The following is a 576716-nucleotide window of genomic DNA, read 5'->3' as shown; positions in this document are numbered from 1 at the left end:
TGTAGGAGCACCAATTACAACTTCAATTAAATAATCATTATTATCACTAATAGTCACTATTTCTTGGGTGCCTATTATGTGCTATAGGCACTATATTTAAGGCTTTAAAAACATTTCTTCATTAATTCATTACAATCCTCCTCCATGATCAGAAATAATACTTGCACTTTAAAGATGATAAAACTAAAATGCAAAAAGATTACTGTCCTTAGAAACAAGACCCTAAATATTCTTGGAAACTTTAAACAATGACTTCTACTACTTGAGGAAAACTTAAGCATGAAACTAGATTTTCCTGCTTACATTTATCCAATTAGAAAATTTCCACTGCAGAATGAGACAAAAATCTCAAAGCCAAGCCTTTATTAATTTGCCCATAACATTCTTTTATTGCTCACCTCCCTAAAGAGAGGTTTCATCTTGAAAGGATGTTCTTAATATTAGATTCAAGTTTGGAGCTATAATAGATATGGTCTTTTATCTTAACAGTCACCATTACAAAAGCTGTAATTAGCTTTAATAACCAAGTTAACCAAATTGAGTAAGTCATTCTCCAAATTTTATTAATTCAGAGTCCCACTTTGGGTATTTATCTTCTTCCCCTCCAACATGCTCCTGAAACATTTGTAGCTTTAAAAATAAAGCTCTTTGATGATTAAACATGTCATTCTGTTATCCTTCAGAAATATTAACCCTTTTTAAAGGACTCAAGCAAAAATACGAGAGAATACACCTAGCAGAGGACCTAGCATCTAGAAAGGTGTTACTGGTTCTTTCACTTAATTATTTGCTATGAATTACAATGAAAACAAATTCAATACTTTTAAATTGCTTTCCTAGCTTCAATGCCTCAAATATATAAAGGCAATTATCAAATCACTGGTGTGTGCATCATTCAGTTTCTGAATTATCCATGGCACATTTCAGCTCTAGTCTAGTTTTTTCTCCACCTCAACACACTTTTACTCTTTCTTCCACTGCTCCACCTCATCTGCACTCAGTGATTTCAGCAAGAATATGCACTATAACATACAAGCCAAAGCAAAGCAAAACTAGGAGGGCAACTCCCCTGGGATGAAGAGGGAAAAACAAACAACACATTTTTTTTTGCACAAGATGGAATGGTTCCAATCCACTCAGTGGTTGTAAATCTATTCACATCCTATACATGACCAAACAGGCAAAGAAACATGGGCAGAATCACACAGAGGCAGAAGGTAAATCATCACAAAGGCCCTTTTCGTGGCTTCTGCATTCTACCAGTCACACTGCCAATGAACAAGCACCCACACTCCCAGGAACTGTAGGAAACAAGAATTAATGATTTTTATATGTCCTGAAGGCCAGGCTTTTCCATTAAACATTTTGATGTACAAATTAGCACCATTTCGCCCTACATACCCAATGTTTTACATTTCCAACTAGAAGAAAGATTTGATCAACAAGCGCTGATCTAGGAAGGACAAGATATGGATTACCAGGCACAAGACCTCAGGCAAGGCCACTTAATCTGTGGTGGCAGTTTCTGATTTAAGCAATAGGGATAATAATTCTTGCCTAACTCACTGGGCTGTTTACATTTCAGTAAGGTAATACGTGCAGAGATGTTTTGAAAACGTAGTTTCGCGCAGCAAGAAAAAGTGCACTCCAGCAAACTCAGGTGTAGAAGACCTTGATGTTGAGGAAACTGAGACTCAAAAGGTAAAAACAGGATTGGAGGACTCAACTTGTAAATGATTATCTGAATACCCTTATAAATATTTTTACATTTAATAAAATAATACAATTAAAAGCATAGTAAACAAAATATCAGTGACATTAAACACTTAGGCTAGTAATAATAAAAAGTCTAATAATAATAAAAAAGGTTCTTGTACAATCGATTTCCAGTTGCTATATGTTTTTAGCTAGAAACATCTTTAAGTCTCTCCTTTTACCTTGGTTTCAGTGATAGGCTTTTAAATGTGTTTTGTCTTTCCGTAGGCTTCCCAGGCCCACAAACGCTTAGAGGTCTGAGATGCTTTGGGTAATTCTATCCTTACCTACTTGCATAGAAGAGGCATTTCTCAAACTCATCCCAACCCTCAGGATTATATAACATTTTCCCTGCCCACAGTAACTTCACACCAAAGGATGGGCACGACTGCAGTGCTGAAGCCTGTGCACACTCTTCCTTCAGCCTCCCATCTCCTCCTCTCCCACCTTAGCATCTCCACCAAAGCTTCTAGTCTACTGTTCACTCTGCCTCCCTTTTTAATATCAATGCCCAGGAGTCTACAGTCTTCTAAAGGAACTCAAGAGTTAATAGAACCCAAATTCTTATTTTTGGAGGGGCAAAATCCAGCAGTCAAACCAGGTGAAATCTGGAATAAGGAGAATATGAAGGTGAGGAAAAAAATACCCTAAAATATTAAAAATGGGGATGTAGAATACTCTCCATCTCTAGATGTTTCACACTACTCTGGGGCTGTTTCACACTACTCTAGGGCTGTTTCACACTACTCTAGGGCTGTTTCACACCATTTCCTAATAATTCATAATCAGTTCCAACAAACATCTGACTTAGTCCCACATAACAGATAAAGTTATCTGAAATAACAGAACTTAATTTTTACACATTAATCTATTCTAAACTAATAGAAACATTTGGTATTTAGAAAATAACCATTAGAAGAAGTATGAAGTATTGTCAGATACATAACCACTGCTCTGGTTATCTATTACTACGTAAAACAAAAACAAAAACTATCCTAAACCTACTGCCTTCATATAACAATGTACCCCTGTATCTCATGATTCTGTAGTTGGGAAATTCTCTCCTCATTACTGTCCACTGCCCTGATAAATGGCCTCTCCATGTGGAGGGTGTGGGCTTTCTCATAGTATAGAAGCTTTAGAATAGCCAGACTTTTTACATGAAAAATCAGGACCCCAGGGGTAAAACCTTCTAAGAGACAATAGATACTGCCAGTCACTTAAGGCTTGGCCCCAGAAACTGACCCATCATTTACTTTGTCATATTCTGTTGCTCAAACTTCTATAAAAATGAGAACAGAGACCCCACATCTTAATGAAAGAGCAGCAAAGTCTCTGTGGCCATTGTAATCTATTACAATTACCAGGAAATAATATAAATCTGCTAGATTACAAAACAGAAAACTAAGGTATTTTACCACTGGGTGTGAGAACCAAACAAGCCACTCAACAAATGAGAAGAACTCTAAGTCGAACACAAAACAGAAAAGTCATTATGAAAACTTAACAGCATAAAAGTTATCCCAACACATTCTGTAATATTAAGGGCTGATATGTATGTTAATTTCTATCCCTTCAAGGAAAATCCTAACAATATCATGTTATTTATACACGTTAGGTTTCTTTTTAAACTTTTTAAATGTCTGTCTTTAGGGTACAAAGATCACTTCATCTAGTTCAGCTAACATATTTCTAAAAGTGAATGGCATCTGTATTTATCCACTTGACAACAAACGATACCATTTATTGAATATACTTCACACTAACCCCATGTGAAGTGTTTTATATACATCATCACATTTCACACCCACTGAAGGACTCACTTTACAGATAGGGAATCTAAGGTTCAGGGACAAGTAGAAATGCTGTGCTATAGGGAGCCAGAGAGTCCTCTTGTGGCATAGGAGGTTATGCATCTGGCACTGTCACCACAATGGCTTGGGTCGCTGCTGTGGCACGGGTTTGATACCTGGTCTGGGTACTTGGCATGCTGTGGGTGTGGCCAAAAATAAAATAAAGATGGTAGCTAGGATCTGTTACCTGGGCCCATGTTCCCCTCAAACCAATATTCTTAAACACTCTGGAGTTTATTAGCCTTCTGCCTAGATACCTGGTCAAAAAGTAGCTCTGTAAGTTAGGATTCATATGTGAAATTAACCTACAGGAACTCCACAATTAATTATTTTAGTCTTTTGACAGAATCATTGTTCCATTCCTTATATTTTAGCAGTGTAAGACCAATGGTATATTATTGTTGAAAATTATGAGGTAGTCTTAAATGTACAACAAATAAACCTTGTACTTTATTTAACCATCTATTCATATGTACTTAAAACATGCCATATTCATGTGTGCATATGCATATATATATATATATATAATATATATATAATATATAATATATATATAATATAATATATAATATATAATTATATATATATAATATATAATATATAATATATATATAATATATATATGCATATCCAACAAAAACCTATACAGGTCCATCTAAAAAGATCTAATTAAACAAATGAAAATTCTGCATTTTTCAGGATGACAGGCAGAGCAAATAAGTAACTTCAGTGCAGATTAAAACAGCAGACAGGAGTTCCCATTGTGGCTCAGTGATAATGAACCCCACTAATATTCACAATATTGACCCCGCTCAGTGGGTTAAAGATCTGGTGTTGCCATGGGCTGAGTGATCTCGTGTCACTGTGGCTGTGGCATAGGTCAGCATCCATAGCTCTGATTTGACCCCTGGCCTGGTAACTTTGACCTTTCATGAGTGCAGCCCTAAAAAGAAAAAAAAAGAAAAAAAAAAAAAAAACAGCAAAAAAAAACAGCAAACAAATGCTCAACCCGCAATTCATGATTGATTATTCAAGTCAGAAGAAATCTGCTTTCTCTAAAAATATGATGATGTACTACTATGAGGTCTGTTAGAGTGGAGTCACATCAGCATTTCTGGGATAATACACTTGTGTGTAGACTGAGTGTGCTCTTTGCTTGCTGGGTGTTTTTCTGGGTGGAGCATTATGATTTGTGACTGAATAAATCAGCTGGCCATTCTCTATCTATTCCTGTTTCCCAGAGTCAATAAAATTTGTTTTCAAAGTTCTTTCCACTTCATGTGTTTTTGTTAATATGCAAATCAATTCAGTAATTAATATAAAAGCTAGGCATTTTCTATAAAAGACACTCTGGAATTTTTGATAAAGGTTGATGTTCTCCCTATTTTCCAGAGATACTGTAAGGCTATTGGTGAGAGTACAGGCGCAGTGGGAAGTGGGAGACAGATGGGTAGGGCAACCAACACTACATTCTATAAAGGTGAGACTAAGAAAAGCCAGTGATTCCCTTTTCTTTTGTCTCAAAGGTGGAAAATGAAGGCTGTTATATGGAAAATTTAATTTCTACTTTTTAATATTATGTTTATTTTTATGAAATAATAGCAGGCAAAGTAAAACAATCACTTTTAGTACTTCCCAGGGTTCCACAGTTATAAAACAATTCATAATATTTATTATATTTATTTTTGTTCTCAGAGGCTATTATAAGAGGCTAGAATTTCATGCATGATCCAATTAACTAATTATACTTATTTAGAGGCCATGAAATGCATAATTGCAGTCACAAATAGGACATCACTGGCATAATTAGTTGTGCTAGCTAAACTACAGTCACAAAATTTCTTGGGTCACACCACACAAAAAATTGTGGCCCTGATTATAGTATTGTTCTCAGTGCAATTCAGTCTTACTATGTTCGTAACCCATGTTTTGAAAGTAAGTGTAACTGGTGAAAACATTCTCTTCACTTCAAATTTTGATGCTAGTTCCTCATTCACTAAAATCCTTCTGAGGAAATTTTAAAATAAAGCCTTAGGGATACTGTGAAGAGAGTTTTTGAGATCACTTAGATTAAGCAGGGCTAACTCTCAGCAAAGGGGCACACCATCAGTTATCATTTAACCAGGCTCTGAGAAAAGACTGAAGTAGAATAACCATCTTTTGTGGTCAAGAAGGAAAATAAACCACAGATGTTCTAAAACAGCTAACTGGTATCTTGGATGTTTCTTTCAAACAAACCTGTGGCCCCCATCTAATTAACATGCAGCCTTTCCACCCAATCTGACTTGTCAGTGCTGTTGGGCCAACATGCACAACTCATTGAAAACAACCTGACTTCCTTAGGAACCAGGTTCTACAGGAAATGACCAGACGCAGCTCCTCCACCACTCACCACCTTTCTTTTTAAGGGAAGGAGGAAATGCAAGACAGAACACATAAAAAGGAGAAAAAAAGACACAATGACAATGTCTTAGTCTGAGACACAAAAAGGGCAGTCAACAGCAAGAAGGCATGTGAACCGTGGTAACCTGCAAGAGCACTTCCCACGTGCTTTGCACTGGCTGCTTATCTTAACTGTCTTCATAAATAGTTCCATGATTTGGGAGTTCCCATCATGGTGCAGTGGTTAATGAATCCGACTAGGAACCATGAGGTTGTGGGTTCAATCCCTGGCCTTGCTCAGTGGGCTAAGGATCCGGCATTGCCGTAAGCTGTGGTGTAGGTCACAGATACGGCTTGGATCCCGAGTTGCTGTGGCTCTGGCAAAGGCTGGCAGCTACAGTTCTGATTCGACCCCTAGCCTGGGAACCTCCATATGCTGCGGGAGCAGCCCTAGAAAAGGCAAAAAGACCAAAAAAAAAAGTTCCATGATTTGTCTAATAGTCATGACTTCAAGTCTCCATAAATCTAGTTCTGAAAATACTCTTTAGGTCTTCAGGATGCCTCTCGCCTACAAACTTCCCATTGGGCCCACTTTCCCAACATAAATAAAAGACTTGGAATGAAAAAGAGTTGTAAATTATCTGAATTATTTTAGACCTCATGAATCCACATTAGGCCATTTTACAGATAAGGAAACTGGGCTTCTACCTAGGATAAGGAACTTGTCCAGGGCTACACAGTAAAGATGAGGATCAGAATCCATACTTACAGCGCATCTGGCTCCAATAACCCTGTTTTTTATGAGATAATTATAGGCTCTAAAAACTAAAATAATCCTGTTTATAGATAGAGCTTATCTCCATTTGGCTCTCTGAAAAAACATGTCCAGTTAAAGCAGGATATTTACTTTTGAATAGATATCATAAACTGATATAAAATAGTAACATAAAATGTAGGATTTATCCTTAACCTCACTTCTTCAGTTGTCTTACTTGGGCTAATTTTTATTTTTCACTCACTCATTCTGCTTTCTAAGTAAATCATAAGCTTCCCAATGGCAGTGCCTATCACAGGGCACTGTGAACAGCAGGCTCCTCTTAATTTACCTCCTGTTCTGGTAAGACATTCTACTGTCCATCATTACAGACAGGTGCTTCCCTGAGCCACTGGAACAACCTTTCTTTCACTTACCATGGAGAACCAATTTAGAATAAAAGATAATCAGCAGTCCTACCAAACAAAAATAACTGAACTTACCAATGGTTATGATTATAGAATATTGAAAATAGGTAAATACTTCAGTACTATTGTTGTGTAAGAACCCCAAGGAAAAGCATTTACAGTATTCTGTCTTATTGGAACTGCAATCTTATTCATAAAAACAATTTCCTTTTTTTTTCTTTTTAGGGCCGCACCTGTGGCATATGGAAGTTCCCAGGCTAGGGGTCAAATTGGTGTTACAGCTGCAGGCCTACGCCACAGCCACAACCACAATGGATACAAGCAAGCCACGACTGCGACCTATACCACAGCTCATGGCATCACTAGATCCCAACCCTCTGAGCAAGGCCAGGGATAGAACCCCACGTCTTCATGGATACTAGTTGGCTTTGTTATTGCTGAGCCACAAGGGGCAAATGCTTTTTTTCCCCCCCATAAAAAAAAATTTCTTAATATTCTGACTTTTCTACAGAGTTCAGAAGGAATCTGTAATGGATACTGAGTTTCCTGGAGAACAGAATGTTTCATTGTGCTCTAATTCATTCTATTACTGAATTAAACTTTGATGTATTAGTCTTGACAAGTGCTTCATGCTGATTGTATTGTGTATGATAGTATAATCACTCCCCATGCATTTCCCACTGGCTGGCTGATTAATGCAATAGATTACCTGCAGCACTGATGGCAAGGGGGAATCATTGGCCTTCTGTACCCTAAACTGTTTATATTTCAGTGTGCGTGTGTGTGTGTGTGTGTACATGCTTGTGTTCCTGAGTACACAGGCATCCATGAAGATTCACCTGTTCATAGGCAGAGAAGGCAGGAAAAGCCAGAAGGGTAGGAAAAGAAAACTGAGTACACAGTCAAGATCAATGTCTTTCAATCATCATATTCAGTGCACTAAAATTGTTCCCTTTTCAATGCTCCCAAACGGATGTCTAGCATTACATTTCAATTATTCAATCACTTTCATTCACAAATATTTACTAAGCACCAACTCTATGCCAGACATGTTTTTCTTCTCTATTAGAAAACTAACTTTAAAAAATAGATCACTTTCGGTGTTCTAAATAGTGGAAAAGAAGGAAAAATGTGGGGCGAGATTATCAAAGGGACAATAATACAAGGATGAACAAGGATGGCCATGAAATTAGCTTAAATGCCCCCAGAAGACAGGAACTAACAAGAAGACTAATAATATTAAATACAGTGAGTGGTTTAACAGTTTCAAAGCAAAAACAAAAACAAAAACAAAAACCCAAAAAAAACAAAAAAACCTCTCAGATTACTTGGTCTACACAGCATTTTAATGTTTAGCAAAGAGCATTTTTTGTGTATGATCAATATGTATAGTGAAGAGGTTGCTGAATATACTAATCTCATCGGTGTGTGTATGTGTGTGTGTGTGTATGGATGGAGGGGGAGGGGTGAAATCACACTTCTGTGCTCTTGATAGCATTTTGAAAGCGTTCCTCCTCACAGAATTTTCTCTCAGTTCTAAGCTTGTATTTGACTCATGAGGCCTGTTTAAGCTCCGCCCATCTAACCCCCTCATCCCTTCCTCATCCACAAAGGAAGACTAAGGCTTCCAACCCAAGCCATTTCAAGGTTGTTAATCTCTTAAGTCTGAATCCTAATTTATGAATGATTTCCACTCTCTCCTCCAGGTTTGCTGAAGCTAACTCTGAAATTTACTAAAGTACCCCAGAATGAAAGGGGCTGGGAAGCACGATCTGAGGTCAACAAGGTTTAGCTGGTCATAGTTCAAAATTACAGATTTAGATTTCTATTTCAAAAGTTATCTTTGCAACAGAAGGCACAGAGTTGAGCGAGTTAGCCACATTTTGTACCAACACTGCTATCATTACTCCTGGCTAGTCATCTCTAGATCAGAGCCTGAGAAAATAGCCCTAAGACCAGTTACTAATTCATCCAAGCAATTGAATGTCAGAAGGCACCTGTATTTTACAGAGTCATATTTCTATTTCAACTTGGAATTTTAAAATTGAATACTAAAAACATTAATGCAATCATAAGACAAGCTTACAACAGCCTCACAAAAATTCACATGCTGCAAGTCATTTACCAGCCTACCCTCCCCCTCAAATATCTAAGAAGTTATTCATATAAATAAAGTCATTCTTAGGTATATCTCTAAGACGAGTAGCTATTTAAAAGCCTAGTGAAGAGAGTCATTATCAAGCATGTATTTTTAATCTCAAAATCCTTTGTTCTAAAGAAATCTTAGAAAACCTAGTGTGTAAAGTGGTAAAAGTCACTCTACTGGGAATGAGAAGGACCTGCCTCCTCCCACCACCCTCTTCCTCCTCACCCCACCACTGGGGCTCTGTTAGGCGGTGTCTGAACCCCTGTCTAAGGGACAACCATTATTCCTTTCTTTGGGGTTTCCCCTCACTTCATCAGCTCATGTAAGTTTAAATGAACTATGACAACATCTGCCAAGCACCTTGCTAGGTGCCGGCACACGTAGAGAACAGCCCAAGTGGCTGCTTCAGTCTTCCCTTGGCTTCCACTTCTTTCATTCTAGCTCCTGGCATCCTTGATTTCCTGTGACGCTCTTGGGAATCGCAGATGGCTTAAGAGGCTTCTCAAACCTCGTTAGTTTTTGTATGTTGCTACTTCAGGATAAAAAATGGTGAAAGGAAATGATCTCTGGCCTTTCTTCATTTTCACCCCCTCACTCCTCCTACTCTCTACCATGACGGCAGTCTCTAGAGATCCACATTCTACCAAGGAGACTCCCCCAGCCAGATTTTCCTTTGGTGGCAGTTTCTTGAGGGCAAGTATAATACCAACTCTTAGGAAGTGGGATAAGTAAGGAGAGAACATTTTTGAAATTGCTGTGAGGAAGAAAAAGGACAAATTATGCCAACGCTATGACATTCCTATTAGCCACGAATGTGAAAACAGAATCTGCTACTAATAGACTCAGAAATAGAAACGAAACATAAAAGAAGTAACTGAAATGTATTATTGGTACAAATGATGCTACCAGAACACTACATATATAATACGTAGAACACTAATGTGTACTACATCTTAACTTGTAGTAGTATCTTCATGGTCTGTATTTAGAAGAGTTTTTAAAAAACACACAAGGGGATTATCTCCAAGTATTGTCACAAATTATCCAATTGTATACCTAAATAATTTAGACAAGAAATATCATTAAGAGTCTCCAATTGGTTAATAAAGTCAAATCATCTGTAAAGATCTCTCTTTTTAAGATCTCTTTTAATCCAAAAATCTACTGTTTTCTATGAACATGTATTTTTAAATGTTTTTCTTTATTTCTACTCTTTCCCACACAGGGTATTGAGTGGATAATTAAACCCTAGCATTTGCAGTCAAGAGAAGGATGGTTGATAGTATTACACAGCAAGTATTTATCATAGATTTGCCCACTGTATAGAAATATGCATTCTCTCTTTCGGTTAACTTCTGACCCAAACTGGAAATTACTCCGCCATCTTAAAGCAGCAGAGAATAAACTCCTCTTCCCATTCCCACAGTGGAGCAGAACTTAGAGGCCTCTAACCCCAAGAACACAGAGGTCTCAGTTTTAAGAGACAGAAGGCAGTAGGCCCACACAACAGAGAAAGAAACCAGGCCCCTGGCAATGAGAACCCAGCAGCAGATAGACATTCTGAGAACAGTGCTGGAGGGAAGCAAAGCCTCCTGAGCAACACAATTGACAAAGCCTCTGTATTTAGAGGGAGCTCTGAATAAAGAAGGGAAAAGCAGAGGCTGAGCATACACTCTCATTCCAGAGCAGGACCACCCAGTCCATATGCAGGAGGGGTCTGCAGAGCCTATAGACCACACGAGGTAAACACAGGCCAGGACAAAAACAGTGACCTAAGGGTTTTCACTGGCTCCGTAACAAAAGGGACTGGAAAATGAGACCAAAATCTCCATGTATCCCATCTGCAGTATGTGGTATCTTTATTTTATGATATGCTTATTATATAATACATTTATATAATACAATTCTCAATCAATAGCATGTATTTAATTCTTCTACATAACCGTGTTTTTTTCAGAGTCTGAAGTTAGAGAGTCCTCGTGAACACAGATGGGCAACTAGACAAGGTAAGCTCTGCTGACAACTGCAGGACTGTGGGATCATGGGCAGGCATACCAGGCTAGGTAGCACTTACAGGGTTTATTGTCATTCAGGTGAGCTTCACTTTACCCCTGCTTCCCTCTGAGTAGAGAGACTGCCAGGCAGAGAGGCATATTACAGTCTTTTAAAATAAACAAGGATGGTGTCTAGTTTGGTGGTCACTAGAATCAGATTCCTGCTCTGCTGGGAACTTAGGTAAGTTATTTGATTTCCCTGTGTCTTGGTTTTCTTGGCTGTAAAATTGGGGCTAATGACTGTACCTATCCCACTAAGCTGTTTTAAGAATTAAGGAAAATAAAGCATGAATTAATTTGCTTAACATAGTGCCTGTAAATAAGCGTTAGCATCTGTGTTATGTGTAGTAGCTGGACAAAAATGGGAAATAAAACAAAGCAAAAATCCAGACCTGTGATGTCTACTATCTCTCTCTCTCTCCTTTTTAAGTAAAAACCAAGAGTAACAAGTTTGGATGAAAATTGTAAAGACAACATTTTGAATAATGAGTTTAAACCCTTTTATCCTCCCCCTTCGCCCCACTGAGCTCCCTGTCTTTGTTCGTGTTATTCCGTCTTTCTGGAGTAGTCTCACTACTTCTTCCCTACAACTCATCTCCATAAATATCCGTAAAACCATGTTAAGTTCAGTCCATACAAATATTTGTACTAACACGTGACTATATTACTCTATTAAAGTGCTCCTCAGTTCATTCACACCTATTCTAATTTCTCATGTCTCCTGATGTTGCATTTCTCTACTTACTCCATACTCCTAGTACCTTTATCCATCAATGATAAATTTTAATACATCTATTCATCCTGACATAGCAAGTGCTAAATACGCAGTGATAGAGAAACCATAAGACTTCCAGAAAAAAAGGGTTATCAGGAAGGCATCAAAATGCTGTAAGTGATAAAGGTGTATTCTCCTTGTGTCCAGGGAAGACAAACTGGTAGGTGACAGGTGATCCCTGATATGTGGTTCATTAGAATTACATACTACACTTAGAGCTTTTTGCAAGTCTGTACTGACATCTTTTTGGTGCAAGAGGGCTTTGGAAATTGCAGTTTCCTCCGTGGCACTACTAAAGAGGTATATAGGGTAAACTACGTTGCCACCATCAACTTCAAAATGTTGCAGGGCTGGGTTTGTGTTTACCACATAAATTAAGTAAGAGCTTAAAATAGTGGAGGAATTACTAAGCCTACTGCTTTTGGAGATGTAAGATGGCATTTCCCAGAAATTTCTCCACAATTACCTCCAAAGCAGAACCTTTACAATCTTGTTTCTGGCTGTGCACAAAGGCCCTCCTAAGTTACTTAGAGCACAATTTTGAATGTGTGACATAAGCATGTTTCTTCCTTATTCAAGAATAATGTGAGTGGGTGCAAAAGAGGCCACGAGATGACTACCTGTATCTGGAATGTTAGCTGGAATAGGGTTCTAGGTCCACAGAGAGGTAATTTTTAGTACTTTGCAATAGATGTGGTCCCAGTGGATGCGCCAAGTTCTCTACTGCTAAATTGTAGATTTATCCTATTTCAAACTCCCTGAATTGTTATAGTGATTCAATTTATCCAGTACCCTATCCAGGAATACTATAGATGTTACTTAATAACAGTATACAAGGAATGCAAACTAGAAAGAAACATCTAACTATGGCTATTTCTGCTCATACACAATTAGGTATCTAGATCAAAAGCTTTGAAAAGAACTCAGAGATACACCACTTGTTACTCTGAACTGAGTGAACACAGCTCAGAGCAGCAAGGCTCTTGCGGGACAGCCCAGCTTCTTGCTGAGAAACAAAGTTAACATGCTAGAAGGCAAAACACATGACTCAGTTCAAAGGAAAAGTATTTAAAATTTGGGGGAAAAACATATTATGTTATACATGCTATGAAAATAAAATTTTAAGAATTTTTCTCTGTGCTAAAACTTTAATTCTTATTTAACTGTTTCCTCTAATGACATTCATTTTAATTAGGTTTTAATAGACTGGCAGCCACAACCTATAGTTTTATGAAGCAAAGTAAAATTACGGTCTAGGAAGACATTTAAGGAAAAAGACCCATCCACAGAGATGAGAGGTTACAATATATCCCCTCATCCCTAAAGACCTCCACAGTAATTAAGTTGCTGAACAGACAGCCATTATGGCTAACAGTAGGTGTGCTTGCCACCAATCAGCACTGGGTGTTCCTTGAAATCCAAGGGTTATTTCTGGGATCTGCTTTCCAGAAAATTTGCATGGATATTTTTTCCCCCACACAACTGAAGAAGTGTGTACTCTAGAGCTCTACTAAAGATGTGTAGCCTCTACCAAATATGCAGTCTCTATCAGTGTAATGGGCTTTCTGTCTTAAGATACTAATATGTACATGTTCTTATAGCTGATCATGATTCAACAACATTCATCTTGAGAAGACTGCCATATGTTTGGGGAAATGAACATCATGTAGAGAAAGTAAAATTGATATATGAAACACTGAACATATGAAAAACTGATTCACATACAAGGTAAGTGTATCTGCAAATGAGATGCACTAAATAGGATCTTAATAGTATGCATCTATTTCTATTTCATACTACATTATGAAAATCAAGGAGTAAATCACAAAAATTAACACAGACCAAATGAATATCATAGGCATTTATTTTAGCAAAGAACTGAGCATAACCATCCCTTTGTTAGTCAGAGGATGGGGAAATGAAAACTGGGCCTGTTGCTACCTCAAATAAGTTTGTATATATTTATTGGAAAGAAATAGTTAAATGAATCTATGTTATTTTTAAGACTAATTTTGAAACATCAGCACTTAAATTTTAATAAATCATATATACTCAGAAAATTGTAAATCTTGGGGAGGGGGATAGCTGATCCTTTGAAAAAAATAAAATTTTGTAATCTGGCTGACAATCTGATGCCTCCAAATCCCTCTGCCAAGAAACAGTTACTTGGCTAAGACACTTACTTGTACACTTTCATCAGATTAAGGCTTTCATGCCAGGAATTTTTTTTCTCTTGGTGTATTGGCCATTGCCAGAAACGTACCCATCGAATCCACCGGTGCTAAGGAGTTAAGCATCTGAGATTTAATTTAACAGTTTCAGCTTTATTAAGCTGTCACAGAGCGGCCCTACTTTGATAACAGTAGCTACTCCAATTATGGCTTGGTTTAGGGTTGACAAGTATAATGATTCATTCGTGGCACATGAGAAGCAATAAAAGGTTGTTTTGCATTACAGCTTTAAAAATGTGGGCACTTTTTTCATTTAATTTGTCACTTAGCTTTTGCTAAGAGGACATTTAAATTGCAGTAAAAGGCAAATGGGGCTTTTAGTTTAAATGTAATCCCCATATTTAAATGATCTGTAATGGCACAGTGTTGGAGTGGGAACACTATTGTCTCACAGTGGGTCCTGATGGTGACATGTGACATTTGTATTCAGGTCCTGTATTATCCATGTGGCTAAAGGGCTTCCAATTTCATTTCACAGCCAGAAGCCTGCAGAAAACACCAATTAACTTGCAGATCCCATTTGCCGACAAAACTCAGCCTCTTCTCAATGTCTGGCATCTGGCAGTGCTCAGCATTTAATTCCAAAGCAGAGCCTTGAAGCAATGTGAGCCCTGTGCAGGGGCACAAAGTCAAATTCCCCCATTTTCTTAAGAAGCAAAATTCTTTCCTTTTGTAGTCCAGAAGCAACTTTCAGTTAATTTTTTTGGCGAATGAATACTATAGCTTTTGTTACTCATACATGAGATTCTTCACAGAACTTAGATCTTATTAAAATGAGAAGTGACCTCTGTGCATCATCAGAGTATGTAGGAGAATTTAGAGCAGTCTAGTAATGACTGGATGGGGGGCAGGGAGGGTAACTTGTGAAAAAGGAAAATACATATGTATTCTTCATTCCAGACTGAAATAAAAAAATTTGTATAAGGCCTGGCCCATAACTAGAAAGGTAGTCCATCAGAGGGTATAACTGAAATCAGCTAGCTGGTGGAAACTTTCACCTAATGAAAGTTAATACTTTGGAATGAGGGTTAAGGTACATAATTTTCAAAGCCAACATGCAAAAGTGAAATATGACTAATGAATTAAATGCAAACATTGAAAATTTTATTTAACTATAGCATTTGTACTTTTTATTGGTAACCCAAAAATTAAGTCAGTATTTTCTTCCTAATTAGCTATTTGTCCTTCTAAGCCTCTTTAAGTACAAAAGCTCTGTAAACTTTATTATTTTAATATTAATCCAACAATTTTTCCTTAAATGATTCTCTTCATTACAGTATCTTAATGCTAGTCCTTTTTATTTTTCACTGCCATAAACCAATTAGTCAAGTCAATACTGTAGAGTTACAAAATTGAGGAGGCTTTACTTATAAAAGTAAATCACTCAGTATTATATAAAAATTTTTCTTTCGATATACTGAAAAGATCCACTCGGGTACAGAATGATTTAAATTCTGATTGAGGAAAACAGCCGCTAACCATTATTTCAGGTGACCCAAGGAAAGTACTAAGATGAAGTTATTACAAGATACTTAATAAAAATACTAGGGCAAGAGGTCAACAAATATCTAACAATTGGCAAATAGCAGACACACATGTTAAAAACAAACAAAAAACAAACAAGAGCTGTCATCCATAGCCCAGTTCCTGAATATACATCTTATTAATGAAAAGGAAACTCTGATGCCCAATTCTTTTATCAGCTTGCTGTACAATCCTAGGTTACACTATATCATTTTGTGGGCATTTCCTAACCTCCTCGGACTTCAGTTTCCTTATCTGTAAACAGTTCATCTCAAAGTTTCCTTCCAAGTATTATAATCACGTAGTATCTTCACATACAACAGTCTCCTCTAAACTAGACCTGACATGGAATCAATACGTGATGTAGTCCCTGGCTAGCCAAGAGGAAGACAGAAGGTGAAAGTACAAAGGGTTCTACTATTCAATTTCACTGAAACTAGGATCTTCTCATAAATACATCCAGAACATAAAATAAATATAGGCACGACAAAGTATTTGCCAAAAATTCCATTTGTCACATCCAGATTTCTTAACAGTCAAGATAACAAATACATTATTAATTCCCTAGCAATGAGCATTCAGTAAGAAGAGCATCCCCCCAAATATCCTGGGTAAACATATTTACTGTACCTCTCATTTTTTCAACCACTTCCTATATTTATATCTTTACCACCAGGGATTTGGGAGGCGATAAAAATTGGAGTTTGCAGAGTTCCCGTCATAGCTCAGTGGCAACGAATCCAACTAGGAACCATGAGGTTGCCTCATTCAGAGGGTTAAGGATCTGGCATTGCTGTGAGCTGGGGTGTAGGTTGCAGATGTGGCTAAGATTCTGCGTTGCTGTGGCTGTGGTGTAGGCCAGCAGTTGTAGCTCCAAATTGACCCCTAGCCTGGGAGCCTCCATATGCCACAGGTGTGGCCCTAAAAAGCAAAAATAAATTAAGTAAAAATAAATAAAATTTAAAAAAAAATTAGAGTTTGCTTCTTGAGAAAGAAAAATAGAGCTGGAGGAATGAGGCTCCTTGACTTCAGACCATACTACAAAGCTATGGTCCTCAAAACTGTATGGTACTGACCCCCCAAAAAACCAGACATAATGATCAAATGAAACAGATCAATGAAACAGGATACAAAACCCAGAGATAAACCCACATACTTATAGCCAATTACTCTATGACAAAGGAGGCAAGAATATAAAACGGAGAAAAGACAGCCTCTTCAGTAAGTGGTGCTGGGAAAACTGGACAGCTACATGTAAAAGAATGAAATTAGAACACTCTCTAATACCATACACAAAAACAAACTCAAAATGGGTTAAAGACCTAAACATAAGGCTGGATACTATAAAACCACTAGAGGAAAACATAGGCAGAACACCCTTTGACATAAATTGCAGCAATATCTTTTTTGGATCCACCTCCTAGAGTAACAAAAATAAAAATAATAATAAACAAATGAGAACTAATTAAATACAAAAGCTTTTGCACAGCAAAGGAAACCATTAAAAAAAAAAAAAAAAAAAAGAAAAGACAACCCACAGAATGGGAACAAATCTTTGTAAACAAAGCAACTGACAAGGGATTAATCTCCAAAATATATGAACATCTCATCAGCTTTACATCAAAAAAATCAAACAACCCAATTAAAAAATGGTCAGAATTTCTGAACAGACATTTCTCCAAAGAAGAAAGACGGATGACCAAAAAGCACATGAACAGATGCTCAACATCACTGATTATTAGAGAAATGCAAATCAAAACTACAGTGACGGGAGTTCCCGTCGTGGCGCAGTGGTTAACGAATCCGACTAGGAACCATGAGGTTGCGGGTTCGGTCCCTGCCCTTGCTCAGTGGGTTAAGGATCCGGCGTTGCCGTGAGCTGTGGTGTAGGCTGCAGACGCGGCTCGGATCCCGCGTTGCTGTGGCTCTGGTGTAGGCCGGTGGCTACAGCTCCAATTAGACCCCTAGCCTGGGAACCTCCATATGCCGCGGGAGCGGCCCAAGAAATAGCAACAACAACAACAACAACAACAAAAAGACAAAATACAAAAAAAAAAAAAAAAAAAAAAAAAAAAAAAAAAAACTACAGTGACGTATCACCTCACACCAGTCAGAATGGCCATCATCAAAAAGTCTACATACAAATGCTAGAGAGGGTGTGGAGAAAAGGGAACCCTCCTATACTGTTGGTAGGAAAGTAAACCGGTAAAAACCCTAAGAGGTGCCTTTAAAAAACTAAATATAGAACTACCACATAATCTAGCAATCCCACTCCTGGGCATATTTCTGGGGGGGGGGGGAACACGATTTGAAAAAATACGAGTTCACTGCAGTACTATTTATAATATCCAAGACATGGAAGCAACCTAAATGTTCCATCAATAGAGGAATGGATAATGATGTTGTACATATATATAATGGACCACTGGCCATAGAAAAGAGTGAAATGCCATTTGCAGTAACTGGGACGGACCTACAGATTATCGCATAAGTGAAGTAAGTCAGACAGAGAAAGACAGGTATCACATGTGGAATCTAATAAAAATGATACAAAATAACTTATTTACAAAACAGAAATGGACTCAAAGATTCTGACACTATATTCATGGTTACCAATGGGGAAACAGTGGGAGGAGGGATAAATTAGGAGGTTGGGATTGACATATACACACAACTATATATAAAATAGATAATCAGTAAGGACCTACTGTATAGCACAGGGAAATCTGTATTCTGTAATAACCTACATGGGAAAAGAATGTGAAAAAGAATGGATATATGTATAACTGACTAACTTTGCTGTACACCTAAAACCAACACAACATTGTAAGTCAACTATATTTCAATAAAATTATCTTTTCCATTATGACAATCAACAGTGCATCTAAGACTGTAACAGCCAAAAAAATAAAATGAATATTCAAGCTACTTTTAACGTAAGCAAAAGGGAAAAACAGCCAAATTTTAGCTGTACTGAGTACAGTATTATTCTAGAAATAAGTAATCAGTTCTATTACACCAAATACCTATTTTAAAATAGAGCTTTTCCCCCCAAATATTTAAAGGCAAATCCTCCGCTTCCTTTCCTCAAGATCAGATGATTCCTCCAAAACACTGCCAAGACTGTTTCCTGAAAATGCCGGCCCAAGTCCTCATTCTTCCCAGTCCTCTAACCAGAGTATAATGGCAACAAGTTCACCTAAGAGCTGCAGCTCTCTCTTTAGCAATACTCTGACCATGTTCTTTAAAGCATTCAATCATGGTCTTTATCCATACACAACTCAATGGCAATCCATCGGGAAATTTATACTTACCCAGCTCATCCCAGAGCTGCCTATATTTGTCAGTCATTGCAGTGCCTTGTTGCCTCCAAAGTGACAGACGAGGGTCAGCCATGAATTGCTCTGTTATCAAAGTCAACATCCGGGCCCCATTTGAGTCCCTCATCTTCAACATCTCCCGCACCTAGTGGGGAAAAAAAAGAGACCTTCAGAAAAACATTTAAAAAATAAATAAATAAACAGCAATACTTAGACAGACCACTTTGTTTCTCTGGGTAAGCAAAGAGGGGTGGTGGTGGTGGTGGTGAAGTCTTGACACCATCTGTCTTAAATAAAAAAGCTGTTAAAAAGAATTCTCGGTTCTAAATGGCAATTTAATCAGAGACTCGATTGTTAATTTTTTTAAGTTATGTTTTAGAATCCACATGAGGTCAAGAAATTTGCAAACCTTGCCAAATCTTCCCCAAAAAATGTTTTTCCAGCCTACAGAAAAATAATACCAAAACAAACAAAACAAATCAATGGGCACCTTCCTGACTCCCCAACTGACTGCACTTACCACCAGAGTGGCAGAGTTCAAAGCAGTATACTAAGAACTCTTCAGGGATCTTCTAAATTGATCTGACAATGTTTATAATACTAGCATCCATCCTTCAGGTTTTTAAAAAAGCTTTATTGAGACATAATTCACATAACATACAATTCCCCAACTTAAACTGTACAATTCAGTGGTTTTTACTGTATTCAAGTACAAGTTGTACAAGTCCTTCACTATTTTCAGTAAATTTGTAATTTCAATGGATTCTGTCTCACTGAAGGTTTCATCATAAAGAGTAGCAGCATACTTCTATTCATTCAGATGGGATTACTTCTGCAATGGTTAACAGGAAATAGGGCTTTAGGTTCAAGAACTCTCTTGCTCCAAATGAACAATTCTTGAAGCACAATCACAACCACCAGCCTAGTAAGTTAACCCAGCCTCTCTGCTGGAACCTTAAGCTCTGTCCATTATTCTTCTGTTACATTTCCCAAATAAGTGACAAAGCCAGAAAACAAACACAAGGCTAAGCTGTTCTACAGGAAATCCTAAACAAATCCTAAAGTGTCTACTGCTATGTGTTCAACAAATAAGAATGCCAGCTGAACACCATCCTCCAATTTGAATACATTACCTATAATGTAATGTAGTATATTTAATATTACTTAAAAAGCATTTATCGAGTATTTAGAAATGTGTGCTACTTAAAAGTTGTGAATAAAGCAAAAGACACAGCTTCTGATGACACTGGACTTATAACAAAGATAACTTTTTTCCTTAGGCCATCAAACTTAGGTGATGAAAATTAACATCTACCAAGGTCCAAGTACTGTTAGACACCATTATCTTTAAATACCATAATCACAACTTGAAGGGATATGTTATTCTCAGCTAATTTTATAGATGAGGAAGCTGATTTAAGTAACTTGCCAAGATTCCTACACTCAGTAAGATTTAGAACTGAGATTTAAACCCAGGTCCATATGACACCAAAGTTTATGTGCTTGAAACTAATTTAAAGATAGTAACATTATTAAGCTAAATATATAAAGCACATCTTTAGGAATGTATTCGAAGTTACATTTTTACTTGGGAAAAGTAACTAGAAAAAGAAAAACTTGAAAAGATGGCATTTAAGTAACACAGAGCTATTTTGTTTCTAATATTAAGCAGTTTTTCAAATCGTATAAAATGCCACCATTTTATTAATAAGAATTGAGAAAGAAAAAAATGGTCCATATCTTCTCTAAGGACACCTATGTAAATTAACGCTTGCATTGCAACACAGAAGTCTCTATTGGCTGATTATAACTTAAGTCTATTCTTAAAAAATAAATAAGAATTTAAAAAGAAGCCTTTATCCTACTATAAACATGATTATATACAGATACTTTCTATATATGTATATATGTTAAATATTTCTTTAAAAATAAAACAATCATACCTTTGCAAAGAGCAAATTAAGCTGCTTCCCTGATCCGTGGTACCCGCCCTGGGAAAGGAATAGTTTAACCTGTTCTTGAACCTGCTCTTCATCTAAGTGCCAGCAGTTTTCATCATCTATACTAGCACCTGCTGTTGGATCAGGAGCACCTAGAAATAGAAAGAAAAAATAACACATATGCTACATAAAAACTCTGTGCTAAGAGGGCTCTCCTAAGAGACTTGAATAGAATTAAGATGCTTACTTTTTGCCTAAAAATTTTTTAATCAAATCTCAATATACATACAATGTATGACCAAAACTAAATGTAAAAATTATTCTTTTACTTCCAAGACTTTGCTGATTTGTACTAATCCAAAAGATGATGACTTTGGAGCTATTTCCTTTTTTTAAGATCAGAGACTATACCTTTGGAGAAGAGTTTACAGGTTCTCTAAAGAATAAAAAATTCACAAAAATGACTCATTGTAAATACATGATGTTTATAAAGCTCTACTGTGTAGGACATATTAGGAAAATGTTTTCCAAAGACGTTAGAAAAAATATGAAACCAAGTAAACTGAGCAGAGTATTTCCCTTTACTATGTTAATTCAAGAAGCTTTCACCATTATCTGCTGCTGTATAAACTACATGCTGACATAAGTCTTCAGCTGCAGAAAACCTAAGATTAAAAAGGGAAATTAAGCCACATGGGAACAGGCAGTGCAGCTGTTGTACTAAACCAGGTTGTAGTATCACCTTGCCAAACTGCATAAATATTTTATTGCTGAAGTACACACAAATGATAACAGCTATGTAACAAACTCTGTGTGTGTGTAGACTACCTTAGATATTAAAAAATTGCCCAGATATTTAGGCAGGTGAAAATTAAGTTTCATTACTGATTAAGAAAATAAAATAAATAGTATTTTAAGGACTAAGATTCATAAGTAATACAAAAACTAAATCTAAAACCTCTTATCAATAGTGTTTCATCTCCTTATCAACTCTCAAAAAATAATTTGTGGGTGTGATTCTACACTTCTTTTCTTTCAATGATCCAATGCAGACTCAGCTGGCCAAGGAAATAATCACTAACATCTGTAGAACCAGGGTGCATTAGTCCCTAAGAGGAAGGCAATGGGTCTGTGAAACTCACTAGAAAAGTGCACATTCATTCATTCAGCCAGCATGTTTACTAAGTGCCCTGTGCCAGACTTGGTGATGGAATGAGGTCAAAACAGAATTCCTGTCTTTACAGAATATATCATCTAGTTCAATGACTTTCAAACTTTTTTGACTAATACCCACAATAAGAAATATAGTTTACATCGTGCCCAATATACCCGTGTATCTGGACACTTATATGATCACATCTCTCCATTAAACTGAAGCAAAAGTATGATGAAAAAATTCCCTTACTGTAAGTGAAGAGGTCTGATATTTTCTATACTATTTTATTTTTTAAAAAAAAGAATTGTCATAATTTTTAAACTGCTTTCATAAGGCATAATGGGTTACAATCCACTATGTGAAATGTTGTTTTAAGTCTGTGAGATAAATGTCAATGTAATAATCACACATACAAACACACCATGATAAATGAATTAATTATTCATTGAAATAGACAAAGTGCCAGGAGACTGTATCAGAGAGTCCTGACTTGGCCCTGAATTGGCAGAGTAAGCATACCTTGAGGAAATGGAATTTGAGCTGAGATCTGCCATAAGTAGATTAGAAATTAATTAAAGGCAAGAAAAGAAAGCACTGGGTCTGTATGTGAGACAACAAGCTTGGGCTGAGGTCTCAGGGAGAAACGAACATGGTACACGGATGAAACAAAAGACAGTCTATGTCCATGAAACTCAAAAGTAGGGGATGAGGGAGAAGAGCAATACAAGACAACCCCGGAGAAGAGAAGAAAGGCCTGAGAGCCCTGACAAGAGAGAATCCTAGCTTCTCTCCCTAAAAGTAATGAATGGGAATTCATGGCAATGTTACCCAAAGTGGAAGAATGGAATACTCTAGATAGTAAAAGATGTTCTGGCCTTCTGTACATCAATTTCAACGTTCCTCCCATGGAATATGATGCAGCCATAAAAATGAATATGAAAATTCTTTAGGTACCACAATAGAAAGAAATCCAGGATATACTGTTGAGTGAAGAAAAGCATACACATTATGTCACATTTTGTGTAAAAAATGAAGATTTCAAAAGCGCTTATGTAGTAAATAAAACCATAAAAATGTAAAAAGCAAAGAAAAGAATTTATGTTAGTATTTCCTTACATATGCATAAAATACCTTAGAAGAGTATTTAAACTGAGTAACCTATTTACATGAGGGAAGAAGGTTCTTCACTGAATACCATTTTCATACTTTCAAAATTTTGGAACCACATGAATATATTCACGTATCTAAAAATAAAGTGTGGAGGATGGATTGGGGAGAAAAAATGTTTAAGAGTAGAACAATGAGGGTGATATTTTGATGGTCTGTACAAAGGATGATAATGGTAGCTTAAAAACAGCAGTGAAGAAAGAAACAATACAAACAAACAAACAAAAAAAGCAGTGCGGGAGTTCCCGTCGTGGCGCAGTGGTTGACGAATCCGACTAGGAACCATGAGGTTGCGGGTTCGGTCCCTGCCCTTGCTCAGTGGGTTAACGATCCGGTGTTGCCGTGAGCTGTGGTGTAGGTTGCAGGTGCGGCTCGGATCTGGCGTTGCTGTGGCTCTGGCGTAGGCCGGGGGCTACAGCTCTGATTGGACCCCTAGCCTGGGAACCTCCATATGCCGAGGGAGCGGCCCAAAAAGAAATAGCAAAAAAGACCAAAAAAAAAAAAAAAAAAAAAAAAAGGCAGTGCAAACAGAAATGGAGAACCTGACAGAAGTTTAGGATATAAAAAAAAAGCAACAGAACTTAGTGAAGTAGATATATGCAGTATTTGAGATAATATGGCCAAGAGAAACGTGGATTTCTGGATTAAACAACTGGATGAAATCATGGACAGCTCAGTGACTGATACACAGACTGCCAGAGTGGGACCATGTTTAGGGGTGGGAGGAGCAGTGTTAAGATCTTGAGTTCAGGAGTTCCCGTTGTGGCGCAGTGGTTAACGAATCCGACTAGGAACCATGACGTTGCGGGTTCGGTCCCTGCCCTTGCTCAGTGGGTTACCGATCCGGCGTCGCCGTGAGCTGTGGTGTAGGTTGCAGATGCGGCTCGGATCCCGCGTTGCTGTGGCTCTGGTGTAGGCCGGTGGCTACGGCTCCGATTCAACCCCTAGCCTGGGAATCTCCATATGCCGCGGGAGCGGCCCAAGAAATAGCAACAACAACAACAACAACAAAGACAAAAGACAAAAAAAAAATAAAAAGATCTTGAGTTCAGCTTTGGATGTGGCGAATCTGAAGTGCCTTTGAGATAGCCAGGCAACAAGAGGGAAAAGGATTTCAAGTAGGGAGCTACATATGTTATGGGAAGCAGTACAGGGTAAAAAGAGCATTGAAGATTGAGCCCTAAGGAAGATCAACATTTAAAGGCAGGGCAAGAGAATGAGGAAGAATGGCAATGGGAATGAGAGGACTCTTAGGAAGGGCTGGGGAGACTGGCTTTTCCAGAAGGCAGAGAATGCTGTTACAAGTAGGCACTAGGCAAGGAGGTAGATATTTAAGTTCCCAAAGAGCAAGGATTGTATTTGCCTTGTTCACCACTGCTTCCTAACATCAAGCCAGTGTTTGCCTCTATCAGGCAATCAAGTACTGGGGGGAAGGGGGGGAAGAGAGGAGAAAGGCACATATACATCCTCCCTTCACCCCTACTGAGAAAAGGAATCCTATCAAAAAGGAACCATTCTTAAAGCATCCTCATGTACGTTATTTCATTTTCTTCTCACAATGTCCCCTGGAGGTAAGAACAGCTCATGATCCCCTTTCTATAGGAGAAAACAGGTTCAGGGTGGTTATGACTTATATACTACAGCCACACTGACAAATCCAATCTCCCAATTCTCTCCTCTGCTGAAGAATATATCCCAGAACCTTGGAACTAAAGTTGAACCTGGACCGCATCAAGGCACTAGTTATCAACTCTAAATCAAAGATAAATTTAAGGAAGGATGCTAGGATCTGTTAGCATGTTTTTTTCTTTCACAGGACAATGTGAGGACACAATGTTGTGAAGAGTTATTTAACTACTGCAGTTACTTCTGTATTCCACAAGGATAGAGAGATCCTAGTCCAGCTCATCCCCTTGATTTTAGGGCAAGACAGACACAGATACACAGACACAGACAAATATGCAACTGCACAAAGCCAGCTAAAGATTCGTTATCTAAATGCATTCTCTTTGTAGGGCAAAATTCTGACAAGCTATAGATTATCTTCTCTCATTGTTCCTTCCGATGAACTGAACTCAATAAATCTGCTATGAATCTTCACAGTGGTTATTTCTCCCAATTTTTATGATTTTTTAGTTGCTCTCTGTTGGGCACTAAGGGTCAAGGTCTAAAAGGAGTCCTGCCCCAAAAAGACCCTGATAGGCATTCACTGTCTCTGTCCTGTGGCATCAGGGATGCCATGCTACCCTTCTAGGCTTGTGTCAGAGCCCTGTGAGACTTGGAGTTTGTTTGCCACATAAATATCCAAATACTTTAAATAGGTTTGAGTTTGGTTTGGAGACTGGGAGAAAATCCTAGTGTTCTCCTTGGCCTGAAGTTGCAAAGGGGATTGACAGACACTCTCAAAAACTTCAGAATACATTCTCTCTCTTTTTTGGTCATATTAAGAGGCCAAAGTACAAGAAAGAATAATCCAGGAGCCACTTTTATTTCACTTAAATTATACAATGGGTTTTTTCTTAAAATATAATAGGCTTTAAAACACTGTATTTTTAAAATTCCTTTAATGGATCATTTAATTCACAAATACATACATTTTTTGTTCTTACCCAACTGGTGAGACATCTAACAGCAAAACAAAACAAATAAAACAAGCAAAAAAAAATAATAATAATAGCAAAAAAGATATCTAATAGCAAAAAAAGAGGGAGAGTTCCCACTGTGCCACAGTGGGTTAAGAATCTGACTATTCAGCAGCTTGGGTCGCTGCGGAGGTGCAGGTTCACTCCCCAACCCAGCAGTGGGTAATGGACCCAGCATTGCTGCAGTAAGCAGCACAGGTCACAGCTGCGGCTTAGATTCAAGCCCTGGCCTGAGAACTTCCATATGCTGTGGGTGTGGCCATTAAAAAAAGTATAAATATATGAATCATATTTCTTGAGTTTTTAAGAAACTTATGTTTTTTGTTTTTTGTTTTTTTTGTCTTTTTAGGGCCGCACCTGCAGAATATGGAGATTCCCAGGCTAGGGGTCTAATTAGAGCTGTAGCCACCGGCCTACACCAGAGCTACAGTAACTCCAGATCCAAGCTGCGTCTGCAACCTACACCACAGTTCACAGCAACGCCAGATCCTTAACCCACTGAGCGAGGCCAGGGATAGAACCCACAACCTCATGGTCCCTAGTCAGATTTGTTTCCACTGTGCCACGACGGGAACTCCAGAAACTTACGTTTTTTGTTGTAAATTAGATATCAGAATTAACTCATTTTCTGAGAGTATAGGGAAAGACGAGGCAATGCAGAGGGTAAATGGCCCACAGACAATATTTTACTGCAAATAATCTAAAAAAGTCTACACAGGAGTTGAGAAGATGTACGGAATTCCCTAATCCTCGATCAGAAGACTTCAGGTCTAAGTACAGTCTGTGTCCTTCAGCAAATCACTCAAGCCTCCATTTCTTCAACCCTTAAACTTCTATAATGTAGGAATAAAAAACTAAACAAGTAATAAAAATTAGAAATCTTTTCATGTGACTATATAGAAAACATCCTTAGTCATAAGAATGTAAGCAAAGATAATTAGTTGATAAGTAAAACAAATTGACTCTAAACACAACATTTTAGGAATAAAGACACATACACTATACATTATAGACTGGAAACTAATGTCTACAACAACAACCCCCTCAAAAGAGTAAATTCATTTATTAAACTTTAGTGCTAAAATTTAAACACTTTACTACTACCATGACTTGATTACGAGCATTTAAGTGCTGTCTAAACCTTTTATAAAATGCAAATTTGCAAAATGTCTTTCTACTTGCTAATGGCTGTCTATAGTCAAAGACAAACCCCTAAGCATTTAGCTTGGAGAAAGGTAAGCAAAGAGAAACATAATTCATGTATTTATATATTTGCTGTTAGACATTCCCCCGGTTGGGTAGGAACCAGAATCTGTGTATGTAAATTAAATGGTCCATTAAAGTATTTTAAAACCTATAATATTTTTTATCCTTATTTATATTTATAATTTTAAATGCTATAATTTTTACAACCGTACAATTAATCTTTGTGAGCATTTTATTACTAAAACTTAATTTTTCAAAGTTTCAAGCCTTCAGGGAAAGTGAAATTATCTGCTGAAAAAGTGAAACAGTTTAATTTTCCCAGGTAGGGATGTGTGAATTTGATTTACCCTCCTACCTTGGCTACATAATGCCATAGGAGGAGATCAGACAAGTATTTACGAACATAAAAGACCACTGCCCAAGTCTTTAGCTTTCCCTGTCTGCTACTTGATTTGGTTTTGATTTATTTTTTTTTTTACCCCAATACGAAAACTCTTACCTCAGCAGTTCTCAAAATTAGGAGTATATCAAAACTTCTGAGGCACACGGTGAAAAACAGATGTTTAGATAACACTTTAGACCTACTCAATCAGAATCTCTGCCGCAAAAAAATGGTAGGGGGAGTGGGGGTGGGAAATGACACGAATTTGGAGAGAATCTCAAATATGGTGGCACATTCTAGATCTTCATATTGAAAAGTATGAAGACTCCTAAGGCATCAAACAGATGCCTCTCCAGTAGCTTACTGAAGCAATTTAAGACATACTGACTGAGATATCTTATCACAGAAAGTCACTTCTAAGCATTAGGAAACATCAAATCTTGATGTTTTTAAACTGAGATATTAAGACATGTTCATAACTGGCTTATCCTATGTTTGGTATATGGAATTATTCACTTTTGGGTTCCAATGGGGAACTTAATGCTTTCTCTTCTCTTAATCTGCTGGAAAACAAATTCAAACAAGAAGTGAAAGGCTTTAGTTAACATCTTCCTCATTAACTGTGACCCAACTACTTTAGTAATTGTCCAAATAATGCTTTAACAACACTTGTATTTATGTAGCAGTGGGGTTTTTGTGTGTGTTGTTGTTAAAATTAAATTGTCAAATTCAGTCTATTATGGCAGAATGCAGGCAGCAGATGTCTACACTGCAGAGGTGATTAATTCAGCCTCTCTTGCAGGATGTATAGAAGAATGCCATCTCCTACAGTTTTAGAGCCTGCTGTTGGAGTGGAAACATGAAGTCTGTGGCTTACAAAGACACCAGTACACCTGTCTTACAAGCTGAAGGCAAAATCCTGACATCAACCATTGGCACCAAGAGCAAAAGGGCAAGACAGCAAACTTCAGTGATTCAGACTCAGGAAAAAAAAAATCTTTCTCTGGTAAGGACAAGAATTAGAAGACCATTGAAAAATAATATGCATGGAATAAACATACAATTGAGAAAAGTAAATTTTATTCTTACTTAAATCCCCATTTCAAGGCAATATTAATACCTTCATTTCAATGTACAATTTTGTGGTAGTTGAAACAGCTAGATTCTCAATCCCCTATTCTCAAAGAGCAGTCCATGTAATTCTACTGCCATGATACAATGTGGCATCCTCTCCAAGAGCTGTTAAGAGGACAACTTGTTTTTCTCATCCTGGAGGCTATTCTTCGATTGACAGAGAGAGTCCTTGCATGCAGCATGCCCTGCTCCTGTAACAAGCCACCTTCCCGTTAGCTAAATCTCAAGGAAATAAATAAGTAGCACTGTAATCAGGACGTGTCTCAGGGAATTCAAATAGCCTTGTCAGGGTTTATAGCCCCTCCTCTATTATCTTCCTCTCACCTGACTTTATTACTCTTTTCTTATTATCATTTAATTTACTTCAGAAGTTCAAAAATATACTTACTCATGTACAAAGATAATCACATATTTATATGGATAAAACGCAATAAATTATTTGTACATTCACCAATTGCTCATGTAAAAAATGAAGAGTATAATAAGCACAGACCACCTAACAAGCTATTTTCCATTACTTAGCTAACAAGTATATTAATGTATTAGCAATCACTTGGTACAAAAATATAAATATTTAAATGCAAAGTCCTCAGAAGGTCTCATTTTTACATAATCTGACTCTTTAGATTTATTAAGAGATCTATTATGTTTGCAAGGTTGAAGAATAGTTTGCTCAGATTATTTTTTTTTTTTTGTCTTTTTGCTATTTCTTGGGCCGCTCCTGCGGCATATGGAGGTTCCCATGCTAGGGGTCGAATCAGAGCTGTAGCCTCCGGCCTACGCCAGAGCCACAGCAACTCGGGATCCGAGCCGCATCTGCAACCTACACCACAGCTCAAGGCAACGCCGGATCGTTAACCCACTGAGCAAGGGCAGGGACCGAACCCGCAACCTCATGGATCCTAGTCAGATTCGTTAACCACTGTGCCATGACGGGAACTCCTGCTCAGATTATTTTTAAAAATTTTCTTAAAAAAGAAACAGTTCACAAATATTTTCCTCAACTATCTACCACTGCATGCTGAAGACTCACGTCAACTGCCACATCACAATGATGGAGATAAAAGTAACCCAAATTTACCCCCTTTTAACTCCTGACTTTATGAAATATGCACTTTTTATTGACTATGTTTTACAAATAACAAAACTGAGCCCTGAAGACCCTGAAGAGATTCAGGTCCTTGCCTGTAGTAAAAGAGCTAGAAAGCAAAGAGACCAGTATTCTAACGTAGGCTGTCTAACTTCTAAGCTCTTAAACACTCTGAACACTCTTAACAGTGGAAGGTATGAGAACCACAGTCAGGGAGATGGGAATAGTAAGCCCATCTAGCTGACATGGAGAGACTTAGGGTCAGTAAAGGAGAGAGGGATGGTGAAGAAACTGATCACATTTGGTAACAATTCTTCCAAAATTAGGATAGTTGAGGTAGTGTCAGAGATGACTATAGGGTATAAGGGAAGGCTTTGGAGATGAAAGGATAAAGGGCTGCTTCTACATCACCTTATCAAATACCTGATGGGCCAGAGACGTGACTCCTCCCAATTAAGAGACATAAGTAGGAGTTCCCCTCGTGGCTAGTGGTTAACGAATCCGACTAGGAACCATGAGGTTGCGGGTTCGATCACTGGCTTCACTCAGTGGGTTAAGGATCCGGTGTTGCCGTGAGCTGTGGTGTAAGTCGCAGACATGGCTTGGATCCCGCGTTGCTGTGGCTCTGGCGTAGGCTGGCAGCTACAGCTCCAATTAGACCCCTAGCCTGGGAACCTCCATATGTCATGGGTGTGGCCCTAAAAACACACAAAAAAATTTAAAAACTTAAAAAAATGAGACATAAGTACTAAGAATACTTCTCTTTTTGCTAAAATGAAATGTTTTTTTTTTCATGAGAAGATGATAGTGTGTACATGACAATTTTTAGAAGAAATTTAAATCATATTATGGAAAAATTCTCCAAAGAAGACATATGGATGGCCAGCAGGCACATAAAAACCTGCTCAACATCACTAATTATCAGAGAAAAGCAAATCAAAAACTACAATGAGGTACCACTTCACACCAGTAAGAATAGCCATCATTAATAAGTCTACAAATAACAAATGCCAGAGAGGGTGTGGAGAAAAGGGAATCCTCCTACACTGCTGATGGGAATATAAACTGGTACAACCACTGTGGAAAACAATATGGAGGTACCTCAGAAAACTAAAGACAGAACATATGATCCAGCAATCCCACTCTGGAGTAGGTATCCAGACACAACTACGATTTAAAAAGATACATGCACCTGTATCTTCATATCAGCATTATTCACAAAAGCCAAGACATGGAAACAACCTAGATGTCCAATGATAGATGAATGGATTAAGAAGATATGATACATATATACAATGAGATACTACTCAGCCATTACAAAGAACAAGATAATGCCATGTGCAGCAACGTGGATGCAATGAGAGACTCTTCATACTAAGTGAAGTAAGTCAGAAAGAGAAAGACAAATACTATATAATATCACTTATATGTGGAATCTAAAATGTGGCACAGGAGTTCCTGTTGTGGCGCAGTGGTTAACGAATCCGACTAGGAACCATGAGGTTGTGGGTTCGGTCCCTGCCCTTGCTCAGTGGGTTAACGATCCGGCGTTGCCGTGAGCTGTAGTGTAGGTTGCAGACTCGGCTCGGATCCCGAGTTGCTGTGGCTCTGGTGTAGGCCAGTGGCTACAGCTCCGATTGGACCCCTAGCCTGGGAACCTCCATATGCTGCAGGAGCGGCCCAAGAAATAGCAAAAAAAGACAAAAAAATAAAATAAAATAAAATGTGGCACAAATGAACCGATCTGCAGAACAGAAACAGACTCATAGACATGGAGAACAGACTTGTAGTTGCCAAGGTGGAGGGCAAGGGAGTAGAATGGACTGGGAGGTCAGGGTTAGCAGATGCAAACTCTTACATTTAGAATGGATAAGCAATGAGGTCCTACTGTATTCAATCTCTTGTAATAGCACATGATGGAAGACAATATGAGAAAAGCAATGTGTATATATATATGCATGACTGGCTCACTTTGCTGTACTGCAGAAATGGACGCAACACTGTAAATCAACTATACTTTTAAACTTTTTAAATAAATTTAAAAAATAAAATAAAACTTGAGTAAAACTTGTAATTTTGGAGGGAAATTTGGCAGTAATTACCAAACCCAAAAAGCTAAAACCAGTTATTTTACCACTTATACTACTAAGAACCTGTTACAAAGTCACTTGCACAAAGTCACACATACACAAAGAATGGTCACAGAAGTACTGCATAAAGTAGGAAAAAAATGAAAATGCCACGATATTCAGTAGGTTAATGGTTAAATATATTCATACTATGGAATACTACACAATATTTAAAACAGTTAACAGACCTATTTGCACTAATATGAGAAGAGATTCAGGATATATTGAGAAAAAAGAAAACTGCAAAAAAAAAAATGTTTCCCAAAGAGTTTTTTAAAATTACATACACATGTGTGCACACAAAAAAATCAACAACAAAAAGCTGTCTCAAAGACTACAAACCACACTGTTAGCAGTAGTTGCCTTGGTGGAATAAGGGAGCTATTGGAGACTAAGGGGAGAGCTAAGGGAGAAGCCAAGGAGGCTTGTCTTTTTATCTTCACGTATTTCTATACAACTATACGATTTATTTTTATTTTTATTTATTTTTTTGGTCTTTTTGCCTTTTCTAGGGCCACTTCCCGTGGCATATGGAGGTTCCCAGGCTAGGGGTCCAGTCAGAGCTGTAGCCACTGGCCTATGCCAGAGCCACAGCAATGCAGGATCAGAGCTTCGTCTGCAACCTACACCACAGCTCATGGCAACGCTGGATCCTTAACCCACTGAAAGAGGCCAGGGATTGAACCTGCAACCTCATGGCTCCTAGTCAGATTCATTAACCATTGAGCCACGACGGGAACTCCCTATACATTTTTTTTCAACATGCAATCTCCTTTTTTTTTTACTTTGAAGTTTCACACGACTGTACACTGAGATACATATTTAAAGCAACTTCTATTCTCTACTATAGGTTTGCTAATTATATTGATCACCAGTAGGCCATACTTTTGTTTTACCAAAAGTCAATGCCAGAATGTTCTACAATAGAAAGGATAATGTTTATAACCAAATCATCTCCCTAGGATAACTGCAAAAACTGGTTGCTAATGCAAGCCTGATTACAATGAACATGATCATCACAGGGAAATAAAATGAAGGGAGATATGACATGAGGCCTCTATCAATGACTCCAACTGTCACTCACTGCTAGATCTGGAGCATGTATGTGTACAGGAATAAATCTCCAAGTTCCTACTAAGAACAAAGTGGAATTAAAAAAAATGATACTGCTACTTTTTTTGTAGTTGATTTACACTGTAACAGCTTTAGGTGTACAGCATAGTGGTTCAGTATTTTTACAGATTATACTCCATTAAAAGTTATTACATGATAATGGCTATAATTCACTGTGCCATATAATATATCCTTATTGTTTATCTGTTTCATGCATAGTAGTTTATACCACTTACTCCCATATTCTAAACTTGCCCCTCTCCTCTTCCCTCTCCCCTCTGGTAACACTAGTTTGTTTTCTGTATCTGTAAGCCTGTTTCTGTTTGCTACATACATTTGTTCGTATTATTTTTTTAAGGTCCACATATAAGTGATATCACAGAGTATTTGTCTTTCTTGTCAAATTATTTCAGTAAGCATAACAGGCTCTAGGTTCATCCACGTTGCTGCAAATGCAAAATTTCATTCTTTTCTATGGCTGAGTACTATACCATTGTATATATAAATACCACTTCTTTAATCATTCATCTGTTGATGACAACTGGGTTGCTGCCACATCATGACTATTCTAAATAAACAGTACTGCTATGAACACTGGGGTGCACCTGTGTTTTCAAATTAGTGTTTTTTTCATTTTTTCTGGATATACAGCCAGGAGTGGATCATATGATACCTCTATTTTCAGTTTTTTGCAGAACCTCCACATTGTTTTCCACAGCATCTGCACCAATTTACATTACCACCAACAATACATGAGAGGGTTCCCTTTTCTCCACATCTCTCCAACATTTGTTCTCTCTAGACTTTTTGATAATAGCTTTTTTTTTTTTTTTCAAATGGCCAAACCCTCAGCATATGGAAGTTCCTGGCCAGGGACTGAATCCAAGCTGCAGCTGTGACTTACATCACAGCTCTGGCAACACAAAATCCTTTCACCTACTACATCAGGCCAGGGAACAACCCACACCTCCACAGCAACCCAAGCTGCTATAGTCAGATTCTTAACTCACTGTGCCACAGAGGGAAATTCAATGATAGCCATTCTGACAGATGTGAGGTGATATCTCATTGTTGTTTTAATTTGCATTTCTCTTTTTGTATGCCATCTGTATGTCTTCTTTGGAAAAATGCCTATTCAGGTCCTTGCATTTTTTGACTGGGTTGTTTATATATTTTTTGATACTGAGTTGTATGAGCTGTTCATAGATTTTGTATATTAACCTTTTGTCAGTTACATCATTTACAAATATTTTCTCCTATTCCATAGGAAGAATTATCGTTTTGTTGATAGTTTCTTTTGCTATGCAAAAGTTTTTAAGTTTAATTAGGGCATTTGTTTATTTTTGCTTTTATTCCTTTTGTCATAGAAGACAGATCCAAAAAAAAATTGCTACAATTTATATCAAAGAGTGTTCTGCCTATGTTTTCCTCTAACAATTTTACAGTATCCAGCCTTACATTTAGATCTTTAATCCATTTTGAGTTTATTTTTGCATGTAGTATAATGTTCTGATTTCATTCTTTTACATGTAGTTGTCCAGTTTTTCCAGCACCACTAATTGAAGAGGCTGTCTTTTCTCCATTTTATATTCTTGCCTCTCTGTTATAGATTAATTGACCATAGGTGTGTAGGTTTATCTCTGGGTTTTCTATCCTGTTCCATTGATCTTTTTGTTTGTTTTTGTGCCAGTACTACACAGTTTTGATGACTGTAACTTTGTAGTATGGTCTGAAGTCAGGGAGCCTCATTTCTCCAAGCTCTGTTCTTTCTCAAGATTGCTTTGGCTATTCTGGGTATTTTGTATTTCCATACAAATTAAAAATTTTTCTTTGTTCTAGTTCTGTAAAGTGCCATTGGTAATTTAATAGGCATTGTACTGAGAAGATGATACAGTATCTTGCTTAGAAAAGAAAAAGTCAGTTGGCTCACAGAATAACTATTTGTACTTGGCATACACTTCAAAGATTTGACTCTAGGTAATAAGAGTGTGTTTGTTTGGATACCCCAATATAAGATAAAACTCTATCTTGTCTTTAATATTTTACATACATACATATTATATCATTTAAATTTTTCCAACACTGTTAGTGAGGGTTATGAGCATTTTAAATGAGAAAAAAATGAGTCTTAACCAGGGTCAAACAGGTAATACACAGCAGAGACAATACTGGACTCTAAGGCCTCCAGATTTCAAATTCAATGTCCTGTCCCTATACCACAATTTATAAATTTATAATACAGCTCCTTTAATAAGAAGTGTAAAGAATCAAAAAAGGCTGAGTTGAATTAACCAAGAGAGTAGGTTAGCAATTAGAAATCAACACATTTCTAGATAAATATTTAGCAAGGACAAAAGCCTCTTTTCTAAGAATATGGAAGCTAGAAAGTTTTATTATAAAACAAGACAAACAATTTTTCTTATGAAAGCAAAACTACAACTGGCAATCTCCTTGGGCCAGGCCATTAACATTAATTAACTATCTTTGATCCACTATTTAGCATACAATGATTGATTTTATTCTAATAATAATTACATGGGAAGTTTTATGAAAACAAAATGAAATGTAAAAACTGACAAGGACTGAACTATTATGATGACTAAGTCTATATTCCAACTACTTTCACTCAATCTGTGACTCTGTTTAAGTCACTAACCCATTCTTAGTTTCTCCGTCTAGCAACTATTAGAGTTACATATAAGTTTGCAATATCTAGTTAACAAAGAAATTGTAAGAAACAAGATGCCTGAAACAGATCTGAAAAAACTTTTAATTCCTCAGCATAAAATTCTTTTAAAAATAATATTTTTCAAAATAGTAAGTAAAGCAACTAATAGAATTTTAAGAAGCATTATGATAAGTTCATGAGGCAAAAGAAAAACTTACAGTTTCATATAGTTTGTATTTACTTAAAAACTTTATTATGACTTTCTTTTAAAAAGGATTTAGATAAACTAAATCTCATTCTCTTTAAGATACCTATGAAGAAAATCTAAATCCTATTCATCTAGCAAGGTAAAAGTGATGCTTTTCCTTACAGAGAAATAAATTCTTTCCAATATTCATGTTCAAGACATTTTTCTCAAAGAAAAAAAATGCATCCACAAAACCATAGAAGAAAATACCGCTTTAAAAATGAGTTATAAGGAAAAAAATCAGCTAGAGAATGCTTAATGCTAGAGAGGTCTGAAGGCAGGTGGGACAACACAGTCAAATAACTGCAAAACATTTTTAATCCCACCCCCTACCAAGTCATCGATCTAACAGTTAAAATAAGACCCTCCAGGGAGCAGATTTCCCATTTCATCACTTAAGGTCATGGCCTGCTTTCTACCTCTCTTCTTTTTCACCATTTGTCACACTAGAATGGAAGGCAGTAAGGCAGCTTGTGTAATTGGCCCATTTCCAAGCTAGGAACAAATCTGATGATAAATTAAGTGGAGAAAAAGCTGGCAGGGTAAAACTGCTCAAGTTCACTGCTCTTGTGAAGCTGTTCTCATACAAAAGGTATCTGAAAATCATGGTAAGTCTAAAGCTAACTTGTATTGTCCTTGATATCTCCTTAGACATCTTTTTCTTCTAATTTTAGAAAATCTGAAAGACATATGTCATGTGAACACCTTGTCACATCCAACTTTAGATTATTTAGTTAGTCCTACTATTTAAATACAGAAATGGGTTTAAAAAGCTTTTAGATAAGAAACTTTGGGGGCTTCAAAAGGAAGACAAATGCAAAACAAACAACTGATTGTTGATGTAGACCTCTGGTTAAACTTAAAACCAAAAGAAAAAAGTGACCTTAATGAATTACAAGAATTTTTTAGAAAGGAAAAAGAGAGAGTGCATAGAAGTTTGAAGAAATGGGGAGTTCCTATTGTGGCACAGTAGGTTAAGAATCCAACTGCATCAGCTTGGGTCGCTGCAGAGGTGTGGGTTTAATCCCTGGCCTAGCACAGTGGGTTAAGCATCCAACATTACCGCACAGATCACAGCTTTGAGGAGTTCCTGCCGTGGCTCAGTGGTTAACAAATCCAACTAGGAACCATGAGGCTGTGGGTTTGAACTCTGGCCTCTCTCAGTGGGTTAAGGATCTGGCGTTGCCGTGAGCTGTCGTGTAGGTCGCAGATGCAGCAGCTCTGATCCTGCATTGCTGTGGCTCTGGCATAGGCTGGTGGTCACAGCTCCAAAATTAAACCCCTAGCCTGAGAATCTCCATATGCCGTGGGTGCAGCCCCAGAGAAAGACAAAAAAAAAAAGAAAAATCACACCTTTGACTCAGATTCAATCCCTGGCCTGGGAACTGGCATATGCCACAGGTACAGCCATTAAAAAAAAATTTTTTTTTTTTTTGAGGAGATGGTATATCCTATTTTCTTCCTTCACTGAACAATTTAATAAAAAGTCACAAGTAGGCTTCTGAGAAATCTCTGAATGACAGCTGGTCTGAATTTTCACAAGGCAACATCATTGGGGCAGATGATATGACAGAGCAGAAGCCTACTTAAGAAGTCCTTGAGTGCATGTGCTTTTGGTGGGTCTAATGTACTGCTGTGGCAGAGCTGTTTATGATCCTGTTATTTAACCCTGGCTAACTCTTATCAAGTAAAATGCTATACATTCCTTATAACAGCTACTTTTAATAAGGCTGAGCCCCAATATGCGGAGCCTAGAAGAAATATGGTTATGTGGATTTTCCCATGACATAAAAGACATGTTAAAAGTATCATCCGGCACCAGGAGACTTGTAAAAGAATGTTCACAGCAACTCTATTGAAAACAAGGTTCATCAACAGTGTTATGGACAAATAAACCATGAATACTCTACAGAGCTGTGCCATTCAATATGGTAGTCATTAGCCATGCAGCTACTGAACACTTAGGTGTGGCTAGAGTTTGATTTGAGATGTGCTGTAAGTATAAAACAGATACCAGATTTTCAAAGACTTAATATGAAAAAGAAGTAAAATATGTTACTATTTTTGTTGAATTGATATTTATGAATTTTGCACCATTTAATGAATATTGTTGAACTGATTTTTAGACACATTGAGATACATAAAATATTATTTTTACTTCTTTTTAAATGAAGCCAACAGGATATTTTAAATTATTCATATAGCTCACACTGCATTTCTTTTTTTTTTTTTTTTTTTGCTTTTTAATACACTATTTCTATTGAACAGTGCTTTAGAGCAATGAAAATAAATGAACCAAGGGTATATGAAATGATGTGTAAATCTTATAAACATGATTTTGAGTGAAGAAAGTCAGATAAATAATTTTTAAAATTCGGTAAGACTAAACCAGTGATTAATGATGTCTACATCAAAATACAAACCACCAAGGCAGTGATTACCATGGGGTAATCAGGCCGTCATTACCATGGGGAACAGGAATGAGCTTGTGATGGACTAGGAGGGGGCATGTGGAACCCAGCGCTAAGAATGCTCTATTTCTTGGCCTGAGTGTTGGTTTACTTTGCTAATCTGAACATTCGTATTTTACGCACTTTAATTTGTTACAATCTCACAATTTTAAAAGTTTTTAAGAAATGATCTTAAACTGTGAACATTTATATTTACCATATGAAGGACTCTGAAGAAAGCCTAAAAGGATACAGCTGAGTATCTAGTCCTATATGTTAAATCATTATAACTAAAGAAATGTAAGAATATTACATACAGCTGCTTAGTCAAAACCGTGTTACATTCTTCAACTTCTTAAAAAAAAATTTTTTTTTTTAATTTTCCCACTGTACAGCAAGGGGGTCAGGTTATCCTTACATGTATACATTACAATTACAGTTTTTCCCCCACCCTTTCTTCTGTTGCAACATGAGTTAAAAATATTTTAAAAATTATGTCTAAATGTCTTAAAAGCACAGGAGCCTATAATTTAACAATACTATTAATTCTATATTAATGTACTATCTGAAATCAGTGTGGATATATTTCTGAAAATTTTCACATATATTCTTGTGAGTTAACATATTTGCAATTCACAAAATAAATAGGTGATACATGCATTTACACAAGAGATAACATGTTCAGCATATAAAAGATTTGAAAGAAACCCTTTGAAATGTCTTATATACAGTAACAGTCATATCCTAAACTCTCTCTAAACAAATTGTAATATTTTTCCAAGAATAAGATATTTTCTTTCTTTCCTCCCTTCCTTTTCTTTTTTTTGTCTTTAGGGCGGTACCCACAGCATACAGAGGTTTCCAGGCTAAGGTTGAATCAGAACTGTAGCTGCTGGCCTACACCACAGCCACAGCAACGTGGGACCTGAGCTGTGTCTGTGACCTACACCACAGCTCACAGCAATGCCAGATCCTTAACCCACTGATCAAGGTCAGTGATCTAACCTACGTCCTCAAGGTTACCAGTCAGATTGATTTCCACTGAGCCAGGACAGGAACTCATATTAAGATATTTTCTCTTTTTTTGTCGTTTTAGGGCCGAACCTGCATATGGAAGTTTCCAGGCTAGGGGTCTAATTGGAGCTGTAGCTGCCAGCCACAGCCACAACCACGCCAGATCCAAGCCCCGTCTGCGACCTACTCCGCAGCTCATGGCAATGCCAGATCCTTAACCCACTGAGCGAAGCCAGGGATCGAACCCGCAATCTCATGGTTCCTAGTTGGATTTGCCTCCGCTGTGCCACGAGGGGAACTCCGATATTTTCTTAATATAACACATCATATCAGAAACCTCCTTCCTTGGAACATACATCTTTAAAAAAAATGAAAAAAAATTCTGAATATGCACAAGCCAGTTTACTGACAACAGAGGGTAAAAGTGAATTAAATGACTAAGTGTTTACAATTAACTAACATTGAGTATTTGATGAAATTTTACAAAGTATCAAAGTATAAGAGCCAAGCATTAAAAAAATGAGATTTTCATTTGAGCACAAAAGGTTTGATATCTAGTAAATGCACAAAACATGTCAAAAGAAATGTTTTAGGATGTGAAACTAAACTTAAACTCTCAGCTACCTAAGAGCAACACTGATGACTTAATTCATATTTATCTCATTTTTATGCAGAAAAATCAAATTTATAAAAGAAAAACAACCCAGAGACACAATCTAAAGAATGAATGTCTATACTCACCATGAACTTGGTTGATTTCTGAATTCTGGGAAAGAATTTCATCTGCTAATTTTTGAGCAGTTGGCAAAACTTCTGTGTGGTGCACTGTGATCAAATACTGTACAAACTTTTGAAGCTGGTCTCTATTCATTTGAAAGAGAGTCTCTGAAATGGGAAGATGCAATTTGACCTGATCTGGCTTGCGGATGCGGTATAAAGACAATGCCACAACATGGGCACAATAAAATATGTCCTTATTTCCACAGCTGCAGGTCACTGAGGTAATCTTGCAACGATCAAAGCTGATGGCCACGTTGCAAACAGTTTCTGGCTCCGATTGTATTGCAGGTTCTGTTACTGTGCCACTCAAGTGGAAACCTATGTGAAAGAAAGGGAAGAGAGAGTTCAGCTTCTGTATTTAGATGCTAGAAAATATTTTAATTCTTTGAAACATTCAGTACTTGACAGCAGCAAGAAAAAATATGACAGCTTTTATTTTCAAATAAAAACATTCAGTCCATTCAAAGCTTCCTCTCCTTGTACCTTGAAAGTAAAAAATAAATGGTATTCAACAGACATGCTGAAATATTTTACACAGCCATACAGAAATACTTGTTGAAGTATTTTACACAACCATACAGAAATACTTTTGCAATACCATCACACACACACACACATCATACCTATACCTAGATAACAATGCTGATAAACCATCAATAGTCTATGGCATATCTGACCAAAATCCCCTAGGATCAATAGTTTTCTTTTCCATCTCCCAATCCTATCCCTTTTCAAAAAAATATTTTAAAAGAGTAGGCCTGCTTGGCTTTCTTTTCCACAAACTTCTCCCCTCCTTCCACTTTTATTCCAGGCAGTCCCAGTATAGCAATGTCTCTGAACAGTGTGTGCTGGTGGAACTGCAAAGCCCACCAAATCTCATGCATACCACAGCAGAAGTAGCTCACAATGAGTAAAGCTTCACAGATGTAAGGCTGTTAATGTTAAACAAGCTCGCATGCACACATGATCACCAAACCACCAAGTGGCAAGAGGCACTGGAAACCTTGTAGCTTAAACTTAGGACCACCCAAGAATCTTCCCCAACCTCCCTGACCAATAGAATTCAACCACAGCTTATACGGATCCAGAAATGAAACACTCAACCCCCAAAGGTAGCAATTCTCTCTTTGATAGCTCTGGCTCTAGCTCATAGCCAACTGAAAACTGCTTCCCATGCCACTGCCACCAGTCAGTCCTGTCCTGTCTGGCCAGGGCATAAGTCCTTCTCACTCCTTCTCCCTAACCTTCTCACAAATTTTGGGGGGCATACCCATTTATTTCTGCCTACTCTCTCTGAAAGCCACATGTAGAAGCCAGTGATAAACATTAAGAGGAAGCTCTTTGGAAACTTCTGGGCCACAAATTTACCTCAGGATTTAAAGTACCTGACAGAAACTTGAATGTTACAAATGTAATGAAGTCTCTGACCCTCACCCCCGCCTTCTACTATCTATGCTACTGAATGAAATTGACCTAGCAGGCCACTATTTCTCCAGATTCTCCTTCATTCACAAAGAGAAGGATTTTTACCATGTGGAAACTCTGGACAGTGTGCTGCATTTAAGAGCTGCAGAGATGTGACATGAGAATGACAACCAGATGATGCCTAGAGTTCACATACAGGGCATCTGAACCCCACTTACAGTCTCCTTCAATGGGGGAGTTCCTTCAGGCCAGGGAATTGGAAGAAACATTATTCAACTTATAATAAATCTTTCAGAATAATATGACTTCATCTTGGTAATTTATATTTCAGTAACATAGTAGAAAGAGAAAAGAGCTATAGTATTTTTTTACCAAATTAATCAATTTTAAATGTGCATTCCCAAAAATCAAGTTACCATTATTGCTTCACAATAAAAAATTCTGAGAACTGTAATATAATAACCTTTGGTGTTCTTCAGGATTATCCCTGTTCCCAAATGGATATTCTAGTCTCTCCCATCTCTTTTGGTCAAGAAGTTTTGTGTTTTGTTTTTTGGGGTTTTTTTTGAAAACTACAATTAAAGACACATAGGAAATGTAATCACATTAAAAAAATTTTAAGTATTTTCTCATGAGGAAAAAGTAATATAATAAGTAAATACCCAAGAGAATTTCAGAAATGAAAAATAAGAGCAGTTTTGCCTTATATACACGAGTGCACTAAAAGCTTACAATAATTAAAAACCCATGGGACAGGCACACATTAAGGACCCCCCCCCCAAAAAATAGCCCTTAAAGTTTTCCAAGTATATTCTGCACATTTAGTGCAAAGGATCTATTTTCCACTTGTCACATATACACGTGTACAAAGAAACTAGTTGTCACTATAGGAAGATAGTTATCATAAACTAACCATTTATAAAATTGATCCCTCACAGCTTAACACTATTTTATTTCTCCTTACCAACTAAGTCAATATCTTTGTCTCTCACCAAAGGGATACTGGAGAACTTCCCCAATCACAGGCAAAGGAGTATCAGAAAGATCAGACTTGGTAGTTATTTAGTCTACAAAGCTATAGTGCAAACAGGTATTTCAAAAGAGACTGATTTAACTATTAAAGAGGACCTCAGCAAAACCTCAAACAGTTTTCCAAAACTGACTTTCTTCACTCATGTGAGGTATACAAGTCAGGACTAAAGTACAATGCATCCTGCTTTCATACAGTTATGCCTGGGGAAAACCCCACATAATAGCCAATTTCGTTACACTGAATATTTACTACTCTCATAAAATTTTTTTTAAAGTAAACTATATTGTGAGCTCCAAAGAAATTTAATTCAAAAGATATGTGAAGGCACCAATAAACACATTCATGTCTTATAATGTATACTTCATTAGTATGATACCATCAAAGATGAAGGCATTTCATTAATGTTCATTTTCCAAGTAATTCTACGTTTTAAGTACCCAAACTCCCTTATATTCCATTTCTGTGGGAGTTATTTCCAAATGCTTCAAGTTCTACCCTGCCTTCCTAATCAGCTGACAATTTAGGGTGTTACCAAGTGAGTGAAACAGTACTCCCTGTAACAGACAACTGCAGGTGGCAGTATCTTTTAAAGGGACTCTTTTGGCTACTTCCCCCCCCACCCGCCCACTATCAGCTATCACAATGATACCTCTCCTCTACTGCTACCCTTTTTCATAGAAAATTATTTACCCTCAGGTCAGCTGCATCTCTAATTTGACTAGCTTTGTGGCAGCTACTGAATAATCAGAGGCCTCCTTGGGGAATTTACCCCTTATTTTTAGATTGGTATAGTTGAAGCTGCTAGAGGTAAAAAGGCTTTCCTTTGGACAAGAAAACTACATACACACTTAAGAGGACAGAAGGTATATTACTTTTTAAGACAACACAATATTGAGTCAATATGTAAGAGGTCCATCAAGCCTCATGTCAGGATTGTGTGGTCAAGAATTTCTGCCTCTCTGATTTGAGAAAACTTCTTGGAAATTCCCACAACCACTCTCTCTGGGTTCAAAATCATACAGAGCACCCACAGAAGAAACAAGGAGAATATTCTTCCTTCGAAGATCCCTAGAGGATTATAACATTCTCCCCCTCCCCAACTCTCTCCTCACCACCCCACAATGTTCTTATCCCTTAGGTATGGGTGACTTGAAACAAAATAATGTTCCTGTGAATGGACTGTCAAAGAGTTCTAACAATCCCGGACGACCACCTCTTCTGGGGCTGTAAATGCAAAATCCTCTGAGATAGTCAGCTATTCTATATGACAGACCTGAGGACACAAAAAGGGCTGCACTCTGTGGTAAAACATGAATAATGGGAGTTCCTATCATGGTACAGTGGCAATGAATCTGACTAGGAACCATGAGGTAGTTTGCTCAGGGGGTTAAGGAGCTGTGGTGTAAGTCACAGACGCGGCTCGGAACTGGCGTTGCTGTGGCTGTGGTGTAGGTCAGTGGCTGTAGCTCTGATTAGACCCCTAGCCTGGGAACCTCCATATGCTGCCAGTAGGGCCCTAAAAAGACAAAAAAAAAAAGACAAAAAAAAAAAGAAAAGAAAAAAAGAAAAGAGAATTAACTTCTATTTTCATACAACTAAAACTGAAGTACATAAATCTTTTCTTATAAATGTACTTTATTTGACTTTACAAAATATAAGCTGGCAAAGATAGTTAATCCCTAAAAGCAAACCTCACAGGGCAATTATACTGTTTTGTCATCAGGCCACCACAGAGCCCAATATGACGCTAGTATTCACATTCTCAATCTGCAGGAACTAAAGGAAAACAAAGCAAAAACCAAGGCACAGTATTGTATAAGCCTTCGTAACAGACTTTGATTTGGATCAGGTTTTGTTTGTCCACTTAAATGCTGTGTGATCTTGGTATGCTATTTAACCTCTCTGAGACTTGCTCTATTCTTGTGCAAAAATGTGGCTACAAATACCTCCTAAGGTTGTTTTGGGGATTAAAATGAAACAACATATGTAAAGCACCTGGCACATAGTAAAAGTGCTCATTAAATTTTATTTCCCTCTCCTTCCCTTCCCAGCTGAAGAAACAGGGGAGGGGTGCTGGATACATTCCCTTCATCCATAGCACTGCCACTGGAATCTTGGGGCAAGTGGGTCTCGCTCTTGAAGTGACATGGAAAACAAGCATAAAAGAGTGTTACCTTCACATACAGAGAACCAGAAAATTTTAGGGGAAAGATATTTCTAGCAACCGTAGATATTTCTAAAATATTATAATGCAATGAGTCTCAAAGCACGGTCCAGGGATACCCAGAGGTCCCCAAGAGCCTTTCAGGGGAGTCCACAAGACCAAAACTCTTTCCTGTTTGCACCTGGACCTTGGTCAGTAGTTTATAAGACTCAGCAGAGAAACATTGAACAGGCAATTTTCTCACGTATGAAAACACAACTAAATCGTCTACATTAATTTCACATTAATGAGGATTAATTAAGATTTCCTTTTTTTTAAGATTTCTAGAAAGCAAATACAAAATTCTTCACTGGTGTTCTAAAATAAGCTTTCCTTGAAAGCAGATTTTCTGCATTTAAGATTAGATTTCAGCTGCATTTTAAAGATAACAAGGAGACCCATGATATCAGACTGGAGAAACAAGTGTTTTAAAATACACAAAGAATTTCTAAAGGTTGCCCGTTTTGTGCATACATGCATATGTACTCAGTTAACTGAAAAATGGTTACAAACTGAAAGCATTAGAAAATGTCTAGCTAAAATAAACTGGTAGACATGAAATAAATACACACTAAAAACTACTTCTTTCGGGGCACATTCTTTTCAGAAAAATATGTACCCTGTGCATGAGGTGCTCAAGTAACATATTCTTTGTTGAAAAAGAATTTAACAGAAGCACTGGTGTAGCACTTACACAAATACATCTTTCACCCTTTTCCTAAATAAAAAGACCCCCCGAGGAAATTAAAGGCAGAAACCAAAGCAATGTAATGTTATGGCTGAAAGAATGGCAAGGGTTGTAAGAGGTTTCTTGTAAGTTTTTAAAGCTAAATCTAAAGATGCAAAAGTGTTAACATTTAACACTCTCGTAACAAAGAATTCATTGGTTAACTAAACTCAATGCACTGGTTAAACACATAGTAACTAATACCTGATTATATGCCCTGATATAAAATATATGAGTTCATCACTGCCCCCCAAAACTCAACTTTCACCTTTCCTAACTGAGAACCACTGCATACGATCCGACATACCATGTTGCAGTTACAGATTTTAAAAACTAAAAGTTTTAATTCAAACCCAGCGTAATTTCCAGATCAGCAGTATAGACATGTTAATGGCCCAAGATACAGGCAGTAAACTCAGCTCAAAACCACCTTGTCTAAAATATGATATTCTTTCTTCAACTACATAATTTTCTCAAAGGGAAATTCTAAATTAAAGAAACTGAATCCTGTGAGCTGACTAATTAAATCCTCTAGCCCTAATTTCTAATACTAAGCTTAAACAGCTTAGAGAAAGACATTAGGAGATTTCGCCAGCGATCATTAATGAAGCAGTTTCCACCTTTCAGAAAAATTATTTTTTAAAGGAAAACCTTTATTTTGAAGTCCACCTTAAAAATACCTATTTGGAACAGCTTCACTCCTACACTTCATTAATATTTGAGAGAAAGACAATGGCAAATTAATGCAAAGATCAGACTGTAAACCTCAGCACACCATATAAACAACATAAAAATTTACGGAGCATGCACTGGATAGGCCCAACCAAGAGTTCCCAGAGGCATTCTGTTCAGTATTGGTTTTGTTTTCTTGTTAATGTAGATTCTCATACTACTTCATACAAGGATCCATATGGTCTAGGAATAACTGTGTTAGGTATGAATGGCATTAGACAGTTATTTAAAATTATTTCTGGGGAAAAAAAGACATTTATCCACTAATTTAGCCACCTGTAATTGGCACCTATAAAGAAAATGTGTTAGAATAAGAAGAAAAAAAAAAAGATAAACCAGAAACAGGAGTTGCTGTTGTAGCTCAAAGGCGACTAGAATCCACAAGTACACGAGTTCCATTCGTGGCCCCAGTGGGTTAAAGATCCAACATTGCTGTGAGCTGCAGTGTAGGTCGCAGATGAGGCTTGGATCCTCGTTGTGGTGGCTGTGGCGTAGGCCGGCAGCTGTGGCTCTAACTTGACCCCTAACCTGGGAACTTCCATATGCCAAGGGTGCAGCCCTAAAAAGACAAAAAACAACAAAAACATCACTTCGTTTCATCCCTTGAAGTACGTAAGGGCTCCACCACCATCCCCACCATCATTACCATCAAGTAATTTTCCAGAATTTATTTCTGTATTTTAACATGCATATTTGAGGGAAACAACCATTGCCCAGCCCCGGATTCTGGGTGGGCTGAGGTGGGGGCGGGGGGGGGGTGATAAACAAATTAGGTAGAATTTGAGTTATGTGTACAACTATAAAGCCACAAAGTGCTTAGGAATTTAAATTATTTGCCCCAATTTTTAAATTCCACTTTCTCTAATGCCAACCTTCTCTAACGTAAGCAAAGCAGTTCCAGATTTCCACCCTTCTTAAAGATCAGATCAGCTAGGCTCCCTTGCCCCATCTATAGAGACCCCAATGCTGCCCTACAATTCAGAGCTCCCTCCTCTACCCCTCCCTCATTTGGCCTCTACCCTGGGTCCCCAACTTCTGAAGTGCAGATTAAGTTTATTTCAGCCCTTTGGTGTCCAAACACCAACCCCTAGCACCTCTACACACCTTTGTCTTACTTCCCCTAAAGGGGAAGGGGACGGAAGATCCTTTTACCTGTTTATTTCCTGTGAGGCTTTCAGAAAAACAACCTTCAGAAATGCTTGGCTATTTGCTTTAGGAGCTGAAGTAAAGGAACTCTGGAAACTAATTCTTTTTACCAGAGTCAAGGAGTAAGGAGAAAAGTGTGCTCAGACCCCAGAAGGGACAATGCAGGCCTCAGTCAAATTCCCCCACTCACACCCTGGAGCCCCAGCTTGACCCTTCAACTTTAAAAACTAAAGACTATTTCTAAGAGTCACCTCTCTCTTATACTAAGTTAAGGAAGCAGAGGTCTGTGACATCATCTGGGCAGCAGAGTTCTTCTGTAGCACTCTTGTCACAGAGGACTGTCCTGGAGGAAACACTCAAGAAGCATTTGTTAGATGCAAGAACGCACAAGCCTCTGACACTCATGGTGTGTGGAACACACAGCTCTGTGTTTCTCAGACTGGAAGGTGCATCAGAATCACATGGAGGGCTTGTTATACTACAGATTGCAGGGCCCCACCCCAACATCCCAGGTGATGCTGCTACTTGTTCAGGGATCACTGACCTCAGATGATTAGAATTCTGCCTAAACAAGGCTTTTCCGTAAAAAAAAAAAAAAAAAAAAAAAAATATATATATATATATATATATACACACACACTTAACTAAACTTAGTAAATAGAATAGTAAAGAATATCTAACTTTAACTGTGATGTAAAAAATGTATATATTCCTAGCTTACCATTATAATCTAAATGCTCCCTATAACCAAGAGGTCAGAGATGAGATATTAAACTGGTCCGAGCATTAAGAAAAATAAATGAAAAAAATTATAATAAAATGTATTACTCTCATAATTGTTAATACTTATAGCTATTTAAAAGTAAACATCCTGATCATTATACAACCACAGATGTGATAAATTCATTTGAGTAATTAAAAAAATTTTAAAAAGTAAACCAACCTATTTAAAGTAAACCTTCATTAAAATTTAAATTAAAATATCAAAAATTTTAAATGGTCTGAGAGTATTCACTTTTACAAAGAGACTGTTTTACAATGTCCCATGGGATCCCTCATAACTGAAACTTCCCTGTGTATTCAAAACAATCCAATTAATGAGGGAAAAATATTGGCAACTATTTTAGTAACACATTATTTGCCTAAGGCAAAACGTACCCTATATAAGAAAGTCAGAGGCAACCGAATATGCAGTATAACACGATGTGAGGCAGAATTTAGAGACTTAGAACCTTCCAAAATAAGATTTTTTTTTAAATTCCAATACATCTCAGTTAAATAACTTTAGGCAAGCAACAGCCTTGATTTTCTCATCTATAAAAAGGGATTACTAATATCTTGCAGGACTGCTAAGAACTGACAATGTATATAAACTACCACAAGGATTCCTTTTATGGAATGCCTGCTATCATCACTGTAACAGAAATGTCGGAGTTCCCGTCATAGTGCAGTGGTTAACGAATCCGACTAGGAACCATGACGTTGCGGGTTCGATCCCTGGCCTCGCTCAGTGGGTTGAGGATCTGGCGTTGCTGTGAGCTGTGGTGTAGGTCGCAAATGCAGCTCGGATCCCACATTGCTGTGGCCCTGGTGTAGGCCAGTGGCTACAGCTCTGATTAGACCCTTAGCTTGGGAACCTCCACATGCCCCGAGAGCAGCCCTAGAAATGGCAAAAAGACCAAAAAAAAAGAAATGCCACATGCTCTTGGAAGCATGGCATTTCCAACATGTGCAGTAAAACCCTAGTCCGTTAGGGTAAGTGCACATGTTGTTGTAAATGCCAAGCTCCAGGAACACACTAGCATTTCTGTTAAATTAATGGACAGGGTTGGATGTTGTTGCAGTAACTTTATTCTAACATATTCACACTTCCAAATTAATGGAATTGCTATGATTTCAAAAATTTGTTCCCATTTTACATAGCACATTCTTAAAATGTGATTTGATTCCAAACAGAAGTAAAAAGCAAGGAACTCAGACAACTTAACATTGTCTCAAATAATTTTGTTTCCCTAATGTTTCACTCCTAACTTTGATGATCTCTCTACTAAAATATAAAACATCTTTTTATCCCGTAAGTTTACCTTCCACATCAAGATATGTAAAATTATTTTTACAGCTCAACATTATCTTGTCACTGAGCTGGAGATTAATTGAAAGTCGGATGCAACAGTAAGCAACTTGCAGTTCTTGTTGTGGAAGAAAAAGTGACCAATGCTTTTTGTTTAGGCAATTTATGTTCTAACAAGCCAAGTGAAGTCAGAGCTCTTGCTCGCCCACAAAGACTCTCAAGGAAGACTAGACCTGTCAGAGCTGTAAGTATTGTTATTTCCCTGCCTGTGGAGATCCAGCTGAGAAGAAAATCCTCTGTTCTAAGAGCGTATCTTCAAGAACAACAAGGTAGACATACTGATACTTTGCCTAAGAGGTATGTTTTTTTCTTAAATACACAGTGATAAAAGAGAAGCAAAGGGACAGGTCATCTGTTCAAAATGTGGGTGAAACTTACTAAGACATTCTCACCCATATCTTGGAGCAATGCAATTACAGATGATTCTTTATTTTCTTTGTTTTGGTTAATGTAGGGGAAGTATATTTTCTAATATTTCTACAATGAACAGAAATTACTCATAAGAAAAAAAAGTGCTTTGGCTAAAATGGGAAAAGTGTTCCAAGTCTTCCTGAGTAAAGAATTTGCCACATAACTGACGTCCAGCACACATTCTGCAAGCCTGGCAATGACCACACACCAAGTTCAAACACTGATGGTCATCAATGCCATCTATGCAGCTCTGTCCAACTTACTGGCCCAGCCTACTTTGCCAACAGGACACTCCCAGAATCTCTTTAGGTCACGGATGCTCAGCCCTCCTTTGGCTCAGCCACACTCCAGAGAAGAAGATGGACTATAGCACTCAAATAAGACCAGGCAGGGAGAGACTAGGCAGCTGGTTCTAACTTCAGCCATTATTAAATGTTAGTCCCATGAGCAAGTTACTTATTACTATCTATTTCTAGTTCCCTCTTTTTCCCTCATGTATTAAATAAAGGAAAGAGATTATATAAGATGATTTCTTAAAAAGGACATATATAGGCAGCAATAATGGACAACATGAAGGGTGGTAGTTACCACACCCATTCACACAAGACCTTTGACCTGCTCGGGCTGCTACAGAATTGAAGCAATGGTCATCTCAAAGGGCTTGGAAGCTATGGTTCAGAGAAGGGGAGAAAGGATAGATACCACTATAGCTCCAGTCACGTATACGTTACTGGCATGTGGGGAGAATTTTTTAAAGCTCTGAAATTTAATATAAAAGCAAGGAAATGTTTAATTTTTATCCACATAGTTTCTAGCCATGTATCTCTTACTATGATTCTTAAGGAATATCTTTATGTTGCATTTCATATCTAAAATCTAAATCTAATTTTAGGAGTTCCCATTATGGCTCAGCAGTAATGACCCAACTAGTATCCATGAGGACTCAGGTTTGATCCTTGGCCTCACTCAGTGGGTTAAAGGATCCAGCATTGCCGTAAAAAGTGGTGTAGGTCGCAGACGAAGCTTGGATCTGGCGTTACTATGGCTGTGATGCAGGAGAGCAGCTACAGCTCTGATTCCACCCCTAGCGTAGGAGCTTCCATATGCCTCGGGTGTGCCCTTAAAAAGACCAAAAAAAAAAGGAAAGGAAAAAAAATCTAACTTTAAAATCTCTTATTGCAAAACTCTAGGTGGTTTATGTATGTAAAACATATAAAATACAGAGTAATATAAACACAAAAGAAATCCCAGTAAAAATGAAATGAAGCGAATGGATGAGATCACACTGTCTACCCTGCCTTCACCACCTAAATGGCTGTATTCTTTCCTTTATGATCCATTAAATATTATGAACATGAGTGGCTAACCACTCAATAACCACTTTGCTAATCCCTTAACTTCATAACAGGTAATATACAAGCATCCATGAATAACACAAGGGTTCCATTTCTCAGAAGTCACTGGATTCCTGAGCAACTGACAGCTAAGAAGTCAGATCAGAGGTGGATTCCAGAAATAAAAAAGAGAAACAGTACAAATCTCCATTTCCCAAATTGAGTTCTACGTATGTTAACAGGTATTTATCAAAAGTGGGGAGGGGATGTGGTTCCTAGAGTCATGTAAGTTTGGATTAAGTTGCATCCAGCACCACCCTTCTGGAGGTTCAGAATCCACATCAGAATGGTATTAGCTCTAATAACTGATACAGTAAAGGGACTCCTGTCTGAACTTTGCTTACTAGAACTTTAGTAAAAGAGATGAAAAAAACCTAAACGTTCAAGATGAACAGTAGGGTTGGTAAACAACGAAAGGTTTAAGAGTTTAGAAATCATAAATCAGGGAATTCCCATCATGGCTCAGTGATTAATGAATCCGACTAGGAACTGTGAGGTTGCAGATTCAATCCCTGGCCTTGCTCAGTGGGTTGAGGATCAGGCATTGCCATGAGCTGTGGTGTAGGTCACAGACATAGCTCAGATCCCGCATTGCTGTGGCTCTGGCGTAGACAGGCGGCTGCAGCTCTGATTAGACCCCTAGCCTGGGAACCTCCCCCTCTAGGAACCCCCTCTAGGGATCCCAGCAGCCCTAGAAAAGGCAAAAAGGCCAATAAAAAAAAAAAAAAAAGAAATCATAAATCAGCATGGGCCAACTGACTAGCTTTTTATGACTTTTCTCTAGGAGTTTAAGCCCACATGGACATGTGTGGCTTAAAAGCTGGAGCTGCCTTGTCATCAATATCTCCTATCTACCAATAAATAACCAATATTTATTAGGAAAAATAAGCCTATTATTGTAAATTGATCTTCTTATAATGCAGTGCAAAAGAAAATACACCAGTGTTGTTATCTGTACCATAATTATAGTTAAAAGTTCATCTGGCATTATCTCAACTGGAAATATCTGTTGATATTTGATTATCCAGATTGCCATATACTCTTTACTCACAATAGCCAAGAAAAGTGTTTATAAGGAGTTCTCTGATGGCTTAGCAGTTAAAGACTTGGCATTGACGCTGCTGTGGCTCAGATTTGATTTGAGGCCCAGGAGCTTCTGCACGCTGCAGTAAGGTCAAAAAGAAGAAGAAGAAGAAGAAGAAGAAGAAGAAGAAGAGTGTTTACAATATTTTACCTCCAAATCCTCAAAACCTAAGTGGCAAGGCTCAAATATCTTTTTAAAAGAGAACCTGAGAGAGTGTAACATGCAGATCTTGCATTAGAGCTTATTTAATAACACAAAGAAAGAGAAACAGTACATGATGTCCTATGAACCAAGGACTGATGAGATCCTGGTGGCAGTATTTATAAGTACCTAGAATATTGCCTTGCATAACACATGCTCAGTATTTATTGACTGAGAGAATGAATGAAAAAAGTAAAAATTTTAATTTAGCAGAGGTTAAATAAAATCTGAATATTCTACCAAATTCTAGCATGAATTTGAAGCTACAAGATAGAAAAATCTGAAAATAAATGATCTATGTACCTTAGCCAGCAAGTATATGTGAAGGAGTAACGAGAATTTAACTTTTATTGTAGATAATAACCCTGTTTAAGTGTGACTTTTTCAAAATCTCACAAAAATGCCACTAATAATAAATACACACTACTTTAAAAAGCAATTTGGTTTTATTTATTTCTTTTGAAAGTAAAGTATTTATAATGTAAACGAACAGATATATTCCATTTTAGCCCAGCAGAGTACTGGCCTCTCTTCAAAATTTTCCTTTCAATATCAAGTAATTATTAAATAAAGCTATTCAAGAATAATGATGATCTGGGAGTCCCCATTGTGGTGCAGCAGAAACAAATCCAACGAGAATCTATGAGGATGCAGGTTTGATAACCCTGCCTCACCCAGTGGGTTGGGGAATCTGATGTTGCCATGAGCTGTGGTGTAGGTTGCAGATGCAGCTCAGATCCATTGCTGTAGCTCTGGTGTAGGCTGGCAGCTGTAGCTCCAATTTGACCCCTAGCCTGGGAACTTTCATATACTTCGGGTGAGGCCCTGGGGAAAAAAAAAGAATAATGATGACCTGATGTTATACCAAACTTCAGGATATAAACAAATACAGTTCAAATAATTAAAAATAGATAAGAGAACTCCAAATCCAAATTTGGGACTACTGTTCATTTTAAACAAGAAATATAAACCCAAATGACTTCAAATATGAAAGAGTGCTAATCAAGTTGCAATTTATGTATATAGTGGCTTAGCATGTGTTGCAGAATCAAAATAATGTGCCTGAGGATTGTCAATATAATGGAATAAGAACTGACCTGGCAAAGAGAAGTAAGCTTTAATCCCAGCTCTGTTACTAATTAGCTGTTTGACCTTGAATCTTCAGTTTCATTTTCTTATCTGTAAAAGGAGGCTAAAGGGACTAGATCAGTAGTCCCTAACCTTTTTTTGGGGAGGTGGGGATGGGCTAAATCCATTGACAACCCTGAAAAGGGGCAATAAATGCTTCCCCCCAAACTTGCATAAAATTATGCAGAATATTTCATAGTTTAGCATTTGTTATCTACCTATTTATTTATTTAGGTTAAAGGCATCCTTGTAGATCTCCCAATTCTCTAAACACTTTAGATTCTAAACGAAGAAAAAGCAACCAAAATATATATACTCATATTCAAAATATATTAAAAAAAAAACCTAGACTCTGCCTCAAAGTATTTTTTTCTTTGGTTTAAAATGGACTTTCAATTTTAGAGCATTTATGCTCTAAAATTGGGTTGTGATGATAATTGTACAACTATAAATGTAATAAAATTCATTGAGTTATAAAAAAATGTCAAATCAGAAAAAAAAGTGAACTTTCAAGTGCTTTTTAAACAGAATTTAATGTTTTTAAAAGGTATATTCATTTTATTTCTAAGATGTTTAAATGCCTATCCAAGTATTCACCTATTTGGAGACACCATATTTATCTAATAAGTCCAAGAGACTATGTTATCCATTCTTGAGAAAAGGGGACTAACAGCCCACATCATTAACACTGGGCATCAAATGACGAAACAAGAATAATTCTTTTTTTTTTTTTTTGTCATTTTACCTTTTCTTGAGCTGCTCCCGTGGCATATGGAGGTTCCCTGGCTAGGGGTCTAATCGGAGCTGTAGCCACCAGCCTACGCCACAGCCACAGCAATGCAAGATCCAAGCCCCGTCTTCGACCCACACCGGAGCTCACAGCTTTGCAGCTCACGGCCATGCCAGATAGTTAACTCACTGAGCAAGGCCAGGGATCGAACACCCGCAACCTCGTGGTTCCTAGTCAGATTCATTAACCACTGTGCCACGACAGGAACTCCGAATCAAGAATAATTCTAGAACAGGTTTTTAACGGCAATTAAAGGAGACTACATGATGAGAAATAACTGGCAGTACACACATGACCAAATGACTGATTACTACTCTGTTTCATCATAAAGATAACATACATATTAAATGCAGATAAAAATATACTAATTCAACAACATAAGGGACTAGTAAAAAGATATGTGGTCTACTTCTTTAATTAATGAGAATTATTTTTATAAAAAGCTACTTCAATTCCCTAAAATACAGGAGAAAATTGACAGAACAGTGTGAACCTGCTACAATGGGGGAAAAAAATCATTAAATAAAAAAAAGAAAGAAAAAATAAATAAATTGAGTATATAGAGTCAAGGTAAACTCCACATTTTAAAGCAAAAATAAAAACCCTGAGAAAAAGGAACTGTGTGGCTAGTTTTCAGGCTTTTGAATTTTGAGGGAAAAAGCATATGGCCATATATTATAAACCAAGCACATTAGCTTAACAAATGTTTTGTATCATTCAACCTAATTTTTCTAGCTGAATGTGAACCCTGCTACTTGAGACAAATAAATTTGCCTCTTTTCTCTTACTTAGAAAGGTAGTCAGAAACTGGAAGAGGTCTCATCTCCAACAGAAATTTATTTCCCTGCTTCAGAAAACCTATAAATGTTAGGATTATAAAATATGGCAGAGACAGAGGACTAAGACAAGATGCATGACAGCTACCACAATCTCTTTAACTGCTCTATCTGGTCCTTCGTTTTCATTTTTCTCTCTCCTAGCATTTGATCTTTCAAATTCTTTCCACACTTTCCACCTTTACCAAACACATTTATACCTTGCCTCATTCCCTTATCCTTCACTCCACTCTCAATATTACCTTTCTATGCATATACACAGCAGGAGGAAATTCATTAGAAAAAGCTATGTGGCACCTATATTCTCTAGCAACTCCAAACTCTACCCAGACCATTTATAAACTAACTCTAGAGACATGTGCAATTATGCTGGGCTAAGAATAAACTTTTTTTCTTTTGTGGACAGCTCTACAGGTCTACCAGAAACACAAGTCTAAGTTCACACTTTTTTTTTTTTTTTTGGTCTTTTTGTCTTTTAGGGGCACACCCGTGGCAGATGGAGGTTCCCAGGCTAGGGGTCCGTTCAGAGCTATGGCCACCAACCTACTTCAGAGCCACAGCTCGTCTGCAACTCACACCACAGCTCACAGCAATGCCAGATCCTTAACACACTGAGAGAGGCCAATGATCGAACCCATGTCCTCATGGATGCTAGTCGGATTCGTCAACCGCTGAGCCATGACAAGAACTCCTAAGTTTACGTATTTTTTAAAAAAAAAATCAAAATTCAGCATTTTATTAAAGAAGCTAAAAAATCTAGGCAAGCCAAGAATATTAGCCTTAAAATAATTTCTAAAAACCTAAGGAATTCCACTTCATTCTGATGGTTCTTTCTCAGACATATTTTTGTCTTTTCCTAAATAAATATATGAAAATTACAGTTACACTTTCTTTTTGAGGTCCCTGATATATCAAATCTTTCTGTGAAACTGAATTCTCCTGATATAACAATGACAGTCATACTAATGATATAATTTTTAGGGAAGAAAATCAGAAGTGAAAGGTTGATACCTTAAGGGAATACTAAGCTGGTATAATCAGATTAAAGGAGGATCTAATTTCAGGATCCTGACTTCACTTAAAACAGTAGTACTGCATACTCAAAAAATTTGGCTCTTAGTAATTCCTTTTATTTTATTTTAAATTTTGGTTCTTAGTAATTCTTAAGAACAAAAGGTTCAGCCTGAAAACTGAGGGAAGATTTATTTCTGATACCAGCATGTTCATTTTAATAGGTTGATGAAAATCTTTGAAAAATGCATCAACACTTCCCCAGCTTTATAAACATTATCAAAAAAATCTAATTTAAACACTTACTTGATGACTCAAGGTTATCATGATAAACATTCACTATATTATGTCCTCCCAGCAATGCCCTCAACAGACTGGCTTAGCTAGATTATTGGCCTTTTAGTTAAAGAACTCCTGCACTGTTCTGATGGCCGAGAACCAGTCTGCTCTTTTTCTCTCTCCTTCCTTGCAGAAGTCAAAACCCTCTTCTCATGCTGACATTTTGCTTAATAGTGACATCCCCTCCTAGTTCTAAGATGCTGGTTTACATCTTCTAGGACTTTGGAAACTAGCTAGCCATCATTTTTAGAGCTGTATAAAAATGAGGTCTGAGCAGAGGCTTAAGGTTTTCTACTCTAAACCTTAAGCCTTACTTTCTACTCATAGTAGAAACTCATAGTAGAGTTTTAAGTGCTTACATAGTAAAACTTACATAGTAAAACTCATAGTAGAGTTTTAAGGGCTTACATTTGAGTCAGGGGATATTTGGTGTATTTAGCTTTGGTAGCTTCAAGGGCTCTTCTTTTGTCCTTAATTCATTGTTCTCAATTATATCCCAGATAGGAAGTAAAAATTTAGAGAAAAATGAATAAATTACTTTCCAAATTTTCCACAAAAGTGGCATGAGCTTGACAAGATAAATTTACTTCTCATTACTAGAAATAAGTGACATGGTAACACATCTGATTACTTTAATCACTACTGCCAACATAAACAAGAAAATTACCTGTTACCATATGAATCTTAACTTTCAGACATTAAAAAAAAGGCTTTTAAGATAAATATATTTTAGTCTAATAGGAGAAGGCTGTAGATTTTTTCAAGAAAAACACTATTTAAAAAACACAAGGCATACCCAAGTCTAGGATTCTAAATACCATTCTCCAATAAAAGAAACCCAAGCTTTTTGGATAAACAGCTGATTCTAGGTCTGGAATGAAGAAAATACTGATGCCAGAAAGGAGGTGCTTAGGGGAGGGAGTTGGGATGGACAGGGAATTTTGGATTAGTAGATGCAATCTATTGCATTTTGAGTGGATCGGCAATGAGATCCTGCTGTATAGCACAGGGAACTGTATCTAATCACTTGTGATGGAATATGATAGAGGATAATGTGAGAAAACATAAATCAACTACAATAAAAAAATAAAAATAAAAAAATAAGGGAACTGTCCCCTTCGGCCAAGATGTAACTATCTGAGCACCAAAATAAATTAGTATTTAGTACATTAGTACTGGATTATAAATCAAGAAATAAAATATCTGTGAGCCCATACTGACACAAATAAATTACTGAATGAATGAATAAATAAATGCAGAAGGGACACATCTTCCCTACAGAAGAATTTCAATTAATAATGTAGAGGGATAAGAGAAATAAATTATCACTATTAAAACACCAAAATAATATTTGCTGCAGGCTAAGACATACTGATGAATGATAAAATTCATAAGTAAAGCTTTAAAGAGAAACAGAATATCTGCGGAGGCTCAGAGAGTCTCACCTCCAGATATCTAACTTAATTTTCTGATGCTCCTCCTTCTGGGAGGTGAAGCTTAATTCTCCCTTGAGTGTGTACTGGTCTTTAGCAATTCCCTTCTCCCGAAAAGTAAAAAACAGTGGCCTTATAGTGGAGAAACCTGTTAGATAACCACCTTAAGCAAGTGATCATGGTTAGCATAACCAAGAGTAAGTCAAGGTGGTATCATGTTGCCCATGAAACAATGCAATGAGAAGCGCACATTACTACTTCTGTAATATTTCTGCAAAAAATGCATGGCCTCAATCTAATCACAAGAAAAGCATCACACAACTCAAATTAAGGGACATTCTGCAAAAATACTTGCCCAGTTTTCTCCCAAAGTGTCAAGGTCATGAAAGATAAAGACAGACCAATGAACTGTCACAAATTAGAAGACTAAGGAAACATAACTAAATCAAACATGGTATCCCAGACTGGGTGCTCAAAAAGGAAATTAGCAGAAATGCTGGGGAAATCTGAATAAAGACTATAGTTTAGTTAATATTATTGGACCAATGTTAATTTTTTTTAGTTCTGATAAAAGTACCATGGTTGTACAAGATGTTAACACCAGGAGAGGCTAGGCCTGTGAAAGCTCTCTCTGTTATCTTTTCATTTTTCTGTAAATCCGAAATTACTTCAAAATAAAATTTTTTTAAAAAAAGAATCTGATATGGTTACTTAATTACTTAGTATGGTTACTTAGCCCTTAGCAAACAGGTAAAAAATTAAGCTACAAAGATCATTTTAGCTGCTTTAAGGTGAATTTCTAATGCTTCATTTTAAAGATAAAGAGGATCTGTCAAAGCAAGAGAAAGGGTAGGAGGATGCTAGACAAATACCAGCACATATGTACCAGGAGACATACACAATAATTCAGCAGCTTTGTAATATAAAACTGGAAATTCAAATATCCAGCGGCAGCAGACTGAATAAGCTGTGACATACTTATATAGTAGAACACTTTACAGTTATGAAAATGAATGGACCTTAATCATTTCTGGTTTTTCTTTCTTTTAATTGAGGTGTAACTGATATATAATACTGCATTAGTCTCATGTATATAACACATTTATTCCATATTTGTTTACACTGAGAAATGATCACAATAAGTCTGTTATTTAACACCCATAAACATTCATACTTATAAAAATTTTTTATTGTGATGTGCCCTCTTAACATCCACTCTTCTAACAACTCTCAAATATGCAATACAGGATTAATAACTACAGTTACTGGGCTGTACATTACATCCACATCATCCATTTATTTTTGGAAGTTCATACCTTTTTGCCACAATTTTACCAACCTTCTTTCTTTTGTCTTTTGAGGCCACACCTAAAAAGTGGAAGTTCCCAGGCTATGGGTCAAATCAGAGCTATAGCTGGTGGCCTACGCCACAGCCATAGCAACGCCAGATCTAAGCTGCATCTATGACCTACACCACAGCTCTCAGTAACGCTGGGTCCTTTACCCACTAAGCGGGGCCAGGGATCAAACTCAAGTTCCCATGGATACTAGATGGGTTTGTTACGGCTGAGACACAACAGGAACTCCCAATTTTACCAACATTTGACCAGATGTCTGTATCTATGAGCTTGGGTTTTACTTTGTTTCATATTCTACATACAGACGAGATCATATGGTATTTCTCTTTCTCTGTCTGACTTTTTTAACTTAGCGTACACGCCCTGAAGTTGTCGCAAATGGTTAGGATTTCATTCTATTTTATGGCCAAACAATATTCCATTGCATATTTTCTTAATCTGTATATCCATTGATGGACACTTACTTAGGTTATTTCCATATCTTGCCTGTTACACATAATTCTATATAATGAACACAGGATTGCAGATGTCTCTGTGAGATAGTGATTTCATATTCTTTGCATATATAGCCAGGAAAGAGATAGCTGGGTCATATGGTGATTCCATTTTTTATTTTTACTTTTTGTCTTTTTAGGGCTGCACTCACTCACTGCATTTGGAAGTTCCCAGGCTAGGGGTCAAACTGGAGATGTAGGTGCCAGCCTACACCATAGCCACAGCAATGTAGGATCCAAGCTGCATCTGTGACCTGCACCACAGCTCATGGCAATGCTGGATACTTAACCCATTAAGCAAGGCCAGGAATTAAACCCATGTTCTCATGGATACTAGCCAGGTTCATTACTGCTGAGCCACAGTGGGAACTCCCTATTTTTAAATTTTGATGAACCTTCTTCATAGCAGCTGCACCAATTCCCACTCACAGTGCATAAGGGTTCCCTTTTCTCCATATCCTTGTCAACATTTGTTATTTCCTGTCTTTTTGATAAAAACCATTATATTATATGTAAGGTGATATCTCACTGTGGCTTTGATTTGCATTTTCCTGGTGATTAATGATGTTGAACATTTTTCACATGCCCGTTGGCCATGCGTATGTCTTCTTTGAAAAAAATGTCTATTCAGGAAGCAGGATCAAGACAGCAGAGGATTAAGACCTGGCACTCACCTTCTCCCACAAACACATGAAAAAAAAACCCATCTACATGTAGAACAATTCATATAGAACATCTATTGAATGCTGGCAGAAAATCTTAAACCTCCAAAAAAGGGCAAAAAACCCAACACATAACTGGGTAGAACAAAAGGGGGGGAAAAAGAGAGAGAAAACAATCAGGACAGGACTAGCACTCCTGACAGGGAGCTGTGAAAGAAGAAAGGAACCCACACCCTGGGAAGCCACCTAATTGACAGAAAGATCAGTCAAGATGGAAGGACCTCAAAGCCTTGGATAAAAGCACAGCAGTGGGACTGAGGAGGGCAAAGCAGAGAGACAGCCTCACAGAGCACTGGTACTACCAACGACTGAAATGCTCAGAAGGATGCTGGCCAATGAGACTCAAGCTCTGGAGGTAAGTTCAGGGAGAATACTAGGGTTGGCTGTGGAGAGACAGCCTGAGGGGCTAGTGAGTGGTGAGCCAAGGGCTAGGGAGCAAAGCGCCACAGTGAGGCAATCTGGGAGGAGGCCTGGGCTGGCAGGAGAAACAAGGCACCACTGTTGGGGAGGGCAAGAGGAGAAGGGGCAGACCACCAGAGGAATACCTTTCTCTGCCCACTCCCAGATGCTTGGAAGGCAGGGCCATGAGCAGTGAAGTGCCTCCTGTGTGGGCTAAGCATGATGGGGCAACTCTTGCATGATCTAAAGGTGGTGGAGGCAAACCAGCCAGAGATGGGCATGGACCACCACCACCACTAGGGGTCTGTGAACTGACACCACCTGCAACCCCAGTCACCTCAGAGGTTGGCATAGAGGAGGGCACTGCAACCAAGCATCACCCTTTGTTGCTTTTACTCCCCTGGAACACGCATGCTCTGCCATTGCCAGGGCACTGACTGGGCACTGCCTATACCTGCCTGAGAGTCACTGCCACTTTCCAGGGTCCTGCAAATATGAGCAGCCTGCACCACCTTCCAATGGGTCTTTGCCACTGTCAAAGTCCCAGCAATCAGGCACTGGCTATTAGCCCTACCCATTGCCTCCATACCCCTGGAAGTACACACAGCACGCTATCAAGGGGATAACAGCCTGCAGACAGTAAGGAAAGGGCGAGCAAGCATCCAAACCAAAAGCAGCCCTCATGTCAAAAGTAAATATAAGCCCTCAGAAAGTATCCAGGGCCACTCTCGCATATACACAGACCTCCAAGGCTATGGAAGTTGTTTTCCTAAACTCACAGAATAAGAAAAATATACATAAGCAAAGTGAAGACGCTCAGGAACCATTCCCACGTAAAAAGAACAGGAGAATTCTGCTGAAGGAGCAAACAATGAAACAGATCTCTGCAATCCAACAGACACTGAGTTCAAAAAACAGATAGTGAAAATACTGAAGAAATTAAGAGTGAAGAGTGGATATGAACAGTAGTGCAAATTACTTTAGAGAGGAACTAGAAAATGTAAGGAGGAGCCAAGAAAAATTAGAAAATTCATTTGTAGAGATGCAAGCTGAGTTAAAGGCAATGAAGAACAGAATGAATAATGCACAGGAACAAATTAGTGACTTGGAAGAGAGTAATGGAAATCACCCAATCAGGACAGTAGACAGAAAACCAAATGAAGAAAACATGGAAGCAATATAAGAGATCCATGGGATAATATAAAGCGTGCCAATCTACATCTAATAGAGGGTCCAGAAGGATAAAAAAAGAAAAAGGGATTGAAAATATATTTGAATAAATTATGGCTGAAAACTTTCCAAATCTAAAGAAACAGATATCAAGACACAGAAAGCACAGAGGGCCCCAAACAAGTTGAACCCAAACACCAACACCCATAATAAAAATGGCAAAAGTTAAAGAGAGAATTCCAAAGGCAGAAAGAGAAAAACAAAGAATTAATTACAAGGGAACCCCATAGGGCTATCAGCTAATTTCTCCACAGAAACACTAGAGGCCAGAAAAGAGTGGCAAGATATATTCAAAGTTTTAAAAGGGAAAAATCTGCAGCCTAGAATACTCTACCCAGCAAGAATATCACTTAAAATAGAAGGAGAAATAAAACAATGTAATACTCAAAGGAGAAAAGCTGAAAGCATTCCTGCTAAAATCTGGAACAAGACAAGGATGCCTACTCTCACCATTTTTATTCGGCATATTACTGGAAGTTCTAGGCACATCAATCTCACAAACAAAAGAAATAAAAGGTAACCAAACTGGAAGAGTAGAGATAAAACTGTCACTGTATGCAGATGACATGATACTATATATAGAAAAGCCTAGGAGTCAACCCAAAAAATTGATCAAGGAATTCAGCAAAGTAGCAGGATACAAGATTTAACATTCAGGTATCAGTTGCATTTCTGTATACCAACAATGAAATATTAGAAAAGGAATACAAAAATACCTTTTAAAATTGCACACCCCATATTAAATACCTAGGAATAAACCTAACCAAGGAGGTCAAAGACTTATATGCTGACAACTATAAAACATTAATCAAGGAAATTAAAGAGGATTCAAAGAAATGGAAAGATATTCCATGCTCCTGGATTGGAAGAATTAATATTGTTAAAATGGCCATACTACCCAAAGCAATCTACAGATTCAATGCAATCCCTATCAAATTACCCATGACATTTTTCACAGAACTAGAACAAACAATCCAAAAACTTACGTGGAACCACAAAAGACCCAGAATTGCCAAAGCAATCCTGAGGAACAAAAACCAAGTGGGAAGCATAATTCTCCCAGACTTCAGGCAATATTACAAAGCTACAGTAATCAACACAGTGTGGTACTGGTACAAAACAGACATACAGACCAATGAAACAGAATAGAGAAACCAGAAATAAACCCAGACACCTGTGGACAATTAATCTTCAACAAAGGTGGCAAGAATATAAAATGGGAAAAAGTCTCTTCAGCAAGTGGTAACAGGAAAACTAGGCAGCTGCATGTAAATCAATGAAACTAGAACACACTCTCACACCATGCACAAAAATAAACTCAAAATGGCTTACAGCCTTAAAAATAAGACAAGACATCATCAAACTCCTAGAAGAGAACGTAGGTAAAACATCCTCTGGCATCAATCGCACAAATGTTTTCTTAGGTTGGTCTCCCAAAGCAATAGAAATAAAAACAAAAAACAAAAAACCACTGGGACCTCGTCAATCTTACAAGTTTTGCACAGCAAAGGAAACCCTTAAAACAAAACAGCAACAACAAAAACTCCAAAAAGACAACCTATGGAATGGGAGAAAATAATTTCAAACAATGTAACCAACAAGGGCTTAATCTCCAAAACATACAAACAACTCACACAACACAAAAGCAAAAAATCAAACTACCCAATTGAAAAATGGGCAGAAGACCTGAACAGGCATTTCGCCAAAGAAGATATACAGATGGTCAACAGGCACATGAAAAAAAAAAAAAAAAGCTCACATCGCTAATTATTAGAGAAATGCCAATCAAAACTACAATGAGGTAGCACCTCACACTGGCCAGAATGGCCATCATTAGTAAGTCCACAAATAACAAATGCTGGAGTGGGTGTGGAGAAAAGGGAACCCTCCTACACTGTTAGTGGGAATGTAAATTAGTACAACCACTATGGATAACAATAGGAGGTACCTCAGGAAACTAAATATAGAACTACCATGTGATCCAGCAATCCCACTCCTGGCATATACCTTGACAAAACTTTCACTGAAAAAGATACATACACCCCTGTGTTCACTGCAGTACTATTCACAACAGCCAAGACATGGAAACAACCTAAACGTCCAATGACAAATGAATGGATTAAGAAGATGTGGTATGCATACACAATGGAATACTACTCAACCCTAAAGGAGAACAAAATAATGCCATCTGCAGCAACATGGATGGGATTAAAGACCCTCATACTAAGTGAAATAAGATAGAAAGAGAAAGACAAATACCACATTATATCATTTATATTTGCAATCGAATACACAGCACAAATGAACCTATTCTATAGAAAAGAAACAAACTCATGGACATGGAGAACAGACCTGTGGTTCTGGGATGGGAGTGGAGTGTGACTGACTTAAGAGTTTGGGGTAGGTGGATGCAAACTATTGTATTTGGAGTGGAAAAGCAATGAGATCCTGCTGTATAGCCCAGAAAATGATATGTAATCACTTGTGATGGAACATAATGGAGGATAATGTCACAAAAAGAATATATATATATGTATAACTGGGTCATTCTGCTGTCCAGCAGAAATTGACAGAACGTTTTAAGTCAACTATAATAAAAAAAATTTTTTTTAAGGTCTATTTAGACTTTCTGCCCATTTTTAAATCAGATTTTTTTTTTTTTTTTTGCTATTGGGATATGAGTTCTTTCTATATTTTCTATATTAACCCCTTATCAGATAGATATGTGATTTATTAACATTCTCTCCCATTCAGTAGGTTTCCCTTTCATTTTGTTGATTTCCTTTGGTATGCAGAAGCTTTTCAGTTGATGTTGGTCCTACTTGTTTATTTTTGCTTTTGTTGCCATTGCTTTTGGAGTCAGATTCAATAATCATCACAAAGACTGAGGTCAAGGAACAAACGTATGTTTTCTTCTGAGAGTTCTATGGTTCAGGCCTAACATATAAGACTTTGATCCATTTTGAGTTAATTTTTGTTTATCATGTAAGATATTGGTCCAGTTTATTCAAGAGACTGTCCTTTTCCCTGTATATATTCTTGGCTCCTTTGTTATAAATTAATTGACCATATGTGTGGGTTCCCTATGCTGTTTCATTAATCTGTTTGTCTATTTTTATGCTAATATCATACTGTTTTGATTACTACAGCTTTGCAATATAGTTTAAAACCAGGTAATGTGACACCTCCAACTTTTTCTCTCAGGATTGCTCTGGCTATTTGGTCTCTTGTGGTTCCACACCTATCTAGAGGTTTGTTTTTTTTTTTTTTAACCTCTATTTCAGTAAAAAAAAATGTAATCACATCTGTTTTAATGAATCTCAAATACAATACTTCAGAGAGGAAAAACTAAAAAAAGGCAAGTTACAGTATATAAAGAAGTAGGTAGAACATTAAATGGGAAAATTTTTAAGGCAAGGAAATGGTTAATACAAAACTCAGGGTGCTTGATAATTTCTGCTGGCGGTAGGAAGTAGGAAATGAAATAAAGGTGTCTGGGAAGAGCACACAAAGTGTTCCAAAAGCCCCAGTAATGATATATTTTTAAGGTGAATAGTAGGCAGACAAATGTTCCTTGTACTGTTTTGCTTTGTAACTCACAAACGTATATATCTACTACACATTTTAATTACAAAAGGTGTGAGGAGGAAGTTTATCTTTTAACAGATACCATATCCTGCCCACTAAACATAATTCATTAGGCACTGAAACCTTTTTAATTTCTACTAAATTCCAAACTTAAAAGGTTACATTCAACTTTTTTTGGATTTAAAAACAGCAATTTCTTAAAAACTACTGAGAAAGTATGTCACCTATTTGCATCCTACAATGTAAAGCAAATTTAGTCAATGAAGTCCATTATTAACTGGGATGTCTATCTTCTTTCATTTAAAAGGAAAGAACCAAACCTTTCCATTATCTCTGTTGCCCTCCTGAGATAAAGTATTTTCCTTTCACAAAAACAAGAAGTTTATGTATGCTCAGAAAGATAATAAGGAGAAACTCACTTGAGTTACCACCACATAATTCTGAACACCCAGCCAGACCAAAGTTAACTCAGTACTCTAATTTAAATGTCTTTAGATTTTGAAGTATTTTCTGCATCTCGTTTTTCAAACGCTCCAAGTTAGTAATAAAATGTCCTCAAAATAAATTTGGGGTTAAGTATTAAATTAAGGAAAATATACTCCTAGAGTAATTGCCATAGGTTAGTTATCACACCTGGGTATAAAATACAATATAAAAAGTCAAGTATACAAAAGTCAATATAAATTAAAAATTTAACTTTTTAATTATGTCCGTGATCAGTAATAATAAAAGTAGGTTTGTTCTAAATACAAAACACAAAAGTGTCCCTAAGCCCAATAGCCAGACCTAAATATAGTGCTCCTAAGAGAAGCAATTGGCCAAAATCCATCATTATGACAAGACTGAGCTATAAGACATTAAAAGGCTGCCTATAAAGACCTAGTTTTAGTCAGCATTACTCTATTTTCTTAATATAAAGTTAACTCTAAGTTTACTATATCCATACTCAGTGAGAAATATTTGATTCCACGTGAAAATAACCATTTACTTATGCTGCTTTCTACTCAAGTTCTGATTTCAAGAAGAGAAAAACAAAAATCCCCAAACACCAAGAGAGTACAAAGATAACCAAGGTAGGTAAAGCTTAAAAAAACACATTTCCTTTCATGGGAGGATTTTATTGCAATGTGAAATTTTGTTTTTGAAAAACTATAAAGTTGAAAAATTAAGGTCACTGGAGGCATTAAAATAATAAAAACAACTTATAGGAAGTTTTATTACTTCCTACAAGTCTCTTGCTATTGGAATAACAATCTTCAAATAATGTATTTAAAATAGGATTATCATTTAAAATACAAGTTGGATTTAAAAAAATAATAACCTAGTTACTCTGTCAATCTAAATTACTCTGACATTTGTACCTTGATTTCCTGAATCTAACTAAAACATTCCTGCCATTATGCCAACTTCCTAGTCAGGCTCTTTGAAAGGACTAAGGAAGCTCAAGTTCCCCCAGCTGAACAAGAGCCAAAACTCAAACCATTGCCTCTTCTGTGCAGTTGTAAGCAGTTAACACTCAGGATAAATCACTCCTAAATCAAAGCAGCCTTTATGGATCACAATGACAACAACCACACTAGCCAGACGGTCAGTCTTCAGGAATCAGGACATACTTTTTGAGGTAACAGGAGCTTCAAACTACAGTCTCTGGAAACAGACTTCTTGGAACCACATTATCCTTAAATAAATAAACCTCAATTGAATGAAGTAAAACTACAGATAAAGTATAAAAAATACACTTGACTACTTAAGTGTTCCAAAAATGACCAATGGCAAATGTTCCTGAGGCTCATTCTCCTATTCTCATTTATTTCTCCCTTGAATGCAGGATTTTCTTTGCCCCAAGCTTTACCTTCATGAATCATTTGCTCAGTTCATGGGTATTTTCTTTGTATACTATTTACTACTTTGGATTCTTGTAAATATTTAGTAACAACAATAATAATCAACTGATTATGCAGGTCAAGCACAGATAGTTCAGAGAGAGTGCACGGCACCAGGAAGTGATAAAATCTACAACAGACCTGTAACTGTCAGAGGGCTTTATTAACCCACTTACGTGAAATATGTCATGATGGTAATTTAGTAGAGTGCACAGCAAAACTTAAGCAGCCTTTATTTGGCATATCAGTTACTTATTTTTTAAAATAAAGTATACAAATGAGAAATCACTTAAAGAAAGAGTACACTGAGTCTCTGGGATGCATTTCCATTTTGTCCCACTCCTTCCCCTTCCCAGTAGAATGGGAAGGCTAATGGGTCAAAAATCAAACTACCTATAGTCATCCATTTTTACCACCTTCAGTGACAACCCACCTCACACTTAGGGAAAAGAAGAATTTGAAGAAATCACTATTTCCCCCTTCACCTTTCTACTGCTACCAGATTGTTGGAGGGGAAAGGTGAGTGGAAAGATAATCCAGGAAGGAGGGAGAAAAATAAGGGACTGAGGATGTTAGAAGCTAGGAGGCTTCTGGATTGCTACTAGGTTCAGAGTTTCTTCGTAGAATAGGGGTATTATTAATTTGGAACACATAATATTTCTAAAAATAAGCTGTTCTTTCATTCTATTGACATATTTAGCAGAATCTGTCCAAAACGCTTAGCACCCTAGCCCAACTCTGTGTGCCTTTCTGGTTAAGCTGGCAGTGAGGTAACCAATTTATATTTCCACTCAACCTTCCTTTTACTGCCCGAATCACACCTGGAGATCGATCAGGGGACAGGTGTTTCACTCAGACTGCCTTCCCATCTGCTTCACACCTGTTACTCCTCTAAAACATTCACATTTATAAAGAGGAAAAGAGTATGAAAGGAATGGAGTGGATTCCCCACAAGCTTTGTACAGTTAGCATCATAATCCATCCCAACTATGCTAGGAACATGAATCTTGGAACTATGACAACAAAATCTCATATGAACTGAGACTGCTACTTCTACAAACCAAATTAGTAAACATCTTTTGAGATGCAGACTGTATTCATTCATTCATTCGCTTTTTTAAGGCCACCATGTTTGGTATATGTAAGTTCCTGGGCTAGGGGTGGAATCAGAGCTGCAGCTGCCCATTTACACCACAGCCACAATAATGAGGATCCAAGTCACATCTGCGACCTACACTGCAGCTCATAACAACATTGGATCCTTAACCCACTGAGCAGGGCTAGAGATCGAACCCTCATCCTCATGGATACCCATTGGGTTTTGTAACCTGCTGAGCCACAATGGGAACTCCCCAGATTGGCATAATTTAACCAGAGGAGAGTTATGACATGGTATAAATGGCCTTATTCAAACCCAGGCTATTAAAAACAATCAAATAAGAAAGCATTAAAACTCAAGAAATTTAAGAAAGTTAATTAAAATTCAGCTTGGGTGAACCAGAATGAGAAACCAATGCGACTGAAAAGAAAGTGAGTATATCCTATGGGTACTGGTGCTATTTTCTGATCTGTTGTTCTACTCAATTATTGGGATTGACCTAAAACTTTACAAAACAACAGGAACCAACCTTCTTAGATGTAAACGCCAAAAAGAAATCTTACAGGATGACCAATGGGATGCAAAGGGGAAAAGAAGATGATGCTCTGATTACAAAGACTACCAGTGTGACACTGCTGCCATTTTATGAGGTTTCCCAACACACTCCCCTAGAAGGTGGGATTCCAGGTAAATAATGTCTAACTATCCTGTATATATCTATTACTCTCTATTCTAATCTCTAATTTTCTCAGACTACTTCACTATTTCTAGTCAAGGCTAGTCTCACTCAACTTCACTCCCAACTATGTAATTTAGCCTTACCAGTTTTGACTTCCACATAACAAACCTTGCCACCATAGACACATACAAGTATATACTGCTTGGTTCAATGCTTGCTGCTTTTACTATCTCCAACTGCATCAGAGCAAAGCCAGTATATGCCCCTCTGAAATTACAGATTTCTCAAACAATTTTTTCAGAATGCCTACCAACACCTCTATCACCTCTCCTTCTCTAAATAGAAACTTTTTTTGTTCACATACACTATCTCATTTACTAGAGAATCATGGGATTTAGTAAAATAAACATAAAGTTTCATAACCAGTTTAATGAAGTAATACTGCCATTCAACAAACTATGGAGAATCAGTGAATGCGAAGAAAACTATTTTTTAACCTTTTACTGAAGAATAGTTAATTTGCAATGTTGTGTTAGTTTCAGATGTATGGCAAAGTGATTCAGTTTTACACATATATATATATTAAATACATAGTTTGTTCCTATTAATTCCCTACCCCTATCTTGCTCCTCCCCCTTCAGAACATGACACTCTGAAAATTAATTTCTAATCTGTGATCTCATTTGATCCACATATCCACATATACAAAGAAAAAACACTGGTAGCAATCAATAGCCAAGAACTGTTAGGAGCTTTTATGTTTAAAAATTTTACGACTCAATAAAACATATACTACTTCCCTCCCAGTTACAGATACGGAGCTATGGTGCTGATGTGCTAAATGCTAGGTTCATCTGACTCTGCCGCACCATGTTGCCTTCAATCTTGCTTCATCAGATAAATTTTTTAAACCATAGTTACAATAAATATGAGAAGACTGAGCTGTGGCATATTCAAACCTTGGCATATAGAAACTATGAAAAAGTCTGGACCTGAGCATGATCCTAACAGGATTATCCCATCTCCTCATCCAGCCCCAGCCTACAGATGAGCTCTGCTGTGTGGCCCTGAATGAGTTTACCCAATCAGGCCTGAGGTTCCCATATGTAAAGAATGGGAGGAAAACTAGATGATCTTTAAGGTTATGTTCACTCCCTGAATGGAATATTCACAACTGTACAGATTAATTTTTTAACAAATATGTGAAACATATAGGGGAGGGCTGGAAATCACCACCCTATAAAGCAAGGACTAAGTTTATTAAGTCTTATATGCCCTTTGACACAGATAATTGCACTTCAGCATTTAATAAGTGGCTATGAATGATGAAAAGTGAAATGACTAGTTCATGAAACTGTTTACATCCAGGAGGGGTCTTTGAGGTGAGTCTACCTAATACCAAACTGACTGAAAGAAAAAAAGTCATAGGTAGTTATAGGTATGGGTATTTTAGTGATTAAAAAAAAAAAAAAGACAGGAAAGGCTAAGAATTTTAAATTTGGAATCACAGCATAAATGGCAACACAATTTTAACTTTCACACATAATATAATCTCATGTAGATTATCCATAATCTAACATAACATAAACCCTTCAGCTCATGCAATTTCCTCTGCTAAATATGCCCCTTCTCTCTTTAGAAGTCCTAGTCATCTGTATGACTTATTTCAATCCATTCGTCCCAGTGAAAGACCACCACTACCTAGAACATCACCACTCATCAAATACACAAAAAAACTAATTGTTCTCTCTTTTGTGCACCAAAGTACTTTCTGCAAATTGTTATTACAGCCTCTTATCACACAACACTATGGTGAATTGTTTATATGCCTATCTGTCCCAGTGGGCAGTAAGCTGTTTTATTCATCTTTGTGTCCCCAGTAACCTACCAGGACCAGGCACATGGCTGGCCCGCATTAAATGTTAACTGAATTGAAGAGAAAATTTCCTATTCACTCAACAAACATAGCTTTGGCCCTGAACATCCCAAACATTCACAGTCCTGTTTTGCTAACACTAGATGTAAAAGCAAGCTCCAAGCACCCTATAAATTCAGTTCCTAGAGGCCTGTGAGGAAAAAGTATTTTAAAAAGTAGGTTTTAAAAAGCCTTCGTACTTCTTATGGATTTGTGTGCTAAGAAAAGGTAGGTTGTATGTCCCAGTATCTTTTCTTTTTTCTTTTTTTTTTTTTGCTTTTTTAGGCCCGCGCCCATGGCATATGGAGGTTCCCAGGCTAGGGGAGCTGTAGCTGCCAGCCTACACCACAGCCATAGCAATGCCAGATCCGAGCCATGTCTGTGACCTACACCACAGCTCACGGCAACACCAGATCCTTAACCTACTGGGCGAAGCCAGGAATCGAACCCACAACGTCATGGTTCCTAGTCGGATTTGTTTCTGCTACGCCACAAAAGGAACTCCCCCAGCATTTCTCTGCTAATTGTTCTAATATTCAGTAATACAGTAATATTCTAATATATATAAGTAAATATTCTAATATTCAATAATATAGTAAGTAATATAGTAATGCTCTGCTTACTGTTCTAATATTCATGACATTCTTTCTCCTACCTAGGAAGATAAGGGGGATTGATAATGTGAAATATCCACAACCTCCCCATTACCTCATCTCCTACTATACAGAGTCAGTACTTCCTTCCTACATACATCCTCTACCCCCATAATGAAAAGCACCTAAGAGACTGACATTTTCCTATTTCACACAAAATCTGAAAAGATATCTGGGCCTCATGCCACATAATTGTGAATTTTTCAAACAAAATTACCCTACCAAATCAGTCATCTTTCTTCTTCCATTAGGAAAGAGATTAAAATAGAATTACACTTAGAATGTAAACTCAACATTTTAAAACCACTAAACTTTTTGTATCCTTAATATACTCTAGCTCTCCCCCACCACCTTGTCTTTATAGCATTAAACAAAACTATGGCATGCTTTCTACTCTCAAAGATCTTTTCCATGTTCTCCAATTTATTAAAGATTTTTCCAATTACCAGAGTAAAACACTAAGTCACTATTTGGCATTTCACGCATATTCCTGAAATCCAAATGAGACTGAAAGGACAACAGAACTATATGTTAGCTACACATAACTAACCCCACCGTATTCTCATGAGAAAATCAAATCCTAGAATATCTGACTTTTTAAAAATCAGCAATGCTCAAAGTCCTTCAAAAGTCTTTTTACATTGGGACAAATCACTTAGAAATAATAGTTTGTCCTTATCTAGTAAAGGTGAAGCTATGGGCACTCTATGACAATTCATTAGTAGGCATACGTATACTAAAGAAATGTGTGTACATATATACCAAGATACGTATGAAGGAACTCTTAGCATCATTGTTAATGATATCCACAAACTGGAAGTAATCACAAATGTCCACCAACGGTAGAATGAATACATCAAGTATGGCAGAGGCATGAAATACATTATTATACAGCAATGAGAATGCTATAAGCAACCACACAGATGAATCACATAATGTTGAATAAAAGCAGCACAAATGCATAAAGTATAATTCCATAACTATCTATTCAACTGTAGCCATATGTTTTATGGTATTGGTCCATGTGTATTTCATACTTCACAATAAAAAAGCAGACATTTAGCTTAAAAACTCTAGTCTCCACACACACACACAAAATCCTTATTTTCATTTTAGTTGAAGGATTTTTAAGTCTATCTTTCCACTAGACCATAAACTGCTTAAGGGTGAAGACTGACTTCATTCATTTGGGGGATTCTAGAACATTACGGTATACAGCAAATGCTCAACAAATATTGACTGGAAAGATGGATGGAAGAATTATGGACACAGGGAAATCTCAAATGACAAGGAAATCTCTATGAGGCAGAAGAATCAAAGTCATCTTCCTTTCCTGTATATAGTCAAAGGCTAGTTTTAAAAGTCAGCTCCAAATTTCAACTAGTTAAAATACATTCTCAAATGCTTATTTCCAATAAATGGCTCCATTGGACATAAGATAGTTTTAGCACATATATTATCAAAAGTGCAAGCTATTTTTGAGTTTAGTTTAGTAGCCAAATTCTGATTTTTTCCTTCTGCAATACAACTGCCAGATTCCCAGTTGTCTAACCATATTAATAATTCCTTAATTTAAACACAAAAACACATGCACAACTCTCTTTATGAATTTACCCCCAAGAGTTCTAAAATGTTTCTCCATTAAAAAGCATATCTCAGCACATCCTGCTGTTCTCAGAGCTGGAATGCCTTCCTCCTCCTAGTTTCCCAGTCAGTCTCCTATGAACCATAGGACTGAAATTAGCTATTCATTACATGTGAAGGAGCGCTGGCTAGAGCAGAACCCTGCAGAGAAAGACTGCTATTTTACACGTCAATTTCAGAACCAAAGCATCTGCTACCTTACTAATATGTATATTTAATGTCTCTGCATAATGTGCAGAATTATATGCTGTTCATTGCCTGTTTGTTCTGATATTAGGTGCTCTTAAGTAGCATTATTTTAAATTATTCTCTTTGAAAAATGTGGGACTTTTTATTAGGTCTCTTCCCAGGTGTTGTCTGTAACACGGCCCAAATGAACAGCATACTGAATAATGAAGACCAAAAAATCATTAATCAGAGTAAGATAACTAAATATGACAAGTTTCTGGCCTGCAATTACTAGTAATTTACTTCATATCATGGGCTCCCGACTCCTTGATATAGTTTTACATTAGGATACAGGGTAGGGTTGAGGGGGTGTTAAATTATTAACAGCTGTTGGTAAACCTAGACTATTAGAATTGCTTTTATGGAAAATCTGTACACTCATGTTAAAAACCATATTTCTAGCATTCCTCTCTCTCTCATCAGCAATTAATTACACACTAAAGATACAAGGTTTTTTGGGTAAATTATGGTGATACATGTCATTGAATAAGACACTGAATGGGGTGGGTGTGGGGAAGAGCTTTACGCTATAAGGTCCTCATACCATAAATTACAATTGCTTTTATTCATTAACTTTCATACTCAGCAAGAAGTTGAGAATGTTCAATATTTAAGAACCACAATAGATAGTAATCAAGCCTAAGTGACACTAGATGTACAATAATGAACTAATGCATGTGTCAACAGAGTTAGAAGTAACACGCTGGTATAATAATCTGGATTGCTTTATCACAGTTAGTATTGCTGTGACTAATGATGTGCTCAGATTAATAAAGTTCTACTTTTATAAGTCATCCACATTGGTTAGTGAATACTCCTTTTAGTCACAGAAGGCAACTAGTGTACTTTGTTTTTTTTTATGTAGTTGGATGCTAGATAGAGGCTTGTTGATGTGATGTAGAACAGTGACCATGTGAGGTGCACACAGTAAATGATGGGCACTGTACCATTTGACTTTTACTCACAAGTCTAAAACATGAGGCCTAAAAACTTTAAAATAATAATATATTTCTCAGATGCGTAAGTTTAGATTCTAATACTCCAAGAAAATAAATTTACAAGTGCATGTCCATGACCACCCACTCCACACTATCTTTTACAAGCTCCCAAGGGTGCTCCAGAGAAAGAGGGTTATCTATGTGTTCTATCACAATGCCTAATACCTAATAATGATGATTCAATACATACTTACTGTGAATGCATGCACATGAATGCTAGAAATAAGTAATATGAGAAATAGTAGGAACTATCAAACAAACCCACTGAAGGAGACAGAACCTATAATCACATCAGCAAAGAGGTGGTAGTGACCAGGGCTTCCATGAATAAGTTAGCTCACAGTCCGACTAATATCAGGATCTGAAACCATAGAAAGTTCATGTATTTGGTGAATAGTATAGCACCTACCTAGCAAAGGTCTTAACAAATAAACCATAACGACAATACAAATGTAGGAGGAAAAAAATACAACTGGAGGAAATATTCTCCACTACTACCAACCTGTAAAATTTAAGATTACTACTACTACTGTATCGCTTAGTTAAAACACAGGTCAGCTGATGTCCAAACTGCCACGAACATCTCATTTGCTGAAAGCGGTGACTAAAATTTTTTAATATAATTAGTTGCTCATCTTAGATATACATACTGAACTGCAGACCAGAAAAAAACTTTAACTGATGATATCCCATGTTTAATCAGCATTTCAAAACACAAAATTAAGTTCTCTGTCATCAAAATCACTACAAACCAACAATCTGAGAAAATATGTCAGCTTATTTAATCAACAATTATTTAAAAATATAATCCTAACAGTTATTTAAAATGTGCATAACTACATTTGCAATAGTTATCCTAATTTAAAGCAAAAGCACATCTGTTTATGAGTAAGTAAATATAATCTGACAGCAATTTGGAACATCTTATCAGAAGGAATCAACTGCAAGCTTAATAAGCATTATTTGTATTCCACATAATACTCTATTTGTTCTTTCTAGCCACTGCAGTAATAAAACACACTCAAACTCATTTACTGTGCACTAAATCCAATATACCTAGGCAAAACACTGAAAATTCCATTTGGATGGTTCCCAGCCCATATAGCCCAACTTTTTAAAGTATTACCACCATCTGGTTACTAGTCTGTATTTACCAAAACAGTAGCTGTGCACACATTTCTGTAGCAGCTGTGGTCAAAATTTTTAAATCAATCCATTTGGCTAAATGAAAACTTTTCAAGGGAAAAACAAATACAGTATTTTGAATATATATATATATATTTAAAATAAATTCCATTTCTGGTTTTAATAACATTTCCCAAGGACAAAAACAGTAAAAATGTAAGTGGTATTTGAGACATTAACTTAATTATTTATATTTTCAATCATTTATCAAACGATAGAAGGTCCATGGAAGTTAAATGAATCATTCGGCCAGTTAGTAACTGGATTCTGTACAGAATACAGGTATCCCCTGGTGTCCAAAACAAGGATCTTTTCACTAAATTGTTCCAACCAAATCCTGGGTCCTTAGGAATAGAATTTTGTCAAAGGAATATACCATTTAATAAATTCAAGTTAAAATTATTTTAAGCATTTTCATAAAATAGCTCATCACAAACTATGAAACCTGACATTTGTTTCAGAACTGTGGTAAGAACTTAAAATGATCTGTGAAATTTATCAGAATTTTAATTTTACAAACTTTTCCCTTTCTTTTTCGCATCCTCCTTCAACCCCTACCATAAAAATTAAGTCTACATACCAATCACATTACTCTGGTCAAGAAGTTAAGCTATTACTTTAGCTCTAAAGGTAACTTCTTAGTTTCTACATATACCCTAATGTTTACCTTTCTATTATAACAATATGCCACACTGCATGCTTCTTTGTAAATAGAAACCCTTTTCATAATTAGAACTATCAAACTTCCAAATGACCCCCTTCTCCCTAAGAAACAAACCTAATCTCCAAATATAAATTAATATAGAAATTTTCTCTGCATTGCTTAGGGGGAATAAAAGGCAATAAGCCAAATGTACTCTATATAAATCTTTTGTTGTTACAGTACTAGCAATTTCTCTAATTACACTTAAGAAAAACAAATTTTCAGGACATAATAGAAACTGTTTTAAACTTATATGGGTTAATGAGCCACTAGCTTTGCTTTGACAAAAATGAACTGTTTCCTTCTTTCTTCCTTTTTCATCATATCTAAGATGAAAAAGTAAACTAACAAACAACCCACAAAAAACAAAAAATGTGTTCTACACTTCAACATGGAATATTACACTTTCAAGGGAAGTAACTGGACATTAAATTATTTGGGGGTAAGGGTACAAAGGGGTGGCTTATATTTACAGGTGGACTCTTTTTCATGTTGTTGGCTTCCTGATTTCCTGGTCATTTATTTTAGAACATGACAACCCAGTGAAAAACCACCGAAATTAAAACTTTGACCTACTTATTTACATCATGTCCAGGAAAAGAAGAGTTTAGTATCACTGGACAACAACTAAAATAAGCTGGTGGTAAGCTAACATAATTACTGAGACAAATGTGCAACAGGGTTTTACACATCCATCATTCAACAGGTGCCTCTCAACAAATATCCTCGTACAGAGTTGGTAATAGAGCAGGACAAGTAGTATTATTCCCATTTGACAGATAAACTCATGAAGGTTATATGACACACCAGAGGCCAAGATTAGTAAGCCAGCTGTGAAGGTATGATGAAAACACCCCCTCTGGTGCCAAGACCAGCAACCAATCCAAAATACTCCCTCAGTTCATTTCTCTAGTTTCAGTTAATCTGCAACAAGAATAATAAAAAGCAATGTGCAAGAGCTCACTCTGCTCACCTACTATTTTCGATCTTCCTTTCTCTTTCTCTGCTCCAACACTCTAGGAACTCTTTGGCTTTGTTTGAGCCCAATATCAGCCTGAGAAGCCAGGCGTGCACTATACACATTTGTAGATTCTACAAGCTGAAGCCTATGGTTCATTTTGCACAGGTGGTCAGGATTCCACTTAACCACTGTGTGTATACAATTCTTCCTAAATTCAAACCTAGCAGACTGAAGTTGAATTTAATGTTTTGGAGAAGAAGGGAAGCAAAATTGTTTTGAAATTCTCTGTGAAAAACAGCCTGTTGTATTAGAACAAACAGCAGCTTGTTTCTATCATTCCTTTGTTTGACAAGTCTGGGCTGGCTAGAAAGGTCATTTATGCCTCAAAGCATCAAATTAACATTTGAAGACATGAATTTTAAAAATGGCTATTTGCTTCTGTTCTATGAATGGCTAATGTAGTTCAGAAAAACAGAAAGGATAAAAAACCCTCTACAGCCTTAGCCAAGTCCCAAAAAAGACTTCAAAACAATAACAAAAACAGAAAAGGGAAACCAAAACTTTCCTACAGCAAACTAAGCACAGATTTTATGTCCACATCAACATATGCTGACTATATCTTAATTAAGCCTTGTTCTTTAACAGAAGAATTAAGAAGGTAGATGAAATCATCAAACTTACAAGCAATAAATACAGAGGAAAAAAATCACTATTACCCTAAGACGGCTTTTGAAAAATCATAAAGTTTTTCCCTCTCCTCCATAACCCTTCTGTCCAAACATGAGCAATGGCTGCACAGAATAAACTCTTAATTTACTTAGCAATATCTTGGTTCAAGCACATCTTTTTTTCTTAGGTTCCTGTATTATTTTCCCAATACAAGTCTATGTCACTCTATATTTGAAAACCATCATTACCAACTACATACTCAACTAGATAAATTCTTATTCAACATGAGAAAAATATCTTGGTTCCACTGGAAAGATCGAGTGATGTGAAGTCTGAAATTCACTGTACAACCTTACAAAAGTGATTCATTTTCATTAGAGCTTGTTTTCCACAGATGTATATATACTAGGAATACCACAAACCAGTTTCTATAATATTATAATATTTAAAATTAGTATGTAATTTAATAATATAGACATAATGGGAAACAAAATTGAGAAATAATATTTCCTGAAATATTATAGAAAATTTTGACAAAATTTTTAAAATGAGGAAAATTATAAAACATCAATGTAACAATTCAAAATAATCTTTAAAATGCAAATTTCTTTTAAAATAACTACCTTATCTAGAAATATTCTATTATAATATAAAGTTAGTTCATAAAATCATGTCTCAATGATGCTGCTTCCTTAAGCCACTTCCCATCACTCCTTTTCTCACTGCTTAACTCCTTGCAATCTGGCTTCCATTCCAAGGATGCTCTCGGGAGTAATTAATTAATGATCTCATAAATGCAGAACACAGAGGCCTCTTCTCGGGCCTCATTCTCCTTGACCTTTCTGCATCATCTGCCACTACTCTATAAAATCCTTTCACTAGGATTCTACAATACTGCATTGGCATGATTCTCCATGAACCTCTCAAATATCTCTTCTCAGTATAATTCATTTATCATTCATGGATCTAACTGATCCTAAATCTGAGTGCCCTTCCTGTAGACTGGTCCCAAGTTTCAAATCCAAGGGGTGCCATTCACACAAATGACAATGTGATTGGTACCCAATGGAGTATAGCAACGGAGTGGCCCTGTCTTTGGCTGTCCTTAGGCCTTTCCACAGATGACATCCATTCATTCCCACACCTTCCTTCCAAACACACACATAGACACACATCCCAAGTCTGTACCTTCATCTCTGTTTTCTTTTGAAGACCAGTATCTCTCTGCCCAAGTGTCTGCTAGCTCTCTCCCTGTGGACAACACATACTTACGTTCAGGAGAACCTTATGCAACTTATTTCCTGTCAAAACCAGCACCACTTACAGGCCATGTCAGACTCCTTCATTTTCTTCATCTTGGCCACAGCAGATCTTTCCAAGGCCTTCCTCTACATTTTCTGTTGTATCTACTGCCTCACCTTAATTCCCAATCCCCTTTTTCTAAAACAGGCTTCTCCTCTCACCTTAACAGATGAGGCCCCCACCTCCACCATCCTGCCACTCCAACTCCAGACTGCCACTAAAACACAAGTAGGAGCACTACATTCATACCCTGTTAAGACTAAAAATATATGCTACCCTGAGTCTATATTCTGTACTGTGACTATATTCTGTACGAAAATTGAGGGCCTAGCGACTACAGATCCATTTCTTTCACTCTCCTTCCTAAGTTCTCCACTCTAAGTTTTACTCCCATTTTATAAATGTTGTCTATAATAAATCCAGAAAACTCATAAATTTCTCCATTAAATCCCACAGAAAGAATTACTATAACAAGATAATACGAAACAAGTTGACTTTAATGTATACTGTTAATTAACCACGTCAGTGTACACATTTCCAATTAAAAGCAGATGATTAGTTCAACTATTTTTAAGTTTGCTTTTTTTACAATAAATTTCAATTTAAAAAAAAAAGCAAGATAGTCATTCCACTTGATCAAGGCAAGAAGCACATCATTAATTTCTCTGTGACAAACTCTACCCCCTTGCATGAGCAGTACTTCATTCAACAGATCAGAAGATTAAAAGGAGGCATCAATAAAGGTCTCAAAATCTGCACTTCAAATGAGTGGTAACACTTGACTGTCCCACCTCAGTCACTAACAAGGGTTGTTTTTAACTGATGTGTCCCAGCCCTCTCAAAACATAAAATAATAAAGGTGAAACCTCAAAAATGAAGTATCTTTTTCTTTAATAGTATACTGAGAATTAGTTTTAACACAGTAGCAAGGGGCCTGTAGTAAGTCATGCACAATATTTCCTCTCCCTCTCCTCATGACTAAGAGTAACACAATCAGCCAAAATGAGAGGTATAGGTCACAGTCTTTAAAAAGCACAAAACTACCCAGAAAACAAACAAGCAAAGACCATCACTGAGATCCAATCAGAAAAAAATTATTTTAAAGCAGAAAACCTAAGAAGCAGAGCAAAAGACTTTACAACAATTATATATGGACATCTAATGAAACTGGACCGTGTTCTCCACCCTTTCAAATATTTCTGGCATCTCTGTAATTTGGAAGATGAAACAGCTTAAGAGAACCACCAAAATGGCTTTTAAAACTCAGGAAAATGAGTTCCCGTTGTGGTGCAGTGAAAACGAATCCGAACAGGAACCATGAGGTTGCAGGTCTGATCCCTGGCCTCGCTCAGTGGGTTAAGGATCTGGCGTTGCTGTGAGCTGTGCTGTAGGTCGCAGATTCGGCTAGGATCCCAAGTTGCTATGGCTATGGTGTAGGTCGGCAGCTGTAGCTCCAATTAGACCCCTAGCCTGGGAACCTACATATGCCACAGGTGTGGCCGTAAAATGACACAAGACCAAAACAAAACAAAACCTCAGGAAAACAACTAGAGAACTAATTTCAGTTATAAGATTCAAACCAGGCCAAATGCTTAGTCTTAACCATGCCTGTGTCTTACTCCTAACAAATGTCTTATAAGTTCCTTGCCAGAAACTTAGAGATTAAGAAAGTTCTATGTAAATTAGAGCTCTCTTATACACTGCCCATTGCAGATGTAAAGTCTTCTGCGGTGCCCCTTCCACTGATAATGTTAAAATCTAACGGGATCATACCTCAGCCATCCAAGAGCCATCGTCAACGTGCAGAGAAACTACGGAAACCATCTTCAGTAGCTAGAAAAGGAACTCTCAATATGGCAAGGTGGTATGGACAATAACATTCCATTTTTATGAAAAGAGTCAGAAAGAATCATTGCAAATACAAGAAGTTTAACGATTTAAGAATTTTATTAAAATAAAATTGATTACTATTAGAAAAGAAACATATACACCAGAATGCATACAAACACCAAACTTAAAAAAATATAAACAATCGTATAAACATTTTTGTAATCACTGCAGAAAGATTAGCTCCATTATGAATCATCAACAGATATTAGGTCTAGGGAGAGGTTTTGATGAAGAGCAGGGTATTTTCATGGTCTTGAAGCATCTCCCCAGAGATCACTTACTAGTTCCAAGGGAAAAAAAATAGTAATAAATATAGAAGAAATTAGAAAACACTTTGACCAAGGGATGATCACAATTAATATTACCAATGAGGGGCAGATGGGTTTCATATGCCTCCAAATGTACCCTGAGAAGGACACATTACTTATGCAGCATTCTGGTAGGGAATACATAACCTGAATCTTATCATAAGAGAATATCAGAAAAATACTAAAATAAGAAATGTTCCATTAGAAAAAGGAGAAGACTCTAACTCTTTAAAAATGCCAATTATCATAAAAGATAAAGTCTTTGAAAATATTCCAGTTTAAAGAAGGTTAGAAACAATTGTAATACCTGATCTAGACTGAATCCCATTACTGAAGGAGGTAAAAAAAAATAATAATATAAAGAATATTACTGAATCAAGTGATAAAATTGGAATATAGACAGAAAATTAGTTAAAAGTTCTCATCAAAATTAAATTTACATAAGATGACATCTGTACTGTCTCTACTGAGGTTTTTTAAGAGACTATCCTCATGAAACTCTCATGTGGTTCGTAAAAAACACTGGGGGTGAGGGGGAGACAGAGATAGAGATAAAGCAAACTGACTAAAATGTTAAGTGAATACAGGCAAAAAAATTACAGGTATTATTATTAATGCACAATTTTTCCATAAGTTTGAAATTATCACATTTTTAAAAATTAATAGTAGAAAGTTTACATTCATCACTCCAGTATTCTGCCACTTAATCTGGTAAATATAGTGTTTGAATTTAAAAAGCATCGTGAAAACAAGACTTTATCATATCATAATCTTAATAGCCTTACATATTACATAATGACCTGAATAGCCTTACTATGTCAGAGAAGGGGTACCTGTGTCAAAGGTTTTAAAAGCAGCCTCCACATTTCCTTCTTTATTATTATTTTTTTCTTTCTCAGCCACACCTACAATATATGGAAGTTCCCCGGCCAAGGATCAAATCCAGCCCACAGCTGTGGCAATTCCAGCTGGATCCTTAACCCATTGCACCACAGTGGAAACTCCCAGCCTCCACATTTCTACAGCTAAAAGTAAAAGAGCAGATCTATGAGTCATAAATATATAGTAACAAAATAAAAAGAAAGAGCTATTGTGTTCACATCACCCCACTGTTTAAAACCTCCAAGTATCTGCCTATTTCTTACTAGGCAGAAGGCCCTAGCTCAGCATACAAAGCCCCTTAAAATCTGGGGAAGCTTTATCTCTTCAGATTTACCATCTGCTACCACAAGCCCCCAATACACACATCTTCAACATTCTAGCCATGCTTATTATAAGCCCTGTGCCTTTGCACATGCTGTTTCCTCTGCCTAGAATGATCTTCTCTGATGACCTCTTTTTGATGTACTCTTCCTCATGCTTTCTGATTAAAGCTTAAATGCCACTGCCTCTATCAACCTTTTCCTGACTTTCCCAACAAGAGTAAGTCTTACTCTGCTCCCTCAAAATTGTGTCCCCATTCCTGGGTGTATGAGGATTTCTCTTTCCCTGAATTTCCCCATAACTAGAACATCAGGTCTCTCAGAGCAGGAACCTTGGTCTAGAAATGCAGTGTCTTCCAAGCACAGTGCTCCATAAATGCAGACTAGATGACTAAATTAACCTCTCTGACTAGGACAGGTTCAACATTAAACAAGAGCTAACACTTGGAATGCTTATTTTATATCAGATACTACAAGAAAAAGTACTCTGCAAATATCAACTTACTCATCACAACAATTCTAAGAGGACGGCTTTCATTTGTTTTAACCTCCCTGAAATTGGGATATATCAATGATATAATGTATTACAGCATTTTTTCTTTCTTTCACATTAAGAAAAAAAAGATGCATTTTATAATCAATGGTCTTAATTTTGATAAAATATGGTATTATTCCTAGATATTCCGTCATATTTATAGATGAAGAGAATGAGGCACCAACGAAAAATTAATTAACTTGCTGAAAGTTGCAGAGAGCAGTCAAGATTCAATCTGAAACAAAATGACTCTAGAATCCACTCTTGACTCCACTTCTCCCTAATAAGAGTGATCCCATAGCATGAATGGACTACTGGCACCAGAGCTGGGACAAATCCAAAAGTAAGGCTTGATATTTGAAGTTACCAGGATCCTGGGAAATGGCCAGGAGGAAGCTCAAGATTAGAGGCAGTGAATTAAAATGGATCTTGAAATGCCTGAGAGAGGCATTTGAGTTCTTGTCAGCATCTATTCTCTCTGGGGAAGGTCTGGGTCTGAGTCCTGGTTCCTCCTCTATTGCAACCTTAGGAGATATTCTCCTCATCTTTATTTTCTACCTTAGCTTTGTCCTGAAGTTCCCAATGACTATAATCATAATTCTCTCAGAGCTAGTAATTACCAAAAGATGACCTAATTAAGCCCTCTGCCTTATATCTTAATCCCTGTAATATCATCTCTGGTAAGTAGTTATCTAGCCTCAGCTCAAACACTTAAGCAGTTCCTTTTATTTTTAGAAAGATGGAAAAAGATACTCCTTATAATAAAGTTCACCTCCTTCTAACTTCAAGCCCTAGTCCTACATCTGCCCTCAGAATCTGCATAGCAAGTTTTTAACTCTTCTTCTTCACGACAACCCCTGTCTTTCTTTGAAAACTATAGTCCTAAGGTAACAACACATCCACACCCTGCCTGCTTCAAAAATTTGCCATCACTGGAAGTAATAGGCAGTAACAGCAAGTGGTAGTGAAAACAAGCAAAGTGCTAAGAAAATAGAGAAAGGGAAGCTCCTTTGTGGGGGACAGAGGGTGAGGGCCAGGGAAGGAGTAAAAGTTCACAGAGCAGGTGGCCTTGAGGGGTAAAATGTTGTCAGCCAATTTCAAAATTCAGTATCACACTGAGGGAAAAATTTCATAAAAACAAAAAGCTGAACTTTAAAACATACTGAAATGTTTTTGGTTTCCAACATTTTTGCTTTTTTGTTTTACGATTCTAGGCAGAAGGCTCACTGGTTTGTACAATTTGTGCAGTGCTAAATGCATAGATAACCATCCTACTGACAGTGGAATTTAGAGTTGGAATAAACAAAGTGAAACTTACCATCTATGTGGTACCACCTGATTCGTGGCAATATCACTTGCTAAAGATTTTGCTAAGGTACTTCGTTTCTATCCATCTAAGGTAAGAAACTAGCACACATGCAGTCTTTGTAACTGCTTCTTAATAATCAGTGGCCAAGTCATTCTAGTCTAATATATACCTCCCTACGCACTACCCACTGCACTCCCCATCAGCCTTTGTTTCACTGGAACTTATTTGACCCACTATTATAACATGGATAAGTGCCTAATGCTACTAATCGGAGACCAGAAAAAAAATACATATACCAAAAGCTGCCATACTGAGAACATTTAAAAACCTTGTAAGTGATCCTTTCTTTCATCTCATGTTAAATGAGTCACTTACTGGTCCAAGAGCAAGTGAAATGTCTATAATATTGCTGTATTGTCAGAACTTTTAGATATACATTCTATAAAAGGCTGGGACATTTATGATTTTGTAAATATTTTATTTCATTTCATTTCATTTTCTGTCTTTTTAGGGCTGCACCCGCAGCATATCGAAGTTCCCAGGCTAAGGAGTAGAATCAGAGCTGCAGCTGCCAGCCTATACCGCAGCCACCCCAACATGAGATCCGAGCAGTGTCTGTGACCTATACCACAGCTCATGGCAACGCTGGATTCTTAACCCACTAAGCAAGACCAGGGAGCAAACTCACATCCTTATGGATACTAATTGGGTTCGTTACCACTGAGCCACAACAGGAACTCCAATTTTGTAAGTCTTTAACATGCTCCCTAATTTAGACAATTTGGTGATCTCTCCTAAAGCTCATGTTGACTCCTGTATACGATCTAGTTTTCTATCAATCACTTCAGTATGCCTTCTAAGCAAGAATAACAAAATTTAAAGATTACCATTGCAAATTAACACCACTGGTGCTTACAGTTCCTACAGACCATAAAAATACTGGTATAGACTTCACAATTACACAGTAATTTCCAATTCACTTGACACAACAATCTTGTGAGATACAATCTTTACTTTCAAGTGAAGAAACTTAAATTCAAAGATATCAAATGAGTAGCCCAAGTCCCCAGAGCCAGTAAGGAGTAAAGCTGGATCTCAACTTCTGATTGCAATTTACAGGATCTTTCTATTAATAAAACTATGGCTAGCTGCACACCTAAGTCTATCCCACATCATCCTATTACCTCTTGCATGTTCTCTTCTATAATGAATCCAACCAGATGGCAGTGGGTATATACTATCATTTTCCTGAGGAGCTTTCAGAGAGGCTTGGAGTAAGTGGATGCAGAATGATACCCCAGGTCCATGCTATCTGATAGAACCTTCTACAATGATGCTTTACACATGAGCTATTTAACACAGTGGCCAACCACATGTGGTTACAGAGCACATATTAAAGGCATAACTGAGAAACTGAACTTTTAATGTTATTTTTTTTCCCTTTTTATGGCCACACCTGCAGCATATGGAAGTGCCTGGGCTACAGGTCGAATTGGCAATACAGCTGCCAGCCCTACACCACAGCTGCAGCAACACTGGATCAAACCTGCATCTGTGACCTACACCAAAGCTTACAGCAACAAGGCCAGGGATAGAATCCACATCCTCATGGATACTAGTTGTGTTCGTTATCACTCAGCCACAATGGGAACTCCTAGTTTAGTAATCTAAATCTGTGCAAAGTAGATAATCATGCTTACTAAGCAGGACCCTGTAGCAGAGATAGGCAGTGAGCTCCTGGTGAACTGAATCCTTTTCATTTCTACAACTGTGTTCCAAGTTTATTTCACCTAATCCATAGGCCAATGTTAAAAAAGGTAAGCACTCTCTTTGACTCCTTCTGTCCATTCTTGTCATTCATTCTCTTCACACCTGTTCACTTCCCTCAGCTTCTGTTCTTTCATGGACTTTGGGCTTTGTGTTCTTCTAGTCTTAGTAACTTATATTTGATAATCCATCATTTCACTTAATTCTGTTTTGTAATCCAAGGGTGGCAGCAGACAAGTGCTAGTGGGCTATGTGAGGTCAAAGGAGGCAGAAGAGCTAAACACTCATAGAGATGGACCTACAGGGATCAAACCCTTAGTCTCACTGGCATGAGGTTCCTAATCACCTGGCTAAAAGGCCTACCTACCTACTGGTCACTCATCACTTGTGAAAGAATCAAGAAACAGGATGGCGATCAAAGGTATATATAAGCTCTGACAGGTATATAATCAGCCAAGAGGAAGATCAAAAGCAGCATGATAATCAGAGGCTGAGGCTGCTGGAAATTGCTGCTGGAGTATCTAAAATTCTTATTAACATTTTCAAGGAGTTTTATAGTTTCTGGAGGGAAAAGAAACCTCTCTATATGAAGAGAGGTTTCACTAGTAGGGAAATCTCAAAGGTAACCAGAATTGGCTCATCTTAAGAAAGGCTCCATGATGTGTCAGCAGGTAGAACAGCAAGCACTGTGAGAACCAAGTCTTTCCACTTCCTTTCTATTCTATTCCTTCTCAGCATTTGGACTCACTGTTCTATAAGCTTCTGTGCAGCACTTACTTCCATCTCCCTTTTTGCCCCCAGTGATTCCTAGGATGTGCATTCTTCTCTACCCAACCTACATGTAAGAAGGTTAGACACAGATTATGACCTATGCTTTTGATTTTACAATAAAATCAGACTGCTAGTATTTTATGCCCTGATAAGCTTATCTTGAATAACTTAAGCTCCCATTACCCTTCATTGGTAAATTTTTTATGAGGGCTTTTACCCTTAAAGTTCCTACTTAGTTAAAACACAAAGCAAAAAAAGAAAAAAAGAAAGAAAAAAGCAAAAGAAAAGAAAGAAAAGAAAAAGAAAGAAACAAAAATTCTAAAGACACAACTATTCCTTCTGAGGTAGAGTACAGCATATATTTCAACTGACTTGAGCTCGTCTAGCAACACAAACTGAAAGATGGCTTTCAGGTGACTAGTGATACTATCTTCTAACTGTGATCTTTGTGAGTTGTCGAGGAATAGGGCTCAGATCCTTTACGTGGCCAATCCCAGTTCTCACTTAATATCCATCCCAACACACAAACATACTCTTAAATAGGAATCAGTAAGTCCTTCTACCTTAAATAGTCCTGTGCCCTGCATTAAAATAACACTCGCTTCCTAACACAAAAGACCTCTAAACTAACTTATATACTCCATACATTTCAACTTCTAAAGTAACAAGCAAAAGCCTATTTGAGCTCTACCACATTAACTTCTCTGTTTACCATATTACTCCAGAAAAGCCTGCAGAAACGCAGAACAGTTAGTGCTGTGTTCCAGCCATAGAGAACAGTGAATGAGAGCATTGGAGCCAGTGAAACCTGGGTTCAAGTTCCAACTTTGGAATTTGTTAGCAGCTGTGTATCTTTGAGCAAGTAAAAACCTCCCAGCAACCTACTTTCCTCATTTATAAAAGTACCTCATATGTTCAAATACCATCTATTTCACAACCTTTCTTTAAGGATTAAGGTTTGAATAAAATAACACAGAGATAGGGATTAGCACAGTGCATGGCACTAGGGTTCAAGCTCTATTATCCTATGACCCTATTTGCTGTATTCCCAGCTTCAAGCAAGTCTTATTTTGGACTAAACTCAGCATTTTCAATCCAGTTATACAGAATGAGGTATCTCAGCTCCTTAAGAGAAAAGTGCCAAATGAAGCATTATTTGTTCTGCTCCATGGCCACAAATATATTAAGTAGCTCTATCATAAATGTACAACTAGTTTTAAGGAGGATCATAAGAAAATGTCTGGACACAGCAGTGCCAGAAAAGCAAGTCAAGGGCAGGTTCTACTATGTGTAAGTTAGTGGCATCATTTACAGAAATGAAAAATAATTTAAAAAACTACCAACTTTCCAGCCTTCTAATAAAGAAACGTACTTAGATTGAAACAAGGTCCTGATTTTAACACTATTCCAAAAACAAACCTGTACACTATTTTCATTTTCATAAACAAGTCAGCTGGAAAGTCTCTATATTTTTAATTTTCTATATTTTATTATTTTATTGTATGATGCACTTTTCTTTAAGCTATGCAAAATCCCTAAAGAAAAAAGAATATAAAAATAAGCAAAGAAATACTTAAAAATCGATTACTCATAAGAGGTATTGAGTGCTCCCTCTTCTGAAACATACACAGCCTTATTTACCTTCCAATCATATTTAATGAGCATAGTAAGTTCCTTCATGCTGAGCCCTTCAGTTCAAGGATTGTTTGTTGTTTGTAACTACTACAAAACATTTCCTCTTCCACAGAGGAAACAGAAGTCTCCTCCTCTAATGTATTTCAGTCTCAGTTAAAAAGACGCCCCAACAAGTACAGTTAAAATGCTGTATCTTCACATTTTAAAAGCATAACTAATTCTATAGTGCAAAAGAGAAAAGAATTTCAGTCACTCTACCTATCTGACCTCTTTGTTGAATAGCTCAAACTTAGGTGCAAATCCAAATCCAATATTTTTCTCCTCTTCACCCACCCCATCCAATCCCAACATTAAATGCTACTAATCTGTTCACTTTCTCCACTTCCACTGACCCACACTACTCCAAGCTAAGTCTTGCTTCCACTCCTGCCCTTTCGAATCTATTCTCCACACTGCAACTGGGGGTGATCTGCCACTAAGAATAAAAGCCAACTCCGTAACATGCCCTAGAAACACCTCACAGGATCTTGCCCTGCCTATTTCTCTTAACAATCAGGCACTGGTTTCCTTTCATCTCTAGTTCACCATCCACACAGGGTTCCTTTCAATTCCTTGCATACATCAGTCCTTCCCCCTTCAGGAACTTTCTTTAGACATACTTAATTATCTCTAATTTCTAACAGACTACCAAGATAATGCTAATTTCCTTTAGATTGCAAGAGAATTGCTTTTATTCAGCCATATGTACCCAGCAACTGACATACAGTTTGGCACACATAAGGTGTTTAAAAAAAAAAATCTGGGGAGTTCCCATCGTGGCACAGTGGTTAACGAATCCGACTGGGAACCATGACGTGGCGGGTTCGGTCCCTGCCCTTGCTCAGTGGGTTAACGATCCAGCGTTGCCGTGAGCTGTGGTGTAGGTTGCAGACGCGGCTCGGATCCTGCGTTGCTGTGGCTCTGGCGTAGGTCGGTGGCTACAGCTCCGATTCAACCCCTGGCCTGGGAACCCCCATATGCCGCGGGAGCGGCCCAAGAAATAGCAACAACAACAACAACAAAAAGACAAAAGACAAAAAAAAAAAAAAAAAAATCTGCAAAGAGTTCCCTGGTGGCTCAGAGGGTTTAAGAATCTGGCATTGTTGCTGCTGTGGTGTGGGTTCAACCCCTGACCCCAGAACTGCTGCACGCTGCAGGAGCAGCCAAAAAAAAAAAATTGAGAAAAGGATGAGTGAATGGAAACACAAAATGTTTTCTTTCTTTTTTAAGGCCACACCTGTGGAACATGGAAGCTCCTGGGCTAGGGGTTGAATTGGAGCTGCAGTTGAGCGCTATGCCGCAGCAACACTGAGGCCTATATCACAGCCACAGCAACATGGGATCTGAGCCACATCCGCAATTTATGCCGCAGCTTGTAGCAACACTGGATCCTTAATCCACTGAGCAAGGCCAGGGATGGAATCCACATCCTCACAGACACTGTGTCAGGGTCTTAACCTGCTGAGCCACAGTGGAAACTCCAGAAGATAAATTTTAATGTCAAACCCATTCAACGGTAAAATGGGAAGCCATACAAGAAACCAGCGTCAATGAGAGGAAATCACAATAAACCATTTTAAATTTAATATTCAAGATGGACACTCATAGAAAACAGATTCTTCAGCAATGCTTTTAGAAACAAAAATAGAGCTTAACAGAAGACTTTTGAAAACCGAGCACGATGTGCCTCTTTTCTGGTTTTGACAATCTGTTTTCACTGCTGAACTTTCTTCAATTCTATCTTAAAAGAAGCCAAGAAGTAGCCAAAAAAAGGAATATGCAATTAGTTAAAACACTAACCAGAACTAAGACACAAATGTGCTGCCAGCTGCTCCAAATAACAAATAATAAACACTTTCACATCACTAATTCCTGATATGCAAGGAAACAGGAGGGAAAAATTCTAAATTCAAGCTCTGAAACATACTGAAACTATAATACTATGCCTGAGCCATCAGCCTTCATAGGATCAAATCAAAGCTATTGCTTTCCCTAACCCCATTCCAAATAAACAAGATGCTAGATCTAATATATGGTAGTTGAAATTCCCAGCTACCCAATACAGTCCTATTCCTGCATGTAAAGTAGCTCAACATTCTCTCTCCAGTGAGGTTTTTCTATTTTAATCATGAGGTTTCATGTGTGGGTGCCCCAGCCTCAATCCCCTAAAGTTCATTGAAAACAGTAATAAAGTATCTACATGTTTTGCCCAAATTTTCAAACCATCTAATAGAAATAAAAGTTGACTAAGGGTAAGCTACAAGGTTAATAAACATTCTTTGGGCAGGAGAAGGGCTGGAACTGAGTCAACTCTGTGTGATCTGTTGTTTATCACAGAATATAGGTCCAAATATGTGGAAAAGCATTTCTTTTCATTTGGAGTGTTGATTTGAAGGTTAATGTTATTTGCTTCTTTCCCTATTTTTCCACTATTTATTTTTGATATAATTGATGAAAAATTTTAAAACTGGGAAATATCAACAGAGAGGAACATTTAATGCAAGTCACCCACTCCGGAAAAATGGCAAGGGTATATATAAGTGCAGTTTCCTTAATAGTATGGATAATTATAAAAATTATAAATTAAAAAAACTGTCCTTCCTGCCATGAAAAAAAAAAAAATCAACTCTGTGGTTATATTAGTTATTTGCAGTTGTTCAATAGTCCCTGCTATAATGTTTAATTGAATAACATAATAATTACAAATGTATTTGCAGATAGTATCTTTTAAAACATAGGTTAACTAAACAAAAGAAAAATATTCTCACTAAAGACAAGGTTGAAACTTCCTGAAATACAGTATTTGGGCAGCAAAAACACACTGTAGTTTTGGGTAAAAGCTTCCAATTAAGTTCCTTCTTTACTAACACAAGACTTCTGGCAGCAGTTTTTGCCATGGTCCAATCCTTTATAACCCCAAATGTGCTCACCTTAGTTGATATTAAAAAGAGCTTAAAAAGCAGACTATTAATAACTAAGTTATACTTTTCTTCTACAGGGTCCAAATATAGACTCAATAACAAGACAGAAGCATTTACTCTGTATTTTGAAAAGGTTTTATCTTATTAGAAATGACAACTACTTCTGCAAAAACAAAGAAAGGAAACTCTAATTCAAAATCCATATTCAAATCACTCATGTCCTCACTCCCAGAGCACAGGGCAGAGCCAGTGAGGACTTCACATCAATGGTGCTAGGTTGCTTTACATGAGCAGGGAGCATTCATGTTAGGTCTTAATTTCTTCAGCTGTCTTATTCCTAGGGAACCCAATCATACTTGATCACTATGCAGAATTTTTTTTTTTTTTTAATGCTTTGACAGTAGGCTTTTTCACCTTGCGTCCCCTTATGGGAGAACTAATTAAAAGCATTTCTCCCTGGAGAAATCAAGATACAGTGAGGTCAAAACTGAGTGAACAACGGCATATGATTGGTGACTAATAATTCACAACCTCTGCCCTAAATCAATGTTCAATACACCAAATATTCCTGTTGGAAATTCCATGTTAAATGAAATAACCTTAATGTCTGGACCCAATATAAAAGGATAGTTTATAGTTCTTCATAATTTTATTATTATTCTGCACTAAGTATATTATTGCCAAAGTTATCTAAGTAAAAAACACAAGTAAAAAAACACAAGTTCTTAAGTCTAGCCTGATGCTTTAAAGAAAATAAATCAATTATAATACTATTCACAAACTCAGAACACTCTTGAATTCTATGAAATTGTCAATTCAGGGCTGAACATGTTGTCTTTTGCCAAAAAAGGTCCAGGTTTTTTGTTGTTTTGTTTCTTCCTGGTCTACAGGCTGACTTAATCTTAGCCAGGCTGCTACACATATGTGCAATTATAGTGACCAACTCCAGAAGGTAAGTGCAATCAATGCCTAAAGAAATGATCAAGATCATGCATAAGTGGCTTAACAAGGACAAACAAGCATAAGGCTCATGGACTAAAACCTCCATCCCTGAAACACACAAATCCAGTCTATTAAATTATCTATACCAGATAACTTCAGTAGTCACTCAAGTCTTCCTTTATTGGACTGATCAAGCAACAAAGTTTTCCATGAAATGTAATGGCTCTGTTTTAGACCCTTGTTTATAAACTTGTATTGTACTCCATGTTCACCCCCCACACCACTCACCTCCCCACGTACAAAAGGCTAATAAACTTGCTTTCCTGACTATAACTCACATTAACTGTGAACCAGAAGATTGACAAAAACCCTTGGAAATGACCAAGCAAAGTGATCTAATTAATAAATAGTCGAGGAAAACGCATGTTTTTAAAAATAAAATTAACCGTATGAAAACAGGAAACAAGAAGGGAAATGCAGCTTTAAATGTGACCTTTGTAAGTTGTCCCCAGAAAAAAGCCCACATTTTTCTCTGGGGGCTGAAGAATCAGCAGCAGTAACTCAAACCTACTGTGCCCATAGGTGGTTTTAATAGAGCTGTACTCGATATTGGCAGTTATTGACAACATTTCTTCTTGACGTTCTTTTTAGAGAATTGCGTTCGACAGTTTTTACAATTTTTTCTCATACCAATTCTGAAATGAAATGGACTTTCGGCAAGAAAAATCCAGAACCTCTTACCCAGCAAAAATCATCTCTCTAGCCCCGCCTCCATTAAGCATCACCATAGTTTATACTCTCTCCCTCCCTGAAATAAAAACAGCCCGCGAAATTTGACAATCTGATATATGTTATAAATATTTAACTTTATGCTTATACTTACTATTCAAACTGAAGAAATAGAGAGCCTTGGCTTTCAAAAACGATAGAAAAGAAAGTGTTCCACCTTTTTTACAAGGAAAATATATAATCATAATTTAATATTCATTAAGGAACCTCAAACCAGCGCGCCGCCCCGCCCCCGCTGTATCACTAACACACATGCGTTCCGCCCCGCGCCGTCAGTCACATACAAGCCCCGCCCTCCCGCGTGCCGTCAGTCCTGGCTCTGGCCTGAGGCTGAACCGGCGGCGCTGACGTCAGCTGGCGACCGAGGCCGCATTCCTAAACAGTTCAGACAAACCCACTGGTGGGAAGCTTAGAAAGCCCTCAGCTGTAGTGAAGAAAGCAAAGGCTTGGCCGACAGCCAGACTCCTGAGCTCAGCATTTTGTAATGCACTTCCTTTTTACTTAACAGCTTGCATAATGCTTTTAACCCTTCCTTTACCTGCATCACACCTTTAACCCCTTCGCTTCCCAGTTGAAGTTCAAAGCAAACTTCCAAACTCTATCATCCACAGGATTTTAATGTATTCTGCCCAAATCACAAATGACTGATTTTTAATATTGCTGAAGAGGCAATTTAATTAAACATATGTTCCCCTCAAACCGCGCACTTTTTTCCCGGTAGAGCAATGCTACTTTTCAAGTAAGGAAACTAAACTATTTCATTAAAACAATATATTTTATTGTTCAATTTTTTTTCAAGACTCTTCCTTCATAAGTTCTCTCTCAGAACTTACTTTTTCAAAAGATAATTACCTTCAAAAATACAAACAGAAAAGTACAAAAAGTACATGCTGTGACAAAACTCTCCCTCCAACTCTTCCCAAGTCATCCAGTTCTCACTCCATGAAAACTAATGTGACTTATTTCCCTTGTATTCACTCAGGAGTAGTTTAGTTATATATAAGAAAATACACATATACTCTATTTTCTCCTTTTTTGCACAAATGGTAAACATGTGCTTCTTTCTCCGTTGTCTTTCTTTTTCAAAACTGCAAGGAATCCCACAATTTACAGTAATTACCAGACCCCCATACATGAGCATTTAGGCCATTTCTAATTTTTCTGCTAAAGCCACAGTGAAAATCGTGTATGTCCATTTTCCTAGAATATATTCCTAAATTAAGATTTGCTAGGTCAAAGCAAATACGTATTTGCAATTTTGAGCAGTGCCTACATACAAACCGCCACTCCACTGGAAGTGTATCTCTTACCCGCCTACCAGCAGTGCATGAGGATTCTATATCCCTAACACTGTCTCCTGAATGAAGAGCCTCTCCTTTATTTCATAGCAGTTCCAGATCCCAGATCTTTTGCCAGGCCATTGTTACTAAGCTTCTTTATTTTTTGAAAACAGATCTGTGGGGAAAAAATGGTATCTCAGTGTAGTTTTAATTTACATTTCTCATGTGAATGAAGTTGAGCATCTTTAAATATAATAAAAAGTCATTTGTATTTCCCTGTGAACTACTAAAATCATCACTTTTGCCCATTTTTTTGTTAGACTGTTGTCATTTTCTTACTATTTTGTAGGTAGCCTTTCTCAATGTTTAGGAAAGTAGCCTCTTGTCTGTGATGAGAGTTTGAAGGAACATTTTTATACATGAAGGAAATTTAGCCTTTTGTCTGTGGTATGAGCTGCAAAAAATATTTTCCAGTTAAGTGAATTTGGTAGTTTCTGTCATACAAAAATTTAGGGATTTTTATGTCGATGAACTGCTATCAATCTAGTCTTAAGGCTTCTGATTATTATTATATTATGAAAGACATGACTTTCATTCCCCATGCAGTTTATAAAAGAATACTCCTGAGGTTTCTTCTAACTTACTATGTTTTCAGTTTTACATTTTAGTATTTGGAGTTTGTACTTTGTTTTTTCCTAGATGGATATTCACTAGTCCCAGCACTGTCTATTGAATAATCGCTTTCCTCACTGATTTGAAATGCTGCCTTTATTATATTTACTAGATAATTTTATGCGAGTTGGGTTCACAGGATTTTTCTGCTGCATTTATCATCACTGATATTTATTTATTTATTTATTTATTTATTTTTATCTTTTTAGGGCCACACTTGCAGCATATGGAAGTTCCAGGGCTAGGTTTCCAATCAGAGCTGTAGTTGCTGGCCACAGCCACAGCCAAAGCAACACCAGATCCAAGCTGTGTCTGGGAACTAGACCATAGCTCACAGTTACGCTGGATCCTTAGTCCAGTGAGCGAGACCAGGGATTGAACCTGTGTTCTCATGGATTCTAGTCAGATTTCATTTCCACTGAGCCACGAAGGGAACTCCCATTTTTAAATATGGAAAAAGTAAAATATGTTTTGTATAGACAACAAGATCCAGTTTCAATAAATACATCTCAAGATTTGAGTTTTGCCTATTTTTAAACCAAACTAATCCTTTTCAGAAATTCTGGGTTAAATTAAAGCATAACATCATATTGCTACATTTCAAAACTTATACTACAATAGTATCTAATGTGATTTCAAAGTAATTGGCTCTTTGACAAATGAGCACAAGGGACATTTTTAGGAGTGATTTAAAAGTTCTAGAACTGGGAGTTCCCACTGTGGCTCAGCAGGTTAAGAACCCAAAATAGTCTCAGTGAGGATGCGGGTTCAATCCTCTGGCCTCACTTGGTGGGTTAAGGATCCTATGTTGCTGCAAGCTGCGGCATAGGTCACAGATACAGCTCAAATCCCAGTCTTGCTGTGATTGTGGTGTACACCAGCAGCTGCAGCTCCAACTCGACCCCCTAGCCCAGGGAACTTTCATATGCCGGGAAAAAAAAAAGCTAGAACTGTAATGTAATGTATTTATGGTTGCAAAGTCAAATAAGCTTACTAAAAATTATTAAATTATACATACACAATGAGTGATTTTTTGTAAGTTAATTGTACCTCAAAAAAGCAATTAAAATATAATTAAGGGCAAAACAAAAAAAAAAAAGTAATTGGCTTTTTGAAAATAAATATCCATTCAGAAACACTCCTCTTGACCAATTACGGCAAGTACTTTTAGTCTTCATAAACACTTCAGATAATAACCATAAAGATTTTGTGTTGAAAACATTGTTAAAGCAAAATTCTGATACTGACTTTGACATTTAATATACCCTTTAAATAACATTTTTTAAAGAAAAGTGAATGATGAATGAGGATGAACTAGTCCTTTCAACTAGTTTTTGTCCTCCTTTCCATATCTGTTAGAGAATATTATGCTAGTTGTCTATGAAATTCTTAGGTTTTACATTTACGTAAGCTATCATACTGATAAACAATTATTCTATTAAGGATACAAGTTATTAAGCATACGCATGATTTGAACTTTAAGGAAATGTTAAAAGACAGTTATATGCTGGAGTTTCCTTGTGGCTCAGTGGGTAAGGATCTGGCATTGTCACTGCTGTGGCACGGGTTCAGTCCCTGACCTGGAAACTTCCACATGCTGCAAGCATGGCCAAAAAAAAAAGAGATAGTAATATGCAACAATTATCAGTCGCTGAAAACAAAGTAGAATCTACTGTTTTGAAAACAGAACCTCGGAGTCCCCATCATGGCTCAGTGGTTAATGAATCTGACTAGGAACCATGAGGTTGCGTGTTCGATCCCTGGCCTCGCTCAGTGGGTTAAGGATCCAACGCTACCATGAGCTGTAGTGTAGGTTGCAGACGGGGTTCGGATGCTGTGTTGCTGTGGCTCTGGCGTAGGCTGGTGGCTACAGCTCCAATCCGACCCCTAGCCTGGGAACCTCCATATGCCACAGGAGCGGCCCAAGAAATGGCAAAAAGACCAAAAACAAAAACAAAACAAAACAAAAAAAAACCTCATCAGGTGAGGCACCCTAAAGGGACAGGAAGATGACAGAGACCTTCAGATCTAAGGTTAAAAAAAAAACCAGTATGTCTCTGGTGGAGGGGAGGGCAGGAAGCAAGGAAGAAGAGGAGAATATAGATCTGCCAAAGCAAGGAGTAGCCCCAAGCCTTGAGAGGCAGAAGGTACTAAGGCAGTTCAGGCTGTCCTTGGGATGATGAGGCTATCGTTTATTTCACAGTCATCCCAGGTCCCAGTCCTCTCAGTAAAGACCTACCACAGAGTCACAGGACCACAAACTACATGTCAAGATAAAGCCTTTAAAGGTATTTTCTTTGTGTGATATACCTGCATGTAGTATACAGTTTTTAAAATTCTTAAATATTAACTCAAAAGCTTTACCCTTCTAAGATATGGTGCTACAATTATATTTACAAAGTTATTATTGTAAACTCTGAACCCATTTCCCTATTAAAAACTATGATACTCAGGATAAAGTACAAACAGAAATTAGTTTACAGCTCCTGACACTCTGCCCCTAATCTACTCTTCTACTCTTTTCTTTCAAGGAGCTTATACTTTGGCCCCAAGGGAGCAAGGCCTGCTACTTCTCAAACATGCCTGTTGACTTTGCTCATATTTTCCTGTATCTGGAATACCCTTCCAACAACAGAGAATACCAATCTCTAAACTCATTTCTTCTCCTGTATTTTAAAGGCTCAGCTCAAATGCCACCTTCTCTGTAATTCCTTCCCCCTCGGAGGAGTCAGCCCCTCATAAATTCTATAACCTCTCCAATATGATGACAATGATGGTAATGAAGAATGTTAAAGAGAAATGTCATCAAAATACAGGCTTGCCCTTTTTTAACATAAAAATGTGATACATACAGAAAAGTCATTAAAATATAAATATCCTCATTAATAAATGATGATAAAGGAAAAATACATGTTTAGAATTCTCATATTAATATGAATATGAAAGAAACTAAGGAAACCTCATACACCACTAAAAAGATGGACCATTATAAAGAAAAACAATGTAGATCCTCTTTTCTAAAAAATACATTTAGACACACCTTTTATGTGAACAATATGTATTTTTTCTTAGTCTCATACTGGGAGAGGGGTGAGGATGTCAGCTTACCTATGACATCTTCAAGTGCAGCTTTCCATTCACTTACAAGTTAAAAGGAGTATAAAAGAAGACAAAGTGAATATCCTTTAAATATGGCACTATAAAAACCAACCCCACAACAGGATGATTTCAAGTTAAGCTGAAGTGCTCTCTCTCACTCCTTGAAGCTTTGGCTGTCAGTTCATGAATCCCTGTACCTGTGTCCCTATCTGCCATGTTGTAAGCCCCACTGTTAAACTCCTTATGTTATTGACTCCTCCTATGACTTAGAACTCAGAACTCCTAGGTACCTAAGGTATACGCATATCTAACAGTTCTCAAATCAAACTGGGCATCAAAAACACCTGCATAACTCAAGAAACATATGAACTCTAAGGACTCAAGCCCCAGACTTCCTGAAGCACAATAACTGATAGCAGAATCTATTGTTTTTAAAAAAAAAAAAAACCAAAAAACTCCTAGATCTGATGTATAAAGAAGCAGTTTGGAAAAAAAAGAGAAGATGGGGCAGGGCCATGAAGGAGGATAAAAGAGATGGTGAAAATCCCTCTCCTCTCTTGGATTTAATGTCTCTCTCCTGTGTTTCCCCTGAAAAAAGAAGAGATTGCTACTGCAAGAAAAGAACAACAAAAACAAGAGTTGCAGGAATGGTGACTTTCTCTTGAAAACAGTTTAAATAGCAACTTTCTCTTAAAAGCCCATCTGCCCTTGTCTACCTTAAAGTCTGCTACCTTTGGTTCAACAAATATGAACCAAAAAGAACAAAACAGGAGGGGGAGTTTCCCCGCAAGGGGTATAGCCAGAGAGGAGGTGGACACATTATAAGCTTTCAGAGAGTGTGGGGGTGGGGGGAAGCCCTTTGAGGTTTTCCATCTGCCCAAATTTATGCCGTTATTTGCCTAAAGACTAGAAAATACATAAAATTCAGTCAAAGGGAGCAAGAAAAAATGTAATCATTTAAATAATTCAACTGACAAATAAGAAAATAAAGAGGTAGGGGTCCTGCAGCATTAAAAATACTTTTCAAAAATCTCCCAAAGTGGCTATAAAAGACACTTTATGAGACCATCTAATTCATCTCTTAGTAGACAAGACTACAGTCAATAGTATCCAGGAAAGATACTGGAAAATATACTTTAGAGGCTAAATTTCCACATAATTTAATTGTCCTCACTGTCAAAAAGATTATTTAAATACCAGGAAGCTCACAAGATTGGAAACTAAGAACTAAGCATTAAAACCTGCTTCCTCTTATGACAAACACATCTTACACTTGCCAAAAAAGTATCAACTCTTATGCAAAGAAGTCTGAGTATGTATTGTTTCGTAGGATTCCGGAATCTTGTCTGCATGCATATTTTTCCCTTCTGATTTTATTCAAAAGATTCTCTTTTCTTTTCCAAGTGTACTTTCTAAGTCTGAAGACAAAGTGTTCCTTTTCCATGGCTCCTCCTCCCCGGCCTCCATGTGATGAAGCACCCATGCGAAAACTAAAGGAGGTATAAGGCTCAAAGTGATCTTACTTGTTAACTTGTGAAAGACTGAAGCTGCCAGCTGCATATGGATTAGAATGGTCCTGTTTACAATGGCTCCCTGCTCTATATCAAGAAAAATGGGACTGACTACATGGCACATGGTTTAGAAATCCCAGGCCATTTTTCACATTCTAGTTTTTTATTTTTATGGACAACACCATAGCTTTAATAGCTTCAAAGAAGGTCTGAACCTTAAAAACTCTAGATTTTTGGTAAAATAAAAACCATGCCCCACTGAATAATCACTAAATCGTAAATTACTGCCTCAACTGGAGGCTTTTAAAATTAAGTCCTGCTGATGGTTTCATGACTTTAAGAACTAGAAAGATTTACTGCAAGAAAGATACCAAAGACATGTGTCCTCAATTAAGCCTGAAATCTTTGTTTCCTCTAAATCAGATGTGCAAACTTGGCAAGCAACAGCATTTATAAACAGTACATTATTCCTGGTGCAATGCACAATTATCCCCTTAATTTTATCATGGGATCACAGAGTTAAATTCCTGCATTTCCCCCTATTATCTAAGTATACAACATAAGAGCAGGGATTTTTGTTTATCTCATTTCTATATCCCTAGGGCCTATCACACATTATATGTTCAAATCACTACTGATTAATGAATATTGCCTAATTAAAATATACACAAAAGTGAAGTTAGAGAATTTCTCTCATTTGTTAAATATAAGACTCAATTATATATACAGTGAAGTATAAATCAGAAATTACACCCAACAATGCAAATTCTAAATCTGCCCATAGAAACCAAGTGACTATTACTGCCAAAATTATAACTCTAAATTTCCTAAGTTGGATGCAATTGGATATTTAACCTTTAAGGTGAAAAACTTTATGTTTTAATAAAACTGAATCCTATTAGAGTTCCAATTTCCATGTGTACCCCCTAGAGCACTGTAATCTAGAGGCCATACTGTACAGTATCTTGTTCTATACAGAAAGTTAATCATTAAAAGCACCTTCATTTGGAGAGCTTCTGGACACAGCATTTCCTACATTAAAAAATGGAATCACTGGAGATTCCGCTATATACTGCTCCTAAAATCTATGCTGCAAAAGTTTAAGTTTATACTTCAAATGATAAAATAAAGCTTTATATAAATTAAGAGCCAAATATAACTAAGGCAAAATTCCAATGATAACTGATATAATGGCAAAACTCAACTTTATTTTTAAAAGTTCTATTTTAACTAATAATTAAAATTTCAAGTATTTATATATACATCTTCAAAATCATTCTCACAAGTCCTTCATTTCCCCAAATGTACTTATAATTGATATAGTCATCTTTTCTAACTTCACAAATAAGATTCTGTAACTCAAGAGTATGTGTTCTATTATTGCTTAATATTTGACACAAAAGAGTATCTCAAACACAAGAAATATCTACTAATTGCTATCATAACTCGAGATGTACATGTTCCATTAAAGGATATTTTAAGAATGACAGAATAATAGGATAGTCCTTGAATTTTGTCCCATCTTTATAAGACCTCTGAGATGCTTTTCCAATCTCTTCTTTTACCCTTGGAGCTGGGGTGACAACAAGGATAGTGGGTATCACTGTGGTAGTATATACTTAAGCATACAGGTATGTGCTTACTTGGGGGAGGAAGAAAAGGAGAAGGACCAAAAAATTGATAGAAGGGAGAGATGAGACTGGTCTTGGGGATTCATAATATGCGTGGCTTAATAGGACATTTAGGCAGTGATATTATTTTGTAAATACAATGCTAGAGCTTCTTTTGTAATATATTAAACTAAGGTCAAATACATTGATGTAACTAAGGAAATTATATTACAAAGTACAGTATAAGCTACAAAGTAAAAAATATGCAGATGTGGCCTATTCTATGTAACTATCTCCATGTCAAACTCTAGTACTTCTATTCAGGCAGATCAATAGAGAATTTATGTGGTATTTTCGATGTAGTAACATCCTATTACATACTCATAACTTATGTTTTTTACCAGCTATTCTTCTGGTAAATTTTATTCTGATTTTTAACCTACCTCATTATACATCCTTTATTTTCCAAAAAAAAAAAAAAAAAAGTTGTTTGCAAGATACTGCATTGCTCAAACTACCTAGAATAAGATTTCAGTATATTCTTCTTGTAAATTGTGTTTTAAACCTTACCTCCCCATGGAATATACTTAAACTGTCTAAAGCTAGTCTTTGGAAAAACTGTAATGTGTATTTATAATGGTACTTCTGGGAGAACACTGGAAACCTTAACATAAGAGATTTTCTCCTTCTGCTGTTCTACCAGCTCCCCTTGTTTAGCACTCAGTGCTGGGCACTCCATTCCAGAGGTCAGGAAACTATGGGGAGACTGAATGAAAAGAAAGGATGGGGGCTAGGGAGCAATTATTAGAGATCACCAAAGTAAAAGCTAACTAAAACACAGTAACTGTGAAAAAAGCTAGCACTGGGAGTCCAAATGTATGCAAAAGTAAGAACTTATAAATATAGAAGGGTCAAGATAAAAGACAAATTAATGAGAAATTCAAGGCTTCAAACCAAGACAATTATATCTAACCATGTTTAACACATTGTCAGCTGGAGTCTGGAACCACTCTTAAGGTTCTCTACAAGTCAAACATAAAGAGTAGAAAGACCCTTGCAGGAGTTCCCGTCGTGGCGCAGTGGTTAACGAATCCGACTAGGAACCATGAGGTGGTGGGTTCGGTCCCTGCCCTTGCTCAGTGGGTTAACGATCCGGCGTTGCCATGAGCTGTGGTGTAGGTTGCAGACGCGGCTCGGATCCCGTGTTGCTGTGGCTCTGGCGTAGGCCGGTGGCTACAGCTCCGATTCAACCCCTAGTCTGGGAACCTCCATATGCCGTGGGAGCGGCCCAAGAAATAGCAATAGCAACAACAACAACAACAAAAAAAAAAAAAGACCAAAAAAACAAAAAAAAAAAAAAAAAAAGAAAGACCCTTGCAGGAAGCCATAAGAGGCTATATTTGACTTCACCTAGTCAACGTTTTCATCAACAGATAGATTTGGGTTGGACTCAAAGGCAGGATCAGTGAGAGCAAGGAGACAACAACCTGTGGGGCTCTCTAATACCCAGGGAAGACAGAAAATTCAAAAGGATTTAGCAGTCCAGAGCAAGGGACAGATATAAAATAACTTTCTTTTTTTTTTTTTTTTTTTTTTTTTTTTTCTTTTTTTTGCTATTTCTTGGGCCGCTGCCACGGCATATGGAGGTTCCCAGGCTAGGGGTCCAATCGGAGCTGTAGCTGCCAGCCTACGCCAGAGCCACAGCAACGCGGGATCCGAGCCGCGTCTGCAACCTACACCACAGCTCACAGCAACGCCGGATCGTCAACCCACTGAGCAAGGGCAGGGACCGAACCCGCAACCTCATGGTTCCTAGTCGGATTCGTCAACCACTGCGCCACAACGGGAACTCCAAAATAACTTTCAAAAAGAAAGATAAACATAAAGTACAGCCCTGGAACTAAAAATGTAAGCTGTTCATCTGTAACATAAAGCCTTACTTATGAGCAATTCATAAGAAAAACAATAACAAAGGCGACAGTTACACAGATGCTCAAATCAGGACATGACTATCTATAAACCAACCAAAACATCAACTGGGGCTTTATTAATGAAACCACAATTTTTAAAACTTAGCATGCCCTATGCTGGTCATATCCTATTTCAAGTACTATATGCTCTTCTGAGGACCAGATTTTAAAACTGGCAGTGAAAAACTGGAACATTTCAGGCAAACTAACATGATTATAGAGGGCATGAAACTACATCAAAGAAGGACAGCAGACAAAGCTTTCGCAGCATAACCTGGAAAAGAATCAACATAACTCTTATTCAGTATGTGAAGATTTGTCATGTAAAAGATGGAAAATATAGAATTAGGACTACTGGAGGACTAGGAATTCACATAATCCACTTAACATTAAGTTGTTCAAACATGCCCTGAAAATCAGTAATTCTGCATCTCTAGAAGAGAAGGCAAGTCAATGAATGAATCAGCCAAACAGATTTGCATGACAAGCTGCCAAGGATGCTTCAAGGATGTCTACCTATGCTCTTAAGGAAGGGTGCACAAACTATTTCCAACCCATAACCCTGGAAATCATCTAAAGCCACTGACTATATAGACGGAAAAAGTGAAACCAGACAAGGGAACTGCCTTGCTCCAGTATCATAATCATAAAACAGCAAAGCCAGCAGCCAATTTTCTGGACTCCCCTGATGCATGTTCTTCATTCTGTTCCATCTTCTCACTTTAAGTATCAGGCCATTTTAACCTTCATCCACAGAGAAAACATTCTCTTCTTAAAAGTTCATTCAGACTTGGGAAGTAGGGGGTTTGAAGAACCAATTACCTTGTTCAGGACAAATGATTTTACTTGTTTTTCACTTCTTTCTGTAATCTATTAAGTTACTCAAATAGTCCAGAAAGCACCAATCCTTAGTGTACATGGATCTTGTACATGTTTTCCCACTAAGAATTCAGCTCTGACGGCTTTGCAACAAGAGGATTCAGGTCATTCAGGCTCCAAAGAGAAAGGCTTCAGTGCTTTAACTTTTCACCCAATTCAGTAAGTGATGATAGATTCTAGAAAAAGCAAAAGAGGATTTTATTTTTCCCCTCAGTGAAAAAGACAGAGCGGAATGTGCACTTGCAGAGAAAGAGTAGGTCTCAGTGTGTAAGAGAAAATGGAACGCCAATATCAGTAATTTCCTCAATCCAGTAGCATATAATAAAGATTTAATCCGCAATCAGGCAAACTCAATGGTTTCAATCAAAACACATTTTCAAATAATAGTTGCTGACTGTTTTTCCAAAAAACCATACAACTTACTCTCTTTCAGCCTCTTAAACTGCCATTCAGCCACAGAAGCCAAGTCATCCTTCCTTTTCTCACAACCAGCACCCTAATGACACTAGTCCACAAATTCAGCTTGTTCTCTAACTCAAAAAATTATTCTCAAGATTAAAATCCCACATGAGTTCCCATCATGACTCAGCAGTTAACGAATCTGACCAGCATCCATTATGATGTGGGTTCGATTCCTGGTCGCTCAGTGGGTTGGGGAATCTGGCGTTGCCATGAGCTATGGTGCAAGCTGCAGATGCGGCTCGCATCCTGCATTGCTGTGGCGGTGGTGTAGGCCAGCAGCTACAGCTCCAATTTGACCCCTAGCCTGGAAACCTCCATATGCCCCCACCCCAAAAAAAGATGAAAATCACACAATACTTGGTTTCATCATAAAAGTCACAATCTTAAAAAAACCTCTACCAAGACTGACCATGTGCCAGATGCTGTACAGCGCATCAAACGGAACCATGGAAAAGGGGTGGGACCCATGTCCATTCAGGAGTTTCACAGGTACCAGATGGCACCTGTGAAATACTATAAATACTGCTGAGATGCTATTTTATAATCAGAGGCTAAAACTGCAGCAAGAGGGACTAAGTGTAAACATGAAAATGAACTTCCTCTGTTGTGAAGGTAAACTAGAAGGCCTCTAACAGTTATAGTAACAATGGCTAAATCTTTACTGCTTTCTATACTAGGCACTGGAATCAAACTCCTTCTCTTTTCCTTCTCAGTATATTAAGTGGATTTGGACTGCAGAACACATTCTCCACACCTGAAGTTAGTGAGATAAACAAGCAGCAAGGACTCTGTCCCCTTCAGATGTAACCTCAAAACAGCTTGGCTGTCACTGATGGACTACTAGTGCCACAGTGCCATAGTCCATAGTCCCTGGAGGACTCCTGCTGCCAAGTTCAAGACGCACAGCGTATGAACAACAAAACAAACTGCCATTATCCTCCTGAAATGTGGATTTAGTCACAACTGCCACCTTCCAGAGGACTTCACTGATTCCCCAATATAACACTCAAGGCAAATCTGATTAAGATCAAATTTGTCAATAGTAAATCCAACGTACCTAAATTTTTCTAAGTTAAGAAAAATTGTGATTACTGGTCTATACAAACACATTTTTGTAGGATAATTTAAAATATATATTACATACAATTGAGGTAATAGTTCATGGGGGAGGGTACATTCTAAACTACTTTAATGTTTTTTAGATTAAGTCTAAATCAATGTCCAAAACTGAATAACCTTATTATTTTGGTTTTGGGGTTTTTTTATTTGTTTTGTTTTGGCCAGGCCAGGGATCAAACCCAAGCCACTGCAGTGACCTGAGCCACAGCAGTGACAACGCTGAATCCTTAACCTGCTGAGCCACGAGGGAACTCCTAACCTGGTTATTTGGCACCACAAACAAACTCAGATATTGACAATAAGGCAACAAATCAAAAGACTCAGGTTTTATTTAATTCCAGATATCCTCATATACTTACTATTAAGTAAATCATGAGTAAGTCATTAACCTCTCTGAGAAACCCTTCCCTAACCTGTAAACAATATTTTTTAAATACCCTAAAGGGCAAATTTATGGATATTTATACTGTTCCCAAGAAGTTAATTATCTGCGTTCAAAAATTTAATAAGGAATATTTGGAAAACATGAGATAATTTATTTAAAGCTTTCCCTCTCTCCCTCACAAAAATCCCTGTTTTCAAATTTTTATTCAACAGCAATTTTCAGTAAAAATTTTATTCAGCAATCTTCAGTAAAAATTTTAACCAAAACCTAGAATTTGTAAATATCTAATTAGTTTGTGAATGTAGACTTTTTCTTTTCCTTACAACTATTTAAACTATGCTAATGTGAAGTTAAAGTATGCTATTTTGCTAAAACAAACTAAAAAAATCTGACACCTAACACTGCCTTCTTACATTTGTACAGCATTCTGCAAGCTAAATAAAAATGTTCATTCACATTTGAATTAAAACATTCAATTCTCTCTCTCACACACACACACACACACAAAAACCATAAAAGGTCAGGAGGGTTAAGAGTTATCAGAATAATTTTGCAAAAGAAGATGAAGTGACAGAGGTAAATAAGACATCCAGGGCAGACACCTCAAAGTGATGAAGACACAAGTGGAAGGCTAGGCCTTCCGGTCCGCATTGCCCAAGATCAAGTCTGCCTCCCAATACCAGACTGTACCTTTTGACCTCAGTGTTATGTGGCAGACTTGCAAAGAAGCACAAACTTGCCCAAATTTTTTGTTACCAAGCAATACACTGATTTAGAACGCCTAAACCATCACCTACGCCCTCAAAAAACATATATAAAGCTTAATAAGATATTCAAGTTGACAGCCCACTGACACCCCCCCAAGTAAAGCCATTTTCTTTACTTCACTGAATAATTTATAAAGAAGTAAATTCTCTGAGAACACTTTAATATCAGATTACTAATGTAGTCCATGACCTATTGAGTCTTACTTGCAAAACTTTGCTTAAAAAGGTCAAGTGAATAGAATATTTTAACTTACAAATTAGAAGTTCTGAATCTTAATCTCTCCAGATAGATTTTTTTAAAAAGATTTTTAACCAAGTGTTTTTCAATTTTTGAAATTCACTTTGTTTTAAAGTAAGGTTTTTTGAAATATCGATTAAGTTTTTACTGAGTTATAACCATGTGTCTAGTCCTATGCTCATTTAATCAATTGAAAACATTGATTTTTATTTTAACTCTGATATTGCTTAACTCAGTATTCAAAGATGACATTCTGGCAGGTCTGTATCTGTGTGCAGGTATATAGAGAGGGGGAGAGAATCAATGCACAGCAAATGGTCTTACTGCACTGCAGAGCCTGCCATCTGTCCTGCACCGTGCTGTCAGGCAAGGCCGTGCAAGGACACACCCTGTGCCAACTCCACCAGACAGGACTACCTGCAGAGAAGGTTTTTCAGCACTAAGCAGTTATACCACCTCTCTGAAATGTTGTCCCCTTTATTAAAGAAGTTCTCCTGGTCATCTTATAGGCCATGATGGCCTTGCTGAAATGTTGAGTGACATTATAAACATACTCCCTCTGGTATTAATGTTTAGAACATCCTTAACTCATAAATGGGATTTTATGACTCCATGAAAACAGCACAATAGGCTTTCATTTGCTCTTCATTACTGTGCCCATGAATCAAGGCCAATTAAACCTCATGATGGCATTCCACCATCACTAGAAGAGCAAGTCCAACTCCTCATCCTGGCACACAAGGTCCACCGTAGTCTGGCCTGCCTCTACCATCTCTCTTCCCCATCACTCCCAGCCTGCCTTTCTCTAACACTTGATGCTAGTCATGGCAACAGTGCAGAATCTGAATCACAAAAGGGAGATGACTGTTTCATACCCCCACACTTCTGCATGAGCTTTATCTACTGCCTAAAATGTATTTCCACAACCCCTCCTCTAACTAACCCCCTCTTCCCCACTCTCCTAACAGTATTTGCCTGTCCAGTTCCTCTGATTTCCTACCATTAGTTCCAAGCTTCCTCTTCTCTTCTAGAAGCCTTCACAGATCCTCCTCATACATACAACTTAGAGGGCATTTAATACATTGTCAATAAAGTTACATGCCTTAAGGCTGTCTTACTCTTCTTCCCAGTGAGCTTCAAGCAGACAGGGAAGAGGCCTAAGCTCTGCATTCCTAGTACTCAACTAGTGCAGGCACAAATCAAATGTCAGAACGGAGAGCGGACCAGTACTGCTCAGTAGCTCAAGGCTTGGCTATCCCAGGGAACTCTTCCAAAGCAGAAGTGCTAGGGCCCAAGCAATCAGTTCCTGGCTGACTCCCTCACCACCAGCCCTGGAGAAGACACTGAGGGAGCAGGCCCAGAGATGAGGACACACTTCCCCAAGGAAGAGCACTACATGTGGGCTATGCCAGGCAGAGACAAGTGAGGGGGCAGTCACTCCACCCACACTTCCATCAACTGAAGGAGTGCAATTTTCTAATCTTAGAAGTTTGCTTTTATTTCACTTTATATGTGCCCTTGTCTTCTACACTGAGCAGTAAATTGCTGCTTTGTCACAGAAATTAATCTAATCCAGTGGAACACGGACATAAAATAATAGCCTCAAACTAAAAAGAGTCCTTACCTATCCTAATGCCAATTAGTCAACAACTTCTCTATCCTACCCCTGTAACTGGAACATTCCATAAACTGTGACAATGCTTGCTTTTTTTTTTTTGTCTTTTTGCCTTTTCTAGGGCCGCTCCCACAGCATAGGGAGGTTCCCAGGCTAGAGGTCTAATCAGAGCTATAGCCCTGGCCTACACCAGAGCCAGAGCAACACAGGATCCGAGCCGCATCCGTGACCTACACCACAGCTTACGGCAACGCCGGATCCTTAACCCACTGAGCAAGGCCAGGAATCAGACCTGCAACCTCATGGTTCCTAGTCAGATTCGTTAACCACTGCACCACGACAGGAATTCCAATGCTTGCTTTTATTTTATACATCATAAAGTAAGATTGGTTATCTTGTTTGAGAGCTCCCTACAGATTAAAAACACTTGAAAAATAAATAAATAAATAAATAAATAAAAGTATCACATTTGAGAAAAGATTTGTATAAGGAAGAAGACCAAAAAAACTATTAAAAAAAATAGGCCCACCAACCCCAAAGTCCAGCAGTCAGACTATTTGGCCCTATATGTCGGGATGCTCAGTACATTCAACCTGAGCACAGTTCAGATTCTTAAAGGCAAAAATTGTCAGCTTTCTGGGAATGCTGTGCACAAAATTATACATTTCTTGATACTCTGCCATAGCCAAAGTATAATTATATTAAAATGAAATACTGGCAATTTCAGTTACACAAGTTTGCCCCTAGAATACAAGAGTGTAAGATGAACAGGGCAATATGCTTAGTGCAGCACTGTTCACAATAGTGAAAAACTGAACACTAACTACCTATTAAAATGGTACTGAGAAACAGATTATAATCCATACATAAAAGGGAACACAATTCAGCTATTTTAAAAGATCATATTCAGAGGTCCCTGGTGATTCAGTGAGTTAAGGATCTGGTGTTGCCACTGTTGTAGTACAAGTTCAATCCCTGCCCCAGGAAGTTCTGCATGCCACAGATGTGGTCAAAAACTAAACAAAACAAAAAATAAATAAAAAAATAAAAGCTCATATTCATTAACCTGGGAAAATACCACAACAAAGTATTAAGTGAAAAATAAAGGTTGGTAAATAGCATGTGTGATACAACTTCGCTCATATTACACTCAAGTGCACGTCTACGCTTGCATATATGCACATGGGCATGCTTGCAAGCCAATTTCCAAACTGTTCCCAGTGATCATTCCTATATAATCAAACTGTTAATCGTGATTCTGGCTTTGTCACAATTTTCTATACCGTCTGAATTCTCTACAGAAACACAGATCTTGTATATGAGAAAAAAATTACTTTTGAAAAATACATTCCCGCATGTGCATATACATCTTAAACACTGTTTTTGCTTTGTTTTTTATGGCCACACCTGCGGCATATGGAAGTTCCCAGGCCAGGGACTGAATCCAAGCCATAGTTGGGACCTATGCCGCAGCTGTGGCAATGCTAGATGTGGCAACCCACAATGCAGCTGTGGCAACCCACTGTGCCTGGTTGGGGATTGAACCCATGCTTCCACAGCGACGCAAGCTGCTGCAGTCGGATTCTTAACCCACAGTGGGAACTCCTATCAAACACTGCTACAGAGGATAAAAGAAAAGGGAGAAAAAGGCAAGTAGGTGCATGTATGTAGCTAGTAGCTAGCCTGGATGCAATCACCATGCTTTCCATCTACCTGCTGCAATAGAGAAATCAGCAAATGGCTATATACTCCTCACTACAAATTCATCAATACTACTGAGTAGAAAATTAAAGCTCAACTACTTCTACACACAAGGATATCTTGCATATAGTTCCAAATCATCCAAACAATTTCAAACAGTTTCTTAGTTCCATCTGGAAGAAGTACTTCATCAAATTTTCAGTGATAAAAAACACAGTGGCGTAATTTGCAACAACCAGGGATGGACCTAGAGATTATAATACTGAGTGAAGTAAGTCAGAGAAAGAAAAATATCATATGATATATCACTTATATGTGGATCTAATAAAAAATGATACAAAAGAACTTGTTTAAAAAACGGAAACAAACTCACAGACCTCAAAACCAATCTTATGGTTACCATAGGTGAAACCACTGCAGGGAGGAAAGAATTAGGAGGGTGGGAATAACATATACACACTACTGAATAAAACAGATTAACGAGGAGTTCCCGTCGTGGCTCAGTGGTTGACGAGCCTGACTGGCATCCATGGGGATACAGGTTGGATTCCTGGACTTGATCTGGAGTTGCCGTGAGCTGTGGTGTAGGTCAAGGATGTGATCTGGATTTGGCACTGCTGTGGCTGTGGCATAGGCCAGCGGCTACAACTCTGATTCAAACCTTAGCCTGGGAACCTCCATATGTTGTAGGTGTGGCCCTAAAAAGCAAAAAAAAAAAAAAAAAAAAAAAAAAAGACAAAAATAAAAAATAAAACAGATTATTGAGATCCTACTGTATAACAGAAGAAAATCTAGTTACTAGTTTGTAATAATCTATATGGGAAAAAAGAATGGATATATTTACATGTATGACTGATTCACTTTGCTGTATACCTGAAACTAATACAACACTGTAAGTCGACTAGACTCTAATAAAATTAAATTTTAAAAAACCCCACAGCGGCATAAATCAACTATATGTCAATAAAAAATTAAAAATAAAAAAACACAATGTATCTCAATCACCGAGGGAAGTAACAATATCGCAGGAAAATATATGCAAAATGTAAGTGGCCCTAGTTGAACAGCCAAAGAGCCTTGGCCTAAGAAGTTTTGAAAATACAGTTTCTAAGATTGCCCCAACTGACAATGCTCATTCACAAAATTTTATCACGTGTGGGCTCTCCAAAGCATGAGGCAAAGACAAGGGGAGGAAAAGAAACACTGGGCATAAGAATTTACATTTTCACTCAGAAAAAAATTTTGAAAAACATAAAAGACACAAAAAACTTTGTTATAAGCTCAGGTTGGTTGGTTGGTTGGTTTGTTTGTCTTTCTGTCTTTTTAGGGCTGCACCAGAGGCATATGGAAGTTCCCAGGCTAGGGGTCCAACTGGAGCTATAGCAGCCGGCCTATGCCACAGCCACATCAACTTGGGATTCGAGCCACATCTGCAACCTACACCCCAGCTCATGGCAACACAGGATCCTTAACCCACTGAGCAAGGCCAGGGTCGAACCCACATCCTCATGGATGCTAGTCAGGTTCGTTAACCACTGAGCCACGATGGGAACTCCAAGCTCAGGTTTAATAAGGAGGGAGGAATAAGGTATCTGAAAATATTTAAGCTAAAAAAAAAAAAAACCTGTGGTTTAGGCACAATGCTAGTCACATTATTTCTGAATTCTAATAATTTTCCTCCTTATAAAAGCCATAAAGATAGAGAAATGTTTGTGAGAGTAACCTTCTTAGTCAAAATGAATAGCCCTAGATTGGGGGGGGGGGCTAAAATATGGTTAAAAAAAAAATTTCTAAACTATCATACCCTCTTCATTACAGCAGACTAGATGCCCTAGAATTCTTTGAGGAAGGCCAGACACACCTTCCAGTAGATTGATAGGCTGGCAGGCAGGCTGGCTAGCAGAGTCAAGGAAAGGAGATAGGAAATGAAGATGAAGAAAGGGAGCTCTGTAGAAAATGATAGACGAAAAAGAAAGAAAGAAAAATTCAACTCTGCCTCATTCTGCCAGTGCCCTTAAGAAAGGTCATTAATGACATATTCTCATTATAGAAACCCCTCAGATTGGCCCAACACGTGCTTTTTTTGGTTTCTAGATCAAAAACTACATACACTATTATCAAAGTTAGTGTGGTAAAGAAATTATTTTTGGAGTTCCCATCATGGCTTAGCGGAAACAAATCTGACTAGTATTCATGAGGACACAGGTTCGATGCCTGGTCTCGCTCAGTGGGTTAAGGATCTGGCATTGCCGTGAGCTGTGGTCACAGATGCAGCTCGGATCTGGCGTTACTATGGCTGTGGCACAGGCTGGCAGCTCTAGCTCCAATTTGACCCCTAGCCTGTGAACCTCCATATGCAGTGGGTGTGGCCCTATAAAGACAACAACAACAACAAAAAAAAAAAAAAAAGAAAGAAATTATTCTTAGCCTACTATGTCTGCATCAATATACATCTGTGGCGGGGAGTTCCCATTGTGGCTCAGTGGTTAACGAATCCGACTAGGAACCATGAGGTTGCGGGTTCGATCCCTGGCCTTGCTCAGTGGGTTAAGGATCCGGCACTGCCGTGAGTGTGGTGTAGGTTGCAGAATTGGCTCGGATCCCGCGTTGTTGTGACTCTGGCATCGTCCGGCAGCTACAGCTCTGACTCGACCCCTAGCCTGGGAACCTCCATATGCCATGGGAGCAGCCCAAGAAATGGCAAAAAGACAAAAAAAAAAAAAGATAAGTCTGTGTCCCTATAACCTCTAATGACAACACTGACTTGCTGCACAAAAGACTAATACAGATGCAGAACAGACAGATATAGAATGGAATTAAATGTCAAAACTATATTCTGAGACTCTTCAACTGGGTTATTTTCCTCCACAAGATAGTTTCCAAATGCATTTAGTCTTTGAATCAATGCAGACTTTATTTCCCTAACTTCTCCAAAGAGTTGCAGCATTCTTAAAGTTTTAAGAAAAGTACACTTCCACTTCAGTACACAAGTGTGGTACCACGACAAATCTCACGTGAGGAGGGCCTTCCTCAAAGGAGTAGCCTGATTAGGTGGGAGGAGTTCCCCAGAGCAGGAGCCTCAAGGACCGGAGAACAGACCATGGTTTCACTGACAGATGGTGACTTTCATCATCTTTTGTCTGTTCTCTCATTTCTTCTCCCCAAATGAGTGTCCCATTATGCCATGATGCAGATCTTCAAGTGACAAAGAATAAACACTGACCTAGAATGATTCAAAAGATAAGTTAAAGGCAGTCTTTTTTGCTGACTTCAGACCAAATTCAGAATTTCCCCAACTTCAATTGTGAAATTGCTAATTTCACAAATATTCCTACTTCTATGTAAAACAATATTGATTTCCATTTTAAGGTTTCCTGGTACCAAAAATAGCCAAAGTCACAATTCTAACACAAGAAAACTTAAAGCCTCTCAGTTACTACACAGCAAAGTGGTTAAGGCCATAAATGTTTTAGGCCACAGAGTGGGCTCAAATTCCAACTCTTTCATTTACCAGATGTGTGACAGTGGGCAAGTTACCAAATGTCTGTACCTGAGCTTTCTTAGGTATCTCTTAATTTAAATAAATTAATATAGGGAGTTCCTGTGGTGGCTCATTGGAAATTAATCTGACTAGGAACCATGAGGTTGCGGGGTTCGATCCCTGGCCTCATCCACTGGGTTAAGGATCTGGCATTGTCGTAAGCTATGGTATAGGTCGCAGACGCGGCTCGGATCCCACGTTGCTGTGGCTATGGTGCAGGCCGGCAGCTATAGCTCCAATTAGACCCCTAGCCTGGGAACCTCCATATGCCACAGGAGCAGTCCTAAAAAGCAAAAAAAAATTAATCAATTAATATATGTAAAGTTCTTAGCCCACAATATGCAGCACTTAATAATAATGACTCTTACTATTATTACTATCATCATCATCATCCAGAAGGTTTGCCATGAGTACTTCAACAGACCCTTTCCCAGAACAAGACTGTCACCTCTAAAGCATTCCAAATATTTCCCAATTTGAAGAGATAGCATATATCCAAAATGTTTCTTACATCTGAAAAAAACATTCTGGTACGTAACTTTTTAGCTCAGAGTGGTCTTTCAAGGAGTTACACCCATTAAGTAAAGAAGTAAAATGTGAACTGTTTCGTCTTCCATCTTTCAAGAAGAAAAAAGATAGTTCAGAAGTAAAGTTTTGAAATGAACTGTTCCCTTTTGCATCCTTCAAAGAGGAAAAGGAAAAGGAAGAGATAGTTTGGGAGACAGTTTTGTTTTGTTTTGCAAAGGGTAACTCTGACAGGCCATTAATTCAAACTAATCTTAATGAAGTTCTTCTCCTTTACAGTTCTAGGGTATAGACTGTTACAAGTACCAAATTACCTAAAAAGCACTTTCCTACTACGTAACTTTTATAGCTGAATCTCACAAGTGCAGTTTTATCCTTTTTCTCTATCTCCCACATTTAAAATATTTCATTACTTTTAATACTGCAGGAATGGTAATTAAAATAATATTAAATTTCTCCAGTGTGAGGTATGGAAGAGAACAGGGAATAAACATGATCTTGGTTTTCAGGCAACTTATGTAAATATGCTGTCTTGAGGGATAACAGATTCACTATACTTATTATTGATATTACCCATTTGCTGATTTGGGGAAAGTATAGTTTCTCCCAAAAGCAGATGACCTCTCTATTGCAGAAAGTTGTTTTGGATACAAACAGCTACCACCAGAGAAGTACAATCTCAATAATCAGAACAAGCCTCTTTGAACTCTACATAGTTGGCACTATCAATATAATAAATAGAACAATAAAAGCAAATGCTTTCTTAATAAGTCTTAGCAACTAGAGATAAAGGGATCTGCTGTAACTGAATCAAATAGAGAGCATTTGGCAAGAGTCAATGGGTAAAGAGCCTCAAGAACAAATCGTAATTTTGTTGTGATACAAAATACAAGAAAATGAGAGCTAGCAATATTCTTTGAGAGACTAAGATATTCAAAGACATGAAAAATATTTTTCAAATCCACACAAAGGGGTTCTAAAACAAGAAAATCTATTAACCCACAAGTTGTTGGATTATTTTTCCTTCAGAATAACAAAATATATTCCTGATTAGCCACACTCCAATTTCCAGCTGCCTTTACATTTGTGCACTTTGTCAAAGCCCTAATTCTATAACAAAGTCCTTTGTCTTACTCAAACTCCAGCTCAGCTCACCTTACTGGAAAGGCTCTTGTGGCTTTGTCAGCTGTGCCCATGATAAGCAGCTGGGAAGTATGGAAACAACATTAACCATAGACTGAAAGAGTGTGAACATGGAGTTTTTTACCATTTGTGGCAGGAAAGGTTATAAAAAATGTAAATCCAAAAGAAAATGAAATTTAAAAGACTATTCATTGCTCCACACTTGCTCAGAAAAAGCTTTACAATCACCAATCTGAGTAAATTAGCCCCAGCTCAACTAAAGGAAATATTAATCCTTGTTTAAACAGAAGGGGGGAGAAAACCTACCAAGGCACAAAGGCAAAGACAAAATCACTCAGAAGCAGGAAGAGAAATGTCCACTGATGTACTGGGGATAAACCAAAGGTCTCTCAGAGGTCTGTGTTTCCCTGATGTAGTAACTTAAACAAACGGCAAAACTCAAGGCAGATAAACATCAATCTGGAATGTAAGCAGGAGAGCTTTTCACAACTTCAAAGCCTAAGAATGTGTTCTCAATTAGTATGGAGTAAATGAAAGCCAAATGCAGATTAGGCCTCAAATATTTCCCATCTTAGCTTGAGATTTTCCCATCTTAGCTTGAGATTTTTCCCATCTTTAGCTGGCCACAATTCCACTGTTCCCATGATCTCCTATGCCTAACTTGTGCCCACCACTCCAAGTGTTATAGCTATCAGGAGGGTTCTCTCCTGAGTGTGAGTGCAAACTCCATATCTGGAGCCATCAGTAAATTATATCCAAGCAGGAATCAATAGTCTGTGATATCTGCTTCTATTTGAAAGACAAGGAAAAGAATGTATATATACATATGTATGACTGGGTCACTCTGCTGTACAACAGAAACTGACAGAACATTGTAAATCAACTATACTTTAATGAAAGAAAGGAAAGAAAGGAAAGGAAAGGAAGGAAGGAAGGAAGGAAGGAAGGAAACGAAGGAAAGGAAGAAAAGGAAAGAAGGAAGAAAAGAAAAGAAAGGAAAGAAAGAAAAGAAAAGAAAAGAAAAGAAAAGAAAGAAAGAAAGAAAGAAAGAAAGAAAGAAAGAAAAAGAAAGAAAGAGGGCCCAGCTGGTGTCTGCTCCATAAAACCCTGGAGAAGTGGGCATGATTCCCAAAACTAGCAGGGTTACGCAGAGCCCTCTGCCCCTGGGGCACAGGGGCTGAGAGCAGGTTCCCAAAACACCAAGATCCTAGTGGACTGTCAATGGTGGAGAAAGTACACTGCTGGGCCTGGTTTATGTGAGAGAGTAAATGCTGTACAGAACATGTCCACTCACCATGAAACAATGAAGGAGGAAAAGAGCATTAACCCTAATAAAGCCCCAATGCTCTGGCTTAAATATGAGACATGTATTACCTCAATTAATGCAACTAAGGCCAAGAGAAGTTTAAAAAACTTGCCTAGGTCACAAAGGCCATCAGGGTTACAACTAGAATCCAAACTCAGATCTACCTAACTACAAAGCAAGTGTTCTATCAAATAATAATGCCTTCTACTGTTTTTTCATCATCATGTTTCCCCCAAATAGTTAGGCTTCTACTGCAGGTATCTATAAAGGTGGTTTAAAACTCAAAAGAGGAGTTCCTTGTGGCACAGAGGGTTAAGGAAGGATTCAGCACTGGCACTGCAGCCACTTGGGTCGCTGCTGTGGCATAGGTTCAGTCTCTGGCCTGGAAAATTCACATGCCATGGAAGTGGCAAAAAAAAAAACCTCAAAAGAAAACTGAGCATTTCCACAACGGCTTGAGAGAACTCCTTTAAACATTAAAATATTTCTATTTTTACGACTTTCAAGGAAAATCTTTCTCAAAATATGTAACAGTTTACTTAAACAGAATATACGGAGTTCCCGTTGTGGCGCAGTGGTTAACGAATCCGACCAGGAACCATGAGGTTGCGGGTTCGGTCCCTGCCCTTGCTCAGTGGGTTAACCATCCGGCGTTGCCGTGAGCTGTGGTGTAGGTTGCAGACGCGGCTCGGATCCCGCGTTGCTGTGCCTCTGGCGTAGGCCGGTGGCTACAGCTCCGATTCAACCCCTAGCCTGGGAACCTCCATATGCTGCGGGAGCGGCCCAAGAAATAGCAACAACAACAACAGCAGCAAAAAGACAAAAGACAAAAGACAAAAAAAAAAAAAAAAAGAATATACCAGAGTTCCCACTGGGGCTCAGCAGAAACAAATCTGACTAGTATCCATGAGGATGCAGGTTCAATCCTTGGCCTTGCTCAGTGGGTTAAGGATCTGGCACTGACGTGAGCTCCAACAAGATCACAGACATGACTTGAATCCAGCGCTGCTGTGGCTATGGTGCAGGCCAGCGGCTACAGCTCCGATTCCAGTAAAATGTGTTACACTGTGTCCATAGTGTTCTATCAATTGGGAGGAGAGACTGCACTCATCTTAGAGGGGGCCACACAGAGACCACCTAGTCAAATTCCAAGACTGCAGGATCCTCCTCATAAGGTATGACCAAGGCTAAAATGTTAATGATATGAAAAGAAAGCTATCTGCATATAGCTCACTGGATCTAAAATTTATTTAAGATCCACTAACATTTGAGTTTCATTCCAGCAGATTAAACCATAGCCAAATTGCTCACCTATCAATCTTAACGTTTCCTAAATCCAATAATCTTGTAAATTCAGATTCAACTATACAATATTAAAGGAACTGTTCATAAAGTTTTGTAGGGTGATAGTATTCTTTCACACTATTTGAATCTTCTTTCCTCCCTGTCCCAACTCACAGAGCTATGTATACTTTTCACTGCGATACCTATTCTAAAAACCTGTCAGTTTGGAAGACTTTTTAATCAATAAAAATCAGATATTCTCTGTTTTAACAAAGAAAGCAACATTTTGACACTGAAATTCTGATCCTGAACTGAAAGAAAAAATTTTTTTGCATTTTAGGGCCACACCGCCAGCATATGGAAGTTTTCAGGCCAGGGGTCGAATACAAGTTGTTGCAGCTGCTGGCCTACACCACAGCCACAGCAAAGCAGGATCTGAGCTGTGTCTGTGACCTACACCACAGCTCAGGGCAATGCCGCATCCTTAACCCACTGAGCAAGGCCAGGGATAGAACCCATATCCTCATGAATACTAGTTGGGTTCGTAACCCACTGAGCCACAATGGGAACTCCCCGGAAAAAAATTTTAAGTGGCACTGAAGTAGTAGTTTTCCTCAGAAACATTAGTGACTTTTGTATCATGTTTTTATTTTTCTAAATGAGGTAGTACTTACCAATCCCAAAGGCATTAGCATGTATAAGGAAAAGGGGTTTTTATTTTATTGAAGTACAGTTGGTTTACATTGTTGTGTTAATTTCTCCTGCAGAGCAAAGAGATTCAATTATACATATATATTTTTTCATATTCTTTCCATTATGGATTATTACAAGGAAACTGAATATAGTTTCCTGTGCTTGTATAGTAGGACCTTGTTGTTAAGAAAAAGTTCTTATACGTCAATTGGCACCAGATTAAAATAAGAAATGTTAAAATAATATTACGTGCTAGAGTTATTAACCTTTCCAGGACTTCATGTGGTCAAAACAAGATTAAGATTTCAATTATGACTCTATCCAGTTGGTACAGTGAAAAGAAAGCCAGCCACAGCACCCTCCACTCCCATCATCTGCCCCTCTTTATTCTCCCACCATCCTAAATTTAAGGTGCAGCTCCAAGCTGCCTAGAAGACCTTGACCCTAATGAGAGGGGACTGCTTTTTAGCTGCCTGGTCTCTGTGTTTACTGGACAGTTGTTTTAGTACTATGCCTGAAACACGAAAGGAAAAGAAATCATAAACAGAAAGAAAACATATAGTGTGTGAAACAAAAATACATACATACATAAGATAAACTTTTTTAAAATAGTGAGTTATGTTTTCAAATAATATGCTCAATTGATGAACACACCATCTTCCCTGTGTGTTCAAACTTTTTGGAAACACTATATTTACTCAACTTCTTTCAGATTAAGAACTTGATTCATTCCTCTGAATTTAGAGAAACTTCAACTGGAAAGGTTTTTGAAGATTAAAGAAAATTATACCAAACATGTTATTTGAAAGTTAAACATGCTGTTTAAAAATAAGTCTAGCTTACATTTCCTGACTTTTTGGACACTTTGTATTTCAATTCACTGAACTGAATTAACTCCCTTCATTTCCCCACTCCCCCCAAGCACCAAATTAAATTTCTCTCTCTACTGAAGGCATCATAATTTCACTGCTTATGGTGTAACACTTTTAGGAAACTGAAAAAAAAGTTGTTAAAGAGAGGCTTATTGACTCCATTAGAGCCCAGTTAATTTTGCCATGGATTTCTAACTAAAGACAAGTACTTAACCATAGATGAAACTATCTATGTTGAGATTATGGATGCTGAATGGGAGTGCCCAAACCGAGGCAGTAGGGTACTCACATAATTTTTTTACAAAAATAACAGAAAAGTTTAGATGAATGAAAAGGATTATCCTTCTCTGCTCCCAAATATAAAAGACATGTATTCTGGCTATTTTATCACCAAATTACTGAAAGCTATGAGTAGAAAGAGGGAGAATGTGCCTAAGAAAGTATGCAGGACCAACCTCCACCAGCCACACTTGTCTGTCAGATGAACACGATGCTACTTAGTCTTGGTTGCATTCATTTGGAATAGACCAGCTTTTGGCCTGCATTCCAGTTCTCATTTTCCTAGCATATCTATATTACTCTATTTTCTATTCCTCAACAAAGAACAAAAAGTCAAACAGGTGAACCTTTGCTAGTGTAACACATGTTAACTATAACCAACTTCATCTGTTATATCAAGAAAGATTGTCTACATTCCACTTCTACATGAAAAGCCCTAATGAATTTTACATTTGTCTTGAACAGACTACATTACATGTATCCACAGAGTAAACTATATAATGCACTGAGATGGAGGGATCTATTAACTCCATACTGCAAGAATACTTCAATTACTGAAGAAGAAAAAAAGTCCTTCTCCTGGCATTCAAAAAGTTACCTACGCAGAGTTCCAGCTGAAAAGGGGGGGGCGGTAATCACTCCAATGACCAAACAGTAATATATTGTACTTTAGTTTTCCACAGCCAAGAGGCCACATGTCACAAACTAAAACAAAATAAACTACAGACAACTGCTCACCAATGAGACATGTGTGTGCGTGCCTTCCCTTACATTTTGAGATTAAGCCATGACATGCATCACAATTTAGTTACTTTGAGCTCTTCAGAACAGATATAAAGTAAATTCAGTACCATCATATACAAAATAAAAATTTAGAAATGATTTACACTTTAAAAAAAATTTTTCAGGGGAGTTCCCGTCGTGGCGCAGTGGTTAACGAATCCGACTAGGAACCATGAGGTTGCGGGTTCGATCCCTGCCCTTGCTCAGTGGGTTAAGGATCCGGCGTTGCCGTGAGCTGTGGTGTAGGTTGCAGACGCGGCTCGGATCCCGTGTTGCTGTGGCTCTGGCGTAGGCCGGTGGCTATAGCTCCGATTCAACCCCTAGTCTGGGAACCTCCATATGCCGTGGGAGCGGCCCAAGAAATAGCAACAACAACAACAACAAAAAAGACAAAAGACAAAAAAAAAAAAAAAAAAAAAAAAAAAATTTTCAGGAGTTCCCATTGTGGCTCAGATGGATAGGAATCTGACTAGTATCCACAAGGATGCAGATCTGATCCCTGGCCTCGTTCAGTGGGTTAAGGATCCAGCATTGATGCAAGCTGCAGTGTAGGTCACAAATGTGGCTCAGATTCAGGGTTGCCATGGCTGTGGTGTAGGCCTGCAGCCGCAGTTTCAATTTGACCCCTGGCCCAGAAACTTCCATATGCTGCAGGTGTGGCCATAAAAAGAAACAAACAAACAAAAGAATACATGAAGGAGTTTATGATTGCAATTAACAATTCCAAACTAGGTATTAGTAATCACTGAGACAAAAACCAAAGAGAGCAAAAGTCATTACCAAAGAAGACTCAATGGTCAAGGCACAGGAGTATAATCTCCCTACCTGGCTTACATTTTCCACATTCCCACCTCCTTACCTGACTCCTAGAAAAGACTCTCAGACTATATACATGATGTTGACCTTAATGCAATACACTCAATATTCTCAGTTTTGTCAAGATGTAAGTTCTTAGAATTGTGAACTAGTACTAGTTTTCAACACCTAGATTTAAATATGGTGAAAAAACCATTCTAAAGATCTGTTAGCAACATTTTCTGAAGCTGTACTACTGGAAAAGAGTACATGACTACAGCTGATGGTCCAAATCCTGAGAATAATTCAAAGCTTATATCAAATCTAGTGTGAGAATAGTGATAAACAGAACAGAACAGTTCCAAGGCTATTCGGAGCCACAAAGAATAGGCAAAAAAGCCTTTTTCTCATCTTAAATATCATACAAAGAGATTTAAATTTTGTTTACTATCAGATGTAGCTTGGCGTTTGCAATGCTAATAGTCATTTTTCAAAGTAAGCTCACACTTTTAGTTCCTTCTAAATAGTAATAACTGATCTCCTACCTACTCTAAGACTCAAACATGCAAATAATGTCAAGCTGCACATAAGCATACTTTCACATTCAGAGTACTACCAAAATAGAAAACTTTTGAGGGGAGTGTTTATTTTCTTTGGAAGGTACTGTATATAGGAAGATTCATTCTGCTTTGTTCTGGTTTTCACTTGATGCTCTATAAAGAGTAGATCCAAAATATAATTTATTCCTTGTTAAAGACATCCCTCAGAAGGCAAAAACCAGAGAGAGTCATTTTTCTGAAATGCACTAGAAGAAAAGGGGGGCTTCAATTATTTGTTGTATCAAATTCTTTGTCTCCATACAGTTATCAACTCAGAACTAGTCAAAGGACCCTATGGAAAAATGAAACTGTAAAAGGAAATGGATTGCTAGACCACAAGTAAATCCCTACAATTTTAAGGTGAAAGTCTACTTCTGGGCAGTCATTTAGACAATAAAGATTTAAAAGAAAAAAGAAGTAATAAAACATACTTCACAAATCCAAAAGATTGTTCCCAGGATAGAAAAGGAATTCCCTTTACAAGGTCTAGCTCAAGAAATTGCAGTAAGAAATAGAAACATTTCTGAATTTATAAATGAGATACAGACCTAATGTTAACTTCCAAATAGTTCTTTATTTACCTTTCTAATTTTTATGATTATTTAAAAATGAAAAAATTTGAAAGCGTATGTTTGCCCTTGCCTCTCCCAAGCCAATTTAAGATTATAATTTTCTTGTGAATCTGTCCAAAGATGTTACATGCATATATAAGCAAGGCAGAAATGTTTGCATATTTATTCTCAAATGGAAGAATGACACACATTATTATACATCTTTTGTTTAACAAATATCTACACCATTCCTTACTAGTATAGCTTCCTCATTCTTTTTACAACGACACAGTAGTCCATTATATGAACAGACCATAATTTATTTAACCAGTCTTCTATAATGAATATTTAGGTTGTTTCCAGTGTTTTGCTACTATAAACAGTGCTTCAATAAACTACTGCATTTCAATTTAGCATAAGACATATTCCCGGATGTGGAACTGGGTCAAAGTGGTCTGGGGATTTATTCTTCTTATGGATACTGTTAAATTATCCTCCATAAAAACTGTTTCAATTTATATTTCCACCAGCAATGTATGAAGGAGCGTCCATCTTCACACCCAGGCTAATAATGTGTTAAATTTTTATTTTATTTTTATCAGTGTGATAGTTTTTTTTTAATGGCATATGATGCAATTTTAATATGCATTTCTCCTACAAATAGAGCACTTAATTTTTTTAATTTTGTTTTTGAAGTATAGTTGATGTACAATACTATATAAGTAACTGAGCACTTCTAGATTTAGATTTAGAGCCACCGGTATCTCATTTCTATGAAATCTTTATATATATATCCTTTGCCCATTTTTCTACTGAATTGTTGGTCTTTTTATTATTTTGTAGAAATTTTTTACACATGAAGGAAATTAGTCCATTATCTTTGATGAGTTGCAAATGTGTTTCAACTTGTCTTTTTCTTGCCTTAGTTTTTGATATGCAGAAACTTTTATTTTTTAAGTCTAATTTATGAATCTTTTTCTTTCATTGCTTCAGAATTTTATGTCAAAGTTAGAAAAACTTTCTCCATTCTAAATTATAAAAATTTTCTCCCCTTAATTTAGTTCTATTTCTTGTTTTTAAACTTAAAATTTGATCCAGTTAAAATCCATTCTGGTAGAGGTATGAATTATAGATCCAATTTATTTTTTTTCCAGATGGTTCCCAGTTATCCCAACACCATTTACTGAATGCATTTCATTACTCATTTAAAAATGTCAATCTCATCATGTCCCTTTCCAGGCTTAATATTTTATTCCACTGATCTATAGATCTATGTGTGTGCCTTCACTACAGTTTTAATTAATGTAGCTTAATAATATCTTTCAAAATCTTATAGGGTTGTTCCTACCTCGCATTACTTTTCTTTTTCAGAGTGTTCCTATTATTGTATGAATGTTTCTATACTAATTTTAGCATTGTTTTATGAAGCCAAAAAAACTGTTAGTATTTTTTTCAACTGGGGTCATTTTCAATTTACATACAAGCTTCGGGAGCTTACTTACCTTTAAGTAACAACCCTAATATCTAGCAATTTTGTTCCACTGAGTACAAATGGTGTGATTCATGACTTAGCTAAAGCAAGCCTATTTCATATTATTATGTCTCCAATCACATGACAATGGTTTTCCTGAGAGGTAATAATCGTGTTTGGCATTAACCTTCCTCCTGCAGCCAGAAGGATTATATGAAAAATATATGAATGTGATAAGTACTATTAAAAGAGACTGAGTTTATCCATAAATTAAATATAAATAAAAATAACTTCATGGTCACCATGTTTTCTTAAAATGAAAGCTAAAGACACAGGAGTCCTCTCTCTACAAATGACGCAGACTAGATTCTAAGCAATCTTTTCCTCTGGGCCCATCACTCCTATCTTAACGGTTTATTTTATGGGCTATTTATTTTTTATTTTTTTTCTTTTTCAGCCCCACCAGCAGCATATGGAAGTTCTCAGGCCAAGGATCATATTTGAGCTGCAGATGCAGCAACACTGGATCCTTAATCCACTGTGCTGGGCCAGGGTTTGAAACCAGGCCACCACAGAGACAACTCCAGATCCTTACCTCACTGTGCCACAACAGGAATTCCTGGACTATTTCCTAATTTTTAATTCAAAGGACATTCTAAATTGAAAAATCATGTCCATTCTACCCCCAACATTCCTATAGAACTGTTACCACATGTACAGTAACTTTTATCATCACATAGATGGAAGCACACAGAATGGGAGCAAAAAGTTGAAAAAAAATATTTTAATCAATATTACAATTTAAAAACAGCTTATCATACACTGATATCAAGTTCCTGTTGATATACATAAAAGTATAAGTTCAAAGAAGACTGGACTTACCAGAGAGGTAAGAGAAAAACCAGGAGAGCTTGGGTTTATGAAACTCAAATCTGTGACTGAGTGGTCAGATGAGCTGAGTGTTGTTAAGCTTTCAAATTAGATGAAGAATGAGAAGAGCCCACTGCAGTAGTAACACTGGTATCCTTAATAGGGACAGCTTCAGAGTGCAGGAGGTTGAAGAGTGAAGTGGGAGGGAAGAAACAGTGTGAACACTCTTTCAAGAAACTTGAATATGGGGGTGCTGGGGGGGTGGCGACAGTCACCGAAGAAAAGAATTGAAGGGGAAAGCCCAGTGTGTCAAAGGAGGATTTTTAAGGTGGAAAAGATTTCCTAATGTTTAAATGGTATTTATGGACACTAAGAGTAAGACAAATAATTCCTTCCTTCCCATAATGGCCCAAAATTAATTTAGGAAACAAACTGGAATAATGCTCATTTCTGAGGATGGTCTTATGGAAGTGAGAAATCTCAGCCATCCATAAATGGAATTCATTTGCTCCTAAATATAATCTCTAGTAAATCAACAACAAAAAAAATTTAACGTCTTTCTAAAAAATCAGCCAGAAACTTCTTTCATACAGACACAAGAAATTTCTTAAGTGTGATCTGCTTACATTTAAATCATAACAGAACTTTAGTATGCTCACATCAAAATACAAAATGGAATTCAAAGTTCATATGCCTAATGTTCAACTATTAATTTATAAATTCTGAATTAATCTCAAAATAATCAGGTGAGGGAGAATAATCTGTGAATCCAATAGGTCAACTTGCTGATTCTTCTGCAAATTAAAGGTTTTACAGATGTCTTGAAATGAAAAGAAACGATTACATGAATAGTTTGGTTATTTACACCCCCTGAGGCTCATACACAGCACACCTAATGGTTTTGCCTTGAGGCAAAGATTTAACAGATTGCCCTCCTAATTGCTCCCTGGACACACTGTACACAAGGCCAGGCGATTCTGAGGTGCAGGTTCCTATATAAAACTCATCTTAAAAAAAAAAATCAAAGGTATATATCTTACCAACTATCTCTGAACAAATAAAATTGTTTATAATACCCAAAACCTAATAAATCACTATGCCAAACACTAGCCAGTATACCTAATACATTCTGTCCTGGTTCTCTCTAAAATAAAAGTAATTTAACTAAAGCCATGAACCTATTATTTAGCAACAATATTATTCCAACAAACTGCTGAACATTTAGCTGTATTAGCTGTACTACAAATACAACGATAATTACAATTCCAAACATGAGAAATTTCACTCCTGAACACTGTCTGTTATGTGTTAAGCACAGACACTTGGGAAAGTCATCAGTTTTAAAAGAGCTTTAAATATAAAATAAAATCTAGGTAGAATAAGGAGATAAAAGAATTTTTTAAACTAGAAAAAAACAGAACTGAGTATTAAATCTCTGGAAAGGTGAGGAAAATCCTTTAAATTTAGAAAAGAAATTCCAGTGGGGAAAAAAGTTCAAATTCCTAAAAAAAATTTTTAACTTTTCCAAATGCCCCCAAATGGCAATTAAAATCTCAGCTAGGTGCCAGCACCTGCCCACATTCCCATTCCTGGGGCAGATGCAAGGTATGGACTGGGCCCTCTTCTATCTAGAATACATGTTCTCCACCACTATGCCCCTTATCTGACCTTCACCAACAGGTGAAGAAGACAGGAATAAAATTCATAAAATAGGAAACGTGACAAATAGGAAAACATATGTGAAAATATTTAATTTCCTAAGTAACCCAAATTTTTCACATTAAAACAGGTAACCTGTTTTTGGCAAATTTTTAGTAAATTGACAAAAATATTTAAACTATGGTAATATTTAGAATTGGTAAGAGGCATGTGAAATTGATAGGCAAATTGACATTGTGTATACAGAGCCATAAAAACATCCCCATGCCCTTTGGCCAACAGTTCCTTCTTCTGGAAGTTCTACACTAAGGAAAAAAAAATATATATATGGGCAGAGTAGAGAGGGGGTGCTCACTGAACATGTGCAAAGATCCTCATCTGACAATTATTTACAAAATGAAAACTTAGAAACAATCTATTTCTCCAAAATAAGAGCAAAGTCATGTAAAATATGATAAATCCATTGGTTTATTACATATGATTACTATAAATAATTATAAAATGTTTATAACATGAAAAATGCTTTTCATTAAATGTCAAATCAAAAAGAGCTGTATATAAAGACATGATTTTGGAAACCCCTTTTTTTTTCCCTTTCTTTTTAGGTCTGCATCTGTGGTATGTGGAACTTCCAGGGCTAGTGGTTAAATCAGAGCTGCAGCTGCTGGCCTATGCCAGAGCCACAGACAACACCAGATCCGAGCAGTGACCTACAATGCAGCTTGCAGCAACACTGGATCCTTAACCTACTGAGCGAGGCCAGGGATCAAACTCGTATCCTCATGGATACTTAGTCAGGCTCTTAACCCACTGACCCACAACAGGAACTCCTAGAAACCTTTGTGTGTGTGTGTGTGTGTGTCTTTTTGTCTTTTTCCAGGGCCACACCCACAGCACATGCAGGTTCCCTGGCTAGGGGTCTGATCAGAGATGTAGCTGCCGTCCTACACCACAGCCATGCAACATGGGATCCAAGCCACCTCTGTGACCTACACCACAGCTCATGGCAACACCAGATCCTTAGCCCACTGAGCAAGGCCAGGGATCGAACCCGCAATCTTATGGTTCCAAGTCGGATTCGTTAACCACTGAGCCACAACGGGAACTTCAGAAACCCTTTTTTAAAGCAAAGAAAAATTACAAAAAGGAAAAACACTAAAACTGTGACTGTGGTTCGTTATGACAATGATTTTTCCATTTTTAAATATTTTCATAATGTGATTTAATTACTTGCATTATTTTAATAAAGCTTTGAAAAATGGATGGTTCATGGAGCACCTGCAAATTTAAAATATAAGAAGAGGAATTTGAATTTTTTTGACATTTTTTTCCAAAAGTGAAAAATAACTGTCGAATAATATATCCCAAATAATTTGTTCTACATGATCCAAATTTTAATGTATAGAAACTGCAAAAAAAAAAAATTCATTGTGAACTTACTTAGGGCCTTAGAAGTTATTTCATTAGTTATTTTATTTTAAATGCAACTGGAAAGCCATTACGCTGTTTTATCACCTGATTTATGCTACAGCCTCCATTTTCTAGTCTTTTAGTAAAATCTGGCATCCTAAATGCTTAACAAAATCTTTGATGGAAAAGGAAGAACCATTTACACCATCTGACTTTTGCTTAATCTAAAAAATAACTTCATAAAAAGGGGAAAAACTAATATCCCCTAAGTCAGGAAAATCAAAAGCCACCAGTCAGGTAAGCAGACATACATAAGGCTATCCAAGTCCAAAGATACCTATTTTTGTAAGATACTAAAATGCTTATGAAAGAATTGGGTGGGCTACCCAAAGGACCAAAGCAAAAAAGTTCAGCCAAACCTGTAAGTCACCTAGGCCTAGTGCCAGGAAGACTCAATTCCAGCCAACCATAAAGCCCATACTTACTACAAAAGATGGTGAGGATTTTTTTTTTTTTTTTTTTTTTGGTCTTTTTGCTATTTCTTGGGCCGCTTCTGCGGCATATGGAGGTTCCCAGGCTAGGGGTCAAATCGGAGCTGTAGCCACCGGCCTACGCCAGAGCCACAGCAACGCGGGATCCGAGCCGCATCTGCAACCTACACCACAGCTCACGGCAACGCCAGATCCTTAACCCACTGAGCAAGGGCAGGGACCGAACCCACAACCTCATGGTTCCTAGTCGGATTCGTTAACCACTGCGCCACGACGGGAACTCCTGTGAGAATTTTTTCACTTAGCTATTATATACTACAGTGGTTAACACAGAATGCTCATTTACTACCATGTTAAAAGATGTACTTGAGTTTAATCCAATGATGAAATTATTTCATCCTGAAATAGTAACTTGGATTTCATTTACCTATGATCCAAAACCTATTTGGTTGTTAACATGAGATACATTTTACAATAGCGAGTAAGAGATTTAGCTCACCAGGTCTGCCACGTTTACTACTAAAACCACTGGGTCTTTAGGTCTTAGAACAATACAGGAATCTATATCCAGGACCCAAGGAAGTAATCATACATCATTAAAACCACCAACAAACATTTGTATACCACTTATGGTTTAAAAAAGGCATCATACAAATTACTACATTTAGAATGTGTAAGCAATAAGGTCCTACTGTACAGCACAGGGAACTATATCCAATCTCTTGAGATAGAACATGATGGAAGACAGTATGAGAAAAAGAATGTATGCATATATATGAATGACTGGGTCACTATGTTGTACAGCAGAAACTGACACAACACTGTAAATCAACTATACATACTATAAAAAGGGGGGCATCATATATAAAATATTATTTGATAACTAAAATGTATCTAGACCTTTCTTCATAGCTTTCTTTATACCACGTTGCTTCCTTCACACATTATATGCCACCTCACACTCAAACCAGTGTTTTAAATTAAGCAAAGCAGGTATTATTACACCACCATAGATGATGAGACTAAGACTCAGAAAGCTTATGTGATTTTCCAAATACACACACATGTTAAATGGAAAAGCAGAAACTATACTTTGGGCAAAGTACATTCTCACCTCCCGCTCTTCCGCATGCCAGATCTCCATCAGAGTACTGACCAGCTTGCACCTTGTGCAGACAATGTGATCAAAGGAAAATGATATGGTGACATCCCAAACATACATCCTTTTCTGGGTAGTCAGCCAGCAGTAAGTATTGTTTCATCTACTGACACACATAATAGAAAACCCACAGTTCTTTACCCAAAGGGCAAACTGATAATTCAAAAGGTAAGCTTCAGGAGTTCCTGTTGTAGCGCAGCGGAAACAAATCTGACTAGGAACCATGAGTTTGCGGGTCTGATCCCTGGCCTTGCTCAGTGGGTTAAGGATCCAGCATTGCCATGAGCTGTGGTGTAGGTCGAAGACACGGCTTAGATCTGGCATTGCTGTGGCTGGCAGCTGTAGCTCCGATTAGACACCCTAGCCAGGGAATCTCCATATGCCAGTGTGGCCCTAAAAGGACAAAAGACCAAAAAAAAAAAAAAGGTAAGCTTCCCACTGAGCCAAAGCCCAAACTTTTATTTTTTTAGGAATTTATTTAAAAGTTCAGGGGCAAACACCATAAAGGAATATCAAAGGCAGACTTTTCAAGGGTTTTGTTTCTACTTCTTTTCTGCTATTTACATCAAACAAAACAATAATTCAGTATCTAAAATGATAATGCCAATTATCTTACTTTAAATGATGACCGTTTTAAGCATTAACAATTCTAAAATATTTTAACTGAGTAAAATGTTTCTAGAATTTATTAAACATCTATCTTCTTAAATATATATGGGAGTTCCTATCATGGCTCAGTAGTTAACGAATCTGACTAGGAACAAGGCAGGTTTGGTCCCAGGCCTTGTTCAGTGAGTTAAAGGATCTGGCAAGCTATGAGCTGTGGTGTAGGTTGAAGACTTGGCTCAGACCTGGCATTGCTGTAGCTCTGGCATAGGCCGGCGGCTACAGCTCTGATTCAACCCCTAGCCTGGGAACCTCCATATGCCACAGGTGCGGCCCTCAAAAGACAAAATAATTAGTTAAAAAAAAAAAAAAAAAAAAATATATATATATATATGTGTGTATATATAGAATTACTGGTGTATCTACTATAAATCATTATTGTATTTTATACAAAATATAGTAGCTAATATTTTTGAGCTCTTAAGCAGATGCTGTGCACTGGGCTAGCTTCATAGTCTCACTGGATCCTCACAATAACCCTATGAAATTACAAACAACTTTAAAATCTACTTTATAAATGTGGAAATGAGGGCATTGAACATCAGTTAACAAATCAGGGAGTGAACATTAGTTAACAAATCAGGGAGTTCCTGTTGTGGCTCAATAGCTTAAGAATCTGACCAGTATCCACAGGTTCTATCCCTGGCCTAACTCAGTGGTTTAAAGGATCCAGTATTACATGAGCTATGGTGTAGGTCACAGACATGGCTCGGATCCTACGTGGCTGTGGCAATTGTGTAGGCCGGCAGCTGCAGCTCCAGTTGGACCCTTATCCTGGGAACTTCTATTTGCCTTGGGTGCAGTCCAAAAAAAGACAAAAAAATTTAAAAAGTGACAGAAGTTGGATCTGAAGCTAGAAAGTATAACCACTACCTTGCCGCCCAATTCTCTTGTAGGGGTTGGCGCTAATGGGAAAGGCACGGACTCTGGAATTTAATTCTCTGGGTTAAAAAACTAGCTCCTGCACTTACTGATGAATCTTGGAAAAACCAGAGAAAATCTGTTTCACTTTTCTCAGACACAAAAGGAATGTAAGTGATATAGTAGTTCTTGCATCACAGAACTGTTATGAGGAAAATATGTAATGGCTAGTAAACAGCAACTGGCTCAAAATGAGGACTCAAAAAAAGTTAGTAAGCAATAACACAGTGTTCCTCCAAGGAACAGTGAGGTGTTTGGGGCTTTGGTCCCACACCATATGGCCTCAAACTGCTCTTGCTGGGTTCTCAGATCTTTTTTTCTTTTTTAAGGTTTTATTTTCTCAAGCTATAACTTTCTTAAGCTGGCACTCCTGGATGCTGATGTACCTGTATGGGGCATCCCCTTTCCTTCCCCTACTTCTACACCTCTTTCAAATATGCTATACCTAGAAGACTAAATAGTTAAGACTTTCTAAAATGATTTCTAAGTAAGAATATCCAGATTGTGAAGAAGGATCCAGGCTCTCTCTAGTTAGTTAAGAGGAAAACTTTAGTGAATGGACTTTGCAACATCTGGTTTGGGGTTTTCAGGGTTCTTTTTGCCTATTCAGTTCTTTGTCAGTTTTCAAGAGTGTTAAGGATACCATACATTTTAGACCTACAGATAAATGTGATCTTGCTGGAACATACTAGAATACAGCACTACTACTATTCTGTCAAATCAGATATACAAAGAAAGGGGCTGCAAGCGAATACATCAAATTGCTCAAAAAGCCTTTATAAGCAAAAACAATCTTTTTCCTCGGGCTAACTACTTAAGGGCTAGTAGAGGTTAAGAAGTGACAGCTAATACAAGATAGGGTTTGAGATGTGAGGCACTTTGTGGGACAGGATTTAAGGCAGCACACAGACACCCTCACTTTAGATACTTTTGCCAACTTAACTGCTAAATGTGGTGGTTCAATAACAATTTTTCTCCAAACTCTGCCAATTCAATGCTATGCGCGCATGCTCTCCTGCTCTCTAGCCAAGCAGTAAAGACAACTGACTTCAACTTTCCATGATGAGCCTATTAGTCAAACAAGTACCAAAAACCCCTGTTAGAAGAGAACACAATCACACTATTCACTGTAAATCACATCTTCACTAGACGAAAACAAAGGCACACAAGGAAAAGTGAAATGGAGGTATCAAAATGTATTTGAGATGCCTCAAAAAATAGAAGAAAAGCTGTCAAATCTGAAACAAAGTTTAGAAATATTCTCTTCTTACCAAAGCAACTCCATCAAGCACTGCTGCATTTCTGCCATTTCCAAACATGTCTCAAATTTCAGCAAGTCATTCATTCCCTACCCAAGAAGCTGGTTTACAAACTACATATATATATAGGAACAAATTTATATTTTAACCTCCAAAGCCTTCTTATTCCAATGTTTATGAACATGATATTCCACACTGGAACTTCTTAAATAATCAAGTTCACTGACATAATTGATGAAATATGTTACAAAGCCAAAAGGCGACAAAACATATGGGTTGGGGTGGGCAAACTTTTCTGTGAAGGGGATTTTTCCGCTGAAGGCTTTGCAGTCCATAAAGTGTCTCCCACATTACTCAACTCTGCCTTTGTACCACAAGAGCAGCCATAGACAATAGGTAAACTAATGAGGATGGAAATACTCCACTAAAATTTTATTTTTGGACTCTGAAATCTGAATTTCATACCATTTTCACATATCAACACATTATTCTTTTGACTTCTTTCCAACTATTAAAATAATGTAAAAGTCATCCTGGGAGTTCCCGTCGTGGCGCAGCGGAAATGAATCCAACTAGGAACCATGAGGTTGCAGGTTCCATCTGTGGCTTCGCTTAGTGGGTTAAGGATCTGGCATTGCCGTGAGCTGTGGTGTAGGTGGCAGACATGGCTCGGATCCTGCGTTGCTGTGGCTGTGGCGTGGGCTGACAGCTGTAGCTCCGACTGGACCCCTAGCCTGGGAACCTCCATATGCCGAGGGTGCAGCCCTGAAAGGCAAAAAAAAAAGTCATTTTTAGTTTACAGGCTCCACAAAAACGGGTGGCAGGCCAGGTTTGCCTGAAGAGTCATAATTTTCTGAGCCCTGATATGATTTACTCTAAAATTTTAAAATGGAAATACAAAAAAACTCCACCTCAAAACTGTAATTTTGAGATTAGGTTCCCTTCCCTTTGAACCTGGAGGGGGTTGTGGGATAGTCTATAGGTTAAACAATGTGCTACTATGCTTCTGAAACAGAAAACATACAGACCATTTAAAAATCCAAATTTCTAAAGTTAATACCAAAATGTTAAATAAGAGAGTGTATCTTTTTAATAAGCTTTAAACATATTTTAGTTTCCCTCAGAAATAATTCAAACCTCTGCAGTGTTCATATTATTAGTGAAGTATTTTTAGGTCCATCCTAGCATAGCTAGGGTCTGCCCCACCACCTACAAGTCAAATAATGATTAAGTCACAGTGCCAAATGTGAATTTCCACAGCATCATAAAAGCTATTTCCTGAAGCTTCACTGGAATACATGTTGTATTGGGTCTAAAATACGAAAATACTCTTAAGATCAGAGATGAGGCTTTGAGAACATTGGATTAGTCAACCTTCTGTGAGCTTAGCAGAAGCGTGCAAGGTTAAGTACCTATAAGATCTTATTACAGGGGAGCCTTCTTAGCGATGCTATACAAATTTGGTACTATATAATCCAACAATTTCCACATGTCAATAGATGACTGACAGTATCCTCACCAATTCTAAATAATAAATAATTCAGAATAACAAAAAGCTTGCTCTGATTCCATAGTGACTCTTAGGTAGGACAGTCCATACAACTGGTATTGTTGCCTGAAATTAACGTTTTCCATTTGGTTGGCCTCAAAGAGCTCCGATCAACTGCATTCCCTGTTTGCAGTGTCTCCTGTGGTGTGGAGAGAGGAGGATGTAGTCAAAAATAGAGAAAATTCCTCATTTTAGCAACTTCGCTCAAACAGGTGTCAGAAATCTGCTAACCAGATAATTAATGGGGGAAAAAAAAAAAAAAGAACTTTCTATCTTGAACCTCAGAGGAAAAAGAGGCAAACTGAAACCAGACTGACTTCCTTCAGTTTTTGAAAATAAGTGATTCACTGGAAACATACATATTTTGTTTGAGGATACCAAAATATCTTAAGTCAGCATTTGGGAGAAAAAATATATATGGGCCAGACATTTGTTTCAGACCTGGGAATTCTGATTGGTTTCATTTCAAAAAATGTTTAAGTCATTAGTATTTCCATTTATCCACATCTTGCTTAGAAAGAAAAAGGGCAAAAATGTCATTTCTTAGGAGGGTCATCCAGCTAGTAGTTGGATTATCAGTGACCTAGATAAGAGTAGAAACAGTCCAAGAAATTTTGGCTTCCTGATACAGAGGAAAGCAAGGAATCTGTTCATCCTTTCATCCTATAATTATTTATTGTACTCTAAATATTTATGGGCTCCAAATATGTGGGCAGGCTCCCCACAACATGAAACATCTTAAACATCTACAGTGACTCAAGAACAGTGCTTATCAAAGAGTGGTTCACAACCCCACTAACAGAGACCAATGTTGTGGGTCACAAACAACATATTTTAATGAAATGAAATGATACTTTTGAAAAAACCAGCAAGTATGACATGTTTTAAGAGTAACTGCTGTCTTGTAAAACTTTTTAGTCTCTTTTATAGTAACGTATTTGTGTACTGGGTTGTGGCATAAAGTTTCTTACTTTAAGGAGGAAGGGTGGGGGGGCTGTAGTCTAAAAATAGCTTGAAATACCTGCCAGACATAAGTAGACATATGAGGCAAATAAGGAAGTAATCAGGATGACAGACTTGGAAATAAAAACTGGGAAGCCATCATCATTTGGTAGCTTAGAAAGTTTTAGGGTAGTTGACATCCTCTATGAAAAAGGCACGAGGTAGAAGAAAAGAGTCCAGCCTCAAACCCTGGAGGCATCAACATTTAGAGCTTGGATAGAGGAAGAATCAATCTAAACCAAATGAAACCATGGCCAGAGAGGCAAGAAGAAAACCAGGGAGCGGAGGTTCCCCCTGTAGGCTACTTCTGATGCAGGGAAAGCCAGTAAAATTAAAAGTTAAAAAAGAGGACTCTCTCTTTCAATTTCCCAATATTCAAAAGTAAGATGTGAAAGAGGGGTTCGCCTTGTGGGTCAGTGGGTTAAGAACCTGACATAATGTTGAGGATAGTGTGAGGATGCGGGTTCGATGCCTGGCCTTGCTCAGTCCATGAAGGATCCAGTGTTGCCACAAGCTACGGTGAAGGTAGCAAATGCAGCTCAGATCCCACGTTGCTATGGCTGTGGCATAGGCCAGCAGCTACAGATACGATTCAACTCCTGGCCTGGGAACTTCCTTATGCCACAGATGCAGTTGTAAAAATAAAAAAAAATTTTAAATGATATGAATGAGGAAAAGCTGTAGGATGATTATGAGTAAAGAAGGTAAAACAAATAGATGCTACCAAGCCTGGAAAGGTACTTATTCCGCTGATACATACATACCCAGGAATACTTGCTCAGTATTTTACGGTGGGTACTGTATACCAAGAGAGGATAATGGTTTGCATTTAAACCTCCTAGCTGAATGTTTGAAGACAACTTGTGGGTGAATCACATGACAGTTAATCATTTTAGGGTTGTCCATTGGCTTTCTAAGTTGTCAAATCACACTGCAATAATTCTTATCTTCAAAATATATTTTTACTATCTTCTTGCAAATCTCACATTAAATCCCCTTTAAGGAAAGAAGGGATTCTTAATAATTTGGAAACAAATGTTCTCAACAGGAAGTATAAGGGAATAATAAGGTTGCCCTTTGTTTAGACTGGAGTTGTTCCAAAGCTATTATCCTGAGCCCCTGTCAATAAAAGCCCCAGCCTCTAATGTTCTGGCAGCAGCCTCATTTGGAGGTAATGGGGCTTTTTTGAAACTCACAGGAAGATCTATCACAGTGACTACTTTAACTTTCTTTGCCTTACTTCATAACTTCTACAAATCGCATGTTAGTACTCCTGGTCTTTATAAAACAGAACATTTCCTAGAATGAGATGGCAACTTCCTTTTTCTATATTAAAAGCAACTACTGCTAGGGATAACTAGTTTGAGATAGAATCAGACTGATGGTAGTGAAATGGACCTTAAAAATTATCTTGCCCAGTTCCTTTATTTAATAGATAAGAAAGTGGGTACTTGTCCAGGCTGTCTTGAGGAAAGAACCTGGCTATCAGAGCAAACCAGATGGTTTCAACCCTAGTTCTATTACTGGTTCATCACAGAAGTCAGGATCTTCATTGTAAAATAAGAGTGATAACAACAATCAATCTCACACAGGAGAATTTAAATGAAACAATACATTTAAGGCACTCAGCATAGTGTGGACAACATAGTATGTACTCAAAATGAGTACTTCTCAGCGTTCCTTGGTGGCCTAGAAGTTAAAGACATGATGATGTGAGCCACTGCTGTGGCAAGGGTTCGATCCCTGGCCTGGGAACTTCTGCATGCCTTGGGTGCAGTCAAAAAAAAAAAAAAAATGAGTCTCCCTCCCTTAGTTCCCATTCACTTTTCCTCTCTGCATAAGAGAGAGCACAAATTGGGACACTACTCTTATTCCTCTGTGACTTCAAGCACACAAAAGAAAAAGGCCACAGAATTGCATCCTTGATGCTTTTGTTCTGATTTAAACATGAAATTAACATTAAGTAGCTTCTTATAATATATTGAAACCCAAATTCAAGCCAAGAGATGGCAACAGTTTAAGGAATGGGAAGATCAAGAAGAAGGAGCCTTAGTGAGGTAAGAGGAAAATGGAGCAAGTCAGTGTCACAGAGGTCAAAGTTGGAATTCTATACAAATGAATGTCAGTACCAAAAGCCAGAAATAGATTAAGGAGAAACAGACACTGAAATAACTCATTGCACTGGCTACAAAACCAGTAGTGATCATGAAAAGAGAGGTTCCAGAAGTATAGGTGAAAAACTAAAGATAATAAGAGGTACCAAAAGAAAAGTAAGTGCAGGAGAAATGAAATCAATGGAAACAGCTGCTCATACAAAGTAACTGGCAATAAGAAGAAAAATCAAACAATAACTGTGTGAAGTAAAGATCAAAGTACAGAAGCTAAGAACACAGACTCTGAAGCCAGTCTATCTAGAGTCACATCCCAAGTCTGCCAGTTGTTGCTGCGTGACCTTAGAAGAATGAGTTACCGGCTCCATGCCTCAGTTTTCATACCAAGGATAGTAAGGATAAAAACAGTACCCACTGTGCTGGTTTTTCTGTCTGGGCTCATCTGGTGTCTATATTAAAAGGGACTAGAACTCTATAAACTGTATTTTCCAAACTCTGTTGCCAACTAGCTTCCCACTGGGTATTGCCCATGGGAAACAATGAAAGGAGATTACAAGGTGAGAGAAAGAAAAAGGTCTTCTGTTTCCTGTTTCCGGTGGTAACTCCAAAAGTAGCAGACAACCACAGGCTCCAGCAGCTTCTGTGGGGCTCCAAAGCAGTAGAACCAGAGAAGATCTCCAGAAAATCTGCAGAGTAGGCAATTTATGCAGCAGCTCTCTGACATCTGAGCACAATCTCCTCCCCTTTTTTGCTCTTTCAACATTCACCTACGCACTCACACACATTCTAAACACACACGCATTCTCCTTTTTTGTTCCAACATCCACCCCCACCAAAAGTCTTTCCAATTAACACTGCGACCAATTCCCTGCATTAAATCCTTCTGTGCTTAAAACATGAAGTGCTTTTTATTTTCCTGATTGCGCACTAACTGATAACACCTACTTCTTATTGCTGTTGTGAAAATGTTTTTCTAAAAAGTAAAAGCTTGGAGCAAGTACCTGGCCACTAGAAGGCATTTTATAAATGTTACTAATTGTTACACTCTGCAAGGATCTTAAAATCCATGTCTGAAATCAAGCTCCTTACCCTGCATAGAGACTTTATTTCTGAAAATGGTTCCATCATCCTTTCCTTCATTCAGGCTCCAAATCTGAGTCACCTTTCAGCTCACCAATAAGCACAATCTTGTCAGTTCTCACTGCAGGGAGCCCTCCAAATCTCCGTTCCCCAGCTGCAAGCCTTTATTATTCCTTATTGAGCCTGGATCAATGTTTTTCCCTCCTCAAGGATTTATCTGCTTGCAGGCTCCTGTTCATTCTACACTGCCCCAGGAGGATTATTACAGAGGGAAGAGGGGAAGTGTTAGATCTTGTCACTACCAGTGGTGCCCAAAGTTGCTAGCCCATTCAGTGCCATAAAGGCCTTCTTGAAGTTAGCCCCTGGATATTTTCTTAACAGTAGCTCCTGAAATACTTCTTCCTATTTGCATCCCCAAATCCTATACCCCAACCACATCAGAAATCCTTGGCATTCCCCCAAACTCTCTCTGCCCTTTGGTTCCTCCATACCTTTCTTTGCACAAGATAATTCCTCTGGAGAGAATGCCTTCCATGCCCCAGAGTCCTTGTTAGATCCCTTCCACCTCAAGCAGAACTAATCTAATGATTCCCTAGCATTTAACCAGCCCAATACTATTACTTAGCACTACATGCTTGTGTTGTAAGTTGTAAGTATTGAGTTCCTCAAGAAATTAGGATTCATTACCCCTTTCATGTGCTCCATACAGTAAAGCTTCCCAGTAGGAGAGTTGAAAGTTGTGAGATATTGATACCTCAGCTCAAGAACAAGCAAGTAGGGCTACTGGCCCTCAAAACAGTGGTCATCACCCACTAGCCCACTGACAGTTCTTCTACAGTTACAAATCTCCTACCCCAGTCTACTGTACAGAGTATTATTTTCTGTGTGGTATGAAGTGAAAGAGGTTGGAATCACTGCTCCATAGCATCCAGTTCAGCACTCTGCACACCAAACAATAGCTCTGGTCCTCCACTAGACCTCATGAAACAGAACTCTTGCTCCATTTCCAAGCTTTTACTGGCAGCATTCCCTACTTATAAAAACTTACAAGTAAAATGAAAACTATACCAGTTCCCCACTTACCTACACTTTTTTCTTAATTTGGGGGATGGGAATACAAGAAAGTTAGAAAATGAAAGTACAGATCGTTCAAATGCTAGAAAAAGATATATTCTAGACACATTTGCATTCATAAATATTAAATTTTATTTTGGATCATAAAAACACATAATTGGATTCCAAGACAGTCTGTCAATTGGAATTCAGAAGAGAGTTCCCCTCAAGGGGGAAAACTGTGGGTAGCTTCAGAGCATCCGTTTGATATAAATAGTATAAAACAATACCGTTTCAAATAACAGCAGTTAAATACTGATGTCTGAGAAGAAATTAATTCAGAAGGACTAGGAAATGCATAACTTGGAAAAATTCTGAGAGATCTTCAGGATCCTTTCAAGAGCCTAAAAGGTTCAAGACACTATTTCTAACTTTACTTAGAAACTCTACAACTTATATTCTCCTTGTCAGAGACCTGTCATTATAATTACCCTTCTCCCATCAGCCATGCATTAATTATAATTCAACAACAAAAAAGAAAGAGAACACTGGACAATTTAGAGGGAAAAATACATAAACACCGGAGCAAAGAGGACATACAAAAAAGGAGAATTAAGCTTTAGGCAACGAATGAAAGGGAACATATGAAAAGAAAAACATTCAAGGTGTTCCTGGAAAAGTCCGCAGAGAAACTAATGAAACAAACCGCACAGCTGCCACAAGGTGGCACTAACAACCAAGGACAGCTTGGTAACTCCTCAAATAGGAAGAGTAAGGTTAAAATCGGTCCTGGAGTAAACAGATAATAAAAAGTTTTACAAATGTTTAAGGTAACAGTCCCCAAACTCACAGATGCTGGCTCATGAAAAGACTAGCCAACAGTGAAATAATAAAAGGACAGTTTCATTTTTATAAAGCTATGATCTTTTTATAAAGATTGTCCTATGGAGGAGTTCCAGTCATGGCTCAGCAGTTAACAAACCCGACTAGTATCCATGAGGACACGGGTTCAACCCCAGGCCTCACTCAGTGGGTTAAGGATCCAGCATTGCCGTGAGCTGTGGTGTAGGTTGCAGAGGCAACTCAGATCTGGCACTGCTGTGGTTGTGGCATAGGCCGGGGCTGTAGCTCTGATTGGACCCCTAGCCCGGGAACCTCCATATGCCTCTGGTGCAGCCATAAAAAAGAGAGAAAAAAAATTGTCCTATGGAGTTCCCGTTATGGCTCAATAGGTTAAGAACCCAACATAGTGTCCATGAGAATGCAGGTTTGATCCCTGGCCTCACTCAGTGGGTTGAGGATCTGGTATTGCTGCAAGCTGCAGTATAGGTGGCAGATGCAGCTCAGATCTGGCATTGTTACGGCTGTGGCATACGCCTGAAGCTGCTGCTCAGATGCAACTCCTAGCCCTGGAACTTCTATATGCTGCAGGTACAGCCCTAAAAAGAGAGAGAGGGAAAAATAAAAAGGAGATTGTCCTATGAAACTAGAACACACCCTCACACCATACACAAAAATAAACTGAAAATGGTTTAAAGATTTAAACATTAAGACATGACACCATAAAACGCCTAGAAAATAACACAGGCAAAATATTTCCTGACATAAACCATACAAACATTTTCTTAGTTCAGTCTCTCAAGCCAAAAGAAACAAAAGCAAAAATAAACCAATGGGACCTAATCAAACTTTCAAGCTTTTGCACAGCAGAGGGAATCATAAACAAAAAGACAACCTACAGAATGGAAGAAAATAGTTGCAAACAATGGAACCAACCAAAGTTTTATCTCCAAAATATACTAGCAACTCCTAAAACTCAACAACAACAACAAAAACAAACAACCCAATTGAAAAATGAGCACAAGATTAAATAGACATTTTCCCAAAGAAGATAGACGGCCAGAAGGCACATGAAAAAAATGCTCAACATCAGTAATTATTGGAGAAATGCAAATCAAACTACAATGAGGCACCACCTTACACCAGTCAGAACGGCCATCAATAATAAGTCTACAAATAACAAATGCTGGAGAGGGTGTGGAGAAAAGGGAACCCTTCTATACTGTTGGTGGGAATGTAAACTGGTGTAACCACTCTGGAAAACAGTATGGAGGTTGCTCAGAAAACTAAACATAGAACTATCGGCAATGCCACTTCTGGGCAAAAATCCTGGCAAAACTATAATTCAAAAAGATTCATGCATCCGTATAGTCATAGTAGCACTATTCAAAATAGCAAGACCTGGGAGCAGCCTAAATGTCCATCAACAGATGAATGGATTAAGAAGATGTGGGGAGTTCGTGTTGTGGTGCAGCAGAAACAAATTCTACTAGTATCCATGAGGATGCAGGTTTGATCCCTGGCATTGCTCAGAAGGTAGGGATCTAGCATTGCCATGAGCTGAGGTTAGGTCCAGACGCAGCTTGGATCCTTAGGTGCTGTGGCTGTAATGTAGGTCAGCAGCTATAGCTCTGGTTCAACCCCTAGCCTGGGAATTTCCATATGCCATGCGTGGTGCCCTAAAAAGCAAAAAAAAAAAAAAAAAAAAAAAAAAAAAAAAAAAAAAAAAAAAAAAAGAAGAAGAAGAAGAAAGAAAGAAAGGAAGGAAGAAAGATGTAGTACATATCTACAATGGAATACTACTCAGCCATAAAAAAGAACAAAATAATGCCATATGCAGCAACATGGATGCAACTAGAGAGCATACTAAGTTAAGCGGGGTAAATCAAAAAGAGAAAGACAGGGAGTTCCAATTTTGGCGCAGTGGAAACAAATCCAGCTAGTATCCTTGAGGATGCAGGTTTGATCCCTGGCCTTGCTCAGCAGGTCCAGGATCTAGCATTGCTATGAGCTGTGGTGTTGTTTGCAGACAAAGCTCAGAACTGGCACTGCTGTGGTTGTGGGGTAGGCCAGCAGCTGTAGCCTGGATTTGACCCTTAGCCTGGGAACTTCCATATGCCGTGGGTGGGGTCCTAAAAAGCAAAAAAAAAAAAAAAAAGGCCAGGCTTAGGAGTTTTTTTAAAAAAGAGAGAGAGAGAGAGAAAAGATAAATACCATATGATATCACTTATATGTGGAATATAAAATGTGGCACAAATGAACCTATCCACAAAACAGAAATAGACTCAAAGAATAACTCTTTCTCCTGAGCTTCATGAGTGGGTACTATTCTTTTCCTACCTCACCATCCTATCCTGCTGTCTCAGTTCCCCCGCTACCTGTGTTAATAACCAAACCCCCTGAACTGAATTCCTATTTTTAAAACTTAGGAGTGGTTTCCCTCTTCCTGGATGGGCCCTACTTAGTACATTAAGCCAGGAGTTTTGCATGTATCAGAATCATTTGAGGGGCTTATTAAACCCCAGATGCTAGGCCCCATCTCTAGAGTTTCCCGGTCAGTGTACCTGGAGTGAAGCCCAAGAATGTGCATTTTTAAGAAATTCCCAGGTAATGCTGATGCTACTGAACCAGGGACCACATTTCTAGAAAACAGACAAAACATAGAATTGGCCATCTTATGTTTGTCTACTTTTCCATTTGACAATAAAATCCAAAAGACACTGTAAAAATAAAGGAAATTCCACCCTTCTGTCTTCATATGAAAAAAAAAAAAAATCAAACCTTTGAGATAGTTTACTTACATTATTTCAGAGCCCCATAGGTTTCTAAGGAATACTTTGCAAAGGTAAATATAAATTTAGCATTTACTGTATACCTTACCTGTAAATTAAAATCTCAATCTTAAATATCAGAACCAATCTACTGAACTTTTCTATAAAGATAAAACTGATTTAGACTCAGATCATTGGCCAATGAAGTCTCAAACCTAGAAAACAATCAGCTGGCAGATAGTTCTTCTACCTTAGAAATTAAATAACAGTCCTAAATAATTGAAGGGGAATTAAAGCACAATGTCTTGGAATCAAGGTTTAGGAATCACTATTTGATGTTTAGATTTATATCAGCAAGAAGTTAAAATCAAGTATGTAAGCAAATCATAGCTGAAATGTGTACACACACACCAAAAAAAAAAACAAAAAAATACCAGAAGAAAACTTATAAGACCAAAAAGTCTACAGACCAGCATTAATAGAAAAAAGTGAGCCACACATGTAATTTTAAATTTTCTAGTAAAAAAATATTTTTTAAAAAAGGTGAAACTGATTTTAATACATTCCATTTAACCCAAAATACCCAAAATATCATTTCAACAAATTTTTAATGATATATTTTACGTTCTTTTCATTGCATTGTCTTCAAATTCGGTTACATGTGTTGCATTTCCAGCACATGGCAATCAGGCTAGCCACATTTCAAATGCTGTCACATCAGACAACACAAATATAGATGAATAGAAATTCACCAGTCTCTTTATGGTATATACTGATACTTAAGTAGTAGTATCCTAAAATATTGATCCTTAACATAGTGGCAGTGTTCTAGTATGCTGTTTTCACAAATTACCTGTGAATTATATTTTTTAAAAATGTAAAGCTTTAAAGGTTTGTACTGATGTCAGACACTTAGTTACAAAAGTATGTTAAGATTTGGCTTCTGCAGCCTACTATGCATTTTAAAAAAAAAAAAAAAAAAAAAAAAAAGCCTCTCAAGGGAGTAACATTGTAAACAGGTAAGCTACCATCACCACTATTTTACTTAGAGTCCCAAAGCTGGCAGACTCTCAACTCACCTTTCTCTAGCCCAAGGGAAACCCAAGCAGCCACTACAGGCCTCCAGTGGTCCCGAAGCTAAGGAATTCTCATCTCCTGGGTTTGTGAACAGGGAGCTAAGTTATAACTAACAACCAAATCCCCAACCTGAAGTGTATATGGTCCTTTGATGGGAAAAACTGATGTAACTTCATCATTTTACTCTATTCAACGGCAGCAGAGTTAACACAATGGGGCTAGCAGAATTGTGATAAACAAAAAATGTCAGTCACTTTTTTCAATGTGATTAAAACATTATTTTAACACTGAAATAAAAATAGAATAGACAAATCAGCTTGAGATACTACCTTTAATTCTTCATGATCCACAGAATGAGACCAGGCAGATAACTTGTACACAAAATCGAAAGTTTAAATAGACTACAAAAAGTTTTTATTTTTAGGAGGAAGCCAGAGTGCAACATTTATTGCCTTTAATTAATATAACTGATGATCAAAATAAGAGCCTAAGAATGGAGCATGTAACAAGTCTCTGAGTACAGAGGTAGACCATAAATCATAAACATGGTACTTTGAGAAACTCCCTAAATTTTCCTTAATATTTGAAATTCATAGTTTGACACCAATTTACTATAGGAATCTAGTAAAGTATGAATTTAAATTATACCCTAAAGAAATGCAAGGAGATTGAAATGGTGCCTCTAATATCAAACAATCTCTGAGCCCCTAAAAATAATGGACTGTTCCTTCACTTATCAAAAAATATTTTCTTTTATACATAAAACTCTTGCAGTAAGCATAAGTGCACTTGTGCGTATGTGCAAGAGTAGTGAGATAATTACATATCTTTAGGGGTTAAGTACACCTGATGTCACATCACACTTTAGGCATACAGTTATTTCATTTTGAACCATTCACTCTAGAGAGTAATTACTCATCCTATAACTTGGCGATAAAAAGCAGAGCTATTCAGCATTTCAGCAATTACACAGCACTGGTGGACTTTCATATGAAAGTGCTAAAATTAGGACCAGCTATATATAAATTTGCTAAACTTTTTAACTTGTGACCAGCCCACATAGTAAGCTACAACTGCTGCAGACACAGCTAAACATAGAATAAAAGTTGAACCCACAAGCCATTCACTAACTCAAGAAGAGAATATGGTGCCAGCAGGAATGAAGTCAGAAGGCAAATCTAATAATCCATGTCTTTCTATCTTCTATTAGACAGTCAGGTTGCACACCCTTACAATGCCTATTCCCAACTGAAAAAATTAAGGTCTTTGTATCTCAGACTAGTGGATTAAATAGCCTCTAGAAATGTTCCTTTACACAGTTTTCATAGTTACACACAGGAGGGAATAGAAGAGAAAGACCTTGGATGTTGTCTGGAAAGATGTATCTCATCTTACCTCGCATGCAAATGGATAAGTTTCCTAAAACGAAAGGCAAGAAATATTTTAAGGCTTGCTCTAAGAGTTAGACATGTACTCAGGCTATAACTTAGTAAGTAAGATGAGAATGTCCCCAGTACTTTAGCAAACTACTAAATCTCTCCATCAACAGAGCTAACACAACCCACTAGCACCTGGAACTGCCTTCCAGTAATGGTGCTGTGTGCACTTCAGCAGCCCCACACAGCTAAAGCACCTCCTACATAAACTGCCCCCAAATCTCCCACTAAAATGAAGGAACTGATAAAAGAGAAAATGGTAATTGTTTCAAGCCAAAATATTAATGTTATCAAATAAGGAGATTAAAACTTTTTTTAAAAAGCTCAGCAAAGAAGAAAAGTCAAGTGAGTACTGTATCAACTCCAAGAAGCAAGAAGGTACTATGGATCATACATCCATTACTACTATCATAGAGGGAAAAATAAAACAGTACATTCCAGAAATCATGGAATACTTTTCAAAGGTTGGAGCTGATTTTGAATGGTGTTACAGACCAAGGAGGTCTCTGAATGGTTTCCTTTGTGCACATGCAGGCAAAGAACTGCCTGGCAATACCGAGAAAGAAGATGGGACAATGAAAAAAATCGCACTTGAGAGGCCGTCTAGCACAGACCCACTGGGTGTTCCTCGACAAATAACTTAGCATTTCAAGTCTATTTCTTCAGCCACAGAATGAAAAGAATACCTTCTTCCCAAAGTTGTTATGAGGGCTGGAAACAATGCTTGTAAAGCACAGAGCTGGTAGTCAAAAGTGGTAGATATTACAAGCTGCAACTATATAAAACAGCAAATGAACACATATTTCAAAGAGAGTTTAGCCCCCATCCCAACCCAAATGAGATAACTGAAAAAAGTTCAAGTTTGTCCAAGATCACTTTAATGGGATAGAAATAAATTTATATGACACTTGATTGATATTTCCTACATGCATCATTCTAGCCGGCTCCTTTTGAGTTCGATTAACATGCATAATCAAAGATTAACATGACAAAAAAAATGAAAGAGAAAAATTCAAGCATAGTCAAGAATACACAGAGTAACAAATAGAAAAAGATACTGAAGGCAGACCCACTGTATGGCCCAAGCGACCCTGCATAGGAGCTATGTTCAAGGCCAGTGCCCTGCCCATCATGATGATCAGCTGTTCCTATGCAAGAGAACTGACCTACACATGTGGGTGAGAGTCTCCTGCTCTAATTACACACCCTACCATCCTCTCAAAAGCTTTGGCTGTTCGGTTTTTTCCCAGATTATCAAATGACAAATTCATGAATTTCTCAATTCATGTTATATAAACCTACATACCAATACAACTGATCTTGATAAGAGAGCTTCTCAAACTCTTCTAAGGAAGTCCCTCTAACAGCATAAACAAATGAAAAAGTACCTTTGGATAGTCTGGGAGTGGCCCAAAGAGGCCACAAACACAAACTTAGACTGTTTTTCAAACTGACATACTTTGTAGGATAAGTATGAGGTAGATGGTAGAGAGAACCATTGAGTAAAAGCACTAAATCTTCCTGGAGAGTCAGAAAAATATTTCCCAAGTAAAACACCACTGCCTTCACACATTTATTCAACAAATTTTTTCTGAGAGTCAACTATGTGCAAAGGGTTGTATTATTAGGAGGGGTGAATATAAAAATACATACATAAAGGCATACACAATTTAATGGGGAATACAATCCAAAACCACAAAGGAATCTATGATTAGTGTTACAAAGGAGAGAACCCTTTGCCAGGAACTTTCTCTACGCTAAGTTGAAAATTAGGCATGAATCAGGCAAAGAAGAGTACTCTAAGCAGAAAAAAGAATACAGGCAAGGGCAGCTGAAAGGCAAGAGAGAACAGTGTGCAAAAGGTAGCTGAGGGTCCAGACTAGATCGTGCTAGACCTTGCACATCCATGAATGACTTTAGTCTTCTAAGTAAAGGGAAGTCACTGAAGGTTCTGCACAGGGAGAATACCGACAACACCATCCTGTATCACAATCTTGTATCATAAGAGCTGGTCCCTGCTTGCTAAGTTTACAAGCTGATAGTAACACTCTTAAAAAAAGCCCATCTTACTCATGCATGTGTATATACACATAGAAAGAGCATACATTATAAAAATAGGGAATTCTCATTGTGGCTCAGCAGTTAACAGACCTGACTAAGATCCGGGAGGATGTGGGTTTGATCCTGGGCCTTGCTCAGTGGGTTAAGGATCTGGCAGAGCCGTGAGCTGTGGTGTAGGTCACAGATGCGGCTCAGATCTGGCATTGCTGCAGCTGTGGTGTAGGCCGCAGCTGTAGCTCCAATTTGACCCCTAGCCTGGGAACTTCCATGTACCACAGGTGTGGCCCTAAAAATGAAAAGAAAAAAAAATTTTCTTTCTCTGATTACAAAATCAATATACAATAATTGCAGAGTTTGGGGGAAATAGAAAAAGCTAGAAGAAAATTACAATAAATGGAGAAAATTAGGTAAAAACCAGAGCATAAGAGAATTTATTTTCCTCTTGTGTAACTATTTAGAGTTCAAGGACTTTCATGTATTGCCATATAGGTCTCTTACAGCCTCATGATAGAGGTGACAGAGGTGTAATTATTTCCATCTTATAAGGACTCAAGGAAATCCCGAGCCAGGAAGAGATCTGCCTAAGGGTAAACGGTAGTAAAGATAAGACCCAGGGAAAAGGATTCTAGTCTCCTGATGGGTCAGGCATCTACTTCAGCTCATGGCCATGTGATCAGTAAATGGTACACACACTCACAGAAGTGTCTAACTGCAAATACCTAAAATGAGCAGTACCCATAAACATCAATCAAAAGAAATGTGTAAAACAGATTTGTATCATTAATACAAACATATGCTCAAGCACTAAATATCAAATAATGAAAGGAAAATTTACATATCTTTAAGTTAACAAAAAGTAGGGGGGGAATCAAACCCATGGAGATCAAGAATCTTTTCATTAATTGCTTCCTTTTGGTATGAATTAGAACACAGAGCAAAATCATCTATTTCCTATCTGAAAGAGTGGAGCCCACTCATGAAGACGAAAGGTAAGCCAAAGGTCTACTTTCAGTCCCCAACAACTCTTCTTTCCCTTCCTTCCTATCTCCCTACACACATGCTGTAGCAATGTGTGCATGCAGAGTATAATTTTAAACTGATTTATCTTTCTGGAAAACAAGATATACAACTAGGGTAACCATGTATTTTATCATCTAGCATGGAACATTCATAAGAGTAAAACAGGTTAACTGTTCCTGATTATGCCAGAAAAAAGAGGTATAAGCCAAACCGACAGGGCAAATGGGAACACGAGGTCTTCAAGTATCTGGATCCGTCCCGTTTCATGAGTCAAGTTGGGAGTAACACTCTATTGCTCAATTATTGTTCAAAAAACTGCTTGGTATGTCCCATTTCATGCAAAACTAAGTCTTAAGGATGACTCTCTCCACTTAGCTGTTCTTCTAGGGTTTTGTCTTGTTCCTTCGTCTGGAACATATTTCTCTGCCGTCTCATTTTGTCTAACTTTCTGTTTGTGGTTTCCTTTCTGCAAGCTGCAGGGTTGTAGTCCCTCGTGCTTCTGATGTCTCCCCCTGGTGGGTGAAGTTGATCTAGGGGCTTGCACAGGCTTCCTGATGGGAGGAAATGGTGCCTGCCCACTGGTGGGTGGAGCTGGGTCTTGTCCCTCCGGTGGGCAAGGCCACATCCAGGGGTGTGTTTAGAGCTAACTTTGTGCCCAAGACAACTTTGGACATCTGCTGATGGGTGGAGCTGTGTTCTCACCCTGTTGGTTGTTTGGCCTGAGGCTTTCCAACACTGGAGCCTACAGGATGTTGTGTGGGGCCAGGTCTCATTTCCAAAATGGTGACCTCCAGGAGAGCTCATGTCAAAAATGATGATTATTTTCTGGGGCCTCTGCCTCCAGTGTCCTTGCTCCTGCAATGAGCCACAGCAGACTCTTGCCTTCCCAGGAGACCCTCTAAGATGCACAGGTAGGTCTGGCCCACAATCCTATGAAGTCACTGTTTTGCCCTGGGTCCCAGTGCACGTGAAACCCTGTGTGCATCCTTTAAGAATGGAGTCTCCATTTTCCCCAGTCCTGCGGAGCTCTTGTCTTGAAACCCTGCTGGCCTTCCAAACCAAATGCTTTGAGAGCTCCTCCTCTGAATGCCAGACTCCCAGGCTGGGGAACCTGACATGTAGTTCAGAACTCTCACTTCTACGGGAGAACCTCTGAAATATAGTTATTTTCCAGTCTGTAGCCACCAGTGGGATGGGATTTTCTCACATCACTAAAGCACCCCTCCTACCATCTCGTTGTGCTTCTTCTTTGTCTTTGGGTACAGAATATCTTTTTGGTAGTTTCCAGTCTTTTTTGTCAATGGTTGTTCAGCAGTTAGTTGTGATTTGGTGTCTTTGTGAGAGGAGATGAGCTCAAGTTCTTCTACTCTGCTGTCTTCGAAAAGATTACTGGCTTATCACACAAGGATATAAGTCAGGAACAGCCAGATGGAAGAGCATAGAGAAATGTAGGATGGGACACAAAGCTTCCACGCTGTTCTAGGCACTCCCCTCTCCCCAAATCACCACACATTCACCAACCCAAAAGCTCCTAGAAGATTTTCTTATCAAAATTGAGTCTTAAAAAAATTCTACCTCAAGAGAAAGTCATCAGTATTTTGTAGGCCAGTTTAATAAACATTCCTATCAATTAGAGAATGTCTTCCCACAATGTGTAAGATCTTGTGGGGTGTTTAAGTTACATGTGCTTTGCAAGTCATCTGGAAAAAAGCTTTTAAAAAACCAGTTTATATAAAAAGTGAAATATCAAATAAAAGGAAAAGTAATTTCTTAATCCCTCAAAGGTATTTAATACTCAAAGTTATTTTCTTTGGTAACCCTAAAGTACTCTTCTGAACAAGAATGACCAAATTATTTCTTTAGAAGCTGGAATCATCTAACAAATAAACTGCCTTCAGAACAGTTTTTCAGCTGATGCTGTTAACAGGTTAAATAGCTAAAAGGAAAAAAGTCCCCTCAAATAAGAAAAGGAAGAAAGCAATCTTACATGGTATCCGTAAAAGCATACTGGTAATAATAAACCAAGTCTTAAAAACCAACCTTCCCATCTTAAGATCATATTCCTTTCGAAATATCTCCTTAAAGACTAAGTTACAGCAATGCAGATACAGAAAATCAAATATAAATTAAAATTTGGAGCTACTTTTTTCAACTAAGAGAAGTTCACACAGGTACACACACGGAGACATATAAGCTAAGCTTATCATCCTTTCAAAGGACATTTCAATGTCTACTATATACACACTGCAAGAGCACTATTAATAGGTGACTGTCCTGAATTTAAAATTCGCCAGGATTTCTTTTCAATCTAGCAAATTTGTCTCTCAACTCCAAAAAGGGACTTTGTATTTAAATACTCGTGAGTCTCACCCCAAAAACCAAGCTCAGAAATATCTACTCAACAACAGGAAACTTAAAATGAACCCATAACAGTACATGGAAGAATATTTTTCTTTGTTAGCATTTCATATTTGGAGTTTTTTGATAGCTTATTGTTCCCTCTATTAAAGATACATAGAAACCTACAATTCTACACACTTCAATTTCTCCTAAAAACACTTATTTCCTCCAACGTGTACATCAAAGATGAGCGCCACAGCTGTGTTCTCAAGTTTGGAAGAGGCCATGAATCTGACAGGCCAATGTCAATCCCCACAACAACCCCTTGTAAAATGTTAGAAGGTCTACCTACTTGCACTGAAAGAAACTGAGAGTATATGTGAACTTGACATACTACTTTATCTTTTCTTAAAATAGTATGACAGTTCTATATTTCTTAAGTAAGGTTTATTGAAAGAGTCAAGACAAAGAATTTTTTGGATTTATTAACAAATAAGGTTTCTTGAAAGATCTGGGTTCAAAGCTCAATTCTAAATGATTAAAAGGGCAAACCAAAACGAAACAGAAAAGCAGCTGCTCCACAACTATAAAGGATCAAAGAGAGAAACTGCACCTCAAGGAGTAAATTTTTAAAACTAGCTCTTTGGACATGCAGTAGCCAATCCACGCACAGAACCACCAACTGTCACAAATTACATTCTGATTTGAATGTGTTAGGGGGAGAGGAAGGATAAGTAAAAAACACATTATGAGCTACTAAGGCAAAACAGACCTAAAACATACACTGAATTTTGAATAAACTCAGTCACTGGCTCTTACATCACCAATTTGTTTAACACACCTAAAATTATAAATTATGAAAGGAAATTATGATAAATGAGCATGAAAAAGCATGGATGAAATTTAAATCACTGTTGAAACAATTTTTTTTTAAATCTTAAAATTTTAAAAGTATTTTCCACAAATTATTAAAATAAAAAGTTTCCAAAACAATTTCCCAATTGCAACAGTACTTATTAAAAGCAAAAATGCAATACTATCCAGTACTTTGGAATTTCCTGCTTTTTAATGAAACAGTTTAGACAAAAAACCTTTTTAATAAGTTGCTAAGAGAGATGTACAAAAACTTCAAAGAAACTGCTCTGACAAGTTTCAGTAAGGAACATCATTTGAGCACTTTGCTTATAAGACTTTAAACAGCACTAGTCAAACTACCTTCTGGTCTTTAGTTTTAGTTAGCTTGTTAAACTGGAGATGACGTCATTCACATGACTCATGCAAATAAAATCTAAATTACATTAAGGATCCATAGGATAGTCACTTACCTACTACCATTAGGTAGATTACAACGTTCCAAGCATCATAATAAATTGTGTGTGTGTGTGTGTGTGTGTGTGTGTGTGTGTGTGAAAACAACACAGTTTTGAGTGCAACTGATAATCAAGTAAATTCTTAAATTCACATGTGCTTTCAAAAGTTTAAAACTCAGTTTGCAAATACAACCCACATAATACTGTCTCTAGGATGTACAGAATCTAGACCTAGATATTGGTATTTCAACCAAAACTCACCTACTCCCTACTAAATAGTAAGCCTTTTTTCTTTCTTTTTTTAAAGAAGAGTGGGGTTTTTTGTTTGTTGGTTGGTTTTGTTTTTGCTTTTTAGGGCGGCACTCACAGCATATGCTGGTTCCCAGGAACGGGTTGAACTGGAGCTGTAGTCACTGGCCTACTCCACAGCCAAAGCAATGTCAGATCCAAGCCATGTCTGTGACCAACACCACAGCTCGTAGCAATGCCAGATCCTTAACCCACTAAGCGAGGCCAGGGATCAAACCTGCGTCCTCATGGATGCTAGTCAGATTCGTTTCCACTGAGACACGATAGGAACTCCAATAGTAAGCCTTTCTCAAAAAAAAAAAATCTTTTGTGTTTTTTTTAGGGCCACACCCACAGCATATGGAGGTTCCCAGGCTATGGGTCTGGCAACACCAATCCTTAACTCACTAAGCAAGACCTGGGATCAAACCTGCATCATCATGTATACTAGTCAGATTTGTTTTGGCTGAGCCACAACAGGAGCTCCTAATAAGCCTTTTTATTTGCTAAACATGTTCTTCTAGCATTACCCAAACCTAAACACACACAACTGTGTCAGCAAGAATACTGACAATTGTAGAAAAAACAGTACATGTGTTTTTTTAATGTACAATAATACCTATAATTATATAAACCAATTCAGACTCAACAACTTCAACAAGAATGGTAATTTTAAAGACGCCCAAGGCATTTTAAATCAATCTGGCAAATTTCACACCTCTTGGTGCTGCTACAAAACCAAAATTATTGAGCTACATATAAGTCTGATCTAGTGAGGCAATTCTTAAATCTTTCTTCTTTAAGTCTGATCTAGTGAGGCAATTCTTAAATCTTTCTTCTAAAATAGTTATACTACGATGACTATTAAAAAAAAATCAATGGTTTCTTTGATTGAAACACAATCAAAAAGCACATCCCATTTCAAAAAAGCAGAGGTAAGTGGAATATCATGGCACAGAATATATATGAAAATTAGTTCAGTTCGATAACTGGAAAGTTAAGTTTTTGACATTTACCAAGCAGTCCCCTAACATGCTGGCCCTATGCCATCATGGCCTGGTGCCAACTTGATGTAGGGCCAGGCTAAAAATAGTAGCCCAACAGCAGCTGGAACACCATAGGTCCTTGTGATCTCAGCTTTATGTTCCTAAATCAAGGAAGGTTGAAGGGGAGAGGATAACGGTTGGGAAAGAAAGGAACAGAATACACTCTCTTGGCTAGTATTTCCTACCACTTCACATTCCTTGTCTTTTTCCCTGCCCCTCCCTCCTACTCCTCAGCCCCCACCCCCACGGCCCACCACTCCCCCATGCCCATGAAAGGAAGGGACAGAGAATGGGCAGCAATACAAGGAAGGAAAGAAAGAAAGAAACTGGAGCTCTGAGGTAGGTTAGATTCAGAGACTCTCCCATCTCCTACCCTCAAGTCTCACTTGATTCTACCATCATCGCAAAGCAGTCATTGGTCATTTCAGTCCTCAGCTTTACCACGGTCTAGAGAAAATATAAGACAAAAATTACACAGATGATAATTCTAGGAGAAAAAGAAAAGAGAACTAGAAGATGGTGTCAAGAGATCAAAATCATAAATGCTAAGGAAGCTTGAAGAAAAGCTTTAAAAAAAAAAAAAGTCCTAAAGAAATAAGGTAGGAGTTCCCACTGTGCCTCAGCAATAATGAACCCGACTAGTATCCATGAGGTTGTGGGTTCGATCGCTGGCCTCACTCAGTAGGTTAAGGATCCAGCATTGCTATGAACTGTGGTGTAGGTCGAAGATGTGGCTCAGATCCTGCGTTGCCATGGCTGTGGTGTAGGCCAGCAGCTGTAGCTCTAATTTGACCCCTAGCCTGAGAACTTCCACATGCCACACGTGCAGCCCTAAGAAGTGGAAAAAAAAAAGGAAAGAAGGTAAACAAAGCACTCTGTCCCATATATCTGATTACAAACTTCTGGTATTTGAGTTTTAGAGGTTTATTTTATGACAAATATTTACAAAAATCATGACCATTTTCTTTACAGAAATGAGTTAACATAAAGCAGTAGCAGAAGCAATGGTTCGACATAACCAAATTCTACTGAACTGCCGCCAACTTCTGCTTGCCTTTACCAAAAAGACCAACAGCAACAAGAGAAGAGGCTCTAGGCTCTGCCCTGTAATTACAATGAAATGATAAAATACCTATACTTCATTTATGAATATGCTGATCACTGTCAGCAAACACTAACAGTTACAAGGTAACACATATAGCGTTCTAAATTGTATTAATGTAATTAAGAGAATTTAAATCTTGCTTCTGTGTACTCATTCTATGTACTATCCACTTATGCATATTTTCCGCATAGTATCTTCTAATATTAGAAATCTGACAGCAATTAACAATTAAAAATGCTTTAAGTAAACAGACTGTTAAATAAGGTAAGACCAGGCAGTGAGTCATCTGAATTTTAAGCACACTGGTTTACTAATTGAGCTTCTGATTTATCTTATCAGCTTATTTAGTTAGTAAGGGTTTAAATGTACTGACAGGTTCTACATCCTTCCAACTACCTATCTCTTCTAAGAAAAATCTTTTTATCAGCACAAGAAATAGTGTAATTTTTAGTCATAACATTTGAAAATTACACAAGATATATATACTACATATATACAATTAAATCTAACATTTAAGTTATCCTCTTTCAAAAGTTAAAGATGTCTAATGGATGATGATCGAAATCAACCCAAACAACAATCTTCCAAAGCCGAAATTCATTCACAAAAGGCATTTTTAGAATCAAATTTTAAAAATACATGTTAAAAATCATAGCTCTGATCACAATTTAAAATTCTGGCCACTGTGAAAAATCACTCTAGAAAATAGCAAGAGACTATAAACATAAAGATGAAACTTCCAGAATAGTTAATGAGGATGCATCACATATTACTTAAAGGATAAGAATACCAACCCAAAAGGCTGGGTCTAGCTCCATAATTTGCCAGTCTATGTGACCTTGGACAAAAGTTACTTGCACTTTTCCCCTAGCTTCAGTTTTCTCATCTATAAAATAAGAATAATAAAAAAAAGTCTAACTCAGAGGGGCTGTTAAGAAATATAAAATGCTTGGAGCAGTATCTGGCACATGGTTAAGCACTATGAAAGTGCTGACTGTCATTATTATCACTATTAGTAAATGTTGTTGCAGTAGTATTAAGAGGCTCACCATAAATCATACTCAGCTCAATAAACAAAAACCTCAAATCATACAACGTCTTAAAAAAGTTAGAGATGTTAATAAAGTTTTGAGGTCACATCAATTCCATAAAAAAAAGTGTATCCAGATGTTTCATACATAGTACTATTTGCCAGCAATGAGGGTGGGAGGACACTGACAAAACACTAAAAAACGTACAAAAACTGTCAAACACAGACACTACTGAATAAGTATTCATAAACATAATAAGTTCAGAGCAGATAAATTTCTTACTGGGTACTAACCTCTATTATTCTTCATGAGTATTTTCAATTTTCCATGAATTCTTTATTACAAGGGGGCATGCAAACTATTGTGTATATTCACACCAGTTGTAATAGTTTCATACATACAGCAACCATAACTAACTTTTCCTGAACTTGAATCTCATCAAAGAACATCTCTACCATTTCCAAATGTCTAAACCTGTTACACTTGCACGTACTTAGCAAGCTAGAATCGCTGCTTAACTGAAGCCATTAGAATCCGGCCTGTAACTAAAATGCTACCTAGAAATACTTTTATAACACTCAATGAAATGTTCTCCAAATAATGTCTCCAATAGTACAGCCAATTAACATTCAAAACATGTTTATTCTAATTTCTGAGATTTTATGAAACTTACCAAACATTCCCAGCAAATTAAGAGGCAGCCTGAGATTCCATGTTTAACTTTGCAATTTACTATGTCTCTCTGGATAAATTAGTCAACATGTCTGGGCCTCAGTTTTCTCAACAGCAAAATGCGAGAAGCTGGCATTGATCTCTAGAAATTTCCAGGGTGCAATAATTAGGTAACAGCTATCATGAAAGAGTATTTTGTAAAAATAGCACCTCATCTGTCAGCATGTTTAAGAAGAAATAGAACAGGAGTTCCCGTCGTGGCGCAGTGGTTAACAAATCCGACTAGGAACCATGAGATTGCGGGTTGGGTCCCTGAGCTTGCTCAGTGGGTTAAGGATCCGGCGTTGCCGTGAGCTGTGGTGTAGGTTGCAGACACAGCTCGGATCCCGCGTTGCTGCGGCTCTGGTGTAGGCCGGTGGCTACAGCTCCGATTGGACCCCTAGCCTGGGAACCTCCATATGCCGCGGGAGCGGCCCAAGAAATGGCAAAAGACAAAAAAAAAAGGAAATAGAACAGTGTACCTGAATACAAGGGTCACTGAAACATGCTTGCAGTAATAATACTCAAATGACACATAGGTTCCATTTATCCCCTTTTTGCTCATCTGTGAACATAAAATTAGTTTCAAATACATAAATAAACATATGAATATATGTAACATATGGGGACAGAAAACTAGTAATCACTTAAGAATTACACAAATATAAAACTCTTAGCATACGCTTTGCAATAGAATTCACTTTCTATCAGCTACAAGTCAATTTTTAAGTTCAAAATGAAAAGGAGATTTTGCCCTGCATTCTCTTCAAAGCTTGTCTTGGCTACTACCTTTTCTTTTTTTTTTCTTTTTTGTCTTTTTGTCTTTTTGCCATTTCCTGGGCCGCTCCCTCGGCATGTGGAGGTTCCCAGGCTAGGGGTCCAATCGGAGCTGTAACCGCCAGCCTACGCCAGAGCCACAGCAACACGGGATCCAAGCCTTGTGTGCAACCTACACCACAGCTCACGGCAACGCCGGATCGTTAACCCACTGAGCAAGGGCAGGGACCGAACCCACATCCTCATGGTTCCTAGTGGGATTCGTTAACCACCGAGCCACAATGGGAACTCCTACCTTTTCTAGATTAAAAAATAATAATAAAGGAAGCATCCTATTTTTTAAAGAACTGAAAACCATGTACAAAGCATATTCTTAACAGAACACAAGGCACTGAAAGCAAAAAGTGGAAAGATACTCAGGTTTTTTAAACAAATCTAACCAACATACTTTATTTTTGAGACTCTGGCTAGGATTGAGTAACAAGTCTCTGCATGGGACAAGGCAATGCAAAATATTTCTCCAAATTATCATTTGGTATTGATTTCTCAGAAGGACATGAGTCTTTTCACCTATTTAAAGGAGGAAACAGCTCATGTTTTCTAATTTACAGTAGTCCCCAAACATTTACATTTACATATGTTAAAAATTTAATAAACCAAGAAAATTAAATTAGTTTTTTTGTTGGGAGAAAGTAAGGTTCTTCAAATTAGATGACAGTAATTTGAAAGGTAACTAAAAATGGTTTTGTGGGTTCTATGTAGTTTATTACTATTTTAAAAATAGCTGCCTATAATCTGCTTTGCTTCTAAGATGTTTATACTTACCTAAAATCTGCTTTTCTTTTCTAGGGTATTTGTCCTCTTAAATACGGCAACTGAAAGTTAGCAGCAGTTTAGTGGTTTAATGGTTGCCCCTATAAAAATCTCTAACACAACTTGAGTTTGTTCTACCATATGTATATATGTAAGCTTCTTAATATAAAGGTACCAAATTCATTTTGCATTATCGAAGAAAACTGATTTTCTAACACAAAAACATAAAGCCCATAAGCATTTAGAATTAGTACAGACCCATTTGTAAAATTTTCAAAAGGGACAGCTTTCTTAAAAGCAAACATGTCCTTCTTTCACTGCCATTCTATTTACTGAACATATTACTAGCTGAAATCACACACTCTTTTTTTTTTTTTTTTTTTTTTTGGTCTTTTTGTCTTTTTGCCATTTCTCGGGCCGCTCCTGTGGCATATGGAGGTTCCCAGGCTAGGGGTCGAATCGCAGCTATAGCCGCTGGCCTACACCAGAGCCACAGCAACGCGGGATCCGAGCCGCATCTGCAACCTACACCACAGCTCACGGCAACGCCGGATCGTTAACCTACTGAGCAAGGGCAGGGACCGAACCCGCAACCTCATGGTTCCTAGTCGGATTCGTTAACCACTGCGCCACGACGGGAACTCCCTGAAATCACACATTCTTAAGAAAACTTAATACGAGTCTAAGTAGAGAAGACATGCTAAAAAAAAATACAAGACAAGACATGTTGACCTGCATCTTTCCAAGTGAAGCATTCAGAGTTGGAATCGATAGCAAATGATTACCCATTGTGAAAAGAAAAGAAGTCAGGGATAAACATCTTTAAAATTGTCCAGGACATACTTAAAACAATACTGACCTCAAGATGCAATAATCTGTCTATTAAAGGACACATTCCAGAGCATTGTGCTTTTTTTTTTTTTTTTTGGTCTTTTTAGGGCCACACTGCAACATATGGAGGTTCCCAGGCTAGGGGTGGAATTGGAGCTGCAGTTGCCAGCCTACACCACAGCCACAGCAACTCCAGATCCAAGCCATGTCTACGACCTACACCACAGCTCATGGCAATGCCAGATCCTTAACCCACTAAGCAAGACCAGGGATTGAACCTGCATCTTCATGGATACTAGTCAGATTTGTTTCTGTTCAGCCATGATGGGAACTCCCTGATTATTATGAAAAGGAAAGGTATCTGAGTCTTGGATCTGCAGAAAGGCTGAAATTTAATGCACAGTTGAAATAAAATAATGGGGGTAAGCCTTTTTATCCTCAATCCCAGGATGTACTCAAAATACAGGTGTGAGGCAAGAAGTTAAAGACTAAAGCAAGAATATAAATGTTTGCTTAATTCAAATCTGTCATTCCACCTTCCAGTATTGCTAAAATCTTTTGGCTATGGAAAGTATTATCTCCTGAACACTTTAGATTTCTTCACTGGACCAACACTAACCATCAGAGAACTAAGCTATTATCATAACAAATTCCAAGATTTCTTCACCTAAAATTGAAAATTTAAACTCCCTCACAACAATGCTGAGCATATCTGAGATACTCAAATACTTTCAAAAATCAATTATAAGCAACTCAAATATCTCAACTCACAGAAAAATAAAAAATATACATGCAACTAGTTTCAAAATTTCTTTTGTGTAATTTTTCATTAACCGAAAGGCAGAAAAAGTATAGGATCTATTTCAAATTTATTTTAGATCATTACTTTAATATGAAAATACATTCAATGAACTGTACTATCATCAATAAACAAAACACCCAACTCTAAAAGTGCTCTTAGAATCACATCTTTCTATAATAATCTCTGCTCTGTAAAGAAAATCAAAATAATCAAAGGCCAGCAAGTTAGCCCAAAGTAAATTAGCTGATTAAAATTTTAACCATCTTAGGAGTTCCCGTCATGGCGCAGTGGTTAACGAATCCGACTAGGAACCATGAGGTTGCGGGTTTGGTCCCTGCCCTTGCTCAGTGGGTTAACCATCCGGCGTTGCCGTGAGCTGTGGTGTAGGTTGCAGACGCGGCTCGGATCCCGCGTTGCTGCGGCTCTGGCGTAGGCCGGTGGCTACAGCTCCGATTGGACCCCTAGCCTGGGAACCTCCATATGCCACGGGAGCGGCCCAAGAAATAGCAACAACAACAACAACAACAAAAAAGACAAAAAAAAAAAAAAAAAATTTTAACCATCTTAAATCTAATAATGATCACCTTTTATTGCCTTGCTAATTCTAAATCATGAATTTTAGGTTATGAATCTTAAAAGACCAAGGGAATGTTTATCAAAGTATTAACAGAACCTCTCTCCCAAAAGTAATCAGCTCCCCCCCACAAAAAGCAGCTCCTTTTAAAACTTAGTTCCCACATTCTCCTACAAAAGACCCTAGTTTCTAATTTTTGTTTAGACATTTCTTTAAATGATTATTTAGTCACAAATAAGGAAACGGTGTTTCAAAACAAAAAAATGTGAGGGCATGCCAGATCTTCACAAAGGGGGAACAGAGACACACAAAGCCGAAAACAAAAAATATGCATTACTTAAAAACAAAAGGATTGAGTTCCTGCTGTGGCACAGCTGGTTAATGATCCAGCTTGTCTCTGTGGCACTGCCAGTTTGATCCCCGGTCTAACGCAGTGGGTTAAAGATCCCATGTCGCTGCAGCTGTGCCATAGGTCACAGATGTGGCTTGGATTCTATCCCTAGCCTGGGAACTTCCATATGCCCCAGGGTCGGCCCTAAAAAAAAAAAAGACCAAAAAATAATAATAATAATTTTAAAAATAAAACACATTTAAAATAAAAATAGGGAGTTCCAGCTGTGGCTCAGTGGGTTAAGAACCCAAGATAGTGTTGTCGAAGAGGTAGGTTCAATCCCTGGCCCCATTCAGTGGGTTGAGAACCCAAGATAGTGCCAGTGAGGATGTAGGTTCAATCCCTGGCCTTACTCAGTGGGTTAAGGATCTGGCATTGCCAAAAGCTGCAGGGTAGTTTGCAGACGCAGCTCAGACCCTGTGAGGCTGTGGCTGAGGCATAAGCAGGAGGTGTAGCTCCAATCTGGCCCCTAGTGCAGGAACCTCAATATGCATAGGTTCAGCTGTAAAAATAAAAAATAAATAAATGTTAAAAACACATTTTTGTAAAAAAAAAAAAAGGATATTTTCTAATATTTTTATTACAAAAATATATGCTTCTAGTTTTAAGAAAAATTCAACCATTAAGACAATAAAGTGAAATGTAAAATTTCCCCCAAAACCTTCCCCATCATCTGAATGCCCTTCTCCAGCAATAGTCACTTTTCAATGACTTTGGGTAGCCTTTCAAGGTATGTTTATACACATATATGCAAGACTATCTTTTTTTTTGTTTTAAACAGAAATTGCAGTATACTATATAAACAGTTGACTTGTTTTTAAATGAAATATGCTGGTCACCTCTTCTTGCCAGTATATAAAAACCCATTTCCATTTTTTCATGATTGCCTAGTATTCCACTGAGTATTCATAACCAGCCCCCTTCCAATGGAAATTTAGATCGATTCCAGCTTTTCAGTATTGCAAACCATACTTAAATGAGCACTGCTCACTGTACTGAACATCTTTGTACACTAATATCCATGTATCTATAGGATAAATTCCTAGAATTGACCCAAAAATACTGCACCAAGCATCAGGGAATGCAGCATCTCATCTTCCCACTTCCTCAACCAATTCTGGGTACTGTCTACCCTTAAGTATGCACCAATGTGGCAGATGAAAATGGCATGTCATTTTTATTTGGGTCTCTTTTAGTAAAGATGAACACATTTAATGATTTGCATTTCTTTGTGATGTCTGTTGCCCATTTTTTGCCAGGTTATTCATCTTTTTCCACAATTTTTAGGAGTTCTCTGCCACACTTGGGTCAAACAAGTTGCAAATATTTGCCCCAGTTCATTGCTTAACTAGCTTCATCATGTTTTCAGTCTTACAGAAATTTTGTTTTTAATCAAGTAATTTACATACATTTTTTCCTTTATAATTCAATTTTCAAATTCCTTTAGGAAAGCTCTTTCCCAGGCAAAATTTTTGGGAAAATTTTTTATATGGCTTCTAAATCATTACTTAAATGCTGTCAATAACATTTACATGTTCTTCAGTGATACTCCCTTACAATATATCCTTATTTAACAAAAATAAGCCAACTATGCTTTCTCTAAAACTTCCCATAATCAAGTGATGAACAGTTCTGCACCAATTAAATATTACTTACAACCACTACACCAAAGGTTTAATTATTTTCCTTTAAATTTCTTCTTAAACTCTAGGAGTTGAAAAATAAGCAAGTATGTTTAATTTCTGGGAGGTCCCAATGCTCTGTCCCTTGATCCTTAAATAATCTTCAACAGTACAACTGTAAAATAAAGTCCAACAACTAGACTGTCTGTAGCTGCAATTGAGTAATCTCTACAAAAGTCAATGAATACTTTCTGTACAAACTTGTACTTTTGCAATACTAGAAAACTACTTATGATGCTATCAACACAGTATTCTGACCTTTTCCATTTCAGGTTATGAAGTGAAATGGAGTTCTACCTCAAATCACAAAATTATAAAATAAGCCTCACATTAGTTCCAATTCAAACCACCACTTGGAGCTAAATTAGATGGTTAATCTAGCCACTCTCTCCCTTCTTCATCAAGAAAAGTCCTGGTCATAAATTTTCTATCTCACAGTGCCAGCTGCTAGGCATTCAACAGCCTTCCATCTCTAAGCTGACTGGCACAACAAGTAATACAACTTGGAAGTTAAGGAAACTGCCAGAATTCAGAGGAGGAAAAAAGAACATTTTCCACAATATGTACAGCACTTGTTTAGCTGTAAGTGTTTCTGAACGGGCGGTAAACCTTCAAGCTATATGAGAAGCATCATACTACTTCATATCAACCACTGCCAACTCCATTCAGTGGCCTTCTTCCCCTCTGGGGACTATTCAAAAAGTTACTATTTTCTTTTACAACTCACCCAGGCCTCTTCACCAATGAAAGCAGGCAAAGCCCACGCTGTGTGTCTGTCTCCTAGAGAAGATTGCATCTTTTATTTATCGTCCCTTGGCTTTATTTTCACAGTGAATTCCTGGCTTAAATGCAATCAGCCAAGAAACCCTCCCTATGTGCTCTTCTGTCATTCCTCATTGCTTGCAAGCAGAGTCAAGCACAGAGAGGGAGGGAGAAAAAAAAAAAAAAAAACTCAACACTGCCAGCCAAGCCATAAAAACTCACAAACTCTAGTTTGTTATACTGAGAAACTATGGATGTGTTTCAATCCATTTCAACCAGGCAGAAAACGAAAGGGGGGGGGGCGGTGATGCGCTGTGTAACATGAAAGAATGTTAATTAGATTTTTTTAAAAAATGGATGGATGGATAACCTCAGAAGTTAAATCCTCCTCTAGATTTAGGAAAGGGTATCTCACCTAGAAAAGGCAACACTGGGGGCTGCCTTAGAAATAAATGACCATGCAGAAAATCACATTTGCAGATTGCATTAGAATTCAAATTAACCAGACAGGATTAAAACAAATCTTAATTCTCTCTTGGGGCCCCTACCCAGACCCCCACCCGACTCCCAAAAAGAAAGATAAAAGGAACTGACTAAGGAAAGAAGATTAAATTAAAAATCAGAGACAGTGACGCTTGCAAATCTCGCCCCATTCATTAGGAAAAATGTTCACCACCACAATCTAAATAGACAGCAATATGAGAGGGAGTAGAAAATACACTGCTTGCAATTAGAACAAAAATATGGGGAAAGGGGAGCTTCACTACAGCATTGTTCTTTTCAGTCCAGCTCAAACACCCATGACTATAGCTTTAAAAAAAAAAAAAAATTGACCAGAAAAACACACTGGAAGGTGGGGGGAGGGGGGAGAACAGAGAAAGCTCTTAAAACTCGGTATTTGAGAAAACTCTCATGGTCTGTCAGAGAAAGGAGGGCTGTGCAGCTTTAAATCACAAGTCCTTCTCTCGCCTTTGTCAAATATCTTCTACTTTACAAGCCCTGAAAAGAAATAGAGACTCTTTTGTTTGGTTTCCCCTTTTCGGAGGTGACAGAAAACTGAAAGGAACACAAATAAACCTGAAAATGAGAACAAAGTGCGAGGTCGTGCCCGGCTGCCAGGCGGTCGCTCCGGGCGGGACGCGGGAGCAGCCTCGGAGCCCCTCCGCCTCGCGCTCCTGCAGCCGCCGGCCGCGAGCCCCGGGCCGTCACTGCTCCCCGCGGCTCGCACGGAGCGCGACCCCCGGCCCCTCGCGCAAAGAGAACTCTGGCGGGAGGAAACCCGGGCATGCCTCGGAAAGGGGAAGAGCCAGCCGCTCCCGGCCCGGCTCGCGCCCTTTAATTCGGGGGGCGTCTTCGGCGGGAGAGATCCCTCAGGAGAGGCGTCCAGCCCGCCGCCCGCGCAGCTCCCACAGGGCAAGGCGCGGAGCGAAGGACATTTAAATCCCGGGGCGACCGGCGGAGCTCGTCCGGGCCAGCCCAGACGCCGCAGCGACCCCTGGAGCGCCACGGCCGCCAGCCCGTCGAAGCCCTGAGAGGAGCGGCCGCCGAGTGGCATTAAAATGTATTTTCCTCCCCTCAAATCGAGGGGGCGGGGAGGGAGGGGGAGAGGAGAAAGAAAGACGCTCAGCGAGCCACAGACAAGGAAAGAGAGGAGAGAGAGCATAGAGCTCGGCCCGGCCGCCCGCTCGGCACCGGCCGGCATTGTCTGTGCGGCCCGCGCCCCCTCCCCCGCCCCGCACGGCCCCGCCACACACACCCTCCGCCGGAGCCCGGCCGTCCGCCGGTGCCTTTGTCCACATTCACCCCCCAAAACAGGCGAGCAGGGCTCCAGGACGTGCTCCGGGGGAGGAGGGGGAGGAATGGAGGGGACCGGGAGCACCCGACACCCACCCCGCCGACCCCGCGGCGGGGCGCGTCCTGCTGATTCATTTCCCACTCGCGCTGGCCCGTCCGGGGAGACAGGGGGCGGGGAGGGGCGGGGAGGAAATGGGCGCTCCACTCAGGAGGACTGTCCGGGCCGGTGAGGGCACCGGGCGGGGTGCGGGCGCGCGCTGCGCTGAGGGGCTGCCCAGAGGGGAGGGGGCGGGCGCCCCCCTGAGGGACTGACCGACGGACAGACGGCCCCCAGACTGCCCCGTGACTCACCGACTTGCAGGACGTTGTCGACGCAGCCGCTTTCCAGCAGCGCGATGCCCCGGCGGAAGGGCAGCCGTGTCTCATCGCCGCCGTCCGCCGACCCGGCGGCCCCCACCGACGGGGCCCCGGCCCCGGCGGCGGCGGCAGCGGCGGCGGCGGCGGCGGCCGAGGTGGCGGCCGGCGAGGACGAGGAGCCGCCGCCGCCCGCGCCGCCCGCGCCGCCGCCGGGGCCGCCGCTGTCGTCGCCGGGGCCGCCCGCGGCGCCGCCGCCGGTGTTGAAGGACGAGTACATGCAGATCTCCCGCTCGCTGCGGGGGAAGGACCAGTAGACGATGCGGCGCTGCACCGGCTCCGGGATGCGCTCAAAGCGCTCCTCCACGCGCTGGAACGGCCACTTCTCAGCCACCTTGCGCGCAGCGATGTCCAGCAGCGACTCGGGGCTCTGGGTCTTGCCCGGTGGCAGCAGCCCCAACGCTGCGCCGCCCCCGCACACCGCTGCCGCCGCACCGCCCGCCCGCGGGCCCGGCCGACAGGCAGAGCTGTAACCGCCACCCGCTCCTCCGCCGCCGCTGCTGGCCCCGCCGCCGCTGCCGCCGCCGCCGCCGCCGCCCGGCCGGCAGCAGAGCCGTTTCGCGGGAGGAGGCTGCTGTCCGCGCTCCGCCATGACCGCGCCGCTTCTAACCCGACAGCGGAAGTGCCGAGACCCTATAAACGGCACAAGGAAGCGCGACACGCACACGCCGCCGCGACGCCACGCTGCCATCTAGGGCCCGCCGCTCCTTGTATGGGCACAAGAGGCGAGGCCTTCTCCATGACGTCCTGGCTGAGGCGGGGCACCGATAGGGGGACCTAGGGCCAGGGGCGGGCCCTATGCAAATCGCTGGGCTGAAACATAAATAGAGCACTCCGCGGACACCAGGGTAGCGGGGGCGGTGGGGTTGGGTGCCGGTGGGGTTGTGAGAATGTCAGGCTGCTGTGACGCGGAGGGGCGGGGCTCTGGCAGGGTTCCCGCGGGAGGGGGCGGGCCGCCAGGCCTGGCCTAAGGTGGGTGGGTCTTTGCGCCCCTAGCCTACTCAACTTACCCCTCCAATTCCCTGCCATCCTTTGATGTCCTGCAAGTGAGGACGCGCCTCGTGGGTCGCAGCGGGGAGGGAAGGGGAGATAGGAGGTGAGTAAGGAGGAGGTGTCCGAGCTAAATGGAGGGCGGGGCCGGCGGGTCGATGCCCCACCCCCCCATCAGAGCCTGCCCGCCGGGGGAAAAGCCTCTGGGCGGAGGAGGCGCTTTCAAAACAAAGAAATGCGGCGTGGAACCCCGGGGACCGGGGTGGAGAGGAAGGCGGAGGAGGTGCGGCTGAAGCTGCCCGGCCGCCCGCTTCCCCTCCAGTCAGACCGGAGGAACTCCCCCCACCCCCAGCCCAGGCTGCGGCGCCGGAGAAAAGGGAGGAGGCTGCGTTCCGCGGCTGTTTTCCAGTTCACTTTTGCAAACCTAGGCGGAGGAGGAGAGCACCAGCCCCGCTGCCCCTCGTGGCTGCAGTGCACCCAGCCCCGAGCTCCAAGTCCGCTCTGTCTCGGCTCCTGAGCCTGCCAAAGTGTCCGATAAAGCGCAGAGCGCTCCGAACCTGCCCAGTAGCAGTGCGACTTGCGTCCGGAGCCAGCCACAGCCGCCCCGCCCTCGCGCTTCCTCAGCCCCGCGGGCGAGGAAGCCGGCCCGCTCGCCGGCGCGGAGCTGGGGAACTTGAACCGGCCCTTGTCGCCCCCGCGGCCGCGCTGCGGATACACCAGTCCATGCCTGAGAGTGATCGGGCTCGTAGTGGAGGGCACCCGGGGGCAGTGGGTTTAGCAAACACACCTTTGTGAGTACAGACACCACGGGCGGGCGCGCGCGCGCGCGCACACACACACACACACACCCTACGGGCCCGAGCGCACAGCCCAGCAACTGCAGACGGCGCGCCCCGGCTGCTCCGCAGCGGACGGCGGCTGCGAGCGCGCTTGGTGCGCACTTGAATCTGGCACGCCTCGGCCCCAGGCGTCGGGCTGAGGGGAGCCCTGGCGCTCGGGATGTGCGCCGCGCTCTCTGCCGCCCCGAGCGGCCCATCCTCCAGGGTAAAGGCAGCGTGCAGGGCGGGCGAACAGAGGACACAGCTTGCTGGGGCCAGGGCCAGGGTAGAAGCGGAGAGTCCCAGGCTGAACCAGGAACGCTACGGACGTTGTTTTTCGCACTCAGCAGAGCTCCGTCGAACCTGGGTCCAAGACACAGACTTAATTATCACGTTAGAGACACCCTTACTCTTTGCCCTGCCTTCTGTTTTTGCTGTAAACCATGTCACTGATACTGTCGCTGTTGTAGAAGATAAACCCTATCTTCTTTGACACTCGCATCTTTTAAGGTTATTGGAGGAGAGCCACCTGCCTCCTCGTTGCTTGGATTTAAAGGGGTAAGAGCGCTCCTGAGTTTTAAAAAATCGTCCACTCAGGGCCGGGCCCCGGAGACCTAGAGCTCCACGTCTTGGTTCTTTCCCTCTTCAGGCCTCACCAAGCCCCAGACTGCAGGTTCCCAGGGGACCTGATGCTGGCCGACTTTCCATAGCTGCCTTACTTGTTAGGAAAATTTTGGTGACATTATGTTTTTGTATATCCATCTGGTATTTTTCTGGGCACCTCCTCAATGCTTAGGAAAAGGCCTGGGCAGAAAACTGGAAGAATATCTTTATGGGCAAAAGGGAGGGGGAAGGTTTTTCCTCCAGTTGTTCCATTTCTGGGTTTCTTGAAAAATAAAAAGATTTTAATTTTTAAAAATATAGGTGATAAAAGAAGAAAGTCGAAAAGTAAAATGTGGCTTCTGTTCTATCCTCAAACAGTAATGACAGGATTTAGGTTTGTGTAATACTGTGTAGATTACCAAGCATATTCATACACATACAGGCAGAACCGCTGAACTGGAAAGTTAAAGATGACAAAATTCATACCTCTAGACAGGATAAGTGACTCATTCAAGATCCTGTGAAGTGTCAGTGGAAGAAATTAATTCATATTGCACAGGAAAGTAGACCTCTTTGGCAGTGCCTAATGTTTAGAGATCTTGATTTTGTATTGAACCAAAGAGACTGTATTTAAGGCATCATCCTACACTGGAGGGATTTCATTCAACTCTCTGTTCAAAGATGAATCCAGAGCCACCAACTCAGCCTAACCCAATTTTCCCTCTCTACTAGTCTCTCTCTCTCTCTTTTTTATTTATTTATTTATTTATTTATTTATGTCTTTTCTGTCTTTTTAGGGCCACACCCACAGCATATGGATTTTCCCAGGCTAGGGGTCTAATTGGAGCTGTTGCGACCAGCCTACACCAGAGCCACAGCAACGCCAGTTCCGAGCCATGTCTGCGACCTACACCACAATGCCAGATCCTTAACCCACTGAGCAAGGCCAGGGATTGAATCCAAAACCTCATGGTTCCTAGTCAGATTCGTTTGTGCTGTACCACGAGGGGAACTCCTCTACTAGTCTTTTATAATGAGACTACTCGCTCTGTCTTGAGCTGTCCTCCTCTCTCTGGTTTTCCTGACACTCTTCTGTCCCTTCAGTGTCTCCATCTCATCTTTCTCTGCCTTATTTTTAGGTTTCTTTTCTGCCAAACTGTTTAATGGACACCCTGCCCTGAAGCTTATAGAGGGGTCCTCTTCTCCATTTTTAGTGGCCTGCCCCTTGGAGAGTTTCCACCCAACCCAACTCACAACCGTGGTCTCTGCTTCAGTTCACTTATTTCTTCCTAGTGGCCAGCACCTTTTACCATTGTCACCTGAAACCCAAAATACCATATTTCCCAGAAACCAGGTTCTCTTACTTCCCCTAGATTGTTATTACTCTTGTCACCTGATCACAGGCCCCCGAGATTTATTCCTCTTCACCTTTGCCTGCAACTCCCATATAGGTTTACTTCCCACATTATCTATCCCAGCCCCTCTCACTCAGTCAGTTATTCTTCCTCTTCACTCTGCACAGCCTCCTCACTGAAATGTCTGTATAACCTTTCCTCCTGCAAATCCTCCTCCACCCAGCTGCTGTGCTTCCTAAAGTGTAATTCTCGTTGTGTCACCCTTCTGCTCATGTCCCTCTAAATGACTCTCTACCACCTACTAGGAAAAGTCCAAATTCAGATATGATCTTGACCAAACCCAAATTTCCAGCCTCATCTTTACTTAAAATCTCACAGAACTTCCAGTTCCTCAACAGGAATTCTATTATGTCCCATCAGGACTTCTCCGTGTTCCTCAGACATCATCCCAACCTTCCCACTCTGCACATTTGTTCAAAACGTTCCTGCTACCTATAACCTCTCTCTCTCTTCCCTTGTGACTTGTCAAATTCCTACCCTTTAAGGACTGGCTCAAATGCCACTTCCTCTGGGAAAATCTACCTGGATATGTGATCTCTCACTCCCCAAGCCCCTCTAACATTTTGGATCTTTCTTGTGACATTTATACCATTTTGCCTAGCATCACAGCTATGTTTACACTTGCTTGAGACATTCATCTTCTCTCTCTTCCCTGGTTAGAAATTCTCAAGGGTTGGGATTACGCCTTAGCCATCTCTGCAGTCCCAAGTGCCTAACACTGCACTGCAAGGCTTCTGTCTCCCCAGAGGTCAGCTGTGCTCACGAGCAAGGGAGAAGTAAGTGACATTATGTGATCTTTGGCTGATACTTTTGCCACATCTCATTTTTGAGATATTTACAATGGGTTTTTTTTTTTCTAGTGTGTAAAGAAATTATTACTAAATTATAATTGCCCTTTTCAAAGAGGCCCCTACCCTAGGGACCACATCAGGGCTAGAGGCCTCTGGTTATGCTCCAATGTTTACCATTAGGCAATGGTAGGAAATCAAAGTACAGAGAGTCTGCAACTTCCCAAATGCAGTGACTCATCATATCGTATCACACCACACCACATCGGCCAGTGTGGTCAGGAGCTAGGCTCTTAGGCAGACTTCATAAACAGGACTCCCAGATGCTAAACTCATAGCCACAAAGAAGAGAGATGACCCTCTCCCCCAGTACCACACCAAGCACCTTGCCCTTTGCAGTTGAATGCATCAATAGTTGGATAGGTAAGGAATTTATTCAAAAGCAACAGTGGAGTCCCAGCCAGACATCTGTCATGGCTCCTTTACCTGTCTTTAATCTAACCATAAAACTTTGAATTAAATTCAGTAGGGATGTATCAAATTCCTAGAGCAGTGGTTTTCTAAGATACCTCCTTAGAATGCCCCAGAGCATAACACACAATTTTGGAGCTGGGAACCAGAAATTAACACTCACTCCCCACATGAGTCTTCTTCACGCTCAAGGTTGAAAACTACCCGTTGGTGACAAGAACTTCACACAGTCCCAGCACTTAAGAGGAGGCCAGCAGAAAGAAAGTGGCTTGGCCTCATCACTATTGCTAGTCACCTCAGCTAATTAAGAGAATGATTTGCCATTAATGGGAAGATTCCAAGGCAGGAGAATCAGGTTAGTTCTAAGGAACCTCAGGTCATTCGAAGATGGACACAAAGTTATTTCCATTTCCATGCTTTTCCTCACACTAAGATATACTTTTATATTATAACCAAAGCCAATTAAGGTTCCTGGGATAAAATTAAGTTGTTTAGAGAGGAAGAAAAACCTAAAATAGAGTAGTTAGCCTATGAATTAGGCATTAGTCTCCCCTTCAGTGGAATGACAGAATTCTATGTGGCTAAAAAAGAGTGAAGAATGAGGTATCGGAGATGACACTTCATCAGGGCAAAGTGTCCAATAACAGGGAAGAGTGCCGAAAGAATCTCCCTGGTCAATCATTTCCACCAAATAGATTACTGGGCAAAATAAAAAGTGGGCAGGTAATGATCAATGCAGAATTCATCAATTTAAAACAATTGGTCCATCTTTGAGGAAGGGGAAAATCTGATCCATTTTAACTTTGTTAAGTTCCAGAAAAATCAAACCACTAATATTTCACTATTATTGTTAAGGGACTGGGTGCAGACACAGTGCTAGGTCCTTTATAAGCAATAACTCATTTGGAGTCTCCCCTCCCCCTAAATAAGAAACAAATAAAGAAGCGGAGGCTCAGGGAAATTCACCAAAGTTTATTTAGCTCTAATCTGGCCAAGCAGGGATTCAAGTTCATCTGTCTAATGATAAAGTGAGAACTTTTCCCATTATCCAGTATTTCCCCAACTTGCTAGATCATAAGAACAGCCCTGTGTACTTGTTTCAAATACAGATTTCCTTTACCTTTCTCCTGGAGAAGGCTACGGTGAGACTTGGAATCTGTTTTTAATGTATGCCCCGGATAATTCTTCAGAATAAGCAAATTGGGAAACATCATAATTTCATGGCCATATTATCACTTAACTATTCCACAGTTTCATTCCTTAAAATTTACCCTTATCGAGTTTTCTATAATTGTAGGAAAGTGTATTCAACCACAGGTCAACCAACCAACCAATCTTTTCCATCTTAGAAATATCTAAGAACAGTGTATTCTCTTAAGACAAAAGCATTCAAAGTTGCAATCCGGAATTTTGAAAAATAAATCATTACATCTTCAACGTATACAAAAAATCAGGTTGGCAATTGCTTATAAATTAATTTGCTTCAAATTTTATAATTTGGACAATAATTCCTCCCTCCAGAGGTAAATGGTGTTAGCTTTTGTTAAATATTAGGTAATCTACTCTTGTTAATTTTTTCACAAAAATATTTTAGTGTAAATATAGTCTGTGTACAATTTCAGTATGTGAAAACTGACCAGAGTATTATTCTGCTATTCATTCCAATCCAAAGTGCAATGGAGAACGTCTCATCAAATGAAACCACCTCAGAACTAAAATGTCTAACAGGCTTCCAACATGGCTTAGAACCTAGTGATAGCCAAAAGAAATAGAAAGTGCTACAATTAATTGTAACTTGTAATCTTTTCCCTTTTTAATAACTGTAACTTTTTCCGTATTTTGTTAAGCTTATCACAAGATAGACACAAGAATACTATTTAATTGAATAACATAAAAATATTTACTTCCATATTTATTTACCTGTGTCAACAATTTTTAACAATTAAAACAATTTTAAACAATTTTAAACAACTAAAAAGCAGCACTATGGAAAAATCATAACAGGAAATGAATGATTTCCTCAAAATTGCATCAGTCTGTCAGTTCACTCTTTACAAATATCTCTGGTAGGTGGCGTGGCAGGACGAAAACACATTTATGATATTAAATGCTACAGTATGAACATATTCTCTAGGGAGACAAAAGATGCTCTGGCATGTACGAATGATGCAGTTCCAGAAAAGAATGTCATCTCCCAAATCATGTGATAAACATAGAGCGTGAGCACTTTCCAAAGTGGTCAAACAGTATTTCATTCATTCTTATTCCCATCAGGAGGAAGTAAAGACATACAATTCAGACAACTAAGTAACTTTAGGGGGCACCTTATGCCTAGATGAAGATTTATTTGCATTTAAGAGACAAGCATGAAAATTAAAGTTAAAAATGTGAAAGCCAAACTTATAATGTATTTATTAAGGGCATTTTATCACCTATGATATTTTTAAATAGTCAAGAACTCATTCCTTATCAAGAATAGCATCATGACAATAAAGATATGAAAAGTGTCACTTCCAAAGACTTCGTTCAAACCCAGAATTAAATAACTTGTGAAATGAAGCAGTCTCAGCCAAAGCTGATATGTCAGATATTTTTTCAACCTGAACTCTATATTAACTAACACCTCTACAGACCTAAACTGCAATGAAACCATGGTAATGCAGAACCTTTATAAGAACCATCTTGAGGAGTTCCCATCGTGGCTCAGTGGTTAATAAACCCAGCTAGCATCCATGAGGATGTGGGTTCAATCCCTGGCCTTGCTCAGTGGGTTAAGGATCTGGCATTGCCATGAGCTGTGGTGTGAGTCGAAGACACGGTTCAGATCTGGTATTGCTGTGGCTCTGTAGGCCAGCGGCTACAGCTCCAATTCAACCCCTAGCCTGGGAACCTCCATAAGCTGCGGGTGCAGCCCTAAAAAGACAAAAACACACACACACAAAAAGAACCATCTTGAATTCATGAATAGACAATTTTCCCAAATAACTGTAAATTTGCTGTTGATTACCAAAACTTTTTTTTTTTTTTTTTTGCTTTTTAGGGCTGTATTTACAGAACATGGAAGTTCATTCCCAGGCTAAGAGTTGAACTGGAGATGCAGCTGATGGCCTATGCCATAGTCACAGCAATGCCAGACCAGAGCCACATTTGCAACCTACACTGCAGCTTGTGGCAATGCCGGATCCTTAACTGAGCAAGGCCAGGGATCAAATCTGCACCCACATGGATGGCAGTGGTGTGGATATGATGGATACCAGTACCACTGAACCACAACAGGAACTCCCTCAAAACTCTTTTAAAAACCTTAACTCTGTAGTCTAAAATATGACTTCCTTGACTCCTTAAGCATAAGGTCTCACTATAACCATGATGATGTTGTCATGATCCACTAAAGCATGCGAGATGGTTTGTCCATAACTAAAAGCTCCAGATTGCTTTCATTCTTTCTTTCCTTCTTTCTTCTTTCTTTCTTATTTCCATTTTGTTTTTACTTTTTATGTCTTTTTTTCTGCTAATTTTTTTGGGTCTCCTCCTCCACAGCTGTGCTGTTCCCTGTTACTTTTAATTATTGTCATATAACCCCATCCCTCCTCCCATTCTGAATTATTGCATCCCATTTGCTGTGGCTTTGGAACCAAAAAACCCACTTGTTAGAATTACATGTAAAATAAGAATCAACTAAGTTCTTAATTAGAACATACCCTCTGGTTAAAATATATAATCTTTGTCACATTTTTTTGGCTTCTAGCAGACCTCCTGGGTCCCAGGTAAGTCCCAGATAAAGGGGAGATTAGATGATCAAACTCTGGCTTCTGAGGGGCAAATATATGATGATCATTGAAATTCATAATGATGGCTCTGAGATGCTTATTGAATGATCATACATAAAACATCTCAAGTACAATTTAGGTTTGAAGTCTTTATAAAATTACAATCCTTCGAAGCTTGGTGGCTCACATTTGGAATTTATGACAATATCCTGATGGATTTCGGATGAACCAGAAGCTGCCATTCTGAGACCACATATAAGAGGGGCCTGTCATGCATTACTGTTTCAGCTTGAGTTCACCCTGGAGTGAGGCGGGTTAGAGAACAAAATCCTCAACAAGCCTACTCTGTAAGACTCAAGGCTGTACACTGGAATGAGCTGAGTCTTATTCACCTCTCCAGCTGGCCTTGCCCCAAGTTCATTCTGCTCACTCTCTGGGGCTCAGCCAGCACAGGCTGCTCAGGCCTGCTTTCACTTCCTTGAACACTTGAGGCTCACTTCCCCCAGAGCGCCTTTGCCCAAGAGTTCCCACTGCCTGGAATGCTCTCCCTCCCCAGGCCCAGCAATCACTTTCCTCCTACTCAGCTTAATCATACTTCCTTAGGAAGGCCTGGCTGCTCTGACAGGTCAGCTATGCCTATTACACACTCTTGTAGTTAATGTACTTCCTCTAGGAATCCTTCCAGAGTTGTAATTTTTCGTTTAGTTGTGTATAGGACAGACTACCTAGACAATAGTAGGTGCTCAATAAATATTTGTTCATTCCATGGAAGGGAGGGAGCAAGGGCACTTCAGCCAGACTGGCCTCCTCCTTGTTGTTAATATCATGGCCCTCCAAGAGAGCAGTTGCCAACATCTCACTTTCACATGACCACTGCCAAGGCCCATGGGTCTCTCCTTCTCTTTCAAGAATAGAATAAAATTTATTCAACAAACATGTGGCTGCATGCTCTGAAGCTATTACCACTACATTCTGGACATTGTGGCATTATTCCAAGCAAAGAAATAAGAAAATCTTCTCAGACAAATTTCAAAAACCTCGCCATACTGCCATACATGCTCCCTATAATATTTGTCCTTTGTTAATTCTATTTTTCTGGGGTTTGTCTCAAGTTCTGGTAATTTCCATTTTTCTGGTTGCCATGGAGATAATGATCTCTCAGAGATTAAGAGGGGGAAAATATCCACTCTTTGGGGTTTTAGAGTTTCTCCCTTTTTATCAGGTTTGTGAAATGAGAGAATATTTTTTTGGAGGCAATGCTTCTGTGACATCAATAAATATTTTTGTGTCTGTAATGTGCCAATCATTGCTTTCTGCCAGGAATGACCCCACCTCCAAACTGTTGCATCGAAGACATATGTGCCCCTTCCCAGATGTAGCCTCTTGGATTTATCCTTAAGACAAATTCAAATTGCTGAGCATGAACGATTAGCTCTAAGAACCTTTACCTTCTTTCCTCTAAGCACCTTCATAACATTTCTGATATTTTATTAGTTCTTCCTGACACACGGGAAAATTAAGTTACGAAGAACCATAGTATAAACATGGTCAATTTCATTTTTTCTTTCACTATTTCATAGGTAGATAAAAATTTCTTAACTGCCAGAGCAAGAAATAAACATTAGATGTTGCCTTTTTGTTGTTGTTGTTCTATAGTCTTTTTTTTTTTTTTTTTTTTGTCTTTTTGCTATTTCTTTGGGCCGCTCCCGCGGCATATGGAGGTTCCCAGGCTAGGGGTCCAATCGGAGCTGCAGCCACCGGCCTACACCAGAGCCACAGCAACGCAGGATCCGAGCCGCGTCTGCAACCTACACCACAGCTCACGGCAACGCCGGATGGTCAACCCACCGAGCAAGCGCAGGGACCGAACCCTCAACCTCATGGTTCCTAGTCGGATTCGTTAACCACTGCGCCACGACGGGAACTCCCTGTTGGTCTATAGTCTTAATGGCTGTAGTCTGAATAGTTGTTAGGCCTAATAATTAAGTTTTTCATAGAAAACTTGCTCAGTAGTAACTGAAAATTTTGAAAAATCTGGAAAAGGAAGAAAATCATTTACTTGTTTCCTGAAGAGGCAAATATCCTCACACTTTTGTATCTTCTCAGAATGGCTTTATTTCTTTTGGACTTTGAACTTAGAACCTATGTGTGTGTATCTGGCTATATAAGACTTGATTTTTAACACACAGAATATCCTGTGTTGTAATTTTCCATATCTCATGTCACTAGAAAGTTTCTAAGTTCCCTGAAGGACAGATATGGGTGATTCTCTAACACTAACTCCTGCTTTGTTTCTATGTGGTTGCCTGGTCTGCTGCCTCTTCTGAACTATCCAAGGCATCATCCTCCCAGAGAGCATCCATTGGACAGAATGCTCCCCATTACACTTCCCCACCCCATTCTCACTACTTTTCCTTGCCTGAAATTCTGGCGTTAGGAATATCCAGAGGAAGCTTCTACCTTAAAAGTGCATTTGAACAAGGTCAAGTCTCCAGACTGAAGATATCCCTCTCAATTTTCAATTCAACCATTAGAGATTTAGTTCTTTTGGATTTTCATAAGCCCCCTTTAAAAAACATCAATATCTGGAGTTCCTGTTGTGGTACATCGGAAACAAATCCAACTAAGAACTATGAGGTTGCCAGTTCGATCCCTGGCCTCCCTCAGTGGGTTAAGGATCTGGCGTTGCCATGAGCTATGGTGTAGGTCACAGATGTGGCTCGGATCTCGCATTGCTGTGTCTGTAGCTAGGCCGGCAGCTACAGCTCCAATTCAACCCCTAGCCTGGGAACCTCCATATGCGGTGGGTGTAGCCCTAAAAAAGAAAAAAAAGAAAAACGTCAATATCCCCTGAAGGGCAAAGACTTGGTCATTATCAGTGTACAATCCCAAGGGATTAGTTAAATGGACTCAGTGTCAACCCCTCTGCCAATTCCCATAGAAAATTAAATTGAGGACAGGCCCTACAGGGTGGTGCTAATAGGGAGAGGATTGCTAGGGTGCAGGTGGAGGGTGTTGAATGAACTTCACTAATTTCACAATGTTACCTCGGCTTTCACGCTCTTCACCTCATTGCTCTCCTTGAAGTTTCTTTTTTCTTTTTTTTTTCCTTTCCCCCACATTGTTCCACCTTTGTTCCTCTTGCCTAAGTTTATCTGTGTGTGCAAATATCTCTATATATGCCCAGGTCTGTCTTTGTCATGACACCAAATTTTCTAGCAATGTAACCATAAAAAATTAATTCAGACTCCTTGTTGGATGATTTAGGTATTTTCAGCTTCATTAACAGCTAATCACCACACAATGGATTACTCAACCAGGGTTTGCAATATGCCTCCAAGGTGGCTAGACTAACTGGAATGATCATGTAAGGGGACTTCAGGAGGGTATCATATACACACAGCTATTATGTCTTTGTGGGAACATGCATTTGCCTATGAATTGTCTGTGCATGTTCTTGGCAGTTCCTCTTTTTATCCTCTGTACCCCACCCCCACCCCACCCCAGCCTCTGCCAGATCTGCCTTCAGATCCCTCAGTTTCAAAGCCTCCCAGAAAGAGGTGAGAGCTTATTCAGGTCCAACTGCGTCCTGAGAGGAGTGTCCCAATGTGCCCGCAGGTGAAGCAGACAACTGCACCTCAGCAGGGTTCAGAGTCAAGCTGGGAGGTAAAGATGCATAGCTGGAAGGCTTGGAAAGGTGCCACTGGGGACACAGCCAGGTATTTTGCCACCCTCAGAAAATTCTCCTCTTGCCCTGCCCTAAAGGACAAATTAGCCTCACAGAAGCATGACTCTGGAGCTACAGTTTTATGTGGGCTCTTTCTCCAAGCACTGAAAAGACTCTGGTAGGTATGGGGGTTGGTTGGTGTGTAGGTTATGTTGGTATGGGAGACAACAGGACCCTCCCCTGCCTCATAGATCCCCTGCTCCAACACTGGCTTTGACCAACTGACATCAGCTTGGCGGGAGTGACAGCAAATAGGGGTAGGGCACTCGGTGCAAGCCTCTGCCTCCACATGTAGGTTCTGTCTTTGCAGGTCTAGTACAAACCACTAACTCTTGGGACCACATAAAGTGCTCTGTGGGTGAGAACAGCCCTGTTTGCCCTCCATGGGGATCATTGTCAATGGCTGGTATTTGTCAGGTTTGCTAGCAACTTGTCAATAACCATTGTCAGGAGTTGCTAGGGTTGCAGGAGAAAGGTTTCACTTGATTGGCTGAGCAACTGTATTCCATAACCAATCCAAAAGCTGTGCTTGGGGGAGGGGAACTCAATGTGATAGAGCACTATCAAGCACAGGCAGACACATTCTGGGTACTAATAAGGTGTCTGGAAAAATGGAATTATAGTGTGCAGAAGTCCCATGCCCCTTGACAGCTCCAGCCCTGGCATGGTTGCTCTTCAAAAATGTTACAGCCCAAGTTAAAGTCATTCCCACTGATTGGAGGATATCAAGATTTCAAAACAGGGAGTAGCAATTGTAAGGAGGAAGTAAAACTCCTTGCTCATTGTGTTTTACAGCCTTCCTTAGTAAAACTGCTGAATTGTAATTTAAAATATTCCACCCTTTCAAATAAATTAAGTGCAGCCCTTAAAAACAGGAAACGAGAGAGGCGCGCACGTAATGTCAACTAAACACTCACAGACCTAGTACCACAATTCGAAGTCAAAAATCACAACAGTCCTATGAATTCACTTTAGAAGGATGACAACAGGGGTCACCGCTGAGGGAGACGTTATGCTTTTGGCAGTGTATTCTTGAGCTGAAAGCAGAATGCTAATTAGAAAGCAAATGAAAGACAAACATCAGCTAGAAGGGAATTTTGGATCTTGCATGATCATAGATATTCTGAGGTTCAGATAAATCTTATGGTACTAAGGGAAGTTAGAACATACTTGATGGTAGCAGTGGCTGAACTCTCCACTTAGAAAACATAACTGCCAGACAGCCAGATGTTCCTGCAGAACTCTAGTAATATATCAAAAGCAAACAGAATTATCTTGTCTGAAAAGTAAATTAAGTTTCTATACAGGACTGATTTCCCATTCAATTATCGATATAATCACCAAACTTTAGCATTTTTACTGTCAGTTTTTATTCAGTCACAAGGAAAATTTTTTAGTCTTTTTCCATTTCATGTCATGTCTCCCTCTTTGCTCTCAGACCTGTTCCTTTGAAAGATGGAGCAGCTATGCAAGAATACTAGTGGAAGAAAGGAAGGAAGGAAGAGAGGCAAGGAGGGAGGAAGGAAGGGAGGAAAGAAGGAAGCAAGAGGAGGAAGGAAGATACATTAATGTATGTTTCTCATGGGTCCTATCCTCTATTACTCATTTCCCCTTTCCAAGCCAGACTCTTCTGCTCATGAAAGACCCTACATTCAAGCTGAGGAGCTTGAGCTCAGTTTCAGACTGAAACAGTGCTTTGGGATTCTGCACTTTACTTTATATACATTTTGAAGTAGAACAAAATGAGAAAAAATAAGATTCCAAGACTGAGTTTTGGACAGTTTCGCCTTCCACTTCATTGGTATAAAGACGAACATGTATAAGGAGAAAATGATTGTGAAGAAGCCTGGCAACAGGACCACCTTACAGAAAGTATGGCTTCACAACCCTCCCCATCCAACTCCCCCAACTTAACCCACACAGGCCAGTGGGACCTACTAGCTCATTTTGCCAAGATCCTCTGTGTCTTAATGGAGACACTATACTAGCAGGAATCACTATTCTAAAGGGAAGGAAACTGAGTATTTGGGGTTCATTTTGTTTTTGTTATTGTATATGGGATGTTAAATGCAGATATTTGTGCTGTCGGCAACACCTTAGGAAGTGATTTAACCCACTTGCATAGCCAGGTATCATGTGGGTCTGTGACTTTAATTCTATTCATTTCTCCTTTCTGATTATTTCAGTCATGTTTATGTATTAATCACTTAGGGCCTAGCTTTACTTCAGAGGCTCTGAAGTCCTACTTGATTTTTCAAACTCAGAACCTAGCTTTCTCTTATCCTGACCTTATCTGTTCTCTTCAGGAACAGATCCAGAAGGCCAGAAAAAATAACCACCCACATCTACTCTCCACAATCAAGCAACTGGAGGAGGACAGGTGGGCTAGGAAAGTCATTGTTATCTTAGATCCTAGCCTTGCTTGGCAGGTATACCCACATAGTCATCGGTGAGTATTCTCCAGGGTTAGAACTGCCCAGAGCTTTGGAAATTGGTGTTCTCTCTCCACAGTTTATATTTCAAGATAAATTCCAATGAGAATCATATAGTCAGAAGCCAAAATGGTAGGTTATACAGGCCTACTAGATCAATGAAAAACAAAAATCTGACTGCTAATTTCAGCCTACAATTAAACGATAAAGGTCATCCATTTAAGTTTCATCCCTTTCCTTTCTGAATGACAGTCTCCAATAAAGGGAACACAATTTTTAAATAATAAAAAGTAGGAGCAAAAGGCGGGGGATAACCTACAACTAAATAAACAGTTGCAGAACATTAATGATCATGAGAAGAAGGTGAAATCAGAGAGGGAGAGACACTCAAGGGAGTCAACATGGTGTTTGAAAGACCACATTCAGCCAGCACCCTCAAGAAAATGTCTTAGAGAAAGTAGGCCAGAACAACAATGAAGGTAGGGTGAAAAAAATGTGACTTCAGTTTTCAAAATGTTATGTCTGTACTGAGTGTCACTTTGGTCGAAATGAGAAATAAAGGGAGAAACCAAATGGCTTCTCTGACAAGCAGAGGAGTTGGCAAAGAGTCTGGGGTAAAATCTTGGGCAAAGTTTTAGTGTGCAGCCTAAGAACAGGTGGGAAGTATCCCTTCGGCTGGTCTATTTCTCTAATCCTGCTTTTCTCATTTTTCTTGTTGCCTACTAGGCATCTTCAACCTGCTCTTAATTTTACCGCATGCCATTGCTGACACATGGCTCTCTCTGTGAATTTTTTTTTTTTTTTTTTTTTTTTTGTCTTTTCAGGACTGCACCTGAGGCATATGGAGCTTCCCAGGCTAGAAGCTGAATCAGAGCAGCAGCTGCTGGCCTACACCACACAGCCACAGCTATATGGGATCTGAGCCATGTCTGTGACCTACACCACAGCTCGCAGTAATGCTGGATCCTTAACCCACTGAGAGAGGCCAGGGATCAAACCCATGTTCTCATGGATACCAGTTGGGTTGGTTAACTGCTGAGCCATGACAGGAACTCCTGGACTTTTTTTTTAGGCCTTTCTGGGTAAGATTTCATTCATTCATGCTATACATTCAAACAATTTAAAATGGACTTTTTAAATAACATATGATTAATTTATAATAAAAAGCCATTTACTTATATTATTATTTGTAAAAAGCCATTTGTGGTTCTCGTAAGCAGAAGGGCTGACTTGATTCCACAACAAGGCTGTGACCAGGTGGTTTCATTGGTGGTGACTCTTTCTAGCCATCAAAATGAAAGGTTTGTTATTATCAAGCATAGCGAAAAGGGAGGTCTAGTCTTCGCTTCATTCTCTGGGATGCCCTTGAAAGTGAGTATTGACAGATCATTGGCTTTTCCTTAGTTGTTCACAGTATGTATATAAGTGGACATTTTTTAGGTAAACACAGATATCACAATGAACCAGTGAAGCTTTGAATTTCCACGGGCCTAAATAGATTTTTGGGAACAGCTTTTATTAAGATCAATGTGCTTTGTTTAGGTCAGTGAAAGCCACAACCATAAAAGAAAAATGATACATTGGACTTTGTTGAAATTAAAAACTTCTCATCAAAAGAGGCCATTAAGAAAATGAAAAGACAAGCCATGGACTGGAAGAAAATACTTGTGAAAAAATTTGACAGAAGATTGATATCCACAATGTATAGAGAACTCCTACTCAGTAACGAAGACCAAGAAATTGTTTGAATGGATAGAGGACTTGAATAGATATTTCACTAAATATGTACGAATGGCAAATAATCACATGATGATGATGTGTTGCATGTTCTTAGCCATCAAGAAAGTGGAAATTAAAACCGCAACAAGATATTACCACCCATTCACCAGATGACAATGCTAAATGCAAGCAAAGATGTGGAGAGACTGGAACTCTCCTATATCATTGGTGGGAATATGATATATCTGTTTTGGAAAAGGAATAGCAGTTTCTTTAAAAACTAAACATACATTTACTCTGTGATTTAGCAACTATACAAGTAGGTTTTTCCCAAGGGAAGTGAAAACATATGTCCATAAAAAGCCTTGTGTAAGAATCTTCCCAACAGCTTTATTCACAACAGCCAAAAGCTGCATACATCCCAGGTGTCTAAGAACTGGTGAGTGACCATATACACTGTGGTAGAGTCATGCAGTAGAATACTACTCAGCAATGTGAAGGAATGAACTACTGTCACACAGAACAACGACTCTATCTCAAAAAGAGTATGCTAAGTAAAAAAAAAGTCTTACATGGAACAGTTTATTCTATTTGATTCCATTTTTATATGAAATGCTGGAATAGGTAGAATGAATCTGTGGTGAAAAAATCAAAACAGTAGTTGCCTCTGGAAAGGGAAACAGGGGTGAGGATTGATGGGAAAGTGGGAGGGAAATTTCTGGGGCAACAGTAATGTTCTGTGTCTTGATAGGGCTTTGGGTACACAGGTATACGTTTGTCAAGACTCAGAAAACATACACTTCAGGTTTTATATTTCATGGTATATTAAGTTTACTTTGAAAGAAAAAAAGTAAATATTGAACTGAAGTTTTTAGGTAGAAGTTGGTTCATGCCTGCCATTTACTTTTAAATTAGGCATGAAAAAGGCAACATGGATTAATGGAGGAGGTATGTATAAATATATGATAAAGCAAGAGTAGCAAAATATTAATGGTAGACTCTACAATTAAATGGTGGGTATATTTTCACTGTAGAATTCTTTCAACTTTGTGAATATTTGGAAATAAATCCATTGCTGGGGGAAAATCAATGTGCCGGTCTTACCCGTGGACCCTCTTCAGTTGTTTGTTAGATCTAAATGTTCCATCTTTTAACATTCATATCAGACTATAAATGCAAAAGGTAAAGGCTTGGGTTTATAAGAATCTCATATCTGACTTCTTTTCTTTTCAAGTCTAGTCTTCATACCTTTTATTTTAGCAGACAAAAGAGGCCAGGAAGTGGTTATTATGAGAGGAAGGGAGGGGGAGAGACCTGTGACCCAAAAAAAAAAAAAAAAAACCCAAAAACTCCTATTGTAAAATATTGAGTATCAAGAGGAGGCAACCACTTCAGACTTGTAGAATCAAGAAATTAATGAAAGCACCAAGACTGCATCCTTAGAACCACTAGGGAGTGATAATTACAGACAGTATTTCTGGAGCAGACACATAACCTTGATTCCCAGGATACCCCCTAAAGCACTCTAATAGTGTGCTATTTGTGGAAGGTTTTTCCACCTTTAATAACAGAGAAATAATGTTAGAAGGAAAGAAATCCCTTATTTAGCCACTAGGGTGTCATTATTGAGCCCCAGCTGAAGGCCCCTTTAAAAGCGTCCATATGGTAAAAGAACATGTTTCCCCACAAAATCAAAACTGAGTACATCTGAGACTTCTGAACATCCTTTTTTTCTGGGATCTTAAAATGGATTTGTGCATATTTGTGAAAAAAAATTTATGATGTGCTATCTTCCAAAGTGAATGGTTATTTATAATTCATAAAAGACCTGAGCACAGGAAAATTCTTCCCTTTTATTAGCCCTATAAAGTTAGACCAGCTGATCTTTTAGTACATATTAAAGACATCAAGTTCTCCGTATGGTTGAAGTTTCTCTCCTCAAACTGAATGCATAGAGGCAGTGCTACTGAAGCTGTTTTTCAAAAGCTGGTGGGGTCCACGTCTCTTTTGATTAAATGTTAAATAAACAAAAAAATCATTCTCAGAGCTAGTCTCTAAAGACACAGAAGGAAAAATACTTGGAATGCTAAACATGCTTTTTAAATCTTGCACAGCCTTTGTAAAATACGACGGCATATTTTTAAATAAATTTTCTGTTTCCAACGTTTTAACCATCGTCTTCGGACACAGTTGCCACATCACTTCCTTTCAGCTGCCACTGGCTGCCTGTGAGTCATAGCACAGGTTCATGAGCAGAAGTGACTTGGGTCAAGGAGGATGGTCACCAGGGATTTGGACCCATTACAAGGAGTCCTAGTGCCAGGGGTTCCCACCCAGCTGCACCTGCACATCCCTGTCATGATATCACAGAAAGTTATCTCCTTCAAAGAATCCAGCGTTCTAGCTCACCCTACCAGAGTCATGTCCACCTCAATTAGTGGCGTGCCTCAGACCCACATTAGAGAGTTTCACAAAATTTTTAGAGATCTAAGTTCAATCTGAAAATACCCCATGGTTTTGTTTCCTTTGAATTCCCTGCCCTCTAGTATTCCAGATGAGCATTTTAAGCTCTGTTATAGAACTATCAGGAGATAGAAACTCTTTCTGTATCCTGACTTTTAAATACCTTAACTTAAGATATAGATCGCTAACTCCTAAACACAAAAAGCCAACTATAGGATAGGATCCTTCCTTGGTCAGAAAGAATTGTCTCACCTTGCAGGGACAAGGGATGAAGGATTCAAATGCTTTTTGAGCAAATTTTCCACCAACTTATGCTGCCTGACTCAGAAGATAAGAATGAGATCTCAGCCTCTTGACAATATGCCAGCTGCACTGTGTGGTACCAGCAGTGGGAATGGAAAAGGCAATATTTATTCTGAGGGCCCTGACAACATCATCATGAAGTCATTCGTCCAGTCCTAAGTGGTTTGCATTTCCAAGATCCAGAGAGAGAGAGAGAGAGAGAGAGGCCCATGAGCTGTAATTCTAGGCATTTTTTTGCCCTTTCTACCCATACTCTTATACAACATATCTAAGCATTCTTCGGAAAAGCTAGATAGTTGACAAAACCAAATATGCGATATGCTGTCATATGTTTTAGTTTAATACTTTCAGAATTTATTTTCCTGTCACATAAATGAAATCTTTCAAGTTCTTCTTCCTCATCATCTACCGCCCCAAATGCTAAATCATTACATGACAGAAATGTTAATTATCTACTGTGTCATATCCTGCCCTCCCTCCATCCATCCATGCTACAAATATTCCTTGAGTATTTATCATGTGCCAGTCCCTATGGTGAAGATATAGACAATAATTCATAATCTTGTCCTTCAGGAGCTTACAGTCATACCTAAGATGCTCTCCTCTGTGTCTCCTGTGCCTTCATTGAACACAGTTAACTTTCTGCTGTTACAGAACAAGAAAACAGGAGGTCTTACTCTGCCCAGACAATACTCTTAGGTTCATGGACTTTGTCTACCCCACATTCTCTGATCGCTACACACTCTGTCCACTAAAACCCAATGCCCGGTCAGTCGTGAGAGAAATTGATGTTAACTGCAGTGGGAGCAAATTTTAGGACATAGCTTGGATAAGACACAAAATAGTGTCAAACACTCACTTTGCAATTTTAAAATTTAAACAGCCACTGCCAAGTGCAGAGTATTTAATTTTCTCTCCCCTTTCTAGGGTACTGACTGCCCCCCGACCCCCTACCGCCACTTCAAAACTAGACCTTTGGGGTTAAAATACCTCCAGCTGATTCACCCCACCCTACCCTTCAGTACAAGCATCTCTCTGGTCTCCAGAGATAAGCTATTGGGATCCTTCCTTTTAGGAGACCCTAAGTGGGCCTTCCCTACCATCATTCACCAAGCTGTGTCCTTTGAAATACTGTGGTGCTTTTTTTAGAAGGGGAGGGGTACTGAATTGGAAAGAAACCTGGTTTGGGGAGAGGATGCCAAGAAGGCAACCAGAGCTTCCCTTTATGTTGCATCCAGCCAAGCCTCCAACCAACTCTAGGGTTTGTTTATGGCATTTCATAAGCAGACCAGAAAAGCTCCTCTGGCAATATTTCATGACAAAGTTTCTATCCCCCAGGACCAGGCCAGAGCTTCCCAGTCTGCCTGCTGTAGCTCAGCAAGGCTAGGTTCCAAGTACGCAAATGTATTATAGGTGGGTCAAGGTGTGGACCCTGGGTCAGGGGAAGCTGGGGCAGCCAGTTGTGTGAGGCAGGGCTGGGCTGATAAGAGTTCTTGTAGAGAGGTGACCAAATGTGATGCCCCCTCTTTGCCGAAGGGCCAGAAATTCTACTTTGCCCTCAGTCCCGTGTTGACATGAGGTGCAGACACCTGCCCCAATCCTGGAGTTTCATCCTTATCCTCAAAACCACCCAACCATCCAGGCCAGGTTCTCCTCAGCCCTCACTCCTCCTTGCCCTCCACCAAATCTGACCACTTCTGGCTGCTTTTCTGCCCAATGCTTATGACCTTCATTTTGGGTACAACTAGCCCTGGGTGGTCTTCACCCTCAATCCCCTCAGCCGAACAGATTCAACAGAATATAATGACAGCCACTTACATAATTTAAAATTTTCCAGTAGCTACATTTTTAAAGTTTAAATAGGTAAAAAAAAAAATTGCATTCAAATGTTTATTTTAAACAGCTTTATTTAGATATAATTCACATACCATACATTTCATCCATTTGAAGTGTATTTACAGAGTTGTACAACAAGTACCACAATCAATTTTAGAACATTTTCATCACCCCTTAAAGAAACTCCATACCCACTGGCACTCACTTCCCATTGCCCTCCAAAACCCCAGCCCTAAGCAACCAACCATCTACCTTCTATACGTATGGATTTGCCTCTTGGCCATTTCACATAAGTGGAACCTTACAATGGTGGGCTTCTGTGTGTGGCTTCTTTTGCTTAGCATTGTGTTTTCAAGGTCCACTTGTGTTGTGGTATTCACTTTAATCATATATTTTATCTAGTCCAATCTATCCAGAATATCATTTCAACATGTAGTTGATCTTAAATATGATAAATGATGTATTTTGCATTCTTTCTTTTCCCCATAGTAATTCTTTGGGCTCTGGTGCGTATTTTACACTTAGAGCACATCTCAGTCAGAGCAGTAGCCACATGTGGCTAGTGGCCTCTGTGTTGGAAAGCACAGGCCTAGCCAGAGTCCTTTCCACCACTCTCTAAAAACAACAGCTTCCTCTGTTCACCATCACATACCCTCTCCGCCCCACCAGCATGGTCACAGGTGGATTTAGGATTTTAAGGCCAGCCCCACACTTTTCTTCCCTAGTGGAGAGCCTTGAGCTCATGCTTCCATGTGGGCAGTGGCCCCTCAGACCAGAGCCCGCATGCAAATAAGTGGAGCTCACTCTGCCAGTTCACCTTCCTTGACTAGGTGTACGGCTGAATGATGTAACCTGCTAGAATGAAACTTTCTGCTTTCAAAAACTTAACAAAAGAAGCTTTTCTCTTACTTTTTAAAAACAGGTCTGTCATTTCTTCGTTTTCTCCCTGGTACATTTTCCAGCCATTGTTTCGCTAATAATAGCTCTAAGCACACAAATAAAGCTCACTGGTAGTGGTGGGTTTGGGAAATTGCTACAAGCTTCCTCACAGCTTTATCCTGCTCCTGTCAGCCATTTCCCCAAGAAAATGGACATTTAATCAGTGTGAGGCTGCATCTTATTAGTCTTGCTCATCACCTCCTTCCAGGCTCGAGAGAAAAGACAGAAACCTACGGCGCTGCCACCAACTACCCAGGATGCAGGGATTTCACAGGAAGCGAGCTCTTTATGAAAGAAGCACATTATTTATCTCAGTGTGGCTATGTCTACATGGTCATATGCTATTTTCTAAATATCTGTGATTCTTAAGATGGGCACATGGGAATGTTTGTGTAATTGTTTTTTATAAGGAAAAGCTTACAAAATAGGGGTTATTTACTCCACAATATGGAAGATTGAGGGCAGGTTTCATATGCACAAATTTAACAGAGACGTAAGAACAGCAATATCAGTATCTTCCCTGTTTTTCCTCAGAGCAAGAAGGGAGAAAAAGAGCTAAAGTTGCTAGAGAAGGACTTGAGGTTGACTTCAAGAAGGACTTCCTGTCAATATCATCCAAGCTCTGGAGAATCTCAAGAAAGGAGCTTCAGGGTTTTGGTCAACATTCATTCCACCCACATCCACGAAGCACCTTCTGGGCATTTTCTGGTTTGTGTCTAATCAGTCACAGAACTAAAATGAGAAGATTTCACCCAAATGTTTCTCTGGAGACTTTTCCTAACTTGAAGAATTGCTATCTCTCTCTCTCTTTTTTTTTTTTTTTTTTTTCTGGCCTACATTTTATCTTATTCTCTGCCATCTGTGAAGGTTCACAGAACCCAGTCCTGGACCCTGCCCCCCTCAAAAAAAAAAAAAAAATCCTTAAAATTCAAGAATTGTTCTAAAAGAAGATCTGTCCCACTCCACTAGTTGAGATTCCACCTCTTGGTCAAACAGCCACTACCTATAAGGCAGTGGCATATGCTGAGAAAATCAGGCAGCAGTGGTAGCCAGCTCAGAGGTGTGGGGACTTGCTAAGAACTGGTTTATTCTACCTAACTTCTTTTGCTCAAATGAAACTTTCTTCTCTACAGAAAATGACAGCACCACTGCCATTCTAGGATTCCCTGTGTTAGGCCTCACCCAACAATTGCTGGGCTGTCTATTCAGAACAGTTAAAACAGCCAGTGCCCCAGGGGATGTCATAAAACTTCACTATATTCAGTGACGCCCTGTTCAGTGAAATGTAGAGAACCAAGTCTTCTTTTGCACACCTGGCTATGAATCACTGACTTAGTGTCCTCCACTTGGAATCTGCTTTCCTGATGTAATTAATTTATCCTTCCAGAGATGGAGGTACCTAACCTTTCTTAGGGGATGCAGGTCTAATTTCACATAACTCTGAAATTACTTCAGTTTACACGGCAGTCTTGTGGAATCCAAGCAACTCTATTGCTGTCATTTTAAAATTGTTTGAAACATCTTAATAACCCCCTTTTTTCCTCCTTTTCCTCTTGCTCATTTCCAAATGGAAGGAATTCTTATGAGGTAATAGGGTGGTGGGGAGACAGACAGTTTGCTTTAGCTCCTGCTAGTTATTCCATGTTATGCTTGAGCAGATTATTTGCATCTGGTCCCTATTTGTTAACATCAATGGGCTATGTTTGCATAACTAGATTGAATTAGAAAAAGACTTCCATTTTGAATGGTTAACTTTCTCACACACACACACACACACACACACACACACACACACACACACAAAGAAAGAAAGAAAGATGGAAAGAAGAAAACATGCCCTAAACTAGAGATATCGGCTTTGGGAACCCTGTACTGGGGGAAAAAAAAAAAATCTCTTAAAGTTAATCACAAAGCATTTCTGGTTTCAATTTCCCCTCTTCTTTTGAAATAAGATCCAGTCCTCCACCTAAAGTAGCTGGGACTTGGCAGGAAGCGGCGTGGCAGACCACCCAAGAATGAGGGGTGTCTGATGTGGAAGGGAAAAGTTAAATGAAAATCTGAAGATGATGTCAAATAGATGAGAATGAGTCATCAATACTCAGCTCCCATTTCCCTCCAGTGAAGATCCCTGTGCTGGTTAATCATCCAGCTAGAAAGGGTTGGGCTAAGTCACTTCCAGTCCATACCTCAGGCTCCAGGGAGTGTACAATTAACCCTTTTGGAAGACCTTCAACACTCTCAGGTTCTTGAGAATCGTTCCTGTCCTATAAACTCCTCAGGCTCTCTTCCATCAACACACCTCCTTTCCTTTTACTCACACACATTTCCTTGTCACTATCTGATGTGTTTTGCCCATTCCAATAAATGATGAAGTTCTTAAAGCCAAACAACATCTCTTGCTCCTCCTGTGTCCCCCCACCCCCAAGCCAAGACCTGGGACAGGGGGTAACTCAGTCCACATCACTGAGCTTGACTGAGCTACTTGATTTATTATCACTCTGGATCCAAGTGCTCTTTTTTAGATTCCAAGATTCAGGAGAGTGGGGACCTTAATTAGTGAAAAGTGCAAGTGATTTCCTGCCAGAGTCAGCCTCACTGGTAGACAAATGAAGCAACCACACTGTGGGGGGCGGGGATTGTGATTGGAGTGGTCTTAGAAATATCCTTCCACCCTCACCTTCCGAAATTCCACCAAGTGACATCTTTTCACTTAAGGTTTTGATCTTTGTTAAAATACAGATTCCCCTGAGGGAGCAGTAACATGATAAGTTATCGGTGGGGTAGTTTAGAATAGATAAAGGAACAAACTGAGCCTGGGGAAAAGAGAAGAGATATCAGTGGAGGGGAAGTTTGGGTGTCAATTAGCCCCATTCACACTAAAATCTTTTCAATAATATGTGATGGTGGTGTTGATATGAAGAATCATTCTCCTGCCAAAGGCCCAGCCCAACACCTCAGGTGTTGAGTATAAATAAAGATGGGGGACATTTAGAGAATGCTTACGATGTGCCAGACTACCTCTAAACACTTAACAAATAGTAACTTATTACAACTCCCTGAGGTTAGCTCTGTTATAATCTCAGTTTTACAGATGAGGAAACTGAGGCACAATGGGTCCCAAAGTCACACAGACAGAAAGTGGCAGACCCAGGAAAAGAGTAAGAAGGATTGACACTTTTAAATACTCAAGCTTGCTGTTCTCATGTTGCTTCCCTGATTTTCATCCTCCTCTCAGCCTTGTCAATGGACTTACCTTAGATAAACCTAATGAATCCTAAATATGGAAAACAAAACAAAACAGGCAGCTAAGAGAATAGAAACAGTGGTCTGAGCACGGATGTCTTTCCACAAAGAAGTGTTTTCAAAAAATGGCAACCAAGACTTGTGTTTATGAGGGGGGAGTAGGGGAGGGAGAGGGAGGGGGACAGATTGGGACTCTGGGGTTAGTAGATGAAAACTTGCATTTGAAGTGGATGGGCAATAGGATCCCACTGTATAGCACGGGGAACTATATCCAATCACTTATGATGGCTCAGGATGGAGGATAATGTGAGAAAAAGAATGCATATATGTGTATAACTGGGTCACTTTGCTGAACAGCAGAAATTGGCAGAACATTGTAAATCAACTATAATAAATTTTTTTTTAATGGCAACCAATATGCTGCCATTGAAAACACTTTAAAAAAATGTGATTGTGATCTAATGCTTTAAAAGTACCCAGGGATTTTTCTAAATTGCAATTTGCTCATCTGGGGTGCTTTCCCCACCCTCCTCCACACTATCAATGAAAGAGAGATGATAACTGGCCACATTTAAATCACTTGACAGGGCCCGGCATCTGTGTATACACACGCTGTTTACAAGACATGTATAAACTTATATACAGGACTCATCCAACAACTTCTTTTCCTTGAGGAGAATGAGTTGAGAAAGTACATCTTGTGTGTCAGAGTAGAGAAGATAGACCCCTTATTCATCTTTAGACTAGAAAAAGAAAATAAGTACTGGCTCCCTGGAATTGGAGGTGGTTGCCCAGTAATTAGAAGGAGACCAAGTAAAAGGAAAAAAGCAGATAAATAGCAGAGTGGGAGGGAGTTGGCACATGCTTTGCTCCCAGTGGGCGCTCGGGTCTGCAGGATTTCATTCGGTGGAAGGGTATGGGATTGGAAAGTGGACTGCTCTGAGGATGCTCTCACAGTAATGCTCTGTGGGTAACATGACTGGGACACCTACGCCCCCACCAATCTCCAGAGAAGGAATTCCAAGGACAACCTTGCTGCCAAGGGAAGCCAATCTTTAGGGGCAGAGGCTACTAACATTCACCTTTGAGGCAGCTCTTCTCCAAGGTTCTGCTGGGTCCTTCCTGGGAACGGCTCCTTCCCGGCCAGCATAAGAAATCAGCAGCAGAGGCCAACCATCTGGCCTTTCATGCTAAGATCTACAAAATTCCTAAGGAGCCTGAGGTGTTCTTATATGCTGTGTGACTTTAAGATTTTTTAATGATATTCACAAAGCTCACATTAACAAAACAGCTCTTTGAAACATACCTCTTAAACCTTCAAAAATTGTCTTTATAATTTGCAGGCTTTGGACTGATGAATTTCTATGACAAACTATGCAGAGAATTTCCAAAATTTATTCTTTCCTTTCATTATTATCATTAAAGGCCACATTATATGTTCCTATAGATATGTAGTATAGGTTCAAATTGTTGAGATTTTTAGAGGCTTATACCTACCAATAAAGCACTGATACTTACTGTGCTTTACTCTTGCACTAGTAAAACACAAATAGTATATTTTCACTTCGAAAGAAATTTTACTTTCATAATGACCTTGGCCCGCAGTATATCCAGTGCTACAAAAAGCACTGATAGCTGCCTATAGTGGGTATTTTTTGCTTTCTGCCATTCATGCTTAAGAGTAGTGACACCGTAAGGACTCTACAAGCCCCAGTATGTCTGTAGTTAACAGAAGTTAGAAGAGTTCTCCTTCATTCTGAAAGGAAAGCGATTTTTCACTTTGAGAATGACAACCCACATTTGGTGATAAGCCCATTATATAAAGGGTTCAGAGATCAACCTTCAGCTTTTCCTTATGGAGAAATGGGGGTGGGGATAAACCTTCATTGATGGGGCAAGGGAAATCCAACTGTTCACACCTACTCTGGAGAACTTTTGAAATTCCCATGAGGTCTTATTATTAGGTCTGTGTCGAAATGTCAGCTTCTTTCTTGAGGATCTTTAATTATGGATTCATTTCTTTTTTAAAGTACTTTTTTAGGTATTCAGTCCTTATCAGCCTAGTCCTAGGGAAGGCTTTGTGTCTCTAATATAGCTGTTGCTGAGTGACACAGCAGCTCTTCCTGTCTCTAACCTGGGCACTCCTGTCACAACCACAGACTCCTGATGAGGTCAGAGATCTCAAAGAGCCCGGTGGCATGAGCAGGGGAGATTTAAAGGTTTATTTCATGGGAATAATTTTTTCTTGCTTGGAGTTTGAAGGGGTTCCTTCTTTGGGAGAATTATAAAGATCACTGACCAGCCTTTGTCTCTCATTCAAGGTATTGCTGTTTGAATACTCATGTTCAATATCACCTTGATACACAACTCCCAAGGCCTTGAGAAAACTCTGACATATATTGAGGCAGTGCTGATAAAGTGGGTGGGCCAGCCCAGTCATTTGGCTCTGGTCTCTAGCTCAAGAGGATCCCAGATTGTGGCTGCCATTCTGTAGCAAATTCGTGCAGAAAAGCAGAGAGTGTATCACCATCACGTGGATACTAAATTCATCATACTCCTAGCTCTCATGATATCTTCAGGAGCAAGGCCAGATCCAGGAGTGAGGGGCGTAAAACCTGTAAGCTTTTTGGTTCTTTCAGAGGCTCTTGGACAGCCTAAATACATGTTGATGCAGTAGCACTTTGCCAATTCCTACAGCCACAACTGGGTAGAATGTTGTGATATCAGCAGCTGTCAGTTAACAAACCTCTCTCATTGGTAAGGTGCATCGAAGGCCATGACAAGACCAGCAATGACTATTAAGTGTCTAAACAGCAAAATGAGGCATTGTCACCCACGTTGCTGGCCAACTGGTAAGAACCAGGGCTTATGGAGAAACACTGCAGAAGAGATGAGAGACAGCTGATCTCTGGCAGGGCTCTGCATTACCTCGAGGGGAGAGCCAAGCTCTGGCTCTTGGAAGAACTGCTCTCTGCACTTGCAAGCAAAGGCCAGGCACACAGGAAGGGCCCTGGGACTGTGCTCGGGCAAACGTGAAACTCAAGCTCTGAAAGCTAAGCCTCAAATCCAAATATGCTGTTATGCAAAGCGTTCGCAGCTTGGCTCACATTTGATTATCATATGAGGTTACTTGTTGGCATCTGCTGAGTAATTCCCTGGCAAGCCCGTGGCTTGTCAGTGGCATTCCTTCCTAAGTCACAACTGGACCAACGGCCTGGCTCAGGGAGCAGAGGCCAACACTGTGCAAGAGGCCATATTCTCCATGAAACCTACAGCCCACAGTCCTGATTTGCTGATGTCACCATGCCTGCTTTTCCATATTCAAAGATGAGCTGGTAAGCAGTTCCAGTGAGTGTCTGACAGACTCAGGGAAATCTTTTGGGGGTTGCACGTAACTGTTGAAGTGAGGAATATTTGTCTGTCATCAGTTGGATGAGAAAAGTTAAAACTCCTGCCAGAACTTCGGAGGCCTAGGGAGATGGCATCTCTCGCGGGAGCAACATTAGGCCAATTACAACGCTCAGCATTTTCCCAACACTCTGAGTTCAGAGCTCTTTGCGATCCGTTTGTTTCTTTAGCTGAGTTTCTTAAACACACACCGCCCCTTGTAGAGCTCTCTGGGCCTTCACCCAAAAGCTGAAGGATACAAAGAGGAGGAAGAAAAGACAGAGCAGCCGCCTCTACCCAAAGAGAGAAACCAAGCCAAATATTTCAGCGATTCATTATTCTCCAAAAGCTTGTCAATACTTACAATGGGGAGAAACGGAGAACAGCCAATATGTGTGGCAATAGAAGACTGGCCGCATACAATATGGAAAAAATAAGCAGTCATTAAAATCATGCTGTAGACTGTAGAAGAAACATTAATGACATGCAAACCTAGAAAGAATATATGATTAAGTAAAGCCAATTATAAGACATTTTGGGCAATATGATTACATTTTGTAAATACATATGTACATTTCTAGATGATATATACATATAGAAAAAAGACTGAAAGAATAAAAGTTAAACTGTTAATAGTGATATTTCTAGGTTGGGGTGGATTATAAGAGATTTTTCTTTCTTTTTTCCTCCAAATTGTCTACACTGAAGATGTTTTTAAATTTTGTTAACATCTTTTTTTTTTTTTTTGCCACAGCTTTAGTGGCTGGATGTGGGATCTCAGTTCCCAGACCAAGGATCAAACATGGGCCGCAGCAGTGAAAGAACCGAGACTGAACCACTAGGCCACCAGGGAACTCCCTAATTTTGTTTACATCTTTGTTATTATTATCATTTTATCAAAGAAAATATGCTCACAGCATAAGTTCAAACAATACAGACATGTTTAAAATCCAAAGTAAGATTTCTCTTAATCATGCATATACTACCCTGTATTTTAAATTTTTCCTAGAGTATTTATGCAAAGAATTACATATAGGTCTTCAATTTGCCTTTTTTTCACCTAAAGTATCTGGAACATCTTTCTGGGTATGTGTGAGCACTTTTCTTAGTTTCTTGTAAGGTGATCACCAGGGGCCCTGGCAGGCCAGCAAAGAGTGGGAGCTATAGCCGCAAGCCCACCAGAGTGAGGGTCTCCCCCTTCCTGCCGTAGATAGGCAGGGCAATGAATGGGCACTGAAGTCCCAAGATGTTAGAGCTGAAAAAAAGACTTGAAAGAAGACTTAATTAAACCCATTCCTTAAGTGATGAAGAGATGAATGTCCACAGACCAGAATCCAAGTCTTCTAACTCTGTGTCTAATATTGTTTCTACCATGACACACTGCATAGTATAAAATAGATAATATTAAGTACTTTAAAAAGAGCTCTTGGAGTTACTGTTGTGGCTCAGTGGGTTAAGAACCCAACTAGGCTCCATAAGGATGTGAGTTCAATCCCTGGCCTCGCTTGGTTAAGGATCCAGCGTTGCTGCAAGCTGTGATGTAGTTCACAAGATGTGGCATAGCAGCTCCAATTGGACCCCTAGCTTGGGAACTTCCATTTGCCACAAGTACGGCCTAAAAAGAAAAAAATAAAAATAAAGAGCTCTTATCTTGCTAACCTTTTGTTTCAGCCCTTAAGGGAACTGGGGAGGTTCTCCCTTGCATTGTACAAATGATGACACACCAGCTAACCCTTGCTAAGCACTATGTGCCAGGTTCTAAGCTAAGCTATTTGCCTGCGTTACCTCATAGAATTCTCACAAGAGATCTTAGGAGTTTGTCCTCTTATTATATCCATTTTACAGATGAAAAAATTAAGTCTCAGAGAGACTGAGTAATGTCAAATGTTCCACAGCCAAGACATGATGGAGACAAGACTTGAAACCATGGCTAGCCCTAGATCTCTACTTTTAAACGTTACACTCTACTTCCTGCAGGCTTAGCACATAAAGTTGTCACGAAACACACTTTAATTACTCTTTCCCTTTCCCCTTTGTTATTATCCAGTCCTTCTCAAACAAAGCAAAACAGGAATGACATTAGAGAATGCAATTTGGTGTCAGGCAGGGTTCAGGGGCCCCACTCAGTGTTCAGGACTCTGTGCCAAACACTGGGGTAAAAACAAAACAAAACAAAACACCCAGTCCAACCACAGCTATTCTCACAGTTGGCAAGAGTTGCCTGGCACTTTTCCTCTAAGGATCCTGAATGTCCCATACAAGGTGGTAAACTGCTTGCTCCCCAGGTATTTTCATTTCTTATGTAATAGTGCACTCGTTTCAACTTGGCCAGCATGTTAGCACTTGTAGGCAAAGCTGATCTTTTTTTCAATCAGACACACAATGCACACTGAATCATGTGTAGAAGTCCTGTACAATGTTTTTATTGTGAGCAGAGCCCCAAGGGCCTCGTCTTATAATCGTCACATGTGTGTCACCCCCTCAGAGAAAGAGCCTGCCTGATGTTGCTGCATGTGGTCGTCGTGGCACAAGCTGCCAGAGGCTGGGGTGTGCCGTGGGCTGTCACTTCATCCCACCTACCCTGCCCCCCGCATAAGATGGTGGTCAGGACTTTCCCAGACATTTATACTACGGTTTTTTTTTATAACTTGTTCACCTTTCTCTCTTTTCTTTTTTCCTTTCTTTCTTTCTTTCTTGGTCTTTTTAGGGCCTCACCCATACATGGAAGTTCCCGGGCTAGGGGTCCAATCAGAGGGGCAGTCACCGACCTATGCTACAGCCACAGCGACGTGGGATCCGAGCCATGTCCGTGACCTACACCACAGCTCACGGTACACCCCAACCAGGATCGTTAAACCTGCATCCTCATGGATCTAGTCAGGTTTGTTACCGCTGAGCCAAGAGGGGAACTCCCACCTTTTTCTCTTTCTTTCCACTCTGAGTTCTCTTCCATCTCTCCCCTCCATGCTTCTGTACACTCCCTGCCTTTTCTATTTTCTGATTTGTTTCCTCTTCTTGTGTCCTAGAAAGCTGCACTACCTCCACTACTTACTGTTCCTTAAAGCACAGAGCTGGTCCCCTTTCTCTTTCTTCCATATTCCCTAGATCCTCATTTGTATTCTCTTCTCACCCAAGTGTCATTTCACCTCCATTCTCTGCTCACCAGCCTCTTGGTCACTGTTATAGCCATTATCAACAGACAGGCTGGAAGAGCTGTCCTGAACATGGGGAGTGCATGGAAAAGATTCAGTGCATGGGCTCAGGGGCCATGGCTGCTTGTGTAAACTTCTCAGCACTGCTATTTACTAACTAGGTGAGCTCGAAGACATCACCAAGCCTCTATAAATCTCATGTTCTCTGTAAGTCAGATGGGGATAATGAAAGCCCTACTTTTTATAATTGCTGGAAGCCCATCATTAGGCTCTATAGCTCTAGGGTTTGGGTTCTAGACCAATTTGCCTTACTAGTTGGGTGATCTTGGCCAAGATACTGAGTTTCTCTCTGCCTCAGTGTCCTGCTTATAAGATGAGAATAATAATAATAGGACCTACTCGATTGGTGGATTGGTTAATAGATGTAAAAACACCTGGCATAGTGCCTGGTATACAGAAGCCTTCCTCCAAAGTTGTCCATTGTGACATTTATTCATGGATGTAGGATGCCTGGATTAGTTGGAGACACTCAAGAGATGGTAGTTATCCACTTGCTGGAGATCTTTGTTCTTCTTGTTCTCTGCTCTTTGGCTGCCCCTCTCCCAGGAAGCCTGATCATGACAATTTTATCTAGAGTCTGTTTTCATAAGAACTCTCCCAGCCTTCTGCACCAAGTGAAATGGACATACAACTAAAGAACTGAAACAGGAAGGGAGTAAATAGCAAGTTTTTTATGGCAGCTTTGCTTTTGTGCTGATTTTATAGGTGGAACAATGACATCTTCCTCTATAGTTCTGCAAAATGACTTTTGCAAATCATATCATATTTAATTTCTCTCTTTAAATGAGAAACTGTTTATAAAGAGCTTAGAGCAGGGCTTGGAGCCCCATAAATTGTAACTCTTGTTTGTTTTATTCTTGTAAGACTGACCTAGTCACATTATAGGAAGTTTAGAAGAGAAAGAAAAGGAGAGGTTCCCGTCATGGCACAGTGGTTAATGAATCTGACTAAGAACAATGAGGTTGCGGGTTTGATCCCTGGCCTTGCTCAGTGGGTTAAGGATCTGGTGTTTCCGTGAACTGTGGTGTAGATTGCAGACGCGGCTTGGATCCCGAGTTGCTGTGTCTCTGGCGTAAGCCGATGGCTATAGCTCCGATTTGACCCCTAGCCTGGGAACTTCCATATGCTGCGGGAGAGGCCCCAGAAAAGGCAAAAAGACAAAAAACAAACAAACAAACAAAAACACTTATTAAATTTATTTTGTACTCATATTTTAAAGCACTACAAGAACCCATACTTTTTTTAATGGCTAAATCTGCAGTTTATGGAAGTCCCCAGACCAGGTACTGAATCTAAGATATAGATGCAACCTACACCACAGCTATGATCACACCATTACGCTGAGCCAGGGATCAAACCCACACCTATGCAGCGACCCAAACTGCTGCAGTTGGATTCTTAACCCACTGCACTGCATCAGGAACTCCCAAGAACTCATACTTTAAAAGAATCCTATTGAGATAATTTCAGAAAATGAAGATTCTTATATTATTAATACTTATGTTAATAATATAAGGAGTACTTCTTGTATTATTAATTTCTTTAAGATTACAAAAAAAGGATGTACATAGATTTTCTTTGGTAATGTGAGGAAGCCTAGAGTATCATCTCCTGAAGTGACCTCCAGGCCAGAACATTCTCAGCATCCCTTGGCAGATATTCTGAGCATCAGTGACCTTAGTGTCTATATTTCCCAAATAGGATTCATTTGTCATCAACCAACTCAGGGCACAGAATATAGCATCAGATGGCTTCAGAAACACTTGAGTTCACTTTTCTCAGAGGTGAGCCATGGGTGTGGGGTGTTGGTTAAGGCTCATGGATCCCTTTTATGGAAACAGAAGTCACCTCAGTTTACCATCTGTGGGACTTCAGCTTTCCATGCTGTGGGTTCACTTCAAGTGTGGTGAACTCGGGTAGCTCTTCCGATTAGTGGGGCCTTATGTTCTGTGCATTCACTGCCCACCTCCACCCACATTAAAATATTTTTTATTATGGAGCTCCCATTGTGGCTCAGCAGTAATGAACCCCATTAGTATCCATAGGACGCAAGTTCAACCCCTGGCTTCGCTCAGTGGGTTAAGGATCCGGTGGTGCCGTGAGCTGTGGTGTAGGTTGCAGACGTGGCTTCGATCTGGTGTGGCTGTGGCTGTGGCTGTGGCCAGCAGCTATAGCTCCAATTCATCCCCTAGCCTGGGAACTTCCATATGCTGAGGGTGAGGCCCTAAAAAGACAAAAAAAAAAAAAAAAAAAAAAAAAGTATTCTTTATTAAAAGCCACTTAAAGAATTTATTTCATAGGAGGAGAATATGATGACTAAAAAAAACTTTCAATTTGGAAAAATAATTGAAACTCCTTAGAGTATAATGTCCTAAAGGACAGGAGAACACTGTAACAGCAATAAAATTGTCAGCTCTTAATAATAAGCTGCATTTTCATAGCACTTTGTCATTGGCAAAGCTTTTTTAACAGTCATTAAGTATTTACTCTCATTTACTTATTCTTTCAACACCAGGATCACATTATGACTTTTGTGGTCCCTAGGTACTTTTGTCTTCTTGGGCCCCCTCCTCCATTAAAAAAAAAATTAAAATAGTTTGATAGATTTTGTGGGTCCTAAAAATTTATTTATTTTTGTCAATATGAGGAAAAATTAAAAATACCTTTTCTACTCTGACAGCTTTTTTTTTTTTTTTTGCTTCTCAGGGCCACTACCTGTGGCATATGGAAGTTCCCAGGCTAGGGGTCAAATAGGAGCTGCAGCTGCCGGCCTACACCACAGCCAGAGTAATGTAGGAATCGAGCCATGTCTGCAACCAATACTGCAGCTCACAGCAATACTGGATCCGTAGTCCACTGAGCAAGGTCAGGGATTGAACCCGCATCCTCATGGATACTAGTTGGGTTTGTAACCCGCTGAGCCACAATGGGAACTCCTTGACAGCTCATTTTTTCCCCCTGATTTTAAGAAAAATTAAAACATTTGCATGGGTCCCTAAAAAACACTGTGTGCCCTGGGCATGGTGGATAGTCAGCCTGCACCACGAGTGGGCTGGGTGTTAGAAATACAAAGATGAACACATGTGGCTCCTGCCTGCCCAAAGGAGCTCAATAGCCTCAGGGAAACTGACCATCAAACAAGCCATTATGATAAATGCTCTTAAACCAGGTTGCAGCTGAAGGCTGTCAACCATCCAACAAGAGCATGGAGGGGACAGCATCCAACTCTAAGGAGATTGAGAAAATGGTTTTGTGGAGGAAGCATTGCTTGAATGACTCTTTAAAGCAGTATTTTTCTGGAGTTCCCGTCGTGGTGCAGTGGTTAATGAATCCAACTAGGAACCATGAGGTTGCGGGTTCAATCCCTGGCCTTGCTCAGTGGGTTAAGGATCCAGCGTTGCCGTGAGCTGTGGTGTAGGTCGCAGACACGGCTTGGATCCAGCGTTGCTGTGGCTCTGGTGTAGGCTGGTGGCAACAGCTCCGATTAGATCCCTAGCCTGGGAATCTCCATATGCCTCGGAAGCAGCCCTAGAAAAGGCAAAAAGACCCCAAAAAAAGCAGTATTTTTCAGCAATTTTGTCTTTGATGCCCCGTTTCAAATTTTAGAACTCTAGCTGGTGACTTGAAAAATTAAGAAGTGAACATTAGGCCAAAAAAGCAAGTTTCAGAAAACTGAAGAAACTTGCTACTAATCTCAGTAAATGGAGATGTACACAACTTTATATTCTGATCAATACCCAAGATTTATCTTTGCCACAAGCATGGGGACATACGGCTACCTCTGTGTTTGAAGAGTGTCAAGCTGAGCAGCTCCTGTGGTACTGGATGAAGGGAATATAATGGGCTGGGAGGAAGGGTGGGAAGCTCCGGGTGTCTAACTGGTTACACAGGGAGACCACGTGCCCAATGGGGTGTGAAAAACCTTTCCCTTCTGAATTTAAATTGATGCAGCCACTATGGAAAACAGCATGGAGGATCCTCAAAAAAACTAAAAACAGAGTTGCCATATGATCCAGCAATCCCACTCCTGGGCATATATCCAGACAAAACTATAAATTGAAAAGATACAGGCACCCCTATATTCCTAGCAGTGCTATTTGTAATAGCCAAAACATGGAAACAACCTAAATCTCCACTGACAGATAAATGGATAAAAAAAATGTGACATATATATATATATATATATATATACACACACACACACACACATGCATATATACATTTATATATGATGAAATACTGCTCAGCCATTGAAAAGAATGAAATAATGCCATTTGCAGCAAATGGATAGACCTAGAGACTATCATACTAAAGTAAGTCAGAAAGAGAAAGGCAAATACCACATGAAATCACTTATATATGGAATCTAAACTATGACACAAATCAACATATCTATGAAACAAAAACAGACTCATAGAGAACAGACTTGTGGTTGCCAAGGGGGAGGAAAGTGGGGGAGGGAAGGATTGGGAGGTTGGGATTAGCAGAGGCAAACTATTATACATAGGATGGATAAACAACAAAGTTCTACTGTATAGCACAGAGAGCTATATGCAATATCTGGTTATAAACCATAATGGAAAAGGATATGAAAAAGAACATATATAAATGTATTTATGTATAACTGAGTCACTTTTCTGTATAGTAGAAATTAAGACAACATCATAAATCAACTATACATCATTAAAAAAAAAACAAAACCTTTCCCTCCAAACTGTATAGAAGATGACAATCGGGCAGAAAATAATTCTTCTCAATGATAAAGAACAACCAAATGAACCAGATAATGATGATCATCTAGCCTTATTTATGGGGAAAAAATATTTTAGACATTAATCAAATTGGCAACACAATCAGTTTCAAGGTGTTCAAGATACATCAGCCACCAAGTTCCCGTAGTGAAATCTGCCACTCTCAGGATAGCAAGAGCAGACGCTTAGGATGTCCCAAGGGCCACTCTGATAGCTTTATGTTTGCTTTCAATCTTCACAACAAATCTACTGTGTGAGTATTATTATGATTCCCCACTTTTAAAATGAGGGAAATAAGACATAGAAACTAGGTAACCTGTCATAGTAAGTGGCAGAGCTGCGATTCGAATGCAGGATCTACGATTTGTCCTCTCAGTCACCTCATTTCACCATCCATGTGATGCCTGTAGTGCACCTCCTACTGTCTCACATCTGACTGCTGCTGCCTCTGCTCAGTCCCATGTGAGCAGTGCAAAAGGGTTTGCAGAAGTTGTGATCTCTGGGGAACATTCACTTTGACCAGAGGGCGATGGGGAACAACAATGGCTCAATCCCAAGATGGATTTCATACAACTTCTCAGTCCCACAGGATCCAGCAAACTAGTAGTGGTGCCAGGCTTGCCAGATACAGGACGGAATGCCTAGTTCACTTTGAATTTCAGATAAACAACAAATAATTTCTTTCTTTTTTTTTTTTTTTACTAGAAGTACATCCCAAATATTGCATGGTGTGTATCTATAGTAAAAAATTCTTTGTTGTTTATTGGAAATTCGAAGTTCACTGGGTCTTTTGTTTTATTTTTTGCTAAAACTGACAAACCTAAGCAGTAGCTATCTTGATGACACATGGTTTTACAGGCCTGCTTCCTTCCCTGCCTGACTGCCCCATCTCTCATCCAGCTCCCTGGGATCACAGGCACTATAAGGAACTTGCATGGGAAGCTCTGTCTCAGCCCCAGCTTTCTGGGAATCCAGACTATGACCCAACTGGGCAAGGATTTTGCCAAGCAGATGAGGTAGCCATAATGATCACAGCCATCCTGTGAGACATGCACTGCTATCGGCATCATGACACTCAAGTTACATATAGGGAAACCCATTTGCCAGGACTCCCTCAGCCACTCCAGCTCCACCAGTTTCCTACCAGAAAGGCATGTTTTAGGCTATTCTTGAGAGACAGTGAAGTATTATTGGAATGATCACTAATTGGCTTAAATAATCATTGATTCCTTTAAAGCTACCTCCATTTGTTGAAAGAAACTCTCTTGCTCTCATGTAAAGGAATATAGTGACATCTGCACTGATAGAAATCATTTCTTAGCAGCTGTAACAGCAAGATGCCCAATTTCTCCTGTTTTATGCCAGTTGGAATGATCAAAGTCAAAGCAAAATTTTTCAACCTTAGCTCTTCATAATAAAACTAGGAGCACATTATTATTTTTATATAAATATACATACAACTATACATATTTAACTAAATGTAAATGTATTCATTCTAAAAGCAATGACTGATTACAAAGACACAAATTCAGAAAGCCTTGAAATATACTTGCCTTTGACCCCATTAGAAACTTGATTTCCTTTCTCAGTAACATTTCCTTGTAGATTAACCTCTTAAAAAGGTATACGTATATTTAAATTATCAGTTGGGACAATTAAAGAAAAATAGCAAACACTAGAGAAAACCTGGGCCAAAGCACTTGCACCCAGTGAGTTTACACAGGAATGAACCCTCCTTGCAAACTTTGAAATCAAGCAAAGCGAAACCTTGGCAGCAAATAAGCCTAAAATGAGAAAGAAGGTAGTGCTCTGTTCTATATAAACCGTATGAAATAAACCCTTCTTTTTGTTCCTCTTTGTCTGCTGGAATCTTCGTCATGAAGGAAGGAAGCTGCAAGCTTGTGGATGTGAGAAAATCTTTTTCAAAGATGTTGCTAGAGTTGCTCCTAGAATCAGCCACCTCTGCAGCTCTGTCCTGTGAGGCTTTTTCTCATGGCAGCCCAGGGAAGCAAATGGATTGGACGGCTGGCTCTGGTTACCTAAGGCTGCCAGCCCAGTCCCCTGGGCCTTCCAAGGCCCCACTTTCCACTTGGCCCATGACCTTTGATCTTGGTCTTGTGGCCAACATGAGAATGGGGGATGCAGGGGGTGTATGTATCAGGCTGCCTGGGTCAAGGCACAAATGAAAGAGTTGGTTGTTTCCCCATCTTGTGCTCACTTGTGAGGTCCTGGGAGCTGTAGAACTGGTATTTCTCCAAAGCCCAGCTGCTCACGTGGCCGTGTAGACAAGCTGTACCTCCAGCTGTACACGTGTATGTGTGTTGCACGGGAGGCGGCAGTCTGGCTTCAGATCCCAGCTCTGCCCGACTCGCTCTGGGACTTCAGTGAGCCCCTTCGCCTCTCAGGAGCCTCGGTTTTCTCATCTGAGTAACAGGACAGTTGGATCCCCACTGGTGCTTGGGCAGGGGTTGGGGAGTGGGGTGCCGGGCAGGGGGCTGCTGAGGAGGCAGATCCCAGTCATCTCCTATAATCCTCCTCACCACCGCCCACAGAGACAGCTAAAAACATTCCACTTTTTTCTGTCTTCTATTATGTACTTTCATGGAAGATTTTCTTTGAAAAGTTTCTGTTGCTTCTGAAAACCAGCGGAGTAGGCTATCTCTAAATGACGTTCCAAACTTACTATTTTATACTTCCATGATTCCAAAACAAAAGTTCATACTTGGCTTTTTTATAAAGGACTGTGTGCTGCTTGGGAGAGTGAGGAAATTATGAAGTATGTGATGACACGTTTCTGATGCTGAAGATCCTCTTATGCAGCCTCCTCTTGGAGACATATAAAGTTTCCAGGGCCCAAGCCCCCTTCTTTGTCACACCCGATAAAGGTTCACATGTTAATTATTTAGCCACTGGTGCTAACTGGAACAAAGTCTTATAGTGAAACTGCCTTGAAAACATTTCCGCGTCACACAAGACTCTGGCAATTTCAACCTATCTTTTCTTCTTTCATATCAGTAGTGATTTTATGGACTGGGCTTAGGCAGTTTAGCAACAAAGGGCATGGGATTGGTGAATTATTCATGTAATCTGCATTTCCTGGTTGCTGTGGATAATTGACAGGTGTCATGTCACCTTTTGCAAACATCCCACAATTACAGACTACATATCAATGTTTGACTTCGATGTAATGCTCCCTTTCAGAGCTAGTTTCATATTTTATTTACAGCTTGGTGGTGTTTTTAACTTGGCTGCCTATTTCTCTCACTTTCAATTCCAAGCCTTTTTTGCTCCACTTAATATAACCAGGAAAACATTTAAATAATAAGACTCCCCCTCAGTTTGCTAAAGGCAGTCACTCATTGTGGCTGTGTTTTATTCATTCAGCTATTATGCTAGTCGATTTCTTGATTTAAGAAACCTAGGATGAAATGCAGCTGTAAGGAAACCAAGATATAAATCTGTTTTTATGACTTGTTTGGTTCACAGGGAGAAAACTAAAAGCAAATCTTCCCAGGGCCTGACACAAGTTGTAAACTGTGGGGAAAGTTAGCTAGTTAAAGAATGTGACTTAATAGGAGCAAGGGAACATTTCAGATCTCCACCGGAGTGGGAACATTTCTGGCATTAGGAATAAAGCCAAGTTGATTCTCTTGGGCCCAGTGAGAAAAGTTAGGTAGGAAAATAAACCTGGAATTGATCATTCTAAAGACTAGTGCGAGAACACAGCCATAAATTAAACATATTGAACAAATGGAACCTTCGGAATCCTGTAGTCCTACGTTTCCACTTGACCTAACTGGAAACTGAGGCCTAAGGCAGGCAAGGGCTTGCCTACCATCCCAGCGCCAGTTAGTGGAGAAGCTAAAAGCTGGGTCAGCTGATTCCCACTCCAGCACTTTTATCACTCTGCAGTGCCACAGATGGTTCTGGTTACCTCTCAAGTATCCACTCACCTCTTATGCGGCCGTTATTTGCCGTTCCTTGGGAGAATTCACCTTTCCACATTCTCAGTTGTGTGCACTGTGTGGCATTATCTCATGCTGACTCTAGGCAGGGTGAATCCATTTTCTCAAATGGATGCTTCAGGAGTGGCCACGTGACCTAAATCTGACCAGTAAGAGACAGTGATTCCCAGCACTTGTGTTGGTGCTGTTGGAAGAGCATTTTCTGTTCCCCTAATTGGGTTGGATTAGGCTGTGAGGTCTGCAGCTGCTGCAGATATTTTGCTATCTACATGGAAGAGCTGGAGGGAAACATATCATGTGATACCTGAGGGTGAATCCTGCAACACAAAAGCACTGAGCCATGAGAGCAAACCTTGGTTAAGTAAACCTATCATTTGTCTTCTAAACTAGGACTGCTTTGAAAATGAAACAGGACAAGATGAATGCCAAACCAGATAAGATGCATAAACTGGACCATCCTGGGCAAAGAGGACACATGGCCATCCTGCACTGTGATGGCAGCACTAGGCCACTAGATTAAGCTGGCACTCTCTTTGATCTTTTCAGTCCAGGTGATGATGAACTCACTTCATTGTTGAAGCCAATTTGAGTCAGGCGTTTTGTAACTTGCACATAATAGTTTTAACTGACACAGATATACTGCTTCCTCTGCTTTCTGAAATTTTGACCTATATCATACCTTAAGCTAGGAATTAAAGGCGTTCATAACATACTTGACCATTTTTTGGGGGGGTGGTCTTTTTTTTTTTTAAGGGCCACAACCACGGCATATGGAGGTTCCCAGGTCAGAGGTTGAGTTGGAGCTGTAGTGCTGGCTTACACCACAGCCACAGCAATGTCAGATCCATGCCAGGTCTGCAACCGAGACCATAGCTCATGGCAATGTAGGATCCTTAACCCACTGAGTGAGGCCAGGGATTGAACATGTGTCCTCATGGATGCTAGTCAGATTCATTTCCACTAAGCCACGATTGGAACACCTATGCTTTACATTTAATAAATGTTAAATTTTTTACTTCAAATAAGTAAAACTATCACTTGCAGAATCTTTATAGAGAACTTCCAAGTTAATTGTCTTATTTACACAGATACCTCTGTGAAATAAACATCACCTATGGTTTGCAGAAGTTAAAAAATTTGCCCAAATCCCCACAGTTGATGTGGCAGACATTCAGTGGTAACTTTCTGCAGTGGGGGCAGAATGTGACAACAATGAGTTTTAATGTTCGATGGTTTCTGTGGTGTAAGTATACCAATGATGGCCAATTTCAAGGCATCAACCGGACATCACTGGCAAGAGCTGCACTGGCTCTCACAAGCCAGTTACAAAGCCCCACTGCATGGAAAATGAATTCAAGACTTCTGACTCTGTTTCTAAATTCATCCTTTTTCTGTTCTAGATCTTTGGTGCGAGATAGTTCTAAATTGTGCTCTCTCTCTCTCTCTTTTTTTTTTTTTTTTTTTTTTTTGTCTTTTTTAATCTAGGGCCACACCCACAGCATATGGAGGTTCCCAGGCTAGGGGTCTAATTGGAGCTACAGCTGCCAACCCACATCAGAGCCACAGCAATGCGGGATCTGAGCCGAATCTGCAACCTACACCACAGCTCACAGCAATGCCGGATCCTTAACCCATGGATCTTTAACCTACTGAGCGAGCCCAGGATCGTACCCAAAACCTCATGGTTCCTTGTCGCATTCGTTAACCACTGAGCCATGACAGAAGTCCCCTGAATTGTGTTCTCTTAACAACAGCAGATGTGCCCCAGGGCTTCGAGGCTTCCAAAGAGATTTCCCCAGAGGAGAATTGCAATGAGCAATCCAACTCAGACCTTGTGTTTCAAGCCTGTCTCCACTAATATCTGCCCTCAGCAGGAACCACCTCTGGGTCTTTAGCATCTGCTTTGCTCCCCACTTGGATGTGGCTGCTTGCCTGCTCCTCACTTCACCTGCTCTGCTTATGCTCATCCTGCAGCTGGATTATGTGACCTGTCTGGACCCTCTGGCCACTATGTGGAATAGAGGCAATAATAGTGAAAGGTCCTGGTTTCCCTTTACCCCTGAGAGAGAAGTCAAGGCCTTGGTCCAGATTCCCTTGGGCTAGATTAGCGACAGCAGCTTTCTGTGCTACTCTGGTCACTGCTGTCAGACCTAAGCCCCCACAGTGAAGGGGACACTCATAAAGCCTGTTCACATTCATGATCTCATTTGAAGGTATTGCCGGAATTGTGTGCCAAATGCTTTACTTCAGCAGAGAGAGCTTGGAGAAGAACTGAGTCACGTGAAAACCTTGATGGCAGCACCTAATTTCCAGTCCTGGGGCTTAGGGGAAATTAGCCAGACTTTGCAGGGCTTGCTTATTAAATTCAAACCTGCTGGTCACAAACAAATGCCACAGTAACTTTTTTTTTTTTTTTTTGGATTTTCAGGCCGTACTTGCGGCATATGGAAATTCCCAGGCTAGAGGTCAAATCGGAGCTGCTGCAGGTGCCAGCCTACACTACAGCCACAGCAATGCCAGGTCTGAGCCATGTCTTCGACCTACACCACAGCTCACTGCAACGCCAGATCCTTAACCCACTGAGCAAGGGCAGGGATCGAACCTGTATCTTCATGGATACTAGTTGGGTTCGTTATGGCTAAGCCGCAATGGGAACTCCCAATTCATAAATTATTTAAAGTTATGAACTCTATGTGGCAGGTATCCTAGGCCCAAAGAACGTAAAAATAATAAAAATGAAGAGCATTACATATTTCTAGGGGCTTCAATGTCTGCATGTGTGCACGTCGCTGCGACTCTAATAAATGAAGAACAGTAACGAGCATGATAACCCAAGATGCACAGGTTTAGCAGAACCCCCAAGGCAATTGAGGTTCATCCCTATTCTTCTCTTATAGGAGGTGAAAGGAACAAAAGTTCTCACGATCTCTATAGCAATGTATATCAGTTTGACAATGTTTAAAGGTTAAAAAGATTCAGGTTCCTCACATGTAGAAACAGACCGATATTCCCCCTGGATAAATAGGCCCCTTGTAGGGAACTGAGCCCTAGAAAAGGAAGCCACTCACTCAAGAAACACATTGAGTGGCGCCTGGGGGGGGGGCATGTCTGAGGGAGAAGTAGTGCCAAAAAGCCAGATATTCTACCCAAAGCAATTAGAAAAAGAAAACACTAGTATGCGCAAATATCAGACGGTGGGGCCTCACGGCAGATGAGTTCTACCATTTGTGAGAATATTAAGCAAACTACCAGAGGAAGTTTGGGAATCCTTTCCCATAAATATTTAGGAATTTTTTATATAGTATTTATTTGGAGACAAGAAAATGTGAAAAATTAGCCTTTTCTCTTTGGTTTCTATTAAACTTCTGCTCCTGAATATTTTTCCCTGAGACAATAATTTTTAACTCTTATCAAAAAAAAAAAATGAAAATGCCCAAAGTGGTCAAGTAAAAACTTTATAATAAAATGCAAACAGGAAGAAAATGCTTTTGACACATGCTGAAAATCTTGACTGCAAACAACAAAGGCTCTGTCATGTTTTCTTGTGGAAATGAGACGTTTACTAGGAGACTCTATATAGACTGGAAGCAGGTAGGATCCTCGATGAAGAGGGGAGCCCCGTGTCTGGCTCTTCTCTCATCTCTGCCTGGTGGGCCAGCCTAACTTGTCCTCTTCTTCTGAGCAGTTTGACTTCTTTGGAGTTTCTGCTCCCTCATAACCAGCTTACACATGGCTTTATGGCCTCTCAGGCCCTTTTCTAATCAAGTTCCTTCATTTCCATCTTCTTCATGCTAACGAGCATATCTTGCTGCACTTTAAATTCTTGGAAGATTGAATGTGATGGGCCCAATTCACCTGTTGATGCCAGGTGACAGTGTAGGCCATCTTCTGGCCACTGTAAGGGTTGCCATCAAGCCAGATGCCCACCACTGGTCCAATTCCTTGGTGTAAACGAGGGGTGGGAGGTAAAAGGATGTGGCCAGGGCATTTCTCATCAGAAAGGGCTCAGGCATGAGCATGCTCTGATTGTTATCTCCATTAAAATGTAATGGTTACTGGCTCTCCTTCAGAACTAGCAGAAGTGCTCTTAAAGTGTTCTGCAGCTTACGGGCATGTTTTATTATTTTATTTATTTAGTTATTTATTCATTCCAATCTATCTCCTATCATAAAAGACTTCAGGTGATTTACAAAATCTACATACAAGTATCAAATGGTTGAGAAAGGTAGGCAAATTATTTCCCCATGAATAAGAAAATTAAAAGCTGGGGCAAAATGATGACCACAAACTCCATAGCATTCAACATTGGAAAGTTGCTCAAGATGGGCTTTGAATTTATTTCTAAACCCGAGACCTGCCAAATTTAATAGAAAGTGGGTGAATACAAGTCCTGGCAGTAAGTTTTATTTATAGTCTAACAGGTTACTAGCCAAGCTTGTGGAATCCTGTTCTTCCAAAGAGACAGATTCTCTCTCTTTTTTTTTGATAATTTCTGGGCCACCTTAATGGGGTAGAAGACTCCAGGCTATGTCTCAAAGCTTCTTCTGGCCCTGATCTCATAACAATAGTTATGATTTCATTGAATAAGCAAGACAGCAAATAGTTAAGAAGGCAAGATTTTATGAAGCTAAAGACAACCTCTAATACAACTTCATTCCACTGAAACCTTAGCCCCCAGTCCCCTCCAAAATTGGAGACATAGTTTGAAAGCTGAAAAGGCAGATCATAAAACTCTCATTTCTTTTTTATTGTGCATTGTAAGGCAAGAAATACATAGGAAGCCCAACTTTGTGATTTTTTTGCTGTTTTTTTGTTTTTTTTTTTTTGTTTTTTTGCCTGTAGCATTTCTGATATGCTCAGATCTTCTGAAACTCTTTATTTACTTTTTTTCTTCTTATTTTGATTATAGAAGAGCAAAAAGTCCTAGAAAGCTTGGTCCTGGCTCATGACAATGGAAGAGCTCTGTCCTGGAGTATCAGACCTGCTGTGCTGGATGAGATGCACTGTGCAAGCTCTAGAAAGTGGAATGGGATGTTCCCTCTCAGACCGGAATTGAGAAACATTCTGTTTAAAAGGATAGTTGTCATTTACTATTCATTGAGCAGCCACCATATTCTTAGTGCCATATGAAGCATACATATATACATGATGTTTGAAAAGAGGAAACTAGTTTTTTTATAGGAGCCAGTTACCAGTGATACTTGATTTGGAAAGGGATAGAAGGAATAATTGGTGCTTTACCTTTTGCTAACTGAAAAAAATGCCACATGAGAGGAAAAAAAAAATGCTACATGGATTGCCAAGATGGTGATCCTGAAAAACCATTTACAATATTCAATTAACAATAATTAAGGTACTCAGTATGATGCTCCTTGCTGACTTTCTAAATAGCAAAAATTGGTACTTGGAATTCCCAGTGGATGAGAGAAAAGATAATAAGTACCCAAAATATAAAGACAATCGAAATGAAACCAATTATGACCAAATTATATAACACAAATAGACACACAAGTTGAATTAGGAATATTTAAGGTTTTGACAAGAAATATTAAAAAGAGATATAATAACATTTAGCCATTAATTGATCATCCAATCTAGTTTAGTTCCGGGAAGAGAGCTGGTTTATAAACCCTCAAGTTTTACATGTGTTCATAAGGGACCACAGTTTATTACAACCACCTCATATTTCTAGGAGCTAGTAAAGGCTAATTTTATGTTAATGTAGTTAATAATGAACCATAATTGATTCTATTACCAATAGTCTTAAAAAGACAGTTAGCTAGTCATTTAGGCCGTCTTTCCACAATCACATACTCACAAGATATTAATGCTCATTTGATTTACTATATTCAACTTTGTAATTTTAAACTATTCTCCACCAACTAATTTTCTAAGGCATTAAAGAAGATTCTTCTTTATAGTTTTTCTCACATACTCTTACTACAACTGATTTCTCCACCAATTTCTCCTCCATATATTTGAAATTGTACAATCATCTCCAATAATCCTCCAATATCCAATTAAGGTATAAATCCAGGGTTGCTGGTATATGCTTGTAATGCAGTAAATCTAAAGCATGGGAGACTTGTTAGATTTCACTAATCCAACCTCCCCATTCATATGTGTATATTCATATTTCAAACTGACTAATATTTTAAGTCTAAAAAACTAACACAGTCTGATCTCTAGCAAGGAGAAAAACAATAAAAGTCCTTTTTCAAATCCTCTTCTCTACTCCTCTGTATGTCCAAAACTCTGTTAAGCTCAATTAAATCTTTGCTTTTTAAAACTTAATGAGTATGTTTGAATAAAACCCTCATACTTATTATCAGAGAGCTAAGTCAGCCAGTCCTTTCATATGAAAAAAACTCTAAGGAGTGCATAAATTATGGCTATCATACTGGTGAAAAATGTATATTTGTGTGTGTGTATATACATATAAATGTACATATAAATATAGGTGTATTTATATAAAAATATGTTTTTCAAAAATTTGATCCTACTTTTCTGTGGCCTGCTTTTATTCATTTGATTAATCCTTTGTTCAACATTTAGGATCTTCCAGTTTGCTTGTACATACATATTTACACACTTATCTGATTGTTTCCTTGGGATGAATTTCTTCAGGTCATATGTTTAAGCCTTCAAATATATATTGACAATTTGCTCTCCAGAAAGGTGGTTTCATTTTGCATTGCCATGAGCTGTGTATCTACGTGTCAAATAACCCACATCCCAGATAGCGCTGATTTTTCCTTATCTGATAGATGAAAAAAGGTATCTGGCTGCCATTTGTATTCTTTGGTTACTGGTAAGGATGAAATGCTTTTGTATTTTAAATAGTCATTTCTCATATTGTAAATTCCCACATCATGTTCTTTGTTCAGTTTTTACCTCGTAAGAATACTGACCTGTTGTTAGTTACATCTACAGTCTTACCAATGCTTTTCCTGGTCGTATTTGTCTCTAAAATTTGTTCACAGTATTTTTTCTATTTTTGTATGCTTGTTTTTAAAAAATAAATACTCCTAGAAGCAGTTTTTAACAAATTGAAAAAATCCACTTGGGAAACCGGTAGACATTTGCCAACTTTTAAAAACAGTTTTTAAATGGCTGTAATTCAGTATGGACTTTGGAATACAGAACCTCTCTTCCAATTCTTTCATCCACGGAGTGTCTCTATGTGAAAAGCACTAAGATAGCCATTGTGGGGTTGGGTGGGTACTAGGATGTTTACACCTGATCCCTGTCTTCAGATCTATGCAAAATAAAGCAACAGCTACACATGGTTCAACACGAGTGAGCATAAGAGGATCTTATGATTGGATCTGGGGGATGGGCCATGCACAGGCATTACAGTTCAGAGTTTTAAAAAATGGTTGTTCAGTGGAACTTGTGGGAAGATGTATGGTTGTTGACGAGCCAGTTGGTTTGCTTCAGTGGCATGACTGGTTTAACTTGGGGATTAGATGAATGTGCCACCCTGAATTACATCCTGTGTCTCCTTTAGGGTATATATCAATTCAGATCCAGTAATGAACTCTCATTTGGAGCAGAGTACAGACCTGACCCTACTAATCCTGGCTATCAGGTTATTTTCTCTATGCAAGTAAAAGCAAGGACCTGATCTAATACACTCTACTAGGAAGAACGTCTGCCGTCCTCTAAGATTTCTATCAAAATCATAGTTTGCCAAGGTGTAAGCTGACTGCAGTCTTTATTGGAGTGTGGATCAGCCAGCTGGCAAGCCCTGGCCACCACTCTCTCCAGGCTAACAGCCAACAACCCAGCACTCCAATCAAGATTCATACCCTCTGCAACATTTATTTAATTTTATTTTTTGAGGCATTCTATTAATTGGGGCCTTTTGCAGAGTCTCAGGCACTTTGAAGTGCCCATTCTCCCATCACTTTCTGGTGAAAATTTATAGTCCTGTCACATGTGTCTTCAGCAAGAAATCTGTACAAAGACTGAAGTTGATTCTTTTTTTTTTCTTTACCTAACTCAACTTAGCAGAAATGAGACAGAGGAACTGTCAGTCATTTCCAAGGATGACAATTTTCACTGCTTGACAATCTTAAACATAAAATTCCAGCTATTTGATGATATGCCTGTGTATGGCCCATCCCCCAGATCCGATGGTAAGTGTTGAACAGCAGGTTTAGGGCCCTTTGCTTAGGCATGATAATTTAGGGAAATAGTTAGCTCATCAAAATTGGCTAGGCGCCCTGTTTTCATATTATCCAGACAGAAGTCACTGAACCACAACTTTGCTGCTTAGAAACAGGCACTAAAAGGGAGGGAGTGGGGGGAACTATGAATAGTTAGCCAGTTACCGTATTCAATCATGAAGTGTACTTTACACTCAAGGATAAACTGATACATGTTAAATTATGCCTGAAGAAATGTCTGGAAGAGCGCTCTGGAGATCTGCTGGCTGAACTCTGGTTTTCTCTAGCCAGGTGACCTTTAGTAAGCCCAGGGTTCTTTGAACCAGAGGTTCTCCTCATATGAAAGAGAGTCTGAATCGAAATCTTCCAAGTTCTAAAGCTCCAAGTTTTGAGGACTTAATCAAAAAGCCACATTAATCATCCCTATGTTCAGGTACACCCTACTTTTAAAAAGTCACTCTTTAAAACTGTAAACTTATAATTCATTACGTAATTACTATCTTTTTGTCTACATAGGTGGTTTAGCAGAGTATATCCTCTGTCTCATCTTAAGATGTTCACAGAGCACAAACACCCACTAGAAAAGATAACAGAGGCCCAGAGTACTGCGGAGTTTGGAAAACCAGATGTGACCCTTTCCAGCTCCTTTGACCTAAGGCTAACTCCATGATATCTGGTTGGAGACTGCTAGCTGGGTTTCATGGAGCAATTGGCATTTAATGAGGACCTTAAATGAACAACGAGATTTCCAAAGAGATATGAAATGGAGGAAATTCTAGGCAGAGAGAACAGAATACACAGAGATGCAGACCCAAGAAAGTTTGGGCAATAGTTAAAGAACCCCTGAATTCAAACACCTAGAGACAAGAAATCCAATTTGTTTGCAATCCAAGTTAGAGTATTAATTTATCTTTTCCACAAATATTGATTGAACACCTACTCTGTAGGACACACCATGCTTGTATGTCTTTAGGACAGCTAAAGATGACTCTCAAAGTTCAAATATAGGTTTAAGCTAGACTTTTAAATACTAAAAGAAATATGTGCATATTTGGCACAAAATACAAAGGAGGACAAAGAGCTAAATTAAAAATCACCTACCTTATTTATAGACTTTGAAGGTAATATCTCATCTAGTACGCAGAATCAAAGATATAAATTTGTATGAATACAGAAGCAATCACTGATTAGCTCAAAGCAACATTTAAACCGATCTTTGCAGTGAAAAGGCATTAGAAAAAGCAATCTAAAGAACACCTGTTTAGATGCACTAGCATCAACAATTAGGTTCTTCAGGGAATGAGGAGTTTTCAGCTGCCTTCATTCCAGTGGGAGGCAATAGAGCTTAGCATTTTTATTACTGTAATCAGGAACATTTAAGGGGGCCAGAGGAAAATATTCACACCCACCTCTTAATCTTGAAGAGGAGGCAGGCAAGTCCCTTACTTAAGCCACTCAATTAGCATGGACTGGGGCTGAGGGAGGAGATTCTGTGCTTGATAATTTCTCTTTAAGAAATCTGAGCCCTAGACTTTCTAGTAAAAGATAAACTAATGGCCAGTGTAAACCATGTGACCCAAGAAACCCCAGGCAGTGAATCTGATTGGTGCAAAAGTGGAGGGGGCAGATTTGATGCCTCCACATGACCTCTGGTCTACAGTGGCTGGTGCATCCCCTAGGGGTCAGTTTGAAGGCACTAAAGTTGGCACAGCACAACTCTAGGGAAGGGGAATGTCATTCACAGAGACTATGATAGGAATGTCAAGTGGGAGAGCTTGGCTTCATTCCTGCTGCCCCTCCACAGATGCCTTCCTTATTATAACAGTAACAATAGTAGCTAGTGCCTACTGAGTGCTTACTATGTGCCAGATGCCATGCATTTGATGTGCAAAATCCCATTGAGTCCCATGAGCAGGTAATATTAATATTCCCACTTTGCAAGTAGTAGAGTGATCATACCATAAATTTATTATCCCACCTGAGGCATTTTTGAGAGAGAAAGGAGGTGCTATTGCTAACGACATTGGGACTATAGGTATAAACTGGGGATTACTCAGCTGAACCAGAGTATGTGGTCACCCTATAGATAAGGGGGCTCAGGGGCAGAGTCAAGGTCAAAGAAACTTTGCAATGTCAGACTCAAAATGTTTCTATTGAACAGCTTTCATTTTTGGGCCAGGCCTTTCTCAGCTTCAATATTTTTGTCTATTGGAGTTCCCGTCATGGCTCAGCGGAAATGAATCTGACTAGCATCCATGAGGATGCGGGTTGGATCCCTGACCTCCCTCAGTGGGTTAAGGATCCGGAGTTACCATGAGCTGTGGTGTAGGTCACAGACGCGGCTGGGATCACGCGTTGCTGTGGCTATGGTATAGGCTGGCAGCTACAGCTTCAATTCGAGCCGTAGCCTGGGAACTTCCATATGCCACAGGCGCAGCCCTAAAACAACAAAAGACAAAAGACCCCATTTTTGTCTATCAAATGGATGTAATGAAACATCATACAAGGATGTAATTAGAGCAAGGTACCCACACTGTGAGTGGGAGCTTAAAGTACTAGTCACTTCAATCTTCCTTTAGAATCCAGGATTCTTTGGGACCTCAGGCAAGCCCCTTCACTTCTCTGGCCCTCAGTGGCCTCATTCATACAAGAATAGGGTTGGATTAAGGACAAAACACCCATTTCAACTTTGACCTTGTTTCTCTTCTGGTTCCTCTGGATTCCATCTTTGTTCACTCAGAGCAGCAGGAGAATGCCCTTCTCCTCTGCTTTTAGTTCAGAGAAGACACTTCTTTTGTTTATGCCTACTTTCATTCTCTAGTGACTTCTCCAGGAGGTTGAAAATGGTGGCTGTGGGGAGACTTTCTCCCCTATTCTCTTCTTTCCATTGCCTTTGCTTTTGTTGGACCTCCTTATGTAGATCTCTCCTCAATTTGAAATGCCAGGGAGTGAGCTGACAAGCTGGACAAGGAAGCCCACTTGGATCTGGTCAGGTGGAACTTTTCCCTGCAACTTACCACTCTGTCCTTTCTCTGCACTACCAAACATCTGTACTGGGGAAAGTATGCCACACATTTTATTCAGAGGTCACACAACAATGCTAATGAAAGGACCATTTTTCTTAAGAATAAATGCTGGAATTGAATTGAGAAGAGGTCTTAAACGCCTTAATGAAGCAAACGCAGTGGGAGGTGGGAAGAGGACATAGGGCTTGTAGTGTTGGGTGGCTCCTTGTGATCGCCATAAATCCTTGCAACAGTGCAGCCACCAGAACTGGCAAGAACACTTGGGTGTGCCTTTTTCTTTCCTTCCTCCCTCCCTTCTTCCTTCCTTACTTCAAAGATGTTAACTGAGTACCTACCATGTTATATTCAGAAACTATGTTAGGCCCTGAGGGTTGGAATAAATGAAAAAATAGGCATGGTCTCTGCTTCACAGAGCTTCCACTGCAGTGGTGAGAAAGATGCTAATCTAATAACCACCCACAAAAAAAGTGTCAGATTAGGATTCTAAGAAGTGCCATGGAGGAGAAATACAGGGTGCTATGGAGAGGTTGACCTAGTTCGAGAGGCCAGGCAAGGTTTCCCTAAGGAAGTGATGAGGCTCCGGCCTGAGACGGGAAGGATGAGTTGGTGTTCCGGGCAGAGGAAGCAGCTTGTGTAAAAGCCCTGAGGTGAGAGGAAGCTCAGAGGGTTTGAAGAACCGAAAGAAGGTCAGAGTGTCTGGAGCCCTGAGAACAAGGGGAAAGGGTGCAGGTCGGGGCTGGAGAGGGAGATAGAGCCCAGACCACACTGGGCCCCAAAGCCTCTATAAGCATTCAGTCTTTTCCTCAGAGTCTCAGAGAACTTCTGCAAGTGTCTTCAGCAGGAAGGTGAAGGATCAGAGTTTATTTGAAAATGATCGCTCCTAGAAAATGGATTCAAACGTGGCAAGAAATGAAGCCAGGACATAACACAGAGTAATGATATTTAATGTTTATGGAAACACAGAACCATGGACCAAGTATTATTTTAGGAAATTTATTCACATTATCTCTAACTCTTACAGACCACAGGCCAGGGTGCTATTATCCCCTCTTTTCACAGATGAGAAGATTGAGACACAAAACAACTGGGCCACTGTTGCCTGGCTAGTAAGTGCTAGAAGCAGGCTATGACCTAGGCAGTCCATCTGTGGAGCCCACTGCTTGACTGGTACAGCACAGAGGCTCCTTCCTGCCTGTGGGCCAGACAGGAGACAGAGCAGGGGTCTGCACCAAACTGTTGGCTGTGGACAGACCCTGGAGCTAGTAAGCACGAAGAACTGGCAGGACTCAGACCAGCAGTTGGGGTATGGGGTGTCCCAGGTTTCTGGGTAGATAAGGTGGGAGGGGATGCAGCTCCAGGTCTAGAGAGCCTTCAAGGGGCCAGGTTTGAGGTGGAGAGCGTGGTTTGGTTGGTAACTTCTTTACAAAACAGCTTTGATAATTCATTGTGAGCACTCAGCATGTTTGCTTGCTTTCTCTTCCTCTTACTGGGAATTCCTGCTAATAACTAACTACTTTAGTTCTCTTCTTTCAAAAGCTAGATCTATGTCATTTCTTTTTCTGCTTTATTTATTTATTCAAATTGATGTTTAATTCTTTTAGTTTCTAAAAATTTTACTTCCACTCTGACTGCATTCCTAGAAATTCTGTCTGAAGATTACTTGGATTCACATGTTCATTGATTTTATTCCCCGCTTCCCAGAATTAATTTGAGAAAAAAAGCCATGTTTTCTAGCTTCCAAACACTTTGTCTTCTGCCAACAGCTGGCATTCTTAATCCCGACATTGGTCAGCCTTGAGCCTTGGAATGTATCTATCACTTTATTTCAACAATGCACTTTAGGTATTTACATGTTTAAATTTCTTAAACAATACAAACTCCATTTGTCTATAGCTGCCACTAAAGTACATTTTAAAATACATAGTTATTTAAGTCTTGCCTCAGGATAGTTTTTGGAAAACTTCCTAAAGAACAATCTTTTCACAGATTTCTGGTTCAAACTACTGGACTACAAAGACCAATTTGGCAAGGTTATTCTCTCTCCCTCTCTCCCTCTCTCTCCCCCTCTCTCTTGCTCACTCTCTCTCTCTCTCTCGCTCTTTCTCACACACACACACACACACACACACACACACACACTCACAGTTTTAAAAAGGAAGATGAAGTCATCTACTATTGCAAAATTTCTTTCAATTCTAAAATATATCACCAGAGGGACAGTTCTAGCAAATTAGTCAGAATTGTAATTCTAACTCTGTAGGGTACCTCTGGCTAAGCTATTTCCCCCTAGTGATTCCACAAAAGCAGCAAGACTCCATTTATGCTTCTTTGTTAAAATGCATTGTGAAATGGAGGTTGATTATGCTTTCATTAATTCGTGCGGTGATGATTTGGCGCTTACTATGTGCCACAGACTGTAGCAGGGAGCACAGTGATGTTCTAGGAGGGCATAAACTCCACCTTAAATTTCAATCATGTGGAGGAATCAGAACTAAAGAAGCAATTACATTATAGTTTCTGGAGGAAGAAATCTTTAAGCTCAGACCTGAATGATGAGTAGAAGTTACTAAGGAGAAGAGAAGAGGAAAAGAGACTTCCAGTCAGAGGGAGCAACGTATTCAAAAGACTCAGAGGTGAACAAGAACAAGGTATTAAAAATTTTGCAAGTTCAGTAGGCCTGGAACTTAGAAACAAGGGGGTGGTTGGTGAATCAGTCATACTGACTTGTCGTGAAGGGCCGTGTAAGCTTGTTAAGGAATTTATCCTGAGGTTAGGAGGAACCCATTAAAAAGGTTACAGCAGTGAGTGTGGAGAATTGATTGAGGAGAAGCTGTTGGAATGACAGAGAAAACAATGGCCTGAACTAGGATGGTAGCTGAAGGAGCAGATTCATAGGGTAACTGGAAGGTTGGTTATGGGAGAGCAGGAGACACAGAAGGTAACAGGATGACTCCCAAGTCTCGGGCTTGGCCCATCAGATGGATGACAGAGACATCCACTAAGAGAAAGAACACTGGGGCTGGGGTGGGTGGAGACAGGTTTTGGCAAGCTGAGGTCGATGTGCCCGTAGGAGAGAGTATATAGTTAGTTAGTTCATTGAAGAATTCAAATTAAAGACATAGACATGGTAACTGAAGTTAACTGAAGGAATAAATGAGCATGCTCAAGAATAGGTGTAGGTGCCCAAAAAGAAATGTCCGATGATTTTAGCAACGTGGAAGTCACTTGTGATTTTGAAGGGGCAAGTTCAGGGGGATAGTGGAGGGAGAAGCCAGGTTGCAGAGTGAGCACGAGGAAGAGAACAGTGTAGACAACGCTCTCAAGACGTTTAACCATAGAAGGGAAAAGAAGGGGCGGGGGAGATGCTGGGGGTGGTTTAAGATCAAGGAGACTCTGGAGAATTTAAATAGCAATGATAAAAATTTGGGAGGACACAGAGGGGCTGAGGGTTCAGCAAAAAGAGGCTTGGTCTTGAAGGAGGCTGGGGAGGGGACTCAGGGACTAGGGAAAAAAAAAAGAAAATGTGAAAGGGTTTGAAGATGTTCTCACTGAGGATTTTTTTCTGTTAGTGGAAGGCAAGATAAGATTAAACATGAGAGGGAAGTTTACAGGATAGGAGGGTAGAAGACAATGGAGGTTGCTATAAAAAAAAAAGAAAATTAAAAAGCGAATATTTTTAAATCAAAAAAGAAACACATGTCATGATTTAGAAATATCGCAGGGTATAGGTTGACCTGTATGTCTGTGCTCAATCCCAGCAGCCCAGCTCTCCAGTCCTTCTTTCTGGAAGCAACCCCAGTGGCCTGTCTCTGAAACCTCCTTTCAGAGATATTCTATGCTCTGCTCTGAACCACACTTTTTCACTTAACATTACATATTGAGGATGGTTTCATAACAGTACAAATAAATCCATCCCATTATTAAATATACTTTCTTTAACCAGTTCTTGTACATACGTCTTGGCTCACAGGAGGAAAAATGCATAGGGACAGAATTGCCCTATAAAGATTTATAGGTCAGGAGTTCCCATCGTGGCACAGTGGTAATGAACCCGACTAGTTTCCATGAGGACCTGGATTCGGTGCCTGGCCTCACTCAGTGGGTTAAAGATCCGGCATTGCCGTGAGCTGTGGTGTAGGTCACAGATGTGGCTGGGATTCCCGAGTTGCTGTGGCTGTGGCTTAGGCCAGAGGTTACAGCCTTGATTTGACCCATAGCCTAGGAACTTCCATTTGCCATGGGTTCACCCTTAAAAAAAAGATTTACAGGTCAGTCTGAGTGGCTATGAGGTGTCCGGATTAAACATCATTTTTGGCTGTCTATGAGGTTGCTTCTGGATGAGGTTGCTTCTGAGTTTGTGGACTCAGTAAAGTAGATCATGCTCCCCAGTGACGGTGGCCCTCATCTTATCCACCAAGAACCAGAGGGAGAAAGAATTTGTCCTTTTTATCTTGCCTCACTGCTTGACCTGAGACATCCCATCTCCTGCTCTGTGACTGAGATTTACACCATCTGCTTCCTTGGTTCTCAGGCCTTCAGATTTGGACTGAATTACATCACCAGCATTCCTGGGTCTCCAGCTTGTAGACAGCAGGTTGTGGGACTGCTCCATCTCCATAATCGCCTGAGCCAATTCCTCCTAATAAATATATCCTGCTGGTTCTATTTCTCTGGAGAACTCTAATACAATATCCTTGCCTGTTTTTCTGTTGGGTTGTTGGTCTTTTTCCTATTCATTTTTAAGAATGAAGAAGGTTTGCAGGAGGCTCCCTGAAAGACAGGAAAGGGCTTAAGGGGGTTGGTGGTCAGGGCAGCCACCAGGCTTCTCCTTCTCTGCAGCTGAACTGAATGCAGAGCTCTTCAGGCACTCCTCGAATTGAATAGGTTTTCACTAAATTGCCCGTTTGCAGCCCTGGCCTGTGATTTCTTTTTCCAGAAGGATTACAATTCCCTGAGGTTATTGCTGACCAACAAGCCTGCAGTCAAGAGAAGGAAGGAAGGAAGGCCTCCATTCTTTGAGTTCCATTGTCGGCCTGTGAGTGGGTGGGTGAGGGGGAGCTGCTGGAATACTTGAATTGGCCTGGGAAGGGACTTGGGGGCCTCCTTGCTGGGTCTTGATGTTTACTCTGGCCACCAGTTTCCTGTACTTGATCTACCGGGTGTGTCCTTTCAGACCTGGAGGGAAACTACCATGTCAGTTCTGATAGATGCTGGTTTTCTGGACATAGCTCTGATGCCTGCATCCACCTGGCTGCCTTCACACACAGACTGTCTCCTAGGATATCGGCCACTCTCCTGGACCACACACACAGTCCTAGGCCCAAGGGCTCAGGGCAGGGGCTTGAGGAGACTGAAGATGAAGGGGAGGCTGGTGCTTCCTCCTTCTCAGCAGGTAGTTGGCTCTGCTCACCCTTTTGCATTTCCCACAGTTCCACAGATAGATTCAGGGCCTGAAAGGTGTGACAGGCCACTCTAAACCCCTCAATGGGAAGCCATTTGGCTAAGAAAGCACCTTTTCCCAAGCTCCTGGAACTTGGAGCTTCCTGTTACCCATGAAACATCTAAATGGTGTGAATTCTTTTTTAAATTGTCTTATCGCACATACAAATCATACAGTTAAAATGACCTAAGTAATAGAAGGATAGAAACCCATGTTAATCTTTTAGTAGCATTATGTGATGTGCCGGGTGCTGGCTAACAGGCTTTACATACAACACTATAAGGTAGTAAGTATTGTTACCCCGTTTTACAGATGATAAAAATGGGGCTTGGGGTAGTAAAGTAACTTTCCCTAAATCACAGGTCTGATAAGGGGCAAGTCAGGCATTTGAATTTAGCTCTAATGGGGAAATGTGTAAACACAGCTTCAGATGGCCAAGGGCACCCCTGTTCATCCCCCACCAGCTATAGGCAGCTATAGGCAGGGAGGCCCTTATTGACTGGCAACTATTTCATGTTTCTCTCTGCTGTGTAAAAAGAGGCCTGCCTAGGACACTTAAACCCGTCACAGGTTATCAAAAACAGGCCTGCCTTATTGAACAAGAACTTTTTTACCTGAGTCCAGCTAGCCTATCCTGTCTAGTGACCAGGTAAAGGACTTGGGGTGGCTGGATGATTGCTTAAACTCCTGAAATAGTTATGAAAGGGGGCGTTCACATTATAACTCCCAGTATTCAAATGCATCAGGCAGTCTAGCATTTTTCAGCTAAACTTTTATAACCATTGCTTTTAGATTCCATTTCTTTAATGAAAAATAATCTATTGCCCCCACTTCCTACCCAACTCCTTTGCTTGTAAGCAGAGGTTTACACTTAGAATCCTGACATCGGTGGAGCTTTGCCTCTGGGTTAACAGGTGCTGGGGTACAGATCCCTAACCCACAGAATCCTGAGAAGTATATTATTTTCTTTTTCAATCTTCTTGATGCCCAAATGTGCTAAACATGTCCCAATGCAACAGCTGAAAAGGAAATTGAAACAAACAAAAAAATGACACAGCCCCAACCCATGATTTAAAAGGCAACCATTCAAAACCCCAACCCATTATTTAAAAGGCAACCATTCAAAGCATCATTCAAAGAAGATTTTTGTTTGTTGTTTTTTAACCTTGTACTCCATAAAACTTTCTAATGAAAGGCTTCATTAAAGTTTTTTTTTTTTTAAGTTTTTACTTTTATTGTTTAGTTTAATGCTGATCAGAAAGTACTACCTTTCTTTATACACACACTTACCAGGGGCATTTACGGAGAGTAAACAACACAGCAATGGGTACATGTTCCCAACGGTAAAGATTACCACAGTCTGTTAACTCCTCCAAAAGAACTGCGATTTTGTGAAATTGTTTCAGTATCTGTTTCCTCTTCCTCTCTAGAACCTAACATTTAGAGAGTTCTTTCAAAATTTCTCAAACCACGAATGGCTTCTCAAATGCTAAAAATGCTGAACGAGTACCTTGATTTTTCAGTGCTCTCTAGTGAGTTTGTAGGTCATTATCATGAGTATCTTTGGGGTTAGGGAGAAATGAAGCTTTTTTACACAGGCAGGGGAAGTGACCCCAGTCATAAATTTTAGCTCCTAATAAAGAAAAGCGCAGCCAGTTGAAGTGGCCCAAATACTCTTTGACATAAATCGCAGCAATATCTTTTCAGATTCACCTCCTAGAGTAATGAAACTAAAAACAAAAATAAACAAATGGGACCTAATTAAACTTAAAAGCTTCTGCACAACAAAGGAAACCATAAACAATACCAAAAGATAACCCACAGAATGGGAGAAAATCTTTGCAAATGAGGCGACTGACAAGGGATTAATCTCCAAAATATATGAACATTTCATGCAGATTTATATCAAAAAAATGAACAACCCAATTAAAAATTGGTCAGAAGATCTGAACAGACAATTTCCAAAGACAGACAGATGACTGAAACATACATGAAAAGATGCTCAACATCACTAATTATTAGTGATATGCAAACCAAAACAACAATGAGGTATTACACCAGTCAGAATGGCCATCACCAAAAAATCTACAAACAATAAATGTTGGAGAGGATGTGGAGAGAAGGGAACCCTCCTACACTGATGGTTGGAATGTAAGCTGGTGCAACCACTATGGAGAACAGCATGGAGATTTCTCAAAAAACTAAAAATAGAGGAGTTCCAGTGGCGAGGTGGAAACGAATCCAACTAGGAATCATGAGGTTGCAGGTTCAATCCCCGGCCTTGCTCAGTGGGTTAAGGATCTGGGCGTTGCCATGAGCTGTGGTGTAGGTCGCAGACACAGCTCTGATTTGACCCCTAACCTGGGAACCTCCATATGCCACGGATGAGGCCCTAAAAAAGCAAAAAGAAAAAAAAAAAAAACCCACTAAAAATAGACCTACCATATAATCCAGCAATCCCACTCTGGGGCGTCTACCTAGAGAAAACCATAATTCAAAAAGATACATGAGTGCCAGTGTTCATAGCAGCACTATTCACAATAGCTACAACTTAGAAGCAACCTAAATGTCCACCAACAGAGAACTGGATAAAGAAGATGTGGTACATTTATACAGTGGAATATTTGCCATTAAAAAAAAAATAATGCCATTTGCATCAACATGTATGGACCTAGAAATTATGCTAAGTCAGGCAGAGAAAGACAAACATCGTATGAGATAAGCAATATGTGGAATCTAAAAAAAAAAAAAAAGATACAAAAGAACTTACAAAACAGAAACAAACATAAAGATTTAAAAATCAAAATAATGGCTACCAAAGGGGAAACATCAGTGGGAGGGATAAATTAGGAGACTGGGATTAACATATACACACCACTATACATAAAATAGATAAGTAGCAAGGACCTATGGTGTAGCACAGGGAAATCTACTCAATACCATGTAATAACCTACATGGGAAAAATATAAAAGAATACATATATATCTAGGTATAACTGGTTCACTTTGCTCTACACTTGAAACTAACACAACATTGTTAAGTCAACTTACTTCAATAACATTTTTAAAAAAGAAATGGCCCAAATAAATTACTGTTGAAACAAGCATTGAACAACAAAAACAACAAAAAAAACCCAAACCTGGATGGTTGGAATCTAAAAGAGTTGGTACTAATTTACAAAAGACAAGTCAGAGAGGAAGCTGAAATGGGTTGACTTTCCAGGTTGGTATCAGAACGTCTTGGCCACTTCTGTGGGTGCCTCTGAGTAAGACAACAGAGACGGTCCACAGGAGGTCCCTATATTTTGAGGAGCACACCTCTGAAAGTCCCCAATTCTTTTTGTGTTTTGTTTTTTTCTCTTAAGGGGGATAGGTGTGTAGGGACAAACTAGGAAAAGGACAAGGAGAAGGGAAAATACATTTCCAAGTTAGAGCAAATTTGTAGCATGATATTGTAATGGATGTGAACTGAATTTCATTGGCAACTGCATCCGCAGTCAGAGCAACTAAACAAGGTGACTGCAAGAGGAAAATTCCATTTTCTGCAGTGCCAGGATTAGAGATCAATGGCAACTCCCTGGAAGGCCTGAGAGCTGTTCCCTTGGTTCTCCTTCCTCTCCCACCCTTCCCACCTCCAATCCCTCCCACTGTTAGGCTATCTTGTACTGTGACGTTAAGAAAACCACAACTAAGGAAAATGCCCTCCCTAAGAGGGGCATTATATTGTTAAAGAGGAGCAGACAGGGTCTTTGGAAACAGGTTCAGGTATGAATCTTAGCTCTCCCCCTTAGGGTTTTTATCTGTGGAAAAGGACAACAGAAACTACCATGTGTATTTTTGAGAGAAACTGTGAAGACGTACATAAATGAAGCCTTTTGTGTCAAACTGCCTGAATTCTCATTTTTCTCTGACTACTTTCCAGCTGTGTGACCTCATGTAAGTAAATAACATATATGCCTTAAATACGAGTTTCCTCATTGTAAAAACAATAATACCTACCTTATAGGTTCTTTTAAAGATTCAATGAGGAATTCCCATTGTGGCTCAGCAGATTAAGGACCAGATATTGTCTCTGTGAGGATGTGGGTTCAATCCCTGGCCTTACTCAGTGGGTTAAGGATCCAGCATTGCTGCAAGCTATGGCAGAGGTTGCAGATGTGGCTTGGATCTGGTGTTGCTGTGGCTGTGGCCAGCAGCTGCAGCTCTGATTGGACCCCTAGCCTGGGAACTTCCATATGCCACAGGTAGAGCCATAAAAAGAGAAAAAAAAAGATTCAATGAGATTTTTGATATACTTCTTGCAAATATCTGGCACAAAATAAATGCTTGATAAATGCTAGCTCTTATTAAATAACATGTGTAAAGTGCTTAGGACTTAGCTGAGAAGGTATGTTCTATAAGTGGTGAAAGCTATAACTGGTTATATTTTGATAAATCTTCAACTAATCAGGCTAAATGCACAGGCATGTATATCTACTTTTTTTTTTTTTTTTTTTTTTTTTTTGCCATGCCTGAGGCATGCAGAAGTTCCTGGGCCAGGGATTAAACTCAAGCCAAAGTAGTGATAACGCCAAGTCCTTAACTGCTAGGTCACCAGGGAACTCCCTATATTTACAATTTCTTAATGTCTTATTGAAGTATAATATGCATACAATAAAGTTCAGACACCTTAAATATAAATTTAATTATATTTAGCTCTGTCTTAGGTGATTTAAAAAGCTAGAAGCTTTCTCTGCTGACTCTGACAAGTAGAAGAAAAGAGATTAATTTGCCTAATTAAAAGTTTTGTTCTGGGAGAGAAAAGTGTAACATTCAATATACTTTTTTTTTTTTTTTGCTTTTTAGGGCCACACCCTTGGCATATGGAAGTTCCCAGGCTAGGGAGGTCCAATTGGAGCTGCAGCTGCCAGCCTATGCCACAGCCACAGCAAGGCCAGATCCAAGCTGAGTCTGTGGCCTACACATCAGAGTTCCTGGCAACGCTGGTTCCTTAACCCGCTGATCAACCCTGCAACCTCATGGTTCCTAGTCAGATTCGTTTCTGCTGCGGATGACAGGAATTCCACGCTTTTTTTTTTTTTAAACCAAAAAAACAGCATACATTTTATTCATATAATTACCCACCATCTTCACTCATATTCCAAAGATTTTCTGGATTCCCTAGAACATTGAAGTTGCTGCCTAGCAGAGGAGATATTCTCATAAAAGTGCCTGTTAGTTTGACATCTGTAGCACCCCTGACTTAGAATCTTAATTTTTTTTTCTTTAATTGATTACATCTTGCAGGAAGTTCAACAGCTTCTCTTGAAAGAACTTGACAGACAGATATTTTGCATGTGAGTGAAGTGTAAACACCAACATCTCTTAGCTTTGAAAATTCTTTATTCTGAAAGATTTGGCTGAATTCACCCATTACAAGCAAATGAAAATTCCTCCTAGCAACTCCTCTACCTGGCAGTTGACATGTTTATTTTGACAATGATTGTAAAGCTCATTCTGATTTCCAAAACATTCAAATGTGAAAAAGCAGGTGTCTTAGAATTGAGGAAACTGTATTTTAATTCTTTGCAACACACATCTCACCAAAAGCAATACAGGTTGTCTGTTTGTAAAGATTAAATTGTACAGGACGTTGTCATTATGACTCTTTTTTTTGGCTTCATTATTGGGAGCTAAGTTGTAATAGGAGCCAGAGATTCAAAGGGAAGTCCTGAGTGTTTTCTCCAATACAAATATTACTTCAAGACAACTTATGTTTCATGCTAATAATCATCATCATTTTGGAGTGATATTATTATCAATTTTTACAGATGGAGAAACTGGAGTTCTGAAAGATCGTGGTTTAGGCTAACTCATCTATAAGGAAGGTCCTGAGAGTTCCCGTTGTGGCTTAGTGGTTAACGAACCCAACTAGCATCTGTGAGGACTCAGGTTTAATCCCTGGCCTTGCTCAGTGGGTTAAGGATCTGATGTTGCAGTGAGTTTTGGTGTAGGTTGCAGACATGGCTTGAATCCCGCATTGCTGTGGCTGTGGCTGTGACTATGGCCCATGGCTACAGCTCCGATTCAACCCTTAGCCTGGGAAGTTGTATTTGCCAAGAGTATGGCCCTAAAAAGACCAAAAAAAAAAAAAAAAATATATATATATATATATATATATATATATATGTATAGAAGGTCCTGAATTTGAACCCGGCTGTCACACTTCGACACCTAGACTCCCTAGACTCTTTTAAGTAGACATAACAACTTTATAAAGTTGTGCTGTGTTAAGTACATTCAGAATATCAAGAATAATTCCAGGAGTTCCCGTTGTGGCTCAGGGGAAACAAACCCGACTAGTATCCATGAAAATGCGGGTTCCATCCTTGGCCTTGCTCAGTGGGTTAGAGATCCAGCACTGCCATGAGCTGTGGTGTAGGTCAGAGACGTGGCTCGGATCTCACATTGCTGTGGCTGTGGCATAGGCTGGCAACTACAGCCATGATTTGACCCCTAGCCTGGGAACTGCCATATGCCGAGAGTAAGACCCTAAAAAAAACAAACAAAAAAAGAATAACTCCAAAGATCTGTTAGGGCAGAGGCAGTGAAAAGAGAGACATAAGTGTTTATATCCATATGTGTAGGTATATATATGTGTGTGTGTCACACACACACCCACACATAAAATTCGTTAGGGAATTTCCTTTCATTGAAGCTGTGTAAAGAGAAAAACCTTACCAGTGTAAACTGTTGGAGAGAAGATTGGATTGAATTAGTGAAAAATATGAATTTGAAATTCATTTTATTTTTGGCCACACCCACCACATGTGGAAGTTCAGGCCAGGGATCGAATCCAGGCCACAGCAACAAATGGAGCAACTGGAGCCAAAGCAGTGACAATGCTGGATTCTTTATCTGCTGAGCCACCAGGGAACTTGAAATTCATCTTAAATAAAATAGATTTTCCTATTTTATTTAATCTATCAAAATAGATTCCTACCCATTCTCTTACTTCATGTTCATAACAACTCCTGAAACTAGGCAAAGTTGGTATCAATTTTATAGGTAAGAAAAATAAGGGCTGAAAAAGTTAAGTGCCTTGCCTATGGTCATAGAGCTATTTAGTGATAAGCCCACACCTCCCTATTCTGCAGGGTGACCTAACAAATTCCTTCTGAATTATCAGATAATTATAGGATAAGAATGATATGTATTCTTGTATTAATTATTCATATATAAGAGATTGCCTGAAGTGCTCCAAGATGTATTTCAAACATTCTCCTTGTAATCTCATTTACATCATTCTTCTGCACTACTTAGCAAGACAGGGTTTGCTAAATGAAGGAAAGTTTCTGTCCAGATCACAATCAGGTTGTTATAAATTCCAAATTAATAGAGTCTAAATAAATAAAAGCTTATTATGGGGCTAAAAGCTGATAATGTTATTTGTTTCTGATATCTTTTTCCATTTGCTTCAGCCCCAATTTGTGCATTTTATCTACTGTAATTTTTTGTTTCCTCATTAGAAAAACAGGGCAAGAGAAGCATACCAGGAAAGAATTACTTGTATATGAATAAAACTAATAACCTGAAATTATAGAAGGGGGTGGGGAGGCATCTTTTTGGTAATTTATCATAATGTTTAGTGACAGCAATTTGCAGTAATGAAATAACTAATCTTTACTTGTCCTGGGTATGTGTTATGTTTATCGGTTTATGCTTTACTTACATTTTTTTATTACTCCATTTGTTAAATTATTTAAACTTACAAGCCAACCTCTAACTTATTAATGGTAAGGCAGCCTTCTGAAATGGGAGTCATGTGAATAATTATTTCATCTTTTATCTGTATTTTTAAGGGGCCAAGATATTTTTATCATTTACCCTAGAATTTATAGGGACTAAAAAAGCTCGTGATCATTGACCTCCGGGGACAGGTAACCCAGCTTGAACTTTAAGGACTGTGAGGACTTATCTCTCTAAAATAAACTTTATATAAAAGTCATCTAGGTGGAAATTTGCTTTTCCTCACACTGGGTTTCCTTCCATTTTTAAAAGAGTCCTACGGGATTAAGATGAGTGAGAGACAGGCCAATAGCATGAAAGGCCCAGTGCTCTTAGAGATATTTCTTCTATGATTAAAAAATAATGAATTTTTTTGTTTGCCAGGTGTGAGGAATAAACACTCCTGGATTCCCTCTGTTCTGTCGTTTTCCCTCTAAACTACAAACACACCACAAAGGCTTCTCTGTTCTTTCCCTCAATCGCATTTCTCATTCAGACGTCCTTCCTGTTTGGGGTTCTATTTCTTACTTCCATTCGGTCCTTTTCTTTCCTGTATGGGCTTCTAAGTTAGTTTGTTTTCAGGATTTCTCATATTTTTCTATTTTTGAATTGTTTCTTTCTGCAGGACTATCTCCGTGCCTCACTCCTTTTTCATTTTGCTCCCTGTCTGTTACGTACCTGGCATTATTCATCATCTTCCTTTCTATTTATTTCTCTCCTCCTAGCTCTTATTTCTTTATCTTTGGCCCCTTGTTTCCTCTCCTTGATTCTCCTGTTCCCATCTCAATGCTCTTTGACCTAACATCCTCTTATACCCACTGCTTAAAGCCATTGAAGAAATGCTCCTGAGTAGAATGGAATAGAAAGACTGGAGTTGAAAGAGCATAGAAAGGTGGCCCACTGAACCTGGGAAGGGTGTGTCTAGTTATGTTAACGACTTCCCCATCCTCTTTGGTCCCTGGCCTGTCGGCCGCCAATGTCTGTCTGCATCCCGGCCAGGATGAGGCAGCATAAAGGGAAGGAAGTAAGAGAAAAGGTGAGGGTTTGGGGCCACAGAGACTACGATGAGCTGTTCTTTAAATATTGCAGGGTCAGCATTCGTCTCAGAAACTCTACAAAACAGGACTATATTCAAAGCACAGAACCACTCAGATCAGCTTCCCAGCAGGCTAGACTCTGTATTTTTGCATCTAAGACTGAAGTAAGTATAATCAGAATGTTTCCACTTGACCCTGAATTACTTTAAAACTACCTGTGGGAGGGTGCTAATGCCCACCTCCAGAATAAACATCTTACTTCTCATGACTTGGCTCTGACCCAGCCCCACCCTTGGCATTTTTTATTTTAAAAATATTTCCAGATATATTTATAAATAAATCACACCTCTTAGTACTGCCTTGCTGCCACGCAGTTGTACAGTGGAGGAAAAATCCGTGACAGTTAACACTGTGGAAAGTTTGCTTCTCTCTCAACACTCAGGAAAAAAAGAAAAAAGAAAAAAGGAGAAGCATAATAAGTATTTATAAAGCCAAATGAACAAGAAGCTCAGAGAAAAACAATTTTACCAGCCTAGCAGCAGTAAGACAACCAACTGCACAAACAATGTGACCTTTCTTCCTTCCCCTCGTGCCACCTGGGTGACAACTGACCAAGGAGCATTGTGCAGTCTGGGGCAGCAGGAACCCAGGAGGTGCAGGGACCTTGGGAGCCCCGCTGAGGACCGATGGTGACAGAGTTGACTCCATTTTTCCCTGATCAGGCAGGTGTCAGTTTGTTGATTTTGAAACTGGGTCCCAGGGAAAATAACTTGCTATTCAAATTCTTCAAACGACAACAAACCTAGTCTTTTCACATTTTCTCTTTTGACAAAAGAAGTCTCTCTTTCTTAGGCTGAGGTAAATAGGGAAAAATACCCTAAGTTTGTAACATTGTTTTTAGGATCCTCTCTGAGGTCAGCCCTGGCATCCCTCCCACCCTGGCCTACTCTTGGGACAAAAGAGAGAGGAGCTTTCATTTTAGGACAAATGAAAACAAAGGTTCCGAGCTGAGGCCTTTGTCTAACTCTGCACTAAATGAGGCTGGGTCCCAGGCAGCCAAGAGTCCTTCCTGTAAGACAGCTTCAGGCCCAGGGTGGGTCTGTCCACTCAGGACTGCCATCATGTGGGAACCTCTTGAATCTGGACTCTCTTTCTGATAACATCTGAGGATATTTTTTCCCCTGGCTTCAAAAAGATCACAAATGAATGAGCTGAGAGTCATATAGTAGAATCACACACACATACACACACACACGAGTTAGGAATAAATTACATTCTGACAAATATACATATAAAAATTATGCACTAGGGTTTCAATTTTAATGCTAATTTTCTCTCTCTAAGGAATTTTTAAAGTAAAATAAAAAGAAATAAGAAACAAAAATAAAACAAGAACAACAACAAAAAAAAATCCTTGTCCAGATAGTGTCTAGTTCCTGGTATTCTTGAGATTTTCAGGTTCTGTTTTACTTGTGGCCCCATGCCTCTGACTTCGATCTCCATGACTGGCATTAGAAGCATCACTGCCCAGTCTCAAGGCTTTCATCCCCTTTGGGGAGCCCTCTTATAGTCTTGTCTCCACTCGCTGAAAGGTCGCACTTTAAAGCAGCTGTGTGCATAGTACTAGCTATTGCACAGAGCCAAGCAGTGGCCCCAATTGGGACAGTGTGCTCTCTGCCAGCCTGGACTGGGCTCTGGACCTTGCCTCTCTGCCCCCTGAGGAGGGAGGGGTTCCTTGGCTCTCTGCCTCCCTTCAGGCCAAGTGTTCCCAGAACAACCCGTCACCTCAATAGTGAAACCATGTGTCCCTATTACTCATTTTGTCATACAAACATCCCATCCTGGAATAGGCTGAGGTTGTGATCCTACTACATTTTCTGACCATTGTTAAGGACATGTGACTAATGCTAGATGTATTAGTTTCTTAGGGTAGCCGTGACAGAGTATCACAAACTGGGTGGATATCTATATAATAAGTAGAAACCTTTTATCTCATAGTTCTGGAGGCCAGAAGTCCAAAAGCAACCTGTTGGCAGGGCCATGCCCCCTCTGAAGGTGCTAAGGAAGGATGTTTCATGCCTCTCCTAGCTCCTTGGTAGTCTCAGGTGTTCCCTGGCTTATAGATGCAGCACTGCAATCTTCTCTCCTCCCATAGCATTCTCCCTGTGTCTACATCTTCTTCTCTCTGTGTCTGTTTCTGTATCCACATTTTCTCATTTTATAAGGACACCAATTGTATTGGATTAAGGCCTACACTGGTGGCCTCATTTTAACTTGATCAAATCTGCAAAAGCCCTGTTTGTAAATTATGTCACATTCTGAGGTTTAGGGGTTAGGACTTCAGCATATCTACTGTGGGACACAGTTCAGCCAATATCAGTAGTCTACCTTGTCATTTAAATATTGTCCCAACTTACTAAAAAGACTACTTCTATTTTGTGGGTCAGCATGTGGAATGTTCTGTAACTAGAATCATAACTAGATTCAAACAAATGGCAAAGAACTGCTGGGTAGGGTCAACAGTTTAGAACGTCTATTTGGCCCCTTCTCCCTGTTGGAGACTGCTCAATCTCTTTGTGTTTCCTTGAATGAAGTGGGAATCTGATCTGTACTTTCAGCTGAGGTTTCTCTTTTCTAAGTTCTCCTCCAACACCGGGACACATCTGAGGAACTCTCACCAGTAACAAAAAAATGTATCCTCATTAGTGATGAAGGGGTGGGAAGTGCTGGAAAATGTGTCAACACAAGTATCAACGGTTGCCCAAGAGTAATTCACACCCATCTATACCATTGTGATATAAGACTGAAAATGACACAAGTGTTTTGAAATTCTGAGATGAAAAGCAATTGAAAAAAGTAGTTGTTGGCATTGGATTGTCATGGCATTTTCTTGATAAAATCAGAGCGTATTTGGGTTAATGAACATCTTGGATTTTCCTAATTTTCTAGACAATAATCATTGTCTAGATACAAGTCTTATCCTCCAGGGCTTACACACTGAGGCAGTAAATCACCTTTCATTCCCATAGCAGTCCTGCCTCACATAAGTTCTCATATGAACCCCCTGGTAGGGTAACCAGATAGGATGAGTAGGTGAGAAAATGAAGTTCAAACTGGGTAGAGGGGGACCCTTTCCAGGTGGTCTCTGGAGGCACCTCAGCTGGCTACTAGCTCCTTGCACAAACTGGTGGCTCACTAAAACATTTATTTACAGGTTGGGCTAGTTTTCAGTGTCTGGTTTGAATGTTCTGTTTTTGATTTCTATTTTCCAGTTTTTCTAGTTGGGTAAGACTTACGTAGATATGTTGGATCAGAGGAGAGATTTCTCACCTACTACAAAGGCTTCACTAGCAGGTGGTATTTAAAAGGGAAATAAGTGAGAGTAAGCCTAGAACAGCCAGGTGAGAGACATAGCCAAACCCTTGTTTTTGCATAGAGTAGACAGGAGCACTTCATGCAAAAGGGAGGGAGAGGACTGAGAGCCTTTCTTTTTTTACTTTTCCTCCCCTTTTGGAAAAATTTATTTTTCTTTTATCAGCACTGTACAGAATTAAATAGTACAGAGGAAGTGAAGTTTTCTGCAATCTTACTACTTCTCCACTCTGCTGGGGGCGGCCGCAATGATGATAGCTCAGGATATTTCCTTCCAGGCTTTTTAACACAAACACTATGTAAGTCTACATCTGTATCTATAAATAAAATCATTAGCAGAGTCATCTCATTCTGATTATTCTGTAATAATATTATTGCCCATATTTTTCCATGTCAAACCATGAAGACGTAACCTATTCTCTTTAAATCAAACTACCTTTCATGTTTCAAATAAAGCAATTCTTGACCAGATTTAAACCACACAGAAAGGTACAAAGTGAAAAGTAAGTCTTACATTCTTTACCCCAGTCCTTTCTTCCAAGGGTAACCACTGTGACGTCTGTCACAGTTTCCCACGTAAACTTCTAGAAAGTATAATTACTAATATTTCCACATATGTACATAAAGAAAACTTTTTTTTTTCTTTTTATGGCTGCATCTGTGGCATATGGAAATTTCCAGGCTAGGGGTCAAATTGGAGCTGCAGCGGCTGGCCTAAGCCACAGTCACAGCAACACCATATCCACCGTATCTGTGACCTACACCCCAGCTTGCAGCAACACTGGCTCCTTAACCCACTGAGAAAGGCCAGGGATCAAACCTGCATCCTTATAGATTCTATGTCAGGTTCTTAACCCACTGAACCACAGTGGGAACTTTCAGAATATTTTTTTCTGTTTGTATTTTGCTTTGTTTATATAGTATATCTTGAAGTTTTAAAGAATCAGTATGTATCGATATACTTCATTCTTTTTAACAAATGTGTAGTATTCCATTACATGAATATACCATTATTTAGTTAATCATGTCTCTATTAATGGACATTTGTTTTAAAATCTTGTACTAAAAAAAAAAAAAAAAAAACAGTGCTAGTATAAACATCCTCATACATACATCTCTCATACAGAATAAAACATAAGTTCTTATTTCTTCACGCTCTCATCAGACCTGGGCATTAGAACTAATTTATCTTTTTACGAAAACTGTTACCAGAATTCCTGCTGTGGCTCAGTGGTAATGAACCTGACTAGTATCCATGAGGACATGGGTTGGACCCGTGGCCCCACTCAGTGGGTTAAAGATCTGGTGATGCCATGAGTTGCAGTATAGGTCACAGATATGGCTCAGATACCACATGGCTGTGGCGTAGGCCAGCAGCTGCAGCTCTGCTTTGACCCCTAGCCTGGGAACTTCCATATGTCATGGGTGTGGGCCTAAAAAAAAAAAGAAAGAACAAAAAAGTTACTCATTTGATTGGTGATGTCTTGCTTCAATTTTTCTTTCTTTCATTATAATGAAATCTAACCCTATTTAATATGATTTGTTACCCTGAATTGTCTGTTCATGACTTTTGCCTGGATGTTTACTGGAATATTTAGCTTTTTCTTACTGATATGTAATGGGAAGATTGTATTCTCATATGAAAACATGCCTAAAGAACTCCAGTGTTGGATTTAAGATTTTTAAAAGCAATTATGACTTATTTATTCATAATTCTCTAATAAAATCAGTAGAAGCCAAGCTAAAGTTTACATCTGTTAAGGTAAAATTTTTTAAATAAAGTGTAAATAGTGTAAAAAGAAGAAAGACATAGGAAAAAAGAAGCTTGTTTTCCAGTGTCTCTTGCTATCTGAGGAGTACTTTTAGGGTGCTAATTTCTAAACTCTATAAATTTTTAAGGAAATTATTCTTACCTACTTAACACTCACTCCTCATAAGCAACTCTTTGCTATCCTAAGATACACATGAATAAAAGTAATAAAATGATCTATGTGAGAGACTTGCACTCATTCTGATTTCTCTCAGTTCAAATTACTGTTTTCTTATCATACTTAAAAACAAGTCCATTTGCAAAGCCAGTGACATCATAACGATCAGAATTGCACTCATTTTCACTCCCTCACACATTTTCCTACTGGATGAGTGGCTTCCTTGTTTAAGTGTGGAATTCACTGATCATAAAGTGGATTTCATCCAGATACAAAATGTGAAAAAATGAACTCATGGGAAATGACCCTTGAAATGCACACCACCCTCAAGGCTTGAAAGGATTTTCTATTTCATCAACTTTAGATGAGCCATAATAATAAAACATAAAATATTATACAGACTAGAAAATCCAGAGCTGCATACCTCATGGTTCTTCCCCAGTCTCGTTTTCTTAGCCTAACTCATTCTCAGCCTTTAAAGCCAGTCCACCTGGTCTCCCCCCAGGAATTGAACCCCTTGGTTGGATGAAGTGTTCCTTCTCTGTGCTTTGAGAATACTCTGTATGCCTCTCTCCTATGACTCACTGTACAGTTTTGAAATGACCTGGGATTTGATGACCAGTTTTGTAGGTCAAGGACCACATGGTGTTCATCTTTGTGTGTCTGCCAGCTTTCATGGACCTTGGCACTTGGTAGGTTCTCAGTAATTACTTGTGTTGGTGTGTTATTGTTAAGACGTTGAATGATGTGGAGAATGGTTTGTTCCAATATTTTTGTTCAACTGTAGCAAACACAGCTGATTGCCCACCTAACAGCCATCACTGACCTTTCTCCCTTTATCCTTGTTGGAGGATCCTTAATTTTGTTTGCAGTTTCACTCTCCACAAAGCTATGTGCTCAGGATGTGACTCCTCTTGCCTGGCTGAGGTGAGAACATCCATGGTGATTGGTCTAGGCAATATCTGCAGTCCCATTCCCCTGGCCTGTGGCCCAATTCCAGCCAATGAGGTCTGAGAGCAAGTCATCTGGGGATCTTTGGGAAAAGGCTCTCCTTTTATTGTAGAGAGATTCATGGGAGGAGACTACCTCTTTTTCTGGTCATTGCTGTATTGCATGGGATATCTGGAACTGTTGCAGGCATTGTGCAACACTAAGGAAACATGTCCAACTTGCTAAAGACTGTAGAGACATCCTCCATGGTGTGGCTGGGCTGGAGTCACCTGCCTGCAGACTTTCACTGAGATATAATTATCCCCTGAATGCCTCCTAATAGCACAGCACCACACTAAATAAAAGCAGGGAGAACCCAAAGGGGATTTGGGAGTCCTCTCCTGGGGGAAACAGTGTCAAAATGAAAAGTTAAAAGGAATCAGCTTTCATCTTAGGGTAGAGAAGCCCATGGATAAATCTAGTAGCTATTTTCAAGTTCATGAGGGTTTTATGGATGGAATATCAAACAGTTATTCCCCATGACCTCTGAAGAATTAACTGAAAGAAGAGACTGAATTAAAGCAAAAAAGATTCTGGTTGGATTTAAGGGAGAATTCGCCTGAGGAATGATAACAGTCTGATCCGGGACATTGAAAATGAGAGTCTGTGCCTTTAGAAAAGGACAAGAACAGGAGTTCCCACTGTGGCTCAGTGGGTTAAGAACCTGACTAGCATCCATGAGGACACTGGTTCAGTCCCTTGCCTTGCTCAGTGGGTTAAGGATCCAGCATTGCTGTGAGCTGTGGTATAGGTCACAGACTCAGCTTGGATCCCATGTTGCTGTGGCTGCGGCATAGGCCTCAGGTGTAGTCCCAATTCAATCCCTAGCCCAGGAACTCCCGCATATCTGCAGGTGTGGCCCTAAAAAGAAAAAAAAAAAAAAAAGAAGAGAAAAAGAAAGAAAAGGACAAGAATGAAAATCATGAATCTTTGAGCAGTTTTATTATTCACCTACCTAAGGCGATGGGAAGAGCCAAATGACTACCTGAAGTTTGTAATTTTATGCTAATCTAGAGAAGAAAAGCTACTGAAATTTAAGCAGATGAGGAATCAGGTACACATCTCCAAAAGTATCTCCTAGTAAGGTATAAGTTTGATTCAACAAAGCTGGAAATACCTGTTTCATCTCTATCAGGCCAAAATGTCAGCGTGACATCCAGTTTATAATTTACGTTGAATACACATTACTTATCAGGGCTTTGTGATTAGTCACATGCCCTGAACGAGGACATTGCATGAGAAATGCAGCCTCAGGGAAGGAGGATGATTATATTTCTGGAGTGTTTATTAGTAAGGCTGATCCTAATCTGAATCCACTTTTCCATGGAAAAATGTAAAAATGAGTGTTGATTTGGTCAGTTCCTCTGACCATGTCAACACGCTGAAGAAGAACACACAGTATGCAGGTCACCAGGCAGCAGGTGTGGAGCAGCTTGGCTTAGGGCCACCCATTCCTGAGTCCAAGGCCTGGGTTAAGGGAACTACTCAAACAAAGGATATTGCGAGTTGATTTACTAACTGTAAAATTGTGGCATAGATCACAATTAACCTGGGACAATAACTACCTCCCCTTACAACCAATTTTTGCATAAAAGCTAGTATTAGCAAGACTCTTACTTTAACCCCTGAAGCTAATGTAAATACAAAAAAAAAAAAAAACCAACAAAAAAAGACACATTAAAACCAGTTTTAAAAGGCATGTTCTTGTTGATTTGATTTGATTATGTGCACGTCCCCACCTCATTTTACTGAGATTGTTGCTGGGGCATTTCTTTTCCTTTTCAACTTGGTTGGATAAATCCTAAAATGCAGATTCTGTGTACTGAAACTCATTCTTTCACAAATCAAGTGCTCATTCGGTCATACAGGCATGGTCCTACTGAGGCTCCTGAGGGAACAGCATGAGCTGACAGACACCACGGGGAATGTGGGTTCCCTCCCAGCCCTCTTTCTCCTCTTCCCTTGCAGAGTTCTCCACCTCCTCTCCTCTCATCCTCTTTCCTCATGTTTTTGAGAATCCCTTCATGCCCTGCCTAATATTCTGCTGTACTGCACCTTGCATTCTCTGAGGGTCTGGGGAGCCCTGGAAACAGCCTCTGGGTTTTGAAATTCCTGACCTCAGGTAAGGGGCCCACCTGCTTAGGTGCTGGAAGGGGCTGTGTGGGATGCTGCTGTCCAGTCCCCTTCCCTTTACACCTTCCCTCTCCCACCTGACAGTTGTAGAGGATGGAGGGAAGTCTGCAAGGTTAGTTGGTGCAAGTTAGATGGTGTTGTTTGAGGCCTCAATCTTTCCTTTCCACTCCTGGGGTCAAACAATCCTTTCTTTATACAGGAAGTTAACACAGCCTTACATCTTGGCTTTGAGGTCATCCAAACCAGGGTACAAGCCCTATTCTGCCATCAAATATGGGTGTGTCTTTGTACTTAATCTTTAATAACCTTGGTTTATAAAAAGAGGGATAATAATATCTACTTCCAATGTTGTTAGGATTAAGTAATAGCCATTTAAAAAGCACTTATTATTCAGTATCATTATAGACAAGTAAACCCCCTTTCATGGCAATAAGAAACTTCTAAATACCTGTGATCAAAATATAGGTAATATTTGCCGATTGCACTCCTATCATTTCCTTTCAAAGGAAACCCCAGTCTTGGGCCTATGACCCCAGCAAAACAGCTGCAGAGCTGATGGACCTCATAGTGGGGGACAGAGAAGGGCTATCTTCTCGAGAGTGATTTGAGGCTACAGCAATACTGCATGTAGCACATGCCTCGCTGGGACATGGGGAAGGTTAATGAGATAACATCTAGGTGGAAAGTGCTGAATGTGCTAAATATTATCATGTTGCAATTACCCTGCTACTGGTGCAGGTGTGCCTTTGTCCAGAGTATTCAAGAGCAGGCGGCTCTGAGAGAGAAAGTGGAAGATGAGATGTAATTTAAGTGAGTCAAATATACCTTATCCCAGGAACACTTCAGTGATGTTGGGAACCCCAAAACAGGGAAAGAACTTCAGCCATCATGGTACTGCAACTCAACTGCTTATCTTTCTGGGTTTAGAATTATTTCTGCCACATTTCTGCAGAGCTTCCTAGAGGCCACAGGCAACACGGCCACAGTGGACCTGCTTATCAGCCTTGCGACCCAAGGCAACTCCTCTCTAAGCCTTGGTTTCCTCACCTAGAAAACAGGGAAAATAATCCCTATCTATTTCATATGGTCTGAGGCTACACAGCCAAAGTGCTTTGAAAATTATAACGGGATACATAGTAAGGTGAACTATTAGATGGTACTTTCTCTTCTCATTTCTTATCTGGCCAGAACCAATCTTAGGAGATAAAGGTCTCTGACTTTACTTGCACGTTACCAACCATTATACATCACAAATTCTAGCTGAATTTCCACAAGGCTGAATTACGGATTAGGAGCACTGAGAAAAGATGGTAATATTAGTCCTATTTTTAAGGACCAGCTTATCCTTATATGCTATAGTGCTTATAGTTTGTGGATCCACTAAGCCATGCTATTATGCAGAAATAACATTAGTTTCGTAGTTTTTGGTTTTTTGGGGCTTTTTTTTTTTTTGGCCACACCAACAGCATGTAGAAGTTTCCGGGCCAGGGATCAAGCCTGTGCCACAGCAGCAGCTCAAACTGCAGCAGTGACAATGCTGGATCCTTAATCCTCTGAGCCACCAAAGGAACTCCAAATATCAGTTTTTATTTATACAGCACTTGGAATTTTAAAAAACACTTCCATGTATATTATCCCATGGTGTGGTTCAGTGTCCTGTCTGTAGATTTCTGTTCTTCTCAACTAAATCTTTAGCATTATCTGCTTTTCCTCTTACTGTTTTTCAGCACTTTGCCTCTAAAAGAGGCAGAAGCCTGGGGCTTCAAGGATTCAGGGCATGACCCTGGGAGTCTTACTGGATGTGGCCTTGGTGGCATCAGTCATTAAGGAAGTGAAGACAGATCCAAGCGGCCCAGCCTGTCTCATGACCCGGACACAGACAGTCCTGTTCATTGGGAGACAAGCATCCCTCCACGACCTGCGGTTACCACAGCAGTTTCAGGAAAGGCTCCCATGTTCCCAGAGTCTCGGCTGCTGCTTACTGAACAAACCAGCCCCTCAATAATCTTATTGTATGTTTTCAAAATAATTCTCTGTAATGCCCCAAGAATGTCTGAACTTCTGTGTGAACTCACTAGTTTGCATATTTTTCAGCTTATTAGTGGGAATTCCGATAGACAAGGCCCATGACCTTGCCTTTCCATGGATCTCTCGGGTGGGAAGCAAGGGCAGTCTCTCCTGCTGGTGAACTCAAGGGCAGCACCCTCCTGTCTCCTTCTGATTCCCCCTCACACACAATCCAGCCTCTTTCTTCCCTCACCCTCTTCACCACCAATATTAAGAAAAATTAGCTTTGCTTCAGTTACAGTTACTCATTAAAGAATGTCATTAAAGAATGTCACGAGATGCTGTTTCTGAGTTTTCATGAAGCTAGATTCTGGAAAAAGAAAGAGCAGAGATGGTGCTGCCCTTCATGACCTCTGACCCCATACCACTGAGAAGGGAACACTCACTTTCTGATTTCCGGATGGCTACACAGGACCCCATCTCTAATACAGCCTGTTATTCATAACCCCCCGAGATATCACAGGCCCAGATAGATGTGATGTGGCCTGGCCTAGTCCTGTGGAGATGAAGGGAGAGTGGCAGTTAAGCCCTAATTGGAAATGAGATTTGATATTGGAAACTTAAAGTATTAAAAATGCTTTGAATGGGCCTATTTGGAAGTGTATTCAAGTTCATGGAAATATCAGTTCGGGAGATACTGTTATCTTATTTTGTTAGATACAGCTAGAATAATAATAATTTTTTAAAAAGCTATTGAACAAAGTGCTTCCCAATACCTTCACCTAAGCTTTTGCCTTATGTAGCATGATACATTTTGATCTACATACGCAATTCTTCTCTGTGTATTTCCAGGTGAAGGTATCTGTCCCACATATGAAACCAATTGAGTTAGGGACCTACAGCAAGAACAGGGGGTCACAGGTAATTCCCAAAATTTTGCTTACATCATCCATTCACTGATATATTTATTCATTGTTGTTTCAATAAACCTTTACTTATAGCTAATTTTGTGTACAGTACATTGTATGTATGCTCTATACAATGAGAAGATATTAAGTCATTCTGGCCATCAAACAACTGAAAATCATGGTAGGGCAGTGAGAAATTTCCCTCTCATTTTAAACACCATTGCAAGAAATTTCATCACAAGTGTATTATTTAGAACCAAGTGAGGAGTTCCCACAGTGGCTCAGGGGAAATGAATCTAACATCCATGAGGATGCAGGTTCTATCCCTGGCCTCGCTGAGTGGGTTAAGGATCTGGCGTTGCCATGAGCTGTGGTGTAGGTTGCAGGTGTGGCTCGGATCTGGCATTGCTGTGGCTATGGTGTAGGCCAGCAGCTACAGCTCCAATTCAACCCCTAGCCTGGGAAGCTCTATATGCCGCAGGTGCAGCCTTAAAAAGACCAAAAAAAAAAAAAAAAAGAAAAAGAAAGAAAAAAGAACCAAGTGACTGCTACAGAAAATGAGGCATGAGAACTGAGAAAGACTAAATCAGAGCAGTTAGAAGCCTTGAAGGATAGAGTGAAGAATTTCAACCATGTTTCCACTTTTCCTTCCCAAGGGAAGGCAGAAGGAACTGTGCTCATATTTCACTACTCCTGGCTCTCCCCAGTGAGAAGTCCAAGGTTTAGTAAAACGCCCAAAAGACTTAGACCCAGAGAGAAGTAGGAGATTCAAGGATGCACAGATGGAGTATCATCATAGCCCAAAGAGTCAGAACTGACTCTTACTTGGAAAGCTAATGCTTTCAACTATTAGCACCTGCTACAGAAAAGGCCTCCAGTAACTATTAACTGAATGAACGAATGATCAAGATGATTCCCAGAACTTCCCTAGTCCCAACTTTCACTGCCTCTTTCCACGTACCCCTGTAGCCTCCTGAAGTGAACAAGGCAGAACTTACCCCACAGGGCTTTGGAAATGACTAGATTTTTGTTAAGTGTTCCTTTCCGGCAGAATGAGACTATGCAGTGAATTTCATATATATATATATATATATATATGATTAAGTTGTTTTTACTCCTTTGCTAGTATGATAAGTGCGATGATGAACATCCTTGTACACATTTTCTTGGGTACCTGAATTAGAAAGTTTCTAGGGTAGGCACCTAGATACATGTTCAGCTTTTCTAGACATTGTCAAATTGTTTTCCAAGGCACCTGTATAGGAGTTCACTTCATGGCTCAGTGGTTAACGAACCTGACTAGGATCCATGAGGATGCAGATTCGATCCCTGACCCTGCTCAGTGGGTTAAGGATTTGGTGTTGCCATGAGCTGTGGTTAGGTTGAAGATGAGGATTGGATCCAAATTGCTGTGACTGTGGCATAGGCTGGCAGCTCCAGCTCCAATTTGACCCCTAGCCTGGGAACCCCCACAGGCTGCGAGTGTGGCCCTAAAAAGCAAGGAAAAAAAAAACTCACCTATACAAATTTACACCCCACAAGCAATGTAAAATAGTTCTTGTTTGCCTACATCCTTAACAGAACTTCATATCATGAATTTTACCAAGATAAGAAGGGTAAAATAACATCTCATCGTTGTTTCTCTGCATTTCCTGATTACTACTGAAGTTGAGTCTGTTCTCTGAAACTTCTATTAGACTCAGGTAAGGTCTTATCTAATCCCTAATCTCTTGGCTTCCTTTTCATACTTTTCATATTTTTGTCTCCCTGTTCTACCTGATGAATAATTTCTTCCAGTTCACTTGTTTTTTTTGGAATCTGTCTACTTTTCTATTTAACCAATGCATTACAGATTTTTTATTTCAACTATAATTTTTTAAGAATTCTGTTTGTTTTGCAAATTTGAAGGATCATTACCTTTAGACTCTTTTTCCTTATGCATTTTTATTTATTTTTATTTTTTTATTTTATTTATTTATTTATTTTTTGTCTTTTTGTCTTTTGTTGTTGTTGTTGTTGCTATTTCTTGGGCCGCTCCCGCGGCATATGGAGGTTCCCAGGCTAGGGGTCGAATTGGAGCTGTAGCCACCGGCCTACGCCAGAGCCACAGCAACTCGGGATCCGAGCCGCATCTGCAACCTACACCACAGCTCACGGCAACGCTGGATCCTTAACCCACTGAGCAAGGGCAGGGACCGAACCCGCAACCTCATGGTTTCTAGTCGGATTCGTCAACCACTGCGCCACGACGGGAACTCCATTTTTTGTTGTTGTTGTTGTTGTTGTTGCTATTTCTTGGGCCGCTCCCGCGGCATATGGAGGTTCCCAGGCTAGGGGTCCAATCGGAGCTGTAGCCACCGGCCTACGCCAGAGGCACAGCAACGCGGGATCCGAGCCGCATCTGCAACCTACACCACAGCTCACAGCAACGCCGGATCGTTAACCCACTGAGCAAGGGCAGGGACCGAACCCGCAACCTCATGGTTCCTAGTCGGATTCGTTAACCACTGCGCCACGATGGGAACTCCCCTTATGCATTTTTATATTCTCTATTATTATTTTTGCCAGTTAAACATACACTTATTTTATGTATGTCGAATAATGATAATATCCGATGTCATCTGAGGTCTGATTCTTCCATTTTATCTTCTGGATATCCCCCATGGTGTCTTTATCTCTTGTGTGTTTTGTGAATTTTGATGTTTAGGCCAGATTTTCTGATGTTCAACTGTGGGAATTTTTTGAGGCCTGATTTGAAAGTGGGTTACTTCAAAGCATAGAATAGTGCTTTTATTTCTGCCATATGCCTGGAATCACTTTAAAACAAAATTTTTGACTTGAGGTTTTTTTGGTTCTCACAGATAACGTAAATTTTGGACCACAAATCCCTGGGTAGATTTGCTTGTGGTTATAAATTTTCAGGAGAGATTCTTCCCCCCTCAACCCAGCACAATGGTCAAGATAAGCAAGTTTTCTTGCTAGCTCTATCTGTGGACTGAATTCATATCTAGTTCACTCTTGTACTGAAGGTGTTGCCCACTGGGATCCCAGCTTTACATGTGGGTTCTCCTGTTAGACTTCACCTTGGTTGGGCCTAAGGCTTGGTCTCCTGCCAGCTTTACCCGCTGGCGTCATCAAGATCTCTGGTTAGCAAGACTCTACTGATGCCTCCATAGAGAAGGCTAAATTCAGAGCACTCTAAACTTTCAAGATTCCTGCTTTCACTTTATTTTCCTCTGAACGAATACTTCTTACTCTCCTACTAGCTCAGTGATGCATTTAAAAATAATTTTTAATTCTGATATTTTATTTCACGTTTTTAGTGGAGGGATGTTCAATTTGCCATACTGATGCAAACAGAAGTCCTATCATATTATTTATTATCATTTTCTGTGTGTTTGTAGTATTTTGTATTAAAAGGAATAACAATTCTGAGAAAAAATCCCAGAAGGAAATAGACCAAAAGAGTGTTAAATAAGAATGGTGAGCTTATTGGTGAATATTCCCTATCTCCATTGTCAGTTCTATGTACCCCTCCAAAAATTAAAGTTGGTAACCAAATGAAAGTCTTAAGAATCATATCTCAAATAGCAGTTCATTTCCATAAACTGAATTGCCAAGTAATTCTTAGCTTATTTTAATCAAGAAAATTCAGAGAGCAAGTATACCCTCCCCCTGAGAAAGATCCAAGAAATGGCTAACACTGAGCATTACTAAATGTAGCAAAACTACTACCCAACTTTAAAATACATAAAATGATCTTATCTAGAACTTGTTCTGGAAGAACTGGATACACATTTTCTCCTTAAAAAATAGTAAGTGAGGAAGTTCCCTTGTGACACAGTGGGTTAAGGATTCAGTGTTGCTGCAGCTATACCATAGGCTACAACTGCAGCATGGGTTTGATCCCTAGTCTGGGGAACTTCTACATGCTGTGGGTACAGCCAAAAAAAAAAAAGGTGATAATTCCAATAAAAACATCTTAGGAATACTAAACTTCAATACTTGCTCATTAGATAGTATAATCCTTTAAAATCTATTTTTGGATCATATATATATATGATCACTTATATATATGGCTTCAGAGTGTTTTTTAAGTAAATAATTCAAGTTCATGTAACATTGATAATAGCACCTCAGTCTCCTGAATATTTATGGACTGGCAAACCTGATGTTACCCAAACCTTTCCACATGCCCAGAGAAAACCATCCAGTGAGGTATTTGTCCATGTCACTTAAGACCTCCTCATTAACCTATACTCACCAACAGCAGGTTAACAAATTCTTAAATTGTTTTGCCTATGGTAGGAGAAAATGGTATCTCACTGTGGTCCTTTTACCCCTTTTGAGAGTAGCATAATATTTCATTGTGTGAAAGTAAAATAATCTATTTTTATTTTTTATTTTATTTATTTATTTATTTGTTTGTTTGTTTATTGCTTTTTAGGGCGGCACCTGTGGCATATGGAAGTTCCCAGGCTAGGGGTCTAATTGGAGCTGTAGCCGCCGGCCTACGCCACAGCCACAGCAACGAGGGATCCGAGCCGCATCTGCAACCTACACCACAGCTCACGGCAACGCCGGATCATTAATCCACTGAGCGAGGCCAGGGATCGAACCCGCAACCTCATGATTCCTAGTCGGATTCGTTAACTACTGAGCCACGACGGGAACTCCAAATACTTCTCTGTTAATGGTGTTGTAGATGACTTCCAATTTTTGCTATCATAAACAGTGCTGCAATCAACTTTTTGGTACATATATCTTTATACATGTTCTTTTACATCCTTCGGATAATTCAGTATTTTGCTCCTTGTTGCCAGACTGCCTTACTTTCGGGTAAGCATAAGTCTTGTTCTAGGTAAAGGTTCTAGAAAGAAGCCTCAATTTCTAGATTAAATTCTAAGACAAAATATTTTCATTTATATTTAAAAATTTTATGTTTTATTACTTGTAAATTAAAGTCTTCCTGCATGCCATTATCTATAGATATAACTTGTTTTTAGGAAAAAATGTAAATATAATAGTCCAAACTTATGAAACAAATAAGGTAGGGAATGACTATCTGCATTACAAAATTATTTTCTTTTTACAAAATGGTACCAATTTAAACTGAAATCACCCTGAAAAGACTTGAAATATGACCAAATTTGCAATCATTCAAGTCATACATAATATATCAAGAACATATCAAGCACACAAAGTGAGGTGTATTTATTTGAACATGATTTAATGAATCTGAGGAGGTTGATTAAATATTTTGCTGGTTTTTGAGAGGTCAGTTGTATACAGTCTAAGAAATCCATGAAGGTTTAACAAATTTAAACTGTAATTTTGTGATATTTTTTCTCTAAAACTCTTGGGTTTTTTTTTGTTTTTTGTTTTTTTTAAAGACTGTGCTTCAAAAGCAGAAAGAATATCCATTTCCCCTCCCTTGTTTGTCAAGCTTCCCAGTGCATGCCAGCCAACAGAGTGGCATATGGCACATAACATGCATAGTCAACCTCCCACCAGCATATTTGCAGAACCAACAGTACATATTGAACTAAACCACACCTCATGTAAAAGACTTTTAATCATCCTTTACTCTTTGGTGTAGGAGAATGGTGGTAGTGGGGGTTGAGGGAGGGAGAGCTGCTAGTTGGCAAGACAGCTGAGGGGAATGGAAATATATCCTTACTGAGGGGGGTGGTGGCCTTCTTATTCATTGGCTCTAATTCCCTCGCCAGACAAATGAAATGACAATGCTGTAGGGCTTAGAAAAACTGGGGCAACTTTGGGGCAGTGGGCGGCTGAGAATTAATGACAGCCTGCCTGGGCCTTTGAGTGGCAGATAAAACACACAGATATACACTTTGCACATTTAACCAGATCCACTCCTCACAGAGTTTCCCAATCTTTTGTCCCAGTCACTCATCTTCTTAAGCCTGATTCAGAAAAATGCATATACCATGTCAAATACTTTTGTTTTTGTAGGAAGACTGTAACATAGATGTTTGAGGGGATAGTTTGGCATTTTCCCAGCACATTCGGGAATCCCTGCCTGCACTCTGACCATAATTAGTGTGTGGCCTTCAGAATGTAGGCCCAGGAGGAAAGAGGCCCACATAGGCCAGGCCCACTTGGCTCTTCCCTCTTTCCCTTCCTCACTTCCGCCCCTCTCCCCCCATCAGGCAGTCCAGCTGTAAACCATGCTTACCAGGTGCCTACTGGTCATCCCTAGAAGGCCACACAAAGTGTTGCACCCAGGGGCTTGTTTGGCACTTTCAGAGTTTATAGCCTCTGGACTAGAAAAGGAATGACCCATTTTATTTTATGAGGTCAGTGGGAAATTAAAGTAATTAGCAGGAAAAGGACTGGACTGGGTGTCAGAAGACCTGGTTTTACTTCCAGCTGGGCCACTACTTAGCCATGTAACCTTGGGCAAGAAACTTAGTCCCTGCAGACCTGTTTTCTTTTTTTTTTTTTTTTTTTTTCCCAGCTGAAAAATGAGGTCTGAATGAAGTCATCTGGGGAGTAGAACTGAGCCAAGTGATCAATTTTCTATGTGGGTGGCTGTGCCTATGTGGCTGTGTGTGTATATGTGTAAAGTATGAAAAGATAAACCCAAGAAGATATGGACTGAAGCAACTACAGCACAAACACTCAGAAGTGAAAGTGAGCAGCTGGAATGGTGAGGAGGTGTGTCAAAGGGGAGAAACTTCTTTCCCAATGGCACTGTAAAACAAATTGCCCTAAAACTTTAGTGGTATGAACCGAAAACCAATTTGTTAAAAACGATCTTTTTAAATGATTTTGTGGGTTATGAGTTACGGAAGGGCTTGGCTGCTTTGCTGTCACAAGGCATTTCTCAAGAGGTTGCAGTCAGATGTTGGTGGAGACTGCAACAATCTGAAGGCTCCACTGAGCTGAGTCGTCAACACATCTGGGGACACCCAAGATGGCCTGTCCACATGGCTGGCAGTGGATGCTGGCTGTTGCTGGAAGCTGAGCAGGGCTGTGACCAGAAGGCCTTTCCAGCATGACTTTCTTAGGGGAGATACACTCTATGTGGCAGCAGACTTCTCTCAGAGCAAGTATCCAAAGAAAAGAAAGCAAAACTGGCATGGCTTTTTCAGATCCAGCCTGAAAAGTCACATAGCAACCTTTCTATCATACTTAATTGGTCAAAGCAGTCACTGGCTCATCCTGGTTCAGAGAAGCGTGTGGGGCACTCTTGCTCTTGATGAGAGGATGTTTAAGAATGTTGGGGTCAAGTGCCAAAGTGCCACAGACACCTGACAAGAATGCTCTGATTTTTCTCAGTATCTTTGAAATAAATGCCTTGATAATTTATATAATGTAATCAGCTTTCTGAGATAAGAGGATTCTTGAATAACCTGGTTTGCTGAGTGCTTATGACGTGAATATACTTAAAGAACCACAGCGCTTCTTAAGTAATGTCTATAGCTCCGAATCTGAGATAACTTTAACTTCCATAGCTGTTTGATGTGAATAAAGTTAGCTACCTAACTCCTCAGTGCAAGGAAAAGGCAAAGAGCTGTGAAAAATCAGATAACTAGACTATTATTTCTAGACTGATTGGATGCTTCAGAAACAGGCTTCTGCTCCTGGGAATCGGACAGCTCACTGTGAATATGGGACAATAATGCTACACAACATGTAGGAAAGAGACCCAACTCACCAGGAGTGCCTGGGAGCAGGCTGTGACCAAGGGAAGACACCCCAGAGTAGATCTCAGGTAAAATGTACCCTACCTGGACTTGAGCTCTTCTGAGGCTGGTGGCTGAGAGCAAACACACTTCACGTGCTTCCTTGGTCTAATTTCAAGGATTACTCCTTCCCATCTTGTGCAGCTGCCATCAGACTGATTTTAGTTCCTGGGGATTAAACAGTTTCTGAAGGTTGTTATCACTCCCCTTCAGTGGAGCATATCTTCAAACACCTTCCTGGATAATTACCATGGCCTAGTGATTGGGCAATCACCAGAGTGGCTTCAGACACACACACACACACACACACACACACACACACACACACACACCCCTCCAGCATATTCTTTTGTGTTTGTTTTGTTTTTGCATTTTCAAAGCCCAGCGGTTTCTGAGAGACAGTAGAAGGACAAAATAAAAAGACATATGGTAGTGCTTAAATTATTCCCCCAAAGGGAAAGTGTCCAATATGAAATTATTCCATCTTCCTACTATTCTGGGGTGGGGAGGGAGGCCTTTCAACCAAGAAAATTATAGTATACCCACAATACCCAGAGGAGAACTGAATTATATTATCAACTTCCAAATACAGTCAGCAATATTTTACCAGAAAAGCTGTTTTGCAAAAATTAAACCTCTAATGTTTACACTGGGAAATACCTCCAGTCTTCTCTGCCATCTCCCCCAGTCCTCTGCACACATACCCACCCAACCCCCCACCCACCCACCATACACAAACATACATACACAATCTCTTTTGCTTCCCAGAATTCTTTGTTTGGTTCACCTCTTTTATACTAACATGCGCATAGGTGATTCTGTAGTGAGATGCCCAAATATCTCCAAAAGGAAAGATTACACAAAGTAGAATTCTGTCTCTCATTTTTCAAAATGTTCTAAGAACCGGGAATTCCCGTTGTGGCTCAGTGGTTAATGAATCCAACTAGGAACCACGAGGTTGCGCGTTCGATCCCTGGCCTTCCTCAGTGGGTTAACGATCAGGCATTGCCGTGACCTATGGTGTAGGTCACAGACGAGGCTCGGATCCTGCATTGCTGTGGCTGTGGCATAAGCTGGCGGCTACAGCTCCGATTCAACCCCTAGTCTGGGAACCTCCATATTCCACGGGTGCGGCCCTAGAAAAGACAAAAAAAAAAAAAAAAGATTGTCAGTTTGGGGAGTTCCCGTCGCGGCTCAGTGGTTAACAAATCTGACTAGGAACCATGAGGCTGTGGCTTCCATCCCTGGCCTTGCCCAGTGGGTTAAGGATCCGGCGTTGCTGTGAGCTGTGGTGTAGGCCGGCGGCAACAGCTCCGATTCAACCCCTAGCCTGGGACCCTCCATATGCCCTGGGAGCGGCCCAAGAAATGGCAAAAAGACCGAAAAAAAAAAAAAGTTCTAAGAACCTATAGACTCCTCTGATATGAGCCATGGAACATGGCCAGAAGGAAATCAGCGAGACAATTTTGTGAGATCTTTTTTTAAATTATTCCCCCAACTTGATAACTAGAGGAGGGAGGTGGGGGTTGGGTTTGAGCTTTTTGTTCTTTTACCCAGTTTGTGCAACTTCAGTCCATTTAAGCCAGGCTTATGCATGCTATATAAAGGTTTTATAAACTTTGAGAAGTATTTTTAAACTTCGATTTTAGAAACAAGTGATGCATTCACGGTTCAATATGAAAATACTGTAAAATGTATATATTGAGAGATGTGTCCCCGTCTACTCCAGTCCCTTCCCATCTCACCCCTGCTCCTTATAGGTAAGCACATTGCTAATTTCTTGTGTATCTCTCCGTTGTTCATGCTAACACAAGCAAACGCAAACATGTCCATAATTTCCTCCCCTTCTCATTGTTTTTGAGATGGAATTTAAGAGAGAAAGAACTGGCTTTTTTTGCTCTAGTGGTGGGAACACAGAAGTGGAGAAAACATAATGGGATATCAGAAGGTCTTAAGAATGGAAGTGATTTCTCAGTTATTTTGATTCCCCCAATCACTTTCTTTGACATTACTTCTTTGATTCAATCTATTCTTTGTGCCTCTTGAGTCTTTAAACTTCCAAACTCTACTGTCTACAAAAGGAAGATTTTAGATAATTTATGTAGTTCATCTCTTGCTTAATAACAGAGACTTGTATATGGCATCTCCTTAAGAAAAGAACAAAAAGCACAACAGCATGTTCAGAACAGGGTCCCCTTGAAAACAGCTCCCCTCAACCAGAAGTCTGACCATGGACACTCAAGTGCGGAGGCTCATCATGATCTGAAGGAAGAATATACATTCTGACCCAGAATCTTTTCTGTGTCTTATACGTACCCATGCACAGAGAAAACGAGGGCCTTAGAAACATCTCACTCTTCTGATACTTGGGAGTCTACAAAATTAAACAATTTTGTGGATTTTAGAACAACCACAGGAATATGCAGGTAACCAGATAACTGACATTAGCTATTGTGTGGGACTCTACCAGACCTCAAAAACAAAAAATTTAAAACTCATATTTTAGAAATAAACAAACAACAATGACAACAATCTGTCTTTCGAGCAAGTTGAACATGATAATGATGTAATTTACTATCATTTTTTTGGTATGCAGTATTACATTCCAGTTGAATAAAAGACAAACTAAATTGTGAGTGACATATAGAGTAAGTGATTGCATGGGTCACATCATAACAATTGCTTTACAAGCTGATACTCTCCTAAAGAGTCGTAAGATAGATGAGTTTGGCAAAATCAAATAAAATTTGATTAAGCATTTAAAGAAATCCTTAAGATGACTCATTTATTTTGATTTTTTATTTAAAATGAAATACATATGAACATTTTACAATGTCGTAATAGGACAAAAAAGCATGCAATAAAACTAATCTCCCTCCCACCCCATCGCAGTTTGTCAGGCCTATTCCTCAGATACAACCAACATACCACTTTCTAATGTTTCCCACAGAAATATTCTGCATATTGTAGTACGTAAATCTTTTTTTATTAAAGTATAGTTGATTTACAATATTGTACTAATTTCTGCTGTACAGCAAAGTGATTCGGTTATATATATTACATATATTAACAGTTTTATATACACACACATTCCTTTTACAAAATATTCTTTTACATTATGGTTTATCACAAGATATTGAATATAGTTTCCTGTGGTATACAGTAGGATCTTGTTGTTATCCATTCTATATATTATATTTTGCATCTGCTAACTCCAAATTCCCACTCCATCCCTCCCCCACCCTGCTCTCCCCCTTGGCAACCTTAAGTCTGTTCTCTATGTCTGTGAGTCTATTTCTGTTCTGTAGACAAGTTCATTTATGCCATATTTTAGATTCCACATATAAGTGATATCATATGGTATTTGTATTTATCTATCTGACTCACTTCATTTAGTATGATAATCTCTAGGTCCATCGACATTGCTGCAAATGGCATTGTTTCATTTTTTATGGCTAAGTAATATTCCATTGTGTATATGTACCACATCTTTTTTTAATTTTATTTTTTAAATTATAGTTGATTTACAATGTTCTGTCAATTTCTGCTATACAGCAAAGTGACCCAGATATATATACATATTCACACATTCTTCAATGTACCACATCTTCTTTATCCATTCCTCTGTCGATGGAATTTAGTTTGCTTCCATGTCTTGGCTATTGTGAACAGTGCTGCTGTGAACATTGGGTGCATGTAACTTTTTGAATTATAGTTTTGTCTGGATAAGTATCTCTTTTTTAAAACACAAACAAGAGCATGCCATAAACCTATTCTTTACTTGGCTTTAGTCTCTATCAGCACATGCACACCTATGCTGCCAGATATCTAGCTGAAAGGAAGGACCTCAGGTTATTCAGCCAGGCCCCCAATGTGTGACGATTCCTCTATGATGTGATTAAGAATGTTGGTAAAGTAAAACAAAATCACCTTCTCATGATATCTTTTTGTAAGTGTATTTGTCATACACTGAGTGTTGTCCCCTCTCCTTTTCTGGCATCTGTAAACTCATATGTTCCCCCCAAGTGATCACGTGTTGCCTGATAGCTAGGGCCTGAAAACTGCTCTTTTAAACATTTTGTTTTAGTTTTTTAGTTGTTTCAGGCAGGAGGATAAAATCAAAACCCTGTTATTCCATCTTGGCCAGAAGCAGAAGTGTCATATTTTTTAAACATCGAAGTGTTTCCTAAACTTGGATGTATACAATCATCTGAGCAACTCACTAAAAATGAAGATTCCTTGGCTCCCACCCAGAAATTCTGATTCAGCGGGGCTGGGAATCTGTATTTCTAATCAGTGGCTCAACTAACATAGCCCTGCCATGGACCAGACTGGTTGTTTGGGAACCACTGGCTTTAAGGATGACTGTATTTATTTGTCAGCTATCCTCAAGTGATACCACCATATGGACAGTTTGTTTTTCAGATGAACAAAATAGAAGTAAATGATGAGATAGATTTCTTGCCAGACTTTGAATTACTGAGTTTTTGGAAACATACTGCTGCCTCTGAAGAGTGTCTGAAGGGGCCAGAGTTCTCTTCCAGAGGGACAGCTCCACTTGGCAGGTGACACAACAGACGCAATGAGCTTGAAGGCAGGTTAGAGATGAGGTGGAAGGGGCGCATTTACTTGTCTGCACAGAAAGGGCACAGATCCCAGCAGCTTCAGCTTAAACTCATTTTGGGCAATATTTTTGGCTTGAGTGGTTTTATGCTTTTAGAGTTCCATTTTTAAGCACTGGGCCTGTCCAAACCCACTGAAGCTAAGCTGAAGCGTCCAAGGAAGATGCTGAGTTTCACACTGATCTCTGCTGAGTCTGGAAAAATTTCTCAGATTTGTCCAAACTGCTTTGTTGAGAAACCAAAACAAAAATCACTAATCCCAGTGGGGTTTGTAGGATCCTGTGGTTTTCATCCCAAACTATGGCAAAAGCAATTGTCAGTCATGTGACTTACAAGCCCAAAGGTTTCATTATGAAACCTGAAAGAAACCCACAAACTTCAGTCTTAAAATACACTCCCAAGAGAAAAAGTGGGAAAAAAAAAAAAAAAAAAAAAAAGAAGGAAAGAAAGAAAGAAAAAAATCTTCTTAGCGTTGGCCTGGAAGCACAGACTAAGGAAACATGTCCAAACCAAATGTTGTCAGGGCTCACTACATTTAAATCCTAAACTGAATTTTATTCCATTGGGATGACATTGTTTATTAACACTGTAGAAACTGGATTGTCTAGAAAAGTTCAGGAGAGCTGGAGGCTCTCTCTTGTTTGTGCTATGAACAGAACTGGCCTGCTGTTAAGTAAACAAAATTAGTTCAACAACATAAATGATGTTTTATTTTGCCGTATCTCCCTTCCCCTAGGATATGTGGACAATAAATTATGAAAGTACTTATACTTTCTATTTTTTAATATAAAATTTTAGTCATCAAATGTCAGATCCTTTTACAACAATAATTCAAATTCTAAGATACAAAAGAATAACCTAGAGAATTTGTGACATCTGTATATTCTTGTTATCCATCACATTGGGATGTGACAAACTATTTCAAAATGTAGAAGTTTAAGAAATAAGCATTTTACTAAATTTCAGGATTTTTTGGGTTAGGAATTCTGACAGGGCTTAGCTGAGCAATTCTTCTGCTCAATGTGATCATCTGGGTCACCAACTGGTTTTTAGCTGGTGGCTGGTCTCACCTGGAAGATCCAAGACAGCTTCACCCTCATCCCTGGAAAATTGTAGATAGACTGAAAAGCTGGCTCAGCCGGGCACTTCTCCCTCTCCATATAGCCATAGAATCTCTCCACATGCTCCAGAGCTCCCAGAGACCACCTAGGCCTGGAACTGGCACAGCATCACCTCATTGTTCAGAACAGCCATGGGCCAATTTTGATGGGGAGCAGAAACAGACCCCACATTTTTTTTTAATGATTTTAATTTTTTCCATTATAGCTGGTTTACAGTGTTCTGTCAATTTTCTACTGTACAGCAAGGTGACCCAGTCACACATACATATATATATATATATTCTTTTTCTCACATTATCATGCTCCATCACAAGTGACTAGATATAGTTCCCAGTGCTATAAAGCAGGATCTCATTGCTTATCCATTCCAAAGGCAACAGTTTGCATCTATTAAACCTAAATTCCCAGTCCATCCCACTCCCTCTCCCTCCCCCTTGGCAACCACAAGTCTGTTCTCCAAGTCCATGAGTTTCTTCAGACCCCACCTCTTAATGGGAGAAAAGTCAAAGAATTTGTGGCCATCTTTTATCCACTACAATGCAAATACCAGAGTTATTCCTAGAAATTCTGATTTAGTCGGTATGTGGTAGGGTCCAAGATCCTGCTTTTACTTTTTGGCTGCACTCCCAGCATGTGGAAGTTTCAGGGCCAGGGATTGAACCTGTGCCACAGAAGTGACTCAAGCCACAGCAGTGACAACACTAGATCCTTAACCCACTAGGCCACCAACTCCAAGATTCTGCATTTTAGAAAATAACCCAATGAGATTCTGGTGCAAAGAATCCTCATAGCACACTTTGAAAAATGCCACTTTATAAGATGTGATGGAAAGTGTGTTATCGGAGTTCCTGATGTGGCTCAGTGGTTAACAAATCCGACTGGGAACCATGAGGTTGCGGGTTTGATCCCTGGCCTCGCTCAGTGTGTTAAGGATCTGGTGTTGATGCAGCTCGGATCCCACGTTGCTGTGGCTGTGGCGTAGATAGGTGGCTACAGCGCTGATTCGACCCCTAGCCTGGGAACCTCCAGCCCTGAGAAGACAAAAAAAAAAAAAAAAAAGAGAGTGTGTTATAATGAATCTGTCCATCAATTAACAAACATTGACTGATTGTGTGATGTGTGCCCAGAATCTCTTTAGGTGCTGTGGAGAGTAGAAAAGGATCATAAGGAAGAGATCTCAGCCCTGAAGGCGCTCACACTCCTTGAAGCCAGGGTGCAGGGGAGTCTGAATGCCAGGATCCCCTGTGGGAGAAGGCAAAAGGGAGGAGGGGGTAGTACTAAGTGGGTGTGTCACCAAGGTGACTGAGGCAAGCACCTGAAGCAGAACCATGGGAATCAGATCAAAAAGTGTCGCAATGAGTAGGTGGGTAGAATAAATTATGGGGGGAAAGGGAGCTGTTCTCGGAAAAGTTTCTAGACAGAAATAGGGATGGAGCAGAGCAAGGAAGCAGGGGGCATGACAGCTCCTAAGCAGATTTTTCAAAGTGTGATCTTTTTTCGCAGGTGTTTGACAGGACCACTTCCCCTCATCTTTTATTCCTCCCCAATCCTGGCTTTCTTTCTGGTCCTATTTGCCTGTGCTGCTGCTCCTGTTTCAACATGCCAAGCAGCTCAGCTCCAGGACAGGACAGCCAGTTCTCTCAGTAACAACATGGACCTTCAGGGTGGGCTTTTGACTCACCCTGCATATGGCCTCAGCAACCAAATCATCTCTGGATCCTACCCCAGAGCAGACACTGTATGCATGTGTGTGTGAGAATGTGCATGTAAAGGGGTGACTCCTGGGGGAGGCATAGGGTTAGGAAGCCTTCAGGAGCTGGGTCAAGCTATGAAGGGTATAATCGAGGGTCTGAGCACACTGCTGAAAATAATATTGAGAAAGATCATTTGTAATCTAGAGATACATGGGATGAGAGATAACAGCGAAATGAACTTGGTGGCCTCAGACTAGAAGAATGGGTTGGGACAAGTGCTGGAAGAGAAGGCCATCTGTAAACAGGATTATGTTGTAGGATGGCACAGGGGATAAAACCTGGCTACTAAAATGTCTTATTTGGCTGGATAAAAACACTTCATCCCGTGGAAAATAGTCCCTTTTGTCCTGATCAGAGGCTGTGGTCAGCGCTAAGTCTAAGTTTTGAAAAGCCAGTACTAAAAGCCAGGACAAGTAGTAGCCAGGGACGGTGTCAGCAACCAGGCAGGGACCTGGGCACAAAGGGAAGTTCAGTGTTTATGGTGAGCCAGGCAGGAATCAGCCAGGCAAGGAGTCAGAGGATAGGCCGAAAGCAGGCTGGGCAGCCATGGTCTCACAGAACAGGGAGCTCTCTGGGCCAGGGGATGCTCACATACAGGCAGCACAGGGAGACACAGATTTCCAGAAACTGGGTCAGAAAGATAGGCATGGATCACACCTTTTTGTACATGGTCTTATTCCCAGCCACGGCTAGGGCAGGAGGCAATCACAAAGTCAGTCCATGGAGTTCCTGTCATGGCTCAGCAGTTAATGAACCCAACTAGTAAGTATCCATAAGGATTTGGGTTCGATTCCTGGTCTTGCTCAGTGGGTTAAGGATCTGGCATTGCCGTAAGCTGTGGTAAAGGTGGCAGACGCAGCTCGGATCCTGTGTTGCTGTGGCTGTGGGGTAGGCTGGCGGCTGTACCTCTGATTCGACCCCTAGCCTGGGAATCTCCACATGTCACAGGTGCAGCCTTAAAATGACAAAGACAAAAACAAATCAGTCCAGGGCCACTGGGTCCATCTTCAGGACAGGATAGGAAGGGAGGCCTCTGCCAACTAGATGAAGGTGTCCCTCAGGCAAGCAGCTGGTGCTGCTATGAGCTCTAGGGGCCCTTTCCTCCAGGCAAAGGATTCAACCCCCACTGCAGGTTTATCAAGCAACTGCAGTCTGGACTAGCCCTGAGCAGGGCCTTTGTGCAAGGCAGAAAGTACGTAACCATACAAGGTGACCCCAGTGTAGAGGCAGGGATGAGGCTGATTTCTGTCCTGAATGTTTGAATCCACTGGCCAGAATTTGATTTTGTTTTTTTTTTTGGCTAGAATGCCGAACCTGGGCCTGGGATCAAACTTGTGACGCAGCAGCTACCCAAGCAGCTACAGTGACAATGCCAGATCCTTAACCTGCTGCACTACAAAGGAAACTCCCTAGAACTTGTTATTTTTTTTTTAAACCATAAGTCAGGAAACGTTGGGGTTTCTCCGTACCTCATCAGACACAGGGGTGGTAAATAAGTCAGCACCAGAGGGATACAAAACATTAACACCGGGCTAATTGGGAAAACAGGGAGCAAGTGACTAGGTCCAGGGCATCTGGTGCCTACGTACTGTCACGCCAGCCAGCTATCCAGTAAATGGCTGCTTGAATAAGGATGAACTGAGAAAGGCTACTGAAGGCACTGCTGCCAAAAATATTGTTCCAGTTGAATGGTAAGCCATGTTCCACACCCTGGCAATTGGAGGACGAAAGCGTCTGCTGAGCTCCTTTTAAGATCAGGAAAATACCACCTCATTGTGGAGTTACTGCTGAAGATTTCAGGACAGTCACATCAAACACACCAGTGCTCTATTTTGCCAGCCACTCCGGGTGGGGGGTGGGGGTGGGGTGGTGTCTTTGACCAAAAAGCTTTTCTTTTGCTAGTCAAATAAAAACCCTTAAAATACCTCTACTTTCTAATTCATCCATCCACCCATTTCCTTATCTGGAGATTCCAGCTTTCCCTGTGAGTGTGTTGGTTCTGGCAAGAGGGCTCTTGACCCGATTTTTTTTTTAGTCGGTCCAACCAGTTAGTTTTGACTTAGGCTAATCTTTTGTTCAGTATTTCTTGAATGCTTGAGGTGTGCCAGACACTGTGCTCAGGGAATGCAGAGATAATTATGACATGGTCCCTCCCTCAAGGAGTCTGTAGCATGGACGGAAGGAGGGACTGCTGGACAATGGCTGCCTACCCAGCACCCATTCCTTCTTTCTTCCTAGCAGAATCCTAACCCTCCTTTCACCTCCCCTAAACACACACACACACACACACACACACACACACACACACACAGAGCCTACTTTGGGGATAGAGTGCCAGGAGTGTGAAGCCAGAAACAGAATAAGTTCAGAAGCTGAGTTTAAGGGGAAGGGAAAAGGTCTGTGCTGAGAGTCCACATTGTTACTGGGCGGACTGACTGTCCATCTTGGATCTAACCTGCATGATGAGCTGGGATAGGAGCAGCGCCAGTAACAGAAGAAGGAAAACCAGAGTGTACTTGTGGTTCATTCATTTTCACTGTTTTTAAATATTATATTGCATGAATATACATAACTTATTCATTCATATAGTCAATGGACACTGGGTTATTTCTCTTAAAATTGTGTTTCTTTGAGTTTTTCTTTTTTTGGCTGTGCCCATGGCATGCAGAAGTTCCCAGGCCAGGGATTGAAGCCAAGCCACAGCTGTAACCAGAGCCACAGCAGTGACAACACCAGATCCTTAACCAACTGAGCCACCTGGGAACTCCTGTGGCGAGATGATTTTTGTTATTATAAACATTCTTAAACAGGTCTCCCAGTGCCCATGTGAAAGTTCACATTTAAAGGATAATTCTTTTTCTATGATGGTACCTATTAACATTTCTATCGGCAGTGTGAAAGTGTACCATTTGCTCCACATTCTCATTCATACTTCATTTCATAACACATTTTTTATTTAATTAATTAATTAATTTATTTTGTCTTTTTGCTATTTCTTGGGCCGCTCCTGTGGCATATGGAGGTTCCCAGGCTAAGGATCAAATCGGAGCTGTAGCCACTGGCCTACACCAGAACCACAGCAACGTGGGATCCGAGCCGCGTCTGCAATCTACACCACAGCTCACGGCAACGCCAGATTGTTAATCCACTGAGCAAGGGCAGGGACCGAACCGCAACCTCATGGTTCCTAGTCGGATTCGTTAACCACTGCACCACGATGGGAACTCCCCTTTTTTATTTTAGAAAATCTAATATTTGCCTTAAATTTGATTTTTAATACAAATTGAAATTTGAATTAAAATATGAATTTGAATTTTTCTGATTACTGAAGAGATAAAGCATATTATCATGAATATTGGTCATTTGTGTTTCTGCTTCTATGAAAGCTGATTCAAGCCATTTGCCCATTTTCATTTTGAGATACTTGTATTTTTCTAATTGATTTCTAGGAGTTACTTATCTATTCTGAATAATAATCATCTGTCAGTTGTATTTGTTTCAAATAACTTCTCCCATATTATAATATATTTTCACTTTTTCATAGTGTCTCTTAATGAACAAACGTTCCTCAGTTTTCATGTGAGTAGACTTATCAATGTTTTCTTCGTGGTTTATACTTGTTTGGTCTTTTTAGTAAGTCCTTCCCTATACAAAAGTCATGAAGATACATTTTTCTATTTTATGCTAAAAATGTTAAAGTTTTACTGTATGTATGTCAGTTTAATTCACCTGAGATTGATTGATTATGTGTATGGTGTGAAATAGGGATCCAATTTCACTTGTTTTCCATTTATATAAGCAAGTATCCCAGGACAATTTCTTGAATTACTCTCCCTTTCTCCAAAGATTGCAATGCTACCTCTGTTGTATATTGTTTCCACATGTACAGGTCTGCTTCTGGTTTTTCTATTTTGTTCTTTCATCAGTTTGTTTATTTAGTCTTTCTTTTTTTTTTTTTTTGATCATTTTATTTCTTTAAATATTTTATTATTTTTATTATTTTAGGTTTTTATTTTTTTCTATTATAGTTGATTTACATAGTTCTGTCAATTTCTGCTGCACAGCAAAATGACCCAGTCATACTAAATATATGTACATATACATCTATACATGCATATATGCATATTATCTTTCTTACATTATCCTCCATCATGTTCCATAACAAGTGACTAGATATAGTTCACTGTGCTATATAGCAGGATCTCACTGCTTACCCACTCCAAACGCTACAGTTCGCATCTACTACCAATACCCCCTGGCCTTATTTGCCATAACTTTATGAAAAAATGTTGCTATCTGGAAAGGTAATTTTCTAACCTTATTCTTCTTCAAGACTGCTTAACTATTTTTAGGTTGTGCTCATTAATATACACTTAGAATCAATTTGTCAAGTTCTTTGAAAACCTCTGTTGGGATTTTTATTAAAATTGAACTGAGTTTATGGATCAATTTGAGGAAAATTGACATTCTCATAATAGTAAGTTTTCCTATCCATTAAAACAGTGTATCTCAATTTATTTAGGTCTTTTAAAATTGTTTTCATTCACTCAAAATTCAACTGCTCTGTGATGGATACTTACACTGAGGGGCTAAAATCCTTGCCCTGATGGAACATACATTGGGGAGGTAGGGAGAAGACAACAGAAAAAATTAAATAAGCAAAAATAACAAATAAGTAAACTAATAAATGCAAGATCAGAAGTAAGCAAGGAAACCAGCCACCTGCCTGTCTAGGGGCAGACAGAAGAAAAGCAAGTCTGGGAAGTTTCAAACTAGGAGTCTGGGATAGCTGGAGTGGAGACAACAAAGGCAGGAGTTGCAGAAGATAAGGTCAGAAAGGAGACAGGGACCCATTCACATGGGTCAGAGAAAGGCTGGACTGATGAAGCAGGACGTAAGCAGGGAGGCCATACATGGGGCTCCAACAATAATCAGATGAGCTGTGATGGTAGCTTGGACAAGAGTCCTGGCAATGGGGTGGAAAGAAGTGGCCAGTGAGAAGCAGCACCAAGAGGATTTGCTAATGAACTAAATGTGAGGTGGGAGAGGATCCAAAGACTGATTAGTCCAAGAGATATGCCTGAGCAACATGGAGAGATTTTGTTGCCATTTACCAAGATGGGGAAGGATAGGTCAGAGGGATAATATAGGAACTCAAAACTGGGCATGATATGTTTGAGATTTCTAGTAGACAGCTCAGAGGAGGTGCTCTGTGGCCTGCTATTTTTTTTTTTTTTTTTTTTTTTGGCTGCACCCCGAGGCACGTGAAAATTCCTGGGTCAGGGATCAAACCCCCACCATAGCAGTGACAGTGCTGGATCCTTAACTCACTGCACTACAAGAGAAATCCTCCATGGCCTGGTAAATATAGAAGAATGAAGTTCAGAAGGGAGACTTCAGTGAAGTTATACACTCGGAAGTCACTGAACCAATCAGTCAGAACCCCAGTAAAAAATAATGGCATATACAAATCAGGAATATTTAAGGAAGGTTTAGTTACAGAGGGACTATTTTTAGAGGCATGTGTATATGTAGGGAAACCCAAGGAATTGTGGAAAACTCTGGGTGTTGCAAAAACCTACAAATATGGGAAATAGGAGGCCACAGGAACTGTGAAACAGGTGGGTGGAGACGGGGGTCTTGAGAAGAGACATCTTTAATTAAGAGTCCTTACCCAGCAGAAGCAGAAGGAATAAATACCCCAGTGTCACTCTTCTCTCTCCCCTTAATATCCTGCCACCACACACAATTGTTTATAACCAACCAGAAGCCAGAAGTTAAAGAGTCCTGTTGATAAAATACGTACAAGCCAACCTCCTGAGGCAAAGAATAGGAAGGAGAAAGATGGAGGACAGATCTAGAGGAAAAGAGAGGACACCTGGAGCAAGCTGATAAGATGGTATTTGAAGCAATGAGACTGAACGAGATGACTAGGGAATGCATGTAGACAGAAAGGAGGACAGCTCCAAGGACTGAACTCTGGAACATTCCAATTCTTAGAAGCTGTTTGTTGCTAAAGTATAAAAATAAAATTAGTTTGAATATATTGATCATATTATCAAACTGGCCTGATAAAACCCCAATATTTTGCATACAGTTTGCTTTGGGCTCTCGTGCAGATGGTCATAGCCTCCACAAATATTATCAATCAGGTTTCCTGCTTTTCAATCCTGATGTTTTGCTGTGTTGGTTAGTAACTCCAATATAATGTTGAATATAGAAGTGATGATAATGACTACTATTAGCTTATGAGTAATTTAAAATGGAATGCTTTTAATGTTTTATAATTAATAAAGATCTTTACGGCAGGTTTTTGGTAGGTATTGTTTGTGGATTATGTTTATGTGTTTGTTTTTTCCTTTTTAGGGCCACACCTGTGGCATTTGGAAGTCCCAAAGCTAGGGGTGAATCGGAACTGCAGTTGTGGACCTACTCCACAGCCACAGCAACACCAGATCTGAGCCCACATCTCTGACCTATACTGCAGCTTGCAGCAACACTGGATCCTTAACCCATTTAGCAAGGCCAGGGATCGAACCACATCCTCGCAGATAGTATCTCAGCTTCTTAACCCAACGAGCCATAACAGGAACTCCAATGTGGTTTTTAAAATACTAAACTACTCATCTATTCCCTGGATAATCTCAGCTTGGTCATGATGTAATATATTTCTTTATGTGACTAAAGTCTGAATATTCACAATCTAAGAAGGTGTGATTTATAATGCCCGTTTTTACAGATAAGAAACTGAGACTTATTATGTTTAGAGAAAAACATAATATGCCTAGGTTTATACCCAGTAGATGGCAGAACAGAGTCCAAACTCAGGTCTGTTTGATTCTAAACTTATGCTCTTTCCACTCACTGTCCTCCTTAAGGGCAGATACCAGGTCTTTTCACTATGTCTCAAATGCCCAGGACAGTGCTTACTCAAGAAATTTGTTGAGTGAACATTGAATGGATGCTTCAGGACCCTATAGATTCTTTGAAGTTTCCTTAGCTGTAAAAAAATTAAATAACACTTTTCCCATCTTAGGTATTGGTCACAAACTGATGTTCAATGTAAACAGAAGAAAAGATCTACAGAAGTAGACCTAAAGATAATCTTAGTAGTTCTTTACTACAGTTCTTTAAATTCATCACTGGAAGAATTTTAATCCATTGGAATGGGTTTAAAAGAGGCCAGTAGGAGACAGTCTCTTAAAATGCACCACATCTTCCTTAGTCAATGTTTATACTAGTGTGTTCGTACTCAAACCAAAGAAATCAAAACCACTGATGGTTAAGTCTTCGTTGAAACGTCTTCATTTCTTCAGTACAAAAAAAAAGTGCTATTTCTTAGGCAGATATGTTTTAGAAAGACTGGCAATAAGCCGCTCCAATTAGAAAAAGAAGAATGTGTAAAGACATATCCAAGCAAGGTGTCAAGCAGAAAACCAAGTCACAAAGGCTTTGGGAGGGAAATCCTCCTCCATCCTGCAAGACCCTAGGATGAGCCTCTGTGGCATAAATAAAGCCAGGAGAATTTCTAACATAAAATATTGGCCAAAATAATATGAAGGAGTCAACAACTGTAGCCAAAATAATATTTCACTGCTTGTTGAAAAACAGGCAGGGAAAACTACACTGTCACCTCTTCTGGGAAAAGCAAAAATAAAGTTGTATTTCAACCTTAATTTTCCAGCTTGTGGGCAAAAATAAAAGGAAAATTACTTCTGGGCAATACTGCATGTATTATAGAATAATGAGCCATCTTGGGCAGTTGAGCAAGAAGCAGAGCAACCAATGTTCTTTTCTCTAAAAAAGAATAATGCAGTGAGTTCCTTTAAAATAAACCATAAAAAGAAATGCTACCTCCAAAAGGAGATACAATGATATATACATCAAGAGCCATCTCAGAATGTCATACATCTCTATTGAAGAGACAGTGTGACACCTGGGAATAAATAAGAAGTAGAGCATTTGGGAGGCTGATCTGTTGACACACAGCTCCATCACTGCCTCATGGCCCTTGAAGTTATTTCATGTCAGTCTTCTTCTTTCCTCCCTCCCTCCTCTCCTTCCTTCTTCCTTTCTTCCTTCCTTTCCTCATTCTCCTTTTTTTATGTTTTAAATGTTGATTCATTGAACAATCCAACAAACTTATTTGTGAAGCCAGTTATTAAAATAGTACCAAACATTACTAGGTTTCAAGACTGGCTTCTAAATGCACAGATATGGCCCCCTCTATGACTCTGTGTTGGCAGACTCTAAGATGGTCACCAAGATTTCTGCCCCCAATGTACATGTCCTATAGAATCTCCTCCCCTTGACTGTCAGAAGAACCTGCCAATATAATGGGATATCATTCCCGTAATCGTGCTATGGTATACGACAGAGGGGTTTACAGATGTAATTAAGATGCCTAATCAGTTGATTTTTGGGTTAGTCAAGAGATTATCCTAGGTGGGTGTGACCTAACCAGAAGAGTTTTAAAAAGTGATCAGAGGGATTCTAAGTGAAAGAGATTTCTCCTGATAACCCTGAAGAAGTAAACAACCATGTTGTGAACTGTTTATAGGGGAAGCTGTGTGGTAAGGACCTGAAAGTGACCTCTGAGAACTGAGACGGTTCCTGACCAATGGCCAGCAAAAAGGTGGGGACCTCTCTCCAACAAGTCCAAAGAACTTAATTCTGCCAAACAACCAGTAAGACTGGAAGAGGAACCTAAGCTTCGGATGGGATTGAGCCCTTGTTGACACTTTGATTTCAGCCTGATGAAACCCTGAGCAGAACACCCAGCTAACGCATACCCAGACTTCTGATCCTTGGAAACTATGAGATAATGTCATTTTAAGCCACTAACTTTGTGCAGTGACAGAAAACTAATAAATCTATCCTTGAGCCTTAAAGTTTGATGACAATATCCCTAACCTGAGGTTTTGGGGTATGGTGAGGACTTACTAGGTAAGGTAAGAGAAGAAGCTAATGAGCTCCTTCATTTAGCTGGAAATAGTCTCTACTGTTTTAGTGGAGGGCATGTGATAGTCATTCCTGAGGCTCACCAAGTACTTCTAACTCTCCCTCCATACCCATGACAGCCATGGTGCAGTCCTTGTTAAATGGACCACATACATCATGTTTGTCAGTGTGGATCACTTGGAATGACCAAGGCAGAACTCCCCAAAACTCCCTTTCCCTCTGCTGCAGTCATCATTGTGTTCCTCATAGCCTGTGCCCTAGAGTGAGGATACACAGGCAGAGCCTATCTTGCTAACCCATGCAGTCGCCTATAGAGTGAAAATTAAATCTTATCTGCAAACACTACAACTTTACAGTTGTTTGTTACTGCATCATAACTTAGTCCATGCTCTCACATGGTGAATTATTGAGCCGCATAGCCAAAAAGAACAGCCAGAGAACCGGGCATGAGAAGATAAGAAGACAGGAGAATGCTTAACCTCTTACAGTATTCACATGCCTAAATTAAGAAATAAACAAAGAAAAAACAAAGAACAACAAAAGGGCCTTAAGTGCAAGCAGAAGAGAAGAAACATGAGAACAACAACCATCACTCATCTATGCTGAAAAGCACAAGGATCACAGGATCCATTAAAGTCTGAGAAGGCAGAACCAGTGAAGTGGCCGGCTCTTTACTTTGTGGGGGGGAAAGTGGAGGAAGCACTTCTTAGACAATTCTTGTTAGGATAAAGGCCATCACCAGTCTTTGCGTTTGCATGTTCCCTTAATTTCAAGGGCCTAGAGGACAGTCTTCATACCCTGCTCAGCACGATTGTCAAAAGATAATTTAGAAGGAGTGTATCTACTCAGTGGGAATAAACAATACAAACAAAAGGTCTGATTAAAAAAAAAGTGCTATGATAGTAGAAAAAAATAGATGGGCAGTACAACCCTGTTTTTAGCATCATGTTGATTGGGAGATGTTAATGTTAAACAATCAGTTTGATCAGTTTTAAGTTCCTTTTCAAAAACCATTCAGATGGTTTCTGTGGCAAACACTTATCTTAGATTTTAAAGATAGAGGTTCTGATGAAATGTTCTTTGGGAAATTAACAGAAATTCCATTCCAACAGATTTAGATTTTGAAGATAAAAATATCACTGGCTCTGTGAATAGTGGGATAGTTAAAGCAGACATGTATAAATTAAGCTAACCCTGTGTATATCTTTTCAAAATGTTATTCTGTTCAGACCACATCAATAATGCAGAGCTAAGGAAATGGACTAAGGTATGAAAGAGATATCTTGACCCTAGAGTCAGTGTCTTTGACCAATTATTACAGAAGTAACTAGATTATATTTCTCAAAGTTAAATCCGATCAAAAAGAGACACCACCCAGGAATTTCCTGGTGCACAGTGGGTTAGGGATCTGGCATTTTCATTGCTGTGACTTAGGTCACTGCTGTGACATGACCCCTGGCCCAGGAACTTCTGCATGCTCAGGGCCCGGCCAAAAAGAAAAAGAAAACAAAGAAAAAGACACATAAGATACATCACCAAGAACTAGAGCTTGACACTATTATACTACTTGTGGAACATTTTTCAAGCTGAATATATTATCTATGTCTACATAGTAGGAGGAAATGGAATACTGAGTCAATGACTGGGTATTTTAGGCTATAAGTTTATATTTACAATGAAAGCATAAAGTAATTGTGACAAAATAGGTTGTTAAATTGAATCACCTAAGGTAAATGCTTTAATTCCGTCACCCCACCTTTTTTATAGATGTGTGTCATAGCTTTGGGGAGAGATAAGGATATTGTGGGTGCCTGAATGTTGGACTTAGGTGCCAAGGGACGCACTCCTACTGATAGTCCAAAAGCTATTCTGGGTGCAAAATACTTGCTTGCAAGTCATATGTTCTTCTCACTCCAGTGCTAGGTGATGTTACCAGCATATGGCTTCCATAGACAAGCTGGTTGCTATATTTTTTAGGTTCTATCTATATTTCCTTGGATCTGTGCAATGGAGTCATTTGGATTATGAAAACAAAACAGCTTTCTCTTGAAAGGAATGTCATTCTGCTCTCACAACACAGAGAAGTACACTTAGTGGATATTTAAATGTAAATAAATGCATCGGATTAATGCTCTCGGCACCCAAGAGATACTAAAATAGGCCACTGATGACCTTTCATGCTCCACCTGAAATTGTAAAAAGGCAGCCCAAGAGGTAGTTTGGATCTTTTTAAAGAATCACCACCTTTCTAGAACCAGTTATCCCACTTGGTTTCTCAGTTTTTCCTCTAAATAGCAATGTTGATGCTTTATTAGTTAATCAATAAGACATGATACAGAGCATGGTTATCATAAAATAATCATACCCTGGAGCATTTTGAGGCATGAGCTACTTGCCTCTAATCAGATTGGGTTGAGATTACCTTTGGATAACCACACTCTTGGGAACTGTCTCATTTCTATTATGAGTACATTTTATAATAGGAAAAATGTACATTCCTGTAGGGGGAAAATGAAGTTGGCAGCTTATACCTAGCAATCATTTCAGTTGAGCCGAGAAAAATTCCTCTATTTGAACAAAGTCAAACCGTGCACCGTCTATTCAAGCAATGTCAGAGAAAAGAGGCAGCTCACATGCTACATGGGTAATGCGATACAATGGAGACTGTATTTTACTTTGGCATTGCAAGCTCCAAATTACATGCAAACATTCAAAAGGGGCATTTGAAACTTGGCATGCATGTTTATAAATGGTACATTATGAGTCTGGAGTGGGTTTAGGTGTGTAGGTTACAGTAACAGATGATCTTCAACGTAAAAATGGAACAAAGCCTTTCTTTAACTTCCTACAGAGAAAGATGTTCAACTTTCTGCTTCAATTATAATCCCAGGCACACTGGAGATTCCGTTAAGAGCAATTTCTCCCTATTTCTCCTTATCCTGACCAGCCAAAAATTTTAATCAAATTACACATATTGGAAAGTTAAAGACAGAAAAGCCCAGTGAGCCATGAAATACACTTTACAACAGTGTGCACAGCACTTATCCTATTGGTTTAGAATGGTGGAAAAATCCATTTAAAATGTTAGATGAACATACTGCAGAGATAATAATAAATTCTTAGAGCTGCAGGCTTTTAATCCTATTTTTCTATGCATAGGACTTATATCCAGGAATTTTTAACATGAGATTAAATGATAAAGAAAAAAAAGATGGTGAAAATACTTATATGAATTGTTCTGTGATGGAAGTAAATATTTGTAACTAATAATGAAACTGAGATACAAGAAAGCCAGAAAATATTATTGCCATATTGATAGAATCAAATGTACTATTTATGTTTGTCTTTGGTAGCTATATGGGTCTCAAAATAAACACAAAATTATTTCAGGTTGATCTTCAAGGAGAGATGGTAGACACAATCTTGGGATACCATAGAGAAACAGTCTCATTTATAGACTTGTGACATTATAATTAAAATTAGCTTCTACATGGCAGTACTGCATTTGGTTATGACACCCCTTTTCAATACTGGTTATTTCAAGAGCCTCAGAGTATCTGTCTTGGGTCCAAAAATTGCTTAATGGTCTTACTTATTTGCTCAGAATTGTACTTGATTTCTGCAAAACAGCTAGGACAACTAGGCTCCTGGCTTGAAAGAAATAAGGGCTGGCCAAAAAGAAACCATGTAAGGCTTTTACTCATCTTTTAAAATTCAACTCACAGAACTAGATGAAAGAGTCCATTTTTAATTATTCAGAGAGCAGAAAGGCTCCCTACCTCAGATTTCCCCAAGTTGGCAGATTACTCATATTTTCTACTAAAAGTTTCATTTCGTCTCGCCCAAAGGAGGCCAATAACAGTCTATAAGCAAAGTATGGTGCTACCTTATACATCTCAGAATGAAAGTCAACTGAGGGCTCTGTAGGCGGAGCTAGACTGAAAAAGTCTAGGGAAGCTCCTTTTCTTCTGGCAGCAGTGACTGCTGGACCAGCCTTGCCTTGACTGATGTGGGAATTCTCAGAGGCCTGAATCAAACACTCCTCTTCTCCACATCCCCTGCTCCATTAATTTCCTACCACCTTGACTCTGCCATTACGGTTGAACCGCAACAGTTTTCCCTAAGGTCACTGCATAGTCAAACAAGTGGCTTCCCCAAGGTTCTCCCTGAGTGCTGTCAAACTCACCTCTACTAATGACCAGGCTCTTGGATTTCCTTCCTGCTTATGTGACCATTCATTCTGAGTTCCCTCCTAAAGTCTGCTCATCTTTACTTGCTAGATCCCTTTCCCTTCTTAAATAGTAAACCTCTTCTCAAAACCAAGAATGTCTTTGTCCCTTTGCTTTCCTCTTTGGGTAATAAACCCTCTTTTATAGTATCAACTGTGTCAATACCATAAGTTCTACTTTGACTTTTCACCCCTCAACAACTTCTTATCTCTCACTAACACTCAAATCTGAAATGACTGAGGTGCAGAATTTCAAGGTGACTCCCTGTGATTACTGCCCTCTGGTATCCACACCTTTGTATCATCCTCTCTTCCCTTCAGGGCAGGTAGAGCCTGTTACCTGCATCTAGCCAAAGAATACGGCAAAGGTGAAGAGACTGAACAGGTGGAAATAAGGTCCCTAATCAGTTGACTTTGAATTCATCAAAAGGGAAATTATCCTATGTGGGCCTGACCTAAAAGAGGGTGCAGGCTTACCCTAACAGAAGAAATGTGAAGCAAGAGAGACACTCCCTGTTTACCTGAAGAAGCACACAACAATGTTATGAACGGCTTAGGGAGAGCACAGACTCTCGGTGATGAGCCCAGTCCTCTAACTACAAGGAACTGAATTCTGTCAACAATCAGAATGAGTCTGGAAGGGACCTAAGCTCCATATAAAAATGTCAGCCCTGGCTGACAACTTGACTGCAGACAGTAGGACCCTGAGCAGAGGACACAGTTAAATTCTGTCCAGACTCCTGAACCACAGAAGTTGTGTATTTTTTTCCTTCCTTCCTTCCTTTCTTTTCTCCTTTCTCCCTCCTCTCCCTTCTCCTTCTTTTAGGGCCACGTCTGTAGCATATGTAAGTTTCCAGGCTAGGGGTTGAATCACAGCTGCAGCTGCCAGCCTATGCCACAGCTACAGAAATGCCAGATCCAAGCCATTTCTGTGACCTATGCCACAGCTTGTGGCAACGCTGGATCCTTAACACATTGAGTAAAGCCAGGGATCTAACCCACACCTTCACAGACACTATGTTGGGTTCTTAACCTGCTGAGCCACAATGGGAACTCCAAGTGTGTATTGTTTTCATCACTAGGCTGTAGTACTTTGTTTTGCAGCAATAGAAAACTAATATATTTATCTTCTCAATTTCTTCACTATTGTCCTCTCAGGCTCAAATCTATAAAGTTACCTATGACTCTTTCCCTTCATCAGATACAAAAGAGAAAGACTTGTCATTTATTCTTGACCAGTATCTACTGAATTAAAATACATTCCTCTATTGTGTTCAAATTTCTCATTTATTCAGCAAATATTTGCGAGATACTGTGTCCAGCTCTGGTTACACAATGCTGAACAAGGCATAGTTTCTACCCTTAAGCAAAGTTAAATTTAGTGGCCAAAATGAACACTGATCATATAATTGTAAGGTGCTTTGAGAGTTCTGCAGGGACTCTAACATAGTCTGGATGGGGAAGAAGGCAGGAAAGGCCTTATTACCTCAAGCTCGAATTATTGTGCCAGCCCTCTACTGTCTACGCCTATTTCTTATCCCTCCAGGGAGTATACTTATAGTTACCAGGTTTCCCTTTCTCAAAGATACTTTAAACCTAATGGCCTCTGTTTAAGTACTTTCAATGGCTACTAATAATCTCATAGATATCATAAGCAAAATATTAATAAGATTGTGGCAAATGTCAATTGTTCCTTATCTAACAAAAGCCCAGAAAGATTTAAATACTTGACCGAAGCCATAGAAGTAGTAGAAATAGGACTGAATTCCCTGTGAGCTAACTCTGAAACAAATTCTTTTTTCACTATTGCTACTTCTTTTGATATTATAAAAAAATCTAATGAGTATGAAGCTTACAAATGTCATAGATAAATCAGGTACATTCCCCAGAGGAAAACCACATTACCTATTTTTGGTCTACATGCTTAAAGTTAATCAAAGATCAATATTTGGTTATGGAGTTCCTGTCATGGCGCAGTGGAGATGAATCCAACTAGGAACCATGAGGTTGCGGGTTCAATCCCTGGCCTCGCTGAGTGTTAAGGATCCAGCGTTGCCATGAGCTGTGGTGTAGGTCACAGATGTGGCTTGGATCCTGAGTTGCTGTGGCTGTGGCATAGGCTCATGGCTACAGCTCCGATTGGACCCCTAGCCTGGGAACCTCCATATACTGAGTGTGTGGCCCTAAAAAGCAAAAAACAAACAAACAAACAAAAACAAACAAAAAAACTGGTTAATACAGCTGGCCTCATAAGACTGAGACTATAAAATGAGGGTCACATTTACATTTATAACTGGATTACAATAAATCTGAGACTCCTACCTGCTAGAGGAATACAGCAGCAGTGTTGATGTTCCTGGTGCTCCACCCAGCTCGCTTTACTGGTGGCACTCACTACTATGGTTTGGATTTTATTTTAACAAGGCACAGCTCCCCTTTTCTCCAAAGAATTGCTCTTAGAAGCTTCTTCATTTGGAATGCTGTCCCAAGCCTATTTGGGCCAAACTTCAGGCAATGACTGGCTGATACACGCTCACAGAAGACCAGCACCCCTAGCCTCAAGGGGGGACCAGTTGTGAGATGCAATCTACCCTCCAGAACTTTTGTGTGAGGTTTGACTGAAGCTTACCTCCAGCTGAGACCTCACTTTGGGATGCTGTCCTCCCCCTCTTTATCATGCTTCCCTCATGCCCTTCTCCTGAGAACAATCCTCAAATCAATCACTTGAATAAGAATTTTCACTTTGGAGTTCCTGTTGTGGCTCAGTGGTTAATGAATCCGACTGGGAACCATAAGGTTGCAGGTTTGATCTCTGGCCTCACTCAGTGGGTTAAGGATCCAGTGTTGTGGTAGGCTGCGGTGCAGGTCGCAGATGTGGCTCTGGCATTGCTGTGGCTCTGGCATAAGGCTGGTGGCTACAGTTCCAATTAGACCCCTAGCCAGGGAACCTCCATAGGCCGAGGGTGCAGCCCTAGAAAAGACAAAAAGACAAAAAGACAAAAAGACAAAAAAAAAAAAAAAAAAAAGAATTTTCACTTCAGGCTCTGCTCTTAGAGAATATATTCCCAAACAATAAACTTATTCAGTGTCCCTCATCTGTTTCTACGAACAACGAAAGGAAGCCTCACCTATGTTAACTAGACAGTCTGTCATGGCAGCATCACAACAAATCTGTCACTTTCCCCTCTCCCATTTAGATGTCCTCACCACTGCCCAGGAATCTGCTTGAATGAACCCCACTATGGTCTCTGCTCAAGGCTCTCACTCTGGGAACAACAATGTCCAAGACAATGATGCTGCTTCTGGATATTCCGTAACAGCTGACTTGACTTCTATACTAATTGGGAGAATGGCCTCTACCTTTACTTTCTAGATACTGGATATTTTCTAAATGTAGACCCCACAGCAGCTCTGCTTGTGTCCAAAGTTTCAGGACCATTATGTCTCTAATCCTGAGGGATCGAACCCATTTCTAGAGGCAGGGAACAAAGCTGACACCATCCTTTTAAAATCTCCTTGCAGTATATGCCCCCAACCAAACACATCCCACTTGTTCCAGCTAAAAAAACAAAGCCCTATGGTGTGCGTGAGTATATAGAGAGAGTGTTGTCTTATACTAGCACCTTCTGGCATCCAGTTCAAAAAACTTTTTTATATTTGGTTTTTATTTTAAGCCTATGTATCAAAGAAACCTCCTTCCTGAAACTATTTTGGATAGAGAACTTCTGTAAAGAAGAACAGATACAACCTGTTTTTAAGAAATTCTTTCATAAAAGTTTTTAAAATGTGTTAAATAGACACAGAATACACTTCCAAAGTATAATTCTTCTAGCTTTACAAAGTTGGTTTTACGTAGGTAAATTCTAGAGTGTTTTCCATTTCTGTTTCACAGAGATTTAACATTTACGATGGCATTTTCTAATATTATAAATATTTTCAAGTATACAGCAAAGCTGGATTGTACAGTATACATCCCTCCACGCATCATCTAGATTCTACCATTTACATATTTCTATACTTGCTTTATCATGTGTCTGTACATCTATCCATTCTTCTATTCACCCATCCATCAAGTTATGGTAGCATTTTAATTATTCTTTAAAAAAATTTTATACTTTGATTTAGACAAGGAAGTCTATATGAAAATAAATTCTCCTGGATATTATCTCTTCAACAATAAAAGTATTGTAAGAAGAGGTCCTTGACAGAGTGGTCTGGCAAAGAACTCTTAAAATATCTTTAAAAACACTAGTTCTGGATGTGAATATTGTTTTAAAGCCCTGGGTAAATTGGTCAGAAAAAAAAATCTCATGGAAAATTGAAAAGAATGCCAGGTGAAGTTTTAAGTAATAATTCTCTAAAGCCTGGCCTGTTTAATTGTCAGTGTGGGAAGCTATTTTTATTTAATCAGTGGTAAATGTGCCTATTCATTAGCACTTGTGTATGAAGTCAGAAACTGAACTTCACTTGCAGTCTTAATGTACTAAATGAAACCATATATTTTAACACAATGATTTACAAAGATCTCAATCACGTCTCCCACATCTACATTTATATGATCTAATCACCCACAAAGTGTTAAATTAGGAGCAATATATTCCATTCTGTGATGTCATTTTTGATTGGGCTCCAAGAACAGACACAGAAGTTTGGTTTAGGAGAAAGCAGACATACATTTTTGTTTCGCTCTTGTAAAAGTAAAATTTGATCATACTGTTACACCCAAAAGAGTTTTATCACTTCAAATAGAATACACAGACAGTTTATTCAAAAAGAGAATTGGCTGATTTATTTATGGATTACAACTTCTATTTCCTTGAGGATGTTCTAAAAGATGGAGTGGTGGTAAAAACCAAATCCCTATATAAAAAGAGAGCAAGTAGATAGCACACCTCAAAACACATGGGTTATATTTACAACCAAACTTGGTGACAAGTTATTTCTATGAACCTCAAGATGTAAGCGGGGTTCAAACCACCCAACAACCACAAGATCTGTCTAGTATCAGGATCTATGGAAGGGGAAGTACAGAAAAGCAATAGGCTATCTGTCAGATGTGAGAACAGGAGATTTCAAAATTGCTTAGAGGAATTCACCGAAAGCACAGCAGGTCAATTTGAAGACAGCAGCTGAAACTGGCAGGACCTTACTTCCATATTGAGTGAATACAAGGTGCACGACAGCATCTGAAGGGGTAGTTAGAGGCTACGAACTTTTGAAAATGATCAGCCAGTACTCCCTTCAGGGCCAGAACCCTATACCGTAGCAAACTGGCTGACAGAAGAATTTACCTTGCCAAGAAGAGGACAGTAGAGATCATGTAAAGGGGTGGTCCAGATAAAAACAGAAGAAAACAAAATCAGGAAATTTAAGAACACAAGTTGTTATATCCTAATGCTTTATGAAAGCAAGAGGGAGCTCTCGGAAATTACAAAAGCTACCTGAACCAAGCCTCCTTCTAAAAGTTAAGGGAAACTCACTTAGAAATAAGCAACATAAAAGTACTGAAGTCAAATACCATACTAAGGTATTATTTCAAAATACAAAATAAGCAGCAGAATAACATCCCTAAATAAGCACCAGAATAACATGGCCAGAAAGACATGCCCATAAAACATATAAAACTTACCCTACTATTTCAAAATGATCTAAAAAGCATCAAGAAAATAAGATATAAAAGAATAACAGATCAAAATTCGAAAAACTAGGTGAGAAAATTCAAGAACGAATTGGAAATGAAGGGAAAATTTATTTTAGAAATGAAGGCTAAACTAGAAGGAACATGAGAATGAACAGAAAACAAAATGCACTAAGAGAAATGGAAAATGAAAGGGAATTTTTTTTTTAAGTGAAAAGAGATGAAAAGTATTTGAGAAAAAGTGACAAATAATGAAAGCAGTCAAAGAAGATGCAATATGTGAACAACAGAAGTTCTTAATGGTAGTTCTGTGGTGGCCAAGTGGTTAAGCATCTGATATTGTCACTGCCATGGCTTGGGTCATTGCTGGGACACGAATTCAATTCCTAACCCAAGAATTTCAGCATGCCATGGGCATGGCCAAAAAAAAAAAGTTCTTGATGAATAAAAGCAGAACAAAACAACAGAACAAAAAATACTAAAAACTCTAACTTAAAAATTTCCTAACGTAAACATTTGAAGCTACATTTTAAACTCAACGAACTTGCAATAAAAAGAAAAAATTGGGCATCTAGAACAAAAAGAAAAGAAAATTACATTATAATGGGACATTCTGACAATAACGCTTTAAGTCAAAAGAAAACTGACTAACATATTTAAGACACTCAAGAGAAGAAAATATAAGCCAAAGATATGTTTTTGAGCAATACATACCTTCAGGAACAAAGGGTACTATCACTATGTGAAAACTCAAGGAATGTTCCCATAAATGCTTCCTCAGGAATCACAAGAGAACAAGCTTCAGACAAGAAAAATGATTCAGAGATAGCTAAATAAGAACTGATGATGAGCACTAAATATACAATTACTTGTAGAATTACATAAAGTTGTATGCTCTGACAGTGTAGATAGATATAGTTCAAAGCATAAAAAATGAGGGTGGGTGAGTAGGTAGTAAAAATACTTTATGCCAAAAAAGAACTTGGCATAAAAAGAATTACTGCTTTCAGTAATCACATTTGATGGTGGTAGTATGAGTAACATTAGTATTATTTTATTAATATTAGCAATAAGTATTATTAATATTAATATTATTAGTACTATTATTCTGATACTATTGTGTTACAGTTAGGGTATTATTACAGGACATTCTATCATCTTTTGTACCCAAGATTCATGGTGTGGAAAAAGGAGATACAGGTATAGAAGATATGGGTAATCAGAACTTTTTACCAAGGCTGGGGCAAACCTTGAACATTCTGTCAGAGAGTGAGAAAGCTAACAAAGATCACTAAGGTCATGTCAAAAGGACTCAGGAGGTGACTTAAGGAGGCACCCACTGCCAAAAATGGAACATTTTGAGCTTCCATGAAGCTAAGTATTGTAGTGGATTTAAACCTCAAATCTATTCAATTCATTTGCTTATAATGGTATCTTTAAAAAAAATTACCTCCTCCAGAGGATGACAGAGAACCAATTCATTATCTTGCAAACTGGTAAATTAAGGAAAATCAAGCATTCACCTTGCCTTTCCTATATAAACTGCACTACTAAGTTACCAAATAGTAGATGAAAAGAAGTATCTCTTTTAAAAGTTATTTCAGCTAATAAATGAAAATAAAATCACTGAAGAATAACACCATTTTGCAACCCCAGGAATGAATACATCTAGACAATGGTGACATTACAAAAGAGGGACAAGACAATCACCTGCAATCTTACTAAAGCAATCTAACCTGAGTCTGATCAAGTGTCTGGATGCAATTTGCAGGAAATACAGAAGAGGAATGAATGGAACCATGAAGAAAAATCTAGACTGCTGGAAATACTGCAAGTCAAAATTGCATAGGGCATTTAATGGCTAAACTATGAGGAAATAAAAATCAGTCAAGACTAAACTATAGAGTCTAAGGATGCACACACCTTCAGGAACAAAGGGTACTATCAATATGTGAGAATATCATAAAGGAAACATAAGAGAGAGGATGCTATAGTCAGGAGAGTGGTTACTTCTGGAGGGAGATGCGAGAGCATGAAAGGGCTGGAAAGACACATAGTGGGGCTTTGGGTCTATTTCTTGACCTGGGTAATGATTACAAGGGTATTAATCTTATAATAATTGCCTAAATGATGAGAGGAAACAAGCAGACAATTAGTTACACAAGTCTGGAGTTGTAGGGAGGTGTCAGGGCTGTATCTGGGAGTCAAACAGAATGACATTTACATCTATGGGGCTGAATAAGTTCTACGAAAGTGGTCAGATTTTTAAAAGACTAGCAGCTCCAGGACAGAGCCATGGGAATGTCTGCATTGGGTGTGAAGCAGAGAAATCAGAAAAAAAGATGGATAGTTAATTGGTAAGTGTGGTGTTGGGAAGCTTATGACTCCTTTAAGTCTTCTCAATCCCAAAGTTTACTCCACTCACTGCTTTAATGACAAATCCCACGAAAGCTTCACTGGCTTCACAAAGGTGTAGTCAGACAGTGCCTGCTTCAGGTGGAAACCAGGTACCTCTCCCCCCATTCCTGCCCTGGGGAACTTCTCTGACCCGTGGAGTGGAATCCTCAGGAACCTACTTGATACTTCTGCATGAGCTGGGTCTGGGATGATAGGATGAGTAGGGCCATACTCATGAGCTATGGTGGATGAGATCTGATGGATACATGCTTCCCTTTTTATCCCCTAGGCAGACAGTTCTGAGGAACATTTTGTAAGGCTCTTCAGGATCTTATAAATCAGTGTTTTATGAATCAAGCACTATTGTATCTATAGGCACATATGGGCACAGCCCACTCCCATAACACAATCTTATTTTGGCTTTCTCTCCTTTTCTGTGATCTTTCACTTTAGGTCCCTTGAATCTTTACCCAAATAAACCATCTACACAGAAGTCTTTGCCTCAGATTTAGCTTATGGAGAACTAGTATTTCAGGGAGAGAGGACTCAATTGTGTTGAATTCTGCTGAGAGATGAGGATGCACAGAATGTGGCTAGATGGAATTCCTGGGTGCCCTGGCAAGAGCAGTTTCAGTGGAGTGAGGGGGCAGAAGCTTGACTGGGTGGTCAGTGGGGCTGGCGAGAACAGATATGGAAATAGCACTCTTTCACTGGTCCAAATTCTGTGGACATTTGCTCTCTCAGGGCATTCAACTCAATTGACTGCTCTCTCGTTTTTGAAATATATCACATTTGCCATGTCTGGGGAGAGAAAAATGGGCCAGCAGCTGGAATTATATATAGGGTTGGGGAAAGGCTTTTTAAAAACAGGAGACAGTAGATGACGGGGATGGTGATACTGTAATGCAGAGAGGGGAAAACTCATACAAAAGAGAGAAAACAGAATATTGAGAATGAGAAGGGATAGGATCTTGAGCCCAGGTGCAGGCGTTTGCCTTTCATTCAATGAACTGGAGAGAAGAGAGTTCCCGTCGTGGTTCGGTGGAAACGAACCTGACTAGCATCCATGAGGTCTCAGGTTCCATCCCTGGCCTTGCTAAGTGGGTTAAGGACCCGGTGTTGCCGTGAGCTGTGGTGTAGGTGACAGATGAAGCTTGGATCCCGGGTTGCTGTGGCTGTGGTATAGGCCAGGAGCTACAGCTCCGACTGGACCCCTTGCCTGGGAATCTCCATATGCCATGAGCATGGCTCTAAAAAAGCAAAAAAAAAGGAAGTGGAGAGAAGGCAGAATATAGACAAGTTTGGAGGTAGGTTGGTTTGATGGTTTAGGTGGTGGAGAAATAACAGAACTCATGTCTAAATGCTTCTATTTTCTCAATGAATTATATTGTCAGGTCAAAAGCTGAGGGAGAGCATCAGGGAGTACAGCAAGTTTGAAAAAGAAGAGAAGGGAAATAATTTTGGAAACAGAATATAAACATATTAGGCAAGTGACTGATGAGCTGAACTGAGTGCCCATTTGTTTCGCTGGAGAGACTGCTAACTCATTTCTATCCTATTTTGAAGGCAGTGTGCTTTTTTTAATTTTATTTTTTATTTTAGGACTGCACCCATGGCATATGGAGGTTCCCAAGCTAGGGGTCCAATCAGAGCTGTAGTTGCCAGCCTATGCCACAGCCACAGCAATGGCATATCTGAGCCAGGTCTGTGACCTACACCACAGCTCACAGCAACGCCAGATCCTCAACCGACTGAGCAAGGCCAGGGATTGAATCTGCGTCTTCATGGATGCTGGTCAGATTTGTTTCCACTGAGCCATAACAGGAACTCTGCAGTATGCTTTTTAAGGCCGAAGGTTAGAGCTGGGTACTGTTTATTTCTAAAAACTCTTTATTATCAGTATGGCGGAGTTGGGAAGAAGATCACAAGGAAGAAAAGCAAGACAGAGATCTAGCCTCTCAAACCAAATGCAAGGTGGTGGTAGGAAGGTCAACTGAAGAATGGCTGCCCAAAGACGCATGCTCTAAAGGGGGGGGGGACTATTTAATCTGGGTCACACAATTGGCTCAATCTTATTAAGGTCTATCAAAAAAACCCTGCTGCAAATGCACAGATGATTTTTCAGAACGAGTACACTTAAGAATATATATTTTCCTTCAGACAACACATTAAACAGAATGATAGTTTCCTCCTTTAAACCCCTTAGAAAAATTAAAATTACATGAATTTATTACAGAGGTGGAGGTAAGACATATCAAATAACTTTAGGCTTCCCAAACTATGACCCTAAACAGAGAAGTTAAATAAGTGCCACACTAAGCAGTGACATCATTGTTTCCCTAGTTACCTAATGTGGAGGCAGAAATGAATAAGCTAGATATAAATGCAATATCTAATAGGGTGGGAGTGTTAGAACTTTTTATGGCCATGAGACTGGTAAACCCTGTAACTCAAAATGTGGTCACTCAAAACATGTAACCAAAAGATGTCATGGGGCCTGTCAACTCACTGCACTGGCAAAATATGTTCTATATTCATGTACTTGGGTGGAAGCTGAATGTAGCTGGTTCATTGGCTATACCTAAAATCCTGAATTAGAGCTTTGTGGATATGTCAACACAAAAACACACATATTTTGTATTTTATACAGAGCCAGCAGATAACAAGTATATAGTAAATATCACATGATTTTAAAACATATATGTGCTTATTTATATAATACACATGGTTCATTCCTTTTAGTTAAATGTCTACTCATGTAGATACTCTCCAAAAAGCTGAAACAATCCTACTCCTATCTTGATATGAAACTCTACTTTTCCTGTGTGCTTATTTTAAAATGTAAAAATCAAATAGTCTTTTTTAAAAATGTGATTGTCTTTGACAGTCATCTTACTTACTTTTTAGAGCAACTCTAATAGCTAAACTAGAATGATTATTCCCATTTTAGAGTTGGCAAAACTAAAGTATAGATGGGTTAAATTTCTGTACAAACTTGGTTTTTACTGTTGTGATTCAGCATAGTACTTTTGGTTCAGACTGGATGTAAGATCAGTGACCAAAGAAGACAGCTTCTGAATGTTACCTTATCCTACATTCTAGATTCTGGAGAGTTGTATTTAAGCATCAAATTTGATATACAGAAGCTAGAAGATAATATACACTATCTGTGGCTAACAGACACAGTGCCAAAAATTTGGCTTAGGAACTACCAAACATGCCTGAACAAAAATTTATCTTCCATCAAAAGTACAGAATAGAATTTGGAAAATTTGCAGAAATCCTCATTTTCCGCACTATTTTACAGTGGCACATTATTTGGACAATAATTTTTATAATATTCTGTTTATCAAAAAGTAAGTTTTCAATTATTTTAATAGAGCTTTTCCTTTAACCAGAGCAAAATCTTATCTATATTTTCAACTCATGATTCCCAAATAAAAATGTAACCTCTTTTGTGAACTTTTAGGGCTGGGCACTATAGGTTATCAATCTAACAAAATCTTTGCAGATGGACAGCACATACTTTAAAAAGCTTTTTCTTTTCTTTGAAAAAAATCTGCCATGAGGAAAATGGCAAAGAAATTGGCTGAAAAACAACTGGTTGAAATAAAAGACCAACTAATAGAATAAGTTTTATGCAAAACATCTTCAGGCACAAGTTTCCATTATTTTCTACTATATGTTTCTTTTATTTTTACTTAGGTCTGAAATCCTTTTTTATTATTTTTACTATTTAACCAAAGTTAGAGTTCTTTTTTTTTTTTTTTTTTTCCTTTTTCTTTTTAAGGCCACACCTGCGGCATATGGAGGTTCCCAGGCTAAGGGTCTAATCAGAGCTGTTGCTGCTGGCCTATGCCAGAGCCAGAGCAATGCCAGATCTGAGCCACATCTTTCGCTTACACCACAGCTCATGGCAACACTGGATCCTTAACCTACTGAGCGAGGCCAGGGATAGAACCTGGTACCTCATGGTTCCTAGTCAGATTCGTTTCCATTGTGCCATGAGGGGAACTCCCAAAGTTAGAGATTTTTATAAAAAGTTTAAAGAGTCAAGAAGCTTTAAAAACCATACCATAAACTTCATTTCTCACTCCCAATCCCACAACACATCTCCAGGCAATCATTTTGAACTCTTGTAGCATATTCTCTTGTTTACTTTCTTAGTTCCCATTTTAGGCGTTATCTATTGATTTCCCAATACAGAAGATGAGGATCCAGTTATCTCTTGCTCTCTGTGTCTCCACACAAATACATACTTTTAATCCCCAAATTTGGCCCTATCATGATTTCAGTTAGATCACTACTCAGTACTTACACTATTAAATGTTATCACCACATAATAAACTATGATTATATTTTCTTTCTTACATAATTCTTTTTTCTCCCTATCCACAACCAATCCACCTTTCTCCCTCCCTTTATCTAAGTTAACCATGGTCCTGAATCTTTTGTTTGTCATTCCTTTATAAAACTTTATTGCATCTATATGTATTCCTGCATAAAGGATACAGAAGAGTGGTAGATTAAAATTATCTCTGTGGGCCGTATTTAATGGCAAACTTTCTAATTGGGACCAATCTTTTCACTAAGAACGTGCTGAAACGCTTAGCAAAAATATTTTCAAAAATCTGCTTGAAATTATCAAAGAGATAACAAAACAGTAAAAAATAGTGAGAACATTATCAGGGAAAGAAACCTAGAGACGTAAGGAATTTGAGGCTATATTCCTCTCATTCATCTGCTGATTTTGGAAGAGGTGACTAAATAGATGATCAAAGCTTCTTGTAGACATATAAGACCAACAGACCAAACTGGACTTCAGTCTTCACCAATGAGGAGGGTGTTTAGGATATCCTCCAGGTTTTTTAGACTGAGATCATAAATGCTAAATCCTAGGAGTAAAGAATGAGCTGGAAATAGACAAGCCCTCAGAGATGAAGGCTCAGCTGGAATTTTCTCAGCCCTCTAAGGGATTAAGGCAATCCAATATTGCCAATGCCTTTAGCAATCTTCTAGAAAGAAACTCAAATTTTCATTGGAGCAGGACAACCTCATTTTAGACCTCAAAGTATCCGCACAAGCTTTCACATAAAAATGCCTGGCATTCAATAAAAGATAACCAAGCAGGTATTCCCACTGTGGCTCTGCGGTAACAAACCTGACTAGTGTCCATGAAGATGTGGGTTTGATCCCTGGCCCTATTCAGCGTGTTAAGGATCCAGTGTTGCTGTGAGCTGCAGCTCTGATTTGACCTCTAGTCTGGGAACTTTCATATGCTGTGGGTGTGCCCCTGAAAAAAAAGATAACCAATCATATGAAAACATGATGAAAAACAAGAAAAAGTGAAAATAGAGATCAAAATGATAGAATTATCAAAGATAGACTTTAAATTATTACACTTCATATGTTCAAAAAAAATTCTCAAGACAGAATTCTAATAAAGAACTGGAAGCTATAAGAAAGAATAGAAAAATTCTGAAAAGTGAAAACAGTAACTTTTATGAAAACCCCAATGAATAGATCTAACAATAGAATAAAAATAGTTGAAAAGAGAATTAGTGAATTGGAAGACAGATCAGATAAAAACATCCTAAAGGAAGCAATAAAGAAAAAGAGTAAAAAAGAATATATTTTTTTTCTGTTCTTTCTTGTAGCTTGTTCTTTCTGCAAGAAATACAGAAGACATGGGGCGAAGAAGGAAAATTGGACAGAAGTAATATTTGAAGAAATAATGCTTTAATTTTTTTCTAAAAATGATGAAATATGCCAAGCTACAGATTCAGTCATATTATAAATTACATACAAGATAAAATTCACACACATACAGGCCTAGGCATATCAATATAAGTACTAAATACAAGGACAAAGAGAAAGAGAAAAATGACAGATTGTCTTCAAAGGAACATCCAGTTAACAAAAGCAGTGGAAGCTGGAAGACAATGAAACAATATTTTCACAGCACAAAAAAAAAAAAAAAAAAAAAAAAAAGAAAGAAAGAAAAGAAAAGAAAAAGAAAAAAAATCCCAGCCTAGAATTCTATTCCCAGAAAAAGCATTATTTAAAAAAGGAAGTAAGATAAACAGATTCTTGGAGAAAAAAATGAGATTAGCTGATGTTCATTAAGCAGAAGGAAAATTATTGCAGTGGAAATTTAGAAATGTAGAGGAATGAAGAGCAAAAAAACAGATAAATACGTGAGTAAACCAGGTCAAAACTGATTGCAGAAAACAACTGTCAAAATGTATTGTGGAGATTAAAATATAGAGATAATTAAAATATATGACAACAATAGAAAACTGTAAGAATGGTAAACAGGATTTTTCAAAAGTCTTTAAATTGTCCAGGAAGAGATAAAAGTGCTAATTTATATTAGACTTTATATATTGATACAAGTTACAATCTCTAGGATAACCACAATAAGTAAAAGAATATACGACTAATAAGTGAACAGAAAGCTGGAGGATTAAAATATTTTAAAATTTTATATAGGAATTCCTGTCGTGGCTCAGTGGTAAACGAATATGACTAGTATCCATAAGGACGTGGGTTCAATCCCTGCCCTTGCTCAGTGGGTTAAGGATCCAGTGTTGCTGTGAGCTGTGGTGTAGGTCACAGATGTGGTTTGGATCCTGTGTTGCTGTGACGTAGACCAGTGCCTACAGCTCTGATTCGACCCCTAGTCTAGGAATCACCATATTCCATGGATGTGGCCCTAAAAAAAAAATAAATAAAATAAATAAAATTTTGTATAAATACATGAGACTGTATGTAATATTTGAGATTTACTTTTTCTAGTTATGATAGAATCACTCTGATTCATCTATATATTTATTTATTTTTTTAAGTGCTTAAACAATCACAGTTTATTCAGCCATTTCCCACTGATGGGTGGCTTTGAGGTAATTTTCAGGTTCTTCCTGAACAATGCTGTGGTGAAACTTCTTATACATTTCTCTTATTATATATATTTAAAACTTTCTGTTTCCTTCTAAAAGGAAATTGCTGGGTCATTCTTCAGTATGTTTTTCTTCCGCTTTGCAAGGTAGTGCCAACACATTTTTCTTTTTTAATCTTACTAGCAATACATAGAAGATTTTGTGAATCTATATCTTATCTGATATTTGCTATTATAAGTCTTTTAAATTTTGCCAATTGTGATCTTGATTTGTATTTTCCTGATCACCATAATTTTGAACATCTCTCTGTATTTATTGGTCATCTGCAATTTACCCTTCTGTGAAATGCTTCTTTATATCCTCTGCCTATTTTTAATTGGGTTATTTGCAGTCCTCTTAATTGACTTTTAGAAGTTCATTTTATATTTTTGATATTATTTGTCATTTGTATATATTGCAAATATTTCCTCAAGAGCTTCACTTTTTTCACTTGCTTTTGATGAGTACAAGTTCTTTCTAATAAGCCCTGCACAACTTATTAGTTTTCTCTAAAATTAACAATGGTCTTTTGGTAGATTTACTTACATTTTTATGGACTTGTTGCTAATTTAATCCAAATTCTTCCCAATGTGTGCAAGTTTCCTCAAGAGATTCAAATTAAGTATTCTATCAATTTAATTTTCCTGAAGAAATCCTTCCTGGAACTTTGCGATCTGTTCCATTCTGGACATGTTGCTTCCTTTCAGGTACTGCTCACAACTTGAGTCTCCATTTAATGCATCCTGGAGACTCGTCGGCTCTATGTTTCTTGGATCTAGGTCTTGCTCTTTCTTACTTCATTTCCATGTTTCGATGGAGCATATCTTCCTGGGAAAAGGGGCAAGGGAAATAAATTTTGAGAGATCTTCATTCTGTCCTCACACTAGATAAAAATGAAGTTTGAAGGCATTGTTTCCTTGTCTTATAGCTTCCATTATTGTATTGTGAGGCATTTGGTACCATTCTGATTCCTGATTCTGTTCCACAGTCCTCTGGAGATTGTAGAATTTTTTTCTCTAGTACTTTGAAATGTCATAGTATGTTGTGGTGTGGGTCTATTTTAGACCACCATGCTGGGTAAGCATGCCTTTCACTTTTAAAAAACTTTCTTGAATTACTTTTGATAATTTCTTTCCCTCCATTTTCTCTGTTTCCTCTTTCTAGAACTATTATTATTTAGGTATTGAATCTTCTGGATTAGTTTTAATAATTTTCTTATTTTTCTCTATTTTTCTGTATCTTTTTCTTTTTATTTTCTGGGAAATTTCCTAAATTCTACCTTCTGTATTTATCTTCTACTTCATCGAAACCCCTTCATCTCTGCTATCATAATTTAAATTTCCAAAACCTTGTTTCTTTGTTCTGTTTTTCTTTTTAGGGCGGCACTTGCGGCAAAAGTTCCCAGGCTAGGGGTCGAATCAGAGCTGCAGCTGCCAGCCTAAGCCACAGCCACAGCCACATGGGATCCAAGCTGCTTCCGTGACCTACTTGAGGCAATGCTGGATCCTTAACCCACTGAATGAGGCCAGAGATTGAACCTGCATTCTGATGGACAGTATGTCAGGTTCTTAACCTGCTAAGCCACAATGGGAACTCTTTTTTTTTTAAACATATCACGTTGTTCTTCATTTGTGAATGTAACAACAATCCTTTTTTTTTTATTATTTAATTTTGGTCATAGCACAGGCTTTCCTTCTCCTTTTGGCATTCTTTTTGTCCACCAAAAGTTGTCCCCCCAAAAGTTGACTAGAAACTCTGTGTGTGGCTTGTAGCTTATTGACTATAGTCTTCATTGTAAGATGATCTAGCTGAGCCTATTCCTTGGGAAATTCCCAATGTCAAGATCTTATTTCTTTTCTCTCCCCGAGAGAAGATTTCTATTTTTCTGCCAGTGGCATGTTGGTTGACAGCCGGCAGTCTGAGACCTGAGAAGGTCAGGAGCAGTTTTTGTGTAAAGTAGGAAAGGAATAAAAGAATAATTGCTTCATTAACACACTGTCAGGGAAGACTTAACCCCATCTTCACCCCTGCCTTCCAGAGATACTTGGGTCTTGGGGGATTTTGCAATGTAAATTGAGTTTCTGTTCAGCTCTCCTCCCTGCCAGTTTAGGACTGCTTTCTCTAGTCCAATACATCAGTACTTACATACTTGCTAGCCTCCAAAATTTTGAGGCTGCTGTCTTTCTTCCTGTTTTCTCTTTTATTTTAGGTTTGTGCCATTAGTTGGAAATTCAACTTAAGCTTGTAAACGATTGTCAGGTCAATTCAACAAGTACATAGAGAGCACCTATCAGATGCCTGGTTCACAGATCCATCACAGCATTAAGGGATCTGTGGGTTTTGGGCTGTTATTAAATTCTGAACTGGAATGACAGATACTTCTCAAGTCTTTACTGTTCTTTCAACCACTGGGCTACTTCTTCCAGCTCTGAGGTATTTTGTTTATTCTCTTATCTCTGATATCATTAGTTCTTTTCATCCTCTATCAGCTGGAAACATTTTTTCTACCTTAAATTTCCTTTTAGATTTATGTAATAACCTATTTTTGAGTCTATGTAAAAATGTCCCCTTTACCAACCTGGAATAAATAGAGAGGATTTTAAACTCTGTCTAGTAAGAAAAATGATTTCCAATTTGTGTTCAAGCTAAAACTGGATCATCTTCCCTACTCCCATCAAACAATGCCATGACTCTTCCTATGTCATAGACCTGGCAATGGTAATTCAGGGCTGTTACAATTAATCACTATACATCAAAATGGTTATAATTTACTAATGTCCACTATATACTAAAATTTTTCATGCTTGGGAAATACTGGGTTCTAAATTCCAGTTTCAGGAGTTCCCATTGTGGCTCAGTGGTAACCAACCTGACTAGTATCGATGAGGATGCGGGTTCAATCCCTGGCCTAGCTCAGTAGGTTAAGGATCCGGCACAGCCTTGAGCTATGGTGTAGGTCGCAGAAGTTGCTCGGATCTGGCAGTGCTATGGCTATGGCCAGCAGCTGCAGCTCCAATTTAACCACTAGCCTGGGAACTTCCATATGCCATGGGTGCTGCCCTAAAAAAACAAAACAAAACAAAAAACCCAAATCTAACAATATAGTAAAAGGATAGTACATCACAACCCAGTGAGAGTTATCCTGGGAATGTAGGGCTGTTTTGACATTAGAAAATCAATAGAATTCATCATGCTAACAAACTAAAAAAGAAAGACACAATCATCTCGAGAGATGCAGAAAAGATATTTGACAAAATCCAACTGAAATCTGCTACCATCCTGTCAAGAGAAGCCTTTGTGGAGAATCACAGTTTTAGAGGGAATAAAATACAGACAACTATCTGTTTTATTTTAGAGGATGTGAAAAGTGGGACTTCCTAGCCATTCTTCTTGCTAACATAAGCTCTAACTTTAATTATCTTTTACTTAGGTTACATTGTGCTACAATTTAACTCAGTGTTTCCAAAACTCTATTCCTTAAAACACTAGCATTGTTTGAAATACAAGGCTCCCCGGAACCTTCAAGACATGTATTAAAGGTTCTAATGGATTCCAGGGAAGAAACCAAGCCCGACTTTTTCTTTCACGTGAATTTCAATCATTGCTGTCCCATCAAGATTAATTATTCCATATTTGCTGGGAAAAGCATTTTATTTTGACCCACCTGTTTATTATTGCTCATATATTATATAATATTTGTAGGCACTCAGAGAAGAGCACGGTTAGAGCAGTCTGGGACAATTTCATGGAAGCTGGGTAGATGTTCTTGACGCTGGGCTGCTGCCAGTAGAGTTTTCTGTAAGCACGACTTTTATCACGCCACTCCTCTGCTCATACACCTTCCTTCATACACATACAGGCCAACTCTTTACCACTACTCTGCAGAGTGGCAATTTTTCTTACCTACCTTTCTAAGTCTTTGCTCATAATATCTTTTAAGTTCATACAAGAATCTAAAATGTTTACACCAGATTAATAAATGCAGTAAGTTTAAAAAATATATTTAAAACCACAGAGGGGATCAGTCAAAAAGATACTTTCACCTGTCTGGTAGAAGCCCTTTACTTCTCTCCATATATCAAGAGAAAGAAATGCAGTAAAAATGAAATTTTCTACTGGTGTGTGCTAACTGCTATGGTTTGAATGTTTGTGTTCCCTCAAAATTTATATTTTGAAATCCAAACCCCTTAGGTGATGACATTAGGAGGTGGGGCCTTTGAGACATGATTAGGTCATGAGGGTGGAGCCTCGTGAATGGAATTAGTGCCATTATAAAAGAGACCCACCTTTCCATGTGAAGTTATAGCAAGTTATAGAAAGTTATGAACCATAAAGTGGACTCTCACCAGACGTCAAATCTGCCAGCACCTTGATCTTGAACTTCTCAGCCTCCAGAACTGTAAAAAATAAGTTTCTGTTGTTTGAAAGCCACATAGTTTATATATTTTGTTAAGTAGCCTGAACAAACTAAGATACGAACACAGTATTTCTTTCTATAAGCATGGAAAACATTTTAAACGGAATTGTGTCCTATACGAGGTAAATCTTCCTAGTTTGAGCAATAAGTCATAAACCAACCATAGAAAAAATAAAATAAAAAGGGAAACCCAGCTGAGCATTTTCCTTTTGTGTGTTTAGGGGATTAGTGACTTTGTTCAAAGTACTGCATTTCTTGGAAGCAAATCGTTTAAATAAGGTAGTAATATATTTAAGAGTATCTTTTGAAAGTTACAATTCCCAAGATAGACACACCAAAAGAATCTTTTTTTTTTTTTTTGCAAAAAGAATGCTAACATGTGTTACAGCAAAGAAGCAAAATGAATCATGGTGTGGGTAGTATGCTGGATTCATAAGAAGCAGTGTTCTCTCCCAGCCTGATACTGGATATGCAATTTTTCTTTTTCTTTTACTTTTTACAACTGCATCTGTGGCATATGGATTTTCCCAGGCCATGGGTTGACTGGGAACTGCAGCTGTGGCGTATGCCACAGCCATGGCAACGCCAGATCTGAGCTGCATCTACACCCAGTCCTTAACCCACTGAGTGAGGCCAGAGATCGAGTGGGTCCTTAACCCACTGAGCTACAATTAAATCACCTTTTCCTTAATAGTTTAAATGGTTCTTGGATGAGTTATAGTGTTCATGTTGACTGCATTTGTATGAACAGGAACAAGACTTCAGTTAATCCAGAACAGTTTGATTCTTCAGCTGAAGCTTTAGAACAAAGCCCATTAAAAAAAACAGGAAGATAACTGAAATCAATTTACCATGATCTGGCCTTAACTGGCAAAATCAGCTAAGGCCTAAAATATATTTAATTTGAAGCACAGGTCTATCATGAGTGATATACTTTCATCTTAGTGTATTGTTCATTTTGTCTTTCATTTCAAAAGGCAAACAAAAGGTCCAAATTATAATTTTAAAAGCCTCAGAAATATACTGCCTGCACTTAGGACATATATGAATTTGGTTAAAAAAAATTATGAAGAAAAAAGATGGACTCACCCACAATATTATTTTCTTATTTTTTCAAGAAAGAGGCTTTCAAAACCAAAGAAGTGGAGCTCTCTCATAACGCAGCAAGTTAAGGATCTGGTGTTGTTACTACAGTGGCTCAGGCTGCTGCTGTTGCACAGGTTTTATCCCTGACCCAGAAACTTCCACATGCCACAGGTGTGGACAAAAAACAAAAACAAACAAACAAAAAAAACCCAGAACATAAAAAGTTTTAAGTTAAACTAATCCACTCTTCTCCCCTTTTGTGGGCCTGACACTTGAAAATTATAACCGTTTGTACAAATAGTTTTACTCCACAGAATATTTATTAAGGCAATGCATAATTAGTGGAGACTTAACATCTTTCCAGCATTGCCATGGTCCCTGTGAAGAACATAAAAGACAAGTGAGATATACTCTCTGCCCTCCAAGGATATTTCATCCTATTAATTTTGGAATTCTAGAACTAGTACCAGGGATAGTTTAAAAACTAAAACATTTTATTTTCTTAATGAAACATAACTTGCAGACATGAATCTTAAGCAAAGATACAATCTTGGATACTCTTTTTTTATTCACCTGGATGGAAATGGCCATCTCTGTGTTCAGGCGGCATCTACAACCTTAGAATAACCAAAAGAATGGTTGTTTTCCTTCATTAGATTACTGGCTCACTGCACTTTCATTTAGAGTAAGTTAGATTCATTGCCCATGGTCACATTTTTAATTTGTATTGACCAGGACTATGTCCAACAGAAACGCATGTCCTCCATGTTCCAACAAGTGCATGTAGTTATATGTCTCTTAATTCCACCTCTGTTATGAATAAGTAGGGTGACCTCAAGTGTGTTTTGTAAACTGTAATTTTTCCTACTCATAAAATGGCAATAATAAAAGTATAGGTTGAGGAAAAAAAAATACATGTCCTGTGCACCAAAAGTGTAAGAATAGTTATGGCAACATTATTTGAAGTTAGGGGCAAACTGTAATCAACCCAGGTGTCTAATATAGCAGAGTAGATACAGGAATTGTGGTACACTTTTACAGCATTTACTACAAAACAATGAAAATCAACAAACCATAGAGGTATTCAACAACATGGGTAACAAATGGAAGAAACAAGACTAAATACATCCAGGATGATTATACTTACATCAAGTTCCCAAACATACATCACTAAACTGTATGGACATATATGGAGTATATGGGCACACACTAAAGTGGCAAGACTATAAAGAAAGCAAGAAATGACTACATAAAAAGTGAGGCTAGGGCTTATTAAGGGAAGAGCGTGAGGAGAGGGTTGTGATTGGGAATAAATTCACAAGACTTCTGATATGCCAGTCAAATTTTTCGAAAGCTTCTAATTCTTCTCTTTCTCATCCTCTATTTCTCTTCTACCTCCTATTCCTCCACTTCTTCCTTCTCCTCTGTCTCCTCTTTCTTTTTCACATGGGCAGCAATTATAAGGGTTGTATCACTTTTTTATGAGTATGTTATACTTCAAAATAAAATACATTTAAAAAAACCCACAGGTTACTATGCTAAATATTAAATACATACATTCATATATGTGTATACATAATACATACACACGTGTGTATATAGTGCATACAATTAAACTCTATTGGTTTCAAGGGTAAAAAAGAGTGATTCTGTATTGTGCGACTTCTCTTGTCACCTTCCTCCCCCTGGCATCTGTTGAACACATGCTAAGAGCACACATGCACTTAAAAAATGAAAGAGATGAGATTTAAAAGTACACCAATGGGGAGTTCCCTCTATGGTGCAATAGAAACGAATCTGATCAGTATCTATGAGGATGCCGGTTCAATTCTGGGCCTTACTCAGTGGGTCGCAGATCCACTGTTGCGGTGAGCTATGGTGTAGGTCACAGATGCAACTCGGACCCTGCATTGCTATGGCTGTGGTGTAGGCCAGCAGCTGTAGCTCTGATTCGACTCCTAGCCTGGGAACTTCCATATGCCACAGGTGTGGCCCTAAAAAGCAAAACAAAAGTACACCAATGTGTTATTCCCTATCATGAATGTTACTTTAGAGTCTGAAAGACTTATATGGCTTTTTGGCTGATGGTGGAATTGCACGTATACATTTCTAGTCTCTCCTTTTCTATTGATACAGCTTACTGATATAACTATTCAGAAGCAGTACTTGAGAAAAATGGGTATGTTCCTGTCTTTACAGCTGAGATATAGAAGCTATACTTTGATGTTACACTTAATGGCTTGCCCCTAAGTTTCCTGCTTCTACCAGTAATGTTGATCTAATCTTAAAAAGTCTGCTTCTTTGAAGAAAAAAAAAAAAAAGAAAGAAAGAAAGACAAAAAAAAAAAAAAAAAACAAAAAACCCTGAGTTAACCCAGCCATGTCCACCCATAATACAAGTTATCTGACTTGAGTTAAGCTTTAATAAACCTATTTCCTTCATGCTCTTGACTTAGTTGGGTGTTAGATAATTGTGTTACCCTTTCATCTGCCCTGGATGAAAACTTACAACACCTAAATACTGGTGATAGAATATTCTCAAAGCCTCTTTCAGCAATGATCCCATTACAGATCTTGGTTAATAGACTGACAATATCAAACTCTGGCATGTCATACAAGAAAGAAACTGGGTTGACCAACTACCCACCTATACGCTCCAAGATACATTTTCTAAAAGGAGAACAGAAAAATCTGTATAGCAACTTATTCTCCCCTCTGTGATGATTTTTATTGGATAGGTCCTGGGTTGGTCAAAATCAATTTTACATTTAAGAATACCTGAATCTTGGAGTTCCCATCATGGCCCAGTGGTTAACGAATTCGACTAGGAACCATGAGGTTTCAGGTTTGATCCTGGCCTCGCTCAGTGGGTTAAGGCTCCGGCATTGCCGTGAGCTGTGGTGTAGGTCGAAGAAGTGGCTCGGATCCCAAGTTGCTGTGGCTCTGGTGTAGGCTGGCAGCTACAGCTCCGATTGGACCCCTAGCCTGGGAACCGCCATATGCCATAGGTGTGGCCCTAGAAAAAAAAAAAAAAAAGAGAGAGACAAAGAATACCTGAATCTGATCTATGCTCTTATAAGTTAAATTTCACTTTTCAAAATCAATACACCACATGTTTCTGACAGAAACAATGTAGAGGGCAATACAGTTCACTCTTGATCTTCCAAAGATTTATCCACAGCATAGCTTATTTCAAGCAAACCTTGATCCGAAGTTTGGTAAAATAACCACGAATTCTGCTCAAGTCACATGTGGTCAACACTCTGTCTAAATATTTAATCCAACATCCAGAATCAAGGCCTTAAAGGCAAAATAATTATTTGCCTCACTGTAGCCTGGCAAAGATAAACACTGAATGAAAATAGGCATCTTGTTTTAGGCTGGTGCTTTATTTCACCCTGAGTTAATAACTCCTCTTGTTCTTTAAATAAGGAGACTAGGAATGCATTCTGCAAAAAGGAAAGGAGAAAGACAGAGATACAGAACAATCTTCCAATGAAGCTGAATTATTCTATCTAAGTTATATCTACATTATAGCTCATTATGTGGCACAAAATTACTATAGGTGAAAGGATATTTCCGTAAATAGAACTACATACATTAAGAACATGATTTAAAAGACATAGACCGTAACTGGTAGCCCTGTTCCCCAATATCACTGCTATAAATGGTGTCGCACTGAATTAGAGTTTCCCAAAATATCACTCACATTCAAATACAAATTCTAAGATATTTTATTTATTTATTTTTCTGTTGTTTTTGCTTTTTAGGGCCACACCTGCAGCATATGGAGATTCCCAGGCTAGGGGTCTAATTGGAGATGTAGCCGCCTGCCTACGCCAGAGCCACAGCAACATGGGATCTGAGCCGAATCTGTGACCTACACCACAGCTCATGGCAATGCTGGATCTTTAACCCACTGAGAGAGGCCAGGGATCGAACCCGCAACCTCATAGCTCCTAGCTGGTTTCGTTAACCACTGGGCCACAACAGGAACTCCAAATTCTATGATATTTTAAAATCAAATCTCATTATGTTGGAAGTAGTTACCATTTATAATGAAATTAAAAAAATAACACATAACTATTTTCATGGAGCAGAAACAAATGTGTTCTGGGATCAAATATAAACTCCATATATTAAAACAGCATTTTAATTGAGGAGGGATAAAAACATTTGTCAGTAACTAGATTTCAAATCCAGGCCTCTTGAGTACATGCCTAGTGTGCTTTCAACATACCACAGCTGTCTTTAGTTTCCTTGATAATGATTTATCCCAAAATCTTCATATGAAAAAAGTCACTTTAGTAAATAACTGCAACATCTCAGGTTTTTTTTTTTTTTTTTTTTTTTTTTTTGTCTTTTAGGGCCTCACCTGTGGCATATGGAAGTTCCCTGCCTATGCCAGAGCCACAGCAACACCAGATCCGAACCGCGTCTGTGACCTACACCGCAGCTCATAGCAATGCGGACTCCTCATGGATGTTAGTCAGATTCATTTCCACTGAGCCATGATGGGAACTATCTCAATCTTCCTGTTTTTAATTAGACAGACATGCATTCTCATTTGTTTCTACCACCCCTCACAAATGATTATTTATAGAATAAATCTCAGTTTAAAAAGGTACATTTTCTAAGCAAATTTTTTGCTAGTTTCCACGTGAAAAATATTATGAGAAATTGGAAGAACACAGCCATATGTCTGCTTTTTCTACTCCTCAGGGGCATTCAGTGACCAAAAAGTGATATATACTAAAGCAAGAATAGGATTGAGAGCCTGCACATAATATAGTATAGATGATTTTAATTGAACACTAGACCATAAATTAAGTGTAAATGGTTTCTAATCAAATGTGGTTTAAAATTAATTAAATACTAATAGCAAGAAGCTTAGTTGTTAATTCATTAACGTCAAGATCACACTTACTCAGATAATTTCAACCATCAACTGTGATTTTATTTCCTTTAATTAATCTCTCTCAAGATATATATAAGCATATAGCAAAATAATTATTTTATCAGGGTATGCTATTAGATTTAAAATTTTATAGGTCAGCACGGCAGTTATTTGTACAAATGTTAGTGTTCTGATAAAGGATGTCAACCATGTAAATTCACTTCCTATGAATAAACAGTTGTTATATTTAAAATCAAGCTTCCTTCAGTTTTGGCAGTGATTGCTTAAGTAAGGTGTTGTGTGGCATAGAAAATAAAATTTTAAATACTTTTCTTTGTGTGAAACTGTGTTAAAGAAGGCAAACAAACAATTCTCACTCAATGTGTAACCCTCTCTGAGTTAGATAGGTTAAAGATGGCTAAGTCAAAGAAGGGGTTCTAAAACAATCACTGTGTTTTACAACCAGAGTGTCATAAAACTAAACTGCATAAGAACCTATCAGCATATGAAAATGGAACAGAAAAATCTGAGACACAAAACTGGCTATCAGGAAAAATTTTAACACATAACTTTTTCTTTTTCTTTTTTGTCTTTTGTCCTTTTAGGGCCACACCCGTGGCATATGGAAGTTCCCAGGCTAGGGGTCTAATTGGAGCTGTAGCCTTCGGCCTGTGCCAGAGCCACAGCAACACCATATCTAAGCCACATCTGCAACCTACACCACAGCTCAGGGCAACGCCGGATCCTTAACCCACTGAGCAAGGCCAGGGATCAGACCTGCAACCTCATAGTCCCTAGTTGGGTTAGTTTCCGCTGAGCAACGACAGGAACTCCACATAACAATAACTTAAAAATTGTGCAATCTACTACTGTATATCCATCTGTGGTCTTTAATTGTTAATTGTTCCCTTTCAGTGACTGAATTACCTCTCATGTAGTAGGTTTGCTTAGGCTCAAAGTTGATGGAGTTGATGGAGAAGCTGCACAGCAGAGAACCCCCCCAACCCCACCTAGGGCAGGGAGGGTAGTCTAGGAGAAGCTACAGCTGGTTTTCGTAAAATCACAATGTAGTGGAATTGTCGAGGTTAGTGGTTCCCATCCTTGTCTGCGAATTAGAATCATGCCTGTGTTCCACTTCCAGAAAGTGTGATTTGATTGGTCTGGGGTATGGCCTGGGCGTTGGAATTTTAGAGAGATGTACAGATGATTCTAATGTGTAGACAAATTTGGGAATAACTGATTTATATTCTTTTATGTTTTTATCTTAAATTTTTTTGACAAATTAGATTCATGTCCACTTTCTCATAATTCCTATATTAATCTCATGGCATTTTGGAAAATCCATGGAAGTAATAAGTGTTCTGGAATGTTCTCACAAATGTAAATTCACAGAGATTCAACACCCAAAAGCAAAAGTACTGTACAACATAATTGAATTATTTATCATTGTCCAAAGAAAATAAGAGTTGGAAGAATAAAGGCATAAATGAGCTGAATTTCACAAAATGCTTTTTCATGACAAGAATTACTACTCTTAAGGATTTTTTTCAAATCCAAGTCCTTGAAACTGTTTCCTATCCTAAAACCAGGCAGAAGACTTAGAAATACTGCCCACAGGAATGTGGGCTTAAGTAATGATGTGGATTTGTGTGACCTATTCCAACTTTCCACTTTATCAGATGGAGGAGAGACAGCTGCTGGAATGAGGAATAAGGAATTGGGTCTTACACATGAATAAACCTGTAGAGATACTAAGTTCATTAATGTTCTTGTTGGCAGGAATCAAAGTGACTTAGAGGCAGCCAAGTTGAATTACAGGTTTGATTTACTTGAGCGATACATGCTATGCGGACATCAGCATTTTTTTACACCAGCCTCAAGGCAGGCCTGACAACCAGCGTGCAATTCTTCCTTTCACAGTAAGATCCAGTTGTAGTTCCCTGTGGCTTCCCTGCCTCCTGTGGGGGCATATGAATTGTCTAGATTAGAGAGGAAAGAAAATAGTTTTAAAAGTTAAAAAGTGTCAGTTTATCAATAATGAATAATGGGGATACTAGATATCTTTGCTCCTTAAAAAAGAAAGAAAGAAAGAAAGAAAAAAAAACCAACATAAAAAAAATCCCTATAAGAGTTGAGGAGATTGAAAGCACATGTCACACTGTCAGGAATTCATAAAAAGAACACGTAACTTCACTCTGATATGTGGGATTAACATGCTTTAAACAGACTGAGGTACTGAGCTGAAGGTACTGCTCCTTTGAAATTAAAACAATGACCAGATCATAATGAAGATATGTGGGTGTCACCATCAGAACCTTCCTACCTTATGACACAATGTAATCTGATGTCGGTTCAAAATTCTACTAATAGTTGGGCAAACCAAGGCGTTACTCACATAAGTGGGAAGTGGGGCAAAGGTGCCCAACGAGAAGTATATGATATGAGTGAATGGACAAAAGTCAATGGTAAAAAGCAGGCAATATGGTTCAATTTTAAAGGTTAATTTGGTTTAATGAAATAAAATGCTTTCTAAAAGCCAACATAGCTAATTCTCAAAATCTTCAAGTCTTATTGAAAGTTGACTGCAAATCACCAAAACACAGAGACAAAATAGCAGCTATGTTCTCCATTATTTCCAAATACACAAAATCATCCACAAAGGTGCTATTCTGGCAAGTGACACAGTAATTTGGTGTTCATTTCTCCTGCCAACTGCAACCAGTTGTTTGTTGAATCTTTAAACTTAGGTTTGAAATTGAACTGTTCATTTCCCTATCTTCTGCTTCTGCTTCCCACATATTTGCTGCCAAAGTTACAGTCAATCACCACAATGGCCAAGCCAGAAGCTGGGAGTCATCCCGGCTCCTCCCTCTGCATTTCAGTGCCTACCTCCAAGTCCCATCCATTATGTACACTGAATAGCATAGTAACCCTCTTCTCCAGCCCTTACTCCACCATCATAGGTCATGTCCTCATCCTCACTAGTCTCTGTATCCTAATTTTGTGTGTTCTGTCAACACTCCCCTTACCCTTCTGTTTTGCTTTTTTGTTTTTTCTTCCTGGAGTTGCCAGAAAATAGGCCACTTTAAGGAATTAGGGTAAATTTTGTTTTTAGTGAAGAGCAGGTAGCAGTAAATCTAAAGGTAAAATACCAAGCAAAGTAGGTAAGTTAATGTACTGACTTAAGCTGATCAATCAATTTTAATTTCACTTCACAGTTTATGTATGTATGTATGTATGTATGTATGTCTTTGTATGACTATACCCACGGCATATGGAAGTTCCCAGGCTAGGGGTTGAATCAGAACTGCAGCTGCTGGCCTACACCACAGCCACAGCAACGCCAGAGCCGAGCCATGTCTATAATCTACATCACAGCTCACGGCAATGCCAGATCCCTGACCCACTGAGGCCAGGGATCAAACCTGCATCCTCATGGATACTAGTAAGGCTTGTTAATGCTTTGCCACAATAGGAACATTTTACAGTGAAACGCCAACATTGGACAATTCTGAATACTGATCTTGGTAACAAAAATTTAAGCCTTCTTCAAAGACCGTATCAACACGAAAGATTTCACTTGTCTTTGGACTACTCACCATTTAATGTTAAGATGGTGAACTGAAATTTCTTAACAATATTTAGCAAAACTTGGGAGTTTCTGTTGTGGCTCAGTGGTTAACGAATCCGACTAGGAACCATGAGGTTTCGGATTCGATTCCTGGCCCTGCTCAGTGGGTTAAGGATCCGGCGTTGCCTTGAGCTGTGATATAGGTCTCAGACTCAGCTCGGATCCCTAGTTGCTGTGGCTGTGTAGGCCGGTGGTTACAGCTCCGATTCGACCCCTAACCTGGGAAACTCCATATGCCTCGGGAGGGGCTCAAGAAATTGCAAAAAAAGACCAAAAAAAAAAACCCCAAAACAATATTTAGTAAAACTCTACAAAGTAATAAAGGCAAAAATAAATGGTGTTAAGGCACAAATGGACTTGCATCCTTGAACCTAATGTTGACAGATCATTTACATGAAACCCTAAATTCTTAATTTATATTCAACTACAGAATGCTATCCCCCCCCAAATCAACTGGTTTTTGGTGCAGGAAGTGCTAGCCTTCCAGGTTAAGAGTACTGTCTGTGATAGAAACATTTTACTTGAATCATTTCCTAAATATTTGTCCAAAAGTATTAGTAGCTCATAAAACATGATATGATCTTTAAAAGGATATGATCTTAATGCAGGGTTGTAAAAGATGTAACTGAGAAATTTTGCTTTAAGTACTTTGTACATGGGCATAAATGACTTATCACAAACCTATGTAGTTTGCTTTTAGAAAGATAAAACAGCATCATGGAGGAGAAATTTGCCCTTTCTTTTAGCTGAGTTGGCAATTCTCCATGACACGATTATACTAAGACCTGGAAGATAAAGCTATGATCAGCTACTATTACCCAACATAAACAATTCTGGGTCAACCATTGTGAGTTACAGTAGACATGAGGATTAAAGCTAGTGACCTGGACTACCGAAGTCCTTTAACCTTTCATTCCTTGAGTCATGCAATGCTTATGGCCTAGACATGCTTATTTAGGGCTTAAGTTTGAATTTATTAACCTTATTTAAAAGATGGCTTATCAGCTGAGAAGCTGATTGAAAGCAGGTCATCTAAAAATCTAGTAAATTTTCTTTTTTTAAAGGTAGTATGAGTTAGCAAGTCTAAAACTACTTTCCATTTATTCTGGCCTTGAGCAAATGAGTAAATATACTGAGGACAATGGTAATCAACTTCATTTCTGTTGAGGGAGTTACAAATATGAAAAAAAGTAAAGACTAAAAAGTAGGGAAAAATTGGAGTTGAAGGCATCAGTGTAAATTCATAGTTTTTAAACAGATATAGAAATGAATGGATATTTGTATGAATATCTGCCTGGTGAGAGGAACTATAAGCAATGACACACCAGTAGCAATAAGCAAACCTAGCATTCAGATCATGGTTCCTGGATACCATTCTCCATGAAAAGAAAGCAGAGCTCCTTGAAAAAACAGTTGATTCCAGGGCTGGGCAGGGAAAGTATAAGATAAGCTGAGAACATCTGGTTGTACCAAAAAGAAAGGCTCAAAGAATGATGAGGACATGAAACATCTGGAGATCCTGACACACCTGGGACACATTCTTATTGGTCAAATCTAGGACAATGAGAACATCAAAATAAATAACAACAGTAATGGATTTTAATCTGTTAACTAATAAGAGTCCATGAATCCATCTTTTATAAATAAATGAAAGAAGGAGAAAGGAAAACACTTCCTTTTATTACAATGTCAACTAATAAATATAGACGGAGTGAGAGAGTTGGAAAAGTCAAGTCACTCAGTTGGACAGGGACTGCAGGGAGGGATGAGTTAAAGTGTCTAATGGTCAACTGTTCAGTTTCTACAGGGCCCATTCATATGCCAAGAGCTGTTTCTCAACAAGCATACAACAATCTGCTAGAGATGGCATGTCCATGGTTCCAAAATCCCAGGGGCCTTGGTTTTGATTCTTCCACTAGATTTACCATAACATTCCACACTGTATCTTTTCCCACCACTGACATCACAAGGGTCTGCTGGATCATATGGCCAAAGTGTTAGTTAGGGCTGACTGCACCGAAGCCCGGAATTATTGCAGAGACCTTTTCTGTTCTGGGCCCCATTCAAAATTGGCAGCCTTCCATGTCACCTGGTACATGGGCCAGGGCATTATTCCTGTTGCAGAATGTGTTGATTCCAGAAGCAAAAGAGACTGACAAAGTGCCCAACTTCCTTTTTTGTTATAAAGGCAGCAAGAGGCAGCAATTTGTCTTTCACTTTAGAGGGGATATCCTGGCAGTCCCCTAACCACTGGATCTCTAAAAACTTTATTGAAGTAGCTGGTCCCTCAATCTACATAGTGCTTATCTCCCATCCTTTTGGAGTGCATGTATCTTACCAATGTCTTCAGCATACTAGCCAATTCTTGTCTGTTCAATCAGCATGATGTTCTCAATATAATGGACCAATGTAGCATTCTGAGGGATATTTAAGTGGTTCACATTTCACTTTACATTATGGTTGAGGACGGGAGAGTTAAAATAGCCCCAAGGCAAAACTCAGTCTAAATAAATAGTTAACTGTTCTTTGTGAATGTTAACTGTTTCTGATCCTCTTCCACCTGGGATGGAAAAAAACCCATTATTGCCAAATAAATGACAGCCCATGTATCTGAGCTCTTATTAATCTGTTCTAGCAACAAGTCCAGCACAGAACTGCTGCTGTGACCAGGGTCATTACTTGGTTAGGTCAGCAGTAGTCTATAGTCATTTTCCAGGAACCATCCAGTTTCTCCAGGGATCAGACTCATAAATTAAAATAGGATTGGTATTAGCAATCTTGTGTATCCCTTAGGTCTTAAATGGTGGTACTAATCCCCATCATTCCCCTAGGATGCAATATTGTGCTTGATTTACTCTCAGGGCAGCAGTGATGTGGAGTTTTAGAGGGTTCCATTTGGCAATCCCCACTCTAACTCCTACCTCCACCGACCAGGGACCCATTGCAGTAGTTACTCCAACTGCCATAAATATAATTCCAACTGTGTACCTGGGTACTGGGAAATGACCTCTGAGTGGGCCCATGGATCCAGTGGGCCTACTGTGAAACTAACTTTGGCCAGAACATCTGGTCTAGTAGGCTCCCATTCTAACAGGAAGGCTGTGATGTTGCCTTAGATCTCTGAATATAAACACTGGTGCTGATCCTATAGTCAGTAGTCCTCAAAATATCCAATCATTCTTTTCTCAGGGTACAGTCACTCAAATAGATGGCCATAAGAGTCCTTTTGGGGGAATCATCATGTATTTATGTACTTGCCATGGTGTGGTAGTTCTTCTTCCTAGGAACCTATATTCAATTCTGAATCTGAAAATCACCTTAGGTCTGGGTACCAAGCAAGGGATCTGTAATGACTGCCCTCAGCCTCCTGCTCCTTTATTGCTTTTTATGGTAATAGATGTTAATGAGCACCCTTGTGGACTGCCCATCTATTTTCTCCCTAGGGAGACAATTCTCTATTAGCTGTCTCCACAACTCCTTGTGGGTCAAGCTCTTTTGGCTGCAAGAATGACCTTGCCAGTCATTATGGTAATTGGGGCCTTCTAGCTTCTGGCAGTTAAGCAACAGCACCTGGCCTCTATTTCTTCAGGGCTCTATTATTCCCACGGATGTTAATGAGCCAGCTCTGTGGCTGCTTCTCTTACCTCCATCCATGGCCTGCAAACTCCTACTGAAGCTAGTGCCTCTCTCATCACTGTTTTCCTGATGGCCTTGGGTGACTGGCATATCTTCTTGGCACTTTCATGGAGCATAATCCTCTGATGGGTCTTCCATTCTGCATTTGACTTTGCTCAGTCTCTTTATTCCTTCCCCTACTGTCTGCCAGTACCACTCAGACATTTTTCACTTTGCTGAGAAATGGATTTTTTTCTTCCAATTTCTTCGCTTTCCTTCCTTTTTATTCCCCCTCTCCCCCTTTTCTTCTCAGGGCTAAACCTGTAGCTTATGGAAAGGTCCCAGGCTAGGGGTCGAACTGGAGTTGCAGCTGCTGACCTATAACACAGCTACAGCAACACGGAATCTGAGCCGTGTCTATGAGCTACACCACAGCTCATAGCAATGTTGGATCCTTAACCCACTGAGCAAGGCCAGGGACTAAACTCATATCCCCATGGATACTAGTTGGGTTCATAACTTGCTGAGCCACAATGGGAACTCCCCTTTCAGTTTCTTTTCTTTTTCTTTCTTTTTTTCTGACCATGCTCTTGGCACGAGGAAGTTCCCAGGCCAGGAATGAACCTGTGCCACAGGAGTGACCCAAGCTGCTGCAGTGACAATTTGGAATCCTTAACTGCACCACAGGAGCACTCCTTCCACTTTCTAAAAGCCATCCCATTAGCAAGTCTTTCCCAACAACTGGGCACTGACTTAGTTTGAGCTGCTATTATAACAGAAGACCACAGACTGAGTGGCTTAAACATCAACTTTTTTATTTCTCACAGTTCTGAAGGCTGGGAAGTCCAAGATCCAGGTGCTAGCAGATTTGGTGTCTCATGATAGGCCACTTTCTGGTTCATAAACAGCTATCTCTTTGCTGTGTCCTCACACAGTGGAAGGGAGACAGGCGAGCTCCCTGGGGGCCTCTTTATAATCCCATTCATGAGAGCTCCACTCTCCTAACCTCTCTCCCAAAGTTCTCACCTCCAAAATCACATTGGGGATTAGGTTTAAACGTATGAATTTTGAAGAGATACATTCAGTCCATAGTGGGATTCTTAACTAGGGTATCAAATCCCCATACCTAAGAAAGTGCCCCTAAGTCAACAAATTCTTACTCATCTAATCTCACATTCTTGCCTCTTTGAAAAAATACCTTTAAAATCCAATCCCAGGAGTCCTCTCCTAGTTCCTCCCAGTACATGCCACTGAAATAGCGCAATTTTTTTAGGGGAATAGTCTCTTTTCTTCCTCATCAGGCCTAGCAAGTCCCAGGTGGGTTTTGTTGGGATTGACCAATGACTAGATTTGTTTTGGTTAGTTATTGGCTTGGGAGCCAGGAAAGGAGTAGGTCAGCACAGGGGAGGAGGGCTATTGCATTGTGGGCAAGATGCTTCTGCAAATATGCCAGTTCTTACTAGAGAAAGCCTATCTCTGCAAGTCCTGATGGTCCAGAGGGAGTCATAGGAACATTCATCCAGAAGACCCCATCTCATGTTTAGGATCCTAGGTTTCTCTACCTTCATATTACCTGCCTTGGCTACACATTCAATGCTCAAATGTCTCTGGAGCTCTGTAATGCCAATCATTAGCTGGCTTGTCTGCTTGAGATTCAATTGAGTCTTACCCCTCCACTACAGGTGATAAAGTCCCCTTTATAAGCTACCACAGAGGTTCCACAGCTCTCACACTTAGCTATTAAATGCTTGTTAACAGCTCTGGTTCTCATTTTCCTTTAGCAGTACTCTAATTCAACTTCTCAATAAATAGCCGGTTTCACTGTCTTTGTTAGTATTATTCCTCCCATATTTTTCAAATACATGTATAATCACACCTACCACAGTTACCCTCCACTTGGACATTGTCTCAAGTCAACATTGGCCGAAACCTTAACAAGTAATCTGCAACACTATGTCAGTGGTGATAAGTGCCCCCACCTACCCACCACCTTAGCATCTTCAGGCCAGGTAATGGATGAGCCTGTTCTGAATCCCAATTTTACCATCCAGGAAGCCAAAATGGGATTAAATGTGTAAGATTTATAGGAAATATCTGAGATGAACACTGGTTCAATTTTTATTATTATCTGATTATTAAAGAGAAGAGAAAACCAATTGATTAAGGTCAATTTTAAAAATCAAGGAAAACTCCAAATTCAAAACCTCCTGAAACTCATCATATGTACCACTATCATTTACTACAGTTCCAGAGAACATATGTGAATCAGAATGGAGTTTCTGGATTTCAGACTGTTTCACTTCCGGACTTAAAGCCTGAAAACATAAACAGTGAACTCAGCAAAAGCAATTTATGAATTCAGGACTAGGATATGTCTCTAAGTGACAGTTTAGGGAACTATATTTATAGCCCGGCACCAGTAAATTTTTGTTCACTTTTAAAACTAGATTCCAAATATACACATTATTATACTGAGGGCTATTAAAGGCACAAACTAGCTTTTAGAATTAGACTTTGGGATGCAATTCCAAACAATAATTTCCTATGTTCCCTAGTTCTGAATGATACGATTATAGTACAAAATTTAAAAATAAACATAAAAATATGAGGTGCTGCAAGAATTTTACTAGTAAATCAAACATCTTTGTAAAGTTCTGGGTTTCAAACACTCGATCTACAGGCAAACTATACTGTGCCTTATTTCAATAGGGACTTGAGATATTTTACTACGTGAACATATACAATAATGATAGGTATAGAATATCTGTCCTAGGAAAAATATATTTAAAAAGAAATGCAAGTATGCAAGTCAGGATGCATGTTAGACATGAATTTCAAATTTGGCTCTTGAGTTTCCTGTCAAGTCAAAGAGCAGCAAATTCTTCCTATCAATAGTGGCTTCCAAATTTTTTTTAGAATTACATTCTTTTTTTTCTTTTCCTTTTTTGGCTGCACCTCAAGATCCTGACCTCTGCGCCAGGCCAGGGGTCAAAACCATACTTGAGCAGCAACCTGAGCCACCAGAGACACAATGCCTTATTAACCTGCTGCACCACAGCAGGAACTCCAAGAATCACATTCCAAAATAACTTACATGGGACTTTTTATACAGAGCACTGTATGACACAAGGACAAGTAACCTGGCAATATCATATAGCAAGTAAGGTTGTCTAATATGGTTACTTTGAGTAGCTTGCTTAGCTGAAGTTGAAATGTATCAAATTAAAATGCTGCTCAGCAAAGGTGATGCTGCTAGAGACAGCTTTTGCAATACACACTGTTTTTTTTTCACAATGAAGGATTCCTATACATGGACCAGTTTCCTCAATTGGACAGTAACTCCTATTTAATGGCTTGGAGACCACAGCATAGAAATTAGAGGTGACTTGACATAGTTAATATAATTACATCATTTATGGGTAAGTCTAATATTTGAATTTCTAGATTTAGCAGGAAAGCTTAGTGTCTCTCACAACAGTAACGTAAACCAAGGCTTCAAAAGAATTTACTGGGAATTTTACCCTTCCAAAAGGCTGCCCTCTAATTAAAGGAAATTAGTTTGCTGCATATGCATGTATAGTACATTCTAGAGATAGAGAATTGTAAACAGTTTCGGTATTAAAAAAGCAGAAACACCCAATTTTCAGCATTATCTGAAAAGATTGCTTTTAACTACCCAAAGCAGCAATACATATCACTCATATTGACTGTACTCAAACACACCAAAATGTTTCTAAAACGTCCAGAAAAGGCCATGGGCAGCAAGGAATAATCAGAAGAGAAGCATCTGCTATCTAATCTTTCTTTTGTACTCTGCACTGGGAATCATAAAGCTGGGAACTATCTAGAGAGAGCATCCAGTATGCATATTCACTCTTAACACATTTTCAAAGATCCCTATTTAGATCTCTAGTCTAGCCTGTTCTTATCTTAAATCTCAGCACCAACAGTATAGGACTAATTACTTTTATCAGTGAAGATGATGAATCACTATGTCCCTTGAACATTCTTTTACATACTTGAAATCCTTAAGCAACTAGTATTCTTCTTTTAACAAGATAACCACAGTTATTTTTATCTTTCCCCAAATATCTTACTTACTAATCTTTAGACCTGTTCTTACTAGGGCATCTCTTATTATTGTCAGAACATAATACAACAGTTTGGTACTTTAACATGAGCTTCACAAATTCCTGAGATTTAAGATTATTTCTTGATTTGTTCAAACACTTAACAGTTTTATTTGTAGGTGACAATGCCATATCTTGGATTCAATTATTCAAAACAATATTCTAAGTATTGTGGTAACTGATCTCATACAGCTTACATTCTAGTGGGAAAAAATAAACAATAAATCAGTAAATAAGATGTCAGATGGAATTGCTGTGAAAAAGTAAAAGTGATAGGGTTAGAGAGGGCTTTTGTGAGGAGCTATCACCTGATTTGAAACCTCTAGGAAGTTAGTAACCCTGCCAAGATATGAGAATAATGTTCCAAACAATATTTCGCTAAGGTAAGTTTAACTAATTATTTTGATATATACTTGCATGCTTTTGAATTATATTACTTTTCACTGCTTTCTGTTGAATATTTTTGTTCTTATTTTGAAGACAAATTCTATCTTTAAAAAGCTTTTCATTAGCTCTTTAGTTGGTATATTCCATAAAGTTTAAGATGCCTGCACTCTAATTTAATCAGATATTTCATTATATTAGCTAATTATTTAGTTTGGATGTGCTTTTGCCAAATTACATTTAACAATGGGTGAAAAATAATAATACTTAAAAAAAAAGTCTTTGTGTTACTGGTTAGGTCTAAATGAATTTTGCAGAAAATAATAATTTGGTGAAGCTTTCTTTGTAGGTAAAATACCCTGAAAGCAAACTGGCAGAGTATGACCCACTCAGATGAGGCTGAAAGGGGGTTGGAAGATGGAGTGAATCACTGATAGGCTGGTCTAATAGTAGTGAAAATGCCCAAGAGAGAAATAGAGACTGACAGACAGGTCTCGTATATGGGATGAAGAAGTAAATCCACTGGCAAGGTTGTAGAAAACCTACATCACGCTATCTCTCTGAGACATGCTGCCACCACCTGGGCAAAAGGCAATTTTGAAGAACAGGAAGACTTTAGTTGTAATTAATTAACAACTGTAGGATAAAAAAACATTTTCAATCAGACACAACTTAGAATAGATTTACAAGGAGATCCTGCTGAATAGCATTGAGAACTATGTCCAGACACTCATGTTGCAACAGAACAAAGGGTGGGGAAAAAAATGTAATTGTAATGTATACATGTAAGGATAACTTGATCCCCTTGCTGTACAGTGGGAAAATAAAAATAAATAAATAAATAAATTTAAAATCGTGGACAAAAAAAACAACAAACAAAAAACAAAAAAACATTTTCACTTTATGAAGCCAGAACTTTTGTCTAGTCTTTGGACAATAAAAAAGAGCAGGGGAGTTCCCATTGTGGTGCAGTAGAAAGGAATCCCACTAGTATCTGAGGATGCAGGTTTGATCCCTGGCTTTGCTCAGTGGGTCACTGATCTCGTGTTGCCGTGAGCTGTGGTCTAGGTCACAGATGCAGCTCAGATCCCGCGCTGCTGCAGCCGTGGGCATAGGCCGGCAGCTGTGGGCATAGGCTGGCAGCTGTGGCTCCAATTCGACCCTATCCTGGGAACTTCCATATGCTGCAGGTGCAACCCTAAAAAGCCAAAAACAAAACAAAACAAAACAAAAAAGCAGGGATTTGGGGGGCCAGATCAGTTTAGAATCCTGCTCTACTTAAGTCTCTGGTTTCTTACCTGTAAAATGGGTATAAGAGCTATCACCCTGCAGTTGTTTACCCTCAGGATTAGTGAAAACAGATGCAAAGCATCTAGTCTACTCAAAAAATAGCTTTTAAAAAATTATTATTCTGCAGTATAATCTTCCAAATATCACTAAAACCTGGCTATTACTTTTTTTTTTCTTTACATCTAGAAAGTGGGGGACCAGGAGACACTCTGTTCCACAGAACAAAAGGCACCTAGGCTTTAGCCCACACGCCTTTTATTAAGGAAGGTATGTAGGTGAATGGCTATTACTTTTTAGTAACACAAATGTACCTATTAGGAAATACATCTGCATTGTGTTTTATGGAAGGAAAAAACTCACAAAATAAAACTTAGGGAAGAAACCAATTCCATCAAAATACATCAAATATGTGAAGTGTTACTGCAGGGAAATAAGCACAAAACTTTCAGCAGGTAAGAAAGTTCTCAAAATCTTAAGTCAGGTCTAGATTATTATAATAGAATCTTATTCAGGTTTTATTGATTCACAATTTTGAGTCAGAGTGAAATGTACCATTCAAGAGAAAAAGACTTAAACAACAAATGAAAGACTAGGACTTACTTTCTTAAGAGGAGAAAACTCAGATATTCATAAGGCTCCATTTTCAAAATATAAATGCAATAGAGTAATTGGTGCAGATGGTGCTCATATGCCACAAAGACTTGGTCTTATCCAAAGACAAACCCTCCTTAATAGTGTAAGGTTTAATGTGGATAAAGTTACATAAATAGTAAGATTTTATTTCTTAAAAACAAATACAAGCAGACTTGCCTTGTTTAGAATAACAAGGTACTCTGAAAGACATGTGAGAGAATAGAAACCCAATTAAGTATCTTTCAAATAGAGAATAAGCCCTTAAGAAAACTGGCTAAGATGTTTACACTAAATTTCTTATTCGCTGCTGCTCAAGCATAAGTCAGAAAAAATGGCCAAAACAGATCCAACAAACAGAATTTCCAAGCTCAAAGAACCTCAGAGATAACTTAGTACCTTTCCACATATAAAAGAGGAAACAGGCTTAGAGTTTTAGAATGACTTATCAGATCAGCAGAGACAAGGCCTGTGAATCTCAACTCATAAGCTAAGGCTCCTCACTCTAAAAAGCAGTCTTCAGTATCTGAGCCGATCTTGATGCCATCTTTTATTAAGGCAACGCAGGTAGCAGTAGGGCGCTCAGCTCTGGCAACCCATATGCTATTCCTGGGCTTGCAGGCTGCCTTAGAACTAGAAGCTAGATAAGTAATTAGAGTATGAAAGCCTGGTTTATACTAGAGCCGAAGAGCTACAGAGGATTCCTTCTCATGTGCCTTTTCTTCAGGTCCAAGACTCCTATGCATTTCTTTTTTTTGTTTGTTTTGTTTTTTTGTTTTTTTGCCATTTCTTGGGCCGCTCCCGTGGCATATGGAGTTTCCCAGGCTAGCGGTCAAATCGGAGCTGTAGCTGCCGGCCTACACCAGAGCCACAGCAACGCGGGATCCGAGTCGCATCTGCGACCTACACCACAGCTCACGGCAACGCCAGATCAATAACCCACTAAGCAAGGGCAGGGATCGAACTGAGACCTCATGGTTCCTAGTTGGATTCGTTAACCACTGCGCCACGACGGGAACTCCCTCCTATGCATTTCATATGGGATGCAGCAGAGCAAACTATTGGGAAGGCAGTAATTAGGAAAACTGTCTAACCACAATTAAAATAACACACATATTGGCCTCTGGAGTGAAGGACGTTAAAAATAAATTATGATCCTCTTCTGGAATTACTATTTGAGCAAGTTTTTAAAAAAAAAAAATCACGTAAGATTACCAGCAGCAAGTCAAGTTTTCAATACACAAAATCCAGTGACTGAGTCTGCTTTTTCTGGCTACTACAGGTACAGGCTAGGTCCAAGCAGCACAAGCTTTGAAACCATCATCCAAGTTTTCAAACAAGAATGACTAAGAAAACAACTGCTGCTAATACAACATACAAACATTAACATATGCCCAACGAACAGTATTTTAGATCATTAGATTATTTGCCAAAAGACTGTTCCCTGGTAAATAATAGTTACTGTTGTTATACCTAAACTAGTTATACATGTTACAGCTTGCTCCTCAAAGGGAACATTCTATAGTCTTTGAAGAATAAAAACCTGCTTTATTTGGCACACAAGAGTGAAGAGGTCTTGCAACATTTTAAGAAGTAGTCAAACAGAGCAGTTCAGTGCAAGCGATCACAAAATTTGATCACTAACCAAACCAGAGTTAATCTCTCAGTTCCTGTAGATTAGAAGACAGTATTAACTTACTCTGCTTGTTTACTTTTGCATCCCTTTGTGTATTGTAAGAACAAGTACCTCTGTGGGAACTCTATGCTCAGACAGCTTAACTATTTATCAAGTTTACTTTGGACAAGTATCGATCATTCTTTTGTGAAATGAGTGAGGTTCTTAAAATAAAACCCTTCTTTACACAGCATGGCTGCATTTTCCCTTAGTAAGAAGGTTCAGTGGATCCACCAAGGGCCGGCTGCTGCTTTGTCTCCTCGATGTGAGGCTTTAATATTGTCCAACTAGAAGATGAGAGGGGCAAAGGGTGGAGTGTGAACCAGAGGGACTCGCTAGAATCCTTCAGGAGTCGCTGTGTGACCCTCACCTTGACTCTGGGCGGTTTGTGGGAACCAACTCCTTTCTTGCTGCAGCTCTTTGGTCGGAGTTTTCGGGGGTCACCGATCTCACCCACCGGGGCCCTCAGCCCACGGCCCGGCTCCTGCAAGGGAGCGGCTGTTGCCCCGCTGACTTCGGGGGCAAAAGTAGGGGCCCCTCAGTGCTTCCACACCGGCTCTCGGAGGTCGGAACCCACCCGCGCCTCAGGCAGGGGGCCGCCCCTGTAGGAGGCTCGGGTCTTGGGCCCAGAGCCACAGACCAGCAAGGAGCCGCCGCTGGCCCCACGCGGCCTCACCTGCCACTACCCGGAAGCCGGGCGCCGCCCCGCCCTCCCCGCGTCCTCTAAGTCCGGATCTTGGGACCCACAGAGCAATGGCGCAGCCGGAAACTGGCCCCTCGACTTCCTCAGGCCGGATCCAGGCGAAGGCCGGCCTGTGGGCGGGTCGGGAAAGCCGCCGCTTCCGTCTTCCTGCTTCCGGCCTGGCGGTGAGTGGGGAGCAGGGTTAGGAGCTCAACGTTCCGGGCACGATGTAAGGAGGCTGGTGGTGCCAGCTGCCGAGATCTTGCCCCCATGCCCAGCGGTCGCGGATAGTGCGCCCGCTACGCGAGGTGTGGCGGGGACGACCCTGCATACCCGCGGACTGCCCGCTCTGCGAGCCCCGCTGGGCCCGCGCTCCCAGAGGCGGAGGGTCGGGTGAGCTTGGCCCCAGGGGCGGGCGGCCGGGTTGGATCAGGAAGAGTGAGCGAGGGAGACAAGTTCGGACGGCAGTGAGGTGCCATCAGTTGCATCTTTAGGCCCCGCGCGGGTCTGGTACGGAGAGCAAGTCCGGTTGACCCCTTTCGGAAGGTAGAAGAGTAATATTTATTCCTTAAAGTGTAGAGGAGCAGACGTTTGTGTCGAAATTGAGGGGCACCGAAGTTGCGTGTCCTGTGGACGGTAACTCTTCTCTGTGATAATGGCTAAAACTTTGCTAGAACTAGGTCTTTTACTTCCGCTTTCCTTTTATTGCAGAGTTCTTTTGCTTATTTCTGAGTATTGCATTAGTTAATTCATTAGTGGGCTAGAGAAGCTAAAGAAACATATCAGTAGAGCCTAGTTTAGGTGGGAGCGGACGAATTGGGGGGCAGGGGAAGCTAAGACGGTATCTTAGTCACTTTAATGTGTCTTCAGTTGAAAATACGGAGAAATTGTGATAGGATATAATTAAAGCCAACGATGGTAGTTTTATTTAGGTGATGAGATTGTGGGTGATTTGCTTTACTTATCTCTGATAAAGAACACAAATTGTATAATAGAGAGACAAAAAAAAAAAAAAAAACCTTTAAAGAGTAAGGCAGTATTTGATTTTGCGATTGTATACCTAACCCTGTAAGCAAATAATTGACGTTTTAGTAAATGTTATTGATCTTATGAGTAAAAAATTTTATTGTTGAAATAAGTAATTTAGTAAAATATTTGATCTCTAGTAATTAGGATTTTCTTAGAGGGCATTTGCAATTGTGTAATTATTTCTTTCTCTAAATTAGAAATAGCTATTAAATGTATATAATGTGCCAGGCAATTTTACATGTCATTTATAAGTTGTATAGAATTATAATTATCCTTAAAGATGTGACTTTAATTTTTTTCTTTTATCTAGTCTTTTCAACCCAACCAGGACATAGAATTTAAGCCTTCTCTCCTAAGTGTATGGTAGAACTAAAGACGACAACTAAGGGTCACCTGACATTGTGATTGGCTGATAATCCCAGGACAAAATTACTATTCAAGCATAAGGTAGATGATTTTTTTAATCCCAGGTGAAATTTTAATTGACTGTATACACACCCATTCCTACCCAGATATTCTAATTCTACACTTTGAATAGAGATGACACAAACCTGAAAGGCTGAAAAGCCTCTGAAGCAAAAGAGAAAAATGTCACTCAAATCCATAACATCCGAATTTGCTAGATGATCCTTCCTTACCAACCCCAAATGGAACAAAATGCATGGCACCTGTAATTTTTTCATTTATTAAATGTGTTCTCATTTACTGAATCATGTCCTTAAAGCTGAAAGAGGTCATAAACTAGCATGTCACACCTTTTGCTTATATCTCTTTATATATGAATGGATATTTCTGTGGTTTTCTTTTTTTTTCCATATTGTAATATTCGAAATGCCCAGGAAATATATTTTATTTTATTTTATTTTCCCTCTGTGGTTTTCTTACTCTCTTGTTTCATTCCTGGTCACACCCATCCATTATCTCCCTTTCACCAAGCATTTCACATACTCTGTGCCTTGTTCTTTGCATACACCAAATTTGATGATTGTGCTTTTGTTAATTAGTATTTAATATGTTCTTGCATACACCAAATTTGATGATTGTGCTTTTGTTAATTAGTACTTAATATGTTCTTTGCATACACCAAATTTGATTATTGTACTTTTGTTAATAAGATTGTACTTTTGTTAATTAGTACTAGGACTATGTCAAAAAAAATGACAAACAGAACTCAGCTGTTTTTTGGAATGAGCACATAAAACTCTAGATTCTTATAAAACTCTGCTGCTAAGTTTGTCTTGAATATAGGAGGCATGTGAGAATGCATAGTCCTTATGACAGATTCCACATGGTTTTTACTTGTACCTCCTATACCGTCACATCTTTTAAGTGTCATTTTTCTGGTTGCCTAGTTGAATTATTTTTTCTTATTGGAAATATTAATTCTTATTAAAATAGTACTAATTGGTACTTTTTAAAAACAAAAAAACTGTTGAGTGATAATGGAATTTTGAGTTAACTGTCTAACTTTTTCAAAATGTGATTAACCATATAGTCTTTTCTCTTGTTGTCCCCCTCCCCCACCCTCCTTTTCTCAAGACTGCTACAAAGATGTTTGATATAAAAGCTTGGGCTGAGTATGTTGTGGAATGGGCTGCAAAGGACCCATATGGCTTCCTTACAACAGTTATTTTGGCCCTTACTCCATTGTTTCTAGCAAGTGCTGTACTGTCCTGGAAATTGGCCAAAATGATCGAGGCCAGGGAAAAGGAGCAAAAGAAGAAACAAAAACGTCAAGAAAATATTGCAAAAGCTAAACGACTAAAAAAAGATTGAAGGAATGAACAAGCTCTGCAACTAGAGGAAAATCGTTTGGAAAATTATGCAGCTCTGGAAGGACCACTAAGGTTTCTTTTCTGGACCTTATGACAGTATTATCTAGTAAACGAAGCCTGAGCATATGGAAGAATCATGTTAGTTCTCACCTGTACTATAGCAACTTTTAGGCTTTGGTGTGGAAGTCTCTTGACAGTTATCGTAAATTGGCATTTATGCTACAAAGTATTTAGTCATTTGTCTTTTTGCAGTTTAAGTACTAAAATGAAAACATCCTGTGGATAAAAATGACTTTAGAACGTGAACTCTATTCAAATAATGGCTTAAAATGGGGTCCTGTTCTGGACAAAGGAAGTTAAAAATGTAAAAATCAGAATTGTCCTAACATGAAAAGTGTGCTTTAGCTGAAAAGAGATAGAGTATATTACTTACATCTTTTATCATAATTGTTTATTTCTTGGAATAGAATCATTTCTGGCTTTCTTAGAGCAAAATAATCAATGAGTATTTCTATTTTCTGCATTTTTTTCATTTTGGCTTTTGAGATACTGGTAATTATTAAACATTCTGCATTTTTTAAAAATCTAATTTTATACAGAATTCTCTTAACTATGTAGTATAACACTTACTGGATATAACAATTTTTGTACTTATGAACACTGCCATTTTCTTAGAAGTGACTTGTTGAGTAGAGTAACACTATGATTTAAAGCTTGCAGTAAAAAGGCCAAACTTGGTAGTACCTTGGAACCAGCTTATTCTCACTTGTGCTAAGTAGAAATGTGAAGTTAAAATGTCTGATCAGGAGTTCCCATCATGGCCCAGCAGTTAATGAACCCGACTAGCATCCACGAGGATGCAGATTCAATCCCTGGCCTCTCTCAGTGAGTTAAGGCATTGCGGTGAGCTGTGGTGTAGGTTGCAGACGTGGCTTGGATCCTTCGTTGCTGTGGCATAGGCTGGTGGCTGCAGCTTTGATTGGACCCTTAGCCTGGGAACCTCCATATGCTGCAGGTTCAACCCTAAAAAGACAAAAAAAAAAGTCCGATCAGATAATTTGCTGATTATATAGATAACACTTTTGTTTTTATTTCCATTCTTTGTTAATTTAATTCATGTGGTAGTGATGCCTTATACGTTTTGGTCAAACAGGTTCATGGTGAAAATTAATATTTCAAATTTCTTAGAAGGAATTTTTAAAGAATAACAGTTAAGTCATATTTCATAAATGGTAAAGAAAGGCTTATTTAACATTTGGAAAAATTTTGTTCAGCGTAGTAGTTTTTGGGTAAAAAGGTGTAAATTATGTCACAATGAGAAGGAGCCTAAAGGCTATTTCCTTTAAATAGTATTACTGGAACTTCTTAACATGGTTTTTATAAATGCATGGTTAATAATTTCATTAGCTGTTGGTAATTAATAGCTCATTAATGTTTTCCTCACCTCTGATAATGAATTTTAAATTACAGAAACTAGTCCAATAGCTTTAATTTAAAAATGAAACTAGATATTGAAATAAATTTGATACTTTTTTATAAAGAGGTTCTGGACTTTGTTTTTTGGGGGAGGGTGATAATAATTCAGTAATTCAAGTTAGATATGTTATAGAAGCTTTTTCAAAGGGCTACAAACTTCATTTATAGATAAGCATACAGATATTTGCCCCTTGAACAACAGGGGCTTAGAATACTGACCTTTGAAGTTAAAAGTCCCCATATAACTCATAGTGGGCCCTCCATATACACATTTCCTTCCTACACACAAGTCCATATCTGCAGTTCCAAGCTTCCTCTGTAGGCACAATTCCTCATCCCCAGATTCCACCAATGCTGGATCATGTACCGAAGTATTTACTACTCAAGAAAATCTGTGTATAAGTGAACCCACACAGTTCAAACCCATGTTGTTCAAGGGTCAACTGTACTTGTAAAAGTGGAGAGCATGTTTCTCCAGTACAATAAAGTAAGGCTCCCTGAAAATGTTTATTGACTGGTTTGAAGAATACTTACTATTATTACTTCCTACTTTCCTAGTAGGAGGAAGGTTGGCACTTTCCTAGTGCTAGTGTAATCAACACATTGCAGCTCTAGGCACTGAAATAATTCAGTATTTATGAATTAGTTATTCAGGTGATCTAGGATATACTTTTTATATTGTGACTGAGATTAAAACAAAACTTAAGAGTTATCTACTAAAGTGGTTCCATTTTTCACTGGAAAAAGGAGGTCCTATTGTGGCACAGCAGAAACGAATCTGACTAATATCTGTGAAGATAGGGGTTCAATCTCTGGCCTCACTCAGTGGGTAGAGGATCCAGTGTTGCTGGTGAGCTGTGGTGTAGGTTGCAGATGTGGCTCAGATCCTGAGTTGCTGTGGCTGTGGCGCAGGCAGCTGTAGCTCTGATTTGACCCTGGGAACTTCCATATGCTGCAGGTGTACTTAAGGTATATATGACACTATTTCAAAATAAGCATTTGAACTTTTGAAATTTAAAAAGCTACATAGGTTTGAAGTTTGTCTTGAAGAGAAGAATAAAAAATTTTTATTTAAAAAAACTTGTAAATGCCTCAAATATAACTTTAAAAAATGAAATATGGGAGTTCTTGTCCTGGCTCAGTGGTTAACGAATCAACTAGGAACCGTGAGGTTGTGAGTTCAATCCCTGGCCTCCATCAGTGGGTTAAGGATCTGGTGTTGCCGTGAGCTGTGGTGTATTGTAGGTCGCAGACGCAGCACGGATCTGGCGTTGCTGTGGCTTTGGCGTAGGCCAGCGGCTAGAGCTCTGATTAGACCCCTAGCCTGGGAACCTCCATGCCACAGGTACAGCCCTGAAAAGACAAAAATAAAAAAAAAGAAAGAAAGAAAAAGAAAAAAATATGGTAGGCCAGTGAATATATTATGTAAAACTTTGATTCTGCTTTGCATGTGTCTGGCCTAAAACCCAAGCATGAAAGTATGATTGTTTAGAAAAGCAGTCTTAATTAGGCCAAGATTATATATAGTTCAGTTTTTATGCAGGACTAAGTGTTCTCAGAACTCTGTTGTGATACCACCTAAGAGTTTAACCAGTTATCCTAAAAATATTAGTCTTTTTTTTTTTTTTTTTTTTTTTTTTTTTAATCTTTTTGACTGCACCCAGGGCATGCGGAAGTTCCTGGGCCAGGGATTGAATCTGTGCCACGGCAGTGACAACACCAGATCCTTATCTTACTGCACCACCTTGGAACTCCTAAAAATATCAGTCTTGAGGAAAGGAATGTGGATGGATTACTATAAACTTCATTCCCACCTCTCACTATCACTTTGATAGGCTCTACTAATAATGGGTGGGCCAATAGTATCATTTTACTATAACAGTTAATTCTTGGCCAAGATTTTCTTTTAAGTAAGACAGGTATTTTAAAATGAAAACCATAAAAATTAAAATTGATGTAAATTCTGTCATAAGATACTTGTGAACACCCTATATGACAGACATTCATAAAAGATACATATAGAATACAATTAATAAGCTAGCAGGAATTTGGTAGTGGAAATATTCTATTCTAGCATGTTAGAATTTACAGTTTGTCCTATAATTTGGAATTTAAGATCTTAATTTACAGTCATTTAAACAACAAATTTTACCTCACAGTCATTTATACAACAAATTTTACCTCTTTTAACATTGCCTAGTGGCTAGTTCCTTTTTGCCTCTTTGGTAAAATGTAATACTAGTTTGTAATGATGTAAAAGAATTATTAAGTTGATATTAACAGGGCTGCTGGAATGTTATTACCATGTAGGGGCTTTTTTGTCACTCAATAAGTATTATAGTGATTACATTTGATTATGTGTCTTAATATAATATTTTATAAAGTATTTTTCTGAACTTTATTTTTTAATCAATTAAAATTTTAACCTATTATGTAAAAATCTTGGAGTTCCCACTGTAGTGCGGCAGGTTACAGATCCAACTTTATCTTGTGGTGGTGTGGGTTTGATCCCTGGCCCTGCACAGTGGGTTAAGGATCTGGCATAGGTCATAGTTGCAACTCAGATTTGATCCCTGGCCCAGGAACTTCCAAATGCCCTGGGTGCGACCATTAAAAAACAAAACAAGGAGTTCCCGTTGTGGTGCAGTGGTTAACGAATCCGACTAGGAACCATGAGGTTGCGGGTTCGATCCCTGCCCTTGCTCAGTGGGTTAACGATCCGGTGTTGCCGTGAGCTGTGGTGTAGGTTGCAGACATGGCTCAGATCCTGCATTGCTGTGGCTCTGGCGTAGGCCAGCGGCTACAGCTCCGATTCGACCCCTAGCCTGGGAACCTCCATATGCCATGGGCATGGCCCAAGAAATGGCAAAAAGACAAAAACAAATAAACAAACCAAAAAAACCCCTATGTGTTTTTAGGAATTCACTGTTAACACTAAATCAAGGGTTTCTTTATATTATTCCGAGCATTAAAATTTGGGTCATTTATTCAGTACACATATATTGAGTGCCTATTTCAATGCCAAGCACTGTGAGAGGACCTCTATATTAGAATCAGAGCTCCATTAGCAACAAAAACTTGGTTGTGCACTTCAGAAAATATATGACCTTTCAAAAACTTTTGTATATAATGTTTTAATATTATCTGTCTATAATTGTCTTCAATATACAAGCCAGAGGAATCACTTTCTAAGAAGCCTCTCCTATTTTCTATTTTCTCAAAGTAATTTTAAATCTCACAGAGCTATTATTATTGTACCATTTATGTTTACTGTCCTTTCAGATTTTTGTGATCTGTTGTCTTTCTGTTGTCTACTTCTATTGGTCCTAATTCCTCCCTTCAGACTCCAACCACAATCCCACCATAAACTAGCTTTCTCCCATCTACTCATCAAGATCTTTATGGATTTTTTTATTTTGGGTAGTTTCTAAATGATTATTAAGAATCCAAAATGTACAGAGCATTTATAGCTACAAAATACTCCTCAAGGGAGCAATCCAAGAGGGAAACAGAATGAGGACTAAGTCAAGTGAAGGATTTAAGTTTAAAAGGAGTTAGGTTTCTATAGTTCATACCTTCATACTTCTTATGCATACTAAAAGTCAATAAGCTTAATGAAATAGAGAACTGTATAGTTGGAAAATACAAAATAACTTTTTTACTTTTATTTGTTGAAATAGTTACATACATATAAATGAAATGATTTTACCACAGTGCATTCACTGATTGCGGTGCTTGCTGTCTTGTGGCATCCAGGATCCTGGTTGAAAGGTTTTACCAGTGCTGGTGGGAGCCACTGAGGGTTCTTCCTTTCCAAAGTATGGAGCAGAGGCATGTCCTTTAATCTGTGTTTGAACTGGTGAAGCTAAGAGTTCCTTGTGGCTCTCTTCACTAATGAGTTTTTCTTTTTTGTAAAAATCTTTGCTTTTTGTTTGCATTTCTTCTCTATATTTTTCATTCTTTAGTATTTCCTGTATGCATAAATAAATGGAAGAAATCATTAAATTTCTAGTTAGCAGAAAACCCAAACTAAAGGTTTTATAAAAATTAAAAAGCTAGTAAAAAAAATACATGATATTTGCTTTTCATTTAAATAATATATAGGTATGTACAGGGTAAGTCTGAAAAAATTTTGTTATTTGAATTAAACACCCCGTCCTTGTATACTATGACAAAAAGATGGAAAGGATCACAAAATAGAAATATTTACTACACAGTAAGTGAAACAAACCACTTAACGCCAGTTCCCGAGTAGCGCTTTCTTACTGGAAATGTTCCTCAAATCACTGCAAACAATTTGTGCAATGCAGTTCTGTCATTCAGATTTGCTATTCTATTTGTAAGGATCTATACCCCAACAATAAGTCTATTACTGTATTTCACTGAATATAAGACCATCAAATTTAAGATGCATTACTGTCATGTGTACCACTAAAAAAGGCAATTAAACTCCTTCACACACCCTGATTTCAGACATGCTAAAATTTGAAAAGATACACATCTTAAAAACAGATGAAATGTAGTAAGTACATCTTTTTATTGATCCCTTCTTCCTCTTCTATCTTAAAAAATGATTATTTCCAAATGGGTGAAAATTTTAAATGTTCTTTCTGCTTATTTTCTAATTTTTCTTTAAGAATATATAATTTATAACATAAATGAGAACATAACTAATATCTGACAACACTGACAAAAAATAAGTTCTCCCAAGTTATTTTTAATTTCAACATTTAAAACAAGGGCACATCTGGGGATGATTGCAGCCTTTCTGTTTCTAGTGTGAATTTCAAGCAATAATAGTCCTTTAAAAAGGTAACTTCTGATACTTAAAATCACATTTAAAATAATTGTAATGATGAGAAAATATTTGGGGAGGTTACTGTGTTAGATACTTTTAGTTTTAGATACAAAGAAGAGCAATCTAATGAAATATGTGAGGGAAAGGATATTTATAAATAGTCTTGTAATTTCCACAACATAAATCAATTCCCTATGAGTAGTTTATTAACCACAGTAAGTATGAGTTCAGGAACAGCATCTATGAATGAGGGTGAGAGTAATCAGGCTTTGCCTTTCATACACCCTATAGAATTCTCAAGTAAGGAGATCATATGTCACAAAGAAAATCCCTCTAAGATTCTGGAAATAATGAAAGTAGATGGAAATATTTTTCATTCTGAGGTCATCTCATCTTCACCTCATCTTTATACTCTTTAAGGCCTCTATGAACTGCATGGAAGCTCTTTATCTTGAGCAGAATGAAAAGTTCAGGACTGGGTTGAACTTGCACTGGCAACCTGCCACAGGTGGCAAGATGCTACAGAGAAGCTGGTAGGCAGCTCAGCTAGCTTTGGTTTAAGAGGATCAGTCATGTTGTTTTTACAGATTCCAGCTCTACTGTAGTAGTGATGCAGCTAGCATAAGCCTATGCCTTCTCCATAAAAGGAAAGCGAGGGCAGAGAATTGTTCTTTTTTCTCCCTGTCTTCACATAATTTCCCTTTACTCACCATTACTCAGTCAAATCAATTTCTTTCTTATAATGGCTATTTAGGCAAATAAAAAGCCAATCTGAGTATGTTGATTATTTTAATATGAAGATTAAAGATTTCAGAGTTGGAATAACATGGAGACTATTGTTTTTCCTGGAAATTTTTGGTCTTTTTTTAAAAAAAAAAACTAACACTTACCAGACCCCTGCCAACAGCTTCCAGAAAAATTAAACAGAGCATAAATCATTTATGAAAGGAAATCTAGTTTTGTAAATATTTGGAAGAGATAAAATGGAAGTAGCTAGGTGGAGAAAATAGGAACCTGTGGATTTAAACAGAAGTAATTTTATAACAAAGCCTATTTTACAGCAAAAGTTACTGTAAAGCAAGGAATTTTCCTTACATTATTTCCTTAGAATAATAACACCTTAAGTCTCAACGTGTTTATTAATAAAAACATTGTTTATTTGTATAGGGATAAACCAAGAGTAACTAAGTCTTCACATAAATGTTTATGTGTTTAAAACAAACATTTATCCTTTCACATACCACATTTCTCCCTGTTAATAAATACTTTGACATTAAAAAAAATAGTTGTATGGTATTTTATCACTTGCATTATACCATGACTTTATTAAAGACTATCCCTATTGTTGCCTCCAATATTTCACCTTTTCATTTAAAAAATTAGCACTCTGATGACTCTCTACATAGAGTTCTTTAACCTAAATACACATTGTTTCAATCCAAAATCTACCTTTTACTAGCTGTGACACCAAGAAAGTCACTTAACCTTTTTGCAATCTGTTTCTTTATCTGAAAATGGGAATACAATGACCATGTGTAAACATTTATACCTCAAATACTTATATGAATATATCTGTGTGTGTGTGTGAGTGTGTGTGTATGTATATACACATACACTCGCACACATATATATACATATATATACTGTTCATATTCTTAGGTCTTTTGAAAGTTTACAGTTAAATACATGGACTCTGAATCAAGACTAACTGTATATGAATCTCAGTTTTGCCTATTACTAGCTGTATGACCCTGTTAATATTGCTTAACCTCTCTGTGTCTCAGCTTCCTCATGTGTAAAATGGAGATTACAATACTGTCTTTAACGGGCTATTGTAAAATCTGGGAAAGAGCTGGTTACAGGATAGTAATAGTATAACAGGACAGGATACAGGTGGATTTTAAAATAGTGATTATTTATTCTATCCCATTAAAAATAAAGATACCATATATACACAATGGAATACTACTCAGCCATAAAAAAGAATGACATAATGCCATTTGCAGCAACATGGATGGAACTAGTGAGTCTCATACTGAGTGAAATGAGCCAGAAAGACAAAGATAAATACCATATGATGTCACTTATAACTGGAATCTAATATCCAGCACAAATGAACATCTCCTCAGAAAAGAAAATCATGGGCTTGGAGAAAAGACTTGTGGCTGCCTGATGGGAAGGGGAGGGAGTGGGAGGGATCGGGAGCTTGGGCTTATCAGACACAACTTAGAATAGATTTACAAGGAGATCCTGCTGAGTAGCATTGAGAATTTTGTCTGGATACTCATGTTGCAACAGAACAAAGGGTGGGGAAAAAAAATGTAATTGTAATGTATACATGTAAGGATAACCTGATCCCCTTGCTGTACAGTGGGAAAATAAAATAAAGTACAATAAAATAAAGATACCAAACTTATATCTCAATACTTAAGCTTTTTTAAGTACTTAAAATTTTAACCCATTAATTTGTGACATACATTGAATAACTATTTGTGTGAAATTTTTGCAAATAAAATCCCCACATCACCTGCTATCCTTATGAAGAATAAAGAAACTCATAATTTTGCCAGAATGAAAAAATATGCAATTTGACATGCTATAGTCTCCAGCAAAGGCAGTAACCATCACCACTGGATTAAGAACAGAGGTGTTACTGGATCATATGATAGATCTTGGGCATCTATCTGGAGAAAACCATAACTCAGAAAGATAATAAATCCCAATGTTCACTGCAGCATTATTTACAACAGCCAAGACATGGAAGCAACCTAAATGTCCAACAACAGAGGAGTAGATAAAGAAGATGTAGTGTATAAATACAAAGGAATATTACTCAGTCATAAAAAAGAATGAAATAGGAAGCAGGAGCAAGATGGTGAAGGAGTAAGATGTGGCACTCACCTTCTCCCACAAAGAAATTAAAAAAAAAATCTACATGTAGAAATTCATACAGAACATCTACTGAATGCTGGCAGAAAACATCAGACCTCCAAAAGGAGCAAGAAAACCTCATATGACTGGGTGGAACAAAAGAAAAAAAAATCAGGATCGGAGTTCCCGTCGGGGCGCAGTGGTTAACAAATCCGAATAGGAACCATGAGATTGCGGGTTTGGTCCCTGCCCTTGCTCAGTGGGTTAACGATCTGGCGTTGCCGTGAGCTGTGGTGTAGGCTGCAGACGCGGCTCGGATCCCGCGTTGCTGTGGCTCTGGCGTAGGCCGGGGGCTACAGCTCCGATTCGACCCCTAGCCTGGGAACCTCCACATGCCGCGGGAGCGGCCCAAGAAATAGCAAACAGACAAAAAAAAAAAAAAAAAAAAAAAAAAAAAATCAGGATGGAACCAGCACTCTTGAGAGGGAGCTGTGAAAGAGGAACGAAATCCATACCCTGGGAGCCCACCTAACTGATGTGGACATCAGACAGGGCAGAGGGGGAACCTCAAAGCCTTGGAGAAAAGTGTAGCAGCCACACTGAGGAGGGCAAAGTAGAGAGAGAACCACACAGACCATTGGTACCATTACCCGGGAAGCCACAGCCTGAGACATTTGGGTGGGGAATGAGCTGAGACTTGGGCTATGGAGATCAGTTCCAGGCAGAGGACTAGCCTGGAAATAGCCTGAGGAGGCTAGGGAGTGGTGTACCACGGGCTAGGGAGTAGAGTGCCATAGCTGATGGAGTGTGGGAGGAGGCCTGGGCCTGCCAGAGAAATAAGGTGCCATTTTTGAGGAGGGCAAGACAAGGATAGGCAGGACCACCACAGGAACTTCTTTCTCTGGATGAGCGAGCTCTTGAGCAGTGGGGTACCTCTTGCATGGGCTATGGGGTGCAAACCTTTCAGCCATATCAGACTCCTGCAGTGAGCACAGTGAACCACCACTAAAGGTCCCATGAACAGGCACCATCTGTGGCCCCAGTCACCTGAGGAGTCATTGCCACCATGGAGGGCCCTGGAACAGAGCACCACCTGTTGCCCTCACTCCCCTGAGAATAGACATGCCCCTCTGTTGCTGCTGCCAAGGGTTCTAGGTACCACCCCCACCTCTCTGAGGGTCACTGCCACTGTTCAGGGCACTGCAACCAGGAGCAGCTTGTGTCCCCCCACCCTTCCCATGGGCCCTCACCACTGCCAAGGGCCTGGCAACTAGGCAATGCTACAGGCACTGTCTACTGCCCCCACCTCCCTGGAAGCATGTGCAGGCCATATACTGGCACACCCTCCATCAGGGGATAATAGTGTGCACACACTGAGGAAAGAGAAAGCAAGCATCCAAACCAAAAGCAGCCCTCACAAGCTACCCAGGGATACCTTCACATATAAATAGCCCTCCAAGACTATGGTAGATAGATGTTTTCCCTAAACTAACAGAATTAGAAAAATATAAGAAAAATCAAGAAGCACAGGAACCATTCCCAGTTAAAAGAACAGGAGAATTCCCCTGAAGGAGCAAATGATGAAACAGACCTCTGCCATTTAACAGACACTGAGTTCAAAAAGGAGGTAATAAAAATACTGAAGGAATTAAGAATGGATATCAACAATGACACAGATTACTTTAAAAAGGAACTAGAAAGTAAAAGGAGGAGCCAAGCCAAATTAGAAAGTTCATTTGCAGAGACAAAATCTGAGTTAAGGCATTGAACAGCAGAATGAATAACAAATTAGTGACTTGGAAGAGAGAATAATGGAACTCACCCAATCAGGAAAGCAGATAGAAAACTGAACTAAAAAAAAGAGAAAGCAATATAAGAGATCTATGGGATAATAGAAAACATGCCAATCTATGCATAATAGGGATTCCAGCAGGAGAAGAAAAAGAAAAAGGGATTGAAAATATATTTGAAGAATTATGACTGAAAACTTTCCAAATCTAAAGAAGAAAACAGATATTCAGATACAGGAAGCATAGAGGGTCCCAAACAAGTTGAACCCAAACAGACCTCCACCAAAACCTATTATAATAAAAATGGCAAAACTTAAAGTTAAGGAAAGGATTCTAATGGCAGCAAGAGAAAAACAAAGAGTTAATTACCTACACAAGGCCATTAGCTGATGGCTTTACATAAACTCCTCAGGCCAGAATAGAGTGACAAGATACAAAGTTCTAAAACGAAAGAATTTTCAGCCTAGAATACTCTACCCAGCAAGACTATCATTTAAAATAGGATAAATAAAGAATTTCTCAAACAAAAACTAAAAGAATACAGCAATACTAAACCCATTCTAAAAGAAGTATTATTTAGATCTCCTCTAAATAGGAAAGAAGTAAGAAGATATAGGATGGAATAATTCACAATTGGAAAGTAATTACTTAAATAAGCCAGTATACAGATCAAAAAAAAAAAAAAAAAAAAAAAAGAATGAATCCATTTGCAGTAACACGGATGGACCTAGAGATTATCATACTAAGAGAAGTTAGACAGTGAAAGACAAACATCATATGATATCACTTATATGTGGAATCTAATAAAAATGATACAAAATAATTTATTTACAAAGCAGAAACCAACTCACAGATTTCAAAACCAATCTTTGCCATTTTTTTTTTTTTTTTTTTTTTTTTTTTTTTTTTTTTAGGGCTGCACCCTAGGCACATGGAAGTTTGTAGGCTAGGGGTCAAATTGGAACTGCAGGTGCCGGCCTACACCACAGTCACAGCAACACCAGATCTGAGCCACACTGTAGCTCACGGCAACAATGGATCCTTAACCCAATGTGTGGGGCCAGGGATCAAACCCAAGTCCTGATGGATACTAGACAGGTTTATTACCAGTAAGTCACAAAAGGAACTCTTCAAAACCAATCTTAAGGTTACCATAGGTGAAAATGTTGAGGGAAGGAAAGAATTACGAGGGTGGGAATAACATATACACACTACTGTATAAAATAGATGATTAACGAGAACCCACTGCATAACAGCACAGCAAAATCTACTCAACAATTTGTAATAACCTATATGAGAAGAAAATGGATATATTTATATGTATAACTCACTTTTCTATACACCTGAAACGAATACAACTTAGTCATCTATACTCCAATAAAATTAAATTTAAAAAAAGAAGAATTAAACACACACACACCCCAGAGGTGTTAGTAAAACATAATCTATTAGCTTGAAAACAAGATGGAGTTGACTGGTGCCAGACTAGTTCTTCAGCCATAAACAACTAGAAAATTGAACAAAAAATAATAAACTTTTCATATACTAAACAACAGTCAATGCAATACCGTGAGACCCTCTATAGAGAAGGGAAACAAATGAGATAAACCCTGTATCACCTCAGCTTTTTGTCTGGAGGCATATTATAGGCTGCTGCACAGGGTAGGAGAACTCAAGCAGAGGTTGGTGATCTTGAGCTAAAGAGATAGAGATGGTTGGTTAGAGAGGCCAAGGAAGCTGGGATTTGTGGGGCAGAGAACCAGAACAAACAGAGAGAGAGAGAGTTCTAGAAACCTGCATAGGAGTCCCCTTGAGTGTTCAGCTGAATATTAAACTGCATGTGGGTAGGGTGAGACTCTACAGGACCAGGAAGATCAATTTCTTGCCAAAGAGTAACTACTTGGGAGCTGTAAACTGAACAACTGCTGCTGCTGGTATGAGACTAAGAGACATTCAAGTTTTAATCAGCCAGAGATGCTTCACCAAACCTACAGGGCATTCAGTAAAAAGACTTTAGAAAAATCACTCCTTAGTTGCTTAACATTAGACGCATTTCAGGTGTTTAGTAGCCAAATGCAATTACTGGAAGGTACATATTGGAAAGTACAATTATAAAACATTTCCATTATTGCAAAACTCCTATTGAACAGTATTTCTCTAGATGCACTTTAACAAAACTTAAGGATAAGCCTCTAAAAGTTTGGGCTGATTCACATGTAAATTAATATACTACAAAATAAAACTCAACATTTTTTAAAGGAGAAAAACAAAACCCAGACAGTAAGCAATAAACTATTTCAATGTTCATTATCCAGTCAAGAAATGAAGAAGGAAAGTGTATCCAAAACCAGTCAACCAGAAACAGACCCAAACATGATAGAAATGATGAAATTAAAAAATAGGGTTTTATCATAACTACTATAAATATGTTCAAAGACTTAAAAAGAAAAATGAACATAAAGAGAAAAGAAAAACTATTAAAAAGAACTAAATGGAACTTATAGGGACAAAAAATATACAAAATACAAAATATAATGGATAGGCTTAATAGCAGATTAGACACTGCAAAAGAAAAGAACAATGAATCTGAAAACAAAACAATGGAAACTATGAAAACTGCAGCGAGAGAGAGAGAGAGAGAAAGAAAGAGAGAGAGAAAAAAAAGCTTAAAAACTTAACCATAGCCTCAGTGAGCTGTGGGACAACATTAAGCTGGCTCACATACAGGTAACTGGGAATCAAAAAAAGGGAAGAGAGAGGGAGGAAAACACATAATGACTAAAAAAATATAAAACCAAAGCACATCAAAATAAAATTGCTAAAAACTAATGATAAAGGGAAAATCTTAAAATAAGCTATTTAAAGAATACATATAACAGACAAAGAAATACTACTGAGTTTGCATCAGAAACAATGCAAGGTATAAAACAATGGAATGACTTTAAAATGCTGAAGGAAAATAAAAACTGGAAATTTAGAATCCTATAAACAGTAGAAGTATCCTTTAAAAAATGAAGGTTAGTAATATTTTCAGACCAAAAAAAAAAAAAAAGGTTGATTTTGTCACACACACACAAAAACCCTTTATTAAAAGAGTGTTAAAGGAAGTACTTTAGGTTGAAAATTGATATAAGATGGAAACTTAGATTCTACATAAAGGAATGAATAGTGCCAAAAATATCAGAATGAAGGACTTCATTGCAGTCCTAGAAAAATGCTAGACTCTGGGACACTGCTAGGTAGTCAATGCCCTGGAACTTTATGTCCACCCACTCCTAACTCCTTGAGCACACGCAAAAATCATCACATTGTGCACTGTAACTACTGCTATAGATTTTGGGGGTTATCATGTTCATATTCCCACCAGAGGGACTTCTCAAGCTTTGCAAAGATATCAGTTACCAGTGAATGGAAGAGAAGTGCAGCCTGAAGGGTAAGAGGACTGTTCTGACCATTTGCAGCCCTCAAATTAATAGCATCAAACTAATGATGCTTCATTCCAGCCCCATTCCCATCTGACAAAGAGTCTTTGGCCACCAAACCTTCTATGTCTTGCACCATTGTCCTGGCTGCCCTGGCCTGGAAAATTTTTTTTTTTCCATATCCCCAGCCTGAGGAAGTTCCTAGGCAAGGGATCAAATCCATGCTACAAGCAATATCTTAAGCCACTGCAGTGACAATGCCAGATCCTTAGCCCACTGAGCCACATGGGAACTCACTGGCCTGTAATTTGAAGCAGTAAGTCAACAGTGGCCCTTCTCCATTGAAGCTGAGCCATATGGAGTGGACAATCGGAAAGTCATGCATGAAAGAAAAACAAAAAAAGAAGTCATGCATGAGGTCAACTCCTTTCTGAGAAGGTCGCATCAAAGAGTTCCCTTTCAATGAATTGAAAGATATCATTTCAACAAATCTCAGTGAAAAAGAAAAAGAAAAAGAAACCATACTGACAACAGACAAAGCACAAGCTGTACCAAAATCTGATATTTCAGAATTTCCCATAAATATATTGTTTATTGTTCTGACAATCCCTCCCATTTCATCAGACACCAGGGGTGTTCAGTGGGAGCAAATTAGCTTAGGCTTGAATTGCTTATGGAGCCTTAATATTGGGAAAACAGACAAATTCAGCTGTCAAAAGTATTATGTATTAAATGTCTGAGTCTATATATTGTTCTATGTCAAATTACAAAGTACTATAGATTGTGAGGATTACATTTTGAAAAAGATATTTTTTAAAGGAAAAGCTATGGATGCCTTTAAGAAGCTCACCCCTGTATTTATAGTGAGTAAAAATTCATGTTATTTATTAATTCAGTGATGAACTCAAGCCCCCTTAAAATTATGGCTCAAGTCATAGATATAGAAAAACTACTGAAGGGGAAAGAAGGGGGGAAGGATAAATTAGGAGACTGGGATTATCATATACACACTACTATATATAAAATAGATTACCAACAAGGACCTACTACATAGCACAGGGAATATAGTCAATATCTTACAATAACCTATAATGGAAAATAATCTGAAAAAAAGATATATATACACATATACATTCAGCTTATAAATGTATGTTCAGCTTATACATATATACACACATATATAATCACTTTGCTATACACCTGATATTAATATAACATTGTAAATCAACTATATTTCAATTAAAAAATAAAAACCACTTTATAAATAAAAATAATTTAAAATTATAAATTAGCAATACATTTGTGGCAAAAGCTTAATGGAAGTATACTTTCCATAACTACTGAATGTAGGAATATAATTTTTCAAAATGCACATAAGATAAAGATACAATGAAAGTCTGGTCTTAGACCAATTTTCTAAAATATTTAAATTACTAAATAGAGTCTCCCTAATCTATACATTTTTCGCCTCTCACTAGACTATGTGCTATATATATAAGATAAACATATTTGACTTTGACAGTTCCATTTTCTTTCCATAAATTAAACTCTATAATTAATAATTCTTATTTTAATGAATATTAAAAATTTTAAAGTATGAATAAATTGGCTTTGAGTCTTTTAAGAAAAAGCATTTTGAAGACTATAAAAAGATTTAGTAAATATATCATAAGTAAAGACTTGGCATAAAGTACAGTACAGGTCCTCAAACCATAGAGATGTTTGGTTAGTGTAAAATGGTCTCATCCAGAAATTAGCCACTCAGTATATGTCACACACTCCACACCACGATCAACATAATTATTATGGGAATTTGGTTTATATCTGTTTAAAAATGTTCTAAGATGAATGTTCTCTTTATAATGTCAATTTTGTAACATACCAAGAAACAATTCAGACCTAAGAAAAGCAGCAGTAGTAATGACTAAACCTGAAAACATTGCAAAATTGTTTAATTAAACTACATTTTCTAGTTCTACAAGTTAAACTGCCAGGATGAAACAAGATGTTAGATCACCTTGTTTCAATATATGAAAGAGAGTAGAGAAAAAAAGGAAGGAGGTGCATAGGTCACCAAAAGATACCCTACGTTCAGACCAAAGGCAACACCTGCTAGATTAGTAATCAAAAATGAATTTAATCTTGCTTGATGGGAGTAGAAGCCAAAAGAGTAAATAAATGAGAGAGCTTGGGTTAGTATGATAGCATTGGGTTGCTAAGAAATCTATTAGAATGAAACACCAACCAAGCAAATTCTGCTTTAACAGAAGCTGCTCCTGCTACGTGTTCTTGCCAATCACTAGTGTGCCTCTGCCAAATCAATGTCACATTTAATTTATTCACATTCAAATCTATTACAAACAGACTTTGATCAATTACAATAATGAACATGTAGGCCGAGTTTTGTTGTTTTGACACGCTTCCTTGAACTCTTCTCCCACATTTTTTCAAAACAGTTCTAATTGCAAGAAGTTGATCTCAATGGCTCTTGTTATTTGAGGGAACAATTGTAAGGTTTGTTTATATTCCTTGCTGGCTAGGAATTTCTGGCTTTGAGTTGTCTTTCTTTGAACTTGAGCCAGATTAATTATTAAATCTTAAAATGTCACTAAAATGAACTAATCACAGAGCACAAGTCATTAACAGTTTTGCAGGTGGTATTTTCCTTAATAACTTCTATATACATAAAAAAAGACCTTTGAGCATAAAGACACAATTATTTAATTGACAAAGGAATTTAGTAGTTAAGCCTTAAGAAAAATAATTAGAATCATTTAATATTAGTCCTATTTAATTGATCTGCCCTGGTGGGAGACAAAAGAAAACCCTTGCTTCCCTGTGTGAGAAGGGAAAAGACCATAATCCCTGGAAGAGAAGGCAATGGCAGGTCTCCATGGCTTCCCAGGCATGGGCTCTGAAAGTGGGAAAGAAATGGCAGAGAGGCTGGAGTATGGAAGAAAAAGGAGGCTCCATCTGTGAATGATTGCTAATATCTAATGAGCTGTTATGTGCCAGATGCTGTAGGGAGAAAAGAGTTCTTTCGTTGGTTGAGAGGAGGTGGGCAAGAAGTGAGACACACTGTTACAGAAGCTGCAGCTCCCCCCTTATGGAGTCTTCCCTGAGATTCAAAACTGTCATGGCTGGAGGATTCCCTCCCTAGGACCTGATGCAGGGGTACAATGCAAGGGACAACAGATATACTGGAGCCCTGAAGATATACTCATTCATTCATGCATTTTTCATTCAATAAATATATACTAAGCACCTACAATTCAAAACCCTGGGGGATACAAAGAATAAAACCTGTCTCTGACTCTAATGGAGCTTCTTGGCAGGTGGAGATGATGATAGGCAAAGGTGGTGACTTGCTGCAACATGGACTTCCCCAGGAGTCAAGGTAGGGAGGAGAGCTGGGTTAGCACCAATGGCCAAGTATCAGGCTAATGCTTACAGGGTCTTTCCTACTTTCTCATTGACTCATTTACTGGTTCATTCATACATTGAGAGCCCATTATGTGCCAAGGATACAGAGTTAAAAGACACAAGTTTTACTGTGCTCTTAAGGAACTCACAATCTAGGGAAGAGAGGTACAAAATTAATTAAAGTACAATAATGATAAGTTCTGTGATAATATCAAGTAAAGAATATTATGAGACTACAAAAGAAAAGCTGTTGTTCCTATTATTATCCACAGGGTGGGGAGTAAGGGCTAGAAATGACTTTCTAGAGAAGGTGATGCCTGAGTCTTATTAACAATAGGAATTTACCAGAAAACTGAGAAAAGGGGGCATTCTGGGAAAGGTAAACACAGGTTTAGGTATGGAGGAATACAGCAAATTCAAGATACTGTAAGCTGTTCAGATGGCATGCAGAGGTTCAGAATACACTGAATCTTACAACGCGATGTTAGGACATTTAGATTTTATCTTGAATGTGATGGCAAAATATTCTGACTCTGAAGCAAGAGTAGGATTTCCAGATAAAAGGGTAGAATGCTCAGTTAATTTGAATTTCAGATAAGCAAAAAAAAAATTTTTAGCGTAAGTATGTCCTAAATATTGCATGGGACATATAATTATTCATTGTTTGTTTGAAATTTAAATGTAACTAGGTGCCTTGTATTTTAATTGCAAAATCTGGCAATCATAGCAGAAGACTTATGTGTTTATACCACATTAAAAAAAAAAACGACTCTGGCAACTGTCGAAATTGAATTACAGGGAGGTGAGCCTGGAATATAGAAATCAGTTAAACTGTTACTGTTGAAATGCAAATGAGAAATAATGAGGGCAGGAATCAAGGCAATAGCAGTAAGATGGAGAGAAAAAGAAGAAAAAGACAGACTATTAGGATATTCACAAGGAAAAAGATCTTGGTCATCAAGTATGTGGAGGTAAGCAAGGCCAGGACAATTCCCAAGTTTCTGATGATGATGGATAATGACAATAATCGTGGCAGAAAATAGAGAAAAAGAGGAGTTCTGGTTCAGACTTACTGAACGTGAAATGTCTGTAAAATATCTAAGTATTCTGTATTGAATTGTTAGCTCTTCCTTCTTAGCCAAACCTCTGAAGTGCTTCAGGACTTACTTCTAGGCCCCCCTTTTTTTTCCGGCTGTGTCTGTGGCATATGGAAGTTCCTGGGGAATCTAACCTATGCGACAACAGCAACCCAAGTCACACCAGATTCCTAACCTGTAGAGTCACCAGGGAACTGCTAGGCCTTCTTCTTGGGGCCTAGGAGTGTACACTCTCTACACTCTGTCCTTAGGTAATCATTTCCATATATCCTGAAGAATCTCCAATTTGTACTTTCTGAGTGCTCTCCAAGCTCCAGAATCATAACGCCAACTATCTAACTGAAGTCTCCACCTGAATCATCTAAGGGGATATTTTATTTTATTTTGTCTTTTTGGAGTCACACTCATGGCATACTGAGGTTCCTAGGCCAGGGGTTGAACTGGAGCTGTGCTATACCACAGCCATAGTAACACAGGATCTGAGCCACATCTGTGTCCTACACCACAGCTCATGGCAATGCCAGATCCTTAATCCACAGAGTGAGGCCAGGGATCAAACCCACAACCTCATGGTTATTAGTCGGATTCATTTCCGCTGCACTACAATGGGAACTCCATCTAATGGATATTTTAAATTAAATATACCTAAGATCAACAAGGCTCAGAGGACTATCTCAGGGTCACACAATTAGCCTAGACTTAAAATGAAGCTTGTGTCTTTACTGTCTTCTACTACTTAAAACTGCCTTGCACAGTTCTCATCAAGCCCCAAGCACACTGCACTGTTCCCCTGACACCTGGCAGCTTCGCCTTGTTTCAATTGGGCCCCACCCTATTCCCCTTTCCCTTACATGGTAAGATCCAGACAAGCTCCAAGGTGACTCCCAACTGCACATACACAAAGGGGCCATTCACCTAATTGGTGGCCCTGAAAGTTAACTCTATACTCTCAAAGAAGCCTCTCTGCCATAGCAAAGGCAAACCAGTGGGTAGGCCCTGGGGAGGAGGAAGAGGCTACTGGTACGCCCTCATGGTGAGAAGCAGCACTTTAGCCAGCAGCAGCTGAATCTGCCTCCCTACACAACTGCATGCATTTATGAAAACTATTCCTATTTTCCCTTACATCCTACATCACCTAGCACTAAATTCTATCAATTCTTCCTCCAAAATGTATCTTGAATTACACGCTTCTCTCCATCTTTGTTGCCAACGACATTTCTTGCCTAGACTATGATTCAAGAGATCCTTAAAACAAAACCCAAACCTACCCATGACAGACATGGAGATACTCTGATCAGCTACCCCTTTAAGAAAAGGCTTGCTTCCCAGACACAGAAAGCCTGGTGGGCAGGCAGTCTCCAACATACAGCCATACCATGGCTTTCCAACAGATAGACATTTGGGTTGTTTCTAGTCTTTCACTATGCCATATTTACTATTTCTGCATCAAATGGCCCTGTAAATCAGGCCAAACTATATTTTCACTGGATAGTTTTGAGTAGATTTCTAGAAGTTGGATTGCTAAGGAAAGATAAATGCACATATATTTTTCTGTCTCAAAGAGAGTGGGTTTTTGAATGCCCTTTCTACATCCTTTCTTTCCTCCTTTCCCCACACTCAGTGCCTATAATTGGTGTGCAATATATATATGTTGGATTAATTAATTTGGCTCTGTATATGCAATTTACTAATAGCAGATTAACTTTGTATTTTGCAATTGTTTTATAAATCCAAATCCAAACTTCAATAGCTAATAATTGCAGACAAATAATATTCTATCACTCATAAAACAAATTCTGATTCTAAATGATTTACAGCCCTTCTCTTCATATGCTGAAAAAGGCTTAATAATTTGAAAAATGAGGAAAGACAGATACAAATTTATTTATACTCTTGGGAGCTTATTCTAGTTTTTAAAAAATCAACTGTAGTAAAGATGCCTTAGCTTGCTCTTTTGAAAAATAAGAAAAAATTGTCTCTCTCTTTGTGTACCTTTTACCCATCAACAAGTTAAGTATTTGACTTAAAATATACCACCACTTAAATACAAAGCCCCTAAAGTATTAAGAAGAGAGTGTGGTGGTATTAAGAGAAGAAAGTATTAAGATAAAAAAGTTTAATAAAAAAAAACAATTATTTTGGACCTAAAATCCTTTTTTTTTTTCCCTAGAGACAGTGTTATAATGATGGTGATAGTCCCTGCCTAATATATATTAAGTAATTTAACCACAGTATTTGCAATAAAAAATACAATGTGATGGAATCACAGTACATTCTCCACAGTGACTATGGGTGACTAAGACTTGAAAACAGGCTGCTGACATCTCAGAGCAACAGCTAGAGTGCTTTCCCCAAAGAAGCAAGGGTTCTGTGAGGAGGTAGACGGGTAAGTGACTCTCAGCTACTTCAAATGGAGCTCAGGACTCCACTCCATCCACCTCCAAAGAGTGTCCAAGCATTTCCCTTCCTATTAGGCGACTGCAGAAGGCAGAAATAAGAGGAAAGGCTTGGGAAAGGGTAGGTAATGGTGAGAAGGTGATCATATGGCTAACTAGAAGTGCAGCAGTCAGATAAGCAACCACGACTACACCGGCAATAACAATAACATCCACTTCGGGCAACGTGAGTAGCACCGACAGACAGGCAGAGAGGTCTGCAGCAATTACAACAGGAAGAGAGTGGAACTCCCAGAAGAATATCGGCTGATGAAACCAACTAAAATGACACGGTGGGAAGAAGGGATGGTAAAAGGGAGGAACCACAGTAAAACACCTTTTCTCCTAAGAGGAAAAGGAAAAGACTAGAATATTAATTAGGATTATAGAATGAGTTCTAAAGGTCAGGGAAGCAGGCATAAGCTCAAGTAGCTATCAGTGGTAGCTCAGGAGCCAGGTTTCCTTTAGGTTTTGTGCCAGGAGAAAAAGAAAGGCTCAGGGGGTGTCCCGGCAATGATGGAAACAGGAAAATTAAGAAACAAGGTAGGGTGAGAATTCTCTTCTCATGGCAGCTGGGGAGGGGGAGGGGAGGACAGCAAAATAGTTATTGACAAATAAGAACAAAGGCAAAAGAAAATCAAGGGTAGAGAAGGAAGGCACTCACCAAGAGATCTTAGCTGGAGCCTCTATTTCACTTTAATTTACATATTCATGGTTGATACGATTATTTTAGATCTTAGAGAAATGGCAGGGGACATGAAGCAGTCTCTGTTCTCATGAGGCTTAAATTTTAGTAGGAAGAAACAAATGATAAACCAACAAATAACACAGCTAGTGAATATCAGCTAACAGGTGGCTGCTTGCTATCGCTATATCTTTCCCATTTAATCAGTCTGTCCTTTGGGTTTACTAAGAAATAGAGAACTTGAAATAGTAAACTACCAAAGGAGTAAACAGAACTTTTAGGCTTTTTTTTTTTTTTTTTCCTTTTCACGGCCGCACCTGCACATACAGAAGCTCCTAGGCTAGGGGTTGAATGGGAGCTGCAGCTGCCAGCCTATGCCACAGCCACAGCAACACCAGATCAGAGCTGTAGCTGCAACATACACTGCAGCTTGTGGCAATACTGGATCCTTAACCCATTGATGGAGGCCAGGGATTGAACCCGCATCCTCATGGACAATGTGCTGGGTTCTTAACTCACTGAGCCACAACAGGAACACCTCAGCTTCTTTTGAATGTTCTTTTTCCCCTCAAAAATCACTTTCTTTTTTTTTTTTTTTTTACAGAATACAACTTGAAACAAATATTGAAATTTAAACAAAAATCCATGAAATAAAAAAATGTAAATCTCTTTTTCTATTTTATTTATTTCTGCTCTGACCTTTATGATTTCTTTCATTCTCCTAGCTGTGTGTGTGTGTGTGTGTGTGTGTGTGTGTGTGTATCACATCTTCTTTATCCATTCATCTGCCAGTGGACACTTAGGTAGCTTCCATGTCTTGGCTACTGTAAATAATGCTGCAACAAACACTGGGGTATCTTTTTGAATTAGAGTTTTCTTCAGATATATGCCCAGGAGTGGGATTGCTGGATCATACCGTAATTCTATTTTTAGTTTTTTAAGGAACCTCCATATAGTTTTCCATAGTGGCTGTACCCATTTGTGTTCCCACTAACACTGTAGAAGGGTTCCTTTTCCCCCATGTCCTATCCTGCATTTACTATTTGTAGACTTTTTTTTTTTTTTTTTTTTTTTTTAATAGCCCTGCCTGCGGAATATGGAAATTCCTGGGCCGGGGTAGAATCAGAGCAGCAGCTGCGGGCCTAAGTCGCAGCCATAACAATGGATCCAAGTGGCATCTGCAGCCTAAGCTGCAGCTTATGGCAACGTCAGATCCTTAACCCACCGAAGCCAGGGATGGAACGTGCATTCTCACAGAGACAATGCCAGGTCCGTAACCAGCTGAGCCATGATGTGAACTCCCTATTTGTAGACTTTTTGATGATGTTCATTCTGACTGGTATGAAATGATACCTCAGGGTAGTTTTGGTTTGCATTTCTCTAATAATTAGCAATGTTGAACATCTTTTCATGTATTTTTGGGCATCTAACTTCTTTGCAGAAATGTCTATTTAGTAGTTGCCATTGTCGCTTAGTGGAATAAGGATCCGGCAATGCCACAAGCTGCGCCACAGGTCTCAGATACAGCTCAGAGCTGGTGTTGCTGTGGCTATGGCACAGGCTACGGCTGCAGGTCTGATTTGACCTCTGGCTTGGACACTTCCATGTGCCATAGGCACAGTCAGAAAAAGAATAAAAGAAAAAAAGAAATGTCTATTTAGATCTTTCCCCCATTTTTAAATTGGGTTGTTTGCTCCTTTAATATTGTATTGCATGAGCTGTTTGTATATTTTGGAGATTAATCCCTTGCTGGTAGCACTGGGATTTTTCTCCCAGTCTGTGTGTGGTCCTTTTGTTTTTCTTTTGTTTTTTTTTTTTTTTTTTTTTTTTTTTTTTTTTTTTTTTTTTGCTGTGCAAAAGCTTTTAAGTTTAACTGGGTCCCATTTATTTCTTTAAAAATTTTTTTAAAAGTATAGTTGATTTACAATGTTGTGCCAATTTCTGCTGTAAAGTGACCCAGTCAATACATATATTTATACACACACACACACACACAAACACACACATTATTTTTCTCATATTATCTTCCATCATTTTCTATTCCAATAGATTGGATATGATTCCCTGTGCTATGCAGCAGGATCTCATTGCTTATCCATTCTAAATGTAATAGTTTGCATCTACTAATTCCAAACTCCCAGTCCATCCCACTCCTTCCCTACTCATCCTTAGCAACCACAAGTCTGTTTTCTATGCCTGTGAGTCTGTTTCTGTTTTGTAGATAGGTTCATTTGTGCCATATTTGGATCTAAAAAAATACTGTTGCACTTTATATCAAAAAATGTTCTGCCTATGTTTTCCTCTAAGAGTTTTACAGTATCTAGTCTTACATTTAGGTCCTTAATCCATTTTGAGTTAATCTTCTGTATGGTATTAGAGAATGTTCTAATTTAATTTTTTTTCTGTGTAGCTGTCCAGTTTTCCCAGCACCACTTATTGAAGAGAATGCTTTTTCTCCATTGTATGTTCTTGCCTCCTTTATTGTAGATCAATTGACCATAAGTGTGTGGGTTTATTTCTGGGCTTTCTATCATGTTCCATTGATCTCTGAGTCTGTTTCTGTGCCAGTACCAGATTATTTTGATTATTGTAGCTTTGTAGTATAGTTCAAAATCAGGGAGCATGGAGCATGATTCCTCTAGCTCCATTTTTCATTTTCCAGATTATTTTGGCTACTTGGGATCTTTTGTGTTTCCATACAGGTTAAAAAATTTTTTTTCTATTTGTGTGAAAAATGTCATTGGTAATTTGATAAGGATTGCACTGAATCTTTAGATTACCTTAGGTACTAAGTTCATTTTAACAATACTGATACTTCCAATCCAAGAACATGGTATACCTTTCCATGTATTTGTGCTGTCTTCAATTTCTTTCATCAGTGTTTTATGGTTTTCAGATTATACGTCTTTTGCCACCTTAGATATTTTTAGTCCTAGTTATTTTATTCTTTTTGCAATAAACTGTGGTGTGATTTGGCAACCACATATAATGCAATTAGTCTGACTTTATGGGGGAGACGATTACTAAACCCTTATGGGTTTAGTAATTATGCTTATTAGTCCTCACTAAATTGTAACTTTTCACTCTTAAGAAGAGAGACTGCCAAAAAACAATTATAAAAAAGATAAAAATACTTTGAACTTTATTTTCCTCTTTAACATTTCACCTTATATTCAATTGTGCAATTCAGAAAAATATTTAATTTTATTATTACCTATTGAAAACTTCATACATTAAGATAAAAAGCATTTTTAACCCAATAAAAGTATTAAAGCATAAATAAATGAAAAACATTTTATTTTTTAATAAAAAAGAAATTAAGCAAACACCTAAATCTGTGGCATTTTTTTCAAGTAAAAAGTATTTCTATATTTTCCATTAGAAATGGATCTTTCAGAGTTTCCACTGTGGCTTAGTGGGTTAAGAACCCAACATAGTATCCATGAAGATGCAGGTTTGATCCCTGGGCTTGCTTAGAGGGTCAAGGATCCTGCTTTGCTGCAAACTGTGGCATAGGCCAGCAGCTGCAGCTCTGATTAAAAGCCTAGCCTGGGAACTCCGATATGCTGTAGGTATAATCACAAAAAGAAAAAAAAAAAAGAAATGGATCTTTCTTTTAGTACTACTTTATTTTGGCTCAGTATATCAAATTTCTAAGTTAATTATATGATTGGATGCACAGGATTTGGCAGTACACTTAATGTAAAATGCATTTATTTACCTATACTATACTACTATTTTATGATGTGTGGGTTATTCATTATCATTGTAGCTAGGCTTTAAGGTTATGTGAGAGCAAAAGAACAAGAATTGGCCCATAACAATGAAACTAGTCATTTCTAAACTTTAAATATGTAAATTACTATTGTTAATATACAACTAGCAATAAGCTGTTTTTTAAAATATTCAATTAGTTTTTTACAGTTATTAATTAATTAATTAATTTTATTTTATGGCCATATCCACAGCACATTGAAGTTCCTGGGCCAGGGACCGAATCTAAGCCACAGCTAGGACCCATGCCATAACTGTGACAACACCAGATCCCCTAACCCATGTGCTGGGCTGGGGATTGAACCTGTGCCTCTGCAGTGACCAGAGCCACTGCAGTCAGATTCCCAACTGAATGCACCACAGAAGGAACTCTCTACCATTAGTTATTCAGGTTCTTTGCATTTGTATCCAGGGAGGATTTCAGCTGTCCCCTAGAGAGTGTGCTATATTAGAAACCTGACCCACAAGGAGAAGATTTCAAAGTATGTAGATGGGCCTCTTTCAGAGAAATGGGCATTTCTACTTGTTCCCTCTGCAATGAGTCCTAGAGGCCCAGCTGTGGTGCCTACTCCTGCCCATAACAGCTGATTCTTTGTTTGCTGTAGTTTTGTGGGTCTCATGGATACAAATCCCATTGGCTTTAATAGCTATATGTTTTGAGGCCCCATCCCTTAGGTGAGAGTCTTAAAAGTTGGGGTGTTAAATGCGGCATCTAAATGCTTCAGTCCTCAAGGAGAAGCCATGACTTAAAGAGTTCTTTCCCCATTGTATAGCATTGTGACGCGAGCCGGGGGGTGGTGGGGAGGGGGGAATGGTAGTGGTACTGTTAGACTGTGTAGGGTAGGACAATTTTGATGTAGTGGTTTTTTTTGTTTTTTTTCTTGTCTTTTTTTGCTATTTCTTGGGGCGCTCCCGCGGCATATGGAGGTTCCCAGGCTAGGGGTCCAATCGGAGCTGTAGCCACCAGCCTACGCCAGAGCCACAGCATTGCAGGATCCGAGCCGCGTCTGCAACCTACACCACAGATCATGGCAACGCCGGATCGTTAACCCACTGAGCAAGGGCAGGGACCGAACCCTCAACCTCCTGGTTACTAGTCGGATTCGTTAACCACTGCGCCACGACGGGATCTCCAATGTAGGTATTTTTTTTATCCACCCTATGTATATGAGCCACTCATCCACTTTCTGGATTCCTTTCAGAAGTAGTTGCTCCATGTTCAATGTGTCCAGGGAGGAGGGGAGTTGGGAACCTCCTATGACTCTTGGGCTGAACCACTGCAACAAGCTTATCTTCCATTTTAATCTGAAGGTCTGAGAATCCTAAGTTCTTTAATTAAACCCAGTTTACTACATCACATGGTATTTCTATTTTTAGACTGTTAAGGAACCTCCATACTGTTGTCCATGATGGTTATATCAGTTTACATTCTCACCAACATTGTAGGAGGGCTCCTTTTTCTCCACACCCTAACATTTATTATTTGTAGACTTTTTGATGATGACCAGGTGTCAGGTGATACCTCACTGCAGTTTTGATTTGCATTTCTCTAATAATTAGTAATGCTGAGTATATTTTTATGTGCTTTTTGGCCATCTGTCTTTCTCCTTTGAAGAAATGTCTATTTAGATCTTCTTCTCATTTTCTGATTGTATTATTTGTTTCTAAATATTAAGCTGCATAAGCTGTTTTATATATTTTGGAGATTAATCCCTTGATCCAGCAATCCCACTCCTGGGCATATATCCAAAGAAAACCAAAATTCAAAAAAATGTATGCACCCCAATGTTCACAGCAGTGCTAATTACAATAGTCAGGACATGGAAGCAACCCTAAATGTCTTATAGAAATGGATAAACAAGGGGCTGTGGAGAAAAGGGAACCCTCCTGCACTGTTGGTGGGAATGTAAACTGGTACAGCCACTATGGAGAACAGTTTGGAGATACCTTAGAAATCTATACATAGAACTTCCATATGACCCCGCAATCCCACTCTTGGGCATCTATCCGGACAAAACTCTACTTAAAAGAGACATGTGCACCCACATGTTCATTGCAGCACTATTCACAATAGCCAAGACATGGAAACAACCCAAATGTCCATCGACAGATGATTGGATTCGGAAGATGTGGTATATATACACAATGGAATACTACTCAGCCATAAAAAAGAATGACATAATGCCATTTGCAGCAACATGGATGGAACTAGAGAATCTCATACTGAGTGAAATGAGCCAGAAAGACAAAGACAAATACCATATGATATCACTTAGAACTGGAATCTAATATCCAGCACAAATGAACATCTCCTTAGAAAAGAAAATCATGGACTTGGAGAAGAGACTTGTGGCTGCCTGATGGGAGGGGGAGGGAGTGGGAGGGATCGGGAGCTTGGGCTTATCAGACACAACTTAGAATAGATTTACAAGGAGATCCTGCTGAATAGCATTGAGAACTATGTCTGGATACTCATGTTGCAACAGAACAAAGGGTGGGGAAAAAAAATGTAATTGTAATGTATACATGTAAGGATAACCTGATCCCCTTGCTGTACAGTGGGAAAATAAAAAAAAAAAAAAAAGAAAAGAAATGGATAAACAAGATGTGGAACATATATACAATGGAATATTATTCAGCCATAAAAAGAATGACATAATTCCATTTGCAGCAACATGGATGGAGCTGGAGATTATCACACTAAGTGAAGTAAGTCAGAGAAAGACAAATATATGATATCATTTATGTGTGGAATGTAAAAAAAAAGATATAGGAGTTCCTGTCATGGAGCAGCAGAAACGAATCCGACTAGGAACCATGAGGTTGCAGGTTTGATCCCTGACCTCGCTCAGGGTTAAGGATCTGGCATTGCCGTGAGCTGTGGTGTAGGTCACAGGCGCGGCTCGGATCTGGCGTTGCTGTGGCTCTGGCATAGATCGGCGGCTCAGCTCCGGTTAGACCCCTAGCCTGGGAACCTCCATATGCCATAGATGCGGCCCTAAAAAGACAAAAGACAAAAAAAAAAAAAAAAAAAAAAAAAGAAAGAATGAAAGAAAGAAAAACAGTGATACAAACAAACTAACTATAAAACAGAAAACACATTCATAAACTTCAAAAACAAACTTAAGGTTACCAAAGGGGAAAGGTGGGAGGGAGGCATAAATTAGGAGTTTAGCACATATGCATTACTATCTAAAAAAAATTTAATCAACAAGGTCCTACTATAGCATAAGGAATTCTACTCAATATTCTGTAATAACCTATATGGGAAAAGAATCTGAAAAAGAACGGGTATATGTATAAATGAATCACTTTGCTGAACACCTGAAAGTAACACATCGTAAATCAACTATACTCCAATATAAAATAAAAATTAAATTAAAAAAGGAAAAAACTCCTGCTGTGACAACATAGACAGTTTAAAATGTAGATTTTATTCTGTTTTAAAATTATTTGTTGGGTTATCTTTTAGACATAGAGGTGCTAATCTTCTAATTAAATATTAAGCAAAATTACTGATGTGGTTCTTGAATTTATCAGTTAGAAAAATTATTTTTTAAGGACTAAATATAGGAAGATGGCATAAAATTTGAATGATTCAAAAAATTTAGAGTTAAAAAGTATTATTTCCCCTTACATATGCCCAGCTACCTAGTTTTCCTCCCAGGAGCAACCACTGTACTCTTCTAGAGATGCTAATACAAGCATACTTTCACGTTTTCCTTGCATCGATAAAACCTGTTGAAGAATACCCAGATTTTTAACATGTAAGGCTCTTGGATAATCAAAGACTAGTCTACTCTACAATTATACACATTGTATTGGCCAAATATAAGGCTTAAGAAGAGAGCTGACTGTATTCAGTGATTAAAATTACGAAGCATCAGAGAGTTTAGGAGTGGGAATGGGAACATTTATAATTCAAAATATGTGTCAACAAAAGTCTGCTTATAACTTTCTGATACTGTGGCCAAGTATATAAGATCTGATTCCACCTACCAAGAAGAGTGAACTAAAAATTTTTAATAGAGTATGAAAAGGAAACTAGAAAACAGAAATATCGAAACAAAGTGAACAAAGTTTGGAGCAAAATATGCCATGAAGCTAAGTAGCACAATCCAAAAGGATATCTATGATGATAGAAATGTTCTAATCTGTGCTTAGAACCAAATAGAACCATATGTCCTTGTAACCATATGTGGCTACTGAGCATTTCATATGTGGTAGCATGACTGAGGAACTAAATTTTAAATTTTATTCAATTATAATTAATGCAAATTGTAATAGCTAAGCTAAGTGGCTAGAGGCCGCTGCACTGGACTAGAGGTTTTGGACTAGACAGGGCTCTGCAGTCTAGACCAAAGATGGGGAATATTAGTAACTATTAGGATAAATTTTAAGATGAAAATTTATGAATTAAAACAATATAAATAAAATTTGAGCATCATTATAAGAGAATAATACATCCAAAATAGAAATTCTTTCACAATTTGGCATTTGAATAAAAATCTTTAGAAAATGGAAACAATACCCATTCAAAGGGTACAGAAGAATAAGTATGTAAAAGGATAATACAAGAAAGAGTAAAAGTTAATTTATATAAACAGTCTTGTTAGATTAACAAGGAAAAGTGTTAATTACCTGATAAAGAGAACATGATAGCACTTTATAAATATTTGTTAAACTGAAATGACTTTTGTGGTGGTTAACAGAGAGCACTTGTTTCCTTAAGGCTACAAATAAAACAGCCTCTACAGTTCCTGTCATAGCGCAGTGGAAACGAATCCGACTAGGAACCATGAGGTTGTGCATTCGATCCCTGACCTTGTTCAGTGAGTAAAGGATCTGGCTTTGCTGTGAGCTGTGGTGTCGGCCACAGAAGCGGCTTGGATCTGGCATTGCTGTGGCTATGGCATAGACCGGCAGCTGTAGCTCCAATTCGACCCCTAGCCTGGGAACCTCCATATACCATGCGTGTGGCCCTAAAAAGCAAAAAAATAACAACAATAAACAAATGAAACAGCCTCAAGGTTTTAGATAAATAAGATAATAGATAAATAAGGTTTTAGATACATAAGAGACTAGTATTAAAATAGAATTTCAAGGTACAGTCCCAATCAATGCCCAGTGATGGGTATCATGTGGGCTCTTCCTCATCATGTCCTCTGCACTACCTGTCCTTGGCACTACCTGTCAGATCACTTAGTAGGAAGAAGAACACCGAACTGCCATTCTTAATATCCTTTTTAAAAGTGAAATATTTTTCTGATTATACAGAAATTTTTTCTCTATGAAGCAAATTTAGAAAACACATAAAAGCATAAAGAAGAAAATCAACTCACCACCCAAATAGTCATTATAATTTTGTATTTATATTTCTTTCCAATATTTTTTTTTCCCGCCTTTTCTAGGGCTGCTCCTGTGGCATATAGAGGTTCCCAGGCTAGGGGTCAAATCAGCTGTAGCCGCCAGCCTACACCAGAGCTACAGCAACGCGGGATCCGAACCACATCTGCGACCTACACCACAGCTCACGGCAATGCCGGATCCTTAACCAAGGCCAGGGATCGAACCCGCAACTTCATGGTTCCTAGTTCATGGAATCGTTAACCACTAAGCCATGACGGGAACTCCTCCAATCTTTGTTTTATACAGCAACTCCCGTATTTTAAAATATAACGGAGCCAAGATTATGTGGTATATTTTATAATTTTCCTCTTTTTAAAATTCATTCTCATACAATGTCTTCATAAAGGTAAAGCATATGAATATATTAGTTGGGAAACAGGCTAAGCCAGCTGACTATAGATTCATATTTACACCTTCATTGCTAATTGTGCTAACTTATTTGAACTAAGGTCTCCAAGGTTAATTAGCCTTTCTTTTACTGATAAGCAGTACTTATCAATAAAAGAAAATGTAATTAAATTTTATAAGTATGTGCAAATTTATGTTTTTCATTTCCCAATAAAAATCTGAACTTTTCTCATATTGATAGTTGGTATTAAAGACAGGGAATCTTACCTAAGAAATAACTGTCTTGGAAAATAGAGGTACAAATAAAACACCAATTAATATGCTAATTGTTTCTTGTTTTAAAAAATTCCAAATTATAAAATATACTAATAACTAGAAAAAACAGAATAAAAGATTGATTCAAATTATCATGGCCTAAATTATCACAATCGTATGAGTAGAATTTTCTTCACTGAGTCACATTATTACCTTCCTGACCAGGAATTTGAAGATCAAAATTGCTGAGCATTCAAGACCTACTAGGTTTTAAAGCAAAAAACATAACTAAAACAAATTTATATCATCAAAATATAAAAACTAATTATTATCTGTGATGGTTAGTTTTATGTGTAAACTTGGCTAGGCCATAATATCCAGTTACTAAATTAAACACTAGGTAGAACTGTGAAGGTATTTTGTAGATTCAGTTAATATCTATAATCAGTTGACTTCTTATAAAGGAGATAACCTTTATAATTTGGATGGGCCTCAACCACTCAGTTAAAAAGCCTTAAGAGCAAAACTGAGAGTTCCTTGAGAAAGAAGAAATTCTGTTTCAAGGTGGCAGGGTTTAGCTCTTACCCAAGAGTTTTCAAACTGCTAGCCTGCCCTACAAATTTCTGACTTGCCACCTCCTACTATAGTATAAGCCAATTCTTTAAAATAAATAAATCTCCTACTTACATCTGTACTTAACCTCCCTCTTTCCTTCTCTCCCTTCTTCCCTCTCTTCCTCCCACCAATGCCTCATGCCTTTCTTCTTTAAGTAATGCACATGCTTTGTAGCTCCCTACTACCATCAGTAAGTCAAGTCCATCGCCACTGTACCACTTTAGTACTGAAATCTGCATATCTGACAAGCATCACAGACCAGAACATTTAACAGAATGACCTCAAACATCTCTCTCTCTCTATTCAAGGTATATTCATTTAATCAATCAATCTAAGGATTCGGTTTAAGGATTTGAGGTGGCTTACACATGTATCCACACATGGCCATACACATCTGTGTGCACATGTAAAATAAACATGCTAAAATAATCAAACCATGGGGAAAAGGAGGAAAGTTATCTGATAACACTAAGTGTTAATACAGTTACTGTGATTTAACATTACATTTTACTCTGCACTTCATAACAGCCAGGACAAAAAGCAAAAACTAAACTATATAACCCTTTCTATCTAGTAAGAGAAAACATATTTCTTCGAGAGGAAAAACTTTTTTTCTGGTAAAGACTTCTGTGAAAAATTTGTTTTTAAGAATCCTTAAATAAGACATAAAGAGCAAAATAACTAACAATTTCGCTAACAGTTTTCAAACAGAAGTGAATGTCTTCCAGTCGTTTCACTTACTAATCAAAGGCCCAAAACATAAAAGCTACAGCTTAATGATGAAGTTATAGTTCTGATGATCTTACTTGATACAAGTAGAGATAAAGTATATTCCATTCCCTAGATCTGCACTGTTCAATAGTGGTCACTGGCCACACATGGCTACTGAAAACTTGAAAATGTGACTAATCTGAATAAGATAACCTATAAATGTCGTATTTCCCATCGTGGCTCAGAGGAAATGAATCTGACTAGCATCCATGAGGAAGCAGGTTTGATCCCTGGCCTTGTTCAGTGGGTTAAGGATCCAGTGTTGGTGTGGCAATGGTGTAGGCCAGCAGCTACAGCTCCAGTTCGACCCCCAGCCTGGGAACCTCCATAATGCAGCAGGTACGGCCCTAAAAAGACAAAAAAAAAAAAAAAAAAAAAAAACAACAACAACAACAAAAAACCTATAAATTTAAAATAAACACTGGATTTCAAAGATAAGCATTTTTTTTTTTTTTTAGTAGTCACAGCAATGCCAGATCCAGGCTGCATACACCATAGCTCATGGCAATGCTGGATCCATAATCCATAATCCACCGAGGGAGGCCAGGGATAGAACCTGTGTCCTCATGGATCCTAGTCAGATTCGTTTCTGCTTTGCCACAATGGGAACTCCAAGATTAGTATTAAAAATATAAAATACCTCAATAATTTCCATATCGATATCAAGTTGAAATGATAATTTTTTCTGTCCACACCAGTGGCATGTGGAAGTTCTCTGGCCAGGGACTGAACCCATGCTGCAACTGCAGGCTGTGCCATAGCTGCGGCAATGCCACCAGATCCTTAAACTGCACCACAAGGGAACTTCAGAGATGACAATATTTTTACACATTGGGTTAGCTAAATATATTATTAAAGTAATGTCACTGATTTCTTTAATTTGGGTCTTAACTTTATATTTGTGGCTAACATTACATACACGTGTGTGCGTGTATATTTGTTTGTTTTTGTCTGTGCCTGCAGCATATGGAAATTTTTTGGACAGTGGAATTTTGCCACACCTGTGACACATGGAGGTTCCCAGGCTAGGGGTTGAATCAGAGCTACAGCTGCCAGCTATACCACAGCCACATGGGATCCGAGCCGACTCTGCAACCTACACCATAGCTCATGTCAACGCCAGATCCTTAATGGACAGTGGAATTTTTACTGGACAGTGCTGCCTTAGATAGTCCTTCCCAACTTTTTTTTCACAATAGCAAGCAACTAGCCACTAAAGGACTAGAAGTATCAATATCCTGGGCATGTCTTTAACACAGCTCTGGCTCACCAACTGGGAAGTTCTACCCTAGTTCGTTAGAAATAATTTCCCTCAGCTAAGCTTCTGATTTCTGATTTTTTAATAAGATTTCTGATAATCTAAGGTACCCCTCTGCAGAGGATGAGTTTGTTAGGAGTATTCGAGATGAAAAGAAGATGCCTACTTCTACTCTCTATTTCTCTTTTTTTGTCTTTTTAGGGCTGCACCTTCAGTATATGGAGGTTCCCAGGCTTGGGTCAAATCTGAGCTGTAGATGCTGGCCTATACCACAGCCACAGAAACGTCAGATCCAAGCTGCGTCTGCAACCTACACCACAGCTCATGGCAACGCTGGATCCTTAACCCACTGATTGAGGCCAGGGGTCAAACCTGCGTCCTCATGGATACTAGTCAGATTCGTTTCTGCTGAGCCACAACAGGGACTCTGCTACTTCTACTTTCTAAAGGACAGGAGCAATAAGGCCACTTTATTATCAAACTTGTTAAGTACAATTAGGATTCCTACTGGAAAACAAAAATTACTGGACTCCTGCATGAGTTAAGCTTTGGGGATGCTTGCAGGTTGACTAAACTGTTCCTAAAAAATTAATCTCAGGATCCCTCAAGTATCTAAGCAACTATTACAAAATGAATTGGCCTGTTGAATGTAATTACTTGGTATTGACCATTTAAATTTTGGGCTCAATTTTGTCTGCTGAAGACAACAATTTTGATTTTTATAAAGCTGATGTTGAATAAGTGATCCCAGGGAAGAGAAGCAAGATACTGGAGGGAATGAAACAGGAGAGGAAAGCCAAAACAAAGGTTCACTCAGGTGCTAGTCAGCGCTCAGGACCTGATATCTGCTGGAAACTTCTGAGGAGTCATGTTGAATGTGTGTGAACTGTCTGCATGTACTTGAACTGTTTGCCCAAAGGACAGAACGAGTAGCACTTATTCATTAACTCCTATCCCTCACGGGTCAAGGGTTACTTGGTATGTTACCTCACACATTTCCAGGTTGGTCCCCACGGGCATTCCATGCCACAGTGTCAAAGCAGAAAGTTAAAGTGACTCTACAGTAGAGTTGTAGTGAGATTCTAGTATGACTGACGTAGCTGCAGTTCTGCTGGAGTAAAAGATAAGCCCAGAGGATGTGGGGGAAGGCTCAAGAGGTGTCTGATACAAGGTTCTTATATGCCTGTCCCTTTTTCCACTGGGACTGAGAATTTAAAATCATCTTGAATTACTAAAAAAAACTTTTCAAAATCCAAACATGTTAAATTGTTCTCAATATTATGGTGGAAAAAATGGCAGCTCTTCAGGCCATACAAGTAGAGAGACAAAAACGTAGTAGAAAATTCCACAATAATTTCTGCAAACATTCAAAATATTATAGTATTATCATCAAATATACAGTAATCTTTTAAAATTAAAAGACGGTTTAAATGAGTATAGATCTTAGAATTATTTCTGTAGAGCTTCACATCAAATTAGAATTCTTATATACTTTTTTTTTTTTGCTTTTAGGGCCACACCTGCAGCATATGGAAGGAAGTGCCCAGGCTAGGAGTCGAATCAGAGCTATAGCTGCTGGCCTACACCACAGCCACAGCAACGGGGGATCCGAGCCACGTCTGTGACCTACACCACAGCTCATGGCAATGCTGGATCCTTAACACACTGATCGAGGCCAGGGTCGAACCTGCATCCTCATGGATCCTAGTTGGGTTTGTTAACTGCTGAGGCACAAAGGGAATTCTTACACACTTTAAATAACAAGTAGACATATAAAATAATAGCAGATCTCATTTAATGCTTAATTTAAGCTAGGCATTGGCTACGTACTTTATGTATACCAGTTTACTAGATTAAAAAACTACTTTCAGGAGTTCCCATTGTGGCTCAGTGGTTAAGGAATCCGACTAGGAACCACGAGGTTGTGAGTTCAATCCCTGGCCTAGCTCAGTGGGTTAGGGATCTGGCGTTGCCGTGAGCTGTGATGTAGGTCAAAGATGTGGCTCGGATCTGGCATGCTGTGGCTGTGGCATAGGCCGGAGGCTACAGCTCCGATTTGACCCCTAGCTTGGGAACCTCCATATGCCGCGAGTGTGGCCCTAGGAAAGACAAAAAAAAAAAAAAAAAAAGACAAAAACTTTTAGGATTAATACTTTTCAACTTCTTAGACTGTGATCTTTAGTGAGTGTATTAGAGTTCTCTAAAGAAAAAGAACTAATAAGATGTGTATGGGGGAGTTCCCGTTGTGGCGCAGTGGTTAACGAATCCGACTAGGAACCATGAGGTTGCGGGTTCAGTTCCTGCCCTTGCTCAGTGGGCTAACGATCCGGCGTTGCGGTGAGCTGTGGTGTAGGTTGCAGACGCAGCTCGGATCCCGAGTTGCTGTGGCTCTGGTGTAGGCCGGTGGCTACAGCTCCGATTAGACACCTAGCCTGGGAACCTCCATATGCTGCGGGAGCGGCCCAAAGAAATAGCAAAAAAGACAAAAAAAAAAAAAAAAAAGATGTGTATGGGAATTCCTGCTGTGGCTCAGCAGATTTAAGAACCTGGCATAATGTCCCTAAGGATGCAGGTTCAATCCCTGGCCTCTCTCAGTGGGTTAAGGATCTGTCATTACTACAAACTGTGGCATAGGTCACAGATGTGGCTTGGATCAGGTGTTGCTTGGCTGTGGCATAGGCCTGCAGCTGCAGCTCTGATTTGAGCCCTAGCCAGGGCACTTCCATAAGCCTCAGGTGTGGCCATAAAAAGAAAAAAAGAAAAGATGTGCATGTATGTGTGTGCGTGTGTACATATATGTTATGTCTATACATGGGGGGGGGGAGTAGAGAATCACTGATGTTAAAGAATTGGCTCAAATAATTGTAGAGGCTAGTAAGTCCAGATCTTCATGGTAAGCTGTCAGGCTAGAGACCCAAAGAAGCAGATACTGAAGCTCATGTCCCAAAGCAGTCTACAGGCAAACGCTCTTCTTCCTCAGAATATATTCATCTTTTTTTCTTAAGGTCTTCAACTGATTGAGACCCACCCATGTTACAGAGGATAATCTGTTTTACTCAAAGTCTATGGATTTAATTCTAAAACAAGAATTCTGGAAAACAATACTCCTAGTAAGGTTTTGTGTGCTGGAATTTTCTATTCCATATTATTTGTACTTCATTAAAAAGAAAAAAACTACTTATAACTCACTAAACTGATTTCATAACCCACTAATGCATCACATAAATTGAAAAACCCTGCTCAAGATGACACATACTTTTACACATTTTAGAATACTGGTAAAGAAATGTATCACAGTGACAACAGAATGTGATATTTGAGAAGGAAACTGAGCATATTTGAACACATGAAACACAATGAATATATGTAAATAAGAAAAAATATATAATGCCCAATTCCTTATTACTATAGCAACAATATACAATTGGCAAATGTGAACAGTATTCTACCACTGTCATAATAAATGTTTGAGGATAAAAACCGGCATACCTACAGATACAATAAAATCAGAGGCAATCAACTGTGGCTTAGTATCCTAGAGGGTACATCACCAGTATAATGAAGACAGTTTTCCTATTCACCATTATTCCTCCCATTTAAAGAAATCAAATTACATCTGATAAAAGTGATCAGTAGCAATTTATTTTTCTAAAATTTAGATTGTGAAGACTATCAAAGTAATGAATAAAGAGAAAGTCATAAATTATTTTTGCGAGATAAATGAGAAAAAGTGTGGATTAAAAAAAAGCAAATCCTAATCTCATTTTAACTCCCTTAACCTTTTTCACTCTGGATGTAAGCCCAGTTTTAAAACCTAAATGCGACTTGTCTTAGTGACTGATAATATGACTCAAAGGTTAATTATTCAGAACTAATTCTGTATATTTTTTAATATGCAACCAGTAGGTTATGACAAGTCTCAGAAGAATCTGACCACAAGTAAATCTAAAAACAATAAATAATAGTACTTTATAGGGAGTTCCCGTCGTGGCGCAGTGGTTAACGAATCCGACTAGGAACCATGAGGTTGAGGGTTCGGTCCCTGCCCTTGCTCAGTGGGTTAAGGATCCGGCGTTGCCGTGAGCTGTGGTGTAGGTTGCAGACGCGGCTCGGATCCCGCGTTGCTGTGGCTCTGGCGTAGGTCGGTGGCTACAGCTCAGATTCAACCCCTGGCCTGGGAACCTCCATATGCCGAGGGAGCGGCCCAAGAAATAGCAACAACAACAACAACAACAAAAAAAAATAGTACTTTATATACAACTTGAAACTTTTGTATTCTGCTTTAAAAGTCAGATAAAGGTCAAAGTAGAAGGAAAAATGTGCTAAGAATAAACTAAGGCCAAACTCAAACCTTGGCTTTGTATAGAAGTATATAAGAAGAATTCCTTTGAGACCGAGAAAAGTGGAAGGCTGGAAATTTGAGATACGACTTTTTAGTAACACCCATCTAAAAATAAATGTTTTGAAGACCAACAGGATTTACAACATAAACTAGCATAAAAATTTCTCACACAATTAATTAGTAAATAAGTACCTACAGTTAAAGATACTCACTAGCTTAAGAGTACAGAGGAACTCAAAATACTCAAATGATTCACTTTCATTTCTTACCACATTTTTCTAGAGAACCATGGCAAGTTTCTTATTTTCTTGGTTTTTACAAAGTGAGAGGTCAATACCAAAGAAGGTACATATAAAAGGCATCTCTAAGTGTTATGCTATTATGTTTCAAGTGCTTGTTTTTATTCCTTTATTATGATAGTTAAATGAAAATACCAAAATATAAAACAATAAACATACCAAAATCACAATTATGGGCCAATGTATACATGTACTAATTAACTCCTTGTAAAATTAAGAGTTATGCCGCAAGCCATAGGATTTGGGGTAATTTATTACTTATATTAAAATTATTGTTACATTAATTTGTTAATAAAACAAAGGAAAAAACCAAGTAAGGTCATAGTGTATAGGCCAAGCCAGAGAGTCATAAAAGTGCCCAACAATTACTCTGGCAAATAGAAACTTAAGAGCTTCTGGCACGCCTGAATGGGGACAAGTTTGCTTCTTGGTCTGGTTAAAGGTAGTCACAAATGGATTAGGTATGAGGGAGGTCAAATGACTGTCATAAAACTTGGTCCGAAAGGGACCTCTCATTGTGGGTGGTGGTAAACCCATTCAACCACATCTTTTCCTTTGGGGAGTCAGAGAAATGAAAGCAGGTAAATAAAGAATGGTACAGGAGTTCCCGTCGTGTCGCGGTGGTTAATGAATCCGACTAGGAACCATGAGGTTGAGGGTTCGGTCCCTGCCCTTGCTCAGTGGGTTAATGATCTGGCGTTGCCGTGAGCTGTGGTGTAGGTTGCAGACTCAGCTCAGATCCCGAGTTGCTGTGGCTCTGGTGTAGGTCGGCGGCTACAGCTCCGATTAGACCCCTAGCCTGGGAACCTCCATATGCCGCGGGAGCGGCCCAAGCAAAAAAAGAAAAAAAAAAAAAAAAAAGAATGGTACATTGATCAAGTTCAGGATGTATTCTTTCCAATCTTGGAAACAAAAGATCTCAGAATGACTATACCACTGAAGACATAATGCTCCTGAGTAAATTTGCAATAAGACCTATTTTATGAAGGCAATGTATAAATTTTTCTTCCTTGCAACTTTGAAGAATCAGACTAATTTAGTTGCATGGAGGGAAAAAATATACTAAGAATAGAATTTACATCCAACCAACCTAAAACAGGTTGGTATGTACAACATACATCTGCTAATAATTTATGCTACCTATTATGTACATACTAGGGGCTTGATAAGTAAATGAATTAATAATAAAACTATATAAGCATTAAGACTTAAAAAAAAATTCCGAAAACTAAACCACACTGATTGTTTCTTACACATATTGCTATGCAATTCCTTAAGTAACTTCGGTGTTTCCGAATTTCAAGTATTTCATTTTTCAGTTTATTCTGAGGATCTATCAGCGAGCCAATATGTTCTTTCAGCATATATGATTAAAAGGTTTCATTGCATTCTTTTGAAATGAAATACTTCATGCATATAAATAAATATAGCTAAATAATATAACATATACCCATGTGCCCACCATACTATTTAAGAAATAAGTCAAATATGACCAAAACACTACAGATATGACCCACCATCCAACTTAAGAAATGAAACACTACTGATATGATCAACCTAAGAAAACACTACAGATATGATTACTATCCAATTTAAGAAAAAAAACCCACTACAGATATGAGCAATAAAATACTGTGACCCTCCCCTCCCCATTCTCCTTCCCTAGTGGCAACAATGACTTAAAATTTCTTGTCTATCATTTATATGCCTTTTTTTTTTTTTTTTTTTTTTTTTTTTTGCTTTTTAGGGTCACACCTGTGGCATATGGAAGTTCCCAGCCTAGGGGTCAAATTGGAGCTACAGCTGCCGGCCTATGCCACAGTCACAGCAACTCGGGATCCAAGAATCTGCGTGGTGCACCACAGTTCACGGCAACCCTGGATCCTTAACCCACTGAACAAGGCCAGGGATCAAACCCCCATCCTCATGGATACTAGTTGAGTTTGTTACCACTGAGCCACGAGGGGAACTCCTTCATGCCTATTGTTTATACTTACACTATATCTTTATATATCCATACACAATATAGCAGTATCTTGAAAAAAAATTTATGTACTTACCTCCTATGTACCGCCTAGCATATTTAAGTTGACACTTAAATAATGGCAAAGGATGTTATTTTCCAGTTTATTGTGTATCACATGCATGCTCTAAATATGTTTTTGTCAAAGCCTTGGAGCTGCAGTTTAGCTTATTCAGTTTACGGAAAATATAACCATATAACTTAATTCGCAAAGCCAGTCCTCACTGTCAAATCCAATCAAATAAATCTGACTTACTCTGCCAGAAAAAGTCTAACAATTTTTTTTTTTTTTTGTCTTTTGTCTTTTTTGTTGTTGTTGTTGTTGCTATTTCTTGGGCCGCTCCCACGGCATATGGAGGTTCCCAGACTAGGGGTTGAATCGGAGCTGTAGCCACCGGCCTACGCCAGAGCCACAGCAACACGGGATCCGAGCCGCGTCTGCAACCTACACCACAGCTCACGGCAACGCCGGATCCTTAACCCACTGAGCAAGGGCAGGGATCGAACCCGCAACCTCATGGTTCCTAGTCGGATTCGTTAACCACTGCGCCACGACGGGAACTCCTTTTTTTTTTTTTTTTTTTTTGTTGTTGTAACAATTTTTAATTTCAAATAAATGTGTTAATATGTGTCCACATGACAAATTTCTCACTTGTGAATTTTAATTTTAAGATAGATAAATGGATTGCTGACTAGCTAGGTAGACAGAAAAACCATAAGGCATGGAACTTGCCATGAGTTTGTCGCCTGGATGAAATAATGTGTTTCTCTTTCAATAATGTGTATTGAAGCTTTCTGTTTTGCTCTCAAGGGACTCTCCCTCAGGAGACACTCTCCAATAGTCTCTGTGCTTGGTGACCTGATTTTTAAATTCCAAGACAATGCCCCATAGTAAGATTTAGGATGGACAAGGGATAAGCTTTTCTTCTGAAAGAGAGATGGTTATAAAATAAGTCAGAAAGGAGAACTGGGAGACCAGAATTCTCAGGCAGATCTTTTTTATTTTTATTTATTTATTTATGGAGGTTTAGCATATGGAGGTTTCCAGGCTAGAGGTCAAATCGGAGCTGTAGCTGCCGGCCTATACCACAGCCACAGCAATGCCAGATCCGAGCTGAGGCTGTGACCTACACCGCAGCTTGTGGCAATGCTAGATCCTTTAAGCCATTAAGCAAGGCCAGGGATCGAACCCATATCATCATGGATACTAATGCGGTTCTTAACTCACTGAGCCACAATGGGAACTTCAAGGTATTTCTTTTTAAGGAAGGACTATATATGGAAAGAGAGAATATGGAAATTAATTGCTTTAAAGCTACTCATACCTGTATATCCCACAGGAAGTTTTTGTATACCCAGGGTACAGATATCCCAACTTGAACATCACTGATCCATACCAGAGGTTAACAAATTAGGATATAGCTGCTGCTTGTTTTGTAAATGAAGTTATATTGGGCACAGCCACACTCACTGATTTACATATTATCCACAATTACTTTCACACTACAATAGCAGAGTTAAATAGCTGCAATAGAGACTGTCTTACAATGACTTAAATATTTACCATCAGGTGCTCAAAAGAAAAACTTTGCTACCCCTCATCTACAGCACTGTGTATATGTTTTTTCAAATTCTTTGCTTTAAATCAAAGTTATATATTTACATAGTTTGTAGGCCCACATCATCCTCAAAGGGTTATTATGAGCAATAATATTGCCTTCTCCACAGAAGCAATTACTTTATATTCTTTTAGGTGATATTTATCCTTATAGCACAGGCCGAACCACAAAAGTGTTTGACAGTAATCAAGTAGACTTCGCCCTGATCCCTCCATAACATTCTTATGTTATCATTTATTTTTCAGTTTCAAGCATTGTATAATTAACTTCTCATAACTGAAAATAAGGATTTGTATCATCCTTTTTGTGACCTAATAGTCTCAACACAGTTGTAGAACAATATTCAATATTTATGAGTAAACACAATGAATGAGTGAATTATCTGTATACTAGGATTATTTTTCCTTTTCCCACCCAAGTTTTACTTTTCTTGGAGAAAATAAATTGTTTATTTTCCATGTACTTACCTATAATTCAACTTTACATATTCCACATATTATGTGTTCATTTTATCTCTCTATTTTTCAGATTGGTTCCTCTTCTCTCAAATTTGTCTGGAAAACAGTCTCTACTGTTTTTCCTTTCCCAAGAATAAATTAATTAGAAGTTGCCTGTTTTTCAGACTTACACAAAGGGAATTTAATAGTGTCCTTTCTTTTTCTTCAGGAGATTTATCATTGATATAATCCTATTACTTAATATATAGTTCATGTTAAAACTTAAAGAAATATTCCAATATTGTCCTTTATATCTAAGTTTTCTCCCCAATTCAGAATAACATGTCACATTTCGCTGTCATGTTGATCAGTCTTTGTCACTCATTACACTGACATGATTGTTCTGGTATTTCATGAGATGTGTCCCAATTTAGGTTTTCTGGTTGCTTCCTCATGATTAGATTAAGGTTGTGTATTTTAAGAAATACTACATGAATGATGTCTTACTCTTAGAACATCATACAAAGGGAATATGTAATGTCAAGTCTTGGTACAACTTCTGACACCTGGTTAAGGTGGTATTACCAGATTTGCACACACTAAAGTTATCTTTTCTTTAAAGTTATCTTATTGGTAGCATCTTGAAAACAAATTAGTTCCAATAGGTATGTAAGAATAGGGAGGTTGTGGGAGTTCCCATTGTGGCACAGTGTAAACAAATCCGACAAGGAACCATGAGGTTGAGGATTCGATCCCTGGCCTCGCTCAGTGGGTTAAGGATTGGGCATTGCCGTGAGGTGTGGTGTAGTATAAGTCACAGATGCAGCTTGGATCTGGTGTGGCTGTGGCTGTGGCTGTGGTGGAGGCTGGCGGCTATAGCTCTGATTAAACCCCTAGCCTGGTAACCTCCATATGCCACAGGTGCGGCCCTGAAAAAAAAAAAAAAAAAAAAGAGTAGGAGGCTGTTGGCTGTTTCCAATGAGTTGACATAGGCATTAAGCATGCACAAGTGCAATGACCACAAAAAGAGGGACAGCCAGAAATAATGCTCTCTTGTAGTCTTGCCAAACATTTTCTACATACGTGACAAAAAGATCAAACATGAATACCTAGCTTCTGGATCCAGCTGCCAATTTGGAGGAATATGGGAACATGTTTAATTACACAAAGAGCATAATGTCAGCAAAATCTAGACTGTGGCAAATTCCAAGTCAAAAAGCCTGGGTTTTTCAACAGATAAAATGTGTAATGAATTTAAAAAGATGGAGGAAAAACATATAAACTGAAAAACATTTAAAACAAATATTATGTTTTTACAAAATGGACAAGATTAGGGAGTTCCCACTCTGGCACAATGGGTTAGGAATCCAAATGCAGTGGCCCAGGTCATGGCAGAGGCACAGGTTCAATTCCCGGCCCAGCACAGTGGGTTAAGGATCTAGCATCATTGCAGCTGTAGCATAGGTCGCAGCTGCAGCTCACATTCAATCCTTGGCTGGGAACTTCCATATGCCGGAACTTATGACCAAAAAAAAAAAAGAGACAAGTCTGTAGTGTACATTTGGGTGATACAATTATTTAAACATGCAGGGAAATGATTACAATGAAAGTCAGGTTCAGGGTTGTTTTTGTGGGGAGAATGGAAGTTGTATTGAGATGGGGCACATGAGTGACTGGCAAAGTTCTATTTCTTGACCTGGATGGAATTTGCCTTATAATAACCCATTAAGCAATACATTAAATTCTTGTGATTTTCTGCATACACATCTTATTTTACAGTAAATAGGTTTTTTTCTCCCTTAATATATCTAGAATCTGGGATTGTGAGTTTACAAGTGTAAGTGGTAGAATGGCATTTGGTGATGATAAGCACTAAGGTGTGGCTATGGAAGTGGTTGTTCACTTGAGGTAAGGATACTAGTGTAAATGAAGTCAAAGAACTAAATGGGGAAGACTGGGGAAGACACTGATGGGAAAAGATGCAAGTCTGGTTCTAATCTCTGCCATCAGTGTGGGAGAGTGCCCTGGAGGTTAGCAAAGACAAAAATTATGAAAAAACCATGTTTTAAAAACACAAATAGGGGGAGTTCCCGTCATGGCGCAGCAGAAATAACTCCAACTAGTACCCATGAGGATGCGGGTTTGATCCCTGCCTTGCTCAGTGGGTTCAGGATCCTGCACTGGCATGAGCTGTGGTGTAGGTCACAGATGCAGCTCAGATCCCACATGGCTGTGGCTGTGGCTGTAGCTGCCAGCTGTAGCTCCAGGTCCATCCCTAGTTTGGGACCTTCCATATGCCATAGGTGCAGCCCTAAAAAGCCAAAAAAAAAAAAAAAAAAAAAAAAAAAAAAAAAAAAAAACCCAAAAAACCCCCAACAAAACCCAAAAAACCCACAAATATGACAGCAAGCATTGTTATGCTTGTTATTCTGCATACCACCAAGACTATGTTTCTAAAGTTTTAATAGCTTTTTTCTTTTTCTTTTTAGGGCCATACTTGTGGTATATGGAAATTCCCAGGCTAGGGATTGAATTGGAGCTGCAGCTGCAGGCCTATACCACAGCCATAGTAACACTGGATCCGAGCTGCAGCTGTGACCTACACCACAGTCTGTGGCAATGCCGGATCCTTACCCACTGAGGGAGACCAGGGATCAGACCCGCATCCTCGTGGATACTACTGGGGTTCTTAACCTGATGAGTCACAATGGGAACTCCTAAAGCTTTAAATAAAAACTCACTTTAGGGAGTTCCCCTTGTGGCTCAGTAAGAAACCCGACTAGTATCCATGAGGACATGGATTCCGATCCCTGGCCTTGCTCAGTGGGTCAAGGATCTGGGGTTGTCATGAGCTGTAATGTAGGTCACAGACATGGCTTGGATCCAGCATTGATATGGCGGTGGCTGTGGTGTAGGCCAGTGGCTGCAGCTCTGGATTCGACCCCTAGTGCAGGAAGTTTCATATGCTGCAGGTGCAGCCCTACAAAAAAGACAAAAAAAAAAATCAACAATTAATTACCAAGTGTTGCCTATTACATGCTAATTATACATTATAAAGTTTCTTCAGATACTTGGTGGCATTAAATTCAAATAAAAATTATAAAATTTTATGTTTTATATAGGGCAAAATAAGCAGAGCACTATTTGGAGAGAACCAAGAGAATCAGTATTTCTCAAACTTTTCCACCAGAGCATCCATTAACAGAACAGAGAACGCCCAGGGGCCAGGGGAAATGTCTTGACACAAGGTACTATAAGTCTAAAAATTCTCTAAAGTGATTTTATTGTTATAAATTTTTATTATTTAATTTAAAATATACAAATTTTGGAGTTCCCGTCATGGCGCAGTGGTTAACGAATCTGACTAGGAACCATGAGGTTGCGGGTTCGGTCCCTGCCCTTGCTCAGTGGGTTAACGATCCGGCGTTGCCGTGAGCTGTGGTGTAGGCTGAGATGCGGCTCGGATCCCGTGTTGCTGTGGCTCTGGCGTAGGCTGGTGGCTACAGATCCGATTAGATCCCTAGCCTGGGAACCTCCATATGCCGCGGGAGCGGCCCAAGAAATAGCAAACAAAACAAAACAAAACAAAACAAAACAAACAAAAAAAAATATATATATATATATATATATATACACACACACACATACAAATTTTATGTTACATCCCATAATTTGTGTATTTATTTTATTATAAAAGTTTTGAAATTATTTTCTATGAAGTAAAAGTAACACTTTGGAAAGGTGGCATCACATATATTTTGAGGCTTCCTGTATCCCTAACAGGACAAACTCCCAATTGAAAACACAGTACTAGAAACACTTATATGAATATCTTCCCTGTGTATTCTTACCTCCATAGTAGGTGGAGTTTTTCTCGTTCTTCTGATCCAAGCTAGAAAGAAAAATAACATTTAACTCTAAGTTTTCTATACTTTGCACAAAAGTTTTATTCATTTGTGCATGAAAAAAATAGGTATTGAACACCTGTTATATACTGTTTTATGTTTGAGAGATACAACAGGAAACCAAACATGAATTCCCTCCCTTTCCTGTAGCAGATATACTAGTGAAGGGGGTACAAAAAGGAAATATAAAAACAAGCCAGGTGGTGATTTGTGTCACAAAAAATACTTAAGTGTGGGGAAGATGTGGAAGGTATAGTTTCATAACTAAAATCATACCTCAGAATCATCTGAATTCAATTTAGTATATATATTGGTCAAATCATAATACAGTAAACTTCAATGCAATATTAAAATTATATTATCCTGGAAATGTGAATTGATTATTGCTCAATATATAAAGGAATGGATGTAGAAAAATTTTCATTTACAGAATTTCTCTTCTGATCAGCTCTAGCAAGCAGTGTATCTCTTAAGTTAGTATCATCAAGCTTTAGCTCTAACATTTGGGAGATAAGCTGCAGTGCAGAAAGAGCCCATATTTGTTAAGTGTCTAGTGGACACTGGGCACTGTGCTACATGCTGTATGGCAATAGAAAGGGAGTAGAGCAGCTGCCTCTAGGCAAGTGTATCAGAATCACATGAAGACATGTATATAGTCCTTAGCAGAGCAAAGGCAGATTTTCTGGGTTCAAATCCCAACTTAAGCACTTATTGGCTCTGTTACCTGGGGCAAGTTAATTTTCTAAGCATCAGATTTCCCATCTCTAAAGTATAAATTATAATACTAGTATCTATATTTAGGGTTGTTGTGAAAGCTATATGAAATAATATATATAAACTGTTAGCTTGGTACTTGGCATACAATAAACATTCAAGGCTAAGTTATTACTATTACTATCATTCAATAAGCCTGTATTATCTCTTCTTTTTATAGCTGCATCCATGGCATATGGAAGATCCTGGGCCAGGGACTGAATCTGACCACAGCTGTGGCAACGCTGGATCCTTTAAGCCAGGGATCAAACCCAAGTCTCTGCAGCAACCCAACCCTCTGCAGTCAAATTCTTAACCTACTGTGCCACAGCAGAAACTCCCAATAAACCTGTATTTTTAATAACCAACTAATAAAAGCACGATCAATAATATTTGCTTGGCCTATGAGGATATACAGGAAACCGAGAAAATATACTGTAGGGAATATGGTCTTTGAAAAGTAGAAAACCACTATTTTTTTTCCAGCTTTAGTTGATTCGATCTTCATTACAAAATTGTGATATGCTTATTTTATAGAGAAATTAAACAATTTTCCCAAATATGCAGTAAGTAGTAATGATAGAATTTGAATCCAGATCTGACCCTGTCTCTGGCTCAAAAACCATCCATGCTCTACTAAGCAGTCTCTCAAACTTTAGTAATCAACACTAAACTAGGAAGAGGAAATAGGTCACAACACTAACTACATGTCAGGAAAAAAAAAAAAAAAAGAATCACTAATCCATTTTACAGATTTGGAAACTGAGGTTCAGAAAGATTAGGCAACTTGCCTAAACTCCCGTAATTAGTAGCAGACTGAGAATCAAATGCTGGTTGGACTGGCTCTAAAATCCGAGCTCTGCCCATTCACCAGCCACCTGCCTTCCGGCCAGCTAGCTCTACCAGCCCACCTTCTGTCATCCAAGTAATAGTACCAGGAGCTATCCTTATGACAGGCCCCGGAATGAATGGTTTGGTGTGGGGAGGGGGGAGGAGAGCAACATTCAATTGTAATTAGCTATTTATCTCTGCTCTGTTCTCTCTTGCACTGACCCCATACATGTATTTTTAATACAGACACAGTATTTTGCCTTCTCTAGTCCTGTTTCTGAACTTCCACCCATGTTATTATTACCTGCATTCTACTTCTAGCCACAACTTGCACTGATTTTATATTCCTTGTTAGGCTGGAAGGCTGTCATGCCAAAGGCAGGATGAATCCATGGGAAATTTATTTTTCTACCCGCTAAACACCTCCAAAGGGCAGGTACTTAAATACAGCTACTGAATGAATACTTGCATTATTAAAAATATTCATGATAATGTGATTTTGAAAATCCAGCTCTGTATCATAAAAAAAGACTCCTCTGCATGACTGAGGAAATAAGCAGTTTATGGAATTTTTTAACTGCCTCTTTATAGTCAAAATAAAAGTTATTTATCTTTATTTATGGGCATTTTCCCCCAGGAAAGACTTCTTTCAAAATAATTCACCATGAGCTATATACTTCTAAAAAGTTTTAAGGCATAAATCTTCAGTTTTAATTTAGATTAGAAAGTTAGTTCAGGAGTTCCTGTTGTGGCGCAGTGGAAACAAATCCAACAAGCAACCGTGGGGTTGCGGGTTTGATCCGGGGCCTCACTCAGTGGGTTAAGGATCCGGCATTGCTGTGAGCTGTGGTGTAGGTTGCAGATGTGGCTTGGATCCAGTGTTGCTGTGGCTGTGGCAGAGGCCAGCAACTGTAGCTCCGATTAGACCCCTAGCTTGGGAACCTCCATATGCCGTGGGTATGGCCCTGAAAAGGCAAAAAGATTAAAAAAAAAAAGAAAGTTCAGAAAAATCAACTTCCAGGACAGGGGTTGGCAAACTATAATAGCTTGTAAGCACAATTCAGCCCCTGAGTTATTTTTTTGTTTGTTTGTTTTAATGGCTGAAAAAAATAACCAATGTAGAAAAATATTTCATGACACATGAAAATTATACAAAATTCAAATTTCAGTGTCTGTAAATAAAATTTTATTGGAACACAATAACATTTATTTACATATTATCTATTACATTTAGTGCTACAACAGCAGAGTTGAGTAGCTGTAACAAAAACCATGTGGTCCACAAAGCCTAAAATATTTATGATCTGATCCTTTGAGGGAAAAGTTAACCTGCCCCTGTCCTAGGGCTACCAAAAGTATAATCCTTTTAGCAATAACTATATTACATGATTCAAAAACACTTTTATAAAATCTAAAATAAAAATCATTATTAATTACTACACTTTTTGCCTGATGATTGCCATGTAGAGTCTTTGAACACTACTGTTGGCATCAGATTATGCTGAAAAAGTGTAATAGTGTGATGCATATTTACTATCACCATGAGAAAAACAACAATCTGTCTTATTGATCAGTCTATAAAACAGCATTTTCATTTCTGTAAGGCTAGAAAAAGAAAAATACTTCTATAGAAGCCAAATAATTTTTTAAATTCCAAGGTAGATTGATAGATTGAGGAAGCTCTGATATGTGTTTTCTAAACCCCACTGGTTTTGTATAAGTTTATAAAATTCATTCATAGATGTAAGAAAGTAATATAACTCAGATAATGTGTTAAATATCACCTAGACTACTCATTTTCAAGAGATACTATTCTCTAGGGAAAGCGATAAGGGCTTCCTTTAGCTTTGTATTAAATGGCGCAAGTAAAAATAATTTTTATTTGGATAGATAAATGCAACTGCTGAATAATTCTATAATATAATTTACAATATTTATAATTCTACAAAAAACAGATCTTTGAAATGTCATCTTGAAATGATGGTTCATGACCATTACCTGTTACATATTCAATAAAGGTTACAGGTAGAAATTTTCAATGTGATCACTCATTTATATAATCATCCCTTGTTTCCCAATCACTACAGAAAAGGAAATGTCCTGATTAAGGCTGGCAGAGGCTAGGAGGAGGAAGTAACAGAAATAAGCATTAATATCAAATCACTACATGGAGTTCCCATTGTGGCGCAGTAGAAATGAATCTGACTGGGAACCATGAGATTGCAGGTTTGATACTTGGCCCCACTGAGGCCAAGTATCACGGTGTTGCCGTGAGCTGTGGTGTAGGTTGCAGAAGTGGCTAGGATCCTGCACTGCTGTGGCTGTGGTGTAGGCCAGCAGCTGTAGCTCCAATTTGACCCTTAGCCTGGGAACCTTCATATGCCACAGATGCAGCCCTAAAAATAAGCAAAAAAAAAAAAAAAAAAAAAAAAAAAAGCAAATCACTACATTTTTTTAACCTCAGAACGATTTGGAACTGAACTTCCATTCAATTATAAATTATATAATGATTTTGCCATTACTAACTATACTGTATTGTGGATTCTGTATCAGTCTTCACTATAATGTAACCATTGTTTGAATGAAATTTAGCAAGATAACTGGACAGTTTATAAGACTTAAGATCCGAGCATTCTTTCATCAATGTTCATTTGCACTCCCATCAGGATGCATGAAATTTTCATTGAACTTTAATATTCTTACTGGAATATAACACACTATAATGAATGTAAAAGTGAACCTGCAAGTTAAAGGTCCCATTAATCAGTAAAAAAGACCAGAAGAAGCCATAGAATACTTCATGAAGCGTACATTCTTCAAAATTCTATAGGCATTTAAAATGGGTAAAACACTTTTAGAAGTATTACCAAAAGGGATTAAGGTAAATGAGACATTTATCACCAGATTCAGTAGGTGACCATTCAGAACTAAAATTATGGATAGGTTATAAACAAGGTGCATCCAAAAGATATATTAGAAATGTGCTATGCTAAAGGAAAAGATATTTAAAATGAAACTTCATCTTTCAAAAAATGATCTTTGCTAGTTCTGAGTGCTGACACATCATAAAGAACTAAAAAAAAAAAAAAAAGAAATCCACAATTTTATTTTATTATTATTATTTTGCTTTTTAGGGCTGCACCTGCAGCATATGGAAGTTCCCAGCTGCAGCCCTACTCCACAGCAATGTGGGATCTGAACTGCATCTGAGACTGGCACCACTGTTCATTGCAACGCCAGATCCCCAACTGAGTCAGGCCAGGGATCAAAGTTGCATCCTCATGGATACTAGTTGCGTTTGTTACCACTGAGCCACAACAGGAACTCTGAAATTCACAATTTTAAATGTGAAAATTCTTCAAATGATATATTATACAATTAGCTATTTCCTTCCGTTCTTCCTTCCTTCCGTTCTTCCTTCCTTCCTCTCTCTCTCTTCCTTTCTTTCTTGTCTTTTTAGGACCACACCTGTGGCATATGGAAGTTCCCAGGCTAGGGGTGGAATCAGAGCTGTAGCTTCCAGCCTACACCACAGCCATAGGAACGCCAAATCTGTGCAACTTACTCCACACATCATGGCAATACCAGATCCTTAACACACTGAGTGAGGCCAAGGATTGAATCCACGTCCACCTGGATACTAGTCGAGTTCATCACCACTGAGACACAACAGAACTCCCTAAAATGAACTATTTTCCGATTACTGAGCCTTAAGTGTTTCTTAAGGATATTATTAGATTCAGTTGGCATAATTCAGTTAAAAATTTTGTGATGCTCATGGCCATTACTATTCTTTTTTCTTAAGCAACTTTATTAAGGTATAATTTACATACAATACAGTGAAACCATTTCAAGTATCTGACTACATGCAAATACCCACCTTAATTCATCCACAGCCCCAGTGTGTGATATACTTTGACACTGTTGATTAGTTTTGCCTTATCTATAAATTCATATAACTGGGTTCTTATTGTAAGTACTCTTGCACTTTAGGTTATTTTACTCAACATAATGTTCTTAATCCATGTTATTATGTATAGAAAACAGACTCTGAGGGTAGTCCCCACAACCACCACTTCTTGGTGTTCATGCCTCTATATGATCTCTTTCCCCTTCAGAGAGGACAGGACCTGTGACTTACTACTAATTATGAAAATGTGGCAAAGGTCATGGAATATATGTGATTACATGATTATGTTATATAAGATTATGGCATGTTTCTTGCTGGAGTCTCTTTCCCTTGCTGGCTGTAAGGAAAAAGATGCCCATGTTTGGTCTCATGTGGCAAGAAGCTGCTAGTGACCTTCAGGAAGTTATGGTGGTCTCTGCCATCATTAAGCAGAAAACTGAAGCTCACAGTCTTAAGACCGCAAGGCAATGAATGCTGCCCAAAACCACATGTGTGGGAAAGTGGATCTTTCCACACTCAAGCATAGAGGTGAGAATGCAGCACTGGCTGACACCTTGATTGCAGACTCAGACCTTAAGCAGAGAACTCAGCAAGGCCATACCTGGACTCCTGAACACAGGAACATGGAAAAAATGTGTGTTGTTTTAAGCTGCTAAATTTGTGGTAATATTAATATGGAGCAATAAAAACAAATACCATAAGCACAACAGCAGTTTATTCTTTTTATTGCTGGGTGGTATTTCCGCTGTATGAAAAAACAACCAGATGTGTTTAATCCACTCGCTACTTGAGTGGTTTGCATTTTTTGGTTGTTATGAATAAAGCTTCTATGAAAAAAGTGGAGTACAAGTATTTGGGTAGACTTACTTCTTTGTATCTCAGGGTAAACATAAATATAGGAGTTCCCATTGTGGCTTAGCAGAAACTAATCTGACTAGCATCCATGAGGATGCATGTTCGATCCCTGGCTTCACTCAGTGGGTTAAGGATACGGCTGTGGTGTAGGTCACAGACAGGGCTTGGATCCCCCATTGCTGTGGCTGAGGCACAGGCCAGCAGCTACAGCTCTGATTCAATCCCTAGCTTGGGAACTTCCATATGCTGTGGGTGTGGCCCTAAAAAGACAAAACAAAAACAAAAACTAAATATAGAACTATCATATGATCCAGCAATCCCACTCATGGTAAAAACGAACTACCACATAATCCAGCAATGCTTCTTCTGGATATATGTCCAAAGGAAATGAAATCACAATTTCAAAGAAATATCTATGTTTCCACATTCATCACAGCCTGAATTTTCACAATAGCCAAGATATGGAAACAGCCTGGGTCCATTAACATATGAATGGATAAAGAAACTGGGCTGTATGTATATAGAATGAAGTATTATTCAGCCTTAAAAAAAAAAAAAAAAAGCCATTTGTGACAACACTAGTGTATCTGAAGGACATGAGGCTAAGCAAAATAAGCCAGACACAAAGAAAAATATTGCATGATTTCACTTTTAGGTGGAATGTAAAAAATGTCAAATTCATAAAGGAAGAGAGTAGAATGGTAGTTAACAGGGGAAGAGAGGGGAATAAAAGGGGAGACGTTAATCTTCAAATGTTAAACCAACGTATATTACTGGGATAAACCCCACATGGTCAAAGTATATTACGTTTTTTACATATCATGGGATTCAGTTTGTTATATTTTGTTAGTGAGTTCTCCATCTATGTTTATGTGAGATACTGGTTTGTAGTATTCTTCTATTGTCTCTGGAGGAATTGGTTTCAGGGTAAACTTGGTTTCATAAAGTGAATATAAGTTACTCTTTTCTCCACATTTTGGAAACAGTTTGCAGCCCATCCTAAATACATATGAAAAAGAACGTAAATTCTGCAAGTGCCCCAGTGGAGCAATTCTATAAATGTCAATTTGGTCAAGCTGTCTGATATAGTTTTCTTTTAAATCATGACAATTTCTTACTTTTACATGTAGTTTTTAGACCACTTAAATTTACCGCAACTATTTCGATAATTAGGTTTTAATCTACAGAAAATTTTATACCTATGTTCACAACAGTATTATTCAATAGCCAACAGATGGATAAAATGCAAACGCCCACTAGTGGATGAATGATAAACAAAATGAGTTATATTTGGTCCTCCATATCCACAGGCTCTGCATCCACAGACTCAACAAACCATGGATCAAACATATCAGGGAAAAAAAAAATTCACAAAGCTCCAAAAAGCAAAACTTGAATATTCCACAAACTAGACAGCATTTACACTGTATTAGGTACCATAGGTAACCTAGAGACGATTTAAAGGGTAACTATCATTTGGTAACCATGAGAAGTTGATTCCAGGACTCCCACAGATATCAAAATCCATAGATGTTCAACGCTCTTATATGAAATGGCATGGTATTTGCTTATAACCTACACATATCCACCTGTATACTTTAAATTGTTAGTACATTAGGGAGAGTTCCCATTGTGGCTCAGCAGAAATGAACCTGACTGGTACCCACGAGGATACAGGTTCAATCCCCGGTTTCGTTCAGTGGGTTAAGGATCTTACATTGCCATGAGATGTGGTGTAGGTTGCAGACATGGCTCGGTTCCCTCATTGCTATGGCTGTGGCACAGCCTGGCAGCTGCAACTCTGATTCGACCCCTAGCCTGGGAACTTCCATATGCCACAGGTGTGGCCCTAAAAAAAAAAAAAAAAAAAAAAAAAAAAAAAAAAGAAAAAAGAAAAAATTGGAATATAGGGAAGAGAAAAAACAGAAATTGTTTATGTAAAAACAAGCCAAAGTCTACAGTAAACTACAACTGATAAGTGTACTTAGTAAGGTTGTGTAAGGTACCCCATTGATATACAAAATTCAATTGTATTTCTATGTGTTACCAGTGAATAATTTGAAACTGAAATGAAAACCAATCAGTAATAGCCCCTAAAATTAAGAAACTTATATTTTAATAAAATATGTGCAAGATCTGTAAACTGAAAACTATGAAAACTACCAATGAAAAATGAAAGAAAGACCTAAAGAAATATTCTATGTTCACAGATTAGAAGACTCACTCCTCTTCAATCTCATGGATAGATTCAATGCATTCCGAATCAAAATACTAGAGGGAATTTTTCCGTAGTAATTGAAAGCTGATACTAAAAATCATATGTAATGACAAAGGGTGCAGACTAAAACAATTTTGAAAAAGAAGTTGGAGGACTCAAATTATCTTATTTCCAGACTTACTACAAAGCTTCAGTAATCAAGACAGTGTGGCACTGGGAAAAGGAGAGACACATATTCATGGATAGAATAGAGAATGCAGAAATGGATCCACAACTGTATAGCCAACTTGATGTTTGACAAAAGTGCAAAGACAATTCAATGGAAAAAAAAATGACAGTTGTTTCAAAAAATAGTCCTCAGGGAGTAATCATAATCTTGAAGGCAGAAAGTATAACGGTGGTTGTCAGGGTTGCTAAGGCAGAAGGAAGAATGGGAAGTTATTGTTTAATAGGTATAGAGTTTCAATTTTATAAGATGTAAAGAGTTATGGAGATGGATGGTAGTGATGGCTTCATAACACTGTGAATATATTTAATACCACTTAACTGTATACTTCAAAATGATTAGGATGATAAGTTTAATGTTATGTGTATTTTAACAAAGTGAAAACAACAGTGCTTCATGGAGTTCTCTGGTGGCCTAGTGGTTAAGGGTCTGGCACTGTCACTGCTGTGGCTCAAGATAAATTCCTAGCCCAGGAACTTTCACATGCCATGAGTGTGGGCAATAAAAATAGTGCCAGAAAAATAAAAATTGAAACTGATGGATATCTACACTACATATAGGATTTAATTCAAAATTAATCATAAATAGGAGTTCCCATGGTGGCATAGTGGTAACAAACCCAACTGGTATCCATGAGGACACGGGTTCAATCCCTAGCCTCGGTCAGTGGGTTAAGGATGTGGCATTGCCCCGAGCTGTGGTGTAGGTCACAGATGCGGCTCAGCTCTGGTATTGCTGTGGCTGTGGCATAGCTCAGCAGCTACAGCTCTGATTTGACCCCTAGCCCGAGAACTTCAATATGCCATGGGTGCTGCCCTAAAAAGACAAAAAAGCCAAAAAAAAAGAAAAGAAAAGAAACACAGATATAAATGTAAACTCTAAATGCTAAACATTCTAGAAGAAATTACCAAAGAAAATACTCATGAATTTGAGTTAGGCAAAAACTCCTTACACAACACCAAAACCATGATAATGCACAAGAGGAAAAATGAAAAATTTGACTTCATTAAAATTAAGAATATGTGCTCTTCAAGTGGCACTATGAGGAGAATGAAGCCACAGACTGGGAAAATAATATTTGCAAATCATATATATGGTAAAGGACTTGTATTAAGGACATATAAGAAACGCTTAAAACTAAAGAAATAGGAAAAAAAGCCAACCAAATAAAAGACTTCTGGTCAAAAAGAAGAAGATATACTGATGGCACAGTGGCTCTACTTAACAACTGCTATCAAGTGTAAATGACCCACATGTCTTTCAGCTGGTGAATAAACAAGCTGGTATAGCAATATGATAGAATTCTACTCAACAGTAAAAAGGAATAAACTACTGATTCATGCAAGTCCACAAACGAATCTCAAATGCATTAAGCTAAATAAAAGAAAGCTGCCTTCTGCTTTTAACCAAGAAGTAACAACAGGGACAAATTATATGAAACAGCAATTTTCAAGACAGTGGACATTGAGTAACGAATCCAGTGGGGCCCCTGAAAATATTAAATAAACAAACGTTTCCCTTACAACTGCCTCAGCTTACCACTTTCACAGTTTCCAGGTGTGGCACCCTGAGGGGACAAAGCCAAAACCCACCATACTACCTAAATTAATGGAGATGGAGCTGGGAGACTAGGTAGAACAAGGTGATAAAAATTCACAGGATAGAACAGGAGACAGATACACAGAGAGCATACTCTGGATGGAGATGAGCAGAAAACCAAGTATTCAGCAGAGCACTGAGCAGTTCAGGTGAGTGAGGAACTCTAGAGGCCGGGAAGAGAACCGCCTGAAAGGATCAGAGGAATAGGATTTACAGAAGGATTTACACAAGGACAAGAGGAGTTCCCTTGGTGGGATGTCAATTCCCACCACTAAGAATGGAAACCTTTATGACTGATGGAGCAGATTTGTATCACCAATGCAGAACTATTAATCCCAGATTAAACTATGCTCTAGAACCACCTAACAAATCTAAAAAGCCAGCCCGGAAAGGATGAAACTGTTTCTAAGTAACTTAACTATGTCTCAGAACAAAGCTCAAGAATATATATAGGAATATAAAAATATTCAGTATCCAACTAGGCAAAAATTCAAAATGCCTAACATCCAATCAGATATTGCCAAGCAAACAAAGAAGCAAGAAAATACTTCCCATATTGAGGAGGAAAAAAAAAAATCAACTTACCAAAACCAACTGAAAACAGATACAGATGGTAGAATTAGCAGACAAGAACATTAAAACAGTTATAACTGTACCCCATATGTTCAAAAAGCTAAAGGAAAGATTGAACATGTTAAGTAGAGAGAGACCTAGAAGATATAAGGCAGACCAATAACAATCCTATGGAGATGAAGAGTATAATGTCTAAAATGAAAAATACCTGGATGGATTAATAGTTATTTGACACTGTAAAAGAAAAGATTAGTGAACTTGAGGATATAGAAAGAGAAACTATGAAAATTGAAACAAAGAGAAAAAAATCTCTACAAGTGAACAGAACATCTATGAGCTGTGACAAAAACTTCAAGCAGCCTAACACTGTTAGTGGAGTACCCAAAAGAGAGGACAGAAAGGGATAAAGGGAAATAAAATGTTGGAAAAAAACAGTGGCTAAAATTTTTTTGAATTTGATGGAAACTAAATCCGCAGGTCTAAACAGCTCAAGAAATTTCAAGCACAAGAGAATATATCATGGTACATCATAATCAAACTGCTCAGAACTAGTTTAAAAAAGAAAACCTTAAAAACAATGATAGAAAAAGACATACAATACATACAGAGGGATAAAGATAAGCATTTCAACAGATTTTTCAACAGAAACCAAGTTAGGAAAAAGATTTTTAAACTGCTGAAATCAAAGCAACTATCAACCTAGAACACCACACACCCAGAGAAATATATTTTAAAATATATTTCAGACATATAAAAGCTGGAAGAGTTCAACACCAGCAGATTCACACTTAAAGAAATGTTAATGTCTTATAGACCAAAGGAAATGATTCCAGATGGAAATCTGGGTCCACAAAAAGGAATGAAAAACATTACATTACAAATAGTAACAATATGGATATGTTATGTTTTTCTTATTAATAAAATATCTCTAAGTGATAGTTCATATTTTAAATAAAATAATGATGCATAGTTTGTAAGACATGTACAACTAAAATATATGAAAATAAAAGAAATTGGGAAAAAAGATGATATACTGTTATAAGGTTCTTGTACTCTACGTGAAGTAGAATAGCCACACAAAGAAAGACTCTAGTATGTTGAAGATGATAATCTATAAAGTCTAAAGCAACAGGAGTTCCCATTGTGGCACAGCAGAAACGAATCTGACTAGGAACCATGAGGTGGCAGGTTCAATCACTGGCCTTGCTCAGTGGGCTAGGGATCCAGCATTGCCCTGATCTGTGGTGTAGGTCGCAGATGTAGCTTGGATCTGGCGTTGCTGTGGCTGTGGTGTAGGCCAGCAGCTGCAGCTCAGGTTGGACCCCTGGCCTGGGAACCTCCATATGCCATGGGTGCGGCCCTGAAGAGACAAAAAGCCAAAAAAAACAAAAAAACAAAAAAAACACTAAAGCAACAAACCAAACTAAAATAACAAATTGAAGAAATATAGCTGATAACTCACAAAGGGGAAATATAATTGAACCATAAACAATTCTTAGAACTAGAAGAGGGGAGTGATCAAGATAGCAAAATAAAAGGAAATGGGATGAGACCTGTGCCCCTAGGAGGGTAGCTGTGAACGAGGAAAGATACCCTGGGAAACCCCTTCAAAGGATAGAGATTAGCCAGGACAGATAGGGAGCTCCAGGAGCTCAGAGGAGAGTGTAGCAGCAATCACAACAGAGAAAGAGACCAACAAAGATGGTCCTAGTCACCTCACTGCAGTTCCCAACCCAAGACATGTCTCCTGGTGTGCACAGGTACTGACTCCTGAAACTCAGGCTTCACCGGACAGAAATAGTCCAAAGCAGCTGGAGTGTGGCCTGGGCCACAACCCTGCCACAGCATCCTCATTCTCATTCTCAGTGTACTCACAATAGGCACAACTCTGCCTCTATGAGCTCTGGGAACATTCAAGTACCTATGGGCTACTCCTACATGGAGATGGGGCTGAAATCTCAGCTATGTCCTGGAAGCTTTGGAGGATTTACACATTGGTGCTTTTGTAAACATTGTACCTATAGGGCATCCAAGTGGATTACTGATACTCCTATGGCTGGATGGGTCCATTGTTAGCAGCTGTGGGCTTTGCAGGCATACACGTGAATAGGCAGGACTATAGTCTGGGCTGACCCCATAGGTATCAGTGGTTGGTCCAGATAAGAGAATACATGCAACTATGGCAGTACTTGGTGCCTGACTTTAGTGGATCTGCACCAGTGGGTCTGTGCTGGTGGCTTTGTAAGCATAGCTCCCAAAAGATATCCTGGTTGACTGCCTGCATTTCCACAAGTTAGGTGGTGCCCAGGGCAGTGCCAACAACAGTGTACTTTGTGAGCACACCCAATGGGTAACTGGTGACATCACAGAGTGAACTTCCTGGTGGATAGCTCCTGTAAAGGAGTACTCAGTAGATCCAGTCCCACCTAACTCACATCATAGCTCAGAAACAGATCTGGGGATTTCTATTCCAACAACAGGGGAGCAAATGCTGTCCCCAAAAGAGCTGTGAAAACCACAGCGCAATGAAGAGGCCCAGCTAAACATCCAGTGCAGGATCTGGTCACCACCAAAACAACTACATCCCCATCAAGGGGATAATGGACAGTATACAACGAGGAAGAACGTGGCATCCACACTAAAAACAACCTTCACACCAAAAATATTAGACTCATGCAGGCTACGCTAGGATGTTTCCATATAAAAACAGTCTTTCAAGACCACAATAGACAACTGTTTCTCCTAAATTCAGAGTCAGAGAAATATAAGTAGAATAAAGAAGAAAAGGAACAATTCCCAATTAAAAGAAGAGAAATTGCCCAAAAGAACAATGAAACAGTGCTTTCCAGTCTACCAGATCCTGATTTCCAAAAGAAGGTAATAAAAATACTACAGGAATTAAGAAAGGTTATGGATAGACATGCAAATCACTGTAACAAGGAAATAGAAACTATAAAGAGAAGTCAATTAAAATCAAAAAACTCATTTGCCAAGAAAAAAGCCAAGCTAAAGGCAATAAATACCAAATTAAATAATTCAGAAGAACAAATAAGTGATCTGGAAGACAGAATAATGAAAATCATCCAATCAGAACAGCAGAAAGAAAGACAAATGAAAAAAATGATGACAATATCAGACCTAAAGTTAATATAAAACAAAAACATTTAATAGATTCACAAAAACCAAAAAGAAAACATAGCTTATTACAAAAGAAAATTATCAAACCACAAAAGAAAAAAACAAATGCAAAAAAAGAAAAAGAAAAAAGAAAAATACAAAATAGGAGTTCCTATTGTGGCTCAGCAGTTTAAGAACCCAACAAGCATCCATGAGGATGTGGGTTCAATCCCTGGCCTTGCTGAGTGGGTTAAGGATCTGGCATTACTGCAAGCTGTGGCATAGGTTTCAGATGCAGCTCAGATCCCGCACTGCTGTGGCTGTGGCGTAGGCTGGCAGCTGTAGCATAGGCTGGCAGCTGTAGCTACAATTCAACCCCTAGCCTGGAAACTTCCATATGCCACACATGCAGCCATACCAAAAAAAGAAAGAATACAAAATCAACTGGAAAACAAGGTTTAAAATGGCAATAAATATATATCTTTCAATAACTACCTTAAATGTCAATGGACTAAAGGCTCCAATAATAAAAACACAGAGCGTCAGGTTGAATAATAAAACAAGAGCCTATAATATGTGGCTGACAACTCACTTTAGGGCAAGGGAGACATACAGATTGAAAATAAGGGAATGGAAAAGAAGGACATTTCACGCAAACAGAAATGACAAAGCAGGGGTTGCAATATTCACATCAGACAAAACAGACTTTAAAGAAAAGGAACTATATATTGATAAGAGGATCAATACAATAAGAGAATATTAAACTCATTAACATATATGTAGAAGCACCTAAATACATAAAACAAAAACTAAAAAAAATAAAGGACATGGGGACAACCACAATGGACAGCAGGATCGAGCACAATTCCCAATAGCCAAGACATGGAAATAAGCTCAAGGTCCATCAAAAGAGGAATGGATTAGGAAGAGGTGGTACCTATACACAATGGAATACTATTCAACCATAAAAAAGAATTCCCCAAAAGCCACTGGCAGCCAAAGAGAAGGAACTCAAGACTCACACTGAGGGAAAGAAGTCCGAAAGAGAAAGACACATCCCTTGGCACACCCCTCTTACTGGGAGTCTAACAAAGGGCACACATGGCTTTCAACACCAAGGAAAGGCATTGACTGGAAACCAGGCTGGTGGTTGCCAGACTGGAGGGGGAGGGTGTGGGAAGGACTGAGATTGGTGGGTTAAGAGATGCACATTGTTGCATGTGCAGGGGGTGAGCAATGAGATTCTGCTGTATAACACAGTGAACTTACCTCAATTTTTTGGGAACAACATGGAGGCAAATGTGAGAAAAAGAATATCTATATTTATGTATGGCTGGATGACTTTTCTGTTAAAGAGAAACTGAACATTCGTAATCAGTTATCATGGTAATAAAAAATGATTTAGGGAGTTCCCATCATGACGCAGTGGTTAATGAATCCGATTAGGAACCATGAGGTTGCAGGTTCGGTCCCTGCCCTTGCTCAGTGGGTTGATGATCTGGCGTTGCTGTGAGCTGTGGTGTAGGTTGCAGATGTGGCTCGGATCCCACGTTGCTGCAGCTCTGGCATAGGCCAGAGGCTACAGCTCCAATTCGATGCCTAGCCTGGGAACCTCCATATGCCACGGAAGCAGCCCAAGAAATAGCAAAAAGACCAAAAAAAAAAAAAAAAAAAAAAAAAGATTTAGGCATTCCTGTCATGGCTCAGTGGTTAGAGAATCTGACTAGGAACCATGAGGTTGTGGGTTCAATCCCTGGCCTTGCTCAGTGGGTTAAGGATCCAGTGTTGCCATGAGCTGTGGTGTAGATTGCAGACACAGCTTGGATCCTGTGTTGCTGTGGCTCTGGCGTAGGCCAGTGGCTACGGCTCCAATTCGACCCCTAGGCTGGGAACCTCCATATGCCATGGGAGCGGCCCAAGAAATGGCAAAAAGAAAAAAAAAAGACAAAAAAAAATTTAAAAAAACATACACATACACAAAACATAAAGGAAGAATTTTTGATGGGATTATAATGATATTAAGAGATTTGAATACCCTACTGACATCAATGGATAGATCTTCCAGAGAGAAAATCAATAAAGCAACAGAAATCCTAAATGACACAATAGAACAGTTAGATTTAATTGCTATTTTCTGGATATTACATTCCAGAATACAACTAGAATATACATTTTTTCCAAGTGCACATGGAACTTTCTCTGAGACAGACTACATACTAGGACACAAGCCTCAACAAATTTAAGAGATAGCATGAAATTAGAAATCAATACAAAGAGAAAGGAGAAGAAAATTACATGGAGATCAAACAACATGCTACTAAAAAAACTAATGGGTCATTAAATCAGAGAAAATTAAAAAATACTTTGAGACAATAAGAATATAACCATATAATATCTATAGAATGTAGCAAAAGCAGTTCTAAGAGGGAAGATCATAGTGGTTCGGGCCTGCCTCAAAAAACAACAAAAATCTCAATTGAGCAATCTAAACTACCACCTAAAAGAATAAGAAAAGAAGAACAAAAACTAAAGTCAGCAAAAGTAAGGAAATAATAAAGATCACAGAGGAAATAAATAGAGATTAAAACTGAGTAGAAAAAATCAATAAAACCAAGAGCTGGTTCTTTGAAAGGTTAAACAAAATTGACAAATATCTGGTTAGGTTCATGAAAAGAAAAAAGAGAGAGGACCCAAATAAAATAAGAAAGGAAAGAGGAGAAATAAAAACTGATTTCAAAGCAATATAAAAAAAAAAAAAGAAAAGAAAATACTATGAACAATATGCTGACAAACTGGACAAACTGGACATGTTTTTAGAAACATAATACAGCCCACCAAAACTGAATAAAAAAAGAAATACTTTTTCTTCTTTCTCTTTTTACAGCTACACCTGTGACATATTAGACTAGGGATCCACATATTAGACTGTGCAGCTGCAGGCCTATGCCATAGCCATAGCAACACCAGATCTGAGCTGCAACTGCAACCTATGTTGCAGATTGCAGCAATGCTGGATCCTTAACCCACTGAGCAAGGTCAGGGATCAAACTCGTATTCTCATGGACACTATGTCAGGATCTTAACCTCCTGAGCCACCACAGGAACTCCATGTCATTCCAAATTCTATGTTGAAGTCTTAACCCCCAGTACCTAAGACTATGTTTGGAAACAGTCTTTAAAGAGGTAATTAAGTTAAAACGAGATCATTAGGACAACTTTTAATCCAATTTGACTAATGTCCTTATAAGAAGAAATGATTAGGACACAGACTTTACATAGATGGAAGACCATGTGAAGACACAGGGAAAAGACTGCCATCTACAAGCCTAAGAGAGAAGCCTCATAGGAAACTAACCATACCACCACCTTCATCTCAAACTTAGAGCATCCAAAATTGTAAAAAAATTAATTTCTGTTGTTTAAGCCCCCAAATCTATGGTACTTTGTAATGACAGTCCTAGAAAACATAGATTCTGAATATTTTTTTTCTATTACTTTTTTAAAAATTGAAGTATAGTTGATTTACAATATATTTAGTTTCTGATAGAGCAAAGTGATTCAGTTTATACATATTTTTTTTCTTATGCTTTTCCATTACAGGTTATTACAAGATATTGAATATAGATCTCTGTGCTATACTTATTGTAGAGGTTATTTGTTTAATATACATAGTTTATATCTGCTAATACCAAACTCCTAATTTATCCCCCCACTTTCCCCTTTGGTAACCATAAGCTTGCTTTTGAAGTCTGTGAGTATCACTCTGTTTTCTTTCTGTCTTTATTATTATTTTCTTCTAACTTTTTAGGGCCACACCTGTGGCATTTTTAAGTTCCCAGGCTAGGGGTTGAATCGGAGCTGCTGGCCTACATACACCACAGCCATAGCAACACCAGATCTGAGCCACATCTATGACCTACACCACAGCTCATGGCAATGCTGGATCCTTAACCCACTGAGTGAGATCAGGGATTGAACCTGCATCCTCAGGAATACTAGTTGGGTTCATTACCTCTGAGCACTCCTTTTTCTATTTGCTAAATAAGTTCATTTGTATCTTTTGTTTTTTCTTTGTAGGGCTGAGCTAGTAGCACATGGAAATTCCTAGGCTAGGAGTCTAGCCTAGGAATGCAGTGGATTCCATGCAGCGGGGCGCAATGGATCCCGATTGAATGCAGTGGATTCCATGCAGCGTGGCGCAATGGATCCCGATTGAATGCAGTGGCTTCCATGCAGCGTGGTGCAATGGATCCTGATTGAATGCAGTGGCTTCCATGCAGTGTGGCCCAATGGGGCTGAGCTAGCAGCACATGGAAGGGCTGAGCTAGCACCACATGGAAGTTCCTAGGCTAGGGGTCAAATCAAAGTTGCAGCTACAGTCCTATGCCACAGCCAGAGCAATGCAGGATCTGAGCAGCATCTGCAACCTATGCTGCAGCTTGTGGAAACATCGGATTGTTAACCCACTGAGTGAGGCCAGGAATTGAACCCACATCCCCATGGAGACTACATCAGGTTCTTAACCTACTGAGTCACAATGTGAACTCCAGAAATAGATAATTTGAACAGATTAATCACTAGGAGTGAAAGAGAATCTGCAAACAAAATAAAACACAAACAAAAACTCCCTGCAGACAAAAGTCAAAAGACCAGATGGGTTTACTGAGGAATTCTACCAAACATACAAAGAACTTATACCAATTCATCTCAAACTCTTCCAAAAGATTTAAGAGGAGGGAACGCTCCTAAAGTCATTCTATAAACCCACCATTATCCTGATACCAAAACCAGACAAAGACACTACCGAAAAAGAAAATTATAGGCCAATATATTTGATGAACATAAATGAAAAAATTTTCAACAAAATAATAGCAAACTGAATCCAACAATACATAAAAAGGATCATACACCATCATCAAACTGGATTCATTCCAGGGTCACAGTATGGTTCAACACAAGCAAATCAATCACTGTGATACACCACATCCACAAAAATACACAGAAACCACATGATCATCTCAGTAGATGCAGAGAAAGCATTTGATAAAATTCAGTATCAGTTCATTAAAAAACTCAATAATATGGGTATAGAATAAACATATCTCAACATAAAGTTATTTATAACAAACCCACAGCCAGCATAGTACTCAATGGTGAAAAGCTGAAAGTCTTCCTGCTAAAATCTGGAACAAGACAAGGATGCCCAATCTCACTACATTTTTTTTTCATTTTTTTTTATTACTCAAATGAATTTATCACATCTGTAGTTGTATAATGATCATAACAATCTGATTTCACAGGATTTCCATCCCATAGCCCAAGCACATCCCCCCACCTCCCAAACTGTCTCCTCCGGAGACCGTAAGTTTTTCAATGTCTGTGAGCCAGCATCTGTTCTGAAAAGAAGTTCAGTCTGTCCTTTATTCAGATTCCACATGTCAGTGAAGGCATTTGATGTTGGCGTCTCATTGTATGGCTGACTTCACTTAGCATGATAGTTTCTAGGTCCATCCATGTTGCTAAAAATGCTGGTATTTTGTTCTTTTTAATGGCTGAGTAATATTCCATTGTGTATATGTACCACATCTTCTGGATCCACTCCTCTGTCAATGGACATTTAGGTTGTTTCCACGTCTTGGCTATTGAAAATAGTGCTGCAATGAACATCTGAGTACCTGTGTCTTTGTGGGTCATGGTTTTCTCTGGATAGATGCCCAGGAGTGGGATTGCTATATCAAATGGTAGTTCTATTTTTAGTTTTCTGAGGAATCGCCATACTGATTTCCACAGTGGTTGCACCAATTGACAATCCCACCAACAGTGTACTAGTGTTCCTTTTTCTCCACACCCTCTCCAGCACTTATTGTTTGTAGACTTTTGGATGATGGCCATTCTGGCTGGTGTAAGGTGGTACCTCATAGTGGTTTTGATCTGCATTTCTCTAATAATGAGTGATGTTGAACATCTTTTCATGTGTTTTTTGGCCATCTGCATGTCTTTGGAGAACTGTATGTTTATATCTTCTGCCCATTTTTTGATGGGGTTGTTTGTTTTTTTGGTATGGAGCTGCAGAAGGTGTTTATAAATTTTGGAGATGAATCCCTTGTCAGTCGATTCATTTGCAAAGATTTTCTCCCATTCTGTGGGTTGTCTTTTTGTTTTGTTTAGGGTTTCCTTTGCTGTGCAGAAACTTTTAAGTTTGATTAGGTCCATTTGTTTATTTTTGTTTTTATTGTCAATATTCTAAGAGGTGGATCCGAGAAGATGTTGCTGTCATTTATGTCAGAGAGTGTTTGGCCTATGTTTTCCTCTAGGAGTTTTATAGTGTCTGGTTTTATATTTAGGTCTTACATCTAATCCATTTGGAGTTTATTTTTGTGTATGTGTTAGGGAGTGTTCTAATTTCATTCTTTTCCATGTGGCTGTCCAGGTTTCCCAGCAGCACTTATTGAACAAGCTGTCCTTTCTCCATTGTATAGTCTTGCTTCCTTTGTCATGGATTAGTTGGCTGTAAGTGCATGGGTTTAATTCTGGGCTTTCTATCCTGTTCCACTGATCTATATGTCTGTCTTTGTACCAGTACCATGCAGTTTTGATGACTGTTGCTTTGTAGTATAGTCTGAAGTCCAGGAGCCTGATTCCTCCAGCTCCATTTTTCTTTTTCAGGATGGCTTTGGCTATTCTGGGTCTTTTGTACTTCCAAACAAACTTTAAAATATTTTGTTCAAGTTCTGTGAAAAATGTCCTTGGTAATTTGATAGGGATTGCATTCAATCTGTAGATTGCCTTGGGCAGTATAGTCATTTTGATAATATTAACTCTTCCAATCCACGAGCATGGTGTCTTTCCATCTATTTGTGTCATCTTTGATTTCTTTCATCAGTGGCTTGTTGTTTTCAGAGTACAGGTCTTTTGTGTCTTTAGGTAGGTTTACTCCTAGGTATTTTATTCTTTTGGATGCAATGGTAAACGGGATTGCTTCCCTAATTTCCTTTTCTGCTTTTTCATTGTTAGTATATAGAAACGCTATCGATTTCTGTGTATTGATTTTGTATCCTGCAACTTTGCCAAATTTGTGGATAAGCTCTAACAGTTTTCTGGTAGAGTCTTTAGGATTCTCTAGGTATAGTATCATGTCATCTGCAAATAGCGAAAGTTCTACTTCTTCCTTTCCAATCTGGATTCCTTTTATTTCTTTTATTTCTCTTATTGCTGTAGCTAGGACTTCCAGAACTATGTTGAAGAGTAGTGGTGAGAGCAGACAACCTTGTCTTGTTCCTGATCTCAGCGGGAATTCTTTCAGCTTTTCACCATTGAGAATGATGTTCGCTGTGGGTTTGTCGTATATGGCCTTTATCATGTTGAGGTAGGTTCCCGTTATGCCCACTTTCTGAAGGGTTTTTATCAGAAATGGGTGTTGGATTTTGTCAAAGGCTTTTTCCACGTCTATTGAGAGGATCATATGGTTTTTATTCTTCAGTTTGTTAATATGGTGACCACTCTCACTACTTTTATTCAACACAGTTTGGGAGTCCTAGCCACAGCAATCAGACAAGAAAAAGAAATAAAATGTATTCAAGTTGGAAAGAAGAGGTAAAACTGTCACTATATGCAGATGACATGATACTATATATAGAAAATAGTAAAGACTTCATACAAAAACTACCAGAACTGACAAAAAAATTCAGCAAGGTAACAGGATACAAGATTAACATACAGAAAACTGTTATATTTCTTTACACTAACAATGCTGTGGCTGTGACACAGGCCTGGAGCTGAAGCTCCAATTCGACACCTAGCCTGGGAACTTCCATGAAAAATAAAAATAAAAATAAATAAAGGAAGTCATTAGAAAAAAAAGACTTCCCCTGCAGCTCACCTAATTACTCACCATTGTCTCTGCAACAGCTCTGGTTTGATCCCTGGCCCAGGAATTTCCATGTGCAGTGGGAGGGCCACATGTTTAAAAGGGCAGGATACAATTCAGTCATAACAACTAAGAATGAAAGAGGTAACATCACATATATCCTGAAGATAATTTTTTAAAATGAGGAAATATTATGGTTGCCTTTATGCCAAAAAAACCATGGAAACTTAGATTCTTCGGAAAATACAACCTACCAAAGGCTACTCAAGAAAAAAATCAATTAACCTGAATATCCTAATAAAGAAACTGAGCTCGTAGCTAAAAACTCCAAGCTTAGATGGCTTCACTGGTGAGGTCTATCAAATATCTTGAAAAGAATTAATATTACCTCTACACGAAGTCTTAACAGAATTTTAAAGAAAGATATGTCCAAACTTATTTCATGAGATTAGAACTACCCTGATACCAAAACCAAGCAAAAACAAGAAAAAAAAGAATTACTACTAGCATCCCTTAAGAACACAGATATTAAAATTCTAAACAAAATTTTAGATAACCCAATCAGAAATACATAAAAAGAATAAAATATCAGGAACAAGGCAAGACTGTCCATTCTTATCTCTTCTATTAAACAGAAGAGGGGGTTCTAGCCAGTGCAAATAGGTGAGATTAAAACAAATTAAAGACATCCAGGTTGGAAAGAGTTAAGAAAAATGTCTTTAATCACAGACAACATGATCTTCTATGTAGAAAACCTGATATAACTGACAAAAAAAGCTACTACAGTAACTGAGTTTAGCAAAGTCACAGGATATAAGATCAATATTCAAAACCTACTGAATATTTATTTGATAGCAACAAACAGTCAGAAATTAAACTTGAAAAAACATTATCAGAGTTCCCGTTGTGGCTCAAAGGAAGTGAATCTGACTAGTATCCATGATGACACAGGTTCAATCCCTGGCCTCACTCAGTGGGTTAAGGATCTGGCGTTGCCATGAGATGTGGTGTAGGTCGCTGACGTGGCTCAGATCTGATGTTGCTGTGGCTGTGGTGTAGGCCAGTGGCTACATCTCCAATTTGACCCCTAACCTGGAAACCTCCATATGCCGTGGGCATGGCTCTAAAAAGACAAAAAAAAAAAAAAAAAAAAAAAAGAAAAGAAAAAACATTGTCATTTACAATAGCATCAAAATATGAAATGTTTAGGGATAAATATGACAAAAGATTGCAATATATGCGAAATGAAAGCTATAAACTTTGATGAAAGACATTAAAGAAAGTCTAAATTAAATGAAGAAATATACATTATCTGGGGGTCAGAAGATTCTCACTAAGATGTCAGTGCTTTGCAAAGTGATCTGTAGATCTAACATAATCCCAACCAAAGTCCCAGGATGGATTTTTGCAGAAATTAAAAAAATGATCCTAAAATCCATATGAAAATGCAAAGGACCTAGAACATTCAAAACAACTTTGAAAAAGAATAATGATGGTGGAGGACTAACAGTACCTGATATCAAGATTTAGAAAGCTATAGTTATTAAGGAACTAAAGCCCTCAGTCCAATAAGTGGAAGATCCTGAAACCAGGCAATAGCCACGCCAGTGAACTTGGAAGATCTTTATGGCCTACAAAGCTATAGGAATGAGCTTGAAAGCCCCGAGACGAGCCGTGACTGCAGTGAGAGACTCTAAGCCAGAAGATTCACTTAAGCCATGCCTAAAACAAAAGAGATGGATGGGGCCTTAAAAGATACTGAACCCAGCTTTTTAATTTTACAGATGAAAAACAGAGAGATAAATCAATTCCCTCAAAATGACCAAAGTAGTATATAACCATTGGAGGACCAGAGCATAACATATGACTTCTGATGCTAGGCCAAGTAAAGCATCATGCCCTGTACATTATTTTATGAAGGTTATTTTTAAAATTCTTTATTGGGAGTTCTTGTGGCTTAGGAAAAACATATTAAATAATTATTAATAATAATGAAACAATAAAAGTACAAATAACATTTTATACTGAGATACTCATTACTGTGTTAATGATGGACAGGTATGGTCTAATATATCTAAGAGGTAATTCTTACCTGTCTTTATTCTGAAATTTTATTCTTAAATTTTAATAAGTATATGCGGTAAGCTTAATGCTCCAGTAAAATGAAATACTGGATCAGAGCCTTTCTGTCTCTTGCTATTATATTTTACTTTGCATGTATTTTAGGGTTGTCATCAATAATGTTTATTATTGTTTACAAAAAGCAAGCTTCAACTTAGCACAAACAACAAAAAGGGAACAAAATTGGAAGATAAAGTGTCATGTGAATTATGAAGATAAAGCTTTTGAGAGGCTCTAGCATAAGAACTACACATCATGCCATGGACTAAACTTATTAGGTTCTCTGAAACTTGATAAAATTGTTCAGTAGCTAGTACTATATTATCTCCCACCTTTGTCTAAATGTCCTTTATGTTTGGAACCAATTGTTCTGGTATGCTATTCTATGTCTTTTCTCTCTCTCTCTCTCTTTTTTTTTTTGTTTTTTGTTTTTATGGCTGCACCTGCGACATACAGAATTTCCCAGGTTAGGAGTCAAATCAGAGCTGCAGCTGCAGGCCTAGGCCACAGCCACAGCAACACCAGATCTGAGCTGCACCTGTGATCTTGAGACAATGCTAGATCCTTAACCCACTGAGTGAGGCCAAGGATCAAATCCACACCCTCACGGAGACCATGTTGGGTTCTTAAACCGCTGAGCCGCTATTTTTCTTTTGTAAATAGACTATTTTCAGCAAGTCAGCAATGTCTCCAAAATGTCTCTTCCTTATGTACTTTCAATTTAAAATGCCATTCACCAAATACTTATTGAGTCCCATTTATTTTGTATTGAGCTAGGCTCTGAGAATATAACAATGAACAAGGTAAAGAGACTACACTAAAGAATCTTCAAGCCCAGAAAGAGGAAGTAGATGAGTAAACAGGTAATATCCTACAGTGTGTTGTGTTATTCTTGGTGGAGACATAAAGTGAGATGAAAAACAAAACCAAAAAAAAACCCTGCTTAGCACTAGGGGATGTGGGGTGGGGTCAGAAAAGACTTCCAAAGGACTCCATGTCGACTTTAAAACTTGATGCACAAGTAGGAATTCGCCAGGTCATTATGAGGGAGGCAATACAAAATAATATCAAGAGTAAGGACTCTGGAGACAGATAATTTGAGTTCGAATCTTGACTACAGGTTGCTATTTGTACTTAGGTAGTTATTTCATCTCTGTGCTTCATTTGGAAGAACCAAAAGGGAATTACACAAGTTAGCACCACCACATTTACTGATCTTCCTGTATCTATGATTTTATACTTTTCTGCTATTACTCCTGATGAAGTTTCCATGCTCAGGTCAAAGGCTAATTTTTCCGTAAGTGTGCTACCCCATATTGCTTTCTCAAAGTCTTTCTCTCTCCTGCATCATTAACGCTTCCTTCTTGATGGGATCTTTCTCATTGCTATCACAAAATTTAGTTACTTCTACTATCTTTAAAACAAAACAGGAGTTTCTGTCGTGGCGCGGTGGAAACGAATCTGACTAGGAACCATGAGGTTGCAGGTTCAATCCCTGGCCTCGCTCAGTGAGTTAAGGATCCGGTGTTGCCATGAGCTGTGGTGTAGGTCACAGATGTGGCTCAGATCCTGTGTTGCTGTGGCTCTGCTACAGCTCCAATTCGACCCCTAGCCTGGGAACCTCCATATGCCGCAGGTGCAGCCCTAAAATGACAAAAGACAAAAACCAAACAAAACAAAACACAATAACATTCCCCTCCTGACTCCATTTTCCCATCCAAGTACTGCCGCAACACTCTCCTTTCTGTTACAAGTAAACTCCTCATTAGCATTGCCTATACTTATTCTCACCAAATTCTTTCTTGCTATTCTTTTTTCTATCAGGCTTTTGTTCCTAACACTCTACAGAACTATTTTTATCAAGATCACTGACTTTCTGTTCAAAGAATTAATTCTCAGTCCTCATTTGATTAGTTGATCACTTCTTCCTCCCTGACATTTGGCTTCCAGCACATCATACTTTTTCTTTTTTCTCCTGCTTCTCTGGTGGCTCCTTTTTTTGCCTTCATTGTTTCTAAACCTTGCAATAGGCTAGAGGTCAGCCTTTGAACTTCTCATTTTCTATTTACACACAATTCCTTTGTGATCTCAAGTCACCTGGCTTTTCAATATCATTTATTTACTGTCAACTCTCAAGTTCTATCTCCAGCCCAAACTTTTCCACTAAATTCTTGGCTTATATACAACTTAATATCTCTTCCTGGATGTCTAATAGGTATCTCAAATTTCACATTTTCAAAATTGATCTCATTTTCCCCCATAATTTGCTCTTCCCCAGTCTTAACCCTCTCAATGAACAGAAACTCCACTTTTTCAGGTGAGGGCCAGAAATTTAAGAGTCATCACTGACTGCTCTCTTTGTCTCACATTCCACATACAATCTATTGGCAAATCTCATTGGCTCTATTTTTACAAGAGATCCAGAATCCAACTACCACTTTCCACTTCCACTGCTCCTCTGGTCCAAGCCACTATTAGCCCTCGCCTGAATTACTACAAAAGTGTCCTGTCTTCATGTTTTGTTTATGCCTCCCTTGGTCTCTATGCAGCCAGCGTGACCCTATTCAATGTAACTCAGAGCATACAACTCTTCTTTTCAAAACCTTCCAATGGCTTTCAATCTCAGAGTTAAAAGCCAGAGTCCTTACAATGGCCTATAAAGCTCTATGAGACTGGGCATCCTGTTATTTTCTAACTAACCTCATCTATTACTTTCCCTCTGACTCTACTCCAGTCACACTGGTTTCTGTGCTGTTCCTTAAAAACCTGAGCATGCTCCTGCCTCAGGGCTTTTGCACTTGCTCTCCAGGAATGCTCCTCTGCTTCTTATCTGCATGATCAGGTCCTTCTTCTGCCTTTATTCAAAAGTCAACTTCTCAACAAGGCCGTTTCTACACTTGATCTTAGCCAAAAGGCCGAGAAGCAATGAAGGGCATTTCCTTACGCTATTTAAAACTGCAAAACCCTCCCGAACACTCCCTATTTCCTTTCTCTGCTTTATTTTCTGTGACCATTAACATACTATATATATATATTTATCTGATTTACTGTCCTCCCACCCTCCCACCTTCAAACCAGAATGTAAACTTCCATGAATTCAGAGGTCCTCAATAGATGTTTACTAAATAAATGAATAAAAGGGCACTCTGTCTAATACATATTGAGGTGGGATACAGCTTGTACCTATACTCTGCTATTAATAATTGACAAATATAATATTCACCTGGACCTGAAAATACTGTGTTTTCTCTTTCCTTCCTGTATACAGTTTATTTATATTTTACTTCACTTTTTTTAGGATTTAGAGTTCTCTCTCTCTCTCTCTTTTTTTTTACATTTAATTGATGTGCAACAATACAAAAATAATTTTAGTTTCGGTGTTTGGTGGATACACTTGTTTTAAGGGTATGCCCCACGAGACAGTTAAACCGAATTACTAGATCAGGACAGAGCCAGAAAAAGCATTAGAACTTCATTCTAATTCTCTGAAAGTCTCAAAGGCTGAAAAATGAGTCATTACCTATTTGTTTATTTATAACTTAATTTACCCCATAAACATTTTAATTATATACTATTATTGGGAAAAAATGATAAAATAGGCTCATTATAAGACAGTGTAAGAATTATTTGAGAATTGCAAACGTAGCTTATAACATTGGAAAGTCTGTTAAAATAAGAAAGCTCAATTACTCCCAGAAGTTGCTGGTTTATATTCTGTATTTCTTCAAAAAGTTTCTGGTTACATTCTTTTCTTATAGTTCTACCATTTTCATAGCTAATAAGGAAAAATGGAAAAGGTATTTCCAGGGAAATATTTACACTCGCGTGTTGACATAAAAATAACTTAATGCCTATAGCTATTATAAATAAGGCATCATTTTATACCCACCAGGAAGCAAAGGGTATACTAAGGCAGTAAGAAAAAACAGTGTGTAGCTGTATTACCCAGGTAATTTATTTAATCATTCTAGAAGCTAGATTCCCTGTCTATTCAATGGGTGTAACTACAGTGTCCTCCTCATAGGGTTATTGTGATGATTAAAACAGTATAATTATTGTAAAGCAGGCATAATACCAGACATACAGGTAAACACTTGATAAAGGTTAGGCAATATAAAAGTATTGGTATTTTAGTTAAAGTTTTTTTAGTTGCAAATAACAAAAGTTACTCAAGCTAGATTTCATGTATTCAATATACACTTACTGAGCACTTACTGTGTGCCTTCCTATGTGCCAGGCACTAGGCTAAGAGGCAGTAAGCAAAAATGGGAAATTTATAACACAGATATGGGATGGCACCTAGAAGTCAAATGCAGACTTTCAACCGAACTTCATTCAAAAAGCAATGGAACTGGGAGCTGAAAAGCTGCTAAAAACCCAGGAAATATTGACTGTCTTGCTACATGGAGTTCACTCCTGAACAACACAGGCTTGGGGCACTGACTGCCTTGCAGTCAAAAATTCACCTATAACTTTACAGTCAGACTTCTGTATCTGCAGTTCAACATTTGCAGATCCAACCAACCACAGTAAGTACAGCTTGTGCACTAACTGAAAAAAACCTGCATATAAGTGGACCTGCTTCAAACCTGTGTTGTTCAAATGTCAACTGCACTTCTCTTTGCAGACCAGTTTCCATTCTTAGTAGAGCATCTTTTTCTGCAAGGAAGTTTAGACAATGCATTGAAGAAAGCCACCCCCACACTACTAAGTTCCTATGTTACTATCCCAGCCACATAGAAAGACTGCTACTATTTTCTCTTTCTTTTATCTTTTACCTTAATTCCAAAGTCCTCATAGGGATCAAGAGTCTATCCTTTGGAATTCCCATTGTGTCTCAGTGAGAACAAATCTGACTAGCATCCATGAGGATGCAAGTTCGATCCCTGGCCTCGCTCACTGGGTTAAGGATCTGGCGTTGCTGTGAGCTGTGGTGTAGGCCACAGATGCAGCTCAGATCCCGTGTTGCTGTGGCAGTGGTGTAGGCCAGCAGCTATAGCTCCAATTCAATCCCTGGCCTGGGAACCTCCAGATGCCAAAGGTGTAGCCCTGGCCCTAAAAGACAAAAAAAAAAAAAAAAAAAAAAAAAAAAAATCCATCTTTGTTTAAACAGGGGGTCAGCTAACCAGGTCATTGTGAGATGATATCCAAGCTAGTATTATCTAACATTTATAAAAGAGGAAACTAACATTCAGAAGTATGAGTTACTCTCCCATGTTCACATGGGTAGATAGTGTCAGAAATGAAATTCAAACCCTGAGCTTGTGCAAGCTCAGGGCCAGCACATCAAAGTGAGTTCCTCCTTCAATTCTGCATCTAAGTTTTTGTTTGCCTCATGCTAGGCCCAGCTCTGCTAAAGCATCATAGTTCTTTTCAGTATACACATGTTCCCTTACTAAAATGTGGCACCTTTACAACTTTCAAAGAAATGCAAAGTTTAAAAAGCCTTTCATGCATTTAGATTGTAGAAGTTTTTGCAAAGAGAATAAACATGAAATTATGTATGTTCTTGATTTTGTATATATACAATTTGCCTTCCAGAAGATATCACTAAAAGCAGAAACTTACCTTCCCATTCTGCTGGGATATCCCCTACTTCATAGTCTATTTCTCTTTTATTTGATGCTTCTACAATTCTTTTCTCTCGAACAGTTTGTCCTATAAAACAAAAGTGATTATTATGTTTTTAAATGAACCCATGACACAATAGTTACTAGAAGAAATATTTTCTCTTTGGATATCGCGCACCTCTACATATGATAAGAGAATTAACAGGAAAAAGAATAAATTCCATTTAGAATTAGATATATTAGAAAAAGCAGTTTTTGAACTACTTCAGAAATGTTAGATTTCCTACCATAGCATACAAAATTAATTTTGTAGAATAAATCTGGATTCTGTGTACAAAAAGAGAAACCAATTAATTTGCAGGCCAATTTTAAAAAATTCTGATAAACAACAGTGTTTAACTCCTTCAAACTCTTGCAAGTATATATATTAGAGGTTCCAGAGACTGTTGCTACTGCCCAAGTGAATCAATATTCATGGCCTCACTATGGAAAACAGTATAGACGTTCCTTAAAAAAACTAGAAACAGAGTTATCATATGATACAGTAATTCTACTGCTGGGAATATATCTGGAAAAGATGAAAACCCTTAATTTGGAGTTCCCGTTATGGCTCAGTGGTTAACGAACCCAACTAATATCTGTGAGGACATGGGTTTGATCCCTAGCCTTGCTCAGTGGGTTAAGAATCCGGCATTGCCATGAGCTGTGGTGAAGGCTGCAGATGCAGCTTGGATCTTGCATTGCTGTGGCTGTGGTGTAGGCCAGCAGCTACAACTCTGATTCAACCCCTGCTCTGAGAACCTCCATATGCCACAGGTATGGCCCTAAAAAGACAAAAAAAAAAAACCTCTTAATTTGAAAAGATATATGCACCCCCATGTTCATAGCAGCACTGTTTTTTTTTTTGTTGTTGTTTTTTTAGGGCCGTACCTTCGGCATAGAGAAGTTACCAGGCTACGGGTCAAATCATTCGAGCTGCAGCTGCCACCCTACACCACAGCCACAGCAACAGAGGATCTGAGCTGCATCTCTGGCCTACATCACAGCTCACAGCAACACCAGATCCCCAACCCAATGAGCAAGGCCATGGACGAAACCCACATCCTCATGGACACTAGTCAGATTCGTTTCCACTGAGCCACGATGGGAACTCCATTCAAGTTTTATCTTATCCAATAAACATACAATAAGACAAAGAATTAGCAATAAAGTCCTTAGGTTGTAGGGATAAGAAGTCAACAAAAGCAACCTATAATAAGGATAGCTATATTGCTCTTGCATTAGAGGTTCAACATATATATGTATATTTTTACTCAAATGCTATTTATATACACACATTTAAACACAGCATAATAACAAGAGTTGCCATAAATTTAGCATAAACTAAATTTACTAAAAGTATGTTTACATGGCAATTTTCAAATGTTGGGAAGAGTCAAAATATCTGCGTCTTCATACAATCCTTATCTAAATACCAGGATGTAGGTATGTCTTTTTAGCAATAATAATTATAGAAAACTATCATCTAAAATACAAATGCAGGAGTTCCTGTTGTGGTTCAGCAGTAATGAACCCAACTGGTATCCATGAGGACACCGGTTTGATCGCTGGCCTTGCTCAGTGGGTTAAGGATCCAGCATTGCCGTGAGCTGTGGTGTAGGTTGCAGACGCAGCTCAGATCCTGCATTGCCATGGCTGTGGCATAGGCAAGCAGCTACAGCCTTGATTCAACCCCTAGCTTGGTAACTTCCATATGCCGTGGGAGCAGCCCTAAAAAGACAAAAAATTAATTAAATAAATAAATAAATTATAAAATGCAAACAGATGGGCTTTTAAAAGTACATGTGGAGTTCCCATCATGACTTAGCAGAAACAAATCTAACTAGCATCCATGAGGACCCAGGTTTGATCCCTGGCTTTGTTCAGTGGGTTAAGGATCCGGCATTCCTATGAGCTTCGATGTCAGTCGCAGATGTGGCTCAGATTCTGTGTGGCTGTGGTGTAGGCCAGCAGTTGTAGCTCTGATTTGACCCCTAGCCTGGAAACCTCCATATGCCGTGGCTGTGGCCCTAAAAAGAAAAAAAAAAAGTACATGTGTGTTCTATAAGCTTTTAAGTGTATATCAGTAAAGTTTAACACAAGAGAGAGGAACAAAGGTGTACCATTCCCAGCAGCACCACTAAATGCATATATACTACAAATAAGTATATCTATATGTCTGTGATATAAAAGTTAACTTTTTACTCCTATCCTCAAGTCTATAAACTTTATTTAGGGTATCCAAAGAGTTTTAAAAATTAAGTCATACCTATTTGCATGTAGATGGGAGGAGAGGAAATAAATTCATGAGTTAGTCACTGATAATTGCTGAAAAAAAAAACCTTTGTTTAAAAAATGATGACACCAAAGGTTTATAAAATACAAGTACACATCTTTAGCAATATAAAATAAGGTCATTAGTTTACTGAATAAATTCTGTGTAATCAGATATGGGCTTTCCTCTCCCAAATAAATTGTTTTAAGACTATTTCATTCTCTGAAATAAATGCTAATCATACAATTTTTATTAATTGGGAATAAAACTTATGCCTCCAACTGAGTAAGAAATTATGCACAAATTGTACACATTTATTTTAAGATGCTTTCATACAAGAGTTGTAATGACGATCCTACTTATAGCAAAACAAAAATTTCCATCTAGTAAATAGAACAAATGTAAGTACTTGTTCAAGAGTCAAAATTTTAGGATCTAATTTACATTTAAAAATTAACTTAATAACAAAAACATGTAATCTAATATATGAATAGGTTTAATAAGTCCTAATATAATAATAAACAATTGACAGTGGTATACTCAATGAGCATTATGCAAAATAATGTGTAATTATTTTACTTAATATTAAACAGTATTAGATTTAATAAAACAGTCAAAAGTATGAATTCAGGTAGATCAAAATCATCAATGGCATAGGGATTTAAAGACTGTGTAAGTAACAATACTATTTCCAAAACTTAAAAAAATTTAAAGCTAGCTGCCATTGAGCTAACTGATCTACGAGAACAGCAGATTTCCTATTCCTTTGTTTAAAAAAATATGGAATCCATTTAGTAGAAAGAAGAGAAAAAGGCAAGATACCCAGGTAGCAGGTATATGACAGGTTTAGGTAAAAAATGGATTTCATCTGTTCTACTGGGTTCTGGAGTATAAGAGTATAAAAACAGTATATAGAGTATGAGAATCCTGGACAGATGGAGTTTCTGCTGTGACACAATGGCTTAAGGACCCTGTGTTGTCTCTGTGGTGGCTCAGGTTGCTACTGAGGCACAGGTTTGACCCTCAGCCCAGCACAGTGTGAGTTAAAGATACAGCATTGCCCTAGCTATGGCTCAGGAATTCAATATGCTTCCAGTGCAGTCAAAAAAAAAAAAAAAAAAAAGAACCCTGGACACAGACATGAGAAAGAGGAGCCAGAGAAGAGAGTCCTAAACTTTAGTCATTCAAGTGTCAGCTTCGAAATTTTTGTCACACTTTACAGAGTATTATATTTCTGGTATTTTTCTTTAATTTCATTTGCTATTTTCCTTCAGTATTCACTTTTACCTTACCCTTAAAAAACCCATGAAGGCACTGACTTAATATACTAGTTGTATATTGTGTTCAAATATACATAAAATAGGTATATGCCTTAAAAGGGTGATGAGTTGTCTTTATATCCCCTGAAGTCATCTTATAGACTGCATTTTAGAAATCACACTGGTCCACAGAGATAGGCCCAGTAACACATATTGTGAGGCAGGACATAGGAACCAACATACCAGTAAGAAATTCCTGTGGATGTGAAATGGCTGATGAACATCAAAGTCTCGCTTGGATTGTGTTTACCCTTCATTTAATAAAATTCTGTGTTATATGCAACAATCTTAAGTTTGAAAGAAGAGGGCAGAGATCTTAGAAGTGGGAAGGCAGTGGTACTTGTCTGAGTAAATACTTCTGAATAAATATGAAAGCATGTTAATCTTTTATATATTCAAAAAATAAAATTGAATCAACATGGAAGTAAAAAAGGAAATGAGAGTAAACTGAAACAAATAAACCCAACTTTATTTCAGACTAATAATATAACCACACTGAATGGGAAAGAAAAGAACTATGTATCAGGTAACTTATGAACATGGTATCTGCCTATTTCCTAGGCAGGAAAACAACTGAAAATACATCCTGAACTTTCGTTTGTTTGTTTTCTGTAGTAGTGTAGGTGACAGCAACTCTGAAATTATTTTAGATATATTATAGGATTCAGCAAATAAGTGAACATGTTAATGTTATTGGAAACCAGGGTTCTCACTGAGGAAGGACATACACATATGCAATGGGGAAAGGCAAAGAAGAACAATATGGGTCAGACTGAAAATGGAGATATCAATTACTTATGATAAATAAGATAGACATGTATTTGTACACAGGTATATGTATTTCCATGCATACATGTATATATTCCTGGTTCTATTTGCAGGAAAAGCCTAGAAGCAAAGACCCTAATGGTAATAATGAGTCCTCGAATCCCAGTTTTGGTCTCTATGCTGTTATCTACCAAAAGAAACCAGGATTCGTCAGAAAAATGGCAGATTCCAGGCCTAGGGCCAGATGAGTTCAAGATAAGCCTGGAACATCTTGCTGTGCCAGAAAACAAGAGCATTCTCAAAATAATAATAATGATAGTAGGGGCCAGCTTAAAGGGGCTGATATCAGCTAAGTCCAGGATAATTTGAGCACCAAAATAATCCAGGAATTGCAGACCAGCAATTTTCAAAGTGTGATAGGAAGCTCTACAAACACTCTTTTAAGGTATCAGTGAAGCAAACCTATTTTAATAATACTGAGATACAATTTGCCCCTTTCGCTTTGATTTTTTTCATGAATGTATAATGGAGTCTTCCAGAAGTTACATATACATAATACAGTAACATACTGAATGAGGAAATAGATATGAAAAATCCAGCCACATATTAGGGAGGTTTGTAAAGCAAAGCAAAGCTTTTCCCTAAATGTTTCTGTTTTTGAAAAGAATAGTTATCTCTGATATACATGTATTTTATGGCCACACCTGTAGCTTATGAAAGTGCCTGGGTCAGGGACTGAATCTTAGCCGCAGCTGAGACTCAGAGCTGTGGCAATGCCAGATCCTTTAACCCACTGCACTGGGTCAGAGTTTGAATGCGTGCTTTTGCAGGAATCTCAGCCACCACAATAAGATTGAGCCATGGCATGAACTCCAAAAATACACTCTTTATGAGAATATGCAATGGATTTATTAGGGTTTTTTTTTTTTTTTTTTTTTTTTTGCTTTTTAGGGCCACACCTGTGGCATGTGGAGATTCCCAGTCTAGGGGTCTAACCAGAGCTACAGCTGCTAGCCTACACCACAGCCACAGCAATACCAGATCTGAGCCGTATCTGCAACCTACACCACAGCTCACAGCAACACCAGATCCTTAACCCACTGAGCAAGGCCAGGGATCAAAACTGTAACCTCCTTGCTCCTAGTCAAATCCGTCTCCACTGAGCCACAACAGGAACTCCTACTAGGGTTATTTGTAATGAATTAATAAAAACTTTAAAAATTCTGTTTTAGCTTTAATATGACAAATATTAACACAGATCTCATAAACATAGCTCTTTCAATAACTGAAGAATTTAAAGGGAACCGGAACCTGAGATCATAATGCTTAAGAATAATATACCATGGGGGAAAAAAAAGATTCCATAAAGCCAAACCACCAAAATGTATAGATAAATAGATGGATTAATAAATACACTGAGATAAAAGGGCCCTTGCTTACCACAGTGCTGAGGAGTCAACATGCAACAAGTGCCGGAGCTGGAAAATCATCATTTTGTAACCATCAGGCTAAGGAATGGTTCTGGTAAGAATTATTAATGGAATGGGATTTTGTCCTTTGTTTTTATTTGGAAATAATTTCCTTTTCCTCTATATGCAGAGTGTTATTACACATTTGAAAGCTGAGTTAAGACCTACATAGTAAAAGGATGACTGGGTTAGAAACAATAAAATTTCTAATTTGATACCTACAAATAATGCCTTCCTGCAGTCTTAGTGACTTATAGATGAGTAATACAGGTGCCAGTTTGAGGCAGGTGACACCAATGGTCCAGATGAGTGAAACAGCTGACTCAGACATCTCTGCTTCCCTGGAAAGACACCGTTTCTTTCCTAATCCATCTATACAGGCCAGGGCGGATATTTAAGAAGCCTTTAATCTTTAAATTTTGAAGCACTGGGTCAGGATCAAGATGGCAGAGGAGTAAGATGTAAGGAGTAAGACCTTCTCCCATAAACACATCAAAAAAAAAAAATTCCACCTACTTGTAGAATGATTCACACAAAACATCTACTGAACTCTGGCAGATAACTTAAACCCCCCTAAAGGGCAAGAAACCCTCCAAATAACTAGGCATAACAAAAGGGGAAAAAAAGAAAGAGAAAAAAGGAACTAGGATAGGACTAGCACTCCCAAGAGGGAGCTGTGAAAGAGGAAAGGAACCCACACCCTGGGAAGCCAGCTAACTGATGGGGAGATCAGCTGAGATGAAGGGACCTCAAAGCTTCAGCAAAAAGTACAGCAGCTGGACTGAGGAGGGCAAGGCAGCAAGAGCTGCACAGACCATTAGTACCACTGTCTCTGGACACCACAGCTTGAGACTCTCAGAAGAGGGCTGGGCACTAAGACTCAGGATCTAGAGATCCCAGGGAGAGGATTAGGGCTGACTGTGTGAAGACAGCAGTGTGCCAAGGGCTGGGGAGTGGAGCACCATGGCCAAGGGAACCAGGAAGGATGAGGTCTGGACCCAAAGCAGAAGCAAGGTGCCATTTCTGGGAAAGGCAAGAGGATGAAGGGTGGACCACAATAGGAATATCTTTCTCTGCACACAAGTGGGGTTCTAAGAAGGTGGGGCTATAGATGGTGAGGACCATATGGACATCTTGTGCAGGCTACAGACACCTCTTTACAAGCTACAGGTGGCAGCATCTTCTCTGCAGGCTAAGCATGATAGGGCACATCTTGTGTTGTCTACAAGTGGTGGGGGCAAACCACCACAGTCATCTCAGATTGCAGAGGTGGGTGTGGCCCACTGCCACTAGGGGTCCGTGAAGAGGCACCACCTGCAGCCCCAGTCAACTCAGTGGTCAGCAAAGAGGAGGGAACTGCAATCAAGCACCACCTGTTGTGGCTCTCACTCCCCTGGGAATGCACATGCCCTGCTGCTGCCACTGCCAAATACTCTGGGCTCCTCCTACACCTACCTGAGGGTCACTGCCACTTCCCAGGGACCTGCGACTAGGGGCAGCCTGCACCACTTTCCATGGGTCCTTGAAACTGTCAAGGGTCCAGCAATCAGGCACTGGCTACTAGCCCTGCCCACTACCTCCATATTCCTGGAAGTATGCGTAGCACCTTACCAAGAGGATAAAACTCTGCACACACTGAGGAAAAGGCCAGCAAGCATTCAAACCAAAAGCAGCCCTCATACCAAAAATAAAGAGTAGGGCTTCACAAAATACCCAGGGGTGCTCCCACATACAAATATCTCTCAAAGACTATAGCAGTTGTTTCCCCTAAACTCACAGAATAAGAAAAATATAAGCAAAATGAAGAAGCTCAGGAATCATTCCCACTTAAAAGAACAGGAGAATTCACCCAAAGCAGCAATCGATGAAACCCACCCCTGCAGTCTAACAGACACTGAGTTTAAAAAGGAAAGAGCGGGAGTTCCTGTCATGGCTCAGTGGTTAACGAATCCGACTAGGAACCATGAGGTTGCAGGTTCGATCCCTGGCCTTGCTCAGTGGGTTAGTGATCCCGCATTGCCATGAGCTGTGGTGTAGGTCACAGTCTCAGCTCAGATCCGACTTTGCTGTGACTCTGGCGTAGGCTGGCAGCTACAGCTCCGATTCGACCTCTAGCCTGGGAATCTCCACATGCCAAGGGAGCGGCCCAAGAAATGGCAAAAAGACAAAAAAAAAAAAAAAAAAAAAAAAAAAAAAAGGAGAGAGTGAAAATACTGAAGGAATTAAGGTGAATACAAAGGAATTAAGAGTGGATATGAACAGTAATACAGATTAGTTAAGAAAGGAACTAGAAAATATAAGGCGGAGCCAAGAAAAATTAGAAAATTCATTTGCAGAGATGCAAGCTGAGCTAAAGACACTGAATAATGAATAATGAATAAAGCACAGGAACAAATTAGTGACTTGGAAGAGAGAATAATGGAAATCACCCAATCACGACAGCAGACAGAAAATCAAATAAAAAAACATAAACGCAATATAAGAGATCTATGGGATAATATAAAGTGGGCCAATATACGCATAATAGGGATTCCAGAAGAAGAAAAAGGGGATTGAAAATATATTTGAAGAAATTATAGCTGAAAACTTTGCAAATCTAAAGGAAACAGATATCAAGATACAGGAAGCACAGAGGGCCCCAAACAAGTGGAACCCAAACAGACCAACATACTAAGACATATTACAATAAAAAAGGTAAAGATAAGGAGGGAATTATAAAGGCAGCAAGAGAAAAACAAAGTTAATTATTAAGTGAACTCCCATAAGGCTATCAGCTGACTTCTCTACAGAAACACTACAGGCCAGAAGAGAGTGGCAAGATATATTCAAGGTTCTAAAAAGGAAAACCCACAGCCAAGAATACTCTACTCATCAAGAATATGGTTTAAAATAGAAGGAGAAATAAAGAATTGCTCCAGTAAACAAAAACTAAAAGAGAAGAACAATACTATACCCATTCTAAAAGAAATACTGAAAGGGCTCCTCTAAATAAAAAAGAAGTAAGAAGAAACAGAATGGAGAAAATCACAACTGGAAAGTAATAACTTAAATAAGCCAATATACAGATCTAAAAGGAAATAAAAAACTGTTGTGAAAGCAATGATAAACACAAGGAACAGCAAAAGGATAAACATGAAGAAGGTAAAAATGGACATCAAAATCATAAAATGGAAGTCTAGAGTCTTTTTAAAATGTGTTTGAGCCTATATGACTATCAGGCTAAAGCAAGCAGATACAGGAAGGGGTTAACATACTTGAAAAACAGGGCAACCACAAATCAAAACCAAACAATATCATAAAAACTAAAAAGAAGAGGACAAAAGCATAAAATAAAAGGAAATCATCCAACCAAAAAAAAAAAAAAAACAAAAAACAAAAAAACAAAAGGAACAAAGGAGAAACACAGAATCAACTGGAAAAACAAGGTCTAAAATGGCAATAAAGACATATCAATCAATAATTACCTTAAATGTCAATGGAATGAACACTCCAATCAAAAGAGAGAGTGACAGACTGGATTAAAGAACAAACAAACAAACAAAAACCAGAAGCCTACAATATGCTTTCTACAAGATACTCAACTTAAGGCAGAGGACCTACATAAATGGCAAGTGAGGGGATGGAAAAATATTTTATGTGAATGGAAAAGGCAGGAAAGCAGGAGTTGCAATACTCATATCAGACAAGATAGACTTTAAAACAAAGGCCATAAAGAAAGACAAAGAAGGACATTATTTAATGACAAAAGGGTCTATTCAAGAAGAGGATATTACAATCATCAATATATATACCTCTAATATAGGAGCACCCAAATACATACAACAAATACCAGCAGACATAAAAGGAGAAATTTATGGGAACAAAATAATAATAGGAGATTTTAACACCCCACTCACATCAATGGACAGAGCCTCTAGACAGAAAATCAATAAGGCGATAGTGATCCTAAATGACACAAAAGAAAAGTTGGACTTGATATATTTAGGAAATTACATCCAAAAAAAATCTGAATATACATTCTTTTCAAATGCATATGGAACATTCTCAAAGACTGACCACATACTGGAGCATAAAACTAACCTCAACAAATTTAAGAGTATAGAAATTATTTCAACTATCTTCTCTGACCACAATGGCATGAAACTAGAAATCAACCACGGAAAAAGAAATGAGAAAAAAACCAAAAACATAGAATGGACTAAACAACATACTACTAAAAAAACCAATGGGTCAATGAGGAAATCAAAAAGGAAATTAAAAAATGCCTCAAAACAAATCATTAAGAAAACACAACCATTCAAAATCTATGGGATGCCGCAAAAGTGTGTTTAGGAGGAACTTCATAGCAATACAGGCCTTCCTCAAAAGAGAAGAGAAATCTCAAATTGACAACTTAACCTACCACCTAAAAGAATGAGATAAAGAAGAGAAAGCAAAGCCTAAAGTTAGCAGAAGGAAGGAAATCATAAAGATCAGAGAGGAAATCAATAAAATAGAGATTCAAAAAACAATACAAAAAAAAATCAACAAAACCAAGAGCTGGTTTTTGAAAGGGTAAACAAAATTGACAAACCTTTGGCCAGAATCACCAAGGAGAGAGAGAAAGAACTCAAACAAAATAAGAAATGAAAAAAGGAGAAATCTCCACAGATACTGCAGAAATACAAAAAACCATTAGAGAATACTATAAACAATTATATGCCAACAATTTGACAACCTAGAAAAATGTACAACTTTCTAGAGACTTACAGCCCGCCAAAACTGAATCAAGAAGAAACAGATCAACTGAACAGACTGATCACTAGAAATGAAATTGAATATGTAATAAAAACACTCCCTACAAACAAAAGTCCAGGACCTGATGGCTTCACAGGCGAATTCTACCAAACACACAAAGAGGAACTTGTACCCCTCTTCCTTAAGCTTTTGCAAAAGGTTGAAGAAGAGGAAACATTCCCAAAGACATTCTATGATGCCACCATCACCCTAATACCAAAACCAGACAAAGATACTACCAAAAAAGGAAAATTATAAGTCAATATCTTTGATGAATGTAGACTCAAAAATTCTCAAGAAAATTTTAGCCAACTGAATCCGACAACATATAAAAAATATCATACACTGGAGTTCCTGTCGTGGCACAGTGGTTAACGAATCTGACTGGGAACCATGAGGTTGCGGGTTCGATCCCTGGCCTTGCTCAGTGGGTTAAGGATCCAGTGTTGCCGTGAGCTGTGGTGTGGGTCGCAGACGCGGCTTGGATCCCACGTTGCTGTGGCTCTGGCGTAGGCCGGTGGCTACTGCTCCGATTCGACCCCTAGCCTGGGAACCTCCATATGCCGTGGGAGTGGCTCAAGAAAAGGCAAAAAGACAAAAAAAAAAAAAAAAAAAGAATCATATACCATGACCAAGTGGGATTCATCCCAAGTTCACAAGGATGGTTCAACATATGCAAATCAATCAATGTCATATACCACATTAACAAAAGAAAAGTCAAAAACTGCATGATCATCTCAATATATGCAGAAAAAGCATCTGACAAAATCCATTCATGATAAAAACTTTTACCAAAGTGGGTATAAAGGGAACATATCTTAACATAATCAAAGCCATTTATGACAAATCCACAGCCAATATAATACTGAATGGAGAAAAGCTGAAAGCATTCCAGCTAAAATCTGGGACCAGACAAGGATGCCTACTCTCACCACTTTTATTCTACATAGTATTGGAAGTCCTAGCCATAGCAATTAGACAAACAAAAGAAATAAAAGGTATCCAAACTGGAAGAGAAGAGGTAAAATTGTCACTGTACTCAGATGACATGATACTACTTATAGAAAACCCTAAGGACTCAACCCAAAAACTACTTGATCAGCAAAGTAGCAGGATACAAGATTAAAATTCAGGTATCAGTTGCATTTCTGTATACTAACAATGAAATATTAGAAAAGGAATACAAAAATACAATACCTTTTATTTTTTTTATTTTTATTTTTTATTCTTATTTATTTATTTATTTATTTTATTATTATTTTCCCACTGTACAGCAAGGGGGTCAGGTCATCCTTAGATGTATACATTGCAGTTACAGTTTTTTCCCCCACCCTTTCTTCTGTTGCGACATGAGTATCTAGACATAGTTCTCAATGCTATTCAGCAGGATCTCCTTATAAATCTATTCTAGGTTGTGTCTGATAAGCCCAAGCTCCCGATCCCTCCCACTCCCTCCCCCTCCCATCAGGCAACCACAATACCTTTTAAAATCGCACACCCCATATTAAATACCTAGGAATAAACCTAACCAAGGAGGTCAAAGACTTATATGTTGAAAACTGTAAAACATTAATCAAGGAAATTAAACAGGATTCAAAGAAATGGAAAGATATTCCATGCTCCTGGATTGGAAGAATTAATATTGTTAAAATGGTCATACTATCCAAAGCAATCTACAGATTCAATGCAATCCCTATCAAATTACCCATGATATTTTTCACAGAACTAGAACAATCAAAAATTTATATGTAACCATAAAAAATCCCGAATTGCCAAAGCAATCCTGAGGAACAAAAATCAAGGAGGAGACATAACTCTCCCACACTTCAGACAATGTTACAACGCTACAGTAATACACACCGTGTGACACTGGTACCAAAACAGACATACAGACCAATGGAACAGAATAGAGAAACCAGAAATAAGCCCAGACACCTAGGTCCTTCAACAAAGGATATAAAATGGGAAAAAGACAGTTTTTTCAGCAGTTTGTGCTGGGAAAACTGGACAGCTGCATGTAAATGAATGATACTAGAACATACCCTTACACCATGCACAAAAATAAACTTAAAATGGCTTAAAGCCTTGAAAATAAGGCACAACACCATAAAACCCTTAGAAGAGAACGTAGGCAAAACATTCTCTGACATCAACTGGACAAATGTTTTCTAAGGTCAGTCTCCCAAAGCTATAGAAATAAAAACAAAAATAAACCAATGGGACCTAATCTAACTTAAAAGATTTTGCACAGCAAAGGAAACCATAGGGGGGAAAAAAAAAAAGACAACATACGGATTGGGAGAAAATAGTTTCAAATGATGCAACTGACAAGAGCCTAATCTCCAAAATATACAAACAACTCATACAACTCAAACGCAAAAAGACGACCCAATTGAAAAATGGGCAGAAGACCTGAACAGACATTTCTCCAAAGAGGACATATAGATGGCCAACAGGTACAAGAAAAAATGCTCAATGACACTAATTATTAGAGAAATGCAAATCAAAACTATCATGAGGTACCACCATACATTGGTCAGAATGGCCATCATTACTAAGTCTACAAATAACAAATGCTGGAGAGGGTGTGGAGAAAAGGGAACCCTCCTACACTGTTGGTGGGAATATAAACTGGCATAACCACTATGGGAAACTGTATGGAGGTACCTCAGAAAACTAAACATAGAAATACCATATGATCCAGCAATCCCACTCCTGGGCATATATCTGGACAAAGCTTTCACTGAAAAAGATACATGCACCCCTATGTTCACTGCAGCACTATTTACAACAGCCAAGACTTGGAAACAACCTAAATGTCCATTGACACCTGAATGGATTAAGAAGATCTGGTACATACACACAATGGAATACTATTTAGTCATAAAAGAAAACCAAACTAATTCCATTTTCAGCAACAGGGATGGAACTAGAGACTCTCATACAAAGTGAAGTAAGTCAGAAAGAGAAAGATAAATACCACATGATGTCATTTAGATCTGGGATCTAATATATGGCACAAATGAACCTAACTACAGAAAAGAAACAAATTAATGGACATAGAGAACACATTTGTGGTTGCCAAGCAAGGAGGGAGTGGGATGGAGTGGGAGATTGGAGTTAGTATATGCAAACTATTTCATTTGGAGTGGGTAAGCTATGAAGTCCTGCTATATAGCACAAGGAACTATATCTGATCACTTATGACGGAACATGACAGAGGATAATGTGAGAAAAAGAATGTGTGTGTGTGTGTGTGTGTGTGTGTATACACGTATGTTTGACTGGGCCACTTTGCTGTACAGCAGAAATTGACAGAACATTGTAAAATAACTACAATTAAAAAATTAAAAACAAAATTACATGAAACAAAAATGACAGAACTAATAAAAGAAATGGAAGAATCCATAATAAAAAAAATTATTTGAAGCAGTGTAACTACAAAATATCTACCACAGTGGAGAAGGAATTTTCTTCCATCGGTACCAAATTAAAGGTGGAAGCCTATATTAGTTGTGACCCACAAGCACATGTAATCTTGGTTAGGGTTTTCAACCAGCTTTTTACTTCCAGCCCAATATTTCTAACTGGTGGGACACCGCAAGGAATGATGAACGGAATTTGGAGGTGACTTGGGCTTGGAAAGAGAGATTGTCTGAGTAAAACAACACATTTCTGAGATCACTATTCCCTTAGAAACAAGCAAGATTCAGGCCTTTGATGCCTGACATCAACCCCTGGCTTGGAGGAATGGTAATGAAGTAGGTAGAATGGCCAATTTAAGACCTTTTTGCCTGTCTGATGTCTGGCCCTTTACCCTAGTGGCAGGGATCAGTGAAAATTAGGTTATAATTGTAAATCAGTTAGTGTGGTGATGTATGAAAGGCTGAACTTTGCATACGAAAGGAAGCTTAGAAGTGTCAATGCATAATATATGAAAGCGAGGGCTACTGAAAACCAAAAACCACACTACATATATTAGATTTGGGGACTTAAAACCTTGTTATTCTGCAGTATTGTAAATTTTTTTTAAAACATCAATTAAAGTACTAAAACAAGAATTCTTACACTGAAAGCCATTTTTACATACGACTTAAAGCATAATTTGACTGAAGTTACTCAGATGTAGCCTCCATTTACTAAGCGCCTGCTATGTTCCAGGCAATGTTTAGGTGTCTTTCATATATTATCTCTCATCTTTAAAAACAATCTTTCACAGATTAGGAAAAAGAGGCATAGGGTGATTAGCATATCCAAAAATACATAGCTAAGTAATATAGCCAGTATTTGCACCTAAGGACTTTTCAGACTCTCAAGCATAAGCATTTTCCATTTAAGATTTTAAAATTAGCATTTACAAAGTTTGCACATGGTATTATTACAGATATCCAATTAAAAACTAACATTTTATTCATAACCATCATAAGCTATTATTTTCCCATAATGATCAAATGAGGTATTTCCTCCTTGAAAATGTGATGATTCTATAATTTGACATATTCTACATATATTTATGTGAGCATGGAAGACTATCTCAGCAGGTCTCAGCAGGTAATATTTTTTTTTAAAGCAATTAAAGAGGCCTTCCAGATAAGCTTTCAGAATTTTTAAAACTGCCAACTAGTTCAATGTATTATCTTAAATCTTATTATCTTCTCCATACTTTCCTATTCTTTCCCATAAGGAATCTGTTTCTTCTTAGAAAATCCAAAATTATATAAAAGTGCTTGGTTATTCTAAAATAACTTATATAGTGGTTTAACTTTTCAAGACCCAAATGCTGAAAGGTCTTCAACTATACCCAGAACGGCAGCAGAAAAATACCAACCAGGACCTATTTCTTGTATAAGTGCAAACATTCTGTGGCAAGTTTACAGCACACCAATATTCTTTTGTTTAAATGCAATTTCACTAATTTTTTAAAAGCCATAAATAAAATTTGTAAAATTTAGTTCTGGAAGTACATATAAAGAACATCACAATTTACATGGAAGGGATGATCAATAGGGACCTGCTGTATAGCGCAGGGAAAGCTACTTAGTGTTCCATGATAAAATGGAAAAGGATATGTATATATGTATGGCTGAATCATTTTGTTGTACAGAAGAAATTAACATTGTAGATCAACTACACTTCAATAAAACTAATTTCTTTAATTTTTAAAAAGAACATTACAATTCAAGAAGATGACCCTACTGCAAATTTGTGTCTGTGCTTTCCATATGAAAAATATAGTCTTCTTCATTGTTTATTTTTTAAAGTTCTATAGTGATATTATATGCAAATAAAAATTTCAAGTTCCAAAAATGTTATTCAACTAACAAATTTATTTTGAAGTCTGTTACAATAATCTAGAAAGATTCATAGCCAAAAGTTAAATAGGTTTTCAGGTTCTAGTCCCATATCAAGCACACAAGTCTTAGAAATGTCTAGCATTTTACTTCATTTACTTCCTTTCCATTACCATGGAAATCAAACATTGAAAATAGCTGTTTTTAGAAATAAATAAAAAATATTTGAACATTAAGTAAAAAATCATTTATTTTCCAAACTGCAAGGAATTTTCAGTCCTCAGAAGACATGCAGCTGTAATTATACTTGCCTCCCCAACACCCAAAAGGAGGTAATCCTTAAAAAGAAAACTTCCAGGAGCTCCTGTCATGGCTCACCAGTAACAAACCAGACCAGTATCCATGAGGATGTGGGTTTGATCCCTGGCCTGATTCAGTGGGTTAAGGATCTGGTGTTGCCTCGAGCTCTAGGTCACAGATGCAGCTCAGATCCTGCGTTGCTCTGGCTGTGGCACAGACTGGCAGCTGCAGCTCCAATTGGACCCCTAGCCTGGGAACTTCCATATGCTGCAGTGCTACCCTAGAAAGCAAAAAGAAAAAAAGGAAAAAGAGAAAAATTCCAACAACAGATTCATACTATTTAGTCCATGTAATAATGTGTTCACTCTGAAGAGCTGAAAGCGAAGCAGCCATTTCAGGTTTTGATTGCTATCTAAGAAATCAGAATCTTGAAGTATTTCCTTCATCTAACAGTCTACAATTCTATCTTCAATGCATAAAGTATATTTACGTTGAGAATTTGAGCATTTAAAGAAGTAACACAAAAAACTAACATCAGGTGATTCTGCTAAGATTACATTTGAATTGTTTGAATCATGAGAGATAAGTTCAAGGTCTTTTTTTTTTTTTTTTTTGTCTTTTTAGGGCTGCACCCGCAGCATATGGAGGGTCCCAGGCTAGGAGTCTAATCGGAGCTGTAGCTGTCGGCCTACACCACAGCCACAGTAACGTCAGATCCTTAACCCACCGAGCTACAAGGCCAGGGATTGAACCCACAATCTCATGGTTCCCAGTTGGATTTGTTTCTGCTGAACCATGACGGGAATAGGTTACAAATCTGACTAGTATCCATTACAATGAGGGTTCAATTCCTGTCCTCTCAGTGGGTTAAGGATATGACATTGCTGTGAGCTGTGGTGTAGGTTGCAGATGTGGCTCAGATCCATATTGCTGTAGCTGTGGTGTAAGCCAGCAGCTGCAGCTCTGATTGAATCCCTAGCCTGGGAACTTCCATGTGCCACTGATGCGGCACTAAAAAGACAAAAGAAAAAAAAACAGGAAGGAAAATCAAGGGAAGGATTACATTTGGGAGGCCAAATTAAATAAGTTTTAAGGGAATATCATTTAGGGTATACCATACGGAAATTCCAAGTTTTGTGGGAAGGTTTTTTGGCTTTTTAGGGCTGCATTTGTGGCATATGGCGATTCCCAGGCTAGGGGTCTAATCGCAGTTACAGCTGCTGGCTTACACCATAGCCACAGCAATGCCAGATCCTTAACCCACTGAGCAAAACCAGGGATCGAACCCGCAACCTTACGGTTCCTAGTCAGATTCGTTTCCGCTGCGCCACAACGGGAACTCTGAAATTTCAAGTTTTAAAAAGACTACCTTAAAATGAGGAAATTTATGACTGACTGAAAACAAATCTTCATTTTATAGTGAAAGTTGCTAATTAAAGAAAGCAAATTCTGTTATGGTACACCATTAAATAAAAAGGAATAATATTTTCTCCTCTCAAAATTACCAAACATTCATAGTGTGGTATAAACCAATATAATTAAATATTTGATTTTCACTTTGAGAATTGAATTTGAACACTTGGGGCTGTCATTAGAGAGGTAAAAAGAGAAACTGAAGAAATTAACTTTTTAAAATGGCAACTATCACCAGAATTTCAAGAATTATAAAGTTATGCCACTTATAAAGCTTGGGCTTAACTTTATTTTCAGGTTTGAAATGCACACAATGTGGGTGATTATTTGATTAATTTTTCCATCCAAAGAGTTTCATAGAAATCAAGTAGTACTTCGTTATCTATCAAAGATCATAAAAGAGTCAAGGCCTGCATTGTTAGCTACCATTACTAATTCACAGACTATATAAGTTTTAAACATGGATAATTTTGTGAAAATAAATACAGTACATTTTGTGGTGCATTAGTCTTAATTTTAGAATATACATATTTATTTACTAGTCCATGAAATTACTAATACCCTTCATTATTTTATTTAACTTGATTACCATCAGGCACTACTTATCATTAATGAACCAGAATTTATTCTGATATGGAATAAGACCAAATAATCATCTAAAGAAACATGAAATTCATCAGCTTCATAGGAACTACTAGTATTTGTGAACCAGATTCCTGAGTATAAAAATTGGGCTCAGTTGCTAAGAGGCTGAGGTGTTAATAATTTTCAATCTCTTTTCTTTAAAAAATATCTTCAATAGAGGTTGAATTTATGAAACTGTTCAAAGCAGAGCTTCTCTGGTTGAGGGAGGGGTTCAGAGTACAATTCACTTTTTCTCATCTCCCCATCCTTGGAGGCAACTTCCTCACAAGGCTGGAGAGCAAACACTCTGAAAATCACTGATTCAGACCAATTACTGCACTTCTAAACTTGCAAAATCCCTCCATGAACATATACTGGCTCTCTAAACAAAAATCATGGTCTTGTAAATAGCAGAAGGACTATCATATTGCTTCTCTCCCTACCCTATCTTTCACATAGTTAATCACTCGATCTGCCAGAAATTCCTAGGTAATCAATCATAAGCCAATGTAGGATATTTCACCAGTTCTATACCCCAGTTCTAACCTAAACTTCAGCTATGGAGCTACAGTTTAAGGCGGGAATCTGACTTAAGGTTTGTTTCCAGTGTTTGGAAAGGATGAGTTCAGTGAGAAAACATTCTCTCACTTTGGAGCAAGAAGTCTTGAGGAAGAGACAAAGAACTCATCAGCAAGCCTTCCTGGAGCGGCATTCTCAATACTTCCTTCAGACCCCCAGACCTGTAGGCCCCAGTGAAGGGGGACAGACTGAGGTAGTTTGAGGCCAGTCACTGAAAAGAAAGATAGGAAAGAAATTCCAGCCTGAGGACTTTACTTATAGCACCCCGTTATTTTAGTCACTAGTTTAACCTTTCTCTGTGACAAAACTTTACTGTGGCTAATAACTTAAAAATTAGATTAAATTTTCCTTCATTGTTTACTCCAGTTTCACTGACAGAAAGACAGTCTAATAATTGTAATTTCGCCAAGAGAAAGGCTGTAGGAGCATGAAGGGATTGAGTTTGCTAGTCAAGATTCCAATAAAGATCATTCATTCTGCTACTTTTACCTACTTATGCTTTATTTTCCATTGATATTCAAAAATATCAGTCCCAAATAGTGAAGATCTGCAAAATGGCAATATTATTTAAAATGAGTATCTCCAAAAATACTGTGCACGTAAAAGTGATGACTGCGTCTACTCAAGAATATACTGATAATGCATAACAGGGTATCTACCCACAAAAGAATCAAATAATTGGACTTAAAAATTCTTTATTAGTAGTAATTAATGAGAACACAACAATTTTCCTACTTCTTACTATTTCTTTATAAGCTTCCAGCATCCAGAGATCATATAATTTAGTCTAATTTAGCAACATATCAATAACATTATATTAATCATCAATATTATCTGACTTATTTAGGAGATGAGCAGAATTACATTTACTGAGCAACAATTATGTGTATGGTATTTATTTGACACTTTTATTTTTATTCTCTTGTTGAATACTTACAATAATTACCTGAAAGAAAATGCTATGGATGAGGAAAGATGTACTTTGAATTACATAATTTTCACATGAAAATTTAAGAAAATGTACTAGTACCTCCTACAAAAACCGATGTGTAAGCATCATCCACATAAAATCAGATTCCTGCTACCTCCCTTTTCTTCCACCCTGGCTTCAACAACCCAGTTTAAAACTACTTTTCATGCACTTCCCACAGCCTCTTTTGGCTTAGAGCCTTAGGGCAACTTAACTATTGTATGACAACTATACCACCTATTGGCTGACACAGGGATTGGAATACGCCAAAATAGCTTCTGCTTCCTTGCTGAAAGACTATGGCATAATTTGGGCTCTTCTTTCCTTCTGCCTTAGTTAAACCCAACTGAAAAAAAAAGCTTCTCATATATAGGTCTCTTTTGTTCTCTTCATCTCTCCTTTTAAAGACCTGTGGAATAATTCACAAATCCCTTTAACCCTCATTTCATCTGAATTTAGCTCTATGATGAAAATTACCAGGACTGGAGTTCCCATTGTGGCTCAGCAGAAGCAAATCTGGCTAGTATCCCTGAGGATGCAGGTACCATCCCTGGCCTCGCTCAGGAAGTTAAGGATCCGGCATTGCCAAGAGCTGTGGTGTAGGCTGCAGACACAGCTCAGATCCTGCATTGCTGTGGATGTTGCATAGGTCAGCAGCTCCAGTTCCAATTCGACCCCTAGCCTGGGAACCTCCATATGCCATGGGTGCGGCCCTAAAAGACAGAAAGGCAGATAGACAGACAGACAAAGAAAGAAAATTACCAGGATTATATCTATAACTCTAAGACCACTTAATGAACTCCAATCATGACCTTTTATTTAAAGGAGTGCTCTACTTAGATGTCTTTAAACTTCTGTTACACAGAGTTCCTGTAGTAGATCCTTAGTGTCTAGCCCTTGAAGTTGTCCTATCTTCATGGGAAGCCCTATAAATTCTTATCTGTGGGAATTTTGTGGTGAAGCAAAGGAAACATATAAGACATCCCAAGTTAAGTAATTGATACGAAGTCATTTTTGTTGCTGGTATCAATCAAAGAGCATAGAGTTTTGTCCCTCAGCCTTTGCCCAATATCTCTTCCAATCAGTGTTACGACCTCTAACTACTGCCTATCATCTTTTTACCAATCTTTTATATGTAGAAAATTAGGGGGGAAATTGACAGAGAAATGAATATTACTGAACTTGCTAAATCCCTAATCTATTTTTGCACACTATCCCAAGTCAGTAGCTCTGATCAGAGGATAGCTGTATTCTGAGTAATGTTCAAAATACATATTTTTGTGATTTTTTTTTCACACTACCTCAAAAAGATTTTGATTTGGTCAATTCCCAGGAAAGTTTTCCTGACTTTTCAAGCTGTCATAAGCCTTCCTCAAGGACTATCATCTGGAGTATAGAGAAGTAGAAAAATTGATTGGCACAGTATTCGAATTTAGACTCTGCCATAATCTCAAAATGAGACTGTACATTCTATCATAAGAATCTTTGCTAAAGTTTGATTTTAAAATATATTATTCCAAATTACACTAGGATGGTTAATATTTTTTAAAGAAACTGTGAAAACAAAACAAAACAGAAAATAACAAGTGTTGACAAGGATATAGACAAATTGGAAACCTTATGTACTGCTAATGGGAATGTAAAATGGTACAGCTGCTATGGAAAATAGTATGGTGCTCCTCAAAAATATTAAAAATAGAATTATCATATGATCCTACAATTCCACTTCTCAGCATATAAATAATCAAAATAATTGAAACCTGGATCTTGAAGAGATTTTTGTACACCTATGTTCACAGCAGCACTAGTCACAAAGTCAAAAGGTAGAAACAACCCAAGTGTCCATTGACAAATTAATGGGTAAACAACACTGTAGTGTACAGATACAAAGGCATATTATTCAGCCCTCAAAGAAAGGAAATTCTGACACATGCTACAACATGCAAGAACCTTGATAGCATTATGCTAAGTGAAATAAACCATTCACAAAAAGATATGCACTGTACAGTTCTACTTCTATGAGGGAACTATTTTCTATTTCTATATTCATATTCATAGAAATAGAAAACAGAATGATGATTGCCAGGGACAAATGAGGAAGGAAGGGAATGGAAGTTGTTTAATAGGCATAGAGTTTCAGTTTTCCAAGATGAAAAGAGTTTTGGAGACTGGCTGTATAATAACAGAGATGCACTTAATACAACTAAGCTGTACACTTAAAAACTGTTAAGATGGTAAATTTTATGTGGATTTTAACACAGTTACATATAAATGTGCGTGTGTGTGTGTGTGTATAAAATTTACAGATTTTGTAGCCCTGTTTTGACAATTTGACAATGTTTCAATTTTGGGCAATTAGAGACCAGTCCTTTCAAAGGAAGAAAATGGACACATTTAAAAGGTCTATAAGTTATCACAGTAATAAGAACAAGCATGTTTTTCTATTTATTTCATTTATAGCATATTCTCCAAGTGAATTACAAACTCCTTATGTATAAACAGTGCCTTCTGCTTGTTTTATTTTATTTTATCTTGAGGGCTGCATCTGCAGCATATGGAAGCTCCCAGACTAGGGGACAAATTGGAGGTGCAGCTACACTACAGCCATAGCAACATACCAGATCTGAGCCACATCTGTGACCTATGCCATAGCTTGCAGCAACACCAGATCCTTGACCCACTGAGCAATGCCAGGGTTCTTAACCTGGTGAGTCACAACAGGAACTTCTTTTTTTTTTTTTTTTTTTTTTTTTTTTTTTTTTTTTTTTTTTTTGTCTTTTTGCTGTTGCTTGGGTCGCTTCTGTGGCATATGGAGGTTCCCAGGCTAGGGGTCCAACTGGAGCTGTAGCCACCGGCCTACACCAGAGCCATAGCAACGAGGGATCCGAGCCACGTCTGTGACCTACACCACAGCTCATGGCAATGCTGGATCCTTAACCCACTGAGCAAGGCCAGAGATCGAACCTGCAACCTCATGGTTTCTAGTCGGATTCATTAACCACTGAGCCACGATAGGAACTCCAACAGGAACTTCTTCTGCTTGTTTTATTTGTTTGTTTTTGTTTTCTGGGCCACGCTTGCAACATATGGGAGTTTCCAGGCTAAGGCCAATGAATCAGAGCTATAGTTGCCAGCCCAAGCCACAGCCTTGGCAACACAGGATTCAAGCCAAGTCTGTAAACTACACCACAGCTCATGGCAACATCCACCGAGCAAGTCCAGGGATCAAACCCACATCCTCGTGGATACTAGTCAGATTCATTTCTGCTGCGCCACAATGGGAACTCTGTTTGTTTCAGATAGCCAATACTTTATGCCAGGCAAATAGAAAGCAATTAATGCTGGATGACATGAGAATATTTAGGTAATATTGTTACTCATACCTTCAAATTGTCACCATATAATTTTAAAATAAGCTAGAACTTGGAATTCTTTTGTGGTGCAGTGGGTTAAGGATCTGGCATTGTCACTGCAGTGGCTTAGATCACTGCTGTGGTGTGGGTTTGAATCCTGGCCCGAGAGCTTCCATGTGCTGTGGTCATGGCCAAAGAAACAAAACAAAACAAAAAATCTACTTCTTAAAGTTCTTAAAAACCAAAGAATGGGAGTTACCATCGTGGCACAGTGGTTAACGAATCCCACTAGGAACCATGAGGTTGTGGGTTCGATCCCTGGCCTTGCTCAGTGGGTTAAGGATCCGGCGTTGCTGTGAGCTGTGGTGTAGGTCGCAGACACAGCTTGGATCCCACATTGCTGTGGCTCTGGTGTAGGCTGGTGGCTACAGCTCCGATTAGACCCCTAGCCTGGGAACCTCCATATGCCACAGGAGAGGCCCAAGAAATGGCAAAAAGACAAACAAACAAACAAAAAACCCCTAAAGAATGGAAACTTATTCCTTCATCCCTCATTATAGGTTTAAAAATGTCCTTATAAAATATTGTGGAATTAGAAAGAGGTGATGGTTGCACAAGAGTGTGAATGAACTTATTTATGCCACTTAAACTTGGGTCAAGGTCACACAATTTGGTAATAGAGAAAGTAGAATCTAAATTTTGGTCTTTATGACTTCAAAACCTGTATGTGTACCATTTTCTACTACCATGTGGTATCAACAAATATATAACCAAAACAGTTAAACTGCTTTATACAACTAAAATGTAAGTTTAGGTACACTGAATATTTCTCGTCAACAACAAAGTTAGCTATGATGGAGGATAAAAACCCACGTCTTAGTCCTTAAATTCTGCAATACATCAAGTCCTTTTTAGTACTTGATGAGATCCTAAGTGGACTAAAACCAACTTTTCTCTGGAAGTGAGTTTCATTTTTAATCTTTCTTAATAATAGAAACTCTCTGCATCAAGAAAGCCTAGGTTTATAAAAAATTACTATGTCTTCGTGTGGCCTATTTGTACCATTTTAGTAAAGGGTTACATGAATATATTGACTCAAATAGAAGATAATTAGGGGCTATTATACCACAGGGAAATATTTAATTTTAAAACTGTCAAAGTAAAATCCTTTCTATATCTATTACAAAGAATACAAAATTCTGATACATATCCAAAATGCTTGATTTTTTTTAGATTAATATATATAAGCCTCTTTAACGTACCTTGACTCCCACAGAGAGTTGGTAGGGATGGATAGTTTTAACTTGTATGTTGTGTCAAACACAACTTGAGATGCAACTGCAGAGCTTGAAAAAGTAGACCTGATTGTGAATGTTCTTCTGCCCCCAAGCCCCTCTCATATCATCCATCTTAGTCCACTCTGGTCAGACTTTGGTGTCCGTACAGTCGCAAAGATGATAATTTGCACTGCTTCATTGCCTCTAGCAAAAGGAGGAATAATGTCTAAATCACAAAGAAGAATAAGGACTGACACTTCTCCACTACAATGTCTCCAAGAAAAAAACACAAAAGTTACAGGAAGAATTCTTACTCAGGTATTAGGATGAAGATCAACTTTTCTGAGATTTATAAATAAGGTGAATAGCCCAGGTATAGGGATTGAAGAGAATTGCCTGGGAGATAGCTTTTGACAACACTAACTTCACGTAAACTGTTAAACATTTCCATTACCCCTATCCTTAGGAAAATTCATTTACCTCCCCCCAACAATTATCTTCATTTTGTAATGCTAATGCCTCATTGTTCACTTCATATAAAAACAAAAACTGTCCAAACCTTTGAAATAGTTGAAGGCACCCTATCAGATTAAAGAACATCCACATTTTAAACTCAATCTCCCTTTTAAAAAGTCTAATCTGAGTAAGTACTAACCCCAGGATACAAAAATAATTTGACAACTGAGTTATTCTCCAAGAAAAGATATGAATATTTATTTGACTTTTTTTATTTAAAATGGATAAACAAACAAACATATCTCCTCAGCTGAAAGCCATCCAAACATAATTTCAAAACTCTCCAAATTATAAAGGGGAAAAAGAGTCAAGGGAATGAATTTTTAAACTTAGTTCCAGAACATATTAGGAATTAAAAAAAAATTAGAACTGGGTCTTATTCAGTTAAATAAGTTATTCATATTTAAATCCATGATGTGAAAAAGAAATGAATTTATTTGTCAATAAGAATGCTAAGAATGCAATTTTGAAGGAAAAACATGAAAAGAAGCAAGTCTGTCTTGATTTTTTTTAATTCCATGTTTAATAAACTGCTTTGAAAGTAAATTTTCTGGAGTTCCCATCATGGTGCAGCAGAAACAAATCCAACTAGGAACCATGAGGTTGCGGGTTTGATCCCTGGCCTCACTCAGTGGGTTAAGGATTCAGCATTGCCATGAGCTATGGTGTAGATTGCAGATGCAGCTTGGATCTGGTGCTGCTGTGGCTCTGGCGTAGGCTGGCGGCTATAGCTCCAATTAGACCCCTAGCCTGGGAACCTCCATATGCTGCTGGTATGGCCCTAAAAGGACAAAAGACAAAAAAAAAAAAAAAGAAACTAAATTTTCTTTGTTCTTTTATTCCATCTTCCATGAAATAAGGACTATAAAACCATTGATAAAGTGACTAGAAATGCTTTCCTTGACCAAAGTGAAAGAATATACCCTTACATTAATGCCACAGGCACAGCACCACCAAACACTCCATTTTACTCCTTTTACTTTTCCTGACCTTAATATCTCAGTAGGAAACCCAACTGGGTTGAGTTAGTATTCTGGGAATAGCTGGGTTGATTCTTTTTTAGGCTGTGGGCTCTGTGGCAGGTTATAATCCTACTTGACAAAGACAAAGATCTCATCATGGTTTAAACAACATGAAACATCAGAGAGAAAAAAAGTAATTGTTACATCACTGAGGTTCACAGAGTACACCTAGTGCAAACCATGGGATAAAATTGCTGAGGTCAACCCTCATCTCAAATAGTTATAGTAGGGTTACTTTGTAGGGCTCTACAAATAGCTGAGACTATGAGACTATCTTGGAATGCCTTGACAGCAGCTAACCTTAAAAATGCTAAATAAACTTAGAGGTTTTGTTTGTTTGTTTGTCTACTGCATAGACAAATGGTTAAGAGCACAGATTAAGGAGCCAGACCACATGACTCTGTAATTTACCAGGTTATATTCTTTGGTCTTACTTAACATCCCTGTGCCCTTAGTGTCCCTGTCTATAAAATAGGAAAAATGAGATAAAATATGATAACAGGATAAATTCAGTGACTGTGAAGCACTAAAAATAGTACTTGACCATTATTATTACATATATTAGCTATTACTATAAATTATTCTGTTGGCTGATGATAGTTTAAAAATCACACTAAAAACCAAAAAAGAGTATTCATACTCAACTTAAAGAGAGAACGTTCAGATATCAAATGAGGCCTCCCAACAAGAGTAACACATAAGTTTGTTTTAGTGCTCTCCCTAGGTGTCATGAGACCAATAAGAGTAGAAGGTTTTGACCAGAGAGTGTAAGATTATGTTTAAGAACTGGCAGTTTTGGAGTTCCTGTCATGGCGCAGCAGAAACGAATCTGACTAGGAACCATGAGGTTGCAGGTTTGATCCCTGGCCTTGCTCAGTGGGTTAAGGATCTGGCATTGCCATGAGCTGTGGTGTAGGTCACAGACGTGGCTTGGATCCCACGTTGCTATGGCTCTGGTATAGGCCAGCAGCTGCAGCTCCGATTCGACCCCTAGCCTGCGAAACTCCATTCTGATTTTGGAGAGCTCCCAGAAACTCAGGGAGCTATTAGGACTCCTCCTGGGGACACAGATTCAGGTGGCAGTCAGTTTGGGGAGTTCTGTTCTATGACGAGGACACTGGTGTTGGCAAGCACTGCTTTAGAGTCCTCCTTCTAGCCTTTTAGTGACAGGGGATTACTCATCCATCAACAGGCCAGCATCAACAAGCTGCACAGGTACCCAACTCCAACCACCAGAAAGCTGGCACAAGCCCCAAGGCCTCTGGTGTCCACAGCCAGTGGTGCTTGGATCCCAGTCCACCCAAAAGAGGGTCAGCAGCCATAGCACAAGGCAGGACTTGGGAGCCAACGAGGCCAGAGGCCAACACCGCCTACAAGCACACCCATAGTAGTCAGTGCTACACAAGGGCCCATGCAGCCCACAAGGAAAGCATCCCTAAAGCAGACAGCTCTGACAACCAGAGGAGAGTGTGATACTGGGCCCCAGAGGATGCCTCCACCCCACCAGATGTCTCCTACAAAAGGTGACTTCTCCAAGATTGGGAAACTTAACCAATACCTAATACACAGAAGTAAACACAGAGAATTGTGCAAAATGAGGAGAAAGAGGAATACGTTTCAAATGAAGCAACGAGACAAAATTCCAGAAAAACTAAGTGAAGTGGAGATAAGCAATCTAGAGTTCAGGGTAATGATCTAAAGACGCTTGATGAACTAGGGAGAATGGATGAATACAGTGAGATGTTTAACAAAGTGTTAGAAGATAAAAAAAATCAGAGCTGAAAAATACAATGACTAAAATAAAAATTAATATTAATATTAGATTAGATGATAAAAAGTAATAATTTATGAACTGGAAGACAGAAGTAAAAATTACCTAAGCTAAAAAGAAAAGAGAAATTTAAAACACTAGGACAGTTTAACAGGCCGCTGAGATAACATTAAGCATACTAACATTCACATTATTATAGGTGTGACAGAAGGAGAAAAGAAAGACAAAATGGCAGAGGACGTATTTGAAAAAATAATAGCTGAATAATTCCCTAATCTGGGAAAGGAAATAGGCAGCCAGGTCCAGGAAACAGAGTCCCAAACAAGATGAATCCAAATAGGTTCACATCAAGACGCATTATAATTAAACTAATAAAAATAAAAAAGACAAGAGAGAATCTTAAAAGCAGCACGAGAAAAGCAAAAAGTTATACACAAGGGAACTGACTTCTAGGCAAAAACTACAGGCTGGGAGTGGCATAACATTGAAAGTAATGAAAATGACTGAAAGTGATGGCACAATATTGAAAGTGATAAAAGGGGAAAACCTACAACCAAGAACATTCTACCTGGCAAGGCTTTCATTCAGATTTGATAGAAAGATCCAAAGTTTTATATGAACGAAGGAAGGGAGGGAAGAAGGAAAGAAAGAATTCCCATCATAGCTCAGTGGTAACAAACTCAACTAGCATCCATGAGGATGCCAGTTCAATCCCTGGCCTTGCTCAGTGGATTGAGGATCGTGCATTGGCCTGAGCTGTGAGTTTTGGTGTAGGTCACAGAGATGGCTCAGATTCCACAATGCTGTGGCTGTAGCACAGGCCGGCAGCTGCAGCTCCAATTTGACCCCTAGCCCAGGAACCTCCACATGCTGCAGTGTGACCCTAAAAAGCACATATACACACCAAAAAAAGTTTTTAGGACAAGCAGCACCAAATCACTTTTACAATAAATTTTAAAGGGAGTTGTTGGAGTTTCCTTTGTGGTTTAGCAGTAACAAACCCAACTAGGATCAATGAGGACATGGGTTCTATCCCTGGCCTCACTTAGTGGGTTAAGGATCCAGTGTTGCTGTGAGCTGTGGTGTAGGCTGGCAGCTACAGCTCTGATTCAACCCCTAGCCTGGGAACCTCCATATGCTGCAGGTGCACCCCTAAAAAAAAATGAATGAATGAATGAATGAATAAAGAGAGTTGTTTAAATAGAAAAGAAAAAATAAAATTAGAAATAAAAAAAATTGAAAAAGGAAAAATCTAATTGGTGAAGGCAAATATACAGTAAAGGTAGTAGAGCAATGCTTATTAAGATAGTGGGAAGTTTAAAAGGCAAAATTAATAAAATTAAAAGACTACTGTATCCAAAAATAGTAATCAAGGGATACACAAAACAAAACTTGTTAAATATAATGTCAAAATAAATAAATATGCGTTGGAGGGAAAAGTGCAGGGCTGTTAGAATGTGTTCCAACTTAAAAGATCAGCAACTTAAAATAATTATTCACACACACAAACACACCCCTCATGGTAACTACAAATCAAAAATGTATAATAGATATAAACACACAGAAAGGAAAAAAATCCAAACATAACTCTAAAGACAGTCATCAAATGATAAGGGAAGAAAGCAAAAGAAGAAGAAACAAAAAAGAATATAAAACACTCAGGGAGTTCTCATTGTGGCACAGCAGAAACAAACGTGACTAGGAACCATGACATTGTGGGTTTCATCCCTGGCCTCACTCAGTGGGTTAAGGATCTGGTGTTGCCGTGAGCTGTGGTATAGGTCACAGATGTGGCTTGGATCCAGCATTGCTGTGCCTCTGGCGCAGGCCAGCGGCTACAACTCTGATATGACACCTAACCTGAGAACCTCCATATGCCGCAGGTGCAGACCTAAAAAGACAAAAAAAGAAAACCAACAACAGAAAACAATGAATAAAATAGCAACAGGTTTAGATCTCTCAATGTAAGTGGACTGAATGCTCCAATCAAATGACAGAATGGATGAAGAAACAAAAAAACAACAAACAAAAGTCCAGGACTAGATGCCATTAATAGATGAATGGACAAAAAAACATGTGGGATTACACACACACACACACACACACACACACACACACACACACAGATATCATTCAGCCATAAAAAAAGAATGAAATCTTGTCTTTTGAGGCAACATGGATGGATCTGGAGGTTATTATGCAGAATGAAATAAGTCAAGAGAAAGACCGTATGATTACACTTACATGTGGAATATAAAAAACAAAACAAATGAACAGAAATAAAAGAGAAACAGACTCACAGATACAGAGGGTAAACTTGTGGTTACTAGAGGGAGAAGGATAGAGGAATGAGTGAAATAGGTGAGGGAGATTAAGAGGTACAAACTTCTAGCAATAAAATAAACCAATAAGGTATTTAATGTACAGCATAGGCAATATAGTCAGTATTACTGTAATAACTTTGTAGGGGACAGGCAGTAACTAGACTTATCATGGTGATCATTTTACAATATATAAAAATACAGAATCACTATGACATACCCTCAAACTATACTTAAATTAAAATTGAAAAAATGTCAAAAGGGAAATAATGTGGATGTAGGGGGAGGGAAACAAATGCAATTGTGGTTACCAAGCACAGGGAATCTCCTTTAATTGGGGTGCAATTAAGGTGCAAAATAGAGTAGAGGAAGCCACCATGTTGCCCACCCTCAATCTACAAAGCATGGGATGAGGTTTATTTGCTAAGCATGCTGAAAGTATTCTCTCTTCACTTTGGTTTTATAAATTACTTTGCCACAAGGTGATCTTGAACTGTGGTAAGTTGATGCTTCTGGTTCCTTTACAATACATACTTGTAAACTGTGAACTTTGATTCTTTCCCAGATGTACTATCACTACCCATCCAAGCCTCTCAGAAAAGATTCAATGATAAATAAGAAAATACACAGCAAAATTGATATCAGAGACTACAGTTAAAATATAACTGTAAGAAGTCCAAATGGGAGTTCCCTGGTAGCCTAGCAATTAAGGATTTGGCATTGTCACTGCTGTGACTCATCTCTACTGTGGCTCTGCATGCCACAGGTGCAGCCAAAAAAAGAAGACAAAATGTGCAGAGGAACCCCCCAAATAGACTCTGGGGCCTAGGGAAAGCAAGCCCTTATAGTTTGGCAATACCTTATTTGAAGTTTAATATTTCAGACATAAAGGGATATGACTGGAATTTTTAAAAAATAACCTTGGATTGAGAATATAAATGACAAGAAACACAGAAACTTTAAACAAAAGTGTTGCATAATCTTCTTTTAAAAAATAATTTTAGGGAGCAATAAAATTCCATTAACCAAAGTCAAAAAACCAAGGGAAAAAAAATGGAAAAAGAAAAAAGATGTTTAACCAAATGAAAGTCAAAGGGCTAAATATTTCTAATAATATAGAAATATGCTGAACAAAAAAGGAGTACAGACTTAGAAAACTAGACAAAAGACATTAAAATTTTTTATACAGGAGAAGAGTATATAAATATGCAGATAGATATGAACAACCTAACTAAAAATTAAAGCATAGATAAAAAGAAATTCTATTCCAAAGCTCTTTCCTTACCAAAGTATCTGAAGAAGCCACATGTTCTAGATATTGAAGCTACAACATAGTGGAATCTTTCCATCAGCCTGGTTCTCTGTACGGAACTGACAACATTCTTACCCTAACAGGAGTAGGCAACTGAGAAAGAAACTTCTGTCATGTTAATCCACTGAGATTTAAACAGTTATTTTTGCAACAGAACAAAGGGTGGGGAAAAAAATGTAATTGTAATGTATACATGTAAGGATAACTTGATCCCCTTGCTGTAGAGTGGGAAAATAAAAAATAAATAAATAAATAAATAAACAGTTATTCTTTCCTGAGGGCACAACTAACTATCCTGACTTGTATACATAAACCCCAAATTGCAAAATGGTTATTTCAAGGGGTTGAGGAAGGATTTTGATGTCTATATAAAATCTTTTTTTTTACTTTTATAATTAGAAAAAATTAAAAAGTAAAAATGCAATAAAATGCTGACACCCAGTGTTCCTGCTGTGGCTCAGTGGGTTAAGGACCTGACGTTGTCTCTCTGAGGATGCAGGTTTAAGCCCTGGCCTCGCTCAGTGGGTTAAGGATCCAGTGTTGCTACAAGCAGTGGTCTAGGCTGAAGATGTGGCTTGGATCCCGTGTTGCCGTGACTGTGGCATAGGCCACAACTGCAATTCTGATGCAACCCCTGGCCTGGAACTTCCATATGGCTATAAAAAGAAAAAAAAAAAAAAATACTGACACCCGGAAGTACAAACACTGGTAACAATTCCCTCCAATTTGCATTACATAATTTGGAGAATTACATATTATTTAGGTTAATACCCCTATCTCTAAAAGACTGTCTACAGAGAAGGCATCCTTCTATGCATAAATGGCTGTTGGTAAAGCTTTACTGGACTTAATTACCAACATTCAGGCCCTGAAGATGAGTATTTCCATTAAACACACAGAAGTGGAATGGGTTACACAGAATAACATTCAACAATCAAAAAGAAAGGTCATAAGTTTCACTGGACAAGTAAGTATTTTGATAAAAGAGAGAAATTTACATTAAGAAAGTATCCCAGGAGTTCCTGTCGTGGCAGAGTGGTTAACGAATCTGACTGGGAACCATGAGGTTGTGGATTCGATCCCTGGCCTTGCTCAGTGGGTTAAGGATCCAGCGTTGCCGTGAGCTGTGGTGTAGGTTGCAGACGTGGCTCGGATCCAGCGTTGCTGTGGCTCTGGCGTAGGCTGGCAGCTACAGCTCCGATTAGACCCCTAGCCTGGGAACCTCCATATGCCACGGGAGCATCCCTAGAAAAGGCAAAAAGACAATAAAACAAAAAACAAAACAAACAAAAAAAAAGAAAGTATCCCAGGAGTTCCCACCATGGCACACTGGGTTAAGAACCTGACTTCAGCAGCTTGGATTGCTGTGGAGGTATGGGTTCAATCCCTGACCCAGTACAGTGGGTTAAAGGATCCTGGGTTGTGACGGCTGTGGCTTGGATTCAGTTCCTGGCCCAGGAATTTCCACGTGCTGTGGGTATAGCCATAAAATAGAAAAATTTAAAACAAAAGAAAGTATCCCAATTTGCTGGTAATCAAAATTACTAACTATGAAATGGAAAGTTCTACAATATCCTCCTAGGGTTGTCAAAACTTATGTAACCTATTAATTTGATTTTTCTAGACACAACTATGGAATCAAATTAAACCTAAAGCATTTCATGAAAATATTTCAAGGGCAGTCTTGCAAGGCACGAGTTTCCAGGGAAATCCCTTCCTTCTTCCAACAAATCATTTCAACCAAAAAGACCTCCATTTTTAGTTTTTACCCCACTGGTATGCAACATAATATTTTGTCTGAATAAATGACCTGGAGCTAAACAAATGAAAATTCTTCATCTAAAATTGTGATTGTAGGAGTTCTTGTCATGGTGCAGCGGAAACAAATCTATTAGGAACCAACCATGAGGTTGCAGGTTCAATCCCTGGCCTTGCTCACTCAGTGAGTTAAGGATCCGGCGTTGCTGTGAAGTGTGGTGTAGGTCACAGACATGGCTCAGATGCTGCAATTCTGTGGCTGTGGCATAGGCCGGCAACTGTAGATCAGATTAGACCCCTAACCTAGGAACCTCCATATGGCTTGGGCGAGCCTCTAAAAAGCAAATACATAAATAAATACATACATACATACATAAATACATAAAATTGTGATTGTAGGAAGGTAACTGACATTAAAGATTAACCCTCAAAAAAGAATCTGCCACATTAAAGTGTTTATCCTTTGAATACCAAGCAGTTAATTAAAACTAGTAAAGGATTCTAATCACTACAAAGCATACATGACCATAAAAGGTCAAACAAATGAACATATGAGCATACTATATGAGATATTTATGTCCAAGCTTCTATTGTCAATGGAATGATACACTTGATGATCCAAGCTCATCTAATCTAAGAGCCTATACAATTCATTCTTTTTTTTTTTTTTTTTTGGTCTTTTTAGGGAAACACCTGTGGCATATGGAGGTTCCCAGGCTAGGGGTCAAATCTCAGGCAAGGTGTGGCTGTCAGCCTACACCACAAACACAGCAACTCAGGATCCAAGGCACATCTGTGATCTACACCACAGCTCATGGCAAAGCTGGATTCTTAACCCACTGAGCAAGGCCAGGGATCGAACTCGAAACCTCATGGTTCCTAGTCAGATTCATTTCTGCTGTGCCACAACGGGAACTCCATAACAACTCATTCTTCATAACAGGGAAGCCTGTACATTTTATGGTTCAGTTCATCAGTACTGGAGATACAGAGGAAGGTTCACTGGTAAAGCCAGCCTGAGCTGAACTCAAGAACAGACATTGGGAAGATATAGTTGGGTAAATGGTGAGATTGTTAGTGGGCCTTGTGTTTCAGACAGCAAAGGGTTACCTAAGAGTTCTATTTCATCAAGTCTCACAATAATCAGTAGGTTCCTTTGCGGGAAGATTGCTTTATGGAATAGATGAGAATATTTTGTGGAATAAAACTGCATGTTTGTTGTCCCTAGAGGGCAGAGACTACTTAGACAGACATATCCTACCCACTGGCAGAGGAGCAGATTCAACAGTTGATAGCTGTCAGTATTTTAACAAAGATATCCTCAAAGATAGTAAAACTGCAAAAAATGTAACCAAAGCTAGTCACACAAATTTGGAGTATTCATTTTTATTCTTTATCCTGGGTTTTCACAAAGCACAATGGAGGATAACTCAGGGGAGGTCACCAGGATGCTATGAAATTTAGAAACTACAACTTCTAAAGAAAAGTTAGAACTACAAAGTTAATCTATTGATAGACTCTGAAGGGAGATCAAAGTCATACCATGATTCAAAGGGATAGTACATGGAATCTTTAAGTTGCCAGTACCTGGCAACTTAATAACAGTTGCTCTAGGAGTTCCTGTCATGGCTCAGTGGTTAACCAATCCGACTAGGAACCATGAGGTTTCGGGTTCGGTCCCTGGCCTTGCTCAGTGGATTAAGGATCCGGCATTGCTATGAGCTGTGGTGTGGGCTGCAGATGTGGCTCGGATGTGGCATTGCTGTGGCTCTGGCGCAGGCCAGCAGCTACAGTTCCAAATAGACCCCTAGCCTGGAAACCTCCATATGCCACAGGTGCAGCCCTAGAAAAAAGACAAAACAAAACAAAACAAAAAACAGTTGCTCTATATATTTTCATGACTAATTCATATCAATCTCCAAATGCAACTGTTTTTAAAGTTGGTTTCTGCAAGCAGAATTCACCAGCGTACTTTTAAAAACAGAACTTTCTCTTTACCCACTTTCTTTTCCTCTTTTTCCCTCTCTCCCTTACCTCCCTTTCTTCCTGTAATACATTCACATGGTTCAAACATAAAGCATAAAATGGTATACAGTCCAAAAAATCCCTCCCATGCCTATGTCCCACTTGCTAAGTTCTCATCCCTGCACATACACAGAACTGGTAACTCCTCTTTATTAATTTATTCTTCCAGAAATTGTTTTTATGCACAGAGAAGTCAATATAATTGTATGTATATATATGACACACATATACACACATAAAATTTTAGCCCATTTGCTTTCCCACAAATTACTTACTCTACAAACTTTTGGCACTTTTCCTTTTTATTGAGTAACATACATTGGAATTCTTCTCATATTAATACATAAAGTATACTCTTACTATTTTGTACAGCTGCATTCACTAGGTATATATGCCATAATTTATGGTATTAGCTCTCTAATGATGAGCATTTGGGTTAAGAGGAACTTAAATTACAATCGTGGAATTATTTGTTTATATAGGACCAATACATTTCAAAAAAAAAAAAAAAGGTAAATAATCTCCTATGGTTAAAATAGTACTATCACAGTTAAGGAAAAGCAACAAATAACATAAAAGGGAACCCTAACAAGGCAATCAGCTGGTTTATTATCAGAAACTTTGCAGGCCAGATGGCTGTGGCACAATATACTTAGAGTGATGAAAGGAGAAAACCTATAACCAAGAACACTCTACTCAGCAAGTCTCTCATTCAGATTTGAAGGAAAAATCAAAAGTTTTACAGACAAACAAAAGCAAAGAGAATTCAGCACTACTAAACCAGCTTTACAACAAATACTAAAGGAATTTCTCTAGGTAGAAAAGAAAAGGCCACAACTAGAAACAAAAAAAATCACAAATAAGAAGGCTCACTGATAAAGGCAAACATATAGTAAAGGTAGGAAATCATCCACACACAAATATGATACCAAAATCAGCAACTGTGAGGAGGGTACAAATGCAAGATACTGCATCTACAATTAAGAGACCAGAAACTTAAAACAATCTTGCATATATAGAGACCCCCAAATCAAAACCTCACGGTAATGACAAACCAAAAACCTACAATAGATACACACGCAGTTAAGAAAAAGCATTCCAAGCACAACACTGAAGTCATCAAACCAAAAGAGAACAAGAGAAGGAGGGAAGGAAAAATACCAACAAAAACAAATTCAAAATAATTAGCAAAATGGCAATAAGAACATACATATCAATAATTACCTTAAATGTAAATGGACCAAATACTCCACTGGCTAACAGACTGGCCAACTGGATATAAAACAGTAGTACCGGAGTTCCCGTCGTGGCTCATGGTTAACAAATCTGACTAGGAACCATGAGGTTTCAGGTTTGATCCCTGGCCTTGCTCAGTGGGTCAAGGATCTGGCGTTGCTGCGAGCTGTGGTGTAGGTTGCAGACGTGGCTCAGATCCTGCCTTGCTGTGGCTCTGGTGTAGGCCAGCAGCTACAGCTCTGATTCGACCCCTAGCCTGGGAACCTCCATGTGTCACAAGTGCAGCCGTAAAAAGACAAAAGACAAACAAACAAACAAACAAAAACTACTTCTAATTAAAGAGAGACAAAAAATGATACTAGCAAATGGAGAATACATATAAATTGAGATATAAGGATATTATTTACTGACCATTTTCATTTCTTAAAAATTTAGGCAATAAGCCAACCCTTTAAGATTAAAAAATTTTAATTTATACATATCCATTTAGATGTTCTTTTGAAAAATCAGTTCTTTATAAAATACCATGTAACTTTAAATTACATTTTTTAGTCTTTTTACTAAAATTTTAATCTTATAAATGATCTGTACTCTAGACAAAATTTTGATAATTAAGCAATTGTTTTTTCAACTGTGCTCTATAATGTTAGAACAAAATTGTGACAAACTGGGTATTCTCTGGAGAATTCAGATTGACAGACCTCTAGAAATTTCATTTACTTCAAAATTAACTTCAGATCTTATCTTTCATATGAATGGGATCTAAAAGTGTTAGTAACACTTAGCATACCTTTGCTAACTATAGAAACCTAAGCCTGGTAATTACCTCCCAACTTTTTCCATACAGAATATCCTTATGATTATTTATACTCCTGTCTTCCTCAAATATGAAAATTTAATAAAAAACTAACATGTTTATTCATGAAGAATACATTTGGGAACCTTAAAAAATAAAAGTACCCATACACTTATATGACATATATTTGGGAGATATTGAATGGTGTGCCTGCTAGGGATGACATGGTTTTTCCCTTGAGGACTTCACAGTATCGTGGATAAGATAAATACATACAAATAAGAAGTAAAGTATAGGTTATAGGAGAATGGTTAAAAACACTGTCTTGATTTCCTAGGGTTGCCATAACAAAATACCACAAACTGGGTAGCTTAAAACAATAGGAATTTATTCTCTCATAGTTCTGGAGACTAGAAATCCAAAATCAAGAGCCATGCTCCTTCTGAAGACTCTACAGAGGATTCCATCTTTACCTCTTCTAGTGGTGCTGGCATTTCTAGGCTTGGAGCTTCACCACTCCAGTCTCTCCCTCCATCTTCAGAGAAGGCCTTCTCTGTGGAGTCTCTGTGTGTTCTCTCTTCCTCTTATAAGACACTAGTCATTGGATTTAATGCCCACTCTTAGCTGCTAAGACTCCATTTTAACTAATTACATGTACAAAGTCTATTTAAGGCAAACAGGAACTTCTGCAGGACACTATTCAACCCATTAGATTGACCATGTATAAAAGAAAAAGCAAAAAACAAAAACAAATTAAAAAAAAATCTTGTCAGACTATGTAAACTTCAGGTTAAACTGTTCTACAATTTATGTTTCAGGGTTGAAGCTAGGGAAAGAGGACAACTTAGCAACTTCCTAAGTTCTTAAAGTAGCTAGGGGTTGTGTAAATCTTCATTTCAACGACAGAACTGAGGTAATTTAGAGTAACCTCCGGAGTTCCCGTCGTGGTGCAGTGGTTAACGAATCCAACTAGGAACCATGAGGTTGCAGGTTCGATCCCTGTCCTTGCTCAGTGGGTTAAGGATCTGGTGTTGCCGTGAGCTGTGGTGTAGGTCGAAGACACAGCTCAGATCCCACATTGCTGTGGCTGTGGCATTGGGCCGGCAGCAACAGCTCTGATTAGACCCCTAGTCTGGGAACTCCATATGCCGGGGGAGCGGCCCTAGAAAAGGCAAAAAGGCAAAAAACAAAAAATAAAAGAGTAACCTCCAAGTCCAAGAAAGTTATTCTGTCTTAATCTATTTCAAGAGCCCTTCAAAATTCCATACTGTAGCAAGAAAAATAACAAACCAGGACGAATGTTCCATCATTCCTGCTTGCAGCAGAATATATCTCATCAGAATTAGGGCAAGGCTGGTTTTCTCTTTGATGAGATCTAAGTGAGATGCAACTTGATTTTTATTAAATATATTTATTCATACTTGCCAGAAAGAACAGAAATGTGATTATAATCATTACAATAAAAGAACCAGCTTCCCTATCACCTGAGGGATTCTTAAAGACAACAAATCCCCAAATCACAGTTTGACAAAGAACATCTGAGTTAACTGGCAAAACAGAGGTTAAATATACATTATATCTTTACTTGTACTGTTTACAAAATAGTATTTCTATGGTAGAAAAAAGAACAAAATTATTCACTAACATTCAGTTTGAAAGTTGGGCTTAATTACTATTTTCTAGGAGGTAAATATATTTTCTTTTAATAAAAAAAAAGATTCATGTCACAACACTCATGATTTCCAGCTCTTTTTGAGAACTATTAAACTATTATCTATTTGTTTTGTGTGCACTTTAAGATGTCTGATAGATGGTATACCTTCTTCAAAAACATGGTTCTTTAGAAAATGAATTCTATAATACACTTGCTACAAACATGGTCTGTTCCCACCCCTTTTTTCAAAAGTAGCTTAAATAATGCAAGTACAAATGCCACTTCTTTAAATATCTGAAGGGTCCTCAGCACTCTGGCATGTGGTAGCTTTGTCCCCAAGCCTTTTTTTTTTGTTGTTTTTTTTGGGGGGGGGGAGGGCCTGTCAGCTGTGAGAAACAGTTTTCTACCAATTACTGTCACAATATGAATAAATTCAAAACTGAAAATATAAGCACTGAATATTTTCAGTAAATTCATCGCAAAGCTACATTAAAATAGGGATTTAACATGTAAACAAGGAATTTAGCAAGTAATAAGGAAGAAGCATCACACTGTATTTTATCTTCTATAAATAAAAACACTATCAGAAGATAAAGAGAAGCATTTAATGCACAGAAGAGAAATGGGCAAATGACAACAAGTGTATGAAACGAAAAGAAAAAGAAGTTACAGATGTGTTGTGAGACATGTTTCCCTAATCTTCTTCCTTGATTGTTGAGAGACATGTTTCTCTAATTTTCCTTGATTATCTACCAATAGCCCCTCCTCACGTGATCTCATTTAAGAAACGCAATAAAAGCGGTGTGGTTTCTGGAGGCATGGCTCTTGGTCCCTGAGACCTTGAGTACCCCGGGTTCCCACCTTTACTCTCTCTCTCTGTGTCTTCTTATTTTTGTTTCTTGTTGTTTTGTTATTTTTTCCTTAAGTTCCGTAGCACCAGTTCTTCAGCCCCATCCTGCTGAGCTGGCCTCGGCACAGATGCAAAGAAAGCATCAATTAAGAAATATAACTCCTAGAGTTCCCATCATGGCTCAGTGGTTGACCAATCCGACTAGGAACCATGAGGTTGCGGGTTTGATCCCTGGCCTTGCCCAGCAGGTTAAGGATCCAGCATTGCTGTAGATCACAGATGTGGCCTGGATCCCACGTTGCTGTGGCTCTGGCATAGGCAGGTGGCTTCAGCTCCGATTAGACCCCTAGCCTGGGAACCGCATATGCCCACAGAAAGTGGCCCTAGAAAAGGCAAAAAGACAAAAAAAAAAAAAAAAAGAAAGAAAGAAAGAAATATAACTCCTAAGAACAGTGTTAGAGTTCTTGCTGGGGTTTTCCCCCTTTTTGAATGTTTAATTATAATCTAGTAATAACTTTTAAAAGATTATATAGCATTTCTTTATTTGACACTAATTTTTTAAAATATATGGCTCTAAACAAACAGTAGGCCAGAAGCTGGTTGCTAACATGATAGTGGTTTGAAAGATGTTAAGAAACATGCTACACAAATTAGCAATGTTTTTAATTATTACTGTTAATAATTAAAAACTCAAACAAGATACAGTTGGCTCTTACTCTAGACTGGTTCTGTGAAAAAAATTGGAGGGTGAGGGTTAGTAAAAAATCCTAAATTTACAAGTACAATGAATAAATATACAGTTTGAGTTGGCTACATATATATATATAATCCCAGTGGTCTGGTCCATCAACCTAGTTTGGTCAGAACACTACTCTTCTAGTCCTGAACTACAATCAGTTTGGACACCAATGTGACAAGGTATAATTATTGCCAGGACACATTATTTTAAACTCATTTTTAGAATAGGCATTATGTTGTCCTTTGTGTACACTCACTCACTCTTCTCAAATGTTTTTAATACTTTCTTTGTGATGGTCTGTATACATTATGGATTACAGTTTAACAAACTGACATAGAACTAGATTTGGGCCTGAAAGTCAATTTGTGTCATTACTGACCTCTACCTCTCTCTCTCTGACTTTCTTTCCCTACTTCTTATCACCCATTTTCAAAGTCATATCATCATTTCTTTCCTGTGAATGCCCCTCACAAGTGTGTATCTTTTAAAGACCACGACCTGCCTTTACTTCAGACTAGCACTATGTGCCTGCATCACTGCAGTGGCATTAGCTTCCTAAGCGACTATTTGCACTCTAGCCGATCTTGGATAATACTTACAGAATAATCTCCCTAAAATACCCCTTTAATCATGTCATAACTCTTTTAGAACTATTCAAAGGCTAAGACTTACCATTACCTATAGAAGCATTTTCCAAAACATGTTTTACACAATACCAGAGTTTCACAAGATTTTAACATGTTTTAGTTTAAAAAAAAAATAAATAAATAAGAAAAGGAGTTCCCGTCGTGGCTCAGCTCTGACTAGCATCCCTGAGGACGCAGGTTGGATCCCTTGCTTCACTCAGTGGGTTAAGGATCTGGCTTTGCCGTAAGCTGTGGTGTAGATCACAGACATGGCTTGGTTCCCATATTGCTGTGGCTGTGGTGTAGGCTGGCAACTGCAGCTCCAATTTGACCCCTAGCCTGGGAACCTCCATATGCTGCAGGTGCAGCCCTAAAAAAAAAGAGAGAGAGAGAGAGAGAAAGAAAGGAGGGAGGGAGGAAGGGAGGGAAGGAAAGAAGGAAGGAAGGAAGGAAGGAAGGAAGGAAGGAAAAGAGAGAAAGAATTTTTCCATGCGGTTTCTGTACAGCAAGATTTTTCAGGGCTTTCAATACACTAAAGACACATTGCATATACTCAAGTGTGAGAAAGTATGCATTTCCCAAATTTATTTCATTACATAATTCTTTTACCCCCACAATATCTTGTAATCTCTCCTAGAACACTATGATGGCTTTATCTATCTATCTAGATATCTACTTTTTAAGGGCTGCACTTGCAGCATGTGTAAGTTCCCAGGCTAGGCGATGAATCGGAGCTGCAGCTGCCAGCTTACGCCACAGCCACAGCCACAGCAGGGATTGAACTCTCATCCTCATGGATACTATTTGAGTTCTTAACCCAATGAGCCACAAAAGGAAATCCTATGACGGCTTTAAAAAGCATAAACTTTGGGAGTTCTCTTATGGTACAGCAGGCTAAGGATCTGGCATTATTGCTACAGCAGCCTGGGCCACTGCTGTAGTGCATGTTTGATCCCTGACCCAGAAACTTCCACATGCCACAGGGTGTGGCCAAAAATAAATAAATAAAAGCACAAACTTCCTATTTTGCTCTTCTTGACTCTCTAATGTCTGACCTTAAATATTTCTAAACTTATCTCTAACTTCTGTATGAATTTCCACCTTCAACTAACTAGACTCTACACTCACTATACTCTGAACAAGCTATATATATATACACATAACTCTGTCCTCCTGCTTGTCTACAAAAACTCTGTCAATTCTTCATAGCCAGGTTTCAGTTCTTTCACAAAAGTTCCCCTAATAATTCAGAACACAATAGCCTTTTTCTCTTCTGAACTGCACTACTCACACTTCATCTGATGCTCCAAACGCACTCAATTACTGCTTGAACACAAATCTTCTAAAGATTTGACTTTGAATTTAGTTTTTGTTTGAGGTTCCTTCTCCCTTACTAGAGAGCAAGGTTCTTGAAGGAACAGGCATTATCTTTTGTATGTGTCCCATAGTATTAACACCTTTGCAACGAACAGGGCCTAGAAAGTATTTATCAAACAGATGAAACAAAAATTTTGAGGATAGTGTGCCACTTGTCCCTTTAGAACCAGTCTCCACCTTTCTGCCCTCTGTGGTAGAAAGTTGACCCATATAGATTACATCAAAGGTTCCCTTGCCCTCTGGCTTCTACTGGGATTCAGATATTAGGGAATACCAACAGGAGACTAGAGGGAAGGTGAAGAATGAGGTCAAAGAATTAATTATGTTGATTCACTCCCTGAAAGGTCAAACGGGCCTGGCTGTTTCCCTTAGCTCAAGGTCACAACTCCAGGTCCCAGAAACCATTTCTTCTCACCCTTTCAGGCTTGGAAATGGTAAAGACATGCTGCTGTTAGCCCTTCAGTATTACACTCATGGTTTCCCTCCTAGTTCCTGTCCAAAACTTTACATAAACACTTTAGTACCTAATTTGAATGTGCCATCTGTTTCCTGCCTGAATCCCGACACAGGTGGTATACTATATCGTTTGTTTGTTTTAAAAACTACTAGGAATTTCCATTGTGGCTCAGCCTGACTAGTATCCATGAGGATGAAGATTCGATCCCTGGCCTTGCTCAGTGGGTTAAGGGATCCAGCGTTGCCGTGAGCTGCAGTGTACGTTGCAGATGTGGCTTGGATCTGGCGTTGCTGTGGCTGTGGCGTAGGCCAGCAACAGCAGCTCTGATTCAACCCTTAGCCTGGGAATTCCATATGCCGCAGGTGTGGTCCTAAAAAGACAAAAAAATAAAAAATACTTACTAGTAAGAACAGGCAACAGCTTTGTTTTGAAAATCTAAAACTAGACATGGGCTATAGTCTACAGTGAGTTTTGGATTATGAGCTACTTGAGGGAAGAAACCATGACTTAATCATCTTTCTATCCAACTCTGTGCTTAGAAAAGTCACATGCACACTGTTGAAAATAAACATTCATCTAACTGAATTTAATCAACTCTGGCAGAGACAGTTCCTGCTCACCAATTATGCACAAGCTCCTCTACATTTTCCAGCACCTCTTGCAGTTAGGTGGGGAACACATGACAGGGTTCTGACCAGTGGAACATGGACAGAAGCAACAAATGCGTTTTCCAGGCCCAGCCCTTAAAATCATCCCAAGTGAAGCTTGACCTCTCTTCTCCCCTTTTCAACCTTGAATATTTTTTCCAGGTGATGAAAATATAAGATAAATGACAGCTTCCTGATTCAAAAAATAAATTCTTGTGTTAAGCTGCCAAGTTTTATAAGTTATTTATTATTTATCTAATAGAGTTCAAGTATCTTCTACTTACAACATTTTTTGCATTTTTAAATAACTACTGATTTTTAACTTCTATTTGGATATAATAGCTTTGTAATGAATTTGTTAACTATTTCAAGATACAGTGAAGAATAATCATATGCTCTAGACTACACAGTGAATGAAAATAAATGCCTTAGTAATTTATTACTGACAAACAGAAAAAAAAAGCCTGAAGGTATTTTTATTATCTGTTTAGCATTAAGTAAGCCTAAGAATAAAATGACCATAAAATGAGGTGACGATGATCTGAGAAGTTCTACCTCCAGGATGAAACCCAGGAGCAAGTCCATGTTTTTTCCATCCTCTTGGCGTTTATAGCAAACAGGAGAGAAGGGGCTGTTCTGTGGTTGAAAAAATAAGGCATAAAAAATGGTCTTTCCAGAAGTTTGGAATATTTTTAGATTATCTGGGTCTTGTCTATGTATGTTTTATATTTTCAGCTTAAAACTAAGCACTTCTTGAAAAATAAGAGAAAAAGAAGGGAACAGAGCTGTCTTGTTCTCTTGCATCTATTAAAAATATACTGCTTTCTCAAGAAACAAGTTAAGCTTTTGAAATTTTTATGCTCCCAAATGTTTTTAGCAATTTGTGACTATTTAATACTCTTATTTAGTCTAAGGGATATTATCAGAAAAGAACATATTTGTTACCTGCATGTATTTACCCATCCAAAAAAAAAAAAAAACCATATATACACAAATTCATACATAAAAGTAGAGAGCCATTTTGTGTCATTTGAGTTTTTAAAATCCCATCTCTTTGAGATTGAGTCTTGCTAGTATGTTTAACTGATTTGAGCGACTGTCCCTGGCTTTGCGTACCTTTTAGAGTTTGAACATGTCATTTTGTTGAATTTTGATGATTATGTTGGAACACATCAGGCCTCCTATCTTGCCATCCATATTTCTTGTGGCTATAGTTATAGAAATTTTTATGAACTTGCTCTTTTATTTTTTTCAATTTTTTAATTTTGCTTTTCTTTTTTTAAAAAAAAAAATTATTGTTATTTCCCCAATACGATTTTTCTTTCTACTGTACAGCATGGTGACCCAGTTACACATACATGCATACATTCTTTATTCTCCCATTATCATGCTCCATCATAAGTGACTAGACACAGTTAGTTCTCAGTGCTACACAGCAGGATCTCATTGCTAATCCCTTTTATTATTTATTTATTTATTTTTGCTTTTTTTAGGGCCACACCTGTGGCATATGGAAGTTCCCAGGCTAGGGGCTGAATCAGAGCTGCAGCTGCTGGTCTACACCACAGCCACAACAATGCAGGATCCTGAGCCACAGTTGCAACCTACAGCACAGCTCACAGCAATGCTGGATCCTTAACCCACTGAGCAAGGCCAGGGATCAATGGATACTAGCTGAGCCACAATAGGAATTCCTGTACTTGTCCTTTTAAAACACTAACTAGTTAAGACTGCCTTTTTCCATCTCCATCTGTTCATCATCAGGATCAGTACCAGATATACTGTCAGCAATTTTTTTTAGATCTTTCCATTCCTCTTAAAACACAAACAGTTGCCGATTTTTCCTGCAGAGTTTTCTGAAGCTTCCCCCTCTAACGCGGAAGGGTTAGAATATACATCTAACTCTCTATAGCACAGCTTTCCTTAGCTACCATAAAATCTACATACTGGTTTCTTTCAAGTTTCTACTTTACTGATCAATTTTCTCCTTAATGATCAGAACTAGGCCACAAACTGCAGATGTCTCAGTCTCACTCTCCTTTTGACAAATGAGAACCTCCACCACCAATCTACCACATAAAACAAATATGTGTGTGTGTATTCAGAGTTAAATATAAAAGAGTTAAATATAAAAGCTTTCCCACGTTCATCTAACCTTTCCCTATTCCTTTTTTTTTTTTTTCTTTTTTTGATGAGAAACTTTAAGTCCTCTGAAGTAGTCTTCTTAGTATAGCTCTGGTTTATCCCTATTCTGATTTTTAAAAACACATATGAACCAAAACCCTTTATAAGAATGAAATAATTCTATCTAAGGAGAATTTAAGATTATCATATCCAGAACAATGTGAATTTCTGTTGAACAAATACTGAAATAAATATAATTGTACAAGAAGCATCCTAAGTAGTTCTAGGTTTACTTATTATAAGTACCATTAAATAAAAATGTAAACAATTTTATGATGAAAGTTAAATCTAAATCACAAAATGGGTATCTTATGGAATATAAATTAGTTTTATATCATGAGGAATAATATATAATATAAAGCTCCTACTTGAAATGATGCTTTAATATTTTCTATAGTACTATAATAATTATACACTGGCATAAATAAATGGCATAAAAAATCTACATCACTGTCTTCATATAGTATAATAATTAAGATTCAAAAAACCCAACAAAAAACCAACTTCTAAGAAGTTATCTGTGTGAAAGCACAATGGTTATTTGACGGTTGCTGAGAGGTACTTGTCAATCACATTCATGACTCTCAGATGAGTTGCAGTGGTTGGTAAGCATGATGGATACTATAAAGGGGTCTATCCAAAACTAGTAAGTTTAAAAGAGTAGTCAAAGGAACTAACCAGAAGAAATGATGATGATATTGTAGGCAGCCAGTAAAAGGAGCTAAGGAGATAGAAATGGTAAACCTAAGGCAAAGAATAATGGTAACTAAAGAAGAAATAGGTGTTTGGTAGAATCAGGTTCAGGGAAAATCTTAATGGTCTAGTTTAAAATAAAAAGGTTGTATTATGTAAACTGCTTGACCTTTTGCCAAGAGACCTAATCAGTTATTTGAGGAATTAGAAGTACTTTTCAATATGCTTTCAAGTATGAAAAATAAATAAATAAAGAGGGAGTTCCCACAGTGGTTCAGGGGTAATGAACCAACTAGTACTCATGAGGACGTGGGTTTGATCCCTGGCCTTGCTCAGTAGGTTAGGGATCCCACGTTGCTGTGAGCTGTGGTAGATCACAGACATGGCTCAAGATCCTGCGTTGCTATGGCTACGGTATTGGCCAGCAGCTACAGCTCCCATTCGACCCCTAGACTGGGAACTTTCATATGCCACAGGTGCATCCCTAAAAAGACCACCAAAAAAAAAAAGAGAGAAAAGAAAAGAAAGAAAAAGAGGAAGAGGAAAACAAAAGTAAATAATTGTTAAACTATTTAGATATCAGAAAACACCTCGGAGTTCCCGTCATGGCGCAGTGGTTAACGAATCCGACGAGGAACCATGAGGTTGCGGGTTCGGTCCCTGCCCTTGCTCGGTGGGTTAACGATCCGGCGTTGCCGTGAGCTGTGGTGTAGGTTGCAGACGCGGCTCGGATCCTGCGTTGCTGTGGCTCTGGCGTAGGCCGGTGGCTGCAGCTCCGATTGGACCCCTAGCCTGGGAACCTCCATATGCCGTGGGAGCGGCCCAAGAAATAGCAAAAAGACAAAAAAAAAAAAAAAGACAGAAAAAAAAAGAAAATATCTCTTACTTATGAATTTAGATTTATTGGGCTTTTAATAAACTAAAAACATTCCACATTTTTAAAATGCTAAGAAAGAGGGAGTTCCTGGTGTAGCTCAGCCATAGCAAACCTGACTAGTATTCATAAGGATGCAGTTTCAATCCCTGGCCTTGCTCACTGAGTTAAGGATCTGATGTTGCCATGATCTGTGGTGTAGGTAGCAGACATGGCTTGTGTCTGGCGTTGCTGTGGCTGTGATGTAGGCCAGCAGCTGCAGCTCTGATTTTGACCCCTAGCCTGGGAACTTCCATATGCCACAGGTGCAGCCCTAAGAAGAATAGAAAAATAAAAATAAAGTGCTAAGAAAGAAAATAGTTAAGAAAAAAAAAACATGAAAAAAAACACAAAGAAACAAAAAACTAATTGGAAAACATAATCAATGATTTTACACTTTTTTTTTTCCTTTTTTCTTTTTTTTAGGTCTGTACCCGAGACACATGGAGGTTCCCAGGCTAGGGGTCAAATCAAAGCTACAGCTGCCAGCCACAGCCATACCAGATCATTAACCTACTGAGTGAGGCCAGTGATCGAACCCACAACTTCATGGTTCCTAGTCGGATTTGTTTCCACTGCACCAAGACAGGAACTTCTGATTTTACACATTTTAAAGAATCTAAGAAGCTGATAGATACCTCAAAAGAAAAGTGCTCCAAACTAAATCAATAAAGGACCTAATAAACTCAATAAAGGCTTTAAGAACTGAGGTCTGTTGCTGACAACAGAGCTTGGAAGAATTTCATTCCAAGTCTCAGTTTCTGAACCACACTGTGAATCTCTAATGAATAAGTAGAAAAGCAGCATCTACTTGGATCACATTAACATAGTAAAAATCAGTAAGGTGGGTGATGGGAAGAAAGGGACTCCGAAGGCGAAATAGATTTGGCTACTCTGCATAAGGAACTTCTGACTTAGCTTGAGCATAAGGTTTCCTACTCATCGTGCCCTTTCTGCATATAGTCTCAAAACATATTTGTCAGAATTTTCTTAGATTAATGAATAATATTTTGTCCCTACTATCTATCTAACATAGTGCAGCATATGTCCAAAGGTAACTATATGTGCCCTATTATAAATCCAAATACCTTCATGCTCAATCCTAAGGTAAAAATGTGAAACACCATCTGGCCTTTTATACTTGTGAAGACTGAGTAATCTTTGAGATCCACCATTTAAAGGCATGATCACAGTCAACCAGAGCTTCAACAGGATTTCATTTTCCTTTTTCTGTAGAGTCCAGCTGCTAATTCGGACTACCTCTGTGGTGACTCAGGCTCTTGTGGGATTGCCACTGCTCCCAGTTCCCATAAAGAAGAAATAAAGGCAGAAACCAAAATACACTATAAACATAACCTGGAATGGGTGGCTGTGAAGAAAAGATTGAGCTAGCTGATAGCATAGGGTTATTTCAACATCAAGATTTGAAAATGAAGGGACGGGTTGAGATGAGATGTACTTTGTTTATACTTTAAATCTAAGAATGGGAATACACTTTTGTCTAGTTGTAACAAAGCTTGGCAAATGACAAACAGCTTTCCACCTAACCTGACCTCCATTCACTGGTGCACATTATATAGGAGGGTGAAAACACTTGCCCAGTAAAGTGTCAACAATACTACTCAAAAAAATTTCAGAAGCCAGGCCTAGAATATGTATGGGATTTCAGAGCCAGAAAAAAAAATGCAGAGTAGCCAGCAACAATCTGACAAACAGAAGTGTATCTTGATCATAGTATTACCCTAGGTAGGAGAAATACTTGCATAAACCCTCAAAGAAAAACAGTGTCAATGAAAGAACATGTCTGACCTACAGGAGGTAACAAGTTTTTTAAAAATTTAATTTTATTGGAGATAGTTAATTTACATTGTAACAACTTTTTACATTTTTTTTTACCTTTTTTTTTTTTAAATCTTTTTTTTTTTTTTTTTTTTTTTTGCCATTTCCTGGGCTGCTCTCGCGGCATATGGAGGTTCCCAGGCTAGGGGTCGAATTGGAGCCATAGCCGCCGGCCTACACCAGAGCCATAGCAACCCAGGATCCGAGCCACGTCTGCAACCTACACCACAGCTCACAGCAACGTCGGATCCCTAACCCACTAAGCAAGGCCAGGGATCGAACCCGAAACTTCATGGTTCATAGTCGGATTCATTAACCACTGAGCCACGACGGGAACTCCCATTGTAATAACTTTTAAATGTAGTGAACTCTCACCTGCAATAACAAAGAGAAACCAGTGGTGCAGATAATCCAACAGGCTTGGCAATTAAAGATCTCATACATTTGGTTTTGAAAGCAAGTCTGCTCTCCTACAGTGTGCCAGGAGTGTTACTGAGTGCTGAGGGTCAGAGTGGGTAAAGAATATATAAACAAGTGATGGAATTCCCATAGTGGCTCAGCAATAATGAGCCCAACTAGTATCCATGAAGCTGTGGGTTCAATCCCTGGTCTTACTCAGTGAGTTAAGGACTCAGCATTGCCGTGAGCTGTGGTGTAGGTCACAGACATGGCTCGGATCCCACGTTGCTGTGGCTATGGTGTAGGCCGGCAGCTGTAGTTCTGATATGATCCCTAGATAGGGAACTTCCACATGCCGCAGGTTCGGCCCCCAAAAAAACAAACAAAAAAATGTGTTAAAACCCAACATGGTAAGATTTCTAAAAAGTGATCCATACAGATCTAAAAGGGCACAAGTTCCATTGTTCCTAAGTGCATGCCTAGGGTACATACAAGCTGAGCATCAAGGAGATAAATGGTTGTTGGGTTAAAAACAGAGGTAATTGAAATTCTCGTCATGGCTCAGTGGTTAATGAATCCAACTAGGAACCATGAGGTTGCAGGTTCAATCCCTGGCCTTGCTCAGTGGGTTAAGGATTTGGCGATGCCGTGAGCTATGGTGTAGGTTGTGGATGTGGCTCGGATCCTGCCTTGCTGTGGCTCTGGCATAGGCTGGTGGCTGTAGCTCTGATTAGACCCCTAGCCTGGAAACCTCCATATGCCACGAGAGCGGCCCAGGAAATGGCAAAAAGACGAAAAAAACAAAAACAAAAACAACAACAACAACAAAAAAAGAGGTAATACACAAAGCCCAGAATTAAAGCCATGCACTTACAGCCAACTAATCCATGACAAAGGAGGCAAGGATATACAATGGAGAAAGAACAGCTTGTTCAATAAGTGCTGCTGGGAAACCTGGACAGCCACATGGAAAAGAATGAAATTAGAACACTCCCTAACACCATACACAAAAATAAACTCCAAATGGATTAGATGTAAGACCTAGATATAAAACCAGACACTATAAAACTCCTAGAGGAAAACATAGGCCAAACACTCTCTGACATAAATGACAGCAACATCTTCTCAGATCCACCTCTTAGAGTATTGACAATAAAAACAAAAATAAACAAATGGGACCTAATCAAACTTAAAAGTTTCTGCACAGCAAAGGAAACCCTAAACAAAATGAAAAGACAACCCACAGAATGGAAAAAAAATCTTTGCAAGTGAATCGACTGACAAGGGATTCATCTCCAAAATTTATAAACACCTTCTGCAGCTCCATACCAAAAAAACAAACAACCTCATCAAAAAATGGGCAGAAGATCTAAACAGACAGTTCTCCAAAGACATGCAGATGGCCAAGAAACACATGAAAAGATGTTCAACATCACTCATCATTAGAGAAATGCAAATCAAAACCACTATGAGGTACCACTTTACACCAGCCAGAATGGCCAGCATCCAAAAGTCTACAAATAATAAGTGCTGGAGAGGGTGTGGAGAAAAAGGAACCCTGTTACACCATTGGTGGGACTATAAATGGGTGCAACCACTGTGGAAATCAGTATGGCGATTCCTCAGAAAACTAAAAATAGAACTACCATTTGATATAGCAATCCCACTCCTGGGCATCTACCCAGAGAAAACCATGACCCACAAAGACACAGGTACTCAGATGTTCATTGCAGCACTATTTACAATAGCCAAGACATGGAAACAACTTAAATGTCCATCGACAGAGGAGTGGATCCAGAAGATGTGGTACATATACACAATGGAATATTACTCAGCCATTAAAAAGAACAAAATACTGGCATTTTTAGCAACATGGATGGACCTAGAAATTATCATGCTAAGTGAAGTCAGCCATACAATGAGATGCCAACATCAAATGCCTTCACTGACATGTGGAATCTGAAAAAAGGACAGACTGAACTTCTTTGCAGAACAGATGCTGACTCACAGACACTGAAAAACTTATGGTCTACAGAGGAGACAGTTTGGGGGGTGGGGGGATGTGCTTGGGCTGTGGGATGGAAATCCTGTGAAATCAGATTGTTATGATCATTATACAACTACAGATGTGATAAATTCATTTGAGTAATAAAAAAAAAATAAATTTTAAAAAAAAGGTAATACAGTTAACCTAGTGCCAGTAAGGCTGTAGAGAAAAGGGACACACACCTATACTGCTGTGAGAAATGTGGATTGCTAAGACTTTTTTGATAATTATCCTCATAATATGTCCAGTAAAAATTGGACATATCCTTTGCCACTGCAATGCCACCTCTGGGAATTTATCCTACAGATGTAAAATTTGATATATCCATATTATGAAAACAAAAATTTCAAAAGGAATTGCTTTCAATCTGTATCTTCTGACTTAAGTAATAGTCAAGATTTACTGCTGAAAAAAACCACAAGAGTATATATATTGATTCCATTTTTATAAAAAAAATTCCCGGAGTTCCCGTCGTGGCGCAGTGGTTAACGAATCCGACTAGGAACCAAGAGGTTGCGGGTTCGGTCCCTGCCCTTGCTCAGTGGGTTAACGATCCGGTGTTGCTGTGAGCTGTGGTGTAGGTTGCAGACTCGGCTCGGATCCCGAGTTGCTGTGGCTCTGGCATAGGCTGGCAGCTACAGCTCCGATTGGACCCCTAGCCTGGGAAACTCCATATGCCCCGGGAGTGGCCCAAGAAATAGCAAAAAGATAAAAAAAAAAAAAAATTCCCCCTCCAAAATTCTTATTTGTATGTATTTGTGTGTGGGTGTGTGTATATATGTGTATACATATATATATATACATACATATATATACACTAACCATGTGAGCATGGAAAAGCTACAGGAGCTGTGGAAGCATAATTCTACACTACTAATGTTGAGTGTGGCTAGAGGATGGGCATAAGCGAAAAACACTTATACAGCAAAATTAAGGGAAATGTTCATGCTATATAAAATAAAAAGAAAATATGTAAAATTCCAAAGTATTGCATATTCCCTCACTTCACTCAGATTTCTTTCCAAACGGGACATCCTCAGAGAAATCCTTTTGGGACTTCCTATTTAGTCACCATATCCCCATTTTGTCACATTCTAGCCCCTCATCTTGCTTTACAGTTTTTCATATTCCTGAATGACATTACATTACACATTCATTAATTTACTGTCTCTCTCTCACCACTAAAATTCAAACTCCAGGAAGGTGGAAAGAGGGCTTTGTGTCGTTTACTATTGTGTTCCTAGCACCTAAAATAGTCTGATACAGAGATAGCAGTCAATAAACACTTGTTGAGTAAAGAATAAACGTATATCTCGGTGTTCCCATTGTGGCGAAGTGGAAACGAATCTGACTAGGAACCATAAGGTTGTGGGTTTGATCCCTGGCCTTGCTCAGTGGGTCAAGGATCTGGCGTTGCCGTGAGCTGTGGTGTAGGTTGCAGACAAGGCTTGGATCTGGCGTTGCTGTGGCTGTGGCACAGGCCAGCAGCTACAGCTCCGATTAGACACCTAGGCTGGGAACCTCCATATGCTGCAGGTGTGGCCCCAAAAAGACAAAAAGACCAAAAAAAAGAATAAATTTATATCTCATATATATAAAAACTAAAAATACAAATAAGAAGCTAAAACAACAAATAAAGGTATTGATTTGATTGAGTGACAGAACTGGTAGCAACTTAAAACAAAGAAAAAGATGACTTTTAATAAGCAGTAAATTAAATTAGTTAAGCTCATATGTCTTCAAATGTTGAATACCACAAATTCTCAAATGGCTAGGCAGGGAAGGAGAAGAAGGAAGAAAGAAGGGGAAGTCTAGATTGAATGAATCATCCAAAATGTGTATGTCTGTGTAATGCTAGGAAGAAAGAGCACAAATGAGGAAACAGTTTTTCCAAATACCTGCAGACTCAATGCTGGACACATGATACTTCTCTCCTAGAAGAGTACTGCTTTGGTTTGTAAATTAATGCATAAGAAGTAAAAGTATATTTAAATGGTAAATTCTGATATTTACACAGAGAGTAAAAAAATAGGAATAGTCAAAAAAAGGAAGCCTTCATAAACTCCTAGCAGAGTAAGAACACTCTGGTTATCTAATCTGAAGGTGCTTTTTTAACACCTCAAGCAGATTCTGAAACTGAAAAATGACCATGGGTATATTTTAAGCACAGATATCAGAAATGCATACTGTTCTTCTCAAACTAAAAGTTTTCAATATACATATTTGGAGTTCTCAAATATAATTAAATATAACAAAACCAATGAAATCAGTTTCTATGTTTTTATACTTTTAAATAATACAGTGCATTAAAAAACAAAGGCTAACAACTATGTACATATTTTCTGGGTACAGTCTCACTTTTATATTTAGACTACAAAATTGTAAACAAAATTTAATTTCTTGTCACCATAAGGATACCATTTTTACATAGAGTTGTGCAAATACTAATTTTCAAATAAAGCCATCTGAGGGCATCCTGTTATGGTTAAAACACACACTGTCCACAGAGACAAAGAACTCTGTGGGAACAATGAACACATTTTTAAGCCCTTTAGTTCACCTACAGTCCACGAATATTTTAAAATCATGTACAATATGAAATATCTATAAGACAAGCATTAAACAAAAGAAATAACTTTTGTCAATTTTGCTAAAAATAAAAAAACCCACTTCAAAATGAGAATGAAATAATTTCCTTGAAAACGCAACTTGTTATCTGTGATTGCGACTTGGCTGTCTGTTCAAAAATTTTTTTTAATATTTAAAAATAATGAGTTGGTATTCTCAAAAAAGTGAATTGCATGTTACTTGCAAGAACATGAAATGATTTTTCAATCCCATAAAAAAACAAGCTTGTACTCTGTCCCTGCAATACTCATCTTTTATCTTGAAAGGCTCTTATGAAAATAACCCACACAATAAAACCTTCTATAACTTCAAGAACTACCTTATTTCTCCTGTTTAAATAGTAAAGATGAATAAACTGACTTTTAGGTACATATTACATTTTCTATATATGGCTAAACATATATTTAGATATCAAATGTAGACATATTTAGTTAAAATCAATTAAACTGAGAAGTCCTTCCCTTCTGGCTGTCCATATTTTTCTTTAATCCTGGTCAGTGTAAACCCTTATTACCAGTAATTTGCCACTATAACGCTGAGGAAAAATGCTAGCCTCACAATTTTTGTCATTTCTCCCCCACTCTTCCCTGCAGGCTGCTACTGTTGATGGCCTTTATGGAAATATAAATTCAATCAGCAGCTGCAAATTTCATGAGACGTCCATCTTCATGCTGAATTTCTAACTGAGTGTCAAAACAATCTGTGGATTTCTCCCTGATGAAACACACATTGAATTGTAAATTTCTGCAATTTCCTCATGTTTGAATTTCAGCTGCAGCAAAATAGTGCTAGCCCAGATATACTGCCTATCAGGCTGAAACAAGTAATTTTCTCTTCTTATCCCTGCATGCCAGTTAAAGAGTTAACTGTTTTTAAAAGCCATGAAACAAAATTTCCTCCCAAATTAAACAATTAAATTTTCTATACAACTATAAGAAAACAAGGATATAAAAACCATTAAGATATTTTATATGTTTTTTAAAAGATTTTTTTCCTCAATAGACTTACTTGTTCTACATGGTTGTCTCTCCTTTTTTTTTTCTTTCTTTCTTCCTACTATATTTGGTGGTGAATAATGCTATGAGCTTTGATAAAATTAGTATTTCTATATACAGTGCAAGATAGTACATAAATGAAATGCAGTCACAAAATAATTACTAGTAACTTCAAGTTTAATAAGATAGATTTTCATTAAATATTTCTAAGAGTGAAAATATTATAACTAAGTATTATAATAGCTAGACCAGGCATTCTTCTTAATACATACTTAAAACTGAGTTAATTTTTTCATCAAAGAAACATTTTCAACTGAGGAGCTATATAGGACTGCTTTTAAATTATGTGCTATTAAGGAGATTACATTATTTTACAACTAAATAAGCAAAAATATTATGTAATTTAAAAAGATAACTTAAGAAACTCATTAAGTGACTCATATTCCAAGACAGCAACATCTTACAAACATCTTTTCATTAATGTCACAACAAAATAATTCATAGTGCTATTTTAAAATTCAACAAGACATTGTGGTAATAAGCAAACCTTATAGATGGTCTGTAAAACAAGTAATCAAATAGGAATCATTCATTCGTTCAACAAACATTTAGTGAACATCTCCTACGTGTCAGGTAATTTTCACCAGGCCATGGGGACAAAGAGATGTGCAGAACATAGTTCTTTACCTCAAGAAGATAGTAGAGTTGAGAAAGAAGAAAATTATTTATTAAAACACAGCAGAAAAAGTGCTATAAACTGGTACATTAAGGGAGGAAAAATTTAGGAGGGCACTGAGGAGAGAGACAACTATCTCACGAGCAGTTATGGAAGCTTTCAGAAAGAGTCATAGTTTCTAAGGACATATAGGAGTAAGCCAGGAGAGAAAGAAATGGAGATGCATTCCAGCCAGAGGGCAGAATATAATAATTTTAAAAAGGGAAGCATGAAATAGCATAGTGCCTTTGGAAAATTGTTAGTAACTGGAGATGGAAAAGAGGGTGGATATGTGATGAGGTAGACTAGGGTAGGCTCAAATGAGGTTATGAAGAGCTATGAATACCATGTTAAAATATTTATTTAAACATCATGCAGAAGGTTATGGGGGTCCTCTGAAGGATTTGAAAAAGAGGTGTAATAATAATGAATGATATCTCTCAGCAGGATATAAAAGTTAAAGTATAATGATTAAAAACACAAACTCCTGGAGACAGGCTCAGTTTTCAAATCCAGCTCTGCTACCTGCTGGCCCTGTGGTTTGGTACAAATTACTTTCTCAATGTCTCAATTACCCCATCAGTAAAACAGTGACAATAATACTACATATGACAAGATCAACACTAGAATTAAAGGTCTTCTACATATTTGAAGCTATAATTATTACCATCACCATTTTATAGTTTGGTAGGTTCTTTAGGTCTAGCTCTAATATACAAGAATCCCAAAGAAAATAGTCTAATTAAAATAAGCTAAAACACCATTTGGCACAAATTACACATCAACTTATTTTCACCTAGAAAAAATTTACATAGAGTTCCCTTGTGATACAGTGGGTTAAGGATCCAGTACTGTCACTGCAGCAGCTCAGGTGGCTACTATGGCACAGGTTCAATCCCTGGCCCAGGAACTTCCATATGCCATGGATGCAGCCAAAAAACAAAAACAAAAAAAACCCCGTAATAAAACAAAAATCATTTACTGAGTATTTATGTACAGATCTTGCAAAATATAGTTTTTTAAAAACCCACTAGAAGAGGAAAGGTTAAAATAACTTTATAAAAGATTTTTTAAGAAGTTAATATAGAAAAGTCAATCAATGTTCTTAAAACATGACAACATTGGTTCAATGAAATTTTTTCAATATTAAAAAAAAAAAAAAAAGGAGTTCTGGTCATGGCACACCAGAAACTAATCAGACTAGGAACCATGAGGTTGTGGGTTTGATCCCTGGCCTCATTTAGTGGGTTAAGGATCTGGCATTGCCATAAGTTGTGGTGTAGGTCGCAGATGTGGCTTAGATCCTGTGTGGCTGTGACTACAGCTCCAATTCAACCCCTAGCCTGGGAATCCCCATATGCCATGGGTGTGGCCTTAAAAAGCAAAAAAAAAAAAAAAACACAAACAAACAAACAAACCCACGGACAATTCTCATAACATGGTAGTCCAAAATAATGCGTAGGAGTTTCCTTCATGCTTCAAACACGACAGATGAAATAACTTTAAAAATAACATAGCTAAAAAATCTTTTTTAATTTAAAGAAAGGAAAATTCCTCAAGTGTTAGAAGCAGATGGACATCAAAGCCAGAGCCCTAAGCTTGAGGTGAGATAACAGCAATGCAGAGTGTTTCAGACTCAGCTCTAGGCCCTAAGGGTTGAGGGCTTGGATATATAGTTTTAAAACCCCTTATGGGAAAGTGAGGTGGTAAAGGGGGATGCAGGTGAAGACATAAATGTACTGTGAGCATCCATGCAAGGCTTTTTGCATGAAAAGGTAACTAAAAAAAAAAAAAAAAAAAACCCAAAAAACAACAAAAAAAACACTATCCCATGAACTTTAAGAAGGAACAAAGAAGTCATTAGTTTGAGGCCTAGAATAAGAAGGGGAAAAGTAGTAACAAATCAAAAACTCTAGAGTAGTATCACATGTACACGAGGCTTTCAAATTTACACAGGTGCACAGTGTGAATATCATAAACGTAAAAATAACATAAAATCTTACTGTATCTTTGAAATCATTAAAAATACAGAAGTAAGTGTAAAAAGCCCCATAGGTTTACTCAGATACTACACTGGATTTCCGTGGAAGAAATAATTCCTATTAGAGATGAGCTCATAATAAAAAATTATAATTTGAAGAAGCCACCATGAGGGGAGAGTTTTAGCTGGTGAAATAAAGAAACAAAGAAGTCTCCAAAAACTACAAACAGAATAACGTGAAAAGTGACTAAAACAACAAGAATGTTTACAATCATTAGATTTTTTTAAAGGAAAGTAAAAACAATTTTAAAAAAACTACTCATGGAGTTCCCGTCGTGGTGCAGTGGTTAACGAATCCGACTAGGAACCATGAGGTTGCGGGTTTGATCCTTGGCCTTGCTCAGTGGATTAAGGATCCGGCGTTGCCATGAGCTGTGGCGTAGGTCGCAGACGTGGCTCGGATCCCTTGCTGCTGTGGCTCTGGCATAGGCTGGCAGCTACAGCTCCGATTCGACCCCTAGCCTGGGAACCTCCATATGCTGCAGGAGCAGCCCAAGAAATGGCAAAAAGACAAAACAAACAAACAAAAAACAACAACAAAAAACTACTCAGCTAGAAAAAGAACTAGAATATTTTTAAAAGAACCAAAGAGAAATTTAGTGACTAAAAAGTCATGATGAAAAAAGAAAACCTCAAGGGATACAGAGGATAGAAGACAAACCTTATCTTTAATAGACATTTCAGAAGAAAATGATAGAAAAGGACAAGAAATAGCAACAACAACAACAACAACAACAACAAAAAAAAATTGGAGTTCCCGTCGTGGCGCAGTGGTTAACGAATCCGACTAGGAACCATGAGGTTGCGGGTTCGGTCCCTGCCCTTGCTCAGTGGGTTAACGATCCGGCGTTGCCGTGAGCTGTGGTGTAGGTTGCAGACGCGGCTCGGATCCAGCGTTGCTGTGGCTCTGGCGTAGGCCGGCGGCTACAGCTCCGATTAGACCCCTAGCCTGGGAACCTCCATATGCCGCGGGAGTGACCCAAGAAATAGCAACAACAACAACAAAAAAAAGACAAAAGACAAAAAAAAAAAAAAAAAAAAAAGAAAATGATAGAAAAGGGGGAGAGGGGATGCAATATTTGAAAATATGATGACCAACAGTTTCCAAAACTGATGAGCTACAAGAGACACTTTCCAGGTCCAAGAATGACAAAAATCAGGATAAATAATAAGAAATTCATACATAAATAAACTGCAATTAAAATGCAGAACATCAAAGACAAAGAAAGGATTTAAAAAACAACCAGCAAAAAAACCAGCAGTATGCCTACAAAGGTGACAATCAGATTGAAATTAGATTTCTCATAAGCAATAACAAATGCTAGAAAACAATAATAATACCTTTGAGGAGCTGAGTAGACATGTTAATCAACAATTCTATACCCAGCTAAATCATCACTCAGGTTTGAGGGCAAAATAAAAATGTTTTTTCAGAAAAAAATGAAAACTGAGAATTTATTTCCTACAGACTCTTTGGAAAGATCCACTAAAGAAAGAAAACTGAACAAAAGAGCATGAAATGCAACAATAAACTATGTGAACCGATACTGGCAAACCCATCAGTAAAGCTAAATAAGCACAGAATCTTAATAACAGTAATAGTGACAGTGAGTAATTTGGAGAGTGTGATGGTTAATTTTAATATGTCAACATGACTAGGCCATGGTGCCCAGATATTTGGTCAAACATTATTCTGGATGTTTTGTTGACGGTACATTTTAGATGAGATTAACATTTAAATTGGTGGACTCTGAGCATAGCAGATTACTTTCCATGATGTGGGTGAGTCTTACACAATCAATCAAAGACCATAATAAAGACTGACTTCACCCCAGCAAGAAGAAATTCTGCCTATAGTCTGCCTTTGGACTTGAACTGTAATTCATTCCTGGGTCTTCAGCCTGCTGACCTAGTCTGCAGATTTTGGATTTACCAAGCCTCCACAATTACATGAGCCAATTCTTTAAAAAAAAACCTCTCATCAGTTCTGTTTATCCAGATAACCCTGTCTAATATGGAAGGCATTTAAAAACAAAGGGAAACTAAAATGCTAGAGAATACAAAGAAGGGGCAAAAGAGGATGGCATTCAAAGATGAAATTTCAATGTCTTTATTTTGTTTTGTAGAAGTTCAATAGAGACTTCAGACTTCAAACTTCATACTTTAAGTCAAACATGCATGTTACATGCCTAATAGTATACTGAAAAAGAGAAACAGAATGTATAACATCCAAAAGAGTAAAAGGAGAAAGACTGGGGAGGGGAAATAACATAGAAAAGTGTATCAATCATAGAAGGCTGGTAAGGATAGAAGAAAGTAAAGGCATGATTAAGAGAAAACATGAATAAAATGACAGAAATAAGTCCAAATATATCACAAAATAGAAAGTAATAAATAATAAAAAAGATTACAACCAGTTAGTAAATGACTGAAAAAAATCTCAGAACATTCAAAAATATATACTTATATGCTGTTTATAAGAGATTTACCTGAAACATTAAAACATAGAAAAAAAGAAAACAAAGGGGTAGTTATCTGATGGCCTAGTGGGTTAAGGCTTCTGCATTTTCACTACTGTGGTTGGTCAGGGCTGTGTGGCACAGGTTCAATCCCTGGCCAAGGAAATTCCACATGCTGCCTGTGTGGCAAAAAAAAAAAAAAAAAAAAAAAAAAAGCAGGAGTTCCTGTCATGGCTTAGAGATTAATGAGTCTAGCATTCATGAGGACACAGGTTCTATTCCCGGCCTCACTCAGTGGGTTAAGGATCCAGCTTTGCCATGACGTGTGGTGGAGGTTGCAGACACAGACCAGATCCTGCGTTACTGTGGTTGTGGCTGTGGCTGTGGCTGGCAGCTACAGCTCTGATTAGACCCCTAGCCTGCAACCTCCATATGCTGCAGGTGTGGCCCTAAAAAAAAAAAAAAAAAAAAAAAAAATCAACAAAAATTTTGAAAATTTAGACACTATATATAACAAGTTTGTACAAATATGATCTTGCAGAAAACTACATACGTGCAACTAAGTTCTTGTAAAAGCACGTACGGAATCTTAATAAAATCTAATGATGCACTAGGCCAAAATGACAGTCTCAACAAATACCAAAGAATATACGTCACATGAACATACTCTAAACATAATGCCTGTGATAGGCAGAATAATGTTCCCCCCACAGATGTCCAGGTACTAATCTCTGGAACCTGTGTTACCTTATATGGCAAAAAGGACAAAATGTGACTAAAGTAAGACCTCTTAAAATGGGGAGATTATCCTGGATTACCTAATAGACCCACTGTAATCACAAGAATGATAAGGAGGAAGCAGAAGGGTCAGAGTAAGAGAAGAAGCTATGAGGACAGAAGAAAAGATTTGAGGGTCAGACAAAGGTAAAAATGGAGCAAGGAGGAGTTCCTGTTATAGCTCAGCAGTAACAAACCCAACTAGTATCCATGAGGATGCAGGTTCAATCCCTGGCCTCACTCAATGGTTTGGGGATCCAGACCCAAATATAAGGCCAGATACTATAAAACTCCTAGAGGAAAACATAAGCATGGCACTCTTTGACATAAACCACAGCAACATCTTGTTTGATCCACCTCCTAGAATAATGACAATAAAGACACAAATAAATCAACGGGATCTAATTAAACTCAAAAGCTTTTGCACAGCAAGGGAAACCATTAAAAAAACGAAAAGTCAACCTACAGAATGGGACAAAATCTTTGCCAACAATGCAACAGACAAGGGCTTAATCTCCAAAATACACAAACAACTCATACAATGCAACAACAACAACAACAAGAAAAAACAACCCAACTGAAAAATGGGCAGCAGACCTAAACAGACATTTCTCCAAAGAAGAAATATGATGGCCAAAGGCATATGAAAAAATGCTCAACATCACTAATTACTTGAGCAATGCATATCAAAACTACAATAAGGTACCACCTCACACCAGCCAGAATGCCACCATTAACAAGCCAACAAAGAGCAAATGCTGGAGAGGGTGTGGAGAGAAAGGTATCCTCCCTCACTGTTGGTGGGAATGTAAACTGGTACAACCACTATGGAAAACAGCATGGATGTACCTCAGAAAACTAAATAGAGAACTACCATATGATCCAGCAATCCCACTGCTGGGCATATACCTGGACAAAACTTTCATTGAAAGAGATACATGCACCCCTATGTTCAGTGGAGCACTACTCAACAATAGCCAAGACATGGAAACAACCTAAATGTCCATTGACAGATGAATGGATTAAGATATGGTACATATATACAATGGAATATTACTCAGCCATAAAAGAGAACAAACTAATGCCATTTGCAGCAACATGGATGGAACTAGAGATTCTCAAATTAAGTGAAGCGAGCCAGAAAGAAAAAGACAAATACCCTATGATATCATTTTATTTGTGGAATGTAAAATATAAATGATCCTATCCAAAAAAGAAAAAAAACAAAACAGAAACAGATGATTACCAAGAAGATCAGACTTGAGGTTTCTGCAGGGGAGAAGGGGAGGGAGTGGGATGGATGGGCATTTTGGGGATTTTTTGGATGCAAACTGTGAGGGCAAGGGGGCCCTACTGTACAGCACAGGGAAATGTGTGTGATTGGGTCACTTTGCTGTACCACAGAACTTACAGACACATTGTGTATCAACTATACTTTAATAATAATAAAGTTAATTCAACAACAACCCCAACAAAAGAAAAAGAAAGCAAAGGCGGGAGGAGAAAGAAAAGAGGAGGAAGGCAATGTAGTATGTACTTTGAGCCAGAAATTCTTTTATTTTTTTTTTTTATTTTTTTTATTTTTTTGCTATTTCTTGGGCCGCTCCTGCGGCATATGGAGGTTCCCAGGCTAGGGGCTGAATCGGAGCTGCAGCCACCGGCCTACGCCAGAGCCACAGCAACGCAGGATCCGAGCCGCGTCTGCAACCTACACCACAGCTCACGGCAACGCCGGATCGTTAACCCACTGAGCAAGGGCAGGGACCGAACCCGCAACCTCATGGTTCCTAGTCGGATTCGTTAACCACTGCGCCACGACGGGAACTCCCAGAAATTCTTTTAAACACTAACATATTTACCTACTAAAATGCCAAAATAACACTAAGATGATAGGTACTATTATTATCCCCATCATACAGTGAAAGAAATAAGTGATAAATTGCAATCACTCTAATTTCTTTGTGGGTTAATAGTCAGTGGACTCAGAAGCAGCACCGAAAAATAAATCCCCATGAATGAAAGGTACTATTTTGATAAATCAAAAATCTTTTCTACCTTAAAGATTATCTAGGATAATCTCCTTATATAATAGATGAGGAAATGGAGGCTTTTAAAGAGAATGAGATTTACACATACAAGGTTAACAGAATCTCAAAATCACAGAATCAGGACAAGAATACAAATCTTCAAACTCTGTGTGTGTGTGTGTGTGTGTGTGTGTGTGTGTGTGTGTGTGTGTGGATACTTTTTCAGATAAAACTTTCTTAGTGATAAACTAAAAAGATCTTCGCAGTATATGGCTCATGATATTCTCATAGTACCAACATGAGTTAGGCAATAAGGTCATTAAACTCAACAGATGAATAGCAGAAAGTTTGCTTAGCGATTCCTAAGCCTGGGTGATGACTGTTACCATCAGGGGAGATTAATAAAATACATGTTCTTAGGCCAAACATAAACCTAAGGATCATAATCTCCAGGATGGAACCCATGTTTTTGTTGTCCTTGTTTTTAAAGTTTCTGTTACTTTGATCAGTCACTTAGGGAACTTCTAATATAGAGGTTATTGAGGATATTAAAATTTGAGGAACTGTGAGCTGTATTTTTGTCATAAATGCATACATACATCTCATGTTCTGGGTAGTAACTGATACGAATGAACAAAGATTTTTTTTTTTTAGTAAAATTGATTGACTGATTAATTTTTAGGGCCACACCCATGGCATATGGAAGTTCCCAGGCCAGGGGCTGAATCAGAGCTATAGCTGCTGGCCTTCACCACTGCCACAGCAACATGGGATCCAAGTCGTGTATGGGACCTACATCACAGCTCATGGCAACACCAGATCCTTAACCTACTAAGTGAGGCTAGGGATCTAACCCACATCCTCATGGATACTAGTCAGATTTGTTTCCATTATGACATAATGAGAACTCCCTGAATAAAAATATTTTTATTGCCATTTGTATAGCTTAAATTTAAAGCATTTACATTAAATCCTATTTCATTAATTAAAAAAATAAAGTTTGATGAATTTAAACCAATGATATGCTGGCAAATACTTAATAACTGGTTAATTCCATGAATGTTGATTGGATTATAGCTGTTTAATACTGAAAGAATATTTCCTCAGTTTTTATATAATTTATAATATAATGACAATAGGCACACTATACATTTAACTTTTTTACCCTATTACTTTAAATGCAGGCAATCAACAAAACAATATATCAAGCTCTGATTTATATAGCATGTGCCAATTTTTGTACCCCACCATGGCCAAGTACAAGCTACTAACATGATCTCACTGAACATGGAGTTTGAAGAGATGCACGGTAGTCCACCATTACACAGTGATTTTACCATAAAGAAATAGTAGGCAAAAATAACCTCAAGAGCACAGATAATAGTGAAATGTAATCAACTAATTATAAAGTAATGAATTTTAAATATTCACTATCTTTGTTCTTAATATAACTTAATTATACATTTACACGATTTAATTTGGTTTAGTTTTGTTTTGTTTTTGTCTTTTTGCCATTTCTTCGGCCGCTTCCGTGGCATATGGAGGTTCCCAGCCTCAGGTCGAATCAGAGCCATAGCCGCCGGCCTACGCCAGAGCCACAGCAACGCGGGATCCGAGCCGCGTCTGCAACCTACACCACAGCTCACGGCAACCCCAGATCCTTAACCCAGTGAGCAAGGCCAGGGATCAAACCCAAAACCTCTTGGTTCTTAGTCAGATTCGCTAATCACTGCGCCATGACAGGAACTCCTGATTTAATTTTTAATAGTGTCTGTGTTGAATAACCAGCACACAAAATTGCTGAAAAGTTAACAATTACCTGTTATAAACCAGTGCAAGCCGGCTCCAATACACCTCTGAAACACTTATAAATATTACTACTGTTTCTAAAATTTTGCATTCAATCACACATTTATTTTAGTCCAAAAAATTCTGAAGTTACCTGATTTAGCAAAAGTCAATTTATAACAAATTACTAGTATGCCCAAAGAAAATCCAAATCAATAATCCATTTGATTACATTTTAGTTCAAAATTTCTACAAAGATTTTTAATTTAGATTATAAGTTTATACAGAAAGAACTCCCATGCTTAACTCTCTGAGTATGAGGTTTTTATTTTACTCTTATACAAACTGTCAACATAACATTAATATGAACTTGTACTATTTCAAAACAATTGTATACGGACAGTCAAGTCTTATAGGACCTACTAGTTACTGTAAGCTGTCTCATGATTAACTCATCACAGTAGGAGTTAAAACAAACAAAAAAAAAAAAAACAGAAAAAGAAGATATTTATGACCGGTGCTAAATGTTGAGCCCCTAAACTACAAAAGAGGGATGGAGAGGAGAAAATTAGGTACTTTCACTGAGATAGCACTGTCAGTCATTAAGAGTGGCCAGGTTCTCAAGGGCTAGACATCCCAGATACATCAGAGGTGCAGTGAGAGGTTCAGGCTATCCAGTCACAAGCAACATACCAATTCTTTAAGAAACACACAACTAAGATTCATTGCTATTTTCTATCTTTCCAACATAGGATTGGCCCCTAATTTTTGTTATAATCTAGATTCATAAATTAGGTTCCTATCTAAAACTACAAGCTTCAGCCACACTAGGTGATATTTAGATGATTGAAAAATGAAGAAACATTTGGTCTAGGATCCTCCAGCTTTGGGAAGAGAACTGTCCCAGAGTCTCTAAGTCAGCTGTCCCCATGACAGCAGGGGAAACCATGGTAACTGTTGAAACTTTTCTCTCTACCTTAAGAAATATAACACTTCAAGATAGAATATATTAGTGTGGTAGAATACAAAATGAGTCAAAAAAAGCCACAGCTCCAAATTCCCTACTGACAGTTAATCCATAGTTTTCCCACTTCATACTTACTTGCTACTAGCTTTCATGCTACTTGGCTGCCACCTACCAGAAATTACATTACTATAATTTCAATACATGTGCAACTACAGCAATCATTCAATAGGATTTCATTGAAATTAGTCCTATTCCCCCAATATATAGTTGTGTAAATTCAGCCTTTTGCATCTCTAATTTACAAAGCATTCCACTCCCTACCTCTGCTGCCTTTTGTCTTTTTCTACTTTTACATTAAAAAGTGAATTATTTTTACTTCTGTATGAATCATTTAAAAATCCTAATAGCAATGTATGTAGGTATTAAAATATAATTCATAATTATTGTTGTTTAACCTCTTCCTTTCAGATTTTAAATCACCCTTTAAATAGAAGCTTGGAAACTTACAGCATGATTGCTATTCTGACACAGAATTTTCTGTGCAACAATGTGAAAAGATTTCTGAGCACTGGAGTAGGCCAACACACTTACATAATCTACTTATTTCCATGAGTCTCCTATTAAATATAGAAATCTATACAAGAGATTGGGTATTATATTCAGTGACATTTTTAAGTAATTAAAATAGTATATAAAGTAAGTAAATATTGGTTCAGTCATTTAATTAAAAAAAAAATCGGAGTTCCCGTCGTGGCGCAGTGGTTAACGAATCCGACTAGGAACCATGAGGTTGAGGGTTCGATCCCTGCCCTTGCTCAGTGGGTTAACGATCCGGCGTTGTCGTGAGCTGTGGTGTAGGTCGCAGACGCGGCTCGGATCCCGCGTTGCTGTGGCTCTGGCGTAGACCGGCGGCTACAGCGCTCCGATTGGACCCCTAGCCTGGGAACATCCCATATGCCGCGGGAGCGGCCCAAGAAATGGCAAAAAGACAAAAAAAAAAAAAAAAAAAAAAAAAATCTACTATTAGTAATACACACTTTCAGAGTTAACAGGAGTTCATACTTAAGTGCATCTATTTCAGAACAAAGTCAGAAAATGTCCCCAAAGTCAACATTGCATGGAGTTCCTGTCGTGGCGCAGTGGTTAATGAATCCGACTAGGAACCATGAGGTTGCGGGTTCAGTCCCTGGCCTTGCTCAGTGGGTTAAGGATCTGGTGTTGCTGTGACCCGTGATGTAGGCCGGCAGCTACATCTCCGATTAGACCTCTAGCCTGGGAACCTCCATATGCCTTGGGAGCAGCCCTAGAAAAAGCAAAAAGACAAAGAAAAAAAAAAAAAAAAAAAGAGTAACTATTATACCAAAATAAAAACTGAAAAATGGTCTGTAAGTTCAGCCATCTCCAAAAGAAACTCTCCCAAAGTCAGCTGCATAAAGCAGTTAGAATACCTATAAAACTCATCAAAACTTCTCAGTACATTTTCAAATTTCTAGCTTTGTTTTTTCTACTACTCCTTTGAATGCTGATTTTACTCTCATGAATTCCTAACTCTACAAAAGGAAGAGATGAACTTGGGAACAATCAGAACCAAAAGATATCTTGGTTAAGCTCCAGTGATGCACAGCAATAGTCCATAGAATACATGACTGTACAAGTGTATTCAATGTCACATGATTCACAGCAATGAATTTAAAAACTGGCTTTATTCAGAATCTTCAAACATTCAAGCAGATGTCTAATAGAAAAGAATAACAGAAATAAATCCATTAGCTTCAATATAGTCCGAGTATGCAATGCACAGAGCATTTTATCAACATATCAACAAAGGAACTCTTAAATACCTTATTTTAATGGAGTTGAAAGAAATTATTATAAAGGGAAAAATTTCTTTTTATGTACTATTGAACAAAAGACATTAAACAAAATTAAAATACAAATGAAACTACTGTTCTTCCATAAATTGTTTGAAAAAATCTAATTAAGTTTAAGGGTTTCAAATGAACAAAACTGCACAAACATATTTTTTGCATCAGCTGTTTTCTGAGGGTAATTAAACATAAAAAGCTACTCTGCAAATTTCAATAATTTCCGCAACTTCTCTGTTTGAATGTTTGCAACATTAACAACCAATTTTTATTTCTTTATTTGTTTGCTTGTTTTTGACCACACCAGAATATATGGAAGTTCCCAGGCTGGGGATCTATGTGGCTCAATAATTCCCCAATAGGAAGGTGTTTTTCTTACAAGGTAACTAAACTGTTGAGGAAGTTTCTAACTGAAATTGCTTGTCATGCTATTTACATGGTTGCTACTTAGAGAGTTCAGGCAAGATATAAATTGGTTAAAGCAAATTATTGTTATAATTTTTAAAACAATTTAATTGAAAATGTCAAAGTAAGTAAATGAGCTTATAGGTGAAATTTTTATATAAGAAATAAATGTGACTTAGTTTGACCACTTTGTCAATTACTGTCCCATTTTTTTGTATGTTTTAAATCATGTTTTTCTGAAAGCCAAATTCTACTTTGAAAAGATTAAAAGTTCTACTAAATAAAAATTAAAAAATGTTTAAAATATAATTAAACATTTTACATTTTGGACAAATACAGATGCAAATGTATTATATGTTTAAGTCTATTCAACACTCAATACTAATATATATTATTATTTGTGTCTATACTCAGTAGTAAAGTCCTGGGAGTAAACAGAATATCAGAAATTATAAATAATCTTAATTGTACACTAACTGAAAAATAGAAAGTACTTGATCAAAGAAAGAAAAAATATCTGAGAATAAATCAACTGAATTTATACATGCATATCAACTTAATTTCAACTAATCAGTTGATAATTAGGTTAAGCAAATGATTTAGATAACAATCATATCTACACATTATCTGTTGAAGATGGACAACAAAATTTGTTTCATTTCAGACATGTAGGATACGTTTGAGTTTGAGAGGTTTGTGGGGATATCCAGAAGGCGATACTGAGTGAGCACTTGGATACAATGGCTTAAAACTTAAAAGAGAGATCTGGCTAGAAGGTAACTTTTGAAGTCATTATCATGTATAGTAACTGATGCCAAAGCAGTGAGTAAGATGAAGAAAGAGTGCTGGGGGAACATTGAACTTGAACAGTTTGCAGATAACAGGAATATCTTCAAAACCTGACGGAAATAGTCAGAATGGTAAAATGAGAACCAGGAAGGGATAGGGTGACCATGTTAGAGTGAAAAATATACACTGGACTTGGAAAGCAGAATATTGATGGCAGTCTTACCAAGAGCAATTTCAGTAGATTAATGGAGCTAAAGTGGAAGTGTGGGGTATGTAAGAGAGTTGAGATCAGAGGCATGGATTCCATATTTATGTTAAAAAAATACTGAGCACCTATTTAATTATCAGGCATTGAGCTAGGATACACTGACATGCTAGGCACTGTGGTGATATACTGCTGAGAAGACAGTCCTTACAGCATTTATTAATCTGCTAGGGAAGACCAATCATGGCTCTTTTAGTAAAACATTTTAAATGCATGAATAGAAATATTTGCTTAGTTTCAACCAAAAAGAAAACTGTTGGCATGCTGAAAAAACAGGATCAGAAACTATTTAAAGAAGATAAAAGTGTGAAAAATGATGCAACAGAACTAGTCTAGTGAAAACCTTACTGCTGCTATCAACAAGCATTAGCTGCTACAACTGGCATCTCACTGGCTCTAAACAAAGGATGAAGTCTCAAACCTGAATGCTCTATTGGAGCCTGCCCCCGAAAGCCCTATCTACCTACAGCCACTGCCAGGTAGGTAACCAACTCATGAATTCAAAACTCTTCACATAGGTTAAGTCTAGATCATTCATCATATCCCAGCTACAAAGGAAGTTAGGGAAGTGATTATATAGTTCTTCCACTGTGGGAGGATGGCTCTGTCTACTAGTGAGACTCATAACGTATAAAATTATTCAAACATAAAGAGGCTCAGATGAAGAGCAGCTGTATCAGAGCAAATATACAGACTGAAGTAAGTAAATAATACTAGCCTAAACAAGACGGAAGCTTATTTTTTTCTCACCTTATGTAAATATGGAAGCCAAGAGTCCAGGGCTGATATGATGGTAAATTGCAGTCACAAGGACTCTAAACCCCATCTCTCTGGCTGCTCTGTTATCTTTAGTGCCCACTTCATGACCCAGCATGGCTACTCAATGGCCATACAGCACATTCACATACTAGTCAGCAGAAGGAGAAAAGGAAAGGGACAAAGGAGAACATGTGTCTTCCCTTTAATGATACTTTCCAAAAGTCATACTCAACTCATCTCATTTCCCAAGACTTAATCATAAAGCAAACATAGCCATAAAGGAAAAGAGAGAATACAGTCATTGCTATACAACAATGTGCCCAGCTAAAAGTAAGAATTCTTATTGCTAAGAAAGAAGGAATGAATGTCTAACTGGGATTAAACAGCAGCATCAATCAAAAGTGAAGGATGGGTACTTAGCTGATAGGAAGGTTGGAGTCAGAAAGGTGAGAAGAAGGAGAAGGCAGTTAGAGGTGAGGGAAATGTGTATAAAGGACTGGCATGATACACAGAGAAGGAACTGAAAAATCTCTAGTTGGGTGAAGGCTACAGTAGAGAGCAAGGGGAAGAGAGGAGTGAGATAATGCTCTTCAGAGAGGCAAGGCTCAGGAGTTCCCATTGTGGCACCAAGGAAACAAATCCAACTAGAATCCATGAAGGATGCATGTTCAACCCCTGGCCTTGCTCAGTGGGTTGGAGGGATCTGGCATTTCCATAAGCTGTGGTTTAGGTAACAGACGCAGCTCAGATCCCACGTTGCGGTGGCTGTGGCGTAGGCTGGCAGCTCTAGCTCTGATTCAACCCCTAGCCTAGGAATTTCCATATACCACAGGTGTGACCCTAAAAAGCAAATAAAGGGGGGGGCTCACATCCTGTGAAACACCACTTAAACTCAGCAGCTTGGACTTATTCCTGGGGTGATATGAAGTCACTGATTAAAGCAACACAATGATAGAATCATATTTGAGATGTAGAAATATCAGTATGTAAGGCTGGAGGTAGAAAATCAAGAGAAAGTTATAGTCCTAGAGAGAAGAAATGGAGGGGTATGGATACTGATGATAGAACTGGCCTTCTCTTCAAGAACTATTTAGAAAGTATAATTGGCAGGCCTGGTAACTGAAGGGATGCTGGCAGTAAGGGAGAAACCTGACTCTGAGGTTTCTCACTTGGATATCTAAATACAGGGCAGGTATCATTTGCTAAGACAAGATTCTGGAGGAGAAACAATTTGTTGTTGCTGTTTGAAGAAGGAAATCATCTCAGTTTTAACATGCTGAATTTGAGGTCTCACTGAATTACAGGAATGACCTGTCTCCTAGTGTTTAGAGTAAGAAAATAGGGGAAATGGATCTAACATGTTTTAGAGCAATGAGCATTGAAACCAGAGGAGTGAATTCCACTGCTTGAAGAAAATGTACAGTAAGACCAGTAGATAGCTGGGAATAAAGCTCCAATTAGCCCAATCATTTAAGAGATAGGAAAATGCTAAGAGAGCAGATCCTAAATGTTCTCACTACATAAAAAAAATTAAAAGGTAATTATGTAAGCTGATGAAGATGTTAACTAACCCTATTGTGGTACACATTAAACTCACACAAGGAGTTCCCGTTGTAGCTCAGCAGGTTAAGAATCTGACTAGTATTCAAGAGGATGCAGCTTTGATCCCTGGCCTCACTCAGTGGATTAAGGATCCAGTGTTGCCACAAGCTGCAGCGCAAGTCACGGATGAGGCTTGGATCCAGCATTGCTGTGGCTGCGTCGTGTGCCAGCAGCTGCAGCTCCAATTCAACCCCTACCCCCTGTACCCTAACTTGCACATGCCGCAGGTGTCACCCTAAAAAGAAAAATTAAATTAAAAACTCACAGAATGTTATATGTCAATTATATCTCAATAAAGCCAGAGGAAAACTTAGAATGCCATGAAACATACCTTTTATATCTTGTTTATCACAGTATCCCAGCACTTAGAATGATACCAGGCACATAGTAGGTGCTCAATAAATATTTATGATTGAGTCACAGAACCACTGAGTGTTGAGCTAGGATTCAAATCCAGGTCTGGTTGGATGCCAACCCTTAGAGTCTGTCAGCTATGTCAGACAGCTTGTGAGGACAAGGTTAGACCTGATTTATTTTCATGTCTTTCATATCCCCTGGTTCATTGCTCTGTGTAAAATATGCTATCAATATATACTTACTGAATAAAATAACATTTAGATTTTATACTGTAAGTTCTCAGGTACTAGAATTACAAACAAAAACAGTACATGAGTATCTGTAAGAACAGAACCAATTCACACCATTTCTTCTTCCTAGAATATATCCTCAATCCCACTCCCTTCTATTTTCCATTAAAAAAATTCTTACTTTGCTTTCAAGACCTACACCTTGTTTTTGTTTTACAGTTTTCCTCAACATTGAAAAAAAGAGACATACAACTTCTGAATTCTCATTGTAATTTTCTCTCTTATTATATGCCTGATTTTTCCCACAAGACTATGAGCTAAGGCAAGGACCTGACTTCAACACTTTTCTCCTTTTTGTTTTTTTCATTCCTCCTTTCCCTCTTTCCTTTCCTTTTTTTTCTCCTTCTCTCTCTCCCTCCCCCTCCACTCTTCCTTCCCTTTGTTTCTTTTATTTTAGGTGATTGAGAGTTTTAAAATGTTTTTAAAACATAAACCTCTACAGTCTTGAAATTATATGAAATTAAAATTCTTTAAATGATGTGTCTGTCCTAAATGAAATCTAGTTACATTTCTCTAAGAAAACTGTCCATAAGGGTAGATTTTACAAATTAAAGCATTCCCAATGAATCTGAGACACCATTAACAGTTTAACAGGAGAATTTCTAAGATCACAAGATCCCAAGGACCTTAAATATTAGATTTAAATTTACTTAGCCTCCCAAAAGGATACAAAAGAATCAGAGTTCCCGCTGTAGCTCAGCGAAAATGAACCATGAGGACTTGAATTGGATCCCTAGCCTCACTCAGTGGATTAAGGATCCGGTATTGCCCCGAGCTGTGGTGTAGGCTCCGATCTGGCATTGCTGTAGCTGTGGCATAGGCCAGCAGCTACAGCTCTGATTCAACCCCTACCCTGGGAATTTCCATATGCCATGAGTGTGGTCATAAAAGGTCAAAAAAAAAAAGTTTACAAAAGTATGTATTTTCATATTATTACAGATAAAAAATGTCTTAAGATCTAAAATTTTTTAGTTCTAATGTTTAACTCAAGAGTGTTCTTCTTCTCCCGTATATGGTATTTCAATGAACTTCACAATCAAACTTTTGAAATAGTCCATATATTGAGGAGTCTACATTTGATTACCCATTATGTCAAAGACTCTGGACCAGGAGAAATCATCAATTTCAATTTTGAAGTATTATTCTTTACATTGTGCAGCATAATATATCATTGGCATAGAGTACTCTTACTCATTTATTTGATCCATAAGAAACCATTTGCTATGGGAAGGTACATGAGACATAGACAAGAAGGTAAAAAGGGTATTTGTAAGCCAACAGCATGGGAAAAGAGAAAAAAACTTAAAAAACAATGACAGAAAAACTTAGTGAACACAGGCACGTAGGATAAATAAAATGGTTGGAAACAGCCCAATATACTTCAAAAGGGCTATGGAGACACAGATATTTTATAGGATAGAAAGATGATGGTCATTATTATAATGTAAACTATGACTTCAAGAAGACAAGAAAGGGTACAAGGTATCAAAGATGTTTATCAACAGTGCAGATATTACAAAGAAACCCAGCTATCTAGAATAATTTTTTCTGGGGTCCAGGATAGCTAAAGTTTTAGTATATTGCAATGTCTATTTTACATTGTTACAAAAATTACTTATTGTTATTCTGATCATGGTGCTCCAAGGATATAACCCTTGATTTGAGAGACAAGACCTTGTTTAATTCACAACACCTAAAAATTTTACTTGGTTCATAAATAGAAAGGGCTTTTTGAAGGAACTAATTTATTTTTTTTTTCTTTTTGTATTTTTTTCTTTTCTTTCTTCTTTTTTTTTTTTTTTTTTTTTTTTCCCCGTCTTTTTAGGGCTGCATCTGTTGCATGTGGAAGATCCCAGGCTAGGGGTCAAATCAGAGATGAAGCTGCCAGCCTACACCACAGCAATGCCAGATCCAAGCTGCGTCTGCAACCTATATACCACAGCTCATGGCAACACAAGATCATTAACCCACTGAACAAGGCCAGGGATCAAACCCATGTCCTCATAGATACTAGTCAGATTCGTTACTGCTGAGCCACAATGGAAACTCCGATGGAGCTAATTTAAATTGAAATGGTAATAACAGAACAAAATCTTTCTGCCATTTCAGCAACAAAACTCATTTGAGGCAATATTCTTAGTTCTTTAAAGAGTTAAAAATTTTAGAGACAGTATATTTCAAAAGCCTCCTTAGTCAATTTTCTAAAGTACAGAATGATCAATAAAAATCAGCCTCTAAGGGTACCTTCCAAACGTTAAATGGAAAGAGTCTGTATTCAATGGAATGCAAAAGAGTACTGCCAGACATTTACTCTGATAGAAAGAGAATGCTATGTTTGCATTGTTCTGTTAATAGCATGCTAAGAAGTATGTTTCCTGTAGGGTCACTAATGGACAGAAAAAATACATAATAAAGCAGTGGACAGCCATTCACGCTCTACTGGTCTACAGTTACTAGAGAGAAGAAAGAGTAAGTCCTATAATCTTGGGCAGCTAAAAAAAAGAATACTCTCTTGTTAAAGCTCAAGAGAATCTGAAGAGGGAATAAAAGAGAAAAAACTCAGACAGATTATGCTGTCAATTTTAGTTGTCATAATGTGCCTCAGAGATAAAACATTCCTCTGAATGGCAATTGAACAGATGGAAATTTTCATTTTTGGTTAACTGGATGGAAGAATTGGACCAGTACCTAAAATGACATTGAAATGAAGCACAAACCTCCTCCCACTAGAAGGAAACAGATGCATCACTCTAGATACAAATAAATTATTGAACAGTACATATATTATATTGGCATCATTGTATCCAACTGTACATCTGCACAATGTTTTAGTCTCCTGGTGAGAGAACAGACATTTCTGAAAGGGAAAATAGGCAACTATTGAAGTGAATCAGATAAGTATGCCGTTTGGGTAAGAAAAGCCAAACAACACTTCACTGAATTTGAAGTTATTCATGCTGAGATGAAAAAAGAACCATATATTATACTGATTCCAATGCCCTTGAACTTATACATTGATTTAAATGTAACAGATTTAGAAATATAAAGCCACATTTTCAAGATTTCTATAATCTTAAATCAGAATAAATAAAAAAATATGACTACTTAAGACTCTAAGAAGTTAGGATTGAATACCCGCCTTGCTTGAGTTGACAGCAAAGTGGGTGACATATTAAACTAAAGCAACATTCTTTATCTTAAACTGTGATTCGAGAGGATTCACAGAATTGGTAACTAAAGTGAGATATGTCTGATAATTTAAAGTTAATAACTGGCTTTATGAGTTGTGAACCAAGGAAATGAGGATGAGATGAACTCCTTCTAAGTCCCAATTCCACCTTCTGACAATACTGTCCTGGTTGGCGCTTTCCCACTGCTTTCCTAGCCAGCTCTTGCAAGTTAATTCATGCAGGCAGCTTATATCATCCTACACTTGCACCTCGGTCTCCCTATCAATCCTTTCCACACTTTCCCAACTCATTAAATCCTCAGTCCAGCTACAGAGAAAATAGGAGATATCAGTTTTAGATGGTAGGTAAACAAGCAGATTTGTTATTTTATTTTATTTTTTATATAATGATTTTTTTTTCTATTATAGCTGGTTTACAGTGTTCTGTCAATTTTCCACTGTACAGCATGGTGACCCAGTTACACCCACGTATACATTCTTTTTTCTCACATTATCATGTTCCATCATACGTGACCAGACATAGTTCCCAGAGCTACACAGCAGGATCTAATTGCTAATCCATTCCAAAGGCAATAGTCTGCATCTATTATAATCATGGTTGGCACTGGGCCAGCAACATTCCTAAATTTCAAGGTGACTTTATAAGAAGGTTTGATCAGGGGATGTAGATGATGCCTGAGAATGCCAGAAGGATAAATTCTAAGGTTAGAACCTAAAAGAAAAAGAGGCAAAAGAAAAAAATGTCTCTAATATAAATAGAGTTCCTCTTGTGGCATAGCGGAAATAAATCTGACTAGTATCCATGAGGATGTGGGTTCAATCTCTGGCCTCGCTCAGTGGGTTAAGGATCCAGCATTGCCATGGGCTATGGTATAGGTTGCAGATGCAGCTCAGATCCTGCATTGCTGTGGCTGTGGTGTAAGCCAGCAGCTGTAGCTCCAACTCGACCCCTAGTCTTTGAACCTCCACATGCTGCAGGTGGGGCCCTAAAAAGAAAAAAAAAAAAGATTCTATCATTAAATAACAGAAATTCTGACTTCTTTTTATTTATTAAATCATTAGTCACAATGTAATAAGATTTTACTAAATATCTAAAGTAACAGAACATTCTATCAGATATGACTTCCAATCAAACCGTATTCAATAAGGGTTCGCTATCTTGAAGATCAACTGAGTTATGTCTCACAGGACTATTAAAAGAGCACAGGTGAGAAAAATAAAATCAGTGCAATCCAACCAAATATTAATGGAGAGCAGATATCATCGGCACAAGGAATTACAAGTCTGTTACTACTGTACAGTATTCACAATTGCATTTCCTCTAGAAATAAAGTTGCACAAGCAAGTCATGCTTTGCATCCTCCCATTTTTAAACACAGGCAAATGTAAAACAGAGCTCATTATAAGATATAAGACAAACATAACCTAAAAGTGAAAGTAAAGGAGGTTGGGCCCATCTGGACCTATTAGACAGAGAAAAGCCTTGAGGGAAAAGGCTGAGAATGTGGGATAGAAGAAATAGTTAGAAGGTAATTGGGAGAGGGGATCTCAAGTTGGCTCCCTCCCTGGGGTGTTTCTGCCAAGGGAGGAGAATAAGAATAGAACCTTCAGGAATAGTATCATGTGGTGGCTAGATGCCCAAAGAGAGTTTGCTGCTACAAAAAGGCCATGGTAAAATATGGTAATGATTCACATAAGAATAAAAGAAGTAGACCAAAAATCATGTTTATTTTGTTCCTCTGACTCATTCTGATACTCTGTTTCCAGCCACTCTACTACTCACTGCCTGTTATCTCTATCTCTGTCACTCTGCAATCATTCTTAAATTAATATTAGCAGAGATTTCATTTAAAAGATAACCTAAAACAGGAGTTCCCCTCGTGGCGCAGTGGTTAATGAATCCGACGAGGAACCATGAGGTTTCGGGTTCGGTCCCTGCCCTTGCTCAGTGGGTTAAGGATCCAGCGTTGCCGTGAGCTGTGGTGTAGGTTGCAGACGCGGCTCGGATCCCGCGTTGCTGTGGCTCTGGCGTAGGCCGGTGGCTCCAGCTCCGATTCGACCCCTAGCCTGGGAACCTCCATATGCCGTGGGAGCGGCCCAAGAAATAGCTAAAAAAAGCCAAAAAAAAAAAAAAAAAGATAACCTAAAACAAAAGGTTTCATAAAGTATTTTATAGATTCAGATGGCTTAGAATCATTGGTCATCTGCAATGTATACATCTAAGGATAACCTGAACCCCTTGCTGTACAGTGGGAAAATAAAAAAAAAAAAAAAAGAATCATTGGTCATGGGACTAAAAGAGATTGATGGATCATCACCAAGGAGTTAGGTGGAAACTTCTCATCCAGAGGGTAAGAGAACAGGTAGGAATCACAGGTCTTCTTAAATGAGGGAAGAAAGAGCATGAAAAGAGCTGATCTAAGGGAAGCAGAGTATGTTTATTTCAAGTTCACCCCTAATTGCATTTGCCATTAGAGACAGATATTAAGATCCTTATTTTGATATCTGTATGTTTCCTTATCAAATGCAATATCAGCATATAATTTATTGACTTTAAACATTAAATAAGCTAATTTTTGAATAAAGCATTTAACTTGCTTTAGAAAGTGTTGAAAGATAACTTTTGAATAAACAGTATGTAAAAAAACCAGAAACTCTTGGCAAGTCTGAAAGGAGGCTAGATTACCTAAATGTAAAGTCTCAAATGGGGCAGAGAGAAGCTAAAGTGTTATTAATGAAATCGTGTGTCAAATGAACATTAAATCTACTCATCTCTCATTGAAAAGGAGCACTAGAGACTAAAGCTCTTTTAATCCCTTTGTTCCTCTTTTTTTGTTGGGCAGATGATTAGCACATTTTCAATGCTGATAAATTACATACTCTGTTAAGCAGTGGATCCTTCAACATGATGAAGATTTTATTATGCTCTTTAGCAATCATTTACAACAATTTCAATTTTTTTCTTCTATCATGTTGTCCTCTAACATTTTTTATTTTTCCCCATCAGAAATCATTATGCAAATTCCAGCCACAAAAGATAATTCTCTCAATCTGGAATTCTAAACATTGTTAGCTTTTCTGTAAAAGGCAAAAAATAGAAACAAATACCATTCCATACAAGGTAAAATAATAGGGCATCTAGTTTAATAATTTTCTTTAAACAGTTCCAGAATAAGTACTCTAACTCTACAACAAATATTTTCCAAAATACACTGTATTTGAAGATGCCAATAATATCGCTTCTCGGCCTTTTGGCTAAGATCAAGTGAAGATGCCAATATTGATAGCATTATCCTTGTGTATCAGTATAACTAGTCTCCTTTATTAAAAAATTGAGGTGAGGAGTTCCCATCATGGTGCAGTGGAAATGAACCTGACTAGGAACCATTAGGTTGTGGGTTCCCCTGCCCTGGCTCTGCAGGTTAAGGATCCGGCATTGCCATGAGCAGTGGTGGAGGTCATAGATGCACCTCGGACCCCCATTGCTGTGGCTGTGGTGTAGGCCGGTGGCTACAGCTCCTATTGGACCCCTAGCCGGGGAACCTCCATATGCCGCGGGTGCAGCCCTGAAAAAAGCAAAAAAAAAAAAAAAAAATTGAGGTGAAATTCATGTAAGATAAAATTAACTATTTTAAAGTGCACAATTCAGTGGCATTTACTACACTGGAAATGTTGTTCAACACCCTATCTAGTTCCAAATTATTTTTATCACCCCAAAAGAAAACTCAGTAACCATTAAGCAGTCACTCCCTGTTCTCCCCTCCTCCTAGCCCCAGCAATCTGTTCCAATGGGTTTACCTATTCTGGATATTTTCATACAAATGGAATCATATAGAGATGCAAACTATTGCCTTCGGAATGAATAAGCAATGAGATCCTACTATATAGCACTGGGAATTATACCTAGTCACTTATGATGGAACATGATGGAGGATAATATGAGAAAAGGAAAGCATGTATGTATGTGTGACTGGGTTACTTTGCTGTACAGCAAAAACTTCACAAAACACTGTAAACCAGCTATAACAGAAAAAATAAAAATCATTTTAAAAAATAAATAAGGAGTTCCCGTCGTGGCGTGGCGGAAATGAATCCGACTAGGAATCATGAAGTTGCAGGTTCGATCCCTGGCCTTGCTTAGTGGGTTAAGGATCTGGCATTGCCTCAAGCTGTGGTGTAGGTGGAAGACACGGCTCGGATCTGGCGTTGCTATGGCTCTGGCACAGGCCAGCAGCTGTAGCTCCGATTAGACCCCTAGCCTGGGAACCTCCATATGCCATGGGTGCAGCCCTAGAAGGACAAAAGACTGGAAAAAAATAAAATAAAATAAAACAAATAATTACAAAAAAACCACAAACAGAATCATACATGTAAACTTTAATGTCTAGAATCTTTTATGTAGCATATTAATGTTCACAAGTCCACCCGAGTTGTAGCATTTATCAGTAATTCATTCCTTTTTATGGTTAATATTCACTGTGTTTTTCAGTTTACCCGCTGCTGAACATTTGGGTTGTTTTCACCCTTTGGCTACTGTGAATAGTATTATTAATATTCGTGTACAAGAATTTAGGTACGTGCATCAGTTCTTTTGGATATATACCTAGGGGTAGAATTGCTAGATCATATGGTAATTCTATGTTTATCTTTCTGAGGAACCACCAAACTGTCCTTGAGCAGCTGCACCATTTTACATTTCCATAAGCCATGGATAAGGGTTCCAATTCTTCCCATCTTTGCCATCACTTTTTAAAATTTTTTTATTTTAGACATCCTTGTGGTTGTGAAGTGGTATCTTACTGTTGTTTTGATTTGCATTTCTCTAATGACTCATGATATTATGCATCCATTCATGTGCTTGTTGGTCATTTGCATATGTTCTTTAGAAAAATGTCTATTCAAATCCTTTGCCCATTTAAAAAATTGGTTATCAGTTTTTTGTTTTGAATACTAGACCCTTATCAGATATATGATTTGCAAATATTTCCTCCCCTTCTGTCATCTAAATTTCACTTTGTTAATAATGTCTTTTGATGAATAAAAATTTTTAATTTGGAAGTCCAACTTTTTGTTGTTCACTGTGTTTTCAGGGTCATACAGAAGAATCCACTGCCAAATCCATGGTCATGAATATTTACCTGGGTCTTCTTCTAGGAAGTTAATAGTATTAGTGCCTTCATGTAGCAGGTTGATTCATTTTGAGTTAATTTTTGTATGTGGTGTGAAGTGGAAGCCCAACTTCATTCTTTGGTATGTGGATATCTAATTGTCTCAGCACTATTTGTTGAAGAGACTATTCTTTCCCCCACTGAGTGGTCTTAGCATCCTTGTGGCAAATAACTGGCCATGGATAATGGGTTTATTTCTGATTCCCAGTTCTAGTCTATTGGTCTGCAGTTACTCATTTACACTATTTATTTCTCTATGTGCTCAAAGCTTAAATACAAAAGAGTTTGGATAAGAAACAATACTCCAAGATCTTTAGTTTGATCTAAAGTTTCCCACCAGACTGGTGACATGTTTCTCAATAGTACGCACATCTGTGACCTGGGTTATATCTTCAGTAGGGATGATACCCTGAGGGCTGGCATTGATTTTTAGCATCCTCTTCCAGGAGCTGACATGAAGAAAAATGGAGATTCCTTAGATTTTTGCAAATCAGTTTCAGGCACTCCTCATCTATAAATGTGTGTGGCACTGAGATAGCACTACCAACCTTCCTCTTTGTGTAGCTCATCATCACTGGGAGCAGAAAGGATGGTAAAAAAGGAAAGGTGTCAAAAATAAGGCACAAGCTTCTACTCTCAGGAGATCTGTATCACTTTTTAATAAGAGCTAAGAAACTTGGGCAAAGTGACCAGTTCACCACATAACTATAGGCATCTACAATGATTACTAGCAAACTCACAACCACAAATACTGTAAATATTTCATTGCAACTTGTGAGAACACTTGGGGTTTGCTACAAATGGCATGCATGTTCTCTTGATTTATTAATTCAGGAAACAGAACATGGAAATGGGCAAAGGAAGGAAGTAAAGGGGTAAAACACTCTTTTATGTTAGTTCCAAAAATATCTTTTTGAACTTACTTTTTAAGATTTCCTTAGTTTTAAGGAAGAGTCTTAGAAATTATTTTACAAAATGCAGGGGGAAAGTATAAGAAAACAAAAAGTATAAGAAATTACTTTTTCCTTTCTTTTTATTCTCACTAATATTCTAGTAGCTGAGAAACAAAACCTTCATCTACCAAATCCGCTATTGTCAACAATGAATGCTGCTGATGGATTTATTTACAGCTCACAGTACAGTGACATTAAAAGGTAGAAAGAGGGTCATAAATTTTAAAACTGTGGTATGATTATGAAAATAACCATCAATTTTACTTTTAAGGAGGGAGGTAGCCTCTTTGGTGCCAAAGATGCCATTAGAATTAGATGGTGCTTGAACTTTACTCACAAGATACCAGAAGTCTGCTTCTTTGCTCATATCAGCCAGAGAAGTAGAACACTTTAAAAGCAGCATCAGAATTAGTCATCTAGCTGGAAGCTGTCAGGCCTTGTATTAGGTATGAGGAGAATACTACTATGCAAAAGCTCTACCCCAGACTGTGCCAGGATCTAATAATCTCACTTCCTTTCGTGAGAAGCTCTCTGATTTATTAGGAATATCTTCTGAAAGTCTGTACATAAGAAAATCTTTTACCATCTGATAAATCATAAGGTAGGTGAGGAAGGTCATCTGAGAGGGAAATTTGACTTATTTCACCAACCTCTTATAGGTGGTAAATTCCTTAGCACATTCTTCTATCCACATCTCAACAGGGAAATATCAAGGCTAAAAACCAAGAGTCTAGAATAACCTGAACAGGGAATATCAAATCAAAGGGGTGGAGGAAAAAAGTGGGGCATGAATGGTGAAAGGGTTACTTTCTAAACTAACCAAGCTTGCTTATCAGATCAGGTACATCAGCCACTTGGAGCAGTGTTTCTCAAACTTTAATATGCATGTGAATCACCTGTGGATCTTATAAAAATTAATATTCTGATTTAGTAGGTCTGAGGTGGGGCCTAAGATTCTGCAAGTACATACAGAAGATCATTATTTGACAAAAAGAAATGTGATTTTCAGGGAGACACTACCAGGACTCTAAAGAAAACCACGAAGTCTATATTGACCATTCTACTTCCAAGTGTCCTCTCCGTTTTATGGTTCCTCATTCCTTCTATATCTAAAAAACTCTACCTCAAAAAGATAAGCCTCACACATAAGAGAGATGAAGATATCCTCTCAACTTAACCTTCTAAAAGAACTTCCAAAAAACTGGATTAAAAGATATTGCTATCCTTGATGATAAAGGCAATACAGACTAAAATAAGAATTAATGATAACTGTACTCCTCCAAAGGGGTTCTTGTATTTTAAAAGATTATCTAGACACAAAGGAGTTCCCATTGTAGCATAGCAGAAACAAATCCGACTAGGAACCATGAAGTTGTGGGTTTGTTCCCTGGCCTTGCTCAGTGGGTTAAGGATTTGGCGTTGCCACGAGCTGTGGTGTAGGTCACAGACATGGCTTGGATCTCAAGTTGCTGTGGCTGTGGCATAGGCTGGCAGCTGTAACTCCGATTCGACCTCTAGCCTGGGAACCTCCATATGCTGTAGGTGCAGCCCTAAAGAGCAAAAACAAACAAAAAAAATTATCTGATCAACTACATTACTATCTAGTAGGGAGACTGCCATGTAGAAAATATTTTCAAGATCCTCTGCTCCTCATTCTTCTGGTAACATGCCATTATTTTCACTCAAGTTTAATTGTTCTGCTGGGGTTTTAAATACATGTAGCCTCAAAGCCTCCAATCTCACTTCCTCTACCATGGTAAGAGGTTTCATACTGCATATTATACTGAAAACAGGAGCGATACAATGCATTCAAATACTCAAAAAAAAATTTTTTTTTTGGAGTTCCTGTCATGGCTCAGCAGAAACAAATCTGACTAGCATCCATGAGGACGAAGGTTCGATCCCTGGCCTTGCTCAGTGGGTTAAGGATCCAGTATTGCCATGAGCTGGGGCGTTGGTTGTAGATGCAGCTCTGATCTGGTATTGTTGTGGCATACGCCTGCAGCTACAGCTCCAATTCAACTCCTAGCCTGGGAACCCCCATATGCCACGGGTGCTGCTTTAAGGGAGAAAAAAATAGAAAGGAAAAAAAATTTTTTTTTTATTTTTAGAGCTACATTAGCCTATGGAAGTTCCCAGGCTAAGAGTCGAATTGAACCTGCAGCTGAAGCTTTCGCCATAACCACAGCGACACTGGATTCAAGCCTCATCTACACCACAGCTTGCCATAACACTGGATCCTTAATCCACTGAGCAAGGCCAGGGATCAAATCTCTATCCTCAAAGAGACAATGTCAGGGTCCTTAACCTGCTGAGCCACAACAGGAACTCCCAATACTTGAAATTTTAAATCGTAAATCTCCAAATACAATGGGTCTCCTATGCTGAAAAATCTCAGCTTAACAATAAATTAAGGAAGGAATTTTACAGAGTTACATCATGGTAGCCAGAGAATGGTATCACCTGCTATGTAAGATACTATCAGAAGGAGAGAAAAATGGAATTTTTGTGGAGAGAAAGGGTGATTATAGAGATTAGAGTCACAGTATCTTTCACTTTGAAGGGAGCACATGACTCAAATCTCTATGACACGTTTGTAGCTTATTCATTAATAACCAAAGCCTTTGTTAAGTCTGATTCCAACATTCATGCCTAGTCATAGAGTAAAATATGTTTTCAGCACATTGAGAGCAAAGAAAATTTTACAAGTCCATTATAGTTATTAAACAAAAACAAATTTTTTAAAGGTCATAACACTTCTATATTTCCAAAGTAGCAATAATTTTTTATTGCTAAAGCAATGTATTTGAAGTTTTCACATATCTTATTTAGCAGTTTTTAGAAAAGTATCATATAAGAACAATCCTTCAAAATAATATATTCTAGTACGAAAATAAGGTGATCATTAAATATTTTGTTCCTTCAATATCAGTTTCTTAAAGGACACAGTTAAATGTTAACGATTACAACTACCCTTATTAAAATTAAAGCCTTAGATTTATTGGTTTATTTATTCATTCATTCGAGTTTATAGTTGTCCCAAATGTTCCTAAATATGTTAGTCTCCCCATAATTTAAGCATTAGCTACAAATTTAATTCTACTGACCCTCATTTTCAAGACTCCTAGAGTTTAAAATTCTGACTATTTTCTATGCTTCAACCCTCCTCCATCAAAAGATACAGGTTGGTGCCACTTATTGGCTGAGAGTCATATTAAATATCTGCTTGCCAATAATTTAGAAGGATACTTGGCAAGTGGCCAGAAAATAAGCCTTCTCCAAGATGCTAATACTAGACATACACAGGCTGCTATTTTAAACATTTAAAAATGTTTGTTCTTGCACAAGCATATAATTAAAAAATATGAGGGAGTTCCCACTGTGGTGCAATGGCATCGGCGATGTCTCTGCAGTGCCAGGACACAGGTATGATCCCTGGTCCGGCTCAGTGCATTAAAGGATCCAGCACTGACGTAGATATGGAACAGGTCACAACTGTGGCTTGGATGTGATCCTTGGCCCAGGAACTCCATATGCTGTGGGGCAGACAAAAAAGAAAAAGAAAAAAAGGACTAGGAGTTCCGGTTGTGGCTCAGTGGGTTAAGGACCCAACTAGTATCGATGAGGATGGGGATTCAATCCCTGGCCTCGTTCAGTAGGTTAAGAATCCTGTGTTGCCACAATCTGTTGCAGATGTGGCTAGGATCCTGCATTACCACTGCCATTGCTGGGGTATAGGCTGGCAGCTGCAGCTCTGATTCAACCCCTAGCTCTGGGAACTTCCATATACTGTAGGTGTGGCCCCTAAAAAAAAAAAAAAAAAAAAAAAAAAAAAGAGGAGGAGCGAATCCAAGCATAATAAAGTTAAGAATGGAAAAGGAAATCTTAAAAAAATTTCATTTGCTAACTACTGTAAGACGGTGGTCATTAAAATCATACAAAAAAGAAAAAATAAAATTTTAATGGTTGTGAATAACTTTCCCTAATTCTTTTAAATTCTAATATCATAGCAACAGTTATCAAGACTTATTTTCCAGGAGTTCCCACTGTGGCACTGTGGAAATGAATTTGACTAGTAACCATGAGGTTGGGTTTGATCCCTGGCCTCGATCAGTGGATTAAGGATCTGGGCATTGGAATGAGCTGTGGTGTAGGTTGCAGACAAGGCTCAGATTCTGTGTTGCTGTGGCTGTGACGCAGGTCAGCAGCTGTAGCTCTCATTTGATCCTAGCCTGAGAACCTCCATATGCCATGGGTACAGCCCTAAAAAGAAAAAAAAGATTTATTTTCCAGCTTATGAATCAAAAGTAAGTTATCCAAGGAGTTCCCACTGTGGGTCAGTGAGTTAAGAACCAGACATAGTGTCTGAGAGGATGCAAGTTTGATCCCTAGCCTCACTAAGTGGGTTAAGGATCTAGTATTGCTGCAAGCTGCAGGATAGGTCGAAAATGAGCCTCAGATCTGGTGTTACCATGGCTGTGGAATAGGCCAACAGCTCAGCCCCAATTCAGCTTCTAGCCCAGGAACTTCCATATGCCACAGGCGCAGCCTTAAAAAAAAAAAAAAAAAGAAAAAAGTAAGTTATCCAAGAGGGTTAAGGATCCAGCATTGTCACTGCGGCAATCAGATCACTGCTGTAGTACAGGTCTGATCCCTGACCTAGGAACTTCCACACGCCATGAGCATAGCCCAAAAAAAGTAAGTTAGACCCTTTAACCCACTGTGCCAAATACATCACAAAATTTAACTCCAGTGTTAGCAGCCTTTTCAGCATATCTAATTTGAACTAGATAAACTATTATATAGCTGACTAAAATCTTATACTGGTTTTGACCCATTTTCCTTTCTTATAGCTTAACCAACTGGTTTTACAGTTGTTTCCAATGTTTCAGTTATTTTCCCCATTTGGACAACCCGCCTAAATGAAAACATCTTAGTGAAGTCATACACAGTCATATAAATATTGCTCAACAGGGTCAGACAAACTTTTTTTTTTTTTTTTTTTTTTGTCTTCTTAGGGCTGCATCCACAACATATGGAAATTCCCAGGGTAGGGGTGGAATCAGAGCTGCAGCTGCCAGCCTCCACGACAGTCATAGCAACACCAAATCTGAACCTTGTCAGCCACCTACACCACAGCTCACAGCAATGCCAGATCCTTAACCCACCGAGCAAAGCCAGGGATGGAACCTGATTCTTCATGGACACTAGACAGGCTCGTTACCATTGAGCCACAATGGGAACTTTCAGACAGACTCTTTTAAAGAGTTTCAAAATAGACTGATTGGAAACTACACTTCGATCACTAAACCTTTGTATTGACGAACATATGCCACAGTTAAAATATAGTATTAGGCTACTATTGTTGTTATATGTTAATGCTTCCACACCTTCCTGTTTTCATAGTTTTGTGACTAAGTATAAAACTTGATGTAGTTCTGATAAATAGAAGACTATTTTCAAAAATAAAACAGCAAAAAGCTGTAAATGCATGTGGTACATGTGTGCATGCATGGGTGCATATGTGTGTGTGTAAAGTAATAATGGCACTAAAGAACATGCAACTGGTATAAAAGAAGAGTAAAGTACTTATTGTGTGGTGCATACTAATAAAAAGTAGCATATTACACAACCACTTTAAAGATCATTTTTGTTAAATTATAATGAGAAAATAAAGCCTGGGTTCTTAGAAGCTTAGAGACAGTAATAATCTCCCTCAGAACACCATTGCCTCCTTACAAGAAACAATGAACAAAGAGATACAAGGTATAAAACTTAAACAAGAAGAGATGCAAACTACAATAACTGAAATACAAAATTCACTAGAAGCAGCTAACAGCAGAATACAGGAGGCAGAAGAACAAATAAACAAGGTGGAGGACAGATTAGTGGAAATTACGGATGCGAAACAGAAAAGAGAAAAAAAGATTGAAAACAAATGAAGAGAGTGTCTGGGACAATATTAAATGCACCAACATCTGTATTATGGGGGTGCCAGAAGGAGAAGAGAGAGAGAAGGGGACAGAAGAAATAGTCCAAGAGATAATGTCTGAAAACTTCCCTAACATAGGAAAGGAACCACTCACTCAAATCCAGGAAGCACAATGAGTACCATATAAAATAAACCCAAGGAGGAATACACTGAGACACACAGTAATCAAACTAACCAAAATTAAAGACAAAGAGAAAACCTTGAAAGCACCTAGGGAAAAGAAGTAACATAAAAGGGAACCTCAATAAGGTTACGGGCAGATGTTTCAGCAGAAACTCTGCAGGCCAGAAGGGAGTCCATGATATACTTCATGTGATGAAAGGAAAAAACCTCCAACCAAGATGACTCTACCCAGCAAGGCTCTCATTCAGATTTGAAGGAGAAATCAAAAGCTTCACAGATAAGCAAAAGCTAAGAGAATTCAGCAACATGAAACCAGCCTTACAACAAATACTAGAGGGACTTCTCTAAGCAGAAAAGAAAAGACAGCAACAGGAAACAAAGATTCACAAATGACAAGGCTCACCAGTAAAGGCATATATACAGTAAAGATACGAAATCATCCATGCACAATTATGCCACCAAAATCAGAAATCACAAGAAGAGGTGGGTACAAATGCAGGACACTGGAGATGAACTTGCAATTAAAAGAACAACAACTTAAAACAATCTCATATACATATAGACTCATATCAAAATTCAGAATAACTGCAAACCAAAAATCTACAATTGATACACAAACAAGGAATCTCTGGAGAAGAAATATATCTCAGTAAATAAGTGCCTAATCCACCATGAAGGGGGTCATTTGACATCATTCTTGGAATGCTGAAGTCTTCTTACATCTGATTCTGATTTCCTCTCCATAAAAGAATTTATGATAATTATAATTAAATAATGCAGCTGTACCATTAAATAATACAGTTCTACAATTGTATTATTAATAACTATTTCTCTCCATGGTACAATGTAAGGTCTATAATGTCTTCTTTATCATATCACCTAGAATGGTGTAATGCCTATATTGAAGAATCAATAAGATGTAACAAATTGTGAGGACATATTTATATAGTTACACTGTTTTTTAACCAATTTATGCATTTTATTTTACTTATTTTCAGAGGGTGTATTATTTTTGTTATTCTTACCAGTTAAGTTATTCTTTTTATTATGCTATATAAAATATTTAATGGTATATAAGGCTTTCTTCTTTATAAATTTTAGTTGCATAATATACACAATTTTAATATAATGCTAATTTTTAAAGAAAAATTGAAATGTAATAGATACTACTAAATAGTAAAGATGAAAGCCATGCAAAATGGGATAAAGTATAGAATAAATTTCCTATTTGTCTCAGCATATTCCACTTCTCCAGAGGGAGTCACTTAATCTGTTTCTTAAGATCCATGATATAATAATCTGTGTGAACGTAATTGTGTTTAAATATATGCATTTTATTCTGTAAAAAAAATTAAATTAAATTAAATTAAAAAGAACACAGTTGCCTCCTCTGTAAATGAATGAAAGCACCCATTCAAAAGGCTCTCCATTTACAGTTCATATTTGAGAGGGAATAAAAGTGTCTTAAAGTTACACACATGTACATACACAAAGACAAACAAGGTTAAAAATTTAAACAACTTACAGGAGAAATTAGTACAACATTGTAAATCAACTATACTTTACTAAAAAAAAACCAAAAAACAAACTTAAATCAGCAATATATTCATTGCCTGCTCAGGCTAAATGTAACCTATGTCTGCACTCACTGCCTGGCCAAATTTGTAATTTTTGCTAATGCAATTATAACAATGAAAAAAAATTTAAACAACTTGAAAGATTTCTTCATCACTGTTCTTCAGGTTGGTCATGTATTTAATGATATAATAAAATCAGAGATAAATATTTTAACTGTAATTTTCTATCAGAGTAGCTTTTAGTATTAAACAGAGATAGAAAAGGAAAAAAATCCAGATGTTACTTAAATTAGAAGTACTTTTTAAAGTAAATTATGCCAGATTATTATTAGGTTGCTCTTTGGAAAACTACAAATGCAAAGTCAAAGCTCTCATGTGGAAAATTCAAAGGTCAAGCAAGTGAATTTAAGATTCAGAAGAGGAAAATACCTATGTTAAAGTCATGAAGGAAAATATACTTAACTATTAAAAAATAATAATAATAACAACAAAAAAGAAAAATATACAGTGCCTCTATTAATAGTGGATTTAGAGATGAGTTGTGCTATTGTACGAGTTAGCACTTGGTTCAGTGGTCAAAAGAAGCCTTGGGGGTAAGATTACTTCAGAAAATACCAAAAATACTTGTGAGGTGAATGTCTTCTAACGATGTGTTCCAAAAATCATTTATATTGTTATTCCATAATTCAGGTCATTAATTAAATATAATTACATGAGAAAGTCTGCTTAATAAAAGTACACTTCCTTCATCGACATAAATGTTACCATTGATTTGAAGTATTTTGCACGTGCTCTAGCTTTGATAAAAGCTGGTCATTTTAAAAAATATTAAAATATACATAAAATTTAAATATCTCACTGCTACCTTTAACAACATCTCAATGGCTCATAATTTTACTTTTTAGTTTCAATGACAATATATACTAATCTCCAATGTTTGAGGAAAAGCATTTTCATTTCTAAAAATGACTATATTTTATTATATTTATGTTGTATTTATGATTTTGATCATTAACTAAATTACTTGAAATATCTGATTGGAAACTACATCTTTTTTTTTTTTTTTTTTTTTTTTTTTTTGGCTTTTTAGAGCCACAACCATGGCATATGGAGGTTCCCAAGCTAGGAGTCCACTTGGACTGTAGCCACCGGCCTACACCACAGCAACAGCAACTCGGGATCTGAGCCATGTCTGAGACCTACACCACAGCTCACAGCAACTCTGGATCCTTAACCCACTGAGTGAGTGAGGCCAGGGATCGAACCTGTGTCCTCACGGATGCTAGTCGGGTTCGTTAACCACTGAGCCACGACGGGCATTCCCAATTAGAAACCAGATCTTAATAGAAATATTAGATTAGAAACTTAAGTCATGAAAATGACATTCTTAAGCAATGAGCTATTAATTTAAACACACATTTCTAGTAAATACCCGATGATATTCAATATCAAAGAGATGAATGAAAGTGGCAGGAGAAGGTTCTAATCTTATGGACCGCCCTTTTCTTCTCCTATTATACCATCTGTCTTTTGAGATGGCACAAAGGCATAAAACAATGTATCTGATTACTTTTAAAAAGAAGAAAAGCATTGCTAGGAACAGTCACTATATGTAGGTTCATTTCAAAAGCAGAAAGGGAGATCTCAGAAATAACATACTAGAAAAAGGAAATCAAATTATAGAGGGAAAATAACAAGAAATCTTTTAAGGTTTAAAGTAAAACCATCTCAAGGGCTTTTATATTCTCAGAGGGACTACTTTTCTCTTTATTCTTCAGTTGCTTAAGAAAGAAAAGCAGCAAAAGCACTGCAAGAAAAGAAATAGATAACTGCAGTTTTATAGTCTAATCTTAAGTCTGGGGTTGTGATAACTCCAGCTTTGTTCTGTCTTCTCAAGACTACTCTGGCAATTTGGGGTTTCTTATGGAACAAATTATTTGTTCCAGCTCTGTGAAAAATGTCATGGGCATTTTGATATAGATTGTGCTGACTCTGTAGATTGCTTTGGGTAGTCTGAATATTTTAACAATATTAATTCCTCCAATCCAAGCACACAGGGTATCTTTCCATTTCTTTGTATCTTCAATTTCCTTCATCAATGTTGCACAGTTTTTAGAGTGTGGGTCTTTCACCTCCTTTGTTACATTTATTCCTAGGTATTTTACTCTTTTTGATGTGATTTTAAATGGGCTATTTTCTTGCTTTCTCTTTTTGATAGTTTATTACTAGTATACAGAAAAGCAATGGATTTCTGTATATTAACGTTGTATCCTGCAACTTCACTGAATTAATTTACTGGTTCTAATAGTTTTTTAGTGGAGACTTTAGGGTTTTCTATGTGTATTATCCTGCCATCTGCAAATAGTGACAACTTTTCTTCACTTTCAATTAGGATGCTTTTTATTTTTCTTCTTCTCTGATTGCTGTGGCTACTAGCACTTCCAAAATTATGATAAACGGAGGTGGTGAGAGTAGGTATCCTTGTTTCATTCCTTAAAGGAAAGACTTTTAGCTTCTCACTGTTGAATATGATATAAGCTATGGGTTTGTTATAAATAGGCCTTTATTATGTTGAGACATGTCCCCTTTACACGCACTTTGATGACAGTTTTTATCATGAATGGATGCTGAATTTTGTCAAATGCTTTGCCTGCATCCATTGAGATGATCATGTGATTTTATCCTTCCTTTTGTTAATGCGGTAGACCACAGATTGATTTGCAAATAATGAATCATCCTTGTATCCCTGGGATAAATCCCTCTTGATCATGATGTATGACATTTTTTATATATTGCTGAATCCAGTTTGCTAATATTTTGTTGAGAATTTTTGTGTCTATATTCATCAGAAGTTTTCCTATAACTTTCTTTTTTTTGCAGTGTCTTTGCGTGGTTTGAGTATCAGGTTAATGATAGCCTTGAATGAATCTGGGAGGGCTCTTCAATTTCTTGGAACAGTTTGAGAAGGAGAGGTATTAGCTCTTTCTATATTTGGTAGAATTCCCCCATGAAACCATTGGATTCCAGACTTTTGTTTGCTGGGAGTTTTTTGTTTTTTTTTTAACTACAACTTCAATTTCACTATTACTGATTGGTTTGTTTAGACTGTCTGCTTCTTCCTGATTCAGTACTGGAAGGTCGCATGTTTCAGGAATTTGTCCATTTCTTCCAGGTTGCCCCATCTGTTGTTATATAACTGGTATTCCACAAAGAATGCTGGTAATATTCAGTGTTCACTGAAAAATTCAGATAACAATTTTTTAGTGTTTCTGTGATACTGATTGTAATTTGTTTCATTTTTTATTTGGGTCCTCTCCCTTTTTTCCTTTCCTTGATAAGCCTGGCTAAAGATTTATCAATTTTGTTAACCTTTAAAAAAAAACAGGTCTTGGAGTTCCCATGGTGGCGCAGTGGTTAACGAATCCGACTAGGAACCATGAGGTTGCGGGTTCGGTCCCTGCCCTTGCTCAGTGGGTTAACGATCCCACATTGCCGTGAGCTGTGGTGCCGGTTGCAGACGCGGCTCGGATCCCGCGTTGCTGTGGCTCTGGCGTAGGCCAGTGTCTATAGCTCCGATTCGACCCCTAGCCTGGGAACCTCCATATGCCGCGGGAGCAGCCCAAAGAAACAGCAAAAAGATAAAAAACAAACAAACAAAAAAACCAAACAGGTCTTGGTTTAACTGATTTTTTTCTATGGGTTTTTTGGTCTCTATTTTATGTATTTCCTATTTTTTCCTTCCTTCTGTTCACTTTAGGTTTTATTAATTCTTTTTGTAATTACTTTAAATAATAGTTTCAGTAGTTTTAGATTTTAATTGTTTTTTTTTTTTTTTTTTTTTGTCTTTTTGCCGTTTCTTGGGCCGCTCCCACGGCATATGGAGGTTCCCAGTCTAGGGGTCGAATCGGAGCTGTAGCTGCCAGCCTACGCCAGAGCCACAGCAATGGGAATCTGAGCCATGTCTGCAACCTACACCACAGCTCACGGCAATGCCGGATCGTTAACCCACTGAGTAAGGGCAGCAATCGAACCCGCAACCTCCTGGTTCCTAGTCGGATTCGTTAACCACTGCACCACCACGGGAACTCTAGATTTTAATTGTTTCTTGAGAAAGGCCTATATCACTATAAACTGCTCTCTTAGAACTACTTTTGATACAACCTATAAATTTTGGAAAATTGTTTCCATTTTTATTTCAACATATTTTCTGATTTCCTCTTTGATTTCTTCATTGAATTATTAGTTTTTAAAAAGCAAGTTCCCCATGTGTTTATACTTTTCCCATTTTTCTTCCTACAAATGATTTCTAGGTGCATGTCATTGTGTCAGAAAAAAAGGCCTGATATAATTTCCATCCTCTTAAATGTGTTGAGGGTTATTCTGCGATCTAGCTTGTGACTTATCTGGAGAACATTTCATGTACTTGAAAAGAATATGTATTCTGCTGTTTGGGGATGGAATGTCCTGTTGATATTGATTAAGTCCAACTGGTCTAATGTGTCATTTAAGATCATTTTTCTTACTGATTTTCTCTCTGGATGATCCGCCCATTAATGTAAATGGGGTGCTAAAAGAACCTACCACTATGGTATTACTGTCAATTTCTTGCTCTTTGTAAATATTTGTTTATATATTTAGGTGTTCCTATGCTTAGAGCATATATGTTAATGAGTGTTATATCCTCTCCTTGTATTATTCCCTTTACCTTATATAATGCCCTTGTCTTTTGCTATAAACTTCATTTTAATGTCTATTTTGTCTGTTACAAGTATTGCTCACTTTTTGCTCCTGTTTCAATGCAGTATCTTTTTCCAACCCCTCTGTCAGTGTGTTATCTCTGAAGTTGGCCTCCTATAAGCAGCATATAGACGGCTCTTTTCTTTTTATCCAATCAGCCACCCTATGTCTTTTGAATGGAGCATTTAGTCCATTGAGGTTTGTTTTGGGTTTTTTGGGCCACACTCATGTGGAAGTTCCCACACCAGGGATCAAATCTGAGCAGCCTATGCCACAGCTGGGGCAACGCCAGATCCTAAACCCACTGGGCCAGGCCAGGGATTGAACTTGCACCACTTCAGAGACAATGCTGGATCCTTCCCCACAGTGGGAACTTCAGTCCATTGACATTTAAAGTTATTATTGATAGCTATGTACTTATTGCCATTTTGTTACTTGTTTTCTGGTTGTTTTTGTAGTTCTCTATTCTTTCCTTCTTTTGGTTTCTTCTACTTGTGGCTTGATGATTTTCTTTAACAGAATGTTTGTGTTACTTTCTCTCTAGTTTTGCATATCTATTGCAGGTTTTTGATTTGTGGTTACCATGGGGTTGATATACCTTGACCTCTATATCTATTTGTTTTAATTTAAGTTCAAACACATTCTAAAAGATCTACATTTTTACTCCCCTCCCTACATTTTGTATTTTTGATGTCATATTTTACACCTTCATGTTTCCCTTTACTGATTAGTCTAGTTATAATTAACAATTTTTTTATTTTTATACTAGCTTACTTATGTTGTTGATCCTCAGCCTCCACTATATATTTTCCTTTACTAGTGGGATTTTCCCTTTTCTATACATACTTCTTTTCCACTTAGAGAAGACCCTTTGATGAACTCTTAATTTTTGCTTGTCTGAGAAGTTATCTTTCCTTCAATTCTAAATGATAATATTGATAGGCAGAGTATCCTAGGTTCCAAGTTTTTTTCCCTTTCACCACTTTGAATATATCACCTCACTCTCTTCAGGCCTGAAAAATTTGTGCCGAAAAATCAGCTGAGAGCCTTATGGTGATTCCCTTCATATAATCCTTTGTTTTTCTCTTGTTGCTATTAGAATTATCTCTTTAACTGTTGTCATTTTAATTAAGAGATGTCTTGGTGTGGGTCTGTTTGGATTTATCTTGTTTGGAACCCTCTGTGATTCCTATACCTGGATATCTTTTTTCTTCTTCAGACTGTGAGAAATTTTCAGCCATAATTTCAGCAAATATATTTTCTCACCCCCTTCTCTGACTCTTCTCCTTCTGGGACTTTAATGCAACTGTTGGTATGCCTGATATTGTTTCAGAGTTCCTTAAGTTGTTCTCATTTTAAAAAAATTGTCTTTCTTTTTGCTGTTCTGATCGGGCAATTTCCATTACTCTATCTTCAGGATCACTTACTCATTTTTTTGTTATCACCTAGTCTGCTGTCAAATCTGTCTAGTGTATTTTTCATTTCAGTTACTGTATTCTTCTGTTCCAACTGCGTCTTTTTTATATTGTCTAGTTCCTTATTACAATTCTCACTGTGTTTATTCTTTTCCATAATTCATACTAATGTTTTGAACTCTTTAACTGGCAAATCATTCATTTCTGTTTCATTAGCTACTTTTTTGGGGTTCTCTCATGCTCTCTCAATTCAAACAAATTTTTCTGCCTTCTTATTCTCCTTAACTTTCTCTGTCTCTATGAAATTAGGTGGAAAAGATACTTATTGTAGTCTTGAAGTGATATCCTTGTATGGGAGCATCCCTACCCAGGTTGCATATGCCCAGTGGCTTTGGCAGGAGAACTAGGTCTGAAGTGAATACAAATCATGTCTCTCCCCAGGTTAGGCTGGCAGCTATCACCTTGATAGGAGGTGATGCTGGAGATAGAGGGGCAAGAGAGCCAGGTGAGAGTCAGGGCTTCTCCTGTGATCAGTGTCCAATACTACCCTATGGGGGTAGGGGACATGAATCCCAAGCTGCTGGAGCAGAAGCTCTGAAGGTTAGGTTTGAGCTCACTACATTCCCTTTAAGTGTATGTTCTCCCCCCCTTCTCCAGTACCAACACCCTCACCCCAGAAGCAAGCAGTGTTAGAGCAAGAGGGACTGGTGTGGGTAATAAGTGTGGGTCTGGGCATGGGATATATTGGCCCCAGCTGCAGTCATCAACCCAGAGAGCTTCTGATGGACTCCTTGTGTAAGCATCAGTAATGGCTGACCCCGCCCTGCTCAGACACCACTCCAAGTCTGAAACACCTTTGCACCTCATAGCCAAGCTCTCCCCTCAGCTGCTGCAGCCCTCACCCCAATATGGAGCTGTTTTATCATGGAACAAGCAGGGCTGGAACAAGTGCCAAGGCAGTCATGAGAAACTGCCCTGTGACCGATGCAATGTCAGTAAGTTCTGTTTTAGGAGTAAGCAAGCATATGCACACTCCTCACAAGCAGAGTGCAGGCTGTTATCCCACTGGCCCTCCAACCAGACAAGGGGACTCAGCTTCCCAGTGTCAAACTCCAAGGCTGGGGCACTCAAAATATGGCTCAAACTGCTCGCACCCATAGAGGATTCTCCTCTTCTGACACAGGTCCTAATCTGATCACCTCTCTTCCCTTCCTACCAGATGCTGTGTGGATCTTTCTTACAGTCTTGGTTGTATGGGAGTTTTTCTGCCACTCTCCAAATAGTTTTCAATGAAAATTGTTCCATACAGAGATGTATTTTTGATGTGTTCATGGAAGGAGGTGAGTTTTCTATTCTCCTACTCTGCCATCTTGATCTCCTATTTCAATTTTTTTTTTTTTTTCTTTTTCAGCCACACCTGCAGCATAGGGAAGTTCCGGGCCAGGGGTCAACCTGAGCTGCAGCTGCAACCTATGCCACAGCTGGGGCAATGCTGGATCCTTAACCCACTGCACCAGGCTGGAGACCAAATCCATGCTAGAGATGGAAACCTCACTGCCTCAGAGACAACACCAGGTCCTTAACCTGATGCACCAGTGGGAACTCCTCAATTTTGTAATTCTTATAGAATAACTAAAACTTAAAAAGTCTCCAAATAGCAGCAGAAACAAATTGTTAAACTGAGTAGTACTTTGGAAAGTGTGAGGGTTAAGCAGAAAAGTAACAGTTTCAAGTGCTTTACCTTGACACTGAAAAACTTGGGTCTGTGATGAACACAAATGGAGCTCACCACTAAATGACCTTGACAAATCAACACTAGATATATTTTTTTTCATTTGTTGTAATTCTTACATGAATACAATGAATCACAACAAGTGCTAGGAATAGTGTCTAATTCACAGGACTTAATAATACTAATTATAGTTATTGCCATTACTGACATTACTACTCTTAATATAAAGCAGTCTTAAAATCCTCAAAAGAGAAGAGTTTTTTCTCTTAACATGAAATATTTTCAGCCTCATTTAGATATAACATAGCTTAGTCACTCATTTATTATTAATTTCCAGTTCTGATCAAAACTGGCAGGGAAAGGCAGAATTGAAGATTAAGGTTCCTTAAATTCTTTTTAAAGCCAGTATAAAGAATTGCCTATATTACTGTGAATAATTTCATCCTGCTGTTTCTCTCTTGCACGAAGTATGATAGAGATGTGGTTCTACAGATATGAGATAGGAATGCAATCAAGGACTACGGGGGAGGGAAAAATGTTGCTATTTTCCCTTTACCAAAATACAGCTAAGTGTTTCAGTTCATGCATGCATACACACATAAACTAAGGGATTTCAATAAGCAACTGAAATAATCTCAGAGGAGAACACAATTAAAAAATGAAATTTCAGGATTTCTCATCGTGGCGCAGCAGAAATGAATCTGACTAGGAACCATGAGGTTGAGGGTTCAATATCTGGCCTCACTCAGTGTTTTAAGGATCCAGCGTTACCGTGAGCTGTGGTGTAGATTAAAGACGTGGATCAGATCTGGTGTTGCTGTGGCTGTGGCATAGGCCAGCAGCAACAGCTCTGATTAGACTCCTACCCTGGGAACCTCCATATGCTGCTAGTTCGGCCATAAAGGGACAAAAGACAAAAAAAAAAAAAAGAAATGAAATTTTGCAAGGAAGATAAGAAAATGAAAATTCCAACACTGAGACCACACTGAGATAACCTATATTAAAAATTAATAATTTTTATTATTTAAATTCAAAAAAGGATTTTAAAGTAAGTCCAACTATTTTTAGGTATCCCTAAACAGAAGGCAGGTTTTAATTAAAATCATAAAACATTTTAGGATATTCCAGAAATTTAATGAGTCTGGTTATTATTATATTATATTATCTCTGACAACTCAAGATAAAATATTACTTACTGTTGTAAAATTTATATGTATGATTTCTTTAAAACTTTGGTCAATTTTTCAAAACAATTGTCACTTACATCACTGTACATTACTGACTAGGAATAATCCATAGTGTCATTTTGAAACCCTTGTCTTAAGATTAGCATTTCATAAAGCAGTTGTGCAGGGTTTATTTTGAAGAAAAAATGTAAATCCAATTATTTTAGAGAAAAGATTCCTTCCTCAAATCAGCTCAAAGAAAAATATTTTATAAACTGAAAGATTATATATTTAAGACAATGCTGCCACCTGCTGAAAAACATGAAATGTCTTTGTTATTTCACAAACTATTATATCACATTCAAAAGAACTGTATCATGATCTTCCAATTACCTACTACTTAATAATTCTGACCATTTGGTTTGTCTGACTTTCAATAACTACATCTTAATTGAATACCAATTAATTATAGTTTTTAGGATTTTTAAATACTAAATACAAATAAGTTGAGGTGACATCATCAAAAACAATGCAGCTCTGTTGCAGGTTTTAAATTATCAGATGATGATATATTTGTCCTAGAAGCAAAAAAAATATAACTGGGTACATTTTTTTCCTTTTTAGTGCCACACCCACACCATAAGGTAGTTCCCAGGTTAGGGGTCGAATCAGAGCTGCAGCTGCCAGCCTATGCCACAGCCACACCAAAACCATATTCCAGCTGGGACTTCGACCTACACCACAGTTCATGGCAAAGCCAGATCCTTAACCCACTGAGTGGTGCCAGTGATCGAATCCGAATCCTCATGGATACTAGTTGGGTTTGTTACCACTGAGCCACAACGGGAACTCCCACGACTGGGTATCTTAACAGAAATTTGATGCTAGCAACGAAGTTAAGTTCAAACTAGAGCCACACTAAAAAAGTTATAGAAAAGACGACTTTTTTTGGCTTCTCTGCGCATATGTAGTTCCCAGGCCAAGGAACAGATCTGAGCCACAGTTGCGACCCAAGACACAAATGCCAGATCCTTAAATTAACACACTATGCAGGTCTCGGGATGGAACCTGCATCCCAGTTCTCCCAAGACGCCACTGATGCCCTTGTGCCATAGCAGGAACTCCAAGATACTCTTATTTCAGTCCCTGAAGAATAATTTGGTCCATTTATCAGAATAAAGAGAAAAATATATCTTAATCACATGCTTTAAGATTTTGTACATCTAGCTCATCATTTACTATGGTTTTTTAAAATCTTACTTTGTTTTTATACTTCTGGCTCTGTAAGTATCTCAATTCATTAAAAAGCTGTCTTTTGAGCACCTACTCTGTACGCAGGCAAACAAACATGAAATTCATTTATGTATTCAAAATGAGACAAACAGCTCATGTTTAAGATAAGGATAATAATCCCTAGTTATAAAGTTGTTGTAATGACATGAAATAATTAGGGTTAACACTTGATGAATGATAGCTATCATTAATGGAAATATTACAAAAAAGACTAGAGGCTATGGTAAGTTGGAAACAAACAGAGGAAAAAATGTGTTCCTAATTTGTGTTACAAATTAAATATGTAAACTTCAGTTTAAAACAGCCATAGATTCATGTTTATCTCCCCAAGTCCTATTGAATTTATTAAAGAACAGAGGATGTAGCTACACTGGAAAACTGATAAAGGAAATCATCAAAAGGTGAGAAACTGTGACCAATAGATCTGAAATACATAAAACAGTTATGTTTTGCATAAAACAGTGCTGAACAAATATTTGTTCACAAGAGAAAATGAATGAATGGTAGGAGATGAGGTGGAAGGCAAACTCAACAATGCTGACTGATCTGTAAATCAGCACATACCTAACAGGCCATCCTAGAAATAATTCCTATGGATTTTCCCAAAAAGAAGTACTGAGAAAACTCCAAGCTTAGAGCAGCAGGTCTGAGAGCAAGGGGGAAATGAGTCAAGTCAAAGGAATTTGGAAATGCCACCAGTGCTCCTAACAGGGAGGCCTACTTATTAGTGACATGAACAGCTTGTAAAATGTCACAAAGTAAGATTTTTTTTTTTTTTAAGGCACCAAACAACAGCAGGTACTAAGCATCCCAATGAGCTCATAGCCTATTTCTCAAAGGCAACTACAACTCTGACCTGATACTGACATTCTTAAGATTCCCATGGGGCTGAAAGCAAAGGCATCCTGAGCACTGTGTGTACACTCTCCCAGAGAAATTCTATCAGAGTCCTACAGGAAGCCACAGGCCTGTAGCACTCACTGAGGTCTCAGCACAGTCAGTGAGAAGTAAAATGAGGGCTATGCTGCAAAAGACATCTAAAAAAGGTAGTCAGGAATAAGAAGACATGAACAACAAAGCATAGAAAATAAGATGACTCAAGTAAGACAAAATACGACACTTCTTACAACAAACATAAGTGGGTTAAATGCTTTTTTTTAAGTAACTTTTTGTCAACACCCACTCCCAGAAAAGCAGGGGTGTGTGTGTGTGTATGAGAGAGAGAAAAAATTAACATAAAGAGGAAACCTATTAGTGATAATAATGTAAAGACTTTGGAGATCAATTTATATCAGCTGCAAAAATAAATAAATGAACTAATCAATAAATAAGAGCATTATATAGGACAAACTGTGAAATGTGAAGGACAGAATATCTGATATTAAGGAATTGCTGATTCTTTTTTTTTTTTTTCTTCTTCTTCTTTTTGTCTTTGCTAGGGCCACACCCAAGGCAAATGGAGGTTCCCAGGCTAGGGGTCAAATCAGAGCTGTAGCCGCCGGCCTATGCCAAAGCCATGGCAATGCGGGATCTGAGCCACATTTGTGACCTACACCACAGCTCACAGCAACGCCAGATCCTTAACTCACTGAGTGAGGCCAGGGATTGAACCTGTGTCCTCATGGTTCCTAGTCAGATTTGTTTCTGCTGCGCCATGACAGGAACTCCAAAATTGCTGTTTCTTAAATGTGACAGTATTATTGGACATTTATAAACAGGAGTCTCAGAGTTCCCGTCGTGGCTCAGTGGTTAAACCAGTATCCATGAGGATGCAGGTTCAATCCCTGGCCTCACTCGGTGTGCTAGGAATCCGGGGCTGGCAAGAGCTGTAATGTAAGTTACAGACAGGGCTCGGATCCTGTGTGGCTGTGGCTGTGGCTGTGGCTGCGGCATAGGCTGGCAGCTGTAGCTCTAATGGACCCCTAGCCTGGGAACCTCCATATGCCACAGGTGCGGCCCTAAAAAGACAAAAGAAGAAGAAAAAAAAGAGGAATCTTTGTGTTCAAGAGATATATACTGAAATGTTTATAGGTAAGTTGGTATTTGCTTCAAAATAAGGATAGGTGAGTAGGGAATAGAGAGAAAATAAAATTTAGCTGAGTTGATAACTGTCTAAAGTTAGTAATAGGTACATGGAAGTTTGTTTTAGCATCTTATTTTTAGTGTTTGAAATATTTCATAATCCAAGAAAGATAAATAAACAGATAAAACTGAAGTGATTCTTCACTTAGAAAAATGGTAAAATCCAACTAATTTTTTTTGAAAGGAAGCACACGGGAATATTTTTTTTAAAAACTTCAATTTTAAACCAAGTTAAATTATAGATTGACAAACCTCAATTTTAAATTATCACCCTTAAAGTGTGGTTTATACCTTCCCTGATTTGGTTTCCCAAAAGTGTCTGGGAACTCCATATTTTAAAGGCCATTTTTTTTAAATCAAAAAGCATGAAATGTCAAATCTATGAAATGTTATTATAAACAATGTGTTTGGCACACTGATAATCTAAATATTCATGAGTCTAAATTTACTCATAAATATAGAACATATAGAAAATATAATTCGGCAGTAAGTGCTTTCACTAAAATCTTAGCAGGATTTTTCTTTGCTCACAATTTTTATAAATGTAGAAATAATGCTTCATTTAAAAACAGAACAAAATGAAAAAAATCCTTTAGAATGCAATATTTCCTAATAAAATGCTGAATTTGAAATGATTTATTTCATAATTATTAGTTTTAAAATCACTGCCAGTAGCCTAGTGTAAACAATTCACTACACCTAAAGCCATAATGAAGGTTCTACAGTTTTTAAAAATGTGTTCCAAAATATATCTACCAGGTTTGATAAAATATGTGTCCTGGATTCTAAAAGAAGGCATCACTGTTACCTACTGTCTAGTGCTGTCCCTGCCTTGCCCCCAAACCAACTCCATCTTGGAAACATCAACTGAAGCTCAGTATTATGAAAAGTAACAGACTGGATGTAACTCTTAAATAGCTACAATCAATTAATTTTAACATTTTTTTGGTGCTGAAAATTATTTATCCGGTTCAACTCTCTGATAGAAAGTCATGTAAGCTTTCAGGTTTGAGTTCTCTTAATGGCATAAATTTAAAGACTTCTTATAGAACCAATGATCTAAAGATTACATTAAAAACAAATACCATGTTCAAGATGGCCTCAAAGATCATGAGTGCCAGCAAGGTAGTTAGCATTTATTCTCAGGCAATGAGAAGCCACTGAAATGACGGAGTACCCAAATACCTGTTTCTTAATCTCATGTTATTATTATTCTTTCTCTGCTTGAATCCAACTATCAGTTGTACAGACCACCTATATTAAGATGGCTTCCAAATTTGTATTTTAATCACTTACATCTTTGGAACTGCACTTCTAAGTATATAATTGCTTGACTATACAGTTGCTCTGTTACAAGCAACAAGCTCTGTGTACTCTTCCATCAACCCAATGCTAAAGTCTGCTTCTCTATTTGCACTAGTTCCTTTTAGCCTCTATTTACATGAATCAGTACACCACCATCCACCAGTACTCCAGAATTAAAACAATGAAATCATGTTTGGCCTCTCCTGTTTTCTTTCTCTTTCTACCAGTCTAATTCATTATCAAGTCCAAAAATTTTGCTAAATCAAAACTTTTTCCCCCACTTCCATCACTTCAGTCCAATAAGATCTCTTTCTAGGATCATGGTAAATCTAACAATGCTCCCACCTAATAGTATTTTAGAACCCTCCTTCCCCCACTCTAGCTAATCTTCCACAGGGCTTCCAGAGTCATTTCTCTAATAATCATGTCAGAAACTTTTCTTTGTTGAATAGCTTTCAATGGCTACCTACTACCTATAGAATGAAGCAAGGCTTTTGATAATCTGACCCCTGTCCATTTGCTCACTAGAAGAACTTTCTCTTGTTATTTTACACTGAAGTCTACCCAGAGGAGACTATCCTCTAATGTCTGTAGTATTTCCTACCCCTTTCCAGGTCCAACTAGGAATACTCTTGTACCAGTCTTTGTAAAATCATATCTATCCTTCAAGGTGCTAACCATATGTTTCCAGCTACTTATCTCCCTAACTTCTCCCAGCTACAATCAAACATAAGCCACACTCTTCTTTTTTCTAGCATAGTTCTAGTAATCTAAAAGTTGTTTCTTTATTTTTTTGTAGTTGATTTCCAATGTAGTGATAGTTTCTGACATACAGCAATGTGAGTCAGTTTTACATATATATATATATTCTTTTTCATATTCTTTTCTATTATATGTTATTACAAGATATCGAATATAGTTACCCGTGCTTTACAGCAGGGCCTTGCTGGTTATCTATTTTATATATAGTAGTTTGCACCTGCTAATCTCAAACTTCTAATTTATCCTGCCCACCCTGAAAGTGGTTTCTTTGTAAACATCTACCCTCTGCTCTAAATTCTGAGTAAAAGGACTACTCAGATGAGCCTAACCCTTTTCTATACTACAATTTTTCAAATACTTGAAGCTCCTCCTAAATCTTCTCTTCACAGAGTAAACTTCCTCAAGACTTAGATATCATAGATATAATTTCTAGAAAATTTAATCATCTTAACTACCCCATCTGGACACTCTACATTTTCAAGCATCTCTCCTAAAGTGTGGTGTCCAGAACCAAATACAATAAACAGATGTTTTTGCAAATTATGCACAATATTCACCCCCACTCCTCAAATCTGGACATTCATGATATCTATTAGCAAATTAACAACTCAAAACAGTTCTTCATAATAAACTTGTTAGTTTTTATCTGGGTGCAGATGCTTAACAGATGTGCAAGAAGAGGAGATAAAAATAATAAAACAAGGTTCGAAGAGGTTCTAGTCAGAATCAAGTATACAAATACAAGAATTTATCTTAGAAAGGACAAGAGTTTAAACATGAGATAAGTGGAATCAGATGGATAAAGAAGAGAAATTACAAATAAAAAGGGTGCAATAACAAAGGAATTTTCTAGATAAAGTTTATTTGAGGAAACTTTTACTAAGTAATCTACCACAGAGCAAGCAAACTTTCAATAAAAATGTTGATCAACACTTTATTATTAAAAATGCTGAGTACATGCTATACTCATAATATTTTTATTCTGAGAAGTCAATGTGCTTTTTAAAAAAAAAAGTTAAAATTTCAACAATTCTAAACTTAAATTCAACTGACTAGAAAAACTCAAGAGATTTATTCTGAATTGCATAACAACAGATTTTTCTTATTAAATAACAGCCTACTGGAAAATACAGTAGTTCTTTGAAGACTGACACCACAGTAATTAACTGAATTAAAATAAAAATTAATTTCCTCTAAAGAGTTTTTAAATACTCTTCATTGGTGGTGTTAAATGCTCAACAATTTATGCAATTCAAAGAAAACTCAGGGAGCCCTCTAAAGAACCACCTTTCAGGGAGTTTCCTAGTGGCTCAGCAGGTTGTCACTGCTATGGCTCTGGTCACTACTGTGGCTCGAGTTCAATCACTGTCCCTGTCGTATCACAGTGGAAACGAATCCAACTAGGAACCATGAGGTTGTGGGTTCGATCCCTGGTCTCACTCAGTAGTTTGAGGATCTGGAGTTGCCATGAGCTGATCTGCTGGTGTAGGTCGCAGACACAGCTCAAATCTGATGTTGTTGTGGCTGTGGGGTAGGCTGGCAGCTATGGCTCCGAATGAACCCCTAGCCTGGGAACCTCCATATGCTGCAAGGCAGATCTGAAAAGCAGGAGAAAAAAAAAAAAAAGAACCACCTTTCATATCAAGGAAACAGAAAAGTTAGATGACTTATTTTTTGAAAATCTGCTTTTAAACTAAAAATATCTTCCCTAAGTCTTAGGAAACATGTAATGGTACTTATAGACTATACACACAACACATCTGTGCAACAGGCCACAATTATCTAAGAGCTGAGGCACACAGAGATTAGACAGCAGCACACAGTGATTCTAATACATCATCAATAAAAGCCTAATTTTCTCACAACCAAGAGTATATGGATTCAAAATATCAAGCTAATCAAAGCCTAAGTTGGCACAAGCACTTTGAAAGAACAACTTGATATTATAATAAAAATAAACATATCCTTTGACTCATAAATTATATTATTTTAGAATACATACCGACTGTGTTAATTTAGTCTTCCTAAATGATACTGTATTTTCAATGAAATGAAATTGATACAAGTTTTTTTTAATGGTCAAAAGATTGAATGGCTACTTTGTCAAAGCTCTATGGATGGCAAATAAGCACAAGAAAAGATTCTCAACATCCTCAGTCATTGGGAAAATGAAAATGAAAACCAAAATGAGATAACACTATCCACCTATTAGAATAGCTAAAATAAAAATAAAAAACAAAAAACTGACAAAACCAAATGCTGGTGAGAATGTGAAACTAGAGGTATCCTGCATTGCTATTAGGAATGAAAAATGGTACAATTTGGAGAATAGTTTGGTAGTTACATATACACTTACCACACAACTCAGTAATCTCACTCCTAGATGTTCCCCCAAGAAAAATTATGTTCACACAAAACCCTATATAGGAATGTTTTTAGAGGCTTTGCACAATCACCAAAAACTAGAAACAACCTAAATAAATGTCCATCCTTCAGGTGATGAATGGATATCAAACTATGATAAAGCAATTCAACAGAATACTACTCAGTAATAAAAAGGAACTACTGACACATGGATGAATCTCAGTTGCACTATACCATGTGAAATAAGCTAGATTCAAAAGACTACATCCTGTGTAACTCCATTTATATGATATTCTAGAACAAGCAAAACTTTACGAACATAAAACAGATCAGGGGTTGCCCAGGGCTGGGTATAAGGTGAGGGAATGAGCTACTAAGGGGTAGGAGGGACTTTGGTGGTGAGGGAACTGTTCTATATGTTGATTGAGGTGATACTTAAAGGACTCTATGCATCTGCAAAAATCATAAAATCCTAGGAGTTCCTTGGTGGCTCAGCGGGTTAAAGACCAGGCGTGTTCACTTCTGTGGCTATGGTTACAGCTCTGTGGCCCTAGAACTTCCACATGCCACAGGCCCAGCCAAAAAAACCCCCAAAACCCTACATCAAAAAGAACGAATGTTACTGTATGTAAGTTACACGTTAATAAAAAGAAAAAAAAGGAGGTCTATCTAATGTTTTCTTTTCTTTTTCCTTTTTTTTGGCTGCTTGTGGCATCTGGAAGTTCCTGGGCCAGGGCCTGAATCCAGAGAGGCAGCTGTGGCAAGGCAGAATCTGCTGGGTGGAGGATCAAACTGGCTCCTCCACAGCAATGGGAGCAACTGCAGTCTGATTCTTAACCCACTGCGCCACAGCAGGAACTCTCACTGTCTTCACATTTTTTAAAATGTTACTCAATAATTTATGGAGGAGTTCCCGTCGTGGCGCAGTGGAAAAAAATGGGACTAGGAATCATGAGGTTGCAGGTCTGACCCCTGGCCTTGCTCAGTGGGTTAAGGATCCCACATTGCTGTGAGCTGTGGTGTAGGTCAGATCTGGCGTTGCTCTGGCTGTGTCATAGGCAGACAGCTGCTGCTCTGTTTAGACCCCTAGCCTGGGAACCTCCACATACCCCAGGTGCAGCCCTAATAATAATAACAACTTATGGAAAAGAAACACCTTTCACCCTGCTTGCAATCTGTCAAGAAATACTTCACCACCAAGCTAGGTTATTTACTGCTCTATTAGAATCTACATGTTCATTAGAGAAACAAGTCTAAAATATTAAGTTACAGAAAAGGGCTAGGCAAAACAAGTTTGAGTTATAAATCCAGCAACACACTTTACCTGTGGCTCCACTAGGAATGAAGGAGAAATCCTCTGTCAGGCGTTAAAGGAAATGAACAGAACACAATTTTGAAAGGTCTTAGTGCTTCTCAATATTGTTGCTATTATTATCATCTCTAACTTTGAGGTGAAGATACTAAGACTTGGGGAGGATAAATATTTTGTCCATGATCCCTCAGCTATTAGGTATCAAAGTCGAGATTCTTACCCAAACGTTTCTAAACCCAAAGCTTGAGATCTTCTGAAATCGTGATGTTTGAACAATACAGCTTATGACGGCTGCCACGTGGTGTGATTTCAATGGACAGGAAGGTCCCTACCTCCCCAAACACCAAGACTTTGCACATTCCTACACAGAAGTACGGTTAGAACCATGTATCTTAAAGTGAGCTCAACAAGTTTCTGGAGGGCAACCTCGCAGTAAAGGTAACCTGGAGCCTTGCGGGTATCTTCTTCCATACTGTCACTGTACATGGACCTACTTCAAACAGTTTTGGCCATAAGGAAGGTGACGCATGGGGCCAATGCCAAAGTCACGGGGAAAAAAAGATTAACGCTAAGAAAGATGAGAGCGGAGGCGCTGAAAATACACCTCTTAAATTACTTCACGCCGGCCTGCTCCCAAAGCCGGCACGGAGGAGGAAAGGCACTTCCCCGCCACTTCAAGCACCTTTGGTAAAAGGCCTCAGTGGACTAGTCCCCGTCTACGTCGCCCCATGGTAAACACCCACACTGGGGCGCCCTCCACCTGCAAGACTGTAGGTGCTGGGCGAAGGGTGAGTGCGGTGCTAGCGCCAGCCGCGGCAGGCTGCGGACCCCGGCGCTGCAGCTGAGGTACCTCGGTCACACATGGGGCCGCTCACCCAGAGCGGACGCAAAGCCAGCGGCCAGAGTGGAGGGGGCGGCGAGATAACCAACTCGGGTTGTGCACTCTGGTGATTATCACAAGTGCCGCACGTCGCTTTAGTTAACTAGACGCTCCCCCTTTCCTCTCACTTCGTGACCGCGCAACCTGCGCCCCTGCCCACATCTCACCTCTCCAGTTCTTGTGCTCCGGGATATAGTAGTATTTGTTCCCGAACCGGTCTGTGCCCACTTGCTCCTTCACTTCCTTCGACAGTGCTCGCCACAAGACGCGGAACAAACCCTGAGGCCAGCCCATGTTTCCGGATCACCTTCCAGCGCCAGTAGCGGTAAGACCTGCCGGGATCCAGGCTACCAAGGGGAGAACGCCCCCGCCGCCGACCCCGCCCACCGGCTGAGAGCAATCCACCCTCTAGTAACGGCACTCACCATTGGTGGGATCGCATCATGCTTAACCAATGTGAGACTCCGCTGCTACACCCGCTGCCTCCGAGTTCTGTCATGGCGGCGTCCAGCTCTCCACCTGGGGTAAAAGGAAGGGATGCTAGGGTTTTTGTCGGCGCGACAAGCGGGTTTGGAGGACCCTCTTCGCCTACGGAGAGCGGAGTCCACACGGAGGTAAAGAAAACCTTAGTTTTTTTCTAGTACGCCAGTTAAAATCTGAACCAATGGCTATGTTAGCCTTGCTCATACTTTCCCTCCTCATTATCCTTTTACTCCCACCACGCTCGACTTTACTCCTGTGTCTTGAAAAAATAAAATATCTGTTGTATACCTGTAGTCAGGTGGGTACCATCGTGAAATCGGGTGAAGGCGCTATAAACCTAATGAGGATATTTTTGTGGTTTTTTTAATTCGCTATTTTATGATTGAGTGTTGTGCCAATTTCTGCTGTATAGAAAAGTAACTCAATTATACAGGCACACACACATTCTTTAAATTTGCGGGTTTTTTATGTTTTGGTTTGTTTTGGTTTTTGGCCCGGCCTGGGACATAGGGAAGTTCTAGGGCCAGGGATCCAACCCTAGCCACAGTTGTAACCAGAGCCACAGCAGTGACAAGGCTGAATCCTTAACCGACTGGGCCACCAGGGAACTCCCGAGGATATTTTTGTTTTACTTTATTCCTTCTCCCTCCTTCCTTCCTCACCTCCCAAGGAGTAACTCTCCTCCAAGAATTCCGTCTTTCATTCTGTCGATGTATTTAGTGAGATCCTTCTGTGTGCTAAGCAATATGTTAAAGGCAGAGCACGGGCCAGAAATGAACAAAGTTTAACGTAACTACAGCAGAGGATTCAGCAGAGAGAGGGCCACTGACAAAAGATGAAGCTGGAGAAGTAGGCAGAGGCAAGATGAGGAAGAGACTTGTGTGCTTGGTTGAGAGGTATGAAGATGAGAATAAAGTGACAAGTATTGCATTTTGTCATCTGCTTGGAGAATGAATTGAAGTTCAGAGCAAGACTGGGAGCTAAGTTAGGTAACTTGCAAGGAGAGAGTTGAGCCAGGGACTTGGCAGTTGGAACAAAGAGGATGAAGATACTTGAAAAATAAGAAATGCAGTCACCATGGAAATTAATTGGATATAGGAAAATGATGAAAAGGGAGGAATCAGCAATGATTCCCAGCTATGTGCCTTGTGTGGCAGGGTGAATCATGGTGTTATCTTTTCCCAAAGAGGGAGCAAGTTTTACTTTAATTTTGCTCATACTGATTTTTCCCATATTGCTGTCAAGGAACTTGTGAAGATTTCACTTGGAGAGTGGAGTAGACAGTTGCATATATACGTTTGATGCTCAGGAGAAATTTAGGTATCTTTAATGCAAGATGATATGTGAAGCAAGGGGGACATAAGATTTCCTAGCCACTATTTGTGGAGTAAAGAGAGAGAAGCTATTCAATGATAAAAAAAACCTGAAAAATATTAACACTTAAAGTTAAGCAGAAAATGAGATTGCAGAGGAACTGAAAAGGAGTAACCGGAGGGATAGAAGGAAAATCAGGGTAATGAGGTATCATGGCTGCTAAGGGAAGACTGTCTAAAGAGGAAGTTATCAAATGTGTCAGTCGCTGCTCCCAAATCCCTTCTTTGCTCTCAATGGTTCTCCATCCCATTACTCTGCTTTATTTTCTTCATTCAGTTTATTGCCACCGAAATTGTATATGTGTTTATTTTCTTGGTAGTATATTGTCTCCTTAATCCTGGTATTCCAATTGCCTGGAAGAGGGTTTGGCATTATGATCTTAATAATAATCTTAATAATTAATGGGGAAAATTACAGTTGTTCTGTGACTTTAAAATTTTTTCGTCAAAACACTAGAATACTCTGTTATGTATGGATAGGGAAATGAAAAAAATAGTAAAACTAACACTTAATACACTTTAAGTAAAATACTATGTTTCAGCCCTAAAAAAAGGCCAAAAAAAAAGTAATTTGAATAGTGCTTGTCTTTCTAATCATTGCACAACTTACAGTATAAGCTGAGCATCTTTTCTATACATTAGCTAATTATTACATTCCTTTCTAAGTTTGTATCAGATTCCAACATTTTTTCCTTTACATCCTCAATGTCATGAAATATCTCAGAGCTTTTTTAATGTGAAGATTTTTGCCAGTGTCTCTTCCTCTAGGACATCTTCAGCCTTTTCATCACAAACACTTTTCCTCATTTATATTGATAAGTTTGCCTTCCTTGGTCTGCTCATCTAGAGTTCCTAAAATGGCAGCAGAGTCAACAGTCCCATAGTCACCTATATCTTCCATAATTCCATTTACATTCAATTTGAGTTTCACTTCCAGCATTATCACTTTGTGTTGCTTTCGTACACTTTAGTTTTATTTCCCGGTTCCTTCATTCAGTTATGTGTTTTGAGAAATTCCTTGTGGGTTTATCTCAGGGACATGATGGTAACAAAGCTAAATGCTGTGTATGAACTGAATAACAAATGTACAGTGATCATCCAAGACTTTGAAGGAAATCATTCCAAGTGGTCACCAATTATAATGTGCATGTTATTTTCATAATCTTTTGTGAACTGAAAAGCAATTACCAAACCTTGTTCTTTATGCTATTACTCACAGTAAATATACCACAATAACTGAGATTTAAATCATGTCATGGTCTGGTATTAACTCAATCATGCTAGCTGAAATTCACATATATCAGACGATGCGAAATAAGAACTACTTGTATATTTAAGTTAAAGTGTTTAAGGTAGTTTGTTTTTTTTTCTTTGATTCCCCTCATTAGTTGTGTGGGGTTCTTTTGGGGTTTTTTTTGCTTTTTGGGGTCTCACCCGCGACGTATGGAAGTTCCCAGGCTAGGGGTCAAATTGGAGCTACTGCTGCTGGCCTATGCCATAGCCACAGCAACTTGGTATCGGAGCTGCTTCTGCACCCTACACCACAGCTCACGGCAAGGGTGGATCCTTAACCCACTAAGCGAGGCCAGGAATCTACTCCCACCTCCTCATGGATCCTAGTGGGTTTCGTTAACTGCTGATCCACGAAGGGAACTCCCGAGTCGTGCTTTAGTTTAAATAAACAACTATACAGTCCTGTTTTAGTCAAGAATATATCTACTGTAATTTGCCCTAGCTTCTTGTCATTGGCTATGGTCAAAGGTATGAACACTAAAATGCAGGGTTTACAATTCAAAGTCTCCTTTTTTATTTTACAACTTTTTTGAGGTACAATAACATACAGTAAATTGCACATTAAGTTAGAGTATATAATTAATGAGTTTTGACATAAATAAACACTTCCGATGTCATCATCATAATCAAGATAACAAACATCCACAAGCCCCCAAATTTCATTGTGTCTCTGAAATCCCTCTCTCCCTTCTTTCCCTGTTGCACACTCTTTCTACTCCAGCAAACCACTGATCTGCTTTCTGTCACTATTGATTAGTTTGTATGTTTCAGAATTTCATATAAATGAAATTTTGTGTAGATTCTTTGACTCAGAATAATAGAAATTTGTCCATCCTGTTGCATGTATTCATTCTTTTTTGTATTGATGAGGAATATTGCATTGTGTGGATATACCAGGACTTACTTATCCATTCATTTCTTAATGGGCATTTGAGTTGTTTCTAGTTTTTGGCTATTATGTATAAAGTTGCTCTAAACATTCATGCACAAGTCTTTTTATGGACATAGGCTTTTATTTCTCTTGGGTGAATACCTGGCACTTTTTAAGAAGCCGACGGTTTTCTAAAAGCTTACATATCTATCAGCAGTGGATGAAAGTGCTGATTGTTTCACATTTTTTATTTCCCCTTTCCTGCTTTCTTTTGGATTATTTGAAAATTATTTAGTATTCCATTTTAATTTATCTATTATGATTTTAACTGTATATCTTTGTATAATATTTTTTGTGGTTGCTATAGGAATTATAAAACACTGACTTCTCATTTTCTGCTTAGAATCAATATTTTACTCTTTCATTTGGCATATTGAAACTTTATCACCCTTTACCCTCCACCATATATGTTGCCATTTTATATATAAACTTCATTGGACAATGTTGCAGTTTCATCAAACATATTTTAAGGAACAGCATTGTCTATTTTATTTACCTAGGTATTTAATATTTCTTTTGTTCTCTCTTCATTCCTGATATCCCAACTTTCCTTATATCACTTAACTTCTGTCTGAAGAACTTTATTTAGCAATTCTTTTAGAGCAAGTGTCATGGATCTCTGGTTTCTGAAAAGGAATCTTCAGTCATTTGAATCGTTGTTTCTCTATAAGTAATTTGCCGTTTTCACTAGTTGCTTTGAATTTTTCTTGGTTTTTTCAGTTTTCAGCAGTTTGATTATAATATGTATTTGCAAAATATATATATAATATATATTTACATATAGATTTCTTAGAATTTATCATAGAATCTTCTGCCCTTTTTTTTTTTTTTTTTTTTGCTTTTTAGGGCCGCACCCTGGCATGTGGAAGTTCCCAGGCTAGGGGTCAAATCGGAGCTACAGTTGCTGGTCTATACCACAGCCACTGCAACACCAGATCCAAGCCATGTCTGCAACCTACACCACAGCTCACAGCAACTTCGGATCCTTAACCCACTGAATGAGGCCAGGGATCAAACCTATGTCCTCATGTATACCAGTTGGATTCGTTTCTGCTGAGCCACAAGGGGAACTCCTATTCTGCTTCTTATAGTTTATATTCTTCTACAACTTGGGATGTTTTCAGCCTTTATTTCTGTCCAGTATTGTCACTGACTTTTCCTCTGTCATCTCTAATCTGCTATTTAGTCCATAAGAAAAATTGTTTTTTATGAAAATTAAATTTTTTGATGAAGAATAATTTTATATTTTTCAGTTCTAAGATTTCATTTAGTTCTTGATTATATCTTCTGTTATACCTTAATTACATCTTCTATTTATTTGCTTCTTTTTATTACTTTTTTCACATTTGTTTCAATTATGTTCACAATTGCTTGTTTAAGCATATTTTAATGGCTACCTTAATCTCTTTGTCAGATAATTTCAACATTTGTTTCATTTCAGCTTTGGTGTCTGTTGATTGTCTTTTCCCATAGCAGTTGAAATGTCCATGATTCTCCGTATGCAGAGTAATTTTGGATTGTACCCTGGATATTTTGAAATGTTCTGAGACTCTGGGTCTTGCTTCAGTCCTGTGAAGAACAATTTTTTTTTTTTTTTTCAAAGAGGCAATTGGCAAGGTTAGGTTCAAGCTGAAAGTTCTTACCTTCTTATGTGTGTTGTCCCAATGTCAGTTCAGTTTTCAAAGCTGTTTCACATCTGCCCCCAGTATGCCACTTTGTAGTCTGTGAACTGAGTGGTGCTCTGTTAGTTTAGTTTTCAAAATCTTTTGTAAGCTACTTGAAGTTAGCTAATGCATGCTCCACTCAATGATGAGTCCTGGAGTTCATAAAAAACTTCATTGTGAGGTTGCCTTCCTGAGCTTCTCTGTCTCTGTGATCTTTCTGTTACCTCTCTTCACAAGGACTTCTTTTGGTCCTCCTGCCAGAAACCCTGGCCCTAGTGACCCAGTTCTGCCATATGCATCTGGGCCCAGATCTGGGCCTGTCAGTGAGAAGACTGAGGAAGAAAGCAATGGGAGTTGGACCCAATCTGGTGGAATCAGAGCTTTGATGAACAGAGAAAACAGATTCCCTCCCCTAAAGTTCTGGCAACCCTTAGGCCATCATTTCCAGCCATTGCCATTACTGCTGTCAGATTGCCAGGTGCTGGGCCACAAGAGAATGGAGAGAAGAGAAAATATATATGAGTGATTTCTGTATGACCTTGATTACTGCAGTTCCCTCTTTTGCTTGTAAAACTTTGTGTCACAGTGCTCACTTCCTGGTTTCTAACTATATTAAACTGGGGCCAGGAAGTAGCAGAGGAGAAAAAATAATAATAAACTAGCAGTTGGTTTGGTGGTATGTTGAATTTTGGTGTTTTCCCCCAATCCGCCTGCTGCTGTTTACTTATCAGAGTCCTCAAATAGGTATTCCATGCATTTTGTTTGATTTTTGTAGTTGAATTTCTAGAGAAATGGTTGGCATTTGCTTATTAATCTTACCCAGAACTGGAGTGGCTCCTTTTTTTTTCATCTTTTTAGGGCTGCTCCTGTGGCTTATGGAGGTTCCCAGCTAGGGGTCAAATAGGAGCTACAGCTGTCAGCCTACACCACAGCCACAGCAACACCAGATCTGAGGTGTGTCTGTGACCTGCACCATGCTTGCGGCAATTGCAGATCCTTAACCCACTGAACAAGGCCAGGGATCAAACCAGCATCCTCATGGATACTAATTGGGTTCTTAACCTATTGAGCCACAATGAGAACTCCCAGATTAATTTTTTAAATAAAATAAAGCTAAACACAGAGTTCCCGTTGTGGCTCAGCGGGTTAAGGATCCATTGTTGTCTCTGTGAGGATGCTGGTTATATCCCTGTCCTCGCTCAGTGGATTAAGGATCCAAAATTGCTGCAAGCTGCAGCATAGCTCACAGATGCAGTTTGAATCAGGTGTTGTTGTGGCTGTGGCATAGGCCTCAGCTGCAGCTCCAATTTGATGGCTGACCCAGGAACTTCCATATGCCACAGGTGCAGCTGTAAAAGATAATAATACCTCCAAATATGTTTAAAATAATTTATAAATTCTTAAATATTATAAATTAATGTAGAGATAAAAAATTAGACAGTTGTAAGCAAAATGCAGAAGTCACTGTTATATTAAGTTAGGGTGAGATTTTTTTGGTTAAAAACACCAAACATTTTGTTTGTTTTTTAAATTTTTTTGGAGTATAGTTGATTTACAATGTTATATTAGTTTCCACTGTACAGCAAAGTGAATCAGTTGTACATGTACATATATCCATTCTTTCTCAGATTCTTTTCCCATATAGGTTATTACAGAGTATTGAGTAGATTTTGCTGTACTACACAGTAGACCCTTGTTAATTGTCTATTCTATATACGATAGTGTGTATATATTAATCCCAACCTGCTAATTTACCCCCCGCCCCACATTTCCCTTTTGGTAACATAAGTTTGATTTCAAAGTCTTTGAGGCTATTTCTGTTTTGTAAATAAGTTCTTTTGTATCATTTTTATTAGATTCCACCTGTAATTGATGTCATATGTTATTTTGTCTTTATCAGACTTACTTCACTTAGTATGATAATCTCTAGGTCTATCCATTTTGCTGCAGATGGCATTATTTAATTCTTTTTAATGGCTGGATAATATTCCATTGTATATACATACCATGTGTTTTTTATTCATTCATCTGTTGACGGACATTTAGGTTGCTTGCATGTCTTGGCTATTGAAAATAGTGCTGCAGTGAACGTAGAGGCTCATCTATCTTTTTGAATTATGGTTTTCTCCAGCTATATGCCCAGGAGTAGGATTGCTGGATAATACAGTAGTTCTATATATAGTTTTTTAGGGAACCTCCATACTGTTCTCCGTAGTGGTTGGTAAGAGGGTTTCTTTTTCTCCACAACCTCTCCAGCATTTGTTGTTAGTAGACTTTTTGATGACCATTCTGACTGGTGTGAGGTGATTATTTATTATAGTTTTGATTTACATTTCTCTCTTAATTAGTGATGTTGAGCATCTTTTCATGTGCTTTTTGCCATCTGTCTTCTTTGGAAAAAATGTCTATTTAAATCTTCTGACCCTTTTTTTCGGTTTTTTTTTTTTTTTTTAAACTATAAAGCTGCCTGAGATATTTGTATGTTTTGGAGATTAAGACCTTTTTAATCACTTCGTTTGCAAAGATTTTCTCCCATTCCGTGGGTTTTGTTTTTGTTTTGTTTTGTTTTTTATGGTTTCTTTTGCTATACAGAAACTTAAGTTTAATTAGGCCCCATTTGTTTATTTTTGTTTTTATTTTCCTTATTAGGGGGTGGGTCAAAAACGATATTGCTACAATTTATGTTGAAGAGTGTTCTGACTATGTTTCCTCTACTAGTTTTATAGTATCCAGCCTTACATTCAGGCCTTTAATCCATTTTGAGTTTATTTTTGTGTATGATGTTAGAAAATGTTCTAATTTCATTATTTTACATGTAGCTGTCCATTTTCCCAGTACCACTTATTGAAAGGACTTTTCTCCATTGTATATACTTGTCTCCCTTGTCATGGATTAGTTGATCTTGTATTTGTATGTACATTTATCTCTTTCTTTTTTTTTTTTCTGTCTTGTTACACTGTTACACTGATCTATATTTCTGTTTTTGTGCCAGTACCATACACTTTTAATGACCTTGTAGCTTTGTAGTATAGTCTGAAGTCAGGGAGCATGATTCCTCCAGTTCTTTTTTTTTTTTTTCAAGATTGCTTTGGCTATTTGGGGTCTTTTGTGCTTCCATACACATTAAAAATTTTTTTTGTTCTAATTCTGTGAAAAAAGGGATTGCATCAAATCTGTAGATTGCCTTAGGTAGTATAGTCATTTTGATAATATTGATTCTTAAAATCCAAGAGCATGATATATAAAAAGCACCAAATATTGTAATGGACTGCATTATTTAAAGCACAATAATGTAGAATTAGTATACAGAGTTCCCATTGTGGCTCAGTGGATTAAGAACCCATCGTAGTGTCCGTGAGGATGTGGGTTTGATCCCTAGCCTCACTCAGTGGGTTAAGGGTTCCATGTTGCCACAGGCTGCAGCATAGGTTGCAGCCCAAATCCACTGTTCCTGTGGCTATGGCATAGGCTGGCAGCTGCAGCTCCAATTCATCCTCTTTCCCAGGAACTTCTGTATGCTGCAGGTGTGGCCTTAAAAAGGAAAAACAGGAAAAAAAAAATTAGTATCATAAAACATGTATTCAAGCAGTTAACAATATAAAGCAAAATGTAAGGAAAATTTGACACTAGTTTCTTTTCTAGAATGGTCCTGAGTAGATAGTAAATACACACATATGGAGAAAATTAATAAACAACACACCAAACTTAACACACATATATAACTTTACATCTCTTAAATGGAGAAGTATATATTTTTTTAGATGTCAGTGGTACATTTATTAAAATTTCATATGCTTGGCCACAGAGAAAACTTAGACAAATTCAAAATGATAGCCATCTTGCAGGTCATACTCTTTGATCATAAGCTAAAGAAATTGGAAGTAAATTAATTACTGAGAACATCATCATCACTTCTAATTTAATGTTTGAAGACTTAGGAATTATATTCCAAATAACTCTTGAATCAAAAATGAAATGAAAATTGAAGTTATAAATTATCTGGAGAGCCAGGAAAACTATTTCCATGACTTAGAGGACCCGGGAAAGTTGTATTCAAAGAAATATCCTAGCCTAAAAAAATAGAGATTTCATCATTGAAGAATGTGAAAGAATGTAATAGAAGTTATTTAAGCCATATTAAGACATCAAAACAAAAAGTTAATATGAAAGATTGAAGCTGAAATTAAATAGAAAATTTGAGTAACCATTTGCCATAGGAGAGATAAGTCAGTAATAAAATATTTAGCAATCAGCATGGCATGGAAACCAACTGATCAAAATGGATTCTGGCCATTAATAACCAGTATGTGATATTTCACAGCAAAGAGATTGAAAGAATAATTTTTAAAGACATCGGGACTTGCTCTTTTCCGTACTTTCTATACCTCAATTTCCTCTGTCTTCCCTCATCACTTCTCTTTCGCTCCTTTCCCCTTCACCCTTTCTCCTTCACTTTCTCTCCTTCTTTTCTCTCCTATTCTGTCTATCCCTCTTCCTTCTACTTACATGCTTTTGTGTGTGAAGAGTCCCCAAGACCACTCCCAGATTTGAGAATTCTCTAGAAAGAGTCAGTATGTAGCTTATTGTTTTACCAAATTACTCATGCCTGTGATTTATTACAGTAAAAGTATGTAAGGTAAAATCAGCAAAGGAAAAGGCACATGGATGGCTTGTGAAGGAAACTAGGCACAAGCCTAAGAGTCCTCTCCCAGTGGAGTCACACAGGACACGCTCAATTTCTTTAGCAATTAATTGTGACAGCATTGTTGAAATGTCTATCAGGGAAGCTCATTAGAGATTGAGTGTCTAGAGTTTTTAAGTGGAGACTGGTTACATAGGCACTTTCTGCCTAGCATGTACCAAAATTCCAGACTCCCAGAGGAATGTAAGTATTCATGATAATGTACAATGTTTGCTCCAAACAGTTTAGGCACAGTGAGCCACTCTTATCTAGAAATGATGAGAACCCTCCTGAAATCCCAGAAGTCAGGTAAAGGCCAATCTTTAAGCAGACTTTTCTAAGGATAGTAATCTCGGGCCTGCTGTTTTAACTATTTTTTGCACACTTTGCCCCCTTCTGCACAGATCCTATCCCTGTTTCCCTGAGGGATGTGATGGGACCCCCCTTTCCCATCATCTTAATCATTCCTTCTAGTCGCCAAACAATTCAGACCCAAAGTATTTAGGTTGAGTAGAGGTAGGCTGTCTGCAAGACAGGGACTAGGTTGGCCTTGAGTGAGATTTCCCAGGCTGAGCAGGTTGTGAATGTAGTCTAAATGGGGAAACAGACATGCCCAGGTGATCAGGATGTTGAGGGGAACAGAAATCAAAGCCAAAGCCTGGTGAGCAGCATCCATTTGGGGAAGGAACAGTAGTGGAGATGGGAGATTGGTTACATATAGGGATATTAATCAAATAAATATATTAATGATAATATATTCATTGCTAAGAGAGGAAACTTGAGGAAGGGCTGATTCTCTTTGCCCATGTTTATATGATATTTTACTTGTTATAGGAAGTAAAGATTACTATTATCATTTGAAAAATCATCAAATAGAAAAATTTTTTAAGAAATGAACATTTCAATGGAAAATATGAAATATTATTTTCTGGTGAAATATTGAAGTTCAGAAATGTTAGAACAGCATAATAGTCTGGAGAAAAAAATGTCAGTATTTACATGCAGCTCAACCAATTATTAGTTATGTGATTTGGGGGTCAAATTACTTATGTCTTAGTTTTATAATAGGTAAAGTGTTTAATAATCTTGTAGTAGGAAACCCTCTACTTAGGATTACTATTCATTATACTTATTACACTTGATTACAATCCTAGCACATAGTAGGCTCTTAGTTAATATTAGCTATTATTGTTATTGATCAAGGTCAGACAAATAGTAAGTGTTAGGCTGAATATTTGAATCTAAAGCTAGACTGTCATCCAAGAGAGAAAGAGTTTTTTATATCTTTAAATCAGACACTACTGTTAAAACAATTTCCAAAATGCTTCTAAGTAATAGTACTGCTTAGTCACTGTATAATAGTTTCAGTGTGTACATTTTCTAGCACTGTGCATTTTTTTTTAATTATGATACTTTGGTAGGTTAAAAAAAATCTCATTTAGGAGTTTCTGCTGTGGCACAGCAGTTTAAGTATCCAGCATTGTCTCTGAGGTGGCACGGGTTCGATCCCCAGCCCAGCACAGTGGGTTAAGGATCTGGCATTATTCCAGCTGTGGCACAGGTCACAGCTATGACTCTGGTTCCATCTCTGGCCCAGAAACGTCCACATGCCATGCATATGGCCAAAAAAATAAATCTCATTTAATGCAATTTAACCCCTATCTTACACTACTCACAAAAATTAACTTGGAATGTATGAAAGACTTAAATGTAAGACCTGAAACCATGAAACACCTAGAGGAAAACAAATGAATAAAGCCCTTGACATGGGCCTTTGTAATGATTTTTTTTGGGTATGACACTTAAAGCACAAGCAACAAAATCAAAAATAAACAATCGAGGAGTTCCCATCGTGGCGCTGCGGAAATGAATCCAACTAGGAAGCATGAGTTGCGGGTTCAATCTCTGGCCTTGCTCAGTGGGTTAAGGATCCAATGTTGCCGTGAGCCATGGTGTAGGTCGCAGATGTGGCTTGGATCTGGTGTTGCTGTGTCTCTGGCATAGGCTGGCAACTGTAGCTTTGATTAGACCTCTAGCCTGGGAACCTCCATATACCGTGGGTGCTTCCCTAAAAAGCAAAAAATAAAAATAAAAAAATAAATAAGCGAGACTATATTAAACTGGAAAGCTTCTGTACAGCAAGAGAAACTATCAAGGTGAAAAGACAACCTACAGAATGGAAAAAATATTTGCAAACTATATATCTGATAAGGGGTTAATATCCAAAATATATGAAAAATTCATACAACTTAATAGCCAAAAAAAATTGAAAAATCGGCACAGGACATGAATAGACATTTTTCCAAAGAAGATGTACAGATGGCCAACAGGTACGTGAAAAGGTGCTCAACATTACTAGTATCAGGGAAATGCAAAGCCAACAGCAATGAGACAACCCTTACGCGTGTTAGAATGACTGTTATCAAAAAGATGAGATAACAGATGCTAGAGTAGATTTGGAATAAATGGAACCCTTGTGCACCTTTCCTGGGATTTATAAATTGATACAGCCACTGTGGGAAACTGTATAGAGGATCCTCAAAAAATTAAAAAGAGAATTACCATGTGATCCAGCACTTCCACTTCTGGGAATATATCCAAAGGAAATGAAAACAGTAACTTGAAAAGATACCTGCACCCCCATGTTGATAGCAACATTATTTACAATAGCCAAGACATGGAAACATAAGTGCCCATCTGTGGATGAATAGGTAAAGAAGTTGTGGTATATATGTACAATGACATATTATTTAGCCACAAAAAAATGAGAAATCCTACCATTTGCAACAACTTGGATGAACCTTGAATGCATTATGTGAAATGAAATAAGTCCATCAGAGAAAGCCAAATACTGTATGATCTCACTTAAACGTTTAAAATCTAAAAACAAAAACAAAAAATACTCAGAAAAAGAGATCAGATCTGTGGTTACCACAGGCAGATAGGAGGAGGAGGTATCCTTGCAGGAAAGTGGTTGAAAGGTTCAAGCTTCCAATTATAACATATGTTGACTATAATTAACACTGATATATGTTATATCGGAAAGTTAAGAGAGTAAATCCTGGGAGTTCCTATCAAGGTGTAGCGAAATTAATCCGACTAGGAACCATGAGGTTTCAGGTTCAATCCCCGGCCTCTCTAAGTGGGTTAAGGATCTGGCATTGCCGTGAGCTGTGGTGTAGGTCACAGACATGGCTCGGATCTGATGTGGCTGTGGCTGTGGCATAGGTCTGCAGCAGTAGCTCTGATTTGACCCCTAGCCTGGGAACCTCCATATGCCAAGGGTGCAGCCCTAAAAAGCAAAACAAAAACAAAAAGAGAGAGTAAATCCTAAGAGTTTTCATCCTGCAGACAAGGTTTTTCTCTTTTTTGTTGTATCTATAGGAAATGATGGATGTTAGCCAAACCTATTGTGGTAGTCATTACACAATGTATGTAAATTAAACCATCATGCTGTACACCTTAAACAGTGATGTATTCATTTATTTCTCAATAAAACTGGGAGGAAAATCTCATTTAAATTAGCATCATTTTGATCAATAATGAATTTAGAAATCATTTCAGTTAAATTAATATAAATGCTTTTTAACATCCAAAAGATTGAGACAAAGTCTAATAGTTAACATTCTTTAGGCACTTAACTATGTGCGAGGCATTGTTATGAGCACTTTTTATGTTTCAACTCATTTAATCTTAATATCCTCACCAGAATAATGATGGTTTACTGTTATCAAATATCAGAAATTTTATTTATCTTAATTTTTGAGCGTATTTGTTAATCATTTTTATTTATAAATATTTCATTTGATTTATTTAAATGTATTTAATTGTTAAATTGTCTTTTTTTTTTTTTTTTTTTGCATTTTCTAGGACTGCTTTCGTGGCATGTAGAGGTTCCCAGGCTAGGGGTTGAATCGGAGCTGTAGCCACCAGGCTATGCCAGAGCCACAGCAACGTGGGATCCGAGCCGCGTCTGCAACCTACACCACAGCCCACGGCAACACCAGATCCTTAACCCACTGAGCAAGGCCAGGGATCGAGCATGTGTCCTCATGGTTCCTAGTTGGATTCGTTAAGCACTGTGCCATGACGGGAACTCCCTTAATTGTTAAATTGAACATACTCATTTCCATAAGACTTGAAAAATAATTCAGGGAATTTTTTTAAAAATACTGTAATTTGGAGTTCCCGTCGTGGCTCAGTGGTTAACGAATCTGACTAGGAACCATGAGGTTGCAGGTTCGATTCCTGACCTTCCACAGTGGATTAAGGATCCAGAGTTGCCGTGAGCTGTAGTGTAGGTCGCAGACGAGGCTCGGATCCCATATTGCTGTGGCTGTGGTGTAGGCCAGTGGCTGCAGTTCTGATTAGACCTCTAGCCTGGGAACCTCCATATGCCTTGGGTGAGGCCCTAGAAAAGACAAATAAATAAACAAATAAATAAATAAAATACTGTAATTTAAGATTTTGTCCACTTGGTGTCCTCAGTTAGGTTTAAATTACCAGAATTTAACTTTTTGTTCATGAAAATATGTTTCAGTTTCTGTATATCTAAGTTAAAAAATTAATAAAATATGCTCTTTAAAGTTTAAGATAATGTTTCAGGAGAAATTCTTTACATGTAATTGTTAGTACTATTGTATTTTTAAAATTTGTATAAGGTCTTTAACAATCTAAAAATGTCTTTTTAGATGTATGTTAGATGATGTAAGCATTGCAGATTTTTTTCTTGGCCATACCTGAGGCATGCAAAAGTTCCAGGACCAGAAATTGAACCTATGCCACTGCAGTGACCTGAGCCACAGCAGTGACAATGCCACATCCTTAAGCTGCTAAGCCACCAAGGAACTCCGCTTGCAGTTTGTTTGTTTATTTATTTTGTCTTTTTAGGACCACACCTGCAGCATATGGATTTTCCCAGTCCAGGCATTGAATTTGGAGCCACAGCCACAGGCCTACAGTAGTGCGGGATCCAAGGCACATCTGCGACCTGCTCTACAGTTCATGGCAACACTGGATCCTTTAACCCACTGAGCCAGGCCAGGGAGCGAACCCGCATCCTCATGGATACTAGACGGGTTCGTTACCACTGAGCCACAACAGGAACTCCCCCTTGCAGTTTTTTGAATCCATGTAATATTTTTTATGTTAAATTACTTTCTTAATGTTTAGTTTTATCTTTTTCTTCCTTTTAATTTTTATGTTTTCTTACAGAGTTTTGGGACTGGAGTTAAACAAGGACAGAGATGTTGAAAGGATCCATGGCAGTGGAGTTAACACCCTTGACATTGAACCTGTTGAAGGGAGATAGTAAGTTTATCATAAAATCATTTTTCTTTTTAAATGAGATCCAGGAGTTGCTGTCATGGCACGGCAGAAACAAATCCAACTAGGAACCATGAGTTTGCAGGTTCTATCCCTGGCCTTGCTCATTGGGTTAAAGGGTCCGTCATTGCCGTGAATTGTGGTGTAGGTTGCAGACATGGCTCGGATTCTGCATGGCTATGGCGTAGGCTGGCAGCCGTAGCTTAGGCTAGCAGCTGTACCTTCGATTAGACCCCTAGCCTGGGAACCTCCATATGCCATGGGTGCGGCCCTAAAAAACAACAACAACTACAAAAAAAATTTCTCTCTAAATGAGATCCAGTAAAATCTTACTTTGAGATTAATTTTGTAAAATTTCATAAAAATTATTAAAAATTCTAAATTGTAGCCTTTTAAATCTGGCATTATTGATTTCAAATAAATACAGAACATTGAACCTATGAAATCTTGCCAAATAAACATTCCCAAGCTACTTTTATTTAAATATAATCATTGTTAAATCAACAAACATTGAACTTCCTTTGGATGCAGAGAATGTTTAAGTGTAGAGGTATGTTTTTAGGTGCTGTTTCAAAATGTAGCTGCATAGTTATTACTCTCGGGGAGTCTAGTGGGAAAACAAATATAAAAAGCAGAAATATATTTTGGAAAATTAAGTCTGAAGCACATCAGACTTGTATTTGAGGTTTCCCCTAGCTGTATAATATCAGCTGTGTGACTTTGAGCAATTTACCTAACCTTTCTAATTCTCAGTTGTGTTAGCTGCATGATGGGAACAAAAATACCTAATTAACAAGTTGTTGTGAAGATTAATTGAAATAATATGTATAACATGAGTAGCATAGGACCAGGCGTATCATAAATGGTTGCCACCACTGTTGTTATTCCAAAGCATCATCACTTATACTTCTCCTCCTTTTGATCTGCTTTCTACACAGCTGCTGAAGCGCTTTGATAAATGCAAATCTGAACATGCTATTCCCCTACTTAAATGTCATCTACCCCACATTACTCTAACAAAAAAGTTCAGAACCCTTCATATGGTCTATAAATAGGTGTAAAAGTAACTAAAGAAAAGTTTGTCTTGTCATGTTCCGTTTACCCTGCAAATTTTATGGTATAATGAGTTATTATTGTTTTAAAATAAGCCAGGATAGGCTTACTGGAATTTCTTTCTTTTTTTTTTTTTTTTTGACCACACTAATGACATGCAGAAGTCAGGAATTGAACTCATTACACAGCAGTGACAATGCCAGATCCTTAACCACTAGACCACCAGGGAGCTCCTAGAATTGCATTTTTTTTTTTACTTCCAGCTTCTGCTTCTGCCATGGTCTCGCCTAGTAGCATGTGAGAAGCATGTACAGTGAATGAATTCTAACTTTAACACATGGTAAAATCCAAAAGACGGCCAGTGATAATTCTTTTCTTTTTCTGGACCTTTTCCAAGTTCAACATAACACCTCCCAATCAAGGACAAGCTGCAAGGGATAGCTGATTTCTTTTGGTCTTGCATGCTGGTGGAAAAAAAAATATTCAGTACCCAGCCAGCTATTTGGGAAGGTGATCAGTTGTTGTTGTGGCTCTGTGGCTCTGGAGTGGCCCTAGAAAAGGCAAAAAGACCAAAAAAAAAAAAAAAAAAAAAAACTTTCACATAGCATTACTTGCTATCTTTCTTTGCTACCCAATCATCAGTCAGATTTAGAACTATTTGAGCAAACAACTTTGAAGAACTACTTTTAAATTAACCTAGAGGGTTCCTATCATGGCTTAGCAGGTTAAGAACCCAACTAGTATATTCATAAGGATGTGGATTTGATCCCTGGCCTCATTCAGTAAGTTAAGGATCCGGTGTTTCCATGAGCTATGGTGTAGGTAACAGAAATGGCTAGGATCTGGTGTTGCTCTGGCCATTGCATAGGCTGGCAGCTGCAGCTCTGATTCAACCCCTAGTCTGGGGAAGTCCATATGCTGCAGGTACAAATTAATTAACTCAATTGTTCTATAAATTGATACTGAATTTTTCTTAAGACTATAGGAGTTCCCATTGTGGTGCAGCAGAAACGAATCCGACTAGTATCCATGAAGATGCAGGTGCAATCCCTGGCCTCGTTCATTGGGTGGGGGAATCCTCTGTTAACCGTGAGCTGCAAATCAAAGACAGCTTGGATCTCATGTTGCTGTGGCTGTGGCGTAGGCTGGCAGCTGTAGCTCCGACGTGATCCCTAGCCTGGGAACTTCCATAAGCTGTGGGTTCGGCTCTAAAAACCACACACACAAAAAAAACAAAAACCTATAAATCAGTGTTCCTTGGACATGCTGCTAGTTCATGAACCCCTTGAAACTGGCTCACAACAGGATAAGTCACTTGTACCAGAATGTAAATCTACTAAGTCACTAACAGTTTAGATGAGCTGAGGGTTTTTTTAGAGCAAGACTTTCTCAGTGAAGAAAGAAGTATATTCATTTCTAACACAAGCTCCTTATTTTGCACCTTAAATAGCAAAGAAACTAAAGATGGCAAAGTAAGAAACCAATGACAACACTTCTAACAAATATAAGTGATCAGATATCCCCACAAACCACAGAATATGGGTGAGTGGGAGCAAAACATTGATAACTAAGAGGTCTGGTAGTAACAGAGCTTTATGCTCAAAGAAATGAAGTTTCTTATCTAAGATGTTCAAAAAAATAAAATTTGAGTCAAGGGTTTTATATCCAACCAGACTGATTTTCATTGACAAAAGAACAAAATGTTAGTAACATATAAGAATTCAGGGAATATTGTTTTCATGAGCCCTTTCTCTCTCCTTTTTTTTTTTTTGTTTGTTTGTTTGGTTGGTTGGTTGGTTTTTTTTGGTCTCTTTAGGGCCATACCCCTGGCACATGGAAGTTCCCAGGCTAGGGGTTATATCAGAGCTGCAGCTGCTGGCCTATGCCACAGCCACAAACACAGGATCTGAGCCATGTCTGCAACCTATACCACAGTTCATGGCAATGCCAGATCCCTAACCCACTGAGTAAGGCCAGGAATTGAACCCACATCTTCACGGATACTAGTTGGATTTGTTACTCCTACACCACAATGGGAACTACAGATTGAATCTTCTCACAAATATTAGATAAAAATGTTAGTTTATTGCAGTCTGTACTAATGAATATTTACTCTGTAGGCATAATGAGCTTGAGTGTTTATGGATCAGTAATTTTCAGAAATATTTAATCATAAATGAACTATATAAAATGATTAATGTGAACTTTTTTATTATTAGCATGTTATCAGGTGGTTCAGATGGTGTGATTGTGCTTTATGATCTTGAGAACGCCAGCAGACAACCTTATTACACATGTAAAGCAGTGTGTTCCGTTGGCAGGTGTGTATTAAAAATGTAATATATGAATTTATAAACAACAGAGTATTTTTTGCATCAAATGCAAAACATGAAAGTAGCAGTCACATGAATGTCTCAAATTGTTCAAGTGATATATTTACGTGACTATCCCTTGACAATTGCTTGCAAATAATAACTGAAATTCGGGCATAGCTATTTTTAACATGTGACTTCCCCAAAACAACTTGGGTATCAATTTTCAAAAGGATTTTATTTTAAAGTGTTTGATTATGTTTTTTTTTTAATCTACACCTATATAGCACTCCTCAGTAACTAATTTTAGTTTTTAATACTACTTAGCATAAGATTCATTTGAATCTTTTCAGCTAAATATAAACACAAATTAGATTTTTCAACTGTTGGAGTTCCCGTTTTGGCTCAGTGGAAACGAACCTGACTGGTATCTATGAAGACGCGGGTTCAATCCCTGGCCCTGCTCAGTGGGTTAAGTATTTGGCATTGCTGTGGCTATGGGATAGGCCAGCAGCTGTAGCTCTAATTCAACCCCTAGCCTGGGAACTTCCATATGCTGCACCTACGGCCCTAAAAAAAAAAAAAAAGAAGGGGAAATGTGTTAAAATATATAAATATATACATGACATAGAAATAAATGAAATATGAATAGGTGCTGTAGTCCCTTTTTTGCAGCTGTCTCAGAAGGCCAGAACTGGCACATAAGATTTTCCTTCTTCGTATCTTATTTCTTCAGGTAGCACCACATGTGTTCAAGGTCCTTTATCCTATATTGCGATCTAAACCTTTGCCTTAAGGAATCAGAACTCTTGATGGTCCTATCTGCAGAGGGTTGTAGTAGTATTCTGTTTTTTTCTCATTACTGGAAATTTCTAACATACAAAAATAAGTGTATGTTAATGAACTAGGTACCCATCACCCAGCTTCAACAACTATCTGTCAAACCAATTTTGTTTCATCTTTACCCATCTACTCAGGATTATTTTGAAGCAGATCTCAGAAGGGTATCATTTCATTCATAATTATTTTTATCCCTAAAAGATAAAAGATGCTTTACAAGTATAACTCCCCGTGTCACCATCTCACATTCAGTAATTCCTGATATTAAGTATCCAGTTGGTGTTCCAGTGTCTCCATTGTCTCAAAAGTGTTTCTAAACAGCCAGTTTCTTTGCATTAAGATTCAGTAAAGACTGGAGTTCCTGTTGTGGCTCAGCGGTAAGAAACCTGACTAGTATCCATGAGGACACGGGTTCAATCTCTGGCCTCGCTCAGTGGGTTAAGGACCTGGCATTGCCGTGAACTGTGATGTAGGCTGGCAGCTACAACTCTAATTCGACCCCTGGCCTGGGAACTTCCATATGACCTAAAAAGCAAAAAAAAAAAAAAAAAAAAAAAAAAAAGATTCAGTAAAGGATACATATACTGTGTGAATGGATAACTGGTTCAGAACATTTACTGCATCCCTCAGGATAGCACAGTATCATCACAAGGTGATATATGCTGATATCATAACTGGGTTTTTAACAAATCATGCTTCTGTGGGTGATGGCTTACATAAAAGTAGTGAATCCCATGAGCATCTACCAGTTGTGTTCTTTTTTATAGAAGTAAGGTCTTAATCAGAAGCAGTGCTGCTGTGTGGAACACCATGGAGGTATGAGAGGCAACAATTCTAAGAATGACAGTGCTAATAAAATGATACTCAGGGAAAGCAAATCCAAAACCAGAATAAATATCTTGCGCAGTAGGGAAAAAATCACTGTCCCCTTCATGAAGAGGTCCAGTATAGCTGGCTTATCCCTCCAGGCTATAGTACAGAAATAGCAAGTCCCTCACTTGATGAGCCTTAGTGAGAATCAAGCCTCCACATCATGCTGTGGAAGCCTAAAAGTAAAAATGCTTAGATATTCTCTTTCCCTGGACAGCTAGGACATGGTGTGCGATCCAGGTTTCACCATTCCTGAGACTGCTACTTGTTAATAGTATCAGTTTTGAGACTCAAATAAATCATTATCTCTACATTTTGATTGCTGTTTTGTAGAAACCACCCTGATGTTCACAAATACAGTGTGGAGACTGTACAGTGGTATCCTCATGACACTGGCATGTTCACATCAAGTTCATTTGATAAAACTCTGAAAGTATGGGATACAAATACCTTACAAGTGAGTACATTAAAACTTTTCCAGGTTGCTCTGTACGATGAAGGAGAATTTAGTCCTAAACCATTTTAGTGTGATTCTTTGGTAAGATGTTGTATATGTTAGATGTGAAAGGAGTATAGTGTGTAAGGTGAGCTAGACTGCTTGAGTTCATATCTTGGCTCTGCTTCTGACTAGCTTTATGATATTGGCAAGTGTCTAAACCTCTCTGTATTTATCTTTAAAAGGTAATGATTGTACTTTATAGAATAGTTGTGAGGATTAAATAGTTCAGTATCTAGAACAGTGCCTGGCCTATAGTAAGTGCTCAAAAACATCAGCTATTATTACTTTATTATTCAAAAGCAACTATGGTCTAGTGGTGTAGGAAAGAATATTGGATTTATCTCCTATTGACCTAAAAACTTGAAGGAAAAGGAAGTTATTAATATTATAGCTTAGTAAACATAGACAATAGGTAATCGTTTTTATGATATTTCATCATATTTATATTTCTAGTGCTGATTTTTCCCTGAGCTGTACTCCCAATGTCTTTAGCTGTCTATAGAACCTCTCTTACTTAAATGTAGTGGCGTCTCCTCAAACTTAACGTGTTCCTCCTAATATTCATTTAGTCCTCAAATCCTAGCACCTCTTCCTTCAAACTCTCAGATTTTTCTTTTCTGTTTTTTTTTTTTCACCATAACTGTACCTCTATACAATAACTAAAAACTCCTAAATGATTTCCCTGCATTATTTTCCTTCCCACATTTTCCACAGAATTAATCAGAGTAAAGCAGTTCCATCCTCTCCACCCAAACCTTCTAGTGACTCCATTGTCTAAATTCAGCCTGGCAGTCTAAGTTCTCCATTACCTCACCTCCTACTTTCTCAACCTTAGCTTCTCCCTCTTTTCAACATAAATGATGTATTGCTGCTAAATTGATCTCATTTTGCCTTCTGAACATACTATATATTGTACTCCTGTCTCAAGTCCCCTTCACTATGAAACTTCTCTGTTCTCTTATTCAACTTAAAACTGGAAGCTTGTACCCTTTGACCAAATTTTTTTATTTTTTCCACTACTTCTCCTGGTAATCATCACTTTATTCTCTGTTACTATTAGTTTGTTTTTTTAAGATTCTCCATGTAAGTGATATTATAAAGTATTTGTCTTTCTCTGTCTGTCTTACCTCACATAGTATAATGCCCTCAAGTTCAAGTCATGTTGTCACAAATGGCAGGATTTAATTCTTTCTCATGGCTGGATAATATTTCATTGGGGGGTGTGTGTGTGTGAGATATCTCCTTTATCCCTTCATGCATTGATGGATACTTAGATTGTTTCCCTGACTTGGCTATTATAAATATTACTGTAGAAAGCATGAAGGCACCGATATCTCTTTGAGATAGTGATTTCATTTCCTTTGGCTGTATACCCAGAAGTGGAATTGCTGGATCATATGACTCTATTTTTTCTTTTTTTCTTTTTTTTTTTTTTTTTTTTGGTGGGGCGGGGGGAGAACATTCACCTGCGGCATATGGAAGTTCCCAGGCTAGAGGTTGAATGACAGCTGTAGCTGCCAGCCACAGCCACAGCCACAGCAATGCAGGATTCAAGCCACATCTCCCACCTGCACCACAGCTCACAGCAACGTCAGATCCTTAACCCACTAAGCAAGGCTAGGAATTCACCCCACATCCTTAAGGATGTTAGTCAGCTTTGTAACCCACTGAGCCACACTGGGAACTCCAATTTTTAATTTTTTGAGAAACCTCCATATTGTTTTCCATAGTGGCTGCACCACTTTACATTCCTACTAACAGTCACAACGGTTTCCTTTCCTCCGTATCCTCACCAACGCTTGCTATCTCTTGTCTTTTTGATTGTTCTAAGAGATGTGAGGTGGTAGCTCAATGTGGTTTTTATTTGCATTTCTCTGGTGATTAGTGATATTGAACACCTTTTCATGTTTCTTTTGGCCATTTGTCTATCTTCACTGAAAAAATGTCTATTTGTGTCCTCTGCCCAGTTTTTATTCAGATTGCTTGGGTTTTTGGCTGTTGAGTTGTATGAGTTTTTTATGTATTTTGGTATTATCCTTTTATCAGATATGTAACTTGCAAGTATTTTCTCCCATTCTATAGGTTGCCCTTATACTGTTGAGTGTTTGCTTTGCTGTGCAGAAGCTTTTTAGTTTGATGAAGTTCCATTTGTTTATTTTTGCTTTTGTTACCTTTGTTTTTGGTGTCAAATCCAAACAGTCTTCACCAAGAGCAATATCAGTGATTTCTAGGAGTTTTATGGTTTCAGGTCTTAGGTTCAAGTCTTTAGTCCATTTTGAGTTAATCTACCTCTGTGGTGTAAGATAGTACTCCAAGATAGTGGTCCAGTTTTATTCTTTTGCACGTGGTTGTTCAGTCTTCCCAACACCATTTTTTGAGAAGACTATCCTTTCCCCATTGTATATTATTGGCTCCTTTGTTGTAGATTAATTGACTATATATGCCTGGGTTTATTTCTGGACTCTATTCTAGTCCACTGATTTCTGTGTCCATTTTTATGCCAGTACCATACAATTTTGATTACTATAGCTTTGCAGTACAGTAGTGCTCCGTTATCCATGTGGAATGTTCTGAGACCCCTAATGGGTGCCTGAAACCACAAATACTACCAAACCATGTATATATACGTACACATATACTGTGTTTTTTCCCATGCTAATGTGTGGGTAGTGTATCTAGTGTGGATCAAGTAGGTAATTTAACATCTGGGCAGGACAAGCAAGATTTCGTCATGCTGCTCAGAGAGCTTGTTATTTTAAACTTATGAATTATTTATTTCTGGAATTTTCCATTTAATATTTTCAACACACAGTTGGCCTCAGGTAACTGAAACTGAGAAAAGTGAAACAATAGATAAGGGGGGCTACCATACAGCCTGAAATCGGGAAGTGTGATACCCCCCACACTTTGCTCTTCTTTCTCAAGATTACTTTAGCAATTCAGGGTCTTTTGTAGTTCCATGCAAATATGAGGATTTTTCTTTCCTATTTCTGTGAAAAATGCCATTGGGAATTTGGTATGGGTTGCATTAAATGTGTAGATTCCCTTAAGTATTATGGACATTTTGACATTGTTAATTCTTTCAGTCCATTGGTATGGAATATGTTTTTATTTATTCATATCTTCAGTTTCTTTCATCAAGTTCTTATAGTTTTCAGAGTAGACCTTTCATCTTCCTAGTTAAATTTACTTCTAGGTATTTTACTCTTTATGCTGTAGTTGTAAATGGGATTGTTTTCTTAATTTCTCCTTCTGATAGTTTGTTATTAGTGTATAGAAATTCAGATGATTTTTTTTAATATATTTTGAATCCTGCAACTTTACTGAATTCAATTTATTCTAACAGTTTTTTTGGTGAACTCTTTAGGGTTTTCTGTGTATAGTCTCATGTCATCTGCAGATAGACAGTTTTATTTTTTTAATTTTTTTATTAATGATTTTTATTATTTTCCATTATAGCTGGTTTACAGTATTCTGTCAGTTTTCTACTGTACAGCAAGGTGACCCAGTCACACGTACATATATACATTCTTTTTTCTCATACTATGCTCCATCATAAGTGTCTAGATATAATTCCCAGTGCTATACAGCAGGATCTCACTGCTTATCCATTCCAAAGGCAATAGTTTGCATCTATTAACCCCAAGCTCCCAGTCCATCCCACTCCCTCCCCCTTCACAACCACAAGTCTGTTCTCCATGTCCATGATTTTCTTTCTGTGGAGGTTCATTCGTGCCAAGTATTAGATTCCAGATGTAAGTGATATCATATGGTATTTGTGCAGATACAGTTTTACTTTTTTCTTTCTAGTCTGAATGCCTGATATTTCTTTTTCTTGCTTAATTGCTTTGGCTAGGACTTCTAGCACTGTTGAATAAAGTGACAAGAGTGGGCATCCTTGTCTCCTCCCTGATCTTAGAGGAAGAGCATTCAGCTTTTAACTGTTGAGTATGTTGAGTTACCTATGGGCTTATCATATATGACTTTTATTTTTTTTATTTTTTATTTTTGTCTTTTGTCTTTTTAAGGCTGCACACATGGCATATGGAGGTTCCCAGGCTAGGGGTCGAATCGAAGCTGTAGCTTAACCCACTGAGCAAGGCCAAGGATCAAACCCACAGCCTCACAGATACTAGTTGGGTTCAGTAACCACTGAGCCACGATGGGAACTCCATATACGACCTTTATTATGTTGGAGTACTTTTTCACTCTATACCCAGTTTATTGAGGAAAATAATTACACTTCTTAATATAAGTCTATACCCATTCATAATTTTTTTTAATTCCTAACATACCAGGAATAATAGAAGGGAAATTCTTTACACTGTCATTTACACATGACATGAACATGGAAAATCCAAAAGAAACTCTAGTTAAATTATAATATAGAAAATTTAGGAGTTGCTGTGGTGGCTCAGTGGTTAACGAATCCAACTAGGAACCATGAGGTTGCAGGTTCGATCCCTGGCCTTGCTCAGTGGGTTAAGGATCTGACGTTGCTGTGAGCTGTGGTGTAGGTTGCAGACGCAGCTTGGATCCTGTGTTGCTGTGGCTCTGGCGTAGGCCGGCAGCTACAGCTCCAATTCAACCCCTGGCCTGGGAACCTCCATATGCCGCAGGAGCAGCCCTACAAAAGGCAAAAAGACAAAATAAATAAATAAATTAAATTAAATTAAATTTAGCAAAGTTGCTAAGTATAAGGTCAGTTGTATTTCAGAATTCCAGGTACAAAGAATTATAAAATGAAATTTTAAAATTAATTTAGTTTACAATTGTAGCACAAGTCATCATATACCTAGTAAGAAATTGAAAAGTTTATAGAACCACTCAACACTGCACAGAAAACTGTAGAATAGTATTGAGAGAAACTAGGACCTAAATAAATTGTGGGATATAGCACATTCAGGAATTCAAAGCTTGGAGTTCCTGTCGTGGCTCAGTGGTTAACAAATCCAACTAGGAGCCATGAGGTTGCAGGTTCAATCCTTGGCTCTGCTCAGTGGGTTAAGGATCCAGCGTTGCTGTGAGTTGTGGTGTGGCTCAAATCTGGTGTTGCTATGGCTGTGATGTAGGCTGGCGGTTACAGTTCTGCTTGGACCCCTAACCTGGGAACCTCCATATGCTGCGTGTGCGGCCCCAAAAAGACCAAAAAAAAAAAAGAATTCAGAGACTCAAGAGTATCAGCAAGATGGCGGAGTAGAAAGACCCTGAGCTCACCTCCTCTCATAGGCATATCAAAATCACAACTACTTATAAAACAGCCATGAGAAATGAAGAAGACCAGAACCTACCAGAAAAACTCTCCTTCATCTAAAGATAAAAAAGGAACCACCGCAAGGCCGAGGCAAATAGGAGGGATGGAGTCACAATATAGTCAAATCCCATACACCCTGGTGGGCTATCAAAAAATGGGAGAATAATTACAACTGCAGAGGTTTTCCCAAAGGAGTGAGAAGTCCATGCTACATATCAGGCCCCACAGCCCAGGGGTCCCTACCAAGAAGACAAGCCCCCGGGACATTTTGCTTAGAAGGCCAGTGCTTACTTTTGAAAGTCCCCAAGGGTTGTGGGAAATAGAGACTGCACTTTTAAAGGGTGTACACAAAATCTTACACCCTCTAGAAACCAGGGCAGAAGCAGTGATTTGATAGAAGTTCAGGTGAGACCTACCTACTGATTTTGGAGAGTCACTCAGGCAAGAGGCAACTACAGCTCATCCTAGGAACATATACACGGGTAGCATCCACTTTTGGGAGCTTCTTCTACCAAGTGAACACTGGTGCTGGCAAGTGCCATTTAGGAATCTTCCCTCTAGCTTCTCAGCCCTAGACCCCAGCCCTGCTCTGGTCCAACAGTCTGCAGGCACTGGTGCTGGGATGCCTCGGGCCAGTCAGCTGGATGTGGATATAACATCACTTACCATCCGACAAGCTGTCTTAGGACCCCTTTAGCCTACAGCCACCCCTGAACAAGACAGCCCTGCCCACCAGAGGGCCCAGGACCTGGCTGCACACACCACTGCACAGGCACTAGACCTGACACCTGTAGGGACCTATAGCCAGAGACTAGGGCACAGCACCACCCACTAGTGGGAAAGCGCCAGTCACAGAATTCCTGGAGCCTTGCGTTCACCAACTAGCAGTCAGACACCCGCCACAAGAAAACCATAGTCCCATAGTCTGCAAACCTTACCACTCACTAGCAGGCCAGATTCTGCCCTGGTAGCAGCTAGGCTGGGCCTCACCTGCTAGCAAGCCAAGATAAGCTTTAAGGCACCGCAAGCCCCATAGCCAACTGTGTCAGGAACCAGCCCCATCCACCAGCAACCTGATACTTCCGCTAGAACCCCCTGGCCCTTACAACCAAACCCCAAGACCTAGCTTTGCCTGATAGTAGGCTGGCACTAGTCCCAGGACCAGACTTTACTTACCAGTTAGCAGGCAACAGCCCCAGGGTTCCACAGTTAGCTACCTTATGACCCATTCCCAACAACCAGTGGCCAGCACACTCCACACAAGGCAGGACCTGGCAACCAAACAGACTGAGGACCAACCAATCCTACCAGACTGTTCACACAGTCAGCCCACTACAACAGAAAGGCCCTCATGGGGGAACCCCTAGAACATATAAAACTGTGGTGATAAGGGGAATGTGCTGCTGGGAAGCATAAGCCATTTCCTACAAAAGGCCACTTCCTCAAGGCTGGGGATCATAACCAACCTACCAGACACATAAAAATAAAACCAGCAAGTTAGGCAAGATGAGGTGACAGTGAAACATGTTCCAAACGAAGGAACAACATAAAACCCCAGCAGAAAGAGCTAAGAGAAATGGGGATAGGCAGTCTACCCAACAAAGAGTTTGGGGTAGTGATTGTAAAGATAATCACAGAACTCCGGAGAAGAATGGATGTACAGAGTGAAAAGTTAGAAGTTTTTAACAAAGAGTTAGAAAATATAAAGAACAACCAGAGATGAAATAAACCTAAAAGAAATCAACAGTAAGCTAAATGATACAGAGGAACATATCAGTGCACTGGAAGACAAGATAGCAAAAATCATTGATGCTAAGAAGAAAAAGAAATGAGGACAGTTTAAAAGACCTCTGGGACAACATCAAGTGTACTAATATTTGCACTGTAGGAGTCCCAGAAGGAGATGAGAGGGAGACAGGAGCTGAGAACTTAATTAAAGACAGGCTAGCTGAAAACTTTCCTACCTGTGAAAGGAAATAGACATCTAAGTCCAGGAAGCTCAGAATTCCATACAGGATTAAGCAAAATTGGAACACACCAATACACATTGTACTTAAAGTGTCAAAAATTATAGATACACAGAAAATATTTAAAGCAGCAAGGGAAAAGCAAAAATTACATATAAAGTGAATCCCATAAGGCTATCAGCTGAATTTTCAGCAGAAACTGTGCAGCCCAGAAGGGAATGGCATGATTTATTTAAAGTGATGAAAAGGAAAAAAAAAAGACCTACAATCAGTAATCTTCTACCCAGCAAGACTCTTATCCAGATCTGATGGAAAGATTAAAAGTTTCACAGATAAACTAAAGTTAAATTAGTTCACCACCATCAAATCAGCTTTACAAGAAATGTTAAAGAAACAACTTCTCATTTACAAGAAATGTTTAAGCAAAAAAGAAAAGAGGATACAGCAAAAACATGAAAATCACAAAAGGAAAAAACTCATTGAAATGACAAACATAATAAAGGCAGGAAATTGTCCAAGCACAAGACTAGTAGGACGGTTAATAGACAAAAACAGTAAAATCATCTCTATCCACAATAATAAGCAGTTAAGGGGTACATAATTACATGTAAACAGTGATATCAAAAACTAATTATTAGGAGAGGAGAGTACAAATGCCCAGTTGTTAAAATGCATTTGAAATTAGGAGATCAGCAATTTAAAGCAATCATGTATATAGAGAGATTGCTATACATAAACTCCATGTTAACCACAAGCCAAAAATCTATGGATAAACACACAAAAAAGAAAAAGGAATTCAAACATAACACTAAAGATAGTCTTCAAATCACTAGACAAGAGGAATTCTCTGGTGGCATGGCAGGTTAAGGATCCAGTATTGTCAGTGCAGTAGAGAGTGTTCAGTTCCTCCCCTGGGAACTTTTGCATGCCATTGGCACAACCAAAACAAAAACAAAACAAATACAAAACAAATCACTAAAGAAAAGAACAAAAGAGGAAGAAAGAAACAAAAAAGAAACAAACAAACAAAAACAAAGACAACCCTAAAACAACTGACAGAATGGCAATAAGAACATACATATCAATAATGACTTTATATGTAAATGGACTCAATACTCCAATCAAATGACATAGAGTGGCTAAGTGGATACTAGAAGACTCATATATATGCAGCCTATAAGAGACTCCCTTGAGAGATAAGACAGATTGAAAGCAAGGGCATGCAAAAGGGGCCAAAAGGGATTAAGAGGTACAAACTACCATGCATAAAATTTAAGAGATACAAGGATATATACTACAACACAGGGAATGTGGCCAGTATTTTATAATAACTATAAACAGATTGTAATCTTTAAAAATTGTGAATCACTATGCTGTACACCTGAAGCTTGTATAATATTATACATCAACTATACCTCAATTTGAAAAAGAAAAAAGAATTAGAAGGCTCAATAATGTAAAGATAACAGTTTCCAATATGATCTATAGAATCAGTGCATTTCTCAGCTATCCAGACAGAGAACATAGTATTTGTGCAGGGAGAGGGTGGACTTTCTCTGAGTGGTAGTTGAGTGGGGGGGTCAGAGGGCCTTACTCTGGTTAGGTTAGAATTTCTCTTCTTGGTTGGTAGAAGTTCCATTACTTAGAAGGTTAGAACCAACTTTCTTTTAAGGGTGAGAATTAGGGGAGAAGGAAGGGTGGGAAATCAGATAGGAAAATGCCCTAGATCTGGTGTGGTGCTTCCCTTGCCTGGGGCTAAACTCCCTGATAAGTTCAGCTTAAATGGATGGATAGTCCTACCTTAAAAGAAAAGGTTCTGAGAGTTTCCATCGTGGCGCAGTGGTTAACGAATCTGACTATAACCATGAGGTTGCAGGTTCAGTCCCTGGCCTTGCTCGGTGGGTTAAGGATCTGGCATTGCTGTGACCTGTGGTGTAGGTCGCAGACTCGGCTCAGATCTGGCGTTGCTGTGGCTCTGGTGTAGGCCGGTGGCTACAGCTCCGATTAGACCCTAGCCTGGGAACCACGACATGCCATGGGTGTGGCCCTAGAAAAGGCAAGAAGACAAAAAAAAAAAAGAAAGAAAAAAGAAAAGAAAAAGTTCTTGTTGTTTGGTCCTCCATTTATAACACAAAGAAGAGTAGTATTTTTCTATGTAGATGTAAAAAAAAAAATTATATATACAGGTGTGCAGATAAATGTGTGTTTTTTTTCCTTAGGAGAAAAAACTATTCTGGTCACTGGGAGCCAAATTTGAGAAGGTAGTCTGGTTAGAAATAAGGATCTTCTAGAGTTCACGCTGTGGCACAGTGGGTTAAGAACCCCACTGGAGCGGCTTGGGCCATTGTGGAGGTGCACATTCAATCCCAGCCCAGGTGCAGGGGGTTAACGGATCTAGAATTGCTGCAGCTGCAGCTTTGGATTCAGTCCCTGGCCAGGGAACTTCCATATGCCATGGCTGTGGCCATTAAAAAAAGGGACCTTGGAGTTCCCATCGCAGCTCAGTGGTTAACAAATCCGACTAGGAACCATGAGGTTGCTAGTTCGATCCCTGGCCTCACTCAGTAGGTTAAGGATCCAGCTCAGATCCCGAGTTGCTGTGGCTGTGGTATAGGCCAGCGGCTACAGCTCTGATTAGACCCCTAGACTAGAAACCTCCATATGCCATGGATGCGGCCCTAGAAAGAGACAAAAAAAAAGAGGATCTCCTTCTGAGTGGGATGCATGAAAAGTTAGCTATTTGGAGCTGTTATTCCCTCACTACTACTACAGGGCCTCTCTCTGCCCAGCCCACCCTTCTGAGGGGGGCCAACACTAGTTGGTTAACAGGTGGAAGCCCCTGACAACAGGAGCTGTCACCTGCTCTCTGGGGCTTTTGGTTTAAAAAGATACACATGTACTTATACACACAGGGTTTTGGAAATCGGAGTTGTCTGGTCAACTTGAGCATGTTGACAAGGGGGTATTAGGGTTATTTTCCAGTGGGACTAGCATGTCACTAAAGCAGGCCTTTTGATATATTAAAAAATTTTTTTCTTAAAAGAAAAGTTTAGATTTTAATCATATTCAAAGGGTTTCTAAGTCTTTGTTTTACAGAATTCCGTGTTTGCTTCAGCTGTCTCCTTCCTCTCTTTTCTTGGAGGAAGTGGGTCCTGACTGGAGTCAACACACTTGTAATTTTGTATCCTGGTGTCTATTCTTTTGGAGTGTGAAGTATTCCCTTCCTTTGTTAAGATTCCTGAGGAGTTATTTTTTTCTTTTACAACAAAAACCCAACCTTTTGTCCCTTAAAAAAAAAATCAGTGCATTTCTGATTTAAAACTTTGCAGAATTCTTTTTGTGGAAACTGACTAGCTAATTCTAATGTGTATATGTTAAGTGCAAAGGGACAAGGGACTCTTGAAGAATGAAGTTTGAGGACTTCACTACCTAGACTTAACCATAAATTAAATATGCTAACTAAGGCATCATCATATTAGTACAAGTAAACACACGGGAACAGGGTAGAGAATCAAGACACAAAACTATTACTGTATAATCATTTGGGTTATGGTAAAAGTAGCTCTGCAGTGAATTAGGGAAAGGAAAGCCTTTTCCATAAGTGGTGCTGGATCAACTAGATATCCATTTTAAAAAATGAATCTTAACTCTTCCCTCACACCAGACACAAAAGTCAGTTTTAAGGTAAGTCAAATTTAAGATAAAGCTTAAAGGTGAAAAAGGAAAATATGTCGGTGGCTTAAGACAGGTAAAGACACAAAAATTATAAACCAGAAAGACAGAGTGATAATTTGAGCTACATTAGAATTAGGAATCTCTGTTTATCAAAAAACACCATTACAGGAGTTCCCGTTGTGGCGCAGCGGAAACGAATCCAACTCGGAACCATGAGGTTGCAGGTTCTATCCCTGGCCTCGCTCAGTGAGTTAAGGATCCAGCATTGCCATGAGCTGCAATGTAGGTTGCAGATGTGGCTCAGATCTGGCGTTGCTATGGCTGTGGTGTAGGCCAGCAGCAACAGCTTGTATTAGACCCTTAGCCTGGGAACTTCCATATGCCGCAGGTGCAGCCCTAAAAAAGACAAAAGACAAAAGGCAAAAAAAAAAGCACTGTTACAGAAGTGTAAAAGTAAGCCATGGAATGGGAGATGATATATATGACAGATGCATATATTTGAAAAAGGGGAGTTCCCGTGGTGGTGCAGTGGTTAACGAATCCGACTAGGAACCATGAGGTTGCGGGTTCGGTCCCTGCCCTTGCTCAGTGGGTTAACGATCCGGCGTTGCCGTGAGCTGTGGTGTAGGTTGCAGATGCGGCTCGGATCCAGCGTTGCTGTGGCTCTGGCATAGGCCGGCGGCTACAGCTCCGACTCGACCCCTAGCCTGGGAATCTCCATATGCCACGGGAGCAGCCCAAGAAATAGCAAAAAGACCAAAAAAAAAAAAAAAAGAAAAGAAAAGAAAAGAAAAAGGACTGGTGTACAGTTTATAATCTACACAAATTAAAACAGTCCTGTAGAAAAATAGGCAAATCACTTGAATAGGCACTTCAAGAAAGAGGATATCCAAATAGCCAATAAATAAAAATGTTCAACTTTATTAATTTTGTACCTGGATTTGTTCTTTAAGTGTATGAGGTACTTTTCTGTACCCTCCAGAATGACCAAACTTAAAGAGGTTGAGGATAACAAGTACACATGTTGCTAGTGAGATTACAAATTGGTACAGATATTTGGTATTGACTAAAGCCAAATATGTGTCCACCCTTTTACCCAGCAGTTATACTTTTGAGTATATAAATGCATGTGTATGTGTACTAAAGGATATGTATAAGAATGTTCATAGCAGCACTGTTCACAGTAATCAAAAACTGAAAAAACTCAAATATCCATTAACAGCCAAATGAAATCTGATAAATTTTACATTAAAATACTTCCCAACAATAAGGGAACCCTTCTATATTAGCAAAATATATGAATCTTACATAATATTGGACAAAATAGCCAAACACTAAAGAGTGCCTATTACATAATTCTCTTTGTAGGAGGTTCAAAAAGACAAAACTAACCTAATGGTGATAGAGGTCTGTATGGTGGTTTTCTTGGTGCGATTTGTAAGGGGATTCTAGGAAGCCTTCTGGGGTATTTGTAATGTAATGTTTGTAATGATCTTTTTTTTTGTTTGTTTTTTCCCTTTTCTATGGCCGCTTCCTAAAGCGTTTGGAGGTTCCCAGGCTAGGGTCTAATTAGAGCTGTAGCCACTGGCCTACACCAGAGCCACAGCAACGTGGGATCCGAGCCACATCTGTGATCTACAGCACAGTTCGTGGCAACACCAGATCCTTAACCTACTGAGTAAGGCCAGGGATTGAACCCGCAGCCTCATGGTTCCTAGTCGGATTTGTTAACCACTGAGCCATGACGGGAACTCCTGTAAGGTTCTATTTTATAATATAGATGGTCATTATTTTGTGAAAATTCACCTTGTGAAAATTGACCTGTGCAGTTATGATTTGTCTACTCTTCTGTATGTTTCTGTTGTTATACCTCATTTGAAAGTATGACTTTGGAATGTGGAACTAATGGTTAGGACTCTATGATTTCACTACCACAGCCCAGGTTTGATCCCTGGTCTGGGAATTGAGATCCCAGATCAAGCTACTGCTTGCTGTGGCAAAAAAGGCAAAAAAAAGTGTGGTTTTTAGTTAAATTTTTCAATTTAAGTAATTGAAATTAATAAGGCATACATTTGAATTTTCTTTTTTTAAAAAAATACACTTTTTTTCCCCCATTTTTGGCCATACCCACAACATATGGAAGTTCCCAGGCCAGGGATCAAATCCGAGCCACATCCATGACCCACGTCACAGCTGTAACAATGCCTTAACCCACATCACCGGGCTGAACTCCCTGGATTTTCTTTCTTTAACATTGACCTCTGTTAAAAATCTAAGATATCTTGGAGTTCCCATTGTGGCTCAGAGGGTTAAGAACCTGACATAGTCTCCATGAGGACGTGGGTTCAATCCCTCGCCTTGGTTAAGGATCCAGCATTGATTCATGGCAGTGGTATAGGCCTACAGCTGCAGCACCAATTTGACCCCTAGCCTGAGAACTTCCTAATGCTGCAGGTGTGGCTGTAGTAAGGAAAAAAAAAAAAAAAAAAGAAATTAGAGACAGTCAAAATCTGGATTTAAAGAGGAAGGAAGAAGATTAATTAGGAGGAACTTGGGTGAAAAGGATTTTGTTTTCTTGTCCTGGGAAGGGGCTGCTATTAACATGAAAGAGACTTGAACATTTTTTAGTGCTAATGGTAATGAGCCAGAGAGAGAGAGTTTATAGATACTCCGGATAGAAGAAATAATGTATAGGGTAAGATTTCTGACAGTATTGAAAGGGATCTGAACACAGGTGAGGAAATTAACTTTAAAAATGAGGAAAGGGAGTTCCATTGTGGCTCAGTGTGGTTAATGAACCTGACTAGTATCCATGAGGAAGTGGGTTCGATCCCTGGCCCTGCTCAGATGGTTAAGGATTTGGTGTTGTGGTGAGCTGTGATGTAGGTCATAGACACCGTTCGGATCCCATGTTGCTGTGGCTGTGGTGGAGGCCAGCAGCTGCAGCTCTTATTTGACCCCTAGCCTGGGAACTTCCATAAACCGTGGGTGTGGCTCTAAAAAGACATACATAAGAGGAAGGATCATTTTTTTTTCCATGGTAACAGAATGAAGAAGGTGAAGAGATGGTGGAAGCAAACGTGTTTATAGGTTTGTTGATACAACATGAAGGGAATTCTCATTGATGGCCCCTATTTTCTCTTTGGACTAAAAGATCAGATCACCTGTTGTGATGAAGTGGTAATGTTTGTGGAGAGTGAAGAGGTTTGAAATAGCTGCAAATATTGCAGAGACAGTTGGTGAAATTGTAGTATCAGCAGTCAATACAAAAGCTCAGTTGAAGTGAATTATCTTTTATAGCGATACTAGTCTGCCCTATTATAAGATTTTCTTCATCTGGACTGGGCAGAGATCACTAACTCTAGACTCTGGCCAAGTCTTTTTATGAACTCTTTTTGCAAATAAAGTGTTATCGTAACAACTTGCATATAGGTGCATGGAAGGCAGGCATTTGGAGTCTTCCGGGGTTGAGGTCTTGTCAAGTAGGATGATAACAACAAAGGAGTTAAAGATATTGGCAGCTAAAGTATTGAACCTTGAAATCCAGCTGAAGAAGGAGAAGTAAAGCCGATGATGAGAGTGCCTTGGATGTAGTAGCTAAAGTTGCATGGAACTGAGAGGCACAGTACTGGCTAGATCATCTATGTAGATGCTAAAGTTTCCCAGAATGGAGTAGAGAGGAAGATGGTGAACAAGGTAGTTGTCTTAATCTCTGGAATTTATTACAGAAAAATAAATAAATTGCTAACAGTTGACTTAGAAATTGCTAACAATGTGAAAATAAGTATATAGAAAATGTGTTGCTTTTGTGTTTGTAATTAGAACTTACCCTTATTTTAAATGTCTTTTGATTACCAGACTGCAGATGTATTTAATTTTGAAGAAACAGTTTATAGTCATCATATGTCTCCAGTTGCCACCAAGCACTGTTTGGTAGCAGGTTTGTACACTTGTTCTTTTGTTTTCTACATATTAAAAACTTTCTCCCTTTTAATATCTAGTTAGTTTTAATATAAACATTTTAACCCAAATGAAAAGCAAAATTCTTTTTTAAAAAAGTATATGTTACTGTTTATATTCAGTTTAACAGATACTGTGCAAGTCAGGCACTGAGCTAGATTTCAAGCGGCTAGAATTCAAAGATTAAGAAAGCACATTTCTGTTCCCTTAAGAGTTAATTTTAAACACCAAAGTTTCAAAAATTTTGCAAGAACAAAATTTGGCAGTTTTTTCAATTTGACACAGTAAAATAAGAAAATGACTTCCTTTTCTCTAATTAAACATGTGATTCAGATTAAACATCCAATTTTATGAAAGCATTTTTCATATATGAAGAAAAATGTTTTACTGGTATTGGGAATGAGGTCCCTGTGATAACATTATTGCTTTGACACAGCATGGATTTCCTCACTTCTGGGCATCAGTCCACTGCTTCGTATATAAAGGGTTCACTAACCTGTTTTTGAGATCCATTCATTCTGTGTCCAGAGTTTCTGTGAATCTATTTCTAGTGGAAAAGCAAAGCTATTAAAATAAAATGGTTTGACTGATAAAATAATGCATATATTTATAATGTATATAAATGTGCATTATACCAATACACATTTCCTGGTTCTGATACTGTGCTTTAGTTACCTAACACATAACCACTGGGACAACCAAGGTGAAGGGTACACAGAGCCTTTCTGTACTATCTTTGCAACTTACCATGAATCTATAATTATTCCCAAGTTAAGTGTTAAATAGTGCAACAATAGAGTTCTCTTAATTGAAGTGTAACTACAATTAAAATGCTTTTTCAAATTATAAACACTAAAATTATTTAAAGTACACTTTTAGTATACATTTTTATATTTCTGCATGGATACAGTGAAAATTTCATGATTCCTAATGGTAGCTTCTTGTTTCCTCTTAGTGATGATTTATAATAAAATTACCTTAAACAATTTTTGTTTTTGTTTTTACAGTTGGTACTAAAGGGCCCAAAGTACAACTTTGTGACTTAAAGTCTGGATCCTGTTCCCACATTCTCCAGGGTATTTTTTATTTGAAACAACAACTACTTTGAGTAAACCATTCAATAAAATGAAACATTACTAACAATGTAGTCTTTGTAAGTGATATAACTGGTGTATTTTGTGCTAGTTTTCAGAAGTCAACAGGGAAATAAAGATCCTTCTGTGCATTATTCTTATAAAATTGAACTATTGAGACATTTATATGAACAATGGCCACAGGGGAAGCTCAAAGGATATAGAAAGGCTAACTCAAACCTTGTGTTATTCCTACATTGAAAAAAATGAACTACTTATTTTTTGTTGTTATCTTTTTGTCTTTTAGGGCTACACCGGCAGCATATGGAAGTTCCCAGGCTAGGAGTCAAATCAGAGCTGTAGCCACCGGCCTACGCCAGAGCCACAGCAATGAGGGATCTGAGCCTAGTCCGCGAACTACACCACAGCTCACAGCAATGCTGGATCCTTAACCCACTGAGCGAGGCCAGGGATCAAACCTGCATCCTCATAGATGCTAGTCGGGTTCATTAACCACTGAGCCACCACGGGAACTCCTGAACTACTTATAAAACTTACATCAGTACATATTTCTCCATGAGCGTTGTTTAATATTGCTCAAGCTAAGTAAACATTCTTCATATTTTCTCAGTAAAAATATTTTAAAGGAAGATATTAAAATAATACTTTGGTAAAAGTTTACTAGCCTAGATTGTTTTTTGCTACTTTTTATCAGATCATCTAATTCTAAATGAAAAAAATGGGATGTAATTCAGAAATAATATTTTTATTTATCTCTGAGGAACACATAATAACTGTATCAGGAAAACTTGGTGAGATGGATAACATTTGTTTTACATTATCATGAATTTCTATTAGTACAAGCTAGGTGGATAAAAATATCTCACTTGAACAGGTTAGGTAGAAGTGAATTAAAATGCTAAAATCACTTACCCAAGAGTTCCCGTCATGGATCAGTTGTTAATGAACCCAACTAGTATCCATGAGGATGTGGATTTGATCCCTGGCCTCAATCAATGGGTTAAGGATCTGGCTTTGTTGTGAGCTGTGGTTTAGATCGCAGATGTGGCTTGGATCCCACGTTGCTGTGGCTGTTGTGTAGGCGGGCAGCTGCACTCTGATTCGCCCCCTCACTTGGGAACTTCCATATGCAGCACGTGCAACCCTAGAAAGACCAAAAAAAAACCACAAAAAAAAAAAAAAAGAAAACACTTACCCTATGAAATTATCACCTGTGCTTTCTAGATAAAAATTTTTATATAAATGCCTTTTACAGTCATGAATTAAAATAATTATTTCTGTTATAACTTTGAACAGTTAGAAAACATTTTTATTCTTTAGAATGTTTATCTTGTATGGTTTATTGAAGAGATTTTGTTGTTGAGATAAGTGAACTCGAACTACATCACTTATTGATGGATTGACTTGCTAGAGTAACAGCTCTAATTTTTTTTTTTCTTTTTGGTCTTTTTAGGGTCACACTCACGGCATATGGAGGTTCCCAGGCTAGGGGTCGAATCAGAGCTGTAGCCACTGGCCTACGCCACAGCCATAGCAATGCCAGATCCAAGCCGAGTCTGCAACCTACACCACAGCTTACGGCAACGCCAGATCCTTAACCCACTGAGCAAGGACAGGGATCGAGCATGTGTCCTCATGGATGCTAGTCAGATTCGTTTCCACTGAGCCACAACGGAAAGTCCTAACAGCTCTATTTAAAAAGATAGGCTCACTTGCTCTGACTGTTCCATCCAAACCAAACCCAGGCCTTTTATAGTAAAATACCATGTGTGAAAAATGCCCTAGAGACTTCACATTAATATTTAAATATAGATTATTATAAATGTGGAAATGATTATATCAGTTTACTTTTAACATTTAGTCTATGCTTTCTTCATAATCAGACAAAATTAATTGTGCTGTTGTTTTTTTTTCAAATATTTTCCAAGTAATTTTATACAGTTGCTTTGCAGGTCACAGACAAGAAATATTGGCAGTCTCCTGGTCACCACGCTATGAATATATCTTGGCAACTGCAAGGTAAGATGTAGATACATTATTTGGTTTTAAAGTTAGTAATTAATGATAAAAATTTTGAGAAGACTTTTTATGTAAGATGCATATTTAGTTGTTAAGTAGGCCCTGAAAAATGAAATAGAGTTATAGATTTTAATTCATATTACCAAAAGAAATCTTCCTTTGTGTCATAATCCTAATCTGGACTATCCATCTTGAATGTGCTCACTTTTTAAAATAGAAAAAACAACAGAATCTGTGTAGCAATGTGAATCTGTTAGTACGACCCATGAAACAACTGTTGTGTCATATCTGCATACAATAGTATAGCACTCTATTTATTTAAAAATAGAGCATTTTGGAGTTTCCTGGTGGCCTGGTGGGTTAAGGATCCAGCATTGTCACTGCTGTGGTGTGGGTTCCATACCTGGCCCAGGAACTTTCACTTGCTGGGGCACAGCCAAAATAAATTTTAAAAATAAATAAAAATAAAAGCAGTAGTATTTTAATTCATTTTCTTTAATCCAAAATTATTTTGAATCTAATTCAACACATTCATCTAGTCATTGATTCAATTTACTCATATGTAATGACTCCTATCTATGCCAAGCATTGTGCTTTGGACACAGAGGTAACACAGGCATAGTCCTTTCAAGAAGCTAAAAGTCTAATGAGGGAATATAGTCAGAAAAATCAGTGATTACAGGACTTCCTGAAAAATGCTTTAATAGAGGTACATCTCTGGTAGGTATAATGTGGGCAAAAAGAGCCAGAGCACTTAACTGTTAAGGATAAAGGGATTTGGGGGGATTGTTTGCTGGAAGAAAGGATCCTAGATGTTTAAGTGCTAAGGGAAAAGCACCAGTAAAGAGAAATTATTGAAAATAAGAAATGGAGGGAATAGTTGGTATATCAGGACCTTGAATGGACAGGAGAGGGTAATATCAAGGGTTCTGATAGAAGGGGCCACTTGATTTAACATGTGAAAGGCATCATGAAACTAAATAGATGGAGAAAAGGTAGATGTGAGTACAATTAAATTTGTGACTTTTGCAGAGGAGCTCAAAAAATGCAAACCCAGTGGCCTGTGTTGTTTTTCAGTGAGTAGAACTTGATGTCAACTATTGAAAATACTGGAATGGGATGCAATTTTCAGGGAAAGTAGTAAAGATTTGGAATAACAATTTTAATGAGTGGGCAAGGAATCTGATAAGGTGCACATATGATTGTGTCCTTTGTTTAATGTGTAGCTTTAATAGTTGTGCAAAAATTGTTAAAAGTCATGGGTATAAGGAAGGAAGTAAAATCACAAAAAAAACTTTTAAGAGGGATCAAGGATCTAAGGCGGTCGAAGCATGACTGTTAATAAGAAAATTTTAAATCTGGGAGTTCCTGTCATGGCGCAGCAGAAACGAATCTGACTGGGAACCATGAGGTTGTGGGTTCAATCCCTGGCCTCGCTTAGGGGGTTAAGGATCCAGCATTGCCATGAGCTGTGGTGTAGGTCACAGACGTGGCTCGTATCTGGCATTTCTGTGGCTGTGAATAGGCTGGCAGCAACAGCTCCAATTAGACCCCTAGCCAGGGAACCTCCATATGCTGTGGATGCAGCCCTAAAAAGACAAAAGACGAAAAAAAAAAAAATTTAAATCTGAAGAGATAGGAAGTAATAATCAAATTTTGACATAGACATTTTAATAAAGCTTTATTTGCAGAAGAATTATAAAAACTATTTTTATTAGTTTTATAAAGATATGTGTCTGGATTTTTGTACGGCCACCAGCCCTTCCCCTTTGCCACAGTTTAGTTCACAAAGAAGCTTCTGCCAATAGTTTGCAGACGGTGACATTGAAATTTATTATTTCTAAAGTAGAAAAAAGTCTTGAATGTGGCCGTAAGAAGGCTGGCTAAAGAGGTGTTAAGGTGAGGAGGTAGATTCTGGTTGTAGGTTCATGCAAGAGTGGATTTATATTATTCTTTTTCCAATTTGATGTTCCTCAAATCAAGAGGGAAACTAAGAGGCTTTCAGTTCTCAGAGGACCCCAGGAATTTGAATCAGTTCCAGAATGAACCTGGTAATCAGTGTTGGGAATTGAGTATATCCAAATCTAATCTGTTTCAGAAGAGACTTAAATCCTTAGGCTCATCCCATTGCAGACTTTTTTCCCAGCTAGAAAGAAAGAAAACCAATGGGAATGGGAAATGCTAGCTTTTTGCCAACTCTTTTAATTGGCTAGGTTTGATGGTGATCTGTGAAAATAAAGTTTTAGAAAGAGATAAACCCTATTTTATTTATTTATTTATTTATTTATTTATTTATTTATTTATTGTCTTTTTTTATTTCTTGGGCTGCTCCCGTGGCATGTGGAGGTTCCCAGGCTAGGGGTCCAGTCGGAGCTGTAGCCGCCAGCCTACGCCAGAGCCACAGCAACTCGGGATCTGAGCCACGTCTGCAACCTACACCACAGCTCATGGCAATGCCGGATCGTTAACCCACTGAGCAAGGGCAGGGACCAAACCTGCAACCTCATGGTTCCTAGCCGGATTCGTTAACCACCGCGCCACGACGAGAAGTCCAAACCCTATTTTTTAAAAAAAAGGATTTTGGAGTTCCCACCATGGCACAGTGGAAACGAATCCGACTAGGAACCATGAGGTTGAGGGTTCGATCCCTGGCCTCACTCACTGAGTTAAGAATCCAGCATTGTTGCAAGCTGTGTCATAGGTTGCAGCAGCAACTCGGATCTGGCGTTGCTATGGTGTAGGCCTGCACCTGTAGCTCCGATTAGACCCCCTAGCCTGGGAACCTCTATGTGCAATGGTGTGGCCCTAAAAAGCAAATAAATAAATATTTAAAATAATAAAAATTTAAAAAAGGATTTATAGGCATTCCTGTCATGACTCAGTGGTAACGAACCCAGCTAGTATCCATGAGGGCATGGGTTCAATCCCTGGCCCTGCTCTGTGGGTTAAGGATCCTGTGTTGCTGTGAGCCTCAGACATGGCTCAGATCCTGTGTTACCGTAGCTGTGGTGTAGGCCAGCAGCTGCAGCTCCAATTCACCCACTAGCTTGGGAACTTCATGTGCCTTGGGTACAGCCCTGAAAAGAAAAAGGGGAAAAAAAGATTTGTAAATGAGAAACAAGCTTATTAAATGAAACCTTAATGCTCTTTCTAATTAAAAATGGCCTGGATAACCCAATGTGTTAGATAATGTTGAGGTCTTTGTGAAGATATGACAGCATCAATTGAACGGATCTATATTTTCTTTGGGCATGGTTTAGAAGCTAAAATTGATACGTGATCACGGTTGTACCTTTTCTCTTTTCACTTTAAATAAAATGAAAATGTGTCTAATTCTGTCCTTGTGAATTTTTTTTAAAAGTTACTTTTTTTCCTATTTTTCAATTATTTGTGCTACTCTTGACTATTGAATATTTGCTGGAAAGGCAAAAGTACAACCACCCAAATGTACAAATACATTTGCCCTAAACTACTGAGACCTCTGTATGCCATAATACTGGAAAGGTAGGTGAGAAGTACAGTCCTTATCTTAGCTGTAACATTTATTTCTTCTCAGTGCTGACAGTAAAGCAAAATTATGGGATGTGAGAAGAGCATCAGGATGTTTGATTACGCTTGATCAGCATAATGGGAAAAAGTCACAAGCAGTTGAATCAGGTAATGAAAAATCCATTTATATAGAAATATGATATTGATAGTATTTTTATATTGAAAGTTCTTAACTGAAACCAAATAATAAACGTGAGTAGACAAATTATAGATCTTATGGTTTTTTTAAAAAGGCATTCACAATGAATCAATTTCTAAATTTACATAACCAAATTTTAGTCGTCTTTTTTTAAGATACAACTAAGTATGGCATTTCTTCTGCCCCTGAATTTTCAAATGTAGAAACTTTCTGGATTAACTTCTTAACCTTTTTGTTTCCTTAATTGAGGACAACTAATACAAATTCAGTGCCATTTAGGAAATTAAAATAAAGGAAATGGTAATATTTTGTAGCCATTTTTTCAGAATAAAATTTTGCAAGTTGTGTTAAATTTCAGTCCACTGCAATCCAGGCAACAAAAATGCCTCAATTGTGTTTTTACAATAGATTTTTAATTTCTTGTAGTTTAAAATTCTGATTCTGGAGTTCCCGTCATGGCTCAGTGGTTAACAAATCCAACTAGGAACCATGAGTTTGTGGGTTCATTCCCTGGCCTTGCTCAGTGGGTTAAGGATCCAGTGTTGCTGAAAACTTTGGTGTAGGTTGCAGACGTGGCTTGGATCCTGTGTTGCTATGGCTCTGGTGTAGGCCGGTGACTACAGCTCCAATTAGACCCCTAGCTGGGACCCTCCACATGCCGCAGAAGCGTCCCTAGAAATGGCAAAAAGACAAAAAAATAAAAATAAAAAATAAATAAAATTCTGATTCAGAATTAATTTTAGACCAAATATATATTAGGATGAACTATATAAAAGCTGTCATTGTTTTAATCTTTTAAATTAAATTAATCAGGCTGTTGAGAATTGTGCTTTCTCAAAGCTGTCCATTTTGAAAGTAATATACATTTAATTGAGACTAGAACTGTTATGCTTAATATTAATATTAAGGATATTAATGTTTTTATTTGTTTGTTTTTGATTTTGTGGGGTTTTTTGCCGCCCTCGTGGCACATGGAAGTTCCTATGCCAGGACTGAACCCAAGCTACAGCAGTGACACCTGGTTCTTAACCACTAGCCAGGGAACTCTGAAGTAGTAGTTTTATTTATTTTTAATAGTCTATGAAGTGGTTTTTAGATTAAAAATGGAAATAGTATATAAGAAGTTTACATTTAAATTTAAAATTTTAGTGTTAGGTTTACACATTTAATTGAATTTATTAGCACAGCTTACTATGTGAAGAAAAATTGTATTTGGCAGTATTTTTTCCTTTTGGTTTTCCTCTCTTTTTATGGTTCTTTTTTTTTTTTTTTTTTTTCTTCATCTTTTTGTCTTTTTAGGGCTTCCCCGGGGCATGTGGAGGTTCCCAGGCTAGAGGTCTAATCGGAGCTGTAGCCTCTGGCCTATGCCAGAGCCACAGCAATGCCAGATCCGAGCTGCATCTTCGACTTACATCACAGCTCACGGCAACACCAGATCCTAGACCCACTTAGCAAGGCCAGGGATCGAACTCACAACCTCATGATTCCTAGTTGGATTCGTTTCTGCTTCACCATGATGGGAACTCCTTTATTGTTCTAATCTATGTGGTTTATCATATTGAAATAATCCAAAGGAATCATTAAATTTAAGTATAAAAATAATTTATGTTTTAAATAATTCATGTAATTGTCCTTTAATATGTTTAAATAAGTATGTCATCAAGCATTAATGTGTACTGAATTTATAAGAACAGATAAACTGAATTGTGTTTTTCATTGCAGCAAACACTGCTCATAATGGGAAGGTTAATGGCTTATGTTTTACAAGCGATGGGCTTCACCTCCTCACTGTTGGTACAGATAATCGAATGAGGCTCTGGAATAGTTCCAATGGAGAAAACACACTAGTAAGAGATTCTAAGTACCTCAGACCTTTTGGATATACGTTAAAGAAATGAATCTGTAACATAACACTTGATGTTTTTCTGTAGATTTAATTTTGTGTTCCCATTTGAATCATAGCTCTCTTTTTATACTATTTCTCCATTATGTTAACTAGTAATTCTCAACTCAGGACAACCCACCCCACCTTACCCATACCACATTCTCCCTGATTAGTGGAGAATCACTGCTCTACTGAGCCATTCTGCATAATGCGAGTGTGCCATATCTTATGCATGTTGGAGAAGAATAAAAGATTGAGAACAACTGATATAAATTAAAGCTATAAAGTTAAATAGTCAAATTTTATTCTGTATCTGACTTGTAAACCAAATCCAAAATGAATGTTATAGTACAAAAACATATGGTTCTTTAATACTGCAATGAATGTGTTCTAAAAGTGCTAGATTCTTTTTTTTTAATTAATTGAAGTATAGTTCATTTACATTATTGTGTTAGTTTCAGGTATACAGCAAAGTGATTTGGTTATACATATGTGTTTGTATATATAGTTTTAATTTTTTTATCTTTTTCCATTATAGGTTCTTATATAGAATATAGTTCCGTGTACTACACAGTAAATTCTTGTTGTTTATTTTTCTGTATATGATAGTATGTTTCTGTTAATCCCATACTCCTTATTTATCTCTTTTCCCCTCCCTTCCCCTTTGGTAACCGTAAGTTTGTTTTCTGTGTCTGTGAGTATGTTTCTGCTTTGTAAATAAGTTCGTTTGTACTATTTTTTGGATTCCACATGTAAGTGATATCATACAATATTTATCTTAATCTGATTTATTTCACTTAGTATAATAATCTCTGGGCCCCTATGTTGCTTCAAATGACATTATTTCATTCTTTTTTATGGCTGAGTAATATCCCTTTGTGTTTGTGTTTGTGTGTGTGTACACACCACATCTTTTTTATCCATTAATCTATTGATGGACACTTAGGTTGCTACCATGTCTTGATGGTTATAAATAGTGCCACAGTGAACATTGAGGTGCACGTGTCTTTTCAAATTAAGAGTTTTCATCTTTTCTGGATATGTGCCCAGGATGAGGATTGCTGGATCATATGATAACTCTATTTTTAAGGGAGCTTTTTACAGAAACTCCATATTGTTTTCCATAGTGGCTGCACCAATTGACATTCCCACTGACAGTGTAGGAAGATTCTGTTTTCTCCACATCCTTTCTGTAGAAAGTACTAGATTCGTATGTGGTATTTAATCTTTAGTACTTTTTAAAAATTTTATGTTATGGTCCTTACCAGATGTACCTGTCATTTAGTAACTTTGACAATAAGCTACCAAAAGTTTATAATTTGGTAATAATGCTAATAGCTGATATTTATTGAGAGCTTATATGCTACTTACTATGCTAGTAAAAACTAACATTTAATATATGTGCCAGAATATATATGGTCTTATTTAATCATCAAATCAACACTATGAAGTTAGTTACTATTATAATACCCATTTTACATATACGGAAAATACGACATAAAATCAAGTAACTTGCCTGATTTTACGTTGCTAGAAAACAGCAGAGTTTAACTGTAGATTCCACTCTTACTATATTGCTGATTATACCCAGACTCCTTAAAGCATCTATTTACTACGTTCAGGTTCATATTAATATTAATCATATTCCTTTCTTTAATCATCCTTTCTGGGTAATTCTCTCTTAAATACTCTAGGTATCATTTGTATTATTAAAAACTAACTTTGATATCAGAATTTTTTGTGCTGGATTACTTTAGGGAGTTTGCTAATCCCTCTTGTTCTTTATGAAATGCTTCTCTATCATGTCTTAGGCTAAAAAGTCAGGCATTGCAAATTTTAATTTATAATATTATAATTCTTCCATTTATAATATTGTACCATGTCCCTAATTGCATCACACCTTCCTTCTCTCATTTTATTCATTTGTTTAATATTTTTCGAGTACTTCCTATTTGCTTGGCAGTTCTCTACAGCAGTAAAAAAACATAGAAATCTTGTGGAACTTAGATTCCAAGGAGAGAAAGAAAGATACCCATCAGTCAGTCAGTAAATGGGTGGATGGATGAACGGATAAAATATACATTAGGTACAGTAAGCACTATGAAGAAAAACAAAGCAAGGAAAGAAGCACAGAAAGTACTGGGAAGTTGGAGTTGATGTTTTACGTAGGGTAATTGGACTAGTTCTCACTCAGAAGATGACATTTGACCTAAAGGAAATGAAGGAGTGAGCCATCCAGCATCCGGGAGGGAGAGTATTCCGGACAAAGGAAGGAGGGAAGAAGGAAGTACAAAAATCCAGGGGAGGAGCAAGCTTGGGATACCCAAGGAGCATCTATATGGCCTTTATACTGGACTAGATTAGGCACAGGGGAGAATAACAGATGAGGAACAGAAGGAACAGGACACCAGACCTTACAGGCTTAGGAGTTCCTTGTGGCTCAGCAGGTTAAGGATCCAGTGTTGTCACTGTAGCAGCTCGAGGCCACTGCTGTGGCAAGGGTTCAGTCCCTGGCACAGGAACTTCCACATGCCATGGACGTGGCCCAAAAAAATGCAGTTTCCAGATCTTACAGGCTTATAGGCCTTCCTAAGGGCTTTGGCTTTTTCTGAGCAAGGTGGAAATCCACTCAAGGCTTTTGAGTGGAGAAGTAACAGGATCATTTTGGAAAAGTAGGCTGGCATGTGCATCAAAGATGAATGTGATAGATATAAATGGTGCTGAGTATATGTATAAATAGTTACTGTGATTTTATTTCATTTTTCTCTCCTTCTTGAAGGTGATACTCATATGGATTCTATGGATTTTTGCTAGTAACCCCATATTTTGAATAGTGTGTTTAGAATGGATTTTATATATATATAAAATATATTTGTCTTTTTAGGGCCACACCAACAGCATGTGGAGGTTCCCAGGCTGGGGGTCTAATCGGAGCTGTAGCCACTGGCCTACATCACAGGCACAGCGACACGAGATCCGAGCTCTGTCTGCAAGCTACATACACCACAGATCATGGCAACGCCAGATCCTTAACCCACTGAGCGAGGCCAGGGATTGAACCCAAATCCTTGTAGATACTAGTTGGATTTGTTTCCATTGCACCACAACAGGAACTCCTGGAAATGTTATACTTTTAAATACATATATATATTAATAAAACTAGGCACTTACTGAATTATTTTATATCCTAGATATTATCTAATGCATTATTTCATTTTTTCATTTGATTTTTCATAATAACTCTGGTAAATGTGTTATGTTACTTCCTTTTAACAGACTAGAAGAATGAAACTCACAGGTTAAATCATTCATCACTCCTAAGAGGCAAAAAAAAAAAATGAGGACATGGAGTGGGTTTCAAAAACCCAAATCTACTGACTTTAAGTTTCATTTTTTCACATTTCACTGTACCACTGCTGCAGTGAGGTAGCTGAATACCTGTGCTCATTTCTGTCACACGTTAACCTCAAAGGTGGGTAAGCAGAGTTTACACACACACACACACACACACACACACACTCCCACCCAATCTTTAGAAAAAGGTAAAAGGCAAATCACTCAGCTGCTTGTCTAAACTCCAGTATAACTGACAGCGAAGGGAGATATTGGTGGTCTACGTGCTCATAATTCCCAAAGGATTAGATTCTGATTTTACACTTACCCTAAGTTGCTTATCTAAATTATCCACAGGAAGTAAACCTGTCAGTTTCTTTAGCACAAAGCTTCTCAGACTTTGATGAACCTGCAGACCATTGAGGGAACTTTTTAAAATAAAGATTCTAGTTCAGTAGATTGATTGGGATGAGGCCTGGAATTCTGTTTCTGACTGCATAGGTAATGCTGATCTTGTTGGGCTTGTATCTTTGACATATAGGTGCAGAATTTTTTTTATCTCGAATACATAATTATTTATATAAAGCTTCAATTATAGGGAGTGCCAGTTCTGGCTCACCAGTAACGAGCCCAACTAATACCCTTGAGGATACAGGTTCAATCCCTGGCCTTGCTCAGTGGGTTAAGGATCCAGAGTTGCCATGAGCTGCGGTGTAGGCTTGCAGCTACAGCTCTGATTTGACCCCTGGCTTGAGAACTTCATATGCCATGGGTTCGCCCCCCCACCGCCGCCCCCCAAAAAAAGCTGTGATTATAATATACACACTCTGGAGTTCCCGTCATGGCGCAGTGGTTAACGAATCTGACTAGGAACCATGAGGTTGCAGGTTTGATTCTTGGCCTCACTCGGGGGTTAAGGATCCAGCATTGCTGTGAGCTGTAGTGTAGGTTGCAGCCGGGTCTCAGATCCTCGTTGCTGTGGCTCTGGCGTTAGACCATGGCTACCGCTCTGATTAGACCCCTAGCCTGGGATCCTCCATATGCAGCGTGAAGCAGCCCTAGAAAAGGCAAAAAGACAAAAAATAAAGTAAAAATAATATACACACTATGTTCTTTGCTATTTTATACTTAGCTTTTATCCCTATTTTCAGCATAATTTTCATACTTCAATTTTTAATTGCCATATAAACTCTAGAGTTAATATGTGTTAGTAATTTACATCTATTTCAGTTACTTTGCCATTCGAGATAATGCTGCATTGAATTCCTCTGGGCATATACCTTTTTGCTGCTTAATTATTTCCCTAAGATAAATTCCCAGGAGTAGTTACTCGGTCAAGGAGTAGGAATATCATTGTTGTTTAATGAGTACAGAGCTTCCGTTTTGCAAGATAAAAAATAGATGGTGGTAATGGTTACGCAACATTGTGAATATACTTAATATCACTGAACTGTACAATACATTTTTGCATAATAAAGCATTTTGCCTTTGAGAAGAAATGACCAAAGTACAGTGCACCTACATGTTTACCTCACTTGTACTGGTATTGAGTATCTTAACAGTTTCTTAAAATTTTTACTAAATGGTCCAAAATGCTTCTTCAGAGTTGCCTTAATTTGCATTTTTATTTCAGTCAAGATTGAAATGTGACCATTTGTTTTTGTGGGTCTTTTTACTATTTATATTTCCCTCTTATATGAAATGTACATATATGTTATTGGCCGTTGTTTCTATTAGGATGTTAATCATTTTCTGTAGACTTTATTGGGGCTGTTCCTATAGTATATTATAATATTTTAAGTAAATTTTTTTCCTGTCTTTGTTGTCTTTTTTTTTTTTGTCTTTTTAATTCAAATTTAAGTGAATAACTTTATATTTTAACATCCTGCAGGTGAACTATGGAAAAGTTCATAATGACAGTAGAAAAGGATTGAAATTCACTGTCTCCTGTGGCTGCAGTACAGAATTTGTTTTTGTACCATATGGTAGCACCATTGCTGTTTATACAATTTACTCAGGAGAACAGATAACTATGCTTAAGGGACATTATAAAAGTGTTGACTGCTGTGTATTTCAGTCTAATTTCCAGGTAAGAATGATACTTAAGGGATTTTAAAATGTTGGGTAGCTAACTTGCCATATTAGTTATATATAAAAGAGTAAATTACAATTTCACTCTAAGGAATTAAGCTGGAATTAAGCTTTTTATCCAGTTTTGAGCTAGAGTATATTAAATAGAGGATAATAGAGGATAGATTTTATAGGTGGCATAGGATGTCTCAATGAATCAACATAATACTATGCACCTTTGACTGGGATAAATTCTTTCTTTTGAATATGGATCTGGTGTTGCCCTAAGCTGTGGTATAGGCCGCAGACTCTGCTTGGATCAGGCATTGCTGTGGCTGTGGTGTAGGCCGACAGCTGTAGCTCCGATTGGACCCCTGGCCTGGGAACCTCTATATGCCGCAGGCGTGGCCCTGAAAAGACCCCCAAAAAAAAAAAAAATTATCAAAGGGTGATATTCCTTGCAAAGATGCATCACCTAAGTTTAATGGTAATGAAACGAGACAAAATTCAAGTGACATTCTACAAAATAACTGGTGTGTGTCTTCAAATGTCAGTGTCAGTGAAGCCAAGGAGAGACTGAAAAACTATTCTAGGTTGAAGGAACGTAAAGAGACATGACAGCTGAGTTCAGCATGTGATTTTGAACTAGACCCTTTTGCTATAAAGTGTGTTATTTGGAACAATTGGTGAAACTTCAGTGGGATCTAAAAATTAGCTAGAGAGTTCCCTTATGGCACAGTGGGTTAAGGATTAAAATTAAAATTATCTGATAGTGATATATCAGTGTGAATCATCTGATTTCATTGATTGCATTATATTTATGTAGAAAAAGTCCTTGTTCACAGGAAATACATACTACTGAACTCTTCAAGAGTGATACAACTTCATGTTGGCAACTTATACTCTTGTTTCAAGGGGAAAAAAAATTCTTCATACTCCACTTGCAACTTTTCTGTAAACTTTGAGATTGTTTTTGGGTTTTTTTTTCAGTCTCATTTCCCAACTGAACCGCTACGTTAATCTCAAAAATGTCAAGATTCAATTCAAATCCCTTTATTTTTAAAAATCAAAGTATAGAAGTTCCCATTGTGGCTCATCAGTGATGAACCTGGCTAGTGTCCGTGAAGATGTTAGTTCGATCCTCAGTGGGTTAAGGATCCTGTGTTGGCCATGAGCTCTGGTATAGGTTACAGACAAGGCTTGGGTCCTGCATTGCTATCACTGTGGTTTAAGCCAGAAGCTGCAGCTCCAATTCAAACCCTAGCCTGGGAATTTCCATATGCTGCAGGTGTGGCCCTAAAAAATAAAATAAATTTTTTATAAATGAAATAAAATATAAAAAATAAAATAAAAATTGAAGTATAGTTGATTAACAATATGTTTGTTTCAGGTATACAGCATAGTGATTCAATATTTTTTAGAGTCCCCATATCAGTGATATTGTCTTTGTCTTATTTCACTAAGCATAATATTCTCTAGGTCTTTGGAGAAATATCTATTAGAGTAGAGCAGGGAAATATTCTTAGAAATATTTCTGTAAACATATATTTGTGAGAAAAAATAAAAATTTAGTCAGAGTTTCATAACCACTTAATATTTTGCTGGTTTTTCTTTTTAGCCCTTTCTCTTCACTTAGTAGCTTTTTTTGAAAATTGTCCTAGTATTTTACAACCTGTTTTTTCCCTTCACACTATGAATATTTGATTTATATCCTACTCTTTTCTTATGACAATATAAATATTTTCCAATGTCATCAAATGTTCTTCAAATTAAATTTAATGATTATATAACATATTAATGCAACAACAAAACAAAACTATATATATATATATATAACTATATATATATATATAACTATATATATGTATGTAATTACCCTGGACAGTAGTTTTTAGACAATTATTCCTGGTTTTATTATTATGAATATAATATTGATAATATCCCTGATTTTCATGTGTCTTTGGCATGACTTAGAAATGCATATAGAAACTTGGACACATTGAAATTTCATTCTCGGAAAAGATTATACCACTTTTGCCCTCTATATGTGAAAGTCTCTCTTTCACTGCCCCATGAGAATATTTTCAATACCAGCCAGTATATTTCCTAAGTTTTATGGGGAGGAGAATGAACATTGTTCAGCATATGCAGATAGCATATCCATAAAGACATTGATAGGCTGTGCATCGGCCCAAGCTTCCCCTTATAAAATAAACTTCTCAGCAGGCATAGCATATGTCTTAATGCTCTTCAGTTGCAGCCAGTCAGGCAACTATGAGCTAAATAAAACTTTCTTTGAACTTTTGGCCTATTTTATCTAGAAACTCATATGATTTCCTTACTGAAGCCTTTATTAAAACTCAGTTATGGAGTTCCCGTCATGGCTCAGTGATTAATGAATCCAACTAGAAACCATGAGGTTGCAGGTTCGATCCCTAGCCTTGCTCAGTGAGTTAAGGATCCAGCATTTCCATGAGCTGTGGTGTAGGTTGCAGATGCAGTTCCGATCCCGCATTGTTGTGGCTGGCTGTGGTGTTAGCTGGTCTAGGGGTTCCAAAACTAGTTCCAATTCGACCTAATAGCCTGGGAACCTCCGTATGCCGTGGGTGTGGCCCTCAAAAGACAAAAAGACAAAAAAAAAAAAAAAAAAAGCTCAGTTATTAAAAAAAGGACAAACTCTTATTTCTACCATTTTTTTCATTGTGACTACTCTGACATTTGAAATAAATGGATGCTATGATAAAAACTACAGTGATTATTTTTGTGAATTTTAATGTATTAGTGAACTCTATCTAACATATCCTAATACTATTTTATTATTGCTCAGTGAATTTATTACATTTATAGCTGTACAATGTTCATTACAATCCAATTTTATAGGATTTCCATCCCACAACCCGAGTGCATCCCCCAACCCCCTGAACTGTCTTCCTTAGAAACCATAAGTTTTTCAAAGTCTGTGAGTCAGTATCTATTGTGAAAAGAAGTTCAGTCTGTCCTTTTTTCAGATTTCCACATGTCAGTGAAAGCATTTGATGTTGGTGTCTCATTGTATGGCTGACTTCACTTAGCATGATAATTTCTAGGTCCATCCATGTTGCTAAAAATGCCGGTATTTCATTCGTTTTAATGGCTGAGTAATATTCCATTGTATATATGTACCATATCTTCTTGATCCACTCCTCTGTCAATGGACATTTAGATTGTTTCCATGTCTTGGCCATTGAAAAGAGTGCTGCAATGAACATCAGAGTACATGTGTCTTTGGAGACATGGTTTTCTCTGGATAGATGCCCAGGAGTGGGATTGCTGGATCAAATGGTAGTTCTATTTTTAATTTTCTGAGGAATCGCCATACTGTTTCCCACAGTGTTTGCTCCCATTTACAATCCCACCAACAGTGTAACAGGGTTCCTTTTTCTCCACACCCTCTCCAGCACTTCTTGTTTGTAGAATTTTTGATGCTGGCCATTCTGGCTGGTTTTAAGGTGGTACCACATAGTGGTTTTGATTTGCATTTCTCTAATGATGAGTGATGTTGGACATCTTTTCATGTGTTTTGTGACCATCCATATATCTTCTTTGGAGAATTATCTATTTAGATCTTCTGCCCATTTTTTTGATGGGGTTGTTTGTTTTTTGGTATGGAGCTGCAGAAGGTGTTTGTAAATTTTGCAGATTAATCCCTTGTCAGTCAATGCATTTGCAAGTATCTTCTCCCATTCTGTGGGTTGTCTTTTCATTTTGTTTAGGGTTTCCATTGCTGTGCAGAAACTTTTTAAGTTTGATTAGGTCCCATTTGCTTATTTTTGTTTTTATTGTCAATTCTCTAAGAGGTGGATCCAAGAAGATGTTGCTGTCGTTTATGTCAGAGAGTGTTTGGCCTATGTTTTCCTCTAAGAGTTTTATGGTATCTGGTCTTATACCTAATCTTTAATCCATTTGGAGTTTATTTTTGTGTATGGTGTTAGGGAGTGTTCTAATTTCATTCTTTTCCATGTGACTGTCCAGGTTTCCCAGCACCACTCATTGAACAGGCTGTCTTTTCTCCATTGTATATTCTTGCCTCCTTTGTCATAGATGAGTTGGCTGTAGATGCATGGGTTGAATTCTGGGCTTTCTATCCTGTTCCACTGATCTCTATTTCTGTCTTTGTGCCAGTACCATACAGTTTTGATGACTGTTGCTTTGTAGTATAGTCTGAAGTCCAGGAGGCTGATTCCTCCAGCTCCACTTTTCTTTCTCAGGATGGTTTTGGTTCTTCTGGGTCTTTTTTGCTTCCAAACACACTTTAAAATATTTTGTTCAAGTTCTGTGAAAAATGTCCTTGGTAATTTGATAGGGATTGCATTGAATCTGTAGATTGCCTTGGGTAGTATAGTCATTTTGATAATATTGACTCTTCCAGTCCAGGAGCATGGTATGTCTTTCCGTCTATTTGTGTCATCTTTAATTTCTTTCATCAGTGTCTTATAGTTTTCAGAGTACAGGTCTTTGGTCTCTTTAGGTAGGTTTACTCCTAGGTATTTTATTGTTTTGGATGCAATGGTAAACGGGATTGCTTCCCTAATTTGTCTTTCTGATTTTTCATTGCTAGGGTATAGAAATGCCATTGATTTCTGTGTATTCGTTTTGTATCATGAGACTTTGCCAAATTCATGGATGAGCTCTAACAGTTTTCTGGTAGAGTCTTTAGGGTTCTCTAGGTATAGTATCATGTCATCTGGCAATAGTGGTAGTTTTACTTCTTCCTTTCCAATTTGGATTCCTTTTATCTCTTTTATTTCTCTGATTGCTGTGGCTAGGACTTCCAAAACTATGTTGAAGAGTAGTGGTGAGAGCAGACATCCTTGTCGTGTTCCTGGTCTCAGGGGGAATTCTTTCAGCTTTTCACCATTGAGAATGCTGTTAGCTGTGGGTTTGTCATCTATGGCCTTTATTATGTTGAGGTAGGTTCCCACTATGCCCACTTTCTGAAGGGTTTTCATCAGAAGTGGGTGTTGGATTTTGTCAAAGGCTTTTTCCACGTCTATTGCGAGGATCATATGGTTTTTATTCTTCAGTTTGTTCATGTGGTGTATCACACTGATGGATTTGTGGATGTTGAAGAACCCATGCATCCCTGGGATAAATCCTACTTGATCATGATGTACAATCTTTTGAATGTCTTGTTGGGTATGGTTTACTAGTATTTTGTTGAGGATTTTTGCATTGATGTTCATTAGTGAAATAGGCCTGTAGTTTTCTTTTTTGGTGATATCTTTGTCTGGTTTTGGTATCAGGGTGATGGTGGCCTCATAGAATGAGTTTAGGAGTATCCCTTCCTCTGCAATTTTTGGAAATAGTTTCAGAAGGATAGGTATTAGCTCTTCTCTAAATGTTTGATAGAATTCACCTGTGAAGCCATCTGGTCCTGGACTTTTGTTTGTTGGAAGTTTTTTAATCACAGTTTCAATTTCAGTTCTTCTGATGGGTCCATTCATCTTTTCTACTTCATCTTGGTTTAGTCTTGAAAGATTGTACTTTTCTAAGAATTTTCCCATTTCCTCTAGGTTTTCCATTTCATTAGTGTATAGTTGCATGTAGTAGTCTCTTATGGTCCTTTGTATTTCTGTGATGTCTGTTGTTACTTTTTCATTTCTCATTTTATTGATTTGAGTCCTCTCTCTTTTTTTCTTGATAAGTCTGGTTAAGGGTGTATCAATTTTGTTGATCTTTTCAAAGAACCAGATTTTCATTTTGTTAATCTTTCCTATGGTTATGTTTGTTTCTATTTCATTGATTTCTGCTCTGATCTTTATAATTTCTTTCCTTCTACTAACTTTAGGTCTTGTCTGTTCTTCTCTCTCAAGCTGCTTTAGATGTAAAATTAGCTTGTTTATTTGAGCTTTTTCTCGTTTCCTGAGGCAGGCTTGTTTTGCTATAAACGTTCCTCTTAGAATGGCTTTTGCTGCATCCCATAGGTTTTGGAGTGTCATATCTTTGTTGTCCTTTGCGTTTAGGTATTTTTAAATTTCCTCTTTGATTCCTTCAGTGAACCATTGGTTGTTTAATAGTATGTTGTTGAGTCTCCATGTGTTTGTGTTTTTGCAGTTTTTTTCTTGTTGTTGATTTCCAGTCATATAGCATTGTGGTCAGAAAAGATGCTTGATATGATTTCAATTTTCTGAAAGTTACTGAGGTTGAATTTGTACCCCAGGATGTGATCAATCTTAGGGAATGTTCCATGTGCACTTGAGAAGAATGTGTATTCTGTTGCTTTTGGATGGACTGTCATATGAATATCTATTAAGTCCATCTGGTCTCATGCTTCGTTCAGGGCCTATGTTTCCTTATTGATTTTCTGTTTGGATGATCTGTCCATTGCTGTAAGTGGGTGTTAAAGTCCCCCACTATGATTGTGTTATTGCCGATGTGTCCTTTTAAGGTTGTTGGCAGTTGCCTTATATATTGTGGTGAACCTATGTTGGCTGCATGGATATTTAAAATTGTTATATCTTCTTCTTGAAGTGATCCTTTGATCATTATGTAGTGACCTTCCTTAAAATATTCTTAAAATATTCTTCATTTTCAAGTCTGTTTTGTCTGATATGAGTATTGCTACTCCAGCTTTCTTTTGATCCCCGCTTGCATGAAATATTTTCTTCCATCCTCTCACTTTCAATTTGTATGTGTCCCTAGAAGAGAAGTGCATATCTTGACGACAGCATGTATATGAATCTTGTTTTTGTATCCATTCAGCCTGTCCATGTCTTTTGGTTGGGGCATTTAGTCCATTAACATTTAAGGTAATTATTGATATGTATGTTCTTATTGCCATTTTATTCATTGCTTTGGATTTGTTTTTGTTGCTCTTTTTTCTTCCCTTCTCTTGTTCTCTCCTCTTGTGGGTTGATGACTATCTTTAGTGCTGTATTTGAGTGGATTTTTCTTATTAGTGTATCAATTGTAGATTTTTGGTTTTTAGTTATTCTGAGGTTTTGATATAAGAGTCTCTATATATATGAGATTGTTTTAAGTTGTTGTTCTTTTAATTGCAAGTTCATCTCCAGTGTCCTGCATTTGTACCCACCTCTTCTCATGATTTCTGATTTTGGTGGCATAATTGTGCATGGATGAGTTCAGATCTGTACTGTATGTATACCTTTACTGGTGAGCCTTGTCATTTGCGGTATTTTTGTTTCCTGTTGCTGTCTTTTCTTTTCTGCCTAGAGAAGTTCCTTTAGTATTTGTTGTAAGGCTGGTTTCATGTTGCTGAATTCTCTTAGCTTTTGCTTATCAGTGAAGCTTTTGATTTCTCCTTCAAATCTGAATGAGAGCCTTGCTGGGTAAAGCAATCTTGGTTGGAGTTTTTTTCCTTTCATCGCATTAAGTATATCATGCCACTCCCTTCTGGCCTGCAGAGTTTCTGCTGAAACATCTGCAATAACCTTATTGGGGTTCCCTTGTATGTTATTTCTTTTCCCTACCTGCTTTCCATATTTTCTCTCTAGCTTTAATTTTGGTCAGTTTGATTAATATGTGTCTCAGGGTTTATTTTATATGGTACTCATTGTGCTTCCTGGATTTGAGTGAGTGCTTCCTTTCCTATGTTAGGGAAGTTTTCGCCCATTATCTCTTGGAATATTTTTTCTGTCCCCCTCTCTCTCTCTTCTCCTTCTGGCACCCCTATAATACGTATGTTGGTGCGTTTAACATTGTCCCAGAGTTCTCTGAGACTCTCTTCATTTGTTTTCAATCTTTTTTCTCTTTTCTGTTCCACATCTGTAATTTCCACTAATCTGTCCTCCACCTGGCTTATTCGTTCTTCTGCTGTATTCTGCTGTTAGCTGCTTCTAGTGAATTTTTTATTTCAGTTATTGTATTTTGCATCTCTTCTTGTCTAAGTTTTATATCTTGTATCTCTTTGGTCAGTGTTTCCTTAAGTTATCCATCTTTGCCTCCAGTTTATTTCCAATGTCTTGCATCATCTTCAGCATCAACAGTCTAAAATCTTTTTCCTGGAGGCTGAGAATCTCCTGATCACTTAGCTGATTTTCTGAGGTTTTTTTCTTTCTTCCTCATCTGAGTTATAGTTCTCTGTCTTTTCATTTTTACAGGTTTTTGGTGTGGGTGACCTTTTTACAGATAGTAGAGTTGTAGCCTCTCTTACTTCTGGTGTCTGTCCCCCTTATGGCTGAAGTTGGTATGGGGGCTTGCTGTAGGCTTCCTGCTGGGAGGGACTGATGCCTGCCCACTGATAGGTGGAGTTAATTCCTATCCCTCTGGTGGGTGGGGCTTTGTCTCTGGGTGAGATTAGAAGTGGCTGTGTTGCCTGGGGTGTCTCTAGGCAGCCTGTTTACTGCTGGGCAGTGCTGTGTTTGCCCTGGGGCCTCTCAGCACTGACTGATGGGTGGGTCCAGATTTTCCCTAAATGGCCATCTCCAGAGAAAGGCAAGGCTGCTGAATATTCCCAAGAGCTTTGCTTCCAATGTCCTTCCCCCACAGCAAGCCACATTTACCCCTGTTTTCCCAGGAAGTCCTCCAGGAACTGCAGTCAGGTTTGACCCAGATTCCTATGGAGACTTAGCTTTGCCCTAGGACCCAGTGCATGTGAAAGTCCATGTGCACCTTTTAAGAATGGAGTCTCCATTTCCCCCAGTTCTGTGGAGCTCCTGCACACAAGCCCCACTGGCCTTCAATGCCAGATGCTCCAGGGGCTCTTTCTCCCATTGCCAGATCCCCACACTTGAGAGTTTGATGTGTGGCTCAGAACTCTTACTCCTTTAGGTGAGTCTCTGTGAACCAGTTAGTTTCCAGTCTGTGGAGCTCCCCACCCGGGAGGTATGGGGTTGTTTGTATCATGTAATCGCCCCTCCCACCTCTTGATGTGGCCTCCTCTTTTTCTTCTGGAGTAGAATATCTTTTTGAGAGTTTCTGGTCCATTTGTTTGAAGATTGCTCAGCATTTGGTTGTAAACTTTGTTGTTTTTAGGAGAGAAGTTGAGCTCTAGTCCTTCTATTCTGCCATCTTAATCCTTAATACTATTTTGAAGTAGAAAACTAAGCTTTACTACATCTTAAACAAACAGAATAGGGCATCAGCTCAGTTTCTTTGGGTAGTAGAAATCTAATTAATCTAATTGCTTTAACCTAAGAATTAATAAGTTTAAAATTTGATGTAGTTCCTTTCAGATTGGCACCAACTTTAAACTGACCTACAGTCCATATCTTTGCTTTCTGTGTTACAGGAACTTTATAGCGGTAGCAGAGACTGCAATATTCTTGCTTGGGTACCATCCTTATATGAATCAGTTCCTGATAATGATGAGGTAATATTACTTTTTTACCTCACATACACATGAGCATATACAATTTGCACAGTGACTTCTAAACCATAAAAAAAGGTTTTTTTAAGTTTGTATGGGAGAGACTTGTAAAGTATTTTTTACTATTTTCTGATTTTAAAACATAATAATTTGCCTCTAACACATTTGAAAAATTCAAAAAAAGAACATAAATTTCTGAAGTTGAATTAATCACTAGTAACATTTTGATTTATTTCATTCTTGTTTTATCCTATGCACATTTTTAACATAAATTGTTAACAGACAACTCAGCATACTACTGGAGTTCCCATCATGGCTCAGTGGAAACAAATCTGACTAGTATCTATGAGGATGCAGCTTCAATCCCTGGCCTCACTCAGTGGGTTAAGGATCTGTTGTTGCCATGAGTTGTGGTGTAGTTCTCAGACACCACTCAAATCTGGCATTGCTGTGGCTGTGGTATAGGCCAGGAGCTATAGCTCCGATTCGACCCCTACCCTGGAAACCTTCATGTGCCATGAGAACGGCCCTAAAAAACCAAAAAAAACTTAGCATACTACTTTTCTCAATATTATATGACTTCTTCTATGTTGTTAATAACTATTCATAAATATTGTCTTAAATAGTCTAGCATTCTGTCACTTAAGTACCACAGTTTACTTAAATATTTACCTATTTGAAGATATTTCTTTTGATCATTATAAACAAATCAAGGTAAATATCTGTTCATAAATTGTTTATATTTCTGATTACTTCTGATTAGATTCTTAGAAGTAAATTTATCTCTTGAGTTATCGTGTATGACATTTTTCAAGCTCTTTATTCACACCATCAAATTTTGTCACTTTACACTTCTACCAACAGTTAGTGCCTATCTTAGCACATAAATTGGTACAAATATGATAGTGTGAATAGAGGGCCTAAAAAATGAAAGTTGGATAAACAAAGATAAATAAGACATGAACTCTGGTCTTAGGTAGTATGCTCTGAATTTTTTACTTTCATGTCAAGTTACCTAAAAGTGAACTTCCAGATTTAGTACATGTCTAATATGGTTTGTTATGGCTTTGATTAGTTTTAGTGTACAGCTGCTTTAAATGACTAATTTTTTTTCTAGAAAGCTTAATATGTTCAAACAAATTGGTTCAGCCATTTATTTTGTATTATAGTTTAATTACTATGTCCTGCTATGTGGGAATTACTGTGTACATTAGATCTAATTTATAACACTACAAGCCATGTTAGATAGTTTGACAATTATTTACCAAATGAAAGCTATAAAAATAAAGGTAAAACATCTTTGACTTATGTGTGAAAAAAAGAATATTAGAAGAAAATTAAATTCCTTATTTTATACAGAATATTTGATTCTGATAGTTTATTTTCTTATTATGTAGTTATGGTAATAGTTTGAACTCCCTATCTAGAAGAATTTATGTATATGGAAAAACGAGCCGATTAAGTAGAAATCAAATAGATATACACAAGAAACAAGTTAGCTTTATAAGTTTTAGAGATTTACTTTTGAAATGTTTATATGCCTAAGATAGGCACTTTTCTCATATTAATATAAAATGTTGGGAGTTCCAGTTGTGCCTCAGCAGGTTACAAACCCAACTAGTATCCACGAGGATGCAGGTTCGATCCCTGGCCTAGCTCAGTGGGTTAACGATCGGGTGTTGTCGTCAGCTGTGGTGTAGGTCTCAGATGTGACTTCCATATGGCATAGGTATGACTCTAAAAAGCAAAAAAAAAAGCACTAAAAATATTTCCACAAAACTTTAATTTGAAAGATTCTTGTGAATGAAGGTAGAATATGAATATGATCATGATGCAGTCCCAGTAGAAAAGACTGCACAGAACACACGGTTACATGCTATTTACTATTTAACTCATATTTTAAAGTATTTTCATCTCAACTATCAAATGAAAGACTACCGCAGGGCCCAGAGAGGCAACTTAACACAAAATAAAACACATACACACACAAACACTTGGTGTTTAATTTCAAGTAAACTAAATAATAGTAATACTGGTAACTGGGTTGGAATCCCAGTTCAGCCATTTATTAGTGATCTGTGGCAAGTTGATAATAACTTCAAATATTAGAATCATTAAAGCAAAATTGTTCTTAGGTTTCCTTTCAAATACCCCCTTGAGATAAGATTTACTTCTCCATCAGCCAAGATATAATAATATCTTAGGGGTGTTTCTTCTGATAGCTAGGATAGAGGAGGGATTTAGTTCCAACATAAGAAACTGAAAGGCATTGGATGATAGGAACAGGTTTTATGGTCTTTGAGTACAAATCTTACTATTTTATTGTAGGCTCTTTTCTCGATTCTGAAGAATCTGCCTTACTTTTGCCACTTCTAAAATTTGGCTATGGTCAGGGCAAGCCTATGTAACTCCTACTCACTTTTTCCTGCCTGAAATGTCTAGAGTGTCTATATTACAGTTTAAATCTGACTTCTTGGAGTTCCTGTCGTGGCTCAACAGAAACAAATCTGACTAGTATCCATGAGGATGTAGGTTCGATCCCTGGCTTCTCTCAGTGGGTTAAGGATCCATGTTTCTGTGAGCTGCAGTGTAGGTCGCAGACACGGCTTTGATCTGGCATTGCTCTGGCTGTGGTGTAGGCCACCACATATGCTGCGCCTATGACCCTAAAAAGATAAGAAAACAAAAACAAAAACCTGACCTCTCATCAAGAATCTTACTTTATTTTGACGTCACACAATACATAGGTGTTTTATTTACCATTTGTGTGATGTGTAATCAGTGCTGATACAGACAACCTTATATTCTACCTATAAAGATTTTCCATTAATTACCAGTAAGAAATTTAGAGTTACGGAGTTCCCATTGTGGCTCAGTGGTACCAAATGTTACTAGTATCCATGAGGATGCAGATTCAAATACTGACTCTACTCAGTGGGTTAAGGATCCAGCATTGCGGTGAGCTGTGGTGGAGGTCGCAGATGCGGCTCAGATCTGGCATTCCTGTGGCATTGGCCAGCAGCTGCAGCTCCAATTCAACCCCTCTCCTGGGAACATCCATATGCTGCAGGTGCAGCCCTCAAAATATGAAAATAAGAAAGTAAGGAAGGAAGGAAAAGGGAAGAAAGAGAGAAAGAAGGAAAAAGAAGGAAAGAAGGGGAAGGAAAAAAAAATTAGAATTTATCAAGATGTATGTGTGCTAGATGTTATTTTTGGTTTTATTCTTCCTTCCTTTTATTTGGACCTGAACTAGATTTGCTTTAAACTTCCCTACCTCCACAACATTCACAACTGTTTGTCAGTAGAACGGACAGGCTGGCCATGTTTGAGCAGAGAAAGAATGTCCACTAGGAGGAGATGTTGTAGAGAAAACTGAAGTAATAGATGGCAGTTAACACTTGATCAGTGATTCTCAAGCAGTAATATGTGTACTGCATTATATATATTTTTACTGAAGCTTTTAACTACAAGTAAGATGTTTTATTTGTGATTTTTTTAACAATAAAATACATTTCTAATAATATTGTAATACATTCATATTGTTATCCTTTACTGCTATAAACAGAATTTATATGCAGCATTTCCAATTTTCACTTAATTATTTTTGTTTGCTCACCACAGTAACAATAATTTATATTAAAATGTAACTTTGCCTGAGAGTTCCTATTGTGCACAGCATGTAACAAATCCGACTAGTATCCATGAGGATGTCAGTTTGATCCCTGGCCTCGCTCAGTGGGTTAAGGATCTGGCACTACCGTGAGCTGTGGTGTAGGTCGCAGATGCGGCTCAGATCCCGCGTTGCTGTGGCTCTGGCGTAGGCCGGTGGCTACAGCTGCAATTCGACCCCTAGCCTGGGAACCTCTGTATGCTGAGGGAGGGACCCAAGAAATGGCAAAAAGACAAAAAAAAAACTAAGTGACAATAGCCAACGTAAAGTTTGTTAATGGTGACAATACCCAACATTAGGTTAATGCTGGATTCTGATCTATAGTTTTAATATTACAAAGAATACCTAAATTAATATCTTGTTTTCTGGCTATCCTGGCTGATACCTGGGGAATTTACTAGAAACACCCGCTTTTTCTACTGTTGTCCTTGTTTGAGTTATAAGATTCTAAGTTATCATGTTCATCAAAAAAGGAAATGAACTTTCTCAGACATGCCGTAGGGGTTACCCTTGATATGAAATATTGTTATGTGTTGAAAAAGACAATACATCTAAGTAATCTAAGAATAATTTATGTACATTATTGGATTTGGGTTTTAAAAATGTGTAGCAAATGTAAAAGCTGCACAATAAGAAATAAACCTGGTTCATGATGCCCAGATACTTTTAAAAAATGAGGCCATCTTAAAGTCCTTTAATTATTTGCCTAAGAAAAAGAAGGTGTGTTTAAAAAGTGAATTGGTTCGAAATACCAGAGATAATTACAGTTCCTCTAATGCTGATTATATTTATTAGGTACAGCTCTAAAGTTAAAGGAGTACTATGATGTTTTCTGGTTTTAAATAAATACCATTTAAATGAATGCTCTCTTTCAAAGAAATTTCCCAGGGAAACCTGTGTGCTAACAACAAACATGTTGCCATTTGTATACATTTTGCATGTGTTTCTCAACTACTTAACTAGTGATGATAGATAGATAGACAGACAGAGACAGACAGAGCTACCTCATTATTTAAAAACCACATTACTTTTTGGACCAAAATGGCAAGTAGAGGTTTTCAGCGATTTCTCCTGCTGGCTGTCCCATCACCTTGCTTATTTTCACTTTCAAGAATTACTCTATTTAATAAACACCTTATTCCCCATTTATAGATATTTGCTTCTTTATAAAATCAGATCCATCTAAACAATGAAAAGTTACTCACATTAATATTTTGGGCTGTCAAGTCAGACCATAGACCTGAGTCCAGTCTTAGCCACATGGATTTTACTGTGCACCCTTCTCCAGGTAATTCCAAAAAGTTGTAAAAATGCCTTGAGTAATCGGAGTTACCACTGTGGCTCAGAGGAAACAAATCTAACAAGTATCCATGAGGACTCAGATTCGATCCCTGCCTTGCTCAGTGGGTTAAGGATCCAGCGTTGCCATGAGCTGTAGTGTAGGTCACAGACAAGGCTCAGATCCCATGTTGCTGTGGCTTTGGCATAGGCCAGCAGCTACAGCTCCAGTTCAGCCCCTAGCCTGGGAACCCCCATATGCTGTGAGTGCGGCCCTAAAGACAAAAGACACCAAAAAAAAATGCCTTAAGTGGTAACAATTAAATCATGTGTGTATGTGTTGAGGGGGTTGTTAAAAACTTTGAAGGAAACTTAATTTGCATGAGTCTGATATGTCTATTTCTTTTTTTTTTTTTTTTTTTTTTTTTTTTTTTTTTTTTTTTTTTGTCTTTTTGCCCCTTCTAGGGCAACCTCCCATGGCATATGGAGGTTCCCAGGCTAGGGGTCTAATCGGAGCTGTAGACGCCAGCCTACGCCACAGCTCACGGCAACGCCGGATCCTTAACCCACTGAGCAAGGCCAGGGATCAAACCCGCAACCTCATGGTTCCTAGTCGGATTCCTTAACCACTGCGCCACAATGGGAACTCCTGATACGTCTATTTCAAACAAAGTTACAGTATTTTATGTTGTATGTAGGGTGTTACTTTTGGTTTAAAATTAATGGTTATATAGTTTCTTTCAAAACAATCTAATCTAATCTATTTCATAACTGCATTGTGAGCCTAAACTATGAGGTAGAATAATCAAATCTTTCCTTTTTTGTCCCTTTTTTTAGGCTACAACCAAATCACAGTTAAATCCAGCATTTGAAGATGCCTGGAGCAGCAGTGATGAGGAAGGATGAATATCAATTCTTAGTACCTTTTTGTCTTTACTGATGAAACTTTTAAAACAGGACTGTTTTGTTTTATTTTTTTAATTGTCCAGTGACCCCTAATTTAGCCCTGAATTGGGGTGATTTTTTTTCCTTTTGTTTTAAAATGAGGTGGCATGAAATTCTGAAACAGAGTTCTGTATAGTTTATTCAAGCAGAACATATCTCCCCAGTCCCAGTTTCTGTGGCCTGCCCCAGCCCCTGTAGCTACAGTACAAGAGACAGGTCATGGCACCCCCAGTGTAGGAACTTGAGCATAGTGTGCGAACAATAAGTTGCAATCTCAAAGAATAAGCAAGTAGAAGTTATCAGCGATTTCTCCTGCTGACTGTCCCATCGCCTTGCTTATTTTCACTTTCAAGGATGATTTTACTGTGGAGTATAACAAAAATTATAACTGAAAAATTAGCATCAAAATGTTTTATTCTTATTTATGTATTCAGTTTTTGCAGCGATTTCGTTTGACCATTGTCTAGCTTTATGTTAAATTTTTTTGAACCCAGTACCTTCCACAATCTAAAAAGTGCATCATAGGAGGTTTTTAACTTAGGGAAATCCCATGTTTCCTTTATTTTAATGTGTTGAATGGCAGCTTCAACTACTTTTCTATGAATCTGGTTAAGATGTGACCAACTCCTAATTCATTCATCAAAGCAGAAAATGTTCTGGCAGTGAATCTGGTTTAAACATGAAAATGTCATAAAATTTCTGTTTTATTGTCTCATCGTCTTGTGTCATAACCTACAAATGATTATCATGAAGCTAATCTCATATTACTTTCTGATTCTTAGCAGTAGGAGACTAGTTAAAAAGGTTTTTGTGAGCTTGAATACCAAGTATACAGTTGTTGAGTTTTTAAGTTGTGTGAATGTTAGGCCTCATATAAGCCCTTTCTGGCCAAATGTGTTCTATACATTTACTTGATAATTGATTTTCTTAAGCCTTAACCATTGTACTCTCACTTTTTCTCCCCTTAGTGAGGATGCTTATGATCTTTGAGAATGCTGTTGAAATCAGAAATTTCTAATAAGAAAAAAGCCTTCCATCAAACTGCAGTTAGTATTGCTTCCTTTTAGTTATATAAATATACATAGTCATTGTAAATAATTTAAGCAGTGTAATACCTTACAAAAGTATATAATAGTCACCTGGAATTAAGCCACCCTAAGGTAACCACTGTTAATATTTAGTGGCCATTCTTTCATGCATCTCTTTATGACATATAATTTTATACAGTGGGATGTTGGTTATGCTATTATTATCATGGAAATTCCTCTCCTCCCATAACAGCACCCCCCTCACCATCCCTTACTCCTCCTGCCACAGTACAAGTTATTAACCAGGTACAATCCTATATGAACCTATGTAGACAAAGGTGGGAAAGTATTTTGATTTTGCAAAAATGGGATATACGCAGTTCTGTTTTGATTTTTTTTTTCCAGCTTTAGCACATAGAAATTTTTCTGTGTCATTCAGTATAGCTAAGTGTATTGGCTGGGCTGTATTTTCTTATTTTCTGTATTCTTGATACTCTGGCATTTGGTACCTTGAGATAGATAGCAAAAGGCTCCCCTTGGGAGCATGCCTTTAAAATGCAAAGCAATCAATCCAGAGTGTACACACCCAACCACCTCCTTCATCAAACACACATGCAAAGCCACTCTTCCCCTTAGCCTAGATTATGCCAGGGCCAGATACCAGACAACTAGGTACCAAAGTCTACTGAAATTATTCAAACTGTCTAGTACTAAACTTACTCAGTAATTTGGTACAAAAAGGAGATGATATTCCTTGAGCTGCTCTTAGCTTACTAAGTGGATCCAACGGTCAGAGGCCACCGCCTGAAACGGAACTCTGGTCTATTGGCACACTTGCTGCTTGGTGGCTACTCCATTATGTTGTTTTTTTGTTACTGTGATTGCCCAACCTAAAGAGGGCACTCAACTTACTTCCCACGTTTGTGGAGAGCTCAGGGTCCAGGACAATACTACTAGAAGTGTTTGGTAACCAGCTACATTTCAAAAAGGTCTGTCTGCTGGGGATGAGGGTAACTACCCTGCTTGTGCCATGGGATGAGTCTAATCCACTGACAAGACAGTGCTGACAAGAAGTGGGGCCATCTTAGTACCTAGTGTCTGGGATGTTATATGTTCCTGGAGGTATCCATAAACCATACCCCTTTCCCACTCTGAACTTTCTTCTTCTTTTTTTTTTTTTTTTTTTTTCAATGTTTTAGACCAGAGGCATGTAACAATTCCTGGGCCAGGGATCAAACTCGAGCCACAACAGCGACCTGAGCCTCTGCAGTGACAGTGCTGGATCCTTAACCTGCTGAACCACTAGGAAACTCTTCACTCTGCTTTTCTGAGTCAAATTTCAGCCTATTTCTCAAAATAGTAGGAGATGGCTCAACCTGAACGCTCGCTCGAGTGCTGTAGGCCATTTGTGGATTTGGCATGAAGGTCTTCTCAGGAGATCCTGGCTTCCCACAAGCATTATTGTTTAGGTCACAAGCCTCTCTGCTGTGTCTGCTTGCTGCTGTCACAAGCAATTCATTCCCCAGCCTATTAGGGTATAAGAGGTCCCATCCCTGAAGACCAGTGGCTCAATGTTTAATGAAAAAGGGGAGAAAGGGAAAGGGGCATCTAGTTCTAGTGCCTCCCACACACACCAAAAACCCTGAAGAAAAATCCAGTTAATTTTAGAAATGCAAAGCCCTTAATCCATGCGCCTGGGCTCTCATAAAACTGGTCCTCATCAACGTGCAAAAAGTCTCATGCTCAAAACCAAAATATAAAAGATAAAGCTGATACCACCATTGCTTTCCTAGATATAGACCCCCAGCCCTCTAAGGTTGATTATGACAACCTAGAGAAGGAAGACTTTGTTCACAGGCCCCTCAGGACCATCAGGAACTTATTAGGTAAGTACCTAAAAGGAAAGGGAAAAAAGGGTCACCTAGAGAGAGATACAAGCCATTCTACAAGTTTAAAAATTGGTGAGGGTGTGGGGAAGGGACTGATTGTTCATGGACAGGGACTGTCCCAGGGATGTTGCCTAGAGGCACCTGGCCCCTTCAGCCTCCCTCTTTTCCATCTAACAGCCAGAAAAAGAAAATAAAGACTGCACCTTCAGGGCGCAAAAGCCTGAAACAGGAAGAAAACAGGAAAAATGACTGCCACTTTAGGTGGCTATAAGCTAAAGGGGAAAAAAACACAAGAACTTTAAATCTTAGGTACAAAGCAAATGGCAGTCTAGCAAACACAATGCTAGTTCTAGATTACTGATTTAAAAGCAAAAAGAGGGAGTTCCCATTGTGGCGCAGAAGAAAAGAATCAGATTAGGAACCAAAAGATCGTGTGTTCAACCCTGGCCTTGCTCAGTGGGTTAAGGATCTGGTGTAGGTCGCAGATGTGGCTAGGATCTGGCATTGCTGCAGCTGTGGTGTAGGCTGGCAGCTGTAGCTCTGATTCAACCCCTAGCCTGGGAACCTCCATGTACAGCCTTAAAAAAAAACCGTTATTGATGTCGTCCCATCCATGGGAGCACCCATACTCAATATCCACTATTATTTATATGAAATCACTCATTCTGCTCAATCAATAACCAGTAAATATTTTACTCCTATAAATTTGGCTGACATGTTCTGTTCAATACTATTTCAGCAGCCTCCAGCTGCAATTTGCCTTCACCTCAGAGGGACCCAATACACCTTTTTCAGACTTCCGCAGTTATCTCAGCAGCTTTCCCATCACACATGATCTTTGCAGGCAAGATCTCAACTGCATCTACTTTGTTTCAGGAGCACAGGTGTGACATTACATTGATGACATCCTCCTCCAAGGAGACTCATTTGGTACACATTTAGGATTTACAGAGCCAACATCTTTTAGTACTTTTGGGGTTCTGATGGTGACGTATTTACAAATTTTACTTCCAAATAAAATCAGCAGATACTCCCATTTGTGCCTTAAAGGGCTCTCACTAAAGGGATTTTGGCAATCTCTTGTCATGCCTCCTGGAATCTCTAGACCATTTCAGATGGCCATAAGTTGCCCAAGGGCTTCTGATGCTAGAAACTGCCCCTCTTAGCCTCATACTACGTTCTGTTGAAACAAATAAAATACTCTGGAAAACAGGCTCACACAGACCCTATGCCTGTGACCTTCCATACCTAGCTACCTGTTAAGCTTAGGGTCATAGAACAATACACCAGAAACTTGGCACAGCTACCAAGGCCTCTTTAGACAGGTTGGAGCCAAACCTGAGCTCTCTGAAATAGTCTGCCTGCAAGAGGAGGTGGTTTCCTCTGTCCTCAGTCCCTTGCTAAATGCTTTGGTACTGGAGGGTGTCACTCCTCCCCTAGACAACTTGGCTGCCTCAGAATCGACTTGGTATTAACTGAACAGGATACAAATGAAACGGCTAACCACCATGCATGATGGAGTTCAATGGAATGTTGCTGCTTTCCATCTCTTAGCTGCAATGTCCCTAATAAAGGGCAGGATCCAAGAAACAACACACTTAGCCAAACTTCAGGCAGTAGTCTTAGTGCTGGATGCCTGGCCAACAAGTAGCCCTATCTTCACATTTATTAAAAACTGTTGGGTCATTACCTAAAATTGTCACTTGCAGGCAGAAAAAAACCTAACAAACTCAGACTCTTTTGCTTCACAGATATCGAAAATATAAATCAAAATCATACATCTCCATATATATTAAGCCCACAATACAAGACCTTGGCACTGCACCCCAATACTATATTGATAATAACCAAAATATACTCTTCTCAAAATAGACCATGCTAGTCTCTTGAAAAATGTATACACTAGAACTTTCTTGTCCCTGGTAGGTATTAAATACCCAGTTTAATTAAGAGACCTAATGATCATTTCACAAGCTCCTTTTCAAATTCCAGTTAGGTAAATAGGCCTCTAAATGAGTCTCTTGCTCTAGGCCTTAACCTCTCTTAATTCAAGGCCCCCTGGCCAGTGTATGGCTCATACCAGCTTAAAATTTTCCCTTATATTTAAAGGTGACATGCATTGCTTCATGTACATAAAGAGTCATTATATATGTGGTCCATTTTATAATGTCTTTCCCTATCTTTATACATTTTTAATCATTCCTCTTTCCCAGAAGGGCTGGAGGCCAGATCAAGGGCCCATTAACCAGATTGTTCATGTACCAGATGGCTGTTGATCTGATAGGGGACCTATTTGAGCCTAAACTTCGAAAAAACAAAAACCCTGTCAGTGTAGCTGCACACCTTCCTATTGACTGTTGGTCTTATTGCCACTGGTCTGGGTGCTTTCATTAATTTACAGTCAGAACCCTCTAAATGAGACATTGTTTCCACCAAACATAGCAAATGCTGAGACCCATATCATCTCAAGCGGGCCCCCTCTTGGAAAGGATACCCTGTCCCACATCCCAGAGGACATCTCCTAGTCTAAGACCTCACTGTTGCAGATGACTTCACCCTGACCCTAAAACCTTGGCCCCAGCAGCACACATGGGCTGCCTCTCCTGAGGCACAAATTGAATGCAGGACATTTTCGCTTTTCTTCCCTCAATATTAGGGATCCTAGTACATTTCTGAGATTACTTAGCCTGTGATCCTGCCATACTACTTGTTCTCTGCTGAAAGGCATAACCCCACACTCCTGCGCCAAAAGAGTAAGCTACTAGAGGTTACTCTAAAAGTCTCCACTAACATCATCCCCAAAGATTCCTTAATATGATGTCAAAACATAGGGTTAGTTTTATTGAGAACATTTTCTTATTTTCTGTATCCCGGGTACTTAGGCATTTGGGTCCTTGATTCTGGTGATACCACCCTTTCCAGGACTAGCTAGTTCCCAGTGATGGCAACACCACCTGGGAGTGTATATTTAATATCCAAGCTAACCAATCCAGAGTTCTCACCTCAATCATCTCCTTTATCAAATTCTCCCATACCAAGCCAGTATTCACTTGCCCTGAATCACCCCAGGGCCAGTACCAGCCAGCTAAGGACAGCTCCTACAGCCTAGAGTCTACTGAAGTTATTCAAAATATGCAAACTTACCTGGTGTACCTGCCCTATCTCACCCATTCCTTCCCATAAAAACTTCAATAAAACCTCTGGGCCATGTCCACCCTCTCCCTCTTGCCTCCTGACTGATCCTGGTCATTCCCCATGTGGCCCTGCCCAGCATGGTGTACCATTATTCCTGGTTCTGCAGATATTTGAGTATAAACTTAATGCTTTACAATGATCATTTCCATGTTGGTGTGTCTTAGAACAAATCCCAGGTACAAATTTTAACACATTGTCATTTTTTTTTAATTGCACAATACTCCATCTTGTGAATGTACCACTTTTTTTTTTCCTGCCGATCCCCTATTTAGGCCACATGTGCAGTGGTAAAGATTGTGAACTGCACTATGTTTTCCTTAGGTAATGTATTTGGGTAATACAGTTTCGTTATTGAATATCATCTTTTCCTCTGGCAAAGAAAATGGTAATTTTGCTGTGTAGAATTCTTGGGTTATAGTCCTTTTGTTTGTTTGTTTGTTTTGTTGTTGTTAGTCTAACTATTATGTCTCCTTTCTTCTAGCTTCTATATTGTAGATTAGGATTCTAGATCTACAATTTGATTTTTTTTTTTCATCTCTGTAAAGAACTTGTTCTTGGAGTTCCCATGGTGGCTCAGTGGTTAACGAATCCAACTAGGAACCATGAGGTTGCGGGTTTGATCCCTGGCCCTGCTCAGTGGGTTAAGGATCCGGCATTGCTGTTGCCGTGAGCTGTGGTGTAGGTCACAGACTTGGCTCGGATCCCGCATTGCTGTGGCTCTGGCATAGGCCAGTGGCTACAGCTCCAATTAGACCCCTAGCCTGGGAACCTCCACATGCCACAGGAGTGGCCCTAGAAAAGGGAAAAAGACAATAAAAGGAAAAAGAAAAAAAAAGCTTGTTCTTTATAGCTGAAAGCTTGTCAACTGTGAGAATTTTTTTTCTTATTATCTAATTTTACCAGATATCTGATAAGTCTACACCTCCCCCCTCACTTCCTGGACCTCTTGTGAGATTTTATTTTATTTTCCACATCTGTGGCATGCAGAAGTTCCTTGGCCATCAATCAGATGCCCTTCACAGCAGTGACCCAAGCCACAGCAGTGACAATGCCAGATCTTTAACCAGGGGACTCCCTGTAAATTCTGTTAATCTGAAGCCTCAAGCCTTCTCTCAGCTCGGGAATATTTTCTCCTATTATTTATTTAATTGCTGCTTCTCTCTTTTTTTTTTCTCTCTGCATCACCTAATAATTGCGTATAAAGTCTACTCTATCCTTCATGGTTTTATTTTTTCCTTTCTGCTGGTCTTTTAAAAAAAAAAAATCCTAGAACAGTTCCTGCTACTTAGTAGATGCTCAGTGAATACTTGTTTTGTTTCTGTACTATTCTTCCAGATTTTGCACCTGATCTTTGAGGTCACTAGTTCAGGCCTGTGATCATCAGGAGAGACTTTAATTATTATTTAATTCTCCTTCCACTCTAAACCTTTGTTTTGTTTTTAAACACTTGAAGAAATAGGGGAGGTCTATAGAGGCTTCCACTTGGAACTTTTCTTTGTTTCATTCAGTTAATATTTGTCAAATCTTATTGACAGTATTATGTAAATGCACATATTACAGAGATAATGATCACCTGTAACTTCTTTCCATTGCCTTTTACATTTTAGAGATTTTCTTTCCACAGCGTCTTGCTAAAAGTATATGTCTTATAGTCATACACAGTACTTGTATCCTGGCTTTACTTCAAAGGGCACATATGTCAGGTGTTTCTTGCACTTCAAATAGATTTCAGTTTTAAAGTCATTTATGGAACATATGTGAAATGCCTAGTTTTAAAAAATATATAGAAAACAATAAATGCATATGTTTTATTTGCATAGTGCTAAACCTATGTTTAACAGGAAGTCTAAAAACATCATGGATAAGCTTTTATATTTCCTACCAAGTCTTTTTTTTACAATTAATTAAGCAAATACCTTAACAGAGAAAAAAAAGTTTTTCAACTGAAGCATTCTTTCTGTTTAGTTTATATTAAAAAGCCCCATTTGGAGTTCCTGTGGTGGTGCGGCAGGAACAAATCTGACTAGGAACCATAACGTTTCAGGTTCAATCCCTGGCCTCGCTTAGTGGGTTAAGAAGCCAGTGCTGCTGTTAGCTGTGGTGTAGGTCGCAGATGTGGCTTGGATCCCGTATTGCTGTGGCTCTGGTGTAGGCCGGCAGCTGTAGTTCCGATTAGACCCCTAGCCTGGGAACCTCCATATGCCCAAAGTGCAGCCCTAAACACACACATACACACACAAAGCTCCATTTAAACCTGATTTCAAAAACAAAACCTTTAAAGAAAGCTCTGAAGACAAACCCTTTAATTGTACTGGTTGAATTAACAGAAAAATATTTCAAAACTGGAGTTCCCATTGTGGCTCAGCAGTAATGAAACTGACTAGTATCCATCAGGACATGGGTTCAATCCCTGGCCCCACTTAATGGGTTAAGGATTTGACGTTGTGGTGAGCTGCAGTGTAGGTCGCAGATGCAGTTCAGATCCAGTGTTGCTGTGGCTGCAGCCCTAAGAAGACCAAAAAAACCAACCCTCAAAATGATTCTTCAGTAAAGGACAGGAAAGTATATAGCACCCCCTTTTTTTTTCTTTTTAGGGTTACCTGCAGCACACAGCATTTCTCAGGCGGGGGTTGAATTGGCACCGCAGCCACAGCAATGCCCAGTTGGAGCCACATCTTCGACCTATGCTGCAGCTTTTGGCAATGCTAGATCCTTAACCCACCGATTGAGGGCAGGAATCGAACCTGCATCCTCAGATACTAGCAGGGTTCTTAACCCACTGAGCCACAACAGGAACTCCAAGCCTATTCTTGATGAGACACTGGAAACAAAAAACTTTAGCTCTGTTATTTGAAATCTGAATGAAACAATAATAGAAAAAGTGGGAGTTCCCGTTGTGGCGCAGTGGTTAACGAATCCGACTAGGAACCATGAGGTTGCGGGTTCGGTCCCTGCCCTTGCTCAGTGGGTTAACGATCCGGCGTTGCCGTGAGCTGTGGTGTAGGTTGCAGATGCAGCTCGGATCCAGCGTTGCTGTGGCTCTGGCGTAGGCCGGCGGCTACAGCTCCGACTCGACCCCTAGCCTGGGAATCTCCATATGCCACGGGAGCAGCCCAAGAAATAGCAAAAAGACAAAAAAAAAAAAAAAAAAAAAAAAGTTCTCATCACAAGAAAAAAAAAAGTTTAAAAAAAAATAGAAAAAGTGTATCTTAACAAAATAATCTGTTATCTTTCAAAGAAAAGTCACCATCTCACAAATTAAATATTAAGCCTAATGGCTGTGTAGTTCTAACTCAAATATTTCATTAATGTTCAGTCATATATTAATACTTGGTTATTTCTATAAAAATGATTACTGAAAATTAGAA

The 576716-nt window shown here is 38.5% G+C and overlaps 5 protein-coding genes and 2 long non-coding RNA genes across 22 annotated transcripts in view; 2 read left to right on the top strand and 5 right to left on the bottom strand.

The window, feature by feature from the left end:
* The window catches only part of ZSWIM6 (zinc finger SWIM-type containing 6), a 199881-nt gene extending 32825 nt beyond the window's left edge, over positions 1 to 167056 (bottom strand). Inside the window, exons 1-4 of the mRNA XM_021076973.1 lie at positions 166376 to 167056; positions 40302 to 40658; positions 21166 to 21314; positions 19217 to 19367 (exon numbers count right to left, since the gene is read on the bottom strand). Of these exons, the coding sequence (XP_020932632.1) occupies positions 19217 to 19367; positions 21166 to 21314; positions 40302 to 40658; positions 166376 to 167030 (1312 nt within the window). The 5' untranslated portion in view covers positions 167031 to 167056. The remainder of the gene's footprint in view (positions 1 to 19216; positions 19368 to 21165; positions 21315 to 40301; positions 40659 to 166375) is intronic.
* On the bottom strand, positions 105890 to 111083 carry LOC110257312. Its single transcript, XR_002339763.1, has 3 exons — positions 111073 to 111083; positions 110117 to 110118; positions 105890 to 109566 (listed from the first exon to the last, which is right to left on the bottom strand). It is a non-coding gene; the product is annotated as an uncharacterized LOC110257312 (long non-coding RNA).
* On the bottom strand, positions 159579 to 166369 carry LOC110257311. Its single transcript, XM_021076974.1, has one exon. The coding sequence runs from the start codon at positions 165930 to 165932 to the stop codon at positions 165216 to 165218; it is 717 nt and encodes a 238-aa protein (XP_020932633.1). The 5' UTR covers positions 165933 to 166369; the 3' UTR covers positions 159579 to 165215.
* On the bottom strand, positions 187827 to 313942 carry LOC102161888. Of its 10 annotated transcripts, none has more exons than XR_001301840.2 (7): positions 313545 to 313942; positions 291767 to 291817; positions 287967 to 288248; positions 254078 to 254135; positions 251807 to 251929; positions 195707 to 195751; positions 187827 to 195591 (listed from the first exon to the last, which is right to left on the bottom strand). It is a non-coding gene; the product is annotated as an uncharacterized LOC102161888 (long non-coding RNA). The 10 variants fall into 10 exon arrangements; XR_001301841.2 differs by lacking the exons at positions 187827 to 195591; positions 195707 to 195751 and adding exons at positions 203151 to 206739; positions 207259 to 207412 and having other exon boundaries at positions 313545 to 313851; XR_001301842.2 differs by lacking the exons at positions 187827 to 195591; positions 195707 to 195751 and adding exons at positions 203151 to 206408; positions 207259 to 207412 and having other exon boundaries at positions 313545 to 313851.
* On the top strand, positions 313913 to 318203 carry SMIM15 (small integral membrane protein 15). 5 transcript variants are annotated; one of them, XM_003133993.5, is made up of 3 exons: positions 313913 to 314041; positions 315196 to 315332; positions 316425 to 318200. In XM_003133993.5, the coding sequence occupies exon 3, from the start codon at positions 316437 to 316439 to the stop codon at positions 316659 to 316661; it is 225 nt and encodes a 74-aa protein (XP_003134041.2). In that variant the 5' UTR covers positions 313913 to 314041; positions 315196 to 315332; positions 316425 to 316436; the 3' UTR covers positions 316662 to 318200. The 5 variants fall into 5 exon arrangements, with proteins under 5 accessions (XP_003134041.2, XP_013840257.1, XP_005672531.1 ...); XM_013984803.2 differs by having other exon boundaries at positions 314014 to 314085; XM_005672474.2 differs by having other exon boundaries at positions 314033 to 314249.
* NDUFAF2 (NADH:ubiquinone oxidoreductase complex assembly factor 2) lies at positions 321769 to 502157 on the bottom strand. Its single transcript, XM_021077006.1, has 4 exons — positions 501935 to 502157; positions 393351 to 393440; positions 363659 to 363699; positions 321769 to 322107 (listed from the first exon to the last, which is right to left on the bottom strand). The coding sequence occupies exons 1-4, from the start codon at positions 502059 to 502061 to the stop codon at positions 321856 to 321858; spliced, it is 510 nt and encodes a 169-aa protein (XP_020932665.1). The 5' UTR covers positions 502062 to 502157; the 3' UTR covers positions 321769 to 321855.
* On the top strand, positions 502225 to 567953 carry ERCC8 (ERCC excision repair 8, CSA ubiquitin ligase complex subunit). 3 transcript variants are annotated; one of them, XM_003133989.6, is made up of 12 exons: positions 502225 to 502381; positions 517407 to 517502; positions 520790 to 520891; positions 522926 to 523049; positions 537846 to 537927; positions 538955 to 539023; positions 540994 to 541060; positions 544617 to 544717; positions 546471 to 546595; positions 551858 to 552055; positions 561266 to 561346; positions 567129 to 567953. In XM_003133989.6, exons 1-12 carry the CDS (start codon positions 502305 to 502307, stop codon positions 567195 to 567197), a joined length of 1191 nt encoding a protein of 396 aa, XP_003134037.3. In that variant the 5' UTR covers positions 502225 to 502304; the 3' UTR covers positions 567198 to 567953. The 3 variants fall into 3 exon arrangements, with proteins under 3 accessions (XP_003134037.3, XP_020932662.1, XP_020932663.1); XM_021077003.1 differs by lacking the exon at positions 520790 to 520891 and having other exon boundaries at positions 502229 to 502381; positions 567129 to 567949; XM_021077004.1 differs by lacking the exons at positions 520790 to 520891; positions 522926 to 523049 and having other exon boundaries at positions 502261 to 502381; positions 567129 to 567949.

This window comes from Sus scrofa, chromosome 16 (genome assembly GCF_000003025.6).
Source record: "Sus scrofa isolate TJ Tabasco breed Duroc chromosome 16, Sscrofa11.1, whole genome shotgun sequence".
In the NCBI taxonomy this organism is placed as follows: domain Eukaryota; kingdom Metazoa; phylum Chordata; class Mammalia; order Artiodactyla; family Suidae; genus Sus; species Sus scrofa.
The sequence above is the reverse complement of the archived record's forward strand: the minus strand, read 5'-3'. Positions and strand labels throughout refer to the sequence as shown.

Excerpts from the sequence above, each read along its gene's own strand:
- ERCC8 (XM_003133989.6), top strand. The coding sequence starts at position 502,305 with ATGCTAGGGTTTTTGTCGGCGCGACAAGCGGGTTTGGAGGACCCTCTT. Across the intron at positions 537,928-538,954 it reads CAAGCACTGTTTGGTAGCAG|TTGGTACTAAAGGGCCCAAA; the intron begins GTTTGTACACTT and ends TTGTTTTTACAG. Across the intron at positions 552,056-561,265 it reads TATTTCAGTCTAATTTCCAG|GAACTTTATAGCGGTAGCAG; the intron begins GTAAGAATGATA and ends TCTGTGTTACAG.
- LOC110257311 (XM_021076974.1), bottom strand. The coding sequence starts at position 165,932 with ATGCCGGCCGGTGCCGAGCGGGCGGCCGGGCCGAGCTCTATGCTCTCT.
- SMIM15 (XM_013984804.2), top strand. The coding sequence starts at position 316,437 with ATGTTTGATATAAAAGCTTGGGCTGAGTATGTTGTGGAATGGGCTGCA.
- NDUFAF2 (XM_021077006.1), bottom strand. The coding sequence starts at position 502,061 with ATGGGCTGGCCTCAGGGTTTGTTCCGCGTCTTGTGGCGAGCACTGTCG. Across the intron at positions 393,441-501,934 it reads GGAGCACAAGAACTGGAGAG|GACAAACTGTTCGAGAGAAA; the intron begins GTGAGATGTGGG and ends TTTGTTTTATAG. Across the intron at positions 322,108-363,658 it reads AAACTCCACCTACTATGGAG|GAAATACTAAAGAATGAAAA; the intron begins GTAAGAATACAC and ends TTATGCATACAG.